General features: G+C 42.3%; 6 protein-coding genes and 1 pseudogene across 59 annotated transcripts; 1 reads left to right on the top strand and 6 right to left on the bottom strand.

Moving 5' to 3' along the window:
- Positions 1 to 7,550: 7,550 nt before the first annotated feature.
- Positions 7,551 to 22,339, bottom strand: TAGLN3 (transgelin 3). Of its 2 annotated transcripts, XM_070072103.2 has the most exons (5): positions 22,101 to 22,339; positions 21,600 to 21,781; positions 20,323 to 20,497; positions 9,054 to 9,156; positions 7,551 to 8,023 (listed from the first exon to the last, which is right to left on the bottom strand). In XM_070072103.2, the coding sequence occupies exons 2-5, from the start codon at positions 21,777 to 21,779 to the stop codon at positions 7,882 to 7,884; spliced, it is 600 nt and encodes a 199-aa protein (XP_069928204.1). In that variant the 5' UTR covers positions 21,780 to 21,781; positions 22,101 to 22,339; the 3' UTR covers positions 7,551 to 7,881. The 2 variants fall into 2 exon arrangements, with proteins under 2 accessions (XP_069928204.1, XP_002716756.3); XM_002716710.6 differs by lacking the exon at positions 22,101 to 22,339 and having other exon boundaries at positions 21,600 to 21,978.
- A 6,518-nt stretch (positions 22,340 to 28,857) lies between these two features.
- On the bottom strand, positions 28,858 to 43,657 carry ABHD10 (abhydrolase domain containing 10, depalmitoylase). Its single transcript, XM_002716711.6, has 5 exons — positions 43,500 to 43,657; positions 41,865 to 42,048; positions 37,509 to 37,620; positions 36,953 to 37,090; positions 28,858 to 30,416 (listed from the first exon to the last, which is right to left on the bottom strand). The coding sequence occupies exons 1-5, from the start codon at positions 43,639 to 43,641 to the stop codon at positions 30,072 to 30,074; spliced, it is 921 nt and encodes a 306-aa protein (XP_002716757.3). The 5' UTR covers positions 43,642 to 43,657; the 3' UTR covers positions 28,858 to 30,071.
- A 2,359-nt stretch (positions 43,658 to 46,016) lies between these two features.
- PHLDB2 (pleckstrin homology like domain family B member 2) lies at positions 46,017 to 283,427 on the bottom strand. 50 transcript variants are annotated; one of them, XM_089330755.1, is made up of 23 exons: positions 283,194 to 283,427; positions 165,750 to 165,864; positions 132,768 to 134,110; positions 108,389 to 108,772; positions 102,573 to 102,716; positions 101,420 to 101,557; positions 88,835 to 88,963; positions 83,316 to 83,471; positions 82,126 to 82,236; positions 76,801 to 76,890; positions 73,095 to 73,244; positions 72,299 to 72,484; positions 69,477 to 69,617; positions 68,190 to 68,289; positions 65,510 to 65,524; positions 64,459 to 64,479; positions 62,983 to 63,018; positions 60,583 to 60,790; positions 57,311 to 57,401; positions 56,270 to 56,416; positions 53,997 to 54,216; positions 48,928 to 49,013; positions 46,017 to 47,840 (listed from the first exon to the last, which is right to left on the bottom strand). In XM_089330755.1, exons 2-23 carry the CDS (start codon positions 165,856 to 165,858, stop codon positions 47,700 to 47,702), a joined length of 4,146 nt encoding a protein of 1,381 aa, XP_089186881.1. In that variant the 5' UTR covers positions 165,859 to 165,864; positions 283,194 to 283,427; the 3' UTR covers positions 46,017 to 47,699. The 50 variants fall into 50 exon arrangements, with proteins under 50 accessions (XP_089186881.1, XP_089186883.1, XP_017202588.4 ...); XM_089330757.1 differs by having other exon boundaries at positions 73,095 to 73,175; XM_017347099.4 differs by lacking the exon at positions 65,510 to 65,524.
- On the bottom strand, positions 125,253 to 125,765 carry LOC138849273 (peptidyl-prolyl cis-trans isomerase NIMA-interacting 4 pseudogene; annotated as a pseudogene).
- A 6,325-nt stretch (positions 283,428 to 289,752) lies between the features above and the next one.
- PLCXD2 (phosphatidylinositol specific phospholipase C X domain containing 2) lies at positions 289,753 to 356,271 on the bottom strand. The gene is made up of 4 exons (XM_002716713.6): positions 355,538 to 356,271; positions 313,127 to 313,587; positions 304,609 to 304,850; positions 289,753 to 295,801 (listed from the first exon to the last, which is right to left on the bottom strand). Exons 1-4 carry the CDS (start codon positions 355,698 to 355,700, stop codon positions 295,642 to 295,644), a joined length of 1,026 nt encoding a protein of 341 aa, XP_002716759.1. The 5' UTR covers positions 355,701 to 356,271; the 3' UTR covers positions 289,753 to 295,641.
- A 27,595-nt stretch (positions 356,272 to 383,866) lies between these two features.
- On the bottom strand, positions 383,867 to 490,429 carry CD96 (CD96 molecule). 4 transcript variants are annotated; one of them, XM_051859365.3, is made up of 14 exons: positions 489,705 to 490,429; positions 487,519 to 487,875; positions 474,392 to 474,516; positions 460,075 to 460,279; positions 456,157 to 456,212; positions 444,820 to 444,910; positions 442,192 to 442,377; positions 436,258 to 436,326; positions 407,673 to 407,735; positions 406,765 to 406,836; positions 390,618 to 390,683; positions 389,758 to 389,847; positions 387,267 to 387,390; positions 383,867 to 385,011 (listed from the first exon to the last, which is right to left on the bottom strand). In XM_051859365.3, exons 1-14 carry the CDS (start codon positions 489,763 to 489,765, stop codon positions 384,903 to 384,905), a joined length of 1,674 nt encoding a protein of 557 aa, XP_051715325.3. In that variant the 5' UTR covers positions 489,766 to 490,429; the 3' UTR covers positions 383,867 to 384,902. The 4 variants fall into 4 exon arrangements, with proteins under 4 accessions (XP_051715325.3, XP_051715326.3, XP_051715328.3 ...); XM_051859366.3 differs by having other exon boundaries at positions 407,673 to 407,732; positions 489,705 to 489,935; XM_051859368.3 differs by lacking the exon at positions 436,258 to 436,326 and having other exon boundaries at positions 407,673 to 407,732; positions 489,705 to 489,935.
- ZBED2 (zinc finger BED-type containing 2) lies at positions 449,817 to 451,232 on the top strand. The gene is made up of 2 exons (XM_089330370.1): positions 449,817 to 449,842; positions 450,405 to 451,232. The coding sequence occupies exons 1-2, from the start codon at positions 449,817 to 449,819 to the stop codon at positions 451,078 to 451,080; spliced, it is 702 nt and encodes a 233-aa protein (XP_089186496.1). The 3' UTR covers positions 451,081 to 451,232.
- Positions 490,430 to 490,667: the final 238 nt, after the last annotated feature.

Raw genomic sequence — 490,667 nt, 5'->3', positions numbered from 1 at the left:
AACAGCTACACTTTCTGTTTTGCAGGTGAAGCTGTAAACTGCTGGTATGGGTGATAATTTGACAATACTTATGAAAAATGGGCAACTGGCAACTAAGGAAGCATCTTAGGGTAATCATTAAAATACATAGCCTTACGAAGGTTTCTTGGGGCCAGGGCTGTGGCACAGCCAGTTAAGCTGTCATCTGCAGCGCTGGCATCCCATATGGGAGCTGTTTGAGTCCTGGCTGTTCCACTTCCAATCCACTCCCTGCTAATGCACCTGGGAAAGCAGTGGAGGATGACCCAAGTCCTTGGGCCCTGCACCCACGTGGGAGACCCTGAAGAACTCCAGGCTCCTGGCTTCAGCCTGGCCCAGCCCCAGCCGTTGAAGCCATTTGGAAAGTGAACCAGCAGATAGAAGATCTCTTTCTTTCTCTCTGTCTCTCCTCACTCTCTCTGTAACTGACTTTCAAGTGAAATAAATAAATCTTTTCAAAATTTTTTAAAGAAGAAAAATACCCATTGTAAACTAAGCAACCTTACAAAAAGAGAAGGTGTCTTATAGTATTAATTTTGATGATAATATTTAGAAACCTTGAAGAATTCAAGAATAAGAGATTAATTAAATGAAAGATGATACATCCCCTTAATGGATTTTCTTTTTTATTTTCTTTTTATTTATTTTGAAAGGCAGAGTTACAGAGACAGACAGACAGACAGAAAGTCTTCTGTCCACTGGCTCACTCTCCAAATGGCTGCAACAGCTGGAGCTGGGACAGGCTGAAGCCAGGAGCCAGGAACCAGGAGCTTCCTCCGGGTCTCCCACATGGGTGAGTTCAGGAGCTCAAGGACTTGGGCCATCTTCAACTGGCTTCCCAGGCACATTAACAAAGAGCTGGATCAGTAGTAGAGCAGCCAGCACTCCAACCGGCACCCATATAGGATGTTGATGCTGCAGGCGACAGCACCAGCCCTCCTTTGTGGACTTTCAATGAAAAGGTTTTCAGTCATCTCCATGAGAGGAACCTTCCGTGGAGAAAGGACCAGCTTCCTCTTCCAGTTGTGCTGGGGCAGATCCATGAGTCATGTCTTCCTATTTCCTGAGAAGATACCTGCCATCTCCTTTCCTACGAAGCTTTAGCAGTGGCCAGGGAATGCGGTGGCCTCAAGGTTACTCATCATAAGCACATGGGAGAACATTAACAAGCCTGTGCGAAAGATGGCCTGGAATCTACACCATGCAAAAAGCTGGCCTTGGCCCGTTTAAATGAGGAAAATTTGTCTTCAAAGTATCTAAGAAAAGTAGGCACATAAAAACACTTGCAAGGATGATTGCTCATTTCTGCCAAGAATGTTCCCATAATTTAAAATTTTATCTCTGCAGGTTACAAGTATCACAGCAGTGAAAGATTGATATAGTGCTTGAAAAATTTTGCTGATTTGAGGCTGTGGCAATTAAATTTTCTATCAACAATAGTGTGGCGACCTATTATGCCATTAAAGCTTTCTGTAAGTGGTCACTGAAATGGCAGAATACTTGCAAATAAAAACAAAAGTTAATAAAAAGTGACCTTCCAGCTTCCATTGACATAAGACTTGGCTTCAGTGACAGTTATTGGTCGGAGGGATGACATGGAGAGTAGACAGTTCTGGCTCCGTCTGATGCCTGGAGTCTTTCTGTGTTTGGCTTATCAGAACAACAGAAATGGGACCAGCATTCCCACTGCAGTCTGGTGCACCCCTACAAATATCACCAGCTTTTGGCAAATCTTTCTGCTTCTGTGGTCTCCAGGATTCTTGACAGTGGCTCCTGGGTTGAGGAGTTGCTGTGTGAAGCCGAGAGGTCGGGAGCCATGAAGGGTTTTGAATATTCCACATCCAACCGAGCACTAGTATGCCTTTTAGCGGTACAAATGCTAACTGGATTTGCCCTTTAAAAAATGGCTTGAAAACAAACCCCTTTAATGTCTTCCTCTGAGATGCTGATGATTTTACCCTCCCTCCTAGAGATCCAAGATGGAAGAAGACAGAAATCTCAAGCCCCTGCGCCCCTTGCTCCAGTCCACTAGGGAAGCGTTTGTCTACCACCTTCCTCAGTGTTAACCTTACTGGGTCCAGGCAGGTTGTGACAAGTGGCAAAGCAACCAGATACACTCCTCTGATGGCACGAAAACTCTTCTAGCAAACGTCCTCTGAGCATCTCAGGCCAGAGAATTTCCCCCTGAGAACCAAGGGAGCAGCACTCCCATTCGGCCCTTTCACTTAAGTAGGCAATTAATGATACTAGGAACTGACAGGTATTTTCTGTTTACTCAACTAGACTACAAATGTGTTCAATTAAAGCAGGGTTATATGTTTCTTTGCATCTCTCAGTGTAACATATAATTTCTATAATATATTAGAGACTCAATAACGCTTGCTGACTGATCAATGGGGGTAGTTTTCTAGCTTTTTTTTTTTAAGATTAATTAATTGACTTCAAAGGAAGAGTTATAGAGAGAGGGAGAGACAGAGAGAGAGAGATCTTTCATCTTCTGGTTCACTCCCCAAATGGCCACAGTGGCCGGAACTGGGTGGATCTGAAGCCAAGAGCAGGAGCTTCTTTTGGGTCTCTCACGTGTGGGTGCAGGGGCCCATGCGCTGGGTCCATCTTCCATTGCTTTCCCAGACCATAAGAAGGGAGCTGGATTGGAAGTGGAGCAGCTGGGATAGGAACTGTCACCCATACAGGATGCCGGCACCTCAGGTGACAGCTCTACCCACTACCCACAGCACTAGCTCTGTCTTTTTTATACCTTTAGCATCTAGATAGTTTTTTCTGATTACTAGGACAGTAACTAAATAGATTAATGAAGATGTTATTAGCTATTGATGCCTCAGGAAGAATTTGTGAGAGAAACAGTAGAAAGGCCATGTAACAGAAAAGAATAAGCACGCTCTGGAAGTCTAGAAAGCTGGATTTAAATCCTGTTTCAAAACTTAATTAGCAGCCGGCGCCGTGGCTCACTAGGCTAGTCCTCCGCCTGTGGCGCCAGTACACCAGGTTCTAGTCCCGGTTGCTCCTCTTCCAGTCCAGCTCTCTGCTGTGGCCCAGGAAGTGGCCCAAGTGCTTGGGCCCTGCACCTGCATGGGAGACCAGTAAGAAGCACCTGGCTCCTGGCTTCAGATCGGCGCAGCCTGCCGGCCATAGTGCCCATTTGGGGAGTGAAACAATGGAAGGTTTCTCTCTGTCTCTCTCCCACTGTCTAACTCTGCCTGTCAAAAAAAAAAAAAAAAAAAAAAAAAAAACACTTAATTAGCTAGGTTATTTTGGATAAGTCATTTCACATCTGGTCTCCAGTAGTGTTACTAATAAAATCTGGAGCTTGAAATAGGCAATTTCTTAGGATCTTGGGAGAGGAAAATTCAAAGATCAGAACACAGAGTCATTTTACCAACGTGAGTCACCAAAAAGCCCATCCAGTTAAAAAGAAATAAAAATTGAGTTCACTCAGAGAAAATGTCCAACAGAATTTCCAGATCCATTGTTGGAATTGTTAGATGATATTTTATCTAGGACTATTCATACTCATGTGCCCAAGAGAAATTGGTCTATAGTTTTCTATGCTTTTCCTTGTTGGGTTTTGGAATCAGTGTCAAAATTAGCCTCATGAAATGAGTTGGACTCAATATATTTATCTTTTCCAAACATTTCTTAAACATATCAATATCTCTATATTTATCTCAATCAACACAATTTTCTTAGGACACATACCTACCCTTTTGTCTGTAATTCTGCATCCATGGCATAGACACAACACATTAGTATTATCTAGAACTTTAATTTTGTGCTGCCATAGATATGCTTTCTCCATTTTATAGTCCTTTTTTAGTTAACCAAGAATGAAGTTTCTTTTTTTTTATAGAGGTTTATTTTATTTATTTGAAAGACAGTTAGAGAGAGAGGCAGAGCCAGAAAGAGAGAGAGAGAGAGGTCTTCCTTCTGCTGGTTCACTCCCCAGTTGGCCACAATGGCCAGAGTTGGGCCAATCTGAAGCCAGGAGCCAGAAGCCTCCTCCAGGTCTCCCACACAGGTTCAGAGGCCCAAGAACTTGGGCCATCTTCTACGGCTTTCCCAGGCCATAGCAGAGAGCTGGATTGGAAGTGGAGCACCTGAGACTCCAACCAGTGCCCACATGGGATGGTGGCACTGCAGGCAGTGGCGTTAACCCACTGCACCACAGCACCAGCCCTGAAGTTTCTTTCTTTCTTTCTTTCTTTTTTTAAAGATTTATTTTATTTATTTTAAAGACAGAGCTACTGAAAAAGGTAGAGACAGAGAGAGAGAGAGAGAGAGAGAGAGAGAGAGAGAGAGAGTCTTCCATCCACTTGTTCACTCCCCCAATGGCCACAATGACCAAAGTCAGGAGCCAGGAGTTTCTTCCAGGTTTCCCACATGGGTGCAGAGGCCTAAGAACTTGGGTCATCTTTCACTGCTTTTCTAGGCACATTGGCAGGGAGCGGATTGGAAGTGGCGCAGCTGGGATTTGAACTGGCACTCATATGGTATGACAGCACGGCAGACCAGGGCTTTAACCCTCTATGCCACAGTGCTGGCCCAAGAATGAAGCTTCTAAGTAATTTACTTATTCTCACTTATCATATCTGACAGTATTTTCCTGGCAAGATATTTTTCTTACTGGAGTACTTAATACAATGATTTTCAAAGATGATCTTTGTTAATATTTCTACTTAACTTTTGCATTTAAAATGATTAATTAGCTAAATAAAAAATTCTATTACCTTTTTTCCCCATTAGCACTTTGAAACTATTACTTTCTATATCCAGGGTACCTGTTCAAAAGTCCAATGTAAATGGGATTCTCTTTTCTTATATGTGAACACTTTTACTCTTTAAAATATATGAAAGTTTTTGTTTTCCAAGTCAGACATTTTACTATGATGTTTCCCACTGAAGACTCTTGCTTTTTTGGCTGTGTATGAGTCTTTTAATACTTAGTTCTCTCTTCTTTTAATTCTGGGAGAGTCTCAAAATTATTTCATCAAAATTTTCCTCCCTTGCATTGTTTTTTCTCTTTCCCTTCTGAGATTCCTATTTCATAACATTTTTATTGCTTTTATCATCTATTTGTGTCTGTTATTTTCATAGGGTGCCTTGTCTTGATATTCCAATTTGTTCTTGGTATCCATTCTGCTATCAACCTTTATATCATTCCTTTCTCATATTTTGTATCTCAGGTTGGTGTTTTTCTTCACAATGGATCATTGCTTTATGGTTCCAGGGTTTTCACTTTTCATTTGCAGCTTACTTGTGAGGCTAAAGGTAAATTATTCTTCTGCCTGGCCCACGGTGACAATGACTACAACCCTCAGGCTCCTCAGCTGCTCCTGTGAGTTCTTTTTTCCCTGAGGTCATCTACTACTTTTGACTGCAAATGCCAAGTGCAGAAAGAGGGGGAAAATATCTCTGGGCCCCAGCTTGGATCACTTCTGGTGACATTTGGGAGCTGGAAATATATATGGAGGCAGACATTCTTCAGATTACAAACTGGACTGTCGCGTTCTCTATTATCACCCTCCCTGATCCCCACCACTCGTGCTAACCCTCTGCACTGGGCCTCACATGTCTCAAGAGCCTCATTTTCTCGGTTACAATCATCAGAGAGGAGTGATGGGGTGGATGCTGGGGGTTTGGCGCTGGGAGGAGGAAGTGCACGGTGTGGGCACATCCACCAGTGCTCGGAGTGCCTGCTGGGCGTTCCGGCTGGCCTCCAGCACTGCCCCGGATCTGGCAAGCTGCTTCCTGCTGACTAGGAGCTCATTTTGCTTTATTCTGCCTTTCAGCCTCTCTGTTACAGCAATGCTGGAGCCAGGGCAATGCGGGAGACAGAACAGGGCAGAGCCCGAAAACCCTCTTCCAGCCTATCTTTCCCCTGATTGGAGGCTGTTTCCCAAGCACCCTGTCCCCAGCCCCCAACCCCAGAGACCTACCCACTTGCTTTGCCTCCCAGTCTCATTTCAGTCGTTGGAATCTATCCACTGCCCTCTCTTAGGTCTGTGGCAACTCCAAGTTAAGGTTTGGGGAAAGAATTCAGCTTCCTGCTTGGGAGCCGTGCTTCCAGGGCCACCAGGGATCCTAAAGAATGTGTTAAGTCATTTAGGTGACCATGGGTCACTTTCCTATAGCATAATCTTTTTTCCATTAGGAATCTTTGAAAACTCTTGTGCTTAGTCCTACTTTATAAAAAAGATTAAGACTAGAACTAGCATAGGTGACGAAGGAGTGGAAACCCAGGGTTCTGCTTCCTGAATAGTCCTGCCCCCGCGGATATCCCTCAGAAACTTTTGGGGAAGCCTAGAATCGCAAACGCAGTTTGAAAATCTACCACCCAGACAGTGAGATTGTAGCAGTGTCGGTGGTCTCGTTTGTCTTACCTTTTCTGTTCGTTAATGATTGGTTATGCACATAAAAGACTTCATTTCTTCTCTTACTAAATGCATCATTGTGTTTGTTTGTTCCTACTAATAGGAAAGAATAAGTCAATTGAAAATCCCCAGGTTAACTTGTTCCAATAACTTTTCTATCTGTGGAAGTCTTAAAAACAAATCCATCTTAGGCAGATCTTAGTCTTATGCACTATCCAAGAATTTCAGGGTTTTCAGCCTTCTAAATGCCTTTAGGAGAGCAAGCTACATTGTGTATAAGTTCTGGTTGGTGAAAAAAACAAATAACTGTATGGGCCAGAGCTGTGGCCCAGAGGCTAAACCCCCCCTGCAATGCTGGCCTCCCATATGGATACCAGTTCGAATCCTGGCTATACCACTTCTGATCCAGCTCGCTGCTAAATGTGCCTGGGAAAACAGCAGAGCATAGCTCAAGTACTTGGGCCCCTTCACCCATGTGGGAGGTCAGGATGAAGCTCTTGGCTCCTGGCTCCTGGCTTCAGCCTTCCCAGCCCTGGCTATTGAAGCGATGTGGGGAGTGAACCAGCAGATGGAATATCTCTCTGTGTCTCTCTCTGTCTCTCTCTCTTTCTCTGAGCTTTAAATAAATAAATCTTTTTAAAAAACTATATAAATGTCAGTATCAGATCTAAAGTCTGTACTGTATGAGGAAAATTAATGCTAGAGGAAAGAAAACAGCTCATTCATTCAACCATTTACTACCCATCATTCAATAAATCCATTCATCTATCAGTTCGTCCATCCATCCATCCATCTAACCACCCATTAGATACTTCCTGAGTACCTATTAAAGAGTTCTTTGAGAACTGGTACTTGGTCTTGCTCATTTCTATATACCATACATAGTCCATCATAAAAAGCACAATGTAGATACAAAAAAAAATTGGGGTTTCAAAGAACTTGTTCTTGAAATCATGGCTTTAGGCCTATTCCAAAAGGCTCACTTCCTATTGCAATTGACAAGATAAGTAAAATCTCATGAGAACTTGCTCGTAGCTAACCTTGTTTGTACAGGTACAGAGTCCATTCCATCTTGCTGGCCCCTTGAACGAAAGAGAAACCAGCCCAGGCTGCAAGTCCCTAAGACAAAGAATGAACTTTACATTTTAAGACACAAGACTAATTTATTAGGTGCGTTCTGTGAGTGACGGAGAGGAAATTTGGCAAATAAATAAATAAATAATCAACAAACAAGAGACTTGAGGGCAAAGAAGGGGCTCGGGCAGAGGAAGGGAGCGCAGTCTTTGCATAGTTCTAAATGAACAGAAGGTGGCGGCAGTAGGCAACGTGGAGTCTCAGCGGAAGTGCGGCACTTGCAAAACCAGGGGCAGGAGGCTTTGAGAAAGAGGAGGTCAGAAGGTGACTAACTATTTCTTTGTCCTAGAGACCGTGGTGTGGAACGTTCGTCCTCTCTACTGGGGCCTGCTGCGGCGTCTCACATGATCTGCCTGGGCATCCCGTACCCAGTCATGCCCGCCTGGGAGGCTCCCTTGTTGCTACCCATCTGCAGGCCTATGACGTTCTGTCCCTGGCGGAGCTGCTCCTCGGAAAATCCTCGCCGATTCTGCTGGGCTTTCCTGGACGGGGCAGTGAGAAGGAATAATGTTATCATGATAGTTTGCAAAGCCCTCTCAAGGTATGCGATTGGACAGGCTCTGTTGGAGGCCACCAGACAGACCAGCGGCCCCTGCCTGAGTGACGGCCCCACCATGATGCTGGGGCCTCTTGTCTCTCCAGCAAAGGAGCCAGAATCCTGGCTGCCTCTCTGGGAAAGCGACCCTCTGTGGTCCTTTTTGTCTCCCTTTGCCCACTCTCCTCCCATCCTGCACCATGTAAGGCCTCTCGGTCTGTACCCTCCCACCCTCTCGCACAGTTACTGCAAGCCCTTGTGAGAACTGATGTCAACTCCTGGTACTAAGTGTATCATTACTCCTAGTTCACCTCTCTTTACAGGGCCAAGGCTGAATGTTCCATTAGAGCCAAGGGACCTAAGAGTTAACAAGGAGAAAGTTCCTGCTCCTAGACCAGAGGTGAGCAAACTGTGATAAAGAGCCAGGTCGCAAATCATTTTGGCTTTGCAGCCACAGGTGGATCACTGGTAATTGCTGAGACCGAAACTAGGGTTCCCACAAGCTGGTATCCAGCAGGTTTTCAGACCACAGCCATGTAAAATGACACAAGCTGGTACCCTGTCAGAATTCTCATGGAGAAGAATAAGGGATCAGAGAAATGAATACTCAATGATCTGTTTCAAGGTGCTCTTTTCATCCACCACAAGGGACAGAAGGAAAAGGAGGGAGGGACGTGGGTCTGCTTAGGTCATAACCATACCACGTTCATTCAGACACAACAGCTGCCTCTGAGGAAGCCCATCTAGTCCTGCAGAGCCTCCGGAGAGACTGGACCGACCTGGGCAGGGCTGGAAGATCCATGTCTCACTGGAAAGGCCCAGCCACTTCTGTCCTGGGCAGGGTGCCAGCCTCAACAGCAGCCCCATGCTCCCTCAGGCTGGGGGAACTTGGCTGTAGGGCAGGCAGTACTTGCTAATGCTCCTTAGCCATAGTCCTAATGCTTCCCACCCTCTCCATGCGCCAGGGCATCTTTTACCTGTGAAACCAGGATGGCTCTCCCCGGTAACAGCCATCATCCTTGGTGACTGCGACACTTCCTAGAGCCATCAGGGTCCTCTGCACAGCCGCCATGTCCTTCCCTGGAAGCCAACAGAGAGGTTAAGGCCAAGCCAGTGGCAGGGCCAAGGAATTCCAACAGGATGTGGCTGGACCCCCAAAGAGGATTTCTTTTCTTTCCTTCTCTTTTATAAAGAATGTGTGTATTTATTTCTTTGAAAGTGAGAACAACAGAGAGAGAGGGAGAGATCGTCCATCTGCTGATTCACTCTCCAAATGGCTGCATGAGCCAGGGCTGAGCCATGCTGAAGCCAGGAGCCAGGAGCTTTATCTAGGTATTCCCTGTGGGTTCAGGGGCCCAAGCGCTTGGACCATCTTCTGCTGCTTTTCCCAGGCCATTACCAGGGAGCTGGATGAGAAGTGGAGCAACGAGGACTTGAGCCGGCACCCATATGGGATGCTGGTGTCACAGGAAGTGGCTTTACCTGCTATGCCACCATGCCAACCCCGAAAAGTTCTGATAGGAGGCTGTGGGGGACCATAGTCAAGGATGAGGCACTACCCAACACTTCCCAAAGAGGCCCTAAAATGTCTGTACCAAACATCTCTGAAAGGAACAGAGACAGACTCGGTTAATTATTTTCTACACGGTACCTACGAGTTCCTAATTGACTCATGGTTACTGTATGAACACCCCCTGCCCCCCCAAACACTTGACCGCTCAGGTCGACGCCGATGACCTCACCTCGGTGCGTTCTATAAGGGGAGGTCATGGGTGGGGGTTGGCCAGGAGGTCTGAGAAGGGCATTTCCTCGCCACTGGAAAGCAGGAAGGAAACAGGAGAGAAGTTGATTGGATGGAATAATTCTGCACCAAACCCCAGGTGGCTTCTCTCTTTGACTCTATCTGGGTTAAAAGGGTCTGTAATCATCCATGTGCATCCAATTGAGTGTTCCCTGGGCCCTCTGTGCTGCGGACCTGGCAAATGAGGAACAGCAAATCAACACAGAAAGCACTCAACATGACACAAGTGATGGGCCCTTTATTGTGTGCTGCCTGAAAGGAGCTAAATGGAGATAATAAATCACAGGCTTGGGCATGAAAGGAAGACGAACCAGGCAGCGAGAGGTGGGGTGTGGCCTCGGCACAGGGGAAGGGGGGGCGCCTGGCGCTGTCACTGGGCCTCTCCTGTGGAGCAGATTTTGGGCCCTGCAAATCAGCCTGCACTTCCCTTCCCCTCTCTCCCTGCCTCCCTCCGGTGGACTGCCGTGTTCTGGACAAGAGGACATATTGTTGGGTGGGCAGCCTGCGATTCAGAAGCAGAGAGTCGGTCTCTATAAAGGACAAGTGTGGAATGCAAAAGCTAGCAGGCACAGGGTTTACAAGGGAGGCAGACTTCAGCCTGGTGGGGAGCTCTGAGCATTAAGCAAAGATATTAAAAGGCTCTCTCTCTCTCTCTCTCTCTCTCTCTGTAGACTGGGTAAGCCATCTGCAATCTCTACAGCCTGGCTGCTACGGCTCAGTCACTGGGGAATATGGAATTACAGGGGAGAGGCAGATGGAAAGTGAGACTGGAGTCAGAACTGTAATAAAATAAACAATTAAGGCCCTCAGAGGAAGTCCAGCTCAGGATGTCCATCTATTCAAAGAGGAGAGAGAGCGCAGATCCTCCTTCCCCCACCTCCTTCATCTCACTCATCTCCCCCCTCCCACATAACGCACAGGGTGATTGCCCGGATCCTGAGGCCTGATGGGATTGGCTGAGGGCTGCAGGGTGAACTGCTCTCCAGGAACAGCCGGGGTGGTGGGGGTGGAGTATCTGGGCAGCAGATGGAAGGAGGAGGGCACAAGGAATTAAGAATTGAGAGGAAACACCAAGCTGTTTGTTGGAATGACTCTTCCCTTCCAGAGATGAAACACATTTCTGTATTAGTCACTGTATAGCGGCATTTTTTTTTTAATTTTTAAGATAGAACTGTAGTAAGCATAGCCTGAGGATCATTCTGTGAAGAGAGGGAGACAGCTCACTCATAAGCAGTGAACCACTAAAGAGAACTGAGATGAAGCTCGGGAAGGCTTAGTTAGGCTCGTGTGCATCGTCCGCAGAGAGCACACAGGAAGTCAGTTTCTGGTTGGGAAGGTTTGGTCTGACAGGTGCAGGACCTGGAGAGATGTGGAGCCAGGAGTCCAGCACTTCAGCCACAGACACTGCCCTGGAGCAGTGGGCGAGGAAGCAAGCGTTGTCAAACCACACAACCAGCCTCTTCCACCAAAGCCAGCTAACGGGTAAGCTACACGAACCCAGAAGAGGCAGGTGGAACTAAGTTTCACACAGCTGTATGATATCCAGGAAACAAGAACTATCAACACCAAACCACCCTCAACCCCGGAAAGTGGGAAGGGGAGGGATTGTGCAATTATCGCAGAAGAAAAAGGCAGCATTATTTGACAAAGACAAATGGATATTTCACCTTAAGAAAGGGCCCAGAGCAAGAGATTTAATATAAATTATAGGCTAGATGCTTTATTATATGTGACCTCACCCCTGTGGAATGTGGATTATCCCTCTCCATGTATTGATGGCAAAACTAATTCAGGGAGGCTTATTAACATCCTCTCCCGAAAGTCACCCAGAGCCCAGCTCTAGCTCAGTTCGTCTGAATGCCAAGCCCAGTCCACCAAACACTGCCAGCTAGCTCCCACGGCGCCCCCTTGCGGGCAGGTTGGGAAAGAACCCAGCTCAGCAAGAGCCTGCCATCAGGGGTGATCCCCAAAGGCACAGGGGCTGCCTCAGTGTCAGTCCAGAGAGAATGCGGATATAAAACTAGGGCACAGGGTGGGGGCCCTGTAGGACCAGCAGAACCAACCCAAATGGTCCTGTCTTTGAGTGGTTTTTTCTCTTCTGGAATAATTTCTCCATGTGTTTACTCACAATGAACATCTTTTAATTCCATTTTTCACTGATCTTTTGAAGCATCCTCATGAGACAACTAACTATAACATCTACACAGTTATGAAATCGTGAAAGTCCAAAAACATGGCCATACACAGGCTTCTTTAGAGTAGGATTTCCCAAATTTCTTGGATTACTTATGGGAGCTCTGAGTGACAGGGGCACCTCTGTTTTAAAATACGAATTTTGGTGCCAGCATTGGGGCATAGCAGGTTAAGCTGCTGTTTGTGATGCCTGCATCCAATATCAAAGCACCAGTTCAAGTCCCAGCTGCTCCACTCCCAATCCAGCATCTTGCTAATGCACCTGAAAGGCAGCAGAAGACGGCCCAAGTGCCTAGGCTCCTGCTTCCCACCTGGGAGACCAGGACGGCATTCCTGGCCCTGGCTTCAGCCTGGCCCGAACTTGGCTGTTGAGGCCATTTGGAGAGTAAACCAGGAGATGGAAAGTCTCCCCCTGCTTCCAACCCTCTCTCTGTGTCATTCTGCCTTTCAAATAAATATATAAATTTTTTTAAATATGAATTTTAAGGCTATTGCCCTAAGATGGGAGTCTATATTCTTAGTAAGTTCCCTAGATGGATTATATAATCAAGCAAGTTTAAGAAATACTGGTTTTACCTGGTGACTTCCAAACTAAATTAAGGATCAGAATTACTGGAGAATCAGGTAGCTGAGATATTCAGCTTCTGGGGCAATATCCTGAGATTATTTTTTTTCTTTTAAAGATTTGTTTATTTATTTGAAAGAGTTACAGGGAGAGAGGGAGAGATAGAGAGAAGGGGAGATAAAGAGAGAGGGGGAGATTTCCATCCACTGGTTCACTCCCCAGATGGCCACAATGGCCAGTGCTGGGCCAGACTAAAGCAGGAGGTTCTTCCACATCTCTCATGTGGATAGCAGGGGCTCATGCACTTGGGCTATCTTCCATTTTCTCAGGCCATTAGCAGAGAGCTGGATCAGAAATGGAGCAGCTAGGACACAGCTGGCATCCATATGGGATATCAGCATCGAAGGTGTCAGCTTTACCTGGCATGCCACAACGCTGCCCCCCTGAAATGGTTCTGATGCAGCCAGATGCATAGGCAAGCAGCAGTCTATAGTTGAGGATTTCACCTTTCAAAGTGTCACAAGGTCTGTTGCGTGCCAAGTACTAAGCAGGGCTTGTTAAGTAATAACCCTTTAGAGAAGTGCTATTGTATCATCCACTAAGTAAAAGTAAAGCAGATCACTTGAAGGGCTCTGATCAAGAGGAGAGTCAGCCCTGAGCTCCGGCAGCCTGGCCTCACTCTGCTCCCAGAGTGGTATTCCTGGACACTTTGGTGGATTCCCAGAGCTCTTCAAGTCATAGTGGAAACCATTGCTCAAGGCCATTCTTCAAAGAAAACAAAGACCAGCGATCCTAAAAGAAAGACCAAGCAGGTGTTTTCTAGACGCAGAGACAGCAGGAATGAGGGTGAGTCCTGGTGGAGATCTAGGAATAGACCATGTCCATAAGAGAAGTGGCACAGGCCAGAAGGGGAGCCACGGCTACACTAACAGCTCAGGAATTTGGGCTGCCTGGTCTCTTTCAGCCCTCTGTGACAGGAGGAAGCAAATGTAGGCTTGAAGCTTTAGAAACAGCTGGTGGGACCGGAAAACGCTACAACTGTATGATACCTATTTCATAATATTCTGGAAAATGTGCATCCGTGGAGACAGTAAAAATCAGTGGTTTCCAGGGCTTGGGGATGGGAAAGGATGAGAGGATGTGGGACACAGGGGCTGTTTAAGGGTAGTGAACGATTCTGGATTATACGTTAGTGGTGGATGCATGATACTATACATTCTTGTTTAAAGCCCAAGAATGTACAACAGCAAGAGTCAACTGTAATGTGAACTATGGAGCGTGGATCTTGATGATGATGTGTCAGTACAGGCTTATCAACTGTAACAAGTGCACTACTCTTAGTACATAATTGATTATCGTGGATGCTATGCATGTATGAGGACAGGGGACATATGGGAAAAATATGTATATTCCTCTCACTTCTGCTGTGAACCTAATAAATAAAATAAGGTCTTTTTAAAAAGGAGCTGTTGGGGGTGGTGCTTTCTCTGATTCATCTGAAATGCCTTTTCAGAGAGTGTTAGCTGGCACCTGACACTTCTACTGGACAATAGAGTGTCTCCTGTATCTACATTGTCATAAAGGAATGCTACCCCAAACGTGGCCACGCAACCTGAACTACTAAGTTATAATCTATAAGGAGTAGAGCAGGGGGATTGTGATTGCAGGGAACCAGCCCAGGGATTCTTTTTTCTTAACATTTATTTTTTAATTTCTTTTCATCTAATTGAAATTGACAGAGAGATCATTCATTCCCTGTTTAACTTCCCAAATGCTTGCAACAACCAGGGGTGGGGCCAGGCGAAAACCAGGACCCAGAACAACATCTAGATCTCCCAAATGAGTGATAGGGTCCCAAGCACTTAAGCCATCATGTGTTGCCTCCCAGGATGTATAGCAGGACGTTGGATTGGAAGTGGAGGAACCAGGTATCACGAGAGTGGCTTAACCTGCTGTGCCACAGTACATGCCCAGACCCAGGGATTCTTAATGCAGATACAGTTTTACTGTGGTTATCATAAAGATACTTCAACAATGATTTTGTTCTCTTGAGTTTTTTTAATTACCTCCAAGATATCTTATGCATGTTTTTGAAGAGAAAAAAAAAAGATGATAAAAAAGAAGAGAAAAGGGACGAGAGAAGTCATCTGGGTGCGTGAAGTCAAGGTAGGCACCCTACTTTCTACCTCTGCTTTGAACATCCACAACCAGCCTTACAGTTATTCTGTTTCAGAGCTACTTCTGTTTTACATCAGTCTTGGCTCAGCTTGGAAATCTTGGACTACCACCTATTTTCATCACTCTTGGACTTAGAGACAGCAAGCAGTGGAATAAGAAGCCTTTCTTAATTCCCTGAATAATAACTTGGGCATAAGCTCCAGTTCTCCACTCTAGGTAGAGAAAATATGGCAGTAGTCAAGGAAGTTGGAGGCTAGGTTGGGTCGGCTCCGTGGGTTCTGTGGGTTTTTGTTGTTTGCCTTCAAAGCCCGAGGAAGGAGAAATCGTGTAGGGCAAGTTTTTCCCAGCCTGGGGTTCCCAGACCAGCAAAATCAGTGTCAAACAGAACTTGGTAAGAAAGGCACCGGGGCTTCCCCTGCACTTCACACCTCCCAAACTCCGGGCTTGGGGCCTAGCAATGGATGCTTCTGCAACCCACCAGGAGATTCTGAGGCATGCAGAAGTTTGAGAACTGTTGCTAAAGGAAAGGCCCACAGAGCACATTGTCAGCAGGCACTGGGGGTCCGCGAAGGCCGCTCCCACAGCAGAGAAAACTTCGAGCAGCAGGCGTCGGTGACGTCTCGAGTCACTACAGGTACAATACAAGATCCCAAAATATCTCTCAAGCTGGGGGAAGCGTCTCTTCTGCTCTTACTGTTGAGGAATGACACATACAGTGCCACCTCCCCAGACAGTATATTTGGAACTCCCAGGTTTGCCACCTCCAGGGGGAAACCACAACTCCCTGCCTCCCAAGTCACAAAGAGAAGGGAACAGGCATGATAAAACTACACATCCAGGTCCTCACCAGCAGGCTCTCTGAGGGCAGCAATCAGATTGAGCCATCTCTGAGTCCCCTGCCTGGCATTTTCTGACAGTCTGCATGCGTAACTGTTACCAGTGGTTACACAAAGAAACCAAACAGGCCAGTTGCTGATGGGTAATCATAGGGGAAAAGAAGGTAACATTTATTAGGTGTCTAGTAGCCAGGCACTACGCTAGACATTCCACACACTGAATCCCTGTGGGACCTCCGGAGGGAGGCCTTGCACCTGTCTGCAGACAATGGAACTGAGGCTCCAAGAGGCAAGGAGACCCCACAGTTACCCTGCGGCTAAGGAAGGGTCTCAGCCCACCCACCTGACTTCCACACACATGCTGTTTCACTGCACCAGGATGTTCTGGGTCTGGAGCTGGCAAAGACATCACGGTGGTAATGACCATGAAGTGGGAAAAAGTCTACAGGGTGACCTGTGAAGATGGCCCCTGCCTATAGAGGAGTGGCTGTCAACAGGCCCAGGCTCCACAGATGGCAGAGAGGGCAAAGGTCACCTAGGCACTCCCATTGGTTCCAAGACAGAACGTGCGCCTCTTCAGCCTGTCCCTTCCCCTCTCATGTTCTGCAAGTCTCAGAAAGGACAGGTCAGTAACAGGAAAACTTTTGACATCACCGACATTTAACATATTCCACTGCCAAGCACTACACTGAGTACTTCTTAAGTCTTGTCTCATTTACTCCCCACATCAACTCTGCAAAATTAGGTAGTATTACTTTTTTTTTTTTTTTTTTTTTTTTTTTACAGGCAGAGTTAGACAGTGAGAGAGAGAGACAGAGAGAAAAGTCTTCCTTCCATCTTCCATTGGTTCACCCCCCAAATGGCTGCTACGGCCAGCGCGCTGCACCGATCTGAAGCCAGGAGCCAGGTGCTTCCTCCTGGTCTCCCATGTGGGTGCAGGGCCCAAGGACCTGGGCCATCCTCCACTGCACTCCCGGGCCACATCAGAGAGCTGGACTGGAAGAGGAGCGACCGGGACAGAATCCAGTGTCCCAACCAGGACTAGAACCCGGTGTGCTGGTGCCACAGGCGTAAGATTAGCCAAGTGAGCAGCGGCGCCGGCCAGTAGTATTACTCTTACTCCCAACTGACAGTGGAGAAAATCGAGGCTTAGGAAAGTAAATTAGTAAGTGGTAGAGCACGGTGCGAACCAGGCAGTCCTAGTTCCGGCTCAGGAGCCTGCACTCTAACACTCCCTAGGATAAACTTCCAGGTGCGATTTAAATCAGCACACTCCCTGGCCCTTGTATGTTTTCTCTCTTTCTTTCTCTCTCTTATCTTACAAATACACACACACACACACACACACACACACTCACCCCTCCCTTTCTGGCTCCACCGTCTCCCCTCTTCACTTTCTGCCCACAGAAAAGACAGCCAAGTCTTAACTACAGCGAGGCATAGACAGCTAAGATGGCCCACCCCACCCTACCTTTTCAGGGCATCCACGGCAGACCCGGTAGCAAGTGGCTGGGCTGTCTATCTCCTCTTGTCCAAGAGAAAGCCTTCCCGAGCTCCTTCCCATTCCCCCAGCTGCCCTCCCTTCTCACCCCTGAAAGGACTGGTCCCCAGCTGCCCTCTGGAAGGTCCTTCGGTAGATTTGTCTACAACATCTCTGGGACTGAGTTGTTCTTGGGACCACTGAGCCCTGGGTTCCTCATTAAACACTCTTGAATTTTGATTGCTGAGTCTGTTCCAAACAGTTTGATTTAAGGTTCGTAGGCATATCTGGGGCCTCTGCCTATATATAAATAATTGAAGCCTAAATGAGAGGCATTTGGCAAGCCTGGGCCCCTGCAGCTTTATTGGTCTGCCTCTTAAAAGCAGCATGGAGGGCCAGTGGGGCTCTGGGGGCAAGCAGAGCACTACTTGGGAAGAAGACACTGAGCAGGCGAGGCAGGGGACTGGGAGCTGTGGAGCATAAAATGCCTGTAGAAGAGGAAGACAAATACCCGGAGAAGGACAGCTGGACCCACAGCAGCCACAGCCACCACAACCATGGTGCAGGGAATCAGAAAATGAATGAGAATAAATGGAAACGTGAAGACAGCATTGAAACCACAGAGCGCAGAATAATAGGGAGAATGTGGGACAAGGCTAAGCAAATGGCTGTGTGCAAACATGCACACCCTCACATGCAAACGCACACACCCTCAGATGTCCTACAGCTTAGCTTTAATTTCAGGTTACCCACCCCAGGGCACATTAGGGACAACCAGCTCTCACTGAAAGAACCTTGGCTTTGCCTGCTCAGTCCCTGCTGCTGCTCTACCAGCCCCGCCACACCCTACTTCTCTGCTCACGGCAACTCACTTCTCCACCTCCTGCTCCATGGTTTGGGAACCCACTCTGGCCTGAGCTTTGGAAGTGATCCTGGGGAGTATCGAGCTTCCTCTTCCACTCACCAGAAATCTGCCTGTACGTCGGTCCTTATTTATCTTTCCATGAAAGGAGCCATCGGTCCTGGAGTTTCTAGGGACATTGGGAGACTCCTAAGGTCCTGCTTCCCTATTGCCAGTGCGTGGGCTCATCCTGCATGACCTGCCAGTCACAGCATCCTGGAGTTGTCTCCTTCTTCTTTTCCCAACAAGCCCATTCTTCTCCTGCCCCGGAGATAGGACCCTCGGTGTTTCTTTCATTCTCCTTTCCTAGAAGCATTATCCTGCCCTGTGCCCACTTGTCCATTGCCCTATCTCAGGCCGCCACAGCGAAACTCATCTCTCCTAGCCTCCCTCTTCCTTAAGAAGAATTTAATATACAGCTGTGGTTAAACACCTATTGTGTTCATCAAGGACCATTGTTCCCTACACCCCTCCCTGCTTGCTTCAAGTCCTCCTAGGTAGAAGATCCACCTCTGTGCTATTTGGAAAGAGGAGGAAAGCGAATCGTCCTCAGCATCACAGACCCAGGCAAGCTTGCTCCAGATCCTACTTCCCTCAGATCTTCCAGAATCTTCCTCCTCCAGCACATGTCCTGCACGTCGGGGGCCTCACCAGGGTTCCTTCCAGTCACACTAACTCCTCTGTCCTACACAGCCCTGAGTCATCCCTTCCCTCTCCCCTCTTCGTCCTCATCAGTTAGTCAGTGCTATGACTCAACAGCTCACTTGTGGCACAGGTGAAGGGAACTCAACCTCCTGGCCAAAGAATGGCCTGGCCGACTGGTAGAGGACGCACTCTTTGGTATCAGAGAGCCTAGGTTTGGATCCTGGCTCTGCCAATGACTAGCTATCTGCTGGACACAGGTACTCATGGGCAAGCTTCAGTTTCATCACCTGTGAAATGGGCAAACTTAAAACAAATCATAGGATTGCTAGGGGAATTCACTGGCATCATACAGTAAAGCATTTGTTTAATGTCCGCTGTATGGGAAAATGTCATTCAGGAGTAACTCTCTTTATTAACTGGGGAAAATCATCACAGTTTTGCTCTAGGGAGCAGGGATCAAGACTCGACTGTGACAGTATGTCACAGTATGTATGTATGTATGGGAATGTAGAGGCAAGCATCCATGGAGTCTGATGGGCCAGCCTGAAGTTGTAGATGCCTGAGTTTTAAGTAATCGTAAAACCCAAGAGAAACTCATTGGAGTCTTAGAATTTCAACTACTCATTCATGAGGGAGACGTGAAATGTCAGTGCGCTGCATGATAAAGATAAAGGAGGTATCTATTTCTTTATAAACTATTTAGTAGAATGGTCCTGCGCTAGAAATCTATTTCTGCCATCATCTGAATACCCTTTAGAGTACCATGGTTCTCAATCAGAGGGAAGCCACCACATTGTCACGATCCGCACAGCCACTTCGTCATTGCCCTGGGAACCCATTGTTTGGACCCCTAATGACAGCCAGTGACCATGAAAATGTCAGAGTAGCATGCATCAGGCAACTCTGCTCAGGCTAGTCTATCTGTGTCTCTCGATGCCTCCATTTAGAGAGAACACAGTGGCACGGAGGGACATGCACGTTTTGGCTCGAGGAGACACTGTGCACCATGGCCACAGGTCCCAAACTCTCTAGCGGTGTCTCCACCCACATCACCTTCCCCGACGTGGTGCATTGTTAAATACGTCTAGAAATGGGATTTGGCGATGCCTTTGTAAAATTTCCTCGAGTCATTTCACAAATGTGAAAGAAAAAAAAATCATTTTCACACTCTCCAAAGTCTGGAATATACAGTCACCAAGCTCCCAGGTAATCATTTAATAAAAGGCTGGAAGAGTCTTTATCTCTCAGATTGATGACAAGACTGCACCAGACAGCTTTGTCTGTGAGCCTTGCTGCTGTGCTCCTGAGTGGGACGCACACCGGCCCCCTGCCCCCTTCACTTCCAGTAGCTATCACTTGTTATTGGACGGGGGAAAGCAGAAATAAAGGGCATCCATGTGACCATTTCAGCCCCATCGCTGTGGAGGCTTCTGCTGCATGTGGTGCCTGCCATGTCCCCAAGATGTGCATTCCCTCAGAGGAGGGCACCCCTCCTACCAGGGCATCACAAAGCAGGAGGCCCCGGATGACAGCTGAGGACACTCCCCCCACACACAGGGAAGGACGCTGTGAGTGGTCCTCACAAAGAGAGGCGGTGCAGGGGAGGGGGGAGGGAGGACAAGCCCGGCCGGCTGAGGGGTTGTTTACCTTCCCATAAATCCACCGTCTGAAAAATGTCCGTGGTCCTCACGCCGTAGATCTCCGCAGCCTTTAGGAACTGGGAGATTTGCTCCATCTGCTTAAAAGCCATCTTTGACTCTGAGATCTTGGGAATGGGCTCTTGCCCCGGTGGGTATAAGCTGTTTATCAGTTTGCACAGCACCTAAAAGGGGTGGGGAGAAACAGAATGGATGTTTCCCTTCGTAATCAATGCCACAAATGAGACTCCCGCTCTGCTAGGGACACAGCTCACCAGATTTGGGTTATGAAACGAGGAAGGCGTAAATCAAGGCTGTGGAGCCCACACTGAACCCCAAGACCCAGATGACCCTGTTCCCAGGGCTACTCCTGACCGCACAGAGTCATGCAGTTCAGGAGCCCCAGGCTCTCCTTGTCCTCTCCTTCTTTTTTCAGGGAATGTTTACAGAAAAGAATGACAGGAGCTGAGGGGGACAGGTTTCTGGACTTCCGTGGCAGCGATGAGCTAGAGGCTTCCAGAGGGGGTGGGGGAGGGGGGGTTCTGATCTGCTCTCTGTCAAAGGGCGGATGCGAATCCGCCTTCCGTGACTCATCCCTTACGTGTTAGGGATGTATAAAGGAGCCCAACTGAGTACCCTCCTCCCAGACACCTATGGCCCCTTCCTGGGCAGCCCAGCAGGTGCGTGGGATGGCAGTTATGTAAGAGTGTATCACAGCCTGCAGGAAAAAGAGGGGCTTCATCCAGCAGCCTCGCTGGTGGTCCCCCAACCCAGAACACACACAAGCATCTGGGCAGAGCAGCAGTTATCAAATAAGGAATCCCAGCCACTGAGCAAAGAGACATTGAGCACCTCCAGGGAGCACAGCTCCCCTGAAGGATGGAAAGGAGCTTTAGCCAACTTCCCTCACCCGCCTTTCCTTTGTCTTGCTGTGCAGCCAGCCCTTTCCCTGGGGGAGCAATGGCCCCAGAGGGGCTGATGCGCCACCAAGACTGGGGAGATCACGGGAAATACTTTTCTCTATTCTCACTGGAAAATTCAAAAGGGCCCTGGATTTGTGACAACTCTAGAAGGATGCTGTGATGTTCCGATGGGTGGGGAATCCTCTACACTGGCTGGGAACTGTGCAGAGAACCCAGGGCAACCACCCTGCAGAAATAAATGCATTCCTATCCTCTCCCGGTGACCCCCGGAGCTTGGCAGCTGCCGCTCCCGCAGAAAAGACAGGACCCTGGGCAGGTCGTCCCTGCCCACCACCCCTGCGGCGGCGACCGCTGCGGGCCTTACCGTCCCGTCCATCAACCATTTCTGAAAGTGAGCCCTGCCGGGGGGCGGGTGCTCTATGTCCTCGGCGCACTGCAGGATGATCCAGTCCACCAGCTTGTTCTCCAGGTCGGCGTCGTACTTCTGCTCGATCTTCTCCTGCACCTCCCGGCTGAGGCCGTAGCTCGGGCCGCGGTTAGCCATCTCTGCAAGACAAGAGGAACACGCGCCGCATCCACACAATAGCAGCCGCAACAGCCCCGGGCTCCCGGCACACGGGGCAGCGATGGGGCTGGGCGGCCCGGCCCGGCGGAGGCAAAGCGGGCAGGCAGCCGGGCGTGGTTTAAGTCAAGGAGCCAGTGGAGCCAATGGGGTTTCACCTCCGAACCGGGAAGGGAAGCGCAGCCACGCGCCAGTGACTCTAGAATAAAGCCCCGGGCGGCCCAGGGGGGGCTGGAACCCCTCCCCCCCGCCGCCGTGCCGGTCCCGCCTCTCGATGAGACGAGATGACGAACGAGAACTCACAGTGAAGCGTGAACCCCCACGCAGCAAGGGGGATGGGAGTGGGGGTGGTCGTTTTCCTGGCCGGGCTCGGTGGCACTTCGTGCAGGCAGGAACCACGCGGCGAGGAAGAAGAGCAGGTGATTACCAGGCAGGGAGGAAGGCTGCCGGGGCGCTGGGCAGCCGCCGCTGCTGCATCGCGCCTGATTCGATTGTCGCATGGCCCGGGAGGGTCAGACCAGGGCGGTTGCCTAGAGCCCTCCGAAGAGCCAGCCCCGTGGGCTGTCAGTCAAGCCCGCCCGCCGGCCTCCCGGTGGGAGTTGCTTTCTCAGCCACACAATTCCGTGCCCCGCTCTGGGGAGCCTGCCGATTGTGTGCGGGGCCGGCCTGCAGCTGCCCTGGGGGTGAGAGCTCGCGGGAGGGGCCGTGTGCCCACTGCCCAGCTGTCGGGAGTGGCCGGACCACTCTCCCCTACCTGGAGGCAGCCCTTGTCTGGCTGGACCTCAGCAGAAGGACTGAGAGCAGGCATCTGTTCTGCTCTTAGCCCAGCTTGGTCCAGAAGTTTCCACGTTGGTTTGACATAATCAAGGGAAATGATACACACCTTTCTAATATTATTTTTGACCGAAAGGACACTGGGAGTAAGTTTTATAAATCAAGCAAAACTCGGTGTCCCAAGAACTCTTAGGAGGAAAGGTTTCTATAGAGTGTCAAGACTTTCTCTGTTTATTTCTATTAAGAACCATGAAGGGGTACCCCCCACCCCGCCGTGGTGCACTAGGTTAATCCTCCGCCTGTGGCGCCGGCATCCCATATGGACAGCGGTTCTAGTCCCAGCTGGTCCTCTTCCAGTCCAGCTCTCTGCTGTGACCTGGGAAAGCAGTAGAGGACGCTGGAAACATTTGGGTTCCTGCACCCACGTGGAGGGCCGGGGGACCAGAGTCCTGGCTCCTGGCTTCCAATCGGGGCAGTTCTGGCCATTGCGGCCTTTTGGGAGTGAGCCAGCTGATGGAAGACCTTTCTCTCTGTCTCTCCCTCTCACTGTCTGTAACTCTACCTTTCACATAAATAAAATATTTAAAAAAATAAAAAGAACCATGAAGGTACAACTGACATACTGGACAATAGGTGAAGACTATTTGGCGTGAAATCATTAGATCTAAGCTGGCCTGAAATTTTTGTACAATATCAGCCACTTGGGGGTAAAGATTAAGTCTCCATGCTGTTGTGTAAGTCTCTGGGTACTTTTCATTAGAAAAACAGCTCAATACTTGTTCTTTGGTTCACTTTTTCATTTAACAAATATTTGCTAAGTGCTTAAATGTGCCAGACACTGGGCAGGAGAGGAATACAATGTAATTCTTGCTTCTGGAGTGAATGGCTAAAACTGAGTCACACACAGCAGATAAAGCAATTCTAGTACATGGGATGGTGAGCTCTGTTTCTGTGCGAAATTGATTGGAAACCATGCAGGAAATGACTTCTCCAATAATACATGTATCGAGAAAAATGTCCTGGGCCTGGACTAATGGCAACTTAATTACTTGGTAGCTATGTGAGTGGTTTGCCTGAAGACAGATTTAGTGGCCAGTCCTTGAAGTGGGAGAGTAAATTCTGAAAGATAAAGCTGTGAGTGAACCAAGAGATTTAAGGAGAGCTGTACATTTAGAAAGAAGCAAGGGGGAAGGCTGGTTAGTACAGATCTCCATGCTGCCGGGAAGAAGCCTTAAAGACAATAAAATGTCTAGACACCCAGAGCTTAGCAGGAAGAGTTTAGAGCAGGGAGCGAGCTCATCAGCAGAAATATAGAAGTCATTGCTGTACCTTGGTGGCAGCAGTCAGGTCAATTCCACCTGGGACTGAGGGAACACGTATCCAAACAGAAATTCTGTGCCTGGAATTGACCTAAGGAAAACGCTGATTTGATGCACAAAACTAGCAACAATTCAACATTTCTAAAGGTGTGCATATGCTTTTTTTTTTTTTTTTCAGATTGTGTTTTGCAGATCTTGTGTACCTGAAGATTCCCTTGAATTATAACAGAAAAGTTGATGGGCTATGAGTACACGACTGAGCCCATGGCTGTGCAGGGGATACAGTGGCAGAGAGGGGCTAAGGTATGGTATAGGTCAGAAGTGTCCAGAAATGCACAAGTTTGTAAAGAAAAAATGCTGGATGCCCGGAGGGTGATGGCAGAGATTGGCCCAACCCTGCACTTACTGAATACCTGCTACCATGGTGGTTAAGTTTTTCAGCAACAATTTTTAAGGACTTATCTATGAGTATGCATCAGAGATACAAAAATGAATGAGACCTGGCAAGTTACCAAAATTAAACATGCAAATAGCAAATGCCAGTCAGATGTCATGCTAAAATTATGTACATGACACTCAGATTGGCACAATTATTCCTAGAGCAAGGGGTTCGTGAATAGTAGAAAGTTTATAAATGAGATGATTTTAAGTTTGGAAACAGGACTAGGGGTTTGCCAGGGCAATGAGGTGAAACAGGAGGTGTGGCAATATTGCTGGCAAAGGCAGCATATGAAGGCGAAAATGTTCTAGTACCAACAAAGTATGGGGGTACAGGGAAGAAACACACAGAAAGCAAACGAGGATGAAATGACAGACAGGCTGCAGACCATAATGTGCTGTGCTTGCAAATGCCCATGGATTTCTGGAATTATTAAACTCAGCCATTATCAGCAATCACATTTTTTTAAAAAAAGATTAAAAAAAGATTAATTTATTTGAAAGAGTTAGAGAGAGGAGAGACACCTGCTGGTTTACTCCCAAAATGGTTGCAACTGCTGGGGTTGGGCCAGGCCAAAGCCAGGAGCCAGGAGCTTCCTATGAGTATCCCACATGGGTGCAGGGGCCCAAGTGCTTGGGCCATTTTCCACTACTTTCCCAGGCCCATTAGCAGGGAGAAGGATCGGAAACGGAGCAGCTGAGACTCAAACTGGCACTCATATGGGATGCCAGCTTCACAGGAGGTGGCTTTACCCACTATGGCAGAATGCCACCGTGAACTTACTCTTAGATAAATTAAGTCCAAACCAAAGTTAAATAGTAAAAATGACTTGCTTCCTAGTTTATTTTGTTATACTGTTGCCTTTGTTACCTGGGATATCTAGGTTAATTGTCCCCATGTGGTATAGATACTACGTAATGGTGTGCTACAGAGCATTTCTTCCCAGCTTCGTGTCCATGCGTGTCAGTACATGCTGCAAACAGGGTTCCCTCTAAGCCCCAGAAGCCCGTTAAATCTTTACCAACCTACATGGACCTATGTGTCACAGTTTTCTTTCCCTTGGGGATCTGATTCAGGTGAAGGAAAACGAGACTGTCAGGATGACTCATAACTTTAGCTGTCTAACAGAAGTGATGGTGGCGCCATTTATTGTGAGAGGATTTGTAAGTGGGATGGGACATGAAGGGAGAAAGACAATAAAGTTTGGACTTCCTGCATTTGGCTGTTGGTTTTATGGGTCTGGAGCTCAAGAAAGAAATACAGATTACAGGAATACAGTTGAATACTCTGCGTGCAGGTAGTGTTTAAAGCCATAAACAGGGATGATGTTGCTCAAGTTGAGTAAGCAGCCTGAGAAAACCGTCCAGGCCAGAAGCCCAAGGACTCTTGTAAGACGGGTAGGGAGAAGCCAGCGAGGTGTTGATGGTCAGAGATGTCTGAGGATAAACTGTGTCAAAACAAGGCTCCTGTTCTCAACGGTACTTAAAGGGAGGGAGGCAGGCTTATAAGCTGAGGGTTTCAAAGTAGTAAGCTCTCAAATAGGCCAGTGTTGTTTTCATGACAGCCCAGACGCCCCGCCACACACTGCCTGGGAAGAGAGATGAGGAAGAGTCAAGAAGGACTTCACAGAGAACGTACCATTTGAGCTGCTTTTGTAGCACTGGAACATTTATTAGCAAAAACCTGAAAGCCCAAGAAAAGAGGAAGACAAAATGGTAAAGGGCATTTCCCCCAAAATATACATTTGGTTTTCAAAAATTGCCTTCACTTTTCAAGGTACAGTCTCCAAATACACCAAAGTATAACTTTTTTTTTTTAGCAAACCAAGTTATACACACTATTGTTTCTAAATTAAAAAGTGACTTTAGATCTGTTTTTAAAGGGGATTTTTAAAAAGTATACAGTAGGGGCCGACGCAGCGGCTCACTAGGCTAATCCTCCACCTGCGGCGCCGGCACACTGGTTTCTAGTCCCTGTCGGGGTGCCGGATTCTGTCCCGATTGCCCCTCTTCCAGGCCAGCTCTCTGCTATGGCCAGGGAGTGCAGTGGAGGATGGCCCAAGTGCTTGGGCCCTGCACCCACATGGGAGACCAGGATAAGTACCTAGCTCCTGCCTTCGGATCAGCGCGGTGCGCCGGCCATGGCGGCCATTGGAGGGTGAACCAACGGCAAAGGAAGACCTTTCTCTCTGTCTCCTGTCTCTCTCACTGTCCACTCTGTCAAAAAAAAAAAAAAAAAAAAAAAGTATACAGTCGGCTCTCAACTGTGGATTCAACCAACAGCAGATCAAAAATATCTGAAAAAATTTGCATCTGTAGACATTTTTTCCTTGTAATTATTCCTTAAACCATACAAACATCTACATAACATTGACATTGTATTAAGTATTGAAAGTAATCTAGAGATGGTTTAAAGTACACAGGAGAGTGTACTAATTAGATGCAATATCAGCCATTTTATATAAAGGACTTGAGTATCTAAGATTTGGTATGGGGGGCGGGGAGAGTTGTCCAGGAAATAATCCCCTAAATACTGAGCGACTAATTTATTTAAATTTCACCCACTTTCTCCCCTCCTCCAGAAAATGAGTTCTTCAGGATTTTTTCTTAACCGTTCCAAATTCAGTGAACATTTAACATACCCACTTGGGAAGTGTCTTGAGAACAGTTCCATGGGAAGGAATGGTCTCTTTAGCTAACTTTGTACTTGATAAAACTTTCACTCAGTTTTTCTTACTCATCCACATAGACCTTTCTCTTGGCTGTCTGGAACACAGCACAGGGATGATGTGAGTCTGAATATGCCTTGAAGCTCACTGCAAGTGAAATAGGTTCCGTGCACTAGACTTCCAGCTCACTGACACTTGTTGTATCCCTTTGTGATGTCCATGCTTAAACTGTTTTGAAATAATACAGAATTCCAGAGGTCAGGAACAGGTGCTGCTGGCTGTTCATGCATGTTACAAGTCACCTGAATATGAGGCAGTGAGTGAAGAGGTACCAGAAAAAAGGATCTTTGGGGGGAAACAGAAAAAAACACTAAGGTAATCGACAGTGGACTAGAATACACATTTCACGGGTGCAATCTCATTTGGAATTTGTGATGTTAACCTTCACAAAGCCAGATTAGATTTTAAAATAGCTTTTCCTATCTTTGGATCTTTTTTTAAAAACCATTCAACATATCAATGCTGTAAACTTGTAAAACCAGCATTCCAATCTGAAATCTTGAGGTTAGGTCAAATCCAGTTCAGCTTTAGAAGGCCTATCCACTCCTTGTCTCTACTTCCTTCCCATCTCACCATGGATTATTTGTGCCCAGCGGTTTCTCCCTGGACTGTGCTACGCATAATAAAAATCAACACAGAAAGGCAATGCCTCCTCTGTCATTCTAAATGTGATGGGGCTGGCACTTTGGTGCAGTGGGTTCAAGCCCCAGCCTGCAGCACTGGCATCCCATACAGGTGCTGGTTCGAGTCCAGGCTGCTCCACTTCTGATGCAGTGCCTTGCTAATGTGCCTGGGAAAGCAGTGGAGGATGACCCAGGTCCTTGGGCCCCTGCACTCACTTGGGAGACCCGGAAGAACTCCTGACTCCAGGTTTTGGATCGGCGCAGCTCCGGCCAGTGTGGCCATTTGGAGAGTGAAATGGTGGAAAGAACCCTCTTTCAGTCTCTACTGCTGTTACTTTTTCAAATAAAATAAAAATAAATAAGTAAATGTGTTGTTATCCTTACAGCCAATGATCTAGATTAATATCATTTTCCTGAAGAGGAAACTAAGACTAAGAGAAGTCAAGCAAACTGCTCACAGAAACAGAATGCTAGGATTCAAATCCAAGCTCGTCTCAACCCTTAAAAATTATGCTATGCTGCTTCCACACACAGGATATGAATCTCTATAATCATATTTAATTTTACTATTTAGCCTCAGAACTCTTACATAGGAAGGATCCTTTCATCTTTCTTTAATTTTTCATTTTTTTGACAGGCAGAGTTAGTGAGAGAGAGAGACAGAGAGAAAGGTCTTCCTTCCGTTGGTTCACCCTCCAAATGGCCGCCACGGCTGGCACTGTGCCGATCCGAAGCCAGGAGCCAGGTGCTTCCTCCTGGTCTCCCATGCGGGTGCAGGGCCCAAGGACCTGGGCCATCCTCCACTGCCTTCCCAGGCCACAGCAGAGAGCTGGACTGGAAGAGGAGCAATCAGGACAGAATCTGGTGCCCCAACCGGGACTAGAACCCAGGGTACTGGCGCCACAGGCAGAGGATTAGCCAAGTGAGCCATGGCGCCGGCCTTTCATCTTTCTAAAAAGCCTCAGTCCAAGCAGTATCGAGGCAAAAAAAGATTCCCTAATAGCCCAGCATCATCCTCTCAAACCACTCACCAGGCACTGTGGTAAAAGGTGACTCTTAAAAGGTGATTTTTGTCCACCATAACCAATAGATTATAGTCAAGCTGTATCTGTGCTAGGGGTGGCCAAGACTACCCCTAGGTTCAGAGATGTGCTAGAACTCAGGATTCAGCATACAGTTCTATTCATGGTATGATTTATTACAGAGAAAGGATACCAAGCAAAATCAGCAATGGAAAAAAAAGGTACATGGGGTGAAGTCCTAGAAAATTACGTGCAGGCTTCCAAATCTTGTCTCAGCAGTAATAATAGCACACGTGAAATGCTGTCCATCAAGGAAGCTTCTTAAGAGATTCAGTGCCCATGGTCTTTACTGTGAGCTTGTTAAAGGGGCAGCCTACCTGGCACATAATAAAATTCCAGGTTTCCAGGGCAACAGATTCTCAGCACAAATCACCATGTTTGTACAATTTAGGCATCGTTGAATTACTCTGATCAATTCTGGGAAAGGTGGAAACCTTCTGCAATTCATGTTCCCAGGAGCCAGCACAGTGGGTTAAGCTGCCCCTAGGGACCCCACATCCCCTATCAGAGTGCCTGGGATAGAGTCCCGCCTCCACTTCTGATCCAGCTTCCTGCCAATGTGCAGCCTGGGAGGCAGAAGGTGATGGTTCCATTTCCTGACTCTCTGTCACCCCCACGGGAAACTCAGATCCTGACTCCTGGCTTCATCTTAGCACAGCCCTAGCAATTGCAGGCATTTAGGAAGTCAACAAACAAAAACTCTCTCTCGCTCTACTTTTCAAATAAACAAAAATGAATATACACTTAAAGAATAAGCTAAAATATGGAAATATTTGCTTTACGGCATCATAAGGTTTTCATTTACAAAAGTAAAACTTGTAGTTCAAATGTAACATTGATATCCTGATTTTTTTAACTTTATTGTGCTTCAGCCATTTCTCTGATCATTTAAAATATATTTCAATAAACATTTCCTATTTTGTAAATTGCACTTTAAAATGAGAATTTTACAAATTTCCAATCTTAATAGTATCAAACAAAAAAACAAAATATTTGAGCTTTATTCTAAGGAATGAAATTAAGAGCTGGCAGTGCTACCATAAGAATAAATATCATTTGAATAAAAAATAGGAGATATTTTAATGGGAAAAAAAATAAGAGCTGAAGGAAGGAGAAAATTTCCAACCAGCAGTCAGTACTTTCTTCACAATTGCTACTATTTATGCGAATACATCATTAAATAAATACTTCTCTAATATTTACAAAACAGAGGTGGAGGGAAGAACCTAAAGTATTAGAGTCTTTGACTAGCTGTCCCTCTTCCAATCTTCTGGATACATCAGTTTATATACCAACTCAAAACATGATTCTAATTAACTACAGTTGAAAGTTTATCAATTAAGTCATCAATAGTATAAACAAGAAGCTGAAGGTCCGCTTTTTCCTTCATTCGGTGATCACTGTGTTTTCGGAGGATTACGTCTACGTCCGTGCTGACGACTCGGTCGGCCACCTGCATGGACGTGTGCCAAGGCACGACGTCATCCTTCATGCCGTGCAGCAGTCTGATGGGGCAGTTCACAGGGATAGGGCTGTGCAACAAGCAGTGGTGCTCTGCTTCTTTAATGAAGCTGTACTGAATGTGATAAACTCCTTCTTCGTGGTATTTTGACGGCATGGTCCACACCCCTTTCATCTCAACCTCCTTTTTCACCTATTGGGGAAATGAAAAAAAATTCAAGTATGTGTGCAACATTAACACATTAAGTAGTCTTAAAATAGTCTAACAAAAGTAGTCCATGAGTAAAGTGACAGAAATAATGAAAGCATAACAACCATAATCCTCAATAATTAAATACAGTGTGCAAGATACTGTGATAAATGGGGCTGGCATTGTAGCACATCAGGTTAAGTAACTGCTTGTGCCACCAGAATCACATGGCCGTATAGGAGAGCTGGCTCAAGTCCTGGCTACTCTGCTTCCAATTCAGGTTCCCACTAATGCGCTTATGAAGTCAGCAGAAGTTGGCCCAAGCACCTGGGCCCCTGCCACCATGTGGGAGAACCGAAGGAACTCCTGGCTTCTAGCTTCAGGCTGGCCCAGATTTGGCTGTTACGGCCATTTGGGGAGTATACCAGTGGATGGCAGATCTCTCGTTCTTTCTCCATCACTCCCTTTCCATTGCTCTTTTTTTGAAGCAAATAAATACATCTTAAAAAAAAGAAGGCTACTGTGACACAAATTTTACATATATTATTTCATAAGATCTTGACAATAATTGTTATTGATTTTCATTAAATAAGAAAATTTAAATATCATGTTCAAAGATCAAGGTTAGTAACTATTATGACTAGGATTCAAACTTACATTTATCTAACTTTAATCCACAGCATCTTAAGGTGCTGCTTCACCTAGACTAAAAAAGGGAATAAAAAGGACACTAATTTCTTGGAATCAGTATAAGTGTTATTCATATTTATATAAAATCAAATCTTAGAATACAAACTTAAGATTTTGTAACAGCCATGGCTGGGCCAGGCCAAAGCCAGGAGCCAGGAACTCCATCCTGCTCACTCCCATGGCTGGCAGGGGTCCAGGCACATGGGCCATCTTCTGCTGCCTTCTCAGGCACAATAGCAAGGAGCTGGATTGGAGGTAGAGCAGATGGAACTTGAACTGGCACTCTGATATGGGATGCCAGTCTCACAAGTGGTGGCTTATCCTGCTGCTCTAAAATGTTAGGGCTGAAAATTTAGCTTTTAAAATTATAACACTAAAAAATTAATAAAAATAGCTTAAATGAGTGTGGGAAAGGGGAAGAATCGAACACAGAATTAAAAATAACAGTAGTTACTCTGAGACAATCATATACATGCTCAAGCAATTTTAGACTAAATAGAAAAGTATAGATAGTTTTCACCTTCTGGATTCCTGGGAATGAGGGAAAATGATTTTTGTTTTGGATGACAAAGTCATCTTCCAAATACATCCTAAAAATGGAACAGTATCATTTCTACATTTATTCTTTAAAAATATTCAGTTATTTATTTTCATCTACTTGAAAGAGCAACAGAAAAAGAGGGGCAGGGGGAGGAAGAGAAAGGGAAGGAGAGAGAGAGAGGGGCAGGGGGCAAAGGAGGGATGGAAGGAGAGGGAGGGGAAGGGAGGGAGAGTAGGAGAGAGATCTTCCAAGTGTTGGTTCACTCCTCTAAATGCCTCCAACAGCCAAGTCTGGACCAGGCCACAGCTAAGAACCAGAAATTTCGTCCAGGTCTCCCACACGGGTGGCGGGGACCCAAGTACTTGGGCATCTTTTGCTGCCTCCCAGAATGCATTAGCAGAGGCTGGATCAGAAACACAGGGCTGTGACTCCAACTGACAGTATGATGTGGGATACGGGCATCTGAAGCCAAAGCTTGACCTGCTCTGCTTGAAATGAAACAGTGAATGTCTTTTGATTCTTTCAGAGCTTTAAGCATTTTTTCTAAGTAAAAATCAGAATTTTCTATAATGAATAACATATACTTAGTATAGAAAACATGGGAAATAGAAAAAAGTGTAGAAAGAAATGAATCACCATAATCCTACCATATGGATATAAAAACAATTAATATTCTGGCTTATGAGGGTGGTTGTTTGACTTGGCAGTCCAGACACCTGTGTCCCACATTAGAGTACCTGGGTTCAACACCCGGCTCTAGTATTAGATGCCTGCCGCCCACATGGAGGCCTGGATTGAGTTTCTGGCTACCAACTTTGAGATAGGTCAGCCTTTATAGCTGTAGACATTTGCAAAGTCTACCAGTGGACAAGTGCTCTCTACCTCTGTCTCTCTGCTATCAAGTAAGTCAGTAAAGCTTATTTCCTTCCAGTTCTTTTCTTTATGAATCTGTTTTACATATATATAAAGTATATAAAATACAAATCTATGACACATTTTATATGAGGCTATTACATTAAGTTTATTGAAAATGGAATAAAAGATGCTTATTTTGATAAAAATATAAAAAAAATTTACTTGTCTTTAAATATTTACTTATTTATTATGAAAGTCCGAGTTACAAAGAGGGAGGGACAGACAGACAAAGACAAAGACAAAGATCTTGCATCCACTGGTTCACTCTCCAGATGGTTGCAATGTCCAGAGCTGGGCCAGACCAAAGCCAGGAGCCAGGAGCCTCATCTGGGTCTCCCACGTAGGTGACAGGGGCACAAACACTTGGGCCATCCTCTGCTGCTTTTCCCAGGCCATCATCAGGGAGCTGGATCAAAAGTGGAGTATCGCGCACATGAACCAGAAAAGGCACCCATGTGGGATGCAGACATCACAGGCAGTGGCTTTACAGGCTAAGCCACAACACTGGCCCTTATTTATTTGAGACACAGAGAAAGAGCAAACAGAATTCCCATCCACTGTTTCACTGACTACATGCTTGAAACAGACCTGGAGTGGAGCCAAAGCCAAGAGCCAGGAACTCAATCCAGGTCTCCCATGTGGGTGACAGGAACCAAAGTACTCGGGCCATCACTAACTGCCCAGTATGCATGCATAGTTTTTAAAATAATCCACATTTTCCATTATTTTTGGAGGACCCCTCATATACAGTTTTCTATGCAGCTTTATTTATCTAGTACATATATTTTGAGCTTTAAAAAATTCTATGAAATGGCCAGCGCCACGGCTCACTAGGCCAATCCTCCACCTGCGGTGCCAGTACCCCAGGTTCTAGTCCTGGTTGGGGCACCGGATTCTGTCCCAGTTGTTCCTCTTCTAGTCCAGCTCTCTGCTATGGCCTGGGAAGGCAGTGGAGGATGGCCCAACTCATTGGGCCCTGCACCCGCATGGAAGACCAGGAGGAAGCACCTGGCTCCTGGCTTCCAATTGGCGCAGCGTGCCGGCCATGGCAGCCATTTGGGGGGTGAACCAATGGAAGGAAGACCTTTCTCTCTGTCTCTCTCTCTAACTCTGCCTATCAAAAAAAAAAAAAAAAAAAATCCAGGCAATGTTTTTAAAGGCTACATAATAAACTTAAGGTTTAAGATTTAGATTTAGATGGCCATCTCTATCCTGCTGATACTTCCATGAATACCTTTAAGTATAAAGGATCACTTGTACAAAATCAATTGTTTGGAAAGATTATCAATAAGACTTGAACTAAAAATCAAGATGTGAATGGCTTTAAGGCTCTTGTAGTCATGTGACATTGAGGGGGATTTCTAATTAGAAAAACAGGATGGACATTTTATCAACAATAAAGGAAAATATCAGGTAAGAAAAGCCATGTACAACATGTTGGAGATTTTTAAACTTAAAATTTCCTCCCTAACACTATGATTTTTCCATGTTTAAAACTGTTACTTTCTTGTAAATATGGAAAGGAAAATAAGACTTTAAAAATATGTATGATATAACCTATCTATGTCTTTGTACATTTTTTAATTCCATAAAGATCTGAGTCATGAAAAAGTTGTATCTGAAAGCCATACTTTTAAATGCCTGTCTCAAAAATCAATGAAGTTCCATAAAAGCATAAAATATATAAACCTGTATTAATATCATGAATTTCTCTGAATTAAACAAATGTAAAACAAACAAATGTTTAAAGTGAACATGGTATTAATTTATCCTTAAGTTACTCAGGATTGTTCTTGAATTTGTATATTTTTCAGTCATGAAAATGATGCTAATTACTGAAACAGAGAATAATAGCTTCATTTTAAGCATTCCTGCCTAGTTAGCTCTGCTATCTGCTATTACAAAATTGGGGTTCATTAACTGTTACCTTTATAAAATGCTGTATGTTCTGAAGCCCTCAAAAACAAAACATTCAGAAACAGCGAAAGTAGTGTTACCCAATGACAATGTACAGCATACTTGGGTTCTGTACCAAGAAACTCTCAAGGCACAGAGGTTCGGAAGCTTCAATTACAAAGGGCTTTGCAACCCAGCTGAGGCCCTCTAGTGTCCAAAGGAGGATACAAAGTTAAGTCAGTTAAGGGGGTTAAGTTCCAGATCAAAAATGTTGGGCTTAATATTCCCAGGGTTACAAAAGAGGGTAAAAGTCTCTGTTCTCTGGATACCGGTCAGGCTCACGGTGTGCCTATCGAAGGAGAGACAGTCCTGGTCCCTGATTTTTCCTTCTGCATGTTTCTACGTTAACAAGACCTCAACATGCTTCTGTTCATGATACAGGGTTAAAAAGATATGTCCTGATTTGCAGGTTACAGATCTTCTTCGTCGTTTAGGGAGTATCTAAATTATCCACGATAAGTGATGTGGAAACATATACACAAAAAAGAAATATATAGAGATCTTGTTATTTATCAATAATATAAAAATGTTTAATCAACTTAAGTCTGCCATGGCCTTGAGATAATTTCCTATCATGACAAGGACCATACCGAGTTAAGAAGATGGAGCAAGGGAGCCAATGTTTAGATGCAGAAAAAGGTAATGGTAGAAAAAGCATGAGAACAGTGAGCAAGTACAGATGAGAAAAGACAAAGAGGGGGGAAAAAGTCTGAAATAGGCAGTAAGGGCAAGGAAGAACAGTTTTGTAAAGATTTTTGTCCTGATAAGGAATGATATGAGGAATCTGACTATGCAGACAATGCTGTTTCTTAAGGAGCTAAGAAGAGCATGAACTAGAAGAATAAACGGATGATCTTTAGCAGAGATTTCAATGCAGAACTTGAAGCAAAACTCAATGATATTCTACCACTGACATTTCATGTTTTTAGTGGTTCTCATACTTTACCCGAGGGGCTGATGTTAAAGCAGTTTACTGGGCCACGGCCCCAGTTTCTGATTCAGAGTTAAGCTCAAGAATTTGTTATCTCCAACAAGTTCTCAGGTGGTACTGATGCTGCTGGCCAGGGGACCATACTTTTTGAAACATTATGCTACACTGTATTCCTGAATTTCTGTACCTCAGGCCTGCCAGGGCCTTAGTCTCACAGATGAATTCTAGACTCCTAGAGAAAAAAAGGCCAACCACTTAACTGACTGCAAAACAACAGAAAAAAACCCTACCACTACTCATCATTTCTTTAGCTTTGCAGACAACTGAAGTGCTTAAACATGTGACTGGTAACATAGTATTATAAATTAATTACCTCAGAAACCTCATTTTTGCCATGACTTGCTGATTATGAAGTAATGAAAAACACTTTTTCTTAAAAGGTGAGAAGTAGGAGTAGAAAAAGAATGGCAAGTAAGCAAGCCAGGACAGGTGCATCACCACCTGTGAGGAACTAGGCTGCCTTCAAGATTAGAAAAAAGTTACCCATTTGATTAGCCAGTCTAATATGGCTTTAAGAATAGGTAACATCATCCACTTGCCACAAAGTAAGAATAATATGTACAAAAAGAGGTAATATATGATCCAAATAACTAAGTGTGATTAATAAAGAAAACTGAAAAAAGATATTCCAGGGGCCTGTGTTGTGATGCAGCAGGTTAAGGGACCACCACCTGCAATGCCAGCATCCCATATCAGAGCACTTGTTTGAATACCAGCTGCTGTGCTTCTAATCTAGCTCTATCCCCTGCCACTACCCACATGAGAGACCCGGATGGAGTTCCTGGCTCCTGGTTTCAGCCTGTTCCAGACCTGACTGTTGAGGTCATTTGGGGAGTAAACAGCAGATGGCAGGCTCCCCTCCCCCCTCCCCACACACTGTAGCACTGCTTTTCAAATAAATCTTTTATTAAAAAAATTTCAAAGTGTGACTTCGTTCATGTGAAATATTTAGAGGAACGATTTGAAGGGACTGTATACAAAAAGAAACCTTAAACAAGAGGTCAAATAGTTAAAGGTGGCAAAGAAATTATGTACAAAAAGACAACTAAACCACAATCTGGACTTAATCAGCACAGTAAGTCAAAAGACAGAAGACACAGGAACCAATACTGAAAAAAAGAGGCAGCAGGGGCAAGTATTTGGCCTAGCAGCTAAACCACCCGTTGGTTTATTCACGCTCCCTATCAGAACGATTGGGTTTGAGTCTTAGCTCCACATCCATTTCCAGATTCCTGCTAATCTGCAACCTGGGCAGCAGTAGGTGGTAGTTCAAGTAGCTGAGTCTCTGTCATCCATGTAGGAGATCTGGATTGAGTTTGGAGCCCCTGGCTGTTATGGGGAGTAAACCAGCAGACGGGCTCTCCGTCTCTCAAATTGAAAAACAAAGAGGGAGCCAAGAATGATAGGAGGTATGTACCAAGGGTGCTAAAGCAACTTGTGACTTACCTCAACAGGAAGCTGATTAAACTGTGTCACCAGGCCATCTGCAGCTGTAGCTACACCAATAAGTGCCATGACCTTTTCTGGACGCGCAATTGCAGCATGAAGCATAAGCCATCCACCGAGGCTAGATCCAACTAGTATCTAAAATAAAAGTATGAGGCTAGATTCATCTAGGATCTAAAATGAAAGTCTGAATAGTTTTAAAGAGGAATTCCTTTTTCTTGTCCATAAGGTGAATGAGCAATTTAATAGAAATGGAAGTGTTTTTTCTCATATTCATCTAGGTCCCAGATTTTTAATAATTGGCACCAAGTAGAATTAAACTGTAAGTTTTTGATAATTAGGGCTATTATGTAGGATAACTTACAAAAATAAAACTTGTACAAAGAAAATTAACTTACTACTTAATGCTACAAAGTGAATATTACAGAATATTTTAAAATCAGATAACAAAACTATTAAACATTTAAAATATTAAATAAGTTTTCATATCTAAAGAAAAAGCATAAACGTCATGAGATTTTAGTCAATAATTACCATATTTAACAAAAACAGTCACCTGTGGTCCTACAGCTAATTCATCAATTATAGAAAGAACATCTTTTCTCCATTTCCCCACTGTACATTCTTCTAAGTTACCATCTGAACTTCCAACTCCTGAGTAATCAAATCTGGAAAAAGAGAAAAGCATATTTGTATCTAAGTATCCATGGACCTATTTGATTTTTTTAGTTTTAAGAAAGCACACTCCTTATTATTATAGAGCTTAAAACAGTAAAACATCACAGTCAGCATCTACTTCAGCAAATCCTGCTGGGTTAACCTTCAGATATTTCCTGTATCAAATCCCGTTCTCATCTCCCCCACCGCTCCCAGCTTCACCCAGTCATTATCATCTCTCCTCCAAACTAATGCGATTATCTTTTAATAAGTTTTCTCATTCAAAATAATCCTTTTAAAACAAAAACCATGCTTACACAACCCTCTGAAGGCTTTCTATAATATACGTGTGTGTGTGTGTGTGTGTGTATAAAATTCAAGACGTATTTATTTGAAAGGCAGAGTTACAGAAAAGCAGAGGCAGAGAGAGAAAGAGAGGTCTTCCATCTCTGGTTCACTCCCCAGATGGCTGCAATGGCTGGAGCTGCACTGATCTGAAGCCAGGAGCCAGGAGCTTCTCCCAGGTTTCCCACATGGGAGTAGGGGCCCAAGGACTTGGGTCATCTTCAACTGCTTTCCCAGGCCAAAAGCAGAGAGCTGGATCAGAAGTGGAGCAGCCGGGACTCGAACTGGTACCCATATGGGATGCCAGCCCTGCAGACAGCAACTTAATCTGCTACACCACAGCACTGGCCCCTATATATTTTTTAAAGGTTATTTATTTATTTATTTGAGAGGTAGAATTATAGACAGAGAGAGGGAGAGACAGAGACAAAGGTCTTCCATCTGCTGGTTTATTTCCCAAATGGCTGAAATGGCAGAACTGGGCTGATCCAAAGCCAGGAGACAGGAGTTTCTTCCGGGTTTCCCTCTCCCACACAGATGCAGGGGCCCAAGGACTTGGGCCATCTTCTACTGCTTTCCCAGGCCATAGCAGAGAACTCGATTGGAAGAGGAGCATCCAGGACTAGAACTGGTGCCCATATGGGATACTGGCGCTGCAGGTGGAGGCTTAGCCCACTACACCCAGCACTGGTCTATAATATTTAATAATAGCCAAAGTTCTTAGTATGTACCAGTTAAGATGCCCGTATCCCACATAGGAAACCTGGTTTCCAGCTCCTGACTGTAAGTTCCTGCTAAAGCACCCCCTGGGAGGCACAGGTGATGGCTCAAGTAATTGGGTTCCCACCACTCGTGTGGGAGACCTGGGCTGAGTTCCTGGCTACCAGCTGTGGCCAGGAGTCGGGGGCATTTTGGGAGTGAACTGGCAGATGGGTACTTGACCTTTCTCTCTCTCTCTCAAAACAAAATGCCCAAGTCCTTACCATATCTTGATCCCTGACCTCCCCTCTGATCTCCTTTCCTACTTCTCTCCCTCCTTCTTATTGGATGCTCACTTTGCTTGTTGAAATTAGAGGAATACACCACACCTGCCTGCCTCATCAGCTTTCCCGTGTAGACGGACTACTCTCCCTCCAGATAACCACTCAGCTCCTCCCTCACTCCACTCAGGCCTTTGGCTCAAATACAACATCCCTGACGGGTCCATCTTCCAAACCGTGCGTTTCTCACCACTCTATTTCCTTACTCTGCCTTGCTTCCTTCATAGCACGGACTACTACAAAACACAGACGATATGTGCATGATGCACTTGAGGCCTGTCTCGCCCACTAGAATGGAGGCTCCACGTGGGCAGAGTTTGCTTTGTTCACCACTGCTTTCCCATTGACTCCTTCAGTACATTGCAAGTGGTAGTGCTGAAGGAAAGGCAGACAGAATTAAATTCACCATCATCGACCCTCCTGCTTCTCCTTCCAAGTTCCTGGTTATCCAAGCTCCAAGTCTGTGTCACGTGTGTATTTTACCTCTCCTTCAAAGTTCCAACCCAATAAATCATCAAGTATCATGCCAACATAATACACCTGGTCACAGGCAACTATTCCCAATTCTCATGAAAACTGAGCAAACTTCGCATGCTCTTCCATTACCTGGCATGTCTTCTTCCTTTTCCTTCTAAACCCCTGGTCAGCCTTTTTGGGCATGTACTTCCTTTGAGGAACTTTCCTTGACATATATCCCCATTTAGAACCACTTGTATGCACTCAGTTATCACTTTTTCATATTTTGTTTTTTTTTTTTTATTTTTTTTTTTTATTTTTTGACAGGCAGAGTGGACAGTGAGAGAGAGAGACAGAGAGAAAGGTCTTCCTTTGCCGTTGGTTCACCCTCCAATGGCCGCCGCGCTGATCCGATGGCAGGAGCCAGGAGCCAGGTGCTTTTCCTGGTCTCCCATGGGGTGCAGGGCCCAAGCACCTGGGCCATCCTCCACTGCACTCCCTGGCCACAGCAGAGGGCTGGCCTGGAAGAGGGGCAACCGGGACAGAATCCGGCGCCCCGACCGGGACTAGAACCCGGTGTGCCGGCGCCGCTAGGCGGAGGATTAGCCTAGTGAGCCGCGGCGCCGGCCTCATATTTTGTTTTGTAATCAAGTTTTAAATATTTGTCTCCCTGTGACCAGCATGTCAGTCCACCAAGCATAGACTGTTTTATTGAAGTTTGTTTTTCCAGGCTATGGAACACTGCCTGCCCTATACCATCATCCCTCATCCTCCTTTCTTCGCACACTTTTTTTTTTTTTTTTTTTTTAAGGAAAAGGGTTTATTGGGGGAAACCCGACAGAAGGGAGGAAAGGGGCAAAGAGGGAGGAGAGCATAAGAGAGAGATTAAGAGACAGACAGAGTCAGAGAGAGATCTGGAGAGCCATGTGTTCAGGAACAGGTCCTCTTAAACCTCTGGGGTGGGGGGAGGGCGGGCAGGGAAGTGGGAGCAGCCACATTCATTCCTTTCTTTGTGAGATCTTTGGTGGTTTCTGTTATCTTAAATGCAAACTATCACAGTAGTCTTCTAAATGTGTCTCTATCACTCCATGTCCAAGAAGATCTGCTTTATACCAGTTAGGCTTTTTCTTACACATTATATTGGCAGAACATTACCTTTAAGGGCTCCCTATGATGAACAACAGAAAAATGTAATGCTCTGGCCTGTTTTTTAAGATCACTATATTCTGGTCATCTCAGATTGATCTTTTGTTAACTCATCAGAAAGAACTGGTTTAGCCAAACTGGTCAACTTGCTATTCCTAAAACAGGCCCTACAAATGTTTCTGTTTCACACCCTACGATGTTACTTCCTGAATCCCTTCTCCCACCACCTTCTTTACTAATATCCTCTCAGAACTCAGTGCAAATGAAGGGCTCTGGAGGAAAGCTTCCTCAGACAGGTGGCAACACAAACAAGAGTTTCCCATATGAAACGTCCATAAATCTTATTTTTATCAGTCACAGGTAATTTATATCCTGTCCTCAGACAGACAGAAAGGGCAGCCGGGAAAGAACACCCACACACACTCCCATGGATTATTAGTGAAGCTTCTAAAAATTTAAATGGATTTTTAGGCTGTTAGTGCTGGAAAATAACTCAAAAACTATCTTTAGTCCAAACTCCCTTCCCCCTCCTGATGACAAAATTAGGCCTAGTGTTTATGAACTGACTTGTCATGGTTACTGCTGCAATTCATTCTGGAACCCATGTTTCTTGAATTGCAGGTCAATGCTCTTTCTACTGAATGACACTCTCCCGTCAAATAAAAGGCTAGTACAGATAAACCTCTTAACAAAGGAAGCAAGCTATTTTACTGAAATAATTGTGGGTATGAAAAATTAGGAGCTATAAAATTAAGCTTCAGATAAACATCACCTTTTCCTATTTATGCTCATACATACTCAAAGTATAGGAGTGAAGGAGAAAACCCAGTTGGAACATAAATTATACAATACTTTTAAACACATATGTTACATTTAAATATGCATTCTGGAAGTAAAATAATAAACAGTGGCCAACGAAATCTTTAAGTTGTCAATGGAAAAATCACAGTATCATTTTAAGAGATTGCAAAACAGCCAACTAGGATTATGTATTTGTTGTGACAGAGATTACTGCATCTAAAGAACTTACCACTAATTCCCTTCAGATGTCCTTTCCTGCTAAGTATTGTCAGTGAGGTACAGACAGTAAAAAAAGGTCTCTTAAAAGTCGATTTTTCCATGACCCTAAATTGTAAAATGAAAGTTTACAAGCCATTAAAATAATCTATAAAAATGATGGCATTTACTTCAGTTGGTTAGAGCAGAAGTAATTCTCCACTGCCATGCTAAATGGTAGCAATATTTTCTCTGAAATGTGTTGTTCCTACCTTATATAGGCGTGACCTAGAGATTTGCAAAACTCCTCAATTGCCAATGCTTTTGTACCATTCATATTAGAAAGATAGCCAGGGATGAAGATAATTCCCGGACTTTTGCCTTTTAGCCGCTTATAAGCCAGTTTTGGAAGGTCTGGTCGCTTAAGGAAAGAAACTGATGTCTTTGGTCTGCAAGCTAAACAAAGTACACAAAAACATAAACTGTAGTTTACAATCCTCTATATTTTCAATCTTAAACTCTGAACTGATGTTAAAAACCATTTCTATTTAATAGGAAAAACAAAAAAGACTCAAAGTTACCAAGTCAAGTCTGTGCATGACAACTTTTAAAACTGTGTCAAAACCAGTACCTTCTTTGAGCAAAGTCCAATCCTGATTCTTCCAAAATACACAAAGAGGCAGAAATTTCAAGGCAACAAGATAGACTTTTACAAAACTTTTTTCTTATTGCTGCTATGTCCTAAGCAGTCACTAGACTTACCTACCCTAGTTTCAGCCCTCTTTCATGAGGCTTTTGTCTTCTTCTTTTTTAAATTATCTTTTTTTTTTTTTTTAATATTTGAGGAGTTATCACAGGCTTTACTTTTTTGGGAAATGGCGGGGAGAAACAGGTTTGCTGCCTTTGGGAAACTACTTCAAAGGGTAGTTGCAATGCCCCTTTTCTGACTGACTGTTCCAGTGTACAGTCAAATATGCCAAATTTTGAGGGGTCAGCATCCTGTATTAGCAAAAATGCATTCAGTTTTCATTTTCTTAGTTAAGTTTCTATCCTCTTCTTTATCACCTCCCCAAAGAGGAAATTTCCCCAAGACAATTAAAATTTATTTAATGTTGAAAAGTTAAAAGGGAACAGATTTTTGACATTATATCCATAAACCACCTCTGTACCATAAGAATTAGCCGAAAGCCTGGAGCGAATATTTGCTAAATACATAAACGAATATTATACTGTTGTTAACCAACTTAAGAACCATACTTCCCTAGTAGTACTTAATACATAACATGCACTTTTGGTTTTGTACAATTAATTGTAACAAACTGATTACATAAAATATTTTTTAAACAAAACTTTAAAGTAACTTAAAAAAAAGTCTCTAATGGCAAAGGTGCGTGGCAAAAGTGTAAATACACACAAAGCCTAAAAACAGAAGTAATTAAAAGGTAGACTATACGAGTATATAGGTCCATATTGGTCCATAGTCTAGTTTCCGTTGCAGAGTAATGCTGATGGCAGCATCAAGAAGGTCAAACTAGAAATTGGGCTCAAGAAGAGCGCCTACCTACGCTTTCATCAAGTCAAGGGAGAGCAGGTCTATGCATTTTAACAAAGTCACAACCTGTAAACCACTCGAAGCCACCAATCATCTACTGCAGTAAATGCCCAACTTAATTTCTCTTGGTGTTGGCATTCAATGCAGGGAGGCAGGGAGAGCAGGAACTCCTTAACCCGCAGGGCGTGAAAGGCCGGTAAGGGCCGAGACAGGACGAATGCCCAGGACTGTACAAAGCACCCGGAATTGGGGTGCTCAGAGAGGGGAACAGCACTTTTGAAAGGGGCGCCAAAAGCGCACTGTGCAAACCCGTGTGTTCGAAAAAACGCATCCTATTCCCACCTTTCGGACTAACCTGGGAGCCACCGTGGCACCTGCTGGGGCTTCCGTGCAAGTAATGGACTGAAGTCACGCTGGGGACCTAAGGAGACGGCTGCCCAGCTCCAGCTCCGACGTGGCACCCAAGCCGCCACGGCCGCAAGGCCGACACCCGCCATCTTCCCAGCGGTCCCCGCGCCCCACACCGTCCGCCGCGCAAGACGGCTCGGAACCGAAAGTGCGCATGCGCCGCGGGCTGGAAGGCGGAACTAGTTCAAAAGCGGCCCGCCGGTTTCCCATGGCGGAGGGTGTGTCTGCCTAGAGCGGCGCTCTTGCTGCCTCGGGTTCTAGGCGTTTTCGCAAGGGCTGGTTTGGAATGTTTTGAGTGGCCTCGGGAGTCGGCCTTCTCAGCCGACTGGTAGATATTCCAGAACTTGAATTTCACGGAGGAACGCGCCCTGACGTTCTGACTAAAGTAAACATTCCGAGGACTCCAGGGAGCCCACACGCGAAATGCTAGGCTTGTGGCATCGCAAAGTCCTTGCGACCCCTGACAGCTTCAACCTGTACCGACCATACTCTCGGTGTGGTGTGCAGCTGCCTGGCGTGGAGTCGGACCTTTGCCGCTTCCTCATCATTTTTCAGTGTTTTGCTTCATTTCTAGTTCTAGTTCTTGACGTTCCTGACCTCTGCCTCATACCATGTGCAAAAATAAATGCCAGCAGATAAATGGTCTAGAGGACGAATAAAACTGAGAGGAGTAAGCAAGCTTTGGGAGAGTATTGTATAGTCCCAGAAAAGAAAGGACTTAACAATTGAAAACCACAAGTCATAACACATTTAATGGTATATAAATTCAGGTTTTTTTTCAAACGTAAAAGATAACTTGTCAAATAAGAGGCTGGAAAAAGTTTGCAGCATAGATACGTTACTACTTCTATTGAGTCTGCTTCTGGAATTCAAAATAAATCTTGGAAATAAAAAATATGTAATTCCAATAAATAGGCCAACAACTGAATAGGAAGTTTATGTAAGTAACTATGTACAACCTCACTCACTGAAAACTATGAATTACAAAAATACATGCCATTTTTTCCACCTAAGAGACTGGCAAAAATGAAAAGCAATTATTTGCAAAGATGCTAGAAACCGGCACTTAGTGTGGTTGCAGAGAGTAAGTTGATAAAATTTTTTGTCAGTCTGGCCACATCTGTTTCAATTTAAAATATGTGTCACTTTCAAGTCCCTTCCACCCAGGACCTTCCTCCCCATGACTGACTACTTTTATAGGGGAGAAAAAAGGCACGAGTTTATAAGGATTCATATTAACCACTACACCACTTTTAGAGGGAAGCAGGATTTAAAAAACTGAATGGACAATAGAAAGATAATGGAATAAATTACACTACCAGGGCTTTGGGACTACAGCTCTGAATAGCCTTCCAAGGTCTTGGGGCCTCAAGCATCAACCAGTCCAAGCCTTATGTGGTATCTTTCTGCTTAAGTTATGATGGTTGGTGAACTACCTTGAGTAAAACAATTTTACACCCCGGTTGTAAATTGTGGAGCAAAGGCTGATGCAAATTTTAAAGTCAAAGTTTGGGTATAATGAATTCAGGTGTCAATGGAGTTTTGAGAATCTGCCCTATTGGAACATGATAGAAAAGTTGGACAAATTCAGACTAAACAGGTCTCTTTCTTGAGAGGTGTAGCGCCTCTCCAATAGTAAAGGCAGCCGCTTGATTTCAGCACATACTCCAAAAGATGCTGAGTCATTTTGCCAGTTCTCCATTAAGCCTGTGACAGGTTACAAAGGCACGAAATCACAAGGGCAATGCCTCACCACCCCTTACATCTTAACAACAAACACTTCTCCCTGAAGTCTCCAGATAATTGTAAATATTATCTCAATCACTCCTTCCTCTTCATTTTGGTAGGTCTTTTGCATTTTATGTGCAACAAAATGAAAAGTCTGGACCTGTCAGTACAGTGGGAGAAAGCACTGCACAAAAGAGCAGGGAAAATCATGGGCATTTTCTCTGTCCATCTTATCAATCCAATAAAGCAGAAAAAAATCTATGGCTAATGGTAAGTGAACATACTTGTACTTCAATTAGCTGCAAGTAAAAACAAATCTGTTTCCGATCTGGGCGCCTACTGTCAATGTTGCCTTCCTTAATATACAGAGAGGTAAAGAGAGGCAGAGAAGGCAGTCTCTCTGAAATCTGCTTAGTTCAAGGGGACAAAAGAAGTTCCTACCATTAAAGCCCCAGAGCTTCACTTCACATTTGCATGGTTTTTTTGCACTGTCAGACAGACGGATAAGCAAACAATCCTTGGGATGTAATAACCGCATGCATGCAAAAAAGATAACAACGCAAGATTTTTTTTTCAGAATCTCTCTCATTTTGTAGCAATAGAAATGTGACCAAAGGCACTTCTAATTACTTCGGTTTATAAATTACAAATCATAATGTTAGCACATAACAACCTTTAGTGGATTCTACAACTAACTTTGGCTGATTAATGCATTCTCCATCATGTTATAGTCAGGTAACTTCCAAATGAAAGAGTTTATTTTCAAATGTGGAATCAGGTCAACATTTTAATCCAAACGCAATATATTTAACACACATACTTAGAAGGTTGACTACATCATGCAAGCTGATTAGGCTACTTTTACAACCCTATGAAGAAAATACAGTACAAGAAAGTTTTATCTTTACATTACCAAAAATCTTAGAAATTACATTTCATTCTTTTAGACCATTACAGAGTTTAAGGGTGATCTCTACAAAATTAGATTTTTAAAAATGTCTTTAAAAATCATGATTTTTGTCCATTATTGTTCAAGTAAAACCTTGTATCATCCAGTTGAAAAATCTTATTATTGGTAACATGTACATATGTATACGAACTACACTGCAAATTTTAAAAATGTACCCAAATTAGGTCTGAAAAAGTTTTATAGACACTTCTAATCCTATCATTTCATCTTGTGCTAGTAAGTGATATCATCATTTTCTACTTCTATTCATTTATCTAAGAAAGAATACATTCATACTTAAAACGCACAGAACATGAAAAACTAAAATAAATGCATTTGAAAAACCATTTATAAACAGACTTGCCTGAAGTCATTTCATTCAACAAAAATTAATTTAACTCTAAAAAACAAAGGCAAATTGTAAAGAAACACATAATAAAAATAGTACATTTCAGACAATATGAAGTTGAATTTCATTTGCCTTTCTATAGAACTATACCACTTCTACAAATAAGTATTTTAATTGGTCTGTTCTTTGGTGAAAATGGAGCTATGATATTATAATATGTCATGTGACAGTGCAATTAGCTAGTGTGCTCCATAACAAAGAGAAATCAGACAACTGAAATGAACTACAGGATGCCTTTATTCTCAGCACCCAGAATGGAGTAATCGTTAGCAAAACAAGCTCCTGACTCCTAATTGCCCAATGTAACAAAATGTCTGCTACCGAAGATGGCTTTTCTGAAACGCACAGCTTTTGTTTCTTTTTTACATGAAGTAGTTTTAGATATATATAGTAGCTTAAGCTGTGGTCACACTGCAAAGTCAATTTCCTGGGCATTTGGTGGCATTATACAGAATAAGACTAAATGCAGTTTAGTTTGAAACTACAACTGATAAACAGAATTCATGCCAAGTCTTTGGTTTTGGTGTAGGACTTTAAAAAAAAGGGCAAAATTCCCCAAACATATTCCTCTCCAAGCCCTTATTTGCTTATTTTTATAAAATGTTACTTAATAAAAAAGCCTGTTGATTACCAATAATGTCAATGCCAATTATTTGGATACCCTAATAATTCCATATTTCCAAGTACACATATACAGACATTTTGTAAACTGTTTATCCCACCAAAACCAACAGCTGATTTAAAAAAAATAGTTTGTAAGAAAGTTTCCTTTAAGTGATACTATTTATCAAAATAGTGTTTCTCATAGGAGCTTCAATTCTTTTGCTATTCATGATTAAGCTTTGAATTAAAACCCCTTTTCCTTTAAAAAAATGACTTCTCGTTAATATGAAAGGAACTCTGAGTGTATACAGTTAAAGGGATGGGTCTGTTGGGTTTCTCTGAGTGTGTACAAGTTAAAAGGATGAGTCTGTTGGGTCTTTCCATCTGGGATTGAATATGGCTTCATTCTTGTAAGAGATTATTGCAGTGTGCCCTGAACTGGATTCTTCCTCTGCTCACTATAACAAGAAGTGAGTGTAACCTTCTGCCCCAGTAACTATAACATCCATCCAGATCCGCATAGCTTCTGGTGATGGGGCCACCATATAGTAGATTCTGTCATGTGTCTTGACGCTGAAGGTAAGTAATGGATTGGGACTCTAAAATTCAAAAAAAGAAAAGAAAGTAAAACAAATACCCTGAAATTAAAGCATTAAATAACAAAAATATATGGGAAAGTTTCTTTCTCTTTAAGCCTTCTGATTTATAAAAGTTTATGTAGGTATTACTTTGGCTCCACTATAGCATGTAACCCCTTCCTCAGAACTGACCACCTTTCTGGATTTTATGCGCAAAAAAATCTCACACAGAGCTCACAACTCTCTTAGTGGCTAGTCTGTTAAGCTGTAGCAGGGTACCTATCTGATAGTAGGTGCTTAATAAATAGTAGCTATTATTCTTAGCTCTCCTAAGGTCCTAAGTTAAGATTCTCCTCATAACTGCACAGTAGCTCCATTTTAGAGTCCTAACAAAGTCACTTTACAGGGTCTCTAAAACCAGTATGTTTAAAGCATTTGTTGCTCCCCCATTCGCGGAGGAATGACACAAGACCCTGCGCTGTTATTTTGTCTGCTCGGCCCTTCCCGGGTTTGCTGCTGGTCCTTCCCGGGTTGGCTGCCGATCCCTCCACCTCCGTGGAGGGGCGGCTCCCCCTGCCACTTTCCCCACTTCCGCAGGGGAGCGGCACACGGCCGGCCAGCTCTCTCGGGGGCTGCTCAGATGTTATCCGGATGTTCCCCTTAGATGTTCCTGGTGCATGTTGTCTCTCTCCTCCTTTATAGTCCTCTTCCACCAATCCCAACTCTGCTGCCCACACGCCGAGCATGCTGCTCTCCTCCAATCAGGAGCAGGATCAGCTCCTGCAGCTCATCAAATTGGCGAGAGGCAGCTGTGTAGAAGTTGTTTGGTCTCTCTCTCAGCGCCATATTGTGGGAGAGCAGATGCATAGAATAAGTCTTAATTCCAGTAACTTAGTCTAGTCCGAGTTGCTCCCCAGAGCATTTCCTTACTTTGTCATAACTTTTCTTCCTCAAAAAGATTCCTATTCATTTCGATTTCTCTAGCACCATTCTGATCTTAACTACCCATTATCCCAACAACAAATCCAAATGGCTTTGAATCCAAAAATGTCCTTTTCCCAACTAAAATTTACATTAAGAGTTAGAAATTTGGAAAATTGATGTTTACCTTATTAGCATTCTTAAGGTGGTCATAATACACTTCTTCAATGGCTTGAAAGTATATTACTCCTTTTAATTTAGCTTCATGTTTATCTGCAAAGATAGATGAGTAGATGAGTATAAAAATACTTTATTACTATTGATTGACAGGAAAAACTAATTTCATTATAACTGTCATTATTAGGGGTGGGCAGGCAGAGTTAAGATGCCACTTGAGACATCTGCATCACATATCAGAGTGCCTGGGTTTGAGTCCTGACTCAGCTCCCTACTAATGCATACCGGGGAGGTAGTACATGGTAGCTAAAGTGGTTGGGTCCCTGTTGCCCAAATAGGAAGCTCGGACTGTTTCTGGCTCCTGGCTTGGTCCTGTCTCATGCTTAGCTGTTAGTAAGAATCTGGGGAGTGAACTAGTAGATGAGCAATCTCTCTCTCTCTCTCTGTCTTTATATCTTTGCCTTTCAAAGGAATAAAATAATAATTTTCATCACTGAAACATTTGTATTAAGTGATTTAAAATTAGTGATTAAGATAATTTGAATTAATGCATTAGCACATTCTATATTAAAAGACAAAACAAAAATCAGATCACCAGCTCCAAAGCAAGCTAAACTGTGTCCAAGGCTCATCAGCAAATCAGTAGGCAAAAGGTAGTCCAGAATGACTGTCAGTTTAGCACACGAAGTGTACACACTATTGACATCATACAAATTATTCCTCATGTTCTCCAAGGCTATCTTGGAAATGGAAACATTAATATTTAGCTCTGTTATAATTATTTTTAATAAATATTTATTTATTTGAAAGTCAGAGTTACACATAGAGACAGACAGAGAGGTCTTCCATCTGCTGGTTCACTTCCCAGATGGCCACCAATGGCCAAGGCTGGGCCAGGCCAAAGCCAGGAGCCAGGAACTTCCGGGTCTCCCATGTGGGTGCAGGGGCCCAAATAGTTGGGGCATCCTCTGCTGCTTTCCCAAGCACATCAGCAGGGAGCTGGATCAGAAGTGGCAAAGCTGGGACTCAAACCAGTGCCTATATGGGATGCTGGCATTTCAGGAGGTAGCTTAACCTATGCCACAATGCTGGCTCCATAATAATTTTTTAAAGTTTCTATTTACTTATTTATTTACTGGAGAGGTTGATGGAGAGTGGGCTTTTTTTTTTTAACTTTTAATTTAAATAGTATTCTGTGTTCCTTTTCTATCAGACTTTTCCAGCAGACTTGATTTTTCCCTGTTTTCAACAGAGCTTCATGCCAATAATTTGCTATCCTTTCAATAAAACATTTTCTAAAGTGTCTCCAAAGACTTCATCAGGTTTATTATAAAAATAAAATATAAAACAGATAAAAACAAGAAATACATCAACCAAATAGCACCACTCTATGATCTAATAAGTTCTTGAAGTGTTTCACTATTTAAACTCTGCGAGGAGTGGGACCAGTATTGTGGTGCTGTAGGTTAAGCTGTCACTTGTGAAGCTGATAGCCCATCTTGGAGTACTGGTTCGAGTCACAGTTCCTCAGTTTCTGATCCAGCATCCCGTTATAATGTGCCCAGGGAAGACAGTGGAAGATGGCTCAGGTATTTGAGCCTCTGCCACCCACGTGAGAGACCAGAGTGCAGCTCCTGCCTCCTGGCTTTGGCCTGACCCAGCCTCAGCTGTTGTGTCCATTTGGGGAGAGAAACAGCAGACTGAAAATATCTCTCTGTCTCTCTCCTCCCACCATGTCATTCTGCCTTTCAAAACCAACTCATCAATAAGTCTTTAAACTCTGCAGAGATCATAATGTATGTGAGAGTACTAAAGAATTTTCTTTTTTTTTGACAGGCAGAGTGGACAGTGAGAGAGAGAGACAGAGAGAAAGGTCTTCCTTTTGCCGTTGGTTCACCCTCCAATGGCCGCCGCGGCCGGCGCGCTGCGGCCGGCGCGCTGCAGCCGGCACACCGTGCTGATCTGAAGGCAGGAGCCAGGTACTTATCCCGGTCTCCCATGGGGTGCAGGGCCCAAGCACCTGGGCCATCCTCCACTGCACTCCCGGGCCACAGCAGAGAGCTAGCCTGGAAGAGGGGCAACCGGGACAGAATCTGGCGCCCTGACCAGGACTAGAACCCGGTGTGCCGGCGCCGCAAGGCGGAGGATTAGCCTAGTGAGCCGCGGTGCTGGCCTAGTACTAAAGAATTTTAAAAATGTGGATTAAAATGCTGGGAGACAATCAAACTCTGTTGATGTACATGCAAATAAAACAGCCCCTTTAGAAATGCAACTGGTAAAACACATACAATTAAAAATGTAAAAGTCCTCTTGGCAACTTCTTCTAAAATTGTATTGCATAAAGATCTACTCCAGCTTGTGCAGATGCACACACGTTATGGCACAAGGCTGCAGAAGATCTGCTTGAGTTAAACAAAGGACTGATTTAATTACAGGCCAGTCATAAGTGGAATTTCCACCTCCACTGAAAGGACTGAGGTAGATCCGTATATGCTTATAAGAAAAACATCTTGAACTATGATTATTATGTGAAATACAGTATGAACAGAGGGATAATTTGGTCTCAACTGTGTAAAAGGAAAATACTGAAATAGGTATAAAATGAAGATAAGTCTGAAAACATATTTCAGGCTTAACAGTGGGTGGTCAGAACTTTTGTGATGTAAAAAAGACTTTCATTAAACCACCTTTTTATATTTTGAATTTCTTGCTGAGTAAATGTCCCTTTTTCCTAAGAACAGCGATCAAAAAATCCTGTGAAAACATAATGGCCCTGAGAGAAACAGAAAACACTCCTATCTGATTACATTCACGGCAGCATTTCCCTAACTTATTTGAAAGTGGCCATAGCTTTGCGTTTTTTGTTCTTCTGTGGGAGGCACTCTTTTCATTTATACCACGTTGAGTGGGTTTCAACCTGTTTCTGTGAAAAAGAAGGATTGTGTATCTCTCAAACACTTGCTAGAATAATTGCCGGAATGATTCATAGGAATACAATGCTTCAGGTTTTGAAAACAGATGTAAAATAAAATGTGAAGATAAGAGTAAATTATGTTAGTATTTCAAGTAGGCAGAAAAACAGACTTCTGTTTGCAGGGAACTTCATGTGAGAAAGAACTCTGAGAATGATGAGCTTTCCAACCACGTGGTGGGCTAAGAGAATCGATGGTGTTGCAAGCAGATGAGAGAATGCCATTCATTCTGTCTCCCTCAGGAGCACTGGCCCATCAATTCCCAGACCTGTTTTCTATGCCTCTGTTTTCTTCAGCGACTCTCCTACTACTGCTCCTAGTTAGTATGTAGGGGCCCACGGAGAGAGCCCAGGATTAGAGGACTGGGACTGTGCACTTTGGCACTCAAGTGTGTGACTCCCTCATACCTGCAGGGCCATCTACTTGACAGACAAACTGAAGGGGTGTGGCTCCCGTAGGATCAAGCCCAGCCTGCACTGCAGCCTGGGGCCTGTGCTTATTGGTGTTTGAAAAAGGGATAAGGGTAGTAGGGAGTGACGGAATCCAGGTACTGCAATACGGGATGCCAGGCTAGACACCTGCTACCCAGCCACTGACTTCTGTAATGACTGACACCCACTCTAACGGCTCCTTATTGAAAGTCATGTATCCCACCTTCCTCACTCCGATTCTGGAGTCCCCTGGCCAGTGTTTCCTTTCTTCCACAGATTCCTTGGTTTTTCACACCTATCCTCATAACCTGATCTCACCTCATGGATTAAATAAGCGCCCTTTAGTTTACACATATTACCCTGATACCGTTCATTACAGTGATACAGATTCCTGTGGATGCTCATGAGTGTCAAGACAGGGTGTTTTTATAGCACCTAGTACAGAACTACTTTCTCTTAGCAGCTAAAAGCAGAGTACAGCTGCTGCCCTGTGCTAATAATGCACATATCTGATATGACCCAAGAGCAAACAGAAGGCTTCTTAATAAGCATACTAGGTTACACTCATTCCGGTACTTAAATAGAGTATGTTTTTCATAATCCACCATTTAAAAAACCCCAAAATATTTCAGTCACTTAATATAAAGATACTTCAAAAATCTGTGGAAAATGAAATTGAAAAATGGTTATGGGGTGGGTGTTTGATGCAGGAAAATGGAGTGGAAAAATAATGATCTCATTGTAATTATTATCACTGGGGTGGGCATTTGGCATAGCAATTAAGACACTACTTGGGATACCTGCATCCTGTATAGATATGCCTGGGTTTCATCCTCAGCTCTGTTCCCCTTTTCAGCTTCCTGCTAATGCTCACTCTGGGAAGCAGCAGGTGACAGCCCAAGTACTTGGGTCTCTGTCACTCACATGGGAGACCCAGGCTGAGTTCCTGGCTCCTAGCTTTGGCCTAGCCCAATCCTGGTTCTTGCAGATAACTGGGAAGCCAACCAATGTATCTCGCTTTCTTTTTCTCTGTGTATGTATCTTTGCCTTTCAAGTAAAATGCAAATAAATTTTTAAATTTTTAAATGTTTATTTTTGGGGCAAAATATTCTAAAATCCATGCATAATATTTCCATGAATTTTTTAAAACTCTGCATGGATTTCAAAATTTTTGCACTAAAATAAACTTAATTCCATTTTCTCCTGGAATTTTTGAATACCCTTTTACTTACTTACAGAGTAGTTTATTGGTGAGTTTTACTCTCTGTGTTTAAAAGTCCACTCTAATTTATAAGCTACAGTTGAGTATTTTTCAAATAGGGCTACCTCACTGTGTATGACTTAAAAAGAACAAACAGCAATAATTCATCAATGGCAAACCCCCTACAAAGGGCAATATTCTGATCTAAAAAATAAGTTCCATTTAATATTTATTAGAACTTGGATTTATTTCAGAACCATAATAAACTAATTCACACTTTAAAAGCTAAAACATAAGGTTTAGTATTTCTGGAAAGGAAATTCGTATCACATGGACTATACAATCTGAATATAAAGAATGTACAAGCTCAGAGCTAACATTGCCATTAATGTCTCTTAACTGCATTTCAATTGCTTTTGCTCCTGAGCAGGGGCTTCCTGATTTGAAAACATCCCTCAAATTTTTTGTCACCCACCTGCATAGTAAGAGAATGTTCGCTTGTTTCGGTCAAAAACAAACCAGCGTTTTTTCCAGGTTTTAATTTTCCCACCCATCTTGATGAGGAATCCTCGGCAGGTTTTCTCTGTGATGGACACATGGTAACAGGTGTCAATATTGTGGCCAGCAGTCTCCACGTGGCTCCGCAAATCAAAGTCTTCCTTCCGGACAGGCAGATAACGTGTCAGAGGACGAGCCTGGAAGAATGCAAAAACCAATTACATCTCTAAGGAAATATTTGCTTGGTTTTAGGTCACAGAGATTTAGAAATGAGAACTGTCTGGGAAGCTGAAGCTTTACAACGCCTGGTAACTATGAGAGCTGAAGACAAACAAAGCAGTTATCATTTGTTGTCTAAAAAGAGAATGCTGCAATATGGGGGTGGGGTGGACGCACCCAGGCCAGGAGACTGTATTCCTTGAGATGGGCAGATGAAAGAATGGAAAAATGTCAGTTATCTCTGCCTAAACAAGCCCAGGGAAACGGAGCATGAAGCTGACAGGGCTGTATGTACCCTGGGGATGAGGACTGCTCTCCTGGGAGGTGTCCAGCAGTCCCTGCCACAACATAGCATTGGTTCTCCTTAAGAAATCTCAGACTTGACACGAGAGGTTGAATGCTGTTTAGTACATACAACTTCCACAGGACCTCCCCCACCCTGCCAAAGGCATAGGTGTCTGCTACACAGGAACCACTCATAGCAGTTGGAGGCAGAGATGTGTGAAATTAAAGTGAGGAAGTGGGATGAAAGCTGGGCCTCACGGAAGAAGCCGTCCAGGGCCAGGCACCAAGGTGATGTATTTATTTTACTTTTACTCCTGGCTGGGGTAAGATACTTCCAATCTAAGAAGCATGCATCACCAAGGGCAGGATTTCTGAATGGCTGTCTTGTTAAATAACCCCGCCCCTTGGCCCGAGGCTGGGGAGGGGGAGGTGAGCAAGGGGAATGACCTAATCATATACTTGGAGCCAAAGCTTATAATCAGGATGAAAATAGAGTTGTACTTCTTGGTTTGGCTTCAGATACTACAAGGCATGGATGACCTTCACTGCGAATTAAAATTTGGCAGAGACTGCACATGATGAAATCACATGAACAAGTTTTACTTACTATTTTCCCTTCAATATTTTCCCTTTGATTTGTGGTACTTGGCTGTAGACAGATGCCAGAGGCTTCCTGATACCACAAAGCTCACAAAGCCTTAAAGATAGCCTCTAATCACTGACTGATGGCGCTCAGAAACTATGACAAATAATGGAAATGACACGTTTGCTTGTGAGTCTAGTAAACCTTGGTAAAACTGATTTGAGCCTTAAATTACACAGTACTTAACAAAACTCTTCTTTGTACTCTGAAAACACACATGATATAAGCAGCTATCATGATAAGAACAGAGATTTCAATTCTATAATGACCACTCAATTTGTTAACAATACTACCAAGAAACTGGACTGCTTTGGAATTTTTTTTCCAAAATATGGCTTAATAGAAACTCTTCCCTTCCTCAACCAAAAGTTTTAGTTTGAGTATTTTGTTTTATTTTAAAGATTTATTTATTTATTTGTTTGATAGGCAGAGTGATAGGGTGAGGCAGAGGGAGAGAGAGACACACACACACAGAGACAGAGAGACTTAGAGAGACAGAGAACTTTCACCTGCTGGTTCACTCCAAATGGTTGATGACCAGGGTTGGGCCACCCCGAAGCCAGGAACCTGGAGCTCCATCTTGGTCTCCCAAGTGAGTGGCAGGGGCCCAAGTACTTGTGTCATCTTCCACTGCATTAGCAGGGAGCTGGATCAAACGCAGAGCAGCTGGGACTTGAACCGGTGTTTATATGGGATGCCAGTGTCACAGGCTCAGCACCACCCCTTGCACCACAATGCCAGCAACTGGTTGTTTTATTTGTTTACAGCAGAAAAACCCAGCTGTAGTTTTCAAAGTTGTTAAAAAAAAAATGCTCTCCTTTAAAAAGTACTCCAAAGAATGAGTAGAAGAAAAAGAGCCTCTCCCACCAAAATGCTCCATGCATGCACGACTAGAGAAAAGTGATATTTTGTTTGTAGTTCTCTTAGCATTTTGAAAAAGACACTTTTTTTTGCACACTAGCACACATCTGTCTCTCAACTGTTACATGTCAGGTGCTAATACACAGTGCCCTAGAAGGCATTTTCAGACACAGAACGGTTGTCTTCTACAGAAGGACCACGAGGGGGCAACCTATTCTTATCCATTCGATCGGCCGACCAACCTGTGCTCTTTGTTTCTCTCTTATTTTCACTTCCTTCTCTATTAACTTCTGTCTCTGGCTGGTTTCTTCCTGCAGCCGTTTTTCCAGGAGTTCTCTGCGCCGTTTTTCTTCTTCCAGAGCTCGTTTTTTGGCTTCCATTTCCCGTTCCTAAATATCATTAAGATATACTGGTTATGCTTGAATGGTTCCAACTAACACCAAAAAGAAAATTCTCACTAAACAATTCTTAGGTTGCAATATATACAATCCCTTACAATATATACCTGGACAAAAACAACCCATCTTCACCTCTTAATTGCTTTCAAAATCGTCACATGCAGAAATGTAACCACTAAATGAAATTAACAATTAAATACTGGCTTTAAGTGGGAAAAATAATCCAGTTTGTGACTATATTCAGCCACTTCATATTAGGATCACATCCTTCATGTTTTAATAAAATTCCCCATATACTGTCACTCAACACTAGCCATGCTATTTAGCCATTCTTTTGACTGCTGTCTTCTAACTGAAGGCTATTGGTCCTTGCAATTCCTGTTGTTGCTCTGCAGCTTCCTGGCTGAAGGTCACAGAGGAAGCACATGGGGAAGCTGGGAAAGGAAAGGAGGTGCCCTGTAGGGCAGGATGCAAAGGCATTTTGGGGATTCCTAAGGAAGTCCAGATTCTGGCTTGAAATACAGTCACAATAATGTGGGATTTTTTTCATATTACAATGGTGCAGTTAGCACAGGCTGGGAAGGGAGGGCGAATGCACGGACACGACATCCCTCCCTGTACTCTGGCAGGGACACAAAGAGGCCGTCAAAGGGAAAATACAGTGCAAAGCATTCACTTCAGTCTGTCGGCACTAAGTATACAGTTCAAGTTACGGGGAGCTGTAGTGCAGTCCCCAGCCCTAACACCTTTACTTTCCAGGTAAGAAAATGAGGCTGTGAAACACTGAGTGACTACTCCAAGATCACACCACTTACTAAAGCTCTTTAAGGAGGAGAACTTTCTAAAACCAAATACAGGGCTCTGACATAAAGACAGTGAGCTTACCCGGGATTCAAGCAGCCTTGTTTTTTCTGCGTGAGCCTGCTTCAACAGTCTCTCCATTTCTTCTATTCTGGCAATATTTGAAGTGCTGGCACTGAAATCAATACAAAAGCCTTTTAAGAATATTGATACAGATTTTCAACATTTTCTATCAAACACACACGTGCATACACACACAGACAGGGCCAGGGAGGTGCATGACAAAATCCAAGCGTATAGAATGTAAAGGCTATTACTTATGAGTTACTGGTCTGCAGAGGCAAATCAGTTCAACCCCGAAAATTGTAGGTGACACTGACTTACTTGAGTTTAGGAGACAAAAACAGGCAAGTAAAATAGTGCCGATGTAAGCCATTTTACTCATAAGTAAGTCAAAACTTGATCTTACAAGGTGTGATTTCAAAATGCTTCCTCCAAAGTCTAAACATGATGGCCAGTGAGAGGTCTAACCATCAGTCTACTCATTGGGAGATGTCAGACCAACACAACTGTCACCAAGGTTCTACTTAAATGACACTTTGAGGAGGTTTTGATGGCAGTTGGAAGTGGCTTTATTCCACTGGGAATATGTACCACTGTTGCTTTTTTGTTGTGCCTTTGTACATGAAAGTGTTTTATTTCCTGAGTGATGATGCCAATTAAGAATGATGTTAATAGGTGCAATGGATGGGTGCTGGTCAATTTTGTGAAGAGTCTCCACCCAGCACACCAATATGGACACTGTACAAAGTGAGTTAAGAGCTTCAAAACAAATGTGAGAGCCATTGCCCACACGAATGAAAGGAGAAACCCCAGGGCATGAAATCTGCAAGAACAGTTAGGATAACCAAAAGAGAAACAGAAGAGTTTGGAAATGTTTAACATAAAACAGAAAAGTTTATTTTTTACTTGTTTACATTTTATTTGACTATTCTAAAAAAGAGGCACTATGGCCTAGGTCAAAGCTTATTTACTCTGATGTTTCAGTCTTGTAGAACCAATGGTATTTCTTATGCATGTGTATCATGGTTTACTCCCCAAACAGCCCACCACAGCTGAGGCTGGGGCCAAACTGAAGCCAGGAGTCAGGAATTTCATCTAGGTCTCCTATGTGAGTAGCAGGGGACCCCAGAATTGAGCCATTATTTGCTGCCTTCCAGGGTGCACAGTAACAGGAAGTTGGATTGGAAGTAGAGGCAAGATTTGAACCCCAGCACTCCAGTATGAGACCGAGGCATCCCATGAGGTAGCTTAACCTACTGTGCCACAATCCCTGCCCCCATATTTACTTAGACTTTAATGTTTGCTTGTTTTTTTTTGTTTTTTTTTGTTTTTTTTTTTTTGCTTACTTGTCTTTTTCCCCTCAGCTTTACTGAACATATGTAGTTGACGAATCCAAGTTATATTTATGGCACACAATGTGATGTTTTGATATTTGTATACAATGTAAAATGACAACTACAATCAAACTAATTAACATCCCCATCACTTCCCTAGTTACATTTGGGTGTGTGTATGTGTGTGCGATGAGACACATTTGTCCCTTAACTTTTCTGTGACAGCATGATTGCAGAATAATTCCTAGTAAGCAGTTGCACATGGCCATGTTCATTGTACAAAGTTGCTTCACACAGAACTAAAATTGCAAATAACCAATCCCCAAGGCCAGAAATTACATTTTAGCTTTTTGTTCTAGCAATCCTCTAAATGCCAAAAAATCAAAGGGAAGGTAGAAGATGCCTGTAGAAGGTTGAATGTAGAAGGGGAGAGAAAAACAGGCTCTTCCCTTCGGTATTACCATCAACCTTAACCCGTCTGCCCCATCATACTATATACTGCACATATACTGAGCAATATATATACCACTTACAGTAACTTTGAAATAATTATTATGTTACTGAAAGATTTTCAGAATCAAAAACTTGGGACTTAAGAGTTAACGAAAATTTATGTGACTCTGAGATAAGCTTTTATCCATTATTATGAAGGAAAATAAAGTGAGGAACATGAGGAAAGTCAGTAAGAAGGAACTAACCCTTCCAATGCAAATTATAACAAAGCATCCATAATTGAGGACTTCTTGAAGACTGGTATGAAGAACACTGAATGACTAAAGAATTTGCTGTGCTTAAGAGTTTTAAAAATTACGTATTAAAATGTCCTCAAATTATAAGTTTATTAAAAAGGTAACTCCATGCTGAAATTGGAGTGACACAGATGTGGTCTTGTGGTTTATTATGTCACAAGAAGCCACTTGCAGCATTACAGAATTCCTCAGTGTTGTGAGTACATTTGGCCTTTGCTTTTTGTTGAGACATCATTTCTCTGATCACCAGAAAGTTACATGAACTAGACTATGTTTTTGCTTGTTCAGCATCATTATGTACTCTGTAAATAAATAGAAAGTTCAGAAAATATGCAATTAGGAATCAGTTCTGCATAAAATTGTCATTCTTCCAACATTATTGAACTGATTATAGAACATTCTGAATACCACCTGCAAGGATACCTAGTATTGCTAGCCCCATTACTAAATTACTAAGCCCCGACCTTGTGTCCATCCTTTGGAAAAATGTTAAGACTCAATAAGATTGAAAGCACAGAGGTCTGCGAGTACTTCCTCCTCTCAATCAATAAGAACTTCTGTGAAGTGTACCAGGAGAGAGAATGAATGGGGAGCTGGGCTGGGTCTGTAGGACAGAGTTCTGGCATGTGAGTTTATCCGGCAGATAGTGCAACGTCTTCAGAGCTTCAGAAAAGGAGGAATTCCATGACCAGGATTCTAGTTTTGATATGCTGGCAGCCCTAAATCCATTAAGACCATCTTTGCTTCCTCAAAGTATGAATAGAAATGTGACTGGCTAAGTCCCCACAGAAAGTTTAATATACAAAATAGCTACAGCTTTCCCTTTAACAAGACACAAAGAGAAGCAATCTTTCAAAGTTCTGCTTCAACTGATGGAAATTATTTCTTTATTTAATCAAAAACAGTGTGAATGAAGCTTTGAGTCAAATCAGCTTTGAAGTTTGGTATCAATGTGAAGGCAAGGGTAAGGAAACAGGGTAAAGGGGAAAATGCAGAATGGGATGTCAGACTGGATAAGTCACACAAGATACAAAAGAATGCAAAACGACTTTCAAGGGTCAAGACAGCCAACTCTCTTGTGCAGTGTAGACTCAGTATGTCTCAAAAACATGGGCTTGTACCTTTACAATATCCCAAATCGATGACTTTACTTTTTGAAACCAACAAGTGCTTTTCCAATCCAGAAACCTCACACATAAATAATCCCTACCTGGAAATATTGTCAGGTGAGCAGGCCGAGATGCTGGTCTCCATGCTATCTGAGCTGTCCAGGCTCAAAGTATCAAAAGCTTGGTCCTTGTAGCTGTGATCCGGGTAATGGAAGCTATTCAAGTAGACATTGGATTCAGATGCTGTGCGGTTGTAAAATTCTGAGGATTTTTGCCTTTGTCCTTCGCTCATCTGTTGGTGATTATAACCTAAGGCAAGAGCCATAAATATGTTAATATACTTCAATTTTTAGCCTTAGAATCTTGTAAGTCTACAGACTCAAGCCAGCAATCAGAAACATGTGCATATGAAATTTAGGCCTTGGTCTAATTTGTTTTGAAGCCATGAAGATCAAAGAAACAGCATCATGCTCAGTGCAAGCAAGAGTTTCAAAGAAGTGGTCCTGTGAGCGATCTTAATTGTCAGCAGGATCACTTGACACTTTCCTATGCCATTCCTACATTTCAGCACAAGTGAGAGTAATACATCAAAACACACAGACCAAAAAAGAAGCAAGACAAAAGCACTACTAAAGGCAACACTACCAGCACTTTAGGTATGTCACTTATTCAATGATATTCAACTTTAAGGAGCACTCAATCTGGTAATGAAACAGTAGGTCGATTTTTAGGGGTAGGACTTAAGAAACTTATATCTCATACCATCTCTAATATTTTTAATCTGGTTAAGAGTCAAAATATGCACTTCTCTTTCTTGTTTGCTCTCTCTTTTTCAGTTTCTCTTGAGATATTCAGGGTTGGGTACAGTGGGTTAAGCCACCACTGTGACCCCACATCTCATATTATAGGGCCAGTTTAATTCCAAGCTACTTTGTTCCCAATTCAGTTTCATGCTAATGCATCCTGGGAAGTAGCAAATGATGGCTCAAGTGTTTGAGTCCATGTCATGCACACTGGAGACCAGGATGGAGTTCCTGCCCAGTCTTGGCTGTTGTGGGCACTGCAGAGTGACCCAGAAACTCTCTCTTTGTCGCTATCTAGCTACCTATCTTTAATTCTATCTCTCTGTCTCTCAAACACATGAAAATAAATAATCATTTTTTTAAAACTTAGAGGCCAGAGTGGATGTTTGGCATAATGGTTAAGACACTGATTAGGGTACCCACGTTCCACATTAAAGTGCCTGGATTTGATGTGTAGCTCTCGCTCCTGTCTCCAACTTCCTGTTAATGCAGACTCTGTGAGGCAGTAGTAATGACTCAAGTCATTGGGTCCTTGTAATCCACATGGAAGACCTGGGTTGTGTTCCAGCTTTGGCTGGGGCTGCAGCTATCTGGGAACTCAAACTGCCAGTTGGGAGATCTCTTTGTCTCTCTCGCTCCCTCATTCCCTCCCACTCAGGGTCCACAGTCCTCCCAATGGTTATATTCCTCTTATAAACACACACACACATATCCTTTTTCTTTTCCATCTTGCTAGTTTTTAGCTACCTGGTGTTAATCATTTGAAAACTATCAAAATTATCAAAAGCACCATCTGGAAGAGGTATCTTCTCATTCTTACCCCGGTACTTGGACATCTAGTTTGTCAGGTTACTGACTTCTGTTGCTATCCACAGCTTGGTTTCTGATAGCCAGTTTGAAGCATTATACACCAAATTCTCTTCAGTTCTCTAATACATCCTCAGGAAGTGGGGATCATACAGTTAAACAAATCCCTCAATTTACTACAAAACTTCTCCCTTAAGTTTGTAATCTCTTTCTTCCTGATAAGAGAAGTGACTGCTTGAATAGTTTCCATTACCCTGGGAGTTGTTACCAGAGCTAATAAGAGTCTTCAATTGGATCATCTGAATTTAAACCCTTAACCTTGTGTTCTGCCTACTTTTCAACGTGTCTTTTAATTAATGAAACGGCCAAGAAAAGGCAAGAGGACAACAGAAGGGAACTAACTCCACATTGCTGTCCTAGCTGTTGAGTAAACATTCCATTCAGAAACAGAAGCCATATCCATGATGCCTAACAAAATATTACATGCAAAAAGTTTCTACAAAATGATTTTAGTTTCATGCAGAGTTTTCATGCCATTAGTATTTGGAGCAGTTTTACATATCCAAATGAAAAACACATTATTTCTGATTAGATGTTTCTAATAAAATACATTTACTTAATATAATCTGCCATTATAAATTATAAATACATGTGTGTTTTAAAGCCACATATCATTCAGCTAAAGGGGGATGCAAAACATAGAAGCACACCAGGAGACCGATCAAATATCATTCATCATAACGACTAATGTATAAAGCGTTCAGTGAAGCCATTGCATTCATAAGCGTGGAGCTGGTTCTTTCTTTTATTTTTAAATATGGCAAAATGTTAAAAAAAAGTACAAAATAATGAACAAAAAAGGAAAAAAATAACTTATTACCCAATATTTACCTTTGATACTTGAACTTTTGGAATTAGTAATTGCTCCTTTTAAATTGTTTCCAATTATTCATTATGGAAAGGAGGAAGACAAAAAACCAAAAATTATTTGAAATTGTCATATATATGTTTCTTTATGGTTTCACAGAAGGTTTGTGACACTGAACTTGTGACATTGAAAGCTTTCACGTTGGCTCCAGCTACGTGGAAGACATTTCTGTGTTTTAGTATGAAAACCAAATCCCAGAGCAGCCATTTGTTGAGGTTTGACTTTACGTCTGATCTCCCAGCCATGCCGGTGGTAGTATCAGCACCTTACATATTCATGGCAATGCGAAGGACAAAGCATGTGTCTAACGAGCATGTCTTTCGAAGTGCAGGATTTTCGTGTCCCATGGACCAGTGTCAGTGGGAATTCTCATCTAAGGGAGCCACTCATGTCTGCTGATGGGTGACACTTTTCTGATCACAATGAACCCCACTGTCACCTGGCTTTACTTTTTCTCTGCTAAACAAATCCTGAAACTAGTTAACCCTGCAATTATAAACAAGAGCATGGACCTCTCTCTCGTGACCCCGGAATTGCACTGGTATGATTCCAAAGACCACGTTTGGGGATTTGGCTATGATCTGGCTATCCAAAGGTATTGATATTTTCATTTGAGGAAAACATGATAGGGAAGCAGTGGGTTGAAGGAGGGTAGCCTGGTAGAAGGCTCAGCTGTCTCAGTGCAGTGATGAGCACTGGGGAAGCTGTACTTGATTCAGGGGGTTAGCTTTATCAGGGCAGGAGGCATATCCTGCTCACCACAGTAACCCTAGTTATTTAGCACATGAATGTCACAAAGTAGTCATTAAATCAATGCATTTTTCATCAGCAAATTCCAACGACATTAGTGGTTAAAAAAGGCAGTGGAATGCATCTACTCTGTGGGGTTGGGCAAAGGAACTGGAAGGGGAAAAATGAGACTTTCCCCACCCTTGAGACTACTTGGGGTTTGCTGTTATTTTTAAATTATATGGTAAGAATAACATTCAGCAGAGAGAAAGCACAGCGACTTTGGAAGGCTGTAAATCCTCAGCCACACAAATATGGCTGTTTGAAGAGGTAATTACTAAGGTTTAGAAAGCAGGACATGATCACTGTTGAGGTTTATGTCTAATCATAGCACAGACAAGCAACCAAAACCAACCCAGCCATTTTCATTGCCCAGGAGAGACAACAGATTGGACAGGCCAAGTCCATGTATGACAATAATTAGTTTTAATGCCAGTCTATGAATTTGTGCAAATTGAACCACAAAAGTCCTTTGTGAGTTAGCCATTGTGGGATACGTAAAGTTTTGCTAATATATTCCAAATGTGTGTTATATACTTTTGTATGATTATCAGGGCCTTAGCATAGAAAATGATATTTAAAACCATAACTTTGGTTTAGGATAATAAAACTAAACAGTCTTTCTGAATATTCAGCCTCTCATAGCTCACCTGCTGAGGAATTCATTCTTCCTAATGACAGTCCACAGCCGGAAGAAGAAGGACAAGTCAGGAATGAAGGAAGAGAATGATGGAGAAAGGGGAAAAAGATACAAGATCAAAAAGGATGACAAGGGGGCAGGAAAAATATCCAACACTTCCAACATGCAGTCATCGATGGTGTTAGTCACAAGACCAAGTTAACAGCTGATGTTCACATTTTTAGATTAATCCTCAGTTTACAGAGAAAAACTCCAAAGTTAAAAAAGAACTCATGAAACATGCCAGTTAGTCAGAGATAGGTTACAGATAAAAAAAAAAAAATCACATCTCGAATCAACCAGGAAATAGGAAGAATAAAACAAGAATATACGTATATACAATTCTTTTTCCAAACACACAGTAGCAAACGGTTTTTAAGAGCAGAGGTTTATAAAATGCCATTCAATGATTTTGAAGCACAGACCATCAGACATAATAGCAAGTCCTCTGACACCCCATGTCTTTGGCACCTATCCACAGTACTGACCATCTTACTTATTTAAGCCAGCCATATAAACGGTTCATCACTTTTCTCTAAGCCTTTTTTATGAAATAAGCCTAAATGGAATGAATACATAGGAACTTCCGAAATCCTTCCATCCTCCCACTGTAGTCTGCTCTGCTTACACCCAGCCTTTATGTAAAAGCCCCCCCACCCCACCCCCGTGTTTTACACTCAGTCTGTATACACCACAACACCCACTCTTCCCTTTACATGGATCCCATGTCTTACAAAACAATGCTTCCACAGCACTCATGTTTCCTGCCTGGTTTGACCTTGTGATAATAAAGCCAAAACAAAGAAGGTCACACGGCTGCCTGTGAGTGAACAGCAGTTGCACCCAGCATTGCGTTTCTGGTAAATGTGCAACATTTTTTCTCTATTATGTAAAAGGAATAATCATGACTAAATTTCCACCATCGTATGGTTTTAAATCTGATCATTTCTTAAAAGATGACTTGATAATGACCTTTCAGTATTTGCTAGAAACAAAAACACCACACAAAGAGGTTGTCATACCTTTCTTGGACTTTCCTGCATTTAACAAAAAACAAAAGGACAAAGATTTCATTCATCCTAAAGCTTACAAAGGAACAGTTCACAAGCTGGACAAAAGCCAACAAGCATTACAAGTTCAGCAGTTCCTCAGCTCTCTGCTTGAAGGTTCTCTGCAGTGCTCAAATAGTCTGTTCTAGGAAAACAGTGCTGACTGAGGAAGGTTTATACTTACACCATCGTCCTTGATGCATCCATTATGAATAGCAACAAAAAAAATGGTGCATTTAAGTTAATTTATATAAATTTGAAAAACAATAATGTCTACTAAGTTGAGTTAATGAAAATGTGCTAGGTATATATATTTTCTAAACTATGAAATTTCACTTGTAGTGGCTATTTTGATGAAGCCAAGGAGTGACAGTGAAACAATTCTGAATGAGTTTGTGCTTCACCCCTCCTGGTCTTCGTGGGCCACCTGGATAGGCTCCTGAGGGAAGTTTCACTCTCTTCTGTGGCCTCTAAGCACTAGAGTCTTGGAGTGCTCCTCCTACGGAGTAGGGAGCCCAAAGCGGCAGGCTGGCATGAACCAACACAGCTCTCTTGCCTCAGAAGCTGTCCCATCAGCATCGAATGAGGCTCTCAAGAGGACCACATAGAGCTGCACAGAGAAGGACTGAAGTTGCAGTCTTCTCAGGTATACCAAAGACACACCAGTGAAAAACAAGAACATAAAAGAGAAATCAAAGACAGAAGATTTTGCAGAGGGTAAGTCCCTTACATGGCCTAAGGGACTTGGTACAATTTTCCTCTACGAAACTAGCTTAAGGATTTCCGTTACTTGAGGGGAAAACAGAGATTAAGATTCTCATAAGAATTCTCATTGTGATAATGTTAACAGCTCTTGATTTTTATAAACCTATCCATTTACTACAAAGGTCTAGATTTTCATATCTTTAATAAAGTACTTTCAACATAGAATATAAGAATACTTCAAAAAGTTCAAGAAAATGGAATTAAAAGATATTTATTTTGGTGTAAAAAGTTTGAAACTCATGCATAGTTTTTTATAATACATAATTTACATGAACTTTTTGAAGAGCCCTTGTATGCTTGGATTCCAAATGCATTTTACACCAAAATAAACTTACCTTTTCATTTCATTTCCATAAACTTTTTGAAGCACCTATTATAGTCATGTGTGATCCCACCCTCTTTCTGAAGTGCTCCATCTTTCCCTACATTACTGTAATACATAAAGCACATACATATACTGAATGGTTTTTGTCTTTGTTGTGGCCAATCCAAGCTCTGGTGCATTCAGACAGTGGGAAAAATACATTTTAAAAGAGGTCTACTAATAGTACAGAAAAATACTTCAATTGAAAATAGACTTCACCCACATGTTAACAATGATGAATGAGAGTCAAAACAGAAATACCCATTGATGCTTATTATTTGTAAATATTAAGATATTTGTAGCTTATTAGTAAATTATGTATAGAAAATAAGAGTTCAAAATAAGAGTTTGATTCAAATATTACCAGTATAAACCTCTCATAGATTATAACTTCTCATCAATATTATAGCCTCTATTAACTCTTAAATCACTTCTAATAATGATTGGAAAACCTTGTTCAAGTGATATATATATACCACATATACACATATTTGTATTATATACACACACCTATATGTGTGTATGTATTCCTCCCCCTAATGGAAAATCAGTGATTACCCCCCAGCATTATTAGCAGATAGGCCAAGTAGTCACAACTGAATTCTAGCCATGCAAGGGAAAGGTTTCAATCCCAACAATGCATGAATGTACCTGGAGCCTAAAGCTGCCATCCCATCAGCACTCCCATTTTATGTCCTGGGCATATCTCCATTATTGCATTTCTCACATATATGGAAACCATCTATTAAGTATTTTTCTTCCTCGCTAGACTATTAGCATTTCAATAGCAAAGATTATGTCACTCATTTGCATTGTTGGTATCTACTACCACGTCTGCTCAAAAGTTAGGATCAATATAAGATGGCCTAAACTACTGTGCTAACACGATACATCTGCTCCTCTCAATAGAAAGCTCACCTCTGAAACTACATTACATTCATTTCTTCTGCTCCAAAAAGGCTATTTGGGAACCCCATTATAAATGTGAAATATTATTATAAAGAAAACTTGCAGAGAGTCAAAGTCTCCCTGAAACTGAACTCCCTAGTATTAAAAGTTGAAACCTACACTGAAAGACTTGAGGAATTCTGTTCTGGGCTACCTGTGACATTACGACGTCAGCTCAAGGACTCTTCAGTAGGAAATTTGCTAAAGGTGAGTGGTCTTGGTTAAGTGCCCTGGCAATCTCCCCCGGTTAGTGGTCTCTTTTTACTGATCAAATGAGAGCATTAGTGACTGTCTCGGTGCCTTTCTGGTTTGAGAGTTTTATTAGAATTTATAAAGTAACCATGTGTATATCTTAAATGTACCAACTATAAGCATAAATAGAAAAAAGTTATCTTGGTATAACAATAAGGAGATCCATGCATATATTTTTGTCCCAAAGGAGTCACATTAAGAGTAAAATTTTGTACATTGGCTTATTTCCTCCCAGACCATGTCCAACCCTGTTCTCACTCCCTCTCCCTGAGAAATTTTCACACTTAAGCAAAGACCAGGCCATTTTATCTAACAGGTACATACCTCTGAGCATCCTCCGAGATTCAGAGTCTTTGGTCATGGTAGCCAGTGAGTGAGGAAGCACGCTGCCACAGCTGTTGCTCTGTCCCAGGGGCAGGTGAGCCTGTGAGAACCAGGAGGGAAGACTTCAGGCAAGCTGCAGGCCACATGGTCCTCCAGGAGATGGCCACAGCTCTGTTTTCTTAGCTCCTATCTAAACGTAGAGGGCAGGAAAGCTAGGTCTTTTTGTGCAATTTGCTGATGCTAAATGGCAAAGGCCAATCACTGTGCCTCCCAAGAGGCTCCACAGGAATCTCAACATGACTTCTTTTGGTGGTAGTGATTTCAACAATGAAGACAGTTGGGGAAGACACTGTCCAAAATCACCCAAGAGGATGACTGCAGGTTCTTCATGCACAAGGAGCAGAAGGCGGATGCAGGGACAGCAATGCATGCATACCATGCAAAAGGACAGGGCAGGGCTACACCTGTTCCACACGTACTGATCCCTATCTACTCCCTGTTACCTAGTCCGCTGAAAATTGGACACATCTATGAATAATACCTCAGTGGTTTTTAGCATTCCTTTTCAATAAAAATCCTTTGTGTATGTAAAATATATTGGAAACACCAATTTGTCAAACACATTAAAACACAGTTATTCTGATTAAAGGGAGAGGAAGAGCTCAAAAGTCTGTCCCACCCAAACCCTTCTCGTTGACCTCTTCCTGGTTCTTCAGTGACCCCTGGGGCACATCAGCAGAAGAGGAGGGAGAGCACAAGCATCAGACTGTGTGGGTTCCAATTCCAGCTCCACCAAGTCCAGGCTGAAGGCTCCTAGATCAGCCACTTACATGACATTTTAGTTTATCCCCATATACAACTGGGACAATAATCAGCTACCTCCATTCCATAGTGCTGCTGGCCTTTAAATCAATCAGACAATCCACATAAAGGGCTGAGCTCAGGGTCAATCACACTGATGTGACTCAACAAATGTTTGTTGCTGTTATTCCTAGAACCCAGAGTCTACATTCTATCTTATTTCTAAATCAGAGATGAGCTTCAGGAGCCTACCACCAGGTTGTGGTAGTCAGAAAATACCATGATGCTCTTTGGCTTCCAGAATGTACAACTGAAAATGTCCACTAAATAAGATAGAAAATGCTATTTAATTATGATGCCTCCCTAACAAGCAGATGTCATGGGTTTATCATTTAGCATTTGTTCTTAAAGGTCTTTGCAGGCTGACCAATAGGATGATCAGAAGACTCACGGAAAGCGAAGCCCGTGGCTCTGCACAGGTCCTACCTTTGGGGTGGTGCATCTCCCCATTGTAGCACTGCTGAAATGTGGGGAGATGGAAGGTGTGGTTTTCTTTCGAGGCAAAGTGTCACTCAGATAGAGGCCTTCTTTATGCTGTTTTTTCCTTTCTTCCAGACTTCTAAAGTGCTTTAAATGCAAATGTAAAGCAAAATAGCAAAACTTGACTAACTGCAACCGATCACTGAAGAAATGAAGAATTATGCATTTATAAAGAAGCTTTGGAAATTTTAACACAATTAAGTGAAGATATATTCAACTTATCCTTGTGTTCACTAACAGATTCGTGTTAGCAGGAAATAATTTATTATTGAACCTAGAAAAGCTTGAAAAAAAAAAATCCACCATTCACTTCTGTAGTGCCTGCTGCCTTGAGACCTCAGAACAACTTAAGATTTTTATGACGGTCACCACGTGGATGGTGGAGCAGGCAGTGGACAAAGCGAGTGTACAGTGTGCCTCTGGTCTGTCTGGGCAGTTCTGTGTGTTGGCACAGATCCCAGTGTGAGGTGGACAAGACAAGGGAGAAGGAAGAAGACAAAGAGAAAGCATAAACAGGAAGTTTCTTGAAAGTAGTACTACCATTTCGGTCACATAAACACATTCCGAATCCACACGATGCTTCCACAGATGGTATCCTTTTAGGTAACTCATTTAAAGAAGAGCTTGGCCAAGGGGCTTCTGCAGTAATTTCTCACATCTAAATACCCTCAGATTTCTAAAGCAAGATTTTTGCTAACTTAAAACCTATCCAAATTTTTCTTGGCCTCCCCCCCAAAAATGTCTTCAATGGTAAAAGTACAATGGTGTAACAGTAAAATTCATAAACCTAATGAGAGTTTTCAGATCTTATTCTTTCAATACTAGGTTCAGATTTTTGAAATACATAAAAGTAATATAATTTTGAATTAACATTTATAACAGTGTTCAAACATGCCAATTATGAAAAAATATGCACCTTAACTTTACAGTTATCTATTTATGCTAGCTAATGGATATTAGGAGCTTACTACATGCCAGGTGTGATGCTCTGTACATATTATCTCATTTAATTCTTGCAGTAATTCCATGGGGTAAGTACTATTCCTACCCTTTATTTTACAAACAAATTATCAGGAGTGCAGAGAGAGTAAATAAACATTCCAAAGGTCATACAGCTGGAAACTGGGGGAGCTAGAATTCATAGCCAAATAGTCCACGCTCTGATAATGACCTTTGATGTTTGCCTGCTAAAGGTTCATTTTAGTTAGAAAAATGGCATTAGAACACTTTCACTCCCACTATGACCAAATGTCACAAATTCAGAAATCTAAGCCTTCCAAATATTCCAATATGGTAGTTTATTAAAATGGGAAAGAACTCCCATTGAAAATGCAGTCTAATTGATATTTGGCAGAATATCAGGTTTAAGAACTGATGATTTTGCTACTAGAGATTTTTTTTTTAATCCTGAATGAAGTTGTTAAAGAGATAAAACATCAAAATTGAAGGTATTTAGTTCTTTAGGTCTCCATGTTCATCCTCTGTGTACAGCACTTACACAATTCTCTTTTATATGACCTCAGGTGGCAATAACCCAACAGTGCTGAGGAGTCACAGTCCCTCAACCAACTGTGTACAGACAGCGAAGCTCCCTTGTAAGGCCTGGCATAACAAACCAGCGCTCGCCGACTTCAAGGATGTTTTGATCAGGATTCTTTGGGATCTTTGGGATCTTAGGGATCTTCTTTGGGATTCTTAGGGATCTTAAATCCTGTAGGAATTTGCTGAAAGGGAATCTTGAAACAATTTGTTTAATATCCCAGCTTTACTACATACTGAGTATTCTAAAAGAAGGGCAACATTCAGGATAACGAATTATTCATTCAAAAATCTGATCAGTAGGCCGGCGCCGCGGCTCACTAGGCTAATCCTCCGCCTAGCGGCGCCGGCACACCGGGTTCTAGTCCCGGTCGGGGCGCCGGATTCTGTCCTGGTTGCCCCTCTTCCAGGCCAGCTCTCTGCTGTGGCCAGGGAGTGCAGTGGAGGATGGCCCAAGTACTTGGGCCCTGCACCCCATGGGAAACCAGGATGAGTACCTGGCTCCTGCCATCGGATCAGCGCGGCGGCCATTGGAGGGTGAACCAACGGCAAAGGAAGACCTTTCTCTCTGTCTTTCTCTCTCACTGTCCACTCTGCCTGTCAAAAAAAAAAAAAAAAAAAAAAAAAAAAAATCTGATCAGTAAAAACTGCTGTCCTAGGGACCAAATGTGCTACTGTGGTGTGACCTTGGACAAGCTCTTTAGCTACACTGAATCTCGGTTCCCTAAACTTCAGGAACGACACAATTTTCATTTCACAGGATTATTAGAACAACCCAAATATCTCTAAAATGCTTAGTAAATTTTCACAGATGGCAAGGGAATGATGTCTATTATTGTAGTTTCTATAAAGTATGATAAAAAGATTTTGTGTTGACATGGCAGTTTTTTTATGCTGAGGGATTTATGAAAATTCTTATTGGTATTTTGAGCAATGCCTGAGATACACTGCAACATGCTGGCTGAATGAGAACTGAAGCATGAGGATGTGGCCCTCAAACGTATGAGAAGCCAGGAAAGGGTAATCAAGGCCTCTCAAAACTTTATAATCAACTCACATCTTTCAATAAACTAAATGTCCTTAAGAAGGAAAAAACAAACAATCAAGAAAGGAATATGAAACTTGCCTTTTAAAAAAACACCTTTGGAAAAGTTGAAGAAAATATTCCACATAAGTACCCTCATGGTCAAGGTAAGATTCCCAAATTCTATACACCAGTTACTAGTTACCTGTTGCTCCTGGGGCTGCTGCCTCCTGTGTTTCTTAGCTGGCAGAGGAGGAGGTGTGTCATTTAAAGGGAAAGGTTCGATAGATGGAGCCATGACTTCAGGCCATGAGTCTGATGGAGGTTGAGTGACAGGATGAGCAGAAAGGGTGGAAGGAAACACAAATCCAGAGCAGACAGGAGAGCTTTGCTTTGTAGGAGAAAGAAAAAGTATATGTGTCTACATGAAATGAAAAGATATGCAAAGGAATGAAACTGATAAATTGATAATCTCATTATTCTGCTTTGTCATATTTTAATCAAGAATCACAAATGATGGCCTCTATCTTTCAATTTAGTACTTGTTAAAAATCTCACTCTGTAAGAAATGTGGCTCACTAGAAGACTTTTTAATTTACTATTATTGGCCCCACTCCTGAAAGGCATAACACTTTTAAAAATTTTTTTTTTTTTTTTTTTGTGAAACAAAATAAAAAACAAAATTAAACTAGGAAGATGCTTCAAACCAAGAAAACTAGGCCAGGCTACCTACAGGGCTAAAGAGATGGATCAGCTTATTCCTTTGAACTTCCTTCTCCGGTCCTCCTCTCTGTACCATCTATGTCATAGTGTCTAGCATTTTAATGGGTAGAGCAGGATCCCCAAACTGGGATGATATATAAACAGCATCACTTTGTTCCTTTGGCTAACCAGACACGTATTTGTCAACACACCCTCATGTTGTGCGTTTCCAGCGATCCGTGGGTTAATGTTTGACATGAGGAGAAGCAGTGAATGAAGGAAACGTCATGCCAACACACCTCTTTACTCCGTGGCTGGCTCGCCAGCACAGCCGTGGCAGGCTCAGTGGCAACAGCATCAGCATCAGCATCAGCAGGGAACTGAGTGGAAGGGGACAGAGTCGTGGAATTGCCACATGGCTCATTAATTTCATTTACAGTGATATAGCCCTAAAAGGAGGAATTCAGAAGTTAAACAAAAGAGGCAAAAGCTGAGGCATGCGAGAGTATTAATGTTCCCAGTTCAATGGAGTTAGCTGACAGCAGCACAGCCAGGTATCTGGGTGATATCAAATGTTTCATTAAATGAGTAATCAGCAATTAAAATGGATTTATGGTGCTTGATCTTGAAAAATGGCATCTAATCCATTCAACAGAATTTTTCTGGTGAAATCAATATGACAACAAATAACCCAACACCTTCGATTTCCAAATATTCAGAGGTATCAGCATTCATTCTGTGGATGGAATGAAACTGTCACTATATACACACTGAAAAAAAAAATCACACACCAAACAGTCTGATAACAAACAAATGCAATCACTCCCTACTACAAGAGCCTTTTCCACAAACCTTTATTAGTTTTTCTCCCCTTCTTTTGTTTCCTGATGAATTCAAATGTTGAGTAAAAATGGCCTGAGGACTACCAGGTTTTATACTAAGAGACATTTATTAAAATGTTTTAAAATAGAATCTAATTTGGGGATATTTCAACCCAACGAGAACAAAAAGGACACTCCCCTCTCATTCTGATGAGCCTTCCCTGGCAAAATAAATGTGTTCAGGAGCACAGACATGTGCACACACACACACACACACACACACTTGTGAACAAACTGCCCCTCATATAGAGCCCTAAGGTGCAGTTACAACTGCTGTGTGTCTGAATTCAAGGCCGCTTCCCCAGTCTCCCACTCTGCCTTTAGGACAGAATTTCTGGTTACTTTTGAAGTCAGTAATTCTGGTTTTGCTTCAGCTTAGAGAAAATAACCATGAATCAAAACTCCTGAATTATTATTTGTGGAAAAGGCACTTGTAAATTTTCACAGAAAGTATTTATACAGAGCAATCATGATTTTCAACACACCAATAAATCAGCATTAAAAAAAGAACAAAGGGCATAAACATCTCTCTTTTTAAAATAAAATTGAGTTAAATTGGACATTTTGGTACTTCTGTTACCCCATCAGTCCTTTAGAAAAATGACTCCAGGAAAGGCATGCTATTATTATGCTGATGTGCTGATGCAGCAAAAATACCAGGCTGGAAATCAAGGTTCCTACTGATAAGTTACTGATGATTATAACACAATGGAGAAAGTTAGAATTGACTGTTTATAAATTGGATGTATCAACGTCTTGCACTTTAGAAAAAGGATAGTACACAAAGTTTTATAATGTTAAACTAGGCTGAGAAATATCATTTTACCTACAATAATGAATCAGAAAGAAAATGGGCAACTCTGAGTTATTCTCCTGCTCAGTTTGATGGTAAAATGTTTCAAAGCCAGGATTTGATTCCTCATATGAGTTACTGAGCACACAACTTAATTAATTATTTTTTAAAAGTCTATACCATTTGTGACTCATGGGAGCTCTTTCAAGAGTTAGGTAATAAATTCAAGAGTTAGGGAATAAGGCTGGTGCCGCGGCTCACTAGGCTAATCCTCCGCCTTGCGGCGCCAGCACACCGGGTTCTAGTCCTGGTCAGGGTGCCGGATTCTGTCCCGGTTGCCCCTCTTCCAGGCCAGCTCTCTGCTGTGGCCAGGGAGTGCAGTGGAGGATGGCCCAAGTGCTTGGGCCCTGCACCCCATGGAAGACCAGGGTAAGTACCTGGCTCCTGCCATCGGATCAGCGCGGTGCGCTGGCCACAATGGCCATTGGAGGGTGAAGCAACGGCAGAAAGGAAGACCTTTCTCTCTGACTCTCTCTCTCACTGTCCACTCTGCCTGTCAAAAAAAAAAAAAAAAAAGAGTTAGGTAATAAATTTACAACTCCTCAAGAAAACAAAAAAGAAAAGAATGAAAGAGCAGAAAGGTAAGAAGAAAAAAACCCACATAGATCATCTACTTGACAGGTGAAGGGAAACACATCTATCTACTCAACGAGCACAAGAATTACAGATATTAAAATTGTAAAAAAAAAAAAAAAAAAAGTGGCTTTGATACCAAGAAATCTGCAGGAAAGGAAACCCCTAAAAGAAAAAGGACAGATTTTATTTTTCTGTTGGGAGTTGAAGAGACCTCAGAAGCCATGTAATTCAGTTCGATGCCACCAGCCCTTCAAACTCAGCGTGTCCAGAATCTTAAACCTATTCTTGCTTGGTAAAAGGCATTCGCACCATCCATCTTGGTATCTACAGCGGATAATGGCATCACTCCTGACACCTCTCTGATTTTCTTTAACTACACATCCAACCTATCAGCAAGAAGCATCAACTCTACTTCCAAAATATATCCAAATCCAGGTGGATCCTCTCCCTCTCTCTCTCTCGCTACTATTGCTCTATTCAAGTCAACAGCGCCTCTAATCTTTACTACTACAAATACGTCCATACTAGCTTCCCTGCGTATCTTCTTATTCTTTATAACCCAGTTTTGACCACGATGCCCAAAGTGATCTTTCACAAACAAATGTCAAACAATGTCACCTCCCTTATTAAAACCCCTGGACTTCCCACCAAAATAACGTAGACCAGATTTCTTCAACAGGTGTTCACAAAATCTGCCCCCACCCACATTGTTGACTTTATCATATGCCACTCCACTCCACTCAATCACCTTCTGTTTCTTGAACCTCCTACTGCCATTTCCATGTTCAGAATAATAAGGAGAAGTTATAAAACTGAACGGTCTAATAAAGCCTTTGTAGAAATATTTTCACAAAATGTTTCAAGAGTACACATTTAGTCATGCCAATACCATAATGAGTATTTTACTTCATGTATTTACACAAAAATATTTTTATGTAGAAATTCCCATCTCTGTTATCTTTTTATAAGCAATGTATAAGCAAAAGAGATTTTTATGTTTATGTAAATTTTTATGCAGAAGCAAGTTTTCTTCTTAGTTTTTTAGAAAAAAAATTAAATGTAAAGAAACATACTGTCTTTCCAAATCAGAGATGTAGTTTTCCAAATCAGAACCAAAATAATCAACCAGTGTAACTCGTTATACAAAGAGGACATCTGAAAAAGAGTGGTGATGGGAACTAGGGAAAGATGATGTTAGGGATCAAGACTACACACAATTCAATTGAAGAGAAAAATATTTCTACATGAGGAGAAAATAGTAGATAGAGAAAAGAAGTAGACTATTTTCTCCAACATTTGGGGGAATTTTCATGTAAAACTCAAGAGAAAAGGAGTAAAGGAAAAGACAGGGAGTGGGAAAAGACACTGCAGGAAGAAAAGAGAATTTAAGATTCATTTGGGATTGGATACTAAATTTTTTTTTGAAATTCCAAGTTAACCCACAATATCACTGCCAAGCAAATTTTCTACATATATATGTGCATACACACACACACGAAGCACACACACACAAAACACAATATGTGTATCTACATCACACACAAAGGCAATCCCTGAAATTCTCCAAGTATAAATCACCACAGGCATGAAAATCTTCAAAGTATGGATTGCTTACACAGTCATTTGAAGTAGCACCTTTATAATTCCATTAATCATGGAAGGCGAGATGAGTTGACGTGTAAAACAGTAACTTACCTCTTTTAGAGTACTAGGGTTAACAGGGAACCCTTTCCCCCCAGACAGGCTGGAGTATTTCTTTTCCAAATTACAAAGATTCTCCTTTTCCTGAAGGAACATAACATTTATTAAGCTTGGCGTCAACTGAGAAGCAGTGACTTTGCATTAGAGACAAACATCTGAATCCTACCCACTTCTCACACAGTTCCAATTGCAAGCTGAACACCTCACCATCTGCTGATAGCTGCTGCAATGCACGAGCTGTTTTCAAACACACTTAGTTAAATAACCTTTCATTCAAGACAAATTTTATAGAGTGACAATGCTTTTTAAAAAGCTGCTCTAGATGAAAACAAGAATGAAAACAGAAGCCCCCAGTGATCCTCTCAGCTCTTATAATCTGCAGATTTTCTAAAGTCAATGATTTTATCCTTGCAAGTAACCTGTAATCATGTGCCCTCCACTGATGTATTACCACAGTTTAGGTATGTATTTTCTTCTGGAAACTTCATGTTAAAGGACCTTTAGGAAAAATATTTATGGGTCACAGTGTTCTTTTTTTTTTTCTTAAGATTTATGTATTTATTTGAAAGGCAGAGTTAGAAAGAGAGAGAATGAATACATTTTCCAATTGCTGGTTTACTCCCCAGTGGCCACAACCAGCCGATCTGAAGCCAGAGCCAGGAGTTTCTTCCAGGTCTCCCAAGTGGGCACAGGAGCCAAAGATGGGCCATCTTCAGCAGCTTTTCCCAGGCGCATTAGCAGGGAGCTGGATCAGAAGTGGATCAGCTAGGACTCAAATCTGTGCCCATATGAGATGCTGGTGTTGCAGGAAGTGGTTTTACCTGCTATGCCCCAGGGTCACATTATTTTAATTTACTGTGATATAATTCACATCCAGTGAAATGTGCAGATTTTTTTTTGGACAGGCAGAGTTAGACAGTGAGAGAGAGACAGAGAGAAAGGTCTTCTTTCTGTTGGTTCACTTGGTTCACCCCTCAAATGGCCGCCACAGCCCGCGCTACGCCGATCCAAAGCCAGGAGCCAGGTGCTTTCTCCTGGTCTCCCATGCGGGTGCAGGGCCCAAGCACTTGGGCCATCCTCCACTGCCCTCCTGGGCCACAGCAGAGAGCTGGACTGGAAGAGGGGCGATCGGGACAGAATCCGGCACCCTGACCGGGACTAGAACCCGGTGTGCTGGTGCCACAGGCAGAGGATTAGCCAACTGAGCCGTGGCGGCAGCCAAATGTTCAGATCTTAAGTAGATAATTTCTTTCACTCTATATGTTACCTGCATCAGTAGCTCACTTTTTTTTTTTTATTATTGAGCAGTGCTGTATTATATAAATGTACTTGAGAATTTGTTCATCCATGCTCCTGTTAGTGGCTACTTAGGTTGTTTCTAGTGTTTTGGTTATTATGAAAAGGGCTACTTTAAACAATACAAATTATTTATGAAGACACAATTTCATTTCTGTTATGTAAATATCTAGGAGTGGGGTTACTGAATCATAGGGTAGGTGTATGCTTTTACTTAAAGATTTTATTTATTTATTTAAAAGGCAGATTGAGAGAGAGAGAGAGAGAGAGAGAATCTTCCATCCATTGATTAATGCCCCAAATGTGGCAACTGCCTGGGCTGGCCCAGGGTGAAGCCAGGAGCCAGGAACTCCATTCAGGTCTCCCAGTGGATGGCAGGCACCCAGATACTAGGGTCATAATCTTCTCCTTTCCCAGGCACGTCAGCAGGGAGCTGGATCGAAAGTGGAGCAGCTGGGATTCAGACTGGGACTCTGATATGGAATGCCAGCAGTGCAGGCAGAGGCTTAACCCACTGAGCCACAGTGCCAGCCCCTGGGTTTGTTCCGACACAATAAAATAAACTTCTGAATTCTCTGAAGAAGTTATACATTTTACACCAACATCAGCAATCATGAAAGTGCCAGCTGCTTCATATCCTTTCAAACATTTTGAAATTTTTGCTTATTAGTCATTTTAATTGCTATGAGGTAGAATCATTTCATCATTTTAATTTTTTCCTTGAAGACTAATAATGAACATTTCTCTATGTGACTCTTTGCCTTTCATATATCTTCTTTTATGAAGTGTCTTTGTATGACTTTCACATGGGCTTTAAATTTTTTATTGATGTTTATCTATTATTGATGTATTATTGAGCTGCAGGAGTTATTAGTATATTTTGGTTTTTTTATTAGCATATTTTGGATAAAAGTCCTTTGTCACTTCCTTTAAAAATCATTGTTTGCTCAAGGCCAAAAAAAGCATTCTTACACTCAAATGTTCTTCTGGAAGCTTTCTCATTTTAACTTTTCTGCTCAGGTCTATGATCTGTCTTGAATTAACATATGTTAATACATATAAACATATGTTTATACATATATTATATATATATATATATATATATATATATATATATATAGTGAGGATGTTGAGGCTTAATCTTTCTGTTTACCCAGTTGATCCTACACCATTTGTTGAAGACTTTCTTTTCTCTGCTGAACCATCTTGCAGCCTTTGTCAAAAATCAATAGACAGCATATGTGTACATGTCTATTTCTGGACTCTCTGTTCAGTTCCATTGATCAAAATGTTTATTTGTATGCCAGCACCACACTCTCCTAAATACTATAGCTTTACAATAAACCTCGAAATCAGATCATACAGATCCTCCAACTTTGTTCTCTTTGTTCAAGTTGCTTTGGCTATTCTAAGCCTTTTGCATTTTCATGTTCTACTGGCCCCATTACTTGTGGTAGTTATGTTCTATAATGCTGCCACAAACACTTAGTGAATGTTGAATTACTGTTTCCATGGGAAACACAGGGTTCTGTCCCTGTGAGCCTCTGACCACAGCACTTCTGCCAACTAATAAACAATTTTGCTTTATGAGTGTTCCATTTGCAGACATAAATTTAATAAACATTATTGATTTATTAACATTGAACCGACAGTCAACAGCACTATGACTCATGGTTGAATGAGGCTTATTGAACACATGGATTTTCTCCACAAGGTATCACAGCTTTCTTGCACTTAGGAACACTAGGCAGCTAATTTAAATAGCAAATCACCAACAAAAAGCACATAAATGTGAAAGCACAGCATGAAAAAATCACAAAAGGGACATCTGTTTGCAGAACAAGATTTGAGACATCAAGGCAGGGTGTTGTCTTGTTCACCATAAGCAGAGAATATGCATGTTTGATGACTAAGTTTTCACAGTTCTGAGCATGTCTGTGAACGGTCACAGAACACCACGGCTAGAGATTTGGGGTTACAAATAAGTTTTAATTCTAATTGGGCAAATTGAGAAATATGGAATTCATAAATAATTAGGATCAACTATGAAATTCAGCATTAACTTTGCAGTTTCTTTAAAAAAACTCAGAATTTTGGGGGAGATTGAAATGTATCTGTAGGACAATTTGGTAAAATAAAAATCTTAATATTTATAGAAAGCAATTTTTACAATAAAAATCATATTTTCAAATATTTTTCATGAAGGAAACATTATATCTCTGATTATACTCACCCATTTAAAAAAACCTATTATTAAGAGATTTTTTTTTTGCTGAATTTTAAAGGTTATTTAAATACTACATATTACATGATCTAATTTAAGATATGCCTTTGAATATTGTGTGCAAAGGGTAAAATGGTGGAGAAGCTAACAGAATCACAGCAGGGAGTAGGAAGGCTACCAGGGATCTGTACCGGCTACAAAGGTACCTCAAGTGGACTCCTAATTCCATGTGAATGATTTGGCATGGTTGAAAATCCCCATCAAAACCCATGTTGAAATAGGATCATGAGGAATTAAAAGGTGGAACAAAGTGAAATCTTTAAAAGGTGATTAGGTGACAAGGGAAGAGCTTTTACAAATGTATTAATCCATTCATAGGTTAATGGGTTTTCTTATAAGTGAGTCTGTTGGGGCCGGCACTGTGGCATAGCGGGTAAGGCCGCTGCCTGTAGTGCATCCCATACGGGCACTGGTTTGAGACCTGGATGCTCCACTTCTGATCCAGTTCTCTGCTATGGCCTGGGAAAGCAGTAGAAGATGACCCAAGTCCTTGGGCCCCTGCACCTGCATGGGAGACCCAGAAGAAGCTCCTGGCTCCTGATCGGCACAGCTCTGGCCATTGTGGCTGTTTGGGGAGTGAACCAGAGGATGGAAGACCTCTCTCTCTCTTTGCCTCTCCTCTCTCTGTGTCACTCTTTCAAATAAATAAATAAATAAATCTTAAAAAAAAAAAAAGTAAGTCTGTTACAAAAGCCAGTTTGGTCTTGTCTCTTGGATACATCCCTCTTGCCATGTGACGTCCTGTGCCACATCAGGCTCTGTGGAGAAGGCCTTTAGCAGCTGCAGCCCCCTGACCTTGGAGCTGCCAACTATTAGCTGAATAAACCTTCATTCTTTATAAATTACCCAGTCTGTGGTCTGCAGTTATAGCTACAGACTAAGAAAGATCTAGTTCCTCTCTCTTCTTAACCTTAAACTAGCTAAGAAGGGAATGCTCACTTCTTCTGGGTGAGGACACGATACAGTTTCGTTTTTTAATCCTTAATTCTGGATCTGGTCTTTGTCTTGCCCCCCACTCTTGGTCCATCAGATATTTTCATGATGCCAAGATCATATTTCTAGGCAGTGGCCTGTATTCAGCTTAGATCTGAGATAAGCTCCATCATTTTTAACATTTGGTGTCATATCCCTGAAGATACACTAGGGAACACGTCAGAAAGTAGAATACAGGTTGTTTTTTATTTATTTATTTATTTTTTTTTACTATCTTTGGACAAAGGAACCTCTTACATATAATCACATTAAGTGCTGGGAGAGATGAGGCTACAGACAATCTTGCCATCCCTCTCACCACATAGAGTCACCCAGCCAAGTAAGTTAAACTAACTCCAGTGTGGCATTTGCCATGAAGACCCACACACATATAACACCAGAGCACCTAATACAAAACGTTTGATCGCAGTAAAAACACCATCTTTGCTGATCCTACCCTAAATCCATGTTGTATGTTAGCTAATGAAAAAAATTCAATTTTTAAAGGGGGAAATAGGAAAATTTCCACAGTTCCAATTTTCACAATATAAATGAAGCATGAAGAAAAAACATCCATGCTTATTTTCCCAGTTGTAATTATTCACCAAAAAAGCTAATTAATGTGAAAGATTAGATTTAAAAAAATATGCAAGAATATTCTTTTCATCCTAAAGGTATTCACTACTAAAAGCAGGAGGCAATTTTCTGACAAGTTGGCACTCGTGTTTTATTGCAACCAGCGCTGAAAAGGAAGTACTTATACTTACTCTTTGTAGCATCATTATTAAATTATTCTTTTCTTTCACAAAATGATCTTGTTCTCTCTGAGCCTGCTGGACAATGTGATTGGCTTGCTTTTTCAATGCAGAAATTTTTTCCTGGAGGAAAAAAGGTGATCAGAGAAAAACACACATTAGACCTTCAAAGGTTTGCTAGTCTGTCCCGGAAAAGGGAGAAAAGGTTTTCATAACTGGAGTAACAGGAACCACATTTCACTGATGGTGGAGGGTAATTTTTACCCAGAGACTATGAAGCATTGTCTTTGACCTGCTGAGCTCAAAACTTTACTTAAAGCCAATACAGTTCAAGTGATTTGAAATCTATTTCGAAGAAGCCAGCAGTCAACAGGAAATTTTGTTTTAGACTATCAGTGCATTTTTGACATCATCTTGGGAGATATCTCCTGGTAAAAACAACAATGGAATTTCTTATTTAAATGGAGAGTTCAAGGAGTCTCTTCCCTTTTGTCTTCCCTTGTTTCAATTTCATCAGTTTAGTACAGAGCCCTGGGGCGTGATTCTAAATTCTAGAACAAGAGCTGAGTTCTAGTCTAGGTGCAAGGAGTTGGGTGGAGTTGGTAGTATTCCACTGGGCTGTTTCTAATTGTAAAAAGCTTTGAGAACTACTGAACAATGAAAGTAGAGAAAACTCCCAAATAGACTGTTCACAGAATTGTTCTGCACCTTGCTATTATAACTGCAAAACGAAGTCATTTAAAACAAGTATCTGCATTCCTCTTTTTTTTTTTTTTTGACAGGCAGAGTGGATAGTGAGTGAGAGAGACAGAGAGAAAGGTCTTCCTTTTTGCTGTTGGTTCACCCTCCAATGGCCGCCGCGGCCGGCACACTGCGGCCGGCACACTGCGCTGATCCGATGGCAGGAGCCAGGTACTTATCCTGGTCTCCCATGGGGTGCAGGGCCCAAGCACTTGGGCCATCCTCCACTGCACTCCCTGGCCATAGCAGAGAGCTGGCCTGGAAGAGGGGCAACTGGGACAGAATCCGGCGCCCCAACCGGGACTAGAACCCGGTGTGCCGTTGCCGCAAGGCGGAGGATTAGGCTATTGAGCCGCGACGCCGGCCTGCATTCCTCATTTTTCTATACCTTGGTTTTCACATACATGAAAAAAGTCAGATATATTTTGATGTTTCATATTGAATGTCACTGGCAAAAGTACCTTCCTAGTAACAATGTTCCGTTGATATTCAGCCACTTCACGGAGGAGCTGTTGGGTCAAGTTCTCCTTTTCCTCATCCAGTCGGCTCTCATGTTCCAGCTGCTGGAATTCCAGGTCTTCAAAGTGTTTGCTTTCAACATCCAGTAGGTCTGCATCCTTTGGAGAAAAGGGAAGGAAACAAGACACACCAGGATGGCTGCAGCCTTCCTAACACGTAGAAAGAATTTTCAAAAGCAGTCAGTCCGAGGTATCATTCTAATGTAACTCTGACCAGGGTTAGAACAAATCAATCTTACCAAAGATGTGTCATAGTCTTTATTTGAAATGAGACTTTATAATAGAGATTAAAGATTCAAAAGTTCGCATACATGCAAACTGGGGATCTCTAAGAGGGATACATGTGCCCCACATATCACTCAATACAATCAACTTGAGAGTGAAGAATAAATATTAGACCTTCCTTATAATTATTTTCAGCTTCTTTTTTAAAATTTTAATAAACTTTAATGGTAATAAATTATATAATAATATATTTATTAAAATATACTCCCAGTATACACACAAGTAAAGTGGCATATGTATGTCATTTTCAAATATATATTATTTTAGTATGCATGAAATATATATTTATAATATTCTTTTATATATAGGGCATGTATGCTCAAATAACTTTAGTGACGAGATCATCAAAAACATTTGGACATCCATTCTGAGTGATAATGATGTGTCAATATGAGTTCAGTAATTTTAACAGATGTGCCACTCTGGTGAAGATGTTGATAAAGGAGGAGGGAGGCACGTGTGGGGACAGAGAATATATGGGAAATGTCTGTATCTTCTGCTCCATTTTGCTGTGAACCTAAAAGCACTCATTATAAGACACTAAGTCTATTAAACCAAGTTTGGAGCTTGAAGTTCTTAAATCTGGATTCTATGAACCTCTTAAAAATTTATAAAGCTTTTTTCTGAAAAGAACAGAAATAAAATCTTTCATTAGGTACAAAGGGTGACTTAGAAGAATCAACTTGAGCACATTTAAGGAAAATCAGAAATCTTGAAAATTAGATGGTCTAAAATAAGTATTCTGCACATGAGACATTTGGTGTTAGGAAGATACTCATGCATCTGTGTTATTGTAGGGATTGGTGCATGTGTTTAAATTATTCTCCACTATATATATATTTTTTGAACAGGCAGAGTGGACAGTGAGAGAGAAAGATACAGAGATAAAGATCTTCCTTTTTGCCGTTGGTTCACCCTCCAATGGCCGCCGCGGCCGGCTTTTCCTGGTTTCCCATGGGGTGCAGGACCCAAGCACCTGGGCCATCCTCCACTGAACTTCCTGGCCACAGCAGAGAGCTGGCCTGGAAGAGGGGCAATCAGGACAGAATCCGGTGCCCTGACCGGGACTAGAACCCGGTGTGCCGGTGCCGCATGGCGGAGGATTAGCCTATTGAGCCACGGCGCCGGCTATTCTCCACTATATTTTTAAAAAGTCCTTCATTTTTGGAGCTTTTGACAGGATTATAAATGTACTATCATAGATTTCTTAAAAATATAATTTATAAATAATCCATGACCTAAAGGAAGAAGCAACTGAGCTGATGTGTCCCACGGCTCAACAAAGCAAAACCAGCAGGGCATATTTATTAATGTTCAATCAAATCGTAAAAGACAGTTAGAGAAATAATTACATGATAGGTGAAATCTATATCACCATTAGCTCCCCTCATGAAAGTGATAATGCAATGGAATATATTTTAATCTTCTGTAATGAATTTTATTATAGGGAGAATTCATAAAGGTTATTAGCTGTTCTCTAATTGCAGTCAATACTATAGTAACAACACTATTATGTAATATAGATTGTCCATTCTCAAAGCTTAAGAGCAGCAAAAACATAATTTGAAAATCATATTCCACATTACATAATACTTCTTTATACTTTACTTGACCAAAAAGAATATTGTCTTGATTTCAAGTTTTTGATTGCTATTTCAAGTTTACCCAATATTTCAAATTCTAATTTCTAAATGAATTAAATAAATTCAAGAATTAAGAGACAATTTTTAAGCATTGTATCTTGAAACAAAGTATCTTCAGTCTTAATACATTAGCTGAAATATGTACTCATGTAGGTATACACACCCAAGTTTTTAAGGTCTTTCAATTAAGTTTGCTTTGTGGCTAAAGATTATTGTGATAAAAATACACCTTTTTTTGCACTTGTAAATAATATTCATTCAATGTGGAAAAATTAACATGCACACATGCTACTCAGTCACTTACTCCACATCTGGCTGACACCTAACATGTTATTTTAACCTCCACATGAAGGTCATAGACTCACTAATTTACTTTCAGTAAATATTTAAACTACTGCATGAAAATAATGGCACACTAGCTAGGAAAGCTGAAAATTAAGTCTAGGTCAGCACTCAAGATTCTGCTGGTGTAATCATCTGACTAAGTTTTTCTAAACCAGAAAATATGTGTATATAAACTTAAACTCAGAGAGAAAAAGTAATTGGTAAGGGAATAAAAACTTGTGAAAGATTTTAGATAAGAATAAGAATTCAAGGGATGTTATTTAGGACCAGGAGCAGTTTAACTGAACACAGAATAATATATACAGGAAGCTCAGTCAAGTACTTGCCTGGTGGAATGAAAATTTCAAGTAAATTTCACTACGAGAATGTTTTCATTACTGGCTGGCAAGCTTAAAGGCCAAGCATGAAAGGAAATATAACAGCTGCTCTAATGGAAATTCTATACAATTGCTTGTTTCTTTCTAATAACTTTTTTGAGAATTTATATGGCATTAGTTTATATTCAGCACTTTATGTTTACTTTAATGGAGGAACAGACAGGAATATTTGTAAAAATAACCTCATGATAACTCCAGAATAATTCTGGAAGCAAATTTAAATGGGGTTCAGGGTTTGTTATCATTTTTTCCATCTTATGGTCTATAGTCAAACACTTCAACTGCATACTTTTGGAATATTGACAAAGACGGAGGAAATCAACCAGTACAATCTCTTCATGTTATATAGCAAGATATAGAGGCCCACAGAAATTGAATGATAGAAAAATATCCTAATTGTAGATTTCACTGGATAGAATTTTTTTTTCTTTTTAAGTCAAGAGACCAAAGTCAACCATTCAGTTGAGTACCCATCAAAAGCACAAGATAACTATTATCAGCCAGGTGATTGTCTGCTCTGCTTAACAGTAGATCATACCCTGGCAAATGACTCATTTAATTTCAGTACCCCAGGAATGGTATTACCATATCAACTACCGACCAACAAAGGCCATGGAATCCACATCAGATTAAGGCTATATTCTGATTTAAATAAAACATTTAGGAATAAGGAGGCCAGCCATAAGTCCAAGATGCTGTAAGCAAAACTTCATCCTACAATTTCAGCTTAAGTATTCAAACGATATGCAGTTGAAGAAAGTGGTTTATTTATTTATTTTTATTTTGTGATATTTGCTAGCTAATAAAGTTAGTTGCAACAAAATCAACTCTTTGAATGTAGTTTAAATGCCTTAGGGAAAGCTTTGTGATGATGTGGTACTCTGAAATATTTCAAGCCTGAAGGGAAATGAGTTGTGATAACACAAGGAGTTCCTAATATGAATGTTCATATGAAATAAGCAAACTTTTACTGACTGGTGAAGAGTTACACAGGGACTGGTGTAAGAGTTACACAGGTCATCGTCCCTGGAAAATAGAATTAGTAGACCTCCTACCAGCAAGTGAACAGAAGGTACCACCAGCCAGTTATCTCCCCCAAGGAAAGCAGTTTTATGAGAAGAATTTTACACTCTGCTTATAGAGGAAGAGGAAGGAGCCTTTGCCTTCAATTAATGGAACAGACTGTCTGCATCATTTCCTTTCCTCTTTTCTATGCAAAAGCTTTAGGACACATATAAATTTATGGCTTTTCCTACAGAATCCAGATCAAGTGAACAGTAACTCTTCATGTTAACCTAAGCCTAGGTTATTAATAGAATCTACCACTTTTAATTTTAAGCAATGTTTACAAACAATAAATGGACAACTACAAGAAAGAAAGATGAAAATACATAACCATGTTGCCAACTCTCAATAAAGACTTGCAATGGCTGTAAAATCTTAGCAAACACAGTGGAAAAACAGTAAATAAATATAAAATTGAGTTTTTCATCAGTTCCATGAACAGGCATGACACAAATGACTAAAACGATTTTTACAAATACTAGTCTCTTTTCCAATCATTTTTTATCACAGACTTTCCAGAAGTGAGATTCTGAGACAGAAAATTTTGTATTTTATATATTTATAAAGTCAGCTTTACAGAACAAAATGAGTAGAGGAAACAAACTCTGCTAAATTTTTTTGGAATCAACATTGTAAAAGACAAATATTAAAATTGTTACACTGCAATTTAACAAGCTGCCTGGGACACTACTTATTGATGCTTTAAATCTCTAAACACTCAGTTAACTCGTTTTTACCAAGTGATGTTCTTAGAGGTCCCAAACATTTTTGTATTAAAGACCATCTTAAAAATTTTAAAGGATATGTTACCTTTCTTGGTTTTTTAAAACTTGCTAATTCCCAAGAGGGCACAGACATAATAAATAACACGAATAAAACAAGCCTTTTTTCCTATTCTCGTGGAAGGATGATTGCTACTCACTTAGGCCAAATTACTATTGTGTGACTGCTTCCTCAGGGTCACAGTTGATGTGGGCTGCAGTTCAGGGCTGCTGTTTAACAACCCATAGCCAGTTGTCAAGGGGCCATGAAATATTAAATGACCATGCCAGCATTTGTAAAACTATCCACCTAGGATGTCTCATTTTCAGCAGATAACAGGCACAGTTGTGTTAAACACTGCTGACATTAAGAACAGGACAATACACTGATCAAGGATAGCTAGAAGACACACCCTACATAAGTTTTTAAAATTTTGAAGCTCCTATGAAATGCTTGAGGCCATTAGCAATGCTCTGTGTCTTGGACCTTGGTGTTTTATTGTTGTAATCCTGCTAATTAAGTTCAATGTCACTAAGCAGCAGAAAGAAAAAGAAAAACAAACAATGAGTAACATGATCATTTTTGGACAGGAGTATAAAATCAAACTAAAAAAAAAAAATTTAAGGGCAAATAGTACTCACAAAGCAGCAGAGAATGCAGGAAAACATGTCAGTTGATTTAAATGCTGCAATCTTGATGTTGGTTACAAGTCAGGAATAGCTCCCTTTTGTTACAAGAAAAATGATTCCAGAAATGTTTTTGCTTTAAATTTGGTAAAAGATTCTAGCAAGGGATTTTTAACTGATTAGCATGGAATAAAATATACTGTTAGCATGCATATTTCTATTTAAAAAGGAATGACTAGAAATTATGCACATTTACTCTTTGTGAAGTAGTCAGTCACAGGTAAGTGGAAACTTAACTGAAAAAGATAATAAACAAAAAGAAAAACAACACAACTGGTGCATTCCTGTTTGCTACTGACCCTCTTCAGTTGTTGCTGTAATTGTTCCCTCATGGACTCAGGACAATTGTCCAGCTGGGTCTTCTGCTCGGAGTAAAGCTCCTGAAGCCTCTCTAGTTTTTCCCTTTCAGCATCAAGCTTTACCTTCTCCTGAAGTTCAGAAATCAGAAAATAGAAGAACAGAAATTACCTTCACACCCCAAGCAGCCGCTAGTGCACATTTCCTACGCTCAACACAAATAAACACACACAAACGCTGGATCTTCCAAGGAATGTAGCGACATATCTTGTTAGTGGCTAGGATAAAAGGGCATAACTGGAAGTTAAGCAAAGGGGGTCCGGTTCCTGCATTCTCACAACATAGTCCACTTGGCTGGGTATTGACAATGACCCCCTTTCCTTATTTCCTGCCACCATGTTACTAAAGTAGGGGAAGCAATGGCAATATTGAATTGGTCAACACAGAACAGAAGAAATGGAACCAAATTTCTAAGTTAGCCTTACAGGGAGTCATCAGTCAGAGAAGCAGACAAAGGAAAGGGGCAATTACCTGAAGCCATGTTCCGATTTGCTAAAGGCATTAGCTAAGCAAGTTTTGAAAATTACTGAAATTTTGCTATTTTGTTCACAGCTCCAAGGAACTCCAGGTACATCAACTGATATTCTGGTTACCTGAGACATTGCTAGCTATTTGGAAAATGTCAAAGCAAAAGCAATTAAAAATGTTTATGCCAAGGAAAGCATCTAATTCAGGAGCTGAGAGAGCTAGTAAAAATGCAGGACTAACAAAGTTGCAAAAGGAAGTAATATTAGGCAGCTCAGATGTACCAAACTGTGACACTGACTACAGAAATACACATTTCCTACAATGACCAACATAAATAAATTGAAACATGGACTGTGATAAAAAGAACATAGCCACAGGTCAGAAAAGGGGGAAGAGAGGAGAGAAGCAAAAGAGAGGAGTAGAGAAGGGAGAAGAGGAGAGGAGAAAGAAGAGGGGAGGGGAGGGAGGGGAGGGGAGGGGAGGGGAGGAGAGGAGAGGAGAATCAAATCCCTCCCAAGTCACAAAGGGCCAAGTGACCTGAATTTGTCCAGATTATAACAGCAAATACTTTGACACAGTGATTTATATGGTCTTATGATGCTACTTCTGAAATCTCGAAATGTAACTTCAATTTATTTAGTGCCAATCTTCCTAACATATATTCCCTTTATGATGTTGGAACACTTAATGCAAATTTTAGACATGATTCTTTTCTTTGTGTAACAGCTCAGCCCTAAGAAAGCATTGCATGAAGCACTATGACTATTTGACCTCCAGTAAGTAAAGTGGTCAGCGCCTTACCTTCCTTATGTTCATTCTGTGTTAACCGAAAGAAATTAAATTAGCTTCTAAATATATCACAGGAGAACTTTTTTAAGGGACAAAATTCTCAAATAGTTCTATAAAATTATCCTTATTCTAATTCCTTCACTGAAATGCTCATGATTTCTTGTGTGATCATATATTTAGATTCTTTATAACAGATGTTATAGGTTTAAATTTGAAACTATAAACATCAATGCCTATACTAACTTACTTGAGTCTCCATTTTTTACTTTAATCTTAAAATTTCAAGGATATTTTAGAAATGTACACTTAACATTAACATTAGAAACATATTTTTTCACAAATAATTAATCACCCCAAAGTGAAAAATCATAGAATCCTATTTTATATATCAATTGCAAGTGATTTTATAACAACCTAAATTTTAACAGACCACAAAAATTTTCTTTATCTTTAACAAGAGTGACTTTGCTACCTGTGTACATCTGTTGTTCAGGGATTGGAGAAAGTAATAGTACTATCAACAAAGAAAAGGATCCCAAGTGTTAACTCACAGTAAAATTGAATACAATAGTACTGGTTAGATTTGGGCTTTAGTTTCCATTTCTCCTTAATAAATCCAACAATACAGAATGCTTTCTGTCTTTTGGCTAAACATAGACACACACACACACACACACACACACACAACCTGTATTACTTGGTCTTCTGTTTGTAGATCAAAGATTGCACTACTTACACAGCCAAAGAATTTTATCTGAAAAGAATTCAATTTCTAGATGCTGTTGCTTTATCATCAGATTTTGTAGCAACTCTGATCCAAACTAAATTTTTTAAAAAGAGAAACTAATCATTACAATTAAATATCACACATGCACAGCCCTAAAATGTATGTGAACTAGAAAATATTGATGTAATATTTTACAATGTGGAAAGCCACTGACCTAAAACACAGGTCTCAAATCTGAAGAAATGACCAACTTCCTCTGATGTTTTCCATGATTTAATTGCTAATAACAAACAGAATTCAACAACTAATAAAAAATACCTTATGTTTACATAGTGTCTTCCTTCTGAGGTGCTCAAAATGTTTTATTATTCCATACAAGGGTGCAGTTAGAAGAATTACACAAGCAGGCACCATTAGAACCTTCCGCAGCTTCCCTGTGGTTCATTAGTACCGCTGTGACCACTATCTAGGTCTCCAAGCAGAAGCTTAGAGGGGCCAAATTTGGGCCAAAGGAAGTCAAGGAGGATGAAAGAAAGACTAGTGGCAGGCGGGCCCAGCCATAAATCACACAGGGCTGTAAGGGCCAGCAGTACAACCACTCGGAGCCAGAAAGTAATTAATATCCCTCTCTCCTGTATACTGCCCAAGAAGTTTTCAAAGGAAAATTAGCACTAGGCAAGTAACTAATTATCACCTTCTACAGGGAAGGTAAAATCAACAAATGAGACTGCACTTGAGGGTTCAGGGATTCTTGCTTTTCACAGGTAAAATATTAAAAGCGGGTGTTATTCCCTTTACTCAGATTTAAATTAGAAAACTCACCTACCTACTATAGGCACCACAATATTTTCCAAACACTAAAGAGAGCATAACTTTTTTTTTTTTTTAAGATTCATGAATCTATTCTCAGGGGATAGACAAACTAAAAGGCATTTTTAATAAACATAACCAACTTCACTTTGTTGACAAAATATCACAAGGAATGCTTTAGGAAAATCCAGATGTATGTATCAGAGGGCATCTATAAACCAAGAGCAGGAGGTGAATTCCCTAGAGATGAGCCGTTTCTGTTTGTGCTGTTCTCACACTGACGTGACCTCCTTGATGGACCAGCAAACTCCAGCTGGGTCACAAATTCATTGCCAATTCTGCCAATTTTGTATATTCACCTAAAGTTTCATATTCACATATGGCCAAAGGAAAATTCTTCCTGGGTAAGTTAAGGTAGAAATTCGTATATAACATCAGGTCTATCACACCATCCATTGGAGTTCATAGGGGTTGGTTTCAGGTCATATCACCTCATACAACATCCATGGATGCTGAGGTCCCATGTACAACATTTAGTGGGTTTTGCATATAACCTGCACATATCCTACCACATACAGAAAACACGTCTGGATTACTAATAACACCTAATCCAATATAGGTGCTAGGTCAATAGTAACTATGTTTTATTGTTTAGGAATTCAAGACAGGGCAAAAAGTTTGGACATGTTCAGTATAGATGTACTTTTTTTTCCTGATTATTTTCAATCCTGGGTTGGTTGAATGCATAGATAAGGAACCCAAGAACAGAGAGGGCCAACTGTACCTTAAATCATTTCTAGATTATTTATAATACACCAAGCAACGTAAATACCATGTAAATAGTGGTTATACTGAATTGTTCAGAGAATAATAACTAGAAAAAAGTCTGTATATGTTCATGTTTTGTTTTTTGGAATATTTTCCATTCTTGGTTGGTTGACTCTGTGGATAGGGGAGGGCCTGCTGCATTTATTTCCACAGTTGGCTGTTTGTTCTTCTAGTCAACAAAGCTAAATGAGGATTGGAGGCAAGGAAGAGAAGCGGGTACTTGAACAAGGCCCTCATGCATCATGGCCCATTTGGCTCAGCTGTCCTTAGCTCATATTGAACATTAGAGTAATTTCAGTGAGTTTTTTTTTAACAAGTTTTATTTTTAAGTTATTTGAAAGGCCGAATTACAGACAGAGGAGGACAGAAGCCGAAGTCAGGAGCTACTTCCAGGTCTGCCATGTGGGTGCAGGGCCCCATGCACTTGGGCCATCTTCTGCTGCTTTCCCAGGCCATTAGCAGGGAACTGGATAGAAAGTGGAGCAACCAGGACTTGATATGGCACCTATATGGGATGCTGGCATTGTGGGCAGTGGCTTAACCCTTTACACTACGATGTCGGCCCCTGGGTGAGCTTTTAAATATATTTATTTCCCAGGTCCCAACTTACACATAGATCCAGAATCATAAGACTTAGTAACAAGCACTTTAAAAATCTCTTCAAGTTTCCTAATATGCACCAAGGTTGAGAACCACTGACAGCCAGCCAGTAACAAGTTTTCTTTCTTTTAAGTTGTATTCTTGAAGGAAGAAACTGAAACTTAATGTGCTAGCTGTATTTGAATTCCAGAAAATTCTTGCATATCAAATGCATTACCTTTATCTGATAAGCAAAAGCTTCATAGTTACCTTGAAAAGATTATTAATTTATTATACTGTAGGGCTGCCAGATAAAATAGAGGACACCTAGTTAAATTTCAATTTCAGATGGAAAAAAATGAGTCTTAATAACTAAGTGTGTCCCAAATACTCCATTGGACATAATTATACTGAAAAAAGGTAAAAACATAATTGCAGTTTAATTGAAATCCAAATGTAACTGAACTTCATGTATTTTGATTTGCTAAAGCTGACGATTCTATTAACTTGATAAAGATTTTCTTAAAAATTAAGGCCCATCTTTGTAACCTCCAGTTTAGCACATAATTCATCACACACGGCACTTGGGCCACATTTCATGAAATGCTGGGTGAGATCAGAAATTGATGCAATTATTTGTTAACCATAGTTCCTAAGCCATCATTTTTAAGGAAGGCCCATCCAAAGTCCTCTCTGAGAATCTCTTTCCTTCTACTTCCTAAAGCTGATGTATGGTATGGGAGGCAGGCACCCTTATAGGTTCATAGATATGGCAATTATTTTAGGACCATAATAATTTTCTGAAATTCTTTTTTTTTAAGATTTATTTTATTTATTTGAAAGACAGAGTTACAGAGAGAGGTAGAGACAGAGAGAGATGTCTTCCATCTGCTGGTTCACTCTCCAGATGGCCGCAATGGCCAGAGCTGCGCTGATCTGAAGCCAGGAGCCAAGAGCTTTCTCCAGGTCTCCCACGTGGGTGCAAGGGCCCAAAGATTTGGGCCATCCTCCACTGCTATCCCAGACCACAGCAGAGAGATACATAGGAAGAGGAGCAGCTGGAACTAGAACCGGTGCCCATATGGCATGGCAGCGCTTCAGGCCAGGGTTTTAACCCACTGCATCATAGTGCCAGCGCCTGAAATTCTTTTTTAAAACAGCTATATTGGGGCTGGTGCTGTGTCAGCAGGTTAAGCCTTTTCCTGCAGTGTCGGCATCCCATATGGGTGCTGGTTCAAGTTCTGGCTGCTCTACTTCTGATCCAACTCCCTGTTAACACACCTGGGAAAGCATGAGAAGATGGCCCAGGTACTTGGACCCCTGCACCCACATGGGAGACATGGAAGAAGCTCCTGGCTCCTGGTTTTGGCCTGACCCAGCCCTGGCTGTTGCAGTCATTTGGGAAGTGAATCAGCAGATGAAAGATCTCTCTCTCTCTTCTCTTCTCTCTCTGTATCTCTGTCTTTCAAATAAATAAATAAATTTTAGGAAAAAAATGCTTTATTGAAGTGTAGTTACTGTATAAAAGAACCGCACATGTTGAATGTATTCATTATGATGAGTGTAGACACATGCATATACTCATGATACTACTTCAGATGAGAAGTGTTTCAGATTTCACAATGTTCTCCATTTTACAAAGATAACACAGTTCAGATAGCTCATATACTATGGCATTTCCTGGGAGGTGTGGGCATTCCCCTTGAATCAAGCACGCTACAATTTCTGTAGCTGCACATATGAATTTTCAATCTTGCTTTTCTCCCTCACAAAACATTCCGGATTTTGGAACTACAGAAGAAAAGAGTATGGACCTGTGTGTCAGCAAATGGTGATTGCTGACAACTCTTTCTCTGCCTCGAAAAAGATGCAAATGTCTATTTCTTTCCGGGATTTTTTTTCCATGGACTTTGAGATTTTAATTATACAGTTGGGGAAAAAAAAAGTTGGAAAATCAGAGCACTAAGGACTTGTGTCATCCACCATCTACCAGAAAAAAATATCCCTAATCTGGAATCCTGTTGATTTAATCCCCAGATTCCACACTGGAACTCACTTCCTCTAGCCAGGGAGCTAACTTTGAAATGCAAGATAGAGGCAGGGGAAGGGCTGGGTCATGTCTGAACACTGACTGTGACCTGGCAAATGCTCTTCACTCAGCAGGCATTAGCACCTTGCTGAAGAATTCTGAGCTGGGCTCACTGTCTGCCCCTGGCTCTACAGGAAGGATGGAGAGGAAATAACAGGCACTTTGGCAAGATAATAATGGGGAGTAAGATTTAACCGTTTTATACAGTGATATATATTTATTGCAGAAATATCAGGAAGTCAAAGAATTTCAGATTTCACTCAGGAACATGTTGTAGGATATGGAATAAGCATCAGTTCACGCTTTCAAGTGTGTTTAGCTATAAAACTGTGTATGCTGAGATGGCTACGGAACCTCCCACGTATCTGTCTAGACACACAAAATACCTGTCCTCAAACAAAAGGATGGAGTGAGCTTTAGGATTCCCAACTGGGTCACAGATACAAGACTTCAACAGAACCTCTCCTTAGCCACCTTCTTTAATTTTATACAGTTGACTTTTGATTTCTGTAAGCAGAGTACAGATGAAACACAGATAATCCAAACATAAAGGCAATTGAAAAGTTGTTTTTAATTAAATTTTTCATGTAAAACCAGAAACAAACCTACATAACCTGATGTATACATCTATACCTTCTCAGCAGTTGTGGAAAACTGGGCTTTGCCCTGGGAGCGGGGGTGGGGAGCAGAAGGAAAGGGAAGCCAATTCTACAACTGGGCTTCATGGTGCTGGTGGCTTTCTTATTCTTTTTTTTTTCTTTTTAATTAATTTATTTATTTGAAAGGCAGAGTTACACAGAGAGAGGAGAGGCAGAGAGAGAGAGAGAGGTCATCCACCCAATGGTTCACTCCCCAGTTGGCTAAAATGGCCAGCACTGTGCTAATCCAAAGCCAGGAGCTTCTTCTGGGTCTCCCACACGGGTGCAGGGGCCCAAGCAATTGGGCCATCTTCTGCTTTCCCAGGCCACAGCAGACAGCTGGATAGGAAGAGGAGCAGAGCCGGGACTAGAACCGGCGCCCCTATGGGATGCTGGGGCTTCAGGCCAGGGCGTTAACTCGCCGCGCCACAGTGACGGCACCTTCTTTCTTATTCTGTCACCAAGCCCATTAAACTGTAAGAGTTTGCTAGGCAAAAAGCAACCAACTCCCCTCATTTCTTTCACCTGAGCTGTGAGAACACAAAATTGTCTCTTTGTTTACTGTTTCACCAAACAAACATCCCTGCTGGGACGATGTTTATCATTAGATACTTGTATTTGTCCCAGGCTGATCCATGCTCATAGTGGCTCTATCTATGATGTGGCTACTGTCTAGAACACAACAGACAGGTGGCCTTGAGCTTAGGGCCACATGGGAAGAGGCGTATTGATGCTTTCAACAGCTGTACCTGTAAGAGCATGAAGGGCCAACCCAGGGAACCACTGCAAAAATACTCAGTAAATACATAATAAAAGACATTGTCTATGATTTATGTTGTATATATAATTATGTCTGGAATTTATATTGTATGCAGTTACACAATACTAATGATGTATGATACACATTAATTTATTTATTTACATGTTAATTAAATATGCAAAATAAAATAATACAAAATCAGCTATAAGAAACAATACAAGACTTGAGAGCCAAGGAAATCATTTCAATAATTTCACACCAAGACTTGAACTCTGAGGTGTTATTTAACCTTTTTCTTCCTGTGGCTCCACGCCTTGTCTCTAAAATCCCAGGACATCTGAATCGGAGCTTGCCCAACAGGGATATCTTTTTAGGTGTTACTTTTCTCATTCCACAGTTTATATGTGACCACAGCAACAGGTGTGTGTGGAAAGGAAACGTGATCCAAAAGGGCAAAGGCCACTTCCTCCTTCTGTCGTATGCTCCAGCTTGAGTGGCAGTGTGATTACAGACCCACGGCATGTGCACTTGCGCAGCCCACTCCAGCTGTCCCGAAACTTGGCCACACGTAGCTCTTTGGCAGGTGTTTGGCTCAGTGTTTCTGCCAAGGCCAGCCTAGACGAGCTGTGAGCAGAAGAATCTAAGGACAACACTCCTACAGCACACTGGGCAGTATTTTAGCACCTACTACTAGAGGCTGGGTAAATTGTGGATGGCAGGGCCTTTCCCTATTTCCTAGGCTAGAGAGGGAAATAAATATCTAACAATCTACAAACAAATGTAAATTATAAGAAGTGAACTATTGGGGCCGGCAGTATGGCGCAGTGGGTTAATGCCCTGGCCTGAGGCGCCGGCATCCCATATGGGTGCCGGTTCGAGACCCGGCTGCTCCAATTCCAATCCAGCTCTCTGCTATGGCTGGGAAAGCAGAACAAGATGGCCCCAGTCCTTGGGCCCCTGCACCTGTGTGGGAGACCTGGAGGAAGCTCCTGACTCCTGGCTTCGGATCAGCGCAGCTCCAGCTGTTGCAGCTATCTGGGGAGTGAACCATCAGATAGAAGACCTCTCTCTCTCTCTCTCCCTCTCTCTCTCTATGCCTCTCCTCTCTCTGTGTAACTCTGACTTTCAAATAAATAAATAAATCTTAAAAAAAAAAAAAAGAACTACAAAAGGGCTAAAAGAACAGCAGGAGGAACGTAATCTCAACTAGAAAGGTCTGGGAGGACTTTTCTAGAAAACCGATGCTGAATCTGAGTCCTAAAAGACAGAAGCAACGAGGCATGGGAAATGAGGAAGGGGATTCCAGGCAGGGAGAATGGTCTCCATAAAGCACCTGGGGTGGGATGGAGGATGGATCTTTAAATAAAGGGGAAGAAGCCCATGGTGGGAGTGGAGTATGAGGGGTTAGTGCCTGATCAGTTAGGAATTTATACCTATTTTAAAGTGGTAGGTCACAAACCAAAGTTTATGATCTAGTCTCTTTTTAAAAATCACTCTGGAGGGCCAGAAAGTTAAACTGCCACTGGACACTAGCATACCAGATTGGAGCGCTGGTTTGAGTCCCACCTGTTCTGCTTCCAATCCAGCTCCCTGCTAATGCACCTGGGAAAGCAACAGAAGATGGCCTAAGTATCTGGGCCCCTGCCACCCACATGGGAGACCCAGATGGAGTTCCAGGATCCTGACTTCGGCCTGGTCCAGCCCTGGCTGCTGCAAGCAGTTGGGGAATAAACTAGTGAGTGGAAGGTCTCTTTCTCTTCCTGCCCATCCCTGTTTCTTTGTCACTCTACCTTTATATAAAAAAAAAAAAAAAAAAACCTTCTTTTTTTTTTTTTGTTCTGTAAGTCACCCTTGCTGCTGTCAAGAAAATTGATTATAGGGAAGCAAGTAGAAAGGGGACAAAAAAAGAGATTTTGATAATTTACAAGAGAACATTGTTGGTAAAGATGCAAAGATGCGAAGTAATTGAGAAATATATTGGTAATGAATTCAGTGAGGGGATGATGGAGAAAGAAGTGTCAACTTCCAGGTCTGTGTCTGAATGTGTTGATAGGTAGAGATGTGAATTCCTGGGTGGTTACACTGGAAGACGATGAGCCATGGATGGAATGCAACAGAGGCAGAAAGGATGGGGGCAGACAGGGCAGCACTGGGGTCTTTAACAGCTCTAACAGGAGCAAATGTGATGGAGCACCGAGGTCTAAGCGAACTGTAATGGGAAGCATGGTTAACTGGAAAAATGAAGAGGATATACAGAGGACCCAGAAAATTGCTTGAAAAGATTAATTATTGATGAAGATAGAAATTAGTAGCTTATTTTTAAATAATAATTTTAAAAAATGATGTTGACATGCTAACAGTAAAAGCCCAGGGAGAAGCGGGACATTGGTAGTGGGGTAGGAGGAGGGTGAGCAGAAAGACTGAAGACCTCAAGAAGAGCGGGGCGACATGCAGAGCACATGGATAGGGACTGGTCTTTGATACAAGGAGGGAACCTTGAAAATTCTAATTTCTCAGAAGCACAGATGGTGAGATCACCTCTGGCCCACAGGGAGGAAAGGAGGCCAGAGGTCTGAACAGAGGGATGATATGAAACAGTTGTGCCATAAAGTGGTAGACACACTGGGGTGGGAGTTTGACTTAGCAACTAAGAACCTGGTGGGTGTGCCCATGTCCCATGGCAGAGTGCCTGTGTTTGACTCCAGGCTCCAGCTCCTGACTCCAGCTTCCTGCTAATGCGGACCCTGGGAGATAGTGGTAAGGGCTCAAAGAGCTGGGTTCCTGCCACCTGTGTGGGAGACCTAGATTGAGTTCACGGCTCCTGCCCCTTTGAGGCATTTAGGGAATGAACTTTTGGATGGGAGTTTATTGTTTTTTTTTTTTTTCTCTCTCTCTCTCTCAAATAAAAAGAATGGTTTTAAATGGTAGGAACACAATAATGTCATCAAGCAGTGTAGAGTCTCTGAGTTTTGCTGTTAAAAATATGTAGTAGCGTCATTGGGTCTACTGTTTGCACTTCCCTCATCCTTTTCTGCAGTACTTCTCCCAGAGCCAGTTTCTGCCATTTTTCACAGCATGTGATGACAGACAATAATCCCACCTGCCAAGGCCAACTAATCCCCAAACAGCTGCAAGAGCTGGTTCGATACTTCAAGCCACCGAAACAACAACAGGAAGGTTGAAGGGGCCTCTCTGCTCACTTCTGTCCATGTTCCTGGAATTCCACCTCTACCTTAGATCTGGAGACTATCACCCAGCTTTCCCTGGGAAGTGAGATGCAGCACTCATTGGCTTAACTTGCTTTACTTTTGTGTAGGGTCTGATGCTAATGACTGATAGACAAAGAGGATTTATAAGCCACACCATATGTGGACTACACAAAGATAAACAGCCACATGGATGAAGGAAACTGAAGGGCTCACAGGGAACCTGACAACCCATTTCTAAGCCCTACAAGTTTTCCAATATGACTTAAAGAGTAACAAGATAACTATGATATCACTTAGTTTTACACTTAATAGTAAAACACTACCAAGTACCAAAAAAAAGACATCTAATGCTTCCAGCAAAAGCTTCTTGCTATATCAGTGCAGAATCTTTGTAAGGCATAAGCCATTAAACTCCATCCTCCTGCACTGCAGACTTAGACAGTCAATCCTTGGACTTATTGTTGAGATTCTAAGGAAAAATATAGCCACTACTCAAATAGATTTTTACCATTTCAAAGTCTAAAGGTGGAATGAGCACATATGCAATTTAATATGTAAAGCTGTGCATCCTAATTTTGACATGCAGGCAGCCAAGAAATCAACGTGTAGCTTTTACTCTGACTTCCATTTCTGACAACATCATTTTGGGCTCCTTCTCAGGCACCAGGGTCAAATGCTCTTATTTATCCGTCTCAAATAAACAAGAGCCTAAAAAGGAAGTCTCTTTCAGCAGGAATTCTTTCCACATATGACCACTAGAGCTTACTCAAACTGAAAAATTGTTTTTCTCAGCATAGTGGGGAATGTGATGGGCAGGGAAGAATGTGTTAAAGCCCGTTCATTTTTTGCTTTTCAAATGGGAATTTTATTTTTACTTTTAGGCTTATTTCAGCTGCAACTAACTCGGAATGGAAGAGGAATGTACAGTATTTTCCAGACAGGGGGAAAAAAATCTCATAAACAGACAAACCAAAAACCCAACTACCATCCTTAATTCTAGAATTTGTCTTACATTCCTTAGTGGCGATCAGCTGACATTCAGGTTGTTGTCTGAAATGTATAAGCAGGATCTTTCCCAAGGGAAGTGTCCTGTGGCTCATGGACAGACTTCACTTGGCACTGTGTGAGGACCTCTGGAAACCTCAATGCGTTTGTCCAAGAGCAGTGCACTTGCTTTGAGGACAACAACAAGGCAGACATGTGAGATGAACAGTCCCCATTCATCTTTTTAACAGCAAAATGGAAAGAAATGAGGCAATTCTACTTGCATATACTTTAGCGCACCCTACAAAGCACCAGTGATCAAGAAATCAAGTTCAGTGGAATCAGAAGAGCACAAAGCTGACAGGGGGTGGGGGTGGGAGTGTGCAGTGGAGAGCAACTCACTCTTCTCAAGGCGGATAACCTGCCATGGGTATCAGCCCTACATTCACCCAGGCTCTGCTCTCAGCTCCAGTTGCTCACTACCTGACAGCTCCTAGCCTGGGATAATGTTATGTTCCCAGGGCCACTGTGTCCAGGAACATGCTACACAAATCCAAAACCATGATCAAGCTATATAACATTTAATTTCCATCAATTAGAACCACTGCTTTGCCCATAAAAATTGCATTCAAACATTTTCTTTTACCTTGGTCTTTTCACCAACAATGTTCTTTTCCAGTTCGGCGATCTTCCGGTTTAGATGATCCAAAATCTCCTTCTCCTTCATAAGTTCAGTTGTTTCAGATTTCTGTTCTCCATCCAAAAGAGCACATTCCATATCCAACTAAGGACACAAAACAAAACTCAGAAGGGATTCACCCTCAGGGACTTCTCAGCTGCCCACAGCAGAGGGACATTTTTAACAGCTACAAATTTCAAGAAGCATCACGGTTATCAGTCATTCCGTGGGGTCTAAAGAACATTCCAGAGAGCCCACAGGAAACTCAGGATTCCTGTGCTAGAAAATATTTGTAAAGAAAACTATGTATCTTATCACATAACATTTCTATTACCAACCCTCTACTGCTTACTTCTGAAAAACAGTTTGCGTATTTGCTTAGATTCGGGCTCAAGTACAGACCACGCTGGAGCAGTCACGTCTTTGTCCCCAGAGCACTGAAGTGAAAGTGACCCCAGCCCAGCACAGGAGCTCTGCATTCCTAGCAACGCCAGCAGGAGGGGCTTCCAGGGTGCACAGATGACAGGTGAACAGTCCACTTACTACTTATGGGGCTGTCGGCACCACTGGTGAAAACAGGCATGCAGATTCCCCCTGGGAAGAATTAGGCACTTCCTCTCACTCCACAGAGGTAACATGAAAATGGCCATGGACTTCTATTGGTTGTAGAATGTGAATATATCTGCTCTCCAGTTTGCAAGCCTCCAGAAAGCTGGGTCTGTTTGATTCATGTGTGAACCCTGCACTCCCCAGCAGTACCGACATGACCTTGAATTTACAGAAAGCATGCTCAAAAAATGTTGGTTAGATTTGAACGCAAGCACCTAAATACTGGGTATCTCAGTTTACAGAAAGCATATGCAGTTATGACAAAGTTAGCTACACATAAAGTACATTAAAGATGCCTTCAAATGTTTACTCATCTGTTTCAAAAACAACAGAAAGAAAACAGGAATGCAAAAACAAGGGCATGTTTACCCCACACATGGTAGGTACCCTTGAACAAACATTAAATCAAGTTGACTTCTAAGTATTTGGCTTCCAAGCCCTGTGCCCAAATAAGCAGTAATATTTTTACGTTACAGGAAAGAAGGGGAAAAAAGGAACTCAAGGTTTATACCTCTCTGGAAGATTCATCCATCTGGTCATTTATATCTTTGATTTTTTGTTCAAGCTCCTCCAGGTTGTTCAGAATTACTATCCGGGCATCTTCCATGGCGGCCAGCTCCTGAGCCCTCTGCTCTTCACTTACACCCTCTGGGGTCTGCAATTCATCAACACAGAAACAGATATTCACACTTCAGTTCTAGACTACCCCAGCTTAAAGCTGCAGGCCTGGTATTTCCAGACCCATGCAGATTCTAAAAGCATTCTTGTGACTGTTTAGTTGGAAGTCTGACACATTTTTCCCATAGAAACGGTGCCACACTCAGTGGTTATGCTATTGGGTACATTCAAACACACCAACTTCAATTCACAAATGCATACCCTTACAGAGCTAAAATAACTCTGGGCCCACATTGTGGTGCAGTGAATTAAAGCCCCATTTGAGACACTGGCATCGGCATCCCATATGGGAATGCCAGTTCGAGGTGTGGCTGTTCTGATTCTGATCCAGCTCCCTGATAACGCACTAAGGAAGGCAGCAGAAGATGGCGCAAGCGCTTGGGCCCCCACTATCCAGATGGGAGACATGGCTGGAGTTCCAGACTCCAAGCTTCTGCCTGGCCCAGACCTGGTTGTTCAGCCATAAAGGGAGTAAACGAGTGAATGGAAGATCTCTCTCCACACACCACGCTGCTCCCCTGGTCACTCGGCCTTTCAAATAAATTAATAAATCTCTTAAAAAAAAAAAAAGCTAGAATAACTAGAAGGTCATACAAATGAGGAAGCTGTGGTATGTGGAGATTGAAGTGATTTCTCCAAAGTTTTGAAGTTCAGCACAGCAGAGAGCTAGAATCATCTTCCACAGAGATCTCCCGGGCTCACAGCTACTTTCATTACAGGCTTCGTGTTCTTCCACATCCAAGCGGGTACCTCTCCTACATAGCCTCTTAAATCTCCAGACTACCAGGGTTATCTGCATATGAGCATGCATGCTTATTGACTTCCTTCCAACACAAAGTGGGATATCGAGGGTACATAATTTTGGCATCCCCAACTGATTTGAAACTATACCTTCAATGTTACCTGATGCTTTGTTTTTTGTCTTAGTACACTATTTACTGCCTTTGTTCCATTGACCTTCCTATATAAAATACTAACCAGGCCAAATTGGCTTTTGTGACCTAAAACAGGACACTGGCCACCTTTCATAATATTGTTTCATAGAAATGTTGAATTTCTTGGCAAGGAATGAGAAAGTCAAGAAACAAAGTGAGAGTACTTGTTTACATCCTTGAACAGAGCTAGTGACAAATTCCCAGGAAAGAAAGGAGTATTGTAGTTCACACAGATAAGAAGAAGAGAATGCAGTGAACTAAAAATACCCTCTGTTTTCTAGAAGTTCAAATTTTGGGTTATCTTGGGTGTTACCTGGTAGAGGCCAATCTTTCTGTAAGTCAAGGGTTGCCAATATTGGTATATCGCTTGTAAAGGTTTTATGCTTCTAAAAAAAAAAAACTAATTCTGCATCGGTAAGTAGATAACTACATAATTTGTGTTGGAAGTTGGAAACAGCAGTCCAGTTAATTATTGAGGGTTACTCACTAATTATTGGAAACATATTCAAATTAATTAAACCATAAAAATAACTAGACCTAAATTCACCAGCTTCATTTAATCTGTTGAACAATTCTGGTGCTAACTTTCAGAAGATATCCATCAGGTCCTGCTCTGTACTCCTTGCCCACGGTCATAGTCTGTTTTCTTTACCCAACTTTGCAGCTCCTTATGGAGGTGAAACAATTGAGAATTTAATAATGTCAGGTTGGTTAGAACAGATATGCAGGCTTCCCAGCTTTGACATTTATCTTTTCAATTTCCATCTTAAATCCAATGTCTTATCAACTAATAAAACAACTGATGACCTTTTTGTCACAGACAATGAAGCTCACTATCCCGATACTTCAGTGCCTGTTTTAGGCTATGAGGCGTGCCTGTAGCAGTAATGGCATTCCAAAATCACAGACCAGTAATCCCAGCAGGAAAGCCTCCTCAAGGCCAGTATCCTGTTGGGTCAACATCACATATCATGTTTCTACTTCCAACACAGATTAAAAATATCTCTCTCACGGGTGGAAGTAAAGCATTAAGAAAAAACAAAACAACTGGACAATCTGCAAAATCATGAACTTCTTAAGTAACTGCTGGGGTGAGGACTGTTAATAGTCAAAGGGATAAGCATCTGCATAACTCAAAGTTTTTAGGGAATTAATCACAAATAAGTATACTTAATAACAGACAACTCACAAGGCTGTTTATGGCAATAAATGCTATCTAGGAAATGCCTATGGAGGTTTGTTTTCTGTTGCTTGTAAGAAGCAAAATCTCAAGAGACATCTTAAAAGTAAATTCATTGTGATAGAATGGGTGAAAATACAGTAATCTTGTTTACTTGTTTAAGTGCCCATAGAAATGCATTTATTTAAATATAGACAACTGTATTCATATAGTCATTTTTAAGACAAAGAATATTTAACTACACTGCACTCTTGAATTATAATGCTTTGAAACAATATTTTATTTCTAAACAATACAACAAAATAAAATGAAAAAACATAGGCAATAATGACCAGATGGCAATATTTATCAAAGCTGCACAGAAGGGACACCACTGCCCATTATTTAGAATATGTATGTAATTTTGTTTATTAATCAAATAAAGAATTTTTTGTTGTTGTTGTTGTTTTGCCAGGCAGAGTGGACAGTGAGAGAGAGAGACAGAGAGAAAGGTCTTCCTTTGCCGTTGGTTCACCCTCCAATGGCCGCTGCGGCCAGCGCACCACGCAGATTCAAAGGCAGGAGCCAGGTGCTTCTCCTGGTCTCCCATGGGGTGCAGGGCCCAAGCACTTGGGCCATCCTCCACTGCACTCCCGGGCCACAGCAGAGAGATGGCCTGGAAGAGGGGCAACCGGGACAGAATATGGCGCCCCGACTGGGACTAGAACCTGGTGTGCCGGCGCCGCAGGCGGAGGATTAGCCTATTGAGCCATGGCGCTGGCCAAATAAAGAAAATCAATAGAAACACAAGGTTAGCAGCCAGTGAACAGCTTTAGTTTTATGGTGACAAGGAGGAAGTTGAAATTTTAAACAGAAGTCCTTCATTTTAATTTTTTTGGGATTTTTCTATTTTACAGTAGTGGATAGGAATCCATGCCATAGTAGTCTATTTATTAAACACATTACACATGTATGTGCATCCTCAAATCATCCATCTTTGAGGTAACTTGATCCATTTAGAGAAAGGGGAGAAAGGGTCCACTCCGTTTATGCAGATCTCCTCTGAGAACCCACTTAAAATAAAGGAGGGAGGGAGGAAGTGTGAGGGAGGGCTTTCTACCGTGGATAGGACAATTACTCAAAAAGGAAAAGGGTGAGTTACTCTCCAGTAAGCTTTTACACTAGGCACCCCTAGATAGGTGCACAAAAGCCAATTAAAATCATCATATTTCCAAAATCATCAGCATATTTAAATGTTAGGTTTAGTAAGTTTCAGACTAATAAATCTCCAGTTTCCTAGATATGATTAGAAGCTTTGCTAGTTAAATCAACTTAGAGTGTTTTCACATTCTTGTTCTCCATTTACCCCCAAATCTACTAAAAACAGACTTCCTACTTTGTGAAGCAAATAATCCAGGGCCCAGATTACTGGAAGAGGAAGAACATCCAAAATAAATGGCCCAGAGGTTATTTCTAAGGGTCTTGTATTTCCTTTCTCGAGGCAATATATGCCTGTCTTTGAAAAGTAATAAATGAAAAACTCATTCCTTGGACCTATCGACCTGTTGACTGAGCTGTATCTAAGCTGCAGGTGGTAACCCAGGGTAGCCTGGATGATTCCTGTCTCTGAAGGATCATGGTCTGACATCTCCTGTGAGCGTGGATGCTGCTCGAAGCTTCAGAGGTCTCTTCTTCCGTGGGAGCATACTTAAGCAATTAAAAACATCTACCAGGATCTGCTCCCTCGTGCACCTACAGTTTTCTTGTCAACGCTCTTGACAAGAGGAAACCTGTCTTCCAAAAGACAGTCTTTACAAAAGCACACAACTCAAGATTTTTGACCCAAACCTGGCAGAGCTCCATAAAGAAAGAATGTGAAAAGATTTGAGATGAAAAAGAAATTAAGAATTTCTCAGGATGCTCAACGGCAGCTGGCAACAACTCAAATTTTCAAATGAAAGGTCACTGACTTGATTATTCTTCAGTAATTCTAGCTTCTACCAGTTTCAATTTTCTCATAATGCAGAATTTCTCTCCACTGAGAAGGAGTAAGGTGGACATGGCCACCAGAGGGAAGATGGGATGGGTGTTCATCATGTACTTGGCAGTCTAAGTCCTAATGGGATAACTCATAGGTAGATATGGACTTCTGACTGGGAACATTCAGTGACTAGTCTTGCTACAGCCAAACAAATACAAATTTTAAAAACCACTAACACACAAATTCTCATCACAACAGGATATCTGTCTTCGAGAATCTGTATGTGTCATTCTCCTCTAACAAACATTAACTGATGTATCTTATTTTTTGGTTCTGTGGCTTCAATTGCCAAGACTCTGAATCAAGCTTAAATTACTTAAATGAATTACTGATTGCTAGTTACTCTTAAATAAATAAATCTACCCATGTTTTTCCTCTTATTCACTATTTTTGATGTTCAAATTTTAGTCTAAAATTTTATGTCTTTTGCAGTAAGCTCCTTCAAATCCTTTTCACAAAAGAGAGGAGAGATTTCTTTTTATTCTCCATAAACAAAATTCTTAAGTTGTGTGAAAAAAAGAGAATCAAAAATTTTTCCTTTTGAGTTTCATTTAAGAAATCTTCAAATTTGGGAGATATTTTAAACCAATATACAACCAAAACACTGAGAAATAGTAGTGACTGCAAATAAATCTGTATGTTCAAAAACATAAATAAAGTCAATGGGAAAACCACTAATGATAAAATACTAATTTGCTTACCACAAACAGCTCTTAGTACTCAATAAAAAAAAGACAAAATAAGAAAACTTCAAAAAATATATACAAATGTCCTATTAGTGCAAGTGTCACCAGAAGACACTGATTTTTGAGGGTATAATTTGGAAATATCAATTAATATTTATATTTAATTTATAATTAATATTAATATAGTAATGTACAAATTTTTGAACTTAGCAATTCTACTTTTAGTAAGTGATCCTACAGGTACATTTGCACAAATGCACAAAAATGGATAGGATAGAATGTTGGCTGTGTGTGGATTTTATTAACAAAAAACTGGAAATAACTTACATGATACTTGCAAACAACAGAACACTAATCCACCATTAACAAGAATAAGGGAGAACTGGGTAAAACAATATGCAGATTCCCCATGACACTTAGGGAGGGGAAAAAAGGCAGGGCACCCTGTGTGTACACGTGGGTGTATGTAGCCATTTATGACAGAGAATCCGATGAAGGCCAGTTAAGGCACTTGTAACTATCTCTGCCCCTCAGGTGTACTACTGGGAGAGGCACAGAGAAGAGAAACTGTCCACTCTTCTGTGCTGCTGCATTTTTCACACTACAAATATATTGCTTGACAGTAACACCTTAATTTTCTATATTTGTTTATCTAATTACCTCTTATACTGAAGCTCCACTGAAACATTCTGGAAAATTCGTATGATAAAATCTCCAATCTCCAGGCCAAAGCATATGCATAGTCCTGGGCCAGAAATCCTATCTCTTAGCTCAGCCAGCATCACCCTTGGTGGGATCTTAGACACCAAGTGGCTGGGCTAACATTACCTTGGGTAGGATGCTTAGGTAAGAGGACTCGCTGGAAGCTTTCAGAAAGGCAGAGGGTGGTGGTGGGGGCGTCCTGGTGAGGTCACGGAGCAGTTCCTCGTTCCTGATGCTCCTGGGAGCAAGGAAGCTGCCACCGCTCTGACCCAGGCTCCCGAAGCCAGCCAAGTCCGCATCGTGGAGCGAGCCCTTCCGGTGGCACCTGTATCTGGAATCAGCGCTCGCCAGGGCTTCCTCAAACACGGATTCCTCATCGGAGAGCTGCAGCTTGTCAAGCTCCTTGTTGATTTTCTGCACATCCGCCACGGTGGTGCCACTGGACAAGCGACTGTCGGGCTTTGTGTACTCAGCACAGAGGCTGAGGATCGTCTCCAGACGCTGTCTCTCCTAGAGGCAGAGAGGAGGGGAGGGTCAGAGGGTGTGCCAACGGAGACAGCGCCGAAGAAAACGATCGAGGAGGCTGGCGATCTCACTCCGTGCACGGACCCAGGCACAAAGTGGCTGCTGACTTTTCCTCATCTTTAATGGATGCATTTGATGAAGTATGGGTTGACATACTATGCCCTTTCCCTGCAAACCCAGGGCTGACCCTAGCACCCATCAGCACTAGCAAGCCTTTTCTTCAAGCCTGTCTCCAAACGCTATCATCATTTTTAAAGATTTCCATTTCGTTCCCACCCTCTGTCCCACCCTCTATAGTACATCACCTCCAACAATATCTGGCGCTTTCATTACTGTAGACAGAACATTCACCAAGGCAATTCTCTACCTTCCTATAGAAATACTATCGTGCTGTTAGGCACACAAAGAGGGCAAAGGCACTTCAAGAATCTTTTCATTTAAAAGGCATATCTATGTTATTGTTTTCTTGAAATGCTTTGAAATTTTCCAAACTTTTTAATATCTGGTGACCACAGAAACATGTTTTCCACTAATTGCTCATGTGAATAATTAAAATTATAAAAACCTTGTACAGTTGCACTAAAATAAAGACCATCTTGCACCAACTCCAGATAGAACAACATCATTGCAGCTCAAATTGTGACCCATGAACTCTTTCATTCATTTAATTGGAAAATAAAATGCTAGTACATTTGTCAAAAAAAAAAAAAAGACCAAGATATAGGTCATGGAAATCTGTAATAGTATCACTAATTGACTTCTCAGCAGGCTTCCCATGCACAACAGGTAGGCAGTTATGATGTTTAAGTAAATTAATGCTGTATTGTGAGCAACAGGGTATAATTTACAAAATGCTTTCCAGAAACTTAGACAGCATTGTGTAGGGAGTGAAAGCTTAACATCTTTATCCTTCACATTAGTTCCGATGCTGAGGTGAAAAAGAATACAAAAGCCACACGCTGTGATTCCGTTTACCACACTGAAAAGAGCCTTCCAAAGCCGTCCACTGAAAACCATTTTCCAAACTGCTGATCAGTAACAATATAGAAAAATATGAAGTGGCACCGCGCTGCTGTTTTCATGCTGATGGCATCTAATTTATGAAGAGAAAACTCAGGAGACAGTTAGCTTTTTATTAATTAAAAGTAGTAATAAGCAGAAAAGTCAAACAGGAACAACCCAACATAACTCTCCGGTTTCTATTAAACTCATTAATTGACAAGATACAAAATCATATAAAATGTATCCGACTGATATCTGACCTCTAAAGTACTCCTACCCTCCCCCCAAAAGCAAGAGGTTGATCAAATTACTATTAAACTAGTTCATTTCTATATGCTCCCACCTCCCTTTCACTGCCTGGACTTCTGGACTCCAGGTGCAGCTCGGTCCTCATGGCCTCCTTCCACAGAAGACACAGCTGCACAAGCTCACCCCAGGCTCTTCTGTACCCTGTCCATCCAGGAGCCCTGCTGCCTATTTATCTGTTCAGCTGCCCCCAGCTGCCAAGCCCTACCCACCTCAGCTTATGGGGGAGGGAGTAAGGGGCACGCAGCATTCACTGACTCATCTTAAACTTCTCTAACAATCTAGAAGTCTACATGGGAATATGCAAAAGCAACCTGCAGGGGTATAAAAGAGAGAGCCTGGGACAAGACACTAGATCTTATCCTTCTTACTATCATCTGTATTAGAAGCTAATCTCCAAAGAAAAGTTCTCTTTATGCCATTTGGGTAATTACTGAGGATTCTAAACTTACTAATCTTTGCAGATCACGATAAGCATATATTACCCTTGGCATTAATTACGTTTGAAATTATCTGGAAGTTGTCAATTTCCATCTCTCAGGGATCTAATGAACACTGCAGTCTTCAAAAGTATTAAAGGTACTTCTGGAATACATAGCAAAATTCCTCCCACATGCTCTTCCCAAAATAGTTTCTTCTGCTGCCAGTGCTATTGCTTAATTCCAGGGGGAATAAATGATCTAGTCTTAAGATGAATGCTATTTCAGACAGTGAAACACAGTATTCAAAGGCTTGTGCACAGGAAGTTTGGTCTACTGGCATGCGTTTTTCTCTATTCTTATCACCCCATTCACAGCCAATCCATCTAGGCTTGAATCACACACACACACACAGAGCAATGCTGCCCACGAGTCTAAGAGAAATCCAGGCTGCATGGAGACACACTGGCCCCATAAAAGCTTCACCAAAGAAAAATAAACTGATGTCAAGAAGAAGTGCGTCAGAACAGTCTGGGAGACATTTCAGAAAGCCCCAAAGAAGCCTTTTAAGGAAAACCCTGGAAAGAAAGTACCCTTAACAACAATTCTTCCTTCAAGCCTCTTCACTCTGGTGTCTTGATATTTCCCATTTGTTACACCCCGTACCACCCAAGACCTGGGTGATCGTTCCAGACAAAAAAACTGTTCTCGTATCAAACAGTGTGCTATTAAGGATTACGCTGGAACATAAGTGCAACCAGGCTTGGTCCCGGGCCACTAAAATGTGAGAATGTACAGCCCTCTACCTAGGGGTCAGTTTTCTTTGAAGTGTCGCCTGGCACTTGCTAAGTCAGTAAACTGCCCCCTTTGAGCTGTCCAAATCCTACCCACTTTCAAACCAGCAATCTACCACTCATTCTTTTTTTTTTTTTTTTTTTTTTTTTTTTTTTTTTTTTTGACAAATAGAGTTAGACAGTGAGAGAGAAAGACAGAGAGAAAGGTGTTCCTTCCATTGGTTCACCCCCAAATGGCCGCCATGGCCGGAGCCACGAGATCCGATGCCAGGAGGCAGGTGCTTTTCCTGGTCTCCCACGCGGGTGCAGGCACCCAAGCACTTGGGCCATCCTCCACTGCCCTCCTGGGCCACAACAGAGAGCTGGACTGGAAAAGGAACAGCTGGGACTAGAACCCAGCGCTCACATGGGAGGCCAGCACCGCAGGTGGAGGATTAACCAAGTGAGCCATGGCGCCGGCTCCTGCCACTCATTCTCTTGAAAAGCCGACAGTACAGATCCCAAATACCAAATGGCCTAAAATACAGGTGCTAAAGACTTAGAAAGTAGGTCACGTTAAATCAAATTATTTTAAATACATTTTATTTTTTTTCTTCTCTCCCATTCCCCCTTTCCTTTATCTCTATATTCCACACATATCAAAGAAAGCTTTGACAGGGACATTAGTCTTATAAAATATCCCTGAAGAAAATGACATGTACATTTTTTTTTCTCCTCAGAGGTTCCAAAAAGAAAAAAGCTGTGGGCTGGGGGTATGTTTCTGGACCTCAGGGCTTGCTTTCTTTGGAGGAATGTGTCTGAGACAATGCCCCTTTGCATCTTCAAAGGCCTCAGCAGGCAATACCATCCATCCTCTAAAGCCATCCAGGGCCCTTGGAACCAACACCAGTCAGTCTAAGCCATAGGACTGTGAATATCTGGCAAAAAAAGGTAACTCTGCAGAAGGCCAGCTGCTGACATTTAAACACACGTGAAATCTTTGCCCGAAATCCTTGTATGAGAATTAAATATGTGGAGTCAGTTATTACACAGCACAAAAGGGTTATACTTTAATGTGAGACATGGTTTGGGTAAAGGGAGGCTTTTTTTTTCTTTTTTAAAATAAACTATGGTAACATGAATATGGCTTTGCTTTTTCATTTCTGTTAACCCTAGGGATTCAATGTCTCCACGATCTTCAGCTCAACAGAGATTAAAAGTTATTCACTTCTTAAGGATGTGCTGGGAATACAAAGTTGATAAAAGCCATTCTATCATCCAGTCTTTAACAGGAAGCACAAATGGATGATTTGTTACAGAAAACAGTGTTAGGAGTTTTATAGAAAAACCTATGGATTTACATATGGGGAACAAATACTCAGAAATAGCAGAAAAACAAATGTGAATGGAGACTTCAAAGATAAATAAGAGCCTACCTGGTCTGTTGGGGCAGTGGGATACATTTCTGGACAGAAATCACAGACGCAGAGGCACAGAGTCACAGAATGTGATGACAGACTCAGATCGGGCCGGTGCCGCGGCTCACTAAGCTAATCTTCCACCTACGGCACCCGCACACCAGGTTCTAGTCCCGGTTGGGGTGCCGGGTTCTGTCCCGGTTGCTCCTCTTCCAGTCCACCTCTCTGCTGTGGCCCAGGAAGGCAGTGGAGGAAGGCCCAAGTGCTTGGGCCCTGCACCCGCATGGGAGACCAGGAGGAAGCACCTGGCTCCTGGCTTCGGATTGGTGCAGCGTGCCGGCCGTAGCGGCCATTTGGGGGGTGAACCAATGGAAGGAAGACCTTTCTCTCTGTCTTCTCTCTCTCTCACTAACACTGCCTGTCAAAAAAAAAAAAAAAAGACAGACTCAGATCAGCGCTAGTATGTGGCTAGAGAGAAGCAGTCTTTGTGATGAAGAAGGATGAATTTCCTGCATAGAAACAAGCCAACAGTCTTCCTTCCTATATTAGGATTCAAGGGATCCCAGTGGTCTCAAAAAACTTTTAGAGTAAATCCACAGAATGCAGCTGCTACAGTCAGGAAAACTGGCCTAAAAGTGGGGGTTGGGGATAGCACTGTGGCGCAGGAGGTTAAGTCCCTGACTGTGTTGCTGGCACCCCTTATGAGTGCCTGTTCCAGTCCTGGCCATTCCACTTCTGATCTAGCTCCCTGCTAATGCACCTGGAAAATCAACAAAAGATGGCCCAAGCACTAGGGCCTCTGCCGCCCAGGTGGGAGACCTGGATGCAGTTCCTGGTTCCCGGCTTCAATGTAGTCCAACCCAAGCCATTGTGGCCATTTGGGGAGTGAACCAGCAGATGGAAGATCTGTCTCTGACTCTTTCTCCCCCTGTCTCTGTAATTCTGCCTTTCAAATAAAGTACAAATACATTTTTTAAAATAAGAATAAATAAATAAAAGTGGGGGGCACAATGAGAAGTAGGGCTCACAGCAAGTCAGCAGAATTCCCAAGACTGCTTGAATAAATCCTAGTGTCCCAATGAGGCAGGACAATCAGGGAAAAAGAGAAGTCTTTCATCAGAGATAAATCCCTAGGGGTTAATAACTGGAGCTATTACGATGATTTCATCTCTTTCTGGAAACAGGGTATAACGGCTCTTTACTTCCCCACCCCCCAAAGTACACATGAGCCTCCGACTTGCCTTGGCCAGTGAAAGGTGAGAAGCACTGTGTCGCTTTTGCCTGAACAGCCAGCACATGATGGATTGCTGCCTTGCTTTGCAGTGACAGAGTTGATACCCCACATGCTGCTGGATCCAACAGCCTGAGCACTGAGTGAGGAAATAAGGGGCAGAGGCCTTGTTCAATCCACACTGGCCAGGGAGTACAAGGGAGAAATAATGGTTTATCTTCTTTTCTATAATGTGTTTTTCTTTCTATAATGGCTGACCAATTTTAGGCAGGAGACTCACCCCAAACTTGGAGATGAGGAATACAAGGATCCTACTAAAGAAGCTCAGTTACTAATTGTGCAATAAAGAATTTGGCCTTGCCCAAAGAGGAGTCTAGCCTCTGCCTTTGATTTCTGGGAGGCAATCCATTTCAGTTCAATCTGAGGATTTCTGTTTAGGGCAGGGCTGGCCGTGCCTAATGATCTTAGGAGGGAAGCTGGCCTCTCCAGTGACCAACCACGTGATTTGGTGTGAGGGTTGCAGGTCATGAGATATCAGTCAACCAGAAGAACGAGATTAAACACGTGGTCAATCACTCATGCCCACAGGATAAGGTCCTGATGAAAACTCTGGACACTAGCGCTCAGGTAAGTCTCCCAATGCCTAGTGTTGGCAGTCACACATCCTGATCCCACAGAGAGAATGGAAGAGTATCCTGGAAGCATTGCATTTGGAATTCTCTCAATTCTGCATTGTGGGTCTCATCCTTTGGCTGTTCTCTGTACTCTTCCCTGTAATAACCTTTAATGTTGACTATCATCACTCAGTGAGTTTTGTGAGTCCTGGTGAATTATCAAACTTGAGGGTGGCTTCGGGAAGCTCCGGATTTGCAGTGGGTGTCAGAAGTCGGGGCAGTCTGGCACCCTTTAACCTTGCAATTGGTCTTCACACTCACTCCAACGTTGCCTTAATATTGCTTTAATACTTTTAGGACAAGTAACCTGACTGAGAAATTGTATACAAAATAATGGTTTTTGTGTTTGGTTTTACAGGTTATTTTCATGGAAGTCAGTTTTTTTATTTTATAGTGTGGCTGGGAAGTCTGCCTTCAGGCTTGTGGTCAGGAAAGTACTTTATTCTGCCACTCTCTCTTTAAACAGCAAGTGCATGAGTGCCTCACTAGTCAGGCTGGCCCAGAAAGAGGCATGTCTGATAAATGAAAGTGTCATGTTTTGTGTGGACAGCAACTATCAATGTGACGGCTACTAAGTGATCAACAAACATTTGCCGTGTGCAGATTAAGATTTGGTACTGTATACATCTATTCACCTCCATAATAATGGAAAATGATGTAGTAAGGCAGGATAAGACATATGCAAACAATTAGGACCACATTTGCCACTCAGCGATTTTCAATACTCACTTCTCAAATACACTCAATATAGTCAATCAATCACACTAGGGCTGGCATGGTGATACAGCTGGTTAAGCTGCTGTTTGCAATACCCACATCCTGTATCAAAGTGCTGGTTGGAGTCCCAGCTGCTCTGCTTCTGATCCAGCTTCCTGCTGACGCATCCTGGGATGGCAGAAGATGGTGGCAGAAGTACTTAGGCTCCTGCCACCCACATGGGAAATCAGGATGGAGTTCCAGATTCCTGGCTTTGAACTGGCCTAGCACTGTCTGTTAGTCATTTGGGTAGTAAACCAGCAGGTCAAAGATACCTGTGTGTCTCTTTGTCATTCTTTCAAATAGATGAAAACAAACAAACACATAGATGGATAGATAGATAGATAGTTAGATCCAATTGTACACACACACTGCCTAAGGAGTTCAAAGCCACACTCCTTCAACTTCCTAGATTTCACTCTTCTGCTTTTATCTAGCTGGGCCTCTTTCTTCAATGTACCATAGTGGCATGAACTCTGGGGTCAGCCTGCTTGGGTTGGAATATAATCACTCAAAACAGTGTCTGGGACACAGGAAGACAGCCTAAGTGTTAGCTCCAGTACCTACAGAGTCCTCCTCTGCCTTTGGAGGTGAGGCCCTCTGCTCTCACAGCTGCACCCTCCCACTGTCCTTGTGGCTTTGTCCTATTGATCCTCCCTTCTCCCACCCTTCCCTATTCTCTCTGTTGACTCCTTCTGCTCTGTCTGTCAATGTCAAGTTTTCTGCAGCTTCCCCCAAGTACACAACCAACCATCCTGATCAGTTTACCTAGCAGATGATCTCTTCCACTTCCCCACTTTCCTTCACACCACTCTCTGTATCTCAGAGAAGCTGCTAAAGCTCCACACTTCACTCCCCATAGTTTCTGGCCTTCTGCCATCTGGGCAGTGTGCTCCTGCCTTTATACAGACTGGATACCCTGAACCTGATGGGCTGCTTTCCCCCTCTCCAGGAAAACACTGACCAGAAATAGGAGAAGCACTTCGGACAAGGCGGACAGGACTTTTCATGAAGCTCAGAACTTCTCTCTGTGATCTTATTTTACAAGGATTTGTTGGTTAAATTGACTTCTCTCCACTATAGAACCCTTGACTTTTTTTTTTTTTAAAGATTTATTTATTTGAAAGGCAGAGTTACAGAGAGGCAGAGGCAGAGAGAGAGAGAGAGAGAGGTCTTTCATTCACTGGCTCACTCCCCAGTTGGCCACAACAGCCAGAGCTGGCCCAATCTGAAGCCAGGAGCCAGGAGCCTCTTCTCTTCCAGGTCTCCCATGCAGGTATGGGGGCCCAAGGATTTAGGCCATCCTCCACTGCTTTCCCAGGCCATAGCAGAGAGCTGGATAAGAAGTGGAGCAGCTGGGACTTGATCCAGTGCCCATATGGGATGCTGTCCCTGCAGGTAGTGGTTTTACCTGCTATGCCACAGTGCAGGACCCAGAATGCCTGGATTTTAAGAGCAAAATCTGTATTTCAGTTTAAGTAGGAAGAACATGTATTTGGATTTGAAGTTCTGGCACTTACCAGACTTAAAACATAGTAATTTCTAAAAATCAAGATCAACATATTGAGCATGGATTATTTGGTTTGTAAAACAGAGACAGTAAAATTAGCACCTACTCTAGGGATCTGGGGAAAATTCATAAGGGACTGTGTGTGAGAAGCTTTACACACTATCTCAACGCCTAACAAAGGTGACTGTCAGGTAGTGGGCGTTCAGTGTGTTAATCCTGACTAGAGATGCTTTCATCACAAGTTTGAAGTGAAATCGACAGTTAGCTCCTGGGCTCCGGGAGCCATCTCTAAACAAGCAAACTTGAAAATCAAACCTAATTGTTTTCAAGGGAATACAGGAAAAACATGTTCTGCAATCTAACATCTCCCTGTAAATATACAAGTCCATTGAGATTCCTTTAGCAATCTGGAAGGAGAAAGAATTCTCTCAAGGACCACAATTCTCTGCCCCATGGTCCAAGTGCCTCTGCTCAGAGCAAAAGAGCCCTATTTAGGTGACACACTAACCAGGCAAGGAAATTATCTTCAACCTCTCACTACCATTCCATCCATTGGTCCCCACCAATACCGAGCAATAAATATTCCCTACAGAAAGAACTGTCTTCTAAAAAAATCCATTCTCGGGGCTGGTGTAGCAGGTAAAGCCGCTGCCTGCAGTGCCAGCATCCCATATGAGCGCCGGTTTGAGTCCCAGCTGCTCCACTTCCGATCCAGCTCTCTGCTATGGCCTGGAAAAGCAGTAGAAGATGGCCCAAGTTCTTGGGTCCCTGCACCTGTGTGGGAGACCCGGAGGAAGCTCCTGGCTCCTGGCTTCAGATTGGCCCAGCTCTGGATGTTGCGGCCAATTGGAGAGCGAACCAGCAGATGGAAGACCTTTCTCTCTCTCTCTCTCTCTCTCTCTCGCTGCTTCGCCTTCTCTCTCTGTGTAACTCTGACTTGGAAATAAATAAATAAATAAATCTTAAAAAAAAAAATCCATTCTCCTCCATATTCACACACTTTACCCTTGACATCAAACCCAAATTTCTATTCCCATTGCCCATGGTTCTACTCTAACCTTCGGAAGTCTGGATGTCCCTATGTTATCTAATGCATGCTTCATTTGAATACTTGAGGAGCTTGTCGTATCCTGTCTTTACTCATACTCAAAGACATTCATGTCCATTAGTCCCACCTTGTAAGTCCATTCCTCCCATGCCTGTTTTAAAGGATTACTATTACTCACTTGTGTATTAATCTCTCTCAAACTCACTTGCACCTATTACTGATTCTAGCTATATCCATGTAAGAAACAGTTTATACATTTTTACAGTTTATACTATAAAAAGAGAACTTAATTAAATATTTAATTAATGTTAAATATCTTTAATTATTATGATCTTTAATAACAATAGCATCATATCAATTATATAGGTTATACATAGTACATATTTTTATTCTCATTCACTACAAACATGTTCTAATAAGTTGATTCAACTAATTCTGTTAACTTTTCATTCAAGAGGGTTTTTTTTACTTTTTCCATTTCTGGTTATTACTTGCATTTTGTTAGGTTAATCAGGTTAATCACTAACCACAGTTGCCATGCACCTAGGATTTTCTGTATTTTATTTGTTTGCCTGGTGCATTTTGGCATCATTTTACATTTAAAACCAACAGGCAGACAGGCAGTATGAAATGTTTTTCTTTTAGGAAATATTAAGGATGCATACAGACTATTCTTAAAATATTTAAAGATATCATTTGAACAAAAGTGCCTGCTATGAATGACTCCATAACATAGTAAGGGGGAAATGGTCTTCCCGCTGTTGACTGAAAACCACTGGCCAAGAAGAAAGGAAATTCACCCAATCAATGTAATCACAATCTCCACATAACATCTAGAAGACATGCCAGGTGTTCTTACTCTTACATGGACAGTCTCTCAGAAGAAAATCGATATACAAGGTACCTTAGCACCTTCTGTTAAAGAAATTGTGCTACTGCTCCACATCATTAAAGAAAACACAACAAAAGTTATCTCTGCATTTCCACTCTGGCTCTATCAAATTTCTGCTTTTTTTCTTCTGGAAGACTCTATGAAAATGCTTTCAGAAGATCCATTAAAATGCTTTCAGAATTTTATATAATATTTTACAATGTTTGATCAAAATCTATGCACAAGAAGTATTAAAACTTTCAAGTCTTTATATTTGAAAATACAGCCTATTCTTAAAAAACGAATTTTTTTAGGCATAAAGTCAGTAAAAACTTAGGAAAGTCAAATTGTAAAAAAGAAGGGAATACTACTACATACCAACTAAATATTGTCATGTAACTATCTGTGAGATATGCATCACATGGAAAAATGCCATGTGTGAAAATTCGAAAAGTATTATGTATAGAACTAGAAAACAAACAGTATTTTTTTCTTCTTTCCAAACTTGAGTAACATTAGTAACTTGTAAAATTACAATCTCTGCCAAACATGACTTAAGCCTTGGTGCTTGTGACCTGACTGAAAAAAAAAAAAAAAGAAAAAAAAAAGAAAGAAATGACCTTTCAAAGCTTCACCTTTGTTATTCTACCAGAATGAAAGAACAATAAATGGTTGTGACTGTTGTTCCTTTTCCTTCTACTCTGCATTATCTTAAAATTCTGCCCTTTTTCCAAATCCTAAAAACAATCCCACAGCTGATTAGGATTTAGTAATTTTGAATGTAAAACATCAACTTATCTAAACCCAAACTTTTCAACAGAACATGATCTCTTTGCATAGTCAATTAGATTTCACCAGAACAAAGTTCTTGGCTGTTCTGAACTTCAAAAACCTACTCTCACTGACTCTGGCTCCTGGGAAGATGAAGTAGACATACTTTTCTTTATTCCTTCACTACATGCAATAAGAAATCTGCACATCACATACAAGATAACAGAAACTCTGAAAGCTGGCAAGAAAAGACACATCAGCTAGGACTGAGAGCCCAAGGAAAGACAGGGAAGTTAGCTCCCTGGGATTCCTTTTGGCCCATTTATATCGGTTCAGAGCTGAAGGAGAGGAACCAACTTGCTACCACAGAGAATTAAGCTGAGTGGAAAAAGCCAAAGGCAAGGGGCTGGTGCTGTGGCCTAACAGGTAAAGCCACCACCTGTGACGCCGGCAATTCATATCAATACCAGTTCAAGTCCAGACAGATACACTTCCGATCCAGCTCCCTTCTAATGCACCTGGGAAAGCAACAGAAGATGGTCCAACCACTTGGGCACCTGCACTCACATGGGAGACTCGGAAGAAGCTCCAGGTTCCTGGCTTTGGGCTGGCCCACTATTTGGGGAAGTGAACCAGTGGATGGAAGATCTCTCTCTCTTCTCTGTCTCTTCCCCACTCTCTCTCTGCCTTTCAAATAAATGAAACAATTTAAAGGAACCAAAAAAAAAAAAAAAAAAAGCAAAGGTGACATATGATGTGATTATATTTGGGCAACATACTTGAAATGACAAAATTACTTCAATGGAGAACGATTAGTGGTTCCCAGCAGCTAAGGAGGAAGTGAGTGTGTTTGTAAAAGGCCAACATGAGGGACCCTTGTGGTATTAGTACTGTTTGTATTGACGGTGTCAAGGTCGGTATCGCGGGTGTCTGGAACTAGCTGTGCAAGATGTTAACACTGGAGGAAACCAGGTAAAGGGTATAAAGGAATTCTCTGAGTCACTTACAATTGCAATGTGACCTAACAGGTCATGAACTGCACATTGAGGTGGCTAACATAAAATTTGTCCATTGAGAAAGTAATGAATGTGTGTTTATATTATAATACTCATTTTTGCATTTTTTTTGAAAAAATCAATCTCACATTTTAAAAGTATTTGAGGAAATAGTCCTATAATGTTTTCTAGAACAGGAGAAAAAATTTTATAACATTAACTAGCACAGTCACCAAACCTATTTTTTAAAATCAATGAATAGTTAGCTTTTAGTTTAATACAAAATAACTTGACAACAAATACGGGTATCCCTTTCACTATGAAAAATCAATAGTCTTCCCTCACTTCCATTTCCATATCCCTGTTGCTGTCAATGTGCTCTATTTTCAATTTTCATCCAGTCAGTATTTCAAATTTCACCCAGTTGAATATATTTGTGACCTTTATTTCTTTTTAAAAAAAAAAAATCATGTATTGATGTATCATTCTGAAAAAGAAGGACTCTCCTCCCACAACTGCCATGCTGTCACTTAGGGCCTCTAGCAGTCAAAGTTCCCCTGTATATTTCAGCTCTTAGCCGGGAAATGCTACACTATTAACATTCAGAACATGCATCCCTCAAATTCTGAGCAGAGACTTTTAAATGCCTGGCACCATCAAGAGGCAATAGCTTGTACTGCCACTGTAACAAGAACCCAAGGTTTGCTCTTAAGGACAGACAGAAGAATGTGCTCTTAATAGCAATTGCCATAGGCCATTGCAATGTAAAACCACATTAAGACGTTAGCACTGTTTTCTTAATGTAAGGTCTTTAGCCTATTGCTAACAGCTACTTTGTCCCTTCCCATTCTTTGTTTGCCCATCTATATCTTCAGTTGAAGACAGGGGGGGGAAAAACCAAGATGTGACAATTTTTTTTAATCTCAATTAACTAGGAGAATTGGCAGTCCTAATTTTCTGATGATTAATTCCCTCAACATTTAATGAACACCTACATATACACCAGCAACCTGCTGTTCAAAGTCCTTGCTTTAGCTTCTAACGACCCAAGGTGATCTGATGAAAGCTCAGATAACATTGTTCTTTATAATACCAGTGGTTATAGATTGACTCTCACTTTAGAAACAAAGTAAGGCTGTTTCCTTTAGAATGGATAACTTACTTAGTAGATAACAGCATCATCTAATCTTGTCATTTTTGTGCTGGTAAAGTTAACACCACTCTTTCTTACCATAAGAAAAATTTAAATTACATGGTTCACATTATATTTGTGAGCCAGATTCTACAAACTTTCCCAGCAAGGTAGGAAAGTGAAAGAAGGCCAGGAAGAGGCGAGAACTGCCTGGCTGTTCTAAACATTAGAGCTAAGAAAGGCTCCATAGGAATAATTCAGTTTAGGGCTTAGGAAGAATCTGAAGAGTAAATCAATTAATTTAACAATAGCCATTCTACTCACGAATATAGGGAGAGAGTCATCATTTCCAAATATCCCTTGAAAAAAGTTGGAGCCAATGCTCATTTAGTTAGTAAACAGACCTCTCACCCCAATGCAGTTTAATGGGCTCACTTCCCACTAGTGCAACAATATTTTAAAAATTAACATGATGGTCAGGACGCAATGTAGCAAGTGAAAGGGCCACATCAGGAAGCAGATTCCTTTCAAGTCAAATTGCAGGACATAGCAGTTTTCCAGTCTTAAGCTTGCCTTCACATTTCAAAGTCCTTGCCCTTAAAAAATAACAATACTATGACTAAGCACCAAACAGCATTCTCTTCACATTTTTCATTCTGCTACCCAACCAAGAAATGCTGTCCAACTTAAAATGCAGCTCAGCACAGCCAAAGTGTCTGAATGTCCAAGTTGTTTGGGGGCAGGATGGTCAAGAGTCACTAGGCAATGGAGACAGACCTGTACCCAACCACCCTTTAGGAGCTTAGAGAACACATAGAGGTATTATATATCAAAACCCCTGGAACAAATATGCTCAAGTGGACTTTCACTTAGTTTTTAGAAATATCAGCTGTATCATGTACTCAACAGTACACAATGAGGACTCTCTGATGTGCTGTCTGGTTTTTATTCTGACCCTGGAGAGCCACAGCCAATTTTCAAAGCCAGGAAAAATAACTCACTTTTCATCTTTCGTTTTGAAATGAGGGTTGGGAGGGAAATTTCCCTTTCTGGAAACAGAGAGACTCCATCTCTGCTGATATATTTGCATTCTTTGTAAGGCATTTCACTGTTACCTGGAACCACATGCATACTGTCTGGAAAGCAGGGGAGCAACCTACAGCACAGAATAAGGAAAGCCAGAAAGAATGTTATAAATGGATATCAAAAAAATTCAATTCGTCTCTTCAACCACACAGATACAATGCTCCCAATATTCTGGTAATCACGCTAGGAGTTGTGGAATAAGACAGACAAGGTCTCAGTGTCTTACGTGTTAACATCCTTTCTTTGTACCACGCTGTTAAAAGAGCTATAAGAACAAACCATCTTCCAAATAGCAGAGAAGTGCTGATTCAGACATTGTACCCATCTACATAACTACCACACAAACAGTAATATGTGCCTGGAAACAACACCAATCTTATCTTTAGGAAATGCACAGTAGTAGAAAGCTGGACCCCATGGTTCCTCATGACAGCTGATGTCATGTTCTCATAAGATTGAGAAATAAAGATCAAGTGTGGTCCCCTATAGCACTAAATGTCAGGAATGTTGTTTCCCAGGCACTGCAGATAACTGCTATCAGCCAGAAAGAAAACACCAGATGGCTACAATGCAATTTGTGGGAATTCATTGAGTCTCCACAAGGGCATAGATGCCTTGGGCAGTAATCCAATGAATACTATCACACTAGGGTTTTTTTCAGTTTTTTATTTTCTCCTTTTTAAAAAGGATTTGCATACGTCGGACTATAAGAAGCACTCAATGGCTATGATTACCTTAGAATTGTGGGAGATATGCAGATATCAAAATAGATGAAGAAAAGACTACCACCTCTACTTTATAAAGACTTTCTAGTGTGTAGAACATCTAATTTGCCAGAGTCACCATCCCAGCCCTTCAGAGTTAACTTATCCAGTGATGCCTGCTATTACAAACTATGCTCTGTGGTAAGCGAATTAAAATGACTGCTGATCAGCCCAAATCGATGTCCTAAGGTCTATGAACTGAAGTGCTCACACTTCATGTGCACAGGACCCTCTCAAAACTTCACTTGCACTTAGGAACTCTCTTTTTTTTAGAACATTTTAAAATCAAGTCAGTATCTGATTTTCAAAATCATAAAAAGGAAAGAAAAGGTTGGCCCAATGACAAAACCATGAACTGGCAGCTGAGAGCAAGAAAGAAGGAAGAAAAATATATCCGTAAATTTATATATATAAAATAAACATTAGTTGGAGGTCATTTAATACTGGTACAGAGTAGATTATTATACTTCATTAAGAGATCCTTGGAGGTTCCTAACTTTGATTCACGCTTTTGTCATCAATAAAATTACATTGAGTTTTCAAATAAAGATTGAAGAAGTGTAAAAATAAAAAAAGTTAAATGAGCTTTCCTTATAAGAAAAAGACCTTTCTCATCAAACTTAGTGACTCAAACATCTTCCCCTATTAGAAAATGTTTATTTAATTTCCCTTTTTAAATATGATTTGAATTAGCTTTATCATTAAGAGTTTAGTTTATATGAACTTCTTGACTGTTCTACATTAGTTTAGTGAAAATATAAGCTTATTCTCATCAGATAAAAAAAATAAAACTTGTGCATACCTAAACTAAATTATGATTGTTACAAGTCTCTTTACATCAACAGTGATTAGTTTTGTGATGTTTCAGTGTCAACATAATTCTCAGTATTTCTAAGTTAAATACTCCTGTCTTAAAGTGTCTGATTGCTCTAAAATATGAAAGAGGACCATAAAAGATAGAAGTTGATGGAAATAGAAATTTTAGGTTTTCAGAAAAAGGACTTGAGTTGACTTGACTTGTAATACTAGAAAATAGTAAGTCTACAAGGAAGTAATGCTAAAACTGTAGCAAAGTTTGTACAATTCTGATGGCTTCATTCATTAATTTTTTTTTTTGAAAAATGGAATGCATGACAAGCATTCTACTAATGTAAAACTAAAATGCCGTTATCGCTGTTGACATGAAAGACTAATCTGGGGAAATCAGTCTATGATTTGATAATGAAAGGTTATTCTTTTAAGTAATGAGCCCAGAGAGCAGATATTTGGGGTCGCCAGTGTTACTTTTTATGCTTTGTGCTAACTAGACTATCCTCGCACATTTAAAATAACATCTCCTCAGTTGCAAATCATTTAAAGTTTCTTGTTTATTATAAAATAAACTACTGTCACTTTATTAGGTAGCCTAATCACAAACATTCAGTGTGCAGTTTCCCACAATCCTATACTAACCCAGTGACAAAATCTCCTTTGATTATTACTTGATTTTGCCTTTCCAAGATTCAACACACCATAAATTCAGGGGAAAAAAATTCCAAGATATTTTATACCTAAAGTCTATTTAAGACTTTAAACTCTTCTTTAAGTTTTCTTAGAGGAATTCTGGACAATCACCACAATTTGTTCTTCAATCTTACAAAAGAAAAAATCCTGGAAATAATAGACTTATTTTCTATACTCCTTAGTTTTTTTTTATTATTATTATTCACATGATTTTATTTTCTCCTTTCAACCATAATAACATGATATCCAAATTTTGTCTTACCTGGTGGGTCTGTGAACACAGGCTTTTCCATCCCACTTACAGGCAAGGCAAATGATGCTTCTTGAAACTGTCCCACCACAGCCCCTCTGGTCATCCAACCCAAGTCGCCCCCTTGTGTGGCCACATCACTGAGTCGCATTCTGGACTTTAGCTTTTCCATGGCTTCCTTGATTTTGCCATACTTGTCACACAGAGTGTATCTGACCTTTACTGCATCGCCACCACCTTTGGGACCCTGAGCCTTTTTGTCCACACTGCCACTCCCAGAAGCGCTCCTCTTTTCCCCCCTTTTCTGGAATCACTTTTTCCTTTGGGCAGCATCTTCAACACTTGCTTGTCTACCCTTTGGTTTTAAGTAGTCCAAGGCTATCAAGAATTGCGTAGGAGGATTTGTCAAATCAGATGAGAAGACCAGCCTGTCCTAAGAGAATTCTGCACAGGTAAAACATCATCATTATAAATAATATACAAGGATGATATACTCTTGAGAAGGGCCCTGAATATGTAAAAGCCCTCACTCTCTGTAATGTTCTAATCCTCCAGGAAAAAAACTGATTGAATAAGACCAATGTCTTCTACCTTGTTAAAAAAATTTTACCTCTACTTTCTGCTGACACTATTTAAGTTCATCATTAATTAACCATAGGCACTTACTTTTATAGTCACCAAGAGGTCTCTACTTTTCCTCTCAAGTACGCCTCAATACTGAGCTATAAGTTATGGACTAGAATGTGCCTTTAGCAAAGAAAAGCAATTTCAGAGCTCACAAAAAGGACTTTATCAAGTACTCTTAATTCCTGGTAGTCCAAATAACGGACTTACAGACAGAGCTTCTGAGCTGACACTGCATAGGCAATAATGAGAGAGCACTAAGAAGCGAATCAGCTTTCCGAGACTCCTGTTAGTCTAGAAACAGACGACATAACAAAATCAAGCTAATGGCCAAAGATGAATAAGAATTAATTATATAGAATTGTTTGCCCTGATCCTGGAAGTGAAACTTCTCAACGTGTATATGTGTTTTAGGATATTATAATTGGTATTATTACTTTAAATGTTCTGTTTGCTAATGAAGAAAACCCTTTAGCATTCATCCTGATCTATCGCTAACCCTCAATTAGAACTATAATCTTTAAAACTAAATGAAATAGTCGTTTAATGGTAGTACGTTCTTATTGATCCCTCAGAACTCAGGAAGAAATATATTTGAGTCTCTCCAGTTTTTAATGGCAATATCATTATTTGCTTAGCCTCAATAAGAATGTGTCCTTCCCTTTACTGGGATACAATCAGACAGACTATACAACCAAGGCCAAACCTAGAATGCCATACTTAAAATATAAGTCTTATTTCAACAGGTATAACATGCCCACAACTAAGTGAATATTATAAATTCATATTTGGCCCAATAACTACAAAGTTATCTCAGGGAATTGAACTTGTTTGTGACATACAGAGTCCTAATCTGACAATCAGTAAAGAAGGTTGCTCTCTGGGTTGCCAGAAACTTTAGCAGATTTGGAGAATCTAGAGGAAAGCAAAATTCATCAATATTTACATATACTAAAGATGGAACCCAGTAGAAATGAATTTCTTGAGTTTGGTTTTCTATCCTAAGAACAGTAAGAACACCAAAGAGAGATCTGTGAAATCAAGGAAGCTGTTCAGAGTGCTCTCCTAGATTCTTTAAAAAGTTATTAGGTAGGAGATAAAAATTGCTCAGCTTAGTATATCACTATATTTGCTGTCCATATACAAGAAAGTTTTAAATGCTAATTAAAATTCCAACTGAATTTAAATCAATGAATCCAGCTCTAATACAATGCCTTTTTTTTTTTTTTTTTTTTTTTGACAGGCAGAGTGGACAGTGAGAGAGAGACAGAGAGAGAAAGGTCTTCCTTTTGCCGTTGGTTCACCCTCCAATGGCCGCCGCTGCAGCTGGCGCACCGCGCTGATCCGATGGCAGGAGCCAGGAGCCAGGTGCTTTTCCTGGTCTCCCATGGGGTGCAGGGCCCAAGCACCTGGGCCATCCTCCACTGCACTCCCTGGCCATAGCAGAGAGCTGGCCTGGAAGAGGGGCAACCGGGACAGAATCCGGCGCCCCGACCGGGACTAGAACCCGGTGTGCCAGCGCTGCAAGGTGGAGGATTAGCCTAGTGAGCCACGGCGCCGGCTAATACAATGCCTTTTCATGACCACAAATGATCTCTGAAGTTTGTGATAACGAAGGTAACTGTCACACTGGAGCACTGGCCCACCCACAGAATATCTAATAGCTCTCTATAGCCTTGCACATTTGTCTGCATTCACTAATACTGGTTAGGATTTTTGAAAGCTCTGTTAAAGACAGATATTTCCTTATCAAAAAGTAAGAGGGTGGCAAAGGATTCTTATCTTCTAAAACATACAACAAATTTTGTCCCATATAGATGCAAATGTTTTTTGTTCAATATTTTCCAAAGATTACAACTGTATTGATCCATAGGGCATTAACTCGTTTTGTTTGTAATTCAAAAAATCTGGGAGATTCCAAAATGGCGGAATAGGGAGGGAGCTTACTGCTCTAGTCTAGGGGAAGATAGTTTTTTTTTTTTTTTATCTTTTATTTAATGAATATAAATTTCCAAAGTACGACTCATGGGTTACAATGGCTTCCCACCCCATACCGTCCCTCCCACCCACAACCCTCCCCTTTCCCACTCCCTCTCCCCTTCCATTCACATCAAGATTCATTTTCGATTATCTTAATATACAGAAGATCAGCTTAGTATACCTTAAGTAAGGATTTCAACAGTTTGCTTCCACACAGAAACATAAAGTGAAAAATAATAGATGATTTTTTAAATGATGATGAAATCAGATCAGACCTATTGTCATGTTTAATCCCAGTGAGAGTCAAGTTGGGAATTGATAATTTCTTTTTTTTCTTTTTTTTTTTTTTTACATAAGATCAGTTTAGTGTACATTAAGTAAAGATTTCAATCGTTTGCACCCCCATAGAAACACAAAGTGAAATATACTGTTTGAGTACTCGTTATAGCATTAAATCTCAATGCACAGCACATTAAGGACAGAGATCCTACATGAGGAGTAAGTGCACAGTGACTCCTGTTGTTGACTTTACAAATTGACACTCCTGTTTATGGCATCAGTAATCTCCCTATGCACCAGTCATGAGTTTCCAAGGCTATGGAAGCCCCTTGAGTTCTCCAACTCTTATCTTGTTTAGACACGGTCATAGTCAAAGTGGAGGTTCTCTCCTCCCTTCAGAGAAAGGCACCTCCCTCTTTGAAGACCTGTTCTTTCCACTGGGATCTCACTCACAGAGATCTTTTTGCCAGAGTGTCTTGGCTTTCCATGCCTGAAATACTCTCATGGGCTTTTCAGCCAGATCCGAGTGCCTTTAGGGCTGATTCTGAGGCCAGAGTGCTATTTAGGACATCCGCCATTCTATGAGTCTGCTGAGTATCTCACTTCCCATGTTGGATCACTCTCTAGGGGAAGATAGTTTTTAAAAAGTGGAGAGAGTCAATCTTGGGGGAAAGTTAGGGAGAAAACTGCAGAGGAAACTCCAGCAAATTAGAGGACAATGAGGACCTATGTAGAGGGTATGAATAGGCACAACTCAGGACCCCAGCTACCAAGAGCCTCAGCACCACCTTTGGAGAGTGAGGTGAGACCAGATTGCAGCAGCCTAAGCCACTGGTGATAAAGCTGCGAGAAGAGCCTGGCTGAGTCTGGCTTGGAGCCCTCTGGGAGATAGTGTACTTGCCAACCTAGAGGGGAAAGAAGGGGGCATGTTTCTCTCTCCCCAGTCACTCAGCACCAGCATCCTGTAACTAGCTGAGATAGGGCAGGCATCATTTTGGACACACATAACAGCTGTGCCAGCTTGTGTCCATGTGCCCAACAACCAGCAGGAAGGAGATGCCTGAATCTGGCTGGGAAAATTGACAGGGGCTGGGTGATCATGACTGTTAGAGTCTTCTGTGCTAGGACTGTAAAAACACTGTGGCTACAAGGGAGGGTGAAGGTGTGGCTGGTGTTAGTAAAATGGTGGAGGTCTTATCTGTGGTGCAATTCATACCCCAGACACCATTCTAGGCTCTGGCCCCCATAGCCATTGCTAGAAATCAGGTGATCAAATGGCCCAACCATTAGGTGTCAGCTCCACCCCCACCCTAACAGGATTGGTTGTTCCCACTTCCCTACCCCCTGCAAGAATATAACAGGACCCGTTTCCCTGACACATGCTCTCTCTCCTGCACTCTCTCCCTTGACCCCACCCCCTTTCTCTCTTCTTTGTCCCTTCCCTCCAGCCTACTGACATCCCCTGTCAATAAACCTTTTCCCTTAACTCCAATGTTTGCTGTGTTTTGTGGTGGCCTTACAACTAACTGTGTCTTTGGGCAGTCACTGTGGGCAATTTAGACCTTACACAAAAATCCACTCCAAATGGATCAAAGAAGCTAATTACCAATTCCTGGAGCAAGGACAGTCTCTTCAACAAATGGTATCGGGAAAACTGGATCTCCACATACAGAAGTATGAAGCAAGACACCTACCTTACACCTTATACAAAAATCCATTGAAAACCGATCAAAGTCTTAAATCTACAATCCGATACCATCAAATTATTAGAGAACATTGAGGAAACCCTGTAAGACATTGGCATAGACAAAGACTTCTTGGAAAAGATTCCAGAGGCACAGACAATCAAAGCCAGAATTGATAAATGGGATTATATCAAATTGAGAAGCTTCTGCACTGCAAAAGAAACACTCAGCAAAGGGAAGAGGCAACTGACAGAATGGGAGAAACATTTGCAAACCATGCACTGACAAAGGATTAATATCCAGAATATATAAAGAGCTCAAGAAACTCAACAATAAAACAAAGAACCCAGTTAAGAAGTGGGCAAAGGACTTAAACAGACATTTTTCAAAAGAGGAAATTCAAATAGCCAAAAGACATAAGAAAAAATGCTCAGGATCACTAGCCACCAGGGAAATGCAAATCAAAACCACAATGAGGTTTCACCTCACCCCCATTAGAATGGCTTTCATACAGAAATCAACAAACAACAAATGCTGGGGAGGCTGTTGGGGGAAAGGGACACCCTAATCCATTATTGTTGGGAATATAAACTGGTATAACCACTGTGGAAGACAGTATGGAGATACCTCAGAAATCTGAATATAGACCTACCATATGACCCAGCCAACCCACTCCTAGGAATTTATTCAAGGGAAATGAAATCAGCATACGAAAGAGTTATCTATACCCGCATGTTTACTGCAGCTTAATTCACAATAGCTAAGATATGGAATCAACCCAAATGTCCATCAACTGAAGACTGGATAAAGAAATTACAGGATATATACACCAGGGAATACCACACAGCAGTAAAAAAAAAAAAAATGAAATCCTATCATTTCAACAAAATGGATGCAACTGGAAAACATATTCTTAGTGAAATAGGCCAGTCCCAAAAGGCCAAATATCATATAGTCTCCCTGACCTGTGATAACTAATAGAGTGCCCAAAAGGTAATCTATAGGAGTGAAATTGACACTTTAAGATGTGATGACTTTGGGGGCTAGCGCCGTGGCTAACTTGGTTAATCCTCAGCCTGTGGCACCGGCACCCCATATGGGCGCTGGGTTCTAGTCCTGGTTGCTCCTCTTCCAGTCCAGCTCTCTGCTGTGGCCCAGGAGGGCAGTGGAGGATGGTCCAAGTGCTTGGGCCCCTGCACCCACGTAGGAGACCAGAGGGAAGCACCTGGTTCCTAGCTTCGGATCAGCACAGCATGCTGGCCATAGCAGCCATTTGGGGAGTAAATAAATGGAAGTAAGACCTTTCTCTCTGTCTATCTCTCTGTCTAACTCTGCCTGTCAAAAAAAAAAAAAAAGATGTGATGACTTTGAACAGCCCTTGTCTAGACTGTTGATAAACAGTTTTTTTTTTTTCATACTATTTGTCAAACTCTTTACTTAGTATGGAGCTAATCTTATGTGCATAAAGTTAATTGAAAATAGATCTTAGTAAAAAATAAGAATGGGAATAGGAGAGGGAGGAGGAGGAAGGGTGGGAGTGGGAGTGGGAGGGAGAGTATGGTGAGAAGAATCACTGTGTTCCTAAAGTTGGATTTAAGAAATGCATGAAGTTTGTAAAGCCTAAATAAAAGGTTTCTGGGGAAAAAAATCTTCCAGTATACTTTCTTGAAGTAACTAAAATACTTCTAATAAGCCTATACTTTTGTATACCAGCTTTACCATCCTGAGGCTTCCCTTGTTAAGAAAATTATTAATCATAAATGTATCAAAATAATTCCTGATACATATCATTCTAAAAGAGAAAAACATTATACTTAATGGAGAATGGAAACAATGCAGTTGTTTGTTCTCATTTGTTAGTGAGACTCAAGGCATGTTTCCTTATTTTCAGCATGCCATAAAAACAAATTCACTATCAGATATTCCTAAAGAGTTCTCCTGTCTTCTTATTTTCAATATTCTCCCCTATGGAAAATAAAAATTCAATAACTGTTGTGAGTACATGTAGTCTGGAGTCACTGTGTTAGGAGACACGGCAGGACAGAGTGTGGGGTGTATGTGAATAGTGTGGAAAGAGTTGAGTGCCACTGAGGTACTCCTTCAACTCACCAGACAGCTTGCTACACAGACAAATTCACAGCCTGACTCCCCATGAGTCCCGAGTTCCTGATTACTTATTAAACTTGCAGGTATAAGTTATATCCTGCAATTTTAATGTCATTTACAGTAACAGTCAGCATTTCCTCACAGTCTTAAAAGAAAAGTTGCTAAGACTTGTGAGGGGGCCGGTGCTATAGCATATTTAAGCTAAGCAACCACCTGTGGTGCCGGCATCCCATACGGGAACCAGCTCTAGTCCCGGCTGCTCCTCTTCTGTCCCAGCTCTCTGCTATGGCCTGGGAAAGCAGTGGAAGATGGCCCAAGAGTTTGGGCCCCTGCACCCGCGTGGGAGACTGGGAAGAAGATCCTGGCTCCTGGCAACAGAACAGCCCAGCTCCAGCTGTTGCAGCTGTTTGGAGAGTGAATCAGCGTATGGAAGATCTTTCTCTGACTCTCCCTCTCACTGTCTGTCATTCTACCTCTCAAATAAATAGATGAAATCTTTAGGGGAAAAAAAAAAAAAGACTATGAGAAGCTCAGCGACACTAGTAGCATTTGCAAGAATTTATGCATGTAAGAGCTCTGCAAAGCAACTAAATTAATAGGAAGCTTCTGAAGACCTGCTCAGTACTCCCACATGCCTAATAAGGGTGAGCTGGGAAGAAGAAAAACAGCAGGACAGAGTCCAGGAAGAGACAGCAGCGCACACGGAGATGCTCTGCCCCACTTAGGTCCTTGGGGTTGCCTCTAAGGCTGCCCCAACGCTGCTGCAAGAAACAGTGAGGTCAACAGCGGCACATTACCAGTCGCTCCATCTCCTGCTCCCTGAGTCTTTCCTCCCGCTGCCGCCGGTGATAGTCCATGAGGTCATCGCGCCCTGAAATGGAGCTGATGCTGCTCTTCCGTTCCCGAAGGGCAGGCTGGGGGGTTCCTGAGGCCTGTCTGAGGCTGTCCAAATCGGCATCATCCAACTCCACAGATCCACAAGAGAAGTTCCTCCTGGCCACAAACAGTCTGTCTGGCTCCCCAGGAGGAAACGAGTGGTTGGGACTGCTCCCCGGGTACGGGGCCCTGTCAAGGTCATCGGAGGCACAGGACGAGGTGGAGGCCAGAAGCATCTTGCGGGCCACGCGGGGACTGGCGGGGACGCTGAGGGTGGAGCTGACATAGGGATTGCCCTCAGAGGCAGAGGTCTTGTAGGGTAGAGCTCCTGAGCTTAAAGAGGAAAAATTCAGATAATTGTCGTTGTCCACAAGGCTATGAGGTAGATCCTTTTCCCCCAGTTTTGTTCGTTTGGAATTGCCCAGGGAGTGTCTTGGAGGCAAGCTGAGAGGCGTCAGCTGATTCTCTGTGGCTTTGTACAACCTGGGAAGCGAGCGGCTGTAGGCTCCCATGTGACTGAGGCTGCTGCCCGAATACTTCCTGGTTCTTCCGCTGGTGTTTTCCGACGCCAGCTCCCTGTGTCTGCTTGACCTGGGCTGCAGCGTCAGGTTGTCTTGCATGTTCATCCTCCTGGCTTGCTTTGGGCTCGAAGGCATGCTTGCTGCCCCCGATCTGCTGATGGGAGAGGGGCCAGTGTCACCCAGGGCGCCTGCACTCCACATGGCCAGGAGCGAGCCAGATGCCTTCCTGCCTTCCAGCCCTCCGAGAAAGTACACATTGTCATGTGATTTATTCCTTGAGCTGTACTTGCAATAGGGAGGCTTCTCAGAGAGCCTCAAGGACTTTTCGCTGTCCCGGCCTGTATAATTTTCAAAGTCAGCTCTCCCCAAGAGGTATCCACTGGGGGTGGTGCTGAGTAGAGGTGTGGGAGGTTTCATGGACATACTTTTGTCAGTTCCATCACAGGAGAGCTGCTTGCTTCCTTGGATTTTGGCCAAGGAGGGACTACTTCTGACGCCAGTGCCCAGAGGAGAAGGGCTCCTCTTGGTAGGCACAGGTTGCGAGAGGGTCAGATAGGAGCCAGAATAGTCCCCGTTGGCTTTGAACCTCAGACTGGAAGAATACTTCTTCGGGCCCAGGTTCTCCATCACGTTTTGGGGGTCGTTCTCAAGGGAATGCACCACAAAGCCTTCTTCTACGCTACCATTTTGTAAATCCTGCCGATTTTGCACATGGCTATGCTCTGCCATCATGTTGCTGAAATCTGTAAAGGAAAAAGAAGAGAAAGTTTTAGTCGATAAACAGATTAAAAAAAAAAAAACTCTTGCAGCCTACATCTGAATAGCCTTGCAGTCTGGCCTAATGCAACTACCACACACAAATTCTGTTTCTCTAATCAACCTAGCAAAACCATACTGCAAACTAAAGAATCAAGAGCACAGATCTGGGATGCTTTTTGCACAGAAGAAAAAGAACTCACGAGGACAGCAGAGATATTTTGGGAAAACAAATCCACAGCCAAGTAAAGGTGCACGCTCAGGCTGGAACATGAGGAACACAATTTCCCTTTCGCATTCTAGACCTTAGAGGACCACCTGCTGCCTCAGTACCTAGCACACATCAAGGGGATATGCAAAGGACCTTCCTTTAGATGTCTCTGCTAGAATCATTAACAGCCCAGAAATAGTTCTGACAACTCACACTTTGCAGACCAAGAAACTTTATATGAGACATTCATCAATTAATAAGGTGGTTCTTTAAAAGGGGGTGATGGCAGAGGCCAGCACTGTGGCCTAACTGGTAAAGCAGCTGCCTGCAGTGCTGGCATCCTATATAAGCGCTGGTTTGAGTTCCGGATGCTCCATTTCCAATCCAGCTCCCTGCTACTGGCCTGGCAAAGCAGTGGAGCACAACCCAAGGGCTTGGGTCCCTACACCCATGTGGGAGATCCAGAAGAAGCTCATGGCTCCTGGATTTGGCCTGGCCCAGACCTGGCTGTTGCAACCACTTGGGGAGTGAACCAGCAGATGGTAGATCTCTCTCTCTCTCTCTCTTCTGCCTCTGTCTCTCTGTGTAACTCAGACTTTCAAATAAATAAATAAATCTTGAAGGGGGGGGGGGGCAATGGGAGTGATGTTCTCAACAAGAAAGCAACAGGAAATACTAGAGGAAAGGGTATTCCTCAAATGACTGCCACATGGTCAGGGTGACAAATTTAAAATTCTGAAATTGTTGTAGCCTTCAAATTCCCTGGTCCCCCAAATGCACTCTGCTCATCCTTGATATCCAACTCTCCTCTCCCTCTTATACATATCAGGAATCTATTTTCCATGATCAAAACCCTTTTGAGAAAAACTTACCTATCCATAGGAATTTGTCTTCGACCCTGATTGAACATTAATTTAAGAAACTGAAGTTTTTGGCATTGGGACTCTGGCATAGCAGGTCCCATATGGGCACTGGTTGTTGTCCTGGCTGCTCTACTTTCAATCCAGCCCCCTGCTAACAGCCTGGGAAAAGCAGCCAAAGATAGCCCAAGTGCTTGGACCCCTGCACCCATGTGGGAGACCCAGAAGAACCTTCTAGCTCCTGGCTTCTTATGGCCCTCTGGGGAGTGAACCAGTAGATGGAATATCTCTGTATCTCTCCCCCTCTCTTGGTAACTCTGAGTTTCAAATAAAGAAAGAAATCATAAAAAAAAAAAAAGAGAGAGAGAGAAACAAGTTTTCAATTATGAAAATGTCTTTGAACTACAGACTATCACTGTAAATAAGACTCATATTACTGACCAAAAAAATTACATTATCGGCAAGTGGAAAACACAGTTGAACATTCTCGCTGAATTCATGTACCACTAAGACTGTCACTGGGACCAGCGCTGTGGTGCAGTAGGTTAATCCTCCGCCTGCAAGGCCGGCATCCCATATGGGCACTGATTCGAGTCCCGGCTGCCCCTCTTCCGATCCAGCTCTCTGCTATGGCCTGGGAAAGCAGTGCAAGATGGCCCAAGTGCTTGGGCCCCTGCACCTGTGTGTGAGACCCGGAAGAAGCTCCTGGCACCTGGCTCCTAGCTTCAGATCAGCTCAGCTCCGGCTGTTGCGGACATCTGGAGAGTGAACCAGTGGATGGAAAACCTTTCTTCCTCTCACTGTAAGTCTACCTCTCAAATAAATAAAATCTTAAAAAAATTTAAAAAAAAAGACTGTCCTCTAACCTCAGGCACAGCATATACTAATCATGATATCTTTGGTCTACAGAAACACAGCAGTGCAAATGGTTAGTGATCAGTTCCTTAATGCACTAACTGTGTCACCAGGTCACAAGTTTAAGGAAGAAGGGGCTATCTAGAATCTGTCTTATCTCCAACCCTCTGACCGCCAAATAAACACGAGTTTCTGTTTGAATCACAATCTTCCTCATTCCTGCCTAACCGCAAATTTAGGGACCTTTACCCTGCGATCCAATATCACAGACATCCTGGGCAGATTCAGGCAGCCTCGTAAGGAAATGCTTCTCATCCACGCTCTGCGACCAAGACACAGCCCGGCTGCTTCAACTCTGGTAATGGGCTGACTACCCAAATGCCAAAAAGCTGCAGCCTCCCACAGCAAACTGCACCTGGTTTCTTACCCTCCAACTCAAAGCCCTGCCCAGATGAATATGAACACACTTTATTTTTGTGAGGGCTCTAGCAAAAATTTAGCTCCCAGTTGAGACCTAGTCCTGGCCATCCCCTTCCTGTAGGCCCTTCATTCCCCAGGAATAGTGCTCTCCCTTCTCCAAGACAGATGGCCCTCTTCACATTTGTCTGTTTCTACCAATTCTGACCTTGAAAGTAGCACCAGCCTGATTTGAGACATCTCCCCATGGCCCTCTTAGAGAACTGACACTAAGATGACCTCTCGTCTCTGATATTCTTTTCCAAACAAACTTCTCTGGGTGGTTGGTCATGTTGAAATTCTAGCTAGCCTTGGCCAGTTCTCTGAAAGCAAATATTTTGGAATTGAGGCAATAAGGAAATAAATGGAATCTGAGGATATTACAGTATAATTTCTTTTTAAAATTATTTGTTTGTTTATTTAGGAGGCAGAGGGACAGGAGATACAGATAGACAGTGAGAGCGCCCATTGATGGTACAGTAGAAAGAAATGACAGTGATGTCAAGTCCAATTAAAGGAAACAGAATCTCATAGGTATTATCCAGTTGTAGCAAAAAGCCATCTCCACACCTAGAATTTTAAGGGTCTAAGAACATAAAATTCCAAGCCCATACAGCTATCAGACCACTGATACATCCAACAAACATTCTGTCTCTGATAGAATCAACAACAAAAATTGCAAAGGCAAAATGAAGTTGTTTTCTATAGCACTGCTTTAAAAAGTCTAGGACTACAATTGTCCTGGGATGAAATATATTTAATAGACATGCATTTCTTTCTCATCCTTAATCTAAATACTTATCTGTGCATACCCAGGAATGCCTCCCCTAAGACTGGGTTAATTTGGGCAGCAATCCTTCAAGCAAGAAGTAATTCATATTAGTTAGTAACACTTTGGCTTAAAGGTAGTATATACAAAATGGGAGACAGAACTAAATTAGACAGAAAAGATATTCCTATTGTGTAAAAATACAGCATTCTAGAAAGCAGGCCAGAGCATATGTCATTAAATAGAAGTTACGGGGCCGCCGCTGTGGTGCAGTGGGTTAAAGCCCCAGCCTGCAGCACCAGCATCCCATATGGGCGCCGGTTGTAGTCTCGGCTGCTCCTCTTCCAATCCAGCTCTCTGCTATGGCCTGGGAAAGCAGTAGAAGATGGCCCAAGTCCTTGGGCCCCTGCACCAGCGTGGGTGACCTGGAAGAAGCTCCTGGTTCCGGGCTTCGGATCAGCTCAGCTCTGGCTGTTGCGGTCACTTGGGGAGTGAACGGGTGGAATGGAAGACCTCTCTCTCTCTGGCTCTACCTCCCTCTGTAGCTCTTTCAAATAAATAAAAATAATTCTAAAAAAAAAAAAAAAAAAAAGAAGAAGCGGTGTACTGAGCCTAAATTTTGTGTTTTAAATATTTACTCTAACAGTACAGAATTGAAAGCTTTAAACATCTCATGTCAAAATGGATAAAAGTTTAACTTTTGACTTAGCAGTGTAAGATATCAATGTCATTTCAGATGACAAAGTGCATTAACATACTTGAACCTGTTTGCAGTTGCACCTGAATGAAATACAAGCAAGCTTTGTTTGGGCTCATAAATTGACAGAGTAGTAGAACTACTAGAGATGCCCTACGACCTCACAGTGCACCACCCTTAGTCTCACTCTCCTCCCCACATACACTTTTCTTAAAAATCAAAAAGTGATCACTGAAGTAATTCGGTTGGCCAGGCAAAACACCAGACCAAAATATTCCAAAGCTGTACTGGCTGAAAGCAGAGAAGCACTCTTCACAGTTTCTACAGAAGAAATCTGCAGGACATTTGCAAATATATAATAAACCACATCTGAGAAACACCCATGCAACAGTTCTTCCCCAGACACATTTGTAGAGGAAAGCTACAAATGACTCGGATGTTCTGGAGAAACGCTATAGGGATATTCATGTTTGATACCCTATGTTTTCAGTTCATCTTTGTTGGGTCTATTAAGGACTATAAAAGGTTGTACATTTCATGACTTAGGTTGAGGTACAAATATGGAACCCATTCACTTTCTAAGCTCAATTTGCTTGCCATAGCTGAATGCATTTGTGTATCTGTTTCAGTTTCTCTCTTAATCTCACAAATCAATTCAACTCAACCGGTAGAAAACCAAGCTCAGGCATTCGAGACCATTTAAGACATCTGTATCCTGTATCTGGGCCTATTCCAGTTTCCTGTGTATCTCACTCAGGTCAGGTGATGGCTCAAGTACATGGGTGCCTGCCATCCACATGAGAGACCAGGATGGGGTTCTGGGTTCTCAGCTCCTGGCTCTGACGTGGCCCAACCTTAGCTATTACAGGAATTTAGGGGAGTGAACATCAGAGGGACAATCTCTCTCACCCTCTGTGTCCATTTCTCTTCCAAATAAAAAATGTTTAGAAGTATCCCTTTCAAAAGGTAGAAAATCATCAGGATAGGTGACCTTGCTAACCCCATGAGCCACAGCTGTTGGTACCTTTCTCCTTCCCCACCTCCTCAGTGCTCTCTCAATTTCAGTTGTGTTCACAAGAATGGAGCAGCTTAGATGTGGAGAAGACACCAGTAATGCAAAGAAGCAATGGGTAGGTAAATGAGGTTTAGGGTGTGGCAAAGCAGAGTAAAGGTAGGCAGCAGAGTAGGGAACATTATGGGAAAGTTTGAGGTTAATTCCGAGGGGAGGACATGACCGCATGCAGAATGCATCAGATTGCAGGTGAGTTTGGAAGAAGAAAGAAGAGGCAGAGTTAGGGTGGTGGGAAGTGAGGTTACCAAGAGGCAGTGAACAGGAAGGAGGGAGGTGGAAGAGAGAGGCCTTTGTCATACAAGCAGAGGTACAGCCTCCAAGGTTTACAGCCTGTCTTCTTGATTACCCTGATGTGTTTATTTTGGCTTCCCGGTACCTTTTATGTAAACAAAAAGTGAATCTATAAGATCCATGCAGTATGTTATTATGGGAGCAAAACTGTCCCAAGGGCCATAATGGCTACATGCATTATGACACACACAGCCAAGGGATGGATTGAGAGAAGGGAAGAATGCATCTGGTGCCCATCTGAGAGGAGAGACAGCACTGGGAAGTCTAAACAGGAAAGAAGTTCATGTGTGTTGAGACATTTGCGTTTACTTTCCAAATCATAAAGTTAAGCCCTCCAGTGCTCTTGTTATTTTTTTCACCTGACACATGCATCACCTCATTGTCAATTGGGAAACATCAGAAGTCAAGAAGAGATCTATAAATGGTACCAAAAAAAAAAAAAAAAGAAAACACTTGTGGAGAAGAAAATTACTTGAAAAACCAATCCTGGGTATCATTTTTTAAAGTTTTTTATAGAGATTCTTTCTTGGCATTTGTTTTAAAATATCATTCATTCAAACTAAATCACCAGCAGGGAATTTACAACACTGCAATTGCCAGAGCTGCAGGGATCTTGGTGTCATGGTAATGAAAGCACACCCAAGAAGCAACTTTTTAAAGAATTACACAGGCAGGGACCAGAAAAGAATAAACAGGCAGCATTATGGCACAAGCAGTTTAAGCCATTGCTTGGGATGCTAGCATCCTACACCAGAGTGCACAGGATCAAGTCCAGCCTCTACTTCCAATGCAGCTCCTTGCTAATGCACAAACTCTGGGAGGCACCAAGTGATCACTCAAGTACTAGGTTTCTGCCAGCCATATGGGAGACCTGGTTGGAGTTCCTGGTTCCTGGCTTTAGTCTGTCCAAGCCCCGACTATTGTGAGCACTTGATGAGCGAGCCAATGCATGGAGGATTTCTTTCTGTTTCTCTCTCTTGGTTCCTATATTTTCAAATAAATAAAAATGTATAAGTAAAATTTAAAAATAAATTAAACCTAAGTGTTTGTTGTGCTAGGAAAGAGGAAACCATTCCATATTGTTGGGAGCAGGGGACAGGCAGGGGAAGAATCTAGATTACAGAAGCCAATGTAGGAGAATCAATCTGGAAGGTACAGGTCAAAGTATCTATTTACAATAAAGCCTTAGGACTACCGTGTCCTGCAGGGACCTGCAGAGTGGAGCGGCTGACTCTGGGTGCACATTCTGTGGTAGACAGTGGTGGATGCCTGGTGATCAAAGCCCTCACAGCACACTGGTGGTCCACAGGCTGGTCTCTTTAGGCTCTGATGCTTACAATACGGCACTGTTATAAACAAAGTATGTACTGATGAACTGTAATTGAATTCAGACCCAGCTGAGAGCAGGCGCTCAGAAGCAGTGCCGTTCTCTACGTGACTTCTGTGGGGTGCGTCTGTGGCCACCGACGGCAGCAGATGGGGCCCGCAGGGAAGCTGCGAGAGCACGGAAAGGGAAAATCTGAGAAATCCATGGCAACCCCATACTCCAAGCCTTACAATGGAAAACAATGGGCACAAACACCTCCCTCTTTTTCCACTAATCCCAATGTCAAAACATGTGGAAGAGGGTGCTAATTAGAAGCTTCAAGAACAACACTTCCTTCTCTAGCAATATTCTCATTTCAGAAGTTCAGAAACGGCCTTGTTTCCCCCACCTCTTTTTCCAAACTGCACTGTTAGTGAAACCCAAGTTAATGCCCTCAACAACCTTTCTGCAAACATACCCTCCTCCTTCCCCACAATGTCCTTTCATCTCTGAATCTTCTTCAGCCTCTTCCATCTCTTCAAACAAGTCTCTCCACTCCACACACCCCCACAAGGACTGCAAACACCTTCCTCCCAGCAAACAGTCCCCATCCATCTCCTTCCAACACCAACTCCCACGCACACTTTCTGCAAACAGCCCTAGTCCTGGGCCTTTCCACCTCTGTAGAACTTCCTCTTCTCCCACTCACTCAACCTTGGCTTGCTAACTTCTGTTCCTTTAAACTCTTCCTCCACACTTGAGACTTTTACAGCCTAGGAAAGAAAACCTTGATTGTTTACACACATAGCACCCTGATTGTTCTTTCTGCAAATAAATACAGCAGCACAAGGATTCCAACTCCTCTTCTTCTGCACCACGTTCTTTGTCATTCAGAGATGTCTGTTGGAACAAAATATGCTCCACTACATGTAGGTAGGTTGACAGTCTCTGAGGATGTTGTCATCTCTCAAAAAGACCCAAAAGCAATCCTACGCAAACAAATCTGTTTTAATGGTCGAATAAGGAGGCTGGTTTTATTATTGAGCCCATAAAACAGCCAGCTATAAATCTTTGTGTATATAGACAAATACTCACAGACAGAGATGGACACATGCTGTCCATATGCCCACGGCAGCATAAATGCACAAAGGTTTTTTTGTGATTGCTGGAGGTAGTTCTTCAGAACCCAGACCCCAAGAAGGAGTCTCAGAATTTAAGTAGTGCTAAGAGTGACACACGGCAGGGTTGGGGAGAGAGGGGAGGGAGAGGGGAGAGAGCCACTGGGACCAGAAGGCTGATGTGATGTTTTCTGACACTGCCTACACAGATTCTTGCCTGGTTTTCTTTGTTTCCTCTTTTGAAGATTTATTTTATTGCATTCTCAAGATAGCTCAAAGAAAAAGCAAGGAAGACCATTCGGGAAAGAATAAGAGATTCTGATGATGTTATAGGGAGGAAGAAGGAGGCCTTCTGGCGGATAGTAAGCACACTGAATGCAGATGGAAGTGACCACAGAAAATATAAAGAAATCCAGCTCCTTCCATCACAGTGGAGTCTCACTCCAGCCTACCACTGCCTTCTGTTACCTAAGCTGTATTACAGTTTAGAGTCTGTAAAGAAACAACTCCAGATGCAATGGTTCCTACAGGTAACCACAACCACTAGCGGTCACCATCATTCAACCAGGGATCTTCATCTCTTGTGATCAGAGGCTACTTTAAGTAAGTCTAGATTGCTTCATTAGAAACTCTCAAGAACTGTAGAGGACTCTTAGCCAAGAGGGTAAAACATCAATTGCAAGGATATTTTTTCAAGTTTTTTTTTTTTTTTTTTCTGTAGTCCCTTGAATAAGACTTGTCGGTGGGAACCTTCAGATGTTCTTCAGGTTATCCAAGGCACCTGGCTGCAAGCTTCCTGTGAGAACTCTTCCAGCCAGTGAGGAAGGCACCAGAGGGAAGACAGAGAGCCGAAGCAACTTCAGAAAACTTGCAATGTTTCTCACTTTTACCTAAATAGTCAAGATGTGACTTTTATCAGTTAGATGCACATTTATATTTGTACCAGTATTAAAGCAGCTTTAGAAAGTAGACTGAAGAAACAAGCTCAATTCAAGAAGTATTTATATATAAGATATTACATTCAACATTCAAATTAAAAGTATGCTGTCTTAGATTACAGGAGATACAAGACAGAAGGTGTGTTTAAAAAGCAAAACACCATGGAGATTCAATCACCTAATTCTAGAATGGGGGAAGTGTACAAAAAAATTAAATAAAAATAAATAAACCCAAGAGACAGAGGAACCTATTCTAGATTTAAGAGACTCAGGAGACTTGTCAATTATACACAATGTGTGTGGACATGCATTTCAGTGCCGTTTTGAACAGTCCATCTATCAAAAAATTGTAAGAGATAATCAGAATTTGAACACTGGAAAATAGATGATATTGTAACTGCTGCTGCTTCTTTTATACAAGATGTGACAATGATACAGTTATATTTCCTTTTTTTTTAACTTTTATTTAGTAAATATAAATTTCCAAAGTACAATTTATGGATTACAATGGCTTCCCCCCCCATAACTTCCCTCCCACCCACAACACTCCCCTCTCCCACTCCCTCTCCCATTCCATTCACATCAAGATTCATTTTCAATTATCTTTATATACAGAAGATCGATTTAGTATATATTAAGTAAAGATTTCATCAGTTTGCACCCACACAGAACATAAAGTGTAAAGTACTGTTTCAGTACTAGTTATAGCATTACTTCACATTGGACAACACGTTAAGGACAGATCCCACATGAGGAGTAAGTACACAGTGACTCCTGTGGTTGACTTAACAATTGACACTCTTGTTTATGGCGTTAGAAATCTCCCTAGGCTCTAGTTCTGAGTTGCCAAGGCTGTGGAAGCCTTTTGAGTTCGCTGACTTCGATCTTACTCCGACAGGGTCATAGTCAAAGTGGAAGTTCTCTCTTCCCTTCAGAGAAAGGTACCTCCTTCTTTGATGGCCCCATTCTTTCCACTGGGATCTCACTTGTGGAGATCTTTCATTAAGTTTTTTTTTTTTCTTTTGCCAGAGTGTCTTGGCTTTCCATGCCTAAAATACTCTCATGGGCTCTTCAGCCAGATCTGAATGCCTTAAGGGCTGATTCTGAGGCCAGAGTGCTGTTTAGGACATCTGTCATTCTATGAGTCTGCTGTGTATCCCACTTCCCATGTTGGATCGTTCTCTCCCTTTTTTATTCTATCAGTTAGTATTAGCAGACACTAGTCTTGTTCATGTGATCCCTTTGATTCTTAGACCTATCAGTGTGATCAATTGTGAACTGAAATTGATCACTTGGACTAGTGAGATGGCATTGGTACATGCAACCTTGATGGGATTGTTTGTCCTGACTGTTGATGTACAATTTAATACTTTATCCCTTTTAGTATTTTTTTTTGTTCTAGTACTATTGGTTGAACTCTGTAATTAACACACAGTTATTCTTAGGTGTTTAAATTTAACAGAAAAGTGATCCCTGTTAAATATAAGAGTGGGAATAAGAGAGGGAGGAGATGTACAATTTGGAACATGCTCAATCGGACTTGCCCCAAATGGTGGAGTTAGAAATGTGCCAGGGGATTCCAATATATTTCCTTTTTAATCCTAATTCCTTAGAGTCACACTGTAAATTATTTTTGGATGAGATATCAAGGCATTTGGAATTTGCTCTACAGGAATCTGTGTTTTAGGGAAAGTGAGGTCTACAGATAGAACAAGATCAGCATATGTAAGTACTTGTTGAAGCTGGGTTCTGGTCCATGGACTTTCACTGTCTTACTTTTATGTCTCACATTTTTTGTGTGTTTTAAATTTTTCATAGTAAAACATTTTTTAAAAAGATATTGCAGAGAGTGGGACTTTAACCTAGCAGTTAAGACATTTGCATCCCACATTGTCTAGGTTTGATCTCGGGCTCCAGTTCTTGACTCCAACTTCCCACCAACGCAGATCCTGAGAGGCAGAGGTGATGGGTCAAGTAATTGGGTTCCTGCCATCCACACAGGAGAACTGGCTTGCATTCCCAGCACCTATTTTCACTGGTTGCATGCATTTGGGGAACGAACCAGCAAGTGGTAGCTCTGTCTCTGTCTCTCTTCCTAATAATAAATTAAAACAAACAAACAAACAAAAAGACATATGCATTCTGCAGGTCAAAATGTATAAAAATAAAATCTATATACTGACTTAAAAATTGTACTGGCCACTTTACAAAGATGGGCAGGCTCTTATTAGTGTCTCCTAGATGATTTTTAAAGTATGAAATACTAATCCTGTATCATACTGAATTAAGTTCTTAAATGCTGATTAATTTCCTTCCTTCCTTCTTCCCTCCCTCCCTCTCCCCTCTTTTCTTTATCTTCCTTCCTTCCTAGGAGGAATTTGAAAGCAAATGCATTGTGAAGGTTACAAGTAAGGATATAGGACACTGACAAGATAATGCTACATGGGAGTCCAAAATTTCACCATTAAGTGTGCTCAAATTAAACCACTTCTTCAAAAAGATAACATGTAAAAGTACAGTGTTTAAAAAATTGCCAAAACTTTCCATATCCTGAAGAATTTTGGCTCCCAAAATGTTTCATTAGACACACATATACATGCACATAGACATACACACACACCGCTCCTGTACATATTTATGCTAAGGAAGAGACTGATATCCTTTAAAAAAAAAAAATCTGTTACTGCTTCTCTGAAAGTAGAGAAACTCTTTAGGCTGCAAGCTACAGACCCATATTTTCAAGGTTCTCCATAAACTCCTAAAGCATTTTTAGTTCATTATAAGGATTTCTAAAATTTTCCCACATAAGTCAAGTATTTCCAAATGTTTCTTATTCCTGCCCATTGGAACAATCCTTCCCCAGGTTTAGGGGATTCCAACCAAGTCCCTTGAAAACCCAGAAGTGTTCTCTTATCATGTGATATTCCCAGTGAAAACGCCAGAGAAGTTGAGAGTCATGGCATAACTACCGCGAGTATCTCAGTGCTGGTTCACTCTGCAAATTTCTGCAACAGCTAGGGCTGGGATAGGTTGAAGCTAGGAGCTGAGAACTGAAAACAGACTCCCACATGGGTAGCAGAGACACAAGTACTTGAGTGATCACCTGCTGCTACCCAGGGTGCACATTAGCAGGAAGCCAGAAACATGAGTGGAACCAGGACATGAACCCAGTTACTCTGCTATGGGACGCGGGAGGCACAAGCAGCATCTTAGCCACTGTGCCAAATACCCACCCCCAGATACCCTTCTTGAACAAGAGCGACTCTCCAGGAAAATGCACCCTCCTATTCTTTGAATTCAAAATTAATTTCAAGCAAGGAGATTATCAGCCCCAGGACCACAGGAGCATAAAGATGATCTCCCTTGACCCTGACACCACCATGCGCTTGAATTGGAAGCAGAGCCCATCAGACCAAACCTGTGATCTTTCCACCACTCTGTCCCCATTCCACCAGAGGCTTCCTTAGAGTAAGATTTTATTTTCCCAAAGTAATACTCCCTAGAGTCAAATAAATGCTACAATCCCCTTTCCCTTACAGTATTTACCAACCAAGAAGAGTCTGCAGGAGAGATGCAAGAAACTCAGGTTGACCATGTCTCCCATAGTCATAATGTTCTTCCCCTTAACTAAAACCTTGAGTGGATGGGTCTTAAAAACACTATAAGGCAAATAATAAGAATGATGAGGATGCCATTGCTTCATTATCCAACTGTGGATTATGCAGAGTGGGGGTTATAAAACTCTTCATTTTCCCTTTCTTGCTGCCAACCTTCCAGCCACTTACCGCTTGCAAGAAGGAGAATAACTTGAGCCATTAGGAACCAATAAACAAGTGAATAAGTTGAATGTAATTTCAATCAATTTTTTTTTAAAAAAGTATTTGGTCAAAAGACCTAGTAGAGGAAATGGTTACATTAGATGTTATTTTTATTGTACTGGCCAATTCCGTAGTACACAGAAAAGACCGCCAGGAACATGAGTCAGGAGATCTGGTTTTGCCAGATAACTAACAGAAGTAAGATCTGGAGCAAGTGACTTCGCCTGTCTTCACTGTGTTAGCAGAGGTTTTCTCCTATGTCAAATGGTGAAGGTGAACTAGATATTCTTTCTGCATCAACTTTCTTGATTCCCACAGACACTGTTTAAATAACACAGGAGTGCCTGTTACATAATGCAGGAAATGGAAATGACCACAGAACAGAAGTATGTTTTAGTGATAAGGTGGCAGCTACCTAATTGGGAAAAGACTTCACGGGTACTGTTGGCCATGACATTCCAAGGGCATGGTAAATTGTTTCAGCATAACATAGTGGGAAAAAGCCTGTTGCAAGTTATGTTAATGCAATATAACATGGGAATTCGGTATGATGTATAAGAAATATTTTGCCTGCATTCCCATGGCTTGCAGTTTCCTCAATAACTCTTAATCTGTGCTTGAAAACCTACTTCTGCAATGACATAAGCAGTATGGCAGCCAGACACTACTTTCCAGTCAGTGCCTCTGAATATCTATCTCTTGAATATGAAGCACTCTTCAGACTGGGTCTGAACTGGTCCAAAGAATGCAGTCACCAGCTTCCCTGTGTTTTATTTGCCCTTGTTTTAGCAGCTCAGCGATCAAGAAATAAATCTTGGGAAACTCTAGTAATCTTTAGCTTTTTGTTTTGCTATTTCATGGACTAATTCCACAGGCATATAGCAATCTGGAGAAGTCACATGCTACGTGCAAACAAAACATTTTCAGAGGATCAACACCCATTTCCACTGACCTCTAGATTTAGTAGCTGGTCTTAGAAAAGGCTGACCTGGCACAAGGTGACAATATTAAATATTGGCAGACACAAACGTTTTCTTCCTCTTAGTTAGTAAGGGAAGGAAAAGCAGTTGATCAGAAATCAGCCTACCCACCCTAAACAAATAGCTCTTGTAAAAGCTTCCCTAAAACTTCTCCCTACAACTTAGCTGTTACCCTATATCTCACTTATCTGTTTCTCTGAATAGCAAACTTCTGCAACCACTACCTTTCCCATTCCTCAGTAGAATGATTTTTACACTTTGGTTTCTCTAATTGGACATTAGTTGCTAAAGAAAAAACAATCTTGCCTTTAAAGTAAGTACAATACAAAGACTCTTTCCAACTATGCTTAGAAATATACCTAACTATCCAGAAAACAACTGTGTACAAATTAAATTCTGAAAGCTCAAATGTCTGGGTGACAGTGGTTGTTCCACTTGACTAAATGTTTATTTTAAAGGGAGTTGAAAATGTGAGCTACGCTTTTGCCCTTATTTCCTTTCAAATAACAAGCATCACACTAATCAATTTCCAATAAATCCTGGCAGCTAATGATTACTTTAAAACTTAATTCAGCCTCCTCTCTTATCATTTGGAAGCAAACAGTAATTGAATGGACAGACAAAACATGACCATGAAAATATTACTATATCCCTTTAACATAGCACCTGCAGGGGGCACACCCTTACAAGTGTCAACAATTTTGAGTCATTTCTAAATGTACCGCTAGGTACTTGCTAGGTACTTGGCTTTGAAGTGCATGCACTGGCTAGTTTCAAAATGATAAGAAACAACTTTAGCATTATTCAGTGTGTTTATCTCTTCCAGGAAGGGCATACAAAAAACTCTCTTGTATCAACAGAACCTCCTGGATTTGAGGCTTAGAGAATATAACTCCCATGGCAGGCCCACTTGGCACACAGAACTAGAATCCATAATCATGAACCTCATGGCTAACCAGGGTAATGCAAATGTGAGGATACACATGTTTGTAATTGATCAGGCCATATGTGCACAACTTTTCTAGTAATCAAAAACTCCTTTTCTATAAACAGAGCCCCTCACAATTACCATGCATTTTAAACTCACTCAGAGCATTAACAATAATTTTAAGTTACTATCATTTTCTTCCTGATTAGGTAAACAGAATGGGGGAGGTGTGGGTTGTAAGAGAACTGCAATGGACCATGAGTTAGGGGATTTGGTTTGCAGGTTCTGCCATTATCTAGGTATGTGAGTGGATTCAAGGCAAAAGACACAGATAAGATAGTTAAAGCTCCTTTTATCCCCCAAATTATTTTGTTCTACCTGCCCAAATCATAGGCCAGCTTGAATTATCTTCAGATTTCTTCTCTCTTCGAGACCCACTCATCTGCTTGTGACTTTCCCCCACAATTGCCCCAACACAGGCTCACCTCCTGTAGGACAGCTGTCTTGTATCCCTCCACACTGAGGGGTCTTTCCATCCCTCCAAGATAAGCCTGTTCATGCATGTACTCTACGCTTAACTCATAAGGCAGGGAAAGGCCAGCAAGAGCTCAAAGCTTCTGTTTCGTACCTGGATTCAAAGGCGGCATCTGCTACGCCTGTGCAGCCATCTGCTGCCTACTCTGCCATGGAAAGGATGCTGCAGGCCTCAGAAGGGGCGTGTTATTGTCACACGATGGGATCACCCCGTTCGTGGGTCTGACTCTCCCAGACATATGCTCCACAGTCACCATGGCTAACACCAACCCTGCTCCAGCCCTCCTCACAGTGACCAGTGCTTCTAAGCTCTCATGATGAAGCAGATCTAGTGGTTTTATGTGCATTTTTAAAATTCCCATTTGCCCGCATATCAATTTTTAATTCTCTAAGCATGGATACACTTAGATAGACTTAGTCACTTGAGACCCTATAAGTTATTAATCCCTGGGCATCTCAGTTTTTACATATGAAAAAGGAAAGGTTTGATCACTGCAGCCCTTGTGGTCTAACACTGAAATGCAATTCCATCTTCAACCCACACAACAAGCTCCTTCGCCTCTGGGCATATTAAGACTCTTCTTGTCAAGGGCAAAGGAATCTTAAGCAGAAAAAAGGCTTCTATGACCTGGTCTCTTTGTCTTAAACAAGTTTCTTGCAGGATCTAATTAGATTAAGACCCCTAATCTTGTTAACATAAGCCTTTGAGGTAATACTCAAATGCTGGGTGTGGGGTTGGATGACTTTTGTCTGTGTGTCCTGTGCATTGTATACTATTGAAGAACATCCAAGGCTCTACCCACAGCAAACCAATAGCTTCTGTTGTTCCCAGTTGAGACAATCAAAAATGCATTGTCAACATCCCCTGTAGGATAAGATCCCCTCCTCACTGAAAACTATTGCTTTACGCTTAATGGAACGTCAACAAGTTTCTTGACATGGAATTTTAAAATAAGCTTAGTTTTGGCACTAAAAAAAATTGAAATCCATACATACCAGAGGTCTTCAAAACATTCATGGAAAACATGTATTGTGGGAAATTATGCATGGATTTAACTTTTTTGCACCAAAGTAAACTTACCTTTTAATTCCATTTTTTTCATGAACTTTTTAAAGTACCCCATATTAGTAGGGTCTTTAGATAAATCATTATCACTTTTAAGCTTTTTTGTTTCAAAAGGAGACTTTTACACATTTACCAATTAAGTACACACAGACTGACCAAGTACAGGTAGGCATCACACCTGGAAAATGTGCAAGTCATCCATAGCACTGCCTCCCTGCTAAGGGTTAAAAATTAGCATTTCCTAACCTCGACTACTCTAACCTAACCAAAACCTCAAATACTCTTTCAAAGTATTTAAAAGTAATTCTGTCTTCCTGCGTGCACTCCAGAACCAACCCTGGTAATAAAGACCTCAAAGTAGGGCTTTGAAGAAAACAGCAAAAGCTAAAGGTTGGTTTAATCACTTTGGTTTCTCCTTCCCTCTTCCTTACAAAAAAAAAAAAAAAAAAAAATCTGTTAAAAATGTCTGGAAAGGCTGCTATTGCTAAAGCATTCTGGTTCTGGTGGTGGGAGGTTCCTAAAGAGAGAAATCAGCAACTAAGAGCCCAATTTCCCAAGTCTCTTTCCCTCCCCCACTTCAAACAGGGATCCAGGAGACACCCCCTGCAGAGGGTCCCAGCCCCCAAGGAGCTGCACTGCCAGCTGTTGGAAACAGATTGCAGCCTGCGAATTGACTGAAATGATGACTACCCTTAACCAAACATTTCATTTTTCCATTTGTGAGAGAGGCTGGGATTCGCAAACCTCTGGGTCCCAGGAGGTGAGAGCTCTTCTAGTCAGCTAAGGGCAAAGCCTCAGCGCCCTCCTGCTATTAAAGGAACCGCCTGTTAGAAACGTTTGGGAGACTTTCCAGTTTCTTAAGTACATATGATGTTTAAATTTCCACATTAAGTGTATAAGGGGAAAACCCCCTTTAAAATAACTGCATCGAGAATGTGAAAGGGGAACCATTTAATAGACACAACTGTTACTTTTCAAAGACCCTAGCTCCTTATTCAAACAAATATTTACACAATCGAGGGCCATGGCATGAGTGATATAGCCAGCCTGTTAAAATAGTGGGCAACCCTAAAGGTTTATTTATCCCAAATCCGACTACTCTGTTGCTACCCTACCAGGAACCAAGAATTCAAGTGTCCCACAGGGCAAAAGTTTAACCCTGCAAAACTGTGACACCCCACCCCACCCCACCCCCCCCCGTCGACTTCTCGCAGCTGAACTCAGAAGTTAGAACCCCCAGAGATGTGTCTCAAACGCCAGAAAGCCGAAAAGTCACACGTCCGAAGCTTGACCTTCTCCATCTGTGATTTACACATTCACAGAACCAAGGGAAAGGGGGCTGACAAAGGTTTTCTCTCCAAAGGACTCCACGTTCGCACGCCTCTCCCAGCGGCTGGCCCTGCGCCCCAGAGCTCCGAGGACCACTCCGGAGCAGCCGGAGCAGCACTTCTGTCTAGGCAAGTGGGCAGGGCCAGCAACGAGGATTTCCAGCCCCAGGAGAAGGCGGCGGGCGGCGCTCCCTCTTTTACATAAGAAAGGTAAAGGAGGCGCCGCTGGAGGCAGGTTCCACTTCCAAAGCTCTTTCAAACAGGAAACCCCAACCCTGGGAGGGACAGCCTGTCAGCCTTTTAATTTCCTGGCGGTGGCGGGAGTCAGCCGGGTCCTCAGGCTTTAATAAGTGATGACTGTGAGTGCTAAGTTACTAAACGTCCGACTCTCTCTCTCTCTCTCTCTCTCGCTGCTCTGCGCGCGGGACGCTGCAACGCCGGTCCCAGCCCTCGCCGCTGCTCCCAGCCGCTATCTCTCGGGGTGCGCGGACGGCCACGCCAAAAACTTTCAGGGGACTTCAGATCGAGTCAGAATCGGAGGCTCACACCGGCGAGCCTCCTCCTTCGAAGACGAAATGAAACTCGAAGCGCTGCTAGCCAGCAATCTGGGGGCCGGGGGTCTTCCCAGGTCCCGCGCCCCACGCCTTCCAGCAACTGAACTTCTCTTTTTCCTGAGGATCTAGCCCGCAGGGTCCGATCCCTCTCTCCAGGCGCATTCCAGAGATGTCGGCAAAAGTTGCTCCTGGTCCCCCCAAATCCTGCCTGTTCCCTACACGCACTCCGGAAAGCATCTCCCCCCTTCCCAGTATCCCCTCAACTAAGGGTCCACCCAGCACCCCAGGGTAATGCACAGTGGAGTTCACGGCCCCCCGAAGCTGCGCAGCCCAGGATCCGCCGACCCCAGTCCCGGCTTTTGTCCCTGCAGCCTGCAAGAGAAGAAAGGGGAGTCTGCGCCCCGGCGCCCACTCACCCACTCACCGTCTCATCTTCCCTCCGGGCGATCGCTCTCCGCCGGCCCCGCCGCCCTCCGGCCTGGCCCTCGCCCCCGCCCACCCTTCGCTCCCTCCCTCCGGCCCGGGCCCCGGCCCCCTCCCCGCCGCAGCTCCAGCCGCGGCCGTGCGCCTAGCGGCCACCCGGGACTGGCGCTGCGCGGTCAGCGCGCCCCTCCTCGGCCTGCGCCGCCACTGCCTCCTCTCCGCCCCCAACTCTTCGCCTGCACAGCCGGCGGCGACCAACTCGGCGGCGGGGGGAGGCCGCGCCCCCCGGGGATCCGCCTTGGCGCGCTGTAGTCGCGCGGCTCCCCGCTGCCGGCCGACGGCCGCTCTCTCCTCACCTGGTGCTGCGGCGCCGCCGGTGTCTGCGGCCGGAGCTGGAAAGCGCGCTCGGTGAGCCGCGCCACGCCGTGCGGTTCCCCCGGGCGGCGGCGGTGGTGGGCTCCGCGCGGCTCCGCCTGGCGCGCCCCGGCCCCTCTGTGAGCAGCGCGGCGTGCACCGAGGGAGTGGGAGCCGTGAAGGGGGCGAGCCGCGCCGCTCCCGGGCGGGTGCTGCTGGTGGAGCCGGCCTTAGCGCCCGCTCGCCGGGCACCAGCTTCTCTTGAGCCGCACTCACAGCAAGGCAGGAAAGACTTTTGTTGTTGTTTTTAATGAGCTGGCAGAAGGGCGGGAGGGTATCTCTCCTCCGGCGCTGATTTCCTTAGCCGACAACGCCGTTTCCACTGGGAAACTCCAGCTGGCCACACCTCCACCCGACCGGTCGCCCGCTGGCAGGTTTACCTGACGCGTCAGGAAAGCAGCTTTGCAAACTCATTGGAGTGCGACTTCGGCTTAGGGCTGGACTCAGGAGGGTTAAAACTTTTTTTTTTTTTTTTTCTGAATGGTTGGGACCAATGACAATAGCGTTGATGTGCAATTCCTGAATTCCTGCCCCCGGCCACCACACGCGGGGGTGTGAACCTGGCTCAATTCTGGACGTCTCCTTAGGGTTACATACATGAGGGACGACAGCCCTGGAGAAACTCACGGCAGCAAGAAAGCGCAACCAAGGGCAAACCCTTGAACTTGCGAGCAGCTCCCAGAGACACTGTCTTCATCTATGCAATGATACTGATGCTGCGAGGCAGTGGACAGGCTTCCGGGTGATGCATCAAAAGTACCCATCACCGTGACTAGAACTCAGTAGTCATTTTGTAGCTTATTTAATACACTTTTCCTATAGTAAGTAAAAGTGTGACTTTTAATCTCAAACCGACTCACCCACAGCATGCTTGGAGTTTAATGTTGTCTTTTTTCCTTGCTGTCCTAGATGTTTGTCCCCACAGAAACACACACTGATCAATCATCACTTTCCCCTTTTTTTACTGGGTCATCACCATCAACATAAAATCGTGTTAGGTACCCAGTCTTAAAAAAAGAAAAAAAAAAAACCTCCCACTGCCTCCTCCAGCCATTTGCCCTTTTATCTGCTCAGCTAGAGCAAAACACCTTTAAAGAGTTAAGAAAATCTGCCTCCAAGTTCTCGCTTCCCAATTACCCTACTCAAGCGTGTACTTCTACAATATGCCTAGAACCGTTCTTGCTGAGATTTAACGATGAAGCCGAAAGGTTGCTTCTCAGTCCTCATCTTTACTTGAACTGTCAGCAGCGATTAGCAGCTGGTTAGTTTCTCCTCTCGGAGTCACTGTGCTTGACTTTCAAGATACAACATTTTCATGGCAGTGTTCTTACCCCACTGGTTGCAATTTCTGTCTCCTTTGCTAATTCCTTCTCTTCTCCCAGCCTCTGAGCCTGGGAGTGCCCAGAGTTTAAAGTTTGGACCACTTGTCTCAAGCTACATTTCCTCCTTTGATGACTTCATCCTGTCTCATGGCACTAAATACCATCTATGTGTTTCTGACTCCCAAATTCCACCTCCGACCTGGCCCTGTCCCCTGAACTCCAGGCTCCCAGCAGCTGCCCACCTGACTATCTCCCAGGCTTCTCACACTTAGTATTTCCCACACTGAAATTACTCCCTCTGTCCTTCAACTGCCCTATCCCAACTGAAGTCTTCCTCCTATAGGGCTAAATCCTTGGAGTCATTCTTGAGCTTTCTATTTTGCTCACATTTCAAATCCAACCCATCAGGATATGCTTTTTGCGCCATTTACAGAACGTATCCAGACTTGAATGCCTTACCAGCTCCATGGTTGTTACTGCCCAAGTCTCATCTCCCAGCACCTGATTGAGTACCCTTGTCCCGTTGGTACTTGTGCTGCCACACAAGACATTTTCCACACAGCAACCCGAGGGATCCTTTTTGAACTTTAAGGCAGTCCACATTCACTCTCTCCTTAAAGTCGCGCAAGTGGTCCCCGACTCCCTCAGAACAAAAAGCACCATGCATACAGTGGCCCAGGAACAACACGTGGCCTGTCCTTCTTTGGCATCCTCTCCTCCCTTTCTCATTTCACCACTTAGCTCTGCCACTATGGCCTTCTTGATATTCCTAGACCTGTTGCCCGGCCAGGTATCCTCCCACCTCAGGGTTTTCATGCTAGCGGCCACTCTGCTTGGGACTCGTCCCCTCCCCCACCCCCACGTAACTGATGGCCTACTTCCTCACCACCTTCCCTTGTTCATGATTTTGTTCAGGGGCCAGGGTTGTGGCCTAGTGGGTAAAGCCATTGCCTGTGATGCCGGCATCCCACATGGGCACCAGTTAGTGTTCAGGCTGTTCTAGTTCCCAGCCAGCTCCCTGTTAATGGCCTGGGAAGAGCAACGGAAGGTGACTCAAATATGTGGGTCTCTGCCACCCATGTAGGGACCCGGATGAAGCTCCTGGCTTTGGCCTGGCCCATCCCTGGCTGCTGTAGCCATCTGGGGAGTGAACCAGTGGATGAGAGTTCTCTCTGTCTCTCCCTGTCTTCTCTAACTCTGACTTTCAAATACATAAATAAATATTTAACACAAAATTTGAAGAAAAAAGGAAAAGATTTTGTTTGGATGTCGCCATGTTACTCAGGTCTACACAAGAACATTATCCATACCAGTAAACTTTATTTTTTATTGACACAATTATCACCTTCTACCATATTGTAAAATGTACGTTCTAACTTTGTTTATCCTCAATCTCTCCTCACCAGAATGTGAACATTAAGCAGTCAGAGGTCTCTAGCTGTTCTCCAGTGCTTTATCACTAGTGTGCCTTGGACAGTATCTGGCAAGAATGAATGATGACTTTGACCCAAAACATTGTGTTTGCAATTTTACCTTGTCTGGAGCAAGGCCAGCAATACCACTATATAGGCATCTGAGACATGCATAGTAACACAACATACCCAGAATAACCATAATTAAGTTGCCAATATTCCTGTATAAGAAAAAAAAAGCTAACAGTTCTGGAGAGCAACTATTACTATCTATATTAGGCATGTGATAATATAAGTTTATCAAACCTATGACAAAAGTACCCTTATCACAACCATTTTATGAGTGAGCAAATGAGCAAGGAACAAGTTGGTTGTCACCCAGTTGGGAAGGTGAAAATTTGAGCCATGCAGCAGTGGGTGGCTCTGGAGACCATGCTGTGAAATGCTACCGTCCACCTCTTCCTAGCTGTGCGTGTTGCCAGAGCAAGATTCTGTATAAAGAAAGAAGGTTCTAATTACCAGACAAAAGGGAATCCACTGGCCTCCTCTCACTGCCTTGTTTTATCTGTTGACATCTCTGTATTTCAAATAGCAAAACTCTTTGATGTCCAGATGGGGTCATTTTATTCAAATTCACTGTTTTCCAAGACTTGATACATGGAAGGGGCTTGAGAAGTAGTCTTCTGGTGTGACTTTCTAAGTGAGGAAGGCCTACATGCTTCTCTGGGTACTTAGTGTGGTTTTCCAATAGCTTTCTTAATGCCATAGCTGTCTGGCAATAGAAGTGATCTACAGAGGCCATCGTTAACTGCTGAATGCGAACTCTAACACCGTAAAATATACAGAAGGAACTCGACAAGTAACAACTATTATTACTGTTATTATTATTATCACCAGACTGTCTTGTAATTGTGTAGATGTTTTTTTGAAAATAGAAAATAAATAAAGCAGTGAGCTCTTTCCTTTCGCATTTTCTGGGTTCTTTAAAGTTTCCTACTTGGTCACAGAGCAGAACCACATCGCCTTGGCTGTGGTTCCCCACCACCCACTGGGGATGCTGTGCTGTAAGCCTTCCATGGGTGTCTGCTCCTCCAGCAGCTCTGGTGACTATGGCATCAGATCCTACTTTTCTGTATCCCCCACCCTCACAGGTGGGAAAAGGAATTATTTTTACTATTGTTTCCTTTCATTAACAAAGACTGGCTGCACCAGATAAGCTTGTTATGTCCTGAATCCGTGAATCTCTTCCTTTCTCTGTACTGATAGCTTAAAAAGGTTTCGTAGCTATTGACTCAGCCCATTCTCATCCCAGTGCAACTCCAGGGACAGCTGTTCTGGGAGACAGGCAGACCCCAGTTGTTAGACCCTGACTCAGCCTCTTTACTCTCAGTCCATTATTTGCCCTCATTGAAAAACAAACTTCCATTCTGAAAAGTGTGACTAATGACACGCAACACATATTTTCTGAATTCTTTTCACAGAGGATAGATAGCTCAAAGAGAGCTCAAAGGAGAGGTTTCTAACCACAGTTGCCCTTCTGAGGAACTGTCACTAATGAATTGACTATCATGTTGTACACTGTCCTATAGGAGTCCCACATCACACGCTCCTTAGAATTTAGTACCAAAGTAAATTTGCTCTCTCTTAGAAAATAACTGTAACTTCCTTAGAAAAGGTGTCTTCACTTATTTTCACACTGGATTTGCAATTGTTGTTAAGGACAACTATGTAAACCAATGTATCCCATTGTGTGCTGGTTTCCAGGAAGCTCAGGGTCAAACTTCCTATTAAATTATTGTGTAAGGTAGCAAAGACTTTACTCTCTCTCTTCCTTTTTTTACATCTTTGGATTTTCATTCCAATAATATTACTGTATATTTTGATTTTACTATAAGTCCTTAGCTATATATTTAAATATATGAATATATAAATAATAAATTAACTGTTCAAATTAATACCATAAAATTAACCAACATTAAAGTGGAAATCAGATGAACTTCCAAGGCGCACAAAAAGCAAACACCTCAATTTTGTCTCCTTCGTAAGTTTAATTATTATTTCCATTATATAAGATTGGTTCTCTCACTATGAGAGAAATCGAAATCCATTTGGAATGTCTGATTAATTTCTGTATTAAATTTTCTCTTTCTGCCCTACCCCAATCTTTTCTGTGAGTTTATATTGCAACCAGGCAGGAAAAGGAAGCTGGTGTGTGTGTGTGTGTGTGTGTGTGTGTGTGTGTATTCCCCTTTAGATTAACCTATCCCAGCTGTGTTTCTCTGGCCCACTTTTCTAATCACTTGAAGACCCTGAATTGGCCTCTTTTCCTGCATGGAAGGCTTTTTTAAAAAGGAGTTTTCTGTGTATCTTATCTGCTTATCACAGAAAATACCAGCTCTCCAAACCAGTGTACCTCAACACTTGCAGGGAGCTCAGCTTTTCTTCTCCATGTTGGTCCTCTTTATTTCCCTTTTCATCTGGCTACCATGGTTCCCCACTTATCTCACACTTTGATTTCAAAGTCACAAATATTCAGGCATCAGTCACTAGAGACTTCTCATGATAATGCAGAAAGTGAGGAACATTACAGCTAAGTTTACTAAGCAATTCTCTGTTCCACATGGTGTCCCTAGATTCAGGGAAGACAGAGATAAAATCAGACATTTTATGCTGAGTGTATATGAGCAGTATTCAAAAATTAATAGAATATGCAATATTATTAAGCATGGATTTCAAAATATTTTGCACCAAAATGATTTTATTTTTTTAATTCTATTTTCCACAATTTAAAGAACCCTTGTTGAAAGAGTTTACGCCTAGCATGTAATGTAATGAGATAATGTAATGTAATACATAATGGTTTTTAAAATGATACAGAAGAGTTTAGATAAAGGAGAATGTGTACCTAATGAGTTCATTGAGGGAGACAGCATATGTGACTTTCATACTGAGAAGAATGAAAGGTCTATGCAGAGGAAATGGTCAAGGCAAGGGAGATTTGGGTAAGGGTGAGTAACGGCGCTGCCTGTGGAGGGGGTTTGCGGGGAGCGTCTGGTAGGAGATAAGCTCCAGGGAGCTGGAGCCAACTTTGTGGGGAGGGGAGAGTCAGAGCTTTGAATTTTAGATTTCATGTCTACTCCCATTTTAATTATGTCCTGAAAATGACAGGAAGGACCTGTGGCTCTGTAGGAAGTAGTAGACCAAGTCCTTACTTCTCAAGAGTAACCTTGATTGTAAATGGCCTCAACGCTCCAGTTAAAAGATACTAACTGGCCAAATGGATTTAAAAACAAGACCCATCTATGTGCTGCCTACATGAAACACACCTCACCAACAAAGATACACACTGACTGAAAGTGAAAGGATGGAAAAAGGGCAGATGTAGCCTTCCTAACATCAGACAAAATAGATTTTAACACAAAAAAAATGTTAAAAGAGATGAAGAATGGGACTATGTGAAGATTAAGGGATCAATTCAATAGGAAGATGTGACTATAATAAATGTATATGCACCCAATGCCTGGCTATTTAAAAGAAATGTTAATGAATCTAAAGGGAGGCATAAATTTCAATACAAAGCACTTCAACATCCCACTTTCAATAACAAAGGACTTCAACATCCCACCTTCATCCATGGACAGATCAACTAGATAGAAAATCAACAAACACAGAGCTAATTGACACTATGGACTAAATGGACCTAACTGATATCTACAGAACTGTTCACCCCACAGTTGCAGAATACACATTCTTCTCATCAGTACATGGAACTTTCTCTAGGGTAGACCATATACTAGGCCATAAAACAAGTCTTAGCAAATTCAAAAAAATCAAAATCACACCATTCATCTTTTCTGACCAGAATGAAGCTGGAAATCCACAACTCAAGAATCTCTAGAACAAATGCAAACACATAGAGACTGAATAACATGCTCCTAAAGGAACAGTAGTCATAGAAGAAATCAAAAGAGAAATAAAAAATTTTCTGGAAAAATACATTATATTAAAACTTATGGGAGGGGCTGGATCTGTGGTGTAACAGGTTAATCCTCAGTCTGTGGTGCTGGCATCCCATATGGGCACCAGTTCTAGTCCCGGCTACTCCTCTTCTGATCCAACTCTCTGTTATGGCCTGAGAAAGCAGCAAAAGATGGCTCAAGTGCTTGGACCCTGCAACCACATGGGAGATCTGGAAGAAGCTCCTGGCTCTTGGCTTTGGATTGGCCCAGCTCCAGCCATTGCTGCCATCTGGGGAGTGAACCAGCAGGTGGAAGACTTCTCTCTCTGTCTCTCCCTTCCACTGTCTATAACTCTACCTATCAAATAAATAAATAAAATCTTTTTAAAAACCTTACAGGACACAGCAAAAGCAGTGTTAAGAGGGAAGTTTATAGCAATTGTTGCCTACATGAAAAAATTGGGAAAGTACCAAGTAAATGAGCTATCAGTGCATCACAAGGACCTATACAAACAACAGCAAGCCAAACATCAAATTAGTGGAAGGAAAGAAATAGTTAAAATTAGAGAAGTAAACAAAATGAAACCAAAAAAGCAGTACAAAAGATCAGTGAAATTGGCCGGCGCCGCGGCTCACTAGGCTAATCCTCCGCCTAGCGGCGCCGGCACACCGGGTTCTAGTCCCGGTTGGGGCATCGGATTCTGTCCCGGTTGCCCCTCTTCCAGGCCAGCTCTCTGCTGTGGCCAGGGAGTGCAGTGGAGGATGGGCCAGGTGCTTGGGCCCTGCACCCCATGGGAGACCAGGAAAAGCACCTGGCTCCTGGCTCCTGCCATTGGATCAGCGCAGTGCGCCGGCCGTGGCGGCCATTGGAGGGTGAACCAATGGCAAAGGAAGACCTTTCTCTCTGTCTCTCTCTCTCACTGTCCACTCTGCCTGTCAAAAAAAAAAAAAAAATCAGTGAAATTAAGAGCTGATTTTTGAAAAAAAAAAAAAAAAAGAACAAAATTGATACATTGGCCCAACTAACTAAAAAAAAAAAAAGCACAAGGCTCAAATCAATAAAATCAGAATGAAAAAAGAAATGTAACAACAAATGCTACAGAAATAAAATGAATCATCAGAAATTATTGCAAAGAGCTGTATGCCAACAAATTGAGAAACCTAGAAGAAATGGATAGATTCCTGGACACATACAATCTACCAAAATTGAGTCATGAGGATATAGAAAATCTAAACAGAATAATCAAGATGGAAATTGAACCAGGAATAAAGACCCTCCCAACAAAGAAAAGCCCAGGACTGGACGGCTTTACTGCTGAATTCTACCAGACATTTAAAGAAGAACTAGCTCCAATTCTTCTCAAGCTACTCAAAACAATCGAAAGGGCAGGAATCCTCCCAAACTCCTTCTATGAAGTCTGCATCACCTTAATTCCTAAACCAGACAAAAATACAACAGAGAAAGAGAACTATAGACCAATTTCCATGATGAACATAGAAGCAAAAATTCTCAACAAAATATTAACTAATAAAACCCAACAACACATCAGAAAGATCATTCACCCAGACCAAGTGAGATTTATCCTTGGTATGCAGGGATGGTTCAACATTCACAAATCAATATATATGACACATCACATTAACAAACTGAAGAAAAAAACACATGACTATCTTTATAGATATAGATAAATAATTTGATAAAATACAACATACTTTCCTGATGAAAACATTAAGCAAATTGGGTATAGAAGGAACATTCCTCAATACAATCAAAGCAATGTATGACAAACTCATGGCTAGCATCCTATTGAATGTGGAAAAGCTGGAAGCATTTCACCTAAGATCTGGAACCAGAAAAGGATGCCCATTTTCACCACTGCTTTTTTTTTTTTTTTTTTTTTTTTTTTTTTTTTTTTTTTTTTTTAACAGGCAGAGTGGACAGTGAGAGAGAGAGACAGACAGAAAGGTCTTCCCTTGCTGTTGGTTCACCCTCCAATGGCCGCCGCGGCCAGCGCACCGCGCTGATCCGATGGCAGGAGCCAGGCACCTCTCCTGGTCTCCCATGGGGTGCAGGGCCCAAGCACTTGGGCCATCCTCCACTGCACTCCCTGGCCACAGCAGAGAGCTGGCCTGGAAGAGGGGCAACTGGGACAGAATCCGGCGCTCCAACCGGGACTAGAACCCGGTGTGCCAGCACCGCAAGGCGGAGGATTAGCCTAGTGAGCCGCAGCGCCAGCCACCACTGCTATTTAATATAGTCCTGAAGGTTTGTCAGAGCCATTAGGCAAGAAAAAGAAATCAAAGGGATACAAATTGGAAAGGGGAAGTCAAATTATCCCTCTTTCAGATGACATGATTCTATATATAGGGGATCCAAAATTCTCCACTGAGAGACTTTTGGAACTCATAAGAGAGTTTGGTAAAGTGGCAAGATATAAAGTCAACATAGAAAATTCACAGATTTTGTATACACAGATTTTGTACACATAGAAAATGCCATGGCTGAGAAAGAACTTTTAAGATCAATCCCTTTCATAATAGCAACAAAAAGAATTAAATGCCTTGGAATAAATTTAGGCAAGGGTGTCAAAGATCTCCATGATGAAAGTTACAAAACACTAAAGAAAGAAATAGAAGAAAACATTTAAAAATAGAAAAATCTTCCATGTTCATGGATTGGAAGAATCAATATCATCAAAATGTTCACACCACTGAAAGCGATTAACAGATTCAACATTATCCCATTTGGGTCACCCACATAAGGTGCAGGGGTCCAAGTACTTAGGAGTGCAAATATATCTTTGACAGATGAATTTAACTTCCCAGGGGCATCAGAGGGGAACTAGATCCAAAGGTGAGCAGCCAAGATTTGAACTAGCACTCCAGTATGGTATGCCAGCGTTACAGGCAGCAGCTTAGCTTGCTGTACCACAGCACCAGGCCCTAAAGCTAACTTAAAAAAAAAAAAAAAAAAAAAAAAAAAAAAAGGCAGCTTAGCAGTGCAACAATGCACAAGAGAAAAGTTACATATATTGAAATTTTGATACTCAAGAAGCAAAAGCAGGTATGTCTAAAGGCTGCCAGATGAGCTTTCTGGGGCTCTGCTTCTGTGACCTCAACAAAAAGCCCAGGTACAATCTGAGGACCTCCCAACAACAGGAGTGCTGGTGCAGGAAATCTTCTTAGTACTTGTCACTCCTCTAGTCTGTTGAGCATTGATGTGTCATGTAATCAAGATGAGCACTGATGCTGATGTGGTTTATTGTTTTCTTACTGCAAAAGCTAGCTTTGTTCTGCATCCAGAAGCTGTCAAAATGAGCATCCAAGTGGAAAGTTCCATATATAAGCAATTTTGAAGGATTCATTTTGGGGGATGGCAACCTTACCTTATAGTAAACTTTCACTGGCAATTAGTTCTCAAAGGAAGGTTGCCTCTCATGGGATTTTAACATTTCATGATAGATTCTCAATGACTGTGAGATCATTTGAATACTTGGAGCCTATTAGAAATATCAGCCACTTGTTTTCCATTCCAGCTGCCACAATCCTCAGTATAAAATGGTTGAGGGGTAGAAGAAGGTAAGAATCACACACTGTTACGTGCCTGCACAGCACATCAAACATGCCCAGGTAATGGTCACCTTTCCCTAAGTGCTTACCTTAACCCTCTTGCTTTCTGCCTTTGTCATGATCTTATTTCCACTCATCCAAATCCCCAATCCAGGAAATTCCTCTAATCCTTCATTCTTCCATAATTGCTATTAGCAATCCATTGCCAAACACTATCACTTTTACCTTGTAAATATTTGTCTATAGTATTTTCTCTCCATCCTCTTTGCCTTCATTTGTTACCTAATATTTTCAACTGCCATTCATAGAGATGGCCAAGAACAAACACAGGGTCAAGGAGAGATGAAACCTTATTAGGCCTAGGACTGGAGGGATATTGGATGTGTGATAAGCAGGAGTCACCCAAGGAAATGGAATATGAAAGATCCTAAAAGAAAAGCTAATATCCACATTATGGAGAAAGAGAAACATCAAATTCAAGACTGCATTTGCCCATGACTGGGAATGAAATCTAGGGCAGTTGCTGATAAACTGCTTGAAATCTGAAGCCTGTATTTATGACAGCATGAGTGGATTGGGTAGAACAGAGGTAGGTAGACAGTTATCATAAACTCCTCAATCAGGCTCTAATCTTAAAAGCACTAATTAGAACTTCTAATTATTTTATTAGTCATTTTCCCCTCATTTCTACACAAAATTCTCTCTCTCTCTCTCTTTTTTTTTTTTTTTTTTTTTTTTTTTTGACAGGCAGAGTGGACAGTGAGAGAGAGAGACAGAGAGAAAGGTCTTCCTTTGCCGTTGGTTCACCCTCCAATGGCCGCCACGGCCGGCGCACTGCGGCCAGCGCACAGCGCTGATCCGATGGCAGGAGCCAGGTGCTTCTCCTGGTCTCCCATGGGGTGCAGGGCCCAAGCACTTGGGCCATCCTCCACTGCACTCCCTGGCCACAGCAGAGAGCTGGCCTGGAAGAGGGGCAACCGGGACAGAATCCGGTGCCCCGACCGGGACTAGAACCCAGTGTGCCGGCGCTGCAAGGCAGAGGATTAGCCTAGTGAGCTGCGGTGCCAGCCTCTACACAAAATTCTAATGTTTGTGAACACAAGAATCCTTTTATCGGGGCTGGCGCTGTGGCGTGGTGGGTAAAGCCACCGCCTGCAGTGACAGCATCCCATATGGGCGCCGGTTCTAGTCCTGGATGCTCCTCTTCCAATCTAGCTCTCTGCTATGGCCTGGGAAAGCAGTGGAAGATGGCCCAAGTCCTTGGGCCCCTACACCCACGTGGGAGACCTGGAAGAAGCTCCTGGCTCCTGCTTTGGATTGGCACAGCTCTGGCCATTGCAGCTACCTGGGGACTGAACCAGCGGATGGAAGACCTCTCTCTCTCTCTCTGCCTCTCCTTCTCTGTGTAACTCTGACTTTCAAGTAAATAAATAAATCTTTTAAAAAAATCCTTTTATCTTGCTTGCCATTTCCCCAGTATAGTACTTTATACATGACAGTCACTATAAAATGTTTGTTAAACAATTACATGAATTGGTTTTGAATATTGAAAATCCAATTTTCTCATCTCAATGCTTGGAATTCTTGAGTGACTCCTTGAATCCTTTAGGATAAAATAAATCTGAAATCTTCAGTTTAGCATAAAAGAAATAAAGGAATAAAAAACTGGTCATCTTTCTACTCCAGATTAGTTTCCCTCCTAATGGTTTCTATTTGCTCCCTTCTGTTCCTGCGAAGAAGGAACATTCTAACCACAATAAACTGCTTGCAGGTATTCGCATGCCGTACCCTTGCTCACCTCTCCCCTCCTAACCCCCATTCACCCGGTGATAGTTCAGCAGTCTCCCTCTCCAGAAAGCTTTGGTTAGGTGCCAAAGTATTTCACATTATCATACTGTAATTGTTCTGTCTTGTCTATATCTGCTCAAAGTATACACTCATTTCTATGTATTCTTTTGGTCCTGCTTTTTTGGAGAACCCTGACTAATACAGAGATTTTCTGTTTGGATTTCGTGTGCCTAGAACATGGCACAATGAGTAAATGAAAAATTAAACCTAGTTTGACCTCACCCACTTTGATAAAGAGGACTCCACAGTCAGTACACAGCCAGTCTGCTAATGGCAGGGAAGTAATGAGGAGGTTGACTGAAACCAGGTACCCAGCAGATCCCTAAGGCCCCTGGTTACTTCAACATCTGAGGCATAATAAAAAATAATGAGGCAAATATATGTTTTATAAGTTCACTTTTTCTGTTTCAGTGCCAGTGGAACATTTTGCAAAGATTTCCACCAGCGCTGTAAACCCTGGGAGCTGGGAGTGCAGCTGAGTTGTTCACCTCTGCTGGGAAAAGACAGCGGGACAGCCGCTGTGAGAGTTTGGAATTGATGCCTTTCTCTGACCATCCCACCCCACCCACCCCACCCATTCTTTCGTTTGGCCTTGATTTCTGAATGGCTAGTGAGTCATCGCAAAAGACCTCTCCACACCAGCTGCACTGGTCACCCTGTCACTCAGCATCAGATCTAAACAAACATGCCTTTAGAGAGGCAAGGAGCAGCACCCATGAGTGAGCACCGGACCAAAGCTCTGGCCCGGGATTGCCAGCCTCAGGCTATCTTATTGGTGCTTAATGGATTCTTGAGTTTACACAGGAAAATGCTAGTGCATTCCCAAGAGCACAAGTAGGTGCTTGTAAATATGTACCGTGAAAATCTCTGAGAATGAAATGCATATGGCAGTTCTCACCGGAGTGTTGTGCATCACAAGCTCCGTCTCCCTCAGGTTCCTCTCTTTGAGTGTCGTCCCCCTCCATCAGTCTGGCCTGCTGCATCTCAGAGGAGACACTGGAATCCATGCCAGCCTGCACACAGGGAGAAAAGAGAGGTGCCATGAGTGGGAAGCTGAAAGCTGATCTGACCTCTGAAATCAGAAGGTCAACAGATGTTGCACATCTGGGAAACACTGCTGGTGGAGTTGAAAAGCAGGCGTCCTGGTTCACAGTTATTTCCCTGCTAACCATCTTTTAGGAAGGCAAAACTACACCACAGCTATCATCAACAACAGGCACTGTTTTGGATAGAATAGTCACACATTTTTCAACAACAGATTCCAGCAACAAGTACAGCCATCTCCCCTTATCCACGGTTGTGTGTTCTGGGAACTCCACTGGATGCCTGCAACAGCAGATAGTACTGCATATGCCATATTTTGTATATAATATACTTTTTCCTATACGTCCATATCTATGATAAAACTTAATTTATAAATAAAGCACGGTGAGAGATTAACAATAGTAATAAAATAGAACTATTGGGGCCAACACTGTGGCATAGTGAGTTAAGCTGCTACTTAGGACATGGTATTTCAGATCCTAGCTACTCTGCTTTTTGCCCAGCTTCCTGCTGATGTGCCTAGGAAATTAAATTCATCTGCCAAAGATATATCTTCATTCTCATGTTTTTTGCAACACTATCCACTATAAACAAGAAAAAGAAACAACATAAGTATCCGTCCACCAGGAATAGGAAAGAAAATGTAATACACATATACAACAGAATATTACTCATCCATTAAAATGGATGAAGTTGCACGCCAGCGCTGTGGCATAGTAGGCTAAGCCTCCGCCTGTGGCACCAGAATTCCATATGGGCACCGGTTTGAGTTTCGGCTGTTCCAATTCTGATCCAGCTCTCTGCTATGGCCTAGGAAAGCAGCAAAAGATGGCCCAAATCCTTGAGCCCCTGCACCCGTGTAGGAGACCCGGAAGAAGCTTTGGCTCCTGGCTTTGGATAGGTCCAGCTCTGGCCATTGTGGCCATTTTGGGGGAGTGAAGCAGTGGATAGAAGACTCTCTCTCAGTCTCTGTAACTCTACCTCTCAAGTAAATAAATAAAATCTTAAAAAAAAAAAATGGATGAAGTCTTGTCATTTGCAACAGTGGAAATGAAATTAGAGGTCATTAAGTGAAATAAACCAAGTGAAATAAACCAAGTGAAATAAGTGAAATAAACCAAACATAGAAAGACAAATATCACATGATCTCACTCACATGGGGGTCTAAAAAATAAGTGATCTCGCAGAAGTCAAAAACATAATGCTGGTTACCAGGGGCTGGGGTGGGAGGAAGGGGAAGGGTTGATTGACAGTATTAGGTTATAGCAGTCAGAAGCTCTGAGGTTTTATTGCATATTAGGGTAATTTTAGACATTTTTAATGTACTTTATATTTGTCTATTTAACAATGCAAGCATAGGGCTAAATCAGTTTGTTTCTTAATACTGTCTCCATGCTGTCTCCCCTGAGCTTTGTTTTTCCTTTTAACTTTCTAGAGTCGGAACAAATGCTGAGCTCTTTTTCCATGGCACTTCCATAATATTCTGTGTCTGTAGATCTTGGAGTGGCAGATAGCATGTTTATCCCTGCAGTCCCAATTAATAAAGCATTGCAGAATAAACACACTGATAAGTAAGCATCCTCCTTACCATCCTCTGCTCCTAGGAGCCCTAGAAACACTGTACAAGGTGATTCCCTAACGTTCAGGGCACTAAGACAAAGTAGCCCAGGGCTCAACCTGGAGGAAATGAATCTCTTCATCCTCTTCTATTTGAAGAGCTTATGTGTGAGAAAAAAAGCATGAAAACTGATCTCAACTCTTTCCTAGGGAGACGATGCTCAAACCCTCTCAAGACGGTTCTCTTTGGTTTTGGGATCTTGATTGAACCCTGCAGCATATCCACACCTAATAACTGCAGATATTCCTAAACTAGCTCTTGGCATGTTAGTAGGGGGCTCAAGACATTTTAAATTTAATTTCCATTCTTCCCAGAGTCTTGTCTCTGGCCCCCATTGACATCTTACTACTTAAATTTGAATCTCTAGTCCAGGATGGGGCAGCTGTTAATGAAGAGGCAAAATACAAACCCGGTTCCCTAAACCGGTCTGCTTCACCTCCTCTGTGGCTTGGCAATCACAGCAAAACGCTGTGGACCATTTGAACCGAGACACTGGGTGCCTCATTAGGAAACTCTGACATCTGTCCACATGCATGCTAACAGCATTTTGTTACAATGCGTGACGCGGCAGCAGAACAGTTGTTTATAATATAATCTCCCAGTGTTTATGTGGATTTTCCTTGTGTGCAAGAATGTGACACAGCCTTTACTGATGTCCTAGCATTTCATTCTCATATAACCCTTTATGGTAGGTTCTCCTGTCTGACAGGAGAGAAAAGTAAGGATCAGGAGGAGGAATAACTTTTCTTTTTTTAAAGATTTTATTTATTTATTTGAAAAGCAGAGTTACAGACAGGCAGAGAGAGAGAGAGAGAGAGAGAGAGAGAGGTCTTCCATCCCCTGGTTCACTCCCCAAATGGCCACAACGAGCTGAACCAATCCAAAGCCATGAGTCAGGAGTTTCTTCAAGGTCTCCCATGCAGGTGCAGGGATCCAAGGACTTCTACTGTTTTCTCAAGTCACAGCAGAGAGCTGGATGGGAAATGGAGCAGCTAGGACTCGAAACAGCGCCCATATATACAGCATTAGCCTGAGTAATAACTTTTCTAAGATCACCCAGTCAATAAGAAAGTAGACCAGAAATGTCCCCAAGATTATATGACACTCTATATTCTTTCTCCCTTGTCCTATCTGCTATTTTCACACCCCCTTTCATTTCCTAAAATAAGTATGGAGGAAAAGGAAATATCCTAACCTGTAAATATGTTAGAGCCATTTAGTCATTAAAAGCAATCATCCAATATCAATGCACAGATACTAAATTAAATATTAGAAAACAGAATCCAATAGGACATTAAGGAAATATCTCATGATCAGTTAGGATTTATTTCTGGAATACAAGGATGATTCAATATGAGAAAATGTTAATATAAATTTCATATTAATATATATACAGAGAATATCATATAATTATCCTCAAATGCAAAAAGAAGAGAAAACAAAATAAGCAGCTTTGAAAGAAATTTAATGCCAGTTCCTGATAAAAACGCTCAAGAAGGGGTAGCCATTTGGCTCAACAGTTGTCACCATTTGGGGTGACCTCCTCCCATAGTGGAGTGCCTAATCTGAGTCCTGGCTACTCATCTTCTGAATCAATTTCCCGTTGATGTGCATCTGAAAGGCAGCATGTGATAGCTCAGGTTCGTGGGTCCCTGCTACCCATGAGGGAGACCTGGGTTGAGTTCTGGGCAAGGCTTTGTCTGTTGTGGGCTACTGAGGAGTGAACCAGCAGATGGAAGACCTTCCCGTCTTCCTGTCTTTCAAATAACACTCAAGAAAATAAGAATTGACTGTTTTTCCTAAACACAATAATTTGGTCCAAAAGCCAATCTTGTGCTTAGTGGGGAAATTAGAGGGGCAATTCCACTAAGATTAGGTAAGAGGCAAAGATACTCACACACTATTTCCTACTTTTGGATATAATGCTAGAGATATTAACCAATGCAATTAAAAAAGAGAAAATAATAACCATTACAGAAAACAGAAAAGAAGAAATGAAACTATTTCTGGTGATATGATAGTTTACCTTCCAGAGCTGGATAAAATAACAAACTTACACAGACAATAAAGTTAGTTTGTTTTATATTACATAAAGATAATGTTAATTTTAAAACAATTTCAAGCTGTAGAAAAGCTGCAAAAATTGCACAAAGAACATTTGTTCTGGAACCACTTGAGAATAAGTTTTGAACATAGTGCTCATTTTCCCTAATACATCAGTGTGTAACCCTTCAGAAAAGGACAGTTTCCATATGCCCACAACACAAGCATCTAAATCGGGGAATTATCACTGATACTAATGAACTTGGATTTCACAAGCCTGTTAGTGTTTAACCAAGTATACCCCAAATGGTCTTCATAGGACCCAACCTAGGAACATGTGTTCCATGTAGTTATTGTTCTCTTTGGTCCCTTTTCAGTCTGAGGAGCAGCCTGGGTGGCCTCTCACAGACTAATTCATCCTCACTCCCACCCACTCTGAACGTGGCTGATGGAAGAGCCTAGGAGAGCCACGGCAACCAAGACCTATCCTGCCAGGCATATAAAGTGAATAATTGCTTGAGTGTGTAGAGAAAACCTGGAAGTGATGTCATGCTTTTATCTTATTTAAAAAGGCTTTGAAGCAGACTGTAAAAATAGAATCCATGAAGCCCTTCACCCTTTGCTGAACGTTCCCAAGGAAAAGATAGGCTTGTTTCCACAGCGGTTCTCAGGCAGTCTCTCTTAGGTTCGATTTAGCAGTTAACTCTTAGGGTTAGTGTTCTCAGGTCTGTCTGGTCTATAGTGAACCTCAGCTAAGAAGCCACTCAGATTACTCTCTAAACAGGTACATAGATAGTCCAGCATCCCCACTGTGTTAACAATGAATTCTCAGCCTACTCTGCCTCAATGCTGTCTTGGGAATTCTTAGACATCTGTCAAATTATTCCCCAGGGCAGCAGTTTAATTTTATTTATATGTAAAGCCCACAACTACTTTTCCCTCATTGCATTTGTATGATAATCAAAGCATTCATTTTCCTCTACACTGACTTTCTGGAGGCTTTGGAAGTGTGTATGTACATACATTGGTAACTGCATTTCTGGGCTTGCTTCGATGCCTCTCTGTCCTTTACCTTTCCTGTATAACCCACCCCGACACCTGATCAGATGTGCCTTATGCCTGCAACCCAGGCTGCTTTCTTGAGCCAGGGGAAATGATCCCATGGAAAAAATTTTTTTCTTTTCTTTTCTTTCTTTTTTAGCAGCAAATTCTAGATTTCTTTTAGTGCTCAGGGTCCATGCCTTTAAAGCCAGCTCAGCCAAAGAATTTATAAATGTTGATGTTCTATTTTTCCAGCCATCTCCTTAGAGGTACAATTACCCACTCCCCTCATCTCTCCCACACAGAATTTTTTGCTACCTTTCTTTATGAGAGCCAACATTCTGAGAACAGATGCGGGGAGGGGGGGGCGGGACAGATAGAGACAGAGACAGAGATGGAGAGAGAGATTATGGAAGGATCAAATTCCTCTTCCTGATGGCCTGACCGCAAGGCAACACCAGGGAGCTTTAAAAACAAGAAACAAAAAAAGGAGTTTTTGTTTTGTTTTGTTTTTTAAATACAGAATCCTTAACCTTACTCTAAATTTTGTAGACTTTCTAAAAGAGAATCTGTGTTGGTGGGTCCAGTAATCTGTATTTTTAAGATATTTTCTAAAAGATTTCCTATTTCGCAAGTTTAACACCTGAGTAGCACTGGAGAGTTGTGCTCCACAGAACATCAGTCCAGCAGACTGCTCCTTAAAGAACTTAGAGTTTGGGAACGGATGCGATCTGTATCCCATGCTCAGCAAGCCTTGCTACCTAATAGAGTGTACATTCAACACAGAGTCTGAGGAAATGCCTATTTCATTTTGTTTAATCCAACATTTCACACGAATCTATTTGAATATGGTGCATGCTTTTTTTTTTTTTTTCCAACACAGCACATATTACCATTGTACTCCAAAGAACAGACTGTGTGAAAGACTGGTATAGGAAACCCCACTTTCCGTGCCATGGCAGATCAACAAGTGTTTGGAGCCAGACAATTCAGTAATGAATCCAATTACAGTCATTCATAAAGACTTATGGATACAAGGTTGCACAAGGCCTTTATTTCCCATGTTCTTCTCTGGCTTTTCTGTGTTCGTTCCTAAACGTAGATATTTTTTAAAAAGGATGATATTTACAATAAACAGTATGTGTTGATTGCTTCTTATGTGCCACACTCTGTTCTCAGCACACTACAGGTTTTAGACCATGACATACACAGTTCGGGTAGATTTTATTATTGTAAACATGTTGTAACAGGACACTGAGGTCCAGAGAGATTAAGTAACTAAACCACAGAAATCACACTGGAAGTTAAGTGGTGAATCTGGGATTACAGACACGAAATCCAGGCGTTCAAACTCAGTACCTGTAGTGGGAGATTGGAGTCTTCAAAAAAAAAAAAATTCATTGAAATGTGTATTATAAAAACCTTCACAGATTTCATATTTTTTGCATTAAAATCAATTTTTCTTTTGATTCCCTTTTTCCATGAACCCTTCAAAGCGCCCTCATATTCACCATTCCATCATTCTGCCTGAGTAATGAAGATTCCTTGAGAATCTCACGCACATCCAAACGTCCCTTGTGCACGGGTTCCTAAGCCCTGTCCTCAACTCCACTCTCTTGTTAGATGTTTCAGTAAGGAGCCATTATCAGCAATGCCTCACACTCAACATAGTTCCGAGAGAACTTCCTCCTTGCCTCTCCAAGCTTACCACTCCTGTTGTGTTCCTTCTTCCCGGTCATTCATGAGTTTCTGCACCTGATAGCTCCGAGCACGTCCTGCGTGTTTGGCACAATGCCCTGTTGGGATAGCCAGGTGACTAGGACTTCTGCTCTTCCCCCCGACTTCCGTTCGCCTCATGACCTCAGCGAACACGTGCTTTATCATGTCCTCTTTCTTCTCTTTCTCTGTTATGTCCTTCCAGATTCATGTGCAGCAGCTGTTGTCCTCTCGAAATTGTTCTTGAGTCTTATTCATGTGAAAGGGAATTTTATTGAACAGGATTATCTTTCTATGACGGGCTGCTGGCACATATGTCGCTGTGGTGGAAGCATCTGCTTTGAAGATGACCCTATCGTCCCACAGCCCATGTGCTCTGGTTACCACGTATGTGATGTTGGCTGTTCTCCATCATGAGGTGGTCCCCATCTGTCCCTGGATCCAAGCAGACCTGTGAATGCCGTAGGAGTGATGCTATGCGCATTGTAAGGCTGAGAGCCAACAGGCAGACAGCTTCTGCTGTCTCTTTGGGCTGCTTGTCTTTAAATCCAGCCCCGAAGCCAGAAGGAAAGGGAAAGACCACATGGAGTCTACATGTGAAGTTGTTCCTGGTGACTATCCCTGCTGAGGACCCAGCTGACAGCCAGTACCAATCCACAGAAGACGAGTGACAGAGACTTCAGAAAGTTTCCAGTCCTAGCCTCCAAGTGACCCCGGCTGGCATCTAGTGGAGCAGGCGTTCCTTCCGAGCCTAACCTTAGTTGCAGATCTGGTTGCAACATAAGTGTTCTCATTGCTTTAAGCCACCAGGCTTTGCAGCCTGTTCCACAGAAACAGGTAGCCAAAAACTGTTGCCTACCTGTTTTAACCAGCTACTCCCAGGAGCAAGGTCTGATGTCACAAAGTCGGGATGGAGCTGATGCCAGGGAGGTAGGCACCGTTACTAAATGTCTGTCTTGTGCCCTTCTCTGAAAAATTTTAATTTTACATAGAATAGTAATAGTCATAGTCATCTACTGCACTGAAAGGGGCGTATGGTGGGATGGTGAGAACACTCAACTCACTCACACACTCTTCGCTTCTGACCACAGCTCTACACGTTACAGCTGTGTGGTGGGACGCAGGCTGCCTCCAGGCCTTCCGATTCCCCTCCTCTGAACCCCATAGGAGGATTAAAATATTTAAGGCATGTGAAAGTGCTTACAAGTGTGTGGCTCCTGGTTGATAGTTTTGCTTTCTGATAAACAAATAACTTTTTAAAGAAAGTTATAAAAAAGGAGGAAATGACAGTTATGATTATATTTATATATTGAAGTTTATATATATTATATCTATTAATGTTATATGTGCAAAGATATTTAGAGCAGCCTTGTGTGTGACAGCACAGTGTTGGGAAACTGAAATAGGCATCAATTATTATTAAGATAATGGTGAAGTACATATATGTTCAGATAATAGAATAATGTGGAAATGAGCCAAATTATTTAAACTGATCTGAATGGTAAATTTCAAGAGAAAAGGGCAAGTTGTAGAACAATATAGGTAATGATATCTAGATTGTTAAAGTAGAAAAAAAGTCTACATGTCAGAAAGGGACCCACTAAAATTTTTGCCATTTTCCTTGAGTAACTGAGTGTGGGACTCAAATATTCACTTGGATTAACTTGTATAATTTCCTTTTGCTGTTTTTTTTGTGTTTTTAAATAAAAATATGACATAATAAATTTGTAAATTTCATAGCATTGCAAGAAAATATTATCTTTTATAGAAATAACAGGGTCTGAAGAGACTGTTGTAGTCAGAGAAAGCTGATGATTAGATGGAGATTAATGTGCATTTGCTATAAAGTGGATCTGGGCCAAAGGGTTTCACTGTGGTTAGAGCTGTGGTAGCTATTGGCAGCAGTCGAGGGTGTGTCAGAGCAGATCTTCTTGGTTATGGTTCGGTCAAGAGGCTGATATGGATACCAGCTCCAGTTAACACTGCGGGGTCAAAGGCACAGCTCCTGAGTCAGCACTGTGGGAGTCGGCCATTGTGGGAAGCAGCACCACAGATTTTCTCCACTGCTCCCCCGCCCCTCAGGACTGCAGGGAATCCATCTCTCCCTCTCCTTCAATCTCTCTCTCTTTCTCCAACATAGCTTTGTTTGCCCTACAGGGCTATCGCATGTCATCTCTCTGTTTCACCAATAATCATTTTGGGTCTTTCAACCTAATACAAAAGGTCTTCAAAAGGTTCATGAAAATGCATATTATAAAAAAACTGAATCAGCATAAAATTTTTTGCAATAAATTTGTCTTTGTCTTTTTATTTTATTTTAAATTTTATTTAAGGTAAACAAACTTCATGCATTTCATATACACAAATTTAGGAACATAGTGATTCTTCCCACCCTACCTCCCTCCTGCCTGCAGTCCCACAGCCTTTGTCTTTTATTTGCATTTTTCCAAGAACTTTAAAAAATGTTCTCATGTCAGATTTGCTAGTTATGTCCAACATCCTACTGGTGAAGCCAATCTTTATGAATTCATCTGTCCCAACCTTGAACTTATTTCTATTTTAACCTAGGATATATCTATATCTATATTCAGAATATCTATGTAATTTATGTGTATGTCTAGACAAATATAGATAAATACAGTTTTTTTTAAGAAAAGATACATTGGAAAGGCAGGGTGACAGAGAGAAAGGAGGGGGAGAAAGAGAGAGAGAGAGAGAGAGAGAGAGAGAGAGAGAGATCTTCTATCTGCTGGTACTCTTCTCAAATGGTCACAGTGGCAGAGTTGGAATTCCATTTGGGTCTCCCTTGGCAGGGGCCCAAGTGCTATTTTCCACTGCTTTCCCAGGCACATTAGTAGGAAATTGGATTAGAAGCAGAGTAGCTGGGCTCAAATCAAGGTTCAATAAAGAATGTCAGTGTCCCAGGCAGCAATTTAATCGGCAGTGCCTGATGCTGATCCCACATATATTCTTACACGGAAAAATTGGCATTTTAAAAAATTTGGACAATACCATACATTGGAACATATCTAATAGACAATGTGCAGGTTATAAAACAGATCCCATGGGGCCGGCGCCGTGGCTCACTTGTTTAATCCTCCGCCTGAGGCGCCGGGTTCTAGTCCCGGTTGGGGCGCTGGATTCTGTCCCGGCTGCTCCTCTTCCCGTCCAGCTCTCTACTGTGGCTCAGGAGTGCAGTGGAGGATGGCCCAGGTCCTTGGGCCCTGCACCCGCATGGGAGACCAGGAGGAAGCACCTGGCTCCTGGCTTTGGATCGGCGCAGCGCCAGCCTCAGCGGCCATTTGGGGAGTGAACCAACGGAAGGAAGACTTTTCTCTTTGTCTCTCTCTCTCTCACTGTCTGTAACTCTACCTGTCAAATAATAATAATAATAAAAAAACCAGATCCCACATGGAGTATTACAGTGCTTCATTATAGAGCCGTTGCTTTATATTTGATTAATGATTTAATTCTTCAGAGGTATTTAAATTTACGCCTCTAAGAAAAATTCTTGCAAGAGGAAACTTTTCAACTGATTGATGGATTCTAAAAATGTGCTCCTGAGAGATTCTTTTTGCCTTTGTGGCTTCAAAATGCTCTGGGCAGGCTGAAGCCTGGTCTTAAGGGGCCTAGTGGGATTTTGGCTTGGGTAGCTGTGCGGAGATGTGGCTCGAGATTCTGCCGTTAGACACCATCATTGGTGCTTGCTCTGTTACCTCTGCAGTGGCCACTGCACGCATTCACAAGGTCACAAACAGGGACAAGGGAAAAGGGTTCCCATTTTCATTATCAGTGGAGTCTGACAGAAAGAGGAAGACATCTCTTTAGAGTTAATCATAACTATGTGTCAAAGAATTTGGAGACTATTGATCTCTCATCTCTCCCAGACTCTCCATAACTCTGCCTTTCCAGGAAAAAAATCAAATCTTAACAAAACAAAAAAGAACCCATGTGGGAAACCTGAATCCAGGTGCCTGGATTCAGCCTGGCCCAGGTCAGGTTGTTGTAGCCGTTCTGGGGAGTGAACCAATGGATGGAAGACACCTCTCTGTCTCTGTCTCTCTCTCTCTGTCTCTCTGTCTCTCTCTCTCACTCTGTGTTTTAAGAAGTAAATAAAATCTTTGGGGCTGGTGTTGGGATGCAGCTGGTGAAGCTGCTGTCTGTCTGTGATGCTGGCATCCCCTATGAGCTTCTGTTCCAGTCCTGGCTGCTCTGCATGCAATCCAGCTGGCAGCTAATGCATTGGGGAAGGCAGTACAAGGTGGCCCAAATGCTTGGATCTCTGCACCCACGTGAGAGACCCAGATAGAGTTTCTGGACTTTATCCTGGTCTAGCCTTGGCCATTATGGCCATCTGGGAAATGAGCCAGTGGGCAGAAGATCTCTTTCAATCTCTCTCTCTCTCTCTCTGTAACTGTGCCTTTCAACTAAATAAAAAAATCTTTAAATATAAATTCAAAATGCATTTTTTTAAAAAAGGGTTTTCAGGACACTGATTAAGGAAGAGCTTCCTGAGTTATAAAAAAATAATTCAGTTATGGCCATCCATCTGTGCTAGAAGATTGTGCAATGTATTATATAACATTCAGTATGCTATGTCATGATTAAAAAATAAAAATGAAATAAAAATGCTTTGTGTGAAAGAAATACTTGGAATGCTTTATTTGAATATTATCTCTAAAGCCCCATAATGGATTTTTAAATATAGGAAGGCATCTTAAAAGTTCTGTTCAATATTTAGCACATATTGCAGAAGTATAATACACCTGGAATTTTTAAAAATGTGAATTTTTAAAAATCTTTCAAGGTGACTTGCAGAAGTACCCACAAATGATATTATTCTGTTGTATAAAATTTCTTTTTATTTTTCTTACCTCCTGAGAATTCTAAGTGGATATAGGGATTTTAAAAAATCATGGCTTTTTTTTTTTTTTTTTGCAAGATAAGATATGAATTTCAAGTGTAGTCAGTTGCTTAATATTCCACAGTCCATCCTGCTGACATTGACATACTTAGACTCTGGGGGTTGTTACCTCTTTTTGCCATTTTCCCTATTAGTGACATTTAGAAACAAAGGGTTTGTACATATCCACGAAGCAACTACACGTATTCTTTTTAAAGTCATTGCTACCGGAAGGGGATCCAAGATGGCTGAACAGGGAGAAGTTGCACCAATTTCAGCTACAGATGGATACCACACACACACACAAAAAAAAAAAAAAAAAAGAAAGAAAGAAAGAACACATTCCCAGCGGACTGACTGAAAGAGACTTTCTGTGGAGAATGGGCAGCTGGACAGCACAGAGCAGAAAGTCCACAGAGCAGTGAGGAAAGCAGACAGACACACAAGCATCCGCTGCATGTCGCCAGCGACTCCTGCAGATTCGTGGCTGGTGCCTGGTTGGAGAGCACTATCTTCCCAGGCAAGGTGAGAAGAGGCTGCTACAGCCCGAGCCATGGGCGTCTTTGATGGAGGGAGAATATTACTGTCCTCACTGGCTTTGAGTCTGGACTGAGTAGCTGGCTGGGGACTGAGCAACCACTTTACCCTGTGAAGGAAGCTCAAGCTGCTTCTCTCCTCTCCCCCGACCAAAGCACCAGTCTCACTTTCCTGAGGTGGAGCTGTAGCTGATCTCTGCCCTGATGCGGGAACAATGGGCAGCTCACGCAGGTGACAGCGCAGCTCACAGAGCAAAAGGCGGACCCCCTGCACCCTGAGAATGTGAGAGTTTAGGCTAGGCTATGGAGCTGAGGCAACATGGCTTGCGGCTGAGTTCACGCACACCCATGCAGTCTGACTGTGGAAACTAGAGTTCCTTGCAGGCTGTGGACAGATGTCACAAAGGGCTCAGGGGACACACCATGAAGTGGGCCTTCATTCTATATGGTGTGTGTGTGTGCGCGCTGGCATCAGGAGCTTACTCTAAACTGTAAATCAGCTGGTTCACCTCGGTTCAGAGAGGAGATGGGTTTGTGAACACATTAGCCAGCTCCAACATTCCCTCCCCCTATGACTGTAGCCAGAGATACTATGTGGTGCTCAATGAAGGTGTCACTCTGGGCTCTTACACCATCAACAGAGGCAAGAACACCGTGGAGCCACTCAGCCCACACCCCTGGAACTCCAGCACAAGTCTCAGGCATGCCACCAGCCCAGAGAGGCAAATTTCTAAGAAAAAAAACTTTCAGTTAATCAGAAAGAAAAAAGAAACCAGGACCCAGAGGCGTTAACAAGTGATTCCCCAGAAGCATCAAAACATGTAGAAAGAAGAAATCTGAGCAAGGAAGGCAATATGACTCCCCAAAAGGAACACAATACTGCATTAATCTTTTTTAAGAAAGATTGATTTATTTATTTGAAAGACACAGTTAGAGAGAGAGAGAGAGAGAGAGAGAGAGATATAGAGAAAAGTCTTCCACTCTCTGGTTCATTCCCCAAATGGCTGCAATGGCTGCAGCTGGGCTTGTTTGAAGCCAGGAGCCAGAAGCTTCTTCTGAGTCTCCCATGTGGGTGCAGGGGCCCACGGACCTGGGCCATCTTCCACTGCTTTCCCAGGTGCATTGGCAGAGAGCTGGATCAGAAGCAGAGCAGCCGGGACTCGAACCAGTGTCCCATATATAGGATGCTGGTGCCACAGTCAGCAGCTTTACCTGCTATGCCACAGCTCCAATCCCAATAATAAATCTTTTAAGAAAGTTAAAGTTGAGAGCAGACCCTGATTCTGAAAGTTCAAGGGAATAGAATAATATCTACTCTCTGTTATTTTTAAATAATTTTGTCAGTTTGGTGATAAGCTATAAAATAATGTGAGATTAAAAACAAGCGAACAAAAAAGTATTGAGTTGAATACCTAGTAAAATATGAGTAGTCTTCCAGAATCTAGTTAAATAAGAAAAGAGTATTCTTAAGGTGTCAGGATTTTTTTTAAACAAAAGAATAATGGAAGATCTAGGAGTCTAGGACAGGAGAGGAGTAGATGCCCTCACCAGATGTAACAACCCATCTACTAGTTTGAGCTGTTTTTCGTTCAAGATTTCCGGATTTGAACAGGCAAGTCAAGCCCTTTTACCCAGCTCCGCTCTTTCCCAATTGCAGCTATTTTGTGAGATGGGGCAACACGGGTGAGAGGAGGGAAGATAAATGACCCTCCAGAGGTTTCCCTGACCTTTTATCATTGCTATCTTGGCTCTCCTTACTGCTGATGCTAAGAGAGGGAAATATCTTCTACTCTGGGTGAATAGTCACTTCACTACTCAGACAAACACTGGGAAATTAGAGGAAACATTGTAATCTCCTTCTTTTGTTCTGCTAAGTTTTACCTTTTCTCTGAGACAGAGAAAAGACCAGCAGATGCTGGCTGGGTAGTAAACGCTGGGGTTCCACCGATATCCCCACCTTTGTACACTATAGTGCCTGGCACCTGGCAGGGAATCCACAAATATTTTCTGGGATTAATCAGATGGAATAAAAAGGGAGGAGGAATATTCACTTAGAAGCTAAAACAATTAAAAAAAATTTTTATAGAAACTTAAGTATGAGGGAACTTAGAAAAGCTCAAGGAAAACTGGAATTAAAAGTTAAGTGCATACAAAAAATTTTGAAACCCATGCACAGTTTTCCTAACACACATTTTCCATGAACTATTTGAAAACCCCTTGTGTTTAATCTGGGTTCACAGATCAACTGAACAGGAGGAATTGGGAAATGAAAAGATGATATACTGACAGATAGAACTTGGGAGCATCTTTGTGGTCCATCTTTCCTGTTACTTGTAGGAAATACGACCAGCATCTACCTCCATCAGAGCTCAGGAGATGCTGGTATGGGAGCAGGGCAACTTCCCTTGTCTTCTCGTTTCCAAGGCGACGGACATCAGTTGCTGTAATCCTCTTGGCCTCTTTCCCCCACTTGACTCACTCTGTCCCAAGGGGAGAAGGGGAAATGCTCCCATTGGTATATTTGGGAAATAAGTTGGTTCTGGGTAACTGAGAGCCAACTGACCATAGAAGCCACAGTTGCTCAATCAATGTGCTCTGTTTTACTGAACAGCCCTTCAGGGGAGCGGTGCTGTGATGAGGGATGAGCCTACCTATTTTTGTAGGGCAGCTTTAGGAAGTCCTCTGTGGTCAGGTACTTAAGACATGCTCTCCTTCTGCCAGATTTTGTGGCTATCGTTTCACTGTTTTCAAACTTGTTTGGGAAAAGAATGCTGGTCTCTGGGCCCCCTCCAGTTCTATAAAGGATACTGGACTCGGGGCTGGCGCTGTGGCAGTGGATAAAGCCGCCACCTGCAGTGTTGGCATCCCATATGGGCACCAGTTCAAGTCTTGGCTGCTCCACTTCCCATCCAGCTCTCTGCTATGGCCTGGAAAAGCAGTAGAAGATGGCCCAAGTCCTTGGGACCCTGCACTCACGTGGGAGACCTGGAAGAAGCTCCTGGCTCCTGGCTTCTGTTGCAGCCATCTGGGGAGTGAACCAGCAGATGGAAGACCTCTCTCTCTCTCTGCTTCTCCTTCTCTCTCTGTGTAACTCTGACTTTCAAATAAATAAATATTAAAAAAAAAAAACAACAACCAGATACTGGACTCCTTCAACTCTATAAATTTGTGTATTTTGCATATGGTTATCTGATGAATATTTTTTCAGCCATCCATTTGGAGATATTTATCAGGTCACCAGAAGATAGCAAGGCCTGGGAGCCTACTTCTGAGGTGCTCACAGAGTAGTGTGTTGGTAAAGAGAATGGATGTTTTTCCAGGAGGAAATAGAGTCTGAATCAAAGTGTTCAAGTTTTGTGTTTTCTTTATTTTTTATTTGGCAGGTAGAATTACAGACAGTGAGAGAGAGAGAGAGACAAAGAGAAAGGTCTTCCTTCTGTTGGTTCACTCCCCAAGTGGCCGCTACGGCTGGTGCTGCGCCAATCTGAAGCCAGGAGCCAGGTGCTTCCTCCTGGTCTCCCATGCGGGTGCAGGGTCCAAGCACTTGGGCCATCCTCCACTGCCTTCCCAGGCCATGGCAGAGAGCTGGACTGGAAGAGGAGCAGCCGGATAGAACCCAGTGCCCATATGGGATGCCGGTGCCACAGATGGAGGATTAACCAAGTGAGCCACGGCGCCGGCCCCAAGTTTTGTGTTTTCTTAGCCAAGTCACAATGGAATAGGATTTGGGTGGGAGGTGGCCAGGTGTATTCACATCTGAGGCTGAGGAGGAAGGCAGGGGCTCAGTTCTGAAATAAAAGCTATGCTAAAGGCCCTGGACTTTCCTGGTAGGTCACAGGCAGCTGTTGAAGACTGGAGAAAGGATAAGGTCAGATTTCTGGCCTAAATAAGTCACCTTGGGCATTTGGAGGATCAACTGGAGGATGTTGAGCCTGAAGAGACCAATTTGCAGATTGTTCTGGATGGGAGACAGTAAGAATGTGGTTTAGCAGCACCTTCGACTACTTTTGTTTTTCCTTTCCTTTTCTCCTTGAAATCTTGATGTTTGTAGGGTGAGCAGTAGTGGAGAAATAGTCACCTCCGAGGACAGTGGTAGAGATGATGACGAAAAAGAAGGTGATGAGGATGGACATTCATCGTGCTCTTACCATACACTACCACCAGGCTGGAATGCTTTAGTGCATAAGCTCCTTTCACACTCCCTAGAGAAGTGCATACTGGGTACATAGTGTTGTCTTTTTCCTGTGTGTGTGTGTGTGTGTGTGTGTGTGTGTGTGGAGAGAGAGAGAGAGAGAGAGAGAGAGAGAGAGAGAGAAAGAGAACACTCCCATTGACTGGTCCACTCCTAAAATGGCTGAATCATCTGGGGCTGGGCTAGGTTGCAACCAAGAGCCAGAAACTCAGTCCAGGTATCTTACTAGGTGGCAGGATCCAATGTACTTGAGCCATCATCTGCTGTCTCCCAGAGTGTGCATTAGCAGGAAGCTGGATGAGAAGTGGAGTAGCTGGAGCTAGATCCCAAGTACTCTGATATGGGACATGGGCATCCAAATTGGTGGTTTAGGGGCCAGTGTTATGACAGCCCAGAAAGCTGCTGTTTGTGATGCTGGCATCCCATATGGGCATTGGTTCATGTCCCGGCTGGTCTACTTCCAATCCAGCTCCCTGTCAATGGCCTGGGAAAATCAGTGGAGCATGGCCCAGATGCTTAGGCCTCTGCTACCTATGTGGGAGACCTAGATGAAGCTCCTGGCTCCTGGCTTTGACCTGGCCCCAGCCTGGCTGTTGAGACCATCTGTGGAGTGAATCAGTGAATGGAAGATTCCGATTCTCTCTCTTTCTCTCTCTTCTCTTTCTCTCTCTCTCTCTTTGTAACTCTGACTTTCAAAATAAATAAATAAAACAAAAAATAAGTGGTAGCTTAAACTTCTGTTCCATAACACCTACCTCTGGGTTAAAATAGTTTGCCCAAAGGTGTACAGTCAGTGAGCAGCAGATCTCGCGCTTGGTTCAGGCCCGTCTGCTCACCGTTTCCATTCTGATCATTCTGGGCTTCGTAGCACTTCACTGTCTAGCTGCAGCTTCAGCAGGCTCCTTAGTGCCCCTTGAGTTCCCTCTAGGTTTCTTATTCTCACTTAATAGAATCAGATTATTCATGAAAATAGTTTGTGATACATTTTGAAATCACAAAATATGCTGCTCACTGTTTGTATATATGGGGATATTTTGTAAAGTTCATGGAAAATGGAATTAAAAAATAAGGGGTTTTGTTTTAAAATTTTTATAACCAAGCAGTTTTGTCATGAGGCACATTTTCATGAACTTTTTGTAGGTCTCTCATATACAGTCAGTTTATTGCTTTCTTGGTGAAATTTTAATATTCAAACATCTTGGGGGATGCCTTAGACTCTAGCATCCCATACGGGTGCCACTCCAAGTCCCAGCCACTCCACTTCCGATCCACCTCCCTGCTGATGGTCTAGGAAAGCAGCAGAAGATGATCCAGGTTCTTGGGCCCCTGCACCCATTGGGAGATTCAGATAAAGCTCCTGGCTCCTGGCTTTGGCCTGGCTAAAGCTCCAGTCATGTGGTCATTTGGGGAGTGAACCAGCATATGGAAGCATGTTGGTGTCTCTCCTTCTCTCTCTAATTCTGCCTTTCAAATAAATAAATAAATCTAAGAAAAAAACGACATCTTCACCTTACTGTCAAATTCATATATAATGAATTTTAATACTAACTCCAAAATAGATAGTCTATAAAATATTTAAAAAGTAACAAGAGAGGTGATTTCTGATTTATCTTTTGCTATGGATTATTCATTCAACATTCAACAAATACTCAAAACTTAATGTGTGCCAGTCACTATTCTTTGTAACAGTATGGAAGAAAATAGCCAATAACTTGTTCAGGTTTGCTTTGCAACCCAATTCTTAGCTTGGTGTTGTCATATTCAGAGTCCTCAATGTTTGTTTTTAGAACTAATAACTTCAGTGAAAGAAGACAAAGGAAATACATTACACAGACCAAGACCCAAATGTCAAATTTTAAATCATTTAATTACTTTAAATGAACTACTTTTTCTGTTTGGAAATGTTCGAATTAGTTTTTTTTACCCCAATTCTTGTTAATAAGATAAAAGTGACCATATTGCTGCATACTCACCTACCATAGATAAGTAAAGATTTGTCTATCTGTGTTGAGTGCTTCAATATTTGTGTTATCATTACTCATTCCAATCTTCCCAGTTTTGAATAGAAATGCCAAAGTGCGTACTGAAACTGCTGTCTTTCTCAATGAATGGACTTGTTCCTGCTAATGATAAATGGTGATTTCAAACCACCTAGCAAGTTCTGGCTGGCATCTGCCCTACAATTAGAAATTACACATATGCCTCCCTGCCATGCCCTCTGAGGTGGAAAGAGATAAAATCCACTGTCAGAGCGATGTGTATAGCTGACAAAATCACTCCACCACCACGTGACCACACCTCCTTGGGCAGAATTGCCAAGAATGTGGACTGGCCAAATCCCTGCATTCCTATCCTGGACATGCAGCAAAGTTACGACAGTACTGTTGGACTTCACGGAGTTCCCTTTGGTTCTCCTGTTACCATGCCTTCTTCCATACAGAACTTTCCCCATTCAAGGTAAAGTGGAAGGTGCCATTCCTGTTTATCTTCCAAGATTCCTCAGTGCTTAGGTAAAGGAAGGAAAAACGGCACAGAATATTTCATGCCACAGAAACCCGTGCTTTCTGGATGTAAAAGAGGATTATGTATGTGGAATTATCCCCAGCGTGCCAGGTTTATTCTTACGAAAAATTAGACAATTCCAGCAAATATCATATCAGAGGAGTTGTGCCTGACTGATATACTGTTGAGGCTGTATTAAAAGATTTGACAAAACAATTAAATATTTAATTTAATGCCACAATAAACAAAATAAGGAGAAATGACAGAGATGAATGAAATTAAAGATAAAGCAAATTTCATTCCAAGTAACTTTTTTCTTTTTTTAAACTTTTATTTAATAAATATAAATTTCCAAAGTACAACTTATGGATTACAGTGGCTTTTTCCCCCCCTTAACTTCCCTCCCACCCGCAACCCTCCCATCTCCCTCTCCCTCTCCCATTCCATTCACATCAATTCATTTTCAATTATCTTTATATACAGAAGATCAATTTAGTATATACTAAGTAAAGCTTTCAACAGTTTGCACCCACTAAGAAACACAAAGTGTAAAGTACTGTTTGAGTACTAGTTATAGCATTAATTCACATTGGACAACACATTAAGGACAGAGATCCTACATGGGGAGTAAGTGCACAGTGACTCCTGTTGTTGACTTACCAATTGACACTCTTGTTTATGGCGTCAGTAATCACCCGAGGCTCTTGTCATGAGTTGCCAAGGCTATGGAAGCTTTTTGAGTTCACAAACTCCGATCTTATTCAGATAAGGTCATAGTCAAAGTGGAAGTTCTCTCCTTCCTTCAGAGAAAGGTACCTCCTTCTTTGATGGCCTGTTCTTTCCACTGGAATGTCACTCACAGAGATCTTTCATTTAGTTTTTTTTTTGTTTTTTTTTTTTTTTTGCCAGAGTGTCTTGGCTCTCCATGCCTGAAATACTCTCATGGGCTGTTCAGCCAGATCTGAATGCCTTAAGGGCTGATTCTGAGGCCAGAGTGCTGTTTAGGACATCTGCCGTTCTATGGGTCTGCTGTGTATCCCACTTCCCATGTTGGATCGTTCTCTCCTTTTTAATTCTGTCAGTTAGTATTAGCAGACACTAGTCTTGTTATGTAATCCCTTTGACTCTTAATCCTATCATTATGATCAATTGTGAACTGAAACTGATCACTTGGACTAGTGAGATGGCATTGGTACATGCCACCTTGATGGGATTGAATTGAAATCCCCTGGCACGTATCTAACGCTACTGTTTGTGGCAAGTCCGACTGAGCATGTCTCAAACTGTACATCTCCTCCCTCTCTTATTCCCACTCTTATATTTATTTTTTATTTTTTATTTTTTTGACAAGCAGAGTGGATAGTGAGAGCGAGAGAGACAGAGAGAAAGGTCTTCCTTTTGCCATTGGTTCACCCTCCAATGGCCGCCACAGCTGGCACGCTGCGGCCGGCGTACCACGCTGATCCGAAGGCAGGAGCCAGGTGCTTCTCCTGGTCTCCCATGGGGTGCAGGGCCCAAGTACTTGGGCCATCCTCCAATGCACTCCCTGGCCACAGCAGAGAGCTGGCCTGGAAGAGGGGTAACAGGGAAAGAATCCGGCGCTCCGACCGGGACTAGAACCCGGTGTGCTGGTGCTTCTAGGTGGAGGATTAGCCTATTGAGCCGCAGCGCCTGCCCCCACTCTTATATTTAACAGGTATCATTTTTCAGTTAAATTTCAACACCTAAGAATAATTGTGTGTTAATTAAAGAGTTCAAACAGTAGTATTAAGTAAAACAAAAAAAATACTGAAAGGGATAAAGTATTAAGTTGTGCATTGACAGTCAGGGCAAGGGCTGATCAAGTCACTGTTCCTCATGAGGGTTTGTGAGTAATCCAAGATGAGATCAAATTACCCAAAGGGACAGATCAGACTACCGGGTTGAACTATATCTCCCTTTCCACCGACACCTTCCCTCCAGGTCCTCCACAGATCCACACACACACAGGTACACACACACACACACACACACACACACTTTGCATCTCTGCCCAGAGGCTAGTGAGCAGATGAGCAACAGCAGACCAGTCCCGGAGGAACTCAGATGCTATTTATTTATACCCCTCAATGCTATGTGAACCTGCCATACATTTCTCCATGAATAACCACCAAGACTTACTCAGGCTCCAAAAGATGTTGATGCACACTGGTTGTGATTTTACATTTGCCTCCAATTTGAGTTTGCTGTGGGTTTTCTGTGTGAGAATATTTAAAAAAAGACAGGCTGTCACTAGTGTATGAATTTCTGGCAGACTATGGTGTAGCATGGGAACTGAAGAGCTGCTGAAAGCAAGTTTGTTAAGACTGCACTCCATGGAAGCACTCCCTACTCTAAAAATATTTTTGAGATCAATGATTAGGGATGTTCTTTTTCTTAACCCTTGATAGACTCCAGAAACACAATTCCATAATTTAGAGACAAATATCTTTTCTGCAAGCACTGGGACATGGGGAAAATTCATTTGAAATTTCTGAGTTAATTGGAACGAAATATTTTCTAGAAGTCTTTAAACATGACCGATTAAGCAAGCACCTTCTTAGGCATACCAGTCCAGCGTACAAATGGTATACAAACTGTGGGACACTTATTCCACATACCAGCTCTCAGCAGTCAGAAATACTGGAATTGTAGCTCATTTAAATGAAGCACTCTGGCCACCGTTGGAGGAGTGGTTATTGTATTTCACAACCCCATTCCCTTGCGCAGCCCTGAGGCTTTTCTCTTGCAGCTATTCTGGTTGTTGTCCTGGTCTCCTATTCTTATCATCACCTGGTGGTCCCATGTTCCACTAATACCACGAGTGCCGCTCACCATCTCTGGGGCTCTGCCAGGAAGCAAAGTGCTTAGTGCTTCAGAGCCCGTTTCTATTGTGGCAAAAATCGGTGACTGTCCTTAATCAGATATATTATAATCATATGTATATGACTGTTGCTCGATATCTGTAGGGGATTTGTACCAGGAACCCTTGCAGATACAAAAATCTGCAGATGTTCAAGCCCCTTATCTAAAGGGCATGACATTTGCGTAGAAATGACTCCTGTCCTTCTGTATACTTTTAAATCATCGCCAGATTATTTATAATGCCTCATGCATTATAATTGCTAGGTAAATATTTGGCATACTGCATTGTTTAGGGACTAATGATCAGGAGAAACCAGTGTGCACATGTTCAGTACACACACCTTTATTTACTGAATGTTTTCGAGCCATGGTTTGTTGAATCATCTTGTGTGTTTTTCTCCAGAACCAAAAAGAGAGTTCCTTCAGGGAGGAGGTTGCTCCTTCATGTCCTCATTAATTGCACTATGCTTGGTATGGTTGTAGCATGTGATGAATATATGTAGTGAAAAAAAGTTCTGTTGAATTTTGGCATTGGTCCCAAGGAGGAAATTCAGAGTGAAGAGAGGCAATAGGAGAAAGGGCAGGGCTCTAACCATTAGCTAAACCTCTGTGATCTGCCTTCCTCCTCTGCCACTTGTCAGTGTTTCCTAGAGCTTAGATAAAAGACTCTGAATTCTTTTTTTTTTTTAATTTATTTTTTTGACAGGCAGAATTAGACAGTGAGAGAGAGACAGAGAGAAAGGTCTTCCTTCTGTTGGTTCACCCCCCCCCCAAATGGCCGCTACAGCTGGTGTGCTGCGGCCGGTATGCCATCCCAATCTGAAGCCAGGAGCCAGGTGCTTCCTCCTGGTCTCCCATGCGGGTGCAGGGCCCAAGCACTTGGGCCATCCTCCACTGCCTTCCCGGACCATAGCAGAGAGCTGGACTGGAAGCGGAGCAACCAGGACAGAACCCGGGGTGCCAGCGCCGCAGACGGAGTATTAGCCTAGTGAGCCGCGGCGCCGGCCAAGACTCTGAATTCTGACTTCTGTCTTTCAACTTTGATTTTCACTGTAGTTGAATAAGTTCTCATCCTTTAAGATGGATTGGAGGGCAGGTATTGTGGCACAGTGTATTAAGTCCCTGCTTCGAATGTCCATAACCCACATCAGAGTGCTAGCCTAAGTACCAGCTTCAAAAACTTAATGGAAAAATAGTACTAAAAGATAAGTTATTTTGGTGCAAAAAAAAAATGAAACTCATGTCTCTGAGGGCTCTTTAAAATGTTAATGGAAACTGTGTAATATGGGAAAACCATGTGAAGATTTCAAAATATTTCACACCTAAATAAATTTATCTTTAAACTGTTTTCCAGAAAAATTTCCATGTATCCTTATATATATAACATCCCCCTTCATGTAGATAGGCAGCTTTAGGAGAAATGTCTTTTTCCTGACTCAAAGTACAAAATAAATAAAGAAAAGTGTCATGTGATAAACCAGTAGAAGAAACTAATACCTAACTTTGCTACCTAGGATTGGCCTGAAAAAGTGGACTGGAAAGGTAATCAGTATAATTATAAGTAACCTAGCTTGGTTTATTTATGGGGTTTGACATATCACCCCAATTGGCCAAATATAGGATTTCCTGACCACTGAAATTCAAACTCTTCCTACGGAAATGTGGTCATGCCTAGTAAAGCTGCTACCCCATGGAGGTTATATATCTTTTCAGTACAGAGCACTTGTGCCTGCCAACATTCTGGAATGGAAGCAAAACTTGGAGTTTCTGGCATCAGACAGCCTACTGGGCCTCCCCAAGGTTTCTGATTCATCCCTAGGCAAAATAGTAAGAAGAACATTTTCAAATACAACTTTAAAAAATCTAATAGTGCTTGGAAGGCAAGGTCTTAATTTTAGTAGCATTACCTTCTGTCGTACCCAAGAGCAGATTCACTGCCATGGAATCTGCGATGGTGGTTTTTTATATATCAACTTGGCTAGGCCACTCTACCCAGATGTTTGGTCAAACACTCATCTAGATGTTGTTGTGAAGGTAATTTTAGAGTGTGATTAACATTTAAGAGTAGATTTTTAATAAAGAAGCTCATCTCCATAATCTGAGTTGGCCTTATTGGATCCATTGGAGTATTTAAAGAGAAATAGAAGAGTGAGCTCCTTCCCAAAAGAGGAAATTTTGCCAGCAGACCACCTTTGGACTTGAGTTGCAACATCATGTCTTCTCTGGGTCTCTGTCCCGCCAGGCTAGCATGTGAATTTTGCTGGATTCTACAACTTTGTGAGCCTATCCTCCCTTCATCCCCACCTTACCACCATCTCAGTTCTCTCCCTCATCGTGCCGGTGCTCCTGGTCTGGAGAATCCTGACTAATACAGGGCCATCCTTCACAGCTTAGACTTGGGATCATGGAAGAACTGATCTCTTGGACTCCCTGGCACATGGTATCAGGTCTTAGAAGAATCATGAATCTGTTGTAGAAGGAAAAAGTTGTGCAATATCCATCAGGGTGGTGGGACATGCGTGTCTTTTGGTCCTGTCTTGGGAGAATTGCTGAAGGCAGAAGCAGTTAAGCTAGGACTCACACTGTGAGCTCAGAATCACCTGCAACCCTAAAATGGGACCAGTAAAAGACCTAAAAAGTAGAATTTCCCTGAAGTCTACAGAGAATTAGAGTTTAGATGCTGTTGGAACTGCATTGTTATTTTGAATTTCACTCTCCCAACCAGCACATTTTAGCTGCTGAGGTCTAAATGTGGAATGTTGCCCAACTCTGGAATCTGTCCTGGTGATATGATGCTATTTTAATTTTAAGCTATGTTAATATCCTGTCAACTCTTGGTGTTGATAAACTACAGCACAACCCCTATAAAGGCATTCTTCATTATCCACATGGGATTGATTCCAGAGCTCTCCTGTGGACACCAAAATCTGCAGATGCCCAAGTCTCTTATATAAAATGGCATAGATTTGCACTGTATCTAAGCACATCCTTGTATATACTTTAAATAACCTCCAGGTTACTAATAATATCCAATATAATGTAACTATGTCAATAGTTGTTATACTCTATTGATTTGGGAGTAATGATAAGAAAAACGTGTTTGTACCTATTTAATACAATTAAATGCAATTTTTTCCTCAATATTTTTGATCTGTAATTGGCTCAATCAGTAAAGCAGGGTTCATGCCTGTGGAGAGCTAACCGTATTGAGCAAAGGGGCCCCTGCTATGGGTCCTACATTTTAGAAAACTCATCGAGGTCATGCCCTTCTGGACTTGCCTTTCTGGATCCACTGCCCTCTCCCTTATTTTTCTTGACCACAAACTGGGGACTCCAGAGAATTTCAAACCCAAATCCATGTTCAGGGCCTGGGAAGATCTGTTCTCCCAATGGTATCTACATCCCAATGGTATCTACATATTGAGGTGTGGAAGTCAGACTACTGCTTGTAATTAAAATAGAGTGAACCTATAGGTGTGAGGAGTAACATGTATGAAACATAACACAGGGGGAAATGGATCTTACATTCAAAAGGAAGGGCTTCAGATTGTGCCAGGGCTAGGTTTCCATGCACCACTGTGTTCCTTAGTGGAATTCTAAGGGTCTGAGTATTCTAAATTTGAATCTTGTTTTCCAGGTGATTATGAAGGTCATTTTATTGAGTTGAAAGAACATATTTTCTTAACTGTTTTTTACTTGGTTTTAATTTTTAAATATTTAGATATGCAGCAAATGAGCATCCATTTGTACTCTAGACCATCCATATCCATCACTGCAACAGTGAAGGAATTTGCAACTCAAAAGTTTAGCCTAGGTGACCACTAAGCCCCTTGCCAACATTGTGATTCTGCATGTGGTAAGTAGACGCGGAAGAACTTGGTCAGGCCCTCTCTAGAGAGCTCAAGGAAAACAAAGAGGAACAACCTCAAACCACCAGGGTAGGGATGGTTTGACCTTAGTCCAACTTTCTTTTTGGTTAGACTTTCTACTTGCATACTACTTTTCTTCAAAGCTTCATAACCACTAAAGCCTTCAAGAGATTGCATACCCTGCCAGCAGTGGTTACTAAATGAGTTCTCACTAACTTCATTTGGCTTCCTACTCAATAGCTTATTTGATAAATATGAATGCATCTTGAAAATTGAACCCTTGGTGCACATTGATATTTGTTTGTCTTTGGGGTAAACAGATAAAAGAAAATGAAAATGAGCCATGATATGAGATTGGGGTATCTTCTGAAGGATAAATAAGATTGGTTTTGAGAAAAATAGTGCATTTGATTCCTGAGGGGAGTACACTATATCCAGAGAGAATGTACTAATCGTATTTTAGGATGCCCACTTTGGTTTTCTGGGTATTTTGGCAGGCTTCTCAAAATTCTCTGTTGTATAAATTCTCTTGAAAAAAGATAAACACAGAAAGAACTCGAAATGAAGCATTCTTGTTCTTAGTGTTCATCAGATGGGAATCGGTAGAACGGTATTTTTTTTTTTTTTTGACAGGCAGAGTGGACAGTGAGAGAGAGAGACAGAGAGAAAGGTCTTCCTTTGCCGTTGGTTCACCCTCCAATGGCTGCCGCGGCCAGCGCGCTGCAGCCGGCGCACTGCGTGTTCCAATGGCAGGAGCCAGGAGCCAGGTGCTTCTCCTGGTCTCCCATGGGGTGCAGGGCCCAAGCACTTGGGCCATCTTCCACTGCACTCCCGGGCCACAGCAGAGAGCTGGCCTGGAAGAGGGGCAACCGGGACAGAATCTGGCGCCCCGACCGGGACTAGAACCCGGTGTGCCAGCGCCGCTAGGCGGAGGATTAGCCTAGTGAGCCGCGGCGCCGGCCAGAACGGTATCTCTGACTCTGCCATGCATTACTTTGAATGAGCAGACAAGGAAAAAAGTGGCATTCAATTAGATGGGTTATCTACCTGACTTTTTATCAATTGTTCCTGCAAAACAACTAGTGAAAATTCTACATCTCTGAAATTAAAGAGATTTATCATCATGAAGTAGGATGTTGCTATGACTGAATTCCCACCCCGAGACCTCCATACAGATGTTGGAGATGGAGCCTTTGAGAGATACTTTAGTTTATGTGAATCATGGGCAACACCTTTCATGGGGATGAAACTCTTATGATGAGATTAATGTGAGAACACAGTGAGAGGGTGATCACGGTGGGACTCTGCATTCAGATTTCTAACCTCTGGAATAGGAAGACCAACATTTCTAATGTTTAAATCACCTAGGTTAAGCTATTCTGTTACAGCAGCCCAAACTGACTAGTAAAAATGTACATAAAAATTGGAGGGTGTATTAGAATGAAAATACAGCAAAATCTGTGAAACAGAACCAAAATTGAGGAGATAAGGCATCTAACATAGTGAGTGATCAAGGTTCAAGATGGATAGTGATAACTGTGGTACAGCATGGAGCTGAGAGCAGAATTTCCTTAGGATTCAGCCCATCTGGACTGGTGTCAGCCTTGTGGAAAGTTACATAAGAGAGCTGCAGCTTTGCATCCTTGCTGTTGGTCCCACTCCACTGCTGGATGAGCCTCCAGCAGGCAAGGCCAATGCTGTAATAGTTTGCAAGGCCCAGAGTCAACAGTGACAGTATGTGACATTGCGGAAAGGTGACAGTAGTGTTCTGATCAGACTCTTAATCCGGAGAAAACAATGAAGATTGATAAAGCTAATCCCTAGAGCTCTTAGACAATGGGGTTAGGCAAGAGATTTGAGAAACTACACTCACAATAGCCTATGTTGGGGGAGAGAGTCTGGTAAACAACAAGCTGAAGAAATAATCTGGGGAGATGAAGAATGAGGAAGGGAGGGGGAAAATTGATTAATGGATGCTTTTATATTGAGACAAGAGAAAGAAGTTCTTGTGTTCTATTGCACAGTATGGTGGCTATAGAGAACCATAAGGCACTGTACTTTTTAGAAGTCAGAAGAAAGGAATTTGAATGTTTTCACAATAAAGAAATGTTAAATGTTTGAGGAGATATATTTACCCTGATTTGAATATTACTCAAGGTTTCTGTGCATGGAAACACTACCTGGTGCCCCTTAAATATGTATCACATTAATGTATCAGTTAAAAGTTACATGACCATATTTTGTAAGCATATTTGTATGGAATTTAGAAAGTAGGTTGTGCCTGGGCTGGCGCTGTGGTGTAGCCATGTGGGAGCTGGTTCGAGACCTGGCTGCTCCACTTCTGATCCAGCTCTCTGCTGTGGCCTGGGAAAGCAGTGGAAGATGGCCCAAGTCCTTGGGCCCCTATACCCTTGTGGGAGACCAGGAAGATGATCCTGGATCCTGGCTTCAGATAGGTCCAGCTCCAGATGTTGTGGCCAATTGGGGAGTGAACCAGTGGATGGAAGACCGCTCTCTCTCTGCCTCTGCCTTTCAAATAAGTAAATAAATCTTTAAAAAAGTAGGTTGTTGCCGGCACCACGGCTCACTAGGCTAATCCTCCGCCTTGTGGCGCCGACACACCGGGTTCTAGTCCTGGTTGGTCGGGGCGCCGGATTCTGTCCTGGTTGCCCCTCTTCCAGGCCAGCTCTCTGCTGTGGCCAGGGAGTGCAGTGGAGGATGGCCCAAGTCCTTGGGCCCTGCACCCCATGGGAGACCAGGAGAAGTACCTGGCTCCTGCCATCGGATCAGCGCGGTGCGCCAGCCGTGGGGGCCATTGGAGGGTGAACCAACGGCAAAGGAAGACCTTTCTCTGTCTCTCTCTCTCTCTCTCTCTCTCACTGTCCACTCTGCCTGTCAAAAAAAAAAAAAAAAAGTAGGTTGTTCAAGTCACTGTTTCTCACAGTGTCCATTTCACTTCAACAGGTTTCCTTTTAGGTGCTCAGTTAATTGTCACTGATCAAAGAGAACATATGATATTTGTCCCTTTGGGACTGGCTTAATTCACTCAGCATGATGTGTTCCAGATTCCTCCATTTTGTTGCAGATAACCGGATTTCATTTTTTTTTTTACTGATGTATGGTATTCTATAGAATACATATCCCATAATTTCTTTTTCCAGTCCACTATTGATCCAGTCCATTTAGGTTGATTCCAGGTCTTAGCTATTATGAATTGAGCTGCAATAAACATTGAGGTGCAGACATCTCTTTTATTTGCCAATTTAATTTCCTTTGGGTAAATTCCAAGGAGTGGGATGGCTGGGTTGTGACCAGCCCTTGTCCTGACTGTCAAGGTACAATTTAATACTTTATCCCTTTTAGTATTTTTTTTTGTTCTAATTAATACTATTGGTTGAACTCTTTAATTAACACACAATTATTTTTAGGTATTTAAATTTAACTGAAAAGTGATCCCTGTTAAATATAAGAGTGGGAATAAGAGAGTGAGGAGATGTACAGTTTGGCACATGCTCAGTCGGACTTGCCACAAACAGTAGAGTTAGATACATGTCAGGAGATTCCAATTCAATCCCATCCAGGTGGCATGTACCAATGCCATCTCACTAGTCAAAGTGATCAGTTTCAGTTCACAATTGATCATAATAATAGGATTAAGTGTCAAAGGGACCACATAAACAAGACTAGTGTCTGCTAATACTAACTGACAGAATTAAAAAGGAGAGAACGATCCAACATGGGAAGTGGGATGCACAGCAGACCCATAGAATGGCAGATGTCCTAAACAGCACTCTGGCCTCAGAATCAGCCCTTAAGGCATTCAGATCTGGCTAAAAAGCCCATGAGAGTATTTCAGGCATGGAAAGCCAAGACACTCTGGCAAAAAAAAAAAAAAAAAACCTAAATGAAAGTTCTCTGTGAGTGAGATCCCAGTGGAAAGAACAGGCCATCAAAGAAGGAGGTACCATTCTCTGAAGGGAGGAGAGAACTTCCACTTTGACTATGACCTTGTCTAAATATGGTCAGAGTTGGTGAACTCAAAAGGCTTCCATAGCCTTGGCAACTCATGACAAGAGCCTCAGGTGATTACTGACACCATAAACAAGAGTGTCAATTGTTAAGTCAACAACAGGAGTCACTGTGCACTTACTCCCCATGTAGGATCTCTGTCCTTAATGTGTTGTCCAATGTGAATTAATGCTATAACTAGTACTCAAACAATACTTTACACTTTGTGTTTCTGAGTGGGTGCAAACTGTTGAAATCTTTACTTAGTATATTCTAAATTAATCTTCTGTATATAAAGATAATTGAAAATGAATTGATGTGAATGGAATGGGAGAAGGAGTGGGAGATGGGAAGGTTGCAGGTGGGAGGGAGGTCATGGGGGGGGAGAGCCACTGTAATCCATAAGTTGTACTTTGGAAATTTATATTTATTAAATAAAAGTTAAAAAATAAATAAATAAAAAAGTAGGTTGTGCCATTTATTCAATGTATAACCTCAAAGAGGATCCCACTTCTTTGGCCTCAAACAAGGCCACCATGTTTCCATTTCCAAGGACACTTTATTTCTCTTTCAGAAACTTTCCTTAGAATATTCACATACACACACACACACACACCCACAACAAAGAAAGCGTGCGCGCGCGCGAGAGACATACATATTTTAAACGTGTTTTCAAGCAAGACACTGATTCCCCAAAAACCTATGCCTGAGTCAGTTTATATTTAATTGGAGCTGCAACCTGTATCAAATGCTTTTTCATAAGAGATTAATGTCAGAGATGAGCATTACTAATATAAAAATGAGAAAAATATCTCCCCCATTAAGGCATCAGAGCTCTTCAAAGAAGAAATAAAGTCCATATGGCCTGCAGATTTTAGCTTGTCTTGTGCATATTTACTTAGTAATGTTTTGCCAACTTATCTTCTCCCCCACGAGACACGTTACTAGTAATGTGAACAAAATTCCCTATCCTCTCTACTGATTCTGAATCAATGCTCATAACTCAGGCAGCTAAACATTGTTATTATTAGCGTGTCCATAAAATCTGAGAAGGCAGTCTCCAGAAGTCCAGGTATTTTGAGATTATGTTTGTACGTAAGACTCGCTTCGCCTGGGGAACCATGATCTTATATACAACTAGCTGTGAGGTAACAATTTGAAAAAGTGCATGGAATTTCTAGAAAATATGGGATCCCAATTGTTCTTCAGCCTTGATTTGAAGAGCAAGGAATAAAAACGCAAGCATGTAAAGTGTTCAAATACGGCACCATAGAGAAAGTAGCTTTTCTAATGATTTGCTTTTGTGACTAAGAAATGGTAGCATCAGCTGTATTAATTCTTGCCTCCCTCTTTTTTCATACCTGTAAGACAGCTGTCTATAACTTCACTCACATTTTATACCCAAGAATTGATGAATAAGCTACTCTTCTTATGCACAACACAACACAAGCCATCAGCATACCTAACTCAACATCATGGGTACAATGAGAAATGCTGCTTTCTAATGCTATCCTAAGAATTTCTCTAACCTGCTTATAGCTTTTTCTTTAAAGATTTATTCATTTATTCGAAAGGCTGAGTTACACAGAGAGAGGAGAGGCAGAGAGAAAGAGAGAGAGGTCTTCCATCTGATGGTTCACTCCCCAGTTGGTCGCAATGGCCGGAGCCGCACCCATCCGAAGCCAAGAGCCAGGAGCTTCTTCTGGGTCTCCATCATGGGTGCAAGAGCCCCAGGACTTGGACTGTCTTCTACTGCTTTCCCAGGCCATAGCAGAGAGCTGGATTGGAAGTGGAGCAGCCGGGACTAGAATCGGCTCCCATATGGGATGCTGGCCAGGATGATAACCCACTGCACCACAGCGATGGCCCCATGCTTATAGCTTTTAATTAACTGAAATATTTTTCAAAGACTTTGGTCATTCATTTGCACCCTTCATGAATTTGCTATTCTACTAATTACCTGCATTATTATTTCTCCTTAACTCAGCTCATTTCTTGATATTTAAATGCATATAAATGGGAAATGTCGGTGGTCTTAAAAGACACAGCTGCAATCCTCTGATACTCCTTCATATATCAGGAAGATAGAGAACTGAAAAAGGCCTCTCCGTTTCACTCAGTGTTGCTGAATGCCTTATGAAGGTATCATTTAAAATCATCTCTCCCACTGTTGACAACAAACATCTCATCTTTGGGAAATCATTGATTTGAGCCTAGTACCCATTAACTCAAAGTGTTGGTTAACATATGAGCACATCACAAATTACAGTAGTTAAACTTAGCTAGGTAGTAATTTCTACTCTAGGTTTTTCAAGGGCAAAACAAGTTTAGAGTTGATCAGGTAAGAGGTACACACCATCTAATAGGGATTCAAAACTGGGAAAAGCAAAGTCCTACCCTAACAGGTCCCAGGGATCTTTCTTTGCTCACGGAAATTCTGTACCTTGGTTCAAGGCTGAGATTCTCAAGCTTTATGTGCCTACAAATCACCTAGGGAGCTTGCTAAAATGAGAATTACCAACTTCACTTGTCTGAAGTGAGGCACCTGGTGATTCTGATATAAGATGTAGAAGAACAACATCCTAATAAATGCAGAAGGTGGAAAATGAAGGCTCCAGTGTGGGAACCAGGTAGCAGAAGGGAGTCAGATGCCATGATGGAGAAGTGTAGGAATGCCTTAGGGAAAGAGATAGGAACTGAAAGATGGGATTCTGTACAAACATGACTCTTTTGAGTGGGCTTCAAAAGCTCTTTCTCTTACTAGAATGAGAAAGTAGGCTAAAGAGAGATGTTTCCAACATGTAATATACCAATGTAAAAGACTTCTACATCAAGGAAATGTTCAGGATATAACAGTTGCTCATATTCCATTGAAACATGAAGGGAAACAGTTTACATGGATGCTTGGAAAAAATTTAATGTTTAGTTGGGATTATTATCACCTTATGCTGAAATACTTGTGGGGTTTAAGTTTACTTTAAATATCTATAAATAATGACAACTTTTATGTTTGGAACGTTATATACTTGAGCCTGATATCTTCCTTTAAAGGTAACTTTCACAACTCTAGTTTTACAGAAAAAGAACAGATTTGGAGAAGTTAAGTAATTTGTCCAAAGTTATCTAGCTCTCTCTCTCTTTATGGTTATTTTAGAAAATATTTTACTAGTGATTATTTGGTATTTATGTGGCTGTTTACATAAACAGTTCCATTTTCAATACTTAAAGCATAAGTGCACAGGAGAAGCAGGGTGAATTTCGTCTCATTATCACTTATATGGAATGTGGCTCAACAATTGCATCCCAGGAGGAGATGCTTATTCAAACAGGAGGCTTTTCAAAGGGTATTTGCTGATAAGATAGTTCTTATTAACAAAGGAAGCAGACATCCGAGTGCTGTATATCCTGTTTAGCAATACTGTTTCCAAACTTTAGGTCAATCTCCTTATTTGCAAAGCTGGTTATGCCAAGCCAAACTACCATGAGGGGCCCCTTCAACCATATGAACTGATATTCACCTCCTTCTCCCACAGATGTTGTGGCATTCTCCCTCTTTTCATCAGTTTATGTACAGAACCAATCAACTTGCTTCTGACATAAACATTTATGAGTTAATGGCAATGTGCTGTTAGTCATTCACTCACTCATTTGTTCATTTACCTATTGACTGCTGTTGATGGACTAGACCACATCAGATGCTGTGGTGGAGATATCATGGGGAACCCACTTCCTGTCGAGGGGAATTTACAGTATAATATGGAATATTAAGAGAAGTGATAGGGGCTGGCTCTGTGGCATAGCAGGTAAAGTTGCTGCCTGCTGTGCCGGCATTCCATATGGGTGCTGGTTCGAGTCCCGGCTGCTCCACTTCTGATCCAGCTCTCTGCTATGGCCTGAGGAAGCAGTAGAAGATGGTCCAGGTCCTTGGGCCCCTGCACCCATGTGGAAGACTTGGAGGAAGCTCCTAGCTCCTGGCTCCTGGCTTTGTATCAGCTCAGCTCTGGCCATTGTGGCCACTGGGGAGAGAACCAGCAGATGGAAGACCTCTCTCTCTTGCTCTCTCTCTTTGCCTCTGCCTCTCTGTAACTCGGCCTTTCAAATATATAAATAAAATTTCTTTTTAAAAAAGAGAAGAGATAACAAAATATAGGCAAAAGTAGGGCTGAATGGGGAATTTAAAACCTGAGCAACAGACAGTAAGTTAGTCAAATCAAGAGAAGGTTCGTAGGAGAATGTTCTTTGAAGACAAGAGTGTGGGTTAAGTGTCTGTGATGGATACATAAAGCATAACTTTATTCGTTATCATAATTGCAATCACTACCAATATACTAACAAGTTACAAAGACCCTTTTCCAACTCTTATGTCTCTCATTAAGTTCAAATGTTGAAATAGTCCAGAAGAGATTTTGCTTATGTATTATTCTTTCTCCAGAGATAGAATACTTAGGCAGCTGTTAAATTGGGAGTGTCTGGGTGAAAAGATGGTTGGCAAAGACGTTATCCAATTTTGTCCCAGTCAACCTTGTTGAATGGAATATCACAGCAGGGGTTCTGCCCTGGCTTGCATATTTGTGCCCCTGAGCTCAGGAATTTAGTGCCCAAAGTCTTATACTAATGATGTGGGTGCTTAACCCAATCATGATGTTTGGAGGTGGGGCCTTTGGAAAGGATGCAAGTTGGATGGAAATGTTAGAGTGGGGTCCCCATGGTGAAATCCTGGTGGCCTTTTAAGAAAACGGAGACAAACTACGTGGAGAGAGCCACAGACAGACACATGCAGTCCCTGTGTCTTGCCATGTGATATATTTCATACCCCCAGGGGGCTCTATTAGCAATAATGCCATCATCAGAGGCCAAGCCCATGGGGTCTACACAATCTTGGGCTGTGAACCTCCAGAGCAATGAGCCAAAGAAACCTCTTTTCTTTATAAAGTTAAGCCGCCTAGGGTATTTTGCTCTACCAGTGGAAAGCTAATTAGCACAGGTGCCATTACAGTTTTCACTTAAATATCTCCTTCTGTCATATTATTCATTTTTATTTTTTAAAGATTTATTTACTTGTTTCTTTAATTAAAAGTCAGAGTCACACATAGAGAGAGAGAGAGAGGGAGAGACAGAGAGAGATCTTCTACCCACTGAGTCATTCCCCAGATGGCTGAAACACCCACGACTGAGCCAAGTCAAAGCCAGGAGTCAGGAGCTTCTTTCAGGTCTCCCATGTGGGTGGCAGGGGCCCAGGTACTTGGACCATCCTCCACTGCTTTCCCCAAGCCATTAGCAGGGAGCTGCATTGGAACTAGAGCTGCCAGGACACAAACCAGTGCCCATGTGGGATGCTGGTGTTTCAGGCGGGGACTTAACTTACTACATCACAGCATCAGCCCCCATATTATTCATTTTTATTTATTTATTTATTTTTTTTTTTTGACAGGCAGAGTGGACAGTGAGAGAGAGAGACAGAGAGAAAGGTCTTCCTTTGCCGTTGGTTCACCCTCCAATGGCCGCCGCGGCCGGCGCGCTGCGGCCGGCGCGCTGCGGCCGGCGCACCGCGCTGATCCGATGGCAGGAGCCAGGAGCCAGGTGCTTTTCCTGGTCTCCCATGGGGTGCAGGGCCCAAGCACCTGGGCCATCCTCCACTGCACTCCCTGGCCACAGCAGAGGGCTGGCCTGGAAGAGGGGCAACCGGGACAGAATCCGGCGCCCCGACCGGGACTAGAACCCGGTGTGCCGGCGCCGCTAGGCGGAGGATTAGCCTAGTGAGCCGCGGCGCCGGCCCCCCATATTATTCATTTAAAACAATTTTGTTGGGGCTTGTGTTGTGGCATCGTGGATAAAGCCACTGCCTTCCAATGCAAGCATCCCATATGGGCACTGGTTTGTGTCCTGGAAGCTCCAGTTATGTTGCAGCTCCCTGTTAATTGCCTGGAAAAGCAGCAGAAGATGGCCCAAGTACTTTGACCCATTCCATATACTTGGGAGACCTGGAAAAAGTTCCTGGCTCCTGGCTTCAATGCTGGCCATTGCAGCCATCTGAGGAGTGAAGCAGTGGATGGAAGATCTCTCTCTCTGTCTCTCCCTCTCTGTAACTCGGACTCTCAAATAAATAAATAAATCTTTGAAAAATTGTCTTTTTATTATACAATATTTCAAATAATATAGCAAAGTATAAAAAGAATTAAGTGAGCACATGTAGATTAACACATTTTTAACATTTTGCCCTATTTACTTCATATTTAAACATCACATTCGTACAAATACATGCTATTATAAAACTTGGGTGTGGATAAGTTAATATCATATAATATGGAATTCATAACAAAGATCATGAGTGTTTTAATATGTAATGGGTTTAATTCAGTGAGGACAACATTTATATCTAAATATCAAATAACATTGCAGCTACATATTTTTATCTCTATCTATCTATCATCACCACCTATCTAAGCTTCCACTTATGGGGGTAAATATGTAGCATTTATTTCTGTGTCTAGTTTATTTCAATTTTCACAATAATCTCCAATTCCATCCACTTTGTTGCAAATAGCGGGGTTTCTAATCATTAACTTCAGTGTACATCCGTCCCCTTATGTTCTTCCCTTCTCCCTCTGCCTAATGTAATCATATGTAGCTCTACCCTGGAGGATAGCCTCCTCTAGTTTTCAACTTCTGCTTCTCTGTGGTTCAGCTTTCATTTCATCACCTTGTTTGGGTGAATTTACACAACCTTCTCTGCTTGAGCAAGTTCTCAGGATCCCCCTTTTCAGCATAACAGTTATCAGGTTATTTCTTCCAGACTGATGTTCTTGGCTTTCAGGGAAGGATCTAGGTACCATGATGTCTTGGGCCAACATAGACTCCTACAGTTCTGTGGATCAGGAATGAGCAAATGTTGGGGAAGAATCCCTGATTCCTTGATCATTTTGGTTACTTGGTTCTGTCTTGAATATTTCAAAAACACTTTCTTTTGTTCATGCCCACATATCACTTACAGTCCTCTTCTATTGGTTCTTTGTTATACTTAAATATAATTTTAAGGAAAATAGTGTCATTATAAGTGAAAAACCAATACTACTTGTAGTAAATAGATCATGTAAAAATGAACATCATGAAAACAAAGCAATGCTATTTGATCTTAGTTACATTTAAAATGACAGGTGACTTAGAAGTCTGTTGTCTGATATAGTGAAACATTACCATTAGAAGTTGTAAAGATGGACCCCCCCATCTCTCTCATCTCTCTCTCTCTTTTCTCTCCTCTCTGTGTAACTCTGACTTTAAAATAAATAAATAAATAAATAAATCTTTTTAAAAAAGTTATAAAGATGATAATTTATAAAATTAAATTAAATTTTAATCATTAAATCCAATATTTTTGAAACAACAAGAAAATAGAGTTTCTCCTTCTGTGACCCAGTGTTGTTTTGTGCAGTGTCTTTTGTCCTTTAAGATTTCAAATCCTATTTCCCTTGGTGGTGTAGCCCACCTTTTGGGAAAAACTGGCTTGGACCATGCTCGCACCATTGGGCTACAGTAGGACATATTGAAAGAGACTTCTACTTATGTCAGACAGGAACACTTTCTTTGAGCAAATGTAGAGCATCTTGAACAACATATGCTGAGTACAAAGAAGCCTCCTAAGTGGATGAAGAAACCTGGTTCAGTGCCCTTTCACTCACAAAAGCTCCCAGTTTTGATGTAAAATTATATGTTCACCCTAAGTAGCTTAAATATCACATTTAAAATGAATTACAGCATCAGAATACACTACTTCTTTATTCAGTTCAAGTCCTGGTGGTAAATAAGAGAAAGTCCAAGCCGTGTGTGAACCTCAAATATGCTTTACAGCTTTCCCAATTGGCTTATAGTTATTAGTAATTTTTGGCACTCTTCCACCTTCCTTTCCTTTGAGCTGTTCTTTCCACATCTTTATATAATTTCCAATTTGAGTACTATGCTATGGTTGGCACTTTCAATCATAATGTTTGCATTCTAATAAAAGGAAATTTTGTCACAAAAATAAAAAAGACAGGTTTGCTTGAGCCTCTAACCATGAATTTTTTCCTTCTCATTTAATTATTTAGATTTCATTAAGATTAAAAAGCAAAAGGGAAGAAAGCTCAAATATACTGAAAATATCTCTTCTTCTCAATTTTCAACAGTTTCCAGGATTCTAGAATGTCGAAGAAAGTATTGTACACTCTAAATTAATTAATCTTTAATTGCCAAATCAAGATGGTAGGTATAAACATGTAGACATAATCTTTTGAAATGTATATACTTTGTGCAATGGCTCAATTAAGCTAGCTAATACAGGCTTGTCTGTCATTTATCATTAACAGATTTATTTATTTCTGGAAAGGCAAAGAAACAGAAAAGCAGAGAAGTATAGACCAACAGAGAGAGATCTTCCAGATGCTAATGCACTCCTCAAATGCCCTGAGCAGCCAGGGCTGGGCGTGGCTGAAGCCAGGGCATGGGGTATCCCCTGCTGCCTATAAGGGTGTGCAGTAGCAGGAAGCTGCAATTCAAAGCAGAGGTGAGACTGGAATCCAAGCACTCAAGCATCCCAAATGATGTCTTAACCACTGTGCCAAGCACCTACCCCTATAATTTTGCGTGTGTGTGTGTGTGTGTGTGTCTAAACCCTTAGAATCCACTCTCTTGTTAACTATAGGCACAGTGTTGTACAATGTACCTTGTGAAGTTGTTTTTCCTGTCTAACTGAAATTTGTACCCTTGGGCCAACATTTTCCCAAAAGTTTCCATTCAGCAGGAGTCATTTCACTCAAACTTGTTGCAGAGGCCCATTTTATGCTAAAGCACTCTGCTAGATTCAGGTCATTGAAGACGTGGTCTCTCTCTTCACTGAAGCCCCTCATATGATGAGGGATGACTGTAAACAGGAGCCACAGGGCGACGTGATAGGCTAATGGAGAGCGTCCTCCCAGCCCTGTAATTCCTTCGCCACACCTCCTCTCTAGCGCCACTTTTCTTACCCCCAGCCTGTGGCTGCGAAAGCTGCCAGAGGCTTCACTCTTTCTAAGCTTTTGGAATAAGAGTTAAAAAAAATAAGCAGGAAATGTGAAAATTTAATACAACTCCAAGCTATATTTATTGACTTTCCCCTCAGAAAGTCAAAGGCAGCGACACTCAATTCAGTGCAGCCCCAATCTGAGTCCTTCCCTCAGGAACTGGTCTTCATGAATTCACTTTGGACAGTGGGGGTAAAATCAGGTAGCAGATGGCCGTGCTGGCATGACCTATCCTAAATGAATTCATTCAGAGCCTCAGAGGATGGAAATGGTTAACTGAGACGCTTCTTCATTGATTTCTTCCAAATCAATGGAGTTCCGTGCAAAAACTCAATTCCCTGATCCCTCCACTAAGTCGTCGAATCAACTTAGGTTTCATTAGACAGCTAGGCATCCTACGTTCACGCTGTCTTTCCCCCACCTCCAACCCAGAGTCCTGCTAGCTTTTGTGCTCACTGCAATTTTTCCTAAAGGCATAAGCCAGGTACAGTGTCTCTGTCTTTAAGGAAGCTGCACTGATTTGCCTAACAAAGGTGATTGCATAAAGAGGCCCTGCACATGCAGATGACGTTCTAAGCAACTGAAACATACTAGAAGAGAACATAGCAGCCTGCGTAAAAATGTTCTGTCTGCCTGAGGCTTATGAACTTTCTTGGGAAATGGAACTGGAAGTAAGAGACTACAGGGAGGTCTGAGTTTTTATCTGACTGCTGGAATTCAGGTTATCAGATCTCCTAGAATCATGGTGAGCAGCACAGTCAAGAAGACGGTCTTGATGGAGCATTCCAAGCAATTTTCTCTCACCCTGGGGCATTGTTTGGAATGTACACACTGGAGGTGGAAAATTACCAGCCTGCACAGGATGAAGGTGGCAAAAATACATACTGTTCAAACACCATTATTTCCCCCTCTCTCCTGGACTTCATCCTAATGGCATGGTCCAGTGTGCTTAGAGTGAATAAAAGTTTATTTTTAGTAACTCTGCTGCAGCTAAGTCAGGAATGCAGGCCTAGTATCATGCTTTATTTTCATGAACCTTAAAACATAGAATTATAAAATCTGAAAGGGAGGACCTCAATGCTCCTCAAAGTGTGTGTGTGTGTGTGTGTGTGTGTATGGGGGTAATTGGTTCACCAAACATTCCTGGGTTTTACCACAGAACAACTGGATCAGAATTGAAGGAGGCTGGAAAACTACAAGTCAGAAAATCCACATTTTAAATCTTTCTCACGTACACTAAAGTTTGAGATTCACTTGCCTAATCTACCCTTTCCTTTACTGTTGAAGAAACCAAGCCATTTGTCTAATAAAGCTAGTTGGCGACAAACAGGGGACGCCAGAGTTCTTCTGACCCTGTTCAACACATTTTCCTTACAGCTTGCTGAAGAGACTTGAATTTTCCTGTAGCAACGATTCCATCCTGTTTCCTGTAAACATCAGGTCTTTAAAGATTTCTCTTAATGAAGCAAAGGTTCCAGTTTTGCAGGTGTTTTGATTTTATCGGTAAAATGCCAAAGGGAGTACATTCTTAGCAGAGACAGTAACCAGCAGGACCAGTTGCTTCAGTCTCCCTGAGAAATACCCTGATGACTCAGGATGAGACACCCCCTGCTGAAGTCTCTTTTCACAGCCAGAGTCATGTTTGGCTCCACGCTGTTCCATGGTAACTGGAAGGTAGGGCTGCTCTTACAGGTTTGAGGGTTTGAGGGCAACAGCCTTTCCCTGGATGCCCTGAACCACCCCTGCAGGATGCAGCTCCTTTGTGTTCACTCACAGAGTTAGTTTGGTGCACATGCAACCGTTCACCCTTACCCATTTTCCCACCTCCTCTAAGCATCTCCATCTGTGGTTTATGTTATGTACTGAATATCTGTAAAATTTATTTTGGACAAAAGGTTCTGCTGTTAAAAATAAAGCGCTTTAAGAATATATGTTGCAAGTGTGTTATTTTGAAGAGTAAAGCTGATTCCTATACTTGAGGCTCTTCTGTGGAGGTTGCTATGTCATTCCTACAGTCCCGATGTTTGCATTCTGGCAAATTTGTTGCGTTGAAGTCCTAGCCCCACCCATGTGACTGGATTTGGAGAGAGGGATTTTTGGAGGTGATTAATGCTAAGTGAGGTCATGAGGGTGGGATCTTGGTCTGATTGGTAGTTTTATAAGGAGAAGGAGAAAGAGAGCTCTCTCTCTCCATATGCATGCACCAAGGAAAGGCCGTGTGAGCACACAGGGAGACCAGAGCTGTCTGCAAGCCAAGAAAAGGGCCTCACCAGGAACTGAGCGTGCTGGCTACCTGATATTGGATTTTGTAGCTTCCAGAACCATGAGAAAGAACCTTCTGTTGTTTAATCTACTTTGCTCTGGCAGTCCAAGCAGACTAAACCATGAAAGGTCAGCCTGGCTTCAGAAATGCACATGAAAATGCACTGTGGTAGGGCCCAGGTACCCTGCTGTGAGCACACGGTTCTCGTCTCAAACACTCTCAGGTTTGGATGAGTGTGCTCTTGGAAGAATCTTTTCTTTTTAGCTTTTTAGCTTCCAGCTTCTTTCAGATAGCTCCAAGACATAGTGTCCCACTGGGGTTTCCTTGGGATTGCCAGGAAGGACGTGATGGAGTCTGGGCTTATTATATGCCCTTTTGAAAAATAAAGATTTATTTATTTATTTTGAAAGAGTTACAGAGAGAGAGAGAGAGAACGTTCTATCCTCTGGTTCACTCCCTAGAGGGCTGCAACATGCAGGCCAAAGCCAGGATCCAGGAGCTTCACTGGGTCTCCCACAGGGGTGGCAGGGGCCCATACACTTAGATCATCTTCTGCTGCCTTTCCTGGCCGCGAGCAGGGAGCTGGATTGGAAGTGAAGTAGCTGGTCATGAACTAGCACCCATATGGGATGCTGGTGTCACAGGCAGTGGCTTTACCAGCTGTGGCACAACACTGGCTTCTATATTCTTTTTTTAAAAAAATACCCTCAGCAAAATTATAAGTGCACAATATTGTCAACTATAGGCACAGCTTGTACAACAACTCGAATTTATTCATCTTGCAGGATTGGAACTTAACGCTCTGTTATACTGTTCAGGCAAGCTCTAACCTCCTGAGTTTGTCTACTATCCATGATCATCTTGTGACTATTGTCTTCAGACTTCTACGAGGAACTGGACCAACCAACTTGCAGTGACTCCCGCTTCAGACAAGCAATTATATTGACCCATATCTCTTCCAACGTTAGCACCACCAAAGAGCAGAGCTCCTGGGACTGGTGGATCTGCCAGACCTTTCCTTAGAAGAGAGGAAGGGGAACCTTACTGAAACTATTTCAGGGACAAAGGCCTGATAGGTTGGCATTAACACAAGAGAACACATCTTAAGTAATGAGGAGCTAGTGAGTGTGTGAGTGTTCATGGGGTAAAAAGGATGGGATCAGGTTTGTGTGGCTGGGAAGTTGCCCATTGCTGGACCAGGGACAGATTCTCCAGAATTACTGACATGCCATAAAGCCACAAGCCCAGAGACCACATTCTCATAAGGGAAGAGGTTGAGCACAAGGTCACCCAGAGGCAGAGGAAAATATTTATTTTACTATTTGGAGTTGTTTTCCTTTCTTTAAACAAACTCCTCTTTAATTCCATAGCCAGAGCTTTCTCCTGGCACTTCTAGTTTATGTAGATTTATTAGTGATTTTCCCAGGAAGCCACAGAATCACTCAAAGGAGCCTCATGACTTCACCAGGTAATGTTTAGTTCCATGTTACAACTTTGCAATACCATAGCTGAAGAACTAATAAGTCAATTAATCACGGTTCTGTCAGTACCTTATCTGTAAAGAATAATTATTTATGTAACTATTCCTCAATTACGGCTGTCATTCCTGCTGGAAAGTCTAGACTGAGCCACTGTATTTCTTGCAGAATATAATTTAAATATACTGCCCAAAGACCAAATAGATTATTCATGTGTGTGTTCTAATGATTTTAACACAGATCCAAACGTTTGCCTCGTTTAGGAGTTTCCTGGTACTAGTGATAGAGTTGCAAATGGGACTCTATGTAAAGAATTTCTCATTATTATATTTGCCATGAGAATTAGAACCACAGAACCATAGTAATTGAAAAAATACCTTGGGGTTCATAACATAAACTCCATTAATTTTCCAAATTAAATATTTGAAGACTAAAGAGGATAGGACACTAATCTAGGAGGTAGGAGACTAATCTAGTTGTCTGAGTCTTTAGGGCTTTTAAAGTAGACCAGCAGTCCATGCAGGTATCATTTGCCTTCCTGAAGTATTTCCTCATGAGATATGCAGCACTTAGTGGCTAAGACTCTAATGTCTAAACATGGAACTCTGAGGATGGGAAAGAAGAGTGGAACGATGGGATGTGGAGCCGGAGGACAGCCTCTTTCTGAGCTGAAATAGCTGGCGTCTGTCCTCTCATTTGGTTGCACAATCAACCAATGCTATTTAGGAAATGAAGAAGTCATCTGTGATTGTCATGTGAGGATGGACAGGCTCTGTGGTTTGCTTCCTCCCCAGGTGACAAAAGTGGCACAATCTAAAGATGGTGTAGGCCACAGGTTTGAAACCATTCCCTAAAACCCAGGAAAGGGATCAGATTTTAATTCAGCTGTGGGTTCTCTATGACAGTTACACATTAATATCGCCAGAAGAAACTCTAAAATCCCCCTGGCCCAGGCTCCTCCACAGACCCGTGAAGTCAGAACGTCCAGGCTGAGGCTCAGGCATTGGTAATTTTTAACATTCCTCAGGTGACTCCAATTTGCAGCCAGGACAAAGAACAATTATTTACAAAGTGCTTTTCCAACCAAGGCAACAAGGTTAACTACATGTAGCAAATCATTCCCCATTTAACTGTCACTGTCTCTCATGTGTGGGATACATTCTTCTTTTAAATGTTTAATGAGTATATGTTTAAAGTCCAATCTTCAATCACCAGCACTATCCCCTTCCCTCCCCCTGTCCCTCCCATCTAAGGTGAAATGTGCTTTAGATTATTTTCTGATCAATACAAACTATCAGTTGTTAACTCCTAAACTTGCTTGCTCTGTGCACGTACTTAATTTATCCTTCACAACAGAGCTCGGCATTAGGTTCTTATTCTCATTTTGTTTGGGGAGAATGAATCTGAGGGAGGCTGCGTGAATTGCCTAGATTGCACAGCTGGAGACCACGACAGCTTTGTTGTCCTAAGTTAGGTTGCTTCTGCTCTGGGTCACAGTACTCTGACATAGCACGGCATAGAGGTGACGTCAGCTGTTGTGTTCTCTCAGTCAAGTCCCATAAATGCTCTGGACTTGTGTTTCTCAATCTTTAGAAATCAAAACGGGGACAGAAAAAGAGGATTAAGGAATACTAAAAAGGGAGGCAGTTATAAGAGATTACCTTTTCTGTTATATGTAATCCCATTTATATGACCTTTCTAAAATGGGCAACGCTATAGAGAGACAGCAGTTTAGTGATTGCCTGGGGTTGGGAGTGGGAGCAGGGATTGACTGCCAAAGAGGCATGCAGGAACTTTTTGGGTGAGGGCACGTTCTACACTGGATGGTGATGATGATTGTTTGCATATATTCAGCAAAGTCACATAACTGTACACTTACAAAGGAAGATTTTCATGGTACACAGATGGTCCCCAACTTCCAGTGGTGCAGTTTAAGATTTTCCAAGTTTATGATGGTATTAAAGTGTACTTGTACAACCATTCTGCTCTCCACGTTCAGTAAAGCAGTTAGTAAGTTTCATGACATGTTTGACATTTTCCTATAAAATAGGGTTTGTGTTAGATGATTTTGCTCAACTGTAAGGTAATGAAAGTGTTGTGTGCATATTTAAGGTAGATAGCCCGATCTATGTTTGGTAGATTAGTTTTATTCATACTTTTTGACATAGGATATTTTCCGTTTATAGTGAGTTTATCAAAATGTCGCCCTATTATAAATTGAAGAACATCTGTACAGATTATACTTCGGTAAGGCTATTAAAAATGGTGCTGGCAGGTGCAGGTGTTTGGTCCGGTGATGGAGATGCTGCATCCTATTCTAGGGTGCCTGGATTTGATTCCCAGCTCTGGCTTCTGACTCCAGCTTTTCCTGCAGACCCAGAATATTTCTCCCCAAATACCTACATCAGATAACACAGGGCTAAACCTGGAGCAAGAAGCCTGGAGCCAGGAACTCAATCCAGGTCTACCATGTGGATGATGAAGATTCAATTTCTGAGCCATTGCCATCGCCTCCCAGGATCTGTATTGTTAAAACTTGGCCAGTTAAGAAAGGTTGACAGGAAGAGTTTGTTCTGAAATAAAATTCAATATATTCTTCTACAGGCTTAAAAAAAATCTCATAAATTGTTTTAACACTTTATAGGCTATGCATTTGCACTGGGGGCAATCATACCCAAAGGGGCAAAAACAGGCTCTTTGGGGCAGTGTAAAACATTTTACTCTTTGTATACATATATCATGTGTGTGTGTGTGTGTGTGTATACACACAATACTACATATGTATATAGCCCATAACAAATACAATGGTATTTATACTAAATACCATTAAATTTCATGGAGGAGACAACAATCAGAAAAAAATGTTTAAAAGCACTCTTTAGGGCTGTGTTAATGAAAATAGTTTGCAAGTGGAGCAGTCAGAGGACAGGAAATGTCATGTAGAGTTTCAGGCGTTGAGTGGAGTCAGATGTCAGCCACTGATCACGTAAATTTGGGCTGAGATCTTATCCTGCAGAATCTCCTCACTTTCCTGATGCTATTTGATCAGAAGTCATTCATTAGCTTAGCGAAATGAAGGAGGAAAATTGTGATTTGTTAGGAAATATTTGTAAATTGAAAATTTTATTTTCTCTCTCTCTCTCTCTCTTTTTGACAGGCAGAGTGGACAGTGAGAGAGAGAGACAGAGAGAAAGGTCTTCCTTTTCCGTTGGTTCACCCCACAATGGCCTCTGCGGCCGGCACACCACGCTGATCCGAAGCCAGGAGCCAGGTGCTTCTCCTGATCTCCCATGCGGGTGCAGGGCCCAAGTACTTCGGCTATCATCCACTGCACTCCCGGGCCACAGCAGAGAGCTGGACTGGAAGAGGAGCAACTGGGACAGAATCCGGTGCTCCGACCGGGACTAGAACCTGGTATGCCAGCGCCACAGGCGGAGGATTAGCCTAGTGAGCCGCTCTCTCTTTTTTTTAAATCTTGAAACTTTTGATTAACAGCTCATACTTGCATACCTTTATGAGTATAGTACAGTATTTCAGCATCCGCATGCAGCATAAGCTGATGAAATCTTGCAAGAAAAGATACGTTCATCTTCATGTTTATACACTAGGAATTTAAGGCTCAGTGAGCTTAACACTTTCAAATTCTACAGAAAAATATCAGGCAGAGTTTCTGAGTGGAATGACTGTGAGGCCCTGAGCTTGTTGATTCTCAAAGCCCACCATTTCTTATCCTCACTGGATAGCCACTGGCTACTCCGTTAGATGGAGTCCCATTTGATTATCCTGAGTTCATTGGAAATGGATTCAAATGCCCAAGTTAGGAATTCATGTGTTACCTCATCTCAAATTCCAGAGATGACCAGTGGGTGGGAGTGGGGCTGTCACTGAGATATCCCAGGAGTTCTTCCAGGCGTGAGCAGAGGTGGTCCCCAGGGAGGCTCAGCCCACTGAAGTTTACAGGAATTCAAGAGGCTTAAGTCAGGATAGCAGAGAACCAATTAGTCACAATCTTACATTCCATTCTGTATTGGTCAGTGAGGGAGAGGCACTTTGATCCCAAACGAAAGCTAGAAGACTCACTCAGTTTTGGCTGGTTGCCCGTTATCTCTGCTTCAGGGAGTAAAGGTGGCCCTTTTGTTCTGTCTTCTCCATGCACCCTCCCAAGTCATTCATGCAATGAAGAAATGGCTGCAGTTTTCAAAATCGGAGCTGCAGCCCTACACACTCTGAACATACTGGCAACACTCCTGCTACCTCTTTTGTGCCCAGAGATGAGTAGAAAACTTTTTGTACAAAATCTCCTGCTCACATTGAGTGTTAGATCTTTGATCTCTATGATAGCATCTGATAATCTGGATGTTCTTTATTTTACGTTTTTGCTTTTCTCCTCTTCTCCAGTGATGGATTGACTGCCACTTTAACCATGATAAATTATCTAGTGTCTGGGAGCAGGGCCTTTGCCTTCTACTTCTCTTGGCAGCACAAGACTCAAGTGTCCTGTCACCTACCTCCCTTTCGCTTCACTCTCACCTGGTGAAGGAAAGATTTAATGGTGGGAAAGACCCATTCCTTTAGCAGGGAAGAAGAGAGAGTTTTGAATCAGGGGTAGAACCTGGAGGTCTAAGAGCTGTGGTTGCTTCCTTTGTTTTAGTAGAGAAATGCATGGTGCTTGCTCACTCTGAGTGACAAATGAACACGTGAAAAATAAGAGAAACCTCTGAAACTTTCTTCTATTATCCACAAGTAAGGGCAAGCTGTCAGCTGCCTGCTAATGCACCTGGGAAGGCAGCAGAAGATGGCTCACGTCTCCGGGCCCCTGCCGTCCACGTGGGAGACCTGGATGGAATGTAGTTTCTGGCTGCTGGCCTTGGCCTGCCTGAGACCTTGCTGTTGAAGCCATCGGGGGAATGAACCAGTGAATGGAAGATCTCCCTCTCCTCTCTCCTCACTCTCTTCTCTGTGTCATTCTACCTTTCAAATAAATAAGTATTTTTTTAAAGAACAAGATATGGTTGTTATCTTACTATTAGCCAAATTCATAGTCCTAATGTTTGTCCTGAAGAACAAGAGGTTACAAGACATTTTACCCTACACTAGCCTGAAAATAAATTTGACTCAAGAAAACAGGAAATGAATATTCTAAATTCTCATGGAATACAGCAAAGGCACAAGACAATTGTCACTCACTATTTTGGATTCCCAAGCAAGACTTGAGGGCTGCCTGGGTGGTGCTGGGACAACAGACACAAGAGGAGAAGCCTCTGTGAAGGTGCTGTCCCCTCGCTTTCTCTCCTTTGCTTCACACGGCAGCCCTTGCAGGACAGAGCTTCAGGAGTCAGAGCACGGCTACTGCAGGGTTACACTTGGTGCAAGAGGCTTCCTGTGCCATGCTCTGTGGAGTCTTACAGACAGCTGGTGGCATTTCAGACATTTCTGTGTGGTAGCTTGATAGACTGGAAAAAGCCATAGCTAGGAGCCAAGGTTTTGAAGTTAGGCTCAGAGTCACACTTACCAACAACGTGATTTTTAGTAAGTTACTTGAATCCCTCAATCTTGGGTTATCTATTGTCTTACATTTCAAAAATTATGATAGAAGTTACAAAAGTATATCTTACAACAGTCACTGGGGGCTGGCATTTTGGTGTAGCTGGTAAAGTTGCCACCTGCAATGCTGGCATCCTTTATGGGCACCTGTTTAAGTCCCAGCTGCTCCTCTTCTGATTCAGCTCTCTGCTAACGTATAAGGGAAAGCAGTGGGAGCTGGCTAGGTGCTTGGACCCCTGCATCCACGTGGTAGACCAAGATGAATCTCCTGGCTCCGGGGTTCAGCCTGACCCAGCCCTGTCTTTGCGGCCGTCTGGGGCATGAACCAGCAGATGGAGGATTACTCTCTTTCTCTGGCTCTCCCTCTCTCTCGTAACTGCTTCTTAAATAAATAAATAAATCTTAAAAAAATTAAGAACATCAGTCACTTGGATATAGAAACTAAAGACATAATAATGAGAGTAGAAGTTAAAATATTTTCTCAAGCAACTGCAACTTAAAAACCTTATAGTTTTAAAATGATATGTGCATAATAGTGTAAGAATCTAGAGGGGGTGGCACTGTGGCATAGTAGGCTAAGCCTCTGCCTGCAGGTCTGGCATCCCATATGGGCATTGGTTCGCATCCTGGCTGCTCCTCTTCTGATCCATCTCTCTGATTATGGCCTGGGAAAGCAGTAGAAGATAGCTCAAGTGTTTAGGCCCCTGCACCTTCCTGAGAGACCAGGAAGACACTGCTTGCTCCTGACTGGGATTGACCCAGTTCAAGCCCTTGTGGTCATTTGTGGAGTGGACCAGTGGATGGAAGACTTCTCTCTCTGTCTCTCCTTCTCTCTCTCTGCAACTCTACCTCTCAAATAAATAAATAAAATCTTTAGAAAAAGAATCTAATACACAATATATCATATCTATCCCTGATTTTAAAATAACCAAGAGGCACAGAGGTTATAAAATAAAAAATAAGTTTTCTTCACCTTGACCCCTAGGCTCATTTCCCAAAGATATACTTCTAAATGAGTACCCTGCCATAATAGTTTTATGACTAGCATATGTCTACAATATTGACTTTAGAAAATAAGATCCTATTTGTACAAAATTCTATTTCTTGCCTTTCACTTAATAGTATTTCTTCCCTATATTATACCTATAGATCCCCTCCTTGATTTTCAGGAGTGTACAGTATTCTATTGTGTGTGCTAAAGACAGTTCAACTGATCTCTTTTGAGGGACATTTATGTTGCTTTAAGTTTGGGGAAATTACATAAAACCACAACGAACATCTTTATGTAGGAATATTGTCATTATAAATTCTCAATGGTTAAATTAGGTGACGTCTCTGTGGTTTGAAGGAAAAGCTAATTTAGTCTACTTAATGACTTAGAGAAAATGTTAAATTCACTTGTCTGTTCTTACCCTTTAATTTCTTTTAGAAATATTTTCCAAGGGTGAGTATTGAATTTAGTGGTTAAGATGCCCATATCCCGTACTCTATAGAATACTATACAGCAGTAAGGAAAAAAAAATGAAATCCGGTCATTTGCAACAAAATGGAGGAATCTGGAAAACATCATGCTGAGTGAAATAAGCCAGTCCCAAAGGGACAAATATCATATATTCTCCCTGATTGATGACAACTAACTGAGCACTAAAAAGGAAACCTGTTGAAGTGAAATGGACACTATGAGAAACAATGACTTGATCAGACCTTGTCCTGACTGTTGAGGAACAACTTAATACTTTATCCTATGTAGCATTTTTTTTTTTTGACAGGCAGAGGGGACAGTGAGACAGAGAGAGACAGAGAGAAAGGTCTTCCTTTACCGTTGGTTCACCCTCCAATGGCCTCTGTGGCCGGCGCACCACGCTGATCTGAAGCCAGGAGCCAGGTGCTTCTCCTGGTCTCTCATGCAGGTGCAGGGCCCAAGGACTTGGGCCATCCTCCACTGCACTCTCGGGCCACAGCAGAGAGCTGGACTGGAAGAGGGGCAACTGCAACAGAATCTGGCGCCCGGACCAGGACTAGAACCTGGTGTGCCGGCGCCACAGGCAGAGGATTAGCCTATTGAGCCGCAGCGCCGGCCCCATTTAGTATTTTTGTTGTTGTTGTTCTACATAATACTATTGGTTGAACTCTTTAATTAACACACAATTATTCTTAGGTGTTTAAATTTAACTGAAAAATGATCCCTTTTAAATATAAGAGTGGGAATAAGAGAGTGAGAAGATGTACGGTTTAGCACATGCTCAATCGGACTTGCCCCAAACGGTAGAGTTAGATACATGCCTGGGGACTTCAATTCAATCCCATCAAGGTGGCATGTACTAATGCCATCTCACTAGTCGAAGTGATCAGTTTCAGTTCACAATTGATCATAATGATAGGATTAAGAGTCAAAGGGATCACATAAACAAGACTAGTGTCTGAAAATACTAACTAATAGAATTAAAAAGGAGAGAACGATCCAACATGGGAAGTGGGATACACAGCAGACCCATAGAACGGCAGATGTCCTAAACAGCACTCTGGCCTCAGAATCAGCCCTTAAGGCATTCGGATCTGGCTGAACAGCCCATGAGAGTATTTCAGGCATGGAAAGCCAAGACACTCTGGCAAAAAAAAAAAAAAAAAAAAAAAAAAAAAAAAATTGACCTGAATGAAAGATCTCTGTGAGTGACATCCCAGTGGAAAGAACAGGCCATCAAAGAAGGAGGTACCTTTCTCTGAAGGGAGGAGAGAACTTCCACTTTGACTATGAACTTGTCTGAATAAGATTGGAGTTGGCAAACTCAAAAGGCTTCCATAGCCTTGGCAACTCATGACAAGAGCTTTGGGTGATTACTGATGCCATAAACAAGAGTGTCAATTTGTTAAGTCAACAACAGGAGTCACTGTGCACTTACTCCCCATGTAGGATCTCTGTCCTTAATGTGTTGTCCAATGTGAATCAATGTTATAACTAGTAATAAAACAGTACTTTACACTTTGTGTTTCTGAGTGGGTGCAAACTGTTGAAATCTTTACTTAAAATATACTCAATTGATCTTCTGTATATAAAGACAATTGAAAATGAATCTTGATGTGAATGGAATGGGAGAGGGAGCAGGAGATGGGAAGGTTGTGGGTGGGAGAGAAGTTATGGAGGGGAAAAGCCACTGTAATCCAAAAGCTGTACTTTGGAAATTTATATTTATTAAATAAAAGTTAGAAAAATAAAAAAATAAACAAAATAATTAAATCAAAAAAGATACCCATATCCCATATTGCAGTACCTGGATTCCAGTCCTGGCTCCACTTCTGATTTCTAACTTCCTGCTAATGTCCATCCTGGCAGGCATGGGTGGCTCAAGTAGTTGGGTCCCTGTCACCCACAGAAAAGATCTGGATTGAGTTTTGGGGTCCTACCTTCAGCCTGGCCTAGTGCTAGCTGTTGTAGGCATTTGGGGAGTGAACCAACAGATGGGCGGTCTCTGCCCATCTCTTTCTGTCTCTCTTCCTCTTGTCTGACAGTTGATGTACAATGTAATACTTTATCCATTTTAGTATTTTTTTTTGTTCTAGTACCATTGGTTGAACTCTGTAATTAACACACAATTATTCTTAGGTGTTTAAATTTTAACTGAAAAGTGATCCCTGTTAGGAATTTGGAAAACATTATGCTGAGTGAAATAAGCCAATCCCAAAGGGACAAATACCACTTGTTCTCCTTGATAGGTGACAACTAACTGAGCACCAAAAAGGAAACCTGTTAAAGTGAAATGAACACTATGAGAAACGGTGACTTGATCAGCCCTCACCCTGACTGTTGATGAGCAATTTGATATGTTATCACTCTTAGTATTTTTTTGTTTGTTTGTTCTACTTAATACTTTTGGTTGAATACTGTAATCAATACACAATTCTTCTTAAGTGCTGAAACTTAACTGAAAAGTGATCACTGTTAAATATAAGAGTGGGAATAAGAGAGGGAAGAGATGTGCAGTTTGGGACATGCTCAAGCTGACTTACCTCAAACGGTAGAGTTAGAAACATACCAGGGGATTCCAATTCAATCCCATCAAGGTGGCATGTACCAATGCTATCTCACTAGTCCAAGTGATCAATTTCTGTTCACAATGGATCATAATGATAGGACTAAGAACCAAAGGGATCACATAAACAAGACTAGTGTCTGCTAATACTAACTGACAGAATTAAAAAGGAGAGAATGATCCAACATGGGAAGTGGGATACACAGCAGACCCATAGAATGGCAGATGTCCTAAACAGCACTCTGGCCTCAGAATCAGCCCTTAAGGCATGCAGATCCGGCTGAGAAGACCATGAGAGTATTTCAGGCATGGAAAGCCAAGACACTCTGGGGGGAAAAAAAAAACCTAAATGAAAGATCTCCGCGAGTGAGATCCCAGTGGAAAGAATGGGTCATCAAAGAAGGAGATACCTTTCTCTGAAGGGAGGAGAGAACTTCCACTTTGACTATGATCTTGTCTATATAAGATAAGAGTCGGTGAACACAAAAGGCTTCCATAGCCTTGGCAGCTCATGACAAGAGCCTAGGGTGATTACTGATGCCATCAACAAGAGTGTCAATTTGTTAAGTCAACAACAGGAGTCACTGTGCACTTACTCCTCATGTAGGATCTTTGTCCTTAGTGTGCTGTACATTGAGATTTAATGCTATAACTAGTACTCAAATAGTATTTTTCACTTTATGTTTCTGTGTGGGAGCAAACTGTTGAAATCTTTACTTAATGTATGCTAAACTGATCTGTATATAAAGAGAAACGAAAATGAATCTTGATGTGAATGGAAGGGGAGAGGGAATGGGAAAGGGGAGGGTTGCGGGTGGGAGGGATGTTATGGGGGGGAAGCCATTGTAATCCATAAGCTGTACTTTGGAAATTTATATTCATTAAATAAAAGTTAAAAAAAAAAAGAAAAAAAAGAACAGGAAAGAAAGACAACATTTTCTAGCTGACATGGAATTTTTCCAGACCAGTTTCTATCTTCCAAAAACATAATTCCTGTAAAATTAGTCTGTATTTAAAGACCAACTGAAGCGTTCTACTTTACCAGTGTGAAGAGTTGAAGTAAGATTTAATTCTCTTTTCTAATACTGTTTTCCCAATAATAAATTCAGACTATGTTTACTCTTGTGTCTATACAAGTTCTTGGTTTAAATTGTGATGACACCATGATAAATTTGGGGGTAAGTTTTTGCTATGTGGTTCTCTCCCACCCTAGTGGAATCGTAGCTCCTTCTGGTCTGACCACATCTTTTGAGTCCTCATAAAGTCTCCATTGCACAGCAGTGATTCAGAACAAGATTTGAAATTGATGGCTTGTATTGGGAAAGTAAACAATGCCAGATCTTATAACTGTTCTGGTTGAAGAGAACAGTATTTTATCTGTGTTAGTAATTTCATTGCAGTATTGTGCTCTAGGTAATTTTGATTTAATCCTTGTTACAGAATTTAGTAAGAAAAATAAATACAAACAACCTTCACAAAACATGTGAAGGTTTTTCTGTACAAAATGATTTGATTTCAAAATATTTTAAAACCTTGTTTCTTTTAATTAACTTCACAGTAACAATTAACTTTTAAAAGTGTGAAAAGTTAGAACTCTCACAGATTTAGAATGTTTATTGCTTCTTTTCTAAAAATAGAAAATTTGGGAGCCTGTTATTTGAGTCAAGCTTTTATTTATTTATTTTTAAAATCAAGCTTCTGAAGGCTGATCTTTTTTTTATATTCTTTTAAAGTTGTATAATCAATGCTGGGTGACTTTGAGCAAATCACATCATCTTGCTGAGCCTTGGTTCTGTTGGCTGTAGAATTAAGACGGTCTTCAATGTCCCTTCAGTTCTGAGATGCTCTGACTCCAAGGAGTGGGTGATGTTGGAGAGGGGTGGTGGAAGTTGCTTGTAAACATATTTGTCAGATTTACAGGGCTACCCCAAGCATTAAAAATGACTACATATAGAATGGGTTTCAAAACATACAGATGGTAGTGAATATGGAGCCAAGGCATTTTGGCCTTTGTCTCATGACTGACTGTCTTATGGAATCCTTTCACATGAATTGACTTGCTTTCACGTATGGCATATGAGACAGAAATGCTGTGGCAGTCTCTGGGTCTCTAGTTACCTAGCGGCTGAGATGAGAATTAGAAAAGTTTGGGGCTGCTCAGTCACCCACAATGACTATTGTGTGCGTGTATCTTTGCCTTCCTTTGTCATTATGGAGTCCCTACTCTTTGTTAGGCACTGGGCTCTGAGATTGGTGGTGGAAACAGATATTGAATAAACAATCACAGCAGCACATATGAGGGTACTTCAAAGAAACAGAATTAAAAGATATGCACACTTCCACCTCTCTTAGACAACAACAATGTGGGATAATGTTGATAAAGGTAACAAAGGGCATAATGAGACATTAAGGCAGAATCGCTCATGAGATCATGGGATCAATGAAGGGCTTCTCAGACAGAGTCACATTTAGTTAAGACATGAGGTGTGGACACGAGGTAGTTAGGAAGAGAGGATGTCAGGCAGAGAAACAGACTAAGCTGGAGGTAGGAAAAGCTTCAGGAGTTAAAGAAACAAAAAAATCAGTTGTGTCACCCATCTAGAGAAGTGCTACAGAGAAAAGACTAGAAGACCTGCAGATCTTGATAAGAATTTAAAAATATATTTAAATATTTATTTATGTATTTGAAAGGAGAATTACAGACAGGGAAGTTGGGGTGGGGGAAGAGATCAATCTTCTACCCACTGATTCACTTCCCAAATGGCTGCAATAGCCAGGGCTGAGCCAAGCTGGAGCCAGGAGCCTGGAACTCCATCAGGGTCTCCCATGTGTGTTACAGGGATCCAAGTAGTTGGGACATCTTCTACTGCCTTCCTAGGCACATTAGCAGAGAGCTGGATCAGAAGTAGAGTAGCAGGCACTGCAATTGACACTCACATGGGATTGCAAGCAGCGTCCTGACCCACTGTGCCACAACGCGTGCCCCAGGGTTTTAAATTTTATTATTTTCTATCTTACTAATTAGGGATGTAACACAGTCAGGGGTGTGTCATTAAAATCCCCACTGGCTGTGGAGATTCTGGGGAGAACCCACTGGAAGTGAACAAGTGAGGGTTCAGGGAAATTGTTGAAGGAGATCCTATAAAAGTCCGTGTGAGGATGGTGTCGGCCGAACTGGGCAACAGGAAAGGAGCTAGAGAGAAGTGGATGGATGTGGGACATACTTTGAAGGTAGAATTAACAGGACAGTGTCTAGATATCTCTGGAATTTTGGTTGTTTCTATAGTTAGTTTGTATTCACTAGTACAGAAAACTCTGTAAAGATGAAAGATATCTTTGTATTTTTCCCTCCTCCTCAGAATAATAGACCTTTTCTTATAAAAACTCAGCAAACAGAGGCATGCCAAAGGATTACCCAAAAACAGGAGACACTCCAAGGTTTGGGGGAGTTCATGTGGTTGGGACAGATGACGGGATCCCTAAGACCTGAAGGCATGGGGAGGTGGGGTGGTTTTACCAAATGTAGATTTACTTTCAAATAAATATGGTGCGGGACCTTGTTCTGCTCTTGTGGCTCATTGGAGGTGGTCAGATGGATGATGGAGGTACTGTTGTTGAAATTCTGACAGGAGGACCTTAATGAAAGGTTTCAAGAGACAACTGCACTCAAGTGGACAACATGACTTGGACAGTACGCACTCCTGGGATGCATTGAGTACATCCTCCCATAAGCTATTTCCATCTCATATCTTGGAGGAAGGAAAAGAGGCTCATAAACATTCCTGAAATGCAATTCCAGTGACTAGAGGGTGAATCTTTGGCATATTTATCTGATTTTAACAATTAAAGAGGGGTAAGCATTTGGTCTGGGTGTTAAGACACTGGCGGAGGCCGGCGCCGCGGCTCACTAGGCTAATCCTCCACCTGCAGCGCCAGTACCCCAGGTTCTAGTCCCAGTTGGGGCACCGGATTCTGTCCCGGTTGCTCCTCTTCCAGGCCAGCTCTCTGCTGTGGCCCAGGAAGGCAGTGGAGGATGGCCCAAGTGCTTGGGCTCCTGCACCTGCGTGGGAGACCAGGAAGAAGCACCTGGCTTCTGGCTTCGGATTGGTGCAGTGCCGGCCATAGTGGCCATTTGGGGAGTGAACCAATGGAAGGAAGACCTTTCTCTCTCTCTCTCTCTCTCACTGTCTAACTCAGCCTGTCAAAAAAAAAAAAAAAAAAAAAAAAAAAAAGACACCGCGGGGTGGGGGGCGGGATGCACCATATCGGAGGGCCTAGGCTCAGCACCAGGATCCGACCCTGACTAGCTCCCTGCTAATGTGGCTCCTCAGAGGCGGTAGTGATCACATATAAGTAACTGAGTTCCTGTCACCCATGGCACTTATGGCACCTAAAACAAAAACAAGATATTAGTTGTTGCTCTTCATGATGAAAGTGGTGGAGAGCTAGTAGTTTTTAGAACAGTGTTTAAAATGAGTTTTTAGAAAATGTTACTGAAAAGTGGGTTGTGGCTGGAGTGAATGTAGGAACAGCTGGAGAACATGTGAACTTCACATCTGGGAACCATCAAAGGCAATGGGGACAGAGGCATTCCACATGGTTCAACCCTTTAGCCAAATGCTGTAGACTTTGGTTCGTATCTGATCTCCCACACCAGACCAAAGTGGGAAGGCTTTGGGCAAAAATGAGAATGGAAAAGATCGACGGAGTGCCTTGTTTTTCATGAACCAGGGACAAAGGTCTCGTGGCTCAGGTGGATGTGACTCAACCACTGAGCTTTGTAGAACAGTTTAGGAGACAGGAAAATAGGCACTTGGTTTATTTTGCTGAGAAAATGAGTTGTTGAACATTCCTTGAAGGCAGATCTAGTGATATCTATAAATGACTTTCAAATGTTCACATCCTCCCTCCCCTCTCTTCACTGGATTTCCAATGCACAGAAATGAATTAATCACAATCTTGGTTCATTACACACACGGCTGGCGTTTGTTTGCTTGCTTGCTTGTGATAAGTTCTTGGAATGTTACCACTCAAACAAGTGCTCAGATCTTGATGGTAACTGACATCTAAGCACAAGCTCTTTAGATTCCTTCTCTCTGTCTCTCTTTTATCTGAGGCAATCTGGATGTATATTCATCGTGTCACATTTTCCTTTTTATATGACAGGAAATATGTATGACTGACAAAAACATGAAGTGATATTTAACATCAGCAGAGATTAGGAAATGTAAGTCATGATTATAATAAAATAGCATTTTATAACCATTTCGGTGATTAACAATGAGTAAATCTGAAAATTCCAGCTGTCAGAGAGGCCATGAGCCCACAGCTTCATTTATATATTATTGAGGCAGTTTGATTTGGTGCAGTAACTTTGGAACTGGGTTTTGTGTTATCGCTTAAGAGTGAACACTGATCTACCCTGTGACTCAAATGACTATGTGTTGCCTAAATCAAGACACTTTTGAGAACCAAAAGGAGACAATAACAGGGTGAGTTCCTGGTTCAGCAGCTGTTAAATGGACTGACATGGGGAAATTAAGCCATGTTGACATTTATATAAGACCTGGAAAATCCATTCCCAGGAGATAAAACATAGCATCTGCTCAACAGGAGTCCTATATAGGAATGTTCATAGAGACCTACTCACATGAAGAAAGTGTTGATCATAGCTTTTCACCCAGTAAATACAGTATCTAGGAATTTATTGTAAGGAAATAATGTTGACTAAGAACAAGCACTTACCTGTGATGTTTTCACAAATCCATTTTTATGATACTGAAAATCTGGAAACCATTCAAGTAATGTCCACTTAGGTTTTATTAAATAGTTAGAGTGCACTCATAAAGTGGATTATTAAACAGCTAAGATAATATAACAGAAATATTTATAGTAAACATTTATAAAATCAAGAGGAAAGTAGATTGAAAATCAGTATGCTCACCATGACACTGTTTTTCTAAAATGAGTATGTACATTAAAAACAGACTAAGAGGATGCATTTTACAGCATTAATAATAGATACTGGGGGATTTCTGGGAAATGTTAAATTTTTTAGTGTGCTTTTCTGTATTGCTGTAATTTCCTCTCATGATGATGCATTTTTAAAGAAATATAAAGAGAAAACAAGTGAAAAATAAATCCTATCACAAGAGAATACTGTTTGGGTTGGAGACCATTCTGTTACTGTTGTCCTCATTATGTCATTTTTTTTGTCCAGAGTTTCCTGAGCAGGCAGCTTTCTTAATAGTACGCTCACTTCATCAAACAAAGCCTTCTACTGCATCTGTGATAGGTTATCTCCCTTGACCAAACACTGTGCTTAGGTGGCCACAAGCATAAATTAGTTCACTGTCACCATGTGGCTCCTGAATTGCAGTCACTTAGCACTGTACTGAAAGAGTCCTAAGCCTTAAGTACTATGAAGAGAGTGTAAAGAGACTACTAATTATGTGGATAGAAACTTCTGCGAAGTAAATGGAAAACACTTCACGGATTTTGGAGCTTGCTTCCTTATCAGAGCAGAAGCACTTACCTAAGGAGTTTAGTGAATCTGCTTTCATGGTCAGAAAGGAGGACCGTGGAGACTGCCGGAGTGAAAGGGCAGCAGAAGGAGGCCCACCACTCACAACAACAGCAAGGGGCTTTCTGGCCGGTCTCTGAACGGAGAATGGTCTTTATCTCTGATAGGGGAAGCTCAGTATTCAAGGCTATGTTATGAGGTCTTCAGAGTTTTGAAAGGCCATGGGATGGCCTATTTCTGAGAGTTAGAAAACACTAGGAAGCTAAGTTTCCACCTCCTGGTAGCTGACTAGCAGTAACACCTTTCTATGATGAAATACATGGGCCCCAGAGCACAGAAACACGACTGTGCTTGCTATGGGGATGGACTCTATTCCAATGTTCAGAGGGGCTTTGGCTGGAGAGATTCTGACATGTGAAAGTCATGGACTTCACAATGTGGTGGTGGTGAGAATCAAAGAAGTCATTGTTTTCAAGATATTTTAGCAACTCAATTTTACATTCTTCCATTAACTAAGACAAAGGTCAAACAAAAATGCCAAAAGCACATAGATCCAGCAAGCAGTGATAGCTTGGATGATCCTGGAGCAGTAGAAACGACCATTTATTGACTGCTCCCAATAGGATTAGACACTGTAAAAACTGAGCACATCATATACTATCTCACGTAATTCTAAACACTCCTACGAGGGAAACCCATACCATCACCATTTTATATATGAGAAAACTGCATCTTAGTAAATGCCTCAAAATTAGTAAAAAAAATCTCAATTCAGTACCATCTAAATCTGAAGCCTATACTGTCACTGAATGCAATACATGTATATATTATATAATATATACATATATATGTATATGTACATATGTACACACACACACACATATATATATAGCAAGGCTTTTAGTTATTTCTTTTTTGCTTTTAGTGGAGAATATACTTATAGCAAAGCCATTTTGTTCCTACAGTCTCTAAAATAATTCAAACAGGATTCTATTTGCCAGTTATGTAACTATGAGCTGTATTTCCTTAATTGTTGGTTGAGCAAATGACTACCTCATTTCCTTAGAGAGCATGTCATTACACCTTCTAAGAAAGCTGGCTAATAAGGAGTTCTGTTGAAGTCAATGGACTTCCTTCAAGGGACTCCCTAATCTGATGCCAGGAATCTGATACGACACTGGCCCACTGGCATAATTTGTTTAGCAGAACCGTCTTTGACCATGAGTGAGGAACATTGTTTTGTCCATTACCTTGTTCAAATATCTGTAGTGATGCTTTGAGAAAATAAAACAGCCTCCAAAAGAGACACGAAAAGATCTGATGTGTGAACTCTGTGTTCCTTTCACGTCAAGTTGACTCCAACAAAGCAATGATCCAACAGCTTACAATGTTCATTCCCTGCCCGTCATCTTGCAACGCTTTCCCTCTTCACCAAAAAGGAAAGAAGATGGAACTATTCTTTATTGAGCACTATTCTGTCTGCTGCTTTTCTTCAAGTTATCCTTTTATTTTGTTTTTTTTTAAAAAAAAGAGTTCATTTTTAAAGATTTATTGATTTATTCAAGAGGCAGAGGCACAGAGAGAGAGAGAGAGAGAGGTTTTCCATCTGCTGGTTCACTCCCCAGATGGCCGCAACTGCTGGAGCTGGGCCGATCCAAAGCCAGGTCTCCCACATGTGTGCAGGGGACCACGGACTTGGGCCATCATTCACTGCCTTCCTAGGCCATAGTAGAGAGCTGTATCAGAAGGGGAGCAGGTGGGACTCGAACCAGCACCAATATGGGATGCTGATGCCATAGGTTGAGGCTTAATCTACTACTCCACAAAGCCAGCCCTCAAAAAAGAGTTATTCATTTATTTGAAAAGCAGAGGGGACACACACACACACACACACACATACAAAGTGAGTGAGAGAGAGAGATCATCCATCCCCTGGTTCACTCCCCAAATGCCTTCAACATCAGAGCTAGGCAGGCTGAAACCAGGAGCCAGTAACTATCTGAGTTTCCCACGTGGGTGGAAAAAAACCCAACACTTGTGACTTTACCCACTGCCTTCCAGGTGTATTAGCAGGAAGTTAGATAGGAAGTATGTAGTAGCTGGGACTTGAACCAGCCACTCTGTAATGGAAAGTAGGCATTCCAAGCAGTGACTTAACCAACTGCACCACAAAGTTCACCCCTGTTTTCACTCTTTCAAGGATCCCTTTGTAGTAGATTGAGCCACTTTGATTTAATTTCTCACCTCAAACTCTTTTCAGAGTCAAAGAAATGCAGGTAGATAGATGGGAGAAATAAACAAAAGAAGAGTCAAAGGGCCTTCAGAAAGGACTTCTTTCCATTTAGGATACTCAAATTAACATCATTTAAACTAATATGAATATGCGCTTTCTCCCTGACTCTTCCATCTTTAGAGGATGAAGGCCTTATTTTTTCAGTAGCCACCCATGAGTTCTAGACCCTACTTGTGGCATAGACTGAGTCTCTTACACTGTCAACCTTAGTTTTCTCTTAGAAGAGGGTGGCCATGCAGATCTATCCCCATGGTATTTGTAGGAAACAAAATAACATCTATGCAAATGAAATGATATTGAAAAGAAAATAATGAAATGGTTCTCTCTACCCATTAGTTTTTGTACTCAATTCCTTTCTGTTGACCTTTTTCTTTTAATTTATTTTAAAGGCAGAGTTACAGATCTGTCTCTCCCTCTCTCTCTGGAAGTGAGAGAGAGAGGGAGAGGAGACAGAAAGAGAGATCTTCTATCTGCTAGTTTGCTCCCCGTATGGCTGCAAAGGCCAGGCTGCAGCCAGGAGCTAGGAGCTTCATCCCGGTCTCCCACGTGGGTGCAGGGGCCCAAGTGCTTGTGGCATCGATTGCTGCAGATAGCTGAGTGGGAATGAAACAGCTGAGGCTTGAACCAGTGCTCATATGAAATGCCAGTGTCATAGCAGCAGCTTAATCCTCTACACCAAATGCTGGTCCCTCTCTTGACTTTTGAGCATATTTAGGGCTGACAAATTCTACAAATTCTACAAATTCCTGGTACCTAGTGCTCACTTGGTTCACTATGCATGGTCTGATCACCTTGGTTACAGCAAGGAGCCCATTCATTTCCAACTTACACTCCCATTCCAGTTTTGCCACATTAGAAATTTTTTTTTCGATTTAATAATACAGTAGAGGATTTTTTTTACCATCTAATATACTTACTGCTTCATTCTCAAGGTTTATTTTTGGGGCCTACAAAGTCTGTGTTTGTTTATAAAGTAAAAAAATTTCTTGTATATTCAACTTGCTGTTCTATTTTAGAGAAATATGCATTCTGGTTGTATCCACCCTAGAATAGCCTGGGTGGGCTGCTAGTGACTCGCCCCTGGGGTGGTCCTTTCTTTTTGTCTGTGGCTATGGAAAACCTCCACTTTCTCCCACAGGACCTGTGTCCTCTTTGATGGCAGGGGACCTAAAAGGAAAGGTGTGGGAGCAGAGGTCAAGTCCCAGAGAATGAGAGAAAGCCTAGAGTGAGTCCTGGAAGTGTGTGGAAGCAAATGAAGCACTGTCTTTCTCGTTGGAAAGTATTCTAATCTGAGGCAAGTGTGAAGCCACAGCCACATACCATGAAAAGTCAGGAAAAGCATCTGTGGATGTCAGAGTAGAGGCAGCCCTCATTTCCACCATATGAAACCCAAAATATCAGAGAGAAAGAGGAATCTCCTGCTTATAAGGACTATTGAATTGAAAACTAACTGTCCTATAATGTTTTGATCACATAACACACTGTAGGGCCCCCAGTAAATACATCCAAATGGTGACTTATTCAGATTTTTAAACAAGGAGTGCACTTGTCTTCAGTAACTTGAAGTCAGGGGGATTAGAATTGGAAGCTAGAGCTTCTTAGGTTATCTATGGTGTACCTAAAGTTCAAGTCATCACAAATACCAAGACAATAGGACAGCTAAGCTATTTATGAGAAATAAGAGAATCACTCATTGTCCAAGTCTGACACCATGATGGATCATGTCCTCGTGTTTTCCAGGCTGATCCAAGTAGGGCCATCAGTTCCTTCAGCAAGCCACCCAAATGAGCATTCCAGAGTTGAGAAAAGTTGCTATGATTCTGGAAGACATGTGCTGATCTTTATATGACTCTCGGGATGCTAAGAGATAAACCATGTCTTGTCTTTTTCCTCATCAAAATGATCTTTTGAAGTATTCATTTCTGTTTTTGCTGTAGAACAATAAGTACATTATATGAACAGAGACATAAAAGAAAAAGTTGGTTTCAACTCAAAAAATTTTGAGCAGTAGGATGAATAAATCTAGAGATCTAGAAATAGTATGGAGATTACAGTTAAGAAGATTGGATTGTATACTGGAAATTGAAATTGTCTCAAAGGGTATATTTTAGATGCTCTTGCCACACACAACACACACACACACACACACACACACACACGTATAAAGGTAACGATGTGGGATGATATGTGAATTCACTATAGAAATCATTTAACAATGTATATCATGTTCCATGCCTTAACTACTGCATGTAGTTTTGTGACTATTGTGGATGCTATTCTCGTCTACCATAAATCATAAATAGAAGGTCATCCTTCTATTCATATCTTGCAGTCTGGCCTCAGGAGAACTTTTAGCTGTATTTACTACTTATATTTGTTTTCCTGCACTTCTGGAAGAATTCGCCAGGATAGAAAAGCATATTATACTCAAACACCAAATTATGGTCACTCATTGTTGGTACTATATATCATTGGACCCTTCCTTAAAATGTGTCTTTATGGAGCAGGTTAGTGAAGCATAGAAGGCATGTCTCTTTGGATTTCATTCACACCACTCTAGGAAATCTTAGATAACCAAGCTCTCATGAAGGATGCCCCAAAAGGTAATTGTCAGGAGAGATTTATGAAGATTGTTTATGATTTGCTTGACTGAGGTTTTGGAGAGGTCTTTAAATTTAACAAGGAGTTGTGATTGCGACTCTTCCTTGAACCTTGGGGGCACTGCTCAGCATTTGTCTTCTGTTTCTGCTTAGCCAAGGTGCAGTGGGTGTGGGGGTTGGAATTCCTGCTGACCTAGGAGCATGCACAACAAGTGAGGCCGGACCAGTCCTTAGGTACCTTCTAGCCCACTCTTCAGGGACTAGGTTAGAAGGCGTCTATTTCTGAGACTACAGCGGTTAAAGACATAGCAGCATAATTGCTGGTGAACTAGACTGTCATCACTACTAACCTGAGATATTGGGAAGTGCAGACTCCTTGTAGTCACCCTTGATTCTCCAGTGCCAAAATAGAGTATGATGCGAAAACAAGCTCTCAGCATTTTTTTGAACAATAAATGATGAATATGTGAACCTATGGTTTGAATTCTGGTTTTTGCTTCAGGGGTTCTCAACTATATAAGGTATGAAATTGCTCAGGATTTATTAGAAGAGGCATATGAGTTCCTATTTGGAAGCCTGATTATGTGGTTTATTCCACCTATTTATTAAACATAAAATTAGAGGGTCAGGCTTTGATGGAATCTTCAATCGTTTAGTGATGATATTTTAGTTCAGCTCTCTCATTTTAACCAACTGTAGCCCAGGCAAGATAAGGTCCTACTGATTATTGTTGGGTGATAAAGCCTGGGCTAGTACACCAATCCCCTGTTAGTGTCCCTTCCCCTATATTGATGCTCTGTCTTATCCTCCCAGTTTAAACCTTTTTTAGAACTTAGATCCAATTTTTTTTTTTAAAAAGATCTATTTATTTGAAAGGTAGAGTTATATAGAGAGGGACACACACACACACACAGCGAGAGAGAGAGAGAGAGAGAGAGAGAGAGAGAGAGAGAGAGAAACAGAGAGACAGAAATTGTCCATCCACTGGCTTGCTCCCCAGATGGCTGCAACAGACAGGGCTGGGCCAGGTCAAAGCAAGGAGACAGGAGCTTCACCAAGGTCTCCTACATGGGTGGCAGGGGCACGATCACTTGATCCATCTTTTTCAGGTGCTTTAGTAGGGAGCTGGATCAGAAGTGGAGCAGCTGGGACTCAAACTGGCACTCATGTGATATGTAAGTGTCATAAGCAGTAGCTTAGCCAACTGTGGCATAATGCTGGCCCCAGATCCAAGTTTTTGAATGTAAAAATTTTAGTTATTTATTAGGCCATTTTCCTTAGGCAGGCCACACAGTCTAGAATCACAAAATTTTAAATGTTGGAAGGGGCTTTAGAGTTGGAGAGAGAGAGAGAGAGAGAGAGAGAGAGAGAGGAGGTATCATCCATGTTGTGGTTCACTCTTCCATATGGCCACAATAGCCAATGCAGTAGTAGGCTGACACCAGGAGCCAGAAACTCCATCCTGGTCTCTAGTAGGGGTTGATGGGGCCCAAGCTCTTAGGCAATCTTCCGTTGCCATGCCAGGTACATCAGCAGGAAGCTGGATCAGAAGAGTAGCCAGGACACAAACAAACATTCTGAAACAGGATGCGGACCTCTCAAATGGCTTCAGTGGCTGTGCCACAACACTGGCCTGAAGATTTAGTTTTTAACTGACCCAGAACTCAGCAAGAAGCATCAGTAAGGCAAACAAATTAATGTAATTTTTCAAAAATTTAGATTCTCACCAGCACTACATTTTTAAAATAGTTATTTGTTCATTTTCATCTACCCAAAAGGCAGAGCAACAGAGAGAGAGAGAGAGAGAGAGAGAGAAAGAGAGAGAGAGAGAATTTTCTATCTGCCAGTTCACTCTGCCAAATGGCAGCAATAGCAATAGCCTGGATTGTATCAGGCCAAAGCCAGGAGCCAGGAACTCCATTCAGGTGGCCCATGTGGGTAGTGGGGCACAGACACTTTACCCATCATCCCCTGCCTCCCTGGATCACATTAGCCAGGAGGTGGACTGGAAGCTGAGTAGCTGGAGTTTGAACCAGCACTCTGATATGGGACACAGGCATCCCAAGCAGGGCTTAACCTGTGTGCCAAAAGACCTGCCCCTTGATGCTACTTTAAACTTTCTGAACAAAAATCTAGAACACACAAAAAAGGAAGTAATAATTCTATTGCGGGCCGGCGCCGGGGCTCACTAGGCTAATCCTCTGCCTTGCAGCGCCGGCACACCGGGTTCTAGGCCCGGTCGGGGCACCGGATTCTGTCCCGGTTGCCCCTCTTCCAAGCCAGCTCTCCGCTGTGGCCTGGGAAGGCAGTGGAGGATGGCCCAAGTGCTTGGGCCCTACACCTGCATGGGAGACCAGGATAAGTACCTGGCTCCTGGCTTCGGATCAGCGTGATACGCCGGCCGCAGCGCGCTGGCCACAGCGGCCAGTGGAGGGTGAACCAACGGCAAAAAGGAAGACCTTTCTCTCTGTCTCTCTCTCACTGTCCACTCTGCCTGTCAAAAATTTAAAAAATAATAATAATTCTATTGCATTCTCCATCTCTCCGATCATATCTAAAATTAAATTGGGACATGGATAAGTTGGAAGAGAGCCAGAGAAGAGCAACCAACACAGGGGTGGTTCTGGAAACCATGTCTTTTAAGAATAATTCGAAGAATGCTTTGTGTGGAGAAGAGAATGAAAACTGTGCAGACTTAGGATTGCCACAAATATGTACTCAATTCATTTATTGATATAGTTTAGATGTCAGCAATTGTTGCATTAATATTGATGGCAGAGTTTATTTTACTTTTTTAAAGGGAAGAATTTTACATCAATTAGATCTGTTAAAAAATAAGGTACTGACTTTCTCCATTCTGGAGGAATTCTACCAGGACATTTGCACAGGAAATCCTTCCCTGGGACGGAGTGTTGGACTACTGGTCTTCCAGAGGTGGGTACTGCAGTGCAGCAGATTAGGTTGCCTATTGGAATGCCTGCATTCTGTATCAGAGTGCCAATTTGAGTTCCAGTTACTCTGCTTCTGATCCAGCTCCATGCTGCTGTGCCTGGAAAGCAGCTCAGGTACTTGAGTCCGCCCCACTCACATGGAAGACCCACAAGGAGTTCGCATATCCTGGCTCCAGCCTAAGGTAGTCCCAGCTGTTGTGGCTATTTGGGGATTGAACCAGCAGATGAAAGACCTCTCTCTGTCTCTCTCTGTCTCTGTCTCCCTCTCCTTCTGTCATTCTGTCCCTCAAATAAATAAAATAATTAAATATTTTAAAAAAGCAATACTAATTTTTTCACTCAAACTTTTATGATGCCATAACAAATAAAGCCAAAATTTCAGTGATTTAATACAACAAAAGCTCATATTGCTTAGCAATCAGGTTATGAGAGAGGGGCTTGCTCATGTTACCCATTTAAAGACACAGATAGATGGGAGATTTGGAAGTTTCCATTACCACTGAGGCAGGAAAAAAAAGGACAGGGAAAATCACACACTTTGCATGACACCTCTGGTATTTTTTTGTTCAAAGAAAATCATAAGACTATATCCCACTTCAAAGGGAGAAAAGGTTTGCGGTCTTACAATCATCCCAGAGAAAGCGCAGTGATTTTTTAAGACAGTTCTAATCACTACACATTGTCAGTTTCTTCTTCCATTATTTCTGATTTTTCTAAATCAACATGTATAATATTTGATTAACACAATTGCTCTTCAGACATATGCCCTTAATCATGAGTTTGTGGACTATTGGCTAATAGATTTATTACTTCTTAAGATATTTCTCAATCTTAAGCTTGATTCTATTAGTGAACATATTTTCCCTCTCAGTGTAGTGCTCTTGGCAGTCTTGAAAAATGTCATCTAGATCATCATCAACATGACATCAGGCAGAGTGAGCATTCTAAAATGCTGCAGAGACTGTTCTTCCCAATAGGCATGCATCTACCACACAACTGCCTTAATATGCTGTTCAATTGACTCTGACTTCGTTCAAGTGTGTTCTCCTGTAGTCCTCACCTTACTCCAGTTAGTAATGATGGCAAACTTTGCCAAGAGCTGTACTGAAAATGAAATCCTCTCCAGTATTCATCTGATTTAGGGTTTTAGGTTTCACATAACTTGGTCTTAAACAAGCTCCTTTGGGATCAAGGAGATCTTTTCTGATCCAAAGTCTACATATTGACTATTTATTTTTTAATTCTAGAATCTGGCTAATTATCAACAGCAAGTGACTCAGCTCAGAATCAGAACCCTTGTTCTGTCTCTGGAGTGCAGGTTCATATATAGTCATGTGTGTTTCTCTCCAATATGTTCCTTTCCCTGGAAGTTTCCTGATAGATCTGCAAGTTCATTTCTGAATAACCTGGACCTGGGGACTTGCATGCACCTGAGGAAGTGTTCTTTCTTATTTCCTTACCTTGCACATGTTTTGGTTTCTTCCTAGCAATGTCTTTTTAAGTCTGTCATTTTAAAGAGCCCTTGCATCCATGTAGGGGATTCGGAGGAAGCTCCTGGCTCCTGGCTTTGGGTCGGCGCAGCTCCGGCGATTGAGGCCGTCTGAGGAGTGAACCAGTAGATGGAAGACCTCTCTCTCTGTCTCTACCTCTCTCTGTAACTCTGTCTTTCAAATAAATAAAATAAATCTTTTTATTTAAAAAAGAGTTCTTTACTATTAACAAAAATAGAAGTAAATTCCAAAGCAAAATGAATATTTTGGACATAAATTGCCAGTTGTGACTACCCATTTCAGAAGGAAGAATTACCAAGATAATTGAGTGTTGTTTCTTCTACTATTGCCCAACAGAGTATTTGCATGTGTTCATCCAAGGGCTCCAGGAATCTCCTTCTGAACAGTAACGATTTCTCCCACGACCTTGATCTGCAGACACAGACCTCAGAACTCCTGCAAGCCATTTCTAGAAATAAATATAGGAACCAGAATTCTCCAAGATTTGAAGTACAGACAGCTGTGGAATTTTAGGAAATGTCCTAGAATAGCAACCAAGGACAGAGGAGGGGAAAGCAGATTGGAACTAACAAGAAAAATAAAAAAATACCTTGGAAGTAAGGCAAAATTACATGTGACAGAACAGTAATACATAAAAACTAATTCAAGCTATGCAATAACATGCAAATACATATAGCCAAAAACAAGATGACACTATATATAGGAATATTTCAAAGCTTCTTTTCTCTTTGAGTAGACGGACAACAAAAACAATGCTGTGTTTATCATCTCCTGTGCTAAGCACTTGTTCAAAATGGTGAGGAATGTTGAGAAGGTTATTGTCCTCATGGAGCTGAAAGTCAGACAATCCCTAGGCAGATGAGTGGTAAGTACCATGTTGAGATCAGTACTTACTTGGTGTTACAGGGAGAAGCTCTAGAAGGAGTCTCATCTAATTTAAAGGCAAGTAGCAAGTGCCAGAAAAGTCCATCTGGCATAAATAATGTTTGAACTGAAATCAAAAGACAAATAAGAATTTGCCAAACTTAACTGGAGAATGGAGGTTTTCTAGTCTGAGAGGATAATATCAACAAAAACACAACAAATCAATAAACTATAAATTCTCAAGCTTGAAGTGTTAAGCTCAAGTGGTCCATGTTTCTGGCAGGTGAGCTTCCCTTAATTTTGCATTTGGAATTGGAGAAACTGGTTTACATAGTTACCAGGAACTTTCCAAGCCTGGTCATTAACTCAGAGTAGGCTGTTCCACATAGGATGAAGGTTGTTTTCAGTAGAGACCTGAATATTTGATGCTGACTTTAAGGGCAATAGCTACCCATCTCCACATTCTATTACTATTTTTGTCAGTTGGATATTTGGCTTCACAGTTAGTCTTTCTCTTAGACACTCTGTCCTCAAATTGTGACCCTGGACATGGTTACTGCTCTAGGCCTGAGATACCAAATGTGCAAAAAAATTTTTGGCTCAGGGAGATAAAAGTATACCCATCTTTCCCTGCTTGATAAAATTCAAAATGGGCAGGTTGTACCATGGCCCTTTGACAGAGGTTGTTTGATGAGGGAAGCAATACTCCTTGTGACTAAAGCTGCTGTCTCATGCATCCCGTAGGGCTACATTTCATTTGCCCTAAAAGGAGTGTTGGAACCACTTGAGAAAAGCTTGCAGAGTTGTCTGGATTCCTTTCTAGATTAAAAACAACCTCTCCTCCGACAAAAACTATATTCACAGTGCTTAAGAACTTGAGAATGGAGAGCGTGGTGGGGAAAGGAATGCAACCGCCTAGCAGAAGGCGGAACAAACAATTGTTGCTTTTAAATTGAATTCTGTTTGAAAAGCTAATGATCATTTCTACCATGTACATGAGGCTGATCTTTTTGTGAGCATTCACAAAAGAGAGATTCAGTTGTGAGTTGACAAGAATATTTAGAAGGTAGAAACAGAGACAGACACTTGGCACAGTGGTTGAGATATTGCTTGAGATATCCACATTCCATGTCGGAATGCCTGGGTTCAAGTCCTAGCTCCATTCCTGATTTCAGTTTTCTGCTAGTGTGCACCCTGAGAGGCAGTAGGTGATGGTTCAAGTAGTTGGGTCTGTGCCATTATGTGGGAGACCCAGATTGAATTCTGGCTCCTGCCTTTGACTTGGTTCAGCCCTGGGCTGTTATAGGTGTTCTGGAGAGTGAACCAATGGATGAGAGTCTCTCTCTCTCTCTCTCTCTCTCTCTCTCTCTCTCCTGCTGTTTGTGTGATTGCCTTTCAAATACTTAAATAAATAAAAGGAAATGAGACAGAAATCATCCTTCAAGAATAAGGTTCGTGCGGTACAGCCTTTATTATTGGGAAGATGTTGGTATTGGGGCAAAACATGAATATTTCAAACTTCACCTACAATGCAGCCTCAAAAGAACTCTTGATACAGAATTTAGGAAGAAGGGAGAGGGACAGAGAAGGAGAGGACACGTGGATGGGAACTGTGGGAAGAGTTTTCTTGGGGATATAAAAATAGGTTTGTGAGCAGCTCTACAGTTTAAGGAATTCAAGTGGAGAAAGTCAAGGAGACTTTAAAGGAATAATTACCATGGTCAATAGATCACCTTCATAGTTCTTCAGAAATAAGTAAGCAAGTTTTATTTTCAATATTTTGTAGATTTTTGAGATGTGTGGTATCACTCTACAAATGGGCCATAAGGATGTCAGGTTGAAGCATAAAAGCTGAAAAATTACTTCAGGAAAAATTCCACAGATTTTGGTGTTGAGGGACTAATGCTAATCAAAAAGATTCTAAGTAACCACTCAAATCACACAGATCTATAAACAAAGGATGGCCTTCACTCACTGGGTACTTCCTAAGCTTCTGCTATATGAGATGTACAACTCCAAATTCACTGCGCTCTGAAGGAAGAGACAAGCTACTGGGGAAGACACAGAAAATCCTTGATTAACACCCAATTAATGTTCTCACATATAAAAACATCTACTAAGATTCCTTAGGAGATTTGGTCTCTTTTGATCCTGATGTTATTGGTGGGTGAGTGTTTGGGCTTATCCACGTGGCCTTCTAAGCCATAAGTCTGCCATACCTCGTTATGATTTTAACTAAAGAGGCTCTAAGAGCTGAGCATTCTGGACAACATGAGTTGGAACTGCACTTGCACTGTTTCATTATGACTCTCTTCAACATGATTCTAAAACACTATGCTTTAGGACTAAGTACACTGATAAACATTCTAATAATGTATAACCTGAGGTCAACATCTGAGAAGTTACTGTGATAAACATCTGGCTTATGTATAAACTTTTGGCCCACATTTTATGACCCAGACATATGTCAGAGTCTCTGAATTCTGTCCCTTTATAGCACAATAGGTGGGATGATAAAAAGCCAAATGTTGGGATGCATGACTCAAACTTTCATTGACCACAGCTGGTTGGGCTACTTAACCTGAAAATTTCAATATATAAGATGCACAGGGACCTATATAATTAGGGCAAAAAGAGGATCTGGGTAAAATTACTCTATAGAATATAGATATTGGGGGGTCTGCCTTGTGGTGCAGTAGATTAAGCTGCTGCCTGCCATGCTGGCACCTATATGGGCTCTGGTTTCAGTCCCGGTTACTCCACTTCCATCCTGGCTCCCTGCTAATGCGCCTGGGAAAGCAGCAGAGGATGGCCCAAGTACTTGGGTCCTTAAACATGTCTGAGAGATCTGGATGGAGTTCCAGGCTCCTGACTTCAGCCTAGCCTATCCCAGCTATTCCGACCAATGTGGCCTTTTGGGTAGTAGACCAGCAGATGCACAATCTTTCTCTCTGTATCTTTCTCTTTCTCACTGTAATTCTCCTTTTCAAATAAATAAAATAAATTATTATATATATATGGAACCTGAAAGGTTGTAGGTAAGTAAACAGTAAAAACTGAAGCAAAAATGTCATTTTACAGAACAGTGGTTCTCAAAGTGTGGTCTCTGGACAAGCAGCAGTGGGCATCACCTGGGAACCTCTTAACGCTTCCCTGACCCACTGAACAGCAAACTGCGAGCTATGGCCCTGTGATCCAACGTTCCCAAATCCTCCAGGCAATTTGGATGCCGCTACAATTTTGAGAAATGCTATTGTAAAAGTAGCCAAGAGAGGCGTCCGGAGTGATCTAAAAGGCAATAACTAAGCTAAAGTGAGTAGGTAGGTAGAGGCAAATGGATTAGATGACAGAAGAAACCTGGTGAGAAATAGGATCTCCATCAGCGCCTCAGCCTCCATTTCTGCCCAGCTACGCCCACACAGTAACTGTCATGCTTTCCTTGAGGATATGGAGTCGGTACTGGTTCCTTAGGATCAAATTGGCTTGACTTGAGCCCTGGGTAGTGAGTTGGAATGTTCCATACAAGGTACTCTAAGGTTGTGGACAGCATAACGAGAGCTGAAGCACTCTTCATATGAGAGCATGGGTTGCCTACAAAGTTCACTGACATGATGGTCTAGTGCAATGTTCAAGGAAGGGCAATTAGAGCCCTGAACTGGGGGTGGGGAGCATGGACATCTTACATATTTTTTATAATTTTTTAAAATATTTTTTATTTTTAAATTTTTATTATTTTTTTATTTGACAGAGTTTTAGACAGTGATAGAGAGAGATAGAGAAAGGTCTTCCTTCTGTTGGTTCACCCCCCTAAATGGCCGCTACTGCTGGCGCTGTGCTGATGTGAAGCCAGGAGCCAGGCGCTTCCTCCTGTCTCCCATGTGGGTGCAGGGGCCCAAGCACTTGGGCCATCCTCCATTGCCTTCCTGGGCCACAGCAGAGAGCTGGACTGGAAGAGGAGCAACCGGGACAGAACCCGGCACCTATATAGGATGCCAGTGCCACAGGCGGAGGATTAACCAAGTGAGCTACGGCGCCGGCCCCCATATTTTTTGTAATTCTTAATGCATCTTAACAAGGTAGATTTATAATAGTATCTGTATTAACTCCCTAGTGCTCTGTAACAAAGTGCCACAAATTGAGTGGTGTAAACACCAGAAATACACTTTCTCACAGTTCTGGAGGCTAGAAACCTGACACTAAGATGTTGACTCAATTGCTTCTTCTGAGGCCTGGAAGGAAGGATCTCTTCCATGCTTCTCTCCTTGCCTTACAGATGTTCATTTTCATGTCCACATGGCGTCCTCCATGTATGCTTGCCTGTGTCTCGGTTTCCCTTTCCATAAGGAAATCAGTCAGTGTGGATTAGACCCACCCAAAATGACCTTATTTTAGCTTGATTGCCTTTGTAAAGACCCTTCCTCCAAATAAAGTCGCATTTTCTAACCAAAGGACATTTAGTGCACTATCATAAATCAGATTTGATGTCCTGGGGTTTAGGGTTCTTCTTCATTTATTTATTTTGACAGGCAGAGCTAGACAGCGAGAGAGAGAGAAAGAGACAGAAAGATCTTCCTTTTCCGTTGGTTCACCCTCCAAATGGCCGCTATGCTCAGTGCTTCCTCCTGGTCTCCCATGCAGGTGTAGGGCCCAAGCACTTGGGCCATCCTCCACTGCCTTCCTGGGCCACAGCAGAGAGCTGGACTGGAAGAGGAGCAACCGGGACAGAACCCGGCGCCCCAACAGGGACTAGAACCCTGGGGTGCTGGCGATGCAGGTGGAGGATTAGCCTATTGAGCCGCGGCACCAGCCCCCTTTTTTTTTTTAAAGATTTATTTACTTATTCCAAAGGCAGAGTGATGGAGAGAGAGGAAGAGTGGGGAGGGGAGAGAGAGAGAGAAAGAGAGAGAGGTTAGCCTACCATCTGCTGGTTCACTTCCCAGTGCTTTCAACAAGCAGGGCCGGACCATGAGGAAGACAGGAGCCAGGAACTCCATCTGGATCTTCCAGGTGAGTGGCAGGGCCATCATCCATTGCTATCCCATGTGCATTAGCAGGCATCTGGATTAGAAGTAGAGCAGCCAGGACTTGCACTGGCACTCCAATATTCTAATGAGATGGGGACATCCCAATTGGCAGCCTACCCCAGTGCACCTCAACATTGGCTCCTCATACCAGCACTTCTGGGGATCAATTGAACCCATAACAGGATCCCCAATTTCAAAACGAGAACCCTTAGAGAGGTTATATGACAGCCCAAAGTGTTTAGGTTGGTTGTGTGATAGGTTGTAAACCCAGAGCTCACCACAAGATTCGGTTTCTTTGTAGGCTGGGGTTTGTGAAGTGGTCTAGACCTGCCAAGAGCCAGTCCATTTAGCAGGGAAGAGGGAGGGCGAAGATTTAAAAGAAAGCATAACTTTATGTTGGGGTAGAACATGTGTTTCACGTCTAAAACTAGTTGAAGAATTCAGCACCCATGAGTTCTGTCCAGTAGAATAGTGCCCCATGTTTTCTTTGAAGAGGGATCAGATGAAATTCAGCTCATGTGATAGGACTGCTAATTGTTTTCTATTGTGTTGAACAGATGGCATCAAGCAACAAGTTGAGGATGCAACATACAGGGTTACCACAAGCCAGCATCTTTGGAAGAAAAATATGTGGCACATAATTGAAGGAAATCACAAAAAGATGAGCAGAGAATGAAAAGACCATTTCTAGTAATCTGGAACCAAAATGCTTTCATCCCTCTTATTCTTCAAAACAGTCAGATTTTGAGAGAGGACTGATTGGATTTGTAACACTGGCTAAAAAGAAATACCATAAATTCTGGGCCTAAATTTTAGAGCTGGGTATTAACTTCAAGTTATAGTCTACATATTTTGGCTTGTCTTATAAAAGAAAGAAAGAAAACATATTACTTATTTTGGAAATAATAATGATTAAAATTTATAAAAATATTTGAGAGAGAGAGAGCGAGCTCCCATCTGTTTGTTCACTTCTCATAGCTGAAGCTGGAATCAGGATCTCAGGCCGAGTCAGTCACATGTGTGGCAGGACATACCACTGCCTCCCAGGGTCTGTCTTAGCAGGAGCTGCAGCCAAGTGTTAAATCCAGACGTTTCAACACAGGGCATGAGCATCTTCACCACTAGGCCAAAGTCCTACTCCTGGTTCAATTTTAATAACTACCATTGTATAATGGAGATGGAATGTCCATCCCATTAGTAAAGACACAAGTGACACTTTAAGAGAAAAATGTGCATTTTACCTGGTCCTTGAAAACATGCTCTGTTGCTTCCTAACATTTCTAGGTTGAGAATACAGAAACACATTCTGTCCAAAGGAGGCATAGGCTAAAGACATTCAAGTGTATTGCTGTGGCCCCTAGTCATTTACTATTTATTTCATAGTGACAACCCACTTTCTTCAGAGAAGACTTATTTTCTTAGAACTTCCTGTGGCAAAGCCCTTCGTCTTCCTGTGTCATTACACATGACTGGCTTTTACCTTACCATTGCAGCTATTTTTTAAAAGATTTACTTATTTGAAAGTCAGACTTGAGAGAGAGAGAGAGAGAGAGGGAGAGAGAGAACTTTCATCTGCTAGTTCACTCCCCAAATGGTTGCAAGAGCTAGAGCTGAGCCAGGCCAAACCCATGAGCTAGGAGCTTCATCTGCATCTCCCATGTGGGTGAAGAGGCCCAAGGACTTATGCCACTTTCTGCTGCTTTCCCAGGTGTGTTAGCAGGGAACTGGATCAGAAGCAGAGCAGCTAGGATTCAAACCGGTGTCCACATGGGATGCTGGCACTACAGACAGTGGCTTAACAGCTGTGCTACAGCACTGGCCCGGGCTGTTCTTTTCTATGATGCTTGTTGGCCTTTCTTCCTTTGGATTTTTAACCATATATATTTTCCAAATTGTCTTAGCTCATCTTGAATGTAAACTGCTTAGAGATCAGAATCTACTATTTCCTAGTGAATACACTTAAATGTCATTAAATTTAGCATCCTTTACACAGAATGTATTTCTATTCAATCAAGAAATATTAGGCAGCAAAAGGCATAATAGTTATCATTGGTTTTAGGACCAACTGCCAAACCAAAGGGAATGCACTTTAGTAAATTATCTTACGACTAAGAAAAGGTGACGGTTATTTGCAGAATCAAGGTGGACTGTAACTCCTTCATACATTCCTGCAGGTTTAGCTTCTTTGAGTTCTGCATTTAGTTGTTTAAATCATTACAAGTCCCTTCCTTCACATTTTCCACTTTCCTAGGATAAGGTGCAATTGATTTAGTATTTTGGCAGGAAACCATTCACCCTCGGTAAGCTGCATTTGCCAGGGTACTGATGAGAGACTCTAACTGGATCAATTTGGAGTGTGAGGTATAATTGTAGGAATGTGCACTAGGATAGCAAATTTATATTTGATTTATAAGATAGGCACCAAATTCCATGAGTCAGAAATACTTTGGAAAGATGTTACAAGAATAGAAAGAAATTTCACATATTAAAATAGCACCTTATAGGCTGGTGCCGCGGCTCACTAGGCTAATCCTCCACCTTGCGGCGCCGGCACACCGGGTTCTAGTCCCGGTCGGGGCACCGGATTCTGTCCCGGTTGCCCCTCTTCCAGGCCAGCTCTCTGCTGTGGCCAGGGAGTGCAGTGGAGGATGGCCCAAGTACTTGGGCCCTGCACCCCATGGGAGACCAGAAGTACCTGGCTCCTGCCATCGGATCAGCGCGATGTGCTGGCCGCAGGGCGCCAGCCGTGACGGCCATTGGAGGGTAAACCAACGGCAAAGGAAGACCTTTCTCTCTGTCTCTCTTTCACTGTCCACTCTGCCTGTCAAAATAAATAAATAAATAAAAATAAATAAATAAATAAAATAGCACCTTATATACAATTCTGAAGAATGGATTTTGTTTTTTTTAAGATTTATTTATTTGAAAGGCAGATATACTTAAAGATAAGGGGAGAGAGATAAAGAGAGAGAGAGGGAGGGAGGGGAAGAGAGAGAGAAGAAGGAAGGGAGGGGGAGAGAGAGAGGGAAGGAGGGAGAGGGAGAGAGAGAGATCTTCCATCCTTTGGATCACTCCCCAGATAGCTTCAATGACCAGGACTGGGCCAGGACAAAGCCAGGATCCAGGAGCTTCTTCTGGTCTCCCACTTGTTGACAGTGTGGGGAGCAACCCGGACTGGACTGAGTTACTGGAATTAAGACTTATTCTATGCATCTGCTCTCCCACAATATGGCACTGGGAGAGGAGGCAACAGCTTCTACCCAGCTGCCTCTCACCAACTTGACAAGCTGCAGGACCTGCTCCTGATTGGAGGAGAGCAGCGTACTCGGCGTGTGGGCAGCCAAGTTGGGATTGGCGGAGGAGGACTATAAAGGAGGAGAGAGACGGCATGCACCAGGAACATCTAAGGGGAACATCTGAAGGAACGCCTGTGCAGCCCCCGAGAGAGCCGGCCGGCGGTGTGCCGCTCCCCTGCGGAAGTGGGGAATGCGGCCAGGGGGAACTGCCCTTCCACGGAGGTGGAAGGGTCGGCAGCCAACCCGGGAGGAACCAGCAGCAAACCCGGGGAGGGCCGAGCAGACGAAAGAACAGCGCAGGGTCCTGTGTCGTTCCTCCACGAAGAGGGGGAGCGACATAATGGTGCCGCGACTCGGATATGAAGCCTAGGCAGGGTTTAGTGTTGCTCCTCCACGAAGAGGGGGAGCGACATAATGGTGCCGTGACTCGGATATGAAGCCTAGGCAGGGTTTAGTGTCGTTCCTCCATGAAGAGGGGGAGTGACAGACAGGAGCCCAAGTACTTAGGCCATCTTCCTCTGGTTTCCTGGGCACATTTAGCAGGGAGCTGGTTTGGAAAGGGACTTGAACCAGTGCCCATATGGGATGGTGGCACAGCAGACAGAGGCTTAACTCACGTTGGTCCGTGGGTTTTTGTTTTCTATCATCCTTCTTTCTCTATTCCCCTTACTCCTTCCTAGTCCCACTTAACTGACAAAGACAGACAACGGGGCTCAACAAGAAGTGGATTCTTCCCAGGTCCCTGTAGATAATTCCCCTAGAGGTGCATCTTTAAATACGATCTATTCTTCAAGGATGCTTTCCCAAATAGCTTTTGCTAGTGGTTGTTATTCTAGTTATTCCCAAGGGTCAACTATGGAAACTCTTGTCTTTGGCATTGCTGTGGGAAGCTCAATATCTCTGAGAAAAAGTTTATACCAGCACCTCTCAGAATCCCTCTGGGCAATTTTATAGCAAAACGACGAGACAAAATTTAAGAACTTATTTGAGAAGTGAATGCTCATTTCTTAAATTCAGTATAATTTCTGGGCCTACACTAATTTAGCAATAAGATATAAATGTGCTCCCAAATGTGCAGTTATAGGAAAATATAAAAATTCTGCAAATCTATTTACCAGGGAAAAGCATATTTAAAATAATTATTCTCTAAGTCAAATTTCAAGCCAAATTTTCATTATCTCCAATTTTATGGTTACATCTCTTGATTTTTTTTTTGATTTACTTTCTTTTTTTATTTCACCTCCAGAATAAACCAGATTCCATGCATATGAATTCAATGACATCACAAAAACATACAATTATAAGAAAGTCTGGAAGGGGCTGCCAAAAATCTGAATAAACCACCATCTAATTATTTCCAAACTCTTTTCTAGGCTTGCTTTTCTGCCAGCAGAGTGCTCTGGGCCACCCCCAGTCCAGCATCGCACCTGCGGCACACATGCCCTGCATCCTTGACTTCTTAGTGTCTCCACGTATCAGCTGCCTGCCCTTCCATGTATTTTCTGCCATGGTTACTCACCATTTTAATCCATGGGAGAAATTGGCTCAACTGAATACATTAGATTTCTTTGCTTGAGGTTTGTTTTCTGAGGGTGTGGACCAACCATGCATCTATTAAGATGACAGCCAAGTCATCGCCCTTTGATCTCGCTGAGCCCTAGTTCCATCAATAAATGATAATGATGATGATGACAACAGCAATGTGTTTCACCCATAAGGTTGTTGAGAAGATCACAGGAGATAGCGCTAAAGCCTCGGAACAGAACTCTACCATCAAATCTGTGCTTAGTAATTGACAGCTATGATTTTTATCATTACTTTTGGGAATTATTTTGATAAAACCCTCATTTTTTTATATTACCTTATACTATTAAATAGAATTCTCCATGGGGTCCCCTGTTTCTTTCACTCATGCCCTGTGGCACAAGGCTCACAGGCCACGCAGGCAGAATCTGCCCCATCCAGAGGATTTTCTTGTGTCCTAGCCATTGTGCTTGGTGTCTCAACAGCACAGGGGGATGCTGACTGGGGAATGAAACCACACCCGAGCTGTGGACTTGATAAAAGAGCTGGATCATGAAAATATTTCTCTTAGGGCTAGGTTTGGCAAAACCCACTGTTTAAATTAAAAACACCATGAATTTGGGGCCTAGTAAATTGACAGTGTTCTTTGAAATCAAAAGAAGTTAACATGACAAAGAATGTGCCAGAGCTAGGATACACACATGACTGAAATGATTTCAATTCAGCTTTTTTTCAGCACTTTTTTAGAAAGATTAAAACAGACTAAAGCCCGTGAAAACCACCCAAGCCCCAGAAGCAGTGCCCTTTCCCAGCCCTTCCATCTCCTCTCACATTTCTCGTCCTGGCAGTTCTTCAGTCTGCCCGTCTAAAATCAGATGTGCCAAGCCACTTCATGCTTGCATCCCCAGTATTTCGCTGTTTGACCTCCATCCGTTTCTGGGAGATAGAATATTCAAGAGCCCAAGGATGTGTGCTCAAACTTGGTTCTTATTTTTCTACTTATCAGTTTCCTAAACCACTGGGCTCTCCCTGAAGGGTCATTACTTGGAGGACGACTCCACAGCAGGTTTGGAGAAACTCCTGCAGTGGGTGCCTTCCTTCAGCACCTCTGTCACTCACATGTCTGCTTCCTCCCTTGCTGAGCGCTCTGAGAGCACTTGGCAGAGGGGAAGAGAGGGGAGAGTGCAACAACATGAGAGCCCTCCCAGCTGCTGTCTCCTCCCTGTAGTCCCTTTGCAGGAGGAGCATCAGTACGCAGAGGGCCACAAACTTGGGACTGAGAGGTATTCCTAGAACTCGGTTAAGTGGAGAGGATACCTTAGTCATGAATATATATCATCAAAGTGCCATTTGCAAATTTCTCTCCAATTAGGTCAGTTTGGTTCCTTCTGGTATACCCCCAGTTAGGGCAGCTTTGAGGGTGAGGGCTGGGAAGAGAATGCATAAACAAGTTTCTAACTCAGGAAATCATGCGGCAAGCTTTGAGAAGAAGCTCTATTGTTTGAGCATGTTAGCAATAAAGCTAAAGATTCTACCAAGCCTACCCTTATATTAACCCTGTGTTATAATAAATCTTGATAGTTTACTGAGGACAAGCCTTTACTCTTTGCTCGCTAGGTTCCTGATGAATAAAGCAGTTATCTATTTAATCAGCAAAAGTTTATGAAGTGCCTATTCAGTACAGCACTCTGCCAGATAAGAGATATATAAAGGCATAAAGATGATAAGCCACTGTCTGCTTGTAAGAGGCATTCTGGTAAATGGATCTCAGTAATCCACTGGACAGATGATATGCATAGTGCTGTAGAAACACCTTTTGCCAGATAGAGTAGGAGTCAAGAAGGACTCTTGGAAATACAACTTTCTCTAAGGCTGAGATGACAACCACTGATTTTATTAGTCCTCAAGGGCCTCCAAGTCCATGTCCTTGCTGTCCTCTCATACATTTGGGTCATGCAGTGGCTTTCATACTGCAGTATGCATCACAGGTTTCTGGGAAACTTGCTTAAAATAAGATTCATGAGTCCGCATTCCAAAAACTTCTGATTCTGTTGGTTTGGAACAGAGCCTGGGAAACCTTGCTCATTTTTAAGATTCAGGTGATTCTGCAAAAAGTGATTCTAAGTGTTGTCAGCATGGACATTCTTGCTTGTCTTTCTCAGGTCTGGTCTCAGACCTTTACAAGTTCAGTCTTCGTAGATTCCTACTTTTCCCTATCCGTTTACTGAAGCTGTTTGCTTTTGTGCTTCAATGCAAGAAAGATATGCAGGGAGTCAGAAGTATGTGATTGGAACATGAGTGGGAGTGGATGTGGAGGGATCTTGGCTTCCACTAAGAACCCTCTCCTTTCCGTAGAGGAAGTCCAGACTGCATTCCTCGCACACCCCAGCCCTCTTTCAGGATGCAGGAGGTGGGGTCTCTGGAGAAAGTATGCAGGGGCGGGGGCGGGGGGGGGGGCTCTGCGAGGCGTTGGCTTCATGAAATCCTGTCTTTCCCCAAGGCTCATGGATACACCAGGCAAACCCATAAGCTCTTGGGATACGTGAGCCCTTTGGTGAAAAAAGCAACCTTGGGGGGCTGGCACCTGTGATGTCAGCACCATACATGGGCTGTCCCTGCTGCTCTACTTCCAATCCAGCTCCCTGCTAATGCACCCGGGAAAGCAGCAGAAGATGGTCCAAGTGCTTGGGCTCCTGCCACCTATGCGGGAGACCCAGATGGAGTTCCAGGCTCCTGGCTTCAATTTGGCACACTTTGGCCATTGTGGTCATTTTTGGAGTGAACCAGAGGATGGAAGATCTCTCCTTCTGTTTTTCTCTCTCTCTCTAACTCTGCCTTTCAAAATTTAAATAAATCCTTTTAAGCTGATCTTCTGTATATTAAGATAATCGAAAATGAATCTTGATGTGAATGGAAGGGGAGAGGGAGTGGGAAAGGGGAGGGTTGTGGGTGGGAGGGACGGTATGGGGGGGAAGCCATAGTAATCCATTATTCGTACTTTGGAAACTTATATTCATTAAATAAAAGTTAAAAAAAAAAAAGTCAACCTTGGATATTCTCTTGTGGCAACTGTTTCCTGTTAACTTGAACTGAGAAAAATGCTAAGAAAAACCCTGAATCCTGGCACAAACTGCTCTACAAAAAGTATGTCATTCCCAGTGTCTACTCAACAAGGTGAGTCTAGGCATTTCTCAGCCCAGAAACCAGATAGCAGACAGAGATTTAAAAAACTCTCCAGCTTTGGGGATCAACCCAAACGGAAACCAGCAGCCTTACTCACTACTACTGTTAGGCAGGAAGTTAGGTATGAGCTTATGTGTGTGTGACAAAGGCCTTCTCCGGAGAAGACTTCTACGTCCAGCATATGCATCTACATCTCAAAGTTATCCCGATAATGCTTCAGGGGCAGCCCAGTGTTTGCATCCTGCCCTGCCCCCTTACCTGCCAGGCGGAGATCCCCGCCCCTTCTGCCTGACAAATCTTCCACAATCTCCCAGATGCAGCCCAGTATCTGCACTTCAAACACCCTGCTCTGGATCCCCATTCTCCAGGGGTCCTGCTCACCCTTCCTCTAAACTCAGGATGGTGCCCGCTAGGCTTCCTCCTGTCTGATACCTTCAAGGGAAAACTCAGATAGGAGCTTCTTAGTATTTACAGCCATAAAATCCTTTGTTTCAGGAGGAGATGTATGAAGACAAAAACCCATCTCCTTAAAAACCCCCAGCCTCAACTGGACTGCGCGATCAGCCCTCTGCCTCTCTGCTGAGTCGCCCGCCTGGCCTGGTCAGGTGTAATCTCTCCATCTAACCATGTAACCTCACTCCTTCCTCCCGCCCCCCCCCCCCCCCGCCCCAGTCTCTCAGGTTCTGTCTGGAGGGGTGCCTATCCATCCTTACGGATGTCCCTTCCCTAATAAACCTTGCTATTTTACCTCCCACTACTCTGTCTCACGCCTGAATTCTTTCTTGCACGAAGACAAGAACCCTGCAATTTCTCCGGTAACACTACTGCCTTTTATAGATTCTCTTCTTCCTTCTTCTCCCTTGTTACTTACCCACACTTTGTGTGTGGGGGGAACTCTTTATTATTATAGACATTTTAAAAATAATTTATTTTATGAATAAATCAGGAATACAAAATTAAATCCTTTTGAAAATACCAACTTACAGAAATTTTCCAATACCACGTTGGAAAAGACTCTCCTTTGAGTCCTCTCTGTTTGGATAAGGAAAAGATCATAGATTTTAATCCATTTTAAGTATACTGCTTGTTCCTGGATACAGGAATGGATCACTGAGTACGAGAGAAGCGAGGAATTCCATAATGATAGCAGCCTTCCATTTCAGTGCCATAGTTATCTTTTGAGAGTGATGAAACCTATTCTATACCAAATTCACAGGGTTATTGGTAAAAATACAAAAAGAAAAAATCTAACAAGAAAAAATTGACTTAATTTTTAAAAAAGTCATTAATCACTATGTTTGAGGTAGGTGACACCAAACAGGCATGCCAAGGAAGACTGCCTTTGATTAGGAAATGACTTTCAAGAAGAAGCATTTGCTTTTCTATTGGTGCATGAATTGTGTGGGATCTGTAAATGTGACTTTTTTGGGAACAGGGTCTTTGCAGATGATCAGATAAAAATGCAGCCATGACTTGGGTCCTCATCCAGTTCATCTGGTGTCCTTATAAAAATGGGAAATTTGAGCTTAGAGACAAGCCTGCACAAAAGAGAATGCCCCGGAAGACAAAAGCTGCTGCGCAAGCCAAGAAGTCAGAGCTGACCAGCAAAGCAGCAGCAGCCAAAGAGACAGGCACTGAACAGTCTCCCTCCCAGGCCTCAGGGGGAGCCAACACCTTGATCTTGAAATTCTAGCCTCCAGCACTGTAAGACAGCAAGCTTCAGCTGTGTAAGTCCGCTGTTGAGGGAAGCTTTGTTAAGGAAGCCCTAGGAAACTCATCTGCTTACCCAGGCACATCATGTTCTTTCTCAAAACCCATGTTTGCTGAGGCAGCTGGTTTCACCCAGGTGGGTTCAGCTGCACCAGAACTGCCATCAAAAAGGGACCACTCAGGGCTGGCACTGTGGCAGCAGGTTAATGCCCTGGCCTGAAGCGCCAGCATCCTATACGGGCGCCAGTTCTAGTCCCGGCTGCTCCTCTTCTGATCCAGCCCTCTGCTAAGGCCTGGGAAAGCAGTAGAAGATGGCCCAAGTCCTTGGGCTCCTACACCTGCGTGGGAGACCTGGAAGAAGCTCCTGGCTCCCGGCTTCGGATTGGTGCAGTTCCGGCTGTTGCAGCCATCTGGGGAGTGAACCAGCGGACGGAAGACCTCCCTCTCTCTGTCTCTACCTCTCTCTATAACTCTTTCAAATAAATAAAATAAATCTTTTTTTTTTTTTTTAAAGGGACCACCGCACACTGCGGTGTGAAGAGTCTTAGGGAAAAAGTCTCGGGTGCCATGCCGCTGTTGAGTTCCATGTCCTTGCTCATCCCCACTAAAGCTGCCACACGGACCTGGCTGTGCTGCTCTGGGTCACGCGTTTCACATCAGCTGTGTTTTGTACTGAGGTTGCTCTTCTCTAAGTGATCAGATCCTCCACCAGCCCTGTGGCTTTAGGGTTTCGTCTTTTTCACCCTTTATTCATTTCCAAGAAGTGCAGAGTAACAAGGTTCTGGGTTTCGTTGTACTTCAGGTTCCAGTTCCATCTCTGTTATATGGAAACCATGTAATAGTGGGGAAGTCACTTCCAATCTCTAACCATGAGGATACATCAAAAAGTTTGTGAAAAAATAAATTAAAAGATATGTTCATTCTGTTGTAAAAATTTTTGAAACTACTCACAGTTTTAGTCAGAATGTGCATTTTCCATGAACTTTTTGAAGTACCATCATAAGCTTTTCTGTTTATGAAATGGATCTGGGACTATGAGTTCTCCCATAGTACTCCTGTAAGGGTTTGGGTTGAAGTATTTTGCACACGAAACAGCATTTTCTCAGGTATATTTTGATATCCTTGTAACTTGGTATATTGTGTGGGGTGTATGTGTGTGTGTTTCACTAATTTAGACAAAAGGGGAAAATAGCATAAAAGCCACAGATTCTCAGAGAACAGTCACTTCACATCTACATCAGAAATGGTAACTGGTATATTAAATGCTAAATTAAATTTACAACATTTTACTAATTGGTATTCACTAGGGAAAGGGATGTACACACACACATGCAGAATACAGGAAACACACGCACATCAGGAAAGAGGAGGAAAATAATGATTTCTTCTACGAAGATTTAATTACTTTCTTGGGGCTGATAAATGTTTCCCCAGGCAGCATTCCCGCATCCCAAGGGAGCCCGGTGTCTGGAAAAATACACAGAGGATGCGATGAGAACCCTTCCCGAGGAAGCACCTTCTACAGAGGAAAACACAGGCCTCGGATGCAGCCCGGGATTTTCAGCTGTGTGGCTCCAGCCTGTCTTTCTCATTACCTCAATTTTCCATTAATGAATTGAAGATTCTGCTCTTTCTTTAAAATACATCATAAGAATACTGGGAAGTGAAGTATGTTTTGTAAAATTATAAGAGAAGCTAGGAATTAAAGTTAACAATAGATCCTGTGAGTTAATTTATGTGTATCTCCCAAACAGCTAAGATACTGTGGCAGTGACAACACAGATATCCCCAGCCCAGCAGGGCTCTTAATCTTTGTCTATCTAAACCATATGCACTTCATCAATTTGCATCCATCTGCCCAAATACTTACAGAATACAGCGACTAGAGAGCATACAGTTCAGAGAAAGAACAAAACACATTAAGTTGAAAGGCAAGCTTTCTGAAGCTGCAGGTTGGGGACAATATTGCACATCAAGAGAGGACTGTTTTACAACTGCATAATTTTTTTACAAGTACACTTTTTTGGCCTGGAAAACCTTGGAGAAGAGGAGCCCCAATGATCTAACATCCCTCCCTCTTGTGGTTGAATATTCATGCACATGCCCTATGCTCTATTGATTGAGGATAGACAAATGAGACACCAAACAAGTGCTTAATTTGGAGCTACCAAGTGTTCAGATTGAAGGAAGACAGGTGACAAACATTTCATTGGTGGGAGATTGTGAGATAAAAGGATTCATCTTTATTAACTCTGGATGGTGGAACATGGGAAAAGATGGTGTGTGAGAGACCTGCTGAGCAATGGTTCGGACCCAAGTGAGAGTATTTATTGGGATTTTGGGGTCCCTCCCAGATCATTATTCCTAACAATCTGGACTGGCTTCCTCATCTTCCTCATGATCCTTATGCTTTGCAAGGGAACTTATAAGGGACAAAATTTTCTCTTTCTTGGACTCATTCAAATACATACGGTCCCGCATACGAGACTGAAGTCACTTATATATTAAACACAGCTCAAGGTCACAGGATAACTGATGACTGCTGCTCTTAGGTCATAAATAAAAGTCCTGTTGAATGTGGATCTTCGCTAACAGTTTCCATCTGGCAACACTCAGAGTCACATGTCTGATCTCAGGTCAGAGGTGAAAGGGAGCCAGCAGTTCACAAAAGGCATTGTTTTCATTGGCCCATAATGAAAGAATCAAGGAATTGCTTGTTGGCTGCCAGAGGGCTCCATGGGCACTTGTGAATCTCTTACTCTAGCAGAGATGAGAGTGGGATCAATGGTATGTTGAAGCATTCCAGACATGAATCCAGGCATTATACCCGAGGGCTTCTGACGCAGGCCCAGCCTAGACAACACAAAAGAAGCTGGCAAGGCAGAAAAAAAAAACCAAGATTTGCACAGATTTGGGTGATGAGATTGTGTAGGAAGACATGCAAGTTATATGGAACATTATTTGGTATGAGCCCATTAATACTGCCATGGCTCTTACTCAAATACTTGTGGCACTGTCGGAGGGAGTGGGTGAGGGCCTGATTGGACGGGTCACGGCTGAACGCACAGCTCTCCAGTGCTCCTTGAAACTCCATGAATTCTTGCAGCAGGGGGTGGGCTTTGGCTCAGTGGTTAAGCCCCAGCTTGGGATGCCCACATTCCATGTCAGGAAGCCTAGGTTCGAGTCCTGGTTCTGCTCTTGATTCTAGCTCCCTAGTAATGTGTACCCTGGAGGCAGCAGATGATAGTTTAAGTACTCGGGTCCCTGCCCCTCATGTGAAAGGCCCAGACTGAGTTCTGCTTCTTGGATTTTACCTGGCCCAACCCTGGTTATTGTAGATATTTAGGGAGTAAAGCAGTTAATGGGAAATCTCTCTCTGTCTCTATTTTTCTGTCTTTCTATGCTTGCCTTTAAAATAAGTACAATAAATCCATTTTTTGAAAATGCAGTGAATTCTTGTAGCTGACCATATATATTACTACTATTCCTGGGTTGAGGTTTGGTCTGTAGAGAGAAAAGGGGTCCTCCTTAGGTCATGGTTTTAGCATTGCAGCTGTCACCAGTGGTCCTGTTACATTTTTCTTCTTTACAAACCCATCATAACTTTAGTCTACTGTTTACAGAGAATAATAACCTTACTGCAATGTGAAAAGTATTTATTAAGTAGGTAACTCAGAAATTGAACCCAGATTGACCCAACAGGTTATTTTTTTTAGATTGATTTATTTATTTGAAAGGTAGAGTTACAGAGGAAAAGGGAGAAACAGAGAGAGAAAGAGAACTTCTATCCACTGCTTCACCACTCTCCACCCCACCAAGATGGCCACAATTTCTGGAGCTGGGTCAGGCTGAAGCCAGGAGCCTGGAATTCCATCTGTGTTTCCCATGTGGGTACAGGAGCCCAAGGGCAATCTGGGAGATGGATCAGAAGGGGAGTAGCTGAGACTTGGACCAAAGCTCATCTGATATGCCACCATTGCAGGCAGTGACTGAACCCACAGCCCCTCAACAGGGCTTTATGTTTAAATCCCTCAGTCCTTCTATATGTATCCCCCCACTTCCTACTTCTGTTTCATGAGAAGTTCTGTTTTCTGTCAGAATCACCTCACACTCAACTCGGGAGTTTGCCTGGATATTACTTGGACCAGTAACACACATCTTCCCTACATTCTTTTTGATGGGGAGGAAAGTACATCCACTTGCTGCTCTCTGCTCTTTCCTTTTCTTAGTTTTACTCTTGACAATCCTAATGAGGATCAACCATCTCTCCCTCTGATATCCCTTTTCCAAACTTAATTTCCTAATCTCAACCTTTATCACATTCTACCAGCTCTTCTTAATTTCTACCCACTTCCCTTCTACAACTATTCATGTGTAACCCAATCAGGAGCTTGTAAAATCAAACTCTATAGACAAGTATCTCTATAGACAAACTCATTAGCCACATCATTATATTTGAGAGAATATCAGCCACAATGAAACTACTCCCATTGCTGGAAAACCAAAGGGCCTCTGACAATGACTAGGAATAGATATATCAAGAATGGGATCAATGACAATTATAATAATTGCCATTTGTTGAGCTTTTGCTACGTGCCAGAAAAAAGTTGAAAGAATTTCTTATGAATTCACAACAACTAAATGTAAAAGTCACGATTATAATCCTCATTTTCAGATAATGAAAATATCTGTGTTTTTCTGTGTGTGGGCTTCCCAAAGGTAGAAATTGGTGGAGTTATTTAACCTTAAATTCAGCTTGTGGTGAATATATAGCTTCTGATAATGAATTGTGTCACCAGATATTTGACTCCCTACTCTGGGGGTAACAATCTATGAGAGGCATACTCAGTGGCAGTGGAAAGATGACAGGTGCTTACATATGTCTTTTCACTAATCTGAGGGGTTCAGCCCAGGAGATTGTGAGAGGTCAAAGTTAAACACAGGGGCCAGTGCTGTGCTGCAGCGGGTAAAGCTGCTGCCTGCAGTGCTGGCTTCCCATGTGTACGCTGGGTCGAGTCCTCATTGCCCCACTTCCGATCCAGCTCTCAGCTATGGCCTAAGAAAGCAGTAGAAGATGGCCCAAGTCCTTGGGCCCCGGACCTGGAAGAAGTTCCTGGCTCCTGGCTTTGGATCGGCTCAGCTTTGGCTGTTGCAGCCAATTGGAGAGTGAACCAGCAGATGGAAGATCTCTCTCCCCCACCCCTCTCTCTGCCTCTGCTTCTCTGTAACTCTGCCTTTCGAATAAATAAATAAATCTTTAAAAACAAAGAAGCAAAAAAAGGTTAAAATCAGCTTTACCTGGAGAAAAGAATGCTTTTATAGACTTGGAGAAATTCCCTTGGCCTTTCTGTACACAGTTTCCTTGTCTGAAATCAGAGTTAACCACCATCTCCCTATCAAGCCAGAGTAACAAGACACAAAGTTCTGAGAAAATTGTTATTGTGAGGCGACCTGCTTGATTGATATAATGGATAGAAGGCACTCCTTTGCTTTAATACTGTTTTTATTTTACCAGCTCTTTTTAAAATGTGAGGATATCTGTGCCTTGCTCTTCTCAGTACATGTAAGGACCCAGTCAGGGTTTATCAGATAAATGACTATTTCATCCTAATGTATCCCACATCAGGAAAATACTGCATTTGTCTAGGCTTGAATATTCTACCTTTGGTCAGCACTTTCAGAGCAGGTTTAAACTGAGTTTTTCAGACGGTCTGTAAATCCTCTGAAATTACATAAAAAACTTCTCTACGTATTGTGGGAATTGGAGTGAGGTCCTTAATTTTCATTAGATTCTTCAGAAAGCTCTTGAATCCAATTATCTAAGATTTGTTGCTTCATGGTTTGCAAAGTAGTTATACTTATTGCCTTGTTTGATCCATATAACAGTGTTGTGGGAAAGACATACTAATTCTTAGTTTACAGAAGATCATAAGAAGCTGAAAAAGATGACAAGGGTGGTAGGTGAAAAACTCTGGTGTTTTGCTTTCATACACTGTTCTTCCCATTTGAAGTATGTGTGCATGGACACGCACATGTGTATATGTGTCTGTGTATGCGTTTGGGTGTGTGTCTGTGTGTGGAGAGGAAGAAATGGCAACATTAAAGTGGACCAGTCCTGTATTACTGATTAAAGGCTGTTTTTTTTTCCCCATCTCAAGTTTCAAAGACTGTGATCATTTCTTCCCACGCACCTCTCAGCTTCAATTCTTAGGCAGCCCCTAGGTATAAGCTAATTCTGCTCATCATTTCTGCCTGCACAGATTGTGTAACCCAGCGAGTAATTTAAGAACCAGGAAATAAGTTGAGTCACCATTTGCTGTTAAGCCTTAGCTTCTATATCTATGTAATGGAGGTAAAAATACTTTTTACTCTAACCCGAACACTGTTCTCTCTCCTTTTAAAAGGCAGCTAAAAACTTAAGTGATTTCTGGATCGAACATTTTTCCTGGAGACCTGTACTGCCTGACATCTGAGACCTGTTTTCTCATATGAAAATTGAACCCCTTAGAGCAACATAGTTTTGTGGATGGCTTTTAGCTCTCAAGTTCTCTTTCTATGATACTGATGTAGAAGCCCTGGAGGTGGGGGAAAGGGAAAGCATAGAAGTGAGACAGAACAGCTGCTTGATTTGGATCCCTGGAGTTACTCTCTACTGTCCCCACTGGTGTTTGGGTTCATCCATTTTCTCACCACACTTGAGTGCCAATGTGTTACTTTCTCTCACCTCAGCAGGAAAGGCCTCAGTCAGAATTAAGCAGCTTCAAGCACAGGTGCTGATGGAGTGAACCAGCTGTTTAGAATGCTTGACTTCTGCCTATTGAGATTGACAAGTGGTTGAACTCCAACACTACTGGAAGCCAAGCCTCAGCTTTTATTTTTCCCTATTGACAAAAGGCAAATCAGAACTGTGCTGGCCAATCCCCCCCAGAGTACCGGAGAGGGTGGGACTGATGGTCTGTGCGGGTCTTCTCAACTCTTTGACCTTGTGATTCTGCAACACCTGTACATGACTATAGCACTGGAGGATTAGTGTGTGCTCACTCAGCAGGGACAAATTAAGGCTTGGAAGGCAGGATCTGACTCATCAGAAGGAAGGGAGGTGAGAAGCTCTGAGTAAGGGGACCTTGTTTCCTGCACCTTGACATGAGAGCTGCTCTGTTGCACAACCACAAGCGACACCCATACTATTGAGTTCCCTGTTACAGACGCTCCTTGCAGTATGCCTTTAATGCAATATGATGGAAACAGTGGCCCTATACTTGAGTGATGTTGTGCTGCCCTGCCCGCCATGCCTCAGGTGGCTTCATTTCATCACACAAAATGTCATAGTGTCTTGAAATGGAAATGTGAAGAGCAGGAGAGTACTTTTGTCATAGTTCTCTTATGAAATCTGTCAGAACTCTGCATCGACATGCATATTTTAGGATGAAAATGGAATTGATAAAGAAGGCCAGGTTGGGGGTAGGGTGATGGGAAATTTACAAATTAAAAAGCCAGGTTTAACATAAAAGAGAAAATGTACAAAGGACTATGTTATTTTAACTGCACTCTTTGAAAAAAGAATTTCTAAAAAAAATGAAATTGCTTTTATTTTCTTTGGGACACAGAAAGACAAAGAGAAAGAGCCCAGATGTGGAAACAGAGAGCTCCCATCCATTGGATCACTCCTCAAATGCCTAGAATGGCTGGGGCAGAGCTGGGCTAAAGCCAGGAGCCAGGAATGCCTCCAGGTCTCCTGCATGGATGGCAGGAACTCAGTTACTTGAGCTATCACCTGCTGCCCCACCCCCACCCCAAGTCTGCATTAGTGGGAAGCTAGAGTCAGTAGCCTGGGCTCATACCTAGGCATGCAGATATCTTAACCACTAGGCCCAACACTCATCCTGAAAAAAAAAATTACTGCCGAAATTCTTATGTGTTGAAATGGCACCTCTCCACTGTGCCCTTATGTGGTGGGAGGGGCTTGCTAGCTCTCTGTGCTCTCTCTTAAAAGGGCCTTGGTCTAAATCTCAAAGGTCCTGTCCAGGACCTAGTCGTATTCTCATAGCATCACTGTGAGGAGCAGCATTTCAACATAAGCACTTGGGGGAATACAAACATTCAGACTACAGCACTGTTCCTTTTCTTGCAGTAGCATTTTAGTAACAACATTGACAACAACAATAACCCCTGTGTCAGGAATTACCCTCAACATTTTATGATTTATTAAATGACTTATTCGTTAGAAAAATTTCACAAGATATGGTCCTCGACAAGCCCATTCACAGATGCGGAAGCAAAGACATGAGAAGTTGAGAAAGTTTCCCGGGGTCACCTCCTAGCAGGTGGCAAAGCAGGGAATCAAAATTGAGCTCCGGAGTCTGCAAAGTTCATTGCTGTGCTAGTGTGGTCTCTCATATAAACAATGCACTCAAGGGCGATCCGATGCACTGTCCAGAATCATCTTAGGACCACATTAGACATGGTGTGAGTGTGCAGAGTTGACTCTCTAGGGTCCGTGTCTCCTTTAACATCTTCGGTGTTCATTGCCTGATTACCCAGCACCCCCAAATCCAGGCAGGGCCAGAAGGCCAAGGGCAGCTGTGGTTCTTCCCTCTTGTCTTGGGGATTCCCTGTGACAGTGCCGGGTGAGGGGTGCAGAGAAGGGGACGCTCCTTGGAGCTGTGTAGCCGGCATCAGATAGGTGGAGTTTTCATCTCTCCTATCTCTCCTCCCTTCTGGGTCATTGCTCTCCCATTTTCAGAAAAGTGAAATTCATTCTTTGGAGTTCCTAGGAACCAGAGGTTTTTGAGTCTGTAATGTTTATAAATCTGCTGAGAGCACGGAGAAATGAGGCTTCTTTTTTGCACATGAAGTCATATTTTAACCCAAACCAAAAAAAAAAAAGATTATTTGAGAGTCTGTGGGGATCAGAGATGGGTATTGTGTTACAGAAATTTTCCATTTCAGACACAAACTACACAGAGCAGTATGTGGGCCAAAAAGGCTGCGAGAGACTCCAGGAGGGCCTGAAGAAATAACACCTCCTCCACTCCTCCTCCGCCCCCTTTCATCCCCAGGAGTGGGGCCAGGTTCTCGGGAGGGCCATCCAGAAGGTCTGGACCAGATCACACACAGGCGCCTGGGGTCAGCATGAGGATACTAGTGGCATCATATAGTGCCAGGACTTCAGAGGGCTCCCCAGGATGTCCTCTGGTGAGGCCCTTAACCCGTCAGTGCCTCCATATCCAAACACCTCAAAGTGTGTGAAGAGCAGTCAAAACATTATACATATTGACTATCTAATAATGACACAGCGAGGCCAGCCATAGAATTATGAAACAGTGCTTCCATCTGGCTTTTATTGAGGCTTTGCTATGCAAGAGGCTTGTGTTAAGGGCTCTCTACCTTATCTCACTTAATCTTCACAACCTGATGATCAGTCATACGATTTTCCCATTTTCCAGCGAGGAAGCTGCCATTTAGAAAAGTGAGGGACTTGAACAAGTTCATGGCCTTGGGTGCAGACCGAGATCTCAAATCTGTCTAGACTGCCATGCTGCCTAAAGTCAGGGCAGCCACAGCCTGGGCTGAGCTGGCAGATGGGACCAGGGCATCCCTGTGCTCCTCGGGCCTCTCATCCTCTCACTTTCAGATTCACACGGAGGCACCCGTTTGTAAGAAATATTGGGTTGGTCTTCCTGGTCAATAAACTAGTTTTCATCTTTCTTGCTCAGTTCTGAAACTGGTTTTGCCTAAGGCCGTGGACCCCACAATGTGATATCCCTGACCAGCATCACTGGCAAGCTTATTAGAGGTGCAAATTCTCTGAGCCCACTCAGATCTACTGAATCACAAGTTCTGGACTTAGGGCTCTGTGTTCACAAACCTTGGAGGTGACTCTGAGGCAGCCAAAGTTTAGGAACCACTGGCCTCTGTGGCAGACAGGGGAGAGAGTTAAATCAGGAATAGGCGTCTCGCTATGATTCTTAACAGCTGCTAGTGACTCATTCTCCCCAGTCAATCCCTTCTGAGTTTCTGTCCTTTTTAGGATGAGAGATTTGCCCGTGTCCTATCTTGTGTGATAAATTTCATCAACAGTGTCTGTTGCTTTCTGAATCAATGCTGTGCAGGAGTCACTAGGAGCTCTGTTCATGCCCACGTGTATCTGGAGCCCACTTTGGTTCTAAAACAATTTGCTCATTTTCCAGTGCCGGGGATCCACTCTGAGATACTCTTCACGCCGCAAGAGAAAAAAAGTTGAGTGAGCCCGTGGTGGTCAGTTGAATGGGACGATCACACAGTTGGGCGCAGTATCCAAACGTGCTTAGACGTGAAGGCTCCAAGCCGCGCTTTGGCTGACTGAGCCAGGAGCATCGCGCATCCCCCCTCCCTCCACCGGCGATTTATCGCAGAGCTGGAAATGGGGAGAATCAGTGCTTCAGATTTGTACCGTCAGCTCTGGCTCAAGCTTTGTTTCTCTGCTTCACCTGTCCCGCCTGCCCTCAGTGGGAAGCTGAAACAAGAGAACAGAAAAGGTGCACTGTCCCTTCCAGTGTCCTCCGGAGACTGCAGTCAGACGGATCCCGCAAACCAACCCAAATCTGCCTCTTAACAACCGCGTAAACATAACTTTCAACAAAAAACGACTCTGACCGAGCCGGCTTGTTATAAAAGCCTTGCTTGTTATCTGAGACGCTGCTTTCCCTAATTTAAAAATAGTGGGGAGTTTTATTGTGTTTTGTCACGAAGTGGAAGCTGTGGTGATTGGTGTGAACCCTGTATAGTACCTTCGGGGTGGAAGGATGTGTTCTTTTGTCTCAGCAAATCCTTGTGTTAGGATTCACGGGCATGAAGTTCTGGTCTGAGGAGGTCCCTGGATTCCATTTTTCTATCTCCAAATAAGGTAAAATAAAAATTTTAAAAATGTAAACATGGTTTCTGCTGACAGAAACTTTTGAGTTCCAAAGAGTTTTGCTCAGCACTTCATGTTGCTAATGGTCTTACTTAAATTCTCCGCAGCACATTTGAAGACTATGTCACGAGCATGAGTTAGCGACACGCAACGAAGGGAAGATATATTATGTGAACTAAGCTCTGGTGGGAGAGGAGACCACCTAGTGGTATCTTTCTTGAGATGCTTCTGCAGAAGTGTGTGGCTGTCGGGCCGGCCCTGTGGCTCACTTGGTTAATCCTCCGCCTGCGGCGCCGGCATCCCATATGGGCACCGGGTTCTAGTCCCAGTGGCTCCTCTTCCCGTCCAGCTCTCTGCTGTGGCCCAGGAAGGCAGTGGAGGATGGCCCAAGTGCCTGGGCCTCTACACCCGCATGGGAGACCAGGAGGAAGCTCCTGGCTCCTGGCTTCAGATCTGCGTAGCTCCAGCCGTAGCGGCCATTTGGGGGGTGAAACAATGGAAGGAAGACCTCTCTCCCTCTCTCTCTCTCACTGTCTATAACTCTACGTGTCAAATGATAAAAAAAAAAAAAAGTTTGTGGCCGTGCCTAAAACCAATGAGGAAGAATCAGCCATGGGGACTTCACATGACCTTTCCTAATTGATACACATATGCTAACACAGGCGACGTTCTCCCTCCCTGAAGATGATCGTCCTGCAAATTGCATGTACCTGTGGTTATGAACCAACAACATTCCCAACAACCCCTAGATTGTCACTTAACCTATTGGTTAAGGATAAATATTTTAGGAGCCTGCTCTGTGGTCCCCAGCTGCAGTGCTGGCATCCCATATGGGCACTGATTCAAGTTCCGGCTGCTCCACTTCTGATCCAGCTCCCTGCTGTGGCCTGGGAAAGCAGTAGAAGATGGCTCAAGTCCTTGGGCCCCTGCACCCACGTGCGAGACTCAGAAGAAGCTCCTGGCTCCTGGCTTTATATTGGTGCAGCTCCGGCCGTTGCGGAGTGAACCAGTGGATGGAAGACCTTTCTATCTCTCTCTGCCTCTCCTTCTCTCTTCTTGTGACTCTGACTTTCAAATAAATAAATAAATCTTTAAAAAAAATAAACATTTTAGGGGGCAGATGTTATAGGGGGCTTAACCAGTGGGTTAAGCCACTGCTTGGGATGCCCACATTCTCTATCAGAGTGCCAATTGAAATCAGGTTTCCCCAGTTCTAATTCAGTTTCCTGCTAATGAATTCCAGGAGGTAGCAGATAATGGCTCGAGTACTTGGGCCCCTGCCACCCATGTGGGAGACATGAATGAAGTTCTGAGCTCCTGACATAGACTGGCCCAGCCTTGACTGTTGCTGGCATTTGGGGAAGAACAGTGGATGGAAGATTCCCCACCCCTCTTTGTGTTTCTCTGTCATTCTACTTTTCAATAAAAAAAAATCTAAAAAAGAATAAAAAGTTTGGAGAGTGATAAATCCAAGTCCAAAAGCTGGCTTTATCTCTTACTAGCTGTGTACTCTTGGACAAGTTATGTAACCTGTCTGAGACTTGTTTCCTCACCTAAAAACTGAAATAAAACTGAGCACCTCATAGGTTTGCCTGAGGATTGATGTGGACAATGTCTAATGTTGGCATTTACTAGGCGTGACTGTTTTTTGCTATCTTAAACTTAATTGATGCAAACAGTTCATTTACATACTAAATCTACACTTCCTGAACACACACACACACAGAGGAATATCATTTCAGTACTATGGTATGAATGTTTGTCTTGCTAAAATTTGTGTGTTGAAATCTACTCACCAATGTTATAGTGTCAAGAGATGGAGGACAGAGGAAGGGGATTAGGTCCTGAAGTGGAGAACTCATGAGTAGGAGTGATGGCTTTATGAAAGAGGCCCTTGTCTCTTGCTTCCCCTGAGGACACAACTAGAAGGTACCAGGAAGAAAGCCCTCACTGGACACAAAATTTCCCAGGGCCCCGATCTTGGACTTCTCAGTATCCAGAACTGTGAGAAATAAATTTCTGTTGCTTATAACCTACAGAGTTTATGGTACTTTGTTACAGTAGCTCAAATGACTAAGATAATTAATTATTGAGAAATACACACACACACATACACATATGCATATCTCTCTGAAATGTACAAGGGATCTTTGAAACGTTCACTGGAAGTACATAGTACAGAAATCTATGCATGGATTTCCAAGTTTAAACACTAAAAATTATACTTATTATACTTTCACTTCACTTTTTCCTGAACTTTAAGTACCTCTATATAAAATCGCATTTTTACTGTAATCAGCTCTGAAATGCAGTAATTTTCTCCTTTCTTTCTATCCTTAAAATGTCACAGTGAACTCCACCAACTTATTCCTAGTCCCCTGAGTGATCCTTACAGGCTAAAGATGGCCTGAATCCCCACTGATGCTACAGAACAGCTTGCTGCATCTGTCTGTTCAGCGTCTGGTAGATTTTAAAACCACTTTCATGGCTTTGTCATGGTTGTTGACTCAGGCCTCCCATGGAATCAGCCTATGAAAAATGCTAAACCATAGATTCTTCAAGTTATACCAACAGATAAAAGAAAAAAATTCAGAATATTTTGTTATAAAATAATTTAATGAGAAAGATGTTTCTAGTAAATGCTGGTCTGGTATTTAAATATCTATCCATATCATAGAGAGAATAGGTCAAGAGGTAAACTATTTTCACCAAAATATTTCCAAGTTTTGTAAATCTTCTTTTTATTAAGGTGCTCCAGCTGTTCAATAGAAACAGTGGGCAGTCTGTAAGAACGGACGATTTCAGAATCTAATTTTTTTAAAATGCACACACACACACACAAGAGGTAGACCCTCCCACAGCCCAGAGGAATGTAGCGAGAGGAGCAGTGCTTTTGCAGTGGGAGATGTGAAGAACCCATGAGGTCATCTGCTGTGCCCAGCCATAGGGAGATTATCCCCCATATGATAGTTTATGTTTCTGCGGTTTGCTCACAGCTAGGGCTGGTTTTCAGTCATCTTCATCAAGGCCCTCTAAGCCAGTTTGAAAGTATTTTATGAACTATTCATTCTATCACATGCTTTAGCAAAGGCTACTGTAATCTAATAAGCCTGTGTATCTGCTCTCTGAGATGCAGCTTACCACCTCCTTTTCTTGAACTTCAACTTTCTACCTCCTTGCAGCAAAATCTCTTTGCCTCTTTGGTGTTTACATTTTTCCCAGGCGCTGAGTGGTTTGACTTGGTCTTTCTATACAATCCTCAAGAGATGCTTTAAAATTCAAGCTCTGTGTCTCCAACTAGATTTTACAAAAAGTGTTGAACATAAGGTAGTAATAAATAATGCATAGATCATCAAATGCTTGAGTTACAGCCTGTTTGGGTCTTTGCTATTCAGCCAGTACAGGCATTTCTGGAGGGCCCATTGTGCAAAAGGCATTGGATCAGAGTTCTTTGGCTCTGGACACTAATCGAGTTTTCTCTCCGGTCCACCCTCATGTGATTACAACTTGTCTATACATGCACAAGCACAGACATGCAAGAAACATTGTCTCCATCTGCTTTATTTTTCACATTTGGTACTTGTTTAATGTTTTTATTTGCTGAGACAAACTTCCACACACAGTTTTATGTGTGTGTGGGCAGCAGGGAAGGGGGTGTTCTTTTAGCATAGATGATTCAATGAGCCTAAGGAAAGAATTTGGGAATTTTATTTTTAGATTACTCTTGAGTCTTTTCAATGTGTAATTTTAGGAATTACACATTCTACTCTAATAGAAGATAATTTCTTCAGTAACTTCCAACTTTCACACGCACATTTCAGATAACCTTGATGACTTTTCTTGAGTTCTTAATAAACGAAACCACCTTTCTTCTTTAACCTCTGGCCCTGAAGCAGTGTCGCTTTCTGATCTCCCATAGCAGCCATCTGTGTTAGTTAGCAATTCATGATGAACTAAGCTATCGTATTTCTTCAGCATCTCAAACTTGTATTTAAATCTTCAATTTTGTCTAATGCTTTAGAACCTTTAATTCGGCCTCTGAAACTGGTAGTATCCTTGAGAAAATGATTGTTCTCCATATTTCTTCCCATTCTTCCTTTGTGTTTACACAATGTCTTGCATTCAGTTGAATGAAAAATTATTTTTAACTTTTCCTTTAAATATTAATAGTTTGCCCCATCAGTAAAGAACGTATCATTTCCTTCCATATGCCAAGAGGCATAAGATTTGGGAACTCATATTTTATCCTAGCTGGTGCAGCTGTTGGGTACTCACATAACCCCCTAATCCTTTGTAAAAACTTAATCGGACAGCTGCCTTGATAATATGCAGTTTCAATGATTGCCTCTGTTGAGGAAAATAATATGCCATTGTAGTAAGTCTCACAGATTAATGATGTTTCTCTGCAAGTAAATGCCCAACAGACAGGAATTCCCAAACTGGAAATCAAGCTTCATGATGAGAAAAAGCATGTCAATATCTACCATTAGACCAAAGCGAGCTCCTGAGTTTAGCAACTATCGGCATCTTTGTTAAATGAATGGTTTAATTAGACTGTTTTAGTGCAGCTCAGCTGTTCTTGGAAGCACTTTTTAAAAAGGATACTATTGTTAAAGAGAAACAGTTCTTCCATTTGTGCCACTGAAATTATAAGGGGAAGGGGTGCAAAAAATAAATATTTCTGCCAGCATTTTTTTTTTTTCAAAACTCAACCTAATTAACAAGAAGCCTCTATAAGGCAATTCTGGTTTCTATAGCAGTTTGGTTTGGATTCTTGTAAATTAAACATAAGTTGACAAATTAGATTTAACACTACCACCCTCTAGGACATTGTAAATGTAGATAATTAAAACAAACATGAGAAATGTTATCATAATAGGGTGATGTAAAGTCAGATCCTGTAACACATAAAGAGCTTTCTTATGAATACAAGTGTAATTTACTACAGAGTGTCAAGCAATAGTTGGTATTAATTATTATGCTTTTATTTATATCTGTCATCTTGCATACACCACTAAAATGGATGACTTTGTTTCCCCACAGATATTTTTGGGTAAGAATTTACCAGAGACATCTTCTTGGCTCTTGAGTTAAGCAGTTCAGTGGTTTTTGCACTATCAAAGTTAAAAATCTCTTTTAAAGAATTCCTGAAGTAAGTATCTTACATTGTGGGTAATTAAATACATGAGCACATTCAGTCTCTTTGAACTTATCTTCACAATGGATTTATGTTTTTTAGTGAAAAAGGCTCAGAGACTATCTGAAATTTTTGTCCTAATAGAATTTAATAGGAAAGATTTCCCAGTCTTATCTGTGTTTATTTAGAACAAAAGAACATAAAAGTTTAAATTAGAAACTCATGTTTAAGGTCTGATTTTGAAAAAAGTATGACTTAAATTTTAAAAAAAGAAATAGGGATTCTATTATGTAAATACAACAGATCCAGTAGAAATATATCTTGGCTTGGGAACTGCTGAATCTAACAAGAGAGATGACTACAAAGAGGAACGTGAGTTGGCTGCTCTGATAGGGCTTCACAGTGCCAGCAAGAGAGAGGCACTTTTGTTGCTTTTGCCTGCCCTGCCTTCCTATCTCAGGGAAAACCGATAAGGAAGCCCAAGCCCAAGGGGCAGAGGTTTCCTTCTGCATTTTCCTGACCGCTCATGCCACCAGGTGCACCTGTCTGGGCACTTGAGTGCAGCTGGCATTGGTGGTGATGCAGGAGGCAGCACCTCAGCTGGCATCTTCCTGGTGTGCTGTTTTGACTTTCTTCCACAGACCAGGCCTCATCCTCCAGCATTCCTAGCCATTCTGTAAACTATTTGGCCTCCTTTCAATAAATTCATTTTATGGTTCCAGTTCCAGAGTTAGTCTGCATGAGGAACCAACAACCTGGTCTGCACCATCAGGTTTGATCCCAGCTCCTTAGGACCAGAAACTTCAGCATGTCCATGGGTCCCCAGGTGATGGGGCTCTGGGACCCACAGGAGGCAGTGCCTCACAAGAAGTGAGGTTAGTGTCACTAATGCTACCTTTCCTCAGTCCAAACAATATCTGAGATTCCTTACATAGAAAGACATAATCCAATAAGTAAAGAAGGGCGATGGGAGGAAGTAAAAATAGAAGTACTGATGCATGAGTCAGATGGTTGAACATATTACTTTATAATGAGAAATAGAACTCTAGGCAAACAAAAACACTCAGTTCAACCGGCCTTCACATTTTCTTCCCAGCAGGAGAGGCTTCCTGTGAAGCCAAAACATAGTCCCAGGCTCCTGGGGAGAGGATGATGAACGCAGTCAAGGCAAAGGAATTAGCCGACTTCAGGGTATGGGCAACAACCAACAGTCCCTGGGCTCCTCTACCCCAGCTCTGCTGCAGCTGATGAGCTCCTACTTTTGTCCCTGCAGTGACCTGTAAGTCTGTCTTTTGAAAATGCAACTAAATTTAAAGAAATTAGACATTATATCATTTACATTAGCCAAGTGTTCCCTAAATTTTAGTCATTCATCTACTGTCATTGCCATTTTGCCATATTTGTCTACTACATGTTTGATTATATTTCTTTTCTTTTTTACCTAAATACATCTACTAACCTTGTTCTAAATAATATATTTGATGTGGTATATTGTTATGCGAAATACTTTTAATGCACATGGAAATAAACTCAGAGTACTAAAATGATTACATAACACCATCTTGCATTCTGTAGGAAGATTATTAATGAAATAGGATTTTGTTCTTGTTTAAAACACTGTGCACAGAAGTTAAAATTTTGGAGTCTTTTCCACCAGGAAATATTTGTGTTCTTCTCTACATTTTGGTTTACAGTTTGCCAAGGTATAAAATTCTAGGTGGAAATCAGATTCCCTCAGTCATGTGTCCTCAATATCTTCCCACATCATTTAGCGAAGTTGATGGGAAGTCAGAAGTCAGCTCAGTTATATTCCTTGTGGGTTACTGCTTTTTCTCTGAAAGTGTTTAAAATTTTAATCTTTGGCATTCTCTTTTTTAAATATTTTTTAAAGATTTATTTATTTATTTGAGAGGTAGAGTTACAGAGAGTGGGAGAGACAGAGAGAAAGGTCTTTCATCTTCTGGTTCACTCCCTAAATGGCTGCAATAGCTGGAGCTGGACCGTTCTGAAAGCTAGCAGGCAGAAGCTTCTTCTGGGTCTCTCACATGGGTACAGGGGCCCAAGCACAGGAGCCATCTTCCGCTGTTTTCCTAGGGCATAGCAGAGAGCTGAATCGGAAGTGGAGCAGCTGGGACTTCAAACGGCACCCATATGGGTGCTGGTGCCGCAGGTGGAGGCTTAACCTACTATGCCACAGCACTGGCCTTAATTTTTGGCATTCAAAAATATCACAGGGTTGCCTACTTATTTGCTTTAATTCATTGTGCTGGACACAAATTATTTTTTCATCTAAGCTTTTTGTCTTTGGGGTTCTATGATCTTATTTTTTTCCTTTTTTTAAGATTTATTTTTTATTTTATTTGAAAGAGTTAAAGAGAGATGGGGGGGGGTCTTCCCCTAAATGAAAGATCTCTGTGAGTGAGATCCCATGGAAAGAATGGGCCATCAAAGAAGACAGTACCTTTCTCTGAAGGAAGGAGAGAACTTCCACTTTGACTATGGCCTTGTCTAAACAAGATCAGAGTTGGTGAACTCAAGAGGCTTCCATAGCTTGGCAGCTCATGACAAGAGCCTTGGGTGACTACTGATGTCATAAATAGGAGTGTCAATTGTTAAATCAACAACAGGAGTCACTGTGCACCTGTTCCCCATGTAGAACCTCTGTCCTTAGTGTGTTGTACTATGTGAATTAACGGTAAAACTACTACCCAAACAGTACTCTATACTTTGTGTGTCTTTGTGGGTGCAGTCTGTTGAAATCTTTACTTAGTATACACTAAGTTGATCTTCTGTATATAAAGATAATTGAAAATGAATCGTGATGAAGAATGGGATGGGAGAGGGAGCGGAAGATGGGATGGTTGCAGGTGGGAGGGAAGTTATGGGGGGGGAGCCACTATAATTCAAAAGTTGTACTTTGGAAATTTATATTTATTAAACAAAAGTTTTTTAAAAAAAGAGAAGTCTTCCATTTGCCGGTTCACTCCCCAAATGGCCCAGCAACCAAGCTGAGCCAATCCGAAGCCAGGAGCTTCTTCCAGGTCTTGTATGTGGATGCAGGGGCCCACGGAATTGGTCCATCCTCTGCTGATTTCCCAGGTGCATTAGCAGGGAGCTGGAATGGAAGTAGAGCAGCTGGGACTTCAAACGGCACCCATGTGGGATACAGGCACAGCAGGCTGGGGCTTTAACCCTCTGTGTCACTGCACCAACCCCTTTGATTTTATTTTTTGACTATTTTTTCCCTCAATGTTCTCTGTTGTTTCTGAGACACCTATCAAATACTGGACTTCCAGGATTATAACTTCACATTGGCGCCTTGGGCATCAGTCATAGCTGGTCAGGAACACAGCCTTTCCGTGTGTTCATAGTAGGAATAGGCATACGGAGGGCTGGAGGAGTGAAAGATGTTTGAGCTGTAACTGAGTAGCTCAGTCTCCACCCCTGTGTGCCTGACTTGATGCTCCATGTCAAGTTGCTTCGAGCCTCCGATTCTGTTCACGCATCTGCCTCTTCCCAGTCACTGTCTTCCCACGCACGGACGCTGCAAGGTTCTAAGGGGGGACAGGGTCGGGGCACTCTGGGAGACGTCCCTCCTGCCTTCCAGCGATGCAGAGAAGCCTGCGGCCGTGATACGGAGACGCCGAAGTGACAAAGACAACTGGATTCAGCACAGAGCCCAGTAAATGCTCCGAATCCATTCTATACACGGCCTGGGGAACATGCTTAGTTTCTCCAACAGTAAAGAGGGAATAATGCTGTCAGCTGCCTCTTAGGGTTGCTAGGAAGACTGATGGAAATAAAACATATATCAGATGTAAATCACTGCCCGACGCATATTCAGGTGCTCTCAGTACACGCTGGCTGGTCTAATTTTATGAGGAGTATTAAATTATCTTTTCTCCTCACATTTCCACTTACATCATTTTGCACTAAATTTCAAGAAGTCCCTTCTACACTATTTTCCAGGCTATTGATATTTTTGTAACTGATAAAATTGTAGTTACTAAGAGAACTTTTATCAAGTTATTTTTTGTGGTGTCTGTTTTACCAATGCAATTCTTTTTTACTTTGTGTTTTGTTCCTCGGTCTCATTTATTTTCTTTTTTCCAGCAATTTGTTAACTCCTTTCTTCTTTCTTCTGTTGTAGCTGCTGCTTCTTTTGTTAAAAACAAGTTTATTTCAATAAGGTTTAGAGAGGAGCAAGAGGCAAAGCCAGGCCTGGTTTGCCATCTTGTGCAGAGGCTGACAGTGCTATTTGGGTCCTAATTTTCTCTACTTAGCATGACCGAATCAACAGGCTCTGTCACAGCAGCTCCCAGTTACTCTGGTCCTTTTGTGTATCAGGTGGTGTACTAAGAACTTCACATATGAACACTCAGCTAATTCACTTGATCTTAAAGCATAGGAACTAATATTATCTCATCCCCATTTAAGTTGAGATTATTAAGACTTCCAGAGGTCAATTGACTTGTCCAAGGTCATATAGTTAGTAACTGGCAGAGCTATATTTTTAAAACAATTTGTTTATTTATCAAAAGGGAGAGAGAGAGAGAGAGAGAGAGAGAGAGAGCACGCGCGCATCTTCTAACTCCTGTTTCATTCCCGAGATGGCTGCAACAGCTAGGGCTGGGCCAGGCTAAAGTGAGGAGACAAGAACTTCAACCTGGTCTCTCACATGGGTGGCAGAGGTCAAATACTTGAACTAGTTTCCTCTGCTTTCCCAAGTACATTAGCAGGAAGCTGGATTGGAAATGGATCACCTGGGATTCGAACCAGCACTTCTATATGGGATCCTGACATGGCAAGCAGTGGCTTAATCTACTGTACCACAATGGCAGGCTCCCAGGATTAAAACTGAAACACAGATGTATTGGCTATGGAGTCCAAACTCTGAACTACTGCTGCTAGATGAACCTCATTATTCTATGTGGCTGTGTGGCATCCATAGACGGAGTAGATGTGTGTCTAATTAACAGACTGCTTTCAAAATTTGCTATTACAATAAAACTTCACATGAATATCTGTGTACAATGGGACACTTACATGACAGTCATTTTATTTTCGAATACAAATCTCAGGAAGTTATTCACATAAAACATTTTTAATATGTTTTGACAAACTGTCCTTACAAAAGAAGATGAAGCAATTGACACTTCCGCCAGCAGCAATGTGTGAAAGCTGCTGATCTCTACAGGCCCATCAGTACCTGTTATCACCCACTATTTGCCAATTTCATAAAGATTAAATGCAACTTGAGTGTTTTTATTTGCTTGTATTGCATTGTTAGTGTGACTGAACATCTCTCTGTGTGATGATAGCTCCTGTTCTATTGTTATTTTGTGGATTGCCGGTTCGTTTTCTGCCCAAGTTTCAGTTATGGTATTGCCTCTAGCTGGCTGGTATGGATCTGTGAGTACTCTTTAGGAACAGCAACCTTTGGCCTGTTATTTATGATGCAAATATACTTTCATAGATCACTACTTCTATTTTTACTTATATTTATGGTATTGGTAGAAGAGATTTTAAATAATTATGTAGTCAAATCTACCCTAAATTTTATACATATTCTTTCTTTCAGTGGGTGAAAGAGTGAAACCAACATGAAGGTTGGTCTATTTGATTTATGATCTGAGTTTCTAAAGGAAGTAGACAAGTCAATAATCTGTTGGTCCTACTGCAGGATACAGGCCAATTGGTTAAGATGATGAAAGTTTTCACTTATACACTAAATACTGACCTAAGTCAACTTATGAAGGATTTCCAGCCAGGCTAGGTTGAAAGCTCCTAGGTTTACTCTTCTGACTTTCATTCCACTTAAAATGTGCAGTATCACAGTCAAAGTTAGATTTGATGTTAATGCAGTCTGTTGGATGCATGCTGGGTAGGTCATCTGTATTCTTCAACCTTGAGTTTTCCACCTTGTGCCAGCAGCTCACATCATAAGACCTCACTCCGATCTCTCCAGTTTTGTTCTTCATCATTTCTGTTTAAATTTTCTCCCAGCATAAATTAAATTAAAGTCATAACTCAGTGGAGATCAGGTTTATAACAAGACTATCCGCCTAGCTGAAGTCCCTAGAGTATAGGGGAACCTATGAGGCCTGGGTTGCAGAGAATGTTTCTAAGGTAAGATTCCAGGTTCAAGGGATGTGTATTAGGCAATTCAGGCCAAAGTTCCACTTTTCTTCCTGTATTTTAATGAGAAGGATCTTTCTGGACTTTCCTGCCCTTTTTTTCCTTTTCTAAGGATGAAAACTTTGTTAACAGTGACTACCACAAGTATCTCTACTCTTGGAATTTTTACTCTGTAAGATATTCAAGCTTCTAAAAATATTTACTTATTTTGTATTTTATTTGAAAGACAGAGAAATAAAGACACACACACAGGTAAGGAGAGAGAGAATCCTCCATCTGCTGATTCACTCACTCTGACCACAATAGATAGGGATAGGCTAGGCTGAAGCCTGTAACCTGAAACTCCATCCAGAACTCCCACGTGGGTGACAGGGACCCAAATACTTGAACCCTCACCTGCTGCCTCCCAGAGTGTGTACTAGCAGGAAGCTGGATCATAGCAGAGGAACTGGGACTTGAACCAAGCACTCTGATATGGGATGCAGGTGTTCTAACCACTGTGCCAAATGCTGGTCCCTAAAGTCTTAATTCTTCAAGAGGAAGGATGCAAATCCTTTAAAATACCATTTGGATATCAACTTCTCTGACAGAATTCTTGAGAGTCCATATGGAATTTTTTGTGTTGTATTTTGTTATTGCTGCCCCTACAGACTTGCACAATGCTGTGTGGGTTCCTTTACAATGCTCTACCAGATGTTGGTCTTCTTTTGGGGCAGGACTATGAACTGCTCACATCTGAATCTAAAGTCCTGGGCACAGTGTCGACCATGCTTTAGGCACCATGTAAATATCTTCTTATTGGAGATGGGTTAGAATGATGGAAAATATTTGGTTCCAGCATGCTGTTATGACTTTGACTTGGGGCAAGTGGAAGTTCATAACCTCTTCTCTTCTCTTCTCTTCTCTTCTCTTCTCTTCTCTTCTCTTCTCTTCTCTTCTCTTCTCTCTCTCTCTCTCTCTCTCTCTCTCTCTTTCTTTCTTTCTTTCTTTTGACAGGCACAGTTAGAGAGAGAGGCAGAGAGAGAGGTCTTCCTTCCGTTGGTTCACCCCGCAAATGGTCAATGCACTGCGCCGATCTGAAGCCAGGAGCCAGGAGCTTCCTCCTGGTCTCCCATGTGGGTGCAGGGCCCAAGCACTTGGCCCATCCTCCACTGCCTTCCTGGGCCACAGCAGAGAACTGGACTGGAAGAGGAGCAACTGGGACAGACTCTGGCGCAGTCCAACCGAGACTAGAACTCGGGGTACCAGCGCCGCAGGTGGAGGATTAGCCTAGTGAGCCACGGCACTGGCCAATAACTCTTGATATAAATAGATGTGGAGGGGGCTGGCGCTGTGGTGCAGTAGGTTAATCCTTCACCCGTGGTGCTGGCATCCCATATATGCGCCAGTTCTAGTCCTGGCTGCCCCTCTTCCAATCCAGCTCTCTGCTGTGGCCTGGGAAAACAGTAGAAGATGGCCCAAGTGCTTGGGCCCCTGCACCTGTGTGGGAGACCCAGAAGAAGCTCCTGGCTCCTGGCTTCAGTCGGCGCAGCTCCGGCCATCGCGGCCATTTGGGGAGTGAACCAATGGAATGAAGACCTTTCTCTCTGTCTCTCCCTCTCACTGTCTACCTCTCAGATAAATAAACAAAATCTTTAAATAAGTAAAAGATGTGGAGAATAGTAGACTCTTCATTGGATGTTTATCATAAAGTGGGTAAAAGACAAAATACGGAGACTTTCAGTTAGTCTCTTGAAGTGAACAGCTAAAGATCAAGTAAAATCAGGCATGGTCAGAATGTGTATCTATGGAATAGGAGAAAAAAATGTGTATGGAGAGTAGACTAAGTACACAATCTAAATACTGCTCAGGCCATTGTATTCATTGATCAGTTTACCTGAATTATAACATTGAACCTGCCTTACAATACCATCTAAATAAAATGGATGACAATGTGCTATAAATTCAGCATGCTGAGAGTCACATGCAGACATCTGAAATTCAGTACAATTAACTGACCCTGAGATACATTTAGACAGCACAAAAGAAATTTTTACATGCCAAAGGTTTTCTAGGGTGCTTTTTCTAAAAATGATTAAAATATGTTGTGGTAAGTGTAGAGAAAGGGGTATGCTAACAATAGAAGTCTTTAAGGTCAGTGTTTTAAACAGATGTTTACTAATTAACTCCAGAAATTAAAGAAGTATTTAAATTTTTTTGAAATCCACATCCAGGAATAGTCCAGACAAAAGTTTTTTCTTATTGCAAAATTGATCTAATGCCCTTCTGAAATTAAAATTCTTTGCATGCATCGCACACACACGCTCAGAAACACCACTTGTAAATTATTTTAGTTCTACTTCATTCACAGCAAGACATTTGCAGCCCCCAAATGCCTGAAGATTTATGGCATGAAAGTATCCTCTGTTCACAGTGCTGCCTCTCCCCCTTTTGGCCCAATGGACTGTGAAATACAAGATTATCAGGAACAATCCTGCACCTTCTGGAAAGCCTCTGCTGGATACGCCCTCCCTTGCTTTCACCGTCGGGCAGACGCTCCGGCACAGATGGGAGACCACGGACTTGGACATCACTGACTACCAGTAGGCTGAGTGAGGCTGAGTGAGGTCGATGAGTCAGTATCTGAGTGGCCAGGTGGCTTTTTCAAAGTAGGAAAACAGAGTTTTGTTTTCTCTGAAACCCCTTTTTCCTGCTGGAAAACTGTTACGGCTAGAGAATCCAGTCCAATGATAGAAATTCAGTTCAATTCATGAAACAATCAATGTGATAATTTTTTAAAATAATTTATTTATTTATTTGAAGAGCAGAGTTGGAGAGAGACAGATAGAGACAATCTTCTATCCACTCCTCAAATGGCTGCAACACCCAGGGCTGGACCAACCCCTGAGCAAGGAACCTGGATCCTGGAACTCCATCTGGGTCTCCCACATGGATGCCAAGGGCTCAAGCACTTGGGCCATCTTCGGCTGCTTTCCCAGGAGCATTAGCAGGGAGCTGAATTAGGGTGGAGCAGTCTGAACTCCAATTGGTCCATATGGGATGCTGGTGTCACAGGCTGCGGCTTAACCTCCTACCCCACAATGTCAGGCCCTATGATCATTGATCATTGACTTTGTAGGAGAACTTGTGAACGTGCTAGTTGGTATCCAGTTATTAGCACTATAGAATTATGAGGTTGTATCATATTTTAGCACCTTGCCTATTCTTTTGTTTGTTATATTTTTCAACATCATAGGAATACACTGATGCATTAAGGTCCATATTTGGGCTATGTTTAGCAATGATATGATTGTTGGAATCATGGCCTCTTTCAATTTTCTGGCCTCATTAAGAATTAATACATGGGGGCTAGCACAGTTGGTTAAAGCCCTGGCCTGCAGCGCAGGCATCCCACATGGGAGCAGGTTTGTGTCCTGACTGCTCTGCTTCTGATCCAGTTCCCTTCTGATGCGCTTGGGAGGGCAGCAGAGGATCTCCCAAGTTCTTGGGTCTCTACACCCACATGGGAGATCCAGAGAAAGCTCCTGGCTCCTAGCTTCAGCCTGGCCCAGCCCTGGCCATTGCAGCCATCTGGGGAGTGAACCAGTGGATGGAAGACCTCTCTCTCTCTGTCTCTACCCTTCTCTATAACTCTGTGTTTCAAATAAATAAAATAAATCTTTAAAAAAAGAATTTATACATGGTTGAATAATAAGTATGTCCTCTTCGTGTCTTGCCTATATATATCGTGGGTAACCCAAGGGTGACTTTTGGTGATTGTTTTATGTCTTCAAAAAAAGTGAGCCACTGTGATTGTGAACGATGTCATCTAAGCATTATTTACTGTGTTACTTTTTACAAGTTCCTGTCCCAAGAGGCTATCTATGGATAAGTCAACTAGATAAGAGGGGTAAATTTAAACTGAGAATAGTAACATGTAGTCAGATTTTTGTTGAGTACAACAGAAAGTTACTGGAAGACCCTGCCAGGTAGCCAGTCTATCTTTACTGAATTAATGGCATGACCTCCTTCTCCAAAAATTTCACAGATGTCCCCTGGTGATGAGGATTAATTGTTGTCTCTTCTTCTCTCATATTTAAAAGGGGACAAAAATAGACAGCAAGGCGATGCAGCCTCTGAGCACTACTAAGATGTAGGTCTACTGATGCACAATTTCTTTCAGTGTTTATTTTTTTTTTTTGAACAAAGGTTCTTGCCCTCATGTATGAGTGTGGATCTTCAGGGTCTTAGACTACTTGGACATGTGTGCAGGGTGACAAAGGAAGCAAGTGCGGGCTCCGATGCTATCCTGCTTTCTTTACTGGGGCCTCTAGTCAGGCTTTGGTGTTTAGTGCAATTTGGTTCCTTTGAACAGTGCTGCCCTGGGCTACTTTCTCTCTTAACTACATCACAGTTAGCCAGCATTATTCTTTCCTTTTTATATGAAGAAGTAGAGCAGAGAGAAGTGAAATAATGCCAGAGGTAAAAAAATATAAAACAGCAATGCTTGGAATGGGCTGTCACCACTCTTCCAGTCACCCTGATGACCATTCGTTTCTGCAGATTATAAGAGAGAAATTGGAGTCTTTCCAGAGAAACTGCCCTTTCAGTTGAGAGCCTCAGGGAAAATTTTTGATGCAGTCTCACTTCCTAGATATGCCTTCTCTTCATTACAAATAGCCTTTGATGAAGCTTACAAGAAAGGACATGTGCACAGGCAGCCACTTAGTAACAACCAGGGTGAGTAACCCTGGGCAGGGCAGCTGGAGTGGCTCAGGGAGGGGCCGGTGGACAGGGATGGTCTCAGAATCCACAGTGGATTTTAAGCTCTTCCCCAGCCCTGACCATTGTTCTGCATACTTCAGAAGAGCCACAATGCATCCCTCACTCCTCCGCCTTTTGCTTACAATGTCAGCTGCTCTTCCTCCTCCACACACACACAGTTCCACCTGACTCAGTGGCGTGTTTCTGTAACCTTGGGCAAGTAACATCACCTCTAAGGATTTCTGTGTATTTCAAAGGGAAGAGGATACTCAGGACTGCCGGCTGCTGAAGCTGGCATTAGTGACACATGGGTGTGGTGGGCTGAGTGTTGGTGCTAGGGTTGCAGCCGGAAAAAAACCTTCTGGATTCTTCCAGTTGAGTGGGCTCCTACTCTGCAAAGATCAAAATCCAGCTTCTCCAATGTATAAACCAAGATCTTGTGCATAGGGGCCAGTGCTGTGGCATAGAAAGTTAAGCCTCAGTCTGTAATGCCGGCATCCCATGTGGCTGATGTTTCGAGTCCCAGCTGCTTCACTTCCAATCCAGCTCCCTGCTAATGTGTCTGAGAAAGCAGCAGCAGATGGTCCAAGTGCTTGAGTCCTTGCACCCGTGTGAGAGACATGGAAGAAGCTCCTGGTTCTTGGCTTCAGCCCGGCCCAGCCCTGGCCATTGCTGTCATTTAGGGAGTGAACCAGCAGATGGGAGATCTCTCTCTCTCTCTCTCTCCCTCCCTCTCCCTCTCTCTCTCTCTCTCTCTCTCTCTCTCTCTCTCTCCCTTTCTCCCTCCCTCCCTCTCTGTATCTCTGCCTTGCAAATAAATAAATTTTTTAAAAAAAGATCTCATGTTTAGCTTTCCATCTCCCTCTAGTTCATTCATTAAGGAGACAAGGGCAATTAAATTGCCTCACAGATCAAAATCATTTCCATGTTTTCTTTATGGGACTTGATGTTCTTTCCTAGTTGTCCATAGAAGACAGGATATTAAAACTAGAGGACATCTTAAAGATGATCTATTCCCAACCCCCTGCCTTCATTTGGAAAGTGAGAAAATTGAGGCCAAGAGAGCTGAAGTGGTTTGCTCATGTTTCATGGAGGGCTTGTTGGAGCAGCAGAATCACTCCAAACCAAGGTCTCCTATCTACTGTGCTGTTCTGCTACAGGATGGCAGAAGAGTTAGGTAGACCCACAGGCACTATTCCCTCTGCACCAATGGTTAATACTTCCAGTTCTTTCTTTAGTCTTCCATGACAATTTCAAAGTATTTTTAAAAAATTACTCCCTACTAAATTCACAGCTGTTACCAGTTTATTATCACCAACAACTATTTACTGAGAACGCATGCTCTTCAGGGTCCTGAGCAAGTGATTAAAAAGTGTATACATAAAGGATTCTAAGGGGGCTGAGGGTTGGCTCACTTGGTAGGTTTAAAAACCTTCTCATCTCTGATGAGTGGCAAGATTTTAAAATTGTTTCAAAAATGGTGTCTGACATGCTTCTGAGAGAGGAGATGTGTTGCTGAGTTGAGGATAAGCCAACAATAAAAGTTTGTGGTTATTTGCCATGAGGCTAGAGATGATTAAAGAAAAATTGGCACAAACCTGCAGAGAAAGACATTGGTGGTGTCAGAATGAAGGATGCATCTGTTGGACTGTTTTGTGTTCTATAAGATTGCAAGTTATGAACACAACTGTATTCTACAATGAGACTTCATATGAAAAATGAGGAATTCCCATTTTGCCTAGAGAAGCAAAACAAGATGAAGTTTGGCAGAGAATTGTCAGGTTCTGGGAAGTGCTGTTCTTGGTTCCTGCCTGCATTCAGGGTTCCTACCTTTTGTAGAATGACTATATTTCAAACTGGCACATCTTGGAATGGGTAGAATCAGCCTGGTGTCTGTCATTCACTGCAACATCTCCTGGTTGGCGCCTGGGGTTTCTCTTCTCCTACAGTCTGCTTACATACTAACCAGAAACTTTCAGCTGCTTACTTTGTGAAACCTAATGAGATCATCACAAAGTAGGCCCTATGGATGAAAGCCATCATTCCACAGAAATACACATGAGCTCCAGCCAACTGCACTGTATACGACTTATCTTAAGAAATGAACCCTTGAGTACAACAGCCCAATGATGACAAGAAAGAATTCTGCTGAGTTCTTTGCAGGAAGTTATTTTTGATATTGTTTTGGCTTTAGAAAAAAAAAAAAGAAGGATTTTTTTGAGGGTTACCTCGGTGCACAGTGAAACTACAAATTCAAATTGTTTGAATCCTGTCCCCCAAACACAGAAGTTTTATGTGAAAACAGTCTCATTTTCATCTTACGTTCTGGGAAGCCCTCCAAGGCACAGTAAATAGCCAACTTTTTGTGACCTTGAGTTCCTTCACTGCTCCCATGAGAAACTTGACCTTGAAACTGTAGAGAAGAGGAGAACAATTCTCAAGTTGGTATGGGGAAAGGCTAGAAGTCATATTATGTGTTTACTGATTGCCCAAAACTTATGGGTTCTCCTGCATCAAGATCCTCAGAACTTCCAAGGTCACAGAAATGGGGACAAAGTTACAGAGCAATGCACATTAACCTCAAAACAAGGACATGCATAACAAGACTGTCACATGGGTGGAGATTGAAGCATCCGGCTGGGGCAATCCCCAGTGAAGCATTAGGAATAAGAAAACCCTTGATCTCCTCCAGATGCACAGCCGATACAGAACTCCTTGACCCCTCTGATCATCCTTGGACTAGAATAGAGTTCATAAGACACAAAAATTCCTGCTGTGACAACTGCTAGTTTCTACAGTGTTTGCAATTATGCTTGTAATGAATTCCCACTTTATAGAAAGACTTCCTTAGATTTTCTACCAATTGGCAACCGTAAGGTCATGCGACATCCATCTGGTCATTACAATGCTTACCAAAAGAGGACTTGTGTATATCAAAAGACACCTGGGGCTGTAGCCACTACCCAGGTATATTTTCTCCTAAGCACACAACAGGTTAAAGTACAGTGATTTCTTCCATGTTTCCTAGCAAGAACTCCTTTGAAACCTTATTTTGCTTTTGGGTACACAGAGCTTGAAAGATTTTTGCCTTTAAGGCAGCTCTTATTCAGTAGCCATTAGCATCTTCGTTTTTATTACACTGTGAAAATCTAATTATAATAATGGCATTTCCATTCTAACCTGATAGACTTCAGGCCAAAAGCAAAGCAGTTCATGCTGGATTGGGACTATGTGGCCTAAGAACAGACTGTGTCATCATTTGGCATTTTTATTTCCTGAAAACCATTTCTAGACTTCATTCTTAGCATGATGAATTCAGAGAACTGTAACTTGTGTTGTGACACAGCAGGTTAAGCTGCTGCTAATAATGCTGGCATCCCATATGAATGCTGGTTTGAGTCCTGGCTATTCCACTTCCAATCCAGGTCCCTGATTACACACCTAGAAAAATAACGAAACATGGCGCTGGTACCCATGAGGGAGACCCAAACGGAGTTTTGGGGTCCTTTATTTGGTCCAGCCCTGGTCCTTGTGGCCACGTGGGGAGTGAACCAGTGGGGAAGAATGATCTCTCTCTCTCTCTCTCTCTCTGACCCTGCCTTTCAAATGAATAAAATAAATCTTTATAAAAAAAGAAATTCAGAGAACTGCTTGTATATGAGAAAAGAAGATCAAAGCATTTAGTGCTCAATATTTACAGAACTCATTAGCTGCCTGAGGTTTGAGAGGGAGGCCCACTTGTAATGAGCCTCAGGTTCCTTATCTGACATGGTACCACCTGAAAATGGTACTCAACTTACAGTGTTATGATGAAGATTAAATAAAACCATTGACATACTGGAAAGTTTTGAAAAATTTAGCTTTCTCAAAGGCTGAAATTTCATGGCAGCAATCAACTTTCAAAAATCTTATTATAATAATGGGAAAATTTTACTTTGCATTATGTTAAAATCAATGAACTAAAGAAACCAATGTTTGTGAACAAGGTAATAAGACCAATTTTCTCCACAGCTTCAGAAAGGGATCAAAATGCTGACTCAGGGGCAATGTGTGTGTTTATAGTATACGAATGTGCATGTGTGTGTATGTGTGTGTCTGTGTGTGTGTGTTGTGTTACTTTCCCACAGGGCAGGTAAATCACTGTGATACTGAATTTTATGGCTGTACAGAGTCAAGAACATCTCTTGGGGGAAGGAAGCGAGAATAAATATGTACTTTGAGAATTCAAGCAACAATTTGGAAAGGACGTCCCCTCCTTTTGTACAGTGCAAACAATGTAGGCACTGTGGAGTGAGTATAGGGAGTTGGGCTTTAGGATCAAGTAGACTCCTGCTAAACTCCACCTGATCTTAGTAGCTCCTTCATTCCTGGCAAGTTGTCTTGGAAATACATGCAAAACATGCAGACAAAAAGTCAGCAGCTGATTTGTTGGGCATAACAGGCATTGGGTAAAGGTGAAATGTTGGTAGGAGCCCTTGTGTTTTAGAGTCAACTTTGTTTTTCTCTCAGCGTCTTAATTAACACAGATGATAGGCTGTGCGTACAGTTCAAATGGGGTCCCCTGCCTGGATGGGGCCTGGTGGACGTGGTGATGCAGTCCCTCTTTGCAATGCCTCACACTCTTGAAGTATGCATGAGGCAAGTCCATAAAAAAAAGGAAAGCCCTCATGCAAGGGTGTTTAGCCAACCACCCGTCACAGTGGTGTTTCTTAATCTTGATTATGTAAAGGCTTGGGCATTGTGTCTGTTTGGAAGTTCTGCCAGACAATCCATGGACATTTTAGGATGCATTTGAAAGAAGTGAACCTGGGAGGAAGAGGGGGAGGAAGACTTGCTGCTGTAGTTTACTCATTTACAGCTTAAATGACATCATCAAGCTATTTGGATTCCAAGCAACCTGGGTCTCTTTGAATTGCAATAGCTGGGAGCCTTGAAATGATGGACTGCTGATGGTTCCTCTTGCTTTAAGCCTCCTTTCGCCCAACTGGGATATGGATGAGTGGACATCTAATAATGAAATTCTTGAGTTCTCAGGGGAGGGTAGGGATGGAGTCCATTCTTTCTCTGGATCCGGTTCAGGTGTGGTATTTTAGTTGGGGCTCATGAATTTGAGTCTAGAGAAAACACAGGGCCCAGGATCTAGCTTGAGAATTCACTAGGTTTACTGGGAAATATCCAGGACTGACACGAGTCCAGAGATAGTCACCATTACAAACACGTCCCTTTACTTCCTGCCAGTTTGTGCTTTTAAGTCCCCTAGAATCAGGTCCACTCCAGTCAAACGGTGGTCTTTTGGTGACAGTGGCACTCACCTGGCCTTAGGCCTGGCACATCCAGAGGCCAGTGGAGAACTTCTAACTCTATTAGTGAGACTTCCTTATCCCGTTGACCTTTAGCGTCTCCATGTGTTCAACTCCATTGCCTCATGAAGCAATGGGTTGGCAACAAGGCAGAAATGAATAGAACCAGGGGTCAGCCTTGGAGTAACTGCATGAATCGGGGCAAATTAATTAATGTCTGTGTTCTAACTTTCCAGCATTTAAAGAGAATAACAATGCCCATTTAATCAAGTCCATCTCAGGGATAGTCTCTTCCTATCTAATTTACAATGTATACGAAATGGGAAGAAGAGCTGGATAGAACCGCAGGGTTTTCCTTTGTGGTTTTGGCTTTGAGCCAGGCTGCACAGGAAGGAGAGTGCAGTTGTGTGTGCGAGTCCCTAAGGCAGCCTAAAGCATAGTAAGTAAATTTGGCCTATGTCTTGAATGCCCCAAGGCTCTGTGCTCCCTTCAAAACCACCTCCAGCACTTGCATGATGTACAGCATATTCCAGTTTCCAGCCAGACACACAGTTAATATTCTGCAGGACTTAATATCTGCACAGCATTTCGTAATTGTCCATAACATTCCTGCAAGGTTGCCACAGACTTGTCCCAAATCACACAAGTTGCAATGTGTCTGCAGTGACCTCAGCTCCTGCATCTGGTTAACTACCTCAGCCACTAAAAATTCCAGCTAGAGACCTTACCTGAAGGGATTCGCTTAAGTTCCATAAATGATTGACAACAATCAAACATGACCTTGTCTAATATGTGATTCAATCCCTTACCCCAAGGGACTTCAGGAAAAAAGGGCCTCCCTATCACTAACAACTATAAGATCCAAGAGCTATAGCACACGCTTGGCAGGTATACATGATGACAATATGACAATGTTTCTGCAATTAAAGAAGTTACCTTCAGACCTAAAGAAGAGGAGGCCATGTTTGGTTCAAATAACATATTTACAAAATGTGTAGGCCTGAAGAGAAAGACTTCACTTTTTTGATAATTACTCCATAGCCTTATTCTCCATCAGAATCCCTTAATAACTTGATCCTTAGTTAGACCACTTTCTTCCATATAGACCTCCACTGACAGGCAAAGTGCTCTCTAAAGCCACAATGTTTTATCCTAGTGATATGAAGTCTCAGGTTTGTGCATGAGTCTTGCTGAACTGGGAGGGACCTTGTGGGGTTTACTCCTCGGGTTAGGATACAAACTAACTTGATCAGAGGAGAATATGGGGTAAAGCCTCAGAGAATGTTGCTTTGATGTTGCCATGTGTATTCTGTGGAGGGGATCAGCTGGTGGTCTTCTGTCAAATGTAGGAAAGAGCCCTGCCCCGGTAAATGATTGACCTGGCTGCCTGGTCTGATAAGCCTGGGTAAATAGGCTTGATTCTGCTCCAGTAATTTCAGGACTTTTAACTCCTTCGGTACCAAAGCAAGCAGGCCAATGGCTCCCTGGGAAATCCCATTATTTGAGATTGACAGCGCCTGAATAGACAGCGTGTTTCTCAGACTTGTCTGTACACTGTCCTCTCTGCTATATCTTGAAAGCAAGAAGAACTCATGCAAGCAAAATTCTAGAATGAAGACATGTTTATAAAGCTACCCAAAGTGGAAAAATTCCAATAAGCCACATGTATGCTTACAAACCATGAAAGAGAATAAACCTACAGAATTTTCAAAATACATAGAAGAGCAACAACAGCAATTTTTAGAGGAGCAAGAACAAGGAAGGAAAATTCAACCTAGTTTCCAGAATTCGCTGATGGTCAGATGATTGAATTCTGTGAACACCCGCCCCAACTCCCATCTACCACATCTCCTGAAGGAGACGGCCGGCAGAGACACTGTAGTTACAGGGCTAGCTAAGGAGCTTGTTTGCAATGTGGAGAGAAGGTCCAGTGGCCAGCCTGATCCCTTACCTTGATTGCTGCTTTGTATTTCAGATTCTTCCTTCTTTCCTTCCTGATTCAACAGGGATGGTCCACAGTTCTCCCAATCCTCTCTGAAGAGTTTCGGATGTGGGGAGGAAGCAACCACACAGGCTCCAGCTTTTCCCCAAGCATGAAAATGAGCTGTTCCCTTCTATCTCTTTCCTGCTCTCTGGCCGCTGCAGCCAGTGGTCACAGGCAGCAACTTGTTCGCAGCCAGGTATGTTGACAGATGTGAAGGAGGGAGTGTGCGCTGGTCTCAGCTGCCTGGTGCAGCCAATCATTGCACACCAGGCCAGGCTTTTTGCCCTGATCAAATCTCAGCAGACAAATCAGATACCAGGGCTGTAGAGGGCAAAGGGCAGAGCCTGATAACTGTTGATTATCCAAAAAGTGATTACCTTGTGATTGGCTCCATCAAGATGGTAAGAGGTCCTGCTAATAACATGGAGGAAAAATGTTACTCCCATTTTCAGCTCGGAAGGGAGTTTGGAGGTCACTTGATCAACTCTCTCCTTTGGTAGTAGGGTCTCTTCCACTGAATTCTTTGCTGCTGAGACTCCTCATCTGGCAGTTCTTTGAATTAATAGGGCTGCATTTCCTGGGTGTACTGTGTGTTACACATTTCATATCCATGAATGAAAATCCTTGTGACAACTTTGGGATTGTATTTCTATTTTATGAATGAAGGAACAAAGTCTCAACGAAGGTAATGATCATGTACCTTGTGGGTGCTGAAGTCAGATTTTGAACTCAGATCTCTGAAACCAGTGCATCAGTAAACACTTCCTGATATATTCTGTGGTAGGTTGACTAACAGGCCCAAAGGATGTCCACCTCTCAGTCTTCAGACCCTGTGGATATATTACATTATGTGGTGAAAGGGACCTGGCTGGTCCCCATTCGAGTTAGGAGCCTTGAGACAGGAGACTATGTTGGATTATCCAGGCAGGCCCAGCATAAGCACAGAGTCCTCAGCAGACGTCAGAATCGGAGATGTGAGGATGGAAGCAGAGTCGCAGATGGAAGGTGCTGTGCTGCTGAAATGAAAGATGGAGGAAGGGGGCGTGACTCAAGAAGCTTCTAGAAGCTGGAAGGGCAGGGAAATGGATTCTCCTTTAGGGCCTCCACAAAGAAAATTACCTGATGATCCATTTTAGACTTCTGACTCCAGGGCCGTGCTGTTGTGAGCACGGTAAGCAACCGCATCTGTGGTGGTTTGGCACAGTAGTGGTAGGGGACTAATACACCCTCCCTCAGAAATCCTCGCCTGCCTAGGCAGTGTCTCACTGCGCAGCCGTGCATTCTTGAAATGACAACTCATTGGTTCTAGCACACTGCCCCGCCCCCGCTCAGGAGGCAATGGAAAACCGAGGGAAATAGAAACAGTGCTGGGAAGGCTCTCAGAGCCGGGATTGTGGACCCAGCTCTGCCTTGAGCAGGCAGTTCTCTTTGGGTTTGCTCTCCTGTACTATTAGTCCTTCGCCCAGCTTTTCCTTGATCTCTGCCACATATAAAGGCACAACATTCTAAAATCTTAGTTGTGTAACAAGTTGAACATATTTGAAGACATTGCTATAAACTTTCTCTCCATTTTTCCTGTTCCAACCCACGCAGTGTCCCACGTAGCAGGATTTCTGGATCCTTCTCAGTTTACCCATTTCCCTCTGAATTGTGGTACCCAGATCTGTGCATAACTCACCTGCCATCCCTTCTCTCCCAGAGTGCCTGCTTCCTCTGGTCCCTGACCATACTCTCTCGCTGGATCCCAAGCAGCCTTGGGAACTTTTGGACCTACACATTTTAGTCTTGCTCACTTTCTCTCCCTTCCTTCCTTCCTTCCTTCCTTCCTTCCTTCCTTCCTTCCTTCCTTCCTTCCTTCCTTCCTTCCTTCCATCTTTCCTTCCTTCCTTCCTTCCTTCCTTCCTTCCTTCCTTCCTTCCTTCCTTCCAGATTTATTTATTTATTTGAAAGGCAGAGTTTACACAGAGAAGGAGAGAGAGAGAAAGATATCTTCCATCTGCTGGTTCACTCCCCAAGTGGCTGCAATGGCTGGAACTGTGCCGATCTGAAGCCAGGAGCCACGAGTTTCTTCTGGGTCTCCCACATGGGTATAGGGGCCCAAGGACTTGGGCCATCTTCTGCTGACTTCCCAGGCACATTCGCAGGGAGCTGGATGAGAAGTGGAACTTCTGGGACTCCAACTGGTGCCCATATGGGATGCTGGTGTTGCAGGAAGCAGCTTTACCCGTTAAGTCACAGCGTCAGCCCCTACTATATTGCTATCCTCTTTCATCTGACCTTAATCTGACCTTATTTCTTGAAAGAGGGCACTTAGAGGGAACAAATCCACATGAGTCTTAGTCTTTTTTTTTTTTTTTTTTTTTTTGTAAATAGGAAGGGTCAAGACTCTAACCTTAGCCTAATTAGACTTCTTTCTTGTTTAACAACATTTAAATGATAACTCATTTCCACAGGCTCTTGGAAAACAGTGGTGTACACATTTTTTGGATCATAGATTCCTTTGAGAAGCTTATGAAAGTTATGGATCCTATACGAGAAAAAGTGTACTTGTTGCTAAGATTTTTGTGTGTCGTGTGAGGGTGGTTCAGCCCTCAGGAAGTAGTTTACTGGCCTCTTTGATGGGTGGCAATTAAGCTCTCTAACTCACAAGGCTGTTGGTGAGGGAAACTTTGGCAAAAGGCTGTCTGATATCTTCTTCCAGATCCCTGTATAGTTCATGGAGGCCCTGGAATCAGAACCCCCTTGGGTTGAATTGAGCAAATACCCAGTGAGGGTCAAGGCAGGAAAGGCTTCAGGCCAAAAAGCAGCCAAGCTCCCAGCTTAAACAAAGAATAGTGTTCAGTGGCCTTCTTAGCAATAGGAGTTTGCTTCTGAGGGCATTTCTCTACAGGACAAATCTCATTCTTTAGAAAGACACTTGACCCATTCGATTAAAGCCATCTGCCTGCCCAAGGCTCCTTGCAATTGCATAATGCTACCGCACAGAGGCTGCCACCTCTGTGTCCCCTCTTTCGACCCATGCTATCCCCAAACACTGTCCAGCTGTGAAAACACCCTGGGCTGACTAGTGCTTTTGTTGGACTGGCACTTGTCCAGGTCACTTTGGGTGAGGTTTTGGGCACTCGGGCTTTGGCCACTGTACCTCTTGAAACCTTCCGCCCTTTCAGAGAATGAAAAGTTTCAAGTCTTAAAAATAATAACCCTCCTTTGGGCCTGGCGAGCAGACTTGCAGTGGGGTAAACAAAGAAACATACAGCTGATTAAGAAGAATTCCTTTGGAAAAAAACCACAACAAAAATCTAGGACATTCAGGCTTGCTAACCGCAGGGATTCACAGACAAGGGTTCATTTTCAAGTGGAAGAAATGGGATGTGCGGCCTGCATTCCCCATTCACCCAACACATCCTTCTTTGGGGCCCAGGTGACTCCACTGGCCAGCGTGGAGAAAGCCTACGTGGACTTCTGTAAGAAACCTGGAGAAAGTCGCTTTATGAAAAGAGAGGTGCTTTCTATCTCAAAGAGCAGTTTATATCTACTTAGTAAGGAATGTTTAGAAGGAACACAGCCAAGCTAAGTTCTAGGCAGATGTGTGTGGTAAGCACCGCATTTATTTTCAACTTGGAAAGATCATAAACTTAGGTCATTCTCACAGCTTCATCACAGTGAATGCTCAAAAGCCTAAATTTGAGAGGGAATGTTCTATCACTACTGAAAACCCAGGACAGTTTCTACAAAATAAACAAATACAATAAACAGAATGGTATTACATGGTAACTAGATACTGAAGCCTTTTTCTTTTTGGTCCGTAAGCAAGGAATAGAGGTTTCATCACTAAACGGAGACTTCCTGTTGAATATATATACATAATATCTATATTTTAATATAGGTTTATATATTTATATAATATTTATATTTATATAATAAATTTACATATCATATATAATTTATATAATTTAATATATTATATATTTTACATAATTTATATATCAAATTATATTAATTTATGTTTTAATACATTATATTTATGTATAGATTATATATATTTTTTTGGATTTGATTGCTGAAGATTTTGACTCTTTGTATCTTAGAATAGCAGTGGCTGGAGTTACAAACTCTGGTGTGCAGCCAGTCGGGGAGTTATTGCATTGCTCAGAGAGTGGGAGTCATGCCACCATGGTGTGCAAGATGATGTGGGGTGGCATCCGATCACATCCTTACACAGCATTAGCATCATTAATCAATCGACCCCAATGTAATCAACAGGGAAGTCTCAGTTCTGGAAACTTCTACACATGGGAGCCGCCAGTGACCAAACCGTAGCCCTTTGTCTTCCTTACATCCTGTACTTCTCTTTGCCCATGACCACCTCCTCTCCCCGAGAGAGAGAGAGAGAGAGAGAGAAAGAGAGAGAGATAGAGATGCAGTCTAAACACCCAGTGTCATCCAGCTGACTTGATCTTCTGCAGCAGAACCTCTGGTACAAAGGGCTTTCACATTCCCTGTCACTGTCCACATTTATCTGCTTTATCTCTCATTAATTTAGTTCCTTCTAAATCATTCATAAATCCACATAAAGGTCAGTGCTGGTTGCAACATGGAGAAAGTGGATGCAGAGTCCTTGCTGCTCGTACTAAACTAATAGCTACTACTTAGACTTCACTATGCGTCATGCTCTGTGCTAAAATGCGTTCCATTTGCTTCTTTGTTTTACTAAGTAATCCTTCCTAGTAGGTATTTTTAAAAGTCTATTTAGTTATTTGAAAGGCAGAGTTACAGAAAGAGAGAGACAGAGACAGAAAGAATGATATCTTCCATCTCCTGGTTCATGCCCCAAATGGGTGCAACAGCCATGTCCAGGCCAAGTCAAAGCCAGGAACCAGGAACTCCATACAAATCTCCCATGTGGGAGACGGGGCCCAAGCATTTGGGCTGCTGCTTTCTCAGGCGCATTAGCAGGGAGTTGGATTTAAATCAGAACAGCAGGGATTCAAACTGGCACTCTATGGGGTGCTAGGGTTGCAGGCAGTAGCTTAATTGGTCACCCCTTTAGTAATATTAATCCTACATTTTATGTATGTGGAGATGTTAATTTGTGTAAGGTCACACAACCAGGATGTTGTAGAGTTGGGATAGAATCCCAGGTCTGTACATCTCTGAAACCCCTATCCTTAGCTTCTGTGCCAAATGGAATGTGTATAATCTAGTTGTAATATGATAAATTAATCTGTGAATAGACATGGAAGGTTCATACATAATGCAAGAACTCCATTGTTGTGAAGGCAACATCTCAACCCAAGTGTATGCTCAGAAATTGAGGCAGGTCAGCAGTATCTTTGCAACTACATCCATGCAGGTTATATCAGCTTTGGTTATGTCTGGGTCCAACCCTCTCCATGCTATGTGTTAAAGAATGTATACACTTCTTGTGGAATGGAGCAGGTGTTTCACCTAGAAGCCAAGATGCCCATTTCCCACAATAGAGTGCCTGGGTTGGATTCTCAGTCTCAGCTCCTATGGTAGCTTCCTACAACGCAGACTTTCAGAGACATTGATGCTGGCTCAAATTCTTGGGTTCCTGTTATACGTCAGGGATCATGATTGTGTTTCCAAGCTCTTGGGTTCAGCCCTCGCCCACTGTTGCTTGCATTTGGGGGAGTGAATTAGCGTTCTATCTAATTATCTCTGTTTGTCTTGCAAATAAATTTTTAAAACAAATTAAAAAATATTTTTGGAACGTGAAAAAAGTAAAAATTATATAAACATAAAAAACAACTTTAAGCTACTGAAAGAGGTACTTATTAAAGCCAAACAGAAGACAATGTAGCATATTTGCCAAATAATAACTAAATACAGGCAGATAATTCTGACTATGACTATATTCTTAAACTATTACAGTAACTGGAACATGTAATTATTTTTAATTATCTGTTCCAAAGTTCAAAAACATGAAATGAATGACTGCTTAGAACTCATCTGATTTCTGCTAAATTCATATAAAGGATTTTAACACCAACACATTATTTTTGTAGATGGGGAAAAAAAGAATTCACTGAAATTAAGCCATCTTTGATATTCAAATAACAAAATTAGATATAAAGAAAATATTGGAATCTTCACTGCAACAGCAACTGCAGGCCAATCCTTATTTATTCTTTGTATACTCGGATGCATCATCGGGGCATTACTCTATTTCTGCGCATTTAGCAATCCCTCAGGTTCATGTGGGCCTGAGATGGTGGTCAGATGAGGCTATGGCATTCAGTAGGCCTGGCCAAAGCATAATGGAAATATTTGAAGCACTAAGGATGGAGTCTGAAAAAGCACAATGTCAAGGTTGTCTACATACTTCACATACTGCTGACTTCAGGGACTGCAACAGGTTGAGTTAGTCCCAGCATACACTAGAAAGGGCTGAGTGCGTTTTCACCAAATACTGTAAAACAAGAAGTTTTATTGATGCTGAGTCTATAGCTCCTTAAAAAAAATTAGAAGTTGGGCTAATAATAAAATGTTCATCCAAACAAAGTGCCTGCTAAAGTTTCACATTTATTATTAAGCTACATAGTTCAAATCAAATACAAGAAAACATATCATGTCATAATATCTAGTAAAAATTTTCACAGTTAAAATGAGGTATTCTGGAATTACAATGTGCTAGGTTAAATCGAGCAGTTTAATCAAAGTTACAGGGGAAAAACAGAGAAATATATTTGAACCATTATTTCTTGGGGGAGGGAGCTAAAAAGCCAAGTGAAATGTGTATGAATGAGATAATGAAGCCACAAAATACAGCATATCCAGCAGCACAGAAGCAACATTTTAATCCTAACCATAATTTTGTATAATTTATTATTTGAATATTTAACTTTGCAAACAACATGCAACTGTAGTGTAAAACAAGCAATATCAGACAAAATAGAATACCTATTACAGCATTTATCAGGTTCATATATCATCTGAATTCACCAAGACTTGATTCACTGGGACAGTTTCTGTATTTTCTAATCGCTGATCGGTGAGGTTAAGTATTACAGTTGGCATATACACAGTACGAATAATGCATACACGATTTGTATTTAACACTTATTAACACTGGGCTATAACTTAGCATAATAGCAGCAAGGTACCACTATTTCTAGAATATGTTCTAAGATTCACCATACTGATACTACAGATTAGTGACTGAAGTATAATTAGTGCAATAAACTAACCGCAAATGTACAAAGCTGCCAAAGGCCTGTATTTGACTTTTCAAAGTGCTGTGCTTCTTCCTGGGCTTAAAGCTTGTGAGCAAGCCCATGCTATTTGAATGTAATATGGTTCCCAAAGTTTTGTGCTCCAATCAAGTATAGTTCTAATATTTGAGTGGGGTGGGTAGCAGATGCAATAATAAAGGAGAGTAAGGAGCAACAGCCACTGTGATACGAGTGCGTTGGACCTCACTGAATGTCCACTCCTCCCATGTCCATTTTGCCAGCGTCCTGTGATTAACCGTAACCAGGAGATGATGGACGACAGCAAGGAGACAAGAGGAGAAGGTGGCGGTCTGTGCAGGAGATGAGAAGGAAGTCATAGAAAATGCCTCTAGACTTTTGGTGGGGCTGCTTCAGCAGATTGTGGAATGGAATTCCCAGAGAGAAGAGGGAAATAGCTTTTCCAACTATTTAGCTGAGTTTGAAAATTCCTAAGAACAAGTTCCGTTGGAGAAGATAGGGCACACTCTATCTACTGAAGGATAGAGTTATATTAGAAAATGTTAGTGTCTGAGACTGTGCTATTTTAAGGAAATCAATTAAAAACATTTTGTGGTACATTCTTCTGGGTTAGGGCTCGTGTAGAGATACAGTGCCAATGGCACCACCACACTAGTAGGAAGCTGGAGAATACAAAGGCTAAGGAGATAGAGGCTCTCTTGGGGGCACTAGAGAGTTGTTCATATTAAGGGTAGTCTTCAGCTACATCACATACACCATCAGTTTACTCCTGCATGTCCCAGTGCAATGCATGTGAGTGACTTAGCTATGGTGGCAAATACCAGGAGGCAGCCGGGGGCATGGGACAAAGATGCACTAGAAACCTAGTGCAATATACAAAGACAATCATGTCCTATACCGTGATCAACCAACTTCCTTGCAGTTTGGATGTTTGATGCCATTGATTCCTATTCACCTCCTCTTCACGTTACAAGGCTGCATAGCATGTATTGGGCAAGGCCCACTGTCGGGATCCACCACACCTGATGGCAGGTTTCTGAGGCCTCCACATTTCATTATACAGATCAGTAGAGGTGCCATTCAATGAGCCCAAGTAGCATTCTTCATGTGTGCCCCAGAAGGAAGAATGTCCACAACTGTACACACCCTGAGGATAAGGCATTTGACCTACACACTAGAAACCTTCTATGTTGCGAGCTGATCCACTGATGTTTGCACAACACTCAGCACTCAGGTAGCAGACAGCATCTTTATTACACATGAAAGAGCAGGAAGACTGACCAGAGGGTCACTAGCTCCACTCAGGCAGGGGAGCCTCATGGCTGTGCTTCATTCGATAGCACTGTCTGCTCCCCAGAACCTAAGAAGTCAGACAATAAAGAACACGGCAAAAACTTAAAGTGGCATGAACTACATCCGACATGTGGCCTGCTTTCGTGTAGTACTTTTGCTTCCCAGAAAAGTGGAGTGACTTTGCTTCAGTCTCAGTCTCTGCCGTGTCTCCACTGTTAGCTTTGTGCTCAGCCCTCTACTTGGGTTGCAATCAGGTCTCTTTGGGGAGCATTTTCTAAAGGCAAAGATTCAGAAAACCAAAGATAGAAGATCCCAACACACCACAAAGCTGAGATTAATTCCTGAATGCTCCTTGGACAGAAACATACATTTTTTTAATGTGAATATGAAGTTTTTGAAAGAAGGATTAGAGTTCTTAAGACCTATCACTACCTGGGCTCAGATCTTGTGCTTTTCTCTGGGTTTACATAAAATCCTGGGCTTGGACTGTGGCTTAACTGTTCTCAAGATTCAGGGAACTGGATCCAGCACTAAGGAAAATGACTAAACTACTATCAGGTCTAATACAGCAAATATTAAAAATTGTTTGGCATGACCCCTTTAGGTCTGTCATCTATATAAAATTTAATCTCCAGTAGCTTGTCATCCCCTTTCATCAAATTCATCTTGACCTAAGAATATCTTTTGTACCTGTGACACCACATGGTACTTCCAATACGCTCAAAGTTCGAACTTTCCGTGCTGTTCCAACCCAGCTGAAACCTGTGATGGTCCCCTTTGCCACAAGACATGGACATGTGACTGTGTGAGAAATGGTCCAGGGAGCTCATGAAAAACCCAGTTATATTTTGAAATAAATAATGACCCAAAATTCTGTGAAACTTAAGTCCTCTTTGGCTCAGTCAATTTTGCTCTAAGTGTGAGCCTGATTTTGATCTGGAAGTCCCCAGAACTTGTGAGAACATATGATGTGGTTGGGTCACCATTTTTGTTGTTGGCAGGTGTGCAATGAGTCCTTGACTTAAGGTGTATTTTCTTTCTGTCCCACGTGCCTGAGTTCTGCTTGGCCTCATGGTCAAGGAATAGAATGCACACAATCTTTACATATGTCAAGCAACTTTTTCATGGGATGGAGATTTCACCCATTTGAGGATATTTATAAAGGGAAAACTAAATAATTCTCCTCCTATCTCCCAGAACTCCTGTGCAGATTTTCAAAATGCAAGCAAAGCAGGCAACCAAAAGCAGCCCAAATGAGTGACTACTTGCATTCACCACACAGAGCAGAATTCCATGCACACAACCCTGGTGGTTTTTTGTGCTTCTGTGTCATGCTTGATGATTTTTTTTTCTTACCATGAAAACACTAAGGTGCACTTAAATGTTACAATTCAAGCAAAGTGCAACTATATATTGAAAAACTAAACAAGAAAATCAAGTAAACATTTCACTGAACAGTCTGTAGCCCTTGGTTTCACTGGCATCCAGTATAGATACCTGTCGACACACCTGGCCTCATAGCACCAAGCACCTGGACAAAGCTGAGGCTCAAATAAAACAGAGCAGAATGATTCTCCTCTTGCCTCCTTATCTCTTTGCCAAGTAACGAAGGGTCAAGAGAGGGGCATAAATCTAGTCGGTAGGATAGAAACATAACCCAAACAGAACAACGAAAAAAATAAACTCTGAGGACAGGCCAGGGGTTTCAGGGCTGGTTGCTAGGGTTTATTACCCAAATTGAAGGGAAATTAAGAAAGGAAGGGCATTTTCGTTCCTCCTCCTATCCAGAGAAAACTCTACAGGATTAGATAATGCTAATCCCCAAAGCTCTTTAGGGAGAGGTTCAAATGCAAGAAAAGGGAGATTTGAGCAAGATTTTCCCAGAAGCAACTGTAGTGTGACCTCCTGAAGCTGTGGGAGCTAAAAGTCAGGGCTTCAACTATTTTACAGAAAGTGCAGGCTGGAAGATCAAGAGCCAGGGATGTGCATGTGCTTTTAGTAGCTCACCCAGGATGCCCCTTACTGCAGGCAGCATGCAAAGTCCAGCTACAAGCATCAGAAGACAGGAGTGGGGAACTCCTGGGAGAAGGGGCCAACGACCTTCACAAATGCACACATGCATTTCAGATCCCACGCTTGTATTTCCTCCTTAGGAATCCAGAAGCTGACACTTGCTAGGATACCTGGAGGGTACCGAGCAGCATTGAGGCTCATCCACGCTCACGCCCAGTTTTCTTTCTGGCTCCTTCTTTTGCAACTCTCTTCCCGAGGGTCTACCTCAAGCACCAAGAGTTCTTTCTTCTTGACCCATTGTGTCTTCTGTCCCACTGCGTGGCTTAGTAGGGGCTTCTCAGAGCTGGAGCACAGCCACACACAGGCACTGTCTCCCCCAGCAGGATGGACAGAGCTAGGCCATCTACAGCAGTGTCAGAGGTCACTCACAGCCCTGATACACGAGGCCCCGTCCAGGGCAGAGGACCGTGGCAGCATGTGTCCTGGGTGAGGCAAGTTCGGTAAGCTCCTGTGGGAGCGCTCTTGACATAAGAAGCACTGCAGATTCTTACTCTATGAATAAATAAATGAACAAATAAATAAACAATCAGAACACAAGAGGGCTCTTTGTAGGTAAGCACCTCTTCTCAATAAAAAAAGAAAAACAAAATCCCCTCTTGAGTTTCAAAGCCCTCATTCAGTGGTGAGTAGTAGGCTCAAAACAACCTGCAGAAAGTAGAACAGTCCAGACAAGAACTGGCTAAGTTCCAACACTGGGATTTCTCACTTGATGACCCACAAGTCATCCTAAACGTCCCCGAGGTAGTCTAGTGTTCCAGGAGTTACAGAACGGCTCCCATCCTACTTGAGGCTTCCTCCTTTAACGCCACTGCACTTCCCCATGCACCCTGTGTCTGCCTCCATGTGTCACAGCCAGGATGCCTTAGTGTGGTGTCCCACGCTATGCACCTAAGTCCTAGGCAGAAAACAATGAAATGCAACTCCAAGATTTGGCTTGGAGACCTCACTCTAAAGAGGACCTTGCCAAAATGATGCAGGTGCTGCTCTGGCAGCTACATTTTGGGGAAAGCGACAGAACTAAACCAAAGGAATCTGGAAAGCAACAAACATGCATGTCTATCTCTTAGTGAGTCCAGCTCTCAAAAGATCTCCTGTCATTGTTCCTTTCACTTTTAAGTAAGGGCCTAATGAAATAGAAGGGAATCAATGTTTTAAAATTAGGAAATCTTTTTCCAGCTCTAAAGGCAGTATATACTGTTGATCTGAAGAATGAAGGTGACCAGTTGCCTGCACAAGCTATGCACAAAGAGCTTGTGGCTGAAACACCTTGGTGACAAATAACTTACGTTCTCAGGGAAGAAGGGGTGGCATTCAAGAATCCTAGAGAGAGCTGGTGCTTGACCTCCTCTCACCTAAGAACCCTGGGTTGATGTTAAAGCCAACCCAGAGGGCAGCCCACACCTGCTAGGAGTCATTCCTTTTACCTGGAATGCCTTTCTGGTCTATCCTCACTGGCTCAAGCACAATATCTTGGTAAAGACAATAATAGGGAAACTGGACCAATCAGGGGACACTCCATACCCCAGTGGCATTTGCATATCCTATTCCTATATTCCATTCACCACCATAAGCCACTGGGGAGATTCTGGTCTTAACCACATGAAATAAATTTTATTCCCTCAGACTTAAATTTTTTTAAAGTCTCTCTTGGGGAAAAAAAATGCAGTTGAAAGCCCTGTCATTTTATCCTAATGGCCCTGTGAGGAAGGAAAAAAAAAAACCCTCCTCCTCTTACTCACTTCTCCATCACTGCCCAGGGACCATCCTAACAGGAAACCCTTCCAAACTTTACCCTGGATCAACAACTTCCACATTAAGTTAAACAAGCAATCAAATCAGCATTTAGCCAAAGCCCTGTCCTCCTGTAGGAGGTCATTCAACTCAATGACGGTCGTGGCAAAGTCCACCAGGTCCACGAAGTCAGATGTGATGATGTTGACGCCCATGGCTCCAGGCTTCTGTGTCTTCACCCAGTCCAGGATGGCAGGAAGATTCCTACACAGAGGGAAGTGTTGGGGGCAGAGAGAACAGAGGGCAGAGTTGAAAGTTCTGCGTCTGTAGGCATGGGAATACAACAGTCCCCTGATTGTAACAAAAGCATGTCAAGGAAATCACAAGCCATGAGGGGCATGTCTGCTTAAAGTTTACATTTTCTTTAGGGGTGGCAGTGGTCTCTATTCCACCAAGCGTTCTACCTTCCAGGTTTCTTTGCTGGAAGAGCAGACTACCTGTCTCAGGCACCAAAGTGATGCCATGCCAACAAGAGCTTAAAAGAGAAAACTAAGATCAAGAGCTTCATAATCGGTGCACTCTTCAATCCTTTTTTTAAAAAGATGTCTTTATTGGCTGGCGCCGCGGCTCAATAGGCTAATCCTCCACCTAGCAGCACCGGCACATCGGGTTCTAGTCCTGGTCGGGGTGCCGGATTCTGTCCCGGTTGCCCCTCTTCCAGGCCAGCTCTCTGCTGTGGCCAGGGAGTGCAGTGGAGGATGGCCCAAGTGCTTGGGCCCTGCACCCCATGGGAGACCAGGAGAAGCACCTGGCTCCTGCCTTCGGATCAGCGCTGTGCGCCAGCCGCAGCACGCCAGCGGTGGCGGCCATCGGAGGGTGAACCAACGGCAAAAGGAAGACCTTTCTCTCTGTCTCTCTCTCTCTCACTATCCACTCTGCCTGTCAAAAAAAAAAAAAAAAAAAAAGATGTATTTATTAATTTATTTGAAAGGCAAAGTGACACAGAGAAAGGGAGAGTCAGAGAAGGAGGACGAGAGAAAGAGAGCTTCCATCTCCTGGATTACTCCCTAAATGGCTGCAATAGTCAGGCCCAGGCCAGGCCAAAGACAGGAGCTCCACCCAGGTCTCCCATGTCAGTGGCAGGGGCCCAAGTACTTGGGTCATTTTCTGCTTCTTTCCCCAAGCGCATTAGCAAGGAGCTGGATTGGAAATAGACCAACCAGGACTTGAACTGGTGCTGTGATATGGGATGCTGGAGTCATAGGCAGTGACTTAACCCATTGTGTCACAATGCTCGGCCCTTTTTCTAATTAGAATATAGTAAAAATTACAGAACCTTATAATAATTTTATAGTAAGTATATTGACCACTCAGATACTAGTACTCCATTGGCTACACCTGCTTGCCATGTATCAATCCACCAACCATCACCCGGCTTCCATCAATCCATCCTGGTATTAACATATTCCAACTGCAAACATTTATACACAGCCCCTCCATTTCAACTGGCATAGGATTAATTAGACTTCCGTTCTCATTTCAGGCTTTCTTTTTTGACATAAAGTTTATGTGCAATAAAATGTGCAAATCTAAAGTATATATTTACTGAGTTTTGGCAAAACAAAAAAGAAAAAAATCAAAGTATAAAGCATTAACAGCATTCAAGAAGCTCTTGCACCTCTTCTGCAGCGATCCTTGTCCCATCCTCCCATCAACAATAATTATTAGAATTATTTTCTACTACAGATTGTATTTGCCTGTTCTGGAATTTAATATAAACTATGCAATGTGTACTTTTTGGTGTGACTGTTTCTTTATTTAGCATAATGGTTTTGAAATTCACCTATGTTGATGTGTGTATCAATGGTTCTTTCTTTCTTTTTCTTAGCGTGGCATGGTATTCCATTGTACAAACAAATCACAGTTTGTTTTTCCATTTTCCTATTTATGGGTATATGAATTTTTTTCCAGTTTTTTATATTGTGAATAAAATTGTTACAAGCATTCTTATGCAAGCCTTTTTGTAGACATTTACTTTAACTTTCCTTTTTCTTTTCTTTTTTTTTTTTTTATTTGACAGGTAGAGTTATAGACAGAGAGAGACATAGAGAAAGGTCTTCCTTTCACTTGTTCACTCCCCAAATGGCCGCTATGGCTGGTGCTGCGCCGATCCAAAGCCAGGAGCCAGGTGCTTCCTCCTGGTCTCCCATGCGGGTGCAGGGGCCCAAGCACTCGGGCCATCCTCCACTGCTTTCCTGGGTCACAGCAGAGAGCTGGCCTGGAAGAGGAGCAACCAGGACTAGAATCCGGTGCCCATATGGGATGCTGGTGCCGCAGGCGGAGGATTAACCAAATGAGCCATGGCGCCGGCCCTAAATTTTTATTTTATTTATTTGAAAAGCAGAGTGGCAGAGAGGAGAGGGAGACACACACACACACACACACACACACAGAGAGAGAGAGAGAGAAATTTTCTATCTACTTGTTCACTCCCCAAATGGTTGCCATGGCCGGGGCTGCTCCAGGCCAAGTCAGGAGCCAGAAACTCCATCCTAGCCTCCCATGTGAGTGGCAGGGGCCCATGTACTTGGACCATCCTCCATTGTTTTCCCAGGTGCATTAGCATGGAGCTGGATTGGAATCGGAGCAGCTCAAATTTGAACCAGGGCTCAGATATGGAAATGTTGGCTTTGTAGGAGGTGGCTTAACCCAGTGTGCCACAATGTGGCCCCTTCATTTTTCTTGTGTAAATATTAAAGAATAAAATTTCTATGTTGCAGAGATGGTTTATACATAGTTTTATAAGAAACTGCTGGGCCTTTTCCCATTGAAATTGTTCTACCATACAGGTAGACTCCCACCTGAGTGTCCCACTTGCTTCACTTCCTTCCCTAACACGGTGCTACCAGTCTTTCATCTTAGCCATTATAATGGATGGGTAGCAATAGCTCAAAATGCTTCAATTTGAACTTTTCTGATGACTAGTAATGTTGAGTAGTTTCTCATGTGCTTATTGGCCCTCTGTATATCTTATTCTTGAAAGTGTTTGTTCAATTCTTTTACTAATCTTTTTACTTTCTTTAAAAACAAAAACAAAAACAAAAAACCTGCTACATTCGGAGCCTGCACTGTGGCATAGCGGGTAAAGCCGCCGTCCTGGCTGGTCCACTTTCAATTCCGCTCTCTGCTATGGAAAGCAGTAGAGGACAGCCCAAGTGCTTGGGCCCCTGCACCCGCATGGGAGACCAGGAGGAAGCTCCTGGCTCCTGGCTTCGGATCTGCGCAGCTCCGGCTGTTGCGGCCAATTGGGGAATGAACCAGAGGATGGAAGATCTCTCTCTCTCTCTTTGCCTCTACTTCTCTTTCTCTGTGTAACTCTGATTTTCAAATAAATAAATAAATCTGTTAAAAAAGCTGCTGCATTGTAGCAATTACTTATGTATCTTGATACTAGTCTTTTGTCAGCAATATTTTGTGAATATTTTCTCCTATCCTGGAGCTTGCCTGCTGATTTTCATTTTGATGAGCTGAATGTGTTAATTTTGAGTGAGTCTTATCCAGCAATTTTTTTTCTTTTATGACTGGTGATATTTTAAAGAAACTTTTGCTTACTCCTAATACACAAAGATATTCTATATTTCTTATAAAAATTTTATGTTTTTAGCTCCTGCTTAGCTCTCAGATTCACTTCAAATTAATTTTTGTATAGAGTGTACAGTAGGAGTTAAGCTTCACCTTTTTCTAAATGAACATATAGCTATTCTACTTGCTCTGTGTGGCTTCTTAGTAGAAGAATGTGTAACCAGTAGTCTCATGAATGCATACAATCAGTCTCATTCTATAAACTGAAGACTTCCTACGTGACAGCCAAATGTGGTGCCCACTAAAGCTAACAGGCTAGTGACATAAACAAGTCATGCCAACTCAGGGTGACCACTGCGGCATTAGTAGTGAGTGCAAAGTACCCGGAGCCGTAGGCAGGGAGCGATAAGATGTACTCGGAGTTTGCGTCATGGTAAAAATAACTTACTAAGTGCCCGACTGGCTGAGAGCACTTTAAACAAGACAGAAACTGGTCCTGTGTTGGGCAGAGGGCCTGGCGATTTCTTATAAAGGATTTGCTCTAGGCCCAAACTGAACTAGGTCACGTTCATTATCACCAGCGGCCTCTTTCTGCTCTTTGGGTACCACCTCTCCAGCTGGTTCCTTTTCTCCTTCGAAGCTGCACCCCTTCCTTTGGGTACATATGTATGTACAGCTGTCTCCTAGATGACCCTCGATCGGCCAGTGGGGGCACTGTTGTCTTTCTCCCCTTTCTTCCACACAACAACTGCACTCGGTCCTGGGCCTCTGCCCACACTCAGTTGCCTCTAGTCAGCCTTGGGCTAAAACTCTTCTCCTGAACCGCTTCGTGCTTTTAGAACAATAGCTGGTTAAAACCTAAACCGCTCTCTCAGGGACATTTGCATTTTAACTAGGACTGCAAAAGGTTTAAAAATCTCAGGATGACCTGTGTTTACTTAGTTTTGTGGTCCTTCAATTTCTGCCCCCTGCAAAATGGGGGTCCTAACAGTATCTCACACAGAGTTTTGGGGCATTAAATAAAACAATCCATCAGAAGTGTCTGGGACAATTCCCAGGATATGGTAAGTACCGTGTTAAGTGTTTGCAATAAGAGGTCTCATAAATTGGGAGAATGTAAGTCTGAAACATTTGGAAGCTGGGGGTAAGAACTTAAGCTACAAAGTGCTGTTGGCCTGACAACGAGGGGCTGCAGAGACCAGGAATATACAAGGGCCCACATGAATGTCATGGTGCTACCGAGTTTGAGGCAGTCAAGACTTTGTCAACAGCAGCGTTTAAGTATGAAACACAGGCGCCATCTGCTGGTCACCATGGGGAAGTGGGCATGGTAGGCCTGGTGGAAACTCCGACCTGCTGCAGCCAGAGCTACACTTTCCAGCCTTCTTTACCAATAGGGCTGACAGGTGTATTTTGTGCCAGGTTCTGTGGTAGGCATTTTCATGTTAAGATTCTGCAGTCTCGTGAGGTGTTATCAATCCCAGTGAACTGTTGAGAAAACCACAGCTCAGGGACCTCAGAAGTCTAAGGCCACCGTGTTGCTAAGAACTGCATTAGCTTGCAAGGGCTGTGGTAGCCAAACACAGGACCCAGGATGGCTTGAATAGCAGGGATGTGTGTACTCCTGTTCTGGAGGTGGATGGCCAAGGTCAGGGAGCCAGCAGGCCTCCCTCTTTGGCCTGCGGGTGACTGCTTTCTCACCGTGTCCTAACCTGGCCTCGTCTATGTGCACGCAAGTCCTGGGGTCTCTCTGTGTGTCTGAGGTTCCTTTTCTTTAAAGGATTAGGGTCCACCTGGCATGTTAACTTAATTGCCTCTTTAAGCACAGCACCCATATCCAAAGATAGTCATATTCTGAAGTACTAGGGGTTTTAGGGATTCAATAAATGAATGGGGAGAGACCATCTTGGACTTTAGCCCCAGACCTCCTTGGTTCAGTCCATGTGCCCTCTTTCATGGCAGCTCTCTCCAGACGCTTGGGCAAAACCCACTTTCATTTGACTTCAGTGTGAGTACTATAAATCTGAACTCCAGGATGCCTTGAATCTGGGGAGAGCCACAGTAGAAATTCGGTTACAGTGGCTACGGTTTCTGTGGCCTCCTTCTAGGGGGATGAGCCAAGATGTGCAAGTTCTCGCGTCTGACGTTCGGTGAAGAGTTGGGAGGTTAACTCCTGTGTGAGAGAACCCTCTCCACATTGATGGAAAGCATGCCTTGTCTTCTCACTCAACTTGGCTGATGACCAGTGCTCAGAACCAGCTGGGTGGGTTGTGGTCTAGGACAGCCCCTCTGGGTGTTGTCGCCCAGGGGAAGGCCCTGCACTGGTTCAGCTGCCCTGACGAGGTCACGGTCACGTTTGCACTGGGCTCGACCTCAGCGGCACTTCCTGCCTTAGTAGATGAGCCAGCTTAGGAATGCATGATGCTTCCCTGTAATAGTCTTGTGACCAATAGGGGCCGAGATGCCAAAGAGTCTTTCTAATCCCAGGGACATATGCTGCCTGCCAACCAGGCAAGGGCTATGGCATCACCAGGACACCCTGGCTTTGGGCACATGCCCCTGTCATTAGATGAAAGGGCCTATGATTCATCTGCAGCCCAATCAAAGTTCTAGGAATTTACAAGTAAGAAAACCAGTGTGACACTGTGGGGCAACAGCTGCAGCCAGAGATCTGGCCAGATTCACATACTAATAAGACAATTCCAGGCCTGCAGAGAGAAAGGGGTAGCATTGAACTTTATAAAGGACAGTGGTCCACAGAAGCCTGGTTATTTGATCCTTTCTAAAGGACAGGGCAGGAGCACAGCGGCCATGCAAGTGGCACAAGCAAGTCTGAGATGTATTATTGACTCTTGGCAGCTATGCAGATCTGGGTCAGTTAACTTCGCTGAGTCCCATCTAAGTGAGTGGTGACACTGTGCCCTAGATAATGAGCCCTCTGAGAGGCTGGCTTGATTTAAGAATGAAGTGAAATCTTCCACAGAAAAGGTACTTGATATTAAGAATACAGCATGCAGCTAGAACTACTCATTATTTTTAAATGCTTCCTCTTCCTTGTTTCACACCTCTCCCTGCACAGACTTTATAAGAGTGATTTTCACATGGCCTTACAGAAATTTTTATGTCGGTTTTTCCTGCCAGACTTTGAGTTCTAGCAGAGAGCAGAGCTATATTCATTCGCTGTCTATCTTTCCCTCTGGCCCCTCCCAGTTACTCAATGTTGGCTGAATGAATAATAAATACCACTGTGTTAATCTACAAATTTACCAAAGGCGTTTATATGAATATATATAATATATAATATATGCTTCTAATTCAGGATCTTTCAAAAAGATATAGTATTGTTTTATTAATTCTCTTTTCCAAGTTCAAAACAACCAATTCAACTACAACAGCTTAGGAGAACCACACAGAAAGGAGGATCACTGGGATTCAGTCATAAAAAGAATGGTAAACTGGTTAGAACCAGGAGACATTATGTTAAGTGACACGAGCCAGACACAGAATGACAAATACTATGTGCTTTCTCTCATATGTGCCCACTAGAAGAACTGATTTCCAGGGGCTAGCAGTGTGGCCCTGAAAGGGTTAAGCCTCCGCCTGTGATGCAGCATCCGGTGTGGGAGCTGCTGGTGGCACTGCTGCTTCCCTGCCCATCCAGCTCCCAGCTCTTGGCCTGGGAAAAGCCAAAGATGGCCACTAAGGGAGATCTGGATGAAACCCCTGGCTCCCGGCTTAGGCCAGGCCCTCCCCTGCCGTTACAGCCATTTTGGGGGTAAACCAGTGGATGGAAGATTTTATCTCTCTCTCTCTCTCTCTCTCTCTCTCAGTAACTCTGTTTTCAAATAAATAAATTTTTAAAAATAAAGATTTCAAATTAGAAGAGAGTGGAATAGTGATTTCTAGACCCCAGGAAGTGTGGGGGGAAGTGAGCTGGTAAGCGGTTGGATAGTAGGTACCAAAATACAGCAGATAGGAGCGGCGAGTTCCAGTGTTTCACAGCTTAGTGTCTAGTTCACAATAATCCATTGTGTATTTTGAGAAGAACTAGGAAAGAAGAGCTTGAAAGTGCCAAAAATAAAGGAATGATAAGTGTTATTACCATGATTTGATCATTACACATCATATACATGTATTGAGATATGCATAATTATTATGTGTTAATTAAGCATTTAAAAAATGACATAGGTTTCCGGTTCTGTCCGCAGCCAACATAAGCAGGAGCACTCCCAAAGAAAAAAAAATGCAGGTGCCCTGTGCTATCTAAACTCCTCTTGGGTGTAATCCTCTTTTTGAGGTCACACTCTTCAAACTCAGAACCAGCCACACAGGGGCATGCTTCTGGATGAATCTTTCACTATCTGAACTCCACTCTCATCATCTGGGACCCAGGAACCAACTGCAGTGTACAAAATACATTTTGTTACCCAACTATATTAGCTTCCCCTGCCTGGACTGCAAAGGATGCCCTGTTATTTGAGTATATTTGGAATGGTTCCTGTGTGTACATATGGGCATGTACACACACACACACACACACACACACACAAACCACTATTTTTTCTTGACAACATCTATCATCCATTGGTGTCCAGGACAAAGAACGCTGTCCAACATACATCACCGGCACTTCTCCTGCTTAACTGTATGGTCAGCTCCGTTCTACCCCCAGGGATTATCCACAGCTAGGGCATGGGGGGCAGTGTCCTCAGCTGCTTCTCAGGACTCAGGGTCACATGGAAGGGAGAACAAACTCTTGAAGGGCCATCTCTGAATCTCTGGCACAATGGTCTGTAGTTAATGATTCTCGAATAAGTGAGTACTTGGACCAACTGTAAGGGACCAGGGCAAGTGGCACAAGCAAGCTGGCATCGATGGCATTGATTCAAAGTGCTTTACCATGGTATCAAAACTTAAAGCATATTTAATTTTTTTTTTTGACAGGCAGAGTGGACAGTGAGAGAGAGACAGAGAGAAAGGTCTTCCTTTGCCATTGGTTCACCCTCCAATGGCAGTCGCGGCCGGCGCGCTGCGGCCGGCGCACCGCGCTGATCCGATGGCAGGAGCCAGGAGCCAGGTTCTTCTCCTGGTCTCCCATGGGGTGCAGGGCCCAAGCACCTGGGCCATCCTCCACTGCACTCCCGGGCCACAGCAGAGAGCTGGCCTGGAAGAGGGGCAACCGGGACAGAATCCGGCGCCCCGACCGGGACTAGAACCCGGTGTGCCGGCGCCGCTAGGCGGAGGATTAGCCTAGTAAGCCGCGGCGCCGGCCCAGCATATTTAATTTTATGATGTGTATTTTTAAAAAAGTGTTTAGAGATCCTTTGTTAATGTGAACCACCCCAAGTGCATCGCTGTCTCAAATGTAAGTGTTTTTGTTTGCTTTTAAATGGTCAAACTCTACAGTTTCTCTGCTGTTTATTCAGAACAGAATCAAGTTAATTAAAAACAAAACCAAACCCTGATTTGTGAGATGGATAAATACTTACCTATGAACCAGAGTGTTCTTGAGGCCACCGACCAGGCCCCTGGCGATGGTCTTCACTCTGGGCGTGAGAATGGCCTGGGAGACATGGAAAGAGCCACGGGGCGCTCGCTCACTCAGGGTGGTCTCCAAGAAGAGGATGAGCTTGCGCACACTCGTGGTATTTGCCCAGGGTGCTGGGATCTTCTTTCCAGGCCACAGGAAGGGGTATTGCTTGTAGAAGGGACAGTGGTAGAAAATAAGGACCTGCGGTATTCAGAATAGAAAAGGGGCAGCAATTCATGACAAAGCAGAACGTTAACTTCTGGGTTACACAGATTGCTGCAAAAAGCAAACAAATACAACTGTATGTAGAACCTCAAGATCTGTTAGCTATATATGCTTTTTTTGGTAAAGATTTATTTATTTATTTGAAAGTCAGAGTTACACAGAGAGAGGAGAGGCAGAGAGAGAGAGAGAGAGAGGTCTTCCATCTGCTGGCTCACTCCCCAATTGGCCACAACAGCCGGAGCTGAGCCAATCTGAAGCCAGGAGCCAGGAGCCAGGAGCTTCCTCCGGGTCTCCCATGTGGGTGCAGGGGCCCAAGCACTTGGGCCATCTTCTAATGCTTTCCCAGGCCATGGCAGAGAGCTGGATTGGAAGTGGAGCAGCTGGGTTTCAAACTGGCGCCCATATGGGCTGCCGGCGCTTCAGGCCAGGGCATTAACCTACTGCCCCACAGCGCCAGCCCCTAGCTATATATGCTTATAAAACCACTGAGCAAAAATGTACTCAGTGTTTGCTCTGTGTCTGACACAAAGATTCTTAATCAGTTCTATTTTCTTTTATAGACATGCATGCCTCTGGAAACAGGGAAAAATCTTGGAGCTCCTTTTTGAATTATAACCTCGGGCCCAGCATTGTGGTACAGTCAGTTGTGGCATAGTGGGTTAATCCACTGTGATGCCAGCATCCCATTTGCATACCTGTTTGTGTTCTGGCTGCTCACATTCTGATCCAGCACCCTGCAAATGTGCCTTGGAAAGCAGTGGAAGATAGCCCAAGTACCTGGGCCCCTGCCATGCGTATGGGAGCCCAGGATGGAGTTCTAGGCTCCTGACTTCAACATGGCCCAGGCTCAGCTACTGTGGCCATCTGGGGAGTGAACCAGTGGATGAACCAGTGGATGGAAGATCTCTCTCTCTCTGTCTCTCTCTGTCTGTCTGTCTCTCCCTCTCTCTGTAGCTCTGCCTAGCAAATAAATACATTTTTTTTAAGATTTATTTATTGGCTGGCGCCGTGGCTCAGTAGGCTAATCCTCCGCCTATGGTGCCGGCACACCAGGTTCTAGTCCCGGACGGGGCGCCGGATTCTGTCCCGGTTGCCCCTCTTCCAGGCCAGCTCTCTGCTGTGGCCCGGGAGTGCAGTGGAGGATGGCCCAAATGCTTGGGCCCTGCACCCACATGGGAGACCAGGAGGAAGCACCTGGCTCCTGGCTTCAGATCAGCATGGTGCGCCGGCTGCAGTGTGCCGGCTGCAGCGGCCATTGGGGGTGAACCAATGGAAAAAGGAAGACCTTTCTCTCTGTCTCTCTCTCTCACTGTCCACTCTGCCTGTCAAAAAAAAAAAGATTTATTTATTTATTTGCAAGGCAGAGTTACATAGAGAGAGAAGGAGAGGCAGAGAGAGAGAGAAAGAGAGAGAGAGAGGTCTTCCATCTGCTGGTTCACTCCCCAGTTGGCCACAACAGCCGGAGCTGCGCCGATCTGAAGCCAGGAGCCAGGAGTTTCTTCTGGGTTTCCCACATGGGTGCAGGGGTCCAAGGACTTGGGCCATCTTCTATTGCTTTCCCAGGCCATAGCAGAGAGCTGGATCAGAAGTGGAGCAGCCGAGACTTGAACTGGCGCCCATATGGGGTGCCAGCACTTCAGACGGTGGCTTTACCCACTACGCCACAGCGCTGGCCCCAGCAAACAAATCTTTAAAAAAGAATTATATTTTAAATGGATGCATAAAATAGGATTACAAAGGATATCAACGATTTGGAAATATAGCCACCAGTGTAGTAAATACATTTGTAATAAGTTTTTGTATGTGCTTCATGACAAATGTATTAAAAATATTCTGCTATGGGTCTAAGTTTCATCCTTTTGAGTTACTGATGAGCATAGATTGTACTTGGAGATATCTGAAGAAACTGAAAATGTGATATGGCCAACAGTGTTGTGGGTCATGACCTACACTCATGATTGACAGGTGTACTAATTTTCAGTTAAAAATTAGTATAAATAGTCATTTTTCCCATCCAAATTCAGACTTCTTAAATTCTGTCCATACAAATCCCCACCCCCAGTGCCCTGGGGGCTCCCTGGACTGCAGGCTGGGAACTCGTGGGTGGGATGGGCCAGTACAGCCTGGAAGTTACAGTTCCCATGCTCACAAAATCCACACTAAGATCCAGGAGCTGAGATGAAGACACCGAACTAATTTGGAGTAAACAGATTTCCAATGGCGTGCGCTGCAGGAAGCTGCCCTTCCCGGGAGAGTGGGGTCAGGGAAGACTTCAGAGAGGCCGCCATGGGCCTCCGGCGGGGCGGCTCGGGATGCTGGTGATTTTGAAATAATTAGCCAGCCGCATCCACAGCATTAATTAGGTTCTGGGAGGCAGCGGTGGGACTGGGAGTTGCTATTTTGATTGTCCCAATTCAGAGCTGTGCGGTGTACGTTTCTAGGAGTAATCTATTTTCTCCGTTCACGGGCACCAGTGATCTCTTCCTGGAGGAATGTCCCGCACATGCTTCCCCAGTCTGGGCTGCACTCCCCAGACAGCTGGCCCCAGCGTCATCCTCCAGCACCCAGGCACCAGGGCCCTACCTGCGCTGCGGGTCACGTTTCCACTGCGCTGTGACTAAGGGGCCTAGCTGCTGGAGGAGGCCCGCAGCTAGGGAGCATGGAGCAGGATAATGGCTGTTCCTGTTGTTTCTAATGTCTGATGCTAATGATGGCTGCGGTAAACACGTGCTAATGAGGTTAATCATAGGCTCATGGTAAGCAGCTTGCTGGGGAGATGGGGGGGGAGATTTCCTCCTGCCCTGTCATTGGCTCTCTGGAAGGGGAGCTGGCGCGGGGGACTACCACTGCCGTGGGAGGCGGGGCAGGCTGGGTGGCCCTGTGCCCACGCTGCTTCTCCTGGCTGCCTGGCCCCTGGGCCGGGTGTCAGGGGACCCCGGAACCTGTACATTATACAAAAGGGCTTTTCTGATGATGAAGGTGTCAGGGGACATTTCTCTTTAGTGGAGAAGGCTGGCTAGCAAAGTCACTCTTACGTTACAAGAAGGAGCAGTGACTCCCACCCAGGGTCTGAGTCGGCATCTGCCTCCCCATGTCACTCTGCTGTAGTTTTCTCTGAATTACTACTCCAGCCCAGCGGTTCATGTTTAGTCCCCCCCCCCCCCCCCGCAAGTCTCAGATTAAAAATCTCATTTCCAGGGCAGGCGTTGTGGCACAGCGGGGTAAGCTGCTGGGTGGGATGCGTGTATCTCACATCGCAGTGCCTATTTCAAGTCCCGGCTCTGGCTCCTCGACCTCCAGTTCAGCTTCCTGCTAATGCATCCTGGGAGGCAGCAGGTGATGGACAAGTGCTTGGGTTCCTGCCACCCACGTGGGAGACCTGGACGGACCCATCCCTGGCTGTTGCAGGCATCTGGGGAACCAGCCAGCAGATGGAAGATCTCTTTCTCTCTCTTTCTGTCTGCTTCTCAAATAGATGACAATTTAAAAAAAAAAAATTAAAAATTACATCTCATTTCCTGTACAAGCTATTCCTTAATTGATCCTTATTCTGATCCTTCCTTTAATAGGGGCCTCTGGGATGCAAATTTCTGCTATGTTCTACTTTTTACTTGACTTGTTATAAAATCCCTGTCTTCACATAATATAGGACATTCGAGGCCATCTTATCTTGCAATTGTATATGAGCTACTTTGTATTTCAGTAGTGTTATGCATTCTTAATGTCTCATTAAGATCCTAATTACTTCCAAGGTGTAGATTACATTTTCCAATTCACTTATCCGCTACTCCCCAAATGGCCACAATGGCTGGAGTGGGGCTGATCCAGAGCCAGGAGATTTTTCTGGATTTCCCACATGAGATTCAGAGGCCCAAGCACTTGGGCCATCCTCCAGTGCTTTCCCAGGCACATTAGGAGGGAGCTGGATTGGATGTGGAGCAGCTGGGACTCAAACTGGTGCCCATATGGGATGCCAGCATCTCAGAGGGCAGTTTTACCCACTACGTCACAGTGCTGGCCCTCCCAATTCACTTTATCCTTAAAATCCTGTCTCCTAGTACACAAATATGTACACGTGAGCTGTGATGTAACTGCATGTTGAGTAAATGAAATTTGAATGGTAGTACATTTCTTGATATTAAATTATAGTGATAAAATACTCAGGGGGTTACATGCAAGGTAGCTCATTACATAAGGAATATTTAAAATTTAACCTCCAGTGTGGCACTGCCCCAGCTGGGGGAAGACAGCTGGGGACTCCTTTTTAAGATATCTCTTTTTAAACCAAATCTTAAAATCAATTAATTTTAATTTTAAATTAAATTAAACTTTGACCCTTTTTGAGAGGCAGACACACACACACACACACACACATGCAGAGGGAGAGACAAAGAGACAGAGAGACAGAAACAGAGAAAGATAGTTTCCACCTGCTCCCCAGAATATCCACAGTGAGCTGGGAGCTAAAGCCAGGAGCGGAATGCAATGCAGATCTCCCGTGTGGACAGGAGGAACCCAATTACTTGAGCCACCATTGCTACCTTTTAGGGTCTGTATTAGCAGAAAACTGGAGTGAGGAGTTGGAGCCAGGAATTGAACCCAGGTACTTCATTGTGGGATGCAGATGTCTTAAGCGCTAGGCCAAATGAAGTCCTCTTTTTTTAGCTTTTAAGAAGAGATGTGTCAGGGAAAACATGGGGATGGAAGGAGCATTACATCTTGGGATTTAAATTGGTGATACGCTTCCTTTTCCTGCTATGTCATCAAAATGTCTTTTTAAAAATTTACTTATTTGGCCAGCGCCGCGGCTCACTAGGCTAATCCTCCACCTGCAGCGCCGGCACTCCGGGTTCTAGTCCCGGTCGGGGCGCCGAATTCTGTTCCAGTTGCTCCTCTTCCAGTCCAGCTCTCTACTGTGGCCGGGAGTGCAGTGGAGGATGGCCCAAGTGCTTGGGCCCTACACCCGCATGGGAGGCTAGGAGTAGCACCTGGCTCCTGGCTTCAGATCAGCTCGGTGCACACCGGCTGCAGCAGCCATTGGGGGGTGAATCAACGGAAAAAGGAAGACCTTTCTCTCTGTCTCTCTCTCTCACTGTCCACTCTGCCTGTCAAAACCAAAATTATTTATTTTCTTGAGAGGTAGAGTTACAGACAGAGACAGGGAGAGACAGAGATAAAGGTCTTCCAGTTGCTGGTTTACTCCCCAAATGGCCACAGTACCTGGAGCTGGGCCAATCCAAAGTAAGTCTCCCATAGGAGTGCAGGGGCCCAAGCACTTGTACCATCTTCTACTGCTTTCTCAGGCCATAGCAAAGAGCTGGCCCAGAAGAGGAGCAGCTGGGATATAAACCAGTGCCTATACAGGATGCTGGCACTGCAGGCGGATGCTTAGCCCACTATGCCACAGCACCAGCCAAAATGTCTTTATTTTATAACTTTAGTATTTGTGGTAAGATAATATAGTGAAACTGGTCCATACTTAAAAACTATGACATGGGCCAGAGTTGTGCCCAGTGGATTAAGTGCCACCTATGATGTTGAGTCCTTGCTGCTCCGCTTTAGATCTAGTTCCCTGCTAAGGTACTTGAGAAAGCAGCAGAAGATGGCCCAAGTGCTTAGACCACTGCACCCACATGGGAGACCTGGATGGAGTTCCAGCTCCTGGCCACTGTAGTCAGTTTGGGGAGTGAACCGATGGATGGAAGAGCTCTCTTTCTCTCTCTCTCTCTTTCTCTCTCTCTAATTCTACCTTTCAAATAAACAAATCTTTAAAACAAAACCAAAACCAAAAACTATGACAGATCATCACTCCACTGCTAGAAGTTCAATGTCCCCACTACTCATTATTCCTGAAGACCGTTCCTACTTCTCAGGTTTCTGAACAGTTTAGTATGCAATATGTCAGCCAGCAGAATGCCATTTGTGTACACAACTGCAAAACTGTATCTGCACTCAAATTTAACCTTAGCTGAATCCCAGTATTCAAAAGCCCTCTTACAGATCTCCACCCCCTTCTCCCATCCTGCTAACTCTGAGACCTTCTGATGCTAGGTGCTCTTTAATAAAGAGAAAATGTTTTTATTAGTATGTTACATGACGCCAGTTGTGAAAAATCACCAAGGCATATGAACAGTAGGCTGTTGTTACAGTCATCTCTTTCTGAGTGAGACCTGTGAATCAGAATAGATATAAACTCAGGTTTAAGTGAAAGAACTGTGATAAATTTTTGGTAAGATATCACCAAAGTTTTAGCAGGAAATGTGGCTTAGCTGCATTTTAACAGACACTAAGAATTAACTCATCAAACTCTGGAGTCAAAGATATTGAGCACTTGTACCAGGTACAAAGCCGCCTGGTGTTTCCAGTTACTAAACTCTGGGAGTCACTCTTGGATCTGCACTTTCTTTCACACAGGGAATCCTGTTAGGAGTCCCTGTTGGCTCTTCCTTCTGACCACTTGCCACTAACAGTATTCTGATTGGTTTTCCCACTCCTGCTCACCAGCCCCTTGCCCTAGTCTCAGCCTAGTCATCAGAAGGATCCCATTAAGATCTGCCAGGCCCCACCAACCAGTGCTCAGAACTCTCCTCACTCAGAGAAAGCCAGATCACAGTGTCTTCAAGGACCACATGATCACCCACTCCCACCCTTAACCCCTCCTCCACAGGGTCCTCCCCCGCTTGCCAGCCCCATCACCCCTGTTGTCCCTCAAAGATAGCGGGGACGCTCCTCCTTTAGGGCTCGCACTGTTTGCTTCCTCTGCTCCTCCATATTCACAGATTAACTCCCTCAAATGTGTTTTAATGAGAGTGCAACCAACTCTCTAGGCCACACAACCTTGCTGCTTCTTTCTGTACTTGCTCTCTCTCCTGCTATGGTTCTTACCACTTCCTGGCATTGTACACAATGTATTATTATTTTTATTCTATGTTCTCCCTCCTTCCACCTGAATGAGAGCCCCATGGGGGCAAGGGTGTTTGCCTGATTTATTTACTGATGTGTCTCAAGTCCTAAGAATATACTAGGTGTTCAGTAAATATTTCTAAGCGAATACTCTTTGGCTAATTTTTAATTGAAAGATCCTCCTTTTATTCAAAATATCTGCTTCTTTATAACATTTTGGTCAATGTGTCACATTGAGCATGTGGGAAATTTTGAGCAAAACTTATTTGCTTTCCTTTTTCTTTTTGAGGCTGTCTTCCCCTAAGCACTTCTCTTTCACTGTCATCCCTGGGATCACAGTGGGATCCCTGTAAGACCCACATCCCTTTTCCTGAGCATGTCCCTCATGTGCCTAGGTTTTGAGGTTTTTCTCAATTTAAAAAAGAATTGTAAAAATTCATTTACTTTCACTTTACTTCAAAGGCAAAGAGACAGAAACAAACAGACACAGAGAGATCTTCCATCTGCTGGTTCACTCCCCAAACGCCTGCAACAGCCATGGCTGGACCAGGCCAAAGTCACAAGCCGGAATTTAGTTTGGGTCTCCCATGTGGGTGACAGGGACCTGAGTGCTTGAACTATCATCGGCTGCCTCCCGGGGTGTGCAATAGCAGGAAGCTGGATTAGAAGCAAAGGAGTTAGTGCTTGAACCACATACTCTGATATGGGATGCATGCATCCTAGACAATGACTTAACTGCTGTACCAAATGCCTGCTCTGGCTCTTCTCACCTTAAGCAACCCAGGGAATGTTTACCCAGGCTGGAGATCCTTCCTTCTTTAACTCTCTTCTTCTATCATCCAAGTTCTACGAAGAGGGTCTTTAAAAATAGTAGCACACTCCTGAGATGAATGACTTCACATGACTTTGTCAGCTAATGTTTTCCTAACCAATACCTAGGCAATGATTACCTGACACTGAGTTGAAGGCATAATGGAATGCACCATCCCTGGGAGGAATTAGGAAGGTAAATCAGACCTCAGGAGAGACAGGATGTTAACGACCAACTGGACCGATTTCACAACTTTGAGTTGTGTTGGTTCTTACCATGCCATTGGAATTCAATTTAGATGTCAAATGGGTGGCCAGGCTAGCTTTAAATATTTGGCAGGTGTTAATCCCAGTTCAATAGAGCCCAGTGAAGCCACTGAAATCACTTTGAGACATAAGATCCAGTTTGCATATGTTTAATATTCCAAACAACCCACACTTTCTAGCCTGCCAGCCCTGGATGGAGCTATTTTATACCTTGTGGCCTAGGAAATGAACCAAGAGTTAAATTCTTGCCTCCATATCACCTCCCCTCCTACCTGGTGCTTCTTCTGCCACAGGGATTGCAGCGTCATACTTTCCACACTGCAGGCTGGACACAACTTGCTTCCAAAGGCCTCCTGGATCCGGAGAACCAGGCATTTGTGATGGGCTTCATCCATGGCGTAGAAGTGGTTGAAATCCAAGAAGATGATCTCCTGAGGGTGCTGTGAGAGGAAAGAGTCAATCTCCATCAGCCCATCCCAGACCTTGATGCCAAAAAGCCCGTGGATGAAGTAAATCTCCTGGTCAGCATCTCCTGGCTTGGAAGACACACGCAGGTCAAAGTAGCGGATCCCAGCCTCCAGCTGCTCTCGGAAGGTCAGGTTCTGGGTCACAGACCACTTCTTCATCAGCTTCTTCACCAAGGAGATCCTGGCGAGGCGTTTGATAGCTGGGGTTTGGTCAGGCCCCACTGGGGACTTTTCATCGACCCAGTAGCTGAAGGAATCATGAGAGCCTGTGTACAGAAACAGAGGCGAGGAAGTCGATGAGACTGCAGCTGGGGAAACCAAGCCAAGTGAGAAGAAAACATACTGAAAACAAGCAAACAAACAAAAAACAAAACCACCAAAATCTGCTTAAAAAGCACAAATAAATACTTGCAAAAATTTTCAAGGTTGTTAGGAATGAAGTAAACACAAATAAAAAGTAATATAGTCTTATTGGCAGCTTGTCAAGCTCCAGGTGATACTATAATTCTCATATATTGCTCATATCAGGTAAATTGGAAAAAGCTTTGGAAAGCTTTTTAAAAATGTGCTTACAAAGAGGAACTTTAAAATATTCATACCATTTGATCTAATAATTTCATTTCAAGAAAGCTTTTCTGAGGAAGTAAACTCTAACATTTGGAAAAACAAAGCTCATTGCTGAAGAATCTCCTCAATAAATGCAAACACACAGGGGGCTGCTTCACTGTCCCCATGGAGGATGCTTACTCGGGACCTATCCACTTCCTTGAGCCTTCAGGCAAACAAAGGTCATGGGAACACCACGTCTAGTTCAGTATTTAAACAGTGGGAAAGGCAGAACTTCAAAACAAGAAACAAAAGCAAATTTGCCTTCTTCTTATGTTTTCAAAATACAAAACAATAAAAACAGTAATATACTGTATTTTACTATTATACAAATCTGACTCAGCTAGGAATAACTCCTGACAGAGCAGATAAAGCCCAGTTAGTTACATGCCCTCTTTCTAAATTCTTATCTTGAGCCCAGATTATTGTTCAATGGTCCAGGTGTTATTGCGCCTTATAGAACAAAAGGGGGATTGGATTAAGATGGTGGAGTAGGGAGGAAGCTTGCTGCTCAAGTCTACGAGGACATAGTCTAATAAAAGTGGAAAGGGTGCAGTCTCATGTAATAGTTAGGGAGAAAACAGCAGAGGAAACTCTACATAAATTAAAGGAACACAGTGGACCTATGTGTAGGGTGAAGACACGCACAATTTAGGACCCTACCAGCCAAGAGCCTCGGTACCAGTGCTGGAGAGCAAGGTGAGACCAGACTGCAGTAGCCCAAGCTACTGGAGAAAAAGCTGCAGGAAGAGCCTAGAGGAAATCTGGCTTGGAGCCCCATGGGGGAGAGTGTATCCACCAAACTAGAGGAGAAAAAACAAAGGGGGGCACGTTTTTTTTCTCCCCGTTCATTCTGCAAAGGTGCCCTATAACAAACTGACAAAGTGCAGGCACCATTTTGGACATAAATAACAGATGTGCCAGCTTGTGTCCACGCCCAGGAATGAGCCAAGTGGAGACTCCTGAGTTTGGTGGGGAGAACAGACTGGGGGCTGGGTGCTCATGACTGTGAGAGGCTTGTGTGCCGGGACTGTGAAAACACTAAGGCTGTGTGGGAGAACTCAGGGTGTGGCTGGGGCTTTGTACAGACACTGTGGAGGCTCCACAAGATCAGGGCTCCCTGGTCACCTGGCAAGATACACTGCTGGGGAATCTGATCTTATACCGAGGGCTGCACAGATCCTTTGTGTGGTTCTTGTGGAAAGCAGACAAATAATATACTCATTGGGGCTACAGCCAAGGACTGGTCTCCTTGGAAGAGAGGAGCTCAGCTGAGTCTATGCCAACAGACAAGAACAAACCTCCCCTCTGATTAAAAAAAAAAAAAAAAAAAGAGGCGATTTACCATGCCAAGCCTGAGTATATCACCTCAACACACCTTTCACCCTGGAGAAATGAACAGAGCTTCTTGGCCACACCCACTACAAATCTCTAAATAATCCCTCAAAGCAGACACTCCACTAATCCACACAGATATAGTCCAAAGATAAAAGCCACCACAGCGAAGAAACAGAGGAAACCAACAAGTGCCAAATAACAAATGCACCAATTCAAGAAACAAGAATAAGGAACACAACATGATGCCCCCAGAAGAACACAGCACTTCAATACTAGATTGTGAAGGTAATGAGATGGAAGAAATGCCAGAAAAGGAATTCAAAAAATTGATTGTAGGATTACTTAGAAGTAACCTGAAGCAAATGGATGATGAACTAATGAAATCCATACATGACATGAAAGAAAATTTCTCCCATTAGATAGAGATCTTAAAGAGAAATCAAAATGAAATCTTGGAAATGAAGAATTCAATAAAACAAATAAAAATGTAGTGGAAAGCCTTAACAACAGAATTGGTGAAGCAGAAGAAAGAATATGATTCAGAAGACAAATCACAGGAAATCTTGCAGTCAGACCAAACACAAGAAGAAGAAATTAGAAAACTAAAAAAACCTGTTGGTAATCTACAGGATACTATAAAATGACCCAACTTATGAGTTCTAGGAGTTCCTGAAGGTGTGGAAAGAGAGGAAGGATTAGAATACCTTTTTAGTGAAATAATAACAGAAAATTTCACCAATTTGGAGAAAAAAAGGTGCATCCAAGTACAGGAAGCACAGAGAAATCCTAATAGACATGACCAGAAAAGATCTTCACCATGACATATTGTAATCAAACTCCCCACAGTGAAACATAAAGAAAAGATTCTAAAATGTACATGAGAGAAATGTCAGATTACTTTCAGAGGATCTCCAATTAGACTTACAGTGGACTTCTCATCAGAAACCCTAGGAGAGAATGGCGAGATATAGTCCAAGTCTTTAGAGAAAAAAACTGTCAACCCAGAATATTATACCCTGCAAAGGTCTCATTTATGAATGAAGGTGAAATAAAGACCTTCCATGACAAACAGAAACTGAAAGAATTTGTCACCACTTGTCCAGCCCTGCAGAAGGTGCTTAAGGATGTGTTGCACACAGAAATACAGAAACATGGTCATCACTATGGAAGAAGGTAAAGGAAGAAAATCTTCCAGTAAAAGTAGAAAGGAAATTCAAAATAAAAGATAGGAATATATATGGAAAAACGGCAGGGCAAAGACATTGCCTATTAATAGTCACCTTAATGTAAATGGCCTTAACTCTTGAGTTAAAAGACAAAAATGGATGAATGGATTAAAAAACAAAACCAATCTATTTGTTTCCTATGAGAAACACATTTCACCAACAAAGATGCATACAGACTGAAAGTAAAAGGATGGAAAACGATATTCCATGCTAACAGAAACCAAAAAGGAGCTGGTGTAGCCATCCTAATATCAGACAAAATAGACTTTCACACAAAAACTGTTAAAAGAGACAAAGAAGGACACTATGTAATGATTAAGGGATCAACTCAACAAGAAGAAGTGACTATTATAAATGTGTATGCACTTAGTTACAGGAAACCTGGCTATTTAAAAAAAGTTAATGGATCTAAAGGGAGACATAGACTCAAATACAATAGTAATGAGGGATTTCCCCACTTTCAGCAAGGGATGGATCAACGAGACAGAAAATCGGCAAGAAAACAGCAGAGTTAATCGACACTATAGACCAAATGTACCTAACAGATATCTACAGAACTTTCATCCATTAGTTGCAGAATACACATTCTTCTCACCTGTGCATGGAACCTTCTGCAGGATTCACCACGTGCTAGGCAATAAAACAAGTCTCAGCAAATTAAAAAAAAAAATTGAAATCATACCATGTGCCTTCTCAGACCACAATGCAATGACACTGGAAATTAGCAACTCAGGAATTGCTAGAACATATGTAAACACATGGAGACTGAACAACATGTTCCTGAATGAACAGTGGGTCATAAAAAAAATCAAAAGAGAAATCAAAAAATTTCTGGAAACAAATGAAGACTACAATACATTAAAGTTATAGGATTCAGCAAAAGCAGTGTTAAAAGGAAATTTTATAGCAATTGGTGCCTACATCAAGAGATTAGAAAGGCACCAAATAAATGATCTATCAATGCACCTCAAGAATCTAGAAAAACAATAGCAAGCCAAACCCAAAACCAGGAGAAATGAAATAATTAAAATTAAGAAGAAATCAAGAAAATTGAATCCAAAAAAAAAAAAAAAAGATCAACAAAAACACAGTGTTTGGTTTTTGAAAAAATAAACAAAATTGACACACACATCATTGGCCCAACTAAACAAAAAAAGGAGAGAACTATCTGACAGAATTAAGAAGGAGAGAACAATCCAACATGGGAAGTGAGATACACAGCAGATTCATATGAATGGCAGATGTCCTAAACAGCACTCTGGCCTCGGAATTAGCCCTTAAGGCATTCGGATCTGGCTGAACAGCCCACGAGAGTATTTTAGGCAAGGAAAGCCAAGACACTCTGGCAAAAAAAAAAAAAAATCTCTGTGAGTGAGATCCCAGTGGAGAGAACATGCCTTCAAAGATGGAGGTACCTTTCTCTGAAGATAGGTGAGAACGTCTACTTTGACTAGGCCCTTTTCTAAATAAGATCAGAGTTGGCGAACTCAAAAGGCTTCCATAGCCTTGGAAACTCATGACAAGAGCCTAGGGATATTATTGACGCCATAAACAAGAGTGTCAATTGTTAAGTCAACAGCAGGAGTCACTGTGCACTTACTCCTCATGTAGGATCTCTGTCCTTAATGTGTTGTACAATGTGAATTAACGCTATAACTAGTACTGAAATAGTATTTTACACTTTGTGTTTCTGTGTGGGTGCAAACTGTTGAAATCTTTACTTAATTTACACTAAATCTTCTGTATATAAAGAGAATTGAAAATGAATCTTGATGTGAATGGAAGGGGAGAGGGAGCAGGACAGGGGAGGGTTGCAGGTGGGAGGGAAGTTATGGGGGGAAGCCATCGTAATCCATAAACTGTACTTTGGAAATTTATATTTATTAAATGAAAGTTAGAAAAAAAGGAGAGAGAAGACCAAAATCAATAAAATTAGAGATGAAAAAGGAAATGTAACAACAGAGACCACAGAAATAAAAAGAATCATCAGAAATTACTACAAAGAGCTGTATGCCAACAAACTGGGAATCCTAGAAGAAATGAATAGATTCCTAGACAGATACAATCTACCTAAATTGAGCCATGAAGACATAGAAAACCCAAGCAGACCCATTACCAAGACAGAAATTGAATAAGTTATAAAGGCCCTCTCAACAAAGAAAAGCCCAGGACCAGATGGCTTCACTACTGAATTCTACCAGACACTTAAAGAACTAATTCCATTTCTTCTCAAATTATTCAAAACAATTGAAAGGGAGCGAATTCCCTCAAATTCTTTCTATGAAGCCAGCATCACCTTAATTCCTAAACCTGAAAAAGATATAACAGAGAAAGAGAACTACAGATCAATTTCCCTGATGAACACAGACACAAAAATCCTCAACAAAATTCTGGCCAATTGAATCCAACAACACATCAGAAAGATCATTTCCCTGGACCAAGGGTGATTATCTCTAGTATGGAAGGATGGTTCAAAATTTGCAAATCAATCAATCTAATACATCACATTAACAAACTGAAGAGCAAAAACCACATGATTATCTCAATAGATGCAGAGAAAGCATTTGATAAAATACAACACCCTTTCATGATGAAAACCTTAAGCAACTGGGCATAGAAGGAACATTCCTCAACACAATCAAGGCTATTTATGACAAACTCACAGCCAGCATCCTATTAAATGGGGAAAAATTGGAAGCATTCTCACTTTGATCCAGAATCAACAAGGATGCCCACGCTCACCAATGCTATTGAATATAGTCCTAATAGTTTTAGCCAAAGACATTAGGCAAGAAAAATAAATCAAAGGGATACAAATTTGAAGGAGGAAGTCAAACTATCCCTATTTGCAGATGGCATGATTCTATATATGAGGGATTCAAAAGACTCCTCCAAGAGACTATTGGAACTCATAGAAGATTTTGGTAAAGTAGCAGGATATAAAAACAATACACAAAAATCAACAGCCTTTGTAACACAATAATGCTATGGTTGAAAAAGAACTTCTAAGATTGATTCCACTCACAATAGCTACAAAAAAAATCAAATTCCTTGGAGTAAATTTTACCAAGGATGTCAAAGACCTCTATAATCAGAATTACAAAATAATAAATAGAAGAAGATACCAAAAAAATGGGAAAATCTTCCATATTCATGGAGTGGAAGAATCAGTATTATCAAAATGTCCATTCTCCTAAAAGCAATTTACAGATTCAATGTGATACCAATAAAAATAGCAAAGAAATTCTTCTTAGATCTGGAAAAAAAATGATGCTGAAATTCATATGTAAACACAAGAAACACATCAAATTGAGAAGCTTCTGTATTGCAAAAGAAACAGTCAGGAAAGTGAAGAGCCAAGCAACAGAATGGGAGAAATTATTTGCAAACAATGCAACTGATAAATGATTAATAATCAGAATATACAAAGAGATCAAGAAACTCCATAACAACAAAACAAACAACCCAGCTAAGAAATGAGCCAAGAGCCGGCACCATGGCTCACTTGGTTAATTCTCTGCCTGTGGCGCCAGCATCCCATATGGGCACTGGGTTCTAGTCCAGGTTGATCCTCTTCCAGTCCAGATCTCTGCTGTGGCCCAGGAAGGCAGTGGAGGATGGCCCAAGTGCTTGGGCCCCTGTACCCTCATGCGAGACCAGGAGAAGCACCTGGCTCCTGGCTTCAGACTGACATAGCTCCAGCCATAGTGGCCATTTGGGAGTTGAGCCAATGGAAGGAAGACCTTTCTCTCTGTCTCTCTCACTCACTGTCTAACTCTGTCAAATAAAAAATAAAAAATAAAAAAATAAAAAAGAAAGAAAGATATGGGCCAAGGACTTAAACAGACAATTTTCAAAAGAGGAAATCCAAATGGCCAACAGACACATGAAAATATGCTCGAGATCACTAGCCATCAAGAAAGTACAAATCAAAACTACAGTGAGGTGGCCGGCGCCGCAGCTCACTAGGCTAATCCTCCGCCTTGCAGCGCTGGCACACCAGGTTCTAGTCCCGGTCGGGGCACCGGATTCTGTCCCGGTTGCCCCTCTTCCAGGCCAGCTCTCTGCTATGGCCCGGGAGTGCAGTGGAGGATGGCCCAAGTCCTTGGGCCCTGCACCCGCATGGGAGACCAGGAAAAAAAAAAAGCACCTGGCTCCTGGCTTTGGATCAGCGCGATGTGCCGGCCGCGCAGCGGCCACTGGAGGGTAAACCAACGGCAAAAAGGAAGACCTTTCTCTCTGTCTCTCTCTCTCACTGTCCACTCTGCCTGTCAAAAAAAAAAAAAAAAAAAAAAAAAGCTACAATGAGGTTTCACCTCACCCCAGTTAGAATGGCTTTCATACTGAAATCAACAAACAACAAATGCTGGTGAGGATATGGGAAAAAAGGTGCCCCAATCCACTGTCGGTGGGAATGTAAACTGGTAAAAACCACTATGGAAATCAGTTTGGAGATACCTGAGAAATCTGAATACAGACCTACCATATGACCCAGCCATCCCACTCCTGGGAATTTACTCAAGGGAAATGAAATCAGCAAATAAAAGAGTTATGTGCACCCTCATGTCTATTGGAGCTCAGTTCACAATAGGTCAGACATGGAATCAACCTAAATGCCCATCAACTGAACTGCATAAAGAAATTAGGGGATATGTACTCTATGGAATACTACACAGCAGTAAAAAAAAAAATGAAATCCGGTCATTTGTAACAAAATGGATGAATCTGGAAAACATCATACTTGGTGAAATAAGGCTGTCCCAGAGGGATAAATACCATATTTTCTCCCTGATCTGTGATAACTAATAGACTGCCTACAAGACAATCTGTAGAAGTTAAATTGACACTTTGAGAAGCAATAACTTGAACAGCCCTTGTCTTGATTGTTGAGGAACAGTTTTTTCTTTTTTTTTCTTAATGGAGAATGGGACTGAAAATAGGCGAGAAGGGCGGAGGATGGATGAGAGTGAGGGTGAAAGGGGTGGGTATGGTGGGAAGAATCACTATATTCCTAAAGTTGTACTTATGATATTTGTACTCATTAAATAGTTTCTTTGGGAAAGGGTGGACATTCCCTTAGACACTGAGATTATCTTGCTATAAGATATCAGTGATCACGATAAGCATATTTCTAGCTATAGTGAGAAAAGTACTGTGTTCACGTGACAATCATATTTAACATGTATCTTTCATTTTGCCACTGGTATCTATCCAGTGTCAGTCTATTATCTGCTAACTCAGATGGCAGGCTGACTTGTTCAGTGCTGTGTCTAACTCTGAGGCTGGGACTCCACAGAGGTGACCACAGTTTGTAAGCAAAATCTCAGACGGAAACATCCTTAAGGAGGGAGAGAAGGAACAAAGAAAGGAAGACAGGAAGGAAGAGAGAGAGAGAGAGAAAGAAAGGGAGGAAGGCAGGATGGGAAGTTTCATTACATTCTTAGAATTGTACTAAGAACTACATTGAATCTGTTCTTTGTATTAATATCACATTACTATAAGTAGTGAGAATTCTGTTGTAGTAATTATGATGAATTTGCTGTGACCTTGAGAATCTAATGTATTAATAAATTCCTTTATATAAAAAGAAAACATACTTGTTCTCACACTACTAATCTTGTTCTTAACTGCAACTACCCATCTTACAATCAAGATTCTTATATTAATACTAGTTCATTCCCACTGTTCCCAATTTTGCTAAATTTTAGAGAAGGCATTTCATGCATAATATAGAATTTTATAAGACTACTGTTCTATGTAATATTGTTTCCTTTCCTGAAAATAAATCATTCTGTGATGGCTTTAGTAAGAAAGAAAATGCAAAATGAGGAAAAATGACAAATGATGCTTTATTTTTATGTAGCATCTAGAAGATGGAGGTCATTCACTAAGTATTAAGGAAAAGCATATTTATGAATATTAAGGCAAACTGAGTTTTGCAGGTGAGAAAATTACCAGCATGTTTCAGGTTAAAAAATGGCCATCACTAATAGGAATGTGGAGCAAGTCCCCCTGGACTCTCCACACTGGTTGTCTCTGGTAATGAGACTCACTGGCTATTTGCCTAATGCTCTGCTTCCTTTGGCACCACAGCAAGGGGGAGTTTGTATACCTCCTCATTGGGAGATTTATCATGAGTACATTATGTATCTAAATATATAGACAGACACATATATGCATGATGAGGAGCCCAGCTGTTCAGGATTGAGTGTGTGATGCAGTGCAAGGCACAGCCTGGACTTAACTCTTCCCAGGCATCAGGGAGTAGCCATTATCCAAGCACAGAGAAGACAAGTCCCCCCCTGGGGCTCTCTTGTTGGTTCTGAGCCCAGTTTTATCTCCGTGGGGAGATGTGCTAACAACTTCCGATGCTTTCCTCCGTGTCTGAGCATCGCGCAGAAATGTCACAGCAAGGGACCTGGGGGACCACTTCTGAACACACAGGGGCACCCACAGTGTCCAGCCCAGCCGAATGAAGAGGAAGAGTGTGCATGCCCTGGGGAGAGCCCAGGCTCTCTCTGCCTCTTGCTTCCTTTCCATTTTCCCGGCCTTCCTTCTCCTTTCTGACAGCCTGCGCCCAGCTCCAGCCTCCCCACTCCTTTGCAGAATGGAACAGGATGACACAGCACTGTTTGCTGAATGTTTTATAATGTTTTATAGCACTCGTCCCGCCTAGGCTGATGGCAGCCACAGCCGACTGACACTCATTAGCCACTATAAATTTTTCCTTTCTGCTTATTTTTCCCAGACGATAGAAAGACTGAAATAACATTTAGGTTATGTTATGCATGTAAGTGCATTTAAGTTTTTACTAGGGGTAGCAGGCTAAAATGCTCTCCTCCCTCCTGCATGTGTAATATCCACACACATTGCAATCTGCAAATTGTACTTAGAAAAAGAAAATCCCAATATTTTATAAATCCACATCCATTAACAAAATACTTTCCCTTCTCTTCCCATGGAGGTTGTTACAGTCTTCAAAGCGTATAATGAAAGCAGTTCTCTGGCTGTGCTCTGGGAGGTATGAACTGAATCCATGCATCCCAGGAAAGGGGATAAGAACTCTGCTCCGCTGGTCCCTGCCTTAGTCTGTAATTCTGCACGGGAATCGCCAGGGGAGCGGTCCATGCATTCTGGCTTGTTTCATGACAATATCAGAGAATACTTTACAGTTCATCTGCTATGGTTTCTGCCACTGGAAATATTTTTGCCACTATTACCCAGCAGGACCTCAGCATTTTCACTCAGCAGTGCCTATGGCTGCTTCATAGATTTAAGTGCTACCCTTTTAACTTAAAATGAAACGCAGCACTTTCCCTTACATCTCTTACCCCTTCACACTGTTTTCTTCTCTCCCCGCCTTACTGTCAAGTTCTTGAACCTGCAGGCCAGACCTGCTGCCTTTGTCGGCTGTTACCTACTCACTTCTTACTTACTCCCCTCCTACTCTCCTATTGCTACTCTTGATCCTGACAACTTTCAAATCAACAAAGCCAAAGGGTTCACCAAGTCAGCCCTTTTCTGGAACCTTCTGCCCCCTTGTGGTCAGTGACACAGCTGCATACTTCTGGGTGTGCCTATTCCCCAGTGCCCTTCTTTTTCCTCATCTTTTGCTGATGTTTTCCAAGGACCTGTTCTTTATCACCTTCCTCTTCCCATTTTTAGAGGCCTCACCTGCTCCTATTTTCCATAGGCCATCACACCATTATGTGCCTCATTTTTTTCTTAATATTTATTTATTTGAAAGGCAGAGTTACAGAGAGGCAGAAGCAGAAAGAGAGAGACAGAGACAGACAGGTCCTCCATCCACTGGTTCACTCCCCAGATGGCCGCAATGGCTGGAGTTGTGCTTATCCTAAGCCAGGAGCCAGGTACTTCTTCCCAGTTTCCCACACAGGTGCCGGGGCCCAAGGACTTGAGCCATCTTCTACTGCTTTCCCAGGCCATAGCAGAGAGCTGCATTGGAAGAGGAGCAGCTGGGAGTAGAACCAGAGCCCATATAGGTTGCCAGCACTGCTGGTGGCAGCCTTACCCACTATCCCACAGACTGGCCCCTCATTTCTTTTTTTTTTTTTTAATTTTTTTTTTTAATTTTTTTTTTCATTTTACTTGAAAGGGAGAGAGAGTGTGCAAGAGTGCGAACTTCCATCTGCTGGTTCACTTACCAAATATCAGGTACAGCCCAGGCTGGGTCAGGCTGAAGCCAGAAGCCAGGAATTCCATCCAGGTCTCCCTAAGTAAGTGGCAAGGATCTAAATCCCTAAGCATCATTTGTTGTCTCCCAGGATGCACAGTAACAAGAAGCTGGATCAGAAGTGTAGGAGCTGGGACTTGAACCAGGCACTCAGATATCGAACATGGGTGTCCCAAGCAGTGACAAATCACTACACCAAATGTCCACCCCCAGAAGCTTCATTTCCAGCCCAGCCTTTCTAAGTGTCAAACCTCCTTCCAACATCATTCTGTGATCCTTCATGCTGTGGCTTGTTCACCAAGAAAATTACTTGAGCAATGTCCAAGTTCCTGCTTGTCCCTGTCGCCCCGCAAAGTGCTTCTCCTGAATTTCTGCCATTAGTTCTCCCAGTCGCTCAGACTCGAAATCTTGGATTCTATTTCAATTTTTCCTTCTCCCTTACCCCTGCACCCAACTACTTGCCAAACTTTGCATTTGACCTTTGCAACATGGATCAAACCTGTCTTTTCTTGTAGCTTTCCACTGCCACTTCCTCACTGACATATTCATTATCTGTCAAATAATCATGACTAAAAGGACACTAACATCTGTCCTTTCACTCTAGCCTTGTTCATACTCAAAAGCTGGCTGTCTTAAGTTATAGCTCTGGGAGCAGGCATTAGACTGGTGGTTAAGATATCATGTTACCACACTCACATCTGGGGATCTGGCATTGGGGCACAGTGGGTTAAGCTGCTGCCTGTGATGCCAGCATCCCATATGAGGGCCACTTCTGATCCAGCTCTCTGCTAATTTGCCTGGGAAAGCAGGGGAGGATGACCCAAGTACTTGAGACCTTGCCATTCACATGTGACTCCAGATGGAGTTCCAGGCTTCTGGCTTGGGCCAGGCTGTTAAGGACATTTGGGAAGTGAGGAAAGATCTCTCTCTTACTCTGTAACTCTGCCTTTCAAATAAATAAAAATAAATCTTAAAAAACAACAACAACAACAACAATGATGATCACATCCCGCACTGGGTACATGGGTATGATACCTGGCTCTGGCCCCTGATTCCAGTTTCCTGCCAATGCAGACCCTGGGAGGCAACAGAGATGGCTCAAGTAATTGGGTTCTTACGCCCTCATGGGAGACCTAGATAGAGTTCCCAGCTCCTGGCTCTGACCCCAGCCCAGGCTCAGTCTTTGTGGGTATTTCAGGAATGAACCAGCAGCTGGGAGTTCTCTCTCTCTGCCTTTTAATAAATAACTTCCTGAAAGCTGATAGGATCACTGTTGAAGCACATTTTCTGTCTATACATATGAACCAAGTATACACAGTGGGCATTAGTCCTAACTGTTTAAGACACCCTTGGCTGGCGCCGCGGCTCACTAGACTAATCCTCTGCCTGTGGCACCGGCACCCCGGGTTCTAGTCCTGGTCGGGATGCCGGATTCTGTTCCGGTTGCCCCTCTTCCAGTCCAGCTCTCTGCTGTGGCCCGGGAAGGCAGTGGAGGATGGCCCAAGTGCTTGGGCCCTGCACCCACATGGGAGACCAGGAGAAGCACCTGGCTCCTGGCTTCGGATCGGCACAGCGCACCAACCATAGCAGCCATTTGGAGTGTGAACCAACGGAAGGAAGACCTTTCTCTCTTTCTCTCTCACTAACTCTGCCTGTCAAAACAAAAACAAAAACAAAAACAAAAACAAAAACAAAAACAAAAACAAAAACAAGACACCCGAGTCCCACATCTGAGTGCTGGGTTCAGGTCCTGACTCCAGCTTCCTGCCAATGCAGATCTTGGGATGCAGCATGTGATGACTCAAATGATTGGGTCCCTGTAACCTCCATGGGTGAACTAGATTGCATTTCCAACTCCTGTCTCCAGTCCAGTCTTGGCATCTGGGGAGTGAACCAGTGGATAGGTCTTTCTGTCATCCTGCTTCTCAAATAATAAAGTATCGCCGGCGCCACGGCTCAATAGGCTAATCCTCCGCCTAGCGGCGCCAGCACACCGGGTTCTAGTCCCGGTTGGGGCGCCGGATTCTGTCCCGGTTGCCCCTCTTCCAGGCCAGCTCTCTGCTCTGGCCCGGGAGTGCAGTGGAGGATGGCCCAAGTCTTTGGGCCCTGCAACTCCATGGGAGACCAGAATAAGCACCTGGCTCCTGCCTTCAGATCAGCGTGGTGCGCCAGCCGCAGCGCGCCGGCCAAGGCGGCCATTGGAGGGTGAACCAATGGCAAAGGAAGACCTTTCTCTCTGTCTCTCTCTCTCACTGTCCACTCTGCCTGTCAAAAAAATAAATAAATAAAGTATCATGTATATGGTCCCAGATGCACCCAAAAATATTTGTATCGCATTTTCCAACATACTTTCTCATTAACACCAGATGCTCTCCTCTTCTCTAGTATTTCTCATTTACAGAGCAGCCCCAATAAGGATTTAAGAAATAATTGGCATCAAGAATTAGATGCTACTTTCAGACTTCTCCAGGCATGGGATTTTGCTGTCATCTCAAGACTATTCCATATATAGCTGGCAATATGGACATACAAGTCTCTCCTCAATGTTTTACATTCCTGGGACTAATTTTAGCCTTTAGAAAGGGGAAGGTTTTTTTGTCTCAGTTTCTAGAAACTTAGTTTTCTGTAATCTTTTCATTTTTACAATTACTTCTCCTATCTCTGCCTATTTTCTTACATGATCAACAGGCATTAATAATGATTCATTTTCCTCGCTTTACACTTACAGAACCCTGGCCACTGTGTGTGAAAGCCCTTTAACATCTAAGGCAGTGATTCCCTAGCTTGCATACCCACTGAGAGGAGCCCTTAGACAACACCACAGCCCATGGTCCCACCACAGCTCCTCCAAGTCAGGAGCTCTGTGGGATGCAGAGGCTCCCCACGTGCCGCTGTTGGATACCAGACTCAGCCCCACTGCCCTAAGTGCCAGATTCATCCTCTCCCATCACGTTCTCTGATTTCTGGACATCACCTTCTCGGATTGGACTTCCAAACCTTTAAATAGTAACCTGGTGGACTCCCTTTCCCGTATTTTGTCAGGTGCTTTCTTCACTATTTGGTTTTAGGACTATTCCATATTTTAGAAATATTTTAAAAGTTTTTATTTATTTGAGAGGCAGAGACATAAAGAGAAACAAAGAGACAGAAAAGGCTCCCACTTGCTGGTTCATTCCCCCAAATGCCCATAATGACACCTGGTTCTCTCCTGTGGGTGGCAAGGACCCAATCACTTGAGCCATCACTGCTTCCCTGGGGTCGCATCAGCAGGGAGCTAGAGTCAGGAATGGAGATGGGACTTAAACCCAGGTACTCTGATGTCAGTTAAGACATGGGTGTCTTTACTTCTAGGTAAACAGACCACGCAACCGTTCTTTGTCAATTGAATAACCACAGCTTGTTTGTGGAACAGATATTGGGAGGCCTTCCTTTTCTCATCACACCTTCTAGGAGGCAATCAGATGTTGTTACTTAAGATTAGTCAGGGCCTTTGGGGTGTGCAATGGACCAGGGTTCAGAATAAAACCCCTGCAGCAGTGAAATCACCGAGAGAGAGAGAGAGAGAGAGAGAGAGAGAGAGAGAGAGAGATATCTGAGTAGGAAAATGTTAGCGAGACCTTTGTTCAGTGTTATTTCATTATTTTCTCCTGCACAGAACCGGGTTAAGAAATAAACTGAGTGGTGGGGTGTGGGAAAACGAGCTGGCCTTTGACTTTGTGAGCACCAGGGCCAAGCAGCATCCTCTTTATCTGGAACACGAATCGCTGCTCGATTCTTTCTGAGGTTTGTTATTTGAAGATCAGCGAGCTCAGTGAGTGCACAGCAGTTTTTAGTTAAACCATCTTCATTACCCAGTGCTTGCAAACTGGAATAGTAGCCATTTTCTGAATTCAATTAAAAGGAATTTAAAGCAGCTTCTTTGGGAGTCCGGTTTCTAAATAAAATAGAGTTCAAATCACACTGCTTGAAATGATCCATTCAACCCAGTGGCTTTCCTGATGATTTGAAGACAGCTTGGTAGCACTGGAGGGAAGAGGAGACAAGAGTTAAGTGAAGGACCTGGGGGCTGGCGTTGTGGCGCAGCGGGTTAACACCCTGGCCTGAAATGCCGGCATCCCATATAGGCGCCAGTTCGAGACCCGGCTGCTCCACTTCTGATCCAGCTCTCTGCTATTGCCTGGGAAAGCAGTGGAAAATGACCCAAGTCCTTGGGCCCCTGCACCCACGTGGGGGACCCGGGGGAGGCTCCTGGCTCCTGACTTCGGATGGGCGCAGCTCCGGCTGTTGCAGCCATCTGGGAAGTGAAGCAGTGGATAGAAGACCTCTCTCTCTCTCTGCCTCTCCTTCTCTCTCTGTGTAACTCCAACTTTCAAATGAATAAATAAATCTTTAAAAAAAAAAAGTGAAGAAACTGTTTTCCATCCCTGGCTGTGTCTCAGGAGCAGCAGATGTCATGTCAAAGAACCCCTGACCTCACCTAGGTAAGAAAATCTTCGGTCCCCACTGCCCTTGGGTGCTCCTCTGCCTCTGGTGACCCTTCTGACCTTCAAGTTCCTCAGCCCCCCAGGAGGGTTCTCTGGCCCCATCTCCCCCAGTTTGGTTTCCGCCTATCATTCTGTGTATCTGTACCTTTAGGCACTGACATTGCACAAATCGAATCTTGGGGGTGCAGGGATGAAAAACATCTGTTATTTTAAGTACGAAACAAAGATATATGTGCAGTATGTAACCAGATGGACAGTGTAGCTTCTGTTACAGCGTGTCTAGTTTAGCATCTCTAAAGGGGCGCTCCAATCAGGACGGAACATCTAGAAAGACTCCTTAGGGGATGATGGTGCATGCCAGGCAGAGTTGCCACCCTGGACCTCTGATCCTGGGCCTCTCTTTATCCTTAATTGGCATGTCATCTCAGTCCACCAGCAACCGTTTCTCACTGCACACATCCTGCACCAGTCCTGTCCCTAGGACACCGAATTGGGAACCATTGAATTCCCTCTTTTCTGGGTATCCTTCTATGTTCCCACTGGTCATGCCCAGGACCCAGAAGCCATTTCTCTGTCTGTTCAGTTCTAGAGGACCTGGATTTACAAGATGAGAGTTTAGAATGAAGACTTTACAAACAGTGAGTCCCAGAGATGTGGCTCAGTAAATTATCATAGCTCTGAATAAATTACAGGGAAGTTCCTACAGTGATTAAGAGAATAGGGTTGGCCGGCGCTGCGGCTCACTAGGCTAATCCTCCGCCTTGCGGCGCCCGCACACTGGGTTCTAGTCCCGGTCGGTTGGGGCGCCGGATTCTGTCCCGGTTGCCCCTCTTCCAGGCCAGCTCTCTGCTCTGGCCCGGGAGTGCAGTGGAGGATGGCCCAAGTGCTTGGGCCCTGCACCCCACGGGAGACCAGGATAAGTACCTGGCTCCTGCCATTGGATCAGCGAGGTGTACTGGCCTCAGCGCGCCAGCCGTGGCGGCCATTGGAGGGTGAACCAAAGGCAAAGGAAGACCTTTCTCTCTGTCTCTCTCTCTCTCACTGTCCACTCTGCCTGTCAAAAAAAAAAATAATAATAAATAAATAAAATTAAAAAAAAGAGAATAGGGTTGGGCCGGCGCCAGGGCTCACTTGGCTAATCCTCCATCTGCGGCGCCAGTATCCTGGGTTCTAGTCCCGGTTGGGGTGCCGGATTCTGTCCCGGTTGCTCCTCTTCCAGTCCAGCTCTCTTCTGTGGCCCAGGAGGGCAGTGGAGGATGGCCCAAGTGCTTGGGCCCTGCACCCGCATGGGAGACCAGGAGAAGCACCTGGCTCCTGGCTTCGGATCGGTGCAGCACGCCAGCCCTAGCGGCCATATGGGGGGTGAACTAACAGAAAAGGAAGACCTTTCTCTCTGTCTCTCTCTCTCACTGTCTAACTCTGCCTGTCAAAATAAGTAAATAAATAATAGGGTTGGGTGCCAAGCTGCCCAAGTTCATGATCTCAGCTCTATCGCTTACCAGTTAAATACTGTGCCTCAGTTTCCTTATCTGTAAAATGGAGATAACATGAACACCAACGTCAATGATTTATTGTGAAGAATAAACAAGCTAACTAGGCAAGCACTTAGAAGAGTCCCCAAGCGACAGAATGAGCTCAAGCATTATTATTATTCGTTATGAAGGGATTTGTGTCATCTACTCAGGTGATACTGTCTAAGAAGCAATTCTAGTTTCTATTTTTTTTAATTTATTTTTTATTTATTTGAAAGGCAGAGTTATGGAGCAAGGAGGAAGAGGTGGAGGAGAGGGAGAAGGAGAGAGAGAGAGAGAGAAAGAGAGAGAGATTCCATCCATCAGTTCACTCCCCCAAATGCCTGCAATGGTTGGGGGCTGAACCAGGATGAAGCCAGGAGCCTGGGGGCTTCTTCCAGGTCTCCCACATGGGTGCAGGAGCCCAAGTAATTGGGCCATCTTCTATTGCTTTCCTAGGCACATTAGCAGGGAGTTGGATTGGAAGTGGAGTAGCCGGGTCTCGAACTGGCACCCACATGGGATGCCAGTGTCACAGGTAGAGGCTTGACCTAGTATGCCACAACACTGGTCCCTATTCTGGCTTTTCAATAGCACCATGAAACCTAGAATACTCATATTTAAGGATCTGCTGTTGCAGCTAATATTTAAGTTGGAAAAATAAAATATACAATTAAACTGATTTATCTTAGGTTATAACCCAAATCAACGTTGAAAATAGCTAAGTTCAGATCTCAGTGTTGTGCAGTTTCAGTTTAAATTGGCACTAAAAGTAAAATGATAAATGATCTCTAGCTCACTTCCATGTCAATTTTTGGGAATAAATAAGTACAGAGACCAGATGACTTGCAAGTGCAGGTGATGAGGCAAGTATGCGGCAGAGCAGGAAAGCTGCTGCTTGGAGGGAGGGCCACATCCTGTATCAGAGTACCCGGCTCTTCAAAATGTTTTTCATTTTTTGAAAATTCTATTTAAGTTACACAGATTTCATATATAGAGATTTAGGAACATAGTGGCACCTGCCCCCTTACCGTCCATCCCACCCATGGTCCAACCTCTTCTCTCTCACATTCCCACTCTCTATTTTTGTGAAGATCTATTTTCAGTTTACTTAATGATCATAAAGTTAACACTATGCTAAGTAAAAGAACTCAACAAATAGTATGAAGAAAAAAAACCACTATTCCACAACAGAAGAGACAAGGGCTGTAAACAATCATCAAATCTCAAAATGTCTGGTTCACGTCCATACATTACATTTCAGAGTGCCTGGGTTTGAATCCCAGTTCCCCTCACAATTTCAGCTCCCTGACTGAAGTACTTGAGTCCTCACCACCTGCTTGAAAGACCTGGATGGAGTTTCTGTCTCCTGGCTCCAGTCTGGCCCAGTCAAGTTGTTGCCAGTATTTTGGAAATAAACCAGTGAATGGGCAATATCTGTCTGTCTGTCTGTCTCTGTCTCTCTGCCTTTCAAATACAATTAATTCATTCATTAAAGTATAGTGAGAAAGTTTCTAGAATGTTCTTGAATTTTAAAATTTTAGCATCATGGAGACAGGCATTCTCAAGAGATTTCTATGCAAAAAGAAGTCCAACGTTTTGCTAAAAACATGTAGGATGGAAGATTTGTGGAGCGCAAAAGCTTATATAACCCATTATTGAAATGGGAAAACAGTAATGCATTTCTTTTCTTTTCTTTTTAAAGATTTATTTATTCATTTGAAAGGCAGAATTACAGAGAGGCAGAGGCAAAGGCGGAGACAGAGACAGAGACAGAGACAGAGAGAAAGGTCTTCCATTCACTGGTTTACTCCCCAAATGGCCACAACGGCAGGAGCTGAGCCGATCCGAAGCCAGGAGCTTCCTCCAGGTCTCCCAGGCAGGAACAGGGGTCCAAGGACTTGGGCCATCTTCCACTGCCTTCTCAGGCAAATTAGCAGGGAGCTGGATTGGAAGTAGAGTAGCCAGGACTCAAACCGGAGCCCAAATGGGATGTGGGCACTGCAGGTGGTAACCTTACCTGCTATGCCACAGCACCAGCCCCAGTAATGCCTTTCTAAACTATCAAAAAACCCTACCACTTCGCACAAATGTCACTAAAATATTAAAACATCTATACAACCAGCCACAAGGAATCTTTCTCATTTTTAAACACCAACACCAGAAACAACAGTATTTTCAGAAGAAGGGTTTCTGTATTTTCCTACACATTGAAAATAGTCATGTATAGTTCCTATTTTCTTCATGTGTATATACTTTTGAGGTCTCTTGAGTTTGCTCTTTTATTCACAGACTTTCACCATTTTAGAAGACATTTTCACTCAATAAAGTTGTGAGCTGACGGCACTAAGGCACAAGTCAAGCCCACAGAGAGGGCAGCTGAGCTATGGTTGCTCTCCAGTCTCAGTCTGCCTTTCTGGAGGTACCTGTAACTGAAGGATTTTTGCTGGCTCATGCGTGTGAATTCCCCGTGGTAGAATTTGTGACTCAGATAGCAAATTCCGAGTACGACCATCTCATAAGTCACCGTAGCAAATGGCTAGACAGCAAGAATTTGGATAGTAAGAGTTATATGTAGAGGTGTTTGGAACTACTACCCTCCCCATTATCAAGGTATTTATGTGCAGGTCTGTGTGTACCTGGTGACACTTAACATTGGTCCCCCTGAAATGCAATCTAGAAAAGAACTCCTGGTGGGGGAGAGACACCTTTTATTTATTTGGAAAAGTATGTTTGAAGGAATTTTAAAAATCTATTTCACTGAAACACTTTTACAAATATCAATAGAGAGCTTCTAATAGACTACTCATTATCCAAAAATTCTCTTAAATATTATTTTGAGTTCATTTCCTAAAAAGTCTTCAAAATTCCATGTAAACTCCATTTTTTTAAATTATGTTGTTTCTTTTTAGGATACTCCTTAAAACTCTCTTTAAATATTATTTTATTTATTTGAAAGGCAGAGGAGGCTGAAAGAGACAGAGACGACAGAGAGGGACCTTCCGTCCACTGGTTCCTTCCCCAGATGCCTGAAACTGCTGGCACGGGGCCAGCCTGAAGACAGAAACAAAGAACTCGATTTGGGTTTCCAGTGTGTGTGTGGCAGGAACCCAAGTATCTGAGGCCATCACCTGCTGCCACACAGAATGTGCACTGGCAGGAAGCTGGAATCAGGAGCTGGGCCAGGATTTGAACCCAGATACTCTGATATGGGGATGTGGACATCCCAGGCAGCATCTGAAGCACTGTGCCAATGGACTACCTTCAACTCCAAATTTGTATCAGGACTTCATATTATTTCTAGCAAAACTGAGATTGCAAGCATGGACTGAAAACATATACTTTATGTGCATGTATTTTCTATTAGGAATAGTCAGAGTGCTTAATTAGGGCTTGCTTATTTTATCTCAGGCTGAATTTTAGGTCGTATAATTTGTAATTTGCATAATTTCTTTCTCTAACTATTATCATATACCCTGTCAAGTTAGGCCAGAGTAATGCAGTCAGCCTACCCTGGAGATGATGTTGCATAGAAATTGCATTGAATGTCAAATTTATTTTTCTAAATTAGCATAAAACACGCACGCCAAAGAAATGTTCTGGGCAAATTAAAAAGATCTTAGCTGTCAAGACCCTTCCCTGTCCAACAAAAACAGCCTCGACAAAAGGATACTAGAAGACTCTAAAAAATACAGGCAACCAAAAACTTTGCTCACCCTTTCTCTTAATAAAGTCAGGTCATTCAGATGATGCTAGCTACTAGGAGGTGTCTGTAGCAGCAAAGGCTCAACTAGGTCAGAAGACAGTCAGTGCAAATAGCAGTAGAAAAAGCAATTGTATGCTGCAAAGAGAAAGACATGTTTAAAGCTAGAGAGAATCATGTGTTCCGGTCTCTAAGGAGGAGGACTGGAAGAGGGAACAGACCCCCACATGGAATTGGGATCAGAAATAGAGAGGCCCAGCTAAGCAATAGTTCCTCCTACTGTCAACCCATCTTTGACAGTTTCAGAGACGATGGCCTAGAGACATACTAAGCAATTGTAAAAGTCTGATTTTCCTGAGAAAATAAGATTTACACTGGTGCCCAGAAGATTCTGTCTTTGTGGAATCTCTATTAAGAAATCTGTCAACGTCACTGTAAAAAAATACCAAATGCTTGAGGAGACAGGTGGGCTTATCCTGATCTGAACATTATACAACGTATACCTGCATCAAAACATCACTTGAGAACACAAAAATACATAGAATTTTTATGGATCAGTTAAAAATTTTTAAAGATCCATCATTGATAGATTTTAGAAAGTGGTCTATGAATGCAGATGTAGGCTTTCAAACATTCTCTCCGAAAAAGTGCTTTTCTGTTTTAATGCACTGTGGTTTTTAAGCAATTAAAAAAACTGTGAATGTTTTTCTAAGGTTTGCAGAGCCCTCTACTTATTAATTTTACAAATGACTGAAAACACAGCGTGCAGAGGCTTAGGAGCTGCTGTGATGCTGGCATCCACATCGAAGTGCTTGCTGATTTGAGTCCTAGCTGCTCTGCTTCATACCCGGCTTCCTGTGAATGGGCTGGGGTAGGCAGTGGACTCCTTGGGCCCCTGCTATCCAAATGGGAGATCCACATGGAGTTCTCGGCTCAGGTCTTTGGCCTGGCCAGACCTGGCTGTTGTAGTCATTTGGGAAATGACCAGTGGCTAGAAGATCTCTCTTTCTCTGTCTCCCCTGGTCCCCTCCCCCTATTCTCACCCCTCCCCCATTGCTCTGCCTTTCAAATAAATTAATTAATTTAAAAAAAAACCTACATATCTCAATATGCACATGGAGTTTATCAGTCAGGTTGTTTCTTGAAGTAGAGCCTTATAGGAACCACTCACTCCCTCACCACAAGTGTCCATTCTCAGACTCAGAAGGTGACAAGGTATATTTGCAGGGACACCTCTCTCACCCCCAGCAAGAATCCCCCCTCCTGTCTGGCTCTGACTTCCCCTGGAGGCCTTCATCAGCTCACTTGCACTGACAGCATCTTCCTGACTCAGAATGGCAGCCAGTCGGTCAGGACCGTGGGCTTCCAAGAGCAGCCACGTTGAGAGGCACAGCAGCAAGCGCTAACTAGAGGGAGGCGAAAGCACTGCTGGGAGAGGCTGCAAACTCGGTGCCAGTTGATGCAGGTTTTCCCCAGCGCCTCCTACCAAAATGGGCAAGATGGTAAAGAAGCAAGCCCTTCAATGCACATAGAAAAGTCTTTATTTAGAATAAAAATATTTGATAAAAAAAAAGTAGTTTTCTATCCCCCGTCTTCTCTAAGCAGACTGGATCTTGGCCACTGTGGTTTCTTGTGTTTGCTAGGCACAACTGAAATAGCCATCTCTGGGGTTAATGGCTTTTGACAGACCTGCAGCAGGAGCAAACCAGGGGCAGGGTGGGCAAGTGTGGCCAGAGGCTTGGAAAGGCCTCTGTGGCTCCGATGAGGAAGGGGAGATCAGCTGAATGGGAATCGAGAGAAGGAGGTGATCACAGGGGTACAGAGCTGAAGGGAGAGACGTGGGAGGACAAAGCTGTGGAGAGTTTTAAAGAAGGGGTCCTGTTTCATTTCCACATCTCTCCCTGGTTGATGCATACATACTTTTAGAGTGACAGTTTGAAGGGTGCCCTGTCCTTAAGCTGCCTGAAGCATGCACCTGTTGTGAGGCACCATCATCCCTCCTGGCTGTGCCTCATTAATGCCTGGACCATGGTCCCCAGACAGGGGCACGGGGTGGTGCCACATTGAGGGGAGAGGAAGGCCCAACAGCACAAGGGGAGCCCTCTCTCTGAGACAGGCCCCTTTAAAAAGACCACTTTCCCAACAATGTTTTCCTTGGTGCACTGAGACTGGCATTTTTTAATGCCACAAGGGCCAGCAATACAAGCATGGATAAGTAAGATCTAGGGATCTGGAGGACATTAAAAGGAGAAAACTATAAAGTTGCAAAAGAATAAGGTAGAAAATGAGGCAAACACCAAGAAGAGAGTGTTGCACACACACCACTGACAGAACTAGAACAGCCTGCAAATGGACAGTTCAGTGCATCTGCACAAAGAGGGGAAGTGCAAGTGCAAGGCAGGGGATGTCTTCATGAACTGACTGGAGGTTGCTGAGCACACAGAGTCCAACCTAAGCTCGTACCACCCGGCTTGCACTGCAGTCCTGTACGGTGAGTGGTCGGCGCTCAGGGGACTCAGCAGCGCCCGCCTTGCTCCTCCACAGCCACAGAGGAGTCTGATCAGGGACTTCCATGAATAATAAATGCTTAGGTCTCTGGTACTGCATTTGCCTTCCTTACAGGTAACAGCTGACCAGAAACGGTGACACATCCCTGGAGTTTGGGGCGAGACTTCTGTCTGCTCTTGCAATACAAATCTACACAGACTTCCCAGTGATGGCTCTGTCTGGAACAGGCATTTGGATAACAGGGGCCAGCCCAATTCTTCCTTTGCTTTTCCTTGGTTACATAAGAAAGACAGAGGCACAGATGACGTGCTCCTTTCTCAGCTCCTTCCCCACGTATGCACTGTCGGACTGGCTCTCTCAGACTCCAGTAAGCTGATGGGAGACACAGACAGAATGGCCAGACTCCACTCTCGCGCTGACATTTAAAGGTCAAGTCTCCTTGTTTCGTACATAATGATATCTCCCTCCCACACAAATGACAAGTGGAGCTGTGAGAGTCACTGGAGGGACGAGGGAAGCTTTGAAAGTCCATTGAGGTGAAAGGACTTGATTTGCTGTAACTTGGCCAAACACTCTAGCTCAGCCAGCTTGTTTCATTAAAGACGTGAAGAATATTCAAATCAAAGGCTGAATTCACCCACTCATTGCTTTTCACCTCTGTTCTCTATCGATTTTAATATTGCCAGCCTCTCAGTAAATAAAGACCTCTAAAGGAACTGGATCAATGGCACAAATAGAGTCCGGCTCTCACTTATTTTCTGTCATAGGAGAGGTTTTGTTGTGAACTGCCGGACCCTTAGTGCCCGAGAGCAGGTGCTACTTCTGAAAGAGTTTCCACCTGTAGGAAAGCTTCTGGCTTAGAGCCATAAAAAAATTTCCCTATTTGAAAAGGAAATTTGGGGCCGCCTTTTGTGACACAGTGGTTTAAACCACTGCCTGCAATGACACCACCCCATATGGGTGCCAGTTTGAGTCCCAGCTGCTCCACTTCTGATTCAATTCCCTGCTAATGCTCCTGGGAAGGCAGCATGTGGTGGCCTAAGAGCTTGAGTCCCTGCCACCCATGGTGAGGAGCTGGATGGAGTTCTAGGCTCTTGGCTTCAGTCTGGGCCAGCCTCAGCCATTGTGGCCATTTGGGAGTGAACCAGGCTAATAAGAAGGGGTCTGTCTCTCTCTCTCTCCCTTTAACTACTTTTCAAATAAATAAATCTTTGTAAAAGGAAAGACATTTGTTTGGAGGGATCACATATTCAGTAAGCAAATCTTTAATTATCTCTCCTTTTGCTCTGCTCCAGTGCTCAGGGAAACATTTACATCCAATAACCACAGGACATTCTGCACGTCCCGATGTCTGCACCCCAGCTCCTTCATCATTAACTTGCTGGTGGCCTCCAGTGGGGGTTCTTGTCTGAAAGTAAACAGCTACAATTTACTTATGCTTCCTATCAAATGCCGGATGCGTATTTACTTATAAGGTCTCATTTGATTTCTGCTACAATCCTGCAAGACAGTGATTATGTACTCCCATGTCATACATGACAAAACTGAAGCTCAGACTGATTTGGCAACTAGTACACGGTTGCAAAGATTCCAAGTGGCTGCCTGGGATAGAAATCCAAGTCAGTTAGACCCAAATCCACACAAAGGTACTATAGGGATGACCTGGCTGCTACATCCTCACAGATGAACCAAAACAACTGCATTGCTCATTTATTTCTGACACCGTGGTGTGTGCAGGGTTTGTCTTCAGTACTAAATGCCTGTCTGCTCACTGCAATGCAGAACACTGATGTGGAGATTAAAGCTACTTTAAATTTTTAAGAACCCATAGGAATTTCTACACAGGGACACACGAGGGCACTCTAACTTTTTCCCCCGCTGAAATGTTTTCTAATTCCACGGCTCACAGCCTTGAATCCCATTGCTGGTCCGCTCAGATTACTTTTGTGAACTTGGGTTTATACTAGTTCATACTTGGAGTTTATTTTCTCCATTTGTAAACTCAGGGAGGTGGGTGAAATCAGCCTCAGGGTCCTTTTTGTCTAAAGAGCTACAGGTGTGGGGCAGGTGTTGTGACACAGCAGGTTATACCACAGCTTTGGATATCTGCAACCCATATCGAAAGGCTGGTTCAAGCCCCACCTGTATTTAATTTCCTGCTAATTAGCCTGGGAGGCAGCAGGATCATGGTCCAAGTACTTGGGTTCCTGCCAACCATGTGGGAGATCCAGATGGGGCTCCTGGTTCTTGGCTTTGGACTGGCCCAGCCCTGGCTGTTGGGTGAAAGATCTCTCTCTTTCTCTCTCTCTTTGCTCCCCTCCCTCACCCATCACTCTGCCTTTCAAATAAATAAATCTTAAAAAAATAAATGGATGGTTTCATTTATTAATGGTTCATTAAAAGAATTTATGATGCTATTTAATGAAGACTACTAATTATTGCAAAGAAATAATTTTTCTTTCATTCTTACTATACTTAAAACAGAAAATGCGTTTATAATCATGACATGATATTTGTAAAAGGGAAATAGTTCCTAAGCCTGAAGTGGTATTTAATTCTTGGTGGATCATTTAGAATTTCATCAAATTGCTGGTGAAATTCTCTCCTGCACAGAGTCACAGAGACCATCTTTCTATCTTCTGGCCTTGGGTTTGCACTGCGTTGATTGAAATCACTGGCCAGCGGTTCACTTCTTGTTTAGCATTTATATAGTTCCCTTCACATCAAAGGCTGATGGTTCATTGCTTTGTGTGGTATCTTTACAAAACTTAGTGTGTGGACCTTGGGGAACAAAAAACAACCTGCATTCATAGTCACCTCAGGTGGCTGCACTTTATCATAGGGCAGGGTTATATCAGATGCCTTTGACACCTGCAGACTGGCCGTGAAACAGGGAAGCTTCTCCCCAGACCCCACCTAGGATAGGACAGTCTTCTGCTTGGCATTGGACTGAGCGGGGGCTCCAACAGAGGAAGAGTAAGGAGGAGGAGGGAAAAGTCCAGCAAACAGCCACATAACTCATGCCAAGTGATGGGTTTAAAGGAAATGTGTACATGACACACTGCAGGGGGCGTGCAGGCCAGCACAGCCACCCTGGCAGACCCCACGCTGCTCACACCCCTGTGGAAGCTGCATCTTGTCTTTCCCTACACAGGCAGGAAGATTCTTCTCTCTGCCAAAGCCGCGCTGGGCGCCTACTTCGCAGACCACTTAAACCACTGTGCTGCTTTTGTTCTGAGTCAATAAAAACCTCCTATGTGACTGGCCTTGAAAAAAAAATGCAACTTGTTCAGCCGGCACAGGTCAGCAGGCAGCTCTTCCAACATAACTGTCCTCAAGGGTGCTCACGAGTTAGACTCAGTCCTGGCACGGAAACAAATGGCCTCAGATGAAAAGAGAACTCCTCTTTATTACAGGCAACAGGGAAGTTACAGCCCAACGCTGGGTCAATCTCGAACTCTACCCACGGCTTTTATTTAAAAGCAATTAAATGAATTTGGCAGGATCTAGTTTTAACAATTTTAGCATTGCTATCAGTTGTGGGGTATTTTTTCTTTTGGCAATGTCCCAATTTCTATAAAATGGGGATAATAAGAGAACCTGTATTACTGAGTTGTTGGAAGGATGAACTGGGTTTATGTTAGTCAGGTGGAATAATATTGGGCAACTAGTAAGTGCTACATAAGCAAGCTATTCTTTGTTATTACTATCATCATAAGACAAAGGACATTTTAAAAGTTCATGAAAATGTATATTATGAAAAAGCATGCCTGGATTTCAAAAAATTTTTTGCACCAAAATAAATTCATCTTTTAACCCTATTTAACCCTTTTAACCCATGAGGCTAAAGTATTATTAATTTATTTTCATTTATTTGAAATAAGAGAGAGAGAGAGAGATCTTCCATCTACTTGTTTATTCCTCAAATGTCCACAACAGCTGAGGGGTGGGCCAAGCTGAAGCCCATGGCCTGGAATTCCATCCAGGTCTCCCATGTGGGTGGCAGGGACTCAAGTACTTGAGCCATGACCTGCTGCCTCCCAGGGTGTATGTTAGAAGGAAGCTAGGTGGGGATCAGAGGTGGGACTCCAATCTGGCACTCCACTATAGGATGTGGGTATCTCAGGTGGTGGTTTTACCTGTTTTGCCACAATGCCCAACTCCATGAACTTTCTGAAGTACCCTCATACTTGTTCTTATCACGAAAGCCTTAGGGGCACCTTGAGAAACCTTTGCAATGTGACTAGAAGAATTTGTCCTACCCAAGGTGTTATTATCACTTGTCTCCTGCACATACTAGTTTCTTCTTAAGTTAGAAATATCTGTTCATTATGCTTGCATTCTTTGTAGATATTCAAGATTCCATGTTTCTCTCCTCCTCCTTCTCTCCCTCTCTGCTTTCCATAAGGTGCTCATTCTTATTCATATTCCCAAGTACACAGAGGCAATGAAACAGTTGGATGTAGCAGGGACGGGGGACACTGTGCTGTAACGCAGGTATGCGGCTCAGAAGACATGTCTGAGCCGTTTCTTGCAGGATGATTGGAAACATTTGGGGTGGGCATTGGAAGGGAGATGTCATGGTAGAGGAGAAAGCTTCTTCAAAGATAGGAGTCATAAATAGCATTTTTTTCAGGGTTTTTTTTCAGTACCTAAACCATCGCTGTCTCCCTATGGCCTACAAAACAAAGCATAATGTGCTCAGAGCAATGTTAAAAGCCTCTCTCAGTCTGGCTTATGCCTATCTTTCCAGACTTTTCTCGGTTCTTTCTCCCATCACTTGTGCAGTTTGCCATGGCATCCCTTTCTCTGTTCCCTGAAGCTGCCCTTGGTTCCTTCCTAAGACCTCCAATCTTGCTCATTTGCTTCCCTCTGTCTGGAATGGCCTCATCCTTGTGTGGAAATCCTACCCTTTTTCCAGAGTCCATCTCAAAGGCACCATCTTTGGCGAAGCTGTTCCTTAACCTCTACTGGAAGTAGATGCTACTTTTTCTAGGGCCCTTTACCATGGCACTCAGCTTATCATGCTTTTATTGGATTATTTGAACTCCTGTATGTCTCCTACAAGATCCACAAACTACATCTTGTTCATTAAAATTCTGCAGTATCTATTATGATGCTGGGTACATATTCATATGATATAAATGCATGGTTAATAATAGTATATATAAGTAACCTATGGTTTTTTTATGCTAGGCAATATGCTAATCACATTACTTATGTTGTTTAACTCTTAAATAACATTGAGTCGTAAAGTAAAATTTAACCTTATTCAAAGAGATCTGGTCTTTGCCCTTGAACCAGGGAAAGTAATCTCTTAAGGCCTTGGAATGGCCTACTAGTAAGAGTATCTTTGTTTACCTGGGGCCACATCAGAATGTAGAGATGTGATTTAAAGTGGGAGCTTTGAGTCACTGGAGGGGTTGGATACCAAGGTCTGACAGGTAGAGGCCCAATAATCTCTGGTCACCAAAGCTCAGGTGACAACACGTATGTGTACTGTCCCACAGCCACATCAGGGACATATCGGGGTCCATGACTTCATGGAGAGGATACTGGAAACTCCATATTTTAACTTCCCTGCCTTCTCTATGTACCTGTCTCCTTAACTGATTTTAATCTACAGTCTTTCCTGGTAATAAACAGTAGTCCTGTGTGTGACAGCTTTCAATGAGTTCTTTTTTTTTAACTTTTATTTAATAAATATACATTTCGAAAGTACAATTTTTGGATTATAGCGGTTTTTTCCCCCATAACCTCCCTCCAGCTGCAACCATCCCATCTCCTACTCCCTCTCCCATTCCATTCACATCAAGATTCAGTTTTAATTATCTTTATATACAGAAGATCAACTTAGTATATACTAAGTAAAGATTTCAACAGTTTGCACCCACACAGACACACAAAGTATAAAGTACTGTTTGAATACTAGTTTTACCATTAATTCGCATAGTACAACACATTAAGGACAGATATCCTACATGGGAGCAGGTGCACAGTGACTCCTGTTGTTGATTTAACAATTGACACTTTTATTTATGATGTCATGATGCTAGTAAATTATTGAACATAAGAATGACCTTGAGAACTCCCACATTTGTAATTAAGGGCAGTCTTATGGATGCTTTCTATAACATTGCACTTGTGAAGTGGATACTGTACTCATCCCCATTTTACAGATGAGAAAACTAAGAGAGAGACATCAAGGTCAAGGTCACATAACTAGTAAGCAGGATTTAATCCATCATGTCATAATAGCAGAACCTACCCTCTGAATTACTTCTCTCTATTGCCATCTGTGCGAATAAGAATTAAAAACAGAGAGACGATAAAAATGTTAAGAACAAACGTAACAATGAACACATATCCTTAAATGCTGAAGATCTTTAGGTCAGCTTTTGTAGAAAAATATCTACAAATAGTATAACAAATTTGACATGCACAGATCATAATTTTGCATGTTAAAATATTTCTGTGGCCTGAGCTAAGAGTATATTAATTTAGTAAGTTATATATGAGAAGTAGGCCTTATGGTTAATGAAAATGGCAAAAGATTTGTTTAAACAAAACTTGCAGTACTTGGGAATAATCTTATTGTCCCTTGTCTTTCCATGTTATTCACTTGTACATAATCCAGCTCACCGTCATTAGAATATGAGTCATCCGACTCCACCAAGCAGATTTAACTGCTCTTCCCTGAGTGCTCAGGAAATTGGCATTGAGTTCATACTTCATGAACTTAGGACCCTGGGTGGTAATTACCTCCCCATCTGTCTCTGCCTCCTGACTGTAAGTCTCGGAAGGCAGACTCATGCCTCATTCCCGCTCAAATCTCTGCAGTTCATTTTTGGCATTTGGAGTTATTGAATACTTGCACATGTACTGTAGGTAGAGTAGATGCAGACAAATGCCTCAGTAAACAGATGCCCATTGCTCATAACCCTAAGTCTCCTGATCTTCTTTTCCAAGCCTCTCTTTGGTCCATCTATCTTCTTTAAACAGGCAGAGTTCACTTTCTCCACCTTTTCACCCCTGGCACCTGTTTACCCCCCGCTCCATTCATCTCCATTTGTCTTTCTAGATGAGTGATCTGGGTCAGTGAAGAGCAATGCATCAGAAAACATAGTGGACAACAATAAAAGAGAAAGGATAACCAAAGGAACTGCTAAAATAAAATATTGCATTGAACTATTTTAAAAGTCCCAGAGAGGAGATTCCTTGAAATTTATACCTATGTAAATTATCTTCTAATAATGTCTCCTTGGGTCCTCTCATCTTGCACACTTGAATTACAACCTTGGGGAAAAAATGTAGCACTTGCAGAAAATTTAACACGTGCAGATAGGCTGAGGCATCTTGAGGATACACAAAGTCAGCCAACCCGAGTCCAAGAGTCAAGAGCAGGGGGACCGTTTAGTAGTCTCCCCAACCAAAGACTAACATCCTTAAACTTTCTCACCACCTCAAAGGGATTCACTTGGATCCTATTTGATTATTTTCCATGAGATATGTGAGGAGAATGTTAATAATAACCCGAAACTGCTAGCAAAATCTGAGAGGGCCATGTGGCCAATTTAATATTTAATCAGTTGCCTACTGAATTATTCGTAGTTATTCACAATGCAACAAAGCAGCTATGTAAGCCAGAACACTTGGAAGCAAAAGATGCCGGTCAAGTTAGTTTTCCTTATGTGCTGAGGAGCCAAGTGGCATCTCACCATGTAAGGACAGACGTTGGCCCAGGAACCCAGCCCCTGCTTGTCTACCCCAGTGAGCTCAATGGGTTAGCACTGGAGTCAATCAGAGGCACTCAGCGTGCTCCGCAGACCTGAGACACCTTCACAGGAAGTATTTATACATAAAAGAGAGTCAAGCAGAGCTTCTCTGGTGAAGGCCTCCCTGTGACAGTCTGCAGCCCTGGCCCTGAGGTGTCCAGAGAGGCACCAGTGGAGCACTGAGCCTCCCCAGGGCTCTGCAGGTCACCTGAGTACTCCACTGCCTGTTTAGTCTCTCTTACGGGAGGCATTTTACAGCTCTCTCCATAAACATGGGTATCTGTTCTCTTTCAAAAGAACCCCAAAGAAGGTCCTGCATAGGTAGTTCATTAACTCTGCCTCTATCCTGCTAAGGTGCATCCTGCTGCCTCCAACCAGATGGCTCCTCTTCTATACAATAATCCCTCACCAGGGACACTTGGTCAGCCCTTGATGCACCTTGGTAGCTCTGAGATAATCGTGTGATCTTTAACTATCTTTTAGTTTTTAACACAGAAGAACGAATAATACTAAGGTTTCAGGGAAACTAGGAGCATGTTTAGGGCAGGAGAAAAACTCAAACGAAATAATTCTACTACAACATCCTCCTGCTTTTTTGAGCCTCTTGGTGCCATCCAGGATGTCAGTGTGAGCAATGTATGACAGTTGATGATCATGGTAAGTAATCCAAAGCTTCCATGTCACCTCTGGTTTGTAGTAGTAGTGGGGAGGCAGAGGGGCTGACCCCACCTCCACTCCTGCCCCCAAGCTGCCAACATGGTTGAGGATACACATGATCGACTTCAAAGACTTCATGTAGAACATGGGGTAAGTATAAAGGAGGGCCCCTTTCTAGAAGTAGAAATTCAAGACAGACCTACTTAAAGAAGAAGACTCTCAGTTGAAATCTTTGAAACCTATATGAAAATAAAGGATACCAGCTTTAAACAAATTATGTGATACTGGATATAACCACAGCTGTGGGTGCAGGTAGGGCATACAGTAGCTCCTTCATCATCTCTACTGGGCACTTCCTATGCCCTTTTCCAAGTCTGAAGGTTCCCACAGGTATCGCAAACTCAGCTTGCCCCAGATCAAGTATATTATTCCCTCCAGCATCCCTAAGCCCGGGCCTCTTGCATTGTGATTTTGGGGAATGCCACTCCCTCCCACTAACCCAAGCCAGCTGCAACTCTGTTTCACTCTCTAGCTAATCACCAAATCCTGTTGCTATTTCTTCCTAAAAATCTCCAGAGCATGTATCCTTTCCCTTGTCTACCCCTACCCCGCTACTCTCCTTCTTAGGTCAGCTTCACCTCCCACTTGGGTGACCTCATCAGCAGCCTAGCTGGTCCCTTGGCTTCCAGAACTTCAGGTTATGGTACATCTTGTGCTGCAGCCAGAGTGATCTTTCCTAAAACACAAAGTTGACCTTGTCAGTCACCTACCTAAAGTCCTTTGCACTCCTGCTAAGGAAAAGTTAACTTTAATGTGGCTTATTAGACCCCAAAATGTCTTCCCACTTCACTGCCTGCCACTCTCCTCCTTGTCACTTACGGCACAATCGTAGTGACCTGTTTTGGTTCATTACTGGGCCATTCCCTCTCTTCACCCATCTTGTTTACTCTCCTTGGTTCCTTTATCCTGAAGGTGAATTCCTACACATTGTTTGGAGTTTGGTTTATTCGTCACTTCCGTCAGGAGGCCTCCCTGGATGCCCAAGCCTTGGGCTGTCTCTGCTGAATGCTAGGCCTTCTCCATCTTCCTACGTTGCATATTTTGTTCTAACTGCTTGACGAAATGCCCAGTTTCCTAACTAGACTGCAAGCTCTTTGAAGGTAGTGACCAAGGCCGTATGGGTCACCACTGAGTCACCAGTGCCTGCGGGATAATAAATTTTTAACACATGGGTCAAATACAGTAAAAGAAACAATTGGGTTTCTCATCTGACCCTTCATTTCCCTTGGTAACTGAGAGGCCGTTTTGTTTTACTCTCATGTGGTTGCTTTAGGGCCTTTCGCCCATTCCTGACCAAGTCTTTCAATACCAGCTTTTTGCCCTCAGATAATGTTCAGTTTTGGCATAACCAATAAGGCTTGTTAGGATCGAGTTCCTGCTTGCTTTTTCAGCATTATCTCCATTACAGCCTTTAAATGAAATCCATGCTCTGCTAATGCCAGACAGCCTAGATGTCCTCAAGGTCACCAGCATCTCGCGGTCTCCAGTCCCTCTACAAGGTGACCCTCTCCCCTCCACCTGCAACACCTGGCTATCTATTACATGCTCTTTACTTCTTAACCCAAGGAAGCCCAGTCTACCCAGCTTTCCTTCCTACTGCCGGTAACGGAGTTGGGAACTGGTTCTCTAAAGTCATAGTCGCCTAGGCATTCTTCTCTATTGTGTTTGAGTGTTGGTCTTCCTCATGAAGGGCAGGGAGAAGAATCTTACCTCTGTCATCATCTCATCTAACACAATACCTGGCATAAAAGGGCTCTCAACTATCTTTCAAATTAATGACTTTCCTTTAAGCAAATACAACATTTTACAATGTAAAAATGCAGACGTAGTAAAGAAGCACTTTTTTTCACCCAAATTAATTCGATGTGATCATATAATTGTCAGGAGGATCCACATGGGCAGCTCCTCTCAGGACAATAACCTGAGCACAATCCCAGGGAGAACAGGTGCGCATTCTATTTTAAGTGTTATCTGTTCGGTTCTTTTTTTTTTTTTTTTTAAGGGGGGAGTGTTAATCTGGCTTCAAGTGCACTTTAAGAATATTGCTGTTGCTATATAAGGCTTCAAGCCATACATGTTCATAACATATTCATCTCAATCTGACAGAGTCTAGGAGGTTTTCAGTTCACTGCTACTGCAGATTACTGTTGCACACCAAGACATTTGCATTACAGGGCACAAATGGTTCCTGCTTTCTCTTTCATTTGAATATTGTCAGATCTGTATAGAAAAAGAAATATTGATAGAATGTTATCCGAGATGGGGCTGGTTCTGTGACGCAGTAGGCTAAACCTCTGCCTATGGCACTGGCATTCCATATGGGCTCTGGTTTGTGTCCCTGCTGCTCCTCTTCCGATCCAGCTCTCTTCTGTGGCCTGAGAAAGCAGTGGAAGATGGCCCAAGTGCTTGGGCCCCTCCATCCACGTGGGACACCTGGAGGAGGCTCCTGGCTCCTGGCTTTGGGTTGGCCCAGCTCTGGTGGCTGTGGCCCTTTGGGGCATAAGCCAGCAGATGGAAGTCCTCTCTCTGTCTCTCCCTCTCTCTGTCTATAACTCTATCTTATCAAATAGATAAATAAAATCTTTAAAAACAAAAAGAATGTTATTCAAAAAGAAATGGTACATTGTAGCTGACAGTTCTAGAATAATTGGAATTTTAAAAAAGCTATTATGCTCTTAGAAATTTCAACTGCCTTAGTAGATGGAGACTCCAGGAAAGACTGTTTCGCAGATGACATAACCTACATATCCTTCCATTAGCAGTGCAGGTCTCTGTGGCCTAATCTGTTTTATCTTGGAGTTACCTAGAGATCCAGTAATGCAATGCTTCCGTGTAGTGTCTGATCCACACGAGTGATTGGCAATATAATCCAAATTGCCATCCGTGTTTCACAACACCAGTGAGAGGCTGGAAGGGCTCCTGCTTAACCATGTGTGCAGTACAACCCAGACAGCTTTCATCAGCATTCTCCTCCACCTTGGTTCTTGATATGTGTTCAAATTCTTCGCACACACACAAACACGCCCACCCATTACAATGTCTATTAATAACCATTCCTCTGCAGACCTGGGCTGAAACGCCAATTAGGGTTAGTCAGCATCCGCACAGTGGTTTGCGATTTTTCTCAAGGCAAAGTTACAGGACACAAAAGCATTGCACTCCCATTATGTTTAGTGTGCGTGTGCTCCTAGGCTCCCAGTGGCTAGAGAGATGCAGGGGCAACCTGTCATATCGAGTGGAGGTCAGATCGGATCAGGTGTTGGAAACCAAATCCTTAGCTTCAGAAGCATGGCTGAGAGAGGAATATGCACGTGAAAGCCGCACACTTGCAAGATCTGAAATGGCCCTGGGCAGGTGTTGCAGGCTATGCATGAAGGGTGCACGACAGCAGACATTAGGATTTAGGCCCCTTGAGAGTGAAGCGTAGGTCATAGCAAGTGTGTGGTACGTGTATGTGTGTATGTGTCTGTGTGTCTGTGTTGGATAATGGGTGATGAATGTGCGTTTATGGGGTGGGTGTATGTGTTTGGAGGGATGATGAAATGATTCCAACAGCTGAGGAAGGAGTAGTGAAATACACACAAGGGTTTGTTTAGCGAGAAGTGTTTTGTAATAGCCACCCCCTTGAGCTGGGAACAAAATGACTGGGCTAGTGCTGGGGAAATGAACGGAGCCGACGTGGCCCTGTCACAAGAGGGCGGCATTCTTCCCAGAGGCTTGGTGCGTCCGGAGATGATGAGCTCTGACAGCTGAATGTGGGATGGTAGACAGGACAGAGAGGATAACTGAAGAGGATCTTCTGGCTTTCTTGATCAGCTGCCCTCATGCTGCATTTGACATCTTTGTTGCTCACATCCTGGGCAGTCCTTCATGCTTCCTGCCCTAAACTCTAAAGCCCCCTTGTGGGGTGGCCATTCAAGTCACCTTAATCTGATCAGCCAGAGAACACCGAGTTGCACGCTTTAATTGAATCCTCAGCTCCTTAACTAGATTGTAAATTATCTCAGGGAACAGACAGCATCTTATACCTCCTTTCTGTTGTCTGTCCCAGGTAAGGGCTTTCAATAAGTCACCGCTGATAATAACCACAATGATAAAAATTACAACGATTGTATAGTGCTTACTTCATACTGAATGTATTTTATATGAATGAATGTAATTATCACACTAAACAAATGAGGTAGAGCTATTACTATCTCTGCTTTACAGGGAAGGATGCTGAGTCACAGAGAGGTTAAGTAACTTGCCCTAGGTCACACAGCTTTTAAGTGACCTCAGAATCAGGATTCAAACCCAGGCACTCTGGTTGCTGCATTCCCAGTCTTAATTGCTCCTCGATCCTACTTCTTTTACACAAGTATGATTCCTGAATTCTTGGTGGTTTTCATGTGCTTTGGCAGGGGTTGGTGGACTACGAAAGAGATGAGTCTCCTTAGGAGAGAAACCTACTAACGAGAACCACAGCCGTTGCCTTGTTTTATTCTTCACACTGGCTACCCAGAGGGGAAAATGATGGAAAAAAAAGCAACAACAAAAATAAAATATTTCCATTCAATAGATCATTTTGGTCTCATTTTTTTTCTTGCATAAGTAAGTAGATCCTGGTAGATTTACCTTTGTCCCTGGTTTCCCACAGCCTCAAACTCTGTAGATGAACGGATGTGTTCTAGGGCCAACTCATGGCTCACACTACCCAAAAAGCAGAGCCATCCCCCTCGTCCGGTTACACAATTGACTGGCCCTCTTTTTGGGTGGTCTCTAAATCTCTTGTTCTGACTTCTTGAAGCAAGGTTTGAGTCATGACCCCTTCATCCTGCACCCCCCCCCCCCACCTTGCCCCGTGATGCTGTCTCCGTGTCACACGAGAGTGTGGGACCACAGGGAGAAGGGCTACGGAAATCACCAAGAGATCAGGGGCCAACCTGCATAGGCAAAGGAGAGGACTTGAGAAAGGCAGAACGGAGGAGAATGATTGGCAGCAACTTGAGAACAGAGACCAGCCTGGGCCTCGAACGCAGTGAGGAGCCCTTAAGGAAGGAAGAGCTGGCCCTGGGAAAGGAAGGCAGGCTACAGGCCAGGTCAGTGCAAGGAAAGACGAGAAGCTCAAAGCTGACAAGGGAAGAGGGCACGCAGACAGGATGCTGGCAAAGGGGTTCTCCCTGAGACAGAAGTTCTGCTTCTGACTCGTGTGGCCGTTTCACTCAGCCTCGGAGTTTTCATCTGGGGCTTCAGGAATGCTGTGCACAGGACAGGGAAGAGATGGGAAAATCGTCATTCGGCTTTATGTAGCTACTTAGGAAAGGTGAAGCCAATGTCTATTCAGATGAGCTCTGATCACAATGGAAAATGATGGTGGCTGCCAGCTCCTTTTCCAGTATTCTTACTCTGCAGTTTCATGCATTAAATTATTCACTCAGCTCTCATCAATGACTGAACTGTTGCCTCTACTAGGACTTAGGGTTAAAAAGGGAAATAAGCCATATTCTCCTTCTTTGACTTGTTCAGAGATCATGGGAAAGGCAGTCACATAAAAATAACGATGTGTTGGCCGGCGTCGCGGCTCACTAGGCTAATCCTCCGCCTAGCGGCGCCGGCATACCGGGTTCTAGTCCCGGTCGGGGCGCTGGATTCTGTCCCGGTTGCCCCTCTTCCAGGCCAGCCCTCTGCTGTGGCCAGGGAGTGCAGTGGAGGATGGCCCAGGTGCTTGGGCCCTGCACCCCATGGGAGACCAGGAAAAGCACCTGGCTCCTGGCTCCTGCCATTGGATCAGCGCGGTGCGCCGGCCGCAGCACGCCGGCCGCGGCAGCCATTGGAGGGTAAACCAACGGCAAAGGAAGACCTTTCTCTCTGTCTCTCTCTCTCACTGTCCACTCTGCCTGTCAAAAAAAAAAAAAAAAAAAAAAAAAAAAAAAAAAATAACGATGTGTTGCAAAGTGCTATGATAAAGGTACTAGCAAGCGATGTGCAGGGGCAGGTGAGGGCATCCTCAGCCCCTTCCCACACACACCCGCATTCCTTAGCACCATTCACTTCACCTGAGAAGCTCCTTTCTCAGTCCTGAAGCCCCAGCCACATCCGCCACATCCTGTGAAATCTTGATCATTCTACACTTCTCAGGTCAAATGCTATTTTCTCAACAAAGTAGTCCCTAATTCTAAAAGTTTAACTTAATCTTCCCATTCTGTGTGCTTCTGTAACACATTATTTATATCTCTATTTTCACACTTATCTCAATCAGTGTTTTAGAAAATATCTATAGTGAAGGGATTATATATACATATGTGACATGTATCTGTCTATCCATCTATATAAATACATTCACCATAGATAGTTTTATGTATGGTGTGTGTATGTATGTGTGTGTGTGTATCCACACAAACAAGTGCTGTTCAACAGTTTCATGGAAAATGCATATTATTAAAAAATTGTGTAGATTTCCAAATTTTTTGTACCAAAATAGACTTGGTTTTTAATTATAGTTTTCTTAGGCATTTTTGGAAGTGCCTTCACATATATCACTGGATTTTAAACTTCTTTGATGGTATGGTGGATGACTGAGTCATCTTGGGTCCTCCTCCCACCTTGGGGTTTCTAAAAATGCACTCAGGATCTGCTCAAATGAATGTCCATTTAGAGCAACTCATTTAAAGCCCCTTTACAATGCTAAAACGCAGGAACCCTGCTTCATTCTGTTATTTTGAGTCCTTGTTTGTGCACACCAAAAATAATTTCTTGTTTTGAATAAGATTAATAGAAACAGCCTTTGGATCTACAGTGAACCAAATCATTAGCTTCACCTCTTCCTACATTTGGATAAAGAATAGGCAAAAACCAAAACAAAACCCTCAAATTAATCAAGTAACTTTTCACCTAGAAAGGACTCTACATTTCATTTAATCCAATTTTTTGATACAAATGAAGAAACTAAATCCTGAGAAATGCAGGTACTTTTTCAACATCACACAGTTCAACACTCTTCCCAATAGATTAGTCTACCTTTAATAAAAATGGAGCATGAAATGCATGTACATATGTTATCTATACAAATACGAATCATGCTGTTTATATGTGCATATATGTATACGTAGAGAAAGATAGAATACAGTATACATTATAGAAAACTATTTTTCCTCCCAGTCCATTTGTCAATAGAGAATATCATGCTTTCATTAATGTCAATGAAAATGTTTATATAGTCTGATGCTTTAATTTAAAGCTCTGACTTGTCCAATTTCCAGATTCTTTACCCTTTGGCTATCAAGTGATTCTATTTAGTTGTTAGTAAGAATTACTTTGAGGTTGTTCTTTAAGATATTTCCGTATGTTTGGGTGAAAGTGGTCATTAACAGGTGCTCTTAACAGTTGTGCAAGTAAAATAATACATCAAGGCTCTGTTGAGAGGTGCACATCCACACATGTTATCTCTCATCATCATGTGGTCAAATGCAGCAGGTGCACTCAAATACGACATAGTTTACTCCACCCCAGTTCTGCTCTTATTGCCAGAACCCCTGCCTTCTTCCTGCCCTTTCCCATGCCATCACTGCCCCACTCCCTTCCTGACACATTGGACCCACTCTTACAGAGGCCCCGATGGGCACACACACACACACACACACACAGTAGACTGAAGCACTAAATTTTAATTTAAAACTTAGGTTCCAAATATATATATATATATATATATATACACAAACACACACACTTATACACTTATTTATATATAAATTATATACATTGCTGTATAGAATTAGAACATACATCACTCAAGTACATAACATCTGTCTGTCCCACCACAGTGATATATATTCACTCAGTTAGAGACCACCCAGCTTTAAAACTTCCTCCATTCACTCCATGCACAGAACAGTCTGTAAAAGCTGGCTTTCAGTTAGAGACTACCTCCATCGCTCTGTACTTCCCAAGGCCACCTCAAGGGCATAGGGCCAGTGCAAGGGTTTTGAAGCTCCACGGGGGCTTAAACACTAATTCTGCCACTTGGGATTTGTGTGGCCTTGAGAAAACTGCTTACCCTCTCTGAACAATCATTCCCTTATTTCTAGGATGAGGATGTTAACAGCTACTTCATGGAAGTGTCAGGACGTGAGGTAACGCATGCCAATGGAGCTGAATGGCAGTGTTCAGTAACTAACAGCTATGATGACAATGAAGGACAAGGAGGAAGAGGAAGAGAAGTGGTGGAAGGCAGCCGGTCAGCTCCACTTCCTGAAAACCTTCTATATTTCAGAATTTCCCAGAAGGCCTGCTCGCCTTTATCTGGAGAGAGTATTCAACTCAAGGCAGAGAAAAAAGAACAAGCAGGAGAGTCCCTGCATGACTAGCACTGAGGATGGGATCTGCCTGTTTTGAGCTTACATATGCACACACATATGACCTTTCTACCGCTGAGAAAAGGGCAGTTTCACAGTAGTGAATCCAGCATCTTTTGAGGAATCAATTCCATTTTCCTCCCTTCTTGTTGCATACATCCACAAAGCTGTGTGAACAAAGTCTGGTGTCCCCCACAGCCGCTAACTGCAGACTTTCCAGTTACAGTATTGGGCCCCAGGTACTTGCTGCTCTGCAATCCTCCTCATCCCTGACGATACTAGCAACCGCAGAAACACCCTAGTGCTCACAGGACAAACTCCAGCTCCTTTCCAGTCACAGAGTCAGGGTGAACAGTCAAGCTCTAGGGTTTGAGCCATCCAAGTCCAAGAAAAGAGGAAGCCCCAACCTGCCTCGGAAATGCCCTGGCCATTTTCAGCCTGCCTAGGATGCCATTCTATTTGCAAACACATACTACCTGCCTGCCACACACCACAACAAAATAACTCCATTGTTACGCCTGAAGGCAATGACTAATGTTACACGTGGCCCGTGCATCACTTTGGTGATGACTCCACAGGCGTCAATCAAACATGGAAAAGACGTGTTCTAAAGCACGGGCATCTGGCGTTTCCCAGGGAGCTGCTGCCAATGGCTGGTAGAACAGAAGTGATCATAACTCTACAGAAAGTTAGCAGGTCTCTCCTTGCTCAAAAGCAACAAGGGCCCATGAGGACAATGAACCTGGGCGACCTCGAAAAGAAGAGGCAAGTAAGGAAAAGACTGCATTTCAAGCCTGTGTTCCTCTTCCTTGTGCATAGAAAGCAAAGATTGGGGTTGCATGAGGTCACTGGTCAGCCAGCAGAAAGGCAGACTGGCCGGGGAATGCCCGGGAGTCCGTCTGTAGTCTAGGGGTGAACTGCAATTGTTGTGTCTCCGAGGGAGAGGATTGGCAGCAGTCCATCCTCTGCTCCTGGGGTGCTTTCCAAGTATTGGCATCAAAGGATTCTGCTCAGCACATCAGGCCACAACTCATTGGAGTGCAAACATCTGTCCCTAGAAACCGCACCAACTACTTTTTGAGTGGAAGAAAGGGGACACATTTATCAAATCCAAAGCGTGATGGCAGGGGATAAACCCCCCAGCTGAGAGACAGTGGCTGGAGCAGAAGCCTTTTCAAGCTGTAGTTCTAGATCAGTCAGGCAGAGACACCTGTGTATATATAGACAAAGCCTCAAACACGACCATCTCATCACACCTAATGACTGCCTGTGATGACAGCTTGGATTCTCTATTTTTGGCTTTCCCAGCAACAAAAACATGGGTCTTTATCCTCATCCCGCATTCTGAACCTGCCTTACCTGCTTGTCATTTTTCCAATACACAAGGTCAGATACGTAAGAAAGGAAACATTTTTCGGTTTTAATTTAGATGCAAGGCTAAAATTGTTATGACTATTCATAACCCCCCATCTCTCTTCTTCTTTTTTTTTTTTTAACGTGATCAAGTAGATGCACTCCTCACATGCCCTGACCCCGACATTAAGAAGGTTAATGTTCTTAGAATGAGGCTATCAAGTCTAAACCAAGCAAACAAACAAAACCAGTGGTGCGGTGCTTCCATTCTCAAGTGTCCCTTTTGCCAATGATGCAGTGTACTTAAACCTTTTGGAAGCAGCTCCGCTGGTGTTAAGTTTTTGGTTTGGACATACAAAGGGGTCACTGACAATTATTTTTCCTTAGCACAATAGAAAAGCCACCCAACCCATCAACAACACTAACATGGCAGAAGCAAACACCGTGGAACAAGTAGGAACAGAAGAATACCTGGGATTGCCAGATGGGAAAGGGGGACGTGGTGGAGGTGAGGGGGGAGCGAGGCCATCCAGTCGGCATTGCAGACCTCCGCTGCTGTCTTTGTCCCGCTGGGGTTGGGGGAGCAGATGGTCCCCATCCTGAGTTTCCTCCTTGCCTTCCTAACTGCTAGCATCCCTCTCGTCAACAAATCGGTCAGGTTCAGCCCCGGGGCCACTCACTCAGTGATCATCACTGCTGTAGATGTTTCAGGGCCACCTTTGTCACGCCAGTCTTTGCAAGACGCCTTGCTGGCTAAGAGATGGGGCAAAGAGGTGGTTCCTACCTCCCAGCACCCGCAGTCCCCACCCTCTACGGCCCAGTCTTCCTTAATCGGCTCAGTCCCAGCCCTGTTAAACTTCTTAGGTTTCCCTGCGGCGGTGGGGGAAGGCAGGCCCCCGGAGAGAAAGCTTACAGAAGCCGCACGTCCGAAGAGCAGCCACGCCCGCAGCTACTCACACGACAGGTGCCCGCGCAGCCCACAGACATGCCCGCGGGTCTACACACGTGTGCGCGCCCGGGCGCACCAGCTCCAGCCTGACTCGGGCTTCTATGGAGGACTCCGGGCTGGTCCATAAGCCGGGCCCGCCTGTCGTTCGCTCCCCCTGGCTTCCCAGCACCGACGCCCCCTGCCCGGTGGCTTCCTGAAAAGACACTCCGAAGTGCAGCCGCCGGCTCCCGGACTCCCGGCAGCCCCGCCCCGCACTGCCGGGCAGATTTGCCGGGCTAGGAGGCCGGTGATTGGCCGCGGGCGGAGCGCGCTGTGATTGGCCAGCGCCCTTCGGGGCTGCCCCTCTGTCCCGCTCCCACGCCTCCCCTGCTCCCCAGTCTCCGCCCTCCATCACTCCCGCTTGCCTGCGTGCGGAAACCGGCAGCTGCTGCGGCTGCAATCGTGGGAACTTGGGGGCTTGGCCGGTTGGCGTTCACGCGGGTTGTCCTGCAGCCTTAAAGTCTTTGGATGTTCTTCGCGTCCGCGACTGTTTCTACCCCCGCCCCGCCGCCCACAGTGACCATTGTCCAGAGAGCATTGCCTTTTCTGTAAACCACCAGAAGCAGCAGCAATATGAGCTGTCCAGGGGCTAAGAAAGGTGCAAGGGTGATTTGTGTTTTAAGTGGCACATCATTAAGATTCACCTGCAGACAGCTGGGCAGCACTTCGTTGCTGTTATGCCCATTGCACAGAAGAGAAGGCTATTTTACATTTGTATTGGTCTGCTGTTTGGAATTCTCTCTCAAATTCTTTGTCCCATTAGGTTTCCACAAGCCCCACAAGGCGGGGGTCGGCGGTGGTTGCGGGTATGACCCCTAGAGTATATTAAATGGCACTCTGGGAGCATTCTTGGAGCAGTTGCTGGGTAACGCTGTCTGGAAACCCTGTTTTGAATGAGGCTCCTTAGCCCGGATACGTGGAGGCACACAACTCATTTCCCTGCTTTCAGCAATGTTCCCAACTCCTCCAAGTGGCCTTTGCCCGTGGTGGAAAACTGTAGGGTCCCTATTGCAGTGTATGAGACATTTCACATCGAATCTCCAGGAACATCCTCATAAACAGGCAACTCAAGAAATGCACCCTGGCCTTGAAGGCAGGGGTCTGGAGGGCTTCAGCTCAGGCAAATCCTCAGCGAGGCTGCAGGGCCTTAAGGGAAAAGGAAACAGCGGTTAGAGCTAAGGGAAGATTGAATGTTCACGAACAGATCTGGGGTGACATCTAATCACCAACCCCCATCTACTTTAATATACACGCTTATGCCCAATTGCACATTGTCCCCTTTTGACATCTTATTAAAATTTCCTCTATTCTTATCATTCATTTAAATTTGTGAAGCCAGTGTTGTGGCTTAGCTGGATAATCTGACTCACTGGATGTCTGTATCCCATATCAAAGTACTGATTGGAGTCTCAGCTCTTCTTCTGATCCAACTTCCTGCTAATGCACCTGGGAAGACAGCACATGATGGCCCAAGTACTACATTTTTTTTTTTTTAAAGACAGAATTACAGAGAGACATAGAGACAGAGAGAGAAAGATGTCTTCCATCTGCTGGTTCACTCCCCAGATGGCCACAACAGCTGGAGTTGAGCTCACCTGAAGCCAGGAGCCAGCAGTTTCTTCCAGGTCTCCCACACAGGTGCAGGGGCCCATGCACTTGGGCCATCTTTCACTGCATTAGCAGGGAGCTGGATTAGAAGTAGAGCATCCAGGACTTGAACCTTCACCCATAAGGGATGCCAGGGCTTTACCCCTCTGTACCAAAGTGCTGGGGCCCAAGTATTTTGAGTTCCTGCTTTCCACATGGGAAACTTGGATGGAGTTCCTGGCTCCTGCCTTCAACTTGGTCCAGTTCTGGCAGTTGCAGCCATTTGTGGAGTAAACCAGTGGATGGAAGATATCTCTGTCTCTGTGCCTTTCAAATAAATAAGTAAATCTTGGGGCTGGCGCCGCGGCTCACTAGGCTAATCCTCCACCTGTGGGGCCGGCACACCAGGTTCTAGTCTGGGTCAGGGCGCCGGATTCTGTCCCGGTTGCCCCTCTTCCAAGCCATCTCTCTGCTATGGCCCGGGAGTGCAGTGGAGGATGGCCCAGGTCCTTGGGCCCTGCACCCCATGGGAGACCAGGAGAAGCACCTGGCTCCTGGCTTTGAATCAGCGCGGTGCACTGGCCGCAGAGTGCCGACCGCAGTGGCCATTGGAGGGTGAACCAACGGCAAAAGGAAGACCTTTCTCTGTCTCTCTCTCTCACTGTCCACTCTGCCTGTCAAAAAAAAAAAAAAAAAAAAGTAAATCTTGAAAAGAAACTTGCTAGTGGCATTATAGCAACAAACAGCTTTTTTGTTTGGTCTGGAAGAATATCATTTATCAGTTAATTAAAAGAGTGTATAAGAGTGTGTAACATTTGTCATATGTCTTATGATGCTTAAAGGGCATTTTAATATAGTGCTCTTTTTAAAACTATATCTCAAGATATTGGGAATATTGTTAGATAGGACAATAGCCTATATGTGTAAGAAGGGCTGAGGAACAAAAGCAGGGGTTTTCTTTGGTTGAATGAGGGAAGAGGCACCGGGAAGCCAGTCTGAGAAGCAGACCGGCAGTTGCACATCAAAAGTCTTGCCCATGCCAGGTAATTTTGTTAGGAGGGTTCCAGCCTACCCTCAGTGGACGGATGGCTTAGGGAATCCTTCCTGCTCTGTGCCAGTGAGGCTGGTAGGTCCAATAACACTGTGCTGATGAAGTCCACGAATTCCATGCCCAGGAAAGCCTTCTGCCCATTACTATCCCAGAAGAAGAGGGAGGAGGAGATAAGGCAGGCTGATGTCTATAAAGAATGCAGACTGTACTCTCAGTTCTCTGCTGAGATGCCCACCTGACCTATCAGATATGTTCTCTTCATTAACTTTTGCTAGCATGCTTAGTGCTACTCTGCCTCATGTCTGAAATTCTTTTCTTGCAGGAAGACAAGGGTTTTTGGTTCAGCTATCTCAGTTAGCAATATGACATCTAGCTGCTTGAGTCAACAAAAATGGCCACTCCCCACCCCGACCACCACCATCTCCCTCCCCACCACCAAAAAAAAAAAAAAAAAAAAAAAAAAAAAAAAAAAAATCACTGTGAAGAGATTACCTAAGATCTGTTTTTCAAATGTCATCATCTGGGCTTCCTTTGAACTTTCATTTCTTATTTTTAAGTTTAAAAGGCAGAGACACAAAAAGAAACTTCTGTCTGCTGGTTCATTTCCCAAATGCCTGCAACAAGCAGGAGCTAAATCAGACCCAAGCCAGGAGCCAGAAACTCAATCTAGATCTCGCATGTGTGTGGCGGGGACCCAACTACTTGAACCATTACCTGCTGCTTTCCAGGGTGTGTGTGAGTAGCAAGCTGGATCAGAAGTAGGACTGAGACTCAAACCAGACACAGCATTTGATAAGGGAAGCAGGTGCTCTAAGCTACGTCTTAACCCCTGTGCCAAATGCCAGCTCTACTTTGAACTTAAATAGATATATGTATACTTGTAATATATATAGTAATACATGTACATTTGAAATATACACATGTATGCAAATTCCCATACAGAAAAGTTTATGGAAGCTGCTTAAGGCAAACACAATGTTTTCTTTAAGCTTTATTATGAAATGTTGATTTCAGTGCTTGTTTCCTCTATTTTTCAGCTTTTAATGGAAGACATGAACATAGTAAGAAAGCATCAAACTTTACAGACTTGGCAGCATCACTGTGTGAGAATTTGAAAGCAAGAGGACTGGAATCACTTCAGAAGGAGCTGTTTTGCCATTCTATGAAATTGGCAGCTCTTCCATTCAGGACAACTTGATTTGCCCAAGAAAACAGTTCTGGGCACGGGGGTAGGTGGTGGTATGGTGGTGATGGTGGTGACACTGTCTCCAAATAGTTCCAAATCAGTCCTGGGAGAACACTTGCAGATGAAAACAGAGCATCAATACTTGGCACACGGCAGAAGTTCAGTAGACAGTTGTTGGAATCAAGTAAATGCTTGGTGAAACAGGCTCTGCAGGGCTCTAGGTAGTGCACCAGGCAATGCTTTTCAGACTTTAAGTGCAAAGCAATCATATTCTGATTGAAGGGGTTGAGATAGATCTGGTAGTCTGCATTTTTAAAAAGATTTATCTGAAAGGCAGAATGACAGTGAGAGAGAGAGAGAGGTAGAGAGAGAAAAGACAGAGACAGAGATGGAGAGAGCTCTTCCTTCTACAGGCTCATTCCTCAAATGCCTGCAGCAACCAGTGCTGGGCCAAGCCAAACAAGAACCAGGAGCTCCATCCAGGTCTTCCACATGGGTGGAGGAGACCCAGGTACTTGGGTGATCATCCCCTTAGGTAAATCAGCAGGAAGCAGGATTGGAACTGCAGAGTAGCTGGGACTGGAACTTGTGCCCTTGTATAGGATTCAAGAGTTCCAAGTGGCAACTTAACCTGCTGTGCCACAACATCTGCCCTGATATTCTGCTTTTTTAACAGGCAATCAAACAATTCTGATGCAACTGGTAAGGACTATGAGTAGCAAGACCTTACAAGGGGCTGGCGCTGTGGAGTAGTAGGTAAAGCTGCCACTTGCAGTGCTGGCATCCCATACGGGTGCTGGTTCAAGTTCCGACTGTTCCACTTCCAGTCCAGCTCTCTGCTATGGCCTGGGAAAGCAGGGAGGGTGGCCCAAGGCCTTGGGCCCATGCACCCCCGTAGGAGACCTGGAGAAGCTCCTGGTTTCTGGCTTCGGATTGGCACAGCTCTGGCCATTGCAGCCAGTTGGGGAGTGAACCAGTGGATGGAAGACCTCTCTCTCTCTTTTTCTCTCTCTCTGCATCTTTTTCTCTGTGTAATTATAACTTTCAAGTAAAATAAACAAATCTTAAAAAAAAAAAAAGGCCTTACAAAACAGGTTCAGGTTTAACAGTTGGCAATGTGCATTGTTTTTCCCTTCTTTCTCAAAATCTTATATTTTTGTAATAAAAAATAAGTTAATATTAAGAATCCAAGCTAGGGTAGGGTATTGTGGCACAGTGGGTTAAGTCACTGCTTGAGACACCCACATCCCATATTGCTGTGCCTGGTTTGTGTTCCAGCTATTCTGTGTTTCTGAGCCAGTTTCCTGCTAATGTGATTGGAGGTAGTGGATGGTGGCCCAAATGCCATCATTGGATTCCTGGTTCCTGGTTTCTGCCTGGCCCACCACTGGATATTGTGGGTGTGTGGACAGAGAACCAGTGTGTGGACAATCTCTCTCTGTCCTTCTTTTCTCTCAGTCATTCTGCCTTTAAAATAAATAAATAAATCTTTAAAAGAAAAAAAAAATAATCCAGGGACTGGTGCTGTGGCATAGCGGGTTAAGCTTCTGTCAGCATCCCATATGGGTGCTGGTTCGAGTTCTGACTGCTCCACTTCCTATCCAGTTTCCTGCTAATGTGCTTGGGAAAGCTGCAGAAGATGGCCCAATAAAAGCAATGTAAAGAGAGGTGGCAGGCCAGTTAATGGCTGCTTTACACAATGAAGGAAAACCAACAGGCTGGTCCACTGCATTGGTTTTCAGTGTGGAAAGCCGGAGCTTCAGCAGAAGTCCCTTATGGAGAGCCCTGGCAGCTCTGCCAGCCAAGAGCTGGGTCACTGGAAACAGACCTGCCCTGGAGTCTAAGGGCTCCAGGCCAGAGCCACAGGCCTTGAGGCTCTCAGCTGAAAAGCCCTTCACTCGGGCCAGCTTCCAAAGTAACCACTGCTGTCCAGGGGATGACCAAGTAGGGTCAGCAACACTGCAGGCAGAACTGTAAAGTAACTAAACATGTTTTCCTTTTAGAGCTGCCACCTACCTTCTCTTCAAGCCAGCTCTCCTTCGAGGCTAGCTAGGTGACAGAAGTCAACAGGGTGCCTCCCTTACGATGTACCTCATATGATGAGACAGGTCTGGCCTCATAACTAGCGAGGTCTTAAAGCCCACCTGATTACTATCAGGCCCCTTTCTGTCAGTTTCTATTTGCTTCTCAATGAGAAAACTTGCCTGTGATTTAGACATCTTTCTTAGGTCCTCTAATATAACACTGTCCTCAGTTTAGAGCCTGTGAGTTTAAACTGCTTGTTAGATTCATTTTCTTCAGACTTGACAAAGTAAATTCTGGGTGGCCAAGCTCTTGAAACCTCGATGGAAGCAGTTTCTGCAAGCTGGCACTGCATCCGGCTGTGGAAGCCACCTCCTGCTGGAACCCTGTCTTGACTGCCCTTCCCAACGAAGACACTTTCAACATGAAGCAGCCAGAGTGATCATCACCCAGCCTCCCTAACAGATGCCAGGGTCCATTCTTGTTGAGGGGAGATACGAGGAGTCAGATGGGTTAATAGACAGTCAGGGTGGCCCCAGTGGAATTTGGGGTATAAAATGCTTGCTTCTCCCCAAAAGGTTGTCTTTAGCAAGAGCAAAATGTTTGTCTTCCTTCCTTGAAAATCTCCAAATTTATCATGAGAATAGCAAGGGAGTGGTGATTACATCTTCCTAAGTTTACAGTTTATTGTAAAAACAAGTTAGGTATCCCACCCTTGTGATGCCAGATAGGTTAAAGAATTGTAAATCAGGTCTATTGTTGGGGTAGTTCCCACCTTATTGATTGAGAGCTTTGTCTCAGAAATTGTACTTAAAAACCCCAGTGTCACTGGGTCCTTTGGGTTTTTGCTTCTCTTGAAGCCCCCTCCATACCAACCTGGCTCTCCTTCTATCTATGTAACTCTGCATTTAAAATAAAAAATTATAAATAAATAATTTATAATTATATAATAATTTCTATAAATAAATAATTTATTTATTTATGGGAAAGGGCTTATTGGGAAAACCCGACAGACCAGAGGGAAGGGGCAAAGAAGGAAAAGAGGGAGAAGGACAGTGTAAGAGAGAGATCCAGAGAGAGATCAACAGATAGAGAGAGGCAGAGAGAAAGAGAGCCACATATTCAGGAACAGGTCCTTGTAAAACTTTGCCAGGGGGTGGGCAGGGAAGTAGGAGCAGTGAATCCCATTAGAATGGGGGTGGGGCTGATGCTGGTGGTTGGGCCACGTGGCTACATGGCTAAAATAAAGTTTAAAAAAAAGAAAGAAAAAAAGGAAAAAACAATCCAGGTTAATAATCTCTAAGTATAAAAGAAAATTTTTTGTCATATTATGTAATGAAACCAAATTATCACTGATATTTGTCTATTATGCCACAGATATTTTGGGGAAAATAATTTTAAAATAAAAATTAATGTGAGGGTGAAGTAGGCAGGCATACAGGTTAAAATTGATCTGATTTGTGAACTGGAAGACCACGCCCCTGTGTGGCCTCATGCTCCTACCTGATGCCTTTGCCACGCCCCTGTGTGGCCTCATTCCCCTACCTGGCCACACCGGGGTGCCCACCAGCCAATCAGGTTAATTAACCACTCCCCTTTGGAGTGGGTTAAAAGCCTAGGGCACATTGTGCCCGGGGCCCTGCTCTTCTTCCCTGGCCTCTTGCCAGGACAGGGCTTGCAGTAGCCCCGCGCCTCCAGGGCTCATGACTTTCAGGCCATGTGCTCTAGGCTTCCTGGCCTAGATGCTCTTCCACATGGCTGGTTCCTGGTGCTCGGTATGAACCCCTATTCACCTCTCTCCCCTAAATAGAGCTCTCACTCTCTTATGCAACTTTCTTACTAAATAAAAGCTTAAAACGTACCTTGCTGCCTCGTTTATCTGTGCTGGTATTTAGAATTCTTCTCTAAATATTAGGCAAGAACCCTCTCGGGCTTATTAATATCGGGGATTTAGTAATAAGCCCGTGGTGAAATCGTAAGGCACCCCAAATTCCGGTAGCACATTTGGCACCCTGGATAGCATTTCTAGGGAACTTTAAGGGGCCACATTTTAGTGTAAATTTTAGGGGGTCTTTTCCGATTTCAAGGGGACTTCAAAAAGTCCATGAAGAATTGAAATAATAGATAAAAATTAAAAGATATGAGCTTTATTTCTCAGTGTAAGCTCCATCAAGTTTCAAGGCCCTTTTGTAAAGGATGGTAACAATCATGTAGTCTGTCTCTAAAGAATTGAGGATCCTGGCAATTTAATACCAAAGAAGTCTTCCTTACCACATTAATTGATGAAAAAATGGGTGCTCTTCAAAATTGGTTAAGACTGGAAATAAAAAAGAAACTAGAAGATGTCTAGCAAGCAAGCTTCCTTGAACATCCCCAAATACTGTTGCCGCAACCTTTGCTCTTGACAAGTTCACTTTTGCTTTGACTGGGCCGTGTGTGCCTCTTGGTAGCCATTGTTTTGATTGCATTGTATCTTCAGAATTATGCTGGTAAAGTCATGTTTCATCTGTTACAATTCTGAAGACATGCTTCAGGATCTGATCCCACTTGTTTAAAATTTTCCTTGAGATTTCTGGTCTTGTCTGCAGCTGATCTGGGTGTGAGCTTTGGCACCTATTGAGCGGAAAGTTTGCTTCATTTTAACTTTTCAGCCAAAATTGTGAAAGCTGAGCCCTATTGTTTCTTATGTTAAGCATTTGTCCTCTCCAATTAGGGCACAATCAAGATTCATGTTTTCCTCATGGATTGATGTAGATGGTCCACTGCTCTAGGCTTTATCTTCAACATCATCTGACACCTTCTTAACATAAGCTATCAATTGTAAACTTTCACCATTACTCCATCCAAGCTTCATTATCAATTTAATGATTGTTCTTGCTTTAATTTTTGCAGAATTCATGTTGCTCAGATAGATAGAAGCTTTTATCAAATCGTGTCTTATACTTCCTAGTGCCTCAAACTAAATCCTGCTCAGAGATGCTATAACAAGTTAGTATGAGTTTATTTTGGTACAAAATTTTTTGAAATCTATGCACACTTTTTTCACCATGAACATTTTGAAGATCTTGGTATTTAGAACTTAACATTTCCATATATATCAAATTGTAAAATTCATCAAAAGGAGAGGAATCTAAATTAATAGGTGGAGTAAAGTTTTAAAGTAAATCAATTTTAGTGGATAGTTGCAATCAAACACAGATCATTCTGCTACATACTGGGAATGAAAGGAAAGTTAAATGCTCAGATAATCTGTAATCCAGTAGAAAACACAGTCAAATGAATGAACTGCATTTTGGAATCTGAGGCAGGTTAAGGAATAACAGATACATGGGAACAATTGAAGAGGAATAGACTGGGGAAAGGGCCAGGGCTCAGATTCTGAGGAAAGTTTCTGCTCATGGGAAGTGGTGCATAGTTTGTCTCCGGAAAGGGTTGTGCATCTGAGAAGATAAGCAGAGCTACAACAATGAGTGCGAAATGTGCGGCTTGGAAAATATACTAGAGTGACGCATGGGATGAGTGGCAAACACAACATGTGGCCTCTCATTTAACGTCCATGAGAGCCTGATGGGTTGGCACAGCATATAAGTATTCCTGTTTTACTCAGGACACTGGGGCTTAGGGGGTACACAACCCTGGCAAGGTCTCAGGGCTGTTCAGTGTAGAGCTATGACCCCGGGTCTCTCCCAGTCACTGTGCCAGGGACTTCCCATGGTATGTTACCAATTATCACTGTAAACCAAATGAGGTGTTTTTTTTTTTTTTTTAATAAGCAAAGCATATTAGAGGGTTTGGACCAGAGGCTTTTGAGAAGGGGGGTGAAACAGCTCATATTGTGCTTTGGAGGATTACTATGGCAGGATGCAGAATGACTGAGGAAAGCGAGTCAGAAAATCATTAGGATCAGTCGTGCAAGCGGGGACTAAGGGGAAGTCGTGCAGAGCCTGAGCACCCAGACATTGAGGGTGTGGCCTTTTTTGGATGTTTATCTCAGCCATCGGCTCCTCCTAGGATCTGTAATTCCAAGGTCTGGGTGGGCAGCCTGATTACTTCTGGAATTAGTTTTCATTCCTTGAAGGCCTCATCAAACTGTTCCGTCTCTTTTGATTGCATACAATCAAACCTGTTTCTATGACTTCATCTACACATTTTGTTTTCATTTCTGGAAATTCTTTCTCCTCTACTTGACCAGGGACCCCACTGAATTCTTGTAGAGTTGCCCTGAGTGTTGGCTTCTCCTTAGAGACTACGTTACATTTTGAAGTGTCTGTATTTTGAAAACAGTCTGTTTTGTTTGGATTCAAGTCATAAATGAGTAATGAGGGTCCCAGAGCAAGTGCCTGAACAGTTTACCATTCAGGCATGTCTGGTTGGCAGGATAAGCTGGCCTGGAGTTTTAATCCACTGAAGGCACCCGAAGAGCCTCAAAACAAACATGAATTTAATGATGTTGGGGCTGGGACTGTCTCCTGTGCCCAGAGCTAAGATCTACCCAGCCTTACCTCCCAGGCTGTGTGCAAGATGAGGAATGAACAGACTCTAAACATAATCAAAGGGCCCAGGCACCTATAGTTAGGGGACTTAGCTTGGAGGGGAGTTAGGTTATAGGATACTTCGAATTGCATGGTGATGTCTCATCCAAGGTGCTTTGTTTATTTGTTTATTTTCTGACTGGGAGTGGAGTGTGTGGCAAAAATGGGTGTGGTGTTGGAAATGAGGAACCCAGGACCAAAAGTTGGGATAGAAAATAAACTTTGCTCTGTGGTTCACCTCCGCAGAGATTATTCCTAGTCATTGTCAATCTCCCACTCCCAGCTCTACCTGTGAGACTGTGCTAAGGATCCGAGTAGAAGAAATGTCACCAACGGGGCTGGTGCTGGGGACATGATGATAGCAGCAGCAATTACCTCCAAGATATGTGACATCATTGCACCTCCTAGGGACCTTCAGGAGCCTCCAAGGACAGGCAGGTACCCAGGTGCACTGTCCTGTGAACAGATGATCCACTGTCCAGTGACTGACATCACAAGGCAGAAGCAGGGGGCTGGGTTCCAGTTACTTTGCTAATTATGGCTAGAGCCAGAGACCATTGTTTTGTCACTGTGACTGTGATGCATTCCCTGCCTACACCCAGGTGGTGTGTCCTTGAGAACCTGAGGCGTAGATCAGCAGCAGCTGATGCAGGCAGTAGTGATATGGATGATGCCCCACTTCCATCTGGTATTTGAGGCCCACAATCGTAATTCTGCAATGAGATGACAGTGAGTGTGGCGGCCCACTGTGAGATTATTTCTCCCAGATTTGAAGGCCCAATGTTCAGGAAGACCCTAATTGCTTGTTTGCCATTTGAATTCATTGAAGTCAAGTGTTTCTGCCATACTTTAAAGCAAAAATTCCTTTTACAATAGCAGTGTTAGCAGGCGCCACGGCTCACTAGGCTAATCCTCCGCCTTGCGGCGCCGGCACACCGGGTTCTAGTCCTGGTTGGTCGGGGCGCCGGATTCTGTCCTAGTTGCCCTCTTCCAGGCCAGCTCTCTGCTGTGGCCAGGGAGTGCAGTGGAGGATGGCCCAAGGCCTTGGGCCCTGCACCCCATGGGAGACCAGGAGAAGCACCTGGCTCCTGGCTTCGGATCAGCGTGGTGCGCCGGCCACAGCTCGCCGGCCGCGGCGGCCATTGGAGGGTGAACCAACGGCAAAGGAAGACCTTTCTCTCTGTCTCTCTCTCTCACTGTCCACTCTGCCTGTCAAAAAAAAAAAAAAAAAAAAAAAACAGCTACAAACAAACAAACAAACAAAAACAAAAACAATAGCAGTGTTATTCTACAATATTTTTGTAAGGAGCTATCAACAAGTAATGATTCCAAAATTCACTTTAACATTCATTGACTTCTTCTTACCACACCATATTCCTCCCCCCATCCATTTCCCCCTTCCCACTTCACCTCTAACCCTCAAAAAGGTATTTGAGAGAAAAGAAAAAGCCTTTATTTCCAGCTTGTCAGTCAACTGCAAAGTCCCTGATTTAAGATGTTATGTAGCCACCTGCTGGTAGTAATGGCACACTTCAGGCTCACAAGAAATTCCCTTTCAGTTTCAATTATCTTAAAAATGTCTATACAGACCAGCATGAGGAACAACTGAAAGCTTATGCAAAATACGCATTCGTGGGACAAAGTCCAGCCCTTCTGAATCAGATTCGGGTAAAAGGCCAACACTACTGCAACAGATCCTCTGGAGGTGGCATTTTCTCTCCTGCCTTTTAAATAAATTCCCCAGAGGATTTTTATATTCCAAGTATTTGAGATGAAGGCTTGAGACGTCAATTTGTCTGAAAAAAAGCTAGACTAGGAAAGATGTCAGAGTAAGTAATTCTTACTCATGTTGTATAAATTTATGCAGCTAGAGAAGAATATTTTGGCAGAAACAGTTGGTCTCTAATTAATTGTCAGGAAAACCAACTGCTGTGCTCCTCTCTTTTATTTTCTTTCAGAACACCACACTTCAAGGTTGCTGAAATTATCAGAATTATGAGACCTTGTTGTATTAATGTGTGCATTAGTATTCACTTGAACTTCAGTTATGACTCCAATGACCTCTACACATTTGTTGTCCCTTACCAAATTTAATCTTGAAGAGCAAAGAATTTTTTTTTCTTAAAAGAGAGTTACTTATTTATTTAAAAGTAGAGAGATTTTCCATCTGCTGGTTACTCCCCAGATGACCACAATGGCTGGTGCTGGCTAGGCTGAAGCCAGGAGCCAGGAGCTTCTGCCGGATTTCCTACAGGCATACCAGGGACCCAAGCACTTGGGCCATCTTCTTTTGCTTTTCTCAGGCCATTAGCAGGGAGCTGGATTAGAAGTGGAGCAGCCAGGACATGAACCAGAGCCCATATAGGATGCCGGTGTTTCATGCAGTGGGCTTTATCTGCTTCAGGACAATGCTGGCCCCAGGAATGAATTCTTTTAAACAACCCTACTGCATGATGCATTGTTTCATGGACTAAATGCCAAGGTAATTGAAGGTAGATCTTATCCTTGCTTCTCATTTAAAAAAAAATTATTTTATTTTATGTGAAAGGCATAAGACAGAGAAAGAGGCAGAAAGAGATCTTCAAACCACTGGCCTACTCTCTGAATGCCTGCAATATCCAGGGGTAGACTAGACGTAAGCCAGGAGCCAGGAACACAATGCTGCCTTCCAGAGTGTTGGCCAGCAGGGCAATGGATCTGTAGAGCCAGGAATTGAATCAAGCACTCTGGTACAGCATGTAGACATCTTAACTGCTGGGCCAAACACTCATTTCCACTCTCCCAACATTTTATATATTGAAATTACAAGTTTGTGCAAATCACTTTGTCCAACAAAAGTAATTTTTAATTGAAGTAATTATGTTACAATATACATAAAATTCCTGAGTCTTTGTTGGTTTTCACTAATCAATTCTTTCTGAATGTTGAGTTGTAATCAACAGACCTTAATAAGTTCATTTTGAAGGGCTGGTGCTGTGGTGCAGTGGGTTAATGCCCTGGCCTGAAGTGCCAGCATCACATATGGGCACCAGTTTGAGATCTGGCTGCTCTACTTCCTGTCCAGCTCTCTGCTATGGCCCAGAAAAGCAGTAGAAGATGGCCCAAGTCCTTGGGCCCCTGCACCCATGTGAGAGACCTAGGAGAAGCTTCTGGCTCCTGGCTTCGGACTGGCACAGCTCCGGCCGTTGCAGCCATCTGGGGAGTGAACCATTGGATGGAAGACCTCTCTCTCTCTCTCTTTTTCTCTCTCTCTCTCTCTTTCTGCCTCTCCTCTCTCTGTGTAACTCTTTCAAATAAATAAATAAATCTTAAAAAAAAGTTCATTTTGATGATAGTGGTTTTATTTTTTTAATTTTATTTAATGAATATAAATTTCCAAAATACAGCTTATGGATTACAATGGCTTCCCCCCCCATAACTTCCCTCCCACCCACACCCCTCCCCTCTCCCATTCCATTCACATCAAGATTTGTTTTCAATTATTTTTTATACAGAAGATCAATTTAGCATATACTAAGTAAAGCTTTCAACAGTTTGCACCCACATAGAAACACAAAGTGAAAAATACTGTTTGAGTACTAGTTATAGCATTAAATCACGATGTACAGCACATTAAGGACAGAGATCCTACATGAGGAGTTAAGTGCACAGTGATTCCTATTGTTGACTTAACAAATTGACACTCTTGTTTATGGTGTCAGTAATCATCCAAGGCTCTTGTCATGAGTTGCTAAGGCTATGGAGGCCTTTTGAGTTCGCCGACTCTGATCATATTTAGACAAGGTCATAGTCAAAGTGGAAGTTCTCTCCTCCCTTCAGAGAAAGGTTCCTCCTTCTTCGATGATTTGTTCTTTCCACTGGGATCTCACTCGCAGAGATCTTTCATTTAGTTTTTTTTTTTTTTTTTTTTTTTTTTTTTTTTTTCACAGTGTCTTGGCTTTTCATGCCTGAAATACTCTCATGGGCTTTTCAGCCAGATCCACATGCCTTAAGGGCTGATTGTGAGGCCAGAGTGCTGTTTAGGACATCTGCCATTCTATGGGTCTGCTGTGTATCCTACTTCCCATGTTGGATTATTCTCTCCCTTTTTTATTCTATCAGTTAGTATTAGCAGGCACTAGTCTTGTTTATGTGATCCCTTTGACTCTTAGTGCTATCATTATGATCCATTGTGAACAGAAATTGATCACTGGGACTAGTGAGATGGCATTGGTACATGCCACCTTGATGGGATTGAATTGGAATCCCCTGGCACATTTCTAACTCTACCATTTGGGGCAAGTCTCATTGAGCATGTCCCAAATTGTGCAGGTGATATTGGTTTTAAAGGATTATTATCTGCTAAGTCTCTGCCGCTAACCACCCATCCCAGCCACAAGACTGGCTGTACCCTCCCCAAAACTGCGGAAGATTATCATGGAGGAAGCTGTAGTTTATCTCAGCCATCTATATGCACCCACAGCTTCCTCTTCCTCTGAGTAGCAGAGGAAGTCAAGCTTATCTCACACAAATTTCTAGCCATGAAGAATGTTCTAGAAGTCAGTGTAGGCAATATGATGATGCAGAGGAGCATGCGAGCCCCTGTGTCTGGAAGCATCCAAGACAAGCTTTGCAATAAGATAGTAATGTGGTAGAGGGAGTGGAGGATTGAACCAGATGGACAGCAGGGTCTTTTTAGCCATATTGTTTTTCCCTCTCTGCCTGCTGTACATAACTTTTACATTTACACAGCCAAGCTTTACTTCCTCTCTATTACCTTTCCTCACTCAAATCTCTCTTTTGCTGGGACTGTGACTATTAGAAGAACTTCTTAGATATAAATACGGACCTGAGATTCTAAAATGCTACCACCAGCAAAAGCTTGGCATAGTGGTTTTGGGAGTTTTCTAATAAAGCATTTATATTGTTATACATTTTTGCCTCTGTGGGCAGCTTGAATTTTCTCTACCCTCTTCCTATATGCAATATCCAGGCTGAAACACCTGGATCTCAAGAAGCCAGTCTCAGAGTGAGGGATATGAGCGGATTGGAGGGAGTCTCAGGGCTTGCACACTATCAGAGTGGCAGGACTGGTGTGTGAGTGGCCCTCGGCTACAGCTACTCAGTTCTTCCATCAGTGAGGCCCTAACTGTGGAGAAGAGTAAATACTCACTTCCCGGAGCCCCATAGGGCAAAGCACTGATCATGGCATTTCTTTCAAGTTGCATGGTTTGTTTTCACAAATTCATTCAAGTTTTGTTGTCTGCATAAGTGCCTGTGTTATTATGTAGCCACACTCACCCTTGAATATAATGACGTTCCAGATGTGCTGCATTTGTTATGTGGCTCTCAGTCCCTCTTGGACACAGCCATATCCTTGGGTACTTGTGTCTCCTACCATGAAAGAAGTCAGTTATGCACATGACATTTTTCTTGGTTCACTTATGGTCTCACCAGGTACAGAAAGGTGAGAGACTAAAGGTGGATTGAGATCAAGACTCAGAATAGTGTCCATTTGCCCAAGCCTTAGGTGACAAGGGGTAATAGCAAGTGGAGAATGAGAGACACAGAAGTTTCTCTCATCATCCAAGGAAGAACCACCTCCTTAAAGAGAGAAGGGGACCCAAGACTTCCCTCTGAGGCTTAATTCTCTGCTCCTGACTCCAGCAGGTGTAAGTTTTACCTGAAGGTCTGATCTGTCCTTCTCATACCAATTGTACAATATTACAGCCTGATCAATTCACACAAAAGAGGCAGGAGACAAAGAGGCCTCAGACCCAGGATCCAAACTCCAGTGGCTTTTCTTTGGCTTACAACGCCCTGTTCTGGCTCTCAGAGTTTTAGGTCACAGCTCCTCACCTGGCTAGACTGGTGTTCCACATCTACTTGCTTCAGTCCTCCGACTCTTTGGATCTGGATTTTTCTTCGCACCTATGGGTACCCGCCTGATTCTACCAATCTGAGCTAAACATGGGAAGTGAGCCAGTGGCCTATTCAATTTCAGGCTTCTGCCAAAACATCTAGATTTAGGCCTTTATCTTTCTTATCCTGACTGACCTGATACAATGAGGATGTTGAGAAGAAGAACATAGATTTATTTTTTAAAAAGATTTATTTATTCATTTGAAAGTCAGAGTTACACAGAGAGAGAAGGAGAAGCAGAGGGAGAGAGAGGGGTCCTCCATCTGTTGGTTCACTCCTCATTTGGCAGCAGTGGCTGGAGCTGCTCCAATCCAAAGCCAGGAACTTCTTCAGGGTCTCCAACACAGGTGCATGGGCCCAAGGACTTGGGCCATCTTCTACTGCTTTCCCATGCCATAGCAGAGAGCTGTATCAGAAGTGGAGCCGCCAGGATTAGAACCGGTGTCCGTATGGGATGCTGGCACTTCAGGCGGGGGCTTTACCCGCTACGCCACAGTGCCGGCCCCAGAACATAGATTTACAGTAGATGTATTGATCATTGACATGGAGTGAGTCAAAACAAGTTCAGCTCACTTGAGAGACAGATTGTCACCAATTTTTAACTAATTCTCCATTCCACAAGGCATTTGCTTTCTTCTGTTCACTCCTCCTTCATCACGGGTCATTCTTTCATGCAGTACTTAACCAAGCTCTCCTTGCTCTTGGGAGGTGCTGAGATGCACAAGACAACTTCTCACCTTTGAGGACATTTGGGCCTAACAGGAATTCTCAGCCTGCTTTACTTCAACTGTGGGTGACATCGCAAGTTTTGATTTAAACATTGTACCAAAGCAACAAAAGCAAACTAAAAACTTTCATCTCAGTAGACGAGTGATCACCTTTAAATTAAGTACTTACTGAATAGGTAAATATTAGTCAAGCTGTGTATTGAAAATTTGAAGTGACAGGTAAATTTCTCTAGGAGGAGAAGGGAAAGTGATTAGGGAGCCTACTGCTCCAGCTCCTGCTCCAAGTGGGAATTCTGAACGGAATTCTGCATCTGCCAGTGCTATGTACGCATGATCTTGCCACAGGGGCTGATGTCAACTTCAAGTTTCCACACATCCTACAGTGGTGGCAACAAAAAACACTGCCCAAGGACTGGGGCGGGGGAGGGGAGGGGAAGAACGGAAGTCTCTGTCTTGGCAAAGTCTGAAAAGACACAGCTTAGTTGCTGTGGATATGAAATGGTTTAATGGCGAGAGGGTAAGCTTGCCCTGGAGTTCTGGGAAAATAAAAAGGCTCTATTCATTTCCTGAAGAAAGAAAAAATGATTGAAGTTTCAGTGGATCCCAGCCAGTACCTAGGGCAGAACAAGGTCCAGAAATGAAAGAAAAAAGTAAACTTGCAGGACCAATCCTCATTTATTTTCTTCTGAAATTTCAGATTAAGCAGTGTTCAGAGAAAAGAGAAGGAACACTTGCCCCAAAGAAATAGATCTTTGCACACTAAGGGTTCCAACATTGGAAAAACAGTCTGGTTTCAAGTCAAATTTCTGATTTTTAGGTAAAAATCTTGCTTAAGCATTTTAATTTAAACTTTCTATTTGGAAATAATTTCAAACTTAAAAAAAATCCCCAAACATAAATTCACACATTTCTTTGATCTATATTCCTCTGTTTTTAACAGGTTACTCTCTTTTCTTGATCATTTTTTTCCTTTTTTTTGTCTCTATGCGTATGCACACATGCATGCGTGTCTAATTGTCTGTGAGGGAAATATGACATCATGGGCTGACAGATGTGATATTTGGGAAAGACACTATCTTATTCACCTTATCCCATGCACATACACATGCATACACACACTCACACAAACATATACTGAAAAAATCACAAGTTCACATTTGTACTTACAGTTTGAAAATGTACCTGCATTCATATAGGATTCTTTCCTATCTTTCCTAATTTCATGCTTACAGAAGGGATCTTGACAAGTTCATGGAAAGAGTGTGTTGTGGCTGGTGCTGCGGCTCAATAGGCTAATCCTTGACCTAGTGGTGCTGGCACACCGGGTTCTAGTCCCGGTCAGGGCGCCGGATTCTGTCCCGGTTGCCCCTCTTCCAGGCCAGCTCTCTGCTGTGGCCAGGGAGTGCAGTGGAGGATGGCCCAAGTGCTTGGGCCCTGCACCCGCGTGGGAGACCAGGAGAAGCACCTGGCTCCTGGCTTCGGATCATCGCGGTGCGCCGGCCACAGCGCGCCAGCCGTGGCGGCCATTGGAGGGTGGACCAACGGCAAAGGAAGATCTTTCTCTCTGTCTCTCTCTCTCACTGTCCACTCTGCCTGTCAAAAAAAAAAAAAAAAAAAAGTGTGTTGTGAAAAAAACTATGCATAGATTTCAGATGTTTTTTGCATGAGAATAAACTTACCATCTAACTCCATTCTTCTACAAACTTTTTGGAGCAGTCTCCTACACCTTAGTCTTATATTGCTATATACTTCTAGGAACAGGAAAATTCTTTTATAAAATAACAGCAGGGTTATCAACACTTTGAGCAAGTCTTCTGCACACATTCCAATGCTGTCAGCTGATCTAATAATGTCCTTCATAGCATTTTCCCCCTTCCAGTCCAGGATCCAGTCCAGATTTAGGTATTACAATTAATTGTACTGTCACTTTAGCTTCCTTTAATCTAAAAACATTTAGAGCCTTTCCTTATCTTTTAGATGCTGACATTGTGGAAAAATACAGTCCCCTCCCTTTTTAATAGAACATTTCTATTTTGTATTTACTTGCTGGCACTTTGCCATTGGATTTAGTTTATTCATTCTCTGGCCTTCAGCACAGGTGATGCATCCTCTCAGAGTATTCCATCTGCAGGAACATGATGTTCCTCCATGGTGATGGTGATTTTGACCACTGGGTCAAGTTGTCATCTAATTTCCCCATCTCATAATTACTGTTTCTTTTTCCTTGATCTTCATTTTATGTCCCCCATGATTTAGTATCCACTGATGACTCTAGACTGGTGCAGTCTTTAGTATGATGATTACAAAATGGTATTTTCCAATTCCAGCACTCCTTCTCTATTTCCTGGCTTACTCAGCACCCCTGCTTCCCTTCCTTCTCGTTTCTCTCCCTCTCCCTCACTGTCTATCTACCTACCTGTATATGTGCCATGTATTACAAGTTAGGGCTCATGAACTCCTCCTTTTTCTCAGTGGTTTCTATTTCTTTAGTGTACTTAGTGATACTTAGTGCTCAAATTATATTAGACTTACCCAGTGGAAGTCCCTCCAAGCTGATTCCTGCATCTTTCTGACACCTGAAGCACTATTTAGACTATGTTCTTTTTTTTTTTTTTTTTTTTTTTTTTGACAGGCAGAGTGGATAGTGAGAGAGAGAGACAGAGAGAAAGGTCGTTGGTTCACCCTCCAATAGCCGCCACGGCTGGTGCGCTGTGGCCAGCGCACCGCGCTGATCCGAAGGCAGGAGCCAGGTACTCCTCCTGGTCTCCCATGTGGGTGCAGAGCCCAAGCACTTGGGCCATCCTCCACTGCCTTCCTGGGCCACAGCAGAGAGCTGGCCTGGAAGAGGGGCAACCGGGAAAGAATCCGGCACCCCGACCGGGACTAGAACCCGGTGTGCCGGCACTGCTAAGTGGAGGATTAGCCTATTGAGCCGCGGCGCCGGCCTAGACTATGTTCTTATTTTCAGATGCAGCAAGATTTTTTTTTAGTATTTATTTTTATTTATTTGAAAGACAGAATTTTAGAGAAAGAGAAAGAGGACTTCCATCTGCTGGTTCACTCCCCAGATGATCTCAGAGGCTAGAACTGAGCTGATCCAAAGCTAGGAGCCAGGAATTTTTTCCAGGTCTCTCTCATGGGTGCAGGGGCCCAAGGATTTGGGCCATCCTCTGCTGCTTTCCCAGGGGCATTAGCAGGAAGCTGGATTGGAAATGGAACAGCCGGGACTTGAGCCAGCACCCATATGGAATGCCGGCACTGCAGGCTGGGGCTTTAACCACTGTGGCATAGCTCCAGCCCCACAACAAGATGTCTTTGGTTAATTTATATCTTCTTTTGCCCTTAATCAGACATTTGTCTGAGAAGTTCTGGCCCTTTAAGCAGGAAGTTATAAGAGAGACCAACATCTGGATGCTAGAATTGCTCATTACAAGTGGGAGATCTTTGCTTCTTGATCCTTTGACTAGACATGTCTAGGAAATATAGACATATTTGCATACAACACAACACACACATGCATACACACACATACACTTGCACAGTGGTAACAAAAATTAATATTACCAGTGAAGGACAGATGAACGTCACGGGCTTATACATGTGATACTTCGGAAGGACACCACTTTGATCCATGCACATACACACAGATGCACAGCTAGAGGAAATCATGAGTTCACATTGATAATTCAAGTTTCAATCCATCCCTCCATCTAGAGGGGGTTCTTCCCTATATTCTCTTAGTCCATATTATCACAAGAGCTCTTCAAAACGTTCATGGAAAATGTGTACCATGAAAAAACTATGCATGCATTTCAAATTTTTTGGCACCAAAATGAACTTATCTTTTAATTCAGTTTTTTCATCAATTTTTGAAATACCCACTTCCAGGGTGATAATGACTTGTATGGATGTAGATATGCATGCACATATTATGGATCACAGATAGGTAAGGAAATATCCCATTTTCTCTAGAGATTTTATTAGGAATGTATGCTGAATTGTGCCAAAGACCTTTTAATCATCTATGGAGATTAATCTCATGCTTTTCTCTTCTAGCCCTACTTATATGATGAGTTATATAAAACAACTCTTTATTATTAAATTCTTGTTGCATACCTGGTATACTCATTAAGTAAGGTTTGCAATTCACAGCACTGTATCTCAGACATCAGGGGTTCTGCTACGTGCCCTTGCCTCATCTAACAGCATCCTTTCTGAAACCTTTTAAAAATATTTCCTACACTCTGTCTCTGACATGATAACCTTTATTTTTTTTAAAGATTTGTTTATTTATTTGAAAGCCAGAGTTACACAGAGAGAGGAGAGGCAGACAGAGAGAGAGAGAGAGAGAAAGAGAGAGAGAGAGAGGTCTTGTATCTGATGGTTCACTCTCCAATTGGCCGCAACTGGAACTGTGCTGATCCGAAGCCAGGAGCCGGGAGCCGGGAGCCAGGAGCTGGAGCCAGGAGCTTCTTCTGGGCCTCCCATGTGGGTGCAAGGGCCCAGGGACTTGGGCCATCTCCCACTGCTTTCCCAGGCCAGAGAGCTGGATCAGAAGTGGGGCAGCTGGGACTCGAACCGGTGCCCATACGGGATGCCGGTGCTTCAGGCCAGGGTGTTAACCAGCTGTGCCACAGTGCCTGCCCTGACATGATAACCTCCAAAAAACATTTATTTATTTGAAAGAGTTATGGGGTGGGGGGAGGGAGGGAAAAAAGGGGGGGGGGGAGAGAGAGAATCTTTTCCATATCTTAGTTCATTCCCCAGATAGCTCCAATGGTCAGGGCTGGGCTGATTCAAAGCCAGGGGCCAGTAGCTTCATCCAGGTCTCCAACGTGGATGTCAGGGGACTAAGCCCTTGTGCCATCTTCTGCTGCTTTTCCCAGGCCATTAGCAGGAAGCTGAATCAGAAGTGGAGTAGCTGGGACACACACTGGAGCCTATATGGCATGCCGATGTTGGATGCAGCAGCTTCACCCGTTATGGCATGATGGCCCCAGTATCCTCTTTTTCATTCTGTGCTCTTCTTTGTACATAATTTTATCTTCATATGTATCAAACTCTGTTTATTTTTTAAATGTCTGCCTCTCCCACTAAACTACTTTGAAGACAAGAATCAGTTCTTAGGTTTTTTATTTTTATTTTTATTTTTATTTTTTTACATCAAATCTTGAGTGCAGTATCTGCAAACCATAAATTGGCTATCCATAAGAAGTATTCAGGAGGGTCGGTGCTGCCTCCTACAGTGATGGCAACCCATATGGTCACCAGTTCGAGTCCTGGCTGCTCTACTTCCAATCCAGCTCTCTGCTATGGCCTGGGAAGGCATTGGAAGATGACCTGGGTCCTTGGGCCCCTGCATGTGCATGGGAGATCCAGAGGAAGCTCCTTGCTCCTGGTTTTAGATCGGCAGAGTTCCAGCCATTGTGGCCATCTGAGGAGTGAACCAGCAGATGGAAGACTGCTCTCTCTCTCTCTGCCTCTCCTTCTCTCTCTGTGTAGCTCTGTCTTTCAAATAAATAATAAATGAATCTTTTAGGGAAAAAAAAGTATTCAGGAACAGTGCTTGTCACACTTTCCTATTAACTAACCACAAAATTAAGATCAATTCATATTCATACTTTCAATTGTATTAGATTCAGAACTATTAGCTCCATTGAATTAGTGGAACCTCTGTGAGTATAAGAAAAATCCAATGCAACCAATTCCCTTTGAGAGTAGAATTACGCTTATTCCAAACTAGTGAGACAAAAATTATTCTCCCAGAATTGCAATTCTCAAATCCCTTTACTCTTGCCATTTATGTTTACATTTTAAAGACAGAAAGTGCAGAATAGTGAGGTGAACTCTTATAGATGACTTTTCAAGATTCTCAGGTACACTGTCAAATTTCTTTATTAGTCAGTTTTTTTCAATAATATCTAAATTATAGCAAACAACTGAGGCAGTCTAACTTTATAAGGAACAGAGGTTTATGTAACTCACAGTTTTGGTGGCTTAGAGTCCAAATGGCCTTGTGCACGCGTTGGTCTTGGTGAAGGGCCCACGGTGAATGATGGAGTGTGCACATGGTGAGCCCGGAGCACAGCGGGTGGGTGGACCCCAACTTGGGCTGTTATGAGGTCCCTCTCACAAGACCTCAAGGGGTAAGATAAGAGCTGCCTTCTGAGGGCACACACCCAGTGACCTAACTATCTTCTATTAGGCCCCACCTCCTACGTTTCCACCGCCTTCCAATAGCTCCACCCTGGGGACCAAGCCTTAACACATGGGCCCTTGAGAGACGCAAAAGCACAGCATTTGTCCTCAGAATTCACATGGCTACTGTTCTGTGCCCTTCACCTTGTCTTCTTTGCACTTTTAAGTGTTCTCAGGCAGTAACTGAATGGCATATTACGGTAGTCCGCTGCACTTGGTTATATGTCTTCTTAGGACAGTGTATGAGAAATAGTCTGAAAAACCTCGGAGCATATGCGCACAGGTTCCTGGCTTTTGCTAAGGGTAGCTGGATGCAATCTCATCATGTTCTCTTCTTTGTGTTGTAATGCCCTTTTCTTCTCCTCCATGTCCCAACCTATAGTCACAACCTTATAGAGCCTTTGAGCAAACATGAGGAGCCTGTGTGAACAGAAGCAGCAAAGAACATCACAGAGATGGGAAGGCACAAAATGCCTTCCGGGAGAAATATTTAGTACTGCTTTCCCCATTTCTCTGTTGATTTGTGCCCAACTAATGTCAAGACCCTTCATAGACACATGGACATGAGTTAAGGATAATTCTGACCCTGACTGTACCTAAGGTCCTATTCTCCCGCTCTCTGCTAATGCCTTCCTGGATGAAGTATGCAGCCTTGCTAGTAATTACAGGATCCAAGGAAAACATATCATTGCAGATGTCAGGAAATAAACTGCCCTGCTCCCATCATCTCACCGTGTGTCTCTGGCTGGAACAGCAGCCCATCTCTGCTAGTTAAGGTCCTTTGTGCCCATGGTGGTAACTTTTGTCCACTATTTCAGGTTTTCTGTTGGATAGTCACCCTTAGCTGTTTACACAGCTATAATTGTTATTGCTAAAACCTCAATTACACTGCATTTGAGCCCTCATCTCAGAAAGAACAAAATGTCCATGATTTTGCAGATTTAACCCCCGAGTTCAAGCCAAACCCACTCCCCTATGTCCTGGTGCTGAGAGTACTACCTTCCAGGACCAGTTCCCCTGCTCAGAGCCTCTGGGGCGATGTTCTCTTCACTGCTCGGCCTTGGTAAGTTTCTCTGAATCTTCTTTCCAGATTCTGATCTTGATTACTCTTTTTCCTCCTTTCATTTCCTAGTCTTTTTTTTTTTTCATTTCACATTTTCTAGGCCATTCCACCCCCAGGGGCCAATTATTACTACATTTCTTTGTCTTCTGTCACAATTTTTGGAAAATACTGTCTGGGCATTAAAAAATCAGTGTTTATTTAAATGCACATAAGGCAGCTCTTCTCTATAATAAAAAATAAAAAGTGATGCCAAAGCAATTAGAGATTGATCACTCCCTAGACAGGAAGTCAGAGATGGGCCATCATTTTGGTTCTACCACTTCTAATTGCGTAATTTTGAGTAAGTCAATTTTATTTATAAGATGACCTCTAGTACTTGTTCAGATCAGATGTGCTGTTTTTATGCTATAATGCAAAGGTAATTGGTGAACCCAATTATATTGTCTTTAGTTAGAACAAAATGCATGCCGAAACAATCAAAGAAAAGGCTGTTTTGTATGAAGGCACACATTTTATCCCTTAGCCTCGTCACTGACACATGGGATCAAACATGCCTATCTCTGGACTATGTGTATAGGTGAGCTGCTATTACAATGATGATGTTTAACAATCGCAGAATTTCAGTGGCATTCAGCAATATCTAGCTTATATGCCTGTTGAGGTAGCTCGGCTAGGGATTGATTGATGTACTCTGGGCCTGGCATTGGTGGCTCTGCTCTACTCCATGAGTCTCTTTATCATCTTCTTGGTACTAATGGGCCAATGTGTTGTTGTCATGGCAACAGAGCACATCAAACTAAGTCCAATCACACAAGCACTTTGCAAGCTTTGGGATAGTCATTCTCATGATATTCCATTGCCCAAAACATGTCAAATGTCCATGCTCAAATTCTAGTTGTTTTCGTGATGCAGGTGGTTAAGGAAATGAATATTTTGAATAATAATGTGATTTAACAAAGTGCTTTGGAAATGAATGATAAAAAAAAATTCTTAGGGGGTTGGTTTTATGGTGCAGCTCATTAATCTGCCACTTGGAATGCCAGCATCCCATATCAGAATGCTGTTTTGAGTCCTGGCTGCTCTGCTCCTGATCCAGCTTCTTGCTAATATACCTGGGAAGGCAGTGGAAGATGGCTTAAGTACTGGGCAGTAGAAGATGGCTCAAATCCTGCGCCCTTGCCGCCTGTGTGGGAGAGCAGGATGGACTTCCTAGATCCTGGCTTCAGCCTGGCCCAGACTTGGCTATTGCTCCCATTTGGGAGATTTATCAGCGGATGAAAGACCTCTCATTCGCTCTCTCCTCTCTTTCGCATTTTCTAGTGAAAATGAAGGTGGTGATGAAGCCATACAGAAACCTTTGGTATTACATTGATATGTCTCCTATGGGGCAGGACTCCGTTCACTTCTAGAATGAGAAGTTGTTGGTTTGAGACAGGTGCTGTGAATCTGCTTGTACATAGTTTAAGGTGCGGGTGACACTATCATTTTATTCAAATGAGAGATGTCAAGTTCATAGCACTACCTAAACAGCATCTGAAATTCCTCTATTTTGCAGGCTTATGGAAAGTTCCTTTGAATCACCAACTGAACATCCTTCTGTGGATAAGCAACTGTTCACTCTATTTAAGTGGTAGATGAATTTGCAAATGTTGACCAGAACTTCCAGGACTAAAAATTATCCATTGAAGAAGAGCTAACATAAGAACATTATAAGACATCTGTCATATGACAGATTGAAAAATTATATGAACTTATGCTGTACTGCAAAACTGTTTCCCCTTTTACTGAAAAAAATCTAAACATCTCAACTCTTTCTTTTTACCCTTATACCTCTGATGTATTCATATCTCCTAATGGAACAATAAAAATAAAACAGCAATGACAGTTACACAAATTGCTGATAATTAAGTTACACTAAATAAAAATAACTACACAATGAAGCAACAGTCATATATGGAACTAATTTTTGTGTTTGAGAACTAATGAGACATTAAAGCTAAGGCAAGCATTAGTTAATTTTTTCCATGTATTGAGCTGTAGTAGTTATGTGTTCTATGTAACGAATTATAAACAGGTATAGCAATATTAAAAAACAGACATTTATTATACATCGTGTCCAGCAGCCAGAAAATCAGAAAAGGCTTAGCTGGGTGATTTTGACTTTTACAAAGTCCCAGTCAAAAGATCAAGGGAGATTGTGATTTTTCTGAAGACGTAACAGTGTTCCTTTTCCAAGACGGTTCACCCCTGTGGCTGGTAGTTGATGCCTGGTGTTAGCAGGAGGCATCAGTTCCTTCACAAGGGAATCTCTACTCCTGCTCAGTTGGGCATCCTTAAACTGCTGCTTGAGTGTTCCTGGTGTGAGGATGGGCTTCTGCCAGAGCCCGTAATCAGAGAAATCAAGGTGGAAACTACAATGTACTTTACGATCTAGCCTTGAAGTCACACTCTGCCCATTTCTACACGATCTACTGGTTATGACAAGCCTGGGACTGACATTCACTGTTGTGGGCAGCCACAGGCAGTTGCCCCTTTTGTTTACACTTAACCATATGGATGGAGACATCCCAGCACAGACAATTAGGCTAAGGAGATTCCAGGAAGAGGCAGGAAGAACTGTATCTCACTGCTAGACTTCTCACAAGAGATGATGTAGGTAATCAGCCACACCTGAAACCAGCATTTATTTCCTAGGTGTTTTATTATACCCTTGTAATCTATGATTGATAACATTTTGTGATCTGTTAATTGGAAGAACTTTATCAGAACTCTTTGTAACTGCAAATGTCCTTTAGATATGGAAATCCTCTGTGTGCCTCCTTGTGTACAACTGGTCATGTTTAAATACTACTGGACTTGTTGAATAAACGAGCCTTAATCAGGATTTGTCTTGGCTCCATTCTTTGCGTCCTTGTCCCCACATTCCCACTCTCTGTTTCAGGAAACCCGGTTCATTGTGCTGCAGGCCGGCACACACTGTCAAGATTATGTAAGTGTGTGATTTTTGAGTGTGAATGCTTTTAAAAATTTTGCATCCCAGGTGCCTTGGTTGCTTACCTTAAGATTACTCTTGGGTTACACAGGTTAGTGTTGGAGGAACCACGTGGGTATGACTATCAGAATACAAGAATCACTGGGAGTTGTCTTGGAGGTTGGCCTCAAAAAGAGGTAAATTCCTGACCAAGATTCTAATCAATGAGTAGGGGCTTCCACTGGGTCAGCAGTTCTTACTTTTGACTGAACATCAGAGTGCTTATGTCTGTGTCTTACTCTGCTGAGGTTCTGACCAACTTGAGCGGGAGTTCGACAGCCATGGTTACTTAAAAAAAAATGCAATACAAACCCTCAAACTTCTTCTCATGTGCAGTCAGGGGTAAGTGTACTGAAAAGGAACCAAGGATTCCTTTACAGACTGAAATCCATACAGAATTGGCCTATCATTATACCTGCCCACAACTTCTGTTCTTTCTTCCTGTGTGTGGGGGATAGGAAGACAAGAGGGATCAGTAGCTTATTCATTGACAAACTGTTGCTGGACACAGGGAATGTTTGACTAAGTTTATTCTCTGTCACTTGTATATTCTGCTTGATTTGCTTTGTAAAATGTTGGTAGGAGCAGGGTTAATTCATCAGTGTTAGTCTCATTTGAAGCTCTTTATCTGTTTTAAGACAGATCAAAACAGGCATGCTGGATGAACAGGAAGTCCCAAGATGAACAACAGAATCATGAGAATTGGATGGATTAGAATGGGGTTAGGCCACCAGCTTGCTTACATAATAATTTGATGCTAGTTTGATACATACTATGAACATACACACCTACATACACAGAGGTAAAGCCAAGAATGAAGTAAGTTTTAGCTGTTATAATTTTAGAAGCCAGTGAAGCTTTGTATCTTCTAAGCTACTTGACTATTGACTAGTTTTTTCTTTGGCTCCTCCTTATCTTGGTCCATGAGGCAGGAGACTGTACTGAACACAATGGAAGGAAGGGTGAAAGTGGGCTTAGAGTGTGGCTATTGTCCAATGCTTTCAGTTTTTCTCTACTGAAAATAAATGACAAAATTTCTGTTGGAAGGCTGTACTTTTTCATTATTGGTAACTCATGCTGGAAGTCTCCCATTTTTTTCTTCTTATAATTCTCTTGGGGAGTGCAGCAAAACTCCAAAATTCTTGTAATTTTGGCAAATAGTTTAGAATGCTGGAAGATGTTCAAAGAAGAGGATTAAGTGTGGGCATATGCTTGAAACTACGGTTGCTCCTTTAACTTGAGAAGTAAACAAAAACACTGCAAGCATTTTTAAATGACAGCAGTCTAATATGCACCTTTTACAAAAGCAAGAAAATCCTTACAGATGGTGTTGGATGTGGACATGACACAGCCTCTCACTCTTGTTTGAATTTCAGGCATATGCAGATGAAACAGGGTGAGTTGCTGGGAAAACAAGTTATTCAATTCTGACATGCATCCCATCTGCAGCAGAGGCTTGGCTGGAGGGCAATTATATTCATAAAGCATAACATCTACCTTCTCGATAGTATTCCAGGAGAATTTCGCTATATGACAAAGTCTCAAAGGACTAGAGTGTCTCCATCTCCTGATAAGGCAGATCACTTCCAATGGGCTCTTGAATGCAGGTGTACTTGATTGGAGGTGGAGGTGGCTTGAAAGGTGGGGGTCTTTCCATGCTAGGAACAAAACATTGCTCTTTGAATGCTAAGAATGTGAAGTGGTATTTATTTCTAAAAGCAGGACACAGATTAGTAAGAAAGCAATACACCCTCCTAGTTCTTCCAGAACTAGGATTAACACTATGTTTATGAGTGCTATTAGCCATTTAAACATCATGATCATATCATTAATTAATATTTATATGAACTTTATAGTTTGCAAAGCATTTTTTTATTATCATTATTTTTTATTTTTTTGACAGGCAGAGTGGACAGTGAGAGAGAGAGACAGAGAGAAAGGTCTTCCTTTTGCTGTTGGTTCACCCTCCAATGGCCGCCACGGCTGGTGCGCTGCGGCCAGCGCACCGCGCTGATCCGATGGCAGGAGCCAGGAGCCAGGTGCTTTTCCTGGTCTCCCATGGGGTGCAGGGCCCAAGCACTTGGGCCATCCTCCACTGCACTCCCTGGCCACAGCAGAGGGCTGGCCTGGAAGAGGGGCAACCGGGACAGAATCCGGCGCCCCTACCGGGACTAGAACCCGGTGTGCCGGCGCCGCTAGGCGGAGGATTAGCCTAGTGAGCCGCAGCGCCGGCCCTGCAAAGCATTTTTATCATAACATTATTTATTTTGTATCTGAGAATTCATATCAGTTGTATGCAACTTGTCTAAGCCAATCAGATCAGCAACTGAAGTCTCTCAACCTGAACTGATATTCTCCATAGCAACTGTCTCCTAATAGAGGAAGTTTTTCTCTTATGCAAGGAAATATTTGGTCTTCTTCCACAGACTACATTTTAAAATTCTGGAACTTAAGACTTGAGTTTTTTAAATATTTGCTTTGCCAACTCTACTACCAACCTTTACCCACACACTGTGTTCTGTGAGAATATGGCATATCCAGGAAGTAAAGCTCTTCTGAATCCCCCTGCATTGGTTGGTACTGGCTGAATGATATCTGAATTCCTTCTGTCTGAATCAATGAGCATTCTCAAAGTCATCCTTGTACAAAGCAGTGTTTTATATTAGCACAATTCATGTTTGATGGATATGCACTGAGCATACAGGTTAGAATTGAATTTAGCTGTGAAAATGCTCCAGCTATATTGATATCAAGGAATACATATTTATCTGTAAGCATCTTTATGTCAATGACTCTAACATCTCTATGCCATGACAGTTCATAGTATCTTAATTTTGAGAGAACCAGAGAAAGAGAAAGAGAGAGAGAGAGAGAGAGAGAGAGAGATTTTCATCTGTATATTATACAGACATTTGATTATAGAACATCTTACAAACACCAATTCAGATAGTCAGATTCCCACTTGCTCATTTTAATATAAAGCTCCCCTTAGCCTTATCACTTTGTTTTGATGATTTAATAGAGACTGAACATATATCAAAAGGTGGATACAAGTCTGAGAAACTTGTACTTTAGTTTCTTAGAGAAATAATGAATTTCTTGAATGGTGGCCAACATGTAGTCCTTGGATGAGAATTCGGAATTTATAACTATTAGTTTAGTGCTTTATCCACCATAAAACACTCTCTTAGTCTTCAAGGATACACTATGAAAAGTAAAAGGGCTTAGTGCACATGGGTAAGTGTTATCATAGATAATAGCAGTAAGACATGGAAGATCATCTCTCCTCTGAACATAGCCTAATCCAGACTGATCCAAACAGAGAGTAGAAAAATGAGGTTTAACTTTACAAGCCATTTCTAAATGCTGAGTGGAAAAGAGTTTTGGAAAAAACTTTAATAAGACAAACAGAGTGGGAGTAACCCAATGCTTGGTTGCTTTTCCCCTTGGGGAAACAGGAAACAGTACAGTAAAAGCCCAGTCTGATGAATAGCAGTTGGAAATCTCTTAAAATTACCTTTCTCACTCAATTTCACACTTGAACATCTAGGCTCAGCTCAGCCCAGGCAGTTCAAAGATGCATGAAAATGAAAAAATAATGAGGATTAAAAGAAAAGTCAGTTTTAGTTTGGGGGTAAGGTGAGGCTCAGTTCTCATTTCATGCCCACTGACTTGCTCCGTTTGATGAGTATTACAGCTCAGCCAGCCAATGCAGAGAGGGATACGGAGCAGGAGCTGTGCATTTGATCCCAACTGTGTGATGCCGGGAGCGCTAGAGGACCTCTCTGAACTTCTGGGAGCCTTAGTTCTCAGCACAGTGTGAGAGGATCTCCATAGAGTAATCGTATTTTCTGCTGAGAAAATATTTCGTAGAAAAATTATCAGTTCCGAAATATCTTACTCTTGTACTCACATTTCCTTTTGGTATTGACACCATTTTCTTATTCCAAGACCAAACAATATCACACAGAAAAAGAGCAAAAATGCAACGATCACCGGCCAGGATATCCCATCTTCAGGTCTACCAAGCTCAATACCTGAAAAAGACATAGAGAAAGATGAACCTCAGCGGGGGTTGTTCACTGACTGCAATCGCACTCTGAGGGCACATCTATGCCTTGTCAATTATGTGTCCTAACTGAAATGCTTATGAATATAAGGCATGGATACGCATTGTGAACATCGTATATCCTTTTTATTACAAATGGGGGCATGCTATACATCTTGTTATGTCCTTGGCTTCTTGAAAAAACATTCTTGGAATGCTTTCCATAGCAATGCATACAGATTTACAGCATTTTATTAAATGACTGGATAATTCCCCAATGGATTTACCATAGTTTATTTAATTGGTTTCTTAACATTAAACAGTTAAATTGTTTCCAGGCCTTTGTTATTTCTAACAACACTCCAATGAAATTTCTATAACATTACAGATAAATAGTTAGACATTTAAATCACATGGATCATTTGGGGAAATTTTTAAAAAAGATTTATTTATTTGAAAAGCAGAGTTACAGAGGCAGAGGCAGAGAGAGGGAGGGAGAGAGAGACAGAGAGTGACAGAGGGAGATAGAGAAATCTTGCATCCACTGGTTCACTCCCCAAATGGCCACACTGGCCAGGACTGGGCCAAGCTGAAGCCAGGAGCCAGAAATTCCTTCCGGGTCTTCCATGTGGGTTCAGGGGCCTATGATTTGGGCCATCCTCTGCTGCTTTCTCAGGTGCATCAGCAGGGAGCTGGATCAGAACTAGAGCAGCCAGGAATTGAACCAGCTCATTTGGGCAAATATTATTTGGATTTTTTCATTGTTTAATTTAGATGGTAAATTATTTATAGGTGGAGACAAGATTTTTTATTTATTTTTTACCCAGTTTTCATTTTTATTATTTATTTGATCCAGAGAAAGTGAAACAAAGACAGAAGAACAAGCACTCCCATCTGCTGGTTCACTCCCCAGATGCTCACACTGGCTGGGAGACCAAAGTTGAGAGCTGGGAATGGAATCCAGGTCATCCTTAAGTGTTTGTGTTAGAGTCTGTATTAGCAGGAAGCTGCAGTCAAGAGATGGAGCTGGTGAAGGAACTCAGACACTCTGTTGTGGGATATACTAACTAGAATGATAACTGTTAGGCCAGTGCCCAGTCCTGCCCAGTTTTTATTATACTGCTTTTTGTCTACCAAAAACAAAAAAGAAAAAAAGAAAAAAAAAGAAAAAAAGAATAAAGAGCTAGATTTAAAATATTAAAATATTAGTTGCCATTTTTTAAATATTTTACATGGTTTGAATGGCAGTTAGCTCTGGTTAGTCAGTGCTGAAGATTTTTCCTTTACAAATAACACACATTGAGGGATCCAAGGTCTGTCTTTGCTTATCCTAACTCAGCTCTGTCCATGTAAACACTGGGGGTATCCTGGAAGCTCATGTAGCTCTATATTACTTAATCATATGACATTCTCATCTACACAGGAGGCTAGAGTTTACAGTTCAAACCTCTAGAGTAACATGACCACACACATGAACATAGACACTCACAGCTCGCACAGATGGTCAACACCGTAGCAAACAAAGTTTTATTTTCATCAAGTCATTACACCTTTTGGGGAATGAACCAGGGGATGGAAGACCTTTCTTGCTCTCTCTGCCTCTCTTTCTCTCTCTATGTAACTCTTTCAAGTAAATAAATAAATCTTAAAAAAAAAAAAAGACTTTAGGACCTTAGTTTTCAGCTCTGTTCCCAAGATGTGTGCAGGAGAATGGTCCGATGATCTGAAGTCTATACAACCTTCTAGAAGACACAAGCTTAGCACCCAGGTGGACGTTTCATCACCTGAAGTGAGCTCCCCCATCCATGAAGTGAAAGAGTTGATTATGCCTGTGAACTTACATTGGAATGATCCTAATTTAGTCAATCCCTTGCTTTCTTATTATAAAAAAATAAGGGACTATACTATGCATTGGCAAGTTTTATTAATTAAATTATAGGAATACTTTTTGTTCCAAAAATATCTTTCTTGCATTGTTGTGTTTTCACAGGCCTGAAACGTTTCTTGTTGTTTTTCAGCTGGCTAATCGTTATCCATTTTTCAGATTTTAAGGTAAATAGTGTATCCTCAGAAAGTCCTTTCCCAGCCTTCAATTAAAACCAGATCTTCCTGTTAAGCTGTCAGCACCTACCATGGTAGCTGTCACAAATGTACTTGTATGGTTATTTACAAATAAATTTAACATATGATTATTTACTCACTATATATTATCTCTAGTAGATTATACTCTTCAGAAGGCTAATGTTATCACTGTATACTCAATAAACAGCACAGTGCTTGGCAAATGGTAGGTACTCAATAAAAATTTATTGAGTGAGTAAAACATTAAGATGCAAAACAATGGAAAATCATTTACCAGTGATATAGATACGATTATTTTTAGTAGATCCCCTGGCAGTTGTGGGAACTTCCGAAAATGTTCTGCTTGTGCTGGTGAAGACATCACCTGGGAATACAAGGGGAATAGCTGAGTGATCTTAGCAGCCATCTCACCTGATCAAGTGGTGTAAGGTCACGGTTGGGTTTCTTTCATGTGTTATTGGAAGAGCTCAATTTGAATGGCCTGAACATCCCTATGATATTGTATGTAAAACTTACTAAAGACCAATATATATCAAGGTTGGGATCTTGAGATCTGTGTAACAGCAACTGAATTTTCTGATTGATTTAGAGAAAAAAAGAGAGGCTGCCCACTTCCAAACAATGAAATTACATTTACTAAAGGATCTTCATGAGAAATGTAAATGATATGGGACAATGCCACAAGTTGATGTAATTGAAAGATAAGCCCGATCTCTATACCAGATTATCAGAAGTTCAGTTGATCAAAAACACCTATTCTTCCTATCTCAATGTGTTTGATAAGATGAATAAAACTGCTTTGCAATGTCAGACCAGACATCTCCATGTTGACTGATAATTCCATTTTCTAATGAAAAACTAAAAATTAAAATGCTTTTTTCACAGATGTACTGACTAAAAAGTTGCTATTTTGTAGATTTCCTTTTGAAATAAAGAAAAATCTAAGGCTTAGTCTCTGACTAATTTCCTTGAGTGACTGGAAAGAATTTTGATTTTCATTGTCATTTTTACCATGAAGATACATTTTTAAATGCCTATCTGAAATTGGCGTCTTATTGGTTGTTGCTTTCCCTCCTCACCCAAGTAGAGAAGATCACTAACTTTGATGTCCCCGAATCTTCCTCAAGTACTCACCATGAAGAGTTGAGCCTGTGTTGGAGGAGGATGAACTGTATGTTTCGCTGGATGTCCATGAAATTGCTAGAGGAAGAAGATATTGGAAGACTCAAATTATAGAACACTAGTTATTCCATTTTATCTTCATAATCCCTAGTTGACTTAGACAATTAAAAAAAAAGGTGTTAATAAATGCTTACAAAATGATCATTGATTAAACCGTCCCGTAGCATACATTACAATGTCCCCCAAAGAAAGGGGTAGATGAGGGATGCTTGTGATCCAGGTGTCTCTAGTGAAAATGTTTTTTTCTTTTTCTGTCACCATTATTTTATTTTTAAAGAAACATTTTTAAAGTCAAAAAAGAAGTAAAGATATAATGTAGCTACAAAGGGCAGTCCCTCCCAAGAAAGCATTACACTAACATATCCCATGGTTCTTCAGTTCATATTTTTCCCCAAAGAAATCTTTTATTTAAGTAATACAAACTTCTTGCATTTCTTAAAAACAACTTTAGGAACACAGTGATTCTTCCCACTGTACCTACTCTTCCACCCACAATCCCATTACTCTTCCTCCTCCTCTCCTATTCCCAGTCTTATTTTTTACTATGATCTATTTTCAGTTAACTTTATACACAGAAGATTAACTTTATACTAAGTAAAGAGTTCAACAAATTGTGTGAATAAAAAAATATTCCTCAACAGTTGAGTCAAGGGCTATTCAATGTCATTGCGTCTCAAAGTTGATTTCACTTCTTTTTTTAAGTGTTTTTTTTTTTTTTTTTAGAAACTTAGCTTTATTTTTAAAAATCTTTTTAGAAGATTGATTTATTTATTTGAAAGGCAGAGTTTCAGAGAGAGGGAGGTGAGGAGAGAGAGAGAAAGTCTTCCATCTGCAGGTTTACTCCCTAAATGGTCTCAACCGGCAGAGCTGGGCCAATACAAAGCCAGGAACTAACAGTTTCTTCTGGGTCTCCCACATGGGTGCAGGGGCCCAAGGACTTGGGCCATCTTCCGTTGCTTTCCCAGGCCATAGCAGAGAACTGCATTAGAAGTGGAGCAGCTGGGACTTGAACTGGACTTTTATGGGATGCTGACACTGCAGGTAGTGGCTTTATCCGATATGCCACAGCACCAGCCTCCTTAATTAACTTTAAAGAAGAGCCCAAGAGGGGCTGGCACCGTGGCACAGTAGGTTAATCCTCCACCTGTGGTGCCGGCATCCTACATGGGCGTGAGTTCAGGTCACAGCTGCCCCTTTTCCAATCCAGCTCTCTGCTATGGCTTGGGAAAGCAGTGTAAGATGGAACAAGTGCTTGGGCCCCTGCATCCGCATGGGAGACCAGGAAGACGCACAGCTCTGGCTGTTGTGGCCATCTGGGAAGTGAATCAACGAAAGGAAGACCTTTCTCTCTGTCTCTCCCTCTCACTGTCTGTAACTCTACTTTTCAAATAAATAAATAAATAAATAAATATATTTTTTAAAATAAAGAAGAACCCAAGAATGATACATCTTTTGCCAGCACTTAGATGAAACTATAACTTATGAGACATAAGAATATCCTCCACTTAATACACTAATACAAAGTAAATCTTTGAGAACAAGTTTTACTATTAACTCTCATAATGCAACTCTTTGAGGACAGAGATCCTGCCTGGGAAGTTAGTGCACTGTGACTCCTGTTGTTAATTTAACAATTAACACTCTTATGTATGATGTCACTGATCACATGAGGCTTTTGACATGAGCTACCAAGGCTATAGGAGCCTTTTGAATCCACAAACTCCTTCAGTATTTAGACAAGGCCATAAGCAAAGTGAAAGTTCTCTCCTCCTTCCAGAGGAAAATACGTAAGGACGATTTGAATGTAGCCAGTGCTATTATTTAAATTCTGATAGCATTAGGAATTGAGGCTTGTAAGAGGTTATTGAGGGGCTGGCGCAATGGCGCAGTAGGTTAATCCTCCGCCTGCGGCACCAGCATCCCATATGGGCGCCGGTTCTAGTCCCGGCTGCTCCTCTTCCAGCCCAGCTCTCTGCTGTGGCCTGGGAAGGCAGTGGAGGATGGCCCAAGTCCTTGGGCCCCTGCACCAATGTGGGAAACCAGGAAGAAGCACCTGGCTCCTGGCTTTGGATCAGCCAGCTCTGGCCATTGTGGCCATTTGGGGAGTGAACCAGCAGATGGAAGACCTTTCTCTCTGTCTCTCCCTCTCACTGTCTATAACTCTAACTCTCAAATAAAATAGGTTATTGGTCCATGAGAACTCCTCTCATGAATGATATAACAATTCTTGTAGAAGAGAATGCAAGCAGCGTTTGGCCTGGGCTTTCTGCCTTCTGCAATGTGAGGAGCCAGCAAGATGGCCCCACAGATTTCCAGTGCCTTGATCCTGGACTTCTCAGCTTAAGAACTGTTAGCTAATAAACCTTTTAAAGGCAAATGATCCAGTCTGTGTAATTCTGTTTGTTAAAGCAGTACAAATACACCAAGCCAGAATTGGTACCAGGGGTAGCCTGTTGCTATAACAAATACCTAAAAATCTTGATTGGGAAATGGGAACATGATGGAGCAGCTTTGAAGTGAATGCTAGACAAGTTCTGTACTGCAGAGAGCATTGTGGGTGATTCTGGAGAGGACTCAGGAGAGCAGAGCTGTAGACAGCCAGCCTTCTTAGTGATGATCTAGATGGACATGACCGAGATGATGGTAGAAATAGGGACAAAAAATGCTATTTTGATGGGTTCTAGGACAGAAATGAGAAAAATCTTACTGGAAAATAGGGGAAGAGGCATCCTCATTATAAAGTGGAAAATAATTTGACTGCATTCTGTCCACATCCTAGGAGTTTGTGGAGGGTAGAAGTTCTGAGTGATGGATAGACTATTTGGTGGAAGAAATCTCTAAGCAGAAAAGTGTTGCCTGGCGGCAATTAACTTCTCTAGAGCTTTGTTGCTTCTCTTAACTTACAGTGACATCCAAGAAGGGAAAACAGTTAACAATTGAATCAAAATGGAAGCTGAATGTAAAGATTTAGGAAATTCTTAATCTGGTCATGTAAAGAATGAAACAATATGTTTAGAAGAGAAAAGCAAGGCTGTGGCTAAGTGAATATTTCATACAGAGATCATCGTGAATAATAGAAGGAAGACAAAGGCTCTTCATCACGACAATGAAGGAATGACACGGAAGGCATTCCAGAGATCCCCCAGGGTCCTGTGCACATCACAGGGCCTCAAGGACAGAGCAGGTTCAAAGAAGGATCTCAGAGCACTTATGGGACCTCAGAACTTGCTGCCCAGGGATATTTCAAATCTCTGCTCCCTGCTTTCTGGCACGTTGCTCCTTGGCAGCCCCAGCTGTGGCTCAGGTTGGCTCAAGTGAGGATTGGTACCCGTTTCCAGAAGGTACAACCTGCAAGTCTTGACAATATCTGCGTGCCACTTATTCTAGGGGCTCACAGAGTGCAAGAATCTTGGAGGCATGTCCTTTTCCCCCTGCATTTCAGATGACATCTCTGACAGCCTCCAAGTCCAGGCAGACACTTGCCACAGGGGCAAAGCCACTGCAGAGAGCCCCTAATAGGCCAGTGCCTAGTAAAGTTGTGGGGGCAGTCACTCCTGACTCCTCAGACCTATAGGGCTACCAGCATGCAACACCAGCCTGGGAGAGCTGCAGGCACCTGACTGCAACCAGAGAGCTGCTGCGTGGGCTGTCTGGAGCCTTGGGACCCCAACCCCGACTTCAGTGTGTCTGGGAAGCAGACAAGAACATCATTCTCAAGTCTGAAGATCTAATGTTGTTCAGGTTTAATTTTTTTTAGGTTTTATTTATTTATTAATCTGTGATGGGAGAGAGAGAAGAAGAAAGAGAGAGGGAGAGACACAGCAAGGGAGACCTTCTGTCTTGTTATTCTCCAAAAGGCCACAATGGGGAGTCATATGTGGGTGACATGGACTCAAGTATTCCAACCATCTTCTGCTTTCCCAGGCACTTTAGCAGGAAACTGGATTAGAAGCAGAGCAGCTGGGACTCGAATCAGCACTTTGATATAGGATGTTGGTGTTGTAGGCCACAGCTTTACCCACTCTGACACAACACTAGCTCATGTAGCTTGGGTTTTAGATTTACTTGGGATCTTCACTCCTTTTGTAACCAAGTCCTATTGTCTTCACTGTGGTGATTGCAAGCCAACTCCTTTCTAAGCATCAATTCACTGAATTAAGAGTGGCACCAGGGTCAGGTGGGCCCTGCAGGGTACTGGACTTCAGGCCTCAGAGCTCAACTATCACTCCCCCAGCTTACATTCTGAGGCTAGACTTAATTGAGGTGTTTTTCAGAAACTTCAAGCCATGTTCAAACAAAGTAATAACTATCTTCCCATAGACCCCAGACTGGCTGGAACCCACCTTACCATCACATCTTCAGAAAAGCACACTGGCATTCTGTTTCTGACCAATCAAAGGAAGACTATGAGTGCTGTGCACCAACCAGAGACCCACAAATGAGCTGATCACACCTTGTTCATCCCTAGCTTTGAACTAGAATATTCACTGGGGAGTCCAGGAATTGACCAGTGCATTGCAAATACACTCTTGCTCTCTTCTAATGGCCGCAGTGTCAGTTATTGGCTTGATGTATGTTGGGTAAGTGGACCCAGTTTGGGGGGTTCTATAACTGTTTCTCTAACTTGTTGTGGGGGTGTTTTGTAACACTTTCTTATTTATCTCTCCATTTCAGAATAGAAATATCTGTCTCACACATGTCCCACCATTGTATCTTGGAAGCATATAACTCATTTTATTTCATAGGCTTGGAGTTGGAAGGGAATTTGCTTCAGGATGAATCGTATCTTTGAGTCTCATCCATCTCTGACTTAGATGATATCTAGATGGGACTCTGGACTTTAGACTTTAAATTTAATGCTGAAACACATTACATCTTTTGAGGTATCAGAATGGAATGGATTTTTTTTTTTGAGTGAGAAGGACATGACTTTTGAGGGGCCAGGGATTGATTGCTGTAGCTTGAATGTGCCACTCCCAAAATTCAGGTGTTGCCAATTTGATGGTGTTAATAAGTGGGACCTTGAAGAGGTTACAAGACCACTAGAGCTCTTACCCTCATCAATGGAACTAAGGCCTTTAGATAAGAGGCTTCATGGAGCATTCATACCTTCCCTGCCATTTTTTGCTATGCAAAGATACAGTAATAATGTCCTCCCTGAGCTGGCACTGTGGTATAGTAGATTAAGCCTCTGCTTGCAGAACTGGCATCCCACGTGAGCACTGGATCACATCCAGCTGCTCTTCTTCCGATCCAGCTCCCTGCTAAAGGCCTGGGAAAGCAGTGGAAGATGGCCCAAGTGCTTGGGCTCTTGCACCCACATAGGGGATCCAGAAGAAGCTCCTAGCCCCTGGTTTCTGATCAGCCTAGCTCTGTCCATTGTGGCTATTTAGGGAGTGAACCAACAAATGGAAGACCTCTCTCTGTATCTCCCTCTCTCTGTTTGTAATTTTGCCTCTCAAATAAATAAATAACTTTTTTTTTTTTTTTAAAAAGAATGCCTTCACCAAATGTCAGGGTCTTGATCTTAAATTTCCCAGTCTCCAGAACAGTTGGAAAATAAATTTCTGTTTTTTATAAATAATCCAGTCTGAGGTATTCTGTTATAACAGCACCAATGGACTAAAGGTAGCCACTTGGAAGCAGGAAGAGGGACTGGCAGGCAAACACAGAGAGCATGTTCTGACTATTTTCAGGCATATCCCATAGATGAGCCAGAAGAATGGGATGGAATGAAGGCTCAGGTGTCTTATGGTAGTCTTTAGTAGAGAAAAGGTGCCAGGAAGGCTTTGAATACCTTTTTAGAACATGCACGAAAGGAAGACAGCTTCTACTATGGGTCAGCTGACATCCTTGTTCAGCCGTCAATACTGAGCTGCATCGGCAGTGAGTGGTCAGACCCCTATGGTCGAGGCTCTGGTAGGTGCAGGGTTAATTCTTTTCAAGCATTCAGAGGCAAATCTTTCCTTTGAGTGGCTGGTAGCAAATTCAGGTCATGCATATGGCTTTTGAAATAGATCTATCAGCCTGAGTATTGCCCCATCTCAAGCAAGGAAGTTCCATTTCTTGGCAGGTTCTACATATCTGTATCTGATAACAGGCATCCAACATAATGCAAAGTAAAGTAACTGTAGTATATGGTTATAATCAGTAGAAAGATACCACATTCCTTTATTTAAACATTAGCATACACAATTTTTTCAGTTAAGTGTTTTCTTGACTGTCAAGACCAAAATGCAGAAGCAAAGCCAAAACAAAACAAAACAAGACAAAGATTTAAAAATACTCTTAGCCTTCCCTTTTCTCCTCTTCTCCCTGGATGTCGATAGCAGCTACAGCTGCTGACAGAGCTATGTTATCAGGCCCTTCCAAAGAAGCGTAGGTAAATGGTTTTAGGGATTGCTCACAGGACAATCTGTCACGCACAGCTATTTTGAGTCTGACTATGTCAAGGAGAGACACTCTTATTATCAATATAATTCTCTGACCCTGCACATGTGACTTTGACTAATTTTTTTTTTTTTTTTGCTGTTCTTGGCAGTTACTAAGGTCTATACATGATGATGGACTGGGCATTTCTTTTAATGCCTCTTTAATGATTTATTTATTTGAAAGGTAGAGCAACAGAGAGGGAAAAAGATGAGGAGAAGGAGGTAGAGGAGGAGGAGGGGAGAAGGAGAGAGAGAGAGCAAGAGCGCGAGAGAGTGTGTGTGAGCTGGTTCAGTCCCCAAATGGCCACAATAGCTATGTTTGGACCAGACCAAAGCCAAGGTAAGGAACTCCATCCTAGTCTCACACATGAAAGGTAGGAGTCCAAGCACTTGAGATATCATCTTCTGCCTTCCCCAAAAACAAGCGCAGGAAGCTGGATGGGAAGTGGAGCAGTTGGGACTAGTGCTGGAATTCCAATATAGGATGCCTGTTACAAGCAGTGTAACCTGAGCAGGCCCTCTTAATCTCCATTTTAATGATCAAGCTGTTGGTCTGGAATATGAATGACAAACTCATTAACTGACAACTCATTAAAAAGCAATTTGGGGCCGGCGCCGCGGCTCACTAGGCTAATCCTCCGCCTAGCGGCGCTGGCACACCGGGTTCTAGTCCCAGTCGGGGCGCCGGATTCTGTCCTGGTTGCCCCTCTTCCAGGCCAGCTCTCTGCTGTGGCCAGGGAGTGCAGTGGAGGATGGCCCAAGTGCTTGGGCCCTGCACCCCATGGGAGACCAGGAAAAAGCACCTGGCTCCTGGCTCCTGCCATCGGATCAGCGCGGTGCGCCGGCTGCAGCGGCCATTGGAGGGTGAACCAATGGCAAAAGGAATACCTTTCTCTCTCTGTCTCTCTCTCTCACTGTCCACTCTGCCTGTCAAAAAAAAAATAATAATAAAAAAAAATAAAAAGCAATTTGGTGGGCCAGCACTGTGGTGTAGCAGGTAAAGCCACTGTATGCAGTGCTGGCATCCCATATGAGCACCAGTTTGAGTTCTGGCTGCTCCTCTTCCACTCTAGCTCTCTGCTGTAGCTTGAGAAGGCAGTGGAGGATGGCCCAAGTATTTGGGCCCCTGCAGCTGTGTGGGAGTCCTGGAAGAACCTCCTGGTTCCTTGCTTCAGATTGGCTCAGCTCCGGCCATTATAGCCATCTGGGGAGTGAACCACAGGATGGAAGACCTCTCTCTCTCTCTCTCTCTCTCTCTCTTTCTCTGCCTTTCGAATAAATAACTCTGCCTTTTGAATAAATAAATAAATCTTTAAAAAGAGAGAGAAAGCAATTGGGACTAGTCCTGGATTTATGTAAGATTAGGAAGAAGGCAGTTTGTTCTGGATGGCCTTATAGTGTTTTTTATTTTTTTTTTTCAATATGGTGTCTCCTTAACTTCTTATTTTCAGAGCTTAATGTCTTTATTTTATAACACTTTAAAGTGTGTTTGCATCTTTTTAAAGTGTATTTGCAATAGGGATAGGATAATTGGATGTATGTTAACATCTAAATTATTGTGCTATCCTTTCAAGGAAAATGGTATTTAAAATCAAAAGACGTTCCACTTCATGTTTATTATCAATATAGAACATTTTGTAATGATTAGTGACATTCAGACACCAATAGTCTTTTTTTTTTTTTCACAAAATGCAGAGTGTCAGTCTTTTCTAGGCAATTCATGGGAGGGTGATATCAGCAGCACATTAATACAAGTTACCAAAATGGCAATACTTAAAATTACGAAATTATTTGACAATTTCATAAACCTCTTTTCTTATTTATTTAAATATTTATTTTTGACAGGCAGAGTGGACAGTGAGAGAGAGAGAGAGAGACAGAGAGAAAGGTCTTCCTTTTCCGTTGGTTCACCCCCCAGTGGTGCTGTGGCCGATGCCCTGCGCCAATCTGAAGCCAGGAGCCAGGTGCCTCTCCTGGTCTCCCATGCAGGTGCAGGGCCCAAGGACCTGGGCCATCCTCCACTGCACTCCCGGGCCACAGCAGAGAGCTGGCCTGGAAGAGGGGCAACCGGGACAGAATCCGGCGCCCCGACCGGGACTAGAACCCGGAGTGCCGGCACCACAGGTGGAGAATTAGCCTAGTGAGCCGCGGCGCCAGCCTATAAACCTTCTTTTCAAACTGGTGTAAAGCTTTTTTGTAAAGTGTAAAAAGATTCCTAAAAATAATGCCCAATACAATTAAACTACAAAATCCACGTTGGAAAAGTACGGAGTTGGTTTTCTAATCCTGATCTTAAGAGATCTGGAGGGATTGTGTGAGATGTGCAGAGAAAGGAGTTTCTGTGGGACAGGCATTTGGTAGAGTGATTAAGACAGCACTTGAGGCACCTGCATCCCATATTGCAGTGCTTGGGTTCAAGTTTCTGCTTCACTTCAGATTCAAGCTTCTTGCTAATGCACACCCTGGGAGGCAGCAGGCATGGCTCAAGTACCTGGGTCCTGCCGCCCACATGAGATCCCTGGATTGAGTTCCTGACTCCTAGCTTTGGCCTGACTCATCCCTTACCAGGGGTTTTTGGAAAGTGAACCAGTAGACAGAAGATCTCTCTGTCTCTCACTCTCCTCTCTGTCTCTATTCTCTCTCTCCTCCTGCCTTCAAATAAATAGAAAAAATAAAAATTCAGAGAATAAGTTCCCAGTTGATGGATTCAATAAGGATAGAAAGGAAAAACTCAAGACCAAAAATATATTCTAAACAAGAGTCAGCAAGACAAAGAGATGTGCACTTTTTGTATTGATGGCTCCCACAGGAGACACGGGGGAGAGAGAGGTATTCCTGTAGAATACTGCTTACAGACCCCTAGAGCTAGCTTCCTCCAATGATACATCTTTCACTAAAACAATACTTTTCTGAAAGCCCATCTACTCTGCCATTTAGATATATAATTTTAGAATATATTCAAAGTCGCCACCTGCCATTCTTAAGGTCTGTGGGGGACTCAGCAGGATTATATTGCTGTTGTTTTTTATTTAATTGAAATATTCTGTGTTCTTCAAGGTACTTTTGTATTTGTCAAATATATAGGCTAGTTCTTTAAATCTTTGAGTACTCATGTTCAATGAAATCTATGAATGGAACAATATTTTGGCATTTGGAAGGTAAACGGCAGCTTGACTACTAACCTTCTCTAGCACATCAAGATCAACTGGAAATGGAACATGGAGAATACTGTGCAGTTGGAGCTTCCAAGTATATTCCTGTAGCCTTTCTTGAGCATCATTTCAGGTTCTTCCAGAATTTCTTTAAATTTAGCTTTTGATAAAGTTCATCCAACAAAGAAACTATGCAAGATAGCAAATCATTCTACTGCAAAATGTTTCTCTTCTATGTAAAAGCAGGATCAACTTCAATAACAGTATTTTTCCTTTAGTTGTAATAACTTTCTTGACATTCATCTGTGACCACTTTATCATTGTCACTGATGCTACAACATGTTAGAAATCTTTCCTTTTGTAGGAAAATCCCCTGGAGTGTCGTATCAAGACCATAACTAGCTGATGTGTGGCCACTCTTCCTCTTGTAAAACCACAGATGATTTGTCAGCCTTGTAGAATTCCTGCGGTGAACTGAATTTTCCTAGAATTCTGGCATTGTTTTTTTTTACAGTGATGAATCTTGTTTAAGGCAGTCTGGTCCTTGATTTTATTCTATAACAATGGCAGAGGTGGCAAACAATGTCCAGAGATTTGGGGTCTGAGGAGGGCCTGGATTCTCAGTAATCTTAGTCTTCTGCCTATCTTCCTCTTCAAAGTGAATTGTACTAGGCTAGGACCATGCCTACCACCAGCATTTACCTACCAGTTCTAGCACCTATTTCCACCTTTCCCATGACCACCTGGTCTTCAGACGAGGCTCTCATGCTCCTCCTGCTCATGAGAACCACGATCTTCCCACACACTTTGGAAGTGTGAGGCTTGTGCCCTAGCTGTGGAGAAATCTGTGATGAGCCAAGGTACTTCTATTTTATTATTATTATTTTTGTAGGTTGTCAAAAATAAACTGTTTATAAAACTTCTGCATATTTGTGATGTGATGATCCATTATATGTATGTATTGTATAATACCCAATCAAAGCAAGTATATTTATGCTTACAAACATATAACATTTCTTTATAGTGAAAGCATCCAAAATCCTAGAAGATAGAATTTTAAATCAGATGAATAAATCTTTAATTTGAAATTCACCTAACAGGAGCTAGGCAACAGAATGGGAGAAGAACAGTTTTAAAGATGAAAAAAATGGAATGAGATGTGAGCCAACACATAGGAGATTTTAGAAGTTGCGGACAAATATGGTGAATTTAAAGGGACAGTGTGCAAGACAACAGGGAACAGAAGTACTGCAGTGTTTATCATACAGCCTAAAATAGAAGCAGTGGCGAGCAATGCTGTAGGAACTGGCATTGCTGGGTTTTCGCCATGACTCTCAGACCCTCCTCTCTAACCTCTCACTTGTCCCTCTGCCTGTGGAAAACACAAGGATTTGCCAGGAAATTAGTGGGCACAGCTACCAAGAGCCTGAGAAGAACTAACCAGGACCAGAGGTAGAATAATAAATGCATTTAAAAGATTTAAGAAGCAGAGTAGGTAAATTGTAAAGCATAAGGAATGCATGGTCAAAGAACAGAATAAATTTTCCTTGTGAGATCTGTAAGGCATTGTATGCGTATGTGTGTGTGCGTGTGTGTGTGTGTGTGTGTGTGTGTGGTGGTGAGCTTGAACTTGTTGAATTTGATAATGGGGTGAGCTGGAGGCATTGAGGCCCATGGAGACTCACATCATTTTACTGCTTGCTTAACTCAGATATATTGGCTGGTTTGAATGTGGCTTTAGGCTCCATTGGACCAGGAGGATGGAAAGGGAAATCAGAAAGAAAAAAGTAATTAGATTAAATTTCCTGCTTCATGGCCTGATCACATCAGTATCAAAATGAAACTGTGTTCCAGGATGTCATTAACCTTATATATTTTGAGTATTTTAATGGTCAGATTGAGTATTCCATCTCTAAGGTGGTTAAATTAAGATATGCATTTGTGTATTTCAGATTGTAGGGAACTTAGAAACTGAACTAGGATTTAGATTCCAATATTCTTGAATCTCAGCCTAGACCTCTTCAAGTTGATAAATAAAATGACAACAAAAGAATATACCCAAACATGTGCTCATAAATGTGGATAAACACAGTATATCAGACCTGTGTAGTGATATGCAAATACATATGAGCTATGCAAAACACATGCACACGCCAAATTTCTCGTAGAACATATTCATAAATAGTGAGGGCCCTAGAAACACTGAGAGGTGATTTATTCCACCAGAAAATCATTATCATCCTTTTGCTGCCTCTGAACATTTCATAACTACTGAAATAAACAGACTGGGGGAAAAATATCATTACCAATGCCAATCACGTATCTTGCCAAATGCATCATCCAATATTGGATGTCACATTACGGTCCAATCCAACAAGTAGAAGTGTGTTTCAGAAACAGTTTGGGAGTTAGCAATCAATATTAACTTGTATCCTAATGTGTTTTCGTGAACGATTATAAATAGAACGATGTACTGCTGGGGACTTCTTCCTCTAAGTTTGTGGATAAAAAGTGACAACTGGTTAATGAGCTCTTCTCATCCTTGCATAAGCAACCATGTGTGTCTACACTGCCGGGGAAAAACCCTTTGTGGGACTTTAGGGTCCTTTTCTAGGTTCCACCATTTCTAAAGCCTCTTTTATGATAAGGCTGATAGACATGTCTGAGGAGAGATGAAATTTTCAAATGGGAAAGGGAAAAATGTGAAGGGCCACGGCCAGTTCATTCATTAGGAGATTATTCATAAGACAAAGAGCACACTGTGTAAGTTATACGTCAAAATCCTTTCAGTTCCACAATTTCTGCCGCAGAAAATACTTAGGTAACCTCTTTGCCTCACATGGATATACAGAATGGCAAAGATTTATTTTGTCATTCCTGGCACACATGATGCTGAAATCCATACAAAGTTTTTTGCCTGGATTTCTTTTTTCCCCCCAAAGATAAACATCTTTTAACTCTATTTTTCACTAATTTTTTGAAGGGCCCTTATATTATAATGACAACATAAATGAGCCAAACAAGCTAAAAGTTCAAAATATTCCAACTAAACAGATTTCTTTCCACTGTGGGAGCCAGGATTCAAATCTAGGCACTGCAATGTGGGACCCAGGTGTCCGACTTGGAGGCTTAACTCCTAGGCCAGATATCTACTGTTGATATCTACTCCATTGGCCAGATATCTGCTTGTTTTAACCCAAAACAATGCTATTAGGATTCATCTATACTCTTATATGGTTGTTATCCACTCAGTTTTCATTGCTCTATACTGTGTTATTTTATGAGTATACCACAATTTATTTATACAATTAACCATGTCCATTTTGATTATTTATAATTTTTACTAACAGAATTTCCCCCCAATATTTGTGTAGATATTTCCTGCATACACCTATTAACTTTTGTGGGTGTATATATGTATATATGGAAAGAATTTCTGAGCTCTAAGGTATACACATGTCCAGCTTTAAAATACAGTGCAATGTGATGGAAAACGATAATAATTCATACTCCCATCAGCAATATATAAGAAAATATATTGATAGGATGTTGAATGAATCTTGCTCAGCAATTGGCAATACCAGACTTCTTACTTTTTGCCAACTGATTATGTGAAAAATCGTTTTCTATTTCTGGTCTCCATCTACATTTTATGATTAGAGGAGGGATTAAGCATACATTCCTTTCATCCACTTATATTCATGTATTATGTTGTGCATTTTTGTATATTTTCCATTGCTTTTCATATTTTTGTTATAGACATAGGAATTCTTTGTAAACTGTTGATTTTGATTTTTTGTCAATTTTATATTCTTGATCTCTTTTGAATTATATGTATGGCAAATATTTTCTCCTAGATTATAGCTTCCATTTAAAACTTTTTTAAAGGTATCTATGAGGGAGTGGGAAAGGAGAGGGTTGCGGGTGGGAGGGACGTTATGGGGGGGGAAGCCATTGTAATTCATAAGCTGTACTTTGCAAATTTATATTCATTAAATAAAAGTTTAAAAAAAAGGTATCTTTATGAGCACAGTTTTCTTAATTCTATCTTAATTTTTCAATTTTTTTTTTTTTTTTTTTACAATTAGTGCTTATGTGTCTCTGTTATAACCTTCCCCACTCTAAACCCTGGAGGAAATTCACCTTTATTTTATAACGTGTTCTGATTTTATTTTATTTTATTTTATTTTATTTATTTATTTATTTATTTTTTGACAGGCAGAGTGGACAGTGAGAGAGAGAGAGAGAGAGAGAGACAGAGAGAAAGGTCTTCCTTTGCCGTTGGTTCACCCTCCAATGGCTGCTGTGGCCGGCGCACCGTGCTGATCCGAAGGCAGGAGCCAGGTGCTTCTCCTGGTCTCCCATGGGTGCAGGGCCCAAGCATTTGGGCCATCCTCCACTGCACTCCCTGGCCACAGCAGAGAGCTGGCCTGGAAGAGGAGTAACCGGGACAGAATCCGGTGCCCCGACCAGGACTAGAACCTGGTGTGCCAGCGCTGCAGGTGGAGGATTAGCCTCTTGAGCCGCGGCGCCGGCCCCTGATTTTATTTTTGATATAAAATTTTAAACTATATGGATATTTTAATGTAATATGCATGGTAAGAATGAATTTTATGTTAAGTCAACAACAGGAGTCACTGTATACTTACTCCTCATGTGTGATCTGTCCTTAATGTGCTGTCCAATGTGAAATAATGCTATAACTAGTACTGAAACAGTATTTTACACTTTGTGTTTCTGTGTGGGTGCAAACTGATGAAATCTTTACTTAATATATACTAAATCGATCTTCTGTATATAAAGACAATTGAAAATGAACCTTGATGTGAATGGAATGGGAGAGGGAGTGGGAGATGGGAGGGGTGTGAGTGGGAGGGAAATTATAGGGGGGGGGGAAGCCATTGTAATCCATAAACTGTACTTTGGAAATTTATATTTACTAAATAAAAGTTTAAAAAAAGAGTGAATTTTAATGCTTTTTTCTTATAAATAAATAAAAAATACACACAGGTTCATTTTTTGAAGCAATCCTTCTGTAACCTGCTAACTCATTTTTTTTTTATTTTTATTTTTTTTTATTTTTGACAGGCAGAGTGGACAGTGAGAGAGAGAGACAGAGAGAGAAAGGTCTTCCTTTGCCGTTGGATCACCCTCCAATGGCCGCTGCTGCAGCCGGCGCACCGCGCTGATCCGATGGCAGGAGCCAGGATCCAGGTGCTTTTCCTGGTCTCCCATGGGGTGCAGGGCCCAAGCACCTGGGCCATCCTCCACTGCACTCCCTGGCCATAGCAGAGAGCTGGCCTGGAAGAGGGGCAACCGGGACAGAATCCGGCGCCCCGACCGGGACTAGAACCCGGTGTGCCGGCGCCGCAAGGTGGAGGATTAGCCTATTGAGCCACGGCGCCGGCTCTGCTAACTCATTTTTAACATATTTATTTGTGGATTTCTTCCTATGATCTCCCCTCTGAACACTGCCTTCAGTTCCTGTAATTGGGCACTGAGTTCACATGAACTATACACTATTGCATCATTAACATATTTAAAAAAAGAACTATGTTAAATTATAAAGTCGTGCATTGACTTATGATGCAAAAGTATGTCATGAATTAAAGATGATGCTTAGTTCAACTCTTTGAGCCTGAGGTTTCCGAATGAGATAACATAAATAATGTTACAAAGAGCAGTATCATGCATATTCCTTTTCTCTCTTTATTTCCTAAGGACAAGTTCCCCGTGGTGAGACGACAAAGCTGGTTGGTATAAAAGACATTTAATGGTTTTAAAAGTACAACTTAATTGCTTTCCAAAAGGACAGACACATTTGCTCTTTATGGCAAAGGGCCTCGCTGTTAGATTACAACTTCTACATCCCCGGCAGGCAGTATGTTCTGTCCTCTGCTCCAGTCACCTCCCTCGCCACTGGCCCACCACACTGAGCATTTTCTTATTACCACCAACAAGCAGAGTATTTCCTCTTCAGACCCTGTCCATGCCTGTGTCCATTCAGCACTCACAGACCTGTTGGTCAGTTGGCCAATTACAGCAACAACCAATCCATTTTTGCCTCATACTGGGCTCCCTCTTCTCATTTTTATTAGTGACATGCATGCTCTGCCTAGTTCGCTCTTTACGCCCGCACCTTACACTTTGTTCTTTATGCCTCATTGCTTGTCTCTTTGCTAAGATGGTATGCTTCTCAAGACTTTTCAAGACCAGTGCATTTATAATGGCAACCTACCCTCACCCTTGATTCTCACCATCTCCCTTCCTGGCTTTGTTTTCCCGCTATCACTGACTACCATTTGTCTGTCTCTCCTCCAGAATTTGGAAGTGAGATCTGTTTTGCTCTGAGATGTGTACCCTGAACCTATAATAATGCTCCAAATTTGGTAGATTTTTTTTTCTCAGTATTTTCACATTTGATTATGTACTAGACACAAGGTAACTGTTCAATATATGTGTGGAATGAGTGAATGAGACCCAGAGGACTCTGCAGGGCCCACGGTTATACTTAACATTTCCCGGCCTCTATCCCACTGGAGGTCCTGGAGTAGCTGATGTCTTGGGTAGCCACGTGGGAATTGCTGGCTGAAAGACAAAATTATTTTTCAGAATCCAACTTTTTTATATAGCTGCAATTTAACTTTGCCTTGATGTGCTGAATTTTTAATCTATGTGACTTTGGGGAAATCTGAAATTGAAACTGTGCTTCCCTGGCAGGATTGGTCTGTGGCATATTAATATAGAGCAAAAGCTCTGTAGTTTATGTCCAATGCCAGTGTGTCACTGATTTGCTGTCTTTCTTTCTTCTTGTCACCATCTCAGATCACCGGGAAAATTGTGAAGATTACTTTCCTATTACCTTAAAACCCCTTGACAAATGAAAGGGATTGTGTAATAACAAACCAGCAACTCCTGTTTTTAAGATTACAGGAATTGTCAAATCAATACAGAGTCACTGTAAAGTAACTCAAAACCAAAATATCAAGATCACATAGAAATTTTTTTTGCCCATATCTCAATATTATGGAAACTACAGTAAAAATTGTGTTTTGTCTCTTTTGCTTTTTAAAAATGTATTTTCATTTTATTTGCAAAGCTGAATGACAGAGAGACACATAGGCCTTCCATCCACTCTAAATGCCTGCAACTTCCAGAGCTGTGCCAATTGGCAGCCAGGAGCCTGGAACTCAGCTGAGGTCTCCCACATGGGTGGCAGGAACCCAGACACTTGAGCCATTATCTGCTGCCTCTCAGGGGTACACCGGCAAGAAGCTGGATTGGAACTGGAGGAGCTGGGACTCCAACAGGTGCTATGATATAGATGCGGGCATTCTAAGCAGCAACTTAACCTCTGCTTGTCAGACAGCTATCCCTGCTTTGTCTTTTTGTGAGTCGTGGGATGCAAGGTTTGCTATACTCACTTTGAGAGGTGGTAGATGAAGGCATGTCCATGGGGGTCATTGAAGATGTAGCTGGATAGCCTACTTTGAAAACAAAATCACCAGATTGCTGTAAGTATTTATATTCACAAATTTATATCATTAGATTTAACGAGAGCATGGATTATTAGAATTGGAAAGAATCTTAATGGATTCATAGTGCAGCATCATAATTTTATAAATGATGAAACTGCATCCAAAAGGTCTATGCTTGTGGTTACCTACTAATATTCAATATTATTTCTTTTCTATTAACTCAGTTCTCCTAACACCCAATGTGCTGTAGCTACACTTTTGTAAATTTTTTTAGTGTTCATTATGTGCCAGACTTTACATGCTTGGGATATTACAATAAGCAATGAAGACAAGGTCCTTGTTCTAATGAAACTTATACCACAGTGAATTAATAGTATAAAATATTTGGGCCGCAGCTGTGGCATAGCAGGTAAAGCTACCACCTGCAGTGCTGGCATCCCATATGGGTACTAGTTCAAGTCCCAGTTGCTCCACTTCTGATCCAGCTCTCTGCTATGGCCTGGGAAAGCAGTGTAAGATGGTTTAAGTCTTTGGGCCCCTGCACCCACATGGGAGACCCAGAAGAAGCTCCAGGCTTTGGACTTCGGATCAGCTCAGCTCTGGATGTTGCGGCCATTTGGGGAGTGAACCAGCAGATAGAAGGCCTTTCTCTCTCTCTCTCTCTCTCTCTCTCTCTCTCCCACCCGCCTCTCTGTAACTCAGCCTTTCAAATAAATAAATAAATCTTTAAAAATAGTCTAAAATATTTTCATGTACCAAATTATAGTTTCTTTCTTACTTCAGTTCCTTTTCCCCCTATTTTTTTAAAAATTGAAAGGCAAAGTGCTGGTTCACTCTTCAAATGCCCACAACAGCCCAGTGTGGGCTAGTCCCAGGCCAGGTGCTAGGATCTCAAATTGCATCTCCCACACAGGTGGCAGGAATCCAACTATCTGAGCCATCATCTACTGCCTCCCGAGATCTACGTTAGCAGGAAGCTGGAATCAGAAGCAGAGCTTGGATTCAAACTCAGGGACTCTGATGTGGAATGCAGGTGTCTCAAGTAATGATGTAATTGCTATGCCAAATGCATGCACCTACTTCAATCCTTAGCTTGTAAAATTATCTTCATCTTTACACTATCCATTGCTTTCCAGTCTCTTACTTTCCTTCTTTCCCACAGTGAAAGACTAGTTCATCTTCATTTTAAATTATCTGGAGATGAAGCAAGGTAGACTAATAAGGAAGAAAAATATCCAACTATACTCCTTGTTTATGTCTCCTTAAATGACCAATTTTGGGTATATTTTATGAATCTGTCTCCTCTCCAAAGCACACTTAAGGTAGCTTACATAAATATGCAATACAAGAAGTTAAAAACACTGAAGAGAAAGGGAAAATAAGGACAAGGAAAATGTAGTTAGAAAAAAATCTGCTGAGTCCTGTTGAAATTGAGTGGGAACAGTACACAAAATGCATTTCCTGACACTCCTTATTTTTGGTAGATATGGCCCCACATTTGATCTGAACTTTGTAGTAGTAAACACTAAAAAATGAAGAGAATACATTATGTATTTATGACCATCACAAAGTATAAGCAGTCAATTTTCAGAGCTATTTTTTTAATTGTAATTAAAAGGAATATTTTCCTTGGTTTTCAGAAGAAGGTGGCTGCCTACTGTGTCCAATATCCTCAAGAAGCCCCTGTGAGCATGATCATTGTATGTCTCGTGCATGGCATCCTACCTTCACAGGCACCTAAATTCTGGGAAAGGGTATACCTTAGATAGGAAGAACATGGATAAGCAAATCTCTTAAAAATATATACATAGTAAATGAATACATTGACATCATGGTTTATACATCTACAAGTAGTTTCCATACAGATATGATCACAATAATTGCTTCTGCAAAGCAGCATACCAATGAACTCCAAAGAGACACTTGCTACACAATGGCTCCATAAAATATGTCGGATATTGTAACATGCATCGGAGGCTGGGTCATCAGATGCTGCATCAGAGATGTAAAGGAATAGGCAGCAGAGGAGGGAAGGAAAGAAAATTTGAAAACAGGATATGCATAGTGGTGTGCACAACATCATTTGTACAAAAAGAACTTCTTGAGTGCCTACTGTGTACTAGAATTGGGCTTGAAATGAACAGAAAGAGAAACTTTACCCCTGCCTTCACGGAGTTTATAGTTTAGCAAGAATAAGGGTCAGTGTGGCAGACGACTGGGCTGATCACCACTCCCATTCCTTTCTGGCACAGAGAGACTACCTTGCCCAGCTTCCTGTGCTGAGAGGTGTGGCATGTGCTGTGTCCTAAATAATGGAACATGAGTGGGCATGGTGGTTTTCACTTCAAGACCTGGCCCATAAAACCTCCCACAAATGACCCGCCACAGTCTTTCCTAATTACTCTGCAGATACTATCATGCTAGGTGACTGGGAAGTCACAGTTTGAAGATGACAAAGCTTCCAGCAGCCTGGGTTCCTGGATGTGTATAACAGAGCACCTACCCATTGTCCTGGCCCTGAGTGGTTCTTTCATTAAGGATGAATTAGCTTATATTAAGGCACAGTGAACAAAACAAACCATTATTGTAGTTTGTTTCTCTTCCCTTACAAATAGTAAAAGCATAATTACAGTACAAGGTGACAAGTGTCATGGTAGAGAAATTCGATCTATTGTTGTGTTCCAAAGGAGGGGAGCTCAGCCAAGATATGGGAGCCCCAGGAAGTCTTCCTAGCAGAAATGACAACCAAGCAGGACCTGATTGATGATCAGAATCAGAAAGACAAGTTGGGAGTGGAGAAAAGGAAGAGGAAAGGAAAGGAGAGGAAGAAGCAAGGAAGCAGGGAGAGCAAAAAAGATGGAAGGGAATGGAGACAGTTCAGTATCTGAGGGACTCTGTGAAAGGGGAAAGGACAAGTGAGGTTGAGACATAAGGAGGAGCCAGAGTCCACAGAGCCCATGGAGCAAATGCAGTCAACAAGTCTTTATGAGACACTCTAACCCAAGGGTGGCCTGGACCTCAGTGAAGGCCCTCGGGCAGCAAGAGATGGAAACAGGATTAAAAGCAGTTTAAACAGTGAACTCAACAGGACTTGCAGGATGATTAGATGTGGGGAGTAGGGGGAGAGGGATTTCCAGTTTTCTGACTTGGGCAGCTTTTCAGAGCATGGTAATACAGATAGGAAAAATACAGAAGAAGCAGTTTTGGAAGCAGCTGGAGGACATAAAATGAACTACATTTTAGATGGATTGATTTTGGGGTGTATGAGACATTCAATCAAGCAGAAAGTTGACCTTGGAAGTTTAAATCTTAGAAGTGCAATTCAGCCTGAAATATGTGCTTATGAGGCATTAGCATGTACGTGAAGGTCAGAGTAGCAGAGACCACCATGGAGGGTGGGTCCAGGGAGAAGAGAAGTGGGCCCAGGGTCGAACCAGGAGCTGTAATTGCATATAAGGAATGCCAGGAGATAGGAGTTTGAAAAGGGGGAGCCAGAGAGACAAGAAGTTAGATGGGGATGTACGGTGTTATAGAAGCCAGTCCGATTCAACAAATACTGTTGGTGAACAGTATGTGCTAGAGGGTGGGTCAGTGTAGTCAAACACTGCCAAGAAAATAGGTTTCTTTCTTTCTTTTTTTTTTGGACAGGCAGAGTGGACAGTGAGAGAGAGAGACAGAGAGAAAGGTCTTCCTTTTCCGTTGGTTCACCCCGCAATGGCTGCTCCGGTGGCGCACTGCGGCTGGCACACCGCGCCAATCTGAAGCCAGGAGCCAGGGGCTTCTCCTGGTCTCCCATGCGGGTGCAGGGCCCAAGTTCTTGGGCCATCCTTCATTGCACAGCAGAGAGCTGGACTGGAAGAGGAGCAACTGGGACAGAATCCGGCGCCCCGACCGGGACTAGAACCCGCAGTGCGGGTGCCATAGGTGGAGGATTAGCCTATTGAGCAGTAGTGCCAGCCAAAATAGGTTTCTATATAGCCCCTGGTTACTAGGAAGCCATTGCAGGAGACACATCAGCATGAAGCCAGTCTAGGGCACAGATTTGCAAGCTGCTTGAGGATTCGCAAAAGCAATGTAGCTTAACCATTAAAAATGCATTTTAGAGCCAGATTTCCTTGGTTTGAACCCTGGTTTATTTAGTTGGTTGCTACATTTATGATCTTGCAGGCGGTATTGACGGTTTCTCTTCCTCAAATTCCTCATTTATAACATAAGACTTTGTACTAGCATGATAATGATGGTTAAAATTGTCATATACTTAAAGTATTTATAAGAGTGCTGGGCATGGGATAAATGCTAAGAAGTATATCTTAGAAGCTGTTAAACAGGTCATCTGCAGTTTCATTCAGTGTTGATAATACAAGCAGATCCTAACAAGAGGCAATCTGAATCTCCTGATGACTTTTGTACTTGCCCCATTTCCCTTGGGCTTTGTAGAAGGAGATTGATCTAAAGTAACCAGTTCCTCTTTCCCCAGGATAACTCATGTTAAAAACTATATTCAAAAGTGCTATACCAGAAAGAGGCTAATTTTAAGGGGTGAATGAAAAACAGCTTGCTAGCACATTCGATTTGTGATAGGGTAGTAACTTCTTGCTGGCAGTCACCTACCAGTCGCCTTCTCTTTCACCTAAATGAACCACCAATACCAGATTCTTATGCAACAATTGTAACTTCCAGCTCACTGTCTTTTACCACTCATCAAGAGCAACATTTGATAGAAAAAAAAAATGCACAAGGCCACCTACTTAAGGCTATATGATGCACTTGTAGATAAAGGCTTGAACTGAACATCGAGACCACATTCCTGGTCCCTGCATAATTGTTCTTATATCCTGGAATACTGCCTTTCCCCTCTGGGCCACACTGGGTGACAGTCTCATAGCCTGGATGCTGGGGGACAGTCCACCACTGTTCACTTGCTGTGAGAATATTGCTGGGGCTGTGCCGCACTACGCCCCCTAGAGGAGGGCCCAGACAGCCTCTGCATTGGAAGCAACTGGATTTGGGGATGATCAGTTTATTTCACCATCACAGAATGAGTCTGACTTTCCTTTCACTCATTGAGACAGGTTTATTTTTGTCTCTCTACAGCAATTTCTTTAGTTCTCTCTTTTTAAAATGTTGTGTTGTTAACGTATTTTTTAAGTTATCCATTTTGCTTTTGAGACAATGAAAAAGACATAGAAGAAAATAAATGACGTAGGCATAAATAATTTTCGGACACTGGGATGCTGGGAGACGTGATGTGCTCTTTCTCCTTGGTAGAGAGAAGCGGTTTCTTCTCCCCTCCTCCCTCCTTTGTCTTCTCACTCTGAATATCTCCAAAAGTATTTACTGCCTTAGGAGGTGAATACAGAGGAATGGTTTTAGCAGTGGTGAAATGATAATAATGGTCTTCATTATAAAGAAGAAAAAGAACTGGAATGAAATTTTACCTGAGAACTTGGTACGATTTCTAAACTGTAATACCATGACCTGGAAATCTCAGCTTCATAAGCTGTTGCCAGCAACCTTTCAAGATTTCTCTTACCTGGAGACAACACAGCTTCCTCACTACTGCAGTCACCCACAGTGGGCACCAGCCCTCACTGGCACTGTGTGATTTAATCCTGGCAGGAGGCGCATGAATCCTGAGAAAGTATAATTTGACTGGGCATTTCATTTGTGCTAAAAAGACTGATTAAATGTTCTCCTCTGGAGGTCAGAGAAGAATGTGACATAAATCCTCATTCATGGCTTACAGCAGGGGAAGAACTGCTCATCATTTGATCCATCTGACTTGTTCAGGGATGCCGGGGATCCCCCAGGGGGCACACCTCAGGCTGGCACGCTGCCTTGTGTTGCTGTGTCTGAGCCCAACCAGACATCTGTGCTACAGAAGCTGTTGTCTCCCAGGCAGGACTGTGGAGTTTGCTGAGGGCTGAGAATACACCAGCTGCTGGGAACAAAAGGATCAATGAAACCTGGTTTCTTTCCCCAGGGAGTGTGAGGTTATTTCGGTTTTATTGGACTACAGTTGCAGTTTTTTAGGCTTTAACTTAAGGGTCTGTACCAACTTGCATAGGTTATTAGAAAAATAATCCTTGTACTGTGGGACTTCATTCATCATATAGAAAAATGTTGAAGCCAGTGAGAGAATTATTAGTTTCTAGATAAATTAGATCCACACTTACCCCCCTTTTTACACCTTGGTCCAAGGTCAAGCCCCTTCACATTCCATGACACGACCTCTAAAAGTCTATATCATCATCTCTTGCTACTTCCAACAAACATCCTTTATTTATTTGACCAACATTTGGGAGCCTGTATCTTTCAGGTGTTGTGCTTGGCATTGAGAATACTGCCCTGCTGCAGTTTGAGTTCACATAGGGTGGACATCAAGCACAGAATCAGATAGCCCCATCCAAATGTGAGAGCATACATGAGGGAGGAAGACCCCGGTTGCCCCTCTTCCAGGCCAGCTCTCTGCTGTGGCCCGGGAGTGCAGTGGAGGATGGCCCAAGTGCTTGGGCCCTGCACCCATGGGAGACCAGGAGAAGCACCTGGCTCCTGCCTTTGGATCAGCGCGGTGCACCGGCCGCAGCGCGCTGGCCGCGGCGGCCATTGGAGGGTGAACCAATGGCAAAGGAAGACCTTTCTTTCTGTCTCTCTACTCACTGTCCACTCTGCCTGTGAAAGGCCCGTGAGACTATTTCAGGCATGGAAAGCCAAGACACTCTGGGGAAAAAAAAAAACCTAAATGAAAGATCTCTGCGAGTGAGATCCCAGTGGAAAGAATGGGTCATCAAAGAAGGAGGTACCTTTCTCTGAAGGCAGGAGAGAACTTCCACTTTGACCATGGCCTTGTCTAAATATGATCAGAGTCAGTGAACTCAGGGGGCTTCCATAGCCTTGGCAGCTCATGACAAGAGCCTAGGGTGATTACTGATGCCATAAACAAGAGTGTCAATTTGTTAAGTCAACAACAGGAGTCACTGTGCACTTACTCCTCATGTAGGATCTTTGTCCTTAGTGTGCTGTACATTGAGATTTAATGCTATAACTAGTACTCAAACAGTATTTTTCACTTTATGTTTCTGTGTGGGAGCAAACTGTTGAAATCTTTACCTAATGTATGCTAAACTGATCTTCTGTATATAAAGAGAATTGAAAATGAATCTTGATGTGAATGGAAGGGGAGAGGGAGTGGGAAAGGGGAGGGTTGTGGGTGGGAGGGACGTTATTGGGGGGAAGCTATTGTAATCCATAAGCTGTACTTTGGAAATTTATATTCCTTAAATAAAAGTTTGAAAGAAAAAAAAAAGGGGGGGAGGAAGGTCACGTCAGAAGCCCAGGAAGGCTTTGCTGAGGAATGCAGCGGAGGAAGGTGCCAGGGAGGGGAAGTGGCAGCTTCCGGGGGCAGCGCACAGCCCACACTGAGCCCTGTGTGTGGCCTCACTTACACAGTGCGTTAGGAGTAGCCCTGTTTGGCAGCTGTCCATTCCTGGGCTGGGCCTTTATAGTCATGTATGTTGAGCTGAACTGAGTGTGCCCTGTGGGGAATTATCAGTCACAGTGAATTTCCAAGTTATCAACAGCAGCAGGAGAACAGGGATCAAACTGTGGCATGCTGGTGAAAGTAATGTTGGTTGTTTCTTATGATTCTTTTTTCTTTTCTTTTCTTTTTTCTTTGTCTGCAAAAGAACCCCTTCCTAGAACTTGACCTGAAGATCCTGAACCTACAAGAGGACATATCTGCCTGACTCTTGACAGCATACTTGCTGTTTTAAAACAATTTTCTTTATATTCCCTAGTTAACTTTTTGAATGATTTATATTGATCACATGTTTCAGCCTGTTAATAAGACTGCTTGCTTTGTGTCTTTTTGATTTCAAGGCTAAATTTATACTTTACAACACAGAAAAACCTCTACATATTCAGTAGTTGGTACTAGATTATGACAGATTATTTAGGCAAGTAATGTGCTAGGCCCATTAGATAGAGTGGTGCTTGCTTTGTTTGCTGGTAGTTTACTTCTTTATCAATGAAAATGTTTCTTGTTATTAACTCTTGCAAGTTAATAATGTCACCTGGAAATACACCATAATGGTCCTGTTTCCAGGAAAGAAGTGGTTGGGGGCAGGTGTTGTGGTGCAGCAGGATAAGCTGCCACTTTAGCTGCCACTGGCATCCCATATGAAAGCTAGTTCGAGTCCCTGCTGCTCTTCTTCTGATCCAACCCCCTGCTAAGGTGCCTCAGAAAGCAGTGGCAGATAGCCCAAGTATTTGGGCCCCTGACATTCATGTGGGAGACCCAGATGGAGTTCCAGGCTTCTGGCTTCAGCCTGGTCCAGCCCTGGCTGTTGCTCCCATTTGGGGAATGAACCAGCAGATGGAGAATTTTTGCCTCTGTCCCCCTCCCCTTTAATTCTGCCTTTTTTTTTTTTTTTGACAGGCAGAGTGGACAGTGAGAGAGAGACAGAGAGAAAGGTCTTCCTTTTCCGTTGGTTCACCCTCCAATGGCCGCCGCGGCTGGCATTGAGCTGATCCGAAGGCAGGAGCCAGGTGCTTCTCCTGGTCTCCAATGCGGGTGCAGGGCCCAAGCACTTGGGCCATCCTCCACTGCACTCCCGGGCCATAGCAGAGAGCTGGCCTGGAAGGGGGGCAACTGGGACAGAACCCGGTGTGCCAGAGCCGCAAGGTGGAGGATTAGCCTATTGGGCCACGGTGCCGGCCTAATTCTGCCTTTTAAAATAAATAAATAAACCTTTTTTTTTTTAAATAAGGACTTTAGAGGTGAATGCTATTTCCTATAAAATTTCATGTCTAATGTCGATCAGAAACTACCATGAGGTTCGATGACATTTGAAATCTCCTATTTCTATTTTAAATCTGAGAAACTCTCACTGCTGTTAGAAAATCATCTCTTTATATTATCACTAGATTTTTAAAAAAGATTATTGTGAAAGAATTAGAGAGAGAGAGGGAGAGGCAGAGAGAGGGGGAGAAAGAGAGATCTTCCATCCACTTGTTTATTCCCCAGATGGCTGCAAAGGCCGGGCTTGGGCTAAGCCAGGAGCCTGGAGATTCATCTGGTTCTCCATGTGGGTGGCTGGGACCCAAGTACTCAGGTGGTTGCTTGCTGCCATCAGCAGAGAGCTGGATCAGAAGTGGGGCAGCCGGGACTTGAACTGGCATCCATGTAGGGTGCTGGCGTTACAGGCAACGGCTTTATCCAATATGCCACAACACTGGCCTCTGTCACTGGATGTTAAATGAAGTCATAATTCAGCCTCAGTCAATTATGAGCTTATTGAAGGGGATGAGCAGAGGTCTATATGAGCCAGCTCTGTCAGCTCCGTGAGACTGCTGATCAGAATCGAGTCTCGAGCGCACACTGCCCAATCTCCCAGTGACTGTAGCTGACTGCAGGGGAAGGGAAAGGCAGGTAGACTCTGGGGGCCTTATCCTGGTTTCAGTTTGCAGAATTATTGGAATGTTTTTCAAACAATTTGTTTATTAAGGATCATTTAAAATTCTACTACATACCAAATAAAGAGGGCAGATAAACAATTTGATGTGAGGTAACTAAAAAAACCCTAAATATTGATTTGGTTGTTATTCCCTCCTGCAATGAATTAAATAATATCAATAATAGACTTGATTCATTTTTAGATTAATTTTGCTTGCTGGGATCTTCTTTGATTATAGCATTCCTTCTCAGCCCAGGATTTGTGTGTCTTTCAATAAAAATTAATGAATTAATGATACAAAGAAACAGATAGTGGTACAGAGAGAACTCCCACCTGCTGGTTTACGCCCCACATGACCACAGTGACTGTACCTGGGAGCTGGCAACTGAATCTAGATCTCTCATGTGGGTGGCAGGAGCCCCCCTGCCTGAGCAAGTGCTGCTGCCTTCCAGGGTGCTCACCGCAGGGAAGCCGGAGTCAGAAGCGGAGCCAAGACTTGAATCAATGCATTCTGACATGGGACACAGGTGTCTTAACCACTGGGACAAACGCCTGACCTCTGTGTGTATCTTAGCTCTATCTATGCTCTGCCTGAATTTTCACATTGGATATTCATAACCACCCTGCAAACTAAGTATTACTCCCATTGTTTTTTAAGACAAGGAAATAGTATTAGAAAAGTTACATGACCTGCTCTGGGTTACATAGCTAGTAGCTGGCACAGAAAGGAACTGAACTGAAGCCTGTCTGACAATAAAGGCTACATCCATTCCATTCTTGTAGTCTTACTGAGTTAGCCTTGGCGCAGCAAGCATCATCAGATCCAAGGCTTAGCCATGGAACTAACGTGCAACCACCCAGAATAGAAGACTTCTGGTGGCTTCTATCTCTGCCTCTCTCCTGTCATCACATCTCAGATTCTGGTCCTAAGACCACACAGCTTTCAAGTCCTAACCAGATGGTCCTTTCTTTAGGAAGCCTCCTACTATTCTCTCCAAATCTTTCCTTTGTTAATTTCCTCTTTTTTATGCTTTTAAAAAGATCCTTCATGCAAAATGTACTTATTAAGTTATTTTTACTTATTGATAGCCTGTATTATCACTGTTCTAGGTGACGGAGATGGGAATGATCGGCAGACTACTCACAGAATAAACTCTGTAATCATTGGATTTACTTTTGTGTGGAAAGGAGTACAACAAATAAATCATACTGGATGCTAAAAGGTGCTGTGGAGAAAAATACAGAAGGGGAACAGGAAGTGTAGGGAGAGCTGCAGTTTTCAATGGGATTTTCACGGAAAGCCTCATTTGAACAAAATTTTAGATAAGACTATGAGCCATGTGGATGACTGGAGGAAGAATTTGCCAGGGAAATGACATAGGAAAAGCATGAGGAACAGCATGTGAAAAGACCCTGTGGTAAGAGCAATCCTCGCATGTTGGGAGAACAGCAAGAAGGCCAATTTATTTGAAACAAAGCAATGAGGTGAGACTAGGGTGATGGGGATTTAACAAATAGGATGCAATGTGTGGCTTGTGGAGTGAGCTTTGTAGTTATCTGCTCTTTGCACTGCCCACTTCTTTCCTCCTGTCACTGGAATTGATCCTGATGGGCCTGCTTTTATTTATAACAATACCCATCGTGAGAAGATATGTAATTCAAGGCTTAGATTATGTGTTTTTATTCACATGCACACACACACACAACCCTTAGACTAAGACAAATTGATCGATAATCAACTACTCCATTTCTTACTTTGGTTTCTGACTATGTTCCAACATATATTTAAGGAGACAAATAATAAAATGCAATAGATTGCTTCTTCCTATGAACCAGTAATGTGTTAGGAACTTTGCATGTCCTGCCTTTTCTGTTTCTTTCAATATTGTCCCTTTCCTTTTTCCTTTTGTCTTTCCCCATTTTCCTCCAGATTCCTCACTTTTGAATAATGCTTTCAAAGATTTGTTATATTTTCTATCCAACTCACTGCCACCAAGATCACTGTGGGTAAACGACCACTTTCAAATGGTATTCCTTAAACCTTCATTTCAGAAGAGGTCCCGGTTTCAGAATAGTATTACAGGGCAATATCATCTTCACCTTGAAAGTGATATTCTACACCACCTAGAAGGGCATGTGAGATAGTGTGGGGTGGACTCTATTGTCCCTGCTCCACTTTTAACCTCGAAGCTTTGTCAGAAGTGGAAGCAAAAAAAAAAAAAAAAAAAAAAAAAAAAAAAAAAACCCAAAACCAAAAACAAAAACAAAACACACAAAAAACAAAACAAAACAAACAAATGAACAAATGTTGTTTCAACCAGGGTGAAGATTTCTTGGGAGAGACTTATCAGAGGCCTGTGTGTCTGCCTCCCCTTTCCTTAGCCCAAGTGAAGTGTAGTTTTAAGAGAACCACCGGGAGCTCTTGGTCTGTGTGTTCTGGGCTTTGGGAAAAGGACATTGGTGCCTGATGCCAGCCAAAGAGGCTATATAAGGATTCCATGGTTGCCTAGCAGCTCTGAATGGCTTAGAGAAGAGACAAGGCCATACTGACAAAGAGGAGAAATTCCTTCAAGTTGGAGGCAAAAGTACACCCTTTTTAAAAAAAAAAAAAAAAACAAGTTTTACTTATTTATTTGAAAGTCAGAATTGATTGAAAGAGAGAGGCAAAGATTTTCCATCTGCTGATTCACTCCCCAAATGGTTGCAAAAGCCAGGGCTGGGAGCCAGGAGTTTCATCTGGTCCCTCACGTGGGTGCAGGGGCCCAAGGACTTGAGCCATCTTCTGCTCATTTCCCAGGTTCATCAGCAGTGAGTTGGATAGGAAGTGATGCAGCTGGGACTCAAAGTGGTGCCCATACAGGATGCTGGCACTGCAGGTGGTAGCTTAACCTGCTCTGCCATATTGCTAGCCCCAAATCGCACCCTTTCCCAGACAAAACAGAGTACCATGAAAGAAATGTCACCCAGGAAGCACCCAGAGAAACAAAGGAGCCCCCGAGAGGAGCTGACCTCCAGAAGTTGAGGCTGCAGAAGGGAAGGAAGAGCAAGACTGGGAGAGACACATGGCTCACAGCCAGGGGACAGCAGCCCTAGGATAGTCAAGGATTTCTGAGAACTCTGCCAAGCACTCAATTGAGTCAATACGGCCATCTGTATTTTCCTCATCCAGAGGGCACCTAAGTCAGATTAAACCAGTATGGCAAGTGAGCTCACTCCCCAGCAGCCTCCCCCCTCTCCTTCCTACCCCATGAACCCAAAAGAAGAGTCCAAGTAAACAGCTAGGAGTCGAGGAGAAGATGGATCCCAGCCCGGGACTCACAATGGTGTCTCCCTGCCCCTCTCCACAGTTGCAGACATAAAGCTCAGAGCCTCACACGTCCTGGCCTTCTAAGTAGAGGCAGATTTGCTGGTGGCAGGAGAGATGTAGAGGAAAGTTCTGGACTGAATTAACTTTTGTGAGTTACATTACATTTGACAAGCCTTTTAAATTATTGACATAAGTCTGTTCTTGTGGCTAAAATGGAGCAGACATTTATTATATGAAAATCACCCCAAATGCCAAGTAATCTGTCTGCAATTTCTTTCAGAGGCCAAGAAGAAATTACTCAAACTAGAGCTCATTTGAACAAGGCATGATGGGGAAAAGTAAAATTACTTTTTGCTAACCTTCCCAGTTCAGCTTATTTGATCAACGAAGTACAAAGGTTAAAGTCATTTACAGGTTCAGGTTGCTGTTTGAGTGATCTGGTTACTCAGACCTCATTATCTAAGACTGCCTTATTCCCCTGTAAAATTGAACATGGAAATTTGACTTATTTTAGCAATATTTTCACTTGGCTTTCTGCTCTATCACTAAAGCATCTATTGATCGGCTTATTTTATCAAGACTTATCTACTTATTCTCTTTGACAAATGTGCAATTGCTCTCCATCAATCCACTTGCAGCACAAGTCATGTTTAAAAGCTGTAGTAAGAGCCTGGTGCTGTGATACAGCAGATAAAGCCACCTCCTGCAACACTGGCATCTCTTTTGGGCACCAGTTCATGTCCTGTCTGCTCTACTTCTGATCCAGCTCCCTGCTAATGGCCTGAGAAAAGTAGCAGAAGATGGACCAAGTGCTTGGGTCCCTGCCACCTATGTAGGAGCTCCAGGTGAAGCTCCTCACCTTGGCCTGATCCAGCCCAGGCCATTGTGGCCATCTAGGGAGTGAACCAGCAAATGGTTCTCCCTGTCCCTCCCCCTTTCTCTGTAACATTGACTTTTTTTTTTTTTTTTTTTTTTTTTTTTTTTTTTTTTACAGGCAGAGTTAGATAGATAGAGAGAGAGACAGAGAGAAAGGTCTTCTTTCGTTGGTTCACCCCCCCCCACAAATGGCCCCTATGGTCAGCGCACTACACTGATCTGAAGCCAGGAGCCAGGTGCTTCCTCCTGGTCTCCCAATGCGGGTGCAGGGCCCAGGGACTTGGGCCATCCTCCACTGCACTCCCGGGCCACAGCAGAGAGCTGGACTGGAAGAGGAGCAGCCGGGACAGAATCCGGCGCCCTGACCGGGACTAGAACCAGGAGTGCCTGTGCCGCAGGTGGAGGATTAGCCTAGTGAGCCGTTGCGCCGGCCATCGTAACCTTGACTTTCAAAACAGACAAACAAATATTTTTTTAAAGAAACTGTAGTGATATTAATGGAGTTTCGCTTAAGATAATACGGACCAGTGACTACTAAACACATCTGAATGAAGCTCATCAATCCTCATGGTTAGCATAAGCTGAATATGTACCTTCATACCAGCATAAAAAAGATATATGGTGTAAAATCCTCATCTTGGTATAAAACTCTGTGTTCAGATTGGAGACAGATTGTTTGGGATCTGTGCTGGTTGAATGGGTAAGAGGAATAGGTATCAGAGGATTAGTGGTCCAGAAAATGTTTAAGACTCCTGGGAAGGAAGATTACAGTAAACAGGAGAGATCTAATCACACATCATTGACTGCATATGCAGACATGCAATAATCATTAAATAAACTGAAAAATAACTCATCTGATAGCTTTTATCCTGAGATACCTCATCCTAAAGGGGAAAAGCAACTGAATAAATAAATGCCCAAAGTAAACTAGTCCTCAAGAAGACAACATTGACTTATGAGAGGTAGTGTGGGAAGAAATGAGAAATTCTTTCACAATCTGTAATGTAACATGGAGAGAAAGCCATAATGAATAAACTTCTCCAGAATTCAAGACACCAGTGTTTTATGCGGCTTCTGTAGATTCATATCTACAAGAAGAATTATATTATAATTGTGTTGTGGTGGGAGTGGTAATGAAGGAGGGAGGGTCCCTTTCTCTGATTCACTGCCAAGTGAGGAAACGTGAGTCCTGCCTCAGAGACTGCATTCCCCAGGAAAACACTGGTGGAGAGAAGGGAGACATTAATACAGACAGGACTGTCATGTCAACCTTTTCACAGGCGTGATGCCAGCTCTCCACTAGGAGGGATCTAGTCAGTGTCTGAAGACCTGGAGCACAAGCCACATACACTTGGAGGTAGCAGGACTTCAGATCTGAAGGGGATGGTGTGGGCTCCATTTGACTCTGCTTTCTGCACGACTTTGGGTAAGAGTTTTACATATTTAACATCTTTGTGACTCAGAAAATTTGTTTGTGTTGTTGGGAGAATTGAATGAGATCATATTGCTATAGTTACTAGTTTACAACAATTCCAGTTCCAGGCACACTGGAGGGATGCAACAAACATTATTGTTATTACTTAGTACTACCATACCATCAGGATAGTTGGTAAAATTTTAGGTAGTTGCCAGAAATAAGAAACTCTGGCAGGTCCTTGTGTGACAGTCTTCTGTGGCCCTTTCATTTATCTCCCATATTGAGGCCGACAGTGCTGGTGAGTCTTCTCCACGTCTATGGATGCTCAGGCTAGTTCAGGTCGTCAGCAATTTGAACCACTTCACACTGACAGCGTTTGATCCGCCTGCTCCCTGCTCTTGCAGCTATCACTTAGCACACACGTGGCTTCTGCTTTATTCCTATTTTCCCTCACACTAAAAAAGCCACAGTGGCTGTTCATTAATGTTCATATCACAGCCCAAATTCATTGCCACTAATTTTGATCACTTTTATGTTTTTTTTGAGATAATATACTTTTAATTTATATTATAGTCAAAGGCTTAATCACTGTGCATTAATATAAGCTCAGCTCCCCCTTGATTCTGCTTTACCTAGTCCACCTGGCAGTTCTCTCTCAACAAGCACTGTCAGCACTCATCCTACTTGTCTTCTCATGACTTCTATTCATTTGATTCTGTCTTTGCTCGAGGCGATAATCTGAAGACCCATCTCCTGTCTCTTCCATCTAAGTCAATATTTCCTTCCAGACTCCTCGTGCAGACTTCCCTGACTCCACTCCTAGCACTCACTGCCTTTTCTTGCTTTATAGCACCTGGATGCACATGGTAGTATGGACAGCAACTGAGTTGTCCTGCTGGCACCTGAAGACAAGCATGGCATGACCAGCAACGGAGTCAAAAGCTGCTGTCACAGAAAAAAATCACCAGAGGCTTCTCGTTGCTTTGCAGAATCTCTCTGGGCTCCCCTTCTTGACTTCAGAGCCAAGCATTCTGAGCTACCACTAATCTTCTGATCCATTTCCTCTTAACTTCATCTAGTGACCTCTTCCAGGTTGGTTTGCCACCCATTTCTGATATGCTTACTTGTAAGTCATTAATCTCATTACATTTCCTGGGCATTTGCTTCCTTTCCTTTGTGCCCTTTAGTGTCTATCATCCACTTGCCAGGCATCAGCTATATCTACCCAGGGAGCTGCCAAAGGTTAGGGTCAGACTGGATCTCATGTTTTACTCAACGTATGTAGAATAGAAAAATACAGACCATGAGGACTAGCTAAGTTATTAGTGAGGGAGGGCTTAATAGCAACATCACTGTTATCAGGTCTAAGGGTCATGTGCAGACAAAAATACAAGAGGCAGAGTCAAAAGGAATGGGGCTTGGTGGGCAGTGGAATGGGAAATAAGGTTAGGATTGGGCAAGATTGTAAGTGTGGTGCAACAGACAGTTGCCCATCCTGTTCATCACTGTATCCCAGCACCTCAAAAATCCCTGGCATGCTGTAGGCAGCCAGTGGTTACCTGTTGAATGAATAAATGCCTTGGATAGTTGTTATACTCAAGATTGGCATTTGTGAGGCCTGTTCTCTTGTTGCATAACTAGCAGCCAATACATAGTGAACTGAAGACTCTTGGCTCTCTCCAAGGGAAGAAGAGGCTCTTGAGTTATGGCAGCACCATACCACCTGAAATGTGTCAGGTGTCTGATAGTTCCATGTGGGTTTGTCTCGTCTCGCCACTGAGCTTGTCAGCCTCATGTCTTTTCTTAGAACAGTGCTGAGAATGCAGCTGGGACTCAGCAAACACTAATTGGTTCTGGTTGGTTTGAGCGAGGGCTCCCTGGATAACTCTTACAGTCTGTTATGAGTTGTAAAGTTCTCCTCCTGTAGTTGAAAATATTCATGTATCTTCCATGACCTTCTACATTTGTTTGAAAATATTCCTTCAGTAAGGATGAAAGAATTAGATGCTTGCAGTAAAATATGTAGTTTAATAATTATGACTGAATAATACAATTCATTACATTTTAAGATTTGGAATGAAACCCTAGCCTTTTGAAGGTGGTTTTCATAACATGCTCCATCTTGCTTCCTTTTGTAAAGAAACAAGCAAAGGTGAATGCTACCAGCTTCTCGGCAGGCAAGTCATTGCATGATTTCACAATTACTCTCTGGGTTGCCTAGACAAAATATGGATTTTTCAATAGCAATTCAATGAGTATTATAAGAAGATGAGCTTTATTTAGATATAAGCACCCATTCATTTAGTAGTATTCCTTTTTTTTTTTTTGAACATACAAAAATCAGACAGAAAATTGCTCCAAATATAATCTATTGTTACGATCTTGATTTTGCAAAGTGGAAGTTACACTTGAAACATGTTTATCAACTTCAGTATTATTGACATTTGGGACCAGAAAATTCTGTGTTATCAGGACTGTCCTGCCCTGTGCTACATAATGAATAGAAGAATCCTTGGCCTCCATCTACTAGATGCCAGTAGCACCTTTTCATCTCCACATGACAGTCAAAAATATCTCCAGACACTTCTGAATGTCCCTCGGGGGACAAAATTACCCTGGGTGAAAATCTATGTTGTAAAGCAATCCTTAAGGCCAGGTTGGCAGGACCTTATTTTAAGGTCTTTTGAATCTTCAGCAGCTTCCTAGTTGTCTCAACTTGGTAAGATAGTTGATTTAGCAGCATTTTTTCCCCTAGTTTTTAGGCAACATACTTACTCAATTCTGCTTTCTTCCCTCTCTGATACTAGACTCATATGAAATTACAGGTTCCCTCCGGGTGACAACTGTACTTTCTCTTGCTTTGAATTTCTCCACAGAAATAAGAAGGGTGTTCTCTGATGGAAGCAGAATCATTTAATAAGAAACTCATTTAGAAGGCATTCATATTTGCTTTCAACAGCAGACTGTGCACATCATGAGGGCCACCCCCTGTTTTGTTCACCACTATATTCCTAGCATCTAGAAGAATACCTGATGCACAGTGGGTGCCCAATAGATATTTGGTCAATGAACTTTATCACTTCCTTTCTAAAACCATGTTCAGTGGGGTCCCTGCCCCATTTCCTAAAGGATAACATTGCAGTCCTCAAACTTTGTTGCTTAGGCTGTCTTTATTCTGCCATTCCCAATCTTCACCCCTTCTCTGATGCAGTCCCACCTCTCTGAGCCAAGCTTATATACTGCTGTTTCCTCAAATGCCCCCAAAAAACTTTGCCTGTGCACAACTGTTTGCTTGTTTTCTATGTTTAATAAGCTCTTTCATTGTCTCCCTTGAGTCAAATATTATGCACACGTCTAAGATAAAATATTTCATCTCTTTTTTTCTGACCCTGTGAACCCATAGGGACCCTTCTTAATGAAAACCTTAACATCTCCTGATAGGCACTTCTCCCTGGCATTGTAACTCCATAAGGCATGCCAGCTTTAACATTATCATCCTGAATTATTATTTTACATGTATATGCCATCTCTTTCAAGTAAACTGCAACCTATTGAAGGCAGAAAAAAACATTGTCTTTTCATTTAACATCATATGATATCTACATAGTTAAAGAACATTATTCTTATTAATTTTAATCATTTAGTTGTTTAGCTACTATTTTTTGACTGTTAACTCTGTGCTAAGTGTGTGCTAGGACGCAAAACAAATATGAAGTGTTTAGACCAGTTGAGAAAAATATGTTATTTAAAGTAACGAAAACTAGAGTTAGAGTCAGGAGACTTGGGTGTAAATGCAGACTTTGTTACTTACCAGTTGTGTAATCATTGAAGCTGTCTATTCCAAGATGGTGGAAGAGAGAGAGGGCTTATGAATCTAGTCTAGGGAAAAGTAGTTTAAAAAAGAGGAAAGAATACAATCTCAGGGAAGAGTTAGGGAGAAAAAGGCAGTGGAAACTCCATGCAACTTAGAGGAACACTGTGGATCTACATGGAGGGTGTGGATGCACAGCACAAACAGGGACCACAGCATGCTTGGGGATCCCTGATTGCTCTGGGCGGGTCATTGGTGTGGGATCCTTGCTCACACTGTGGACTGCAAGTATCCTTTGTGTGGATCTTATGACAGTGCAGATGAATATTGTATCCAGGCATTGGCTACCTTGGAGAGGAGGTGAGTGTGAGACTATACCAACAGAGCTGATCAAGCCTTCCTTTCCGATAAAAAAGAGAAGAGATTTACCATGCCCCACTTGAGTGTCACCTTGGACACTCCTCTCATCTTGGAGCCCTGAACAGAGTACCCTGGCCACACCCAGCACATGCCTCTGGGTATTCACTGAAAGAGCAGACACTACGCTAAGCCACAGAGGCATAGTCCTATGGTAAAAGCCACTGGCAGTGTAGGGGGAACCAGCAAGTATCTCCACAAATGCCTAAAAATAAACACAAAAATTTAAGAAGTAGAATAAGGCAAACAACATGACACCCCCAAAAGAACACAACAATACTTCAATATTAGAATGTGCAGATGAAGAGATTGATAAAATGCCAGAAATAGAATTCAAAAAATTAGTCATAGGATTACTTAGAAGTAATCAAAAACAAATCCATAAAGTAAATAAATCCACACATAGCATGAATGAAAATTTTTCCCATGAAATTGAGACTTTAAAGAGAAATCAAAATGAAAAATTACAAATGAAGAATTCAATAGATCAAGTAAAAAATGCAGTGGAAAGCATTAATAACAGACTTGGTGAGGCAGAAGAAAGAATATCCGAGTTAGAAGACAAATCTCTGGAAATTTTACTCATACCAAATAAAAGAAGAAGAAATTAGAAAAATTAAAAAAAGCTGTCAGTATCTCTGTGTCCTCATCCAGAAAATGAGAATGATGTTTGTTCTGTCTACTGTTCATAATAAGGAAATAACCACACATTGCATTTTTTGTACAGACATTTCTAGATAACAAAAATAGTGACTTTAATTGGTCCACAAATTTTTTGCAGCTCTTCTCTTCAGTGGATAGAGTCTAATTCTCCTCCCCTTGAGAATAAACAGGACCAAGTGAATTGCCTCTACTGAATAAAATAAAGCAGAGATAGTCTAGGAGAAGATAGTTTAAAAAAATGTAAAGAGTGCAACCTCAGGGAAGAGTTAGGGAAAAAGCAGTGGAAGAAATTCCACACAGGTTGAAGCTCCGAACACAGTTACTTATGTGGAGGGTGACCCCAGCAGCCAAGAGCCTCTGCATCAGTGTTGGAGAGTGAGGTGAGATCAGACTGAAGCAGCCAAACAACTGGTAAAAAAGATGCAGGAAGAGCATAGAGGGAATCTGGCTTGGAGCCTCAGCGGGGGTAGTGTACTTGACAAACTAGAGGAGAAAAAACAAAGTGGGGACATGTTTTCTCTCTCCTTGATCACTCTGCAACAGCATCCTGTTACAAGCTGACAGACAGCAGATGTCATTTTGGACATACTTAACAGATGTGCCAGCTTGTGTCCACATCCAGGAATGAGCCAAGTGAAGACTCCTGAGTCTGGTGGAGAGAAAAAGACAGGGGCTAGGTGCTCAAGAACGTGGGAGGCTTGTATGCCGGGACTTTGAAAACACTGAAGCTGCATGGGAGGACTCAGGGTGTGGCTGGGAATTTGGACAGTCATTGTGTGAAACACCACACAATCAGGGCTCCCTGGTTACCTGGTGAGGGGCATTTCTGGGGAATCTGAGCTTGCACTGAGGACTGCACAGATGCTTTGTGTGGTCCTTGTGGCAGAGTGGATGAATAGTATACCCACTGGGGCTTGCAACCAGGCATTGGTCTTCTTTGAGGAGAGGAGCTCAGCTGACTCTAAGCCAGCAGACTAGAACAAACCTCTCCTCTGATTAAAAAAAAAAAAGAGGAGATTTACCACATCAAACCTGGGTGTGTTGCCTCAGACATGCCCTTCACCCTGGAGAACTGAACAGGGCTCCTTGGCCACACCCACCATAAACCTTTAGATATTCCCTGAAAAAAGACATTCCATAGTCAACAGACATAGTCCAAAGATAAAAGCCATCACCACAACAACAACAAAAAGAAGAAACCAATGAAGAATCTCCACAAATGCCAAATAATAAATGCACCAATTCAAGAAACAAGAATAAGGAACACAACATGATGTCCCAAAAGAACACAGCACTTCATACTAGATTGTAAAGGTAATGAGATGGAAGAAATGCCAGAAAAGGAATTCAAAAAACTGATTGTAGGATTACTCAGAAGTAATCAGAAGCATGAACTAATGAAATCCATACATGACATGAAAGAAAATTTCTCCCATGAAATAGAGATCTTAAAGAGAAATCAAAATGAAATCTTGGAAATGAAGAATTCAATAAAACAAAAAAATGTAGTGGAAAGCCTTAACAACAGAATTGGTGAAGCAGAAGAAAGAATATGATTCAGAAGACAAATCACAGGAAATTTTGCAGTCAGACCAAACACAAGAAGAAGAAATTAGAAAACGAAAAAACACTTTTGGTAATCTACAGGATGCTATCAAATGACCCAACACGTTGTGGGGGAAGGTTCTAGAAGTTCCTGAAGGCATGCAAAGAAAGAAAGGATTAGAAAGACTTTTTAGTAAAATAATAATGGAAAATTTCCTTAATTTGGAGAAATAAAGGGACATCCAAGTACAGGAAACACATTGAACTCCTAATATGACATGAAAGAAAAAAATCTTCACCATGACACAATGTAATCAAACTCACCACAGTAAAACATAAGGGAAAGATTCTAAAATGTGCATGAGAGAAACGCTGGATTACTTTCAGAGGATCTTCAATTAGACTCATTGTGGACTTCTCATCAGAAACCATACAGGCTAGGAGAGAATGGCTAGATATAGTTCAAGTCTTAAGAGAAAAGAACTGTCAACCATACTTTCCATAACAAAAAGAAATTGAAAGAATTTGTCACCACCTGTCCAGTCCTGCAAAAGATGCTTAAGGATGTGCTGAGCATAGAAACACAGAAACATGCTCATCATTATGAAAGAAAGTAAAGGAAGAATATCTCCCAGGAAAATTACAAAGGGAATCCAAAGTATAAAACAGAAATATTTTTGGAAAAGTGACAGGGCAAAGTCATTACTTATTAATAGTCACCTTGAATGTAAATGGCCTCAACTCTCCACTTAAAAGACACAGACTGACTGAATGGATTAAAAATGAAAACCATAAATTTGCTGCCTACAAGAAACACATCTCAGCGACAAAGATGCACACAGACTGAAAGTGAAGGGATGGAAAAGGATATTCCATGCCAACAGAAACCAAAAAACAGCTGGTGTAGTCATCCTAATAACAGACAAAATAGACTTTAACACAAAAACTGTTAAAAGAGACAAAGAAGTGCACTATATAATGATTAAGGGATCAATTCAACAGGAATATGTCATTATTATAAACATATATGCACCTAATTACAGGGCACCTGGATATTTAAAAGAAATGTTAAGGGACCTAAAGGGAGACATAAACTTAAATACAATAGTAATGGGGGATTTCAATACCCCACTTTCAGCAATGGACAGATCAACCAGACAGAAAATCAGTATACAACAGCAGAGTTAATTGACACTATAGACCAAATGGACTTAACAGATATCCACAGAACTTTTCATCCTACCATTGCAGAATATACATTCTTCTCACCTTTTCATGGAACTTTCTCTAGGATAGACAAATACTAGGCCATAAAGCAAGCCTCAGCAAATTCAAAAAATCGAAATCATATCATGCATCTTCTCAGATCACAATGTAATGAATCTGGAAATCAGCAACTCAGGAATCTCTAGAGCATATGCAAACACAATTTCCCTGATGAACATAGCTGCAAAAATCCTCAACAAAATTCTAGCCATTGAATCCAACAACACATCAGAAAGATCATTTATGCAGACCAACTGGGATTTATCCCTAGTATGCAGGGATGGTTCAACATTTTCAAATCAATCAATTGATAAATCACATCAACAAATTGCAGAACAAAAACAATATTACTATCTCAATAGATGCAGAGAAAGCATTTCATAAAATACAACATCATTTCATGATGAAAACTTTAAGAAAATTTGGTATAGAAGGAACATTCCTCAGCACAATCAAGGCCTTTTATGACAAAACCCACAGCCAGAGTCATATTGAATGGAAAGAAGTTGGAAGCTTTCCTACTGATATCCCAAACTAGACAACGATGCCTACTCTCAACATTTCTATTCAATATAGTCCTGGAAGTCTTAGCCAGAGTCATTAGACCAGAAAATAAATCAAAGGGATACAAATTGAGAAAGAGGAAATCAAACTATCCCTATTTTCGGATTACATGATTCTACTTATAGAGGATCCAAAAGATTCCACCAAACGACTATTGGAATTCAGAAAAGAGTTTGGTGAAGTAGCAGGATATAAAATCAACTCACAAAAATCAAAAGCCTTTGTATACACAGACAATGGCACAGCTGAGAAAGAATTTATAAGTTCAAATCTATTCACAATAGCTACAAAAAAATCAAATACCTTGGAATAGATTTAACCAAGGATGTCAAAGATCTATATGATGAGGATTACAAAACATTAAAGAAAGTAATAGAAGATACACAAAAATGGAAAAATCTGCCATGTTCATTGATTCAAAGAATCAATATCATCAAAATGATCATTCTTCTGAAAACAAATTACAGATTCAATGCGATATCAATCAAAATACCAATCTAATACCAGATCTAGATAAAATGATGCTGAAATTCATGTGAAAACATAGGAGACCCCGAATAGCTAAAGCAATCATATACAACAAAAACAAAGCTGGAGGCATCACGATATCATATTTGAAGACATACTACAGGGCAGTTATAATTAAAACACCCTGTTAGTGGTACAAAAACAGATGGATAGACCAATGGAACAGAATAGAATCACAAGAAATCAATGCAAGCATCTACAATTAGTTTATATTTGATCAAGAAGCTACAACCAATCCCTGGAGCAAGGACAGTCTATTCAACAAATGCTGCTGGGAAAACTGAATTTACACATGAGAAATATTAAACAAGACCCCTACCTTAACCTTACACAAAAATCCATCTAAATGGATTAAAGACCTAAATCTATGACCTGATAACATCAAATTATTACAGAATATTGGTGAAACCCTGGAAGACAATGGCATAGGTAAAGAGTTCTTGGAAAAGACCCCAGAGGCACAGGCAATCAAAACTAAAAATTCACAAATGGGATTAAATCAAATTGAGAAACTTCTGTATTGCAAAAGAAACACTCAGGAAAGTGAAGAGGAAACAAACAGAATGGGAGAAATTATTTGCAAACTATGCAGTTGATAAAGGATTAACAACCAGAATGTATAAAGAGATCAAGAAATTCCACAACAACATAATTAACAACCCAGTTAAGAAATGGGCCAAGAACTTACACAGACAATTTTTAAAAGAGGAAATCCAAATGGTCAACAGACACATGAAAAAATGTTCAGGATCACTAGGCATCAAAACAACAATGAGATTTCACCTCACTGCAGTTAGAATAGCTTTCATACAGAAATCAACAAACAACAAATTCTGGTGAGGTTATGGTGAAAAACTCACACTAATCTACTGTTGGTAGGAATGTAAACTGTTGAAATCACTATGAAAGACAGTTTGGAGATATCTCAGAAATCTGAATATGGACCCATCATATGACACAGCCATCTCACTCTTGGGAATTTACCCAAGGGAAATGAATTCATTAAATAAAAGAGTTATCTGCATCCTCATGTTTATTGCAGCTCAATTCACAATAGCTAAGACATGGAACCAACATAAATGCCAGTCAACTGAAGGCTGGATAAAGAAATTATGGGATATGTACTTTATGGAATACTACACTGTGGTCAAAAAAATGAAATCTAGTCATTTGCAACAATATGGATGAATCTGGAAAACATTATACTTAGTGAAATAAGCCAGTCCCAAAGGGATAAATACCATATATTCTCCCTGACCTGTGATAACTAATAGAGCACCTGCAAGGCAATCTGTACAAGTGAAATTGATGCTTTGGGAAACAATGACTTGTATAGCCCTTGTCTTGATTGTCAAGGAACATTGTTTTTCTCTTCTTAATACTATTTGTTAAACTCTTTACTTAGCAAAGAGTTAATCATATGTGTGTAAAGTCAATTGAAAATACATTTCAGTAAAAATAAGAGTGGGAATAAGAGAGAGAGAAGGAAGTTTGAGACTGTAAAGCTATATAGTTTTGCAGACACTCCTACAGACTTAATTCTAAGGGTACAGTTTAAAATGTTGGCAAATCTCATTAAGCTAGGTGAAAAATACCAATCTTAACTGTTAAAGTGACTATATTAAGTGTTAAAGTGATCATATAGATAGGATTAAGTGTTAAAGGGATCATATAAATAGATCAAGTGTCTGGTAATAATAATAGATAGAATTCAAAAGGAGAGAATGTTCCAACATGGGAAGCAGTCCACACAGCAGACTCATAGAATGGCAATCGCTTTAAATAGCACTCTGACCTCAGAATCAGCCCTTAAAACATTCTGGTCTGGCTGAAAAGCTCATGAAAGCATTTCAGGCATGGAAAGCCAAGACACTGTGGCAAAAAATGTCCTTCGTGAAGGATCTCTATGAGAGAGACCCCAGTGGAAAGAAGTGACCATCAAAGAAGGATGCACTTATCTTAAATGCAGGAGAAAACTTCCTTTTTGCTTATTGCCTTGTCTAAATACTGATGGATATTGTGGATTCAAAAGGCTTCCATTGCCTTGGCAGCTCATGTTAAGAACCTTGGTGATCACTGACATCATAATAAGAATGTTAATTGTTAAGTTAACAACAGGAGTCACTGTGCACTTATTTCCCATGCAGGACGTCTGTCCTCAATGAGTTGTGTTATAAGAATTAACTGTAAAAACTGTTCTCAAACATTTGTATGTGTGCGTGTGTGTGTGTGCAAACTGTTGAAATCTTTACTTAGTACAGAGTTGGTCTGCTATGTACAAAGTTAATTGAAAATTAATCTTAATGGAAAAAGGGACTGAGAATGGTAGAGGGTGGAGGCGGTGGGATGGGAGTGGGGTGGGAGGGCGGGTATGATGGAAAGAATCACTATATTCCTAATGCTGCACTTATGAAATTTGTACTCATTAAATAAAAGTTTCTTTGGGAAAAATAAAAAATAATAAAAAATAAAGTAGAAGTGCAGGGACATGAATTCATATAAAAGTACTATGGCTTTCATCTTAGTTACTGTGTTTATTGAATTACTCAGTCTGTGGGAAGCCAGCTCTACATTGTATGCAGATCCAGAAAAAGCCCGAACTGGTAAGGAACTGTGAACTCCTGCCAACATTCTTGAGCACAGGTGCAGATTCCTCAGTTCCCATCAAGCCATCAGATGACTGACGCTTCAGTCAACAGCTTGACCACACCCTTTGGAAGAACCTTAGTGCCACCCAGCTAAGCTACTCCTGGGTTCCTGATCACCAGAAAACTTTTAGACAGTATATGTTTTATACATTGCTAAGTTTTGATGTTATTTTAAAGAAGTAATGGACAATTAGTAAGAGTACTTCAGAGATTTGAGGTAATATCATGGAATATGCTGCTTGCTGAATGAGAAATGCCATAATACACTATAGTTTATACTGAATGATGAGCTAAAAGAGGAAGGAAAAGGAACTTCAAAAAAAAGCAGAGAAAAAGAAAAATTATAAAACACTAACAAGGAAAAATCAGAAGGATGTAAAACTTTTGATGGGTGATTTCTAAACTTTTATCACTGTTCCACCTGCCTTGTTTTCTGAGAGCCATCAATTTATGACAGTGACTGCAGGCTGCACCCCAAAGGCTACTGGCTAAAGGAATTGTTCATTCCTACTTACTGCTTTTGTTTTATTCCATTTTCATTTCTCAACTTGAGCTAAAATTGATAGTTTTAATTAAATAATAAATGAAAGTCATACTTCCACTCTACATAGAATGTAAGGTTTTTGTATTAGAGATGTCACCAAGGTTCTTTGTTAACACAAAGGCTGGGGACACAGGAATTTATGATTTGTTGGCATTTGTTGTGAACACTGCTGTTCCTCTGCCATAGCAACACTAACCCAGGCTGACCTTCATTATTAATGATGCCACAAAGGAGAGGTCTGGATTCATCGTCCTCACCAGTCAGCTTTGTCATTGAACCAGAACAAATTTCCATTTAAAATGATCTAACTATCTTTGGCACACAAGATCCCCACTTACAACCAATTTCTTAAACTCCCTACTGTGAATATAGTTGTGGAAGAGGACTGTCCATTTATTAGTCTGTTTAATAATGAATACAGAATTTAAATTGCCTACTGAATATTATTTACCCTGATTTTCCTAGGGCAAGTAAAGGAACTTGGCAGCCATGAAACTAGTACTTAATATGTTTATATAAAATGTTATGACTAAGTTTGCTAAAAATTTTTCATTACCTGCTTGGTTAAAGGGTTAGTAGCTAATGGAAAGAGAAAATATTTGAAGCAGCATGCCCAAGACCCAAGGATCTGCCTTTTGCTCCAACTGAGCAAGAGTAGATCTGAGGACCTGCCTCTTCTAGTGCCAACCTCCTCACAAGTTGCAACTCCAGGGACCACCATCTCTGCATTTATTTTCTCTGGGACCAGATAACAGATTTTGGTGATTAGCTCCTTGTTGGTGACCACCCATAACTTCTCAGATACTCAGAATTAGTCCACTGGGGTCCATTTGGTCGATTTGCACCTGTTGGCCTCCTATGCTTATCCCTCTCAGGGCTTTTATGTCAGCCTGGAAGGCATTAGATACTTATTCTGTGATTTGTCAGAGAAGAGGTCTCAGGGCATCCAACACCTCTTGAAGATACAAAACCAGTGCGTCAGTTATGGCCTCTTTCAGGATGCACAGGCACTGTCTCAAGGTGAGTGGTTCAAATCCCTGATGCTGAGACACTACTGTAGCCCTGGAGAAGAATCAGAAGCAAGCCAATTTACATGCTCTGGGTTCTGCCTGCACAACTCCCATCTCTATGCCTTCTTGGAGAGTCACTTCCCAAATGAGAGGATGAAATTCGTCAAGATGATGATGACCAACTGACTGACCTCTGAGCTGGTGGTCCCCAAGCCAACTGGACTAATGCCTCTTGGAAAGGCTCGCCCCACAGCATGAATAGGAATGCCAGAGCTCAGTGTCTTGGTGGGGGTCGGGGCTTTGCACTTCCTGATATCAGGGTTTCTGCATTAGCTACTCACTCCAGCTTTGAGACATCTTTTCAACAACCCTGAAGCCCTTTTCCCAAGCCTTAGACAAAACAGACATAAAGGCTTTTGCAGAAGCTGAACAGAAAAAAAGAGAGAGAAATAAAAAAAAGTAGTGTGAAAACGTTCTTACTTGTAGGAGATATGCTGTTGGTAGATTCTGTAACACTGAATGTAGCATCTACTGGGGGAGCCACAGAATCTGAAAGGACAACAAAGACACCTACAATGAACAAAATACTGTAATAGAAAGATACTGAATTAGTTCCTAACATTTCATTATTCATTATCTAACAAATCAGTTCTGAGGAACTGTTATGCACAAGGTAGTGGGGATGGGACAGTGAATGAGAGAGACATGGGATTGTCCATAAAGAGCACACAGTAGAAACAGGTAGCCAGGCACTTCCCTGAGTGCTGTGCTCAGGGAGGAGCAGGGTACTAGGGCAATACAGTGAAGGGGTACAGGTCAAAATCAAGAGGTTTGGGAAAATTTCCTGGAGAAAATGACATTCACCAAGACCAGGTAAAACCATTATAGCAGTCAATATTTTAAAGTGCTTGAAAAGTAAATACACTATTTACAAAATCCATAAACTCCCCGATTCTTTTCAATTGGCAAGAGTAGAAACAATGATACAATTATCAAATTCGATGTAACACCAGTATTTAAGATTTGTAGTATCAGTCTGCTTTTACTAAAGTTTCAAATTTTGCTTTTGTTTGGCTACAACTTTTCTTTGCATGTATGTTTGGGAGGAGTGATGCTGAAATAGAGGTTAGAATTCATTGTTTTACTTATATTTTTTATTCATGATTAATTCCTTAAGTTCTTATTGTTTTATTTTAAAACAGTCCTGTTGTTGATATAAAGCAATTTACAAATATCAGAAGGATATTTTTACTTTATTTTTTAAAAAGATGGGCAATGGTTGGAGCTGCACCAATCTGAAGCCAGGAACCAGGAGTTTCATCCAGGTCTCCCATGCAGGTGCAGGGGCCCAAGGAGTTGGGCCATCTTCTACTGCTTTCTCAGGCCATAGCAGAGGGCTGGACTGGAAGAGGAGCAGCTGGGTCTCAAATTGGTGCCCATGTGGGATGCCGGCGCTTCAGGCCAGGGCATTAACCCACTGGGCCACAGCGCTGGCCCCAGATATTTTTACTTTAGAAACACATGGGTTAAACGTGGGTGGGTGACTTTGAGACTAGAGGATTTCGTGACTTTTCTAGATATAATGTCATCAGAAATAATTCCACAATCAGATGATCTATGTCAATTACTTACATATTTAGAGTTACTGCTGGTTTTCTATTCTATAATTTACTTTTATTTACTTTAAAGCACAAATACATACTATTTAATTACATCACTTGATAGGAATTTGTTTTGTGATCTAGATAAATCTCTGTTTTATTCTCATTCTTGGTAATATTGTCATTGCTGTTGGTTCAACATAGTGCTCACAACTGATTCTAACTGGCTTTCATATATAAGAGCATTTCAAAATGTTCATGGAAAAATGCAATTAAAATAAATTTATCTTGGTGCAATTTTTTTGAAATCCATGTGTAGATTTAAAACTATGCATTTTCCATGAAATTTTTCAAGATCCCTCATATGCCTGGGTTTCAATTTTTTGCACCAAAGCAAACTTATCTTTTAATGCAATTTTCCATTGACTTTTAGAAATGTTCTCATATGATTTCATTTTGTTAATCTCTGAGGAGATTGGAGATAGTTACATGCAGAGTGTATCAGGTTAACAAAATAGCCTTCTTCTTCCCCCATACCATCTTAAATACGTTTGAATTCTTCTACATAAAATACAAATCTGGTCATGCTTTGGCTCCTTATTACACTCTACTTTCTAATGTTCCCTATCATCTTTCCCATCTTTCTCAAATCATACCCTCTATACAATGGTGATATTTCAACCCAATATACTCAACATTTTTGTGTATATACTCGGTATACTCAAACACAATATACTCTATATGATTTTTGGTTTTGGTTTTGGTTCATGATTTTTTCTGACATTTTTCCATCCTCAAATTTCTCTTTTCAAACTTAAGGAGGTATGAGAATTCGTAATGTGCTCATCTCTCCATGTTTATTGCAGTAAAGGTCGTATCAAACTATTTCATTAAGTATGGCATTCAAGATGAGTAATTGTTTCATTTCCCACTGTATTTCTGGATTCAGACAAATGAAAGTGGATGAATCAATGCATACAAATCCATTCTTAATATTTGAAGAAAGACCGAGTGCATATCTGACTACTGGTGGACCATCAACATCATTTTTCAAAGTAGTACCTTAATAAGATGAGCCATGGATCTGGAAAATAAGCACCTAGCTTTTTTGTATAGACTGATTGGAGTGTAAGGTAGAAAACTGTGATGCACGGTCAAATTATGCCTATTGTCTCTGTGTGTAAATAAAGTTTTATAAGAACAGTCTTTCCATTTGTTTACTTATTGTCTATGGTTGCTTTCTTACTACAGTGACAGAGTAATTCAGATAGTGACCATATAGTCCTCCATGCCTTCACAGTAAACGTTTTTCTACTCCTGGCCTAGAAGATACTGATGGGTCCTGCTGAATCTCAGATTTCCACAACAGGAAGCATTTATTTTTCATTGGTTGAACATTTCTGTTTTAGGATACTATTCTGCCATATCTCAGCATGAAATGGTGTCTCTGTGAGGCGGGGGCTCAGCTTCACAGCACATCTGGAGATGCACACTTTGCCCCATAACAAAGGTAATTCACATCCTTCAGCATGAAACCTGAAGCCAAAAGATGTCTGGTTTTGGATTGAACTGTGAAGTAGAAATTATAGTGTCGTCCAAAAAAACAAAACAAAACAAACAAAATTCTGAGAGTATGGAAAGGAGTGATGAAAACTTAAGAGGAAGAAATGATTTGCCAAATTCTAATGCTAGTTAGAACACTTCAGCTAGTTTTCAGAATGTTGCATTTACCATACAGTTATAAGGGTTGAACAGCTGACCTAAAACATCATCTTCCATTCCCTTGTTATGTCTGCTATGACCTCTTGGACAGCAGCAGCCATGGGCCTGTCCCACAGGGAAGGTAGTTCATTTCTATGGCTTCCTTGTAGCTTGTATCAGCCCTCGTCTGGTACACCTAGAAATGAACCAAGTCCCAGAGTGTGGCAGATGCTGTCTTTACAAAAGAAGTTCCACAAACCAGCAGAATAGGCTTCTCTTTGGACCTTGTTGGAAGTGCAAAATCTTGGGTCCCACTCTAGATTTACTGAAGTAGGATATGTGTTTTTAATGAGATGCTTGGTTGATTTATATGCATGTTAAAGTTTTCTACTGATACACACAGGACCCCCAGGATCAGTCATGGGTATGAGGCTGGCTGCATATGTATGGGAAGTCTTGAAACAAGAAATATTTGTCTGGCATTTCCTATCCCACCTGAATATTCAGTTGTCATCTTGTCCCATTATTGAAAAATCCCATTGCACTCCTCTTTCCTCATCACACTCAAACCTCCCCCCACCCCGGCCCCATCTCTCTCTCTCTCTCTCACACACACACACACACACATGTCATCATCATCATCATCATCAATCCTCTTTCTTTCTCTCTCTTTCTGTTCCAAATGGCTTCAGGTCAGCAATTAGAGTTGGAAATCTCTTTAGTAAATGAATTTCAGTCACGGCCAAGGTGAGCCAGGATATTGCTCAGCTGAGTGGAAATTTCATTCAGCTTTTGGGTTAAAAAAAAGTCTCCTTTCTCATAAAACACAAAAACAAACAATAGCAAAAACAATGAAACAAACCTCAAACTCAACTCTGAGCGTGGCAAAAAGACAAAACTCTGCATTTCTACCATTCTGACTGGTGTAATAAAGTTTTTTTTTTTGTTTGTTTTTTTTTGTTTTTTTTTTTTTTTTTTTTTGTAACTACTTTTGGATTCACAGGAATTCTGCAGGCACCGATGCTCAAAGAACAGCATGAAGAGCCACTGATCAACCTTACCTTGTTCCTACCCCTTTTCTGAATTCTCTAGCACAGAAATCACTGAGTGCTTGAACTTCTTGGGTAGATGGAGAAGGAAGCATCTCAGAAGGCTGTTACCTTGCAATCTCCAATATCATTACCCTTCTCTGGAAACGCAACGGAGTCAAATTCCTACTGTTCCCTCACTAAATCTCCTTTCTCCCCTGTCATATTCTCAGATATTTCTCAGGCTCTCATCCTCAGAGATGGCAGGTTTTTCTTCTGTGTTTTTATCTCTGAATATTGTCCACAGTAGTATAACCTGGTAGGCAATGCCTAATGCATCAGGTATCAGATGTCTGCTCTGGACTTCAGAAAGTATTCTGCAGTACTCCTCTGGTGGAGCAGACGTTTGGAAGTATGTTTGTAAGAACTTTTAACACATAGGCAAAATGAAACAGTGATAGATTTGCTTCACAGAGTCTGGGCTGCATCTTCTAAATCATTCACAAACATAGGTCTGAGTGTGACCAGAAGGTAAGCTGTAATTTAGGGAAACTGAAACCTTTAGGGCTTATTATTTTTAATAGTTGCTCATAAAGGAGATTTGCAAGTTTAAAATTAACCACCTGCTCAGAGCCTAAAATTATACTAGATCGAGGACTTCCCTATAAAATTACAGTAAATTTTGTATATCAATATCAGTGTGCCTCTTTATTACGCTAAAAATATTCATGATTTTCTGATCTTGAAGTCAAGTAGAGTTTGCAACTTATATGATATTTTTTGGATCTGGTTCTAAAAAATAGAACAGGAAAGTAGGATTCTCTTTAGGACCTTGAGATATGAGGGTCATAGCTAATATCCTTGGAGCCTTCCAAAGCCATTGGCTACTCTGGATGAGAACCAATTAACTTCATATTGTTCCAAGAGTACTGTCCCACTCATGTCTTAGAGTGAAGTGTCCTTATTCCTGAGGGAATTGGATGAAGGTGGGAAAGGCTGTTTAGAGTGCATACATCACAATTTCTGATGGTTAACTGAAACATCACAGGATGATGCATTCATCCATGTGCATGTACACACAAGGAGGGCTGCTGGGGAGAGGCAATCTGGCATCAGAATGGCACCTGTGTCTGGGTCATGGCGATATATGTGTGCTGAGACATGAGCTATTCTTCATTTAATGCTCTATAACAAAACCACTACATTTGTGGAAAAGCCAGGCAGGGCCCAACACGCAGACTATGTTCTTGGAACAAAGGAAAACTCTTTCCCTCATGAATTATTCTATGTTTTTATGAGTATGTGATAGACTACAATATCTATGAAAATAGCAGGGTGCTCACTATGGTTTGAATAGGATTTGTCTCCTGCACTCATGAAGATATTTAAAGTTGAAGCCCTAAAGTTGTATGTTACTGGTACTAGGAGGCTGTAAACATAATTCAATTATGATGTTTAGAAGGTGGGGCTACTGAGAAGTCCTTAGGTCAATGGGGATGTGTTCTTAGAAGACAGTTTTCATGAGAGGGTTGGTTATGAGTTGAACCCAACTGCTCTCTCTTCCTAGCTTGATATGTGATCCTTTCTCTGCACACATTCTGGCGATGCATCCTTCAATGTCACCAGAGACAAACCCATCCGAAAGGGCTGCTTGATCTTGCACTGTGAATCTCCAAAGCCATGAGCCAAAATGAGCCTCTTTTTTCATGAATAGCTTGTTACAGGTATTTTGTTATAGTGATGAAAATCTGATGAATACAGTGGTTGGAGAGGTTGACTGTCATATGAAGTTGTAATAATGATTTGAAAATCTATTTAAACTTTATTAGATTACTATTAAATATGTATGTTTAATAGTTATTAATAGAAATTTCTGTTCATCTACTTTTTAAATTTTAAGAGTTCTTTTCAGTAGAATCATAGTTTGTCACAAATATCTGATATTTTGAAACATTAATTTTGAATTATGTACAGAGTTTTCTGAGATCAAAACACTGTAGCAGTAATTGGTGTTCTATAAGACATATTTTGAACATATGTAAGTTTTGCTAACCCTTGTTGACATTTTAAAATAGACAGCTCACCCCAGGAAATGGTGATCTTTTCCGAGATGGTCCACACTTTATTTCCAGGGACCGGAGACAGAGCCACACACCAAATGGTTAAGTTGTTTGATTGGGCTAATTGATTACCACGCACACTTGTTAAAACAGACTTCAGTTCCAAAAATCCGCCTTTGCCTTTTCTCTCTTCATTAGTAATGTGTATTCCTAAAAGACAAATAAGAACAGTAGTCACCAACATTTTCTGTACGAGCTGTATGCTGATGTCCAGCTTTCATTATGAATATATGATAATGAAGGGTCTAACATTATCAAGCTGTGGCTTCTGTTCAGACAAGGTCACTTCCAGCAGACTGGAGATTAACTTGAGCTGTTGGCTCAGGCTACTGGATGGCACCAGTTCATGGCCAGGTGTGAAAGGTGTTGATTAATAATGTTACTTTGTGACCATGCATGGGAGGGGTTTGGCAGCAGATCCTCTCATCTTCTCAGTATTGTTTATTCATAGTAGTGAAGGGGATGATTCACACCTGATCTGAGTTTGGGACAGCTCTTCTGGGGACCCTGCTGGTTATGGATCTGTAATGTACTTAAGTGACTGGCAAATATAAAACAACTTCAGCCAATGGGGCTGATTTTGGGCTTCCCACTTCTGAGTTTCTCTGTGCATGTGCTGGTGGTTCCTAATCTGAAAGACGAAGTGTGTCTGTTTATGGCCATTACAGAGGGAGGAAAAAGGAGACCACATTTGACTTCTCAGGACTCCTTGCATTAGGGTAGTATCTGATGCATGTTTCATTCATGATGCTATATTCTATCCTTTCCTGGAATAAGCTGTAGATTTGTAGGCATTGTCATTTGAAGTTTTGTGACTCTTATTTAGAAATCAAACTCTGTTTAATTGCCACTGTCAGTACAACCTCCAAATAACATACACAACAACAGGAAATTAATGTAAAACCATCTACCACCATAGGCCATGACTTTTTGGACTCTCACAGCTTCCTTACGTTAAAGCTTCTCAGGGCTGGCGTTCTGCAGGTTAAGCTGCTGCTTGCAAAGCCGGCATCCCATATGAGAGCCGGATTGAGTACCTGATGCTCCACTTCCAATCCGGCTCCCTGCTGATGCTCCTGGGAAAGCAGCAGATGGCCTAAGTACTTGGGCCCCTGTTACCTGTATGGGAGACCAGGATGGTGTTCCAGGCTCCTTGCTTGGGCTTGGGTCTGGTCCAGCCCTGGCTGCTTTGGTCTTTTAGTAAGAGAACCAGCATATGGAAGATTCTCCCTCTTCCTCTCTCTCTGTAACTTTGACTTTCAAATAAATAAGTCTTTAAAGAAAGTTTTTAAGGCTAATTTTGGGGTTATGACTTGCCCAAATAGTAGCCAAATGCAGCTGTATGCTAGTGGAATTCTAACTATGGTGTCTAGCTTCTTGTTTGGGAGGGTAAAGGAAACATCAAATCTGGGTGCCTTAGCTAGGCAGGGCATATTTAATAGGAGGATATATATTTGTAATAACTTTTAACAGAGAGTTTCAGGATTGCATTGTGTCACTTTTGTAGGTAAATATTTTTAAAATGAGTCAATAACAAACCAATAAACAAAAGCATCAAGTGAGTATTATAATCATCCTTCAATATAAGCTTTTAATTTTATCAATTAAAAGTAATCAAGCAGCAGGAAATGCATGGCTCAGTCATTTTAATAATACATTGACTCAGGAGAAAGGCTATCCTCTGGACAGGTGATCACTGCAGTTAATCTGGAAGAAGCCATCATGATTACCACCTGTGAAAAATGCAGCTTTGTGAATTATCAGCCGAGCTTGTCTCGGTGTGTGTTTCTGCTCCAGGAACTTTTAATTCTCCCTGTGAGTATGTCCCTTGTTAAGGAGCCAAGTCCTTCACATCCACTTCCTTGAGGGCCCCTCCCAACACTTGCCCTAGATTCTTACAAGAAAATGTAGAAATTATTTTGAGATTGATTTAAGACAGTGATGCTAAGTTATTTGAACACAATGTATTGAAAAAAGAGAGCAACGGAAGAATAGGTGGCTATATTACAAAGTCCTAGAATTTATAAATAAGTGTATGTTGAATTAACTTTTTTGTTATCATTTAGGAAATGTCTGAAAATTTTTAAAAAATTTATTTGAGAGAGAGAGAGAGAGGAGAGAGTGAGTGAGCACACCCATCCACTGTTTCATTCCCTAAATTTCCAGGACAGCCCAGGAGCAGGGAATTCAGTCCAGGCAGGAGGCAGGAACCCAGGTGCTTGAGCATTTACCAATAGGCTGTGTTAGCAGAAGCTGGTGTCAGAACCCAAGCCAGAGCTGGGGCTAGGTATTAAATCCATATTACTCAAGTACTCTCTTAACCATTGGACCAAAATCCCTCTCCCAAATACCTGCTTTTACAATGAAATGAAAGTGTTGTGATGAAGTCAATTGTATTCTTTCATTCTGAGAAATTTTACCCTTACCTCCATGGAGGACCCAGATAAAGTATTAGAAAATGATATCTGGTAGGAAAGGTGACATTTTATTTGGAATGAGAAGTGTTCTTAAATGCAAAGGTCAAGCCTGGGCAATGATACTTTCTCAAGTTCGTCCTTTGTGATACCCATTTCCATTGGTTTGTTCCCTTACCTTCATTTCCATCTTGAAGAGATCTTCCATCTATAAACCATGTGAGATTTGCTTTGGGAAATACATTCTTTAGTGAGCAGGTAAATGTTCTCTGAGATAAAGGGAGACAAGAAAAGGATTATTTTCAAATTCAGAGAAATTAGTTTTCCTTACATCTCTACCACTATTCAGGAGACAAATTGACAAAAGATTATTTTCTCCACTTAAAAAATTAATATATTTATCAGAGAGAGGGAGAGAGACAGAGAGAGAGACAGGTAGAGACTCTTTCTACTGATTCATTCCACAAACACAATAGCTGAGCCTGGGCCAGGCCAAAGGCAGGGGCTGCAAATTCGATCTGGGTCTCCCAAAAGGTATTGATCTTCAGGAAGCTGAAATCAGGCAAGGAGCTTGGACTCAAAGCCTGGCACTCTGATGTGGCATACAGGCATGCCAAATGCTGCCTTAAGCTCTGCACAAACCCCCTACCCTCATTTTCTCCATTTCTAACTGGACAGCTACAAGGCAGTGCCTGCCTTCAAAAGAGTTTGTGTTTACATGTGGATTATGAATTAGATAACTCCTATAGAGATGCTTTAAATATATGGCTAGAATCCTAGATCAATTTAAGAATCTAGGACTGGGACCGGCAATGGGATGTAACTGGTTAAGCCTCCACCTGTGGCACTGGCATCCCATGTGGGCACCAGTTCAAGTCCTGTCTGCTCCACTTCTGATCCAGCTCCCTGCTGATGGTCTGGGAAAGCAGTGGAAGATGGCCCAGGTTCTTGGGCCTCTGCATCCATGTGGAAGACCTGGAGGAAGCTCCTGGCTCCTTGCTTCAGATTGATCCAGCTGTTGCAGCAGTTTGGGGAGTGAACCAGTGGATAGAAGACCTCTCTCTCTGTGTTTGTAACTCTGTCTCTCAAATGGATAAATAAAATCTTAAAAAAAGAATCTAGGGCAATACTGATATTAAAGTGTAGATCCTGAATTCTAAGAAAAGTAAAATTTTAACTCTTTGTACATCGAATAAAAGAGTACCATGGAAATGAAAGTACCAGAGGAAGGAGTTAAAGCAGGAGGAGGCCAGAGAAGAATATTCTTTTAGATTAAAAGCTGAAACTAATCCACACATGATTTGTTTCCCAAATAATGTCAAATACTATTTGCAGTATGAGTTATAGAACTATTTTATGTAAATAACTTACTTTTTGCTTATAAAAAGTTTTTCTAATTATTTTTCATTTATCATCTTAATCATATAGGAGGGGCACAGCATGACTTATTACTATGCTTTATTATTATTTGACAGATGAGAAAATCCAGGTACCAAGTGCTTAAAAGAATGAAAAGAAATTAATGGCATAATTAGGAACTGTGTCTCCTCAATCCTCTTCCAATATACTTCCTGGTAAAACACACTGTTCTGAAGTTTAAAAAGTGGGAGAACAGGTAGTTATATTAATAAAACAGAGAACTTATGCTGGGTTGGTTATATTTTATTTCTTTACCAGTGCACCAAATACTCACCCTCTAGTTACATTTTATGTCTAACACTGCATTTATTCTTTGGGGGATGATGCTTCAGCCTGGTGAAAATATCTAATAAGATTTATTGGATATTCATTATTTTATCTGAGACCCTGTAAAATTATAATCTCATTTGTAGTTATTGACTTTCTTATCCAGAGATGTATATATTTTACATATCACTGGCTCTAGTTCTTATCTCCTAAATATTTTCCACAATTGGTGACTGTACTTCATGACAAGGAATGAGAAATTAACTGAATTTGGATGCTTGGGTGTCGATCCACAACCTAGTTACTCCCAAAGTGTTTGGGCCTATAGAGATGAGAAAACAGACTCAAGGATACTGAGTAACTTTTTTTTTTCCTGATGAGATCCTACTGAGGGGCAGCTTACCATCCCTTAGTACATTGCTGTGGAAATCCCAAAAACTCAAGAAGGTCACTAAAGGAAGTTACCTATCACACTTAAGAGAGTAGGGGCAAAGACTTAGTTTTTATTACTACCACTCATTCAACACTTGTTTTATACAGATAATGGGATGCATGCATGTAACAGGGATGTGGATCAATGGAATTATGTTATGTTCTCCCTTAGAAATATTTTTACTGAGTGAAATAATTCATTTCATTTAATCTACTGATGTACCTAAGATTGATTTTTATCTTCAGTTGAAAGGATTTAGAGACATAGGAGATGAGATTTTTAAAAAATGGTGCAAAGATTTGCATTCAATCCAGTGCCTTCAACCATTCTCCTGACTCTTCCTCTCTTTTCAGATAACCCACCCAAAAATGATGATGTGGTCATACCAGCAACAAGTGGGAGTCACCTTATTTGAAAACACAACTTTATCCCTCACTGAAGGAATCTCTTATCAACTTCTAAAATGTTAAAATGATTTGACTGTTGTGGATTCTTTGGTTTCACATTTTCTAAATGATTCAGGTTTCAAATATTTGGTGCTATCTCCAGATTCTGTGTTGTAAGGTTTGCATTAGGAATATGGTTCTTGTCATAAATTTCTCCCAGTCTCTCTAAAATCGAAAAGTCATAGGCTAAAGTAATTTAACTTGAGGCCAAATGATTTTGCAAATGTCAAACATATACAGTTTTGCTGAGTCATCAGATCTGTTTTTATTTGGGAGTTTCTACTCGGCCTAAGTGAGTAAGAAGAAAATATATGACAAATCTGAAAAAGTAAGACGTAGCTACATACAAGGGTATATGTGCACACACATACATGCTTCTCATCCAAGGAGTCACCACAAGTCACACTCCCTGTGTGCTGGCTGTATGGACAGAAAATCCAAATAATTGGTTTTTATAAAATTATTTTAAGTACATATGGAATAAGTGACCAATAGCACAAAGAATTATGTAGTAAGTGAATTTATGTGTGCAGAGAGAGACAGGCATGAATTCTCCAGGTGGTCACTGTTGAGAAGTAGTGGGAAATTCTTGGAGACAAATGGATGGGAATGGGTTCCTTGGCAGAGAATTTGAGGCCCAAGTAGAAGCTGGGCATGTTTCCCTAGAAGCAGAAGGAAGGCAGTGGATGGTTGGAACATGATGAACTTGATTGGTCAGATAAAATGACCCCAAGTCAGACTCTAATGCTGATCATTTCCTTCTTCCCACAGATGAAATGCTGAAGTCAAGACCACATGTATGTTAACCCACATTAAATTTGTCTAAGCTTAAACAGTACCTTTTCCAAAAGGCTTTTCTTTATAGTTGCTTTGAAAACATTTAGCTTTTTACTCTAGAGAGGGAAATCTTCAAACAAACAAATGAACAGTTTCTCTATTTGTTTGCCAATTCTTTGTTAGTGTTTGAAATATTTTATCCTCTTTTTTTCCCATTTCAAATTTAACATCAGTCTCCACATATTTTCTTTCTTTCTTTTTTTTTTTTTTTTTTGACAGGCAGAGTGGACAGTGAGAGAGAGAGACAGAGAGAAAGGTCTTCCTTTTGCCATTGGTTCACCCTCCAATGGCCGCTGCGGCTGGCGCGCTGCTGCCGGCGCACCGCACTGATCCAATGGCAGGAGCCAGGTACTTATCCTGGTCTCCCATGGGGTGCAGGGCCCAAGCACTTGGGCCATCCTCCACTGCACTCCCTGGCCACAGCAGAGTGCTGGCCTGGAAGAGGGGCAACCGGGACAGAATCCAGTGCCCCGACCGGGACTAGAACCCGGGGTGCCGGCGCCGCAAGGCGGAGGATTAGCCTAGTGAGCCACGGCGCCGGCCTTCTGCTATGCCATTTCTATCTTTTAAACTATATTGCAAATTATTTTCTTCCATCAACACCTTCTATAAAATGTTCTTGTCTTCTCTTAGTAGGTTTTCCTTCTCATGTTTATGTATAAATAATATATATTCAACTATATAAGCATAAATAATATATATTTTGCTTAAGTGGTCATTATTCCCTCCCTTCTGAGAGTAGAGGCCGATCACATTTTAGCTTTTCCACTTGTAGTTACATAATATCATAGACAGCATTCAAAATCTGTTACACACTTTGCTGTATTTCCTTGAATTTCATGGGTTTTCTTTCACTTAATCTTTGCTTTCCTGCAAGCTCTTTGGCTTTCCTACTCATTGTATTTACAACAGTCACTGATGCCAGACCCAAAATCAAGACTCATGGTCTGAAAATGTGGTAAAATACTTGAAGCCACAGGTGTCTTGATGCATGCAGTTTCTTTCTCATATTTCAGTCTTCTCTCTCTTTAAATGTCTTTGTTTGGTTGAGAGGACAGCTAATCCAGTCACGGAGTAACAGAAATAAGGCTTGTAGGTGCTTGACATAGTGGAAAGGATGAGGAAAGAATCTGCACCTGTGTCTAAGTGTTGCAGAGAAACCCAACAGACAGAGACACACCCACTTGGAGACAAACTCTCCTGGAAGTGGGAGGATACCACAAGTGGAGGTGCCCTCCTCCGGGGGTAGGAGCCAGCTAACTTGCCAGGGTGTGAGGCAGCTCAGTCACTCTGCGCCAGAGGGCTCAGACACAAGTTCAGAGCCTTGCTTGCCTGTAAGTACTCACTTGTAACTACGGGGTAATTTTCTGTTTGGGGTTGCAAAGCTTGATGGATAAAGCTCTCACTCACTGATGAACTGATGCAGAAAGGGGAAAAAATCAGCCTTTTTTGATATGCAGCATAATTCTCCATTTATATGTTTATCTTTAAAATGGTATAAATAAGCCAAACATCTGGCATAAGCCGTTTTGGGAAGATTTCATTGGCTATTGGTTTTGCAGGTGGTTGTGCCAGGGAAGGTGGAGTGTGGTGAGCTGCTTTCTGAGGACAAAGAGGCAACATCGCGTCTGTGCAGATGTGCGGCACATCTGGCTCCTCGGTGCACGCCAGCTCCTTGCACTGAACACAGCGAGGCCTGCTGCTTGGAAGCCCAGCTTTAGAGGGGCCGCCTTAGGGACAAAGTGATCTCACGCTGAGAAGCATTCTATCCAGATGCTGGCAAGCTTGCAGCTTCTGGAGTACTTGGTGCAACCGGGAAGCTGGATTGCTTCCTATATCAGCATCCGTCTGCACTTGCTTTTCCCTACTCTGAGGAAGACCCAGTGAAGCCCAGCCCTGAGCATCTGGAGCAGCCTGAGCCCTGAGGCTCTTCCTCCTGCTTCCAAAACAAGGAGCACAAAGGCAGTGGGAGGAGGCTGGGGAGAATCCAATTTTCAGTGTTCAAAAATTCCTGTTGTGCTGGTTGATGTCAAGAGCCCTGCGTTCACTAAGGAACTTTGTAGTTGTTGGACAGGGGACGCCGTTGCTACAGAAACCAATGTGTTTTTTCTTTCTGGCATTCTTAAAGAGGGATCAGTAAGTAGCTGGAGCATGGAGGGAATGTCCTCATAGACCATTTCACAGGTGTCTGACTCGCGTCTGACTCTCCAGCGAAGCAGAAAGGAGGGAACATCACACCGAGGTGTGGCCAGCCCTTGCCATTATTGTGAATCCCCCAGAGTTAACATAGTCCCTTCCCAAATCCACCTCTAACCTGTGGCTCAATTAAAACTTTGACTCACACACAGGCATGTCCTAAAGGGAGCTGAAGAGGAGGAGACATGATGAGGCAGGAAGAGGAAGAAAAGGAGGGACCAGACTGAAGGCAAAAGGAGAATTAGAGATGAAGGAGGAGGAGGAGATCAGTGAGACGGGAGAACTGGTTGGGTCTTTTACCAGTGCCTTGCCTGCCTCAATGCCCCAAAACAGGGGGAGCCGGTTTTCTGAGGCATGGGAGTATTTTCATCTGGCCCCTGCTCGTGCTGGGCACCATCCCAACCAATATGCCACCTGCCGTCTGTGTGGCAGGCAGGTGAGCCGTGGTCCTGGGGTTAATGTGGGCACTACAGCCCTGTGGAAGCACCTGAAAAGCATGCACAGGGAAGAGCTAGAGAAGGGTGGCCATGCACAGGCAGGGCAGCGCCAGGACTCAAGGCCTCAAGGGCCTCAGCTACCCGCAGGCATTGAGGGTGACTGGGCCAGGCTCTTGCAGCAGGTGAGCACCCTGGTTCTGTGGGCAAGTCAGAGGGAAAAGGAGGTGCTTCGGAGGGAGAGGGCCGTGGAATGGCGAGAGAGGGCAGTGGAGAGGAGGGAGCGAGCCCTGGAGGAGGTGGAAAGGGCCATCCTGGCGATGAAGTGGAAGGTGAGGGCTGAGAATGAGGTGCACCACAGGGACAAAGACCCGCCTGCAGCAGCTCATCCCTTCCACTTTGTCTAAATTGGGCTGGGAGGTGGGGGATCAGTTCTGAAAACATTGACTTTAGACTCATAGCAAAGAGCCGTTTCTGATCTTGCTCAAATATAAAGCAAAGTAGCTTAGTGTGAATTTATTTTTAAGAGAAAGTGCCCAGCAGGCGTTAATCTCAGCAGATATGAATCAGCCAGAATGCTTCCCTGTGCACTTCCTAGAGCTGTGCTAACCCTTGGCCAAAATTTCAAAATGCAGTAAAGACAAATGGTGGTTTGCCTCCCTGGGCCTGTTTCACTGTGAAATGTACAAGTCCACAAGACGTGGTTAGTAAGAATGACTGGATTTATCTTGGCACTTGGTTTCAGTGAGCTGGTGGTTTCGTGGTGCAGACTGGTTGGGTAGCTACCCTGTGCCTATAGGACCTGCTCACTCAGAGACTCGAGCATGAGTAGAGCCCAGGCTTCCTGGGATGGAGGCATTGCATGCATGCTGGTTGTGATGTGAGACCTGGATAGCAAGCTTGCTCTGTAGGACCCTGCTGTGGGAAGACAAAGAAGCTTGGGACTGAGAGCTACAGACTTTCCAAACACATCTGTTGCTCCTATTACTGCACTATTGTACCATCTGCTTGGATTAAAATAGTTTCATCATGAACCCACCTGAGTCCTGTGAGTTTTTGACCAATCCTAAGCTTAAACTATTTCATGTGTAATCAGCACAAAGAAAGTTCAAGGCTTTTCAACTCATTTAGTTCAAACTTTAAGAATAGTAAATGTGGGGCGGGCATATAGCTTAGCTGGGAAGATGCTGATTAGGAAACACATATCCTATGCCAGAGTGCTGGGTTCATTTCCTAGCTCTTGCTTCTGACTCCAGCTCTCTGCTGATGCATATCGCGAGAGGCATCAGTAATGGCTCAAGTGCTTGGGTTCCTATCACCCACATCGAAGACCTGGATTGCATTCCTGACTTCTAGCCAGCCCTGGCCTTTGCAGGCATTTGGGGGAGTGAATCACCAAATGAAAGGTTCTCTTTTCTGTCTCTCTGCCACCTAAATTAAAGAAGAAAAGAACAAAGAGTATGAAAGACATACAAATATTTTAAGTTTTTAATCTAATTTCATAAGAAGATCTGTTAGGGAAGAAGGAGCTGGTGAGAAAGTGATGAACAAAACTCAGCAAGGAAAAGGAAGCAAGAAGATGAGGTTACGTAAGGAGAGAACAGAGGCAGAAAGTAAACAAGGTAGAAATAGAGATAGAGAAGATGTGTGAGGATGAGGGGAAGACTGTGCTGTAGGAACACGCACCATGGAAAGAGAGATTGACCATGATTATCTGCATGAGTGAAGGGCAGAGCATGGTTTCTTAGATCCTGAGGTCAGTTTTAATGAGTTCACTTGGATTTGTTTTGTATGCACAGACCAGTCATTCATTTGAGCAGTAGGCTTTAGATTTTACTTTTGCCTCGAAGTGCTAACTGCTTGCCAATCCATTGTTCTCTGCTTTTTTTTTTTTTTTAAACTATTCATCTTTAAATGTTCAGGGATGCTTTCAGAAAAGGGAGTCTAACAGTCCAAAGGGAGAGGAATTTTTTCTGGGTCACTAAGGCGATGCCTAAAATGTCAAGGAATGGAGTACAAACCAGCTGGAAATGACTGTGGCCTTTGCATTGGTGCTGTCTTTTATTTCTGGAGCTGCCTCCAGAATCTTTTCTGCTTTAGCTGAGTTGGGGGTGGGGGTGTGTGGAGAGAGAGCTAGGGAGGACAGGAGGAGGTAAAAACATTATGCCGTTATCTCAAGGTTTACTCATGTACCTTATGGGTGCCCACCTCCAGCAAAGCTGACACCATCCTGACATAAGTACAGCATCCTGCTCCTTCATCCCTCACCTATGTGTCTCTCTCTTATGGCTTCTTTTAGAAATCTGACTGCTAAAGTTTTAACTCCCCTTGTTGTTTCCCTGCAGGGATGTGGTGGCCTTTAGTTCCCTCTCCATCTGTGGTGAAAATCCAGGTACTCATCAGTGCAAACCAGAACCAAATAAATACACAAAGAACCGAATTTTGCAAAAAGCTACCAGAGCTTTGTTGCCAAATTCTGATGTTATCCACAGTGTGATTTTTAAGATGATAGTATCTGTGTTACATGATTCCTATTGTTACAGACTCTCTTCTTTTTTATGTATCTTAACCACAAATCAACTCAGTTTCCATGTTTCATACTAGGTAGTTTTCTTTAGATTTTTTGGTTCTTTTTTCTTTAGATTTTTTTTTGTCAAATATAATGAAGGAATAAATAAACATTCATGGAGATAATCAGGTTCTAGCATAAACCACAGGAGTAAGAGATATGTAAGAGGCTTGTGAAAAGACTAAACTGTTGAATAAACCTCGAAGTTTCCATGCATCTCTCTTGAGCCACCCTCTGTTGTATCATTAGCTCTGGATTGAGGTATTTGACTCAGCGTCCTTTGCTCTAATGCAATAATCTGCTACCTAGAGGGACCCTAATGCTGTGTTCCAAGACTCCCTGCCCATCTCAGCTGCAGGAGTGAGAATGACTGCTGTGTTGGAGCCCTGGTGAAGTCTTGCTCTCAGGAATGCACACAAACATGACGTGGCACTCTCTTTGGATGGCTCTGGCATGTCTGAGTCTGAAAGGCATCAATGTTAGAATAAACTGTTTTCCAGAAAATTCTAAGTCAGCCATATTCAAGGACTAGAATAGTCATAAACTTTATAAGTTTAATAAGACAGAAAGCTCAAAACTGACCAAGTTCCCAGTCCAATGAAGGCTGCTAGTGCAGCGAATTTATAGCACAGAGGAAACAGGGGGGCAGTGGGCATTGCTGGACATTTGCAGTTGCCAGGTGGTGAGTACTTTGCATATATCTTATTTGATTCTCACCTAACTCCAGTGAGGTTGAAATCCTTGTCCCCATTCAAAATGTGGAAGTTTAGGAACTGAAGTCTCAGGTGCTTGAGTTAATAAGCAAAGGAAGAGAATTCAAAGCTAGTTCCAACAGAATCCACAGTCTTCTCGGGTTTTTTCATTATCACACACTGTCTCCAGAGTCAGTGACATAGGAGATTTATGAATGTGTGTGCAGAGGAAGCAAGAGGTGAAAGAGTGTGGGTGAATGACAAATAGGGGGAAGGAAGAAATATTTCTGGGATGGCTACTGTGTATCAGGGACTCCAGTACTATGCACACATTTTAATTGTAAAAATTCTGTGAAATATTGGTTATGATCCTAGCTTTAGAGATGAGCTAGCTGAGGCTGGTGGACATTAACCACTTGATGAGGACCTGTAATTAGCAAGGTGAAGTTAGGACATGCCACTGGTGCCCTCTGATCCTGAAGCGGGATGTCCTTTTGTCACAGCCTCCTGCCTGGATAGCAGTGTGATAAACATACATCCCAGCTCTCCCTTCATTAGAGACCCTCATCTGTAAAACAACAGATGTCCTACCTATTTCAGAGGCTTATTGGCAATGCCATGAGATAAAACTAAAGAGCTTTGAAGAGTCAGTAAATAATTAAAAATAAAGTAGGGATTACAAGGCTATTAGAGTGCAGAGAAAAACTAGCATTTGGCAACATCTTAAAAGACCCGTAGACAAGTCATGTCCTGTAGCTGGTTTTGTAGGTTTGGAGACAGATTGTTCACTAATTCTCCAGGAAGGAAATTTCTCTGATTTTCATAGTTGGTACTTAGGTTAGTACAGATAGAGAAAGGGAAATTTGATGGCACATGAAGCAAAGTGTTTTATAAAATGGTGATTCTTTGATCTAATATATATTTCTATATCTGGATGGAGCCCATCTTACCTATAAACATTGGCACTGAGAATCTGCAAGTGATTCTTTTAAGAATGAAAACACTGGCAAAGACCAATAATCATTGGATTATTTGTTGTATTTAAACAATTGAAGCCCACTAATAAACTTAATAACCCAATTGTATTAAAATGAAAATGATTAAATGTTTCTTATATATACAGTGTCTATTTAAGAGACTGATCGATGAAATTGGCAGGACACAAACACATGGATAATGCATATATAGAGTTATCCAAAATCATCCCACAGATCTGCGCTATGATTTGTGTGTAGCTGTCAAATTATATGTCTGATTTTCAGTGGGACCTGAAATCATAGGTTGTTTTATGTTCTTGAGGGTGAAATAAAGCTAAAATAAAATTGTCTCCTATCCCATGTAAAAAGATATGCTTTGAGAATTAATGAGAAAAATTTTATGTGTGGTTCTAAAAAGCTTGGGTGAAGTCAGAAGGCCCCCAGACAGCTGATTAAAACAGATAACAGTAATAACAACAATGTAATAACGATGGAAACAATGATATTTAATTGAATACTTAATACATGTCATACACCGTACTAAGAACTTTAATACTTCCATTCTTAGAATGAACAATAATGGACGGCTAATATTACCCCCTCACATAGAAAAACCAACTGCAACAATGTGAAATAATTTCCCCAAGGCCAAGCCAACAAGAAGAGGAGCCGAGAGTGGGTCCGGACCCCAGTGACTGGCGGCTGGGAACCACCCCTAAGAAGCTGAAGTCAGAAGACCTAGTCTTCTCTCCTTTTTTTCTTATCTTTCCTCCTGCTGCCAAAAAAATAGCCAATGTTCTGCAGGAGCATGAGAGGGCGCATTTTCCCTTGTCACTGAGAAACAAAAACAATGGGAGAACTGCTACAAGAAATGGATTAGAGCAAAAACTTTAGTTCTACACAAAGAACTCACACTGTTTTCTGCCCTACTTTTCTCTCAGTATCCATCTCAATTTTTATTAAAAATGAGTTTAAACAATTGGGACTGCCTTTTTTTTTTTTTTTTTTTTTTTTTTTTTTTGCAGAAATTTAAGAACTAAGTAGGCAGATCTCCAATTCTGAGAGCCTAAATTTGAAAGTAACGATTCCCATTGGGTTTCCAGAATCAGTTCATCTTCCCTTCATCCCCATCAGTAGTCTTTTGTCCAGGGACCAAGGAGGAAGGCCTTTTAAGGGGACATTCCTGGCAACTATGCAGCAACACATATAACACCATAGATTTCCAAAGGATTTAAAGTTACTTACCTCTCCCAAAAAGCCCATGGAGTTATTTTCCGTGATCATGGGGGTTTCTGGCTTAGCTTTAAGGCAAATAAAACACAGTTAGTAGCACTTAACACCACCCAACCTTGCCTTTAGTGTGTACATCTATACATGTGTGTAAAAGAGTTATCATTCATCAAATATTTGTTATTAAATGCCCAGATGTGCCTGGCAGTATACTAGATACCAAGGAAATAAAAGTAAACAAATCATATTCACTGTCCTCAAAGAAATTTACATTGTCGTGCAAAGAACAGATTAACAACTATAAGTTATAATACACTGAGACAGGTACAATAATTGAGGACACGTGGGCTGAAGAAAGCTTTTAAGAAAAGTCTCTACCTCAACTCAGAGGATAAAGGAGGTTTTTGGAAAGTGGATGCATAGCTGCTCCCTGAGTGATGATCAGTGCTGAATCAAGTGGAATTGGGGATGTGGAAGGGTGGAGGGGCAGGTGGCAGGGAGAGAGAAGCTAGGCGTGCTGTACATGTTCAAAGGCTTTATAACTATGCCATTGTTTTCAGGACCCTGGAGGGGACCAGAGCAATACTCGTTACTTGTTTGATTGTTTGGCACTAGAAAATATCAGGGCTATTTCAGTGACGCTGTTTTCCTGCTAGATTGTAAATGCCTCAAAGCCGGAGTATTTGATCCAGCTTCACATTTCCAGCAGTGCTCCACACAAACTAGACATTGAGTCCACTGAAACCAAGTGGCTTCATGAATTTCCTGAGTATGGCAGACCAGGTCTTCCAGGAACCCACGGAAGGCACGGTTACAGCCCCTGTGCCAGGGGCCGGTGTTGCGGTGCAAGGGCAGCCTATTGCAGAGTGCAGCTTTGAGTCCTGGCTACCCTGCTTGTGATCAAGCATCCCTGCTAAGGTGTCTGGGAATGCAGCAGAAGATGGTTCGAGTACTTGGGCCCCTCACATTGGAGAATCAGTGAATGGAAGATCTTTATCTCCCTCTCTTTTACCCTGCTTTTCAAATGAATAAATAAATAAGTAAATAAATAAATAATCTTAAAAAAATGACCCTTATCCCACATGCTGTCAGTGCCTATTACATCCTCTACACACAGAAGGCCTAAGGATTTACTCAGTTCAAAAGTGGGGAAAGCTGGGAGACCCTGGGAATTAATGGTGCTGGTAGATGGGGACTGGGTGGATGAATACCCTGGCTTCCTGGCCCTTCATTTGGTACGACTCTGACCTATGTTCTCTCCCTGGTAAGACTGAGCTCTAAGCCCACAGTGCTAATGATTTACTTTCCCTCCTTGGCTCACTGTTCCATTCCTCTCCTCAGGTTTCACAGGATGATCTCTCAAATAAAGTCATTTACTCAAATCCTTATCTCAGTATTTTCTTTCAGTGTAACTCAAACTAAGATGCAACCCTGACACACTAAGAGGATAAGGAATATATTGACCTTCTACTTAGCAGATACTCATAGAAAGAAGGATCTCAGAGAATGAAAATTGAGAGAAATCCCAGAAGTGACACACACAGATCCCCTGTGTGCCTCTGAACAATCAGAACTAGAGCTTGAGAGAGGAAGAGAGCAAATTGGGATGGAAAAGTGGCTCCCTGGCTCAGAGAGTGAAGTCAAAGGAGACCAGTAAGGGAGATGCGGGAAGTGGCCTTGGCGCTTGGGTCACCTCTGGTGGAAGATGAAGAACTGGGCAAGGAAGAACATTTAGGAATAAGAAGCTGCTTTAGGGCAGATGGAATGGGTCTGTGATACATCTGGGCATTTATTGCAAAGCTTCTACATGTTGTTTTTGGCTGTTTCTGTATGAGGAATAATAACGGTATGCCAAGTGAGACTTATAAATTATGCATTGGACCCTTGTGCCAGGGCCAATATAAGACATACCTGGGATGACACCCATGAATAGGCTAAAGACTGAATAAGACTATGTCCAGACTCAACCCACCCAGTCCATGTATTAAGTGGGAAAGCCAGGAAGCAAGAAAAATTTAATTCTATGACTAAGCAGGCATATACTCTTATTTTTAAGCAGCTACTGAAAGGATTTCAAAGAAGTAAGAGAAATGCAGAGTCAGATGGGGTGATAAAAGTGAGATGTAAGTGAGTGAAAAATATCCAAGGCCACGATGAAGGTATTTTAATTTAACAAACAGGCAGAGGACACGGTTTAAATGTTGACAAGGCAATTAGATAATATTATGGCACAAGAAATGCTGGTTAAATTGGGACACAGCTTGCCTAATGTAAAATTGATATTTCTTTCCACATCCTGGATGGCTGCCTTTGTTGGTTTGCCAATAATCAGGCCATATGAGGCAGTTTCATGTTTGCGCTAAGACAGTCACACCCTGCTCGGTGAACAAATGGTGATGATGGTGAAGGAGATGAAAACAGCCTACTCCCAACTCTTCACAGGACACCTTTGAGTCTCCATAAGTAACCTGGTCCTGGCGGCAGAGAGGCAGGTGGTGTGTGTGTGATTAAAACCCAGCCCATCCCTGAGGAGACATGGAGAGAGTCAGGGTGAAAGGAGAGGGGGGAAGAGAGAGGGAGAGAGATTAAGTGCCAGGGATGGGGGGAGAGCCATAGGGGAAAGTTAAAAGCATGAGACTTGGAACTAAATAAATTCTGGCTGTAGCCACTCTCATCTTTGCAAATGCTTGGTGATTTTTTCATTTTTTGACCTCCCATAATAATGCAATAAGATTCTAAATAAAAACATATTTTGTTTGTTCTGTCATTCAGAGACCTGGGGAAAAATCTAACACTTTGTACCCTTAGGTTTTATGAAGTTATTTTCTCTTTGTTTATCTCATTTTCAGAAACAATTCACTGCCCATCCACATCACTGCCTTTGTCTTTGTCTTCCTTTAAACATAACTCTTATATAAATGCTGGTCTTGTTTACACACACACACACACACACACAGAGAGATTCATAGCCAGAGGCATCTGTTCACTAATATTTCCTTGCACTCAGGCAAAATAGAATGTCCATATTTTCACCCTGAATTTGCACCCTCCAGAGGCTCTGCGTTTTGAATGAAGCCTTAGTGGACTCCACAGCTCAGCTCTGTACCACAGAGAAAGTGGGGTTGGAGAGCCATCCCTGTGGGCTCCTTTGCTGGGAGGCTGGACTTCTCCCATCCCAGCTGTCTCGGCAGGAAGGAGGCGAGCTCCTCCAGAGTTTCTCTGGGGCTGTGTTTATCACCTTCCGTTCTTACACTGGCCTTATTCAACCTTGCCTAATGAAGATAATTAGACAATGAGGCAATTTGATTTTGGCAGTTATAGCTAAGGTTATTTCTAGTGTTCTCAGGGAACATTAAATTTTTAAACAAAGTAGTCATCACTAGGAAACTGATCTATGTATGATTTGTGTATGATTTTATTCTATTAACTGAATCATTATCCTGTAGATTCCTACCTTCTCCCCACCCCTAATAAGATTGACAAATATCAAAGAAAACAGAATTCCAGAGTATTTTCTGTCTAAGAGTTAAAAAAAAATAGAAAAATAGAAAGGCAGAGAGAGAGGGAGAGAGAGAGAGATCAGTTGCTTCATTTTCCAAATGCCGGTAAGGACCAGAGCTTTGCTAAGTTGAAGCTGGGAGCCAGGAACTCATGTTGGGTCTCTCACAGGGATGGCAGGGTCCCAACTACTTGAGCCATCACTTGCTGTCTCTCGGGGTTGCATTAGCAGAAATTTCGAATGTGGAATTGAGCTGGGGTTCAAATCCAGGTACTCCAATATGGGATGCAAGCATCTTAACCCCTGGCCTGATTTCTTGAATATTTGCCCTTCATTGGTTGCTCTCCAGCGTAAAAGGGGCCTTCCTTTCTGGAGAGGGCAAAGCAAGAAAAATTGCAAGGAGAGCAGGGAGTTCATAGAGTAACAACCCTTACCAAAAACCTTGATTGTGGTCGAGCTCCTCAATATTTCGCCATATCTTCCTTTAACACAGCAAGAGAACTTCAGGCCATCATCTTGGATTTGGACTGGAGAGAGGTGGAGTCCATGGTGTGAGTCTATCTTGACTCTGTCTTTAAATATCACGGATTTGTTGATGTGTTTTTGGGAGGCAAGTGTTTCCTGAGTCCCGTTAACCTCCTGATGAGAAAAAAGAGTCCCAGGTTATGAAGCATTTGACTGTGCCAGCTCTAGACTAGGTGTTTCACAAGCACAGGTGCATTTATTTCTGGTAAAATAGGGTGAATGAAGAATTAGAAATAATAAGTATTAAGTATGTTACCAGAAAATAGTTACCCTTGATTTTCCATAAAAACACTGCCACCGCATACGAACAGGGAAAGGAGCTGTCTGCCCTTCCGACTAGACTTTGCCCCTCAAGACTCCCGTAAGCTCCATATCTACAGTGGAGTTTGGGGGTAGAGTGGGGAAGGCTAACGGTGGATCCCAGTTTTCATATGTGAGTGTCCGACATCTTCATGCTAAGACTCTTCCCAGAGTCTCTTTAGACAAGGTCTCCTTTTCACTCCCTGCAGCCTTGGGAGTACGATGAGGTAAAGAGGCACAATGTATGCAAAATTCAAAGAAGCAAGCACTTGCCCTTGGGCTCTTGCCAGTGATAGTCAGCACCTGAGAGTGAGGGCCTCCTTCATCGTGCCCTACACAATGCCTCGCCTCTTTACCTCACCCTAATTATGGTCCTAGCACTTCTGGCCTTGTTTCTGTGTTTGCACGGACTTCAAAGAGGACACCTGAAGAGCAGGACATAAATTATGGAGATAAGATTTATTTTTAACTCTTGATTCCTCTATTCCACACCATTTCTTGGGTCTGTGAAGCAAAGTCCCTCTTACTGTTGCAATATGCATAATGTCCATGGACAAACTTGCTGGGCTGTCACAGTGCTGGTCATGTCGGTGAATGTGTTGACCAAGAAAACAACCAGGGGAGGATTCTTGGGGCACACACAGGTTTTAAGTCTCGCACCTCTTTAGTGTAACTCATTGTTCTCAGTGAGTTGCTTGCAGAATGCTCTGCTGCACACACTCCTCCTCCAGTGACTCTAACTCAACTGCTCTTTATATTGAAATGTCTGCAGGAGAGCCCAGGCTGATAAACACTGAACATCTGAATTGTTGTGCGCAAATGTCAGTGACAATAGAGGGAATGAAAAGAGAGGAGGGTCAATGGGAATGCATTTGATGGGGACAAAGTCACAAAATAATGAAAGCAAAACATCTGGGACTCAGAGTCCCTGAAAGACAGACTCAAGGTAGAAGAAAAGGAAAGAGGATAAATATGTGAATTCAAGGATAGCCAGAAACACAAAAACAGACTTCTTAAATAGTTTAACTGTATAGATAGTTCCAGAAAATACTTAGTAACACCTCCGTAAGATACAGTTCTATAACTGCTTCTCTGTAGGATCTGAATCACCTGTACACGCGGACAGCGCTGTGGGATGCATGCGAAGAATCATACTCTGCTCAAGTCTCAGCCCTGTGACAACGTAAGGATCTTTATACCTTCTAAAAGAAGGACTTAAGAGCCTGTGCTGTTGTCTTCCTGGTAAAGGAGTAAAATCAAAGGGAGAAAGATTGTCTTCCCTAGACAAGGGCTCCCCCAGGACCCCTGAGGGTTGAGTGGTGCCAGCAGAAAGCGGTGAATGCATTTCTCACAGCAAGAAGGACCTGGAGGCCGTATTTTAGGAAGTAGTCTCCCCCTGCAGGTCCTTCAGCACAACACCATGCACTTGACATTCTCCTGCTCTCTGCAAGGGGACAATTTTTGGAGGCTTTTGGAGGTCAAAATGTACCTTGTCATTTAGTAAATGGCTTGTCATTTGGGCCACTTCCATCTGTCACTTTGTTGTGGGAAGAAGGGCAATCCCAGGCAGAGGTTTGAGGCTGGTGAAACAAACTACCTTTACTTTGTTAGGTAGCAGGAAGGGACTGGCTCAAAGGTTTAATCGCTAGAGAAAAGATCATACCACCCCTACCCCTACTCCCCTTTCCAAACTTATTCAAAGGTTTTTGTTTTTATTTTACTTTCTCTGGACAGTTGCCCATGGCAGAGAGAGGAGGTTGTTTTCTCATCAAGAAAGATAGGATGCAGCTACAAATAGGACCTCGTAACCCACAACATAAGGAGATTTTGAGAGCCTACAGTCCATGGTGTAGATATAGATATTTATAGATATAAAGGGAGCCATGGCAAAAACTCGCACATGAGGGGCTGCCTTCACAGAGCAAATGGGAAGAGAGAAGGAACAAACTCTCACAGGTAAACAAACAGTGAAATGCCTAGAAATATCTAGAAGCTGGAGAGGGAGAAATAATACTAATATTACGCTATGATCACTGCTAAAATTTTATGTTATAGCTTAAATTTGTTTAGCACCTACTATATTCTAGGCACTGTACAAAGTTACTCCTTACAACAGTGGGGAATAAACTAAAGTAATGTTAAGTAACTTACTCAAAGGTCACATGAAATAAGTTTAAGTGACAATATTAAAAAACAAGGATGCTCATAACCAGGGACAAATAAGCATCAGAGACTACATGTGCTAATAAAACCAAGTCATTAAAAACAATAAAATAAAGCAGCTTTCTGAGTCTGTAGTACAAAACAATTAAAAGAAAATTCAGGGGCTGGTGCAGTGGCTCACTCGGTTAATCCTACGCCTCTGGCACCGGCATCCCATACGGGCGCCGGGTTCTAGTCCAGGTTGCTCCTCTTCCAGTCCAGCTCTCTGCTGTGGCCCGGGAGGGCAGTGGAGGATGGCCCAGGTGTTTGGGCCCCTGCACCCGCATGGGAGACCAGGAGGAAGCACCTGGCTCCTGGCTTCGGATCAGTGCGGCGCCAGCCATAGCGGCCATTTGGGGAGTGAACCAACGGAAGAAAGACCTTTCTCTCTGTCTCTCACTGTCTATAACTCTACCTGTCAAATAAATAAAAAAAAAAAAAGAAAATTCAGAAATCCAGAAGTCTTTATGTAAGTTGCAGATTACAGGGTTTGGGTAGTTTGCTGGTTGAAAGTGGTCTTTTTATGATATATTGACCCGTTTGACGACAAGGGCCATGGAGCATCCTTCAACTTCTACCTGATTATAATGATCTTCGTAACCAGTCTGCTGGAAACAGACATATAGAGCCTTTACTTCTACTCATTTTTAATAAGTATTTAAAACTTTGTGCAACATTCAAGGTACCATCTTGGAAGCAGAGAGATTAAGTCTGCTGGCCCCTGGATTTAAAATTTCTCAACTCCCAGAACTATGACAGGATAAATTTCTGTGCTTTATAATCACTCTCAAGCATTCTGGGCACAAAACGGACTAAGACAGTGATAAAACCATGCATTGCTCAATCTGGTTTCCCACTACTTTCAATCCTGGTGTATATCTGTCTTTGGGTGTCATGATGGCTATGAAGACCCCAGAATCCTATGCTAACTGCAAAATACTGTTATATATAAATATAGCAAGATCTCAAAATAAAGAAAAACTTGCTCTTATACAACATTTTGATATTTTGTTTATGTTGGGTTTTCCCTAAAATTTTCAAAAACAATATTTTATTAAAATATCCAAGTTGGGGGCTGGAATTGTGGCATAGTGGGTAGGACTACCACCTATGACTCTGGCATCCCATGTATGCACAAATTTGTGACCCAGCTGCTCCACTTCTGATCCAGCTTGTCTCTGGTGGCCTGGGAACAGCAGCAGATGATGGCTCAAGTGCTGGGGGCCCTGCACCTCTGTGGTAGACCCAGAAGAAGCACCTGGCTCCTGGCTTTGGCCTAGCCTAGTGCTAGCAATTGTGGTCATCTAGGGAATAAAACAGCAGATGGAAGACCTCTCTCTCTCTCTCTCTCTGTGTAGCTCTGACTTTCAAATAAGTAAATAAATCTCAAAATTTAAACTTATATAGACACACGTGACTAATGGCTACTGAATTGGACAATACAGTATTTGTAAAAAAAAATCCACATTGCTCACTAAATTTGTTTTGGTCCTCCCTTAAATTTTTCTGTCAAGGTTGAGGATCTTATTGACCTTACCTAATCCTAATCCTTAGGTCATACAGCTACTAAGTAGTAATAATAATAATAATTTTCCTCTAGAAGTCATACCATTAATGACTTTCCTGTAAATGAGTACAGCCTTGCAAAATAGTAGAAGGAAACAGCCTTGGCCTTTTCTGCTTACAATCTACTTGAGGAAAACAAATTCAGAAGGAAAACAAAACCAAATACAAAAATCAGGAGGTACAGAAGACAAGCAAATGCATAATTCACAATTATATTTATATAGCAGTTTGATAAAATAATTAATATGATGTAGGCTGAGCGAGGCACAATGATCATGGAAAGCTGATGTTCTATGCTCCTTAAAGACATGAAGATCCCCAAATCCTTTACTGAGGCTAATTTTGTACTAGAATCAGAATTTCAATACAGAAGAGTGAGATTGGTACTACTTGGTGACTTGGCGCCAGCTCCATGTTAGAGCTTCCTGTGTTGACCACAGCACATGGCAGGCTGTGAGTGCACATATTTCATTAGATAACTGCTGTTAACTGTATTAATTGCTACCTCTTAATCTATACACTACTTCCTATCTTCATGCTCCCTTCATTTAGTCTCTAGCCAGCTGGTGCTGTCAAAGCCAGCTGCTTGCAAGGCTTCCCATGTCCATTTCCTAGAGCACTAGCCCTAATGCAATATTTTTCTAATCATTGTTATTAGCTGCCAACACTTGGTAGTTTGGCTAGCACTTAATTTCTTATTTTGATGAAGACAGGATCAGCTGCCACCAGATAAGAGATTACAGTTTTGCTTTCTAAATAATGAGACTGCTCATAAGCATTGGAAACCAACATTGAATACAAATTTTAGTCCCCTTTTGCTTTTTAATTGTGTAATAGCACAAATATTAAAGAAGAATATATTAAGAAGATACATTTATAGATAAGCATTTAAAAATATGCAAGTAGTAGGACTTAGTTATGTGCCACTAACACGGAAGATATTTAAGTAGTAGTAATTAGTTATTTGCCACTAACATTGAACTATTGGAACTACAATATCCCTATCATTCTATTCATGATTTAAAGAAAAAAATAATGAATTTCTTTTTTTCCACTGCCTTCGGGACAGACAGTCCCTCAACACTGCCCCCAGTCCACACCACTGGCTTGTACTGATGGGTTTTAGTGCCATGGTGCAGTTCACTCCTGTCTTTTGCAATCCAAAACGCACTTTAATGATCCCAACATAACCTTTCCTAATAAGCTTTCCTAAACCTAGCTAGTCAGAATAACATTATTTTCCTTCAATGCTAACATTTTTCACATTTTAATTAAAGGCTTATGTCACGGTAGTAAATATGTCCTGGAGGATCTGAATCCTTGCAGGATCTAGCATTCGAAACAGATTCACACATGTTACCGGATGGAATTGAAATTCAGACCATGAGGAATCAAAACAGATTATTATAATGTATTTTGGAAGCTCCCAATGGAAGCATGCAGAATATCTCTGATGACTTCAGACATGCAATGGGGAAACTATCACTTGGTCTTTATCTGCCAACTGCATCTCATCTAAACATGCATATTCTGTGATTTCTTACACATCACCACACTATTCACACAGTTCTTCAGTTTCCACAGAAGGGTTACATCTTTTGTTTACTTAGTGAGCTCTCTTGCCAGATAAATGTGACATACACTGCCTATTTCTATCTACTTCAGTGTAGTCACAATCATGCAGTGTATCTTTTTCAGACAAAGGATCCATTTCCTTAACATTTTAGAATAACATGGAATCAGGTACACACAAATTTTTTTTCCAGATACTGAGACTCTCAGTAGAGCTTTTATGTGAGCTTCATAGTTGAGTAAAGATTCAGTTTTGAATTATATTTCATACTACTACATATATATGAAGACACAGCTATTGTCTCCAGTGACCAAGGTACGTTTGTAAAATTGTTTTCAGGATTCAGTGAAGCATTTGGGGTTGGAGGCTTTTGCAGCTTCCCGAAGTTATTGAGCTTAGTACAGCAGGCTTCTGCCCTCCTAGACTCATCTCCATCATCGTGGCTTTTTACACTTGATCTTAGCCAAAAGGCCGAGAAGCGATTCATCTTGGCTTTTTAATCTTCTTCTTTAGTCCACATTATATTATTTGTAGGAACAATCAACTTATCATTATGATTATTATTGTCTTTATAACCAGAAATTGAAGATGTAATATATGAATTACAAGAGCTATTTATGTCCTCGGCAGACATGCAAAAGTTACAACAAGAAGATCTGCAATTTTTTCTGTAATAAGATGACAGTAGATAGTTTCCCATCAGACTTGCTAAATCCCAGAGCCATCAAAAGTGTTGAGCACAGAGGTAAATCAAAGGAGCAAATAGATTTTGACATTTGAAAAGCAAATGCACAGTAGGAATTTAATCAACACAGTTGCCAACAAAATGTTCCCTTTGAAGAGAACTTTCTTTCAAAACAACTCCTCAAGTTGTCCGTATCATGATGCATTCTTCTCTTTTTAAAAAAAAAAAAAAAGATTTATTTTATTTAAAGTCAGAGTTACAGAGTGAAGTAGAGACAGAGAGAGAGGTCTTCCATCTGCTGGTTCACTCCCCAGATAGCCACAATGGCCGGAGCTACGCCAATCCAAAGCCAGAGCCGGGAGCTTCTTCCGGGTTTCCCACGTGTATGCAGGAGCCCAAGGACTTGGCCCGTTCTCTGCTGCTTTCCCAGGCCATAGCAGAGAGCTGGATCAGAAGAGGAGCAGCCAGGACCAGAAATGGCACCCATATGGAACGCTGGCATTTCAGGCCAGGGCTTTAAACCACTGCGCCACAGCGTTGGCCCCTCATGATGCATTCTTAGAATGACAGCAGAGCTTGAGTTTCTAGTAGGTGATAAGGTCACCCTCTCACTGTGTGACATTCTGTGTACTATGGATCTCATTTATCCTAAATTTCCTGGCTGCACTTTATGATGCACACTTCTTAGTTTCTTTGAAGGAAACTACTACACAAATGCCTTCTCAATTATCTAGCATTTAATACTTAGTAATCCACCGCTCATTAACAAATGAAACAGCATGTATTTAACAATCACTAATGAAATGTAAGGACAATGAATAGGACTGTGAGAAAGGTGGCATATTGAATAAATCCATTACTTGCTAATCAAGTGTTTATTGTCTATGTCCTAAATACTTTGTGTGCTAGATGCTGGGGAGTTCGAAGTGAGTGATGGAGTTTGTTTTTTATGTTTGTCACATAAAAGACTTAGGCTGTGATGGAACAAAGACACAGCCTCGGCCGTTCTTGCTTATCGCCCAAAAGATAGATAAACATTGGAATGTATTCCTTGCCCTTGAATCTCAATAGGATCTCACATCGTATTGCCTTTACATCCCACCCCCGCATCCTTCGCAGGTGCTGGAGGCTCTGCACAGCCAGCTGAGACAGCAGTTCCAGTAATTCACCTCCACCTGCTGCCTCCTGCTTCCTTCCCCATCCCTAGCCTTCCTAATATAAAAAAAGGCCCAGCCCCTGGGGTCAGGGCCTTCTGTCGCATGTTCCATCATTGTGTACACCGGCAGTTGATCATCCTCCTCCGCAAATTTATTTTCTCTGAATAAATTTGGTCTGGCTGTAGATTTACATACTGCCTCCTCTCTGTTCTGCACCTCTTTTCCTAACATTTTTCGTGCCCCATCTGAGGAGGCGCCAATCCGCACTCTTTTCCTAACAGGCTGACTGAAGTTTTACATTTACTTGGAAAAACAGATGACATATATGAAAGATAACAATACCACAGACCAATTTATTGGACAGCAAAGTTTCCATAGTAAGGCCCTATTAATTCAGTTGGCACTGATAGTGAATTTAGGATGGTTAGGATAGGAATTTTTTGCCTTCCTGGTGGAAAATACAATGTAAGCAAAGTATCAGGTGCATATCCATTTCCCTGATGTTTGACAGATTTCTGCTCTCCTTGTTAGTAAAACTGGTGCTGTCTCATCTGAGGTGCCATTTTAAACCTCAGGTGCCATTTTAGGCTCTGGCCCTGTCACCTTCTTGTACGGTAAGCTTTGGACCCAAGCCTAGCCTGGCTTACTAGAAATCAGGTGACCAAATCACCCACCAACAAGCATCAGCTCCACCCCCACCCTAAGGGGATTTGCTGCCCCACTTCCTTACCTCTGCAAAGCTGTAATAAGATCTGCTTTCCCTCACAGGCCTTCTTTCTCCTTCTATCTCTCTCTAGCCTGTTGGGTCCCTGCCCCCTTCCCCGACTATAAACTTTTCCTTTAACGCCAGGGTTTGGTGTTTGTGGTGGCCTTTCACTGGTGCTGTGACTCGGATCCAGGCTGTTCCATCGACCTTACTCTCCCCTTGGGGATGTGAGCTGCTTTGCAACCTTGGATTTCTGCCACAAAACACACCGCAAGAGCTCCTTCTTCACCACCAAACACTCTGTGATCTTCATCTACACACTCGCCCTTCAAAGTTCTGAGATAAGACAGAGTAGGCAGAAGATTCATTGCAACATTCTATGGGTGGTTGTTCTATCTGACTTTGCCCTAAAGTTCTGGTACTGGGCACCAAAACTCCTGTGGCCTCATGCCCCTCTACGGATTTTGTGTCCCAGGCAACAGCAGGTGTGGGTGACAACTCAACCCTGTTTCCCTTCTATGGGCTTTATGCCCTGGGCTCCAGTGGGTGCAGGTGACAACCCCCACCCTCTGCTCCCCTTACTCTTCTCGTTGGACTGCCATGATCTCGGGGATGCCTGCTATCAGCCAGTCCGACCCTACAGGTTGCTATGGGAGCTTCCTCATCCTGCCTTCTGTCCGATTCTCCTGTCAGTTGCCTCCTAAATAATCTTGTTCCTCTCAGATTGGTCCCAGATCTCAAATGCCATGGCCTCATCTTTCTTTGTAATCAGGCATGGCCCATGTTTGACCTTGACAACCAGTCCAAAAGGCTGCTTACCGGCACATTTGACCCTGACATTATTCACCATCTTTACTACTTCTGTGAGTGGTCAGGAGGGTGACAGGAAATTTCTTATGTTCAGGCTTTCTCCTATCTCTGGTCTAAACCTTCTATTTATACCTCGTATTCTCCAGCTCAGGTTATCTTAACTTCCAAAGCTCCCACTAAAAGGCCAAAACCACTTCTTCTACTTTAGACCCTACAGATGAGCCACCACATTAAAGCCCACTGCCAGCTCTGGCACCATCCACTCTGGCTCTAGCTCATCAGTACCTGTCCCTCCTGCCCAGGCATTCCAGGAGGCTGCAACTGTTTCTACTCCCCTTGCCTCATCTCAAGTCTCCTGCTTGCCCTTATCTCAAAACCAGTACTTGTCCATTTCTATTTCTCTTGTGCCCTTTGCTTTATCTCGAACCCAGTCCTTGTTCCAACTTTCACCCTCCCCATTCTACTGATCCAACATACTGTCCCTGCCTTACTGCTGGTTCCTCAAACCCCCAAACCCTGTCTCTTACCCCTAGTCCCTGAGTCACTTGCTCTCGTGTGGCAGCCAGAGAGCCCACCTCTCTGTTACCCCTACGGGAGGTGATGGGAGTGGAGGGCATAGTCAGAATCCATGTTCCTTCTCACTCAGTGACCTGTCACAAGTCAAACAAAAACTAGGTTTTTTGCCTCCAACTCCACTTCCTACTTTATGTTTTTATGATCCTTTCTAATACCCTCCTCCCATAGAAGCAAAGTCGATTTTGGGAACAGGTCCAACTCCATGCCAGTGAGACTCATCAAACTGACCCAGCCCATTCCATAGGTATAGCTGTGGTCCTGACCACATCTTCAGTCATCTAGGTGTAATTGTTAATGTAAATTAGGTAAAGGCAAATGATAAATGTGTCCAAATGTAAATAACGGTACTCTTAGCACCTTATATTCTATAGAAAAACTATTTGGGTTTGTTAACAAATATGTTTTCATAAACTGTCTATGAGAAATAGTTCAACATGGCTTGAATGTAACTAAAAGCTTGAATATAACTAAAAGCTTAAATCTGATGTGTTATCTTATTTAGAAATGTTGTCTTAATTTGGAAATTTTTGAAATTTTTAAACGGTTATTTCAAAATGTAAATCAAAGAAATCAACAGATGGAAAGGTCACGAGTATAGAAATGTGTTCTTGATAAGGGATGTTAAGAAGAAAAGAGTTTACTTTTTGAATAAAAAAGGACATGATGTGTAACAATTACTTTATCCTGATGGCTAGTTTATTCTAGACTGGAATTAAAAAGAAAGGTTTAAGTAAGTTGCAGAAGGTGTCTGGAAGTTATAGAAGGTTATGAAAGAAAGAAATTTTTGGATACAAAGGCTATCTATTTTTCTTTGACATAAAATTAGAATCTGATCCTCTGTTAAAGCAATGAGGTTTTTTGCAATACATATATATTAGTAAGTATTTGGAAATCATATTAAAAATCTACTTAAAACCTGCAGCATCTCTTTTTGATAGCTCTTGTTTAATTGGTGACTCTCTTTCAGTTTTCTAGCCAGGTCCAATAAGATATTTTCTTTTCCCTAGTTCTCAGGAAATTGAGACCTGAGACCTTGCCACATGCCAGCATAGAGTGACTCATTGTTCCATGTCAGTAGAAAGTAGCTCTAGAAGATACATCATCATCTCTCCACCCCTTCTGGGCTTTTGGGGTCAATGTAATCCCATACAACATTTGCTTTATTAAAAACAAAATGGAGGAATGTTAGTAAACTGGTACCATCTTATCTGAGGTGACATCTTAAACCTTGGACACCATTTTAGGCTCTGGCCCAGTCACCATCTTGTACAGTAAGCTTCAGTGCTAGGCCTAGCCTGGCTTACTAGAAGACAGGTGACTAAATCACTCAACCACAAGTGTCAGCTCCATCCCACCCTAATGGGATTTGCTGTTCCTACTTCCTTACCTCTGCAAAGCTATAATAAGATCCGTTTTCCTACACATGCCCTCTTTCTCTCACCCTCTCAATCCAGCCTGATGGTTCTCCCCCACAAAATAAACTTTTCTTTTAACTCTGGTGTTTAGTGTGTTTTGTAGTGGCCTTTCACTCCCAAATCATCATCACTTTGAACATTTTTCTAAGAACCAAAATATATCATGCTTAAGAAATTAATTTACATATTAATAGGCATCATGCCCAGGATGCCTCACCTCTTGGAAATCAAATCCTATGAAGAAGAGAACTTCCACTCTGACTATGACCTTATCTAAATATGATCTGGGTCGGTGAACTCAAAAGGCTTCCATAGCCTTGGAAACTCATGACAAGAGCCTAGGGTGATTACTGATGCCATAAACAAGAGTGTCAATTTGTTAAGTCAATAACAGGAGTCACTGTGCACTTACTCCCCATGTAGGATCTCTGTCCTTCATGTGTTGTACAATGATTAATTAGATTAAATCTAATTAATGATTTAAATCATTAGATTTTAGTGGAAATGTTTCCAGTTTTTTCCCCATTCAATATGATTTTGGGGTCAGTGCTCTGGCATAGTGGATAAAGCTGCTGTTTGCAGTGCCAGCATCCCATATGGGTGCCCATTCAAGTCCCTGCTGCCCCACTTCCGATCCAGCTCTCTGCTATATATAGGCCTAGAAAAGCAGTATAAGATGGATCAAGTCCTTGTACACCTGCGCTTGCATGGTGGACCTGGAAGAAGCTCCTGGCTCCTGGCTTCAGATCAGTGCAGCTCTGGCAGCTGCAGCTCTCTGGGGAGTGAACCAGCTGATGGAAGAATTCTCTCTCTCTGCCCCTCTGTAACTCTGCCTTTCAAATAAATAAATAAACTTTGACAAAAATATGATTGTGATTGAGAGTTTGTCTTACTTTCTGGATTATGTTGAGGAATGTTCCTTCTATACACTTTTTTTATAGTTTTGTTTTTATGAAACAATGTTATATTTTATCAAATACTTTCTCCACATCTGTTGAGATAGTCATGGTTTTTTCCTTCAATTTGTTAATGTGATGTATCACATTTATTGACTTGTGTATGTTGAACCATTCTGTGTCCCTCGGAAAAGTCCCACTTGGTCTGGGCAGATGATATTTTTGATGTTAATGGATTTAATTAGCTAGTATTTTGTTGAAGATTTTTGTATCTATTTCATCAGTGATATTGGTCTATAGTTTTTTTTCTTTTTCTGGCTTTGGAATTAAGATGATGCTGGCTCATAGAAGGAGTTTGGGAAGACTCTTTCCCTTTCAATTATTTTGAATAGTTTAAGAATGATTGGAATTAGTTCTTTTTATTTGAAAGGCAGAGTTTAAGAGAGAGTGAGAGAGATACAACTTCTGTTCCCTTGCTCACTCGCCAAATGGCTGCAACAGCTGGGCAGGCTTGGGCTAAATTCAGGAACCAGGAGGTTCATCCAGGTCTCCCACATGGGTGCAGTGGCTCAGTCATTTGGGTCGTCTTCCACTGCTTTCCCAGGAGCATTAGCAGGAAGCTGGATCAGAAGTAGAGCAGCTGGGACTTGAACAAGTGCCCATATGGGTGCCAGCATTGCAAACAGTGGCTTAGCCTATTATGCCACAATGCTGGCACCAACAGCATTTGTCTTAAAGTTTATTTTAATTGATATTAAGATAGCTACTCCTGCTTGGTGTTTATTTCTATCTGTATGGAATATGTTTTTCCATCCTTTCACTTTCAGTCTATGTGTATCTTTGTTGGTGAGATGTGTTCTTATAGGCAGCATATAGATTTCTCTCTCTTTTTAAATCCATTTTAGCATGTTAATAGTTATTAATATTTTCCTAATCTCTTATTGTTATTTAACTTAACAATATTTTATATTGAAGTGTCCAAGTAATTTGTTCTATCGAAATAATAAGCCACTACTTATTTTTACTCTGTACAACATTTTTAAAATTAGAAACTTCTTCATAACATTCTAGATTTATGGCTTTAGATAAAAGTTAGAAAGCATGTTGACTGTGGGCCTGAGGCCACCTGCAAAATGAATAGAAATGATCAGTGACTGTGTTTTTAAAAGTCCTGCTTCCCTCATGTATATTTTTTACTTGCATTTTATAAGCATTAGAGTTTGTCCTACCAGTCTAAATCAATGTTGTATATTTTCTAGGACTCAGTCTCAAGGTTTCCAGGAAAAGGGAATCCATAGCTCTGCCTATGTTGTTTAAAAGACAAATATTTTTGAGTAGGGCCTTCTACTTGAAGTGGTGTGTATCAAGGGCACCATTTCACTCTGTTCTCTTTGTGTTTAAAATAATTTATTTTACTAAAAATAACTGCATACATTTATGGGTTACAGTGAGATATTTCAGTACTTGTATAGAATGTGTACTGGTAAATAAACATTTCCTCTTTTCTGATATTACTTTATCACTGGAGTCTTGGAGACCCTTTCTTCTGTATGCTTGCAAAATACATAGTAAGTTATTATGAACTATAGTCATCACAATTTGGTACATAGTTCAATACAGAAATTGACATTCAGGAGCTAATTCTTTTTGAAATGAAAAAATATGTTTTTTTTTATATTTCATTGTAATTAATTTTAACAGATTCAGTATGATTTGTAGATACAAGTCTAAGAACATAACAATATTCCCTTATTCCCTCCCACTCTCCTTACTTCTACCTTTCTTATTGTCTTTTTAAAAATTTTTTAGATAGCTTATTTAAAACTTATGTTATAGTAAAAAGGTTTAAAACTTCACCAAAGAAGACATTTCACAGGTAAAAAATAAAAGGAACCTAATTTAATGGAAATATAGACAGTGGTTATAAACTAGAAATGAGGGGAAAATGACCATTTCATCCATATACAGGTTTTTTGGTCAATTAGTCATTCATAATTTCTTTCAATGAGCCAGTGACAATGTAATAGTATATTACCAGATAATAATTAATTTCATCTAGTCTCTAAGCCATCTCCTCTCAGTAGTTTATGCACAGGGATAATTTTATACAGATTGCAATGAGCTAATTCTGATTTAGTCCACTGCATTCACAGACCTGAGGCTTGCCTGTAAGTGGAAACTTAGTGTCCACTCCGCCCTCCCATTGCCCTCCTCTTTCCCCCAGCACAATGCGTGCCTCTCATCCAGGATGCTCCCTTTTCTATTATTAGTTGATAGTCATTTTACTTCATTAATATTTAAAGACCATTGCAGTTATTTACTGAAAAAGGCAACACTTACCACCAACCAGGCAACAGTGAATTCAGATGAAATTTCTGCAGAGCTATTTTGAAAGCATGGTATTTTCAGAGTCTGATTCATCTCTGTTTCTATTGTATGATTGCTTCTCCATTTATCCTGTGTAACTATAACAAAACAAAGGGAGAAAACACGTGGATGTTTAATTAGTTTGTAAAGTGCTTTAAAAGCCAAAGCCCTCCCTATTGTCCTCCTTGTATAGATGGCAAAATGTAGCCACTGAGAGTGGCTTATTACTGAAAAATTACTGGGAAGCACACTAATAGAATGTACTTTATAGTTTGAATTGTTTGTTCTAAATTGACAATTCTAATCTTAAGTTAACTTTTCCTTGATAAGATAGAATATAAAATTTTATAATCTAGTCTCTTAATTATCTTCTTTAACTTTTTTAACAGATTTTATTTTTAGAACAGTGTTGCATTCATATTAAAATGTAGCAGAAAGTCCAGAGACTCCCTATGTATGTATACCTCCTGTCCCTACCCACCCACAGCCAGGGTAGCTCATTCGTTATAATTCATGAACCTACACTGAACTATCATCCAAAGTCCACAGTTTACATAGGGTTTACTCTTAGCATGGATCTTTCTATTTGGCTTTGACAAATGTATCATGGCCTATATCCATCATTGCCATACCACAGAGTGGTTTCATGGCCCTAAAAGTCCTGTGCTGCTCCCATTCATCCCTTCTTTCTGCAACTCATAGCACCCCAATGCTTCCACTGTCTTCATATTTAATAATATTTTTAGAGCTTATGAACTTTTCGCCAACAAAGAAATGATAAGGAAAAAATGTAAGGAAACTATGAATCCATATTATTAATGAACCACTTTCATTTTAAAATAATGTGAGATGAATATCCAATTTATAGTCCCCCCCTTTGGGAATGATATACACACATACATACACATTTGTGATTAAGCCAAAATGGCATCAAAGCACAGTTTATAAATGAAAGCAACTTTATCATCCTAACATGTTAGAAGTCTTATATATTTTATCTTTACTCATATGTATCTTTTTTGTGTACATGTACAATTCTACTTACCAATAAATATTAACTATATTCTTATGCAAAAATATTTTGCATCACTCTTGAGCTATTTGTCAATCTAGAGACTTAATGAAATTCAATCATGTAGAGCCCTAATAATTTTTTTCATCATTTCTAGTTAAATCATTGTTGGCTTTCAGTTTTTTTTTAAAGATTATTTATTTATTGGAGAGGTAGAGTTACAGACAGACAGTGGAAGAAAGATAGAGAAAGGTCTTTCATCTGCTGGTTCACTCCCCAAATGGCAGCACTGGCTGGAACTGAGCCAATCCGAAGCCAGGAGCCAGAAGCTTCTTTCTGGGCCTCTCATGCAGGTTCAGGGGCCCAAGTACTTGGGCCACCTTCTACTGCTTTCCCAGGCCACAGAAGAGAGCTGCAGCAGACGAAGTCCAGCTGGGACATGAACTGGCGCCAATATGGCGCCCCAGTGCTGGCCCTCTTTCAGTGTTTTAAAAAATTTTAAACCATTATACGGTATTTAGCAATGATAGTACTTACTATAATGTTAGTTAAGATAAATTCCCAGAAATATTATTAATGGGAGCATTCTCATGTTACTATGTGGCATATTTCAGTTTTAAAAATTTGAATCATTGGCCAGCACTGAAGCTCAATAGGCTAATCCTCCACCTGCGGTGCCGGCACACCGGGTTCTAGTCCCGGTCAGGGCGCCGGATTCTGTCCCAGTTGCCCCTCTTCCAGTCCAGCTCTCTGCTGTGGCCCGGGAGGGCAGTGGAGGATGGCCCAGGTGTTTGGGCCCTGCACCCGCATGGGAGACCAGGAGAGGCACCTGGCTCCTGGCTTCGGATCAGTGCAGTGCGCTGGCCGCAGCATGCTGGCCGCAGCGGCCATTGGAGGGTGAATCAATGGCAAAGGAAGACCTTTCTCCCTGTCTCTCTCTCTAACTTTGCCTGTCAAAAAATTTTTTTTGTATCATCTTTTTTTTTTTTTTTTGAACAGGCAGAGTGGACAATGAGAGAGAGAGAGAAAGGTCTTCCTTTGCCATTGGTTCACCCTCCAATGGCCGCTGCGGCCAGCATGCTGCGGCCAGTGCACCGCGCTGATCCTCCCATGGGGTACAGGGCCCAAACACCTGGGCCATCCTCCACTGCACTCCCGGGCCACAGCAGAGAGCTGGACTGGAAGAGGGGCAACTGGAGGATACCACGTTAAGTGAAATAAGTCAGACACAGAAAGTCAAATGCCACATGTCCCCCCTCATATGTGGAAAATAAAAAAAAAATCTCAATCTGAACACAAAATACTGATTACTATAAGCTAGAAATGGTAGGGGAGATAGAATTTGGAGTTTGGATAATGAATATAAAATCAGAGTTAGATTGAAGGAGTAAGTTACTTGAAAGCAAGATTTATTAGTCAGAGACTCCCAGCCAGAGTAAGTGAAGTGGGGTGCTCCAAGAGAGGGAAAACCTGAAGGGGCTAATGGTTCTGAAGATGTAAGCACAATTTTAGGGAAGAAAAAAAACTTGACATTCAATTATAAGGCGGGGACAAAACCCATCAAAAGACTTGATTTGCAATCTTTTATCCTGTCTGGCTTGTTCACTATAAAACAAAAAGAGCCTTCAGACAGGTGGGATGCTTAATTTGCTTTACAGTAAACTGGGAACTCAGCGGGAATCCACAGTCCCAGGCTATTCTCATGATAAGATTGGAAATTCCTAAGGAAATAAGGCAGGCAGGCACTTTTGACCTTGCTAAAGACAACCTCTAGGGAAGGCAAGTGCATTTAAACCTCCACCAGGAACACCTGACTGCTCACTAACCTAACTCCCTACATATTCTCTCTCCTGGAAGAATGGAGCCTATCTTCTGTTAGGGAATACGGGATGATGACAGCTCTGGCTTCATCAAGCTGAGTAGGGGCAGAGTAGCAGTTAAGACAGGGTTCCAGAAGCAGGTGGGGGTGCTGGTGCCAACTTGCAGAAATTGCTTGCATCTGAGGTTTCATGTGCATGGCCATCTAGAATTTCACTGTTTCAAGTCTGGAGAAAGTGAATCTAACAAGAAGATTAAAATCCTAGTGGACTAAAACAAAGGACAGGGTCATTATTAGAGGACCTAAGAAAGGAGTTGTCTACACCAGGAAGAAGTTTTCCCATTAGGAGGCAAATAGAAACTGATAAGAGGGACCTGATTATAATCAGGTGGAATCTAGGTCTTCTGATATAGGATATGGGCATTTTAACCACTGTTTTAAATTCCTGCCAACTCTTGAATACTTTGTCATCTCTAGATTATTTATAATATCTAATACAATGTAAATATTATGTAATTACTTGCTATACTGTATGATTTATGGAATAACGACAATAAATATGTTTGTACATGTTTAGTAAAAACTGTTTTTTTCCAAATATTTTTGATCTGTTACTAATTGAATGTGCAGGTGCAGAATCTGAAGATATGGAGAGACAACTGTATTACTCAAGCCCCATGATTTATTTTAAGAAGCTCTGCTGCTTAAAGGTATTTAACTATTACATTACTTCTGATTTGTGCACCAATATCACATTTTGGGGCTGTATTCCATATCACCATTTCTACTTCTTAATTTTACTCTTGAAATTATTGTCCTTGTTTTATTAACATAATTATGTTTTAACCAGATATTTATACAGGCACTAAAATTTGTGAAGCCCATGAAATCCTCTCAATGTGTTAATTATATTATAGTACATAAATACATTAAGTACATAAGTCTTAAATTTTTGTAAACTATGTTCAGATTATAGGAAATTAGCAGTAAAAAGTGGCATTTTTTGAGAATTCCCTATAAAAACAAAGTAACTAAGACAGCAAAACTAAAACAACATGAACAGTATCTACATGAACATTAAATAATAACATATCCCCACTAATAAGTGGCAAAGAGCCATTAGATCATTGTGGTATCAGCAAGTGTGCAGAAAGAAACAGGAAAATCAGCTGGGTTTCTTATGTCTCTTAGAGTTAGAAAATGGACCACTCAACAAATAATTGGTAATCACCAAGACAGGCACACTAAGCTGAGAATAGCAATGGAGAAGGCAGTTTGCAGGCATCAAATCACCAGTGTTTTCAAGGGAAACAAGAAAATATTATCAGTGCTGGAACAGATGGTGCATCTCCGGACATGTCCCACACTGAGAAAAAACCCCAAAGAACTGAATCCAAATTAGTGGAGCAATAGCAGAAACCAAAGAGAGCATTTGGATTAAAGCGAGGGATAGAAACAAAGGAAGTACAGAAGTACCTGGAACGTAACAGAAGAGGGGGCTCTAGAGACACTAGAGACTAGAAGAGCTGGTCTGGCTCTCCCTTCTACCTTTTTTTTTTTTTTTTTTTTTTTTTTATCTTTTATTTAATGAATATAAATTTCCAAAGTACGACTCATGGGTTACAATGGCTTTCCCCCCCCTACCGTCCCTCCCACCCACAACCCTCCCCTTTCCCACTCCCTCTCCCCTTCCATTCACATCAAGATTCATTTTCGATTATCTTAATATACAGAAGATCAGCTTAGTATACCTTAAGTAAGGATTTCAACAGTTTGTTCCCACACAGAAACATAAAGTGAAAAATAATAGATGATTTTTTTTTAAATCATGATGAAATCAGATCAGACCTATTGTCATGTTTAATCCCAGTGAGAGTCAAGTTGGGAATTGATAATTTCTTTTTTTTTTTTTTTTTCCCTTCTACCTTAAGAATAGAAGTTCATCTGGCCTAAACATGAACAATAGAAACGGAATGAGGTAGAATCATCCTGCAAAGATTTGAAAAAGGAGAAAAGAGAACAAAATAATTTTCCTACAACAGTGACAGCATAGAAGCAAGACATGACCACAAAATAAATACAAACTACACCCTAATTATTCAAAATGAGCTAAAAGAAAATTTTCAAATAAAAGCTGTGGAAAATTTTGGAAAGACTGGTAAATGAGTCTATTGGAAAAAAGAAAGCTTACAAAAGACGGGTGACAGAATTCAAGACAGGATTGGAAATAATAATTTTAAAAATTTTTCCAGAGATAAAGACCAAACTAGAAAATATATAAATACAAAAACTAATGCACTAAAATAAATTTTAAAATGGAATGGGAGAAAATTTGCAATTAATAATGATTTTAAAATAAAAGCATAAAAATTCAAATATGCAAAGAAGACAAAATATATAGCATATATAGTAGAAACCATTAAAGGAAAAATTAAAGCAATGAAACAAAACAAATACTAAAACCTATAATTCAAGAAAAACTTATTTGAACATAAAATAATAGAAAATACATATTAAAAGATTATACTGAAAAAGCAGGAAAATAGACCCAAAGTGCACAACATTAAGAATATTCCGATAAAAGTATAAAACAGAGTCAACTATGGGGGAAGCAAACTGGGTGGTATTATCTTTTTGATAGTAGCCATATGTCAGAAAATAATGAAATAAAGTATCCAATATGCTCAAAAGAGAAAATATGCATCATGGATTTTGTGTCCTAAAAAATTAATAATCTCTTGATATGAAGCCACCAAAAAAATGTCAGGGCCATGCAAGAAATCAAAAAATAGTGCTTTCATGAGCAGTTCCTGAGGATTCTCCAAATGAGCACATTTCATACTGGAGAAAGACTTACACAGGGGCTAGTGACAACTGTTGATGGTGTACTCTTTTAGTATAGAGAATAAATACTTGTTATAACAAGGGAGTAGTAATGAATATATTTAAAATAATATACAATATAAACATAAAAATGAGGAGTAGCATTGAAAGATTTCTGGTTAAGGGGCATGAAGTGCTCAGTGAAAAAATACAAGTCTAGCACTGGGCAAATGTGTTAAAAGCAAGCATTTCAGTCCCTAGGTATAGCCTAAGGTAAACATTAATTTGAGTAACCATTTCTTCATGAAAAGCCACTCACTAGAGCTTCAGTAAAAACAGCAGGTGTTTTTCAGTCTTCATGTCTAGGGCTCTATCCATTCCTATCTCTAGTTTAGTCGCTGAGATATGTAATTTTATTAGCATCGACCAGTGACTTTTCCTCCAAAAATGACAAATGTCAATTAGGAATGGAGGCAAAAACCCTTTGGTTTGTCCTCTCACAGGAGCAAACTTGGTAAGAAAAAGAAAGCAACTAAAAGTTGATAAACTCGAGTTTGTAGCCCCATATGGAGTAAATGGCTCATGTGGGCTATAATTTGAAAGTTTCTGTCTTCCAAAATGCAAAATGTTCCTATTGTGGTGGTGTTAGGAGGTGATAGGTTTTCCCCACTTCAATGAGGAGACCTGAGAAGTTCCATCCTGAAAGCCAAGGATAACTGGCTGCAACTGTCAGTTGCACACACAATGTAGCCCTAACCAACATACAAGCGCTCCCTAATCCACACACAATGTATCCCCCCCCCACCCCACATCTAAGAGCAGACTCCTAAAGGAGTAAGGTGCTTGAGTACAACTTTAACCAAAATTATTGATAGATCCACAAAAGACTTTGCCAATGCAAGGCAACTCCTTGAAATACAAACTGAAAAGTAAGAATTATAAAAAACAGAGCAGAGACATCAATAGCCACAAATTACAAAGGAGAGAGATTTTATAATTTACATACAGATAAGCTACTATAATTTATAAAATAACTCTATATACATATATAAATATATACATTGTATATATGTAAGAATCCATTTCAACAACAACAACAACAAAAAGAAATGAAGGGAACAAGAAAGTGAATCATGCTGACAAAGATTAGTTGATTGCAACTGACTCTAAGTGAACCCGAATGTTGAATTTAACAGACTTCAAAGCAGCTATTATAAGTATGTTCAAGTGATTAAAGAAAATACAATGAAAATGACTCAATAAATAGGAAATGTTACCAGAGAAATTCAAAACTATCAAATGAAACAGATGAGTATTCTAGATTTGGAAAGTCAATAAGAAAAACAAAAACTTCACTATAGGTGCATAGCAGCAAATTTGAGGTGGCACAAGAAAGAATCAGTGTTTTTGAACTTTGGTTGAAATAAATCATCTACTCTGAAGGTCAAAATTGGTAGAAAATAAACAGAGCTTCAGAACAATATAGGACAACATCAAGTGTACTAACACATCAGTAACAGGAGTTCTCAAAAGAGAGCTGAAAGAGGAGGGAGTAGAACACGTATTTAAATATTCAAAGAAAAAATGGCCCAGCACATAACATTATTTATTATAAAAATACATTTACTTAGTGAACTCATTTTCCCCTCTCCATAGCTTTACTTTAAACACTTTGCAGCCTCCTTCACCAAAACTTACTTCCTTTTGTAGTTTAAAATTGTTGTTTTATATTTTAGACAACATTCTCCACCCCATATCATATAGTCTCATTCTATTTTCCCTCTCTCCAGTTGCAGTTTCAAAATAGCTGTCCTTTATTTCCCCCTTCAGGTTAGTCAGACTACCTTTATAATGAATCTTCTTAAAAACCTTAGTTGATTACCTTCTCCATGGTGTACTTAGCTACTCTTTCTCAAAACGATCCTGCCTGTTGGCCTGTTGCAGCCAAGTGTTCTACATTAATTAAAATCACTACAATAATAAGACAAATAAGACCTTCATTTGGACATTCATACTTTCCCATTGCTATTGACCAATTTCTTGGAAGTTGTGTCAAAACTCATTGTCCCCATTTCCTTGCTTCCTACTCACTGCTCTTCTCTCTCTGTAACACGACTTCCAGTTTACAATGCCATCAGAACAGCTCCTGTTAGGTGACAGTAACCTCTATGTTTCTATGTATGATGCAATAATCATTTTGTCATCTCAGAAACCTCAGAATGAATTATTCTTTCTTGTATGCACTATTTTATTTCTAGATTTCCATGACCTCATTCTTTCCTGACTTCACTCTTGCCTCTTTGGTTACTCTTTATCCTTTGAAGACTCGTCTTTGCCCATTCATCACTCTGTTAAAGCACCGCATTACATTCCTCACTTGATTTTCTCTTCCTGGATGGTTTCTTTCACTGCCATATTATGTAGTTACCACATATACTTAGGTGACTCATCAATTTGTATCTTTAATTTACACATCCTCCTTCAATCAGGAATTGTATATCCATCTGGTTATCTGATATTTCCCATGTCTCAACTTCACATCTATGTACTTCACATGGCTCTCCTAAATATTACCAGCATTTCTCATATAGATTTCGGCTATCGCCTTCTAATTGGTTTTTTCTATCTTCTATACCGTTCACAATTAATTTCCTGAACTTTGGCCACCAAAATGCATTCTTAAAACAAAACAACCAAAAAGCCAATCAAAACAACCATGTTTTCAATTATTTTCTACCACTGTTAGGATTAAAACTAAACCACTTCACTGAAGTAACCAGTCTCTTTAGTCTCATCTTCAACTTTCTTTCCTTCAATCCCTGTGCTCCAGTCATAATTCCTCTTCAAGTTCCCCATTTTGTACCAAAGATTTGGAATAATCCAGTACCATAACTTACTCTTATCACAGAGCCTTCTACGTCCTGTTCCATGCTGTAAATGTCTGTGCTCTCCACTTTCTCCTGATTAATTCTTGCTTGAGCAGTACTTGGCAGGAAATCGTTCCTGGTTTTCCCGTGATAGGCTCTCACATCTTGTCTACTTCCTCATTGCAAGAACACTTCTCACTATTGCAGTTTGGCATTTGTCTGTTTATTTGACTAATGTCTGTGTCCTCTGATTGGACTTCGGGAGGACATGATATGCCTGTATTGCACACTGCTGTGTCCTTGATACCTTGCTTCTTAAGAACTCAAAAAACAGTTGTAAGATAAAGACCAAACACAAGAATTTAAGGTAAGTCAACATTCAAATTCAATAACAAACTGGTCTCCAGACAGACAATTTTTATGTGTTAGCTTATCAACAGTATATTAGTAGGATTATATTGATACTATTATTACTACTTGTATTATCATTACTTCTCTTCCTAGTACTCCCATTACTAATACTCCTTCCAATAACATTAACAATTCTTTATGGCTTTTGATGTAATTTTGTGAGTTAAAACCATGTTTTACTCTTAAAATTGATCCTAATAACTACAGATTTCTAAATGCATCAAAATCTTACAGTCTTGGGGTGAACCTTTGGCACAGCAGTTAAGACGGTGCTTGGGATGAGTGAATCCCACATTAAAGTGGCTAATTCAAGTCCTGGTTCTTTCTTTTCTAGCTTCCTGTTAATGTATACTCTTGGAGGAAGCAGATGATGGCTCAGATACTTGGAGACTCTGACACCCATTGGAGACCCAAATTTAATTTTGGAATTCTGGCTTTGGTCTGGCCCAGCTTTGTATGTCATGAGCATTTTGGGGAGTGAATCAGCAGATGAGATCTCTCTGCCTTTCAAATAAAAATTTTAAAAATATTAAATCTATGACAGGCAGTAGCATTCAAATTATAGAAATGTATATGTAGGCCTGCGCCATGGCTCACTAGGCTAATCCTCCGCCTGTGGCGCCGGCACACCAGGTTCTAGTCCTGGTCGGGGTGCCGGATTCTGTCCTGCTTGCCCCTCTTCCAGGCCAGCTCTCTGCTGTGGCCAGGGAGTGCAGTGGAGCATGGCCCAAGTGCTTGGGCCCTGCACCCCATGGGAGACCAGGATAAGTACCTGGCTCCTGCCATCAGATCAGCGCGGTGCGCCGGCCGCAGCGTGCCGGCCGCGGCGGCCATTGGAGGGTGGACCAACAGCAAAAGGAAGACCTTTCTCTCTGTCTCTCTCACTGTCCACTCTGCCTGTCAAAAAACAAAAAAACAAAACAAAACAAAAAGAAATGTATATGTAATAATCCAAGGCTTAACTCAGAGACCTGCATTTATTGGAATAATGCAACATCTCCTAAACTAGGAGGGACATCTATCAATGAAAATGAAAAAGAAACGAATGCCAAACTGTTTATTATATCCCCATTCTCCTCCACAGCTAAGATACACAGGGCCAAAATACTGTGGAAAGAACAGAATCCCTTCTCAGTTAGGCCCCCAGGGAATATGGGAACAGGATTTAGACACACGCTGTTTTGTGAGTAGCCAAGGGAGAATGACTCAAAGGACAACAGAAAGGAAACAGGAAGAGGTGATTAACCCAACGGCCTCTGGTCCCCCACTATTTTCATTTTCAATTCTAACACACCACTTCAATTTGCATTTGTTTATGTGCTTCATAATTGTTTGTATTGCATGTGTGCTTTGCTTACCCAACTAGTTCATAAACTTAAAGATGACAGAGGCATAAGAGGGGAATGATACAAGTGAGAGGAGAAGATGCAAGGGAAAAAAACAAGCAGAGGGGAGAAAGAGGGCTTGCCGTTGGGTGGTGACTCAGCGGGACTCCACGATGGCAGTTGACTCCTCTGGGTTAAGTGCCTGTTCCTTAGTGCCATACCACACTTAACATTTTTTTTTCAGTTTGTGTTGAAGAATTTGTTTCACTTCTATGTTGCTATTTTCTATTTTTCTTCCTTTGTATCCAAAAACACAATATCAGAACAATTTCTGTAACCCTGAAATCAGTAGCTTTCATCTGATCTAGATGATCAGCAGCACAGTACCAATCAGAAGATAGGAAATTTTCCAACAACAAAGGATATGCTTTCCTTGAAGGCAGCATCACGCTTCTTTCTGAATAATATACTACCTCATCTCCACTGCTATTTTCATTTTGAATTATCACATGCTCTATTTCCTGTTGAGTACATCAGTCCATGTTGCTAATTCTCAGTGGAGAAGTGGTTGATTCTCACATACATAATAGTATTGTCTACTGATACAGAAAGGAAGAACAGGATGTATGTCCAAAGCCAGGATCAATATGTACTCGTGTTAATGTATAGAAAATGCCATTTGGATTCCCAATTAGGCCACAATACAAAAAGAGGGAAGAGGGATTTTTTGAAATAAGAATTGAGGAAATAGAGTCCACTCTGTATTATTATTACTACTCTTAACAAAAGCTACCATTTCCAGACTGCTACCTTTTGGTGGGAATTGTGCTAAGTGCTCTACACAGATAATCTCATTTAGTCATCTAATGGTACCCCCAAAGGAGGTTTTATGTAAGACAACAAAAGTTAGAGACTTGAAATAACTCAACAGCAATACACATGCACAGTAAGTGACAGAGTCAATGTTCAAATCCAGGCTACCGGGGGCCGGCGGTGTGGCGCAGTGGGTTAATGCCCTGGCCTGAAGTGCCATCCCATGTGGGCACCGTTTAGAGACCTGGCTGCTCCACTTCCAATCCAACTCTCTGTTGTGACCTGGGAAAGCAGTGGAGGATGGCCCAAGTCCTTGGGCCCCTGCACCCGCGTGGGAGACCCAGAAGAAGCTCCTGGCTCCTGGCTTCGGATGGGTGCAGCTCCAGCCATTGCAGCCAACTGGGGACTGAACCATAGGATGGAAGACACCTCTCTCTCTCTCCCTCTGTCTCTCCTCTCTGTGTAATTCTGACTTTTAAATAAATAAAAAAAAATTCAGGCTACCTGCCTCCAAAGTATGTACAGTTAGACATTGCTCTATATAGGTCTCCTGTTTCTCTTCAAATCAACTCCACCCCACTCTACTCAGTTATGAATTAAACTAGGTTTAATTTTCTCTTCTAAAAACAAGCTTTGACAAAGAGAGCTTTGTCAAACAGTAGTTGATGGGATCTTTCCCTGTTGGTGGACTGTTCTAATATAACTTGGGGCAGGTATGAGATAAGGAATATAGCAACACCTGTTGCTAGTCTTGGGCAGCTTCATGCCTCCCTTAGTATGGCCTTCATAAGTTTTGTGTTCTTATTGTTGGTTTTTCTTATATTACCAGGCCACTTTGCCTCTAGGTTTAAAATATCCCATTTCCAGCATATTTTAGATTTGCTAACTTTCATTTTCATTCTTTTCCTTTAGTAGAAATGGAAATAACTTACTTTAACATAGGTAATTTAAGGCAAGTATCATTATCATCATTTTCCAAATGGGCTTAGAAAATTTATACAACAGGCCTCAAGTCAAATTTATTTCTAGCCACAAAGAAGCTAGAACCTAAATGTAGGATTCATGCTCTAAATGCAGACCCCTGAGGTATGTATGATGTGACTATTCCATGTCCAACAATTTTGTTGGCCCCGTTACGTACTAAATAAACCCACATCACTTTTATCAATTCACCCTCAAACCCAATGCGCTTCCTTTGCCTTCATCTCAGTGAAAGGTACCATAATACAGGTATGCATTCCAGCTATTTGGATGTCACCTTCAATTTTTATTCTACTGCCTTGGTCATATGACCATTTTGTAATCAAGTCATATCTTTTTAATGCTCAATACATAAAATATGTCATTTTCTTTCTGTGTCCACCCAAACTACTCTTTTCTCTCCTTTGGACAAGTGGGATGGTCTTCTAATTTGTCTCTACCTTCTCCTTCTACTTTCACCCCATGTTCATCCTGAATCCAGAATCACCTTTTGATAGCACAAATATAATAAGGTTATGAAATGAAAAGCCATTCTTTTGGTGGAAATTGTTCAATGTCTTTCCATACATTAGCAAAAATCAAAGTTTTGAATATGATTTCAAGTGGGGCATGATCTGGCCCTTACCATATCTACAACCCCACTGACATTTTCCTTCAATATATGGGGGAAATTCATTCAAGTTGTTTCCTGTCCTTGGATTACCCACTACTACTACCCCAAATGTACTAATGTCTACTCACTCTTCAGACTTCTATCAGGTATTATTTCCTCGGGGACAAATTTCTGGCACCTGTTCTATGCTTTTTCATGACTGTCATAATCCTTATGATTGACACTCATTGTTACAATTGATATATTTTACATTTATTTAATTTTGCATTTAATTGTGGACTTATTTGATCAATTCCCATCTCCCTTTTCAGACAATACATCTTTCTTCTCAACCTTTTTATGCTCAGCACCATGATGGGTTCATAAAATATATTTGTTGAATGAATGACAGTTGAATGGAAGCTTGTGTTTCCTTCCCTGTGCCAGTTATACTTACCATGTCTCTGTACAAGAAGGTTGTAGGTTTTAGTCTGAATGCCCTCTGGAAACGTGGTAAAGCTACACTCATAATTTCCACCTACTGAGGAAGATACATTTCTTAAGAAGAGTGTCCAATTTGTCACCTTTCCAGGAGCTTCTGTGAAAGCCACTAGAGACTCACAAGGAATGCCATGGGCACAGTAGAAGCCATGTTGGGGATGATAAATGGCGATCATGTCCACTTTATCTGTGACCTTGGACCACTGCATCTGCACCAAGAAATCTTTCTTCTGAATATGGCAGGTCAGTTCGACATCAGAGCCAGGCAGAGCATAAACGTCTTCTCTTGTGTTGACTATTTCTTCCCATACTCCTGAAAAGGCAAGATAGGAGTCATCTGTTTGCACAATTCACATGGAGTTGACTCTTAATTTGAAACCTGGTCACTTCAGTGAGGTGAGGGAGCAAGTGAGAAGGGAGCTGGATGTTCTCTGTATAGAGAGGCATAGACTCAATGTGTGTGAGAAGAAAAACTAGAGCAATTGCTGACGTCTGAATACATACCATTCTGTAAAAAAAACTGATTTCAGGATTCTGACTTGAGTAAAATGAAGCCTATTCAAAAATTGAAACCCACTGGCAAACTTAGTAAGACAATCATTCTTACATGTAATATATAATTGACTTTTTCGGTTATAAATCACCAGCTCAATATAACATCCAAGTAGTGCTTTCTGAAACTGTAAAAATACTGGCTGTGTATGCAACAAGTTTAGAAAATACATAAGTACATATCTATACAGTGCTTTTTTATGGTATATTGTTTAATCCTCCTTACACAATATGAAAGTGATGTTTTTAAGCCTCCAACAACATGGAAATTGAATCAGAGAGATGAAGCTCTTTGTTCAAAGTCACACATCCAGTAGAGGAAGATGAATTTGGTTGTCCAAAAACTAATCCTTCTATAACCTGTCTAACCTCCAAATTTAATACAGTTGATGAGGATAAGAAATCTGACTTTCTGTATATGAGGATTCAAAGGACCATCCTTTCCATTTAGCTAGATCTTTAAGGTGGAGAGGGAAGAAAACACCTGCATTGAAATTCCACTCAGTACCTCTCAATTAACACTCTGAAATAATAAACATAAAGGAGAAGATGCTTGCTCGCCTCAGTAATCTGACCCAGTGGTAAAAGCTCACTTCAACTCTGGTAAGCATCGTGCCTTTGACACACATTCAATAGTGTTGGCCTCGGTTTTAGAATTAACATGGAACACTGTTACAGAACTGATATATTACTGTGACAAGTACCACCAGAAGCTCACAAAAGGAAAAGATAAAAGATGACAAGCAACTGAGAAGAAACAAGACTCTCAAAGGCACTTGACAAATGGAGATTATTACACTTTTGTGGATGCAAAAGTTTGGGGAGACAGCAGTTAGATTATTGTAACTTCCTGTGAGAGCTCTCCTTTGCCTATTGCATGCCTCTGATGCTATCTACATGATTTCCTTTAGAAATTCTACTTAAAAGCTATTTGGCTATAGCAGAAAAGCACAGTTAGTTCTTAAGATACTCAGGCTCACTAACATCCCCTCGCATGATGGAATGCAGAACTAATCTTTCTTCCTTCTGTTTCTAAGTAGGTCCTGTAGGCTCTGGTTCCCATTGTCATTAGGACTCCACTTTGTCTCCCGGATTTGTACCAATACATGCCTCATTAAAATTCAACATATTTTCAACTCCCGAGGACCTTGGTACTGGGAGGAGAAATGCTTGTTACATCCGAAAGAAAAGGGATATTTGAGACAGAATAGTTAAGCACAACTCTCTGAGCAGGGATGATATGATTTTTATTTTTTCAGTTTCCGGTGTTGTTATATCATTTGGAGAGCATTTCGCTTCCAAGAAGCACAATTTCCCAATTACTCCAGAGATCCTTTTAGGCAGGAAACGGGTGAAAATGCCTAGGAGCTGAGGCCCCAACCACTCGTTCCCTTCTTGTTTGCAGTGTTCGTTAGTCACTCCTTACAACTCAACATCTCTGCAATAGCTGCCACTTACATACATAACTGAAAACCTCAGTAACGATTTGCCCTTCGGTGATCAATTTCGGTAGCAGTCACAAGGCATTTTAAATGAACAGAGGCCCTGAAAGCAGCCGTTCTGACAAGAAAGGACAACCAGAAGGCTTACCCCTGACAAAATGAATCTGGATGATGGAATAGACAGCACAGAATGTCCATTTTTTCTCCATTGTCTCCTGAAGACCTTACACCAGCATTTCCACAGTCATCACAGAAGTCAATTGATGTCTTTAACTAAGCAAACTTCAGCCACCCTATTCGTGCTAAAAAAAACACATACAAAAAACAAAACCCCAAATCTACCACATGCGTGGGTCTGTTTATCACTTGGCAAGCCCCCAGGAAATGAAACACAGACAGGAAAGTATTGTGGTTCAGGGCTAAGTATAACGTTCAAGAGAACAATGTTGAACTTGTTCTCTGAATCTTGTGGATCACCTTTAAAAGGCTTTTCAGTCTCCAAAGTCTCTCCCTCAGAATCTCCTTGTCAGTCAAGCTGCTTCTAAAGTCCAAACAAAGGAACGCATGCAGAGCAGTCTGCAGTGTGCTTTTCATACGTTTCTTTTCGAGAGCTTTAAGTCATCTAACAAATGTGCACTTGGTGTCTTTCATAACAGTTTTGCTGTTCAATCTGAAGATATGTGTTCTTTCCCGAGTTGCTCTGGGGTGAAAGAACAAAGAATTAACACCTTTAATTTTAATAAACTCTGAAAATAATAAGGAGTAAGTCTCAGCTGCCAGCAAACCTCTTTTTCTGATCTCTCTTTTGGGGGGAAATCCACAGCTCCTGGGAGTGACTAAGTGAGGACTCCTTTTCCACCGCTTTTCTGGGATGGGCTGGAGGTCAGAGTGGGAAGTCTCCCCCACACTAGCTGGATTCCTTTTTGCTGATGGCAGAAGAATTTAACTGTACCTAAGCCAAAAATGACATAGAGCAAAACAGCAACAGTGAGACTCCAAAGGCAGAGAATCTCCCAGCTCAACCAGCTTCCCAGCCTGTTACATCTGCCCAGCTACTTCTGCTTACGAAGGACTGCTGCTGGATTTCAGGGAAGCGACCCTTTGGTGAAAA

This window comes from Oryctolagus cuniculus, chromosome 4, assembly GCF_051225735.1.
Source record: "Oryctolagus cuniculus isolate XC-2025 breed Fujian yellow rabbit chromosome 4, ASM5122573v1, whole genome shotgun sequence".
Lineage (NCBI taxonomy): Eukaryota > Metazoa > Chordata > Mammalia > Lagomorpha > Leporidae > Oryctolagus > Oryctolagus cuniculus.
Note: the sequence above shows the minus strand (reverse complement) of the source record. Positions and strands in the feature narration are given on the sequence as shown.

Excerpts from the sequence above, each read along its gene's own strand:
- ZBED2 (XM_089330370.1), top strand. The coding sequence starts at position 449,817 with ATGCTGGCAAGCTTGCAGCTTCTGGA. Across the intron at positions 449,843-450,404 it reads GCAAGCTTGCAGCTTCTGGA|GGAGCTGAAGAGGAGGAGAC; the intron begins GTACTTGGTGCA and ends CATGTCCTAAAG.
- ABHD10 (XM_002716711.6), bottom strand. The coding sequence starts at position 43,641 with ATGGCGGGTGTCGGCCTTGCGGCCGTGGCGGCTTGGGTGCCACGTCGG. Across the intron at positions 37,621-41,864 it reads CTAGGTCACGCCTATATAAG|ATTTGATTACTCAGGAGTTG; the intron begins GTAGGAACAACA and ends CTCTTTTTCCAG. Across the intron at positions 30,417-36,952 it reads TTAATCAGCTTCCTGTTGAG|GTGAAAAAGGAGGTTGAGAT; the intron begins GTAAGTCACAAG and ends TTTCCCCAATAG.
- TAGLN3 (XM_070072103.2), bottom strand. The coding sequence starts at position 21,779 with ATGGCTAACCGCGGCCCGAGCTACGGCCTCAGCCGGGAGGTGCAGGAG. Across the intron at positions 9,157-20,322 it reads GACGGTGGATTTATGGGAAG|GGAAGGACATGGCGGCTGTG; the intron begins GTAAACAACCCC and ends GTTGGCTTCCAG. Across the intron at positions 8,024-9,053 it reads GAGCCATCCTGGTTTCACAG|GAAAGCCCAGCAGAATCGGC; the intron begins GTAAAAGATGCC and ends TGCCCCGTCCAG.
- CD96 (XM_051859365.3), bottom strand. The coding sequence starts at position 489,765 with ATGGAGAAAAAATGGACATTCTGTGCTGTCTATTCCATCATCCAGATT. Across the intron at positions 407,736-436,257 it reads CAACAGCATATCTCCTACAA|TAGGCTATCCAGCTACATCT; the intron begins GTAAGAACGTTT and ends TTGTTTTCAAAG. Across the intron at positions 389,848-390,617 it reads CACAGGCTCAACTCTTCATG|GTGATGTCTTCACCAGCACA; the intron begins GTGAGTACTTGA and ends TTGTATTCCCAG.
- PLCXD2 (XM_002716713.6), bottom strand. The coding sequence starts at position 355,700 with ATGCTAGCAGTTAGGAAGGCAAGGAGGAAACTCAGGATGGGGACCATC. Across the intron at positions 304,851-313,126 it reads TGTGGCAGAAGAAGCACCAG|GTCCTTATTTTCTACCACTG; the intron begins GTAGGAGGGGAG and ends TGAATACCGCAG. Across the intron at positions 295,802-304,608 it reads AAGAACACTCTGGTTCATAG|GAATCTTCCTGCCATCCTGG; the intron begins GTAAGTATTTAT and ends CCCTCTGTGTAG.
- PHLDB2 (XM_089330755.1), bottom strand. The coding sequence starts at position 165,858 with ATGGATTCCAGTGTCTCCTCTGAGATGCAGCAGGCCAGACTGATGGAG. Across the intron at positions 88,964-101,419 it reads TTGTTGGTGAAAAGACCAAG|GAGAAGGTAAAGCTTGATGC; the intron begins GTAAAAGAAAAT and ends TCTGAACTTCAG. Across the intron at positions 82,237-83,315 it reads GGAACATTGTTACTAGGAAG|GAAAAAATTTCTGCATTGAA; the intron begins GTACTTTTGCCA and ends TTTTTCCTCCAG.